This window comes from Hemiscyllium ocellatum, chromosome 18 (genome assembly GCF_020745735.1).
Source record: "Hemiscyllium ocellatum isolate sHemOce1 chromosome 18, sHemOce1.pat.X.cur, whole genome shotgun sequence".
Taxonomy (NCBI): Eukaryota; Metazoa; Chordata; class Chondrichthyes; order Orectolobiformes; family Hemiscylliidae; genus Hemiscyllium; species Hemiscyllium ocellatum.
Window position 1 is genome coordinate 73,471,972 of NC_083418.1, and position 576,716 is coordinate 74,048,687.

Genomic DNA, 576,716 nt, shown 5'->3' on the forward strand with positions numbered 1-576,716 from the left:
AAAAGCCCTTCATCAAGAACCCAATCAGGCTTTTGCCTGAAACATCGATTTTCCTGCTCCTCGGATGCTGCCTGACCTGCTGCGTTTTTCCAGAACCACTCTAGTCTTGACTCTAATCTCCAGCATCTGCAGTACCCACTTCTGACTAGAGGAGGATTTATGCCATTCCTTTTATATTATTCTGAGCTTTTGAATTGCATTACCATTATGTTATCATCGCCCTTGTAGTGGGAGCTACAATAGGGCAAAAAATACCAAGGCAATGTGGAAATCTATTACAGATTTCAAAATCAAATACATTCTCAACATTAATATTTTAATTTAATACTTGGTAGGTAATGCAATTTGAAGTCCAAATAACATACCTGTTGGTGGGATCTTGTGGTGCAGTGGTAGTGTCGCTACCTCAGAGCCAGGAGTTTTCAGTTCAAATGTCACCTGTTCCAGAGTTGTGTCATAACATTTCAGAACAGGTTTTTAGAAAAATATCTGAGTGATAGTCCCCACAAAAATTATAATTAATTGTTATTAAAAACCCTTCTGGTTCATGAATGACCTTTTGGGAGGGAAATATGGTATCCTTACCTGGTCAAGGTCAAAGATCACACAACACCAGGTTATAATCCAATGGGTTTATTTGAAGTCACAGGTTTTCGGAGCGCTGTTCCTTCGTCAGATCACTTGATGAAGGGGAAGTGCTCCAAAAGCTTGTGATTTCAAATAAACCTGCTGAAATATAAACCTGGTGTCATGTGACTTCTGACTGTGTCCATCCCAGTCCAACACTGCGATATCCTCACCATGGTTTACCTGGTCAGGTTCCCGTGTGACTCCAGACCCACAGCAATGGGGCTGACTCTGAATTGGCTGTCAAGATTAAAGTGGGAAGCAAGTCATTGATGGGCACCAAATGTTGGCCTTGTCAGGGCACCCACATCCAATGATGGAATGAAGGAATAAAAATTAACTCGGAACATGACAGCAGCTCTTCCTTTGTAATCATGGTTACTGATAGTATCTGTTTTCTCAATTGCTTACTAAATCTATAAGTTGATTTTCTATGATCTGTAAATTATGACACACTTGATACCACTTACCATTTAAAAAGCTTTTGCCTTTCTACATTTCCCTGCATAATAAATAACTTAATGTTTCCCCACATTTTATTTTCTGTGCAGTGTACCTGATCACCATTTATTTCATGTTGAAGCTTCTTTGTGTCCTTTCCAAAACCTGAGTACAAATTTATCCAATCTTGGCTCGAAAATCCCATTGGGATTATGATGTCATTCTTCCTTTTATAATTAATCCGTGGGATGTATGTGTTGCTGGCTGGCAAGCACTTTTTGCCTGTCCCTTTTTGCCATTGAACTGAATGACTTGAGATGGCCACTTCCGAGTTAAGAGTCAACAATATTATTGGTGGTCTGGAGTCACATGTTGGCCAGACTGGGTGAAGATGGCAAATTTACTTTCTTAAAGGACAGTAGAGAACCATTTGGGTTTTCAGGACAATCAGTAGTGGTTTTATGATGTTTTCTTCTGGACTTTGCTTTTGTTGAAGTCAAATTGCACTATCTATTGTGGTGGAATTCAAATCCAGGTCTCCAGGATATTAGCAGTCTCTGGATTGCTAATTTAGTGAGGATGTCATTGCACCACTGCCCTGTCCTGCTGGGACTCCAATGGGAGAATGGGGAACATTGCGGGAAAATTGAATAAACAGCTGCTAAAACCACGTGGACCATCTTCATTCACTATGGACTCATTGTGAAAAACAGAATGTCTTTAGCCAAAGGATGGTCAATCTGAGGAACTCATTGTCGTAGAGGGTTCTAGATGACAAGTCATTGAGTGCATTTAAGACAGAGATAGACAGGTTCTTGATCAATAAAGGGATGAAGGGTTATGAGGTGAAAGCAGGAGAATGGTGTTGAGGAACATATCAGCCACAATTGAATTGTGGAGCAGATTTGATGGGCTGAATGGCCTAAGTTTGCTCCTATAACTTATGGCCTTACGTTAAAAGCAACATCTTCCACCACAATTGCTCACCCATGTGCACACAGTTCCAACACAGAGGGGAATTCCAAAGCCTGCATTTTTAATTTTGGAGTTAAATTTGCTACTTAATATTTAAACCCTTTTTGAGTGATCCTGGATATAATGTTATAAGTTATCCCTTTTTATTATTTCAATGTGGAAATTAAAAGGGGCAATTAATTAAAAAATGTTCAAATAGATAAGCCAGAAGGCTTACAGGCTTATTAATAAAATTATACATTTGATTGACACCTGATGTTTGGCAGAATGTGTTTTAAACGACACAGACAGAACAGTTAACCATTCTCTTGTTCAGTCCTTGATTTGATCTTCCTTGTGGTAATAATCTCACATAACATATCGCCTACACTACAGAATAACAGAGCACAGGAACAGGCCCTGCGGCTCACCTGTGGCTGTGCAGGCCACAATTTTAAAGTAAACCCGAAGGCCTGCAACAAACACAGAAATTGCTGGAAAATCTCCATCGATCTGGCAGCATCTGTGGAGAGGCGTGGACCCATCTTCAAACGATTCAGCTTCTTCATCTGCCTGCATATAGCTCTCAACCCTCTATTCGCTGCTTGTTCATGGATCTGTCGAAATGACCCTTAAATGTTGCTGTCATATCTGCTTCCACCACCTCCTCTGGGAACAGGCAATTCTGCCCCTTGAGTCTGCTCTAGCTGTCGACAAGATTATGGGTGATCTAATGTGGCTTTAATTCCAGTGCTGTGCCTGCCCCCATAAACAAAATAGATTTTAAAAAGTCAGCCTTGAATGCATTCAATGACCCAGCCTCATCCACTGTCAGAGGAAGAGAGAAGAAATCTCTTTTTTCCTTGTTTCTTAAATGAGAGATTCCTTATTTTGAAACTGTATATTCAATAATACAAGACTTTCCTTCAAGGAAAAAAATCATCATCTTGTATTGTATCAAGCTGCCTCAGAATTTTACATGTTTTCACAAGGTTAGTTCTTCTAAATTTCAATGTTCAATCTTTCCTCATAAAACAACTCCTCCACCAGATATTTCTGTGCTAATCTGTAGCCTTTTGGCTAGCAACTTTACATATTTTGGGTAGCATCCCATATCAAAATGTTTGAATTTAGATTAGATTCCCTACAGTATGGAAACAGGCCCTTCGGCCCAATAAGTCCACGCCGATCCTCCGAAGAGTAACCCACCCAGACCCATTCCCCTACCTTATATTTGTCTGTTACTACTGCACCTAACACGGGCAGTTTAGCATGGCCAATTCACCTGATCTGCACATCTTTGGACTGTGAGAGGAAACCAGAGCACCCGGAGGAAACTCATGCAGACACGGGGAGAATGTGCAAACTCCACACAGTCACCCGAGGCTGGAAACAAACCCGGGTCCCTGGTGCTGTGAGGCAGCAGTGCTAACCACTGAGCCACTGTGCTACCCCTGTACAATTCTGTACATCCCCAGAGTTATGTATAATGCGCTAATGACTAGGTTAACCAGACCTGGGAATGGAAGTGAGACTTCAGTGTATCCAATAATTAAATGAGTGTTACCTTAGAAAGGAGACTTTTATACTAACCCTCAGTCTTTCAAATTTATTTATTTACTATGGAAATACTCTTATAAATGTTGAATATATGTAATAGAAGTGCATAAATTGGTACCGCTGGTGTTTCTATATCTGAAACACTAGGAATATTGCTGTAGTGGGATTAATGTGCATTCTTTTTTCTCCTTTAAAACTGAAAACAAACCATAATGACATTTCAGAAATCAGGCACTATCTTCATATCGGTTAGCAATGTTTTTTTTAATGCAGCACTTTATGCAATGGATTCGACAATAGATCTTAACATGTCGACTCAAAATAGAGTCAATATTCCATTGCTGGAAACAGATTCTTAACATCAATGAGTGACTTACAATGATTGAGCTGTGAAGTCCCTTTGTTTGCTTAGATAAGCATTGCCAAATCAAACAGAACTGCAATCAAATAGACTGCAGAAACTAATGCCACTGTTACATTGCAGCCTTGGCTCAAGAGAATCAGAACAAACTGAGACACTCCCTGGCATTCCGTTCTGCTCTGTGGAGCCATATTTTCCATCAATTAGCTAATTATTATAGAACTAGGTGCTTTAATCTGTCATTATATCATTTATAACATTCTCTACTCCTCTGACAATAAACATAAGGACCTCATTTGTAATTTAACCGCCTGTCCTCCCATTGACCCATTGTTTTCTCTACAGTTTACGAGAGAGCATTCAATCAACTCAAATGGCTCCTGGATTTCCCCCGACCCCCAGACCCAACTAAACTCCCGGTAATATCTCAATTTCTCTCTCCCATTTGTTTATGGGAAATTCAGCTTTCTTTCAGCTAACCAAGGAAATAGCCACCCTTCCTTACCAATCTGGACATGGCTTGTTATCCTTTCCTAACCCATCATAGGAACATAGGACATCTCAACTACCCTTTTTATGTAGAAGCACTTTCTAACATCTCTCCTGAATGGCCTAGCCCTAAATCTCAAACAATGCTCATAGTTCTAGAATCTTCAACCAGTGGAAACAGTTTATCTTTATCTAACACGTCTTTTCCTGTTAATATCTTGAAAACTTTGATCAAATCACCCTCCAACTTTCTAAATTGCAGAGAAAACATGTTTAACTCCCAAAGTCCAGTAAAGCTTCATTGTACTCTGTCTAATGCCAATATATCCTTCTTGAAGTTCAGTGACCAGATCTGTTTACAAGTGGATTCCAGCCAGGGTCCTTAATCTGCATCCCAGTTATTGTGTGGTATTTCAATATTGAGGGCATTGCATTGATGCAAGTCATCACACATTTGTTCTGACTTAATGTCATGGTGCAATATCATTGTCGTTTTTATGTTTGTCTCATTGAAACCTGCCAACAGCCAGAAAGGCCACAGATAGACTGGGTGAAAAATGGGTTTTCCTTGTCCTTGGTCAAGATGTTTGGTCTCCTGGTAGTGATGAGACTCCTGGCTATGGGAGATTCCCACTACAGGAGCTCCTGACCAAATAGCTATATTAATGTAGTTCTCAAATGCACATTGAATCAAACAATTCATCTTGATTAAATTAAGTTGAGAGGTGGATTAAAGTAGGATTTGAAAGTACTATTACCTGGTAAATTGGTTGCTTAGAGATTGATAATGTATGGCATCAACCCCATTATATTTTACTTAGCATCATTGAAAAGCTTTTAACAGCTCATTGAGATTTTCCAATGACATTCAATGACAACAGCAACAAAGAAAAATGTATTGATCAAACATCTTTCATGTAGTCAAAATTCACGGGGCATTATCAAGCAAAAATTAATATATTCAATTTTGTGAGTATGCCATGACGACCTTTGAACCAGAAGCAGCACAGTAAGAATGTTTTCCAATTTATAAGAAACTTCTGTGGAATCTTTAATACATTTTAAAAATGTTCAACAAGGACTTCTAAAAACATTGCACCAATGCTAAAAGGATTAATTACAGGTATTAGATGCTCTAGCAACATTTAATGGGTATAAAGGTGCATAAATGTCAAGGGTCTGATGATGTATCCCAGGCTGCCATGGGAGACTGGGAAGAAGTTACCAGATGATTGGAGAAGAGCTGAAATGTTTCCTTTGATTAATAAAGGTAGCAGGGATTAGAGCAGATTTATACAGAGCTGTTAATCTGACGTCAATGGTAGGGAAATTATTGGAAAAATTCTGAAGGACAGAATTAATTAATATTTTAAAAAGACAGTGATTGATCATGAATCATCAGCATGGATTTGCTCAAGGGAATTCCTGTCTGACTAATTTAATTGAGTTTTTTGAAAAGGTGACCAAATGTATTGATGAAGGTAGCATAGTTGACATAGTTTACATGGAGCTTTGACAAGGTCCCACATGGAAAATCGGTCCAAATGTTAAGAGCCCATGGGATCCAAGGCAAGTTGGCAACTTGGATCCAAAATTGGCTTCCAAACAGGAGGTAGAGAGTAATAGTGGAGAGTTGGCTATTGCAGTTGGATGCCTGTGAGCAGCAGTGTACCACAGGGATCGGTGTTTGTTGCTGATGGTTATATACATTAACGATTTGGATATGAATGTAGAAGGTATAATTAGTAACCTTGCAGATGACATGAAAATTGGGATTTTTGGTATTGAGGAGATGATCTTAGGCTACAGTCTGATGTTGATCAGCTAGTAAATTAGGCAGAGCAATAGCTGATGGAACTTAATCATGAAAAGGGCAAGGTGGTGCATTTTACAAGGTCAAATAAGGGATGGATATGCGCAATGAATGATAGGTCCCTACGGAGTACTGAGGAACAGAGAGACGTTGGTGCACATAAATCCCTGAAGGTATCAGCATGATAGACAGGGCAATGGAGAAGGCATATGGGATATTTGCCTTCATTAGCCAGGGCATAGGACAAAGGAGCAATGAAGTCTTGTTACAACTTCATAAAAGATTGGTTAGGCCAAGATTGATGGAATATTGTGTGTAGTTCCAGTCACCACATTAGGATGCGAGTGTACTGGAGAGGTGCAGAGAAACAATTCACCAGGATGTTGCCTGCGACAAAAACTCCCAGTTATGAGAAGAGATTGAACAGACTGGGCTTGTTTTTCTTGGATCAGAGGAGGCTGAGGGGTATCTGAATGAATTCTATAAAATTGTGAGAGGTATAGATTGAGCAGATCATGAGAATCTTTTCCCCATGGCAGATGTGACTAAGACCAGAGGGTATAAGTTTAAGGTGAGAAGCAAGTGGCTTAGAGGAGATATGAGAAGGATTTTTTTCATCCAGAGGGTGGTAGAACTATGAAACATGCTGGGTGAAAGGGTGGTGGGGACAGGTCCTCTCACAATATTTAAGCAGCACCTGGATGAACACTTAAAATGCCAGGACACAGTAGGCAATTGCCCAAGTTCAGGTAAATGGGATTAGCTTATTTGGTGTTTGTTGGTCAGTATAGACATGGTGGGCTGAAGGGTCTGTTTGTATGTTGCATGACTCTGTGACATTATGATTACCATTTTCTTGATTAATGAGACATACTGACCCATGTGGCCCTTGGTTGAAAGCAGTTCTGACACAAAGTCATGTGGATGGCTACAAAGGAGAGCAGGAGTAAAATGAGATTGTGGTTGTGTTGCCATAGTCTTACCAGATCATAAAGGCTACTTTCTCATTAGAGAGAAGTGGTAATTTAACCTGAGGGCCACCAGACCTCAGGCAAGGCAGGAGGTTGAGAAGGGGAGTTCCTCATGACACTTCAAACCAGTGATGGGAATTGAACTTACACTGCCTCTGTAAACCAACAATCCAGCCAACTGAGCGAAACTGATTCCCAAACAGGGACTGAGGCACAAACAAAAAAAGTACTGTAACAGCACATTGAACAAAGCAAGCAATGGAAAATCCATTTAGAAAATATCCAAGAATGAATAATGAGATTCTCATGTCAAGGAAAGAAAATTAGAGGTCAATACTTTTAGGGTCTTCCTTCCATGTCCTTTACACACCAGACCATGGCGTGACATGGATTGCTTTCGTCACAGCCAGACCATTTTTGCACCCACTTATTGTCCCTATTATCTGCTTTTCTCCTTTCCTGGCTTACTATCAGCAAGCCCCAACTGCCTTTCTCTCTATCCACCTATCTACTCACTCCTTCCCCCTATCTCTCCCCTGCATCCACTGCCATCAGTATTGACATGCTCTTTTTTCTGCTCCGGTCAGTTCTGAAGAAGGCTTACTGGTCTCGAAATGTTAACACTGCTTTCTTTCTACAAGTGCTGTCAGACCTGACGAATTTCTCTAGCAATTTCTGTTGTTGTTTCAGATGGATTGACTGTGACTTTTTCCCCTGGAGCTGAAGGTGAAATTATAGAGATTTATAAAGTCATAAAGGGTATAGATAAAGTGAGTAACAAAAAGTCCTATTCCAAAGATAGGGAAACCCAAAACTCGAGGGCATATGTTTGAGGGGAGATGCAAAAGATTTCAAAAGGACCTGAGACGCAACATTTCCATACACAGGGTGGTGCATGTATGGAATGAACTGCCACATGAATTGGTAGAGGTGTGTACAATAACAACATTTAAAAAACATTTGGACAGGTACATGAAGAGGAAAAGTTTAGAGGAATAAGGGCCAAGTGCAGGAAAATGGGGACTAGTTCAGTTTAGAATAGTTGTTTGGCATGGACTGGTTGGACCAAAGGGTCTGTTTTCATGCTGTACATCTTTTTGACTCTATGTAGGGGAGAGGTTGTTTTATGTTTCATTTAAAGGAGTTCCTTGTTTTATTTCAGTCAAGAGAAAGAAAGTCTATTTTCATTTTCTCATCTTAATGGTGAGATGAGGATCTCCATAGTGGGTATAAAGAGGGTCATTTATATTCACAGATACTTCCTTTTCTAATCGTGTTCCATTTACAAGCAGTTTGCTATTTTTCAAGACAGTAGAGGGAAACTAGATGGTGAGAATTCCTGACCGCTGCAATTCACCAGCATTTTCTCTGGGCCTCCACTTGTATTGGTGGGAGTCAGAAACAGAAAAGAAGCAGTCACTTTATTGGGAGTTTTCTACAGGCCTCCCCAATAGCACCAGAGATGTGGAGAAGCAGATTAGGAGGCAGATTTTGGAAAGGTACAGAAATAATAGGGCTGTTGATATGGATGACTTTAACTTCCTTAACATTAATTGGAATCTAATGAGTTCAAATAGTTTGGATGGAGCAGTTTTTGTCAGGTGCGTCCAGGAAGGGTTCCTGATGTAATATGGCTGACTAGAGGGGAGGCCATATTGGACTTGGTGCTTGGCAATAAACCATGTTTATTGTCTGATCCCTCAGTGGGAGAGCATTTTGGTGATAGCGATCACAACTCCCTGACCTTTACTATACTCAAGACGAGGGATAGGAGCAGATGATATGGGACAGTATTTAATTGGGGGAGGGGGAATTACAACACTATTAGGCAGGAACTGGGGTGCCTAAATTGTGAACAGCCATTCTCGGGGAAATGTATAACAGAAATGTTGGAGGTTCTTTAGGAAGAAATTGCTAATGGTACTGGACAGATTTGTCTCACTGACGCAAAGAAAGGATGGTAGGTTGAAAAAACCGTAGGTGACAAGAGATGAGAAAAATCTAGTCAAGAGGAAGAAGGAAGCTTGCTTAAGGCTGAAGAGGCAAGAATCAGACAGGGCTTTAGAGGGTTACAAGATGGCTAGGAAGGAACTGAAGAATGGACTTTGGAGAGCCCAAAGGGGGTAAGCTTTAGAGGGAAAGATTAAGGAAACCCCTAAGACATTCTATGCTTGTGAGAAACAAGAGGATGATCAGAGTGAGAGTAGGACTGATCATGGTTAGTGGAAGGAGGAGATAGGGGAGGTCCTTAATGAATACTTTGCTTCAGTAATCACTACTGAGAGAGACCTTGACGTTTCTGAGGGCAGTGTGAAACAGACTGATATTCTGGAGCAGGCTGATTTAGGAAGAATGTTGTGCTGAAAATTTTGAAAAACATAGATAAGTCTCCTGGGCCAGACAGAATATGCCCTAGGTTAATACATGAACCGAGGGAAGAGATGGCTGCGCATTAGGCAATGATCTTTGTGTCCTCACTGTCCACTGGAGTAATACCAGACAATTAGAGGGTGGCAAGTGTTATTCCTTTGTTCAAGAAAGGAAATAGGAATAATCTTGGGAATTACAGACCAGTCAGTCTTACATCAGTAGTGGGCAAGTTATTGGAGAGGATTCTGAAAGACAGGATTTATGATTATTTGGAAAACTATAGTTTGATTAGAGATAGTCAGCATGGCATTGTGAGGGGAGGGGGGTGGTGGTCATGCCTTATTGAATACTTTGAGGATGTGACAGAACATGTTGATGAAAGTAGAGCAAAGGATGTGGTGGAAATGGATTTTAGCAAGGCGTTTGATAAGGTTTCCTGCATTAGGCTCATTTAGAAAGTAAGGAGGCATTGGATACAGGGAAATCTGGCTATCTGGATGCAGAATTAGCAAGCCCATAGAAGACAGAGGGTAGTGATAAATGGGAAGTATTCAGCCTGGAGCTCGGTAACTGGTTGTGTTCTGCAGGGATCTGTTCTGAGACCTCTACTCTTTGTGACTTTTATAAATGACTTGGATAAGGAAGTGGAAGGGTGGGTTAATAAGTTTGCTGATGACATGAACATTGGTGGATTTGTGGATAGTGTAGAGGGCTATTGTAGGCTGCATTGGACATTGACAGGATGCTGAACTAGGCAGATAAGTGGCAGATGGAATTCAGCCTAGAAAAGTGCAAAGTGATTTATTTTAGAAGTTTGAATTTGAATATAGAATACTGGGTTAAGGCAAGATTCTTGGCAGTTTGGAGGAACAGAGGGATCTTGGGGTCCATGCCCATAGATCCCTCAATGTTGCCACCCAAGTTGATAGGGTTAAGAAACTGTATGGTGTGCTGGCTTTCATTAGCTGGAGAATTGAGTTTAAGATCCATGAGGTTATGCTGCAGTTCTACAAAGCCTTGGTTAGACCACTTGGAATATTGTGTTCAGTTCTGGTTGCCTCATTATAGGAAAGATGTAGAAGCATTAGAGACGGTGCAATGGAGATTTACCAGGATGCTGCCTGGAGTGGAGAGCACACCTTGTGAAAAAATGTTGAGGGGGCTAAGGCTTTTCTCATTGGAGTGAAGAAGGATGAGTGGTGACTTTATAGAGGTGTACAAGATGTTAAGAGGCATAGACAGTGTGGATAGCCAGAGACATTTTCCCATTGCAGAAATGGTTGTCACAAGCTGGCATAATTTTAAAATGATTGGAGGAAGGTTGATGGGAGATGTCAGAGGTGGGTTCTTTACACAGAGAGTGATGGGTGCATGGAATGCACTGCCAGCAGTGGCTGTCGAGTCAGATACATTAGGGACATTTAAGTGACTCTTGGATAGTACAATGAAGGGTATGTAGGTTAGTCAGACCTTAGGGTAGGATAAAAAGCCAGCACAACATCGAGGGCTGAACAGATCGAAGGGTCTGTACTGTGCTGCACTGTTCAATGTTCTATCTTGATCACCTTTACCTAGTGTCTCACAGATGCTCCATAGATTGTGATCATCCGCACCTGTCTTTCATGAGTTTTGCATTGGCAAAGCATTAGGATCCCTAGTGACATCAAGGCACATTTGGGACTCACTTTCAAAGCATATCCACATTTCAGTGCTGTACCCTGTTTACCAACACCAGGCTGATTTCCATGCAAGGACAGACATCCATCTCATGGATGGGAACCGGCATCTCAGGCTCTTAACTTCACTTCCATGGCACTCACTCACTTTGTGCTGACTTTGTTGCTCACAGCATCTCTGCCTTCCCTTGTTTTTTTATATATATATAGACGGAGAGTCAGGCAGCTTTTCATGTTTGGCGACAATGAACAGATCAGGGGGAGTATGGTCAGTCAGTCAGTCAGGAAAAGGTGTCCCAGGTGAGTGAGTTTGGGCAGCAGAGGTCAGGAAAAGATCAGGAGGCATGAGATAGGCCTGATCTGTTGTGGTTTTCCAGCACCACTCTAATCCAGAATCTGGTTTCCAGCACCTGCAATCATTGTTTTTACCTATGAGATAGGCAAAAGCCACTCAGTGAAGAGTTTGCTTGCAGTATTGAAGGTTAAAAATCACACAACAGACTATAACCTGGTGTTGTATGATTTTTAAATTTGTTCACCCCAGTCCAGCAGCAACACCTCCAAAGTGACAGCTCATGAACATTGGTGGGAGGTAGTTCCAATGGAGGTTTACATTGAGTAAGAGATAGCGGACTGAAACTATCGACTATTACCCTTGCAGAAAGCATACGGTCACTAACCTACTTTTAGCATTACAGTGTGTTTCTCCAGATTGTGGACACTGCACTGATTTAGGCGGCTGTTTCAAATGCGATTCCTAACAGTTGATATCATCCGCAATCGAGGTTCAAACATCAGGCTTGCTGCTTGAATGTCCTAAGTCACTAGATCAACAAGGCATGGATTAAACTAAAATGAAATAAAAGCTAGTTTAATGGTCACCAAGAAAGAATTGTCAATTGTTTGTCCACTCATGTTTCACAGAATTCATAATCTGCCATATACATGTGACTCTAGACCCACAGTAATGTGTTTGAATCAAATCTGCCCTTTGAAATAGACCAGCACGATACTGCATTGAAGGGTTATTGGGGTTGAGTAGTGAATGCTCACATCCTGTGAAATAACAAAGAAAATAGTAAAGGGATGAGACTGGTTGGGCAGCAGATTGCTTTCTAACCCCATCCCCCATTTGATAGAAGTCATCCCCCATTTGATAGAAGTCATTCCCCTTGACAATTCACTTTAGATTGCTACATTTATTTCTTACATGGTGTCCATATTCTGGGAGCTACAAACCTGGTAATGGTTTTCACCACGAGTTCTTCCCACTGCCTCCTGAGCTCATGCCTGGTTGCTTCTCCTCTACCCATCCTGCAGGTAGAGGATGTCCAACCTCTCTCATTATGTACTGAGCTGTCCATTGAATAGGTGCACGGTCCACAAAACTGTTCAGTCATTCCTCAAAGTTCGACAGCACAGATTCAGCTTTCAAATGATCTCTGTCACTGCCTGCTGCGACACTGCACCTGCCCTTCAAGACACACAGTCTGCCCCTTTAGCATTGAGCCACCCTCAATGCAGGTGCCCTCGCTTCGGTATGGAGCTAATGCATATTGTAGATAGTTTGGGCTGCACGTTCAAAATCATGGACAGCACAAATTTAATGCAATAAATGGCAATGGGCTTCCCTTTATGTTCATGTGTTGGTCCTTGTTTCTGGGCTGACACCTAATCAGCGAAAGATGTGCATTTACATTGCTTTTAAGAATTGACTGCTGCAGCCAATCAGCTGATGAGCTAAACCATGAAACAAAACATTGCAGGAGGTAGCTGAGGGGAAATAATGATAAACTGTCAGAGCGTGCAGCACTTGAAGCTTTGTTATATACTTCACAGAAATTACATTGCAAAGTTCTTTCGATGTAACTTTATCTAATGATGCTGTGATAGAATTCATGCATGCTAACTATCCACCACCAGCAGTTCTTTGTTTTATTTGAGTCAAGAACAGAAGGTCTTTTTTTCCTTTTTTCTTTTTTTCCCCCACACTACCACCTAACTGCGGTAGTGCTTATTTTTTTCCCCAGCACCCATGGTGTGTGTGCAAGTGCGAGACGCAGTGAGAGACACAAAGTGCACAAATCTTTATTTAATTTCCACCACCAGGAAGAAAGGAAACACCCGAGTGGCCAGTGACAAGCAATGCCCTTCACATCAAAGGGCAATGCGGTGTGATCAAACAGTGAAGGGGAGGGCAGGGACTAAATCAAAATAGAGTTGGAGGGGGAAATGATGAACTCCACTCCCTGCGACGCCCACCTCTCCCTGAACAACTCCAGGGTGTTGGTGGACATCACGTGCTCCTTCTCCAAGGACACCCGGGCTCTAACATAACCGCGGAAGAGAGGCAGGCAGTCGGCCCTAACGACCCCCTCCACGGCCCGCTGCCTGGACCTGTTTATGGTCAGTTTGGCCAGGCCCAAAACAGAAGGTCTTAATGGCAAGGGGCGAGAATCTCATTGGTAGTGTTTCAAATGTTCAAATTTCCAGTTAAAATACTGTGTGGGATTTGTACCTTTTCTACTGCTCAGCCATACCTCTATGTTTTCCCCAAAACGTGACAGTGATTTCTGTATGTGTTGAGGTTCTGTGATCAGGCAACTCCCTCACTGGCTCTTAAAGAGGAACCCATTGGCTTTAAATACTTCAAATCTTCAAAGAGAAAGTCCAAGCCTTTCATAACTTCAAAAATGCACCAAATTACTTTAAAGCCAATGAAATACTTTTGAAGCATTCCAAATGTACTGCTGCATACTACTTGCAGGTAACAAAAGCACAGAAAATGCTGGAGAAACTCAGCAGGTCTGACAGCATCTGTGGAGAGTCGAAAACTATGGTGCTGGAAAAGCACAGCAGGTCACGCAGCAACCAACTAGTGGGAGACTTAATGTTTCGGATTTAAGCCTTTCATCAGGAAGCTCTTTATCACCAAATTCCTGATGAAGAGCTTATGGATCTGGGATGAGGTGGAGGGGAGGGGAGATACGGAAACTGGTGAAGTCAACGCTGATGATGTTGAAGGGTCCCAAGGTGGAAGATGAAGCATTTTTTCTCTCGTTAGTGGGTGGCTTGGATTTGGCAGTGGAGGAGGCTCAGGACTTGCATGTCCTTGGTGGAGTGGGAGGGGGAATTGAAGTGGTCAGCCACAGGGTAGTGGGGTTGTTGGGTGTGTGTGTCCCAGAGATGTTCCCTGAAATGTTCCACAAGTTAGCATTCTGTCTCTCCAATGTAGAGGAGACCACACTGAGAGCAACGGATGCAATAGGTGGGGTGGGTGGATGTGCAGGAAAATCCCTGCAGAATGTGAAAAGCGCATTATCCTCTGCCATTTCCGTCACCTACAATCAGACCCCACCACAAAAGATATATCTCCTTCCCCAATCCTATCAGCATTTCACAGCGACCATTCCCTCTGTGACTCATACGATCATAAGACCATAAGACACAGGAACAGAAACAGGACATTCAGCCCATTGAATCTGCTCTGTCATTCCATCATGGCTAATCTGTTTCTCAATCCCATTCTCCTGCTTTCTCCCCGTAACCCTTGATCCTCTTGATACTCAAGAACTTATCTATCCCAGTCTTCAAAACATCATGACCCTGCCTCCACAGTCTTCTGTGGAAATGAATTCCATAGACTCACCATTCTTTGGCTGAAGAAGTTTCTCCTTATTTCCCTTCTAAGAGGTCTTCCTTTTCTTTCAGGCTATGTCCTTGTGTCCCAGTCTTTCCTACCAATGGAAACATCTTCCCAGCATCTGCTCTGTCCAGGTCATTCAATATTCTGTAAGTTTTAATTAGATCCCCCCCTCATCCTTCTAACCTCCATCAGGTACAAGCCCAGAGTCTTCAAATGTTCCTCATATGTTAAGTTGTCATTTCTGGGACCATTCTTGTGAACTTCTTCTGAAAATCTCCAGGGCCAGTACATCCTTCCTGAGATACTCCCTCGTTAGGTCTAAGCCCCTCACCAACCCATTCTCCACTCCCGGCACTTACCCTTGCTGCCGCAAGAGTTGTAAAACTTTTGTCCACACCTCCCTACTCACCTCTGTCCAAGGCCCCAAAGGATCCTTCCACATTCAGTTTAGATTTTCCTGCATCTCCACTCACCTCACCTACTGTGTCTGTTGCTCTCAATGTGGTCTCCTTTACATCAGGGAGGCAGGACACCAAATTGTGGAGCATTTCAGGGAATATCTCTGGGACACATACACCAAACAATCCCACTACCCTGTGGCTGACTACTTCAACTCCCCCTCCCACTCCCCCAAGGACATGCAAGTTCTGGGCCTCTTCCACCATCAAATCCTAGAGACCTGCCAAGTGGAAGAAGAGCACCTTACCTTCCTCTATGGGACCCTTCAACCACACAGCATCAACATTGACTTCACCAGTTTCCTCATCCCCCACCTCCCCAACTCATCCCCCACCTCCCCACCTCATCCCAGATTCAACCCTTCAACTCAACAATGCACTCTTGACCTGTTCTCCCTGTCCATTTTCCTTCCCACCCATCTGCTCCACCCTCCCCAATGACCTATCACTATTACCCTCAGCCTGCATTCACCTATCGCCTTCCCAGCCCCTTCCCCCCAGCCCCTTCCCCCCAGCCCCATTCAACCATTTATCTCTCAGCCCCCTTCCCCCTCTCCATTCCTGATGAAGGGCTTATTCCCGAAATGTTGACTCTCCTGCTCCTGCTGTGCTTTTCCAATGCCACACTTTTTGACCCTGACGCTCCAGCATCTGCAGTTCTCACTTTCTCCTAGCATCTGTGGAGAAAAAGCCAAGTTAATGTTTCGACGCCAGTGACCCTTCTTCAGAACTGTTTTTCAACTTTCTCTCAAGCGGGCATATACAACAGTCTACTGGATAAATTGATACAAAATACAGCCTGCAACCTTAAAATAACAAACCTCACTAGTTCACTGTCAGTCAATGCAAGAGTGATAGACTGCCAAATGTCATGGAGAGTGAGACCAAAATGGTTAAGGATGGGCTTGGGTTGCCTTGGAACTAAGCCTCACTTGTTTATTCTAAGTGTGCAATTTCAAAACAGATTATTGAAAGCTTTGATTGTTCCTGTAATATAAGTACTGAAATAATAGATATGCCGGTGGCGCACTGTATTTACATAGGCAAAAGTGAGGACTACAGATGCTGGAGATCAGAGTCTAGATTAGAGTAGTGCTGGAAAAGCACAGCAGGTCAGGCAGCATCCGAGGAGCAGGAAAATCAATGTTTCAGGCAAAAGCCCTTCATCAGGAATGAGGGAGGGAGCCTCCAGGGTGGATGAATGTACATGCCTGTTTTGGAAACTCAGAAATGCTTCTTCTTCATCACCTTCCAAACCTGAGAACTTTCTTACCTTGAAAGTTAAGGGCAACATGGGAACATAGCTATTTTGAAAGTCTCTTCACTAGCCCAACTTATTAAGGGGCAACTTTTTGACACAGAAGGTGTTGTGCATGTGGAATGAACTGCCAGAAGAAGTGGTAGATGTTTGTACAAAGACATTTGGATTGGTACATGAACGGGAAAGATTGGAGGGATATGGGCCAAATGCAGGTAAATGGGAATGTTTTAGTTTGGGAAATGTGGTTGAAATGGACAAGTGGGATCAAAGAGCCTGTTTTCATATTCCATGACTTGATGATGACTTCACTGTGCCTGGGTGTGATTTGTGGCACTGCCTATTGAACTGCATACAGGCAGCAGGGTCTGAAGAAAAAGGATCACCACAAGTCACTTATGGGAAACCATCTCATTGAGTAAAAGGTTTAGTCTTAGAGATCCACAGCACAGAAAAAGGCTCTTCACATCTGCTCAAAGCAGAAGCAAGCACCTAACTATTCTAATCCCATTTCCCAGCACTCTGCCGACAGCCTTGTATGCCTTATATCTCCTTCACCAATGAGATTTAACGGTTGAAGAAGGGACTGGACAGACAACATTTTCACTCAAAGGTTTGTTTGTATGTGGAATGAATTGCCAGAGGAAATGGTTGATGCAGGTATAGTTACAACATTTAAGAGACATGATTAGGAAAGGTTTAGAAGGATATGGGCCAAGTGCAGGCAAATGGGACTAGTTTGGGAAACTTTTTTTGGTATGGACAAGTTGGAGCAAAGGGTCTGTTTTGATGATGAATACTGTATGGCCCTATAATTGTTAGAGAAACCAGAACAGTTACGACACTATTCACCGGGGCTTAGAAGAATGAGGAAAGATCTCATAGAAATTGTGAAAACTTCCAACAGGACTAGAAAGGGTAAATGCAGGAATGATATTCCTAACAGGGGAGCTAGTCCAGAACCAGGAGTCACAATCTAGCAGTGAAGGGTAGGCTGATTGGTTAGCTCAGTTGGCTGGATGGCTGGATTGTAATGCAAAGCAATATCAACAAGGTGGGTTCCATTCCTGCTAGGAACTAAAGCTGCCCTAAAGGGCTCTCCTTGTCAGACTCTTCCTTTACCTGAGGTGGGATGACCCTTAGTGCAAGCCGCCAACAATTGTATTCCTCTCTAATGTGAGAACAGTCTTCAGGGACCATGGTGACTTTACCTTACCTTTACAGGGTGGACCATTTAGGATTGAGATGATGAGGAAATGCCTTCACATCGAAAGTGGTCAGCCTGTGGAATTCTCTGCTACAGAAAGCTGTGGAGGCCAAAACATCAAATATTTTCAAATGAGATACAGTTCACAAGGAGAAAGGTATCAAAGGGTATGAGCAGAAAACAGTAACAGGGTACAGAGTTGGATGATCAAGTCATGGTCATACTGAATGACAGAGAAAGGGCCAAATGGCGTATTCCTGCTCCTATTTTTAATGTTTCTATGTCATAAACAAGAATCTCAAGGAAATAGGGAATTAAGAATTCTGTGGAGTATGTAATGGAGTACTGGAGTAATGGAGTACGCCACAGCAATGGAGTACTGTGTCCAGTTTTGGTCCCCTCACCTCAGGAAGGACATACTGCCACTGGAACGTGTCCAGCAGAGATTCGCATGGATGATCCCTGGAATGGTTGGTCTAACATATGAGGAATGGCTGAGGATCCTGGGATTGTATTCGTTGGAGTTTAGAAGATTAAGGGGAGACTTAATAGAGACGTACAAGATAATACATGGCTTGGAAAGGGTGGATGCTAGGAAATTGTTTCCGTTAGGCGAGGAGACTAGGACCCGTGGACACAGCCCAGGGCTTATGCTCGAAACGTCGAATTCTCTATTCCTGAGATGCTGCCTGGCCTGCTGTGCTTTGACCAGCAACACATTTGCAGCTGTGATCTCCAGCATCTGCAGACCTCATTTTTTACTTAAAATTAGAGGGGTCAATTCAGAACAGAAATACGGAGACATTTCTTATTTCAGCCAGAGAGCGGTGGGCCTGTGGAATTAATTGCCGCAGAGTGCAGTGGAGGCCGGGGCGCTAAATGTCTTCAAGGCAGAGATTGATAGATTCTTGTTGTCTCGAGGAATTAAGGGATACAGGGAGAATGCGGGTAAGTGGAGTTGAAATGCCCATCAGCCATGATTGAATGGCGGAGTGGACTCGATGGGCCGAATGGTCTTACTTCCACTCCTATGTCTTATGGTCTTATGGTCTAAGAATGGGATGACGGTGGAATAAGGAGGTATAATCTAGAGGAGATTCAGTGGCAAGGAATCCAGGGCTTTGTAGGGACAGAGAGGACTTGAGGGTAATGCACGAAGAAAGTCCCTTCAAAGTCTGAATTCAGAGACACAAATATGTTGACAGATGTGACCTCTTCAGACATGGTTAGATTGCTTGAAAAGTCATAAAGGAAATTCAGAGATGTTGCTATTCAGGAATATCATGAGTATAAAAAATTGATATCATTTTAATTGTGAATTGCCCCCACTTTTCAAGCATTATTTGAGCACTCTACCTATTAAAACCGTCACTCTCATAGTCATTAAATTTATAGGACAAAAATTCATGGCATGAAAATGTGATTGTGAACTTGTGGGTATGTGATGAGCTGAATATATAACTTAGCCTAAGCTCGACGGATTTGTTGCTTATTTTCCTGATTTATAAATCTCTGAAAGTGGGATTCAGCATGTTGCATATATGTTACAAGTTTCTTTAATATTTCTAATTAAACCGCACAAACATGAAATGAGAAATGTAATGACCCATGAACTAAGCAGAGGCTGCTATAGTGCTCTATGCAGTAAAAAAAACCCAGAATTTCATTTAATATTTGTTCATTGAAGGGTTGCAACACTTTATGGCATAATTGTACAGAGATCAAAGTGCTGTGTGATTTAGAAAGAACACTGGATGTTATTGCCAATAGCCCCTCGGAGTTATCTGCTTTAAACAATCTGAAATCTTCCATTACTTCGGATAAATTTCACTGGATCCAGAGGAGGTGGTAATACTGCAGCAATTCCAGGGAAGATATGATTTAATCAACAGCACAATGATTGTACAATCTGTGAGTTACAAAATACTTCCAGATACAGGTTGTTCTGTTATAATGCAACAGCTGTGTTCCTCTGCACTCTCGCACTGTGGGAAACAGCTCTCAAACATCCTGCTGTAGAAGATCGCTTTAAGGGTTCTATTGAAAGTTTGTGTTATCCAAACAATGTCCACAATTCATCAATTGGCCAACAGCCAAATTCATTCTGATGAAACAGCAGGACAACCTGTCATGCATCTTTAAATATAAAAATTCAAATGACACATTCCTATTCAAACAACAATAAAAAAGTCAAATATTATATGATTTGTTGCAAGCCTGAAGCTACAACACTAAGATATAGGAGCAGAAGGCCAATTAGCCCTTTGAGACTGTTCTGCTATTCACAGGCAGAGGAAAAAAATGGGGACTGCAGACACTAGAGATCAGAGTCAAAAGGTGTGGTGCTGGAAAAGCACAGCCGGTCAGGCAGCATCCGAGGGGCAGGAGAGTTGACGTTTTGAGCATAAACTCTTCATCAGAAATTGGAGATGAAGAGCTTCCTGATGAAGAGCTTATGCTCGAAACGTCGACTCTCCTGCTCCTCGGATGCTGCCTAATCAGCTGTGCTTTTCCAGTGCCATACTATTCATTATCTGATCCTATAACCCTCAACTCCACTTTCCTGTCCTGCCCACATAACTGATTCCCTTACTAGCTGATTAAAAATCTGTTATTCCCAGCCTCAATTATATCTAACAATGTAAGCTTAGCTGTCCTCTGTGATACAGGATTCTGCAGATTCACCAGCCACTGAGAAAAGAATTCCTCCTCATCTCTATCTTAAAAGGGTGATCCATGAGTCTGAGAGTAGGCCGTCTGGTCCTAGACTCTCCCATTTTTGCATCTGCCTTGTCAAGTCCACCAAGATTGGGAAGGGGATCAAGTTTTACATGGAGAAGGCAGAAGAATGAGTTTGAGAAACACATCAGCCATTGTTGGGTGGTTGAGCAGATTTGATGGGCCAAGTAGCCTAATTCTGCTCCTAAGTCTTATGATCTAAAACTCTGGCCATTTTCAATGGGGTTACTGAGGGTTGTTGAGCTGCAATGAGTCCAGGCCCAATCTACTCTCCTTATAAAACGACTTCAATAATGCTGATTACAGAATCAAGGACAACCTTGCAAAGGATATCCTACACCTTCTCATCCAAGGGAGTGAACATTAGCAGACGTGCCCATCTCGTGTCAGTTGGTTGGTCTTGCCTCCTGTTGTGATTCACTTTCTCCTGCAAGGGGGAGTGAAGAGTGTCAGTGAGTGTGTTGCAGTGATCATCTCACCATAGCTGAATAAATGGAGTTATGGAAAATGCAACATGTGGGTGTGAGACTAGCAACTGTGTGTAAAGGTGAAGTGGATCATCTGAACGTTAGGCTTAATTCCTGACAGTTAGAAATTGCTGATGAATGACTATTGATAGATAAGGTGGTTCATCCAGAGTCAATACTTCACGAACTGTCCACTAATCCCTGACCTTCCTGAATGAGAGCATATTCTTATTCCCTGTCAAGCATTAACTATAAGGGGAGGTGATGGTGCAGAGGTAATATTAATAGTAATCTAGGAGTGCTATCTAATGCTCAGGGAGCATAAATTCATATCCTGTTATGAGAGCCAATCAAGTTTTAATTCAATGGCTAAACCTGGAATTACAACTAGGCTCAGTAGTGGGAAGTGACCATGAAATGTTGGATATAGGGGAATTGTCTGATGACAAAAGGTTGAGTAGGTTGGGCCTGGGAATCACCATTTCTTTGTAAAGTCTCATCTGTTTCACCAGTGTCTTTTAGAGAAGGAAATTTATTCTTGACCTGATCTGGCCTAGTTTCCAGACCATCGACGATGTAGTTGACTCTTTAACTACTCTCCAATGAGGCTGGCCAAGCCACTCCGTGCAAGGGCAGTTAGGGATAAGCAACAAACTCAGGCCTAGTCGGTGATGCTTACATCCTATGAAAGAACAAATAATCAAATTTGCATGCAAGTTGTGGTTCGTGTAATATTATAGGAGAAAGTGAGGTCTGCAGATGCTGGAGATCAGAGCTGAAAATGTGTTGCTGGAAAAGCACAGCAGGTCAGGCAGCATCCAAGGAACAGGAAATTCGACATTTCGAGCATAAGCCCTTCATCAGGGCTTATGCCCGAAACGTCGAATTTCCTGTTCCTTGGATGCTGCCTGACCAGCGTGTAATATTATATCTAGCTTTGTATAACACCAAAAATACATAGACTATTTTTTGTGAAGCATGGAATTGAAACTTTCTTTTTGGGGAAGCTTTTAATCAGTGTGTTAACAGGTAGGGGAGGTGATGCAGGTAAAAAATGAGGTCTGCAGATGCTGGAGATCAAGGCTTATGCCCGAAACGTCGAATTTCCTATTCCTTGGATGCTGCCTAACCTGCTGTGCTTTAACCAGAGGTGATGCAGGTACCACACTAATCCCAAAATGCCTGCTCATCTTCAAAACATGCCACACGCAGTAAGTATGTTGCTAATTGGCTACATGCTCAGTGACAGCTCAATTACAGACAAGACCATCACTACTTACATTAAAGGAGATGGCTGTAGCAGGTGCTGGGGAAGGCACTGAGCAGGAATTAACTGGATGATTGGAGCAGCAGGCCAGTGAAAGACACCTCCTAGATTCTCAGCTGCAGTGCTGGAGGCCTAATGATCAGAGCTGGAAAGGTGCACAGAGATCATCCTACTGAAGCAGCCGATAAAATCCTCTAGGCACAAACGACAAAGGCAGAGAGAGCAGCTAATCAAGGAGCTCAATGCCAGGAATTTGGCTGCATGAAAACTGATACTTTGTGAGACAGTGATTTTGCATGAGTGGTCAAAGTCAATGAATACATCTTCAAAGGCAGTGTCCAACCAACCACAGCACCAAACTCAAGCACTGCTCAAGGCATCACAACCTCGATACTCATCCATCAGCAACCTTTAGCAATCACAAATTATGCCTAATGTTCAGATGCTTCACTTGACCTTCACACACCATTGCAAGTCCCACACTCACATCTTACACCTTTTACGTAAGTCCAGCAGTTCCACTGTGGCCAGCCAATTACTGCAGCACACTCACTGACACTCTTCATTCCTGGTGAATCAAAGAAAGAACAAAGAACAAAGAAAATTTACAGCCCAGGAACAGGCCCTTTGGCCCTCCAAGCCTAATCCTATCTAAATGTACTGTCTAAACCTGTCGGTCAATTCCTAAGCATCTGTATCCCACTTACTCATGCATCTGTCCAGGTGCATCTTAAATGAATCTACCGTGCCTGCCTCTACAACCTCTGCTGGCAACACGTTCCAGACACCCACCCCCCCCCCTCTGTGTGAAGTACTTGTCACATGTATCCCCCTTAAACTTTCCACCTCTCACCTTGAAAGTGTGACCTCTCATTATTGAATCCTTCACCCTGGGAAAAAGCTTGGCTCTATCTACCCTGTCTATACCCTCCATGATTTTGTAAACCTCAATCAGGTCCCCCCTCGATATCCTTTTTCTAATGAAAATAAACCTAACCCACTCAACCTGTCTTCATAGCTAACACCTTCCGTACCAGGCAACATCCTCGTAAACCTTCTCTGCACCCTCTCCAAAGCATCCACATCCTTTTGGTAATTAGACTAGACTAGACTTACAGTGTGGAAACAGGCCCTTCGGCCCAACAAGTCCACACCGACCCGCCGAAGCGCAACTCACCCATACCCCTACATTTATCCCTTACCTAACACTACGGGCAATTTAGCTTGGCCAATTCACCTGACCCGCACATCTTTGGACTGTGGGAGGAAACCGGAGCACCCGGAGGAAACCCACGCAGACACGGGGAGAACGTGCAAACTCCACACAGTCAGTCGCCTGAGTCGGGAATTGAACCCGGGTCTACAGGCGCTGTGAGGCAGCAGTGCTAACCACTGTGCCACCGTGCCGCCCACATTGCCACCGTGCCGCCCACTAATGTGGTGACCAGAACTGTACACAGTATTCTAAATACGGCCGAACCAATGTCTTGTACAATTTTAACATGACTTGCCAGCTCTTATACTCAATACCCCGTCCAATGAAGGCAAGCATACTATATGCCTTCTTGACCACTCTATCTACCTTCAGGGTACAATAGACCTGCACTCCCAGATCTCTCTGCCCATCAACTTTTCCTAAGGCTCTTCCATTCATTGTATAATTCACTTTAGAATTAGTCTTGCCTAAATGCATCACCTCACATTTGTCTGAATTGAAAACCAACTTCCACTTTTCCGCCCAACTCTCCAGTCTATCTATATCCTCCTGTATTCTCTGACAGTCCCCTATGCTTTCTGCTACTCCACCAATCTTTGTGTCATCTGAAAACCTGTTGATCATACCAACAGTGTCCTCTTCCAGATCATTTATGTATATTACAAACAATAGTGGCCCCCAACACTGACCCTTGTGAAACACCACTGGTCACCTTTCTCCATTTTGAGAAACTCCCTTCAACTACTACTCTCTGTCTCCTGTTGCTCAACCAGTTCTTTCCCCACCTAGCTAGAACACCCTGCACACCATGTGACTTCACTTTCTCCATTAGTCTACCATGGGGAACCTTATCAAGCGCCTTACTAAAGTCCATGTATATGACATCAACAGACCTTCCTTCATCTATCAACTTGGTCACTTCCTCAAAGAACTCTATTAAGTTGGTAAGGCACGGTCTTCCCCGCACAAAACTATGTTGCCTATCACTGAAAAGGCCATTTTTTTCTAAATATAAATACATCCTATCCCTCAGTACCTTCTCCAGCAATTTTCCCACCACTGACGTCAGGCTCACAGTTACCCAGAATATCCTTACTACCCTTCTTGTACAGGGGGACAACATGAGCAACACTCCAGTCCTCCGGCACCTCACCTGTATTTAAGGATGCCACAAAGATATCTGTCAGGGCCTATTTCCTCTTTCACCTCCCTCAGCAACCTGGGATAGACTTTATCCGGTCCTGGGGATTTGTCCACCTTAATAACCTCTAACCTACCCAATAAATCTTCCCTACTTATGTCAATGTGATGCAGACTAATCAAACTTCTATCTCTAATCTCAAGATTCATCATGTTCCTCTCCTTTGCATTCTCATGAATACAAAGTAATCATTCAGAATCTCACCCATTCGCTCAGGTTTGACACACAGCCTTCCTTCATTATCCTTTAGTGGACCAATCCTTTCTCTTGTTACTCACTTGCTTCTTATATAAGAATAAAATACTTTTGGATTCTCCTTAATTCTGGTCACTAAAGCTATTCCATGACCCCTTGTAGCCCGCTTGATTCCTTGTTTAAGACTTGCCCTACTCTTCCGATATTCCTCCAGGGCCCGTTCTGTTCTTAGTTGCCGAGACCTTATATACACTTCCATTTTCCTCTTGGCTAGTCGTACAATTTCTCTTGTCATGCACGGTTCACGAATCTTGTCCTTCCTATCCATTGCCTTCAACGGGACATGCCTATCCTGCACTATCTTTAACCTATCTTTGAAAGCCTCCCACATCTCAAATGTGGACTTCCCTTCTAATAGCTGTGTCCAATCCACATTTCCCAGCTCCTGCCTCATTTTGATATAATTGGCCTTGGCCCAGTTTAGCACTCTTCCCTTAGGACCACTCTCTTCTTTATCTATGAGTATTCTAAAACTTACAGAATTGTGGTCACTGTGGCCAAAGAAATCCCCCACCGCAACTTCTACCACCTGTCCTGGCTCTTTCCCCAGTACCAGGTCCGATATGGCCCCTTCCCTCATCGGACTACTGACATACTGCTCTGGAAAGCTCTCCTGGACACTTCTTACAAACTCTGCCCCATCCAGATCTCTGATGCTAAGTGTACCCCAGTCAATGGGAAAATTAAAATCTCCCATCACCATTACCCTACTGCCTCTACACCTTTCCATAATCTGGATTAGAGTGATGCTGAAAAAGCAGTTCAGGCAGCATCCGAGGAGCAGGAAAATCTATGTTTCGGGCAAAAGCCGTTCATCAGGTTTCCAGCATCTACAGTCATTGTTTTTACCCATCTTTCCATAATCTGTTTACCTATTTGTTCCTCTACCTCACGCTCACTGTTGGGAGGCTTGTTATACAGCCCCAACAATGTAATTGCACCCTTCTTACTTCTCAGCTCCATCCATAATGACTCACTACCCAAGATCTCTATAGTGGGCTCCTTTAGCACAACAGGAGCCAAGATCAACCAACTGGCAGGAAATGGGCACATCTGCTAATGTTCACTTCCTTGGATGGGAAGGTGCAGGGTATTCTTGATAAGGTTGTCATTGTTGCTGTGGTAACCAGCATTATTGAAGTCATCCAGAATGTTCCTGCCTTTTGCACCTTCTGAACTCCCATTTCACCATTATTTCACAGTCTGGTCAAAGTCAGATGGTGAACTTGCTGATGCCGAGCCTTCTCACCTCCTGCTTTGCACCATCGCTCCTCAGGAGAAAGTGAGGTCTGCAGATGCTGGAGATCGGAGCTGAAAATGTGTTGCTGGAAAAGCGCAGCAGGTCAGGCAGCATCCAAGGAACAGGAAATTCGATGTTTCGAGCATACCTGATGAAGGGCTTATGCCCAAAACATCGAATTTCCTGTTCCTTGGATGCTGCCTGACCTGCTGCGCTTTTCCAGCAACACATTTTCAGCCACCATCTCTCCTCACCCCAAACAGTCTTTGTGTGTACTTGCTGCTTTCAGGTACCCAAGAGCTGCTGCTACTGCTTTCCTGGACAATGACTGAAGGCCCAGAGGAAAAGCAGGTCTTGAAGGAGAAGCATTGACATTTGTTCTGACCTTCAAAGCTAACAGCTCGAATATTAGCACTGCATGCACCCTAGAGGGCAGTGGAGAGCCTGAATCTGACTGTGCAATCCCACAAGGCTGAGTTTGGAATAGTGTCCTGTTGAAGAGTGCTCAAACAAGGTCATTAAAAGGTTGTTGGATCGGCAGAACAGAATGATAGGTGCTTTGGCAGATCAGTCAAAGACCCTGTCGGCACCATCAAGGGAGGAGTTTGGCTCCAACTTGACACAGGACTCCAGGCAGAGCTTAGAGTACTGCTGCACCACTTCCAGTAAGGACCTGGCAGCCAACTCTAAGAGAAAACCTGCAGGCCCAGCAGTGAGGCGGCAATGTTTCATGGTTGATATCACATTATCGATCATTGTAGGGGCAGGACAATTTAATGCTGCCAATTAAAGGTTAGAGAACCTGAGATTCTAGCTCAATGCCATGCTAATCTAGTACAGTGCCATGTTAAACCAGTTTAGTACCAAGCTAACCTGATACGGTGCTATCCTAGCCCAATAGAGTGCAATGCTAACCCAGCTTAGAACCATGCAACCCAGTTCGGTATCATGCCAACCCAATACAGTGCTATGCTAGCCCAGCTTAGAACCATGCTAACCCAATAGAGTATCATTCTAACCCAATACAATGTTATACTAACCCAGCTCAGTGCCACGCTAACCCGGTTCAATGCCACGCTAACCAGGTTCAGTGCCATGCTAACCCAATACAGTATCATCCTAACCCAATAAAGTGCCATGCTCATGTAGCTCAGTACCATGCTAACCCAAAATGATGCCATGATAACCCGGTTAAGTGCCATGCTAATGTAATTCAGTGCCGTGTTAATGTAATTCAGTGCTATGCTAACCCAATGCAGTGCCATGCTAATGTAGTTTAGTGCCATGCTAACTCAATACAGTGCCATTCTAACCCGGTACAGTGTTATGCTATCGCACCTCAGTGCCAACAGGCTCAGACTGCTGTGATCACAGCTATAGATTTCAAAGCTGACTGGAGGATCTCTCAGTGGTCCAGCAATCAGTACTCCAATGGTCACTAGAATTGCTGAGGTGCTAACCTGGGAGAAGGGATATAGGGAGAACAGCAGTGGTTCCATGGAGCACAAACTTGTATTCCTGTGTCACACGATAACAACAACAGTGCTCCCATTGCTGCCAATCTATCAAAGTCTCTGTTATTTCATGGCTACTGAGACCATGAAACTTCCTAAGGTTGATGTTCAGAGGGGGGGTCATACAAGGACTGCAGAAAATAAAGCAGGTACAATCAATGAACTAGGAAGGGCAATGGCTTTTCAGTCTTTACTGAGAGGGAATTGAAATACAAGAACATGGAGGCCTTCCTATAATTGTGCATGGCTTTGTTCACACCAAACCTGGAGCGACGTGTGCAGTTTTGGACTCCATATGCAAGGAAGGAGACAGTTCCTTTAAAATATGATAAAGCAAAGGTTGAATAGATTGGTTGTCCCATGATAAAAGGGTAAATAAAATGAACCTGTAATCTCTGGAGTGAGGTGCAATCTCAGTGAGACACATGAGATTCTGAAAGGGCATGGGGACAATCGATGCTGAGAGAGTTGGTGTTTGTGCAATTTACCAAGAAACAGTAAATCCACAATGGGTGGCAGCGATGAAATACATCCTCATCTTTGATGCGTGTGGTTTGTCATTTCTATTCTCTGCCTCCTTGGGAGCTAATCAGGCAATTGCCAGTTCTCATTTGGTATCCACTGGTGGAAAATGTGAACTGAGATTTACAATTTGAATTGAAATATTCACTTTGATTTCTTTCCAAAATGAGTAGAAGGAACTCAGAAACAGTGCCTCTATAAATGATGACAGTGCTATTGTTAATGTTCAAATACCATTTACTTTATTCCAAATGAACCAAGCATATTCATTAGCAGGAGTCAAGCTACACGATAAAATGTTTACACTGGGTCCTTTCAGATAGAAAAGGGCAGTATGTGCTCTGATAAGTGCAGAGGATTAAGGATTCAAAGGCTATTGGACTGCAGGAAATAACTGGCATGATAAATATATTGGCTGCACTGCTTATCTCTACTGCAACACCAGGCTCACGTCTTCTCTGCATTCACTATTTAAGTGATTGGTCGAAGGATTAGTGGGGACATGATGACACAGAGGGCAGTGGGTGTTTGGAATTCATTGTCCAGTTTGGTGGCTGAGGTGGAAGCCACCTCAAACTCATTTAAAAGGAACTTGGATCCTCTCCTGAGGCACAGTAACTTGCGAGGATACAGACCATGTGCTGCTCAGTGGGATTAGAATGGATGGCTAGTGTATTCTCCCAGTGAAGACACAATGGGCCAAATGGCCTCTCTCTATGCTGTTATGTCTGTACGGTTTCTATGTCTCAGGGCCAAGTTCTGGATGCTGAGGTGAATAACTCAAGATGGGAAATTTCACGTCTTGTCCCTGTAAACATATTTGAGTCCTGAGACTTTCACTGTCCCAGGTCAGGTGAAAGTTGGCACTATCAATGCCCACTTTAGAAACAGAAGGTAAATAATGCTGGGAGCCAGGCAAATGCCAAAGCCAGTTGGTTAGAAAGTCTGCTTTGCTTCTATGAGTTGTCACCACAGCATTTTGGAGGAGTACAGCACTCTCGCCCTCATCATTCACACGCACTCAAATTCATCCCATCCCCTCCATCACTTCTCATATCCTCCATGCCAACTATGCCTCCTATACTCTGCCTTATCACCCTTCATACATTCCACACTAACCTGGTGACCACTCACACAGTAGCTGTGTTGAAATGAATCATAAACTTCTAACACTCCAATACAACTCTGACTATGCAGAAACAGTTGTACCCCTTAGTTGAAAGGTCCATGTAAAGGAGGCATAATTTTAAAGTGAAGCACAGGAGTTTTAGAGAGATTTAGAGGAACATGTTTTCTACCAGAGGGTGGTGAACATCTGAAATGCATAGCCTGGGAAGGTAATGGAGATGGAATGGGAATCATTATAACCTTTAAAATGTAGATGGATAGATGTATATAGATAGTGCTATCATGTTTGAATATTGGAAACTAAGATTAGTGTAGATAGATTAGTACTTGATGAGTTGAAGGGCCTCTACTGGGCTGTATCACCCCATGAAAACTGATAATGAACCAATACCTGGTCATAAAAACATAAAGGCTTTTAAATCATCTTGGGTTGTTACTCACTTATAGAGATTAAAAAGGCTTCTATTCATACCCTTAATTCTTTACAAAATCTCTTCAATATGTCAATACAACCTGTGGACTCAGCAACTCCCCTGCTGAGATGATTGTAGCTTTTGAAACTCAATGTAGCATTCAAAATGAAGAGCTCAAAAGGAATTATCAAAACTTAATGCTATTGAAATATCTCAAACAGATGGTACTCCGTCTGGTCTGCTAATCAAAGGAGGTCATCAGATGATTTTTCTTAAAAAGTGGTCAACAGCTTCACTTGGATTTTGAAACTTAAAGGATAAAATCATGACTGTTAAACAAATTTCACCCAGTGAGTTAAGGTACATTGCAAAGCCAAAATTGGACCTGTTAAAGTTCAGGATTAAATTAAAATGGCCCCACTGTCTTCACATTTTCTTTCAGTGCTACTCATGTCCCTGTCACTTCCCTTTACTGGCAAAAATAGGATCTGGCAAATTTGAAGATGTGACTTCAACATCTCAGACATAAAGACTGAATGTGAATCTGACCTTAAGTAACATTTTTGGAGTCAGCTCACAGCATGAAAACAAAAGAATATTGGCTTGTCATAGACTAACAATAAATTTCAAGTTACCAATACTTAGGAACCAACAGAAGAGAAAAAAAATTGCATGCGCTGGAAATCTAAAACAAAATTCAAAATTGATCGAAATACTCAGCAGGTCAGGCAACATCTCTGGAGAAAAGAAAAGCTATTGCTTCAGGTTAAAATGACCTTTAATTAGAATTCTAATGATAGGTCACATTAACCAGAAACATTAGCTCAGCTCCTGTCCCAGGTGCAGCCTGCCCCATTATAAAATTTATTCAATCGGTAACTGTGGGCATCACTGGGAAGCCAGCATTTAGTGCCCATCCCTAATTGCCTATGAGAAGGAGATGGTGAGAAGCCTTCTTGAATCTCTGTAGTCCTTGGTGTGGTGGTACACCCACTATGATGTTCGGGTAGAAGTTCCAGTCTTTTCACCTGGTGATCAGGAAGGAAAGGCAGTACAGTTCTATTTTGCACCAAGTCCATTTACTAGTTAACAAAAGCTCCTCCTGTAAAAGATTCATATGGCAATTAAATAAATCATGAATATATATGAGCAGGATCTCTAAGTAGATGAGATGTGATTAGGCCAACTGATATTTAGTTAAGGAGTTTTTTTTTGTAAAAGAAAATGACTTAAGTAATATTTTGCCTAAGATATTAGAGAAAAAAACTGAATGCTTAATTCAAGACTGAAGATGAAAACTTGAGGAGGTAAAATCCCATTATTTAAAGGTAGTGCCATGAGTATGGTTTGCACCAGCTGCAATGAAGTTTCCTGGAGAACACAGCACACAGATAAAGAAACATTGAGGTTGTTATTCTATTACATTTTGGGAAAAGGTATTGATTTTGCCAGTGAATTATGTTTCTTAATGTGTAGGGTCGGAGGTGGTGGCAGTGTGATAATGTCATTGAGTGAGTATTCCAATAACCCAGGCTGATATTCCAAAGACATGGATCCAAGTACCAGTAAATAAAGGGTTTGGAAATCTGTTGTCCTCACCCATTGTCAGCTGCCCATTGAATTGGCTTGGAAGCCAATCGTTCAACAAATGAGTGATGATTTATTGTCACTTGTGCTCTAAAGTGAACAACATGGTAAAATACAGTGAACGGCTTCAACTGGCATACCATTCAAATGCTTCAAGAATGAAAAGATAAAACTGAAAGAAAGTCCTGAGCCAGCTGACCAGCAATGCCTGCGATACCACCTGGGCCGAACCCAAAACCTTGGAGTCGTCATTCTTCGGATGGCATCTCTTTGTCTCTGGGACCGCCCTGTCGATGACCAGCGATGTCAGATCCTGCGCTGGACCCACACTCAGGGCCTACCAAAATCAGGAGCTACCACAACAAGGGAAATCAGGGATGGGCAACAAATGCTAACATTGTCAGCAAAGTCCACTAACTGTGAAGGAATTTTAAAAAAATTAAAACAAGCTGCACTGAAACAGTGCAGTGGAATTTCTCTTATAATGAAATTTGGTGGATCTTCTGGCCCCATGTGCACACATAAGGAATGAATTTGAACATGCAGGTCTGCTGGGCCATGAAGGCAAAAGGTACATTGATCTTCATAGTGACAGGATTCAAGTACAGGAGTAGGGATGTTTTGCTACAAATGTAGAAGTCTGTAGTGAAACCACACCTTATTTATTATATGCAGTATTGGTCTCCTTATCTGAGCATAGACATTCTGGTTATGAAGGGTATAATAGTCTGTTTCCTAGTGTGGTAGGACTGACATATGGAGACAAACTGGATTGGTTCTACCTAAAGTCACTGGAGTTCAGAAGAATGAGGGGGATTACAAAGAAAATTATAAAATTCTAACAGGACTAGGTAGGATAAAGCATGAAGGACATTCCCAATGACTGGGAGTCGAGGATAAGGAGTCACAGCCGAAGAATTTGGGATAGGCCATTTCAAACTGAGATGAAGAGAAACTCAAACAATGAAAAGCAATAGCAGGGATAGTAAATTGACCCATCTCACAGTGAACATAACATCTTTGAGCTGGTACACCTTGGCACCAACGGCATAGGTAGGAAGAGGGTGGGGAGGTCATTCAAGAGCTCAGGGAGTTAGGCTGGAAGCTAAAAGCTAGGACAGACAGAGTCGTCATCTCTGGGTTGTTGCCGGTGCCACGTGACAGTGAGGCAAGGAATAGGGAGAGAGTGCAGTTGAACACGTGGCTGCAAGGATGGTGTAGGAGGGAGGGCTTCAGGTATTTGGACAATTGGACTGCATTCTGGGGAAGGTGGGACCTGTACAAACAGGACGGGTTGCACCTGAACCAGAAGGGCACCAATATCCTAGGGGGTAGGTTTGCTAGCACTCTTTGGCAACTAATTTGGCAGGGGGATGGGATCCGGACTTGTAGTCCAGCAAGTAAGCTAGCTGTTTGTCAGGATGTCCAAGAATGTAGGGAGGCTGTGGAGAAGGTAGCACTGACAGGGAATACTTGCGGACACAGAGATGGGCTCAAGTGCGTATACTTCAACGCAAGGAGTATCAGAAATAAGATGGGTGAACTTAAGGCGTGGATCGGTACCTGGGACTACGATGTTGTGGCCATCACGGAAACGTGGATAGATGAGGAACAGGAATGGTTGGTGGAGGTTCCTGGTTACAGATGTTTCAGTAAGATTAGGGAGGGTGGTAAAAAAGGAGGGGGGGGTGGCATTGCTAATTAGAAATGGTATAACGGCTGCAGTAAGGAAGTTTGAGGGGGATCTGCCTTTGGAGGTAGTATGGGCTGAAGTCAGAAATAGGAAAGGTGCAGTCACCTTATTGGATGTTTACTATAGGCCCCCCAATAGCAGCAGAGATGTGGAGAAACAGATTGGGAAACAGATTTTGGAAAGGTGCAGAAGCCACAGGGTCGTAGTCATGGGCGACTTCAACTTCCCAAATATTGATTGGAAGCTCTTTAGATCAAATAGATTGGATGGGGTGGTGTTTGTGCAGTGTGTCCAGGAAGCTTTTATAACTCAGTATGTAGAATTAGACTTTAGATTAGACTTACAGTGTGGAAACAGGCCCTTCGGCCCAACAAGTCCACACCGACCCGCCGAAGCGAAACCCACCCATACCCCTACATTACCCCTTACCTAACACTACGGGCAATTTAGCATGGCCAATTCACCTGACCCGCACATCTTTGGACTGTGGGAGGAAACCGGAGCACCCGGAGGAAACCCACGCAGACACGGGGAGAACGTGCAAACTCCACACAGTCAGTCGCCTGAGTCGGGAATTGAACCCGGGTCTTCAGGCGCTGTGAGGCAGCAGTGCTAACCACTGTGCCACCGTGCCGCCCACCTTGTGACTTTCACCTTGGTTATGGAGAGAGATAGATGCGCACAACAGGGTAGATTTTACAATTGGGGGAAGGGAAATTACGATGCTGTAAGACAGGATTTGAGGAGCATAAGTTGAGAGCACAGGCTGTCAGGGAAGGATGTGGTGGAAATGTGGAACTTTTTCAAGGAACAGATACGACGTGTCCTTGATATGTATGTACCTATCAGGCAGGAAAGAAATGGTCACGTGAGGGAGCCTTGGTTGACGAGGGAGGTTGAATGTCTAGTAAAGAGGAAGAAGGAGGCTTACATAAGGTTGAGGAAACAGGGAGTGGAGGGATACAGGATAGCCAGAAGGGACCTGAAGAAAGGGATTAGGAGAGTTAAGAGAGGGCATGAAAAATCCTTGGCGGATAGGATCAAGGATAACCCCAAGGCATTTTATGCGTATGTGAGAAACATGAGAATGACGAGAACGAGGGTAGGTCCGATCAAGGACAGTAGTGGGAGATTGTGTATTGAGTCGGAAGAGATAGGAGAGGTCTTGAATGAGTACTTTTCTTCAGTATTTACGAATGAGAGGGACCGTATTGTTGAAGAGGAGAGTGTGAAACGGACTGGTAAGCTAGAAGAGATACTTATTAGGAAGGAAGATGTGTTGGACATTTTGAACAACTTGAGCATAGACAAGTCCCCCGGGCCTGATGGGATATATCCTAGGATTATGTGGGAAGCAAGTGAGGAAATTGCAGTACCGTTGGCAATGATCTTTTCGTCTTCACTGTCAACGGGGGTGGTACCAGGGGACTGGAGAGTAGCGAATGTTGTGCCCCTGTTCAAAAAAGGGAATAGGGATAACCCCGGGAATTACAGGCCAGTTAGTCTTACTTCTGTGGTAGGCAAAGTAATGGAAAGGGTACTGAGGGATAGGATTTATGAGTATCTGGAAAGACACTGCTTGATTAGGGACAGCCAGCACGGATTTGTGAAGGGTAAGTCTTGCCTTACAAGTCTTATTGAATTCTTTGAGGAGGTGACCAAGCATGTGGATGAGGGGAGAGTAGTGGATGTAGTGTACATGGATTTTAGTAAGGCATTTGATAAGGTTCCCCATGGTAGGCTTATGCGGAAAGTCAGGAGGCATGGGATAGAAGGAAATTTGGCCAATTGGATAGAAAACTGGCTAACCGGTTGAAGTCAGAGAGTGGTGGTAGATGGTAAATATTCAGCCTGGAGCCCAGTTACAAGTGGAGTTCCACAGGGATCGGTTCCGGGTCCTCTGCTGTTTGTAATTTTTATTAATGACTTGGATGAGGGAGTCGAAGGGTGGGTCAGTACATTTGCAGATGATACGAAGATTGGTGGAGTTGTGGACAGTGAGGAGGACTGTTGTCAGCTGCGAAGGGACTTAGATATGATGCAGAGCTGGGCTGAGAAGTGGCAGATGGAGTTCAACCCTGCCAAGTTTGAGGTTGTCCATTTTGGAAGAACAAATAAGAATGCGGAATACAGGGTTAACGGTAGGGTTCTTAGTCAGGTGGAGGAACAGAGGGATCTTGGGGTCTATGTACATAGATCTTTGAAAGTTGCCACTCAGGTGGATAGACCTTGTAAGAAGGCCTATGGTGTATTAGCGTTCATTAGCAGAGGGATTGAATTCAAGAGTCGTGAAGTGATGTTGCAGCTGTACAGGACTTTGGTTAGGCCACATTTGGAGTACTGTGTGCAGTTCTGGTCGCCTCACTTTAGGAAAGATGTGGAAGCTTTGGAGAGGGTGCAGAGAAGATTTACCAGGATGTTGCCAGGAGAATAGCTCGTACGAGGATAGGTTGAGAGTTCTCGGCCTTTTCTCGTTGGAACGGCGAAGGATGAGGGGTGACTTGATAGAGGTTTATAAGATGATCAGAGGAATAGATAGAGTAGACAGAAACTTTTTCCCCGGGTACAACAGAGTGTTACAAGGGGACATAAATTTAAGGTGAAGGGTGGAAGGTATAGGGGAGATGTCAGGGGTGGGTTCTTTACCCAGAGAGTGGTGGGGGCATGGAATGCGCTGCCCGTGGGAGTCGTAGAGTCAGAATCATTGGCGACCTTTAAGCGGCAATTGGATAGGTACATGGATGGGTGCTTAATCTAGGATAGATGTTCGGCACAACATCGTGGGCCGAAGGGCCTGTTCTGTGCTATATTGTTCTATGTTCTATGTTCTATTCCTTGTAGTCCTTCTCATATGAGTGAGTTTGTTTGCCATTGTCCAAACACACTGATAAATTAAACAATCCAAATAAAAATCTCCTACCGTTTAGTTAGAAGCAAAATGGTGTGGATTTTGGGAATCTGAAATGAAAATTGAAAGTGCCATAAATCTTTCACAGGCTTTGCAGCATCTGTGTTTGATGAAGAGTCATTTGGACTGGAAACATAAGTTTGCTCTCTCTCTATGGATGCTACCTGACCTGCTGTGACCTCCAGTATTTGTTGTTTCCAGGAAAGAGAGTGAATGCATGGATCACAATGGTCTCAAAATGATTACTCTGCTTCTCTCTTAGTAGATATGTGAGGAATGAATTTCCTGATGAAGTGGAGCATGCAGGAACAGTTACAACATTTAAAAGACACTTGGATAAATACACAAATAGGAAAGGTTTGGAGGGACATGGTTCTGGATCAGTGGTGCTGGAAGAGCACAGCAGTTCAGGCAGCATCCAACGAGCAGTGAAATCAACGTTTCAGGCAAAAGCCCATCATCAGGAATAAAGCCTGATGAAGGGCTTTTGTCTGAAACGTCAATTTCACTGCTCGTTGGATGCTGCCTGAACTGCTGTGCTCTTCCAGCACCACTGATCCAGAATCTGGTTTCCAGCATCTGCAGTCATTGTTTTTACCTTGGAGGGACATGGACCAGGAGTAGGCAGGTGGGAGTAGTTTCCTTTGGGGTTATGTTCAGCATGGACTGTTTGGGCTAAAGAGTCTGTTTACATGCTATATTACTCTATGACTCTATGCTGCTTAACCTGCTTAATATTTACAGCACTTTTTGTGCTTATGTCGATAAATTTAGGAATTTGGTGGCATAGCTGTGAGATGGGTCAATTTACTGTCCCTGTCATTGTTTTTCATTCTTTGAATTTCTCTTCATCTCAGTTCTAAATGGCTTATCCCAAATTCTTCGACTGTGACTCCTTATTCACGACTCCCAGTCATTGGGAATGTCCTTCTTGCTTTATCCTACCTAGTCCTGTTAGAATTTTATAGTTTTCTTTGTAATCCCCCTCATTCTTCTGAACTCCAGTGACTTTAATTAGAACTAACCCAGTTTGTCTTCATATGTCAGTCCTACCACCCGTAGGAAATTGACCCCTTCCTAATCAGAATCCGCTGCCTCACAGTGCCAGGGACCTGGGTTCAATTCCAACCTCGGACAATTGTCTGTGTGGAGTTTGCACATTCTCCCCGTGTCTGCGTGGGTTTCCTCCGGATGCTCTGGTTTCCTTGCAGAGATGTGCAGGTTAGGGTGGATTGGTCAATGCTAAATTGCCCATACTGACCAGGATTGTGCAGGCTATATAGATTAGTCATGGAAAATGTGGGGATAGGGCGAGGAGGATTTTCAGAGGGTCAATGCAGACTGGATGGACCGAATTGGCCTCTATCTGCACTGTAGGGATTCTATGGGGTTTTCTGGAAAAGACAATCCCAAAGTTTGAATGGGCACATGAGCAAGATTGCTGCTCATCTATTCTCATGCAATTTTGTGTCGAATTTAAATTTGTTTTTCACTGAAACATCGCCCCAAGCTTAAGTTTGAAAGCAGGCATCCTTTGCCCATTAATGGCAGGAAAAGAGCAGAAATAATGACTCACATAACCATAAGCAATTTTTAGCACCAATTCAAAGGTAATGTGTTGACACAGATAAGACTTGACTGGAAGCTCATGAAAACTGAACACAACCAGCATTTCAAAAAAAAACAGAGAGAATATTCGATGAATCTGGAATAGTTGAAGTGTGGTTTTCTCATTACCCTAATCAAAAGAAGAAAATCGAGATTAAAAAAGAATTTAAAATGCCCAGGAAAGGATAATACAGTGTTGGCTTGGGTTTATTTCCATTGCTTTTTAATGAGCAAACAACACTATGGAGAGGTGATGTGTGTATGAATTCATTCCAATCTTTCACACTGGGTGAACAGTAAGCATTCATGAGTCAGCTGCCTGCATTATGTCTTTGTGGATATTGTTTTTCATTGAAATGGCCAGCCAATCCACTTTCCATCATTTATCACCGAGTGCTAAAGTTGTCTTCAGTATTCCCAGCTGTTCTGTTGCTAAGTATAGGTCACATTGGCAAACATTATTTGGCTTCTGTAATCACCTTCGGTAGCTTCACAGACTAGATCCTGTGTGATTGCAGAAGTATCAAAAGTCGTGAGGATGATGCCAATATTTTTCTCTCTTGCTGCTGATGCCGTTATAGAATTGCCAATTCGTACTCATGGATCTGTTCACTATCCAGAAGCCAGTGCTGTTTCGTTACCAGGCTAGGAAGTGCAAGCAATTGTTTTCCTTAGAACCAGTACAGCAAGCTCTTCCTCAGCTGAGTACACGACAGATACGGCTGATTGCAGAGACTTCTCAGGATCACAGAATTCATGGATATGAGATTTGGTGGGCTCCTTGTACCTCCCAGTAGAGGTCTTTTAAATCTTGAGAGGCATAGATGTGGTAGATAGCTGACGGCTTTTCCCCATGGTAGAGAAGTCTAAAACTGGAGAGGACAGCTTTAAGGTAAGAGGGAAGGGATACAAAAGGATCCGGAGCAGCAAGTTTTTCCACACAGAGGGTGGCAAGTGTCTAGATTGGGCTGCTAGAAATTGTGTTGGAATTTGATGCAATTTTAAGAAACATTGGGCGGCACGGTGGCACAATGGTTAGCACTACTGCCTCACAGCGCCAGGGACCTGGGTTCAATTCCCGCCTCAGGCGACTGACTGTGTGGAGTTTGCACGTTCTCCCCGTGTCTGCGTGGGTTTCCTCCGGGTGCTCCGGTTTCCTCCCACAGTCCAAAGATGTGCGGATCAGGTGAATTGGCCATGCTAAATTGCCCGTAGTGTTAGGTAAGGGGTAAATGTAGGGGTATGGGTGGGTTGCGCTTCGGCGGGTCGGTGTGGACTTGTTGGGCCGAAGGGCCTGTTTCCACACTGTAAGTAATCTAATTTAGAGAGGTACATGAATGAGATAGTTATTCCTCATAATATGGATCAAATGCAAGCAAATAGGACTGGTTTGATTGTGAAAACTGGGTAGCATGGGCAGGTTGGGCAGAAGGGCTTTCTTTCATGCTGTAGACCTCTATGATTCTGTGACATTCAAGGAAGCGAAAAGCAATTTAGTTTTCAACTGATAGCCTCACATGGTCACAATTCCTACTCATGGACGATCTGTTAATGATGAATCAAAATTCAAAGTAGTCCAAATTCCAAGGAGTTAAAAAAAGAAATCCCAATAAAATGCAATGAGGTTGGTCGCTCCACGGGTCAGTGATTCAGAATGGATGGCAGGTAGACCATGGTTGACTATAGAATTGAAGATTAGAGTCTAGTGAAGGCACTGGGCAAGTTGTTAATTTTCCCAAAGTTGGCAATGTGTAATTTTTTTAAAAAGTAGATTCTGGAAAATAAATTTCGGTCCAGATTTTCCTAAGACCTACACTCCTCAGGTGTAGCTTCAATAAAATATAAACTTGGGTCTGGGTATAGATTTGGGCAGTGAAGTAGGTTGGAGCTGGTGCGGTAGAGACTCACAGAATCCCTACAGTGTGGGAGCAGTCCATTCAGCCCATCATGCCACACCCACTCGCTGGAAAGCATCTCATGCAAGCCCACTCCCACTTATCCCCATGGCCAATCCACTAACCTGCATATCTTTGGATGGTGGGAGGAAACCAGAGCACCTGGAGGAAACCCATACAGACACAGGTAGAATGTGCAAACTCCACATGGATTGTTAACTCAACAAGCTTTCTTGGACTCTTCATGTGGGCGGAGAAAGTGAGGTCTGCAGATACTGGAGTATCAGAGCTGAAAATGTGTTGCTGGAAAAGCGCAACAATTCCGAGAGGCATGGCACTCATCCACAGATTCAATCAATAAGCACATCGACCTGGACCCAATATACCGACCACTGCAGCAGACAGCTGGAACTGACAACCAGAAGTGGCAGAAACAAACCACTATAAATGCCGGAGGAAACATCACAGAAGCGCTTCACAGGACGCTCCCAAACACTGAGGATATAACCTAGACAGGGGACGAAACGTCTGCAACACAAACTCCCAGCTCGGCGAACGGAACCACAACAGAACCCGAGTTACAAATCTTCTCACAAACTTTGAATTTTCCACATGTCTCATGGGAAATTTGATAGTAGATCTTCACAGGTAACAGATCAATATTTGTGAGTCAAGGTAATATCCTGTACATAAATGTTACAATGGGGAAATGAATTTTCTTTTTCGTACTGTTATGTGATTTGATGTGCAATTCATGCCAATTTTGCATGAAAGTTTAAGATGCATCAGGTCAGAGTCAGGTGACAACCTCCCTTTGTGTGCAGCTCAGTTCCCCTGTAACATTCGTGGAATACAATCACTTTAACATAATTAATTGAATTTTTATTTATTCGTTTAGAAATCAATTGGGCTTCTGCCAATGATACAATATTTTGGATATAGCATTAATTTCAGCCCCTCAAAAGTAGCATCCATGTAATAGTTGACCCTATAAATTTAACCGTAAAAAGTGGTCTAAAAAATTTGACGTTTACATGAGTATATACGGTAACTGTTAACATGCGATAAATAAGCTCTTGTGAACTAAATGTTCTTGCAAGCTTAGAACATTTTCTCTGTCATATGAAAAGAAGAAATCCCTTTGGGCAGGATATTCTGTGGGCACCCTGAACTTTTTGAAAGGCAGCCATGGGGGAAATAGTTGGTCAGGAGACAGAAGTTTAGTTAAATGATGCAATTACAGAGAATATGGCAGAAACACAGTGGTTCTGGCAGCAGCAATGGAGAGAGTAACAGAGTTAACATTTCAAGCTCAGTATAACTCATCTTCAGAACTGTATGTTTCTATGTGACAATAAGAGGCCATCCCAACTGAGGGAGGCAGTCTGAATATGAGGAAAATAATATTTGTTGCCTAGAAATGACCATAAACAGCTGCAAAAACAGAAGTTGCTGAAAAAGCTTAGCAGGTCTGACAAGATCTGTGGAGAGAACTCAAAATTAATATTTTGAATCAGTGGTGCTGGAAGAGCACAGCAGTTCAGGCAGCATCCAAGGAGCAGCGAAATCGACGTTTCAGGCAAAAGACATTCATCAGGAATAAAGGCAGTCAGGGTCCAGTCTGATTTCTGTGCACAGATGCTGCCAGGCCTACTGAGCTTTTCCAGCAATATCTGCTTTTGTGTTTGATATACAGCATCCCCAGTTTTTCAGATTTTACTTACCATAACAGATGCCCTCAGCGTCACCACCCATCATCACCAGCAGGAGGTGCTGGAAAACTGCTCAACTCCTTTGCTCAGTGCCTTCTATCACCATCACCGCCAGCTTCTGGAGGTCCTGGTGCAATGCAGAAAGTCATTAAGGTAGAAATTGGAGAGGACTGGCCTCCCATGCACACTGAGTAAGGTCAGCGCTCCTTTTGCTAAAAAACAGGTAGGCTGGAGTCCCAGCTGGCTTTTCGCCTCAGGGCCAGTTCAAAGTAGATTAGCGCATTGCTGTTGCCTATTCAAATGAGTTAAATAACTCAGTGGCAACTTGAAACAGGTTAGAGGTTGATTAGTGAAGATGCACATGAACTTGAGACATGAAAGATGCCTTGAATGGGGTATTTTTCAGGATTTGTAAGTTATAAGTTGTCTTGTTCTCATGAGTTAGTCGCAATCATTTCACATGGGACCATGTTTTGCAAATGTGAGGATTTTAGCCTTGGGTGCAGTAAGGGATGTTGACTACACAAATGGTTAATGATACTCAGTAAAGACACTGTTATCAACTTGGGCTCTGACTTTATTCATCAGCAATAGAAAAGAACAATTGCTTTTGAACAGAGCAGCGAGGAGAGAGGGCAGTGAAAAGCGAGGGGTGCTGGGAAGTTTTTAAGTGGGTGAGATTTAAACCCGATACCCTACACCATAGGGCCTCCCTCCCACCCACCTCCTCTAACCTTACTAAGAGTCTGTAAACTCAGTAAGTTTTCAGGTTTTCTCTTTTTTGTTTCTTTACTTCTCTTCCTTGTCGAGTCCTGTCTGGGCTTTCAAATTAGCGGGGTATGGATATTAGGGCAGTTGCATGTTCCTCCTGCAGAATGTGGCAGGTGAGGGACACAACACATGTCTCCATTGGCCACATCTGTGGGAAGTGCACCCAACTCCAACTCCTCGAAAACAGAGTTAGGGAACTGGAGCGGGAGCTGGATGAACTGCAGATCATCCATAGGCTGAAGGGGAAATTGAGAGGGACAAGGAGGTTGTCACTCCTCAGACACAGGATAAGGACAGCCGGGTTACAGTCAGGGGGAGATAAGGGAACCAATAAAAAGAGCAGGGATCCCCTGCGGCCATTCCCTCAGCAATACTTATACCATTTTAGATATTGCTGGTGGGGACAGCCTACCAGGGGAATGTTGTCAGGTTTCTGACACTAAACCTGGCACTGTGGCTCAGCAGGGAAGGGGGGAGAATAGAAAAATGCTAGTGGTAGGGAACTCAATAGTTAGATGGATTGACAGGAGATTTTGTGGTCAGGAACAGGACTCTCGAAATGTATGTTGCCTGCCAGGTGCCAGGGTCCGGGATGTCGCCAATTGGGTTCACAGGATTCTGAAGGGGGATGGTGAGCAGCCAAAAATTGTGGTACATATCGGCACCAATGACACAGCCAGGAAAGGGATTGAGGATCTGAAAAGTGACAACAGAGAGCTAGGTTGGAAGCTGAAGAGCAGGACGAGTAGAGTAGTGATCTCGGGTTTGCTATCGGTGCCATGAGATAGTGAGGTGAGGAACAGGCAGCGAATGCAGCTTAACACATGGCTGAAAGGCTGGTGCAGGAGGGAGGGCTTCAGATACCTAGACCATTGGGATACCTTCTGGGGAAGGTGGGACCTGTACATGAAGGACGGGTTGCACCTGAACTGGAGGGGCACAGATGTCCTGGTGGGAGACTTGCTTGTGTGGTTCAGGAGGGTTTAAACTCGTTTGGCATTGAGGTGTGAACCAGAGCTACATATCTGAGGTGGGGTAGCTGTGGATGGGGTAGTGACAGGATGTAGTGAATTTATCAGGAAGGTTTTTCATGTGATGGAACAAAGAGATCAATTAAAGTGTTTCTGTTTTAATGGAAGGAGTGTCAGAAATAAGAGTGACGAACTTAGAGCATGGATCAGTACTTGGGGGTATGATGTTGTGGCAATAATGCAGACATGGGTTTTGTAGAGGCAGGGTTTAGAACATTTAAAAAGAACAGGGAGGGTGTAAAAAGAGGAGGGGGTGTAGCATTGCTAATCAGAGCCCTAAATGAGTTTTTTGCTTTGATTTTCACTAAGGAAAGGGAACTTGTTGTGAATGATAACTTTGAGGAGCAGGGGAATAGACTTGAACAAATCAAGATTGAGGAAGTTGATGTGCTGGAAGGTTTGACAAGAATTAAGATTGATAAGTCCCCAGGGTGAGACCATGTTTATCCTAGGTTGCTCCGGGAAGTGAGAAAGGAGGTTGCTAGGCCCCTGGTGAGGATATTTACTTCCTCACTCTCCACGGGAGTCATATCGGAGGATTAGAGGGAGGCGAATGTTGTTCCTCTTTACAGGAAGGGTATTAGGGAAATCCTTGGCAATTACAGACCAGTCAGTCTTATGTCTGTGTTCAGCAAGGTTTTGGAAAGAATTCTGAGGGACTGGATTTATGACTATTTGGAAAAGCATAGAGTGATTAAAAGCACTCAGCATGGCTTTGTGAGGGGCAGGTCATGTCTCACAAATCTTATTGCATTTTTTTTGAGGAGGTGACAAGACAGGTCGACAAAGGTTGAGCAGTGGATATGGTGTATATGGACTTCAGTAAGGCATTTGGTAAGGTTCACCATGGTAGGCTCATTCATAAAGTCAGGAAGTATGGGATACAGGGAGATTTGGCTATCTGGATTCAGAATTGGTTGGCTGACGGAAGGCAGAGAGTGGTTGTAGATGGAAAGCATTTTGCGTAGAGGTCAGTGTTAAGTGGGGTCCCACAAAGCTCTGTTTTGGGCCTCTGCTCTTTGTAGCTTTATGAATGAGTGCGATGAGGAGGTTGAGGGATGGGTTAGTAAATTTGCTGATGACACAAAAGTTGAGGTGCCATTGATAGTATTGAGGGCTACTGCAGGCTGCAGCGCAACATTGACAGTATGCAGAGCTGGCCTGAGAAATGGCAGATAGAGTTCAACCTGGACAAATGTGATGTGATGCAATTTGGAAGGTCAAATTTGAATGTTGAATATAGGATTAAAAACAGGATTCTTGGCAGCGTGGAGGAACAGAGGGATCTTGGTGTTCAAATGTATAGATCCCTTGTTCAAGTTGTCACCCAAGTGGGTGGGTTTGTTAAGAAAGCATATGGTGTTTTGGCTTCCATTAACAGAGTTTATGAACTGCAAGAGTTTGCTGCAGCTCTACAAGATCCTGGTGAGACCACACTTGGAATATTGTGTCCAATTCTGGTCGCCCTACTATAGAAAAGATATGGAGGCTTTGGAGAGGGTGCAAAGAAGGTTTACCAGGATGCTGCCTGGACTGGAGAGCTTGTCTTACGAAGTGAAGTTGACTAAGCTCAGACTTTTGTCTCTAAAGAGAAAGAGGAAGAGAGGAGACCTGATCGAGGTATACAAACTAATGAGAGGCATGGATAGAGTTGATAGCCAGAGACATTTCCCCAGGGTAGGATTGACTGGAGTGAAGGGTCATAGTTTTAAGGAGTTAGGAGGAAGGTATAGAGAAGACGTCAGAGGTAGGTTCTTTACGCAGAGAGTTGTGAATGCATGGACTCTGTGGTGGTGGAAGCAGAGTCATTGGGGACATTTAAGCCACTGCTGGACATGCACATGGACAGCAGTGAGTTGAGGGGTGCGTAGGTTAGGATATTTTATTTTAGGATTAATCCTCGGCACAAGATCATGGACTGAATAGCCTGTTCTGTGCTGTACTTTTTTATGTTCTATATTGTATGCTTAGAGGTACTACTTTTCACTTTCCTTTAGCATAACCCCAATCCATTCGCTAACAGTTAGCATTCATGACAGCTCAAGGAAGAATCTTTCTGTGAAGAATATACATCAGAAAGCTATTATCTATTATTTAAGTTTTGAAAAGAAAGGGATTATGTATAGGAGAAAAAAAAATCCAGTTCTACCTTTTATGTAGACGTCTTTTATTCTGCATTGAATGCCTTCAGGAAACTACAAAGCCATTTCTGTTTGAAAAATATATAACTATCATCAGATTGTACTTCATTTAAATTAAAACAAAGAAGGTAATGAAACACATTTCCTCAGAGTTAGCAAAAAGAAGCCTTGTAAATGTACTTTTTTTTTCTGGAAATATCTCATTTAACAAAATAACAATAAGTTCAGACTGCCACAGACAAGAAACACTAAAGGTGGAGATAGCCGAATTTTCATCACGTAGTTCCTCCAAAATAACTCACACGAGTTAAATTGCTAAATTGTCTTGGGAAATGAAGGTCACCAGCTGCCCCAGATGTTGCCAATTGGAGACTAGTGGGACTTGGCTCCAGGGAGCCACTGCACGTATTACTAGGCACATTTTCAATTAAGAAATAAAAAGTGTTGACAGCAATTTAAGATAGAGTGGTCAGGCAGTGCCAACAGCAAGGTGCATTATTTCACTGCTATTATAAACAATACATTTTTGATCGTTGCTTCTGATGCTTGAAGAAAAAATATTGTTTGAAAGTCTAATTTACTGCCATTCCCGGCAACTCATAAGCAATATTTCTCCGGGAGAGCGACTATTTTGTTAATGGACAATCAGGCAGTTTGCTGTTTTGGAACATTTATCGAGTCATAGAGGTTATAGCACAGAAACAGACCCTTTGGTCCAACTCGTCCATGCTGACCAGATATCCTAAACTGACCTGGTCCCATTTGCCAGCACTTAGTGTGAATAATGTAGGCAGGCTGTATAATTTGAAACAAAAGCAGATGTTGCTGGAAAAGCTCATTAGGTCTGACAGCATCTGTGGAGGGAAGGCAGAGTTCACGTTTCTGGTCCAGTGACCCTCGTGAAATGCTAACTCTACTTTCTCTCCACAACTGCTACCAGATCTACAAGGAATGAAGGAGAATAGCTGTGATTTGGTGAGGAAGTAACAGAAGATAAGGCTTAGACATTTAAAGTTATAGCCTCCACTGACTGAGCGATGTAAACTTCATAAGAGAATTGGAGAAACACACGTGTAATGGATTGTGGGGCTGGAGGGTTATGGAGATATGAAGAAATATGAGGCTATGTTTGTATAAGAGGATGAAAATACTAAAACTGAGGTATTGACATTGCATGAGCTGATGTTGAACAGTGAGCAGAGTGTTCCTGTCCTTATTCAAAATTGTACATTTCATGGGAGATTGGTGATCACCTGACGATCCACAAGTTTCCAATCAAAATTGCAGCAGTCAGATTCTCACTGTTTACTGTGCAGGTATGGGTTAATGTTCATGATTATGAGATTGTGAGTAAGTGAGGATTTGGACTGTATAACAGAGCAGTCAAATGGACATATTTCTGTTATGAGCTCTTGATGCTGGCTGTATATAAAGTATTAAAAGAAGGTTTTACTTCAGACCATGGTCCAGATTACTCAGATGCATCTAGTTCAGCACAACTCACAGAGAACAGCATGATAATGATCCCAAAAGATGGTGGCAGCTGTTTAGGGGAACTGATACGGCACATTTAAAACATACAGGAGAAAACAGAAATTCAATTTGAATATGAAGCATATCCTTACAAAGAAGTGGAAAGTAAAAGGAAGCTTTGCATCCATAGTAATCACAATGCTCTCATTGAATGGCAGAGTAGACTCAATGGGCCGAATGGCCTTCTTCAGCTCCTACATTTAATAGTCGAACCACAATGGGAACCAGCAGAGGTGACAGCATTGACTCAAATGTCACTTGCACCTCCCCAGTCTTTGAAAAATATTAATGCTCCAAATCAAGGGCAACAATTGAACACAAGAAGCCTCAGTTTGAGGGTAACTTTGGATTTACAGGTCCACATGGTATACCATTGGGCCAATAGCAGACAATGTAATGGTAAGACAAAGCAGCAAGGAAACCTCCTGAGGTGGTTACAGAAAACTTTATCACTTGGCTGCATCTCCATTACAGAGAGACAAGTTATTTTTCTGTAGTCTGTCAAGGCAGTTTAAGCAGGTTTGCAAATCTATATGTCTATGTAAAGATTTATGATTAGAATAGCTGTGTAATTGTTTTTGGCTGGCACAGACTCAGTGGGCCAAATGTTCTGTAACCTCATTGACATTTAAATCATTGAAAGATGGAACACATTTCCAACAATTACAAAATACAGGAAATTGAAAGTTGATCCTGAAGGTGTCTTAGGTTAAATAAAAATCACAGTAGGAATTTCTGGTTGATATATCTTGAAGCCAAAATATCCTGGATGGAATGTAAGCTCAACACAGGATTTGCCAGAGTAAAAAGTTTTAAGAAACACTTCATATAGTTTAAAGAAGTTGAAAGTCAGGCAACCAAGGTAAAACTGGAAGAACCATAAGACAATGGCTTGAAGTTATGGGCCAGATTACAAAACATATGAATCCAAAGACAGAAAATATTAATGAAACCAGCATGGTCAGCAGGGAAATGTGTTGGAATCCAGATCTTTCGGAAGTTGATGTAATCACACAAGTTGGCTGTTGTGCTAAAACGCTGTGTCAGAACCAACAATTGACTGGTTTGCAAAGCAAGATTTGACACTTATCTTTTGAGGTAGAGACATGTCCTTTGACATGAGCCAAATCTCTACCAGGCTCAGGAACAAATTCAAAGCAATTAGAGCAATGGAATTGAAATGCGGGGTATGTTTTCAGGAAAGGACACACTGCCAAGATTGTTGGCCTGTTTCTCGCCCACACAGTCAGTTGCTGAACCACATTAGGTGCACCTAACAATGATGGATGGATTCTGATCTTCAGTGATGAATAAGCTTCCAGTCTTCATGCTCAACAAGCTTCCAGTGTTCAAAGGTGGATGATATTCAATGACGGATACACTTCTGGTCTTCAAGGATGAATGAGTTCCTGGTCTCCACTGGTCGTTGAGTTTCTAGTCTTCAATGATGGATGACCTTCTCATCTTCAATAACAGACCAGTGATCCTGAAAGCTGCGTAGGAAGTTAGAAGGGAAAATCTCCAAAGGATCCATGACAGTCATCTGCTCACAACAAAAGTCAGAGCATGACTACAGCAGTCAGCACGCTAGGTTGTGTCTGAGAAGCTACCATCAACCTTCCTATGTAGATACATGCAAATATGATATTTGCATCTAAATTAAAATTGAGAACTGTAGATGTTGGAAATCTCAAACCAAAACAGAAATTGCTGGAGAAATTCAATAGGTTCGGTAGCAGCAGAGGAGGGCTGGAGGGGAAAGAGTTAACGCGTTCAAGTCCAGTGACTATTCTTCAGAACTGGATTTGAAACATGAACTCTGCTTACTCTCTGCAGATGCTGTCAGACCTGCTGAGCTTTTCCAGCAATTTCTGTTTTTGTTCGAGGTTTACTTCTCTTTATTTTCTGAAAGAGTATTTTTTTTCTCGAATTAAAGACTACTACTCCTAAGCTGGTTGCTTAGAGATCAGAAGCCCCACTACCAATGCGGCAAACGCTGAGAGAAAGGTTTTAGAATATATTTTTCTTCACACATTGTTTTCCAGACAAAATAGTATTGCATAATGGTCCTCAGTCACTGAACGAAGATTTCAGACAATTTGCTCAAGAATGTGGATTTCATCTTGTAATCAGTTTGCCAATCCATCTACAAGCTAATGAAGAAATGAAGAGATGCTGAAAAACTACTAACAGGAATCAGGAAACTGAAGAAGGGCTCATGCCCGAAACGTCGATTCTCCTGCTCCTTGGATGCTGCCTGACCTGCTGCGCTTTTCCAGCAACACATTTTCAGCTCTGATCTCCAGCATCTGCAGTCCTCACTTTCTCCTTAATCTTACGTCACTATTACACAACGGACTTTCACCATCAGAGTTGCTAATGGGTAAAATTCTCAGCTTCATTAATTACAGCATCGGGATTAGACCCAACATAATTTTTAAAAAATCATGACTTGGTGAAGTAAAAATGAAAACTTGAAGAGACCAACAGTCCAGAAAGTACAATTGAACAAAGATGCCACCACATTAATACTTAGACAAAAGCTGTGGGTAAGAGACCACCAAACTGTGGGTAAGATCATTAAGCAAACACAACAACTATGGCCGTATGTCCACACTGGGTCTTCAGGAGAAACAGAAACAGGCTCTGATGCTGTTAGAGCCACAAGGAAAGACTCATGACAGCATTATAGAGTGTGAAATGATGGGATGGCATGGCGGCTCAGTGTTTAGTACTGCTGCCTCACACCACTAGGAGGCCAGGTTTGATTCCAGCCTTGGGTGGCACATTCTCCCAGTGTCTGTGTGGGTTTCCTCCGAGTGCTCCGGTTTCCTCCCACAATCCGAAGATGTGCAGGTCAGGTGAATTGGCCATGCTAAATCGTCCCAGTGTTCAGGGATGTGGAGGTTTGGTGCCCGATTCAGGAGTAAATATAGGGGAATGGGTCCGGGTGGGATATTCTTCGGAGGGTCAGTGTGGACTTGTTGGGCTGACAGGCCAGTTTCCACACTGTAGGTATTCTTAAAAAAAGATACCATTTCTACACCATTCATTATATCCTGGTGTCAAGCATTATCCATCACCCTCAACCAGTCAATTAAATCACGAAGTATCACAAAGGCATCAAACAAATTCAACCTATGAGGTTAAGACTTTGGAGGGAAAGTGGTGCGAATGTGAATCATTTGCTGAGATTGCACTGGATAGGAGGAGGGGGCATTGGCGAGAGATGAAGAGGAATGGGTTACTTTTTACATTAGTGAGACTGTCATTAAATTATGATGCAATCTTGGGGGTTAGACAGAAAAGCAGACAAGGAGAATAAAGTTAATGTATTCTTTATCCTGTAGTTTTGTTTGTACTAGCTATAAATAAAGAAAGCTAGTATAAATAAAGCTATAAATAAAGAAAGCCTTACGACAGACAATGTCCAGGTCAGAGTAAAAAGAGTGTAGCTTATGTGCTGACACATGCTGTACAGAATATGCATCTATATTCTCCTTAAGCATTCACTGCTGCCACCCATCAGCATAAATTTGAGACATGTCAGAGCATGAAGCAAGTCACTTCAACATGGTGGGAGGGAGCTGAAGGAAGATGACGAGAGATTGCTTGGACATAACGCTTGTTACAGAGTCTAACACAGAATCATATACCTCGTAGTGATTACAACGCACTTTTTAGAAAACTTCATCTAAAGATGCTACATTAGCATCCAATATGCTAACATCAGCTTTTTAAGGCTTTTATCCCAGTGTCAGCATTGGCAAAATACAGAGGAGTGTGAAATGTACAACTCCTTCACTGGTCATGGTTGTGAGATTTCCTCACAATGCCATAGCAACATCCACTGTGTATCTGTACAACTTCGGCAATCAAGTGTCTCCCTTTTATCCTCTTGAAATGACACCTAGCAGCATTTAATTACTGCAAACCTTTCAAGACCTCAGAGACTCCACTTGAATGTGAATTCCACTCGAGAATATAGGCTGTAAATTGTATCAAGAGATAATAAGTAACAAGGAAGGACATCAAATATATTGTAGGAGTGACATGAAATGTACTGCCTGAGGGTTAGTGCATACATCTGAAGCTTCAACACTCGATTGTTGTGTTAAGTAGGAGGAATAGCCTGTCAATGTTATGGACAAAATCATCAAAAGAAGGTGGAAGCATTGCATAGATCTTGCTGTTGTCTTCCCTGGCCACTGGGAAATAATCTTCTTTCTTATATTATTGATTCATTGAACATGGATGTTTCTGGTCAAGAGAGCATTTATTATGCATCCCTAAGTCCGTATGGAGAAAATGATGCTGAGTTTTTTCAGTTCATGAGCCATAAGCCATACTCACAGAGCTGTTAGGAAAGCAGTTCAAGGATTTTAATTCAGTGACAGTGACATAAAGGCAATTTTGTTCAAAATAATGATGGTGAGTCACTTGGAGGTGACATAGCAGATGACACTGTTTCCAAACATCTACAAGACCACTGAGGTCAGTTGACTGGCTGATGCAGCATGACACCAACGTTGTGGGTTCATTTCCTACATCGATTAAAGTTATCATAAAGGTCCCACATTCTCACTTGAGGTATGGTGACCTTCAAGTTACTAACCTTCACTATCTCTCACTAATGCAAAAGCAACCCATATGATTCCTCTGAGACTATGTGAATTTACAAGACCACAAGACAAGGGAGCAGAGGTGATTCATTTCATAGTCATAGAGTCATCGTGATGTACAGCATGAAAACAGACCCTTTGGTCAAACCCATCCATGCCAACCCGATATCCCAACCCAATCTAGTCCCACCTGCCAGCACCCGGCCCACATCCCTCCAAACACTTCCTATTGATATATCCATCCAAATACCTTTTAAATGTTGCATTTGTACCAGCCTCCACCACTTCCTCTGGCCGCTCATTCCATACACATACCACCCTCTTCATGAAAAAGTTGACCCTTAGGTATCTTTTATATCTTTCCCCTGTCACCCTAAACCTATTCCCTCCCCCACCCCAGGGAAAAGACCTTATCTATTTACCCTATCCATGTCCATCATGATTTTATTAAACTCTATAAGTTCAGCCCTCAGCCTTCGACACTCCAGGGAAACAGCCCCAGCCTATTCCACCTTTCCCTATAGCTCAAATCCTCCAACCCTGGCAACATCCATTCTGAACACTTTCGAATTTCACAAAATCCTTCCGATAGGAAGGAGACCAGAATTGTCCACTATATTCTACAAGTGGTCTAACCAATGTTCTGGACAACCGCAACATGACCTCCCAACACCTGTACTCAACACTGACCAATAAAGGAAAGCATATCATTTGATCCATTGAGATTGTTATATCATTCAATGAGATCACGACTGATTCCTCAATTCCCTTGCTGCATAAAATCTATCTACTTCAGCCTTGAACATACTTAATGATCCAGCCTCAACATCATCATCTGTGATGAAGCTTTCCACAGATTCTGAAAGATGAAATTCCTCCTCATCTCTGTCCTAACTGGGTGACTCTTTACTTGGAAAATATGGCCGGAGATGTTTCTATAATTGGAAACAATCTCTCAGCATCTACCCTGTCAAGACACACAATCAACAAATGTTACAATAAGATTGCCTCTCATTCTTCCACATTCCAATAAGTGCAAACCCAACTTCCTCGATGTTTCCTCATAAGAAAGTCCTTCCACACCCAGAGGACAAACTAGAACAAAGAACAAAGAACACTGCAGCACAGGAACAGGCCTTTCTGCGCCAATCCATACCCTCTATTTAAATCTGCTGTGTATTTTCTAAGGGTCTGTGTCCCTCTGCTCCCAGCCCATTCACGTATCTGTCTAGATGCATCCTAAATGATGCTATTGTTCCAACCCTTACCACCTCCACTGGCAATACATTCCCGGCACCCACCACCTTCTGCGTAAATAACTTTTCACACATATCTCCCCTAAACCTTTCCCCTCTCACTTTGAACTCGTGACCCCTAGTAATTGCATCCCCCACTCTGGGAAAAAGCTTCTTGCTATCCATCCTGTCTATACTTTTCATGATTTTGTCAGCCTCACTCAGGTTCCCCCCTCAACTGCCTTCTTTCCAATGAAAATAATCCTAATCTACTCAACCTCTCTTCATAGCTAGCACCCTCATACCAGGCTACATCCTGGTGAACCTCCTCTGCACTCTCTCCAAACCATCCACATCCTTTTGGTGATGTGGTGACCAGAACTGTATGCAGTATTCCAAATATGGCCAAACCAAAGTCTTAAACAATTGCAAAATGACCTGCCAACTCTTGCACTCAATACCCTGTCTGATGAAGGAAAGCATGCTGTATGCTTTCTTGACCACTTTACTGAACTGCATTGCCACCTTCAGGGAACAATGGACCTGAACACCCAAGTCTCTCTGTACATCAATATTCCCCAAAACTTTTCCATTTACTATATAGTTCACTCTGAAATTGCAACTTCTAATTACATCACCTTGTCATTGTCCAGATTGAACTCCATCTGCCATTTCTTTGCCCAACTTGACAATCTATGTATATTCTGCTATATTCTCTGACAGTCCCTTCACTATCTCCTACTCCATCAATCTTAGTGTCATCTGCAAACTTGCTAATGAGGCAACCTACACCTTCCTCCAAATCATTTATGTTTATCACAAACAACAGTGATCACAACATGGATCCCTGTCAACCTTCTGTGGGCTTGCCTCGATGTAAAGAGATTGTTTCTAAGATGAGAGGACCAGAGCTGTTCCTGGTATTATAGATATGGTCTAACTAGTGTCTTGTATATTTTTAACAAGACTTCCCTATTGTTATACAACATCCCCAGTGACATATCTTTAGCTCCTCCTACTTTTGTTTTCATTAGGCTTCATTAGTGTATTTTGTTTTCTCCTCCTTTTGCTCCTTGCTTATTTCATATTTTTGGAATGCTATTAGTGTCTTCTACTATGAAAACTGATGTAAAGTCCTCTGCCATTTCCTGGCTCCCCATTATGATGACTGCAGTGTCATTTTCACATTACCTTAGGCAGTCCGGGGCCTGCATTCACTCTGGCCTCCCTCTTCCATTTTAAATCTGAAAAGAAGATCTTGCTGTCTGTTTTGATATTTGTTGCAAGATTACCCTGAAAGTTTATTTTCTCCATTTTTTTTTATCATCTTGTGTTGATTTTTAAAACCTTTAAAACGTTTTTGATGCTCACCTTAACTTCTCTGGTTAACCATCCCATGTCCAGTATCCTTTCTTTTCACCAAGATATAGCTTTGTTGTGAATCATGAACAATTTTCTTAAATATCAGCCATTGTTTCTCAACCGTCTTCACTGCTAAATTCTCTTCCTTGTCCAGTCCAGCAGGATGTGTTAATTCCGTGAAGTCCCTCTTTACAGATAAAAATGAAGATTTTCAGAGCTCTTTCACAAGGTCATCTATACTTTGGTCTGTAAAATAGAGTTGTATCCCCAGTTTAAATGCGTATAATTCAGCAATAGACTCATTGTATGTCCAGTCCATAATGAGATTTCTGTTATCCATCATTTAGCCTTGCGAATGTTGGACCATAACCTTAAGCATAAATGTTTAAAAATGCTCCTCAACTCAGTGCTAGTGGAAATTAAAAGCATTCACTCTTTACAAACCAGACCCCAAAGCTGTGACAGATATCATTTTTGTCCCAATTATCAGGAACTATGCAAACTGTCTGTAGTGTCTCAGTTTAATGATAGACCTTTCTTTTTAAATTGAGGCGATAGTAGAATATTTCCTTGCTTATTTCTTCTGTCTTGAAAATGTGTACATTCAATTAGATCTCCAAATAGTTACCTCAAATTATTGGAGTTCTTCATGTAGATGGCCATTGCTCTTACCCATGATGAGATTTACCCTCCAACAGGGGTATCTTACCAAAGGCAGCAACATATGAAACTTGGTGTGGATATTGTGGTGTTGGATCCAACAGTTGTTTATCCCTACTAATTTTAATTTACAAATGTTACATTCACAAGTATATAAATGTCTGGGTTAACATCAAGTTGTTAAGTCACACAGAGCAGCATGCCTCCTGTTATATATCTTGCTTTAATTAATCCTGGTTAAGATAAAATCTCAGATGTTTGTATCTTCAGGTCACACTCTACGATACAGTGATGGTGTCGTGAACATGTCTCTCAGAGGTACATTGACATGTTGATCGTAAGGCATAACACAACAAGCCAATTTTGTAGGTCACACAGTTTGCTACTCGGGCCCATTATTTTTCTTTATGAAAGACGGGAGCTCTGTATTTCTGTGCAGTGATTCTGCTCAGGTCTCCTTTGGAAAAATGGATCTGTACTACCACTGTGCAGCATGTAGGTAGGATGCCAACTCAGATTGATGCAAGACGGAGAGGGTGGAGACTGTTGGGTAGGATGTCAGATAAGTAAGGAGTAGGTTGCCAGGAGAGAAGGATACCAGTCAGGATGGGTGTAGTGTTACCAGGAATAGGATGCTAGATGGGAAGAAGGTTGAGTGCCAGGTGAGAAGATGTAGGATGAGGGTGGGGTAGAGTGTTAGGTAAGTAGAATGCCAGCTGGGTACTGTGTTAGGTGGATAGAATTCCATGTGGGAAAGGGGTAGAGTGCCAATTGGGTAAAGTTCCAGGGTGTAATATGGCAAGGTAAATGGTGTTGTGTTCAAGGCATGGGGTGTTGGGTCAGGTCCCAAAGCTTCTGGATTTGTCAGGGTTACAGGGGATGCTGTCAGATTGGGGGCTGGCAGGGTTGGGGCATTGAGATGGGTGATCAGTTTGGAGTATCATAGGCATTGTTGTACCAGGTCTGATGGTGATGCGAGAGGTGGGGGAATGGGTGGCTTGTCATTTCCTAGGGTTCAGGAGTGTCAGGGTACTCGAGAGAGAGCTGGTGAGAGTAGCAGTGGGGGTGGGGCAAGAGTGGGCAGGATAGTGTCAACGCTGGGTTTGAGATGATGTCGGATCCATCTGGTGGGTGTCAAGTCCCTGAATGAGGGCAGTGTAAGATCTCTGGGATTGGGGGGGAGGCATTGGGTTGATGATGTCAGGTTCTTGGAGGTCATTGAGTCACATGGAGGTGGATGTCCAGGCCCACAAGGAAGGGTGGGAAGGTGTCAAATCCTGGGGGTGGGTCTTTTTGTTGAGTGATAGGTCTGGGGTTGGTGTAAAGAGTCTGGGAGAAATGTCGTTTTGGGTGTGTGCGGAAAGTATGGGGTCAGTTTATCAGTTTACACAGGAGTTAAACTATGCATTTATCGCCTAAGTAACATCTCCGTAGTAACTACTAACTTAATTTCATTAGGACCACCCATAGTCTCCAATTTAATTGGGAAGGAATGGCCTTGTAGTATTATCGTTGGACTATTAATCCATAGGCCAGTTAATGTTCTGGGGACCAACGTTAAAAATCCTGCCACAGCAGATGGCACAACTTCAATTCAACAAAAATTATGGAATTAAGAGTCTAATGATGACCATGAATCTATTGTGGATGGTTGGAAAATCCCATCTGGTCCTTCAGGGAAGGAAACTGCCATCCTTATTTGGTCAGGCCTATATCTGACTCCAGACCCACAGCAATGTGGTTGACTCTTAATTAGGGGCGGGGCAATAAATCCTTGCCAGCAACATCACATCCAATGAATAAATAAAGAAAGCCTTTTGGAGGATTACAGGAGTTGCCTAATAAGAATCTTCAATTTTCATGGCCGATTCTCTTGGACTCAGTGACAATCAGAGTTCACATGTATAGCTCCTATCCACATTGGAATAACAACTGCCTGGCTAGTGGAAATTATAGGCCAACATCTCTGACTTAGAGTCCCCTTTATGCTATTGCTGCTGGCAAGATAGTCCTTTTTTTTTCACTGAAATATTACTTTGTACAGAATTGAGCTTGACAGCACTCTTTAATCTTTTCACTGTCTCATGCCAATTTGAGTTCCTTGTGGCTTTACTCAAAAAGATTGAAATATGGTGAAATATCTTTGGTTTAGGTTAGAGACAAATGTATATGTCACAACTACCTTCCTGTTGCATTTAAAGAAAGGCTCCATGATGGCACAGTGATCTGATTTAGAAAACTAGAAGGATGCTGATTTCTTTCTCCAGTCTATACAGTGTTTATTAACTTTAGTTTAGAATGAGGCTCCAATGGGAAGAGCAAATCATCATTCAGGATGAAGGAAAGAGAGTTCATCCAAGGGATTTCATTCATTCCTGCCTGTTTTGCACTATTCTATGGGTGAAGACATCAGGTGCAAAATTAACATGAAGCTCAGTTGTATGATAGCCCTCATTGTCAAATAGCCAACTGAACATCCACTGAAAGGATTTGACATGTCAATAATGGCCAGTTGGTCAAGGGGCTAGAAGGCAATTTTAATGAGGTCCATCTCAATTGGCAGAAAGAAAGAGATCTTGATTAAAATAAAATACTGTGGGCACTGGAAATCTGAACCAGTTCTGAAGAAAGATCATTTCAGACTCGAAACTTTAACTTTCTTTTCTGTCTCTCTCCCTCTACAGATGCTGCCAGAACAGCCGAATTTCTCCAGTATTTGTTTTGGAAAGAAAAAGAATTGGTTTCAGGTTTGGGGAATGAAATGGCTGTACAGAGGCTGGTATCCCTTCACCCAATATTTACATGTGCACAGTAGACGGGCTCTGACCAGCCAGTTCAATGAGGCGACTCTCTGAATCTCCTATTTATATTATCAAGCTGAACTCCCTGATTAGCCCAGATTAACAGCCCCAGTCATGGATCTAATAGTCAATAAGATCTACCTGGTCTTCACTCCAATTACTACAGGGCAAAAAACAGAAATTAATAATTTTATCCAGAGCTGCATTGAGATCACACATAGGGTTAAACCTTTTGGCTCCCTGTGCCAAAAGGTTGTGATAATTATACTGCAATAATGGTTAGGAGCTGGCACGGTCAACCCCATGCATTTAGAAAAGGTAGGTTTTGAAATAATATATAAAATTTATTACTGAGCCCAGTGGTAGCAGGTGCACAGTTGAAGGTGTAATCCTTTGTAATGTCTCGCTCCACAGGTTTTCACAAATGGCTATGAGGATACTAACACAGTAATTGTGAAAGGACACATGCATCACAGGAGAATGTTCCCTCGAGCACACTGTCCATTTCATTTGGGGAGCAAACATAAATAGGATTTGCCATTCCTTTGCTCAGTCATCCTAAAATGAATACATTAACAGCTCATTATTTCTTGCTAATGTGTGAATATCAGTTTGCTTGAACATGCTGAAACTGTGGTGTCCCATGATACAGTGAAATTCTTCCGTCTTCCTGGTTCAATGATTTGGCCAAACAGTATAGGTGACAATTAGCTGCACTATATAGTTTCAAGAAAGCTGACAGTGAACTTCAGTCCCCGAAAATATTTGGCATAGAAAACAATTTTGGGACTGTTTTAAATAGGTATATTGTAGGGTTAACATTATTGCAAGTGATCACATTGTTTGGTTGAATAGATTTTGCAACTCCTGTTCCCATCCACTAACTGCCGTGTTACATTTGGACAGTGCTGTCAAATAAACTTTGTCAGAGAGAGCGATGGAATATGTGCTTAGATGCAGGCACATCTAGTGGTCCAGACTTTGCATCTCTGAACTCAACTGTTGTAAACTGTAAAGTTAAAAATCACACAACACCAGGTTATAGTCCAATTGGTTTAATTGGAAGCACACTAGCTTTTGGAGCGACGCTCCTTCATCAGGTGATAGTGGAGGGTTCGATTATAACATAGAATTTATAGCAAACATTTGCAGTGTGATGTAACTGAAATTATACATTGAAAAATTGATTGTCTGTTAAGCCATTTTGTTGATAGACATTAACACCATGGAGTTTTCTTCTAAATGGAAACCACAAAATATTTTCTATTATTAGAAAAGTTGTTTTCTTATTTACAAGTGTGAACTTTATGACTTACTGGCTATTTGCTACCATAAAAATGTCACAGAGCTTAATTTTAATGGCTTCTAACCACCAGAACAATAAGTCTATTGAACTTAATTAATGAGGCTAACAGCACTTCTACACACCCAGATTATCTGGAGTTCAGAATACACAGATACTATCTGACTCATTATGGTTTTCTAACCCTAATGGGGAGAAAAAGGACAGAAATTGTTTAAAAGTTCTGCCCAGACAATCTGGAGTGCATTTCTGCCAACATAATGCTGAATTTTGAGGGTATAAATGGTGAAATGTTGGAGTGAGTGTTTTGGCAGCAGCATAATGGCTTTGTGAATCTCTTTCATTCCTGAAGAAGGGCTCATGCCTGAAACATCAATTCTCCTGCTCCTTGGATCCTCCTGACCTGCTGCACTTTTCCAGCAACATATTTTCAGCTCTGATCTCCAGCATCTGCAGTCCTCACTTTCTCCTCGAAGATTGTAACCTACTGCAAATCCTCTTACGAGGATGCTTTCCTTGAAGAAGCTCTCTTCCTCCCTCTATTCCTTTCATTCCTGAAGAAGGGCTCATGCCCGAAATGTCGATTCTCCTGCACCTTGGATGCTGCCTGACCTGCTGCGCTTTTCCAGCAACACATTTTCAGCTTGAGAATCTCTTCTCGAGGGCAATGTTGTTATAACCAGGAATTATCTTGCTACTTTTTTTGATTAATGAGCACTCATGAAAACAAGATTTGGAGATGCCGGTGTTGGACTGGGGTGTACAAAGTTAAAAATCACACAACACCAGGTTATAGTCCAACAGGTTTAATTGGAAGCACCAGTCTGGTTGAAGATTTGTAGCTCGGGTGTCCGTTGTTGTGGTTCTGTTCGCCGAGCTGGAAGTTTTTGCTGCAAACGTTTCGTTCCCTGGCTAGGGAACATCATCAGTGCTATTGGGGCCTCCTGTGAAGCGCTGCTTTGATGTTTCTTCCGGTATTTATAGTGGTTTGTTCTTGCCGCTTCCGGGTGTCAGTTTCAGCTGTAGTAGTTTGTATGTGGGGTCCAGGCCACACTACCATAAGTCAGGAGCGTCTCAGAACTGACAGCCAGACTACTGCGACCCTTAGGACTCATAACAGCACACAAGCCAACTTCCACACTCAGACAACAACTCACTAGAACAAAGGACCCAATAGCCAGCACGAGCCAAACTAACGTAGTTTACAAAATACCATGCAAGGACTGCACAAAACACTATATAGGACAAACAGGAAGACAGCTAACAATCCGCATCCATGAACATCAGCTAGCCACAAAACGACACGACCAGCTATCCCTAGTAGCCATACACTCAGACAACCAGGAACATGAATTTGACTGGGAAAACAGTACCATCATAGGACAAGCCAGACAGAGAACAGCCAGGGAATTCCTAGAGGCATGGCATTCATCCACAAACTCCATTAACAGACACATGGAACCGGACCCCATATACAAACCACTACAGCTGAAACTGACACCCGGAAGCGGCAAGAACATCCATCAACAGACACATCAACCTGGACCCCACATACAAATCACTGCAGCTGAAACTGACACCCGGAAGCGGCAAGAACAAACCACTATAAATACCGGAAGAAACATCAAAGCAGCGCTTCACAGGAGGCCCCAATAGCACTGATGATGTTCCCTAGCCAGGGAACGAAACGTTTGCAGCAAAAACTTCCAGCTCGGCGAACAGAACCACAACAATGGAAGCACCAGGTTTCAGAGCGCTGCTCCTTCATCAGGTGATTGTGGAGGGCTAGATTGTAACACAGAATTTATAGCAAAAATTTGCAGTGTGATGTAACTAAAATTATACATTGAAAAATTGATTGTCTGTTAAGCCTTTCATCTGTTAGAATACAGTGATAGTTTCACTTCTTTCATGTGTAAATCACAAAACCCTTTTTTTTAAAGTTGCATTTTCGGGTTAGCTGTTAACAATAGTGATAGCTAGACAATATGTTGAAGGTGTTGGCCCCCTGTGTTCTCTGTCTATGACCTGATGTTTAGATTGATTCTAATCTAAAAAGTGAGATAACAGAGTTTTACATAAATTCATGCAGTATTTGAGCTCAGAGTTCTACATGAATGTATGCAGCTTTTCAGCAAAGTGCAATGTAACTCTGCAAGTACAAATTCACCCCACAAAATATATTTGTGCATGTGGGTCTTTGTTTGTGTGTGTGTGTGTCTGTCTGGGGTGGGGGTTGTGAGTGTGAGAATGTGTGTGTGTGTGTGTGTGTGTGTGTGGTGAGTGGAGTGTCTTAAGTCTGTGAGGGGGTGCATGTATGAGTGTGGGAATGTGTGTGTCTATATGGGTGTGTGTGTATCTGTGTGCACGTCGGTGTGAACCTGTGTCCGTGTGTATGTGAGAGTGTGTGTGTGTGTGTACTACAATGGTGATCACCTGTAACGTGACATGAACCCAAGGTCCCAGTTGAGGCCCTCCCTATGGGTACCGAACTTAGCTATCAGCTTCTGCTTGGCCACTTTCCTCTGCTGCCTGTCCCGAAGTCCACCTTGGAGGATGGTCACCCGAAGGTCCAAGGCTGAATGTCCTGGATCACTGAAGTGTTCCTCAACTTGGAGGGAACCCTCCTGTCTGTTAATTGTTTTGCGGTGCGCATTCATCTGTTGTCATAGCCTTTGCTCGGTTTCCCCAATGTACCATACCTCTGGGCGTCCTTGCCTGCACTCTATAAGATCGACAACGTTGGCTGAGTCACATGAGTATCTGCCATGTCCAAGGTGGGAGGTGTTCTCATGCGTAATAGTGGTGTCTATGTTGTAAACTGTGTTTTTGAAGATGCAGCTTCAGAACTCTGAGAAAGTTTTGTTAAACTTGAAAGGGTGCAGAAATGTTGCTGGGCTTTCTGAGGTATAAGGAGAGGCTGCTTAGGCTGGGGCTGTTTTCCCTAGACTGTAGCAAGCTGAGGGGTGACCATATAGAGGTTTATAAAATCATGAACAGGGTGAATAGCCAAGGTTTTTTTTCCACAGGGTAGGAAAGTCCAAAACTAGAAGGCATAGATTAACAGTGATTGGAGAAATATTTGAAAGGGGCAACATTTTCACTACCCTTATGGAATGAGCTACCAAAGTAGGTGGTGGAGGCTGGTACAATTACAGCATTTAAAAGGCATCAGGATAGGTCCACAAATAGAAAGGGTTTAGCGAGATATGCGCCAAATGCTGGCAAATGAGACTAGATTAATTTAGGATTTTTGGTTGGCTTGATGATTTGGACGAAAGCGTCTATTTCTGAGCTGTACATCTCTATGACTCATTGATCTTGTAACTCTCTGAAGGTTATAGTGGTACTAAGTCCCTATCACTAACCATAACTCAACATACTGTGCCTTTTACGTAGTAACATTCCACAATGGTTCTTTACAACAATGCTACAAAGACACAAATGGCACTAACTGGTTACGATTACATAATCAGTTAAAGGCCATCTTAAAATGATCACTTTGTATACTGAGCTCAAATACCTCTGAAAAGAGTGACTTGTTGCCAAGGCTTTTTATTGTGCAAATGCAAGAATGTCCCATTTAAAACCATCCATTATAATGTACCCTGCAGGGAATCAAAATTAAAATCAAAATATTAATTAAAGCATGTTAAATTAAAGGACATGGGAACATGCGAGGACAGATTGGGAATTGGATATTAGACAGAAAGCATAGTGTAGGAATCACCAGAACCATTCCCAGGGTGCCAAGTGGTTACAAATACGTTACCACAAGTCAGTGATAGGTTCTCAACCTGTAGAAATAATTTGGATGAACCAAAGAATTTCCTAATTTGCTGATAACACCAAACTTGATGGTGAAGTGTTTATTTGGCGTCCTGGATGAACCTGTGTCTGCAATATCCTGACAAAGCTATTTCGGGATATGTTTATTAATTGGTGATGGACTTCCATCACCTGATCACCTCACTATTCACACATGAATGGTTTACCAGAGGTCACATCACATCAAGACAAAGGTTCAAATGTCACAGTAGGTCTACTTTAGCCATTGTGTATCTTCTGTCTCGCCAGCACTAGTACAATCACAAAACATATCACTTTAAGTTAACCTAGAGTGGTTATTTGGTGGTATGGGACTTGAGTGTCACTTGATACAGTTTGTAAAAAATCTTTCACCTTGCACACATCAGGACAAGTTGCAACAATATCAATCTTAAGGGGAATATCAACATTTAAACTGTATGAGAGGAGAGTGCTGATTGATCAGCAAGTGTACTCTGAGTGATAGAGGTTTTGATGAGGAGAATTCACCAATTAATGATGATGGACAGTTGATCATGTTTCCCCAAGACTGATGGATCGTAACTAGCTTCACAATCTCTTCACAGTGAGCAAGGTACTGGACATTTCCAATCAGCACATGCCTAAAGAACTTATAACACAGTGTTTACCTTTACAGGTGTTTCTGCAATTGGGTAACACTTACTCATACACGAGGAATAACAGAATGATGGGGGAAGGTAGAGCTGGTCAGGGATAGTGTAGGGAATTTGTGCATGGAGTCTGAGCAGATAGGGGAAGCCCTAAAAAAGTTATTTGCTTCGGTTTTCACTAAGGAAAGGGACCTTGTTGTGAATGAGAACTTTGAGGAGCTGGGATACAGGCTTGATCAGATCAAGATTGATAAAGTTGTGCTGGAAATTTTGGAAAACATTAAGATTGATAAGTCCCCAGGGACAGACGAGATTTATCGTAGGCTGCTCCAGGAAGTGAGAAAGGAGGTTGCTAAGCTGCTGACAAGGATCTTTGCCTCCTCACTCTCCATGGAGGTTGTACCGGAGGTTTGAAAGGAGGCGAATATTGTTCCTCTTTTCAAGAAGGGTAATAGGGAAATTCCTGGCAATTACACACCAGTCAGTCATACATGTGTTGTCAGCAAAGTTTTGGAAAGAATTCTGAAGGAAAGGATTTATGACTATTTGGAAAAGCATAGCGTGATTAACAGCAGTCAGCATGGCTTTGTGAGGGGCATGTCATGCCTCACAAATCTTATTGAGTTCTTTGAGGAGGTGACGAGACAGGTCGATGAAGGTTGAGCAGTGGATGTGGTGTATATGGACTTCAGCAAGGCATTTGATAAGGTTCCCCATGGCAGGCTCATTCATAAAGTCAGGACGTATGGGATACAGGGAGATTCAGCTATCTGGATTCAGAATTGGTTGCTGTCAGAAGGCAGAGAGTGGTTGTAGGCGAAAAGTATTCTGCCTGGAGGTCAGAGGTGAGGGTGATCCGGCAGGGCTCTGTTCTTGGGCCTCAGTTCTTTGTAGTTTTTATAAATGACTTGGATGAGGAGGTTCGGGCATGGGTTTGTAAATTTGTAGATATCACAAAGGTTGGAGGTGCTGTTGATAGTATCGAGGGCTGGTACTATCAGAATTCTTTCCAAAACTTTGCTGACCACACACGTATGACTGAATGGGGAGAATGCTGATAAGTGGAGTTGAAAGCCCATCAGCCATGATTGAATGGCGGAGTGGACTCGATGGGCCGAATGGCCTTATTTCCACTCCTATGTCTTATGGTCTTATGGGTTTATGGCTATTGCAGGCTGCAGTGTGATATTGACAGGATGCAGAGCTGGGCTGAGAAATGGCAAATGGAGTTCAACCTGGATAAATGCGAAGTGATGCATTTTGGAAGGTCGAACTCGAATGCTGAATGTAGGATTAAAGACAGGATTCTTGGCAGTGTGGAGGAACAGAGGGATCTGGGTGTGCAAGTATATAGATCCCTCAAAGTTGCCACGCAAGTGGATAAGGTTGTTCAAAAAGTGTATGGTGTTTTGGCTTTCATTAACAGGGGGATCGAGTTTAAGAGCCGCGAGGTTTTGCTGCAGCTCTACAAGTCCCTGGTGAGACCATACTTGGAATATTGTGTCCAGTTCTGGTCACCCTACTATAGGAAAGATACAGAGGCTTTAGAGAGGGTGTAAAGAAGCTTTACCAGGATGCTGCCTGGACTGGAGGACTTGCCTTTTGAAGAAAAGTTGAATAAGCTCAGATTTTTCTCTCTAGAGAGAAGAAGGAAGAGAGCTGACCTGACCAAGGTATACAAGATAATGAAAGGAATGGATAGAATCAATAGCCAGAGACAATTCCCCAGGGCAGGATTCACTGGCATTAGGGGTCATAGTTTTAAGATATTAGGAGAAAGGTATAGAGGAGATGTCAGAGGAAGGTTCTTTACACAGAGAGTTGTGAATGCATAGATTGCGTTGCCAGTGGCGGTGGTGGAAGCAGAGTCATTAGGAACATTTAAGTGACTGCTGGACATGCACATAGATAACAGTGAATTGAGGGGCGCATAAGTTAAGTTACCTTATTTTACATTAGGATTAATGCTCGGCACAACATCGTGGGCCAAAGGGCCTGTTCCGTGCTGTGCTGTTCTTTGTTTTATGTTCTATTTGCTTAAAAACTCTGAGTGTGTAAAGAATTATGCTGATGACCAATTTAGGATTCTGCTTATGATGCATTCACATGCATTGAAAGATACTTTTATCAATATGCAGGGCCATGCTTTTTGCATACAGAAAGAAAACGTACACATATTATGCCCATTTCAACTCAACAAAACAGGTACAAATTATTCACAATCAGTGGGGCTGGAAGAGAACAGCAGTTCAGGCAGCATCCAACAAGCAGCGTCCATTCCTTCAAGCAATGTCTGGACCAATCAGAGTCAAACTGTCTAGTATAAAGTTTAAACAAAACTGTCAACCATAACGAAATGGTACATTCTCCATGGAAACATTTATTTCAATTATCACAGTGGTCTCAAAAGTATAAATGCTGCTTGCCCCCCATTATTGCAGACTGCCAACCAACTGTTAATCTTCCAGATTTAAGAAAACATGATTCACATTTGTTGGGACTCTCTATCTAATTTAATCCTTGTCATCCTGGCAAATCCATGCTGCACTCCCTCTTCTTGCAGTCTGGAATCAATGTTGAGAATTCTTACAACTCCCACACGCTCCTGACTGCATACAAATAGACTGCCATCTTTGGTGGGTCTGTCTTGCTGGTGGAGCAGGACTTAGCACTTGAGGCTAAAGGGATCTTGGATACTAGGAAGAAGTGGGCTATTGAATTGGATGATCAGCCATGATCACAATGAATGGCAGATCAGACTCAAAGGACCAAATGGTCAAATTCTGCTCCTATTTTCTATATTTCAATGTTTCTATATCCAAGGATGCTAATTGTTTTATCATGTGGTTTCTTGCCCACATCTAAGATTTGGGAACAAGACATACGGAAAAGACAAGGTCAAGGACTGCCTTGAGGTAGGCTTCTTTAGAATTCTGTTTAATGCATGTTAAAATTAACTATCATTATACAAGAGAATCCAAGATATACCAGCCTGTAATACTGCTGATAAAATGTCAAAACAAATGTGTCTCTCTGTCAATCCCTCACACACCTCTTCCAACCTAATTAACTCTACCCGTACTGTGCTATTGATGCCCAGTGGAGTAGCTTTGTGATGTCATCACAAGTCTGCTCCAGGGTCCGAAGACCCTTATACAACAGTAATGAATCTGGACGTACATTTGCTCGCTGATCTGGAAGGTTTGTTTTCAGATGTTTCATCACCATACTAGGTAACATCATGGCCTGTTTTCTATTTATGTGTTTAGGTTTCCTTGGGTTGGTGATGTCATTTCCAGCAGTGATGTAATTTCCTGTTCCATTAACCACTCCCTGAGAAAAAGAACAGGAAATGACGCTACCACAGGGAATGACATCACCAACCCAAGAAAACCTAAGCACATGAATAGAAAATGGGCCATGTCACCACTGCTTATCTGGTGGCTCACTAATGATGTTACCTAGTATAGTGATGAAATGTCTGAAACCGAATCTTCTAGTTCCTACATCCAGAAGTGAGCAAACCCACATCCAGAACCTCAACCTGAGCTACAAATCTTCTCCAAACTCAGTAATGAATCTGTCTTAGACATTGGATTTAAATTATAATTCAATTAATATGAATATGCCAGGCTGTTGTTTGACCAGTCTGTGGGATAATTGTTGAAAATGTGTTGCTGGAAAAGTACAGCAGGTCAGGCAGCATCCAAGGAACAGGAGACTCGACGTTTCGGGCATAAGCCCTTCTTCAGGAATCCCGAAGAAGGGTTTATGCCCGAAACGTCGAGTCTCCTGTTCCTTGGATGCTGCCTGACCTGCTGCGCTTTTCCAGCAATACATTTTCAGCTCTGATCTCCAGCATCTGCAGACCTCACTTTCTCCTGTGGGATAATTGTCTCAGTTTTGACACAAGTCCATGAATTTTGATTTGATTTGATTCATTATTGTCACATCTACCTAAGTATAGTGAAAAGTTTTGTTTTGCATACAGTATAGGCAGATCATGCCATAAAGAGAACATAGGGTGATTAAGCAGAGCGAGGAATATAGAGTTAAGGCTATGAAGAAGATGTACAAAAAGCAAGATTCAATATTAATTTTGAAATTTGAGAGTTCCATTCAACAGTCTAATAACAGTGGGGAAGAAGCTGTTCTTGAATCTGTTCGTACACATGTCTAAGCGTTCATATCTTATGCTTGATGGAAGAGGTTGGAAGAGCTTATAACCAGGATAGGAAGTGTCATTGTTGATGCTGGCAGCTTTTCTGAGGCGAAAAGTGTGGTGGTGGAAAAGCACTGCCGGCCAGGCAGCATCCGAGGAGCAGGAGAATCGAGGTTTCGAGCATAAGCGCGTCATTAGTTATGAGGCTGTGGCCCAAGGGGGCTGTGAGATAAATGGAAGGGATGTGTCCTGGGGGGAGAAGGTGGCTGGGAATGCAATAGGCAGATGGAGGTGGAGGGTGATGGTGATAGGTCGGAGTGGAGGGTGAAGCTGACAGGTGGGAAGGAGGATGGACAGGAAGGACAGTTCAAGAGGGCAGTGCTGAGTTGCAAGGTTGGGTTTGGGATAAGGTGAGGGGAGGGGAAATAAAGAAACTGGTGAAATCCACATAATCCTGTGTGGTTGGAGGGTTCCAAGGTGGACGATGAGGCGTTCTTCCTCTTAGGATTGGGCTGCTGAGTTTGACGGTGGAAGAGGCCCAGGATGTGCATGTCCTTGGTAGTGTGGGAGGAGGAGTTTGCACTTCAGAAGTGTAGATGGAGTCACTGGATGGAAGGTTGGCTGGGCTGTGTTCAGAACTTTCTGTAGTTTCTTACGGTGCAGGGTAGAACAATTGCCATACCATGCCATAAAGCTTCAGGCAGGATGTTAGTGATGAAGACTGCAGACCCAATTGGTCAAGATGAGCCTGTATCATTTCCAGCACCTACATTGAGACTGAGCTGTTGGTTCAGTTTGTTTTAAATCCACATTTTCTGCAACAAAGCTTGGCATGACAGGCAGATTTTCAGATGGGAGTTAATAGTCAACCACATTGCTCTTGGACTGAATTCACATGGAGGCCAGACTGGGTAAGGATGGCAGATTTCCTTCTCTGAAATGGATCTGTGATCTTTTATTTTTCTTTAAATAACATAATTAGTAAATGTTATATCAATAGTTTTATGATTGTTAATTAGACTAAAATTGTATTTCAAATTTGTTAACAACTGAATTTAAATTATCCCATTTATTGTGGTGGGATTTGACTGTATGTTCACAGAACATCTAAGGTTCTAATTATTTACTACATCTATGCTGCCATTCCCCAATACTCCAAAAGACAGGATAATGGGGGCATAAAGTACCTTTCATCTTCACTTTGATGTTATCAGGCTCACTTGTTCAAGGGTTTAGAGAAAAATACTTCACAGACATTTATAGGTTAAAGATTATTTCTTGTAATTCCTCAGGCTATATATCACAATGCTTCATTGATTGCAGTCACAAGACTGTGATGTGCTGTTTTAGAATCATTTTGACACTGGTGCCTGAAAAGGTTGAGTTACTGGGAAGCAGACTACCATCTAATCACTCAATCCAGATCTGACCTTCAAACATTGCAAAACAATATTTATGTGAGTTTCACCATATGGAGGGCAGTGTTTCAACAAAATGATAGATACATTTACAAATTAAGGACAACAGAATAAACTAAACAATGTGTGAGCAAGGCTTTTTTTCTTAGAAAGGAGAAATAAGTGTGTTAAGTAGAGTCAGAGAGATGCACAGCACAGAAATAAACCCTTCAGTCCAACCCGTCCTGCCAATCAGAAATCCTAAATTAATCTAGTCCCATTTGCCAGCACTTGGTCCATACACCTCTAAATCCTTCCGATTCATATACCCATCCAAATGTCTGTTAAATGTTCAAAGTTAAAAATCACAAAACACCAGGTTATAGTCCAACAGGTTTATATGGAAGCATTAGCTTTCAAAGCGCTGCTCCTTCATCATGTGATTGTGGAGAATAAGATCATAGAACACAGAATTTAAAGCAAACTTTTACAGTGTGATGTAACTGAAATTATAGATTGAAAAAGACTGGGATTATTTGTTAAACCTCTCATCTTTGAGAATGGGCATGTTGGTTTCAGTTCTTTCACAGTAAATCACAGAACTTTCTTAAAGTTACATTTCCAAGTGAGCTTTAACAATAAGAGTCACGATTTGGAGATGCCAGTATTGGACTGGGGTGTACAAAGTTAAAAATCACACAATGCCAGATTATAGTCCAACAGGTTTATTTGGAAGCACACTAGCTTTCGGAGCGCTGCTCCTTCATTGTGTGGTTGTGGAGAATAAGATCGTAGAACACAGAATTTATAGCAAAATTTTACAGTGTGATGTAACTGAAATTACATATCTCATATGCTGCAGGCAGGGATGCCCTGAAATATGGCACATTGGTGAAACTGAGCAGAGGCTATGGCTGAATAACCACCGCACAACATTCAATAGGCAGGAGTGATCCCTCCCAGTCGGAGAACACTTCAGTGTTTCAGGACATTCAACCTCGGACCTTCGGGTGACTGTCCTCCAAGGCAGACTTCGGGACAGGCATCAATGAAAAGTGGCCGAGCAGAGGCTGATAGCCAAGTTCAGTTCCCATGAGGATGGCCTCAACCGGGACTTGGGTTCATGTCACACTACGAGTGACCCCACTGTACTCTACACACATACAGACACTCCAACACACACACACACTCACACAGGCCCTCTCTCATACACTCACACATACACTCCCATACATAACCCTCTCGCGGACCTTTATCGCATTCCACTTACATATACACACTCTCTCACAGATACTGTCCCCACCCACACATACGCATACACACACACATGCACGCATACAAACACAAACACACACGCGCATACACACATAAGTTTGTGGGGTGAATGCTGCAAATACTCAGCATCTGCAGAAAGTGAAAGAGATAGCATGTCAAGTCAGTCAATCTTTTTGATCAGGCATCGATTCTAACAGTGTTTTATGTGATTCACTCTAATTTTCCTTTATGATGTTTCTGTGAAGAGTCTTTGGATGTTTTACGTGTATTACACATATATGTTGATGTTAGCTACAGTGCCTGTTAAGCATATAGAATGGATTAATATTCTGGGTAGTGGAGATAGCTTAATAGATTATCACCTCATAAGAAGCAGGACTTAGCCACACGTCCATATACCACCTCTCCATTAGTCGTTAAGATGATGGTGATCTGACATGCCCTCAACTCCACTTTCCAAGCTTTCTCCTATGATTTGTCACTCCTCAATAGTACAAACATCTGACTACCTCAGCCTTGAATATATTTATTGACCGAAGCTCCACTTTTCTTAGGTAGAGAATTCCAAAAGAAATTACAACACTCAGAGATAAAGAATTCCTCCTTATCTCCTTCTTAAATAAATGACCCCTTACTCTGAAACTCTGAACTTGATTCACGATTTCCGCATGCGGAGTTACATCTAATCCTTTCAAGAACCTGCAGAATCTTAAATATACCAACATGATTATCGCTCACGTTCTAAATCCCAGTGAGTATAGAACAAACATGTTCAATACTCTTCATAAGACTGCTTCCTTTTGCTGAGAATTAACCTAATGAACCTACTCTCAACTGCCTTTAATAGAAGCATATATCTTCCTAAATAAAATGAACAAGTATAACTCACCAATGCTCAGCGCAGTTGTAGCAATATTTCCCTGTATGTATACTCCGCCTAGCTCATCCCCGCAATAAAGTCCAGGGTTTTATTTGTCTTCCTAATTACTTGCTCTACCTGCATATTTCTTTTCTTTTGCAATATGCCAGAGATTCTATTTTCCATAGCATTCCATAGTTGTTCTCCATGTCAGTGAAACTCTGCTGTGCTATACTTCCTGTTGAAGCAGTTAGACTCTCACTTTTTCATATTACATTCAATTTGTTCCAACTCACTTTACCTACATATTCTCTGCAGATGCTTTGTATCCTCTCACAACTTGCAATCTTTGTATTGTGGGTTACTTAGTTGCAATATCATATATACTGTACAATTTGGTTGATATGAAGCACCAGTCCCTGTGCCACTCCACTGTTCCCCCAATTTGCTTGGATGCGTGCAGTTCCAGCAACATTCAATGACCCTGACACCATCCAGGGCAAAGCAACTGTTTGATTATCATAAAAGCAAATTATTGCGGATGCTGACCTGCTGAGATTTTCCAGCATTTTCTCTTTTGGTGTTTATCATCCCATCCACAAGTAATCCCTCCCTCCATCACCATGCTCAGGAGCAGCAATGTAAAAAACCGACAAGGTGCACAACAGAAATGCACCAAGGCTCCTTAGACAGCACCTTCCAAACTCATAATCATTACTATCCAGATGGAGAAGGGCAGTAGATAGATGGGAACACCACCCACCGCCTGCATTTTCCTTCCTAAGGCATTCACTATCCTGACTTGGAAATATATCAGACGAAAATGAGGACAGCAGATTAGAGTCAAGATTATAGCTGGAAAAGCACAGCAGATCAGGCAGTATCTGAGGAGTAGGAAAATTGATGTTTTGGGCAGGACCCCTTCATCAGATTCCTGATGAAGGGCTTTTGCCTGAAACGTCAATTTTCCTGCTGCTCGGATGCTGACTGATCCGCTGTGCTTTTCTTGACTTGGAAATATATCACCATTCGTTCAATGTCACTGAATCAAAATTCTGGAATTCCCTCACTGAGGGAATTGTGGGTCTATCCACATCACGGGGACTGCAGTGTTTCAAGAAGGCAGTTCCCCACCATCTTCTCAAGGGCAACCCAGGATTGGCAATGAGTGCTGGCCCAGCTAGCAACACCCACATCCCATGAATAATATTTTCACAATAAATCACAGATGTGGAGTGTTGGACAACTGCACACTTGACATTTTACATTATTGCAGGAGACAAGCAGAATGGATAGAAAAAGATTAATCTGTTTATTCTTGTGTCATTGTACGTTCACTGTGAGCTTCTACAACACAAATGCAAAAGGCACGTATATCGGGTTCAGATTATAAATTGATGCAAGTATTGCTGGGATATGTAACTGTGTATGATTGCTTTGTTAAGCCATGTTTGTACATGTTCTTCCTGTCTGTAAGGAGCAGTGCCCTGTGTATTAATATATGTGGCTTTCAGCATTTATAAAACTGTACCACACTGTGAGACCAACGGATAATCTTAAATTGGTAGATGCTCAGAAATATTTAGAAATGCTGTCTGATCATGGAATCACTTCTAAGGTTGCACACTCTGTTTTGACTTTCGCAAGATGAACTTGTTGGGAGCACTCAATGTCTTGAAGGAGCAGTGCTCCGAAAGCTTGTACTTCCAAATAAACCTGTTGGACCATAACCCGGTGTTGCATGATCTTCAAATTGTCTTGTTGTGAACAACTAAAGGGGCATGCTGTTTGCTTCAATCCACATGTTTGGTGCTTTCTTCATTGTGATGCCTCATACACTCTAAGTCCAATTACCAATGAATCAGCATTTTTTTTCCAATGCAGTAAAAAATATTGGTTCCTTTTGCATTGGGAATTGCCCTGATAAGTTCAAGCTGAAAAGCTTCGATAAAATGTGCCAATTCTTTCAGCAATACTCAAGGTCTGTATGACCAAATGATGAGCATTGAGATAGTCAGACCACTTATCGGAGCAACACACGCCACTGAATCAATGAGTGTATCTGTGGTAGAATCTAATTGACAATAACCACTTCTATTTTGTGATTCCTTTATTATTGCAACATTTCATAAATAGCAGGGAGATAGTGGCACATCAATAATGTCACTGGACTATCATCCAGTCCAGCTAAAGCTAATTTTCAATCTATCGACCACGTTCAAATACTTCCCTTTGCATCCAATGAAATTAAACTTACTTCTGGGATGCATAGCTGGCCTCAGTTATCAGGACAACTATTATCAATTATTGTTAAAATCCATTTGCTATTGAGGAAACAAATTCTGTTATCCTCACCTGGTCTGGTCTACACGTGACTCCAGACTAACTGCAATGAGGTTGACAATTAATCTCTGCCCTCTGAAATGACTAAATAAGAAATCAAGCAATTAGAGGTGGACAATAAATACCAACAATAACCACATCCCATGGAAAAACTCAGAAAAATGATATGAAAAGACATAAAACCAGAAAGTGCTGAAGAAACTCAACACATTGGTGTGTGTGTGTGTGTGTGTGTGTGTGTGTGTGTGTTAACGCCTGTGTCTAGAACGATGCAGTTCCAAATAAAAGGTTTCATACCGGACTGAAAGCGCAACTCAGTTTCTTTTTCTCCATAGATGATGCTAGACCTGCTGTGTTGCACCAACATTCCATGTCGGATTTCCAACATCCATAGTATTTTTCTTTAAATTAAAAGAATACTAATATATAATATTTTATATTATTTTATGTTACATTTTGATAGCATAAGATGAAGTTGAATTGGAAGAGGTTGACTTGAAATATAAAATCCAGCATGAAGCAGTGGGTCTAAGTGGCTTGGTTTTGTTCTGTAAATTTTATTTAATTACTTTTTGCCTTATAACATTAATCATGGTAACCTGCTACATAATCAAATGGCATCTGAACTAAGCAATGTGGTATCCTTCAGTGAATAGGTTAACAGCTTCAAAACCAATTTATAAAAATCTATTAAAAACTTCGGCTGAATGTAACCTACTGATTAATAGTCTACTGATTAATGTACTGTACTCAATGCTGACCCAGTCACTTTTACGACCTAATCAACTTTTATTAACTTCGTATTGCCTGCACAAGAAATTCATTCCCTTTCTCAACATGGTCAAATTACCATTCTGAATAAAAAACAAGACTGACAGGTTTGTATTATCTGAATCACATCAAACAATATGTTTCTCCATAGGTTACGTGGTCTAGCATGTAAATTTACATCCTACAAGCAGTCAATGCTGCCTGAAAAATGAATCCAATCCACTTCTCACTTTCTGTCTCCTGGTCCACAACCATGGAGGTTTCAAATCTCTAACTGCAAACGTGTAAGTGTTTTTTAAATGCAATTTGTTTCTGCCTCCACCTGCTTTTGCCAGTTATTAAAAGAAACTCCATCAGCTCAACTCCATTCCCTCTGTTAAATCTATGTCTCATGGTATTGACCACTCTATTAAAAGAATAAGTTCTTCGTGTCTACTTGATCCAGGCCAGTTTAACAAGAACCATCTTCATTTCAATCAAAAGCTACAATAATAGTTGCAGAAAGTACTTGCCAACTAGCCCAGAAGTGTAATGTTTGTTGATGTGTGCTGCAGATGGACAGTGATGAACATTTTTACTGACTTGCATGTGATAGGAATAGATTGGGCAGGGTGGTGATTTTTGTAAGAATAACGGAATCTGTGATTATTCCACTTCCTGATCATATCCCACAAATAGTGGGAAGGGATTTAGAAAGGCTACTTATCCTGGAGAGGAATTTGAATGTTCAGGTGAGGCATTAGTGTCATGGTATTGTCCCTTGACTAGTAATCCAGGAGCACAGACTCGCTGTGGGAACATCTGATCAAAACCCACATAACAAAATCCGAATTCAAATTTTAAAAATCTGGAATTGAAGAAATCTAAAGATGACTGTGTAGCCATTGTCATACAAAAGTAAAAAAAATGTTCCTCAATCAAATAAAACAAAGAACTGCGGGTGTTGAAAATTTGAAACAAAACAGAAATTGCTGGAGAAACTCTGGCAGCACCTTTCAAGAGAGAAAAACAGAACCAGCGGTTGTGAAGAAGGGTCACTGAATTGGAAACATGAACTCTGTTTTCTCTCCACAAGATGCTGTCAGAGCTGTTGAGTCTCACCAGCAATTTCTGTATCTGCTTCATTCATGTCTTTTAGGTAAGAAAATCTGCCAAGCTCACCTGGTCTGGTCTGGATGTGACTCCAGGCTGTTAAATGTCCTTTCAAGTCACTCAGTTGTATCTCACCAATGAAAAGCCTCAGAAAATAAATGAAACAGAACTGATCAACTCGCATTGACCCAGATGCAAGAAACAACAACAGAAAACCTAGTCCTGTTGACTCTGCAAAGTCCCCTTTCCCAACATCTGGGGTTACTGCCAAAATTGGGAGAGTTGTCTCATGGTCTAGTCAAGTAACTAACCTGACATGAACATACTCATGGAATCGTCCAATACAGACAATGTTACAGACACCATTTTCACCATCCCTGGCTTTATTCTGTCCAGTTGGCGGAGTAAAGCTATAGAGTTGGGAGGGAAGTGCACCGGGATTTCTCAACATTGGTAATCTCTTAGTGTGCTACCTCTTGGAATAATTGTGCCCTTCATGTTGAGGTGCCTGATCCACACTTGATACCCTTGTCCAAGCAGGTATGCATATTGTGCACGGTGTTGTCTATTATAGTGGGCAAATTGCTGCTCCAGGAAAGACTGGTGGTCCTTGTTCAGTATGGTCCTACAGTTCTATGTGTTATGACATGAGGTAAACCCTCCTGCTTAATTTAACCCAGCAACACAGGAAAGATTTATCCCATGCAGTAATCTGTGAAAATTTGAGAGGCCAAGAAGTATTCAAAGTTAAAATTAACAACTTTATTTCTTAAAGTATAATAGAGAATAATTAACTAAGAACTATTTACAACTCCTTCCTCCAACCTATCTTTTACCTTCCCATCTATAACACTAGACTGGTAAACCCCCCCCAATTAAGATTTACCAAAAATTCAAGTTTTCAAAGCCAGCCAGCTGTTGAATCTTCTCTTTGGATCTTCCTGTATCTTTTTTTTCTGCTTCTCAGGGATTTCTGCTTCCTAGGTCACAGACCGATAAAGGTCTTTCTAAGAGAGCTATTCTCTAGGCAGCCTGCAGATGTCATTGACGTGGCAGTTCTCATCCCAACTGTTCAACTTTCCACTGTCTTATATTCCCAAAGTATTGGATTGTGTCATTGGCTTTTAAGATTGTCAATATATTAAATTCAAACTGGATTGGAGTTTTGTATTTTTGGGGGTATAATATATACTGATTGGCCAAATTCGAATCTGTTTTGTCATTTCCAGGCAACCCAGCTAATGTAGCTTCTGACCAAATGTTACATTGTTACCTTAATCAGAATACTTGATGCTGTCAGGTAGTTCTACTAGCTTTTAACTCTCTTAAAGATACAGTACACCCACATCTTCATAACACATGGACCTAACTTCAGCCAACTTCTTTGGCTGAACAGAGAGTTGAGTTTGAGAAAGTGAGGACTGCAGATCAGGGTCAAAAATGTAGTGCTGGAAAAGCACAGCAGGTCAGGCAGCATCTGTGGAGCAGGCGAATCAATGTTTTGAGCATAAGCCCTTCATCAGAAATCAGAATTGAGTTTTCAACTTGCTTCCCATCAACAATTTTAATGGTAGTAAGCCACATTTGAATGAAGTGGACCAGTGATAAAATCAGCATTTTTCTTCATCTGGTTCCCACTTTCAGCTTCCCCAATTAACTATCAATAACTCAGTCAGCTTGTTACTAATTCTGTCGAATTTCAATGCTGCTTTAAACTCTTTCCCATGTCAATTCTTAATTGTTCAATACAGGAAAGGTGTTTTATTTTCCTCATTTTGAAAGCTTTTAAATTGTAGAAAGCAATTCAAAATCTCTGTCCTGCTTCCTGGGGTTTTCCTGCAAGTTTTCAACCAAAGTTGAGGTCTTTCCATTTCTGTTGGGAGAAAGTGAGGACTGTAGATGCTGGAGATCAGCGTCGAGAGTGCAGTGCCTGAAAAGCACAGCAGGCCAGGCAGCATCCGAGGAGTAGGAGAATCGATGTTTTGGGCATAAGTCCTTCATCAGGTTTGTGCCCAAAACAGTGACTGTCCTGCTCCTTGGATGCCTCCTGACCTGCTGTGCTTTTCCAGCACCACACTCTCGACTCTCCATTCCTGCAGTCAAACTAGATGTTTCCCAGGTTTCTTTTTGTGAACAAGTGGGCAACTTTCTACTTTTCCCAGCTTAATAAACAATGACTGCCCTTGTCTATGACTTTCCTGAATAAAGACTGTTGCTTGTGACCTATGTAGATTCTTTGTCCTTTGACTGCAGTTTAAGTTCTGGATTACCTGCTCTTATGACTGTTACTTAGGTGATCTATGGGAGGGTGAGTGGTGAGGAAGATGTGATCGCGCTCCAGTGCGATTTGGAAAAGTTGAGTGAATGGGCAAATTCATGGCAGATTAAGTATAATGTGGATAAGTGTGAGGTTGGCCACTTTGCTTGCTTAAATGAGGAAGGCAAACATTATCTGGATGGGGATAGATTGGGAAGGGGTGTTGTAATGAGACCTGAGAGTCCTTGTACACCAGTCGATGGAAGTAAGCAGTGTAGGTGCAGCAAGTGTGAAGGCGACAATGGTAGGTTGACCTTCAGATCGAGAGGATTCGGGTACGGGACCAGGCCTTGGTAAGACTCAGCTTAAAAGATACAACTTATCAGAGGAACAGTGTTCTGATTATATTAGATCATGGAAACAGGCCCTTTGGCCCAACAAGTCCACACCGACCCTCCAAAGAGCAACCCACCCAGACCCATTCCCCTATGTTTACCCCTTCACCTAACACTACGGGCAATTTAACATGGCCAATTCACCTAACCTGCACATTTTTGGATTGTGGACCCAGTGGAGACCTCGAGGTGGTTGTGAGTAGGCCCAGTGAAGACTTGAGTAGGCACTACTTTTCTTTGTGGGGTGAGCACAGGGAATCGGCAGAGGCAATGTGGGGGAGGCAGGCCCAGCGGAGAAAGATGGTCACCACTGGTTAGGCCCAGTAGTGGCGGAGGCAAAGGGGTGGTGGAAGGGCAGCATGGTGACATTGATGAGGTAGGCCCAACTGCAAGAGTTGGAACTCAGACATTGTTTGGGTCTGATAGAAATGGTGGTGAAGCAGTGGCGGAGGACAATCAACCCAATGGTGAAAGATGGCACCTGCAGAGTGGCATCTTCAAAGTTGGTTGGGTCTGGTGTTAATGATGGCAAGGCGCTGGAGAAGGGATGGGAGCATAGGCATCATTGATGATGAGTTAGTAAGCTGCATTTTTGTATTTATTTTCTTATTCTTAAACTATTCAAAACATATTGTTTCTCTCACTGTAAAATATACATGACAACAAATCATTCATTCAAATGTCAGTATTGTAACTGATCTGGAACAGCTTGGCTAGGGTGTAGCAATTCTAGGAATACACATCCTCAGTGCTATTACCAGAATGTGGTCAGGTCCCATTGCCTTCACAGTATCAACAGCCTGCAATATTTTCTTGATATCACATACTTTGAATTGATTTGGCTGAAGACCGGCATATGGGATGCCCGGGATCTCTGGACGATGCCAAGATGAATCATCCACTCTGCACTTCTGGCTGAAGATTGTTGCAGATGCTTCAGCTGTATCTTTTGCCCTGATATGTGGATATGAGAAAATCTGTGGAGCCTCCTCCTCTGGTGAGTTGTTTAATTGTCTACCACCATTCATGACTAGATCTGGCAGCACTGTAGAGCTTAGCTTTGAGCCGTTGTTTGTGAGATTGTTTAGCTCTGTCTATCACTTGCTGCTTATGTTGATTGACATGTTTGTAGTCCATTTCTGATGAAGGGCTTGGGCCCAAACATCGATTCTCCCTGACCTCCTTTGCTTTTCCGGTGCCACACTTTTCTACTCTGATCTCCATTATCTGCAGTCCTCATTTTCTTATGCTTGTAGTCTAGTTTGGTAACTTCTTCAGGCCGACACCTCATCTTCAGGTATGCCCGTTGCTGCATGTCCTCCTGCATCTCAATTGATCTAGGGTTGATCCCTTGGCTTGTTAGTCATGGTAAAGTGAAGTATATGCTGGGCCATGAAGTTACAGCTTGTGTTTGAGTACAATTAAGCTACTGCTGATGGCTCACAGCACCTCATGGATGCCCATTCTTCGGTTGCTTGATCTACTTGAAATCTATCGTATTTAGCACAACAATAGTGCCACACAACACAACAGAGGGTAATCTCAATGAGAAGACATGACTTCATCTTCCCAAGGATTGTGTGGTGGTCATTGGGACAGCACTGTGGCTCAGTGGTTCGCACTGCTACCTCACAGCTCCAGGGACCCAGGTTTGATTCCACCCTCAGGCGACTGTGTTGAGTTTGCACATTCTCCCCATGTCTGCGTCGGTTTCCTCCAGGTGCTCCGGTTTCCTCACATAATCCAAAAATATGCAGATTAGGTGGATTGGCCATGCTAAATTACCCATAGTGTTCAGGGATGTGCATTCATCAGAGGTAAATATAGGATAATAGGGGAGGGGAATAGGTCTGGGTGTGTTACTCTTTGGAGGGTCGGTATGGACTTGTTAGGTCGAAGGGCCTGTTTCCACACTGTAGGGATTCTATGATCAGTCTTACACACATTGTCATGAACAGATGCATCAGCAACAGCTAAGTTCATAAGGATAAGGTCAAGGATGTTTTCCCTCACTACCTACTGCAGACCTAGTCTAGGATTGATGTCCTTTAGGACATGGTGAGTTTAGTCAGTCATGATGCTGCCAGGCTACCCTTGATGTGGACTTTGAAGTCTCCTACCTTCTGCACTATTCCCGCCCTCAAAGCTTCCTTCCACATGTTTTCTACCTGGATGAAAACTGATTCATGCTGGCTAAATATTTCTTCTGTCAGAGACATTTCCTCTCACTTTACACCTATGCCCTCTAGTTCTGGACTCGCCCGCCCTTGTCTATTTACCCTATTCATGCCCCTCAAGATTTTATAAATGACCTCTATGAGGTCATCCCTCAGCCTCTGACACTTCAGGAAATATAACCCCAGCCTATTCAGTGTGGACTCAATTAAATAAATCAATTGAATTATTTTGTTTTCTTTATTAGATTCTTCTTTCATAGTTTTGCACTAACAAGGCAATTTCCTTACAGTCTGCATTGGCACACATTGCGAGCATCATGATGTGGTTAACAACTGGGTTTGTTTATGTCTGTTTATTATATTCCATCCTGCAGTTATCGCAATGACAGCCTTCGTTTGAATGGGAAGCTTCCTTTCAGGAGGAACCACGTCATGTGTTATCTTTCCAAAGACTAAAGAGATTTGATTTGTTTTTCAGAAAAATTCAGAATGCCATACCAAGCTTTGCATAACTTATTACTTTGGTTAGACCCTCGGTATGCAATCCCTATATCATGTCATTCCAGCTATTTGGCACCACCTTATTTTTAGTTTTGTCCAATTATCACTCTACCTTGATTAATTGGTTCATAGATCATCCCTTCACTTGCTTTTCTGCTGTTGACACTTTACTCACACCGTCTGACACTTTTAATTACCTGCAAAGACTTGTTACTGTCAACACTCCACTTACATTCATTTGTGCTATCTTTTGATCTCTTCGCCTAAGAGTTCTGTGCCTGTGTGCTTCCCTCCATTTCAACTGATAAAGGGGTGGCATGGGGTTTGTTCTGCCTGGCACCTGCATCTTTGCTCTATCCACAATGGAGAAGCTTGTGATTTCAAATAAACCTGTTGGATTGTAACCTGGTGTCATGTGACTTCTGATAGTGTGAGCTGGTAAACTGAGGTTCTTCCATTGTAGGAATTGTCAGTCATGTATTGCCACCTTTTGTCTCTTTGAGATGGCTGTGTAATCTCTTAAAGTAGTTGAAAACTGACTATCCAGATTATGAAATGTGTTCAATGCTCCACATCTTTATTGGTCAGTGTCACTCTAGTTCTTCATTGGTTTCTCTGTTGTTTCCAGCGAACGCAGCGGCCAGGGTTAGTAAAATTAAAAGATAAAACATGAATTTCCCTTCCACTCTGAATTGCCCAGCAGTTACTTTCATTGCAACTGTCGGATAACCAAGCTGTGATATTTCAAGGGAAGCACATAACTCTGCTGTGCATACACAGATACGAGAATAATTTTGTTTTTTTGGTTGTTTTTAATCAAATCAAGATGAATTCCACAACCAGAATTCTGTGTGGAGATCATTGTCATAGAGTCGTAGAGATGTACAAAGCACGGAAACAGACCCTTCATTCCAACACATCCATGCCGACCAGATATCCTAAATTAATCTAGTCCCATTTGCCAGCACTTGGCCCACATCCTTCTAAACCCTTCCTATTCACATAACCATCCAGATGCCTTTTAAATGCTGTAATGTACCAGCCTCCACCACTTCCTCTGCAGCTCATTTTAAACACGCACCACTTTCTGTGCGAAAAGATTGCCCCTTAGGTCCCTTTGAAATCCTTCCCCTCTCACCTTCAACCTATGCCCTCTAGTTTGGACTCTCCTACCCTGGGGGAAAAATAACCTTGGCTATTTACTCTGTTTATGATTTTATTAACCTCAATAAGGTCACCTCTCAGCCTCTGATGTTCCAGGGAAAACAATGCCAGCCTATTCAGCCTCTCCCTGTAGCTCAAACCTTCTAACCCTGGCAGCATCCTTGTAAATCTTTTTTGAATGTTTGGGTGAGTCTGACATAAAACGTTTTTACTCAATACCATTAAATGGAAAATGTGCTGTGTGAAAACATTCTGCATGACTGGGCTTCTCCCTTTTTAATGCTTGACAGAGGATACATTTTTATCTTCTATTTCCTGAGAAAAAATGAACTTTTAAAAATAGGTTTCATGATAAATGGAGAAAGTGAGGACTGCAGATGCTGGAAATCAGAGCTGAAAATGTGTTGCTGGAAAAGCGCAGCAGGTCAGGCAGCATCCAAGGAGCATGAGCTTCTTCAAGGAAGGCATCCTTGCAAGAGGATTCGCAGTAGGTTAAAATCTTCTAGGAGAAAGTGAGGACTGCAGATGCTGGAGATCAGAGCTAAAAATGCGTTGCTGGAAAAGTGCAGCAGGTCTGAAGAAGGGCTCATGCCTGAAACTTTGACTCTCCTGCTCCTTGGATGCTGCCTGACCTGCTGTGCTTTTCCAGCAACACATTTTCAGTTCATGATAAACGGCCAACTTTGCTGTGCTTCCTCCAAAAATCTTTTTTTTGCATTCCATAAGTACACGTGTGGTGATTAAATATGTACACAGGTATTATTTAAAGTCAGCTCCATCAGTCCAGAGAGACAATCAGCACAAATGCAGTTTGGTTCTGACATTCATTTGTCTGCAAGGACAATCACTGGGAAAGTCATCCGAAGGTATAGATTAATAGGAACAGTATTTTATCTGATTGTGATTGAAACTTTGGATTGTACAATCAGGTTGATCAGCTCTGCGCTGCAGAGATATCTGGGTGTCCGGGTGCATGAATTGCAGAAGATTAGACCATTAGACTATCAGAGTAGAAATTAGGCCCATTGAGTCTGCTCCACCACTCAATCATGTCTGATAGGTTTTTAAACCCCATTTTCATGCTTTCTCCCTATAAGTTTTGATCCTCTTGGCAATCAAGAACTTAGTTTGCAGGTACAACAAGTATTCTGTAAAGCTCACACAATGTGATAGTTTATTGCGAGAGTTAGGAGTAAATGCTTCAGGTCTACAGGGCATTGGCAAGACTGCATTCTTTAGTACTGTGTACAATACTGGTTACCGTACATCCAGAAGGATGTTAGTGCATTGGAAATAGTTCAGAGAAGGTTTATTAGAGTAATATCTCAACTGAGCAGATAAGGAACGGCTAGACAGATTGGATTTGTATCCTTTGGATTTTAGAAGTGTAAATTAAGGAATTTGAGAGACCTGAGTGGGTGGGTGTTGAATACTTCCATTTTGTGGGGAAATCCAGAATTAGGGGTGATAGTTTAAAAATTTGGTTACCCTTTTAAGACAGAGATGAGAAAACATTTATTTTGTCTCAGAGAATTGAGAATCTTTGGAATTCCTTTCACAAATGAGACTGGATGCAGACCTTTAATTAGTTTTAAGGTAACCATAAATAGATCCTTCGTTGACAAAGGGATGAAAGATTATTGGGGAGACACAGAAGTGTACAGTTAAAATCTGATCGACCAGGATCTTATTGAATGGTGGAGCAGGCTCAATTGGCTGAGTAACCTACTCTTTCTCCTCATTTGTATGTTCATATGTTCGATTCTGATCTGAAGTAATTGTACCCACACTTTGACGCCAATGGTTGTCTTGCCAATTTTCCTCCCCAGTCCTCACCCCAACTCATTCTCAAAAACGCCATCGACCAGGTTGGATGGGCTGCTTGCTGGAAAATGGCAGTGAGCCAATTATTGGCAATTTGATTCAATCATTTTGTGGGCGGCACGGTGGCACAGTGGTTAGCACTGCTGCCTCACAGCGCCAGAGACCCGGGTTCAATTCCTGCCTCAGGCAACTGACTATGTGGAGTTTGCACATTCTCTCCGTGTCTTCGTGGGTTTCCTCCGAGTGCTCCAGTTTCCTCCCACAGTCCAAAGACATGCTAAATTGCCCGTAGTGTTAGGTAAGGGGTAAATGTAGGGGGTTGCGCTTCAGCGGGTCGGTGTGGACTTGTTGGGCCGAAGGGCCTGTTTCCACACTGTAAGTAATCTAATCTAATATCAAGTCTTGATCTGCAGTCCTGGGATTTCCAGTCAGCTATGCAGGATACCCAACCAAATATGGTGGGTTTAGAGAAAAATTAATTATACTCAGTTACAAAGAGGACAGTTCAGTTCTGAACTGAAACCAACATGGTCAGTGTAAAAGATGAGAAACTTATCAGACAATCCAAGTCTTTTTCAATGTATAATTTCAGTTACATCACATTGTAAACTTTTGCCATAAATTTTGTGTCTTATAATCTTATACTCCATAACCATCTGATGAAGGAGCAGTGCTCTGAAAGCTAGTGCTTCCAAATAAACCTGTTGGACCATAACCTGGTGTTGTGTAATTTTTAACTTTAACCTCATGCCCCACTTGCTCTTGATCCTTTTGTGAGTGATCACACCTTTTTCCCTACCTACTCTACCCAGCTCTGTCAAGATTGTCAAAACTTCTAACAGAATTCACTCTTTCTTCAAGCAGAAAAATTCCAACCTCTCCATTTATCCTCCCATCCTGGAATTGTTCTATCAATTGTCGTGCTATCAATCTCTCATTGTATTTGTGTGCTTCAGTATTCTTCGTTAATATAATCTCCTTATTCCCAGTCCACCACCAAGTTAATAGCATCAGAAATAGCAAGGATTCCGTCCCAGATCTGTTCAGGTCCAGATCATATAGTCTGTACAAAAGTCCCATCTCCCCTGGAGCTAATCTCAATGTCACAAGACTTGAAAACCATCCCTCCTCCAGCAACTTTCCAACCACGTATTCATCTGTCTTATCCCCCTATTCCTATGTTCACTTGTACGTGGATAATTATTCGTACTGTGACACATTTAATTATTTCTGGATGACAGTTTTGATTTTTATAAAGTTGCTCCACTTGTGGTAACTGTCTTTTTGGATCAGACACATTAAAGAAAAATTGAAAAATAACGGTCCAAATTGTTACAGCATTCACGTGAAACTGGTAAATGCTTCAAGACACAATGATCGTTTCCGTTTCTCACATTTCAAATTAATTGCCTAAAGCGAGATTTGAACATGACACTATTCATTAACTAATAGACCAGAGTCATTCTATCAATTGAAATGAATTCAGTTCCATCCATCTCCTTGGCAACAGTGTGAGAATAAGCTCGCCTGTTTATAACCTTAATGACACATTTGGTCCTGAGGGGAGTTTCTGCCCTTATGTTTGTTCCAAGACATCTATTTAGATCCTGTTATATTTCTAGGCAACACCTCTATCTTGGGTCTTCTGCTACTAGAATGTTCATGCCTTTGTAACCTCTAGCCTTTTAACTATTCCAAAGCATGCACAGTTGGCCTCCTATGCTCTATCCACAGTAAACCTGAGGTTATCAAAAACAGTGCTACACATGTCTTAAAAAGCAATTTGTTTCCCCTTTCACCTTTGCATTTGCTGAACTCTTGACATTGGCTTCTGGGCGAGAAATGTCTTAACTTTAAAATCTACAGCATTATTTTCAGATCTATCCATAACCCTATCTATGAGATCTTGTCCATCCCCATAATGTATCAAGATATCTGCACTCCTCCAATTCCATAGATGTTTACAAAATTATGAGGGGCATGGATAGGGTAAATAGGCAAAATCTTTTCCCTGGTGTTGAGGAGTCCAGAACTAGAGGGCATAGGTTTAGGGTGAGAGGGGAAAGATATAAAAGAGACCTAAGGGGCAATGTTTTCACACAGAGGGTGATACGTGTATGCAATGAGCTGTCAGTGGAAGTGGTGGAGGCTGGTACAATTGCAACATTTAAGAGGCATTTGGATGGGTATATGAATAGGAAGGGTTTGGAGGGATATGGGCCGGGTGCTGGCAAGTGGGACTAGATTGAGTTGGGATATCTGGTCAGCATGGACAGGTTGGATCGAAGTGTCTGTTTCCATCGAAGTGTCTGTACAGATATGCTGTACATCTCTATGACTCTGACTACAACTCTTATTCATTCCTAATTTTAATTGCTCCATGATTGATTTCAAGATGCAAAATACTAGTATTCCCATCTCATACCTCACCACTACTTTATTTTATTCTTTCACAGGATGGGGGTATTGCAGGATGGGCTGGCATTAAATGCCCATCCTTGACTGCCCTTGAGAAGGTGGAGCTGATCTGCCTTCTCAAAATGACTGCAGTCCATGTGGAACAAATCTAGAGTTTTCTGGAGAAAATCAGTTCAGCTGGCAGCATCTGTGGAAAGAAAGCAGAGTTAACGTTTCGAGTTCAGTACGACCTTGCTTCAGAATTGCACCAGTGTTTGTTTGGTAAACCCACACAAATGGAGCTCCAGCAATTTGAATTTGAAATTCCAGCGATCACTGACAGGGAAGGAACAGTGATGTAGCTACAAGTCAGCTTAGAGGGGAACTTGTGTCTTCTAGATTGTATAGGACATGCATTGGAAAGATTCTGTTGAAGGATTTAGATAGGTCACTACAGTGCATCTTATACATAGCATGCATGGCTGCTATTATCACCACTCAGTGGCAAAGAAAATGAATGTTGGATATCGAATGCGAATGGGATCCCAATTAAGTATGTTGCTTTGTAAATGATGGCAAACCTCTTAAAAGCAAACATTTCAAATCTTATTAAAGGGGTTTTCTTCTTTCAAAGTTAAAAATCACAACACCAGGTTATAGTCCAACAGATTTATTTGGAAGCACTAGCTTTCGGAGCGCTGCTCCTTCGTCAGGTGGTTCTGAAAGCTAGTGCTTCCAAATAAATCTGTTGGATTATAACCTGGTGTTGAATAATTTTTTAACTTTGTACACCTCACTCCAACACCAGCATCTCCAAATCATTCTTCTTCCAAAACATTTCTTAAAGCTTATCGCTAATGAAGCATTTGGCCATCGAACCTAATACCACCTTATCAATAACAATAAAAACAGAAGTTGCTGGAAAAGCTCAGCAGGTGAGGCACCATCTGTGAAGAGAAATCACATTTCTGGTTTGGTAACCTTTCTCAGAACCTGAAACATGAACTCTGATTTCTCTTCACAGTTGCTGCCAGACCTACTGAGCTTTTCCAGCAACTTCTGTTTTTGTTCCCAATTTACAGCATCTGCAGTTCTTTTGGCTTTTATATAATATCACTTTGTGTAGATTGGTATTGTACTTGGGTTTACACCATTATTGTGAAATGCCTTGTGACATTTCCTTAAAGGTGCTACACAAATATAAGTTATTGTTGTTACTAAAATATTGTGAAAAAGTAACTACTTTTTTCAAAACATTGTTTATGCTGTAGCTGTTAGATATTTGCCAGATAACGAAAGTGCCTGAGGCACGAAAGATATAACATCTGTTTTTATTGAAGGCACAGTTAGGATCTGACGGTTAAATAAAAGGAACAATGAATAACATTGCAAAGTGCTTTCTTAAATAATTAATTTAATAGCATAATAAATGCTTATTTGCTGGACACTTCTAAACTATGCTTTGATACGCAGAAGAAACAATTTATAATACAACAAACATACATTCCAGCTGAAGATCTTCTCATACAACTGAAGTTAATATTATACAGTGACAAATTAATACAAAAGGAAGTTTTGTCAGAAAAGTAACCAAAAATAAACATAACTAGACATATCTTCATACAAATTAATTATGTGATGTTAACTTTTATTTGTGCTATTTATTTCCTATTTACCACAAGAAATGGAAAGTTCAGATTTAAACACTGACTGAATGAAACCATACAGTATGTATGTGTAGCAATGCATTTGCCATGAAACCTCACTCAGTGTGGCAATGTTTGCAGTTTCAGGCATTTGCAATTTTTTGCAAGTTTTCTTTTTGTCATAAAACCCTAACAGCTCACTAAACTATTTGCAGTTTTAGAAAGAAGAGGCCACTGATGTCACAAATGTTAAGCAAGAGAGGTCTAGTCCTTAATAATTGAGTCTGAAGTCACATGACACCAGGTTATAGTCCAACAGATTTGTTCAAAATCACAGGCTCTCAGAGCGCTGCTCCTTCATCAGGTTCACAGTAGCGCTCCAAAAGCTTGTGATTTTGAATAAACTTGTTAGACTATAACCTGGTGTCGTGTGACTTTTGACTTTTTTCACCCCAGTCCAATACCGGCACCTCCACATCTGAATAAATGACCCTGAGTTCCTGGGGTTGTAACTGAATTAAACGTGACAAACACCATACCAGTCTGATGTACTCCTTGAAGGGGATAAAAACCTTCTATGTAAATTACTGGAATGTTTATCAGGAGAATTCATTTTATTTGTTTATTATGTTCAGTTAATTATACATCATATTCATTACAATGGAATATACCTAAACTTAACTATGAAATTAGCAAATACTTTGGAAATTTGTGTCATAATTGGTCTTGCTCCAGAATCTAGGCAGTATTAAGAAACAATCAAGGGAATACAAGGATGAAAAGAAAGAATGAGGAATTTATATTTATTTAAGTAGCTGCTGTGTAAGTGTTCAATATAATCAATGCCCATTCTAACCATTTCCTTGTACTTCTTTCTAATTTCCACTTGAAATTCATCAGCTTATTATTGACAACATACATAAATACAAGAACCCTGATTGCCATTCTTTAAACTTTGTGTACTTTGTTGGGATAATGGAAAAAAACAACTCTGTTCTTGCATGTCATTAAAAAGTTGCTTTGTTTAAAATCACATTCATTCACAGCATCGCAAGGTCTCCTCCACGAACACAAGCCAACCACTCAATCTGGAATCATGCCTTCTGTTTGAAACTTTGCTAAATTAAAGGCAGTGTCTGTGATTTTGGAGGTGCTATTACATGTTTAGTATTTGCAATAATTCCAATTCTGAGGCTTCCCTTCAATCTCCAAAGAGTTTGACCCCATTTTAAATGTCTGCATTACTTGAAGCTTGCCAGAAATAAGTAAATGGATGTACTATAGAGATTTCCAAAATCACTCTGATACCGTGTTTTTGAGCAAAAAGACAATCCAGGTATTACACTGGCTTTGATTAAGAGAGCATTAAATAAATCAATGATTGGTCAGTAACTCTCCCCTGATATCAACCATACAGTTGAGTCTGCAAGCAGTTGATGATCCAAGATTGCAAATCTGGCAACCATTCTTCTTATTTTCTTGACAAAACATGTCCTGTATACAATAAGATTTCCTGTCTATCTGTCGTGCCACTTGCTCCTTACCTCAGATGTAAATGCTTTTGTGTTTGCGTGTACGTGTGTTCTTGTGTGTTGTACAACAGCATTACTGTTTCCTCTCCAAAAAGATTTTACTTGCTGTTGTCTGCAACAAGGCACCTTATCCTTGTTCTTTTTTTATGAATCCAGCTCTGCCTTTAGCTCTTGCCTCATTACCAACAGCCACCCAAGCAGGACTCGTGTGTTCTCTGTGTCTCCATCTCGCTGTCTCTATATCTGCCCCTCATACTCAGCCAGGACTCTCATTTATTCTTGTTCCCCCACCAAAACATTCCAATTCTCCTGTGTATGTTCCATTACCGTTCAAACAATCAGGACCTTGTTTGCATTTTCTGGGAATTATAGTCTGGATTTTTACAGCAGACAAACATCATAACAGTTCTTCATCTTTCTCATTATAAATCCCAACATTTAAATTTATTACAGGGGGACACCATATTATATTTCAGAGATAAATGAAAATCTTGCCTGACATCACGTCTGTTGCATTATGCAGTTGCACAAACAATTTCACAACCCCATGGTGAAATAAATAGGACTGATCTCAGTGAACAATCTTGACATTGCCATAGCCTCCTTGATGACAAATAAGTATGACTTAGCCGACGCTCCAGTACGTGTATACACACACACACACACACACACACACACACACACACACACAGTTGCAATTAGATGAAATAAGCTTGAAGGAGATTGGGTGCATTGGCGGAGGTGGTGGGAATCATAAACTACTGTCAATTATTTTAACCAGGTTCTGCATGGTAGATTGGTTAGCAAGATTAGATCACACAGAATACAGAGGGAGCTAGCCCATTGGATACAAAATTGGCTTGAAGGTGGGAGAGAGGGTGGTGCTGGAGGATTGTTTTTCAAACTGGAGGCTTGTAACCAGTGGTGTGCTGCAAGGATCAGTACTGGGTCCATTGCTTTTTGCTTTTATATAAATGATTTGGATGTGGATATGGGATGTATGGTTAGTAAGTTTTGACACCAAAATTAGTGGAGAGGCCACTTTTGGAATACTGCATTCAATTCTGGTCTCCCTGCTATAGGAAGGATTTTGTTAAAATTGAAAGAGTGCAGAAATGATTTACATGATGTTGCCAGGGTTGGAGGGTTGGAGTTATAGGGACAAGCTGAATAGGATGGGACCTTTTTCCCTGAAGCATTGTTGGCTGAGGGGTGACCTTCTTGAGGTTTATAAAATCATGAAGGGCACAGCTAGGGTGACTTGCCAAGGTATTTCTCCAAGGGTAGTGGAGTCCAAAACTAGAGGGCATAGGTTTACGGTGAGAGGAGAAAGATTTCAAAAGATCTGAAGGCCAATGTTTTCACACACACGGTGGCGCATGTATGGAACAAGTTGTCAATGAAAGTGGTACAGGCTGGTACAATCACAACATTTAAAAGGTATCTGAATGGGTTTATGAATAAGAAGGGTTTAGAGGGATTTGAGCCAAGTGCTGGCAAATGGGACTAGATTAATTTAAGATATCTGGTCAGCATGGATGGGTCAGACTGAAGGGTCTGTTTCCTTACTGTATAACTCTTTGACTACCACCTTGAGAAAAGGTGCAAATTATTAAACCCATGAAATATTAATTGGAAGTAGAAGTGGAGGATTCAGGCATGTGCCTTATTGTCTCCTTATTAACGTTATCAGGAAATAGCCATATCTTTGAATGAAAGAACTTGCATTGTTGTATCACTAACCTGTGTGTGATTAGTTACTCTTGCACCTGAGAGAAGAATGTATAGTGATGGCATCGTGACGTGTGTGAGGATATTTGATTTTTAAGCACACTATCCATTCTTGCAATATGATTCTGAAGATCTAACTGAACAGAATGCAAGCTGCATCTCTTCACACCCTATGAAAGAGCTGACGTGAAAGTAAAGCATACATCGAGACTCACTGTGTGTAATGAAAGAGACACCACACACCGCATTTTCATTCTGGGATTATACCTCTTTGCAGCTGACAGCGGAGCCCAGTAATAACGTACATGTACAAATTTCAGAGATCTTATGAAGTAAAACTCTGCTTATGGATTTTTTTTTCAAACAGGGACAGAAATTAAATAGCAGATTCTGGAATAACTTAAGCAAAACTGTACAGACAAGATAATTTCTGATTGCTAAAGCTGAATAATGCAAACAGACCTGAGGAGAAAAATCAATTCAGTAATTAGATTAGATTCCCTATAGTGTGGAAACAGGCCCTTTGGACTGTGGGAGGAAATAGGAGCACCCAGAGGAAACCCACACAGACATAGGGAGAATGTGCAGACTTCACACTGACAGTCATCCAAGGCTGGAATTGAACCTGGTACTGTGAGGCAGCAGTGCTAACCACTGAGCCACCATGCCACTTGCAATAGCTTGTATCAACTGTAAGAAGTCAGTAAATTTTCTTGCTTTCCTTTTTGTAGTCTGCAGTCCTTTTTTTCTTCAAAAGTTCAATTTCATAGGATGAGTTTAAAGCCTAAAAAAAAGCAAGAAAGAGCTCAACAGCACTACCATTGCGGTTAAGCAGGAACCTATGTCCACCTAAAGCAGTGGCCACTAACGATATTGCAAAACAAAACTCAGTGAATAGCAAGTAGCTTGAATAAGTGTTAAAAGGTCCAAATCGCATTAAAAATTGTGCAAAAATTAGCCCAGAATTTCCACTATCCAATTGGCAGGCTATAGTTCACCCAAAACATCAAGCTGTGTTTTAAGATGCACAATTATTCTAAACCAGGTACAGAAGCCACTAAAATTTAAAATGATTGGGGTAACTAAGGCCTCCATAGGCTAACGTCATCAGGTCTGGTCAACAATTGAAGATCAGTTATAAGTGGTACTCAACTTCAGAAGACGCCATCCAGAATTCATGTCCTTTAAACAGCAAATGGAAGACAACATTGACCAATTTGTAGGTAGATTCAGAGGGAAAGGGTGTGATTGCAAATTTGTGGCAGCAAAACTAATTGACAAAATACTATTTATCCCAGTGGAGGTGTTCAAAAAAACATCTTGGACCAACTCAAACGTCACACTGTGAGAATGCTACCACAAAGCCGATACAAGTACAAAGCCATATTAATGAGTAGACAGAATCCACATGTAATGACTAATTTGTTCACTGTGATTTTTGAGAAGATTCATAGCTCAGGTTGAGGTTCAGGTCATAAGTTTGCTCACTGAGATGGCAGGTCTGTTTTCAGACGTTTTGTCACCATGCTAGGTAACATCATCAGGGAGCCTCTGGCAAAGTTTCACCAGAGGGTCATTGATGTGACCAAGTATGGTGACGAAACATCTGAAAATAAACCTGCCAGCTCACTGAGCAAACTTAAAACCTGAATTTGTTCAGTATTGGCATGATAGCCAGTGCAGGCAAGCCGAGTAAGCAATGCAGGTGGTACGGTTTCATCACAGAAAAGACCCAGATTCTACAATGTGGGCAGGGCACCTGGCAACAGAAAACATTGAAAGCTGCTGTGCAGTAAACAAACACAAAAGGTTCGACACCATGGGGAGGCACATTCAAGACTCAGGGAGAAACAGCCATTCCAGACGCATCAAACAGTGGGAAGACAAGATTCACAAAAGCTACAGAATTAGATCAAAAGAATGAACATGATCACTGAGGCACCAAGTGAACTGCCATTCAGCCTGAGGAGGTGGGACTATAGTGTTAATGTCACTGGTCTTGTGATGCAGAGTTCCATACTTATGTTTGAGGGAAAGTGTTTGAATCCCACTATGGCAATTAGAATTCAATTTTAAAAAAAACTAATTAAAAGCTAACCTCATGACAACTGTGCAACCACTATTGACTGTTGGAAAATTCCAACTGGTTCATTCATGCCCTTTAGGGAAGGAAAGTGCCATCCTTACCCAGTCTTGCCTACATGAAACTCCAGACCCACAGCAAGGTGGTTGACTCTTACCTGCCCTCTGGGCAATTAACAATGAGCAATAAATGTTGGCACACTTGTCAAGAATGAAAATAAAACAACATTTTAGCATAGTGGCCCCAGCAGAAGCTTTTGCTATTGTCCTCGAGTCAAAGAATTACACAGTACCTGGTTACATGCCCATTGTTGTGCAAGTTGGCACAATCTGTCGATATATTGAAAACTTGTACACGCAATACTGTCCACTTTGCACACCGACATGTATGCATCCACACAAATGGCAAGAAATCATTTGATAAGCTGACAGCAAACCCACTGACTGCTATGACTTAGGGCTTCTATCCCTGGAATTCATTAAATTTGAGTGCCTCTGAATAAACTCACCACAATCACCCCAAATTGTGGACACCAAGGGTCCAATGATCATTTGTGTGCCAGCATGCAGGGCTCTGTCCTTTGACACCAATCATGGGCATATTGCCAAGACAGTGATGAGGACCACAGACCCACAAGGACCACCATTGGAAATGCAATGCTTACAGTGGTGAGAAGATCACCTAGCTCTACTGGTCAATGGGCTACAGGACACAATGTGACATGAATAGGTATAACTGCACACCTAATCTCACTGTGGACAAAATATTCCTACCTGGCATTTCAAAAATGTACCACAGCCTCTAGCAACCACCATAACGGAGATTAAATAGTTCAGATAAATGCTGGTAACATTCAGAGGCATGTACATTTATTGCTTGTTGTTAAATTACATTCAGTTACAAAGAAATGTAAATAGTCTGATTCAGTATGGGTAAATCTGTAGTTAGAAAAATGGAGAATGTTGTAATATGATGATATGTACTTTTAAGGGAGTACACCTTAACCTATTGTCCATTACTAACGCCTGAAGACAGGATGTGGCATGTTAGTCCCTTGGCTTTGAGTCAGTGGAAGTAGCAGTGGTCAACCTCAGACATGTGTTTCACAGCCTCCCAAGAGAGGATTATTTGTTTATAGTCTAATCTTCAAATAAGAAAGCCACAGTTATTTATGTACTATTTCTTGTGTGTTATTGTTACATCTACGTCTAAGAGAATAACATAACATTATCTATCCTGGAAGATTGGATTTGTAACGCAATCTTTTCAGAAGCTATCCCTGTGTTCTATATAAAGTGCTGATCACTACATAAATTAAGTGCTGCATCACATGGTGTTCATTGTTGACTGCTTTTCAGTGGACCCTGATCCCCGAAACAGCAAATACTCTACAACTGGCCTGTTGTAACCCTAGCTTCCCTTCACCTGTCAGGGTAAGAGAGTGCATGCATCTGGGTGTCAAAATCAATTGGTTGTATGCCTTACTTAAAAGCAAAATACTGCAAATTATGGAAATCTGAAATAAACAGAAACTCAGCAGGTCTGGCAGGATCTGTCGAGAGAGAAACAGAGATAACTTGTAAAGTCTGATAAGCCTCAGCAGCAGAATTTCTGCTTTAATCTTCCAGCAAATTCTGAAGACCTGGGTATTGGAGTCAAAATGTTAACTTTATTTCTCTTACTGCAGGTGCTGCTTGACTCCAGCACTTGCTGTGAAAGTGTATGATGATGAGCAGCCCATTTACCAGAATTGTTGAATGTCCCACACTTCCTTTGCTAAGTGCAGAAACATCAGAACATAAATGAAAGTGTAACAACTTTGCCAGGCAACAGCAGATCCACTGAGGTGGTACAAACGAAGGAGTGTGTGAAGTATGAAAGAAAGTAAACTGGAGCAAGGGAGGAAAAAGGCAAAAGGGAAACAAGGAGAGGAGAGTGAACAGGGACTCTGGAAAGTAGCAAAGGAACAAACTTCGAAGGAATGATTTAAAAATTATAATCTGAGCTAAATGCAAGGGAACTGCTCATTCTTTTTACCTGACTTCCATTTATTGGGATGAAAGCAAAACACTACAAATGTAGCAAATCTGAAATAAAACCAGAAATTGCTGAGTAAAGCTTAGCTTCTGGAGGTCAACTTTCTGGAGTAAAGGTCAACTTAGCTTCTGGAGAGAGAAAGAGAGTTCATCTTTTGCATCTGATATTACTCTTGTTAAGAGCATATTGGACCTTGTGTCAGTGTGAGGGGTTATCTTGTGTTTTACTTACCTTTTAGGTCAGTGAGCACTCTATGAGGAGATCTATTGTGTGCAGATACTTAAGTAGTTTTCTTTGTATGTGTAGCGATAGAAGATACTCTGTTGTAGAAACGGGAAAATTTATAGCGATAGCACAGCAATTGGTGTGATAGCTTCAGATAGGAAGAAAATAAACTTTTACTAATATATAGTGTCTTTCATGACTACAGCATAACTTAATTGAAGTAACTGAAATGTATTCACTATTGTACTGTTGGAAACATGACAACCAATTTGCACACAACAACCTCCCATAGGCAGCAATGTGATCATGTCCTGATGCCTGATGTTCATTGAGGGAGGCCATTTTGCTAGAACAGCAGCGGTGATTTCCGTGGACTTCTTGGAGAAAGTGCTTTGATTTCTTAAGTCTACCAGCAAGGACAGGCAGGACCTGGTTTAATATCAAGACTGAAAGCCAGCACCCCCAGCGGAGCGACCACTTCCCCCATTGAAGTGTTAACCTCGATGTCCATGTGCAAGTCCAGGAGTGGAACTTGAACTAATTCCTGCTCTGACCCACAACACGACTATTACACACTGAGACATGGCTACAAGGCAAACGGCTGTCATATGAAGAATCACGTACACTCATAACATCGAGGAAATAACTTTTCTTTAAACTAAAACACCATTATTTCTTTATTCAGTTTTCTAAAAAAAACCTTTCATTATTGCTTTTTTTTAAATAAAAAATCTGCTCGGGAAAGATCACTTTGGCAACAGAAGTATCTTTTTGGCGAACAGTTAATTAGGAGGAGGCTATTATTTCTTGTAATGATTTCAATCAGCTCCTTGAATGATCATGTACTCTCTTACTAATGACATAATGTTTCATGGTTGAATTTCTGCTCCTAATTTTAAACTTGTTATCAAACTATAGCAAGATTCCTGCTTGTTGGCTTCAGTGACTAATCAGCTTTTCCACTATTTCCTGTGAACTAGAGATCACAAAAATCACAACAGCATCAGTATAGAGCACACACTAAGTACTTCATTGTCAAATCGATTATGTTAGTACAAATCAGTCTCTTAAGAAAAATGGTTTATTGCAGTCTTCTTCCACTATTGCCATTAATTCTAATGAAAAACAAGCTCTAATTAGCCTCCTATGCACTTCTAATCACTTTAGTTTTAGTCTAGTTATCTAAAAAAAGATTAATGTGTTTGTAGTAAAACGCATCATGCTTCAGCTTAGAATACACCACCTGTACTATCTTTGAACAAAAATTGCTGAAGTGATTGCAAAGGGAATCATTTTTAAACGCAATACTGTTCTACTGTTGTATATGTTGCACTTCTGCAACAGACAACTTTGCATTTTTATGACTAGTAACCACAGTCTCTAATTTTTTTTTCGTTTTGTTCTGGTTTTTGTGATCTGCTTCTCAACCTTGAAGATTCGTAGTCTTTCTCCTGCAAAATAAAGATAGTGAAGAATTTAGACATTGTCCTTTTTGAAAGGGTATCATCTTCACAAAAGACGTGTCAGAACATTTTCTATCCCTTTGTACACTGAAATGAAGCCAAGATTACAGTAAAAAGAGAACTTGTGTTCAGATGATGCCTTTAACCTCACAAAACATCTCCGGTTGTTTCAAACAAAGCATAATCAGACAAAATGTGAAGCTGAGCTATATAAAGAGATTCCAAGGTTGTTTAATAAAAGCTTGGATAAAGATGCAAGTTTGAAAGAATGACTTAAAGGAGAATAGAAATCAGAGCAGCAGGCACTTGGAGAGAGTTTCAGGGCCGACTTCAAATTGCAATTCAAGGCAATTCAAATCAGTGCTGCACTAAGAGGTCAGAATTAGAGAGATCTGAATATTTTAAAGCCTTGGGCTGGAGGATGATACAAAGACAGGAAAGGAGGAGTGACATGAATGTATTTTAATAACAGAATGAAAATTTTGAATTTGCTGTATTGCCAGATCAGAAGTCAATGTAAGTCAGTGAGGCCATCACAACATTGCAACATGCACTGAACAGAAACAATCCATTGCTTATGTACGAGCAAGGCAAATGTCTCCGAGCTATTCCACCGCTTTTGTTTCTTCACGACTGAAACATATTCCTCACAAGGGTTATTTTCATGTCCCTTTGGTCTTTCTGTTTTCTTTTCAAGATTGTACAGAATACATAAACCAAGTGGGTTTTTGGTTACCCTAAACAATAGAGAATGCTTTTTTATTCAAATGGAATGCAGCACGATCTATCCCCTTAATGATCAGCCCTGCCTCTCTGTTTTGAAGGTGCTAGCCAACGCTGGAGCACAGGCATCAGCAGCCGGCTTCACCATAACACCCGGGACGTGATACTGAGAGGGAGGCTGGTCATTTCCAGATATAGACTCAGTCCTCAATCTGCATGCACAGACTCTACAGTGCGAGTTGTTGCATGCTGATGCTTAATATAATTATAGTGTATTTTACTCTTGGTCCTCGGCTGAATAATACAAAAAACAAGTTTGGTATGTCTCGCTCCTGTGGCTGAGTTCAGCTAATCTGGAAGCCTAAATTGAGTTCAGTTCCGCAATGTACAGCATCATTATCTAGTAAGTCAATGGGGGAGCATTTTGAAACAATTTGATAACTAGTACAAGATGGCAGGACGATAGCTGGAAGTAGGGGTCACCTCAGTAACCTAGATGACCAGAGTAGTGCAGGATAAAGCCAGGAGTGCTCATTCCCCAGACCAGTCTGTTATAGATCATGGAAGCTCCATCACTTCACCTACCTCTTGCTTGTGCAGTGGTACCTCTCATGCTGCACAGAACTAATTGCCTTTTACCTATGAATAAAAATGCCTTTGGTTCTTTGGCACTTTAGGTTTCACAATTACATCCATCTTTCAAAGAAATCTCTCATCTAATCTCCTTTGGTATTGATCCCTTACCATTGAGAATAATCTTGGCAAACGCAAGTTGTACTCCTTAACAATGTTTATTTATGGAACATCCTTTCCATAAATAGACATCACTACAAACAATACCACACTGAGTAACATTGGTTAAAATGCCAAGAGTGTTCGGAGTTGTAATATGAAATAAGCTGCAGGGACAGAAACCCTGTTAGGAGCGTACCTGTTACATATCTGAAACCAGATGGTTTGAGCTCCCTAACAAATTATGTACTAATGTTGATAGAAAAATGATGTACTTGCTATTTTAGTATACTGTTAAAAACAGATTTAAAGTGTTGCTTGTTCTGTGCATGTGTATCTTATGATTTAATCTCACTTTTTAGAATTATTTTCATTTGATATTTACAGTTGTTACTATTTAGTGCTTGAGCATGATTTAATTTTATAATTAGAGTCAGTGTTGCTCATAATCCACGAACGAGGGCAGGAGGATAAATCGTCTGCCCTTGCGCTTGTATTATTTCTGGGCCTCTTATAGCCCAGGGGAGTGGGCGAGGATTATGGCACTTATCACATGGGGCCCATGTTCTCAAGGCAGACCAGACTCAGCCAGCAACAACCCTCTCTCAAGTGGCAACTGATCAATGCAATTTCACCCCCGCAAGTGAGGAAGTCCGAATCAGTGTGGAGAAGCTCCTTGTACCCCAGGCTGCCTCTCCCCATTGTTACCACATTGGAAAGAGCCAAAAAACACTGGAATCCAAGGTAGACAAACAGACGGCTGGAAGAACACAGCAAGGCAGGCAGCATTAGGAAGTGGAGAAATCATCCAAGAGGTTACAACCGAAACGTTGACTTCTCCACTTCCTGAAGCTGCCTGGCTTGCTGCGCTCTTCCAGCCTGCTGTCTGTCTACCTTGGAAAGAGACAGCAACTGATTTGGAAGAGCAGGCAGGAAGGTAAAGGTCTAAACCCCAGTTGGTCTGCAGAGAGAGAGAGACAGAGTTAATGTTTCAACTCCAGTACAAGCCTTCGGCAGAGCTTATTTATGGCAAATAATTAGAAAATCATAGAATCGTAGAATCCTTACTATGTGGAAACAGGCCATTCAGCCCAACAACTCCAAAGAGGAACCCACTTAGACTCACCCCCCACTCCCCACCTTATCCCTGTAACCCTACTTTTCCCATGGCTAACCCACCTATCCTACACATCTCAGAACACTACGGCAATTTAGCATGGCCAATCCACCCTAACCTGCACGTCTTTGGACTGTGGGAAGAAACCAGAGCATCCAGAGAAAACCCATACAGACACAGGGAGAATGTGCAAACTCCACACAGACAGTCACCCACGGCTGGAATTAAACCCGGGTCTCTGGCGCTGTGAGGCAGCACCACTGTTTTGTATTGTTGGGGGAATTGAATACAAAAGTAGTGAGGTTATATTTCTGTTAAACAGGCACTAGTTTAATGATATCTGGAGTTCTGTGTACTGTATAGGTCACCTTATTTATGGAACTATGTTAATGCATTGGAAACAATTTAGAGGATATTTGCTAGAGTTGCATCTGTTGGAAGTTTGAAGAGCAACAGGCAACTTGGACTAAAACATTTAACATCCTGAGGGTCTTGAGTGTGGAGAGGACGGCCCCTTTTATGGGAGGATCTTGAATGGGGACTCAGTGTGTCTAAGTCAGCAGTCACCCATCGAAAGTCGGGATGTGAACATGTTTTTTTCCCAAAGACCCATGAATATTTGGAACTCTTCCTGAAAATATGAAAGCAGAGCCCTTGAATATTTTTCAAGATGGAGGTTGCTAGCTTCTTGTAAAGGAAGTGGCTAAAATATTCACGGGGGTAGGTGGGATGGCAGATACACCAGTGATGGCACTGAATAGCAGAGCAGACCTGATGGGCTGAATGGCAAACGTTTGCCCCACCAACACCCCCCCCCCCATTGTTATGTCTGTAAATAGTAAATGCTTTCATTGGCTGAAGGATCGCTAATCACACAGTCCGACTTAACTTCAGTTACAAAGTAAAACCTGAGGCGACACGGGAAAGAAAAATATGGACACAAAGAGTGGTTAGGATCCCACACTGTGGTGGATACTGAAAAACAAACAGTGTTCAAAATAAAGTTGGAAAAATACTTGGAGAAAAGAAAGGGGAAAAAATGATGGGGAGTGGGGATGGTAAGACAAAGTGAATTCCTCATTAAAGGAGCTGGTTTAGACTAGATGGGCTGAACAGCCTCATCTGTGTTGCACATCCTATTCTATAGGGTGGGAAGAGCATTACAAAGGCACTCAACAGAATGCTCAATGTGGGATTCTCTGTCAATGCACACAGCTCTCAGAGAAAATGTTCACAAGTTCAGATGAGATGCACCAGGGTCCACATTCTAATGCTGTGTCACATTGCATCATGAGAAACTTCAGTGCTCATCATCTTCGATTGATTTTTAGGATTCTGTCCCCTCAAGGACCTGAGCCACTTTTCTTGGCTTATTGCTGATGGAATAAAAAGGCAAATTATGTTGTTTGGCACGCTGACTACACCACCAGAACTATGTCTACATCAAAACTGTGTGGTGGCCAGGCATGTAAGCCTGATAATGGCCATAATTGGTGAAGCAAATGCTGTCTGTGTACAAAGGCTGTCTACATCCTGTGCATTTAAATGCTGCCTTCTGATCTACGGGACAAGTATGAGCAACATAAAAGGAAAATTATTTGGCACTGACAATTTCCTACAAATGATACTACAGGGAAGCAAGCAAACTAAGTGGAGCAGTGGACTCACTCCACAAGAAAAGATTACAGATTGGGCTCAGCAACAATTGTCAGAGTTTTACAAAGGGATAACAGGGATAGACCAATGGGAATGTCAGACAGCAGAGAAATACCTTTGTTTCTATGTTAATATGCAGCAGAGCCCGTTTGTCCAGGATTAACAGTTTAACACATCACAGAATTTTCAATGTCAAAATATTCAATAATAGCTAGTGTTACTTCAAACTATTTAAAATGAGATGGTCTCTACATACTCAGGGTTGAAGGTGCATCGCCAGCCCAAATTTCTTGAATAGATGTTGCAATTGTTTCAGAATTTTGACAAGATAAGCTGCCAACATTTTTAAGAAGTGGTTAAATCAGACTAATTACATTAGCATATGTAAGATATTGACTCCATTTCTTACAGTAATCATGTCAGGGAAAGCAGGGCTATTAGCATCCTTTGAATATACTTTTAAGTAATTCTGAAGACCCTTTAATGTCCTTTCCATGGATGCTTCCTGTTTAATTTGGACACAATTGAGCTGAACTAAATCTAATTTGGATGATTTGTTAGTAAATGGACAGAGGTGGATTTTCAGATTTCCCATCGGGCAGAGGTAAGGTAGTAGCCAAGGGGAAATGATGGACAAAAACCTACTCCCCCTACTTCCCTGCCAATGTGGCCTTGGTTGTGTTTCCCTCGAGATCCCAATAGACAGCGTTCAGTGCAGCCCTGTGAGTGGTATGATCAGATTAAACCAGCGTCCTATCACATGGATGTTGGAACACTTTAAGTCTCTGGGCACCAGCCACATCCTGTTTAGCGTCAGAGGCCAGGTCCAGCCAGAATGGAAGCCAAAAGCTGACCATTCCACCACTTTTGTGGGGCAGGGAGGATTGAGAGTACTTCCAAAAACCCAGACTGCGCCAATGTGGCTTCAGTTCCCTTCCTTCTCCCACAGATCAGAGCTTTCATCATTGCTTCCATCTGGAATGGGAGTCAGACTCAGTCTCCTGTTCTGACGGAACATCAGATTTCATTCTGGAGGGAGAGATAGCGTTCTGCATTCAATCCTCATTCTTTTTTAATCACATGCTGGGTTTGCTCCTCTGAATCTCCTCTATCCTCCTCCAAGATCTCTGCATTCAATTAATTCTGACCTTCAGTACAGTTCCTATTTTAATCATTTCACTGTTGTTAGCAGTGCCTTCAATTGTGCCTAGACCTATGATTAAGTTCTACTGATTAGAATTCCTTCCTTCAACCTGCCGACCTCCTCATCCTCACCCTTCCACCATTAGGAATCTAATTAGAACTTCCCTATTTGATAATACTTTTGATCATGGTGGTGTTGTGGCAATGTCACTGGACTGGTAACCAGAGAGTTCAGCTAGTACTCTAGGAATATCGGTTCAAATCCTACCATAGTAATTGGTGGAATTTAAATCCAGTCAATAAATATAAAGACAGTCTCAACAATGGTGTCCAAGAAATTACCATTGAGTATTGTAAAGATCCATTTGGTTCATTGCTGTCTTTCAGGGAGGGAAGTCTGCCCAGTCCAGCCTATACATGACTCCAGACACCCCAGTAATGTGGTTGGCTCTCTCTGAAATCAGTTATTGGGGTTGGCCTTGCTAGTGCTGCCCAGATCCCTTGAAGGAATTTTAAAAAGTGGGTTGGTTTTTAACATTGCTGAATAACAAACCCCACTTTGATGTATTTTATAGCATTCAAGTGCTATATAACAACGTTCTTACTCCCAATCAACCACAAGCCATTCTGTGTGCACGTTTAGCTTACACCACATTCACCAGCACGTGCATGAGCTCCCCCACCGCTGATTTCAAGGAAGTTGTTGTTGTAGTGGTGTTTTGAAATTCACCCTTCAGTAACTGGTTTATAAGTGATTGCAACCGAATGTCTTCCTGTTTCTAAAGAAAGCTCATTTTAAGTGGAACCTCATTGGAAATTAAAACCAGGCAGGCAGCAAAATGAACAGTTCGATAATTTCTTGCTAGATATGTTGGGTAAACTTGCCCCAGTGGTCTGGCATTGCTTATGAGTCATGTTCCTCCCCTACATATCGCTGACTGATCTGTATATTATTCTATTTTGTCTGTCATATTAACTCATCATTTCTCAACACCACACAGTCCTCCTATTGTGAATATGGGAAAATAAATAGTAATGACTTGAAAGAGTCCACATTACAGAAGAGAAAGTAATGAGGGTCTTAAAACGTACAAAGGAAAACTGAAAACTAAGAGATCTTCTGAAAGGAGTGAGCACATTCTTCTGTTACCTTTCTCTTTCAGTGTTTGGCTTTTCCACAGTTGGAACATTCCAGTGAGCCTGGAAACAACAATCAGCTGCTGCCCACCTGTGCCACTATTAATTCAGACCTAACATCAGTATCGGTTGATATTTTGTGTGGAATTTTAGGACGTTATGATGTGTGACCCCTTTAGCCATTTAAGCAGAGACAAGAATCTGTGCTGAGCTTACATGAGCTAAACATATCACATTTAACACTTCCTCTCAGTTTCTTGCATCTCATGACCTTATTAAAGATCTAGCTTTTTTGTTTCCCTTTAGCAAAACTGAATAATTATAAAAATAAGCTCTCGGATTGTTCAACAAATTCTTTATCAAAATCTGGACAAAACATCGGAGAGAAGAGAAGAGATGTCTTTTACGGTGATTCATGGATTCATAAAGCACAGAAAAGGCCCTTCAGCCCATCAAGGCCTGCACTGCCATAACTACCACTAAAGGTGCACTAATCCCAATTCCCTGCACTTATTCCATATTCTTGAATGATGCCTGACAGGTTGCAGGTTATTCCTGATTTAAAGTGATGGCGTGAAATGATGTTTTTACTCTTTACGTGACCAGTCAAAAACTTTGGTAACAAGGTCACATATCTCACAAAATCAATTGTTGTGAATGCACATATTCCCTGACTCTTGAGGGTCATTAAACCAAACTTCTGTCCACATGCCTATTGATCCTGTGTTTACTGTGCCTGTGCAACTGTGCCTGCCTTTCAAATCACGTTATCGTTGCCCCCCCCCCCCACTCAATAATTTGTGAAGTCACAGTACGTTTCAATAACTTAATCGACATCCTCAGAGAAGAGACAGCAATCTCCACATCCCATGAGTTTTGTAGATTTCAGAATGTCAGTATCATTACTTAACTGGCCACAAAACAGCAGATGATCATGGCAGATTGTGACCTTTCATTTGACAGTCATAGCTAGCTTAGTGGCTTTGTGAGACATGCATTGAAGAAAAGCAAAATTCTCCAAATGATAGAGTACTGAAATTTTAGTTAAACATCAACATGCAAAACAAGATCTGCAGAGTGCTGCTACTTAAAAAAGAACAGATAGATATTTTTCATTCCCAATGTCAATTACCACCTCTTGAACAACTCTCAGCAGTCAGCGAAGTGGGTAAGCCATCATTCAATGTCAGCCTTGTTTTTCTAGATGTTTGTTTTCTGCATGAGGTGTGACAAATTATACCTGCAGAGATGAACTTGCATCAGTTGAATTCCTACTTAGGGGGAGGATTATCGTCTTGACTTGTAGAACAATTCTTGTTGGCCTGCAGATGCATATGTAGATATGGAAATAATGATTAACACACCTAGCAACATCCTACAAAGACATTTTTTCGCATATGTTGTATATGGAGTACAGGAAAATACAAATAAATCTGTCATGTATATCAAAGGGGCGATGTAACAATCTTTATAAGAAATAATATCAGCTGCAGGACATTTTGTCTCTTAAATATCTACCACTATCCAATTAGACTGTGCTTGATTGTTTCCCTCAAGTCCACATTGATTGACAATTAAACACTTCTTCTTTCCTCTTAACCATCAGCTTCTCTTTTGTAGTCAACATTCAATTTATTCAGTTCACATCATCAGGCATTTGCTGTTAAACCGTACACACTCAAAATCATCAGATGACTGCCACTCATTGATGCATTAAGCCAGAACATCTGAGTTTTAAAATGGCAATAACTCCATCGTATTTGGACGATGATTCTGTCTCCTTCTCTTCGTTCTCTTCAAACAGATACCAAGTCTTCACAGATTCCATTTGGCTTTGTTCTCGAAATGAAGTCACTTATTCTGCACTTTCATGACCCTGATGGGAATACTGCACTGAAAATCCTGCCCCACTATCTCATTAGCTGTCACAAGTATGAAGTATGACCAATTTAAACTGTAGGATGGTTAATGGCTGACTGTGACCATTATATAAGACATATACAACAGGTCTCATCAATAAAAAAGAAAGTGAAAATTAATTTTTATCACAAATCTATCTTCTAAAATGTGACAAAAGCAGATTATTACTTACAACTGCAAACGTAAACTATACCCCCTTTTGAATCTAAGCACACCCATTCCTTCATGCAGAGGATGGACAGGTGGATGAGGCAAACAATCTTTACAGGAATATCATGTGTGGAAAATATAAGTTAAGCAAATCATAAAGACTGATGATCACAGTCCAATTCAAAATAGGAAACAATGTGACTTTCTCACCATATTTTGGCTATTGGCAATGATATCACACTATCAACTGCAGCAATACTCACGTTGATAGCCAAGCAGTTGGACCTAGGTCTTGGCTCAACTTAGACATTCTCTTTCTTTTTACAAAGCCTTTGAATGTTATTTATTTTCCAATTAAAGAGTGAGAGAGAGAAGGATATCAGTTGGTTATAGGCTTTTGAAAGTTTGCCTCCACCTGTTCTTCAGGTCTGGGATCAACGATACTTAAACCAATCTAAACCTTGTTGCTGAGCAATTTCTTTTAAAAACAAATGAAATCTGAAATCACACAACAGCAGGTTATAGTCCAACAGGTTTATCTGACATCACCTGACAGGGGCTACACTCCAAAAGCTTGTGATTTCAAATAAATCTGTTGGACTGTAACCTGGTATCGTTGTGACTTCTGACTTTATCCAACACAGGCACGTCCACATCAAAAAATAAAATGAGGAGGAGACCTGAAAACAGAAGGTTTCAAAAGTATCCAATCTATTTTACTGTACAGTTTCACTTTCCTTCAATTTACATATAAAAATCAATAATCCAACTTTCCCTTTACTGGTTTGTATTCCTAATAAAAAAAATCGATCCTTACAATAATTATTATTCCAGCAATTTAAGGTAGTGTCCAAACAAGTCAAACTGTGTCAGATCTCACCTGACTGTATCAGCTACAGTCTTCAATTGCTCCTTTCAGATTTGCACAGATGTTTAATCTTTCCCAAATCCCTGTTCAATCCTTTCTGCACTTTCTCCAACCACTCTGGGCAAACCAGAATTGTGCACCATTCTCTAAAATGCATCCTGAATAGGATAATGTGCACATTTTGAACTAACTTTGGCATGCAAGTTTGATCAAAGTATTTGTGACTTTTGAATTATGAAATACAATCCCAATGTACTGTAAGCATCTCAACTGTGATGCTGCTTATAATAATTTGTTATATGTCTGTGTCTGTCCCTCAAACATGAGGGCTACTCAGAATCCGACGTTTGTACCACTGGTCTTCATGTGACTGGATAGACTCTCTCTCAACACACAGGTCTTTGATTACACAGTGCATGACCCACATGAAGTGGTGGATCTTGATTACAGGATATTAATATAAGAGCAAGGAGCAGGGGTAGACCATCTAGCACTATGAGCCTGCTCCACCATTCAATAAGACCATGGCTGATCATTTCGTGGACTCATATCCACATACCCGTGCTCTCACCGTATCACTTAATTTCTTTACTGTTCAAAAAAACTTCCTTAGCTTTAAAAATATTTACTAAAGTAGCGTCAAGTATTTCATTGGGCAGGAAATTCCATAGATTCACAACCCTCTGGGTGAAGAGGCTCATTCTCAATTCAGTCCTAAATCTGGTCCCTCTAATCTTGAGGCTATGCCCTCTTGTCCTACTTTCACCCACCAAAGGAAATATCCTCTCTGTGTCTATCTTATCTATTCCCTTCATAATTTTATATGCTTCTGTAAGATCACCCCTCCTTCTAAATTCCTATGAATATAACCTCAGTTTACTCAGTATCTCCTCATAAGTCAATTCCAGAATCAACATAGTGAACCTCCTCTGCACCGCATCTAGTGGCAGTTCATTCTTTCTCAAGTAAGGAGAACATATCTGCATGCAATCCTCCAGATGTGGCCTCACTAGCATCTTGTACAGCTGCAACATTATCTCTCTGCTTTAAAACTCAATCCATTTAGCAATGAAGGACAAAATTCCATTAGCCTTCTCAATTACCTGTTTTACCTGCATACCAACCTGTGGGTCATGCACACGGACACCCAGGTCCCTTTGCACAGCACCATGCTGCAGCTTTTTACCATTCAAGGAATTGTCCATTTTACTATTACCCTTCTTCCTTTTCCGCCACTGCTTGGCCTCATCAGGAAGGCATGTTTAAACTGGTTCTGGTTCTTTTTGTTTTATTCCATTTTTAGAATTTCTGTGCTTTTCATAGTTTTCTACAAAACTGTTTCATCTTACATTAATCATTGTTAATGTTCATTTGTCAGTTGTCAGCAAGTTTTCACAGAATCTCAACAGTGTGGAAAAGGCCATTTGGCCCATCGAGCCTTCACTCAACATCTCACCTCGACCCATCCCCCACCCTATCCCCACAACCCAGCATGTCCCATAGATAATCCACTCAACCTACATATTCCTGGACACTACAAAGCAATTGAGCATGGCCAATCCAACTAACCTGCACATCTTTAGAGGAATCCAGGGCATCCAGCAGAAACCCACACAGACAGGGAGAATATGCAAACTCCACTCAGTCAGCCACCCAGGACTGGAATTAAACCAGGGTCCCTGGTGATGTAGAGTTTCCAAGCGGAAAAATGAGATGCGGTTCTTCCAGCTTGTGCTAAGCTTCCCTGGAGCATTGCAGCAAGCCTGAGACAGAGATGTTGGCCAGGGAACAGGGTGGGGTATTAAAGTGGCAGGCCAATGGAAACTCAGGGTCTTTTTTTATGGTCAGAACATAGATATTCTGTGAAGTGGTCACCCTGTCTATGCTACATTTCCCTGTGAGCAGTGAATGCAGTAGACTAGACTAATTGAAGTGTAGATAAACCCTTGGATACTGAGGAAGGAGGAGGCAATGGAGGGGTGTTAAACTTTCTGTAATTGCAGGGGAAGGTGACATGGGGTGTTCAGAGTGAAGGAGGAGTGGATCAAGGTGTCCTGGAGGGAACAGTCCTTGTGGACAAGAGAAGAGAGCGGAATATGTGTCTGGTGTTGACATCCTTCTGGAGGTGGTGGAAATGGGGGTTAACGCTTCCCTGAATGTGGATGCTAGAGGGACTGCAGATGAGGACAAAAAGGATCCTATTGCTGCTGTGAGAGTGAAGAGAAGGCGTAAGGGCTGAAGTGCGGGAGATGAGTCGGACCCGGCTGAGGACCCTTCAACTGTGGTGCTTGGGAGTCCTTGGTGAGGAAGAAGATGGACATTTTGGATACTCCCTTGTCGAAGCTGGCATTATCATGGAGGAACTGGGAGGATAGAATAGAGTCTTCGCAGGATGCATAGTCATGGTAACTGTGAGAGATGGTCACTATGACTTGGATGAGCCAGTGTTAGATTAGGATGGACAAAGTTAAAAATCACACAAAACCAGATTATACTCCAACAAGTTTATGTGGAAGCACTAGCTTTCGGACCGCCGCTCCAATGGTGATTGTGTAGTGGATATCAGTGGCCAGCCTACCCTCAGAAATAGAAACAGAGACATTGAGGATGGGAAGGAAGGAGTCAGAGATGGACCAGGTTGAAATGAGAGCAGATGTAAATTAAAAGCAAAATTGTAAACATGTCTAATTGTGGATGAGAGAGGGAAGGATGAAATACTGGAGAAAAAGACTTATGGGTGGGGGCCGGAATAGGATTGTAACAAGGAATGTTCCATGCACCCTACATGGAGACTGGTATAATTGGAGTCTATGTGGATAGCCATGGCAACTCTTCTGACCTGAAAGTACGTACAACATCGCTCTGGAGATACAGTGTACTGGTGCGTTGCTTTTCCCTGCGTGTTTTCTCCCAGACACAGGCATCTTTGTCTCTGGAGCTGGAGTAATTGGAAATTGAACAGAATAATCAGCCAGGAGCTGTAGGCTTAAGCTGGAAGACTGCAAAGGCTCATGCTTGAGTCTCTGTGCGTAAGTTCTGAGGTGGGTAGAGTGAGTTTGAGGATTACTTGGAATGCTGGTGTAAGGATCCGAGGTAATTTCATATCTTGGAGAACACAGCATCACTAAGGAGAATTAAAGCAAATCCTGAGAACCATTGCCTTTCTTTTGCTGCTGGGGGAGTGCACTGACCAGCCAGAGCACTGAAAATACAGGGAAATTCTTGAGTGTAATTAATACACAGAATGGGAAGCAGTACATTCAGATTTTTGGGCTTAAAAACACAAGGATTAATGGAAAATTGTGTAAAATTAACAAAGGTTGCTTTGTTTAATTCTGGCACAGTCAAAGATTTTGCTTGAAACATAAAAAACATCTGGCATAATTTATTTCAGTTAATAATGGGGACTTCAAATTTCTTTTTAAATGCTAATGGTCTCTCTGGAGATCATCACCGAGGAGAAAGCATTTAAAATGAGACGTGATAATTGATAATTGTGGAAATATTTCAGGAACACTGTCAACACTGCCAAGACACACAGTGCTTTGTTTTAAAAATTCATTCACGGGATGAGGGAATTGCTGGCTGACATTTAATGCCCATCTCAGAGGGCAGTTCAGAGCCCATAATGCTGTGGGTCAGGAGTCACATGTAGGCCAGACCCAGGCAAGGGTGGTAGTTTTCTTCCTGAAAGGACTGATTCTGGACAGTCAACATGGCTTTGTGCGTGGGAAATCATGTCTTACAAATTTGATTGAGTTTTTTAAAGAAGTAACAAAGAGATTGATGAGGGCAGAGCAGTAGATGTGATCTATATGGACTTCAGTTAGGCATTCAACAAGGTTCCCCATGGGAGACTGATTAGCAGGGTTAGATCTAATGTCATACAGGGAGAACTAGCCACTTGGATACAGAACTAGCTCAAAGGAAGAAGGCAGAGGGTGGTGGTGGAGGGTTGTTTTTCAGACTGGAGGCCTGTGACCAGTGGAGTGCCACAAGGTTCGGTGCTGGGCCCTCTACTTTTTGTCATTTACATAAATGATTTGGATGTGAGCATAAGTGGTAGAGTTAGTAAGTTTGCAGATGACACCAAAATTGGAAGTGTAGTGGACAGCGAAGAGGGTTACCTCAGATTACAACAGGATCTGGACCAGATGGGCCAATGGGGTGAGAAGTGGCAGATGGAGTTTAATTCAGATAAATGCATGGTGCTGTATTTTGGGAAAGCAAGTCTTAGCAGGACTTATACTCTTAATGGTAATGTCCTAGGGAGTGTTGCTGTACAAACAGACCTTGGAGTGCAGGTTCATAGCTCCTTGAAAGTGGAGTCGCAGGTAAATCGGATAGTGAAGAAGGCGTATGCTTTCCTTTATTGGTCAGAGTATTGAGTACAGGAATTGGGAGGTCATGTTGCGGCTGTACTGGACATTGGTTAGGCCACTGTTGGAATATTGCGTGCAATTCTGGTCTCCTTCCTATTGGAAAGATGTTGTGAAACTTGAAAGGGTTGAGAAAAGATTTACAAGGATGTTGCCAGGGATGGAGGATCTGAGCTACAGGGAGACGCTGAACAGGCTGGGGCTGATGGGTGACCTTATAGAGGTTTACAAAATTATGAGGGGCATGGATAGGGTAAATAGACAAAGTCTTTTCTCTGGTGTTGTGGAGTCCAGAACTAGAGGACATAGGTTTAGGGTGAGAGGGGAAAGATATAAAAGAGACGTAAGGGGCAACTTTTTCACGCAGAGGGTGGTACGTGTATGGAATGAGCTGCCAGAGGATGTGGTGGAGGCTGGTACAATTGCAACATTTAAGAGGCATTTGGATGGGTATATGAATAGGAAGGGTTTGGAGGGATATGGGTTGGGTGTTGGCAGGTGGGACTAGATTGGGTTGGGATATCTGATTGGCATGGACGGGTTAGACCGAAGGGTCTGTTTCCATGCTGTACATCTCTAAGACTCTCTGACTCTAACTTAGTGAACCTTTCTTTCTTGGCTATGTGCCAAGTACTGGAAAACGGGATTAGAATAGTTAGGTGTTTGTTTATTACCAGCAGAGGCTCAATGGGCCGAAGGGCTTTTTTTCCTTTGCTATAGATCTCTAGGGCTTGATGCCTCGATAATGACTCCTCAAAGGTGATCGTAATGTCAGAAAATAATTAAATCTTTCGGTCCAGATTCATGTCTCACATTGCGAGAAGCGAATGCCTCTATGACACTAACATCTTGAAAACAGGTTTTTAATTTTTTTGTTTATCCTTTTATGAGGGCCTCTGGCAAGACAAGTGATTCTTGTCCATCCCTAATTGCCCTTCAGAAGATGGTACCAAGGTGCCCTCTGGAACTACTGCAGTATGTGTGATGCTCGTACAGGAGCAATATTGTTACCAAGAGGGGCCAAGTATCTTGGCCAAGTGACATTTAAGTGACAGCAATACAGTTCTCAGTAAGAATGGTGAATGGGTCAGAGAGGAACATGCATGTGGTGGCATTCTTATGCACCTGCTGCTTTTGCCTTTCTAGGTGGCAGAGGCTGTGGGCTGAAGATAGTGAAGTGGCTATCGACATCAATTGAATTTAATCCATCTTTCTTTGTAATGCTAACTGGAATTGTTGGATGCTTTTTAAGATATAGTAGAGTAGACATCCATTGAATGTAAATTGCTGGAGAAACTCAGCAGATCTGGCAGCATCTGTGGAGAGAAAACAGAGTCAAATTTTAATAGCAGCCAAAGGATTTTTGATGGGCATTAGATTCAACAACATAACTCTTTTCTTATTTTATCTGAACTGGTGACCTTGAAAAGATCTTGTCAAAATGTTGACAAGTGACCTGATAAGATTGCTGCCTCTCAGGAATGATAGCCAGACCTCTCGGTGCTCACTGAATGAGTTTAGTCAATCCAGACTCAGACACTGACTGTAGAGCTACATGTCATGCCCAAAACATAAAAGCCAGATCTGACTGAAATGTTTTGGTTACTTAGTTCATCACCTCTCCTCTTTTGTATTTTGTAGGTAAGTGGTGATATAAACACAAAGTAATAGCATCATAGAGCCATACAGCACAGAAACAGACCCTTTGGTCTATCCAGTCTGTACCCAACATAATCCCAAACTAAATTAGCCCCACCTCCAGATGCTCGGACCATATCCCTCCAAACATTTCCGTTTCATGTACTTATCCAAAATGTTGTAATTGTGCCCAACTTTCTCAGGAAGTTCATTCCATGCGTGAACCACCCTCTGTGTCAGAAAGTTACCCTTTGTGACTTTTTAAAATCTTTCTCATCTCACCTTAAAAATGTGCCATGAGCCTTGAAATCCCCCATCCTGAGGAAAGATACCTCTGAATACCCCTTATGATTTTATAAACTTCTTTAAGGTGCACAATATTATTTTCCTGGATTAATTAGTTAAAATGGCCTTCATTTTTAATAAAAAAGTACTATTCCTTGTTGTACTTTGATACAAGATGCACTGTAGAGATTCACCGAAGGTTCTGAGATGCATTTTTTTCAAATCCACAGCCCACTATCATCGAGAAGGGCAAGGGCAGCACAGACATGGGAACATCACCAGCTGCAAGCTCCTGTCCAAGCCACTTCCTGTCCTGACTTGGAAATATATTGCCAGCCATTCACTATCACTGGGTCAAAGTTCTGGAGTTCCCTCCCTAACAGCATTGTGGGTGTACGTACATCCAATGGACTGCAGCGATCCAAGAAGTCAGTTCACCATCACCTTCTCAAGGGCAACTAGGGATGGGCAATAAATGCTGGCACACGATGATGCCCACATCCCCGACTGAATTTAAAAATAGTATATTGATCTGTAATCAGATTGATTAGTTGGCAGGATTTAAGTAATTCTGACAGTGATGCTTCTATATATATGATAGAATATTCAGGAAATGATATGTGTTAAAGATGCTCCCTTCAAGTCAGATGGCTATGAGTTCAAGCCTTACTCCTGCACATACACTACAATGCAATATTGAGAGAGTGTTGCACTGTCGGGGATACTGACTAACAAGTGCAATGTTAAAACTATGATGAAGGGGATCATAAAATATTTCACAGCATAATTTGGAGAGGAGCAGCAGAGTTTACCTGGTCAACATTTATTTCTCAATTAGCACCTACCCTATCTACCCCATTCCTGATGAAGGGCATTTGCCCGAAACGTCGAATTTCCTGCTCCTTGGATGCTGCCTGACCTGCTGCACTTTAACCAGCAACACATTTTCAGCACCTACCCTATCTGGTCACTCATTCACAGTACTGGTCTTGGGATCTTGCTGTACACAAGATTGCCTACCGTGCTTTCCGTGTTACAACAATGACTACAATCCAAAAAAAAATCCCTGGCTGTGAAATACTTTGAAACAAACTAAAGATGCAGAAAGTGAGAAAACTGCATTTTTTTTATCGTCCGAATTATTTTTACACCCTCTTTGCTCTTGAAATCTGGTTTAAATTATTGATACCATTTCCTTTCTCCTGACTCACTCCAGTTCAGAATACAGAGTTGAAAGATCAGTGCAACAATTATAAACACAATGGTTAGTTCATTATAAATCAATCTCTTCTGTTCAGTGAGAGAGTCAGGTCATTGCCTTCACTAAAAATAATATGCAGATTGGGATGAGTTGATTTTGTGTTCTATCCAATTTCATAAAATATCTGCCCTTTAAATGTCCCTTTTCAAACCATACTCAGCTTGAGATATGTTAATTTACATTAAACCAAACACTGAAAACAGAACAGAAATGAGAACAACGTCATCAGTGGCTCAGACATTTAGAAATCAGTTATTTTTAGTTGGGTTAATCCTACTGACAGTACTGAGACAGTGTAAAGTGCTCAGGAAAGCCAAGTAGGCACTAAGCAACAAGACATCACCAAAACAGCAAGTTTAAAATGTTAGTATTTGTTACTTATTTAAACATGGAACCAGGAGATGCAAGACTGCTCTTTTTGACTTCACTGTGACCCCACACTCAGTCACGGATACCTGGTATCACTTTTCTAATCATCATCTTCCTGAATGCCCTCCCTCTCAATTTCCCACTCTCAATCAGCCTACCTTCATGAATGCCCTCCTAGAATCACAGAATTCCTACAGTGAGGAAAGAGGCCATTCAGCCCATTAAGTCTGCACCCTCCAAAAAGTCTACATTTCCCTACACATCATGGATAATCTAGCATGGCCAATCCACCTAACCTGCATAGCTTTGGACTGTGGGAGGAAACTGGAGCACCCAGCAGAAACCCACACAGACACGGAGAGAACATACAAATTCTACAGACAAGGCTGGAATCGAACCAGAGTCCCTGCTTCTGTGAGGCAGCAGCGCTAAACACTGAGACATTGTGCTGCCCAGTTAGCTCTCCTTGAGTATTACCTTATCTCAATGTTCTTCCATTCTAATTGTCCCACTCTTGATCACCACCCTTTTTGGTTGTATTTTGCTTAATCAAACTCCCCTTCTCTCTTAGCTCCCTCTGAATCCTTTATAGACTCATCTCTGCGGGATCACAGTCAGTCACGCAAGATGCTAACATTTCAAGCTTCCTCAGTGAGATAGAGAGAGGTTCCACAAAATATTCTTCCACTGTTGCAATCTGCAGCTACAAACCTCAATGAAACGCAGTAAAATTTACAGAACACTGAGACCCCGGATAAAGTGGATGGGGAGAAGATGTTCCCGTCAGTAGGAAAGACTAGGACCTGAGGGCACAGCCTCAGAGTGGAGGAAGGATCCTTTAGAACTGAGATGAGGAGGAATTTCTCCAATCAGAGGGTGGCGAGTCTGTGGAACCATTGCCACAGAAAGGCTGTGAAGGTCAAGTCATTGAGCGTCTTTAAGGCAGAGATAGATCGGGTCTGGATTAGCAAGAGGATCAAGGGTTGCAGAGAGAATGCAGAAAGATGGGGATGAGAAACATATCAGAGCTGAAAATGTGTTGCTGGAAAAGCACAGCAGGTCAGGCAGCATCCAAGGAGCAGGAGAGTCGATGTTTTGGGCATGAGCCCTTCTTCAGGAGAAGAAGGGCTCATGCCCGCAACATTGATTCTCCTGCTCCTTGGATGCTGCCTGACCTGCTGTGCTTTTCCAGTAGCACATTTTCAGCTCCGATCTCCAGCATCTGCAGACCTCACTTTCTCCTCTCTGAGAAACATATCAGCCATGATCGAATGGTGCAGCAGAGTCAATGGGCTGAATGGTCTAATTCTTCCCCTATATTGTATGGAAAGGAGCTTATCATATCAGCACACTCAGGACCACACTTTCCATTGTCCATTGTTACTGAATTACCAGTCAAATGGTCCTTGTCTTTATATAAGGACTTTGTTACAAGTGTTCTGAACGCTTTTCGTAGCTTACTCAATGCAGAGGCTTTTTCTCTTTGTCATTTTTTTGAGATCATAAAGACAAAAGCAATAATTTTATTTATTCTTTTAGATTTTGTATTGCAGATACCTGACTGTGCTTTCAATTTATTTTTACTTGTTCCTTGTGCTTTCGGAGTTGGCATTAAATTCTTGAGTCATACATAATGACCTTACTGTTGTGGTTCTGTAAATTAGGTATGAAGTTTATAACCACATTGTACTCATGCTGTTATTTCCTCACAGTGGGTAATGCTGTAAGCTTTAACCTGGGCCTCAGCTGCAATTTCCTGCTTACATCTATTCTGACTTTTCTCCATTTTAAATTATCACCTTTGCCTCTCCTCCGCTGCTGCCAAAAATTCGAATCCGAGGAGCTTTGTTGATTGTTCTTTCATGCTTCCTGAGCTGAAATGCCTCCTCAGAGCCTCAATTGAACTGTGATGCGGTCTCAAAAGCTACATGATATTTCATGAAAGTTCTATAAGCATTTTACATACTTTTGATTCAAGCAGTTTTATTGTGAAATAGTAAGATGAGCTTTTGCATGCCTGCAATTTTCCCTGGAGAGTGACAAAAACTAGGGAGATTTACCTTGTTAACTCAAAGTCTACATCAAAGCTCTTCCATACGAAAGGTTCTACAAAACACACTTCTGTAAGACAGCTATTCTTCCAACCTAGATTACTCATTTTACGATCCAGCTGCTCACTAATCTTATTCACTAATCCTAACATTTTCTCCAAACTGACGTTCAGTACTTGATTAGGCAAATGCACTCAACTGAGTTTTGAAGAAAATAGGAGTTTCCATTAACCTATTTCACTTGACCAGCTGGAATCAAGCTACAATTGCAAAACTACACGGGCGGCACAGTGGCTAGCACTGCTGCCTCACAGCACCAGGGTCCTGGGTTCGATTCCAGCCTCGGGCAACTGTCTGTGTGGAAATTTGCATGTTCTTCCCGTGTCTGCGTGGGTTTGCTCCGGTTTCCTCCCACAGTCACAAAGAAGTGCAGGTCAGGTGAATTGGCCACGCTAAATTGCTCATAGTGTTAAGGTGCATTAGTCAGAGGGAAATGGGTCTGGGTGGGTTACTTGGGGGGCCAAAAGAGGCAATGTGGACTTGTTGGGCCGAAAGGCCTGTTTCCGCACTGTAGGGAATCTAATCTACTCACCCAATGAAGTTTTAGACTACATTGAAATGTGGATAGAGGCTCCAGAAACAGCACCTTCCAAACCCATCCCCAGGTATTCAAAAGACAAAGGCAGCAGACACATGTGAACACTTTCAAGTGCCCCTGCAAACCACTCACCATCCCATCTTGGAGATGTATCACCATTCCTCAGTGTTGCTGGGTCAAAATCCTGAAATTCCTTCCTTAATGGCATTATACTTCCATCAACACCAAGTAGACCGCAGCAGTTCAAGAGGCAAGTTCTTAAGACACCTATGAACATTAAAAGCTACCCCAGCCAATAACGCTCACACCATATGAATGACTTGAAAATAAAAAATTCTAGTGTTTTCTGATAAGATGTACCAGTGCTTAATGTATGAAACAAGTATGGTGAGGTAATTGCCTAGTGGTATTACTGCTAGACTATTTCTCCTGGTAATATTCTCAAGACCCGAGTTCCAATCCAGCCATGGCAGATGGTGGAATTTGAATTCAATTACAATCTGGAAGTAATGGTGTCCAATGGTGACCAAGAAAACCCACGAACTTCATTAATGGGAAACTGATGCACCTACCTGGTCTAGCCTACATGTGACTCCAGACCTAGTTGACTCTTAAACTTTCCTCTGGGAAATTAGGGATTGGCAATCAATGCTGGCCTGGCCAGTGATGCCAACATCCTGTGCGTAAGTTTTAAAAATGTGGTACTTCTATGTTAAACCCACACAATAGATAAGTCTCAATGAGAACCAAGCAACAAGGCCAAACTGTATCTGTAGAGTACTCTTCAGACTGATGAGAGTCACAGGGTGGGGAAAAGGAAGAACAAACAGAATGTTGTTTGGAGATGATGTCAAAAGTACAGAGAAGGATATATGGGGAGGCAAGGCCTAATGGTATTATCGCTGGACTGCTAATCCAGAAACATCGGTAATGTTCTGGAGACCTAGTTTTGAATGCTGCCATGGCTGATGGTGGAATATGAATTCAAAAAAAAACTGGAATTGAAGAGTCTAATTTTGACCATGAATCCATTGCCGATTGTTGGAAAAACCCATCTGGTTCACTAATGTCCTTTAGGGAAGGAAACTGCCATCCGTACCTGGTCTGGCCTACATGTGACTTCAGACCCATAACTGCCCTCTGGGCAATTAGGGATGTGCAATCAATGCTACTTAGCCAGCAACGCCTTCATCAAGAGAATGAATAAATAAATATAAATTCCTGTAAACCTTCTAAAATCAGAAATGAGAAGGGCAGAGGAAACTCAAAGAGGTGTTTCAAAATGTAGGGTCAGGGCCTCTGCAAAAGCAGAGGTGCAAAAAAGAGGATAATGAGTGAAAAGTGGATGTATCACAGAGGACTAAAGGGTACGAGGCTTAAGGGAACTGAAGCAACATAGACCAAATGATTGACTAGAGGAAGACAAGATTGATCACATATTGAATTAGTTGCAACTCGATTGAGACTCGAAGTAGGAATGTTAGCTTGTGGAGTGCAGTGATTGGAACGAGGGCTAGGTGGATCTCAGTGACTATTAGATCCACAGTTGGGGTTGTTAACCTGGACTCATCAGGGAGCTCTGGGTGACGATATGAACAGGAGAATCAGAGAATCTTCTTTGTCTAGGGACTGGCTCTGAGCTGGTTGGACAGAGCCCATGTACTGTGCACATGTAGAAAAAGGTGACTTGTTAATGGGATACTGACACTCTGTGCAGTTATTTCATGGAGTATAAGGAAAAATAAATGTAAAGCTGTTAGGATTAAATTCTTGGTAACAGTACAGGAGAGGCAAATTTAAGATAATGTAAAGCAGAGAACAACCACAATGGATGTTGGAGAGAAATTGCAACTTAGACCCATGTTGAAACTTAGCACACTGTACACAGTTAGGGGACTAACAGAGTGAATGTAATGTGGTTATGAACTTCATGCCTAATTTACAGAGCCATACTGCAAAGTCTTTACACATGACTCACAAATTAAATGCCAGTACTGAGTGCACAGCGAATAAACATGAATATATTGAAAGCACCATCAGGTACCTGTGAAATAAAACCTACTAAAAGAATGAAGAAAATTATTGCTTTCTTCTTTATGATCATGACAAGTGCTGGGGAATGCAATAATTACATTTTTTAAGATGTTGGGAGTTACACAGAAATATGACAGCCAGGATGAACATTTTTTTTGGGAAAGAAAGACAATTTGATGCAAGGATCTATTTGAAATCACTTATAATTATTGCCAACTATAGTAAAACTGAGAAGCTTTTATGTGCATGTCAGTATTTACCACAAAGCATGCAGATAAATTATGCTTGTAGAACAGCCTACATATTATTCCTGTTCTTAATAAATGCTTGCAGATCAAACTGTAATTCTTTTACTACCGTGTACATTTGTAAATATTGTGTTAGGGTTCATTACATAAACAGTATTTATTTGTAATTGTTCAATCTATTTTATTACTTATGCCCACAATTAAATATATTGTCAAGAGCTTTTCTGAAAACGTAGCTTGCATGTACATTGCTAAACAACTGCACAAAGGTTAGTTCTTTTTATTTACAAAGAGATAATTTCATAGCATTCTTCATTTTAAAGGTGATCAGATCCCATCTTTAATGGTGTGATCCCTCTGGATGCTGTTCAATGACACAAAGAAAGATATGTTTCTGGAACACTCACTCAGAAAGTGGTTTCATTTCCCACAATTGTGACTGTTCTGTTCTGGCATGGATTCAACTGTTCTGATACTAGCTCTAGAACTCTGATCTTATTTTGCAGTGTAAAGATGGATAATTTGATTGGCAGGTAGGAAGATAGGCAGCTAAATTATTTGAAGGGGCAGAGGTATTAATAGTTCTGAATAGAAGCACACACTTATTACAATCCAAATCCCACTGGAAAACACTGATCTATTTTTAAAAACTGATTTGGCATTGCATCTATCCTGTGGAGGGGTGCAAAGAAGTTGTTTCCCTTTATTGGATAGTCTGAGGCTAGAGGGTATGATTTTACAATAAGGTGTCTCCCAGTTGAGGAGGAATTTATTCTCTCAGAGATCAGTCAATCTGTAGACTTCTTTACCACAGGGGGCTGTGCAGGATGCATAGTCAGGATTTAGATATGAAGTGAAGTTGCTGGTATTGGACTGGGGTGGACAAGGTCAGAATTCAGAGAACACCAGGTTAGACTTTGACAGGTTTACTTAAAATCACAAGCTTGTGGAGCACTGCTCCTTTATCGAGTAACGTTCACCTGTCAAAAGGTCAGCGCTCTGAAAGCTTGTGATTTCAAATAAACCTGTCGGGCTCTAACCTGGTGTCACCTGAATTCTGTCCAAGGTTTAGATAGACAGATATTTAATCATGAAGGGAATCAAGGGTTGAGGGGAAAGGCAGGATAATGGAATTGAAGTTTAACAGATCAGCTACAATCTCATTAAATTTGTTTTTTAATTGAATTGAGTGTCATTGGCTGGCTAGCATTTTTTGAACATAGAAATATTTAAACAAGGAACGAGAGGAGGTCATTTGGCCCTTCCAGCCTACTCTGTCATTCAGTAAGGTCACGGCTGATCTGATTTTAGCTTCAGCTCAAAACCCTGCATATTGTGATAATCTTTCATCCCTTTGGTAATCAAGAATCTATCTATCTCTGCCTAAAAAATACTTAAAGATTCAGCATCTACTGCCTTTTGAGAAAGGGAATTTCAAAGACTCAGAGAAAAAAACAGGTTTCCTCATTTCTGTTTAAAAGAGCAGTCCCTTATTTTTAAACTGTGACCTCCTCACGTAGTTTCTCCCACAAGAGACCACATCCTTTCAGCCTCCAACTAATTAAGTCCTCTCAAGATCTTGTACCTTTTAATAAGTCTCCACTAACTCTTGTAAACTCCAGGGGGTACAGGCCTAATCTTTCCTCATAAGGCAATCTGCTCATTCCAGTACTTCTGATGCATCAACGTCCTTCTGTAAGTACGGTGACACAGCACCCCAGTTACAATCTCACAAAAGCCCTCTATAACTAAAACATAACCTCCCTGCTCTTGCATTCAACTCCCCTCACAATAAACTATATCTTTCTATTAGCTTTCCTGATTACTTGCTGTGCACGTATACTAACTTGTTCTCACTTGTAAAAGTTACAATAACAGAGGGGTTGGATATAAAGTGAGTTGCAAAAGAACCACGTGCAGTAAGAAAAAAAAAAGATATTCACACAATTAATACAATATAGAACAGTACAGCACAGGAACAGGCCCTTCAGCCTACTGTGTCTGCGCTAACCATGATGCTAAACTAAACTAATCACATCTGCCTACATATGGTATTTATATCTCTATTCTCCACCTTTTCATGTGTCTGTCAAAATGCTTCTTAAATTATGTTTTCATATCTGTTTCTACTACTTCCCCAGCAGCGTGTTCCTGGCTGAGAGTGTGATGCTGGAAAAGCACAGCAGGTCAGGCAGCATCCAAGGAGCAGGAGAATCAACATTTCGGGCATAAGCTCTTAATCAGGCATACCTGAAGGGCCTATGCCCAAAACGTCGATTGTCCTGCTCCTCGGATGCTTCCTGACCGGCTGCGCTTTTCCAGCATACACTCTCAACTCTGACCTCCAGCATCTGCAGTCCTCACTTTCCCCAAGCATGTTCCTGACACCTGGCACCCTCTGAGTAAAAAACATATCTCACATAGCTCCTTTAAACTTTCCCACTTTCATCTTAAAACTATGGCCTTTCATATTTGACATTTCCACATTGGGAAAATAAACTGACTATCCAGCCTATGCATACATTTCAAACTTTTATACATTTCTATCAGGTCCCCCATCAACCTCCGACACTCGAGCGAAAACTCAGCAAATCCAAGTTTGTCCAACCACTCCTTAAGCTAAAACACTTCAATGCAGACAACATTTTGGTAAACCTTTTTTGCTTCCTCTCTAAAACCTCCAGCTCCTTCCTATAGTTTGACAATGAGAACGACACATAATCGTCTAAGTGTGGCCTAACTGTAGTCTTATATAATTACTACATAAGTAGTTGGCAACTACTTATCAACTTGCCCTTGCCAACTTTTATCCTCAGTAACCCAATGAAGGCAAGCATGCCATATGCCTTCTTTACCACCCTGTCCATTTGTGTTGGCACTTTCATCCTGTCCCTGGTTGCCCTTGAAACGTTGGTGGGGAGCTGACCTCTTGAACTGTTGCAATCCATGCACTAAATTCAAATTCCATTAGGCACCATGACAGGTTCGAAACCAGATCTCCACAACATATTATGGGTCTCTGGATTGATAGCATCATGATAATACACTGAGTCATCACCTCCCAAAAGAGGAGGGGGAAGTTTGATGGGCTAAATGAAGGAGAATGTGAGGTCTGCAGATGCTGGAGATCAGAACTGAAAATGTGTTGCTGGAAAAGCGCAGCAGGTCAGGCAGCATCCAAGGAACAGGAAATTCGACATTTCGGGCATAAGCCCTTGGGCTAAATGGCCTACTTTTGCTCCTACATCTTACAGTCCTGCAGCCTTCACTTACGCGCTGATTTGTCACGACATTATTATACACAATTATACCTAAGCACCTTATTTTGTTTCATTTTATGCTAATTATAGGTGAGGAGAGATGAACAAGATGCCTACAAGTGAGATTTCAGTCGATGATTTCATCACTGACAGATGAGTATTTTATGCTAATTGCTTTGAGGCAAATGACATGTCTTTGGTTGACACTTACAAATGTAAAGTAATGGCCTACAGATCACACAGTGGAAACAAGACAGACAATGTGTCATTTTCCTATTTGTGTCTGTAGGTCCTGATTTTGTACAATGTGTGTTAATCAGTCTGTAGGCACTCCACTGTTCATGCCTTGAACAGTCAGCAGGAAATGATCACAGTTCCCACAACATGGACAGAGCAATCAAATCTATTACAAAACTGAGGCAGCTTGTGAGAACCAAAGTGGCTTATGTTGCAGCAGGTTTTTTTTTGCAAAGTATTAATTATTATGTCTCAAAGAGAGCTTATATTGCAAGAAACCTGCCCCACCTCATCCCCACCCCTCACTTTTTGTTTATTGAGAATATAAACAATGGGAGAGCTGATGACAGATTGTTTGACCTATCAGACCTCCTGTCTGGAGAACATTAATTCACCTACCATTGTATCCAGTTGTATATTCTTTATCCAACCTTGCTGGCTCATCAGCTTTTAAGAGAGCCTGGCAATAACTGGACTCAGAATGTGACAGAAAGGTTTGGTTCTGTGTTAGAATTGGGATAATGTTTTAAATTAGGAGAAAGTGGGGACTGCAGATGCTGTTGAAGAGTGTGGTGCTAGACAAGCACAGAAGGTCATGGAGCATCCGTGGAGCAGGAGAATTGACACTTCAGGCATAAGGAATGTGAACTGTCTGAAAGAGCGGAGAATGAGGATGGGATAGTGTAGGGGGATGAGCTTAGAATAGTTCACAGGTCAGTGCAACATTGAGGGCTAAAGGGCCTGTTCTGCGTTGTATTGTTCTATGTTCTAAACAAGTTCAATTGAAGTAGTCAAGGGGGAATTAGATGTTAATTGGGAAAAGAAGAATGTATGGGATACTGGGGAGAAGGTAAATGATTAGCACTGGGTGCAATGCTTACTCGGAGAGCCAGAGTAGATATGATGGTCTGAATGGCTTTATTCTACACTTAGAAACTCTGCCTTTCTTTGAATAGATCTTTACTTGGTCAAACCTGAAATCGAGTCAAGATTAGACTGGTGCTGGAAAAGCACAGCCAGTCAGGCAGCATCCGGGGAGCAGGAAAATCAACGTTTCGGGCATGAGACCTTCATCAGGAATCCTGACCTGCTGTGCATTTCCAGCACCACTCTAATCTTGACCCTGATCTCCAGCATCTGCAGTCCTCACTTTCACCAAACTCGAAATCAGCTCACCTTTTGTGCACAATCTAGAGTTGTCATTTGAAGATTATTTACAGGTCTTTGAAAGCAGATCCATAGACTTGATACAGATTCGCTTTCTCCCCAGTCCACAGTTCTGTCTGCACAGAATAAGCACTTGAATAGGTCATATAGATGGAAAGAAATAATTTCACATTGCTGATGCCTTATTTGCCTACTCAGTGAGCAACTTAAAAAAAAAAGTCATCTGTTAAATTATGTTTCCAATCACAAATTGACATTGGATCCCATGTTGTGTTGATCTTACATTGTGAGAGCTGCAGTCCATTAAGTCTTGATCATCACTCTTCATGGCCACATTGGGAAACACCCCTTTGCTTGGTGAGCTGGTATTTTCAATCGGAGAGATATCTGGAAGCTAGAAGAGATGGTAAGAAGAAAAAGGAAACAAATTCAATGATGGTCTTTTCTTCATCATTTGAATGTTTCTGGGGAGACAGAAAATTAAAATAAGCTGCACAGAGGGCAGGAGGTCATTTTATTTATTATTCTTAGACCTTAGTGCATTTTTCAATATGCCAACACATATAACCATCTATTTTACATCTAAGATATCAGTAAGGAAACACTTCCTTTGGATCAGTAAAATAAACAAAAACAATGAAAATGGTAACTTATCAGGGATGATTTATTCCATTGATAGTCATGGAGATGGAACTCACATTTAATGAGAGATCTAGAGAAAATGTTTACAACCTTGTAGCCAATGCATTTTCAACCCCTGAAATATTAATTTGAAAATCATGAACTCTGACCAGATTATATTATTGGTGGTTGCCACACAATCTTCCTGAATAGGCCACTTTTTAATAAAATACTTGACAGGTTTCAAAATATGATACTGGGAGTGTGGTAATTTTTTTTTCGGTTAAAGGGCGACAGTCTTCCTTTCTACTGACCTGACTAATGTAAAGGGAAACACAATCAAATAATCAAAGACACAAGACAGATTATTCCTATTAAAGCCCAATATTTGAGCTCGACAACACATTATGCCTATCTACCCTCAGACATCCCTAGAGATAAAATAACCAAAAGCAGTCAATGCTTCTTTTGCACATAAATGCTGACAGCAATACAGAAACTAATATCCATTAATATAATAGAGCATTGTGAGGGGTTTGCACATACGATTATGTGGAGTTTGATTAAAAGTAGATTTAATTAATTTCAGCATAATGTGCTCATCTTGATGTACTTGGTTTACATACACTGTCTGCATGATTTGCATGTTTAAATGAAATATTGCTGGCTGTGGTTCAAATGACTTGGGATGGATGTTATCTTTGGGTGAAGTTGGTTGCTATTATTGCTATTTAAAATGTTGGAGATAAGGTGATGTTTCTCTCTAACCAATACTTATATGCTAACCTAACTTTATATGAAATACAGCTGGAAGGGTACATAAGAGAGAAATCCATGCACATACTGCTGCATTAATGGCATTACATGGATACGTTAATTCCCAGGGAAAATAGTACCTGCATATCTGTCTGTTAATCTTGTTGTTCAATGCTATCAATACCAAACTTCAATCTGCCCTGGAAATCATTATAACAGCGTGAAAATCATGAATTTCACAACTGTTGCTGGTTTACTTGCTATTTAATTAACCACAACTGGTGGTATATATAGAATCACAATATCCAGCGTGGAAGGTGGCCATTCGGCCCATCAAACCATCAAAAGATTGAAAGCTTCTATGTCAGAAGGATTGCATTGGATTGGGAAGAAATGAAGGAAGAAATTAATGATCTTCTTCTGGATATTAATAAGTAGTTTCCATAGATATTGGAAGAGTTGTTTGAGAACTGTGAAAAAAAATCTGATTCCAATGTTGCTAACTCTATCTCCTACCTTGTAAAGAACTAAAAGAATAATAGGGTGATTGCGGTCTTATTGAAGTGAGTTGTGAAGATAGAGAATGGCAATTCAACTTACTTTTGCCGGGAAAAGATAGATTGAGACAAAACTCATTTCACTAAACTTAAGTCTATAACTGAAATGTTGCACGACACTGTAATCTTTTATTATAAATTCTGTGTCTTACTATCCTGCTGCCTAATGAAGGAGCAGCGCTCCAAAAGCTAGCGCTTCCAAATAAACCTGTTGGACTATAACCTGGGGTTGTGTGATTTTAAAATTTGTCCACCCCAGTCCAACACCTCCACATCATCAATGGCTGTTGACCAAGCAGTTTGGAAGTCATTGAAATGTTAATAGATCTAGTTTCACATGTGAGTTAGTAAGAGGATGAAGAGATTATTGCTTGGTTGGAACAATCCATAATTGACCTGGTTATGCATGGAGTGTGAAGAGAATAGGTTTGATAAGTGAAATAGCTTAATTTGTTCACTTCCTGATGTGAGTTCACACATAGCATTTTATAAACTCACCCATATTTTCACTTTTAATAAATCTATATAAATCTTGCTTTAGTTCTAAACTTTTCCTTCCTGGTTATTCAGAAATGTTGCCAACTCTATGATATCATGCCATTCTTGACATTTGAATTCCACATACAGTTCTCGTGATCAGATGAAAACATTTAATCAATAATTTTTTTTTAAGAAGAATTCTCTCATATTCTCTTCTCTATAATTGGAATTCTTCTACATGTCCATGCCTTAACTCACACTGAGTCCCATTCACCAATCGTCCCTCTCTTTGCTGTTTTACTGGCTTCTGGTGAAGCTAATTTTAAATTTTCACAATATCTGTGCTCTGTTAATTCAGAACTCCTCAGCACCCTGAATTTAACTGATCCACCAGTATTTTCAGCTGGACATTTTAAAGTGTTTAATAAAAACACTCAATTTTAATATATATTTTTTGTAGGGTGTGGAGTTTCTGTTTTTTGACTAAATGTAGGAAATCTACCATCCTTGTCTGGTCTGGCCTACTTATGACTCCAGACCCACAGCAGTATGGTCGACTCTTAACTGCCCTCTGGGCAATTAGGGATGGGCAATAAATGCTGCCCCCAGCCGGAGATGCCCACGTTGCATGAAAATAATTAAAAATAAAATTGATGGAGTAGAGATCTTAATAAAAGGCAGAGCCATTATATTCATAACAGAGGATTGTAGACTCAAAGAACAAGGTGTAGAATCTAATTATTCAAGGAACTAATGAGAATGAGGAATTGATGGAAATAAGCATAAAAAATGCATGGAAAAGCTCAGCAGGTCTGGCAGCATCTGTAGAGAGAAATCAAAGTTAATGTTTCAGGTCAAGTGACTCTTCATCAGAATGAAATAAAAGTGATATTGGATGAATTGAGACTAAAAGTCAATGAATCCATGGGACCTGATGAGTTTTGTAAGAGGTAGTGACAGAGATAGTGGATCAACTTCCAAAATTTCACAGATTATGGAATGGTGCCTGCAGATTGGAAGATGATCAACCAACAGATATGTTTAAGATAGAAGGGAGAGAGAAAATGGAGCACTGTTAGCCTGATATCAGCATTAGGGAAAATATTAGAATCTATTTTAAACAATCTGATAACTTAACACATAGGAAATAATGATCTGATTGGGTAGATGAATGGAAAATTATGTTTCACAAACTATTAATTTTTTTTCAGGATGTTACTGGCAAAGTAGACGGCACGGTGGCACAGTGGTTAGCACTGCTGCCTCACAGCGCCGGAGACCCGGGTTCAATTCCCGCCTCAGGCGACTGACTGTGTGGAGTTTGCACGTTCTCCCCGTGTCTGTGCGGGTTTCCTCCGGGTGCTCCAGATTCCTCCCACAATCCAAAGATGTGCAGGTTAGGTGAATTGGCCATGCTAAATTGACCGTAGTGTTAGGTAAAGGGGTAAATGTAGGGGAATGGGTCTGGTTGGGTTGCGCTTCGGCGGGTCAGTGTGGACTTGTTGGGCCGAAGGGCCTGTTTCCACACTGTAAGTAATCTAAAAGTAATCTAATCTAAATAAAGGGAATAAGGGAACGTGAAGTACTTGGATTTTTTGAATATTTTGATGAAGTCCCACACAGATGGCTTGTTGGAAAAACACATGGAGCACATTTCTAAGTTTTAGGGTGGTGAGATATGAGGCTATAATGGCTGCAATGGAATTCTCATCGAGTAGACAACTACAAGACAGCTTTAGACCTTCACATTTTGCTCCAAAGTGTGAACTGACCTAATCAGATTAACCTAATGGCCTGACTCCTCTAACAGGAAAAATGGTGGGGTTTACGTACATTTCAAAAGGAATGAAGTCTCCTCATCATCTCTCTCTCTCATCTCTGATCTGGAAGACGGCATTGTGGGTCTGATCAGTAAGTTTGCAGATGACACGAAGATTGGAGTAGCAGCAGAAAGTATAGAGGACTGTCAAAGAATGCAGAAGAATATAGATAGACTGGAGGGTTGGGCAGCGAAGTGGCAGATAGAGTTCAATCCAGGCAAATGTGAGGTGATGCATTTTGGGAAGTCTAATTCTAGAGTGAACTATACTGTAAATGGAAGACGCTTGGGAAAAGTTGATGAGCAGAGAGATCTGAGAGTTCAGGTCTATTGTACCCTGAAGGTAGATGCACAGGTGGATAGAGTGGTCAAGAAGGCATATGGTATGCTTGCCTTCATCGGACATGGTATTCAGTATAAGAGCTGGCAGGTCTTATAAAATTATGTTAAAATATGCACGGAAAGAGACCCTTCAGTCCAACTTGTCTATGCTGACCAGATATGCAAAATAAATCTAGTCACATTTGCCAGCATCTGGCCCATAATCCCTCTAAACTCTTCCAATTCATATCCCCATCCAGATGCCGATTAAACATGTAATTGTCAAGCATAGAAAGGATTAGAGATAATCCCATCAAAAGTAAACACAGTAAACGCAGAAAGGATGTTCCCATTGTTAAGTGTCACAGTCTCAGAAATAAAGTACAATAACAGCTAGGGATGTAAGGACAGTGCAGGAAAATGGTGTTGGGATAAGATTGAACAGATATATGTGTGCAGAAATTAATATGAACTTAGATTAATTACCTATGCATTTCATTGTAATGGGATGAAGAATCAGGGAAAAAAATGAAGCCATCTTTTCATTATGATGGATCACTTTTTTCTTAAGCAGGGAGGTGTTATGAAGTTAAAGGCATGTACAGTACCTTTAAGAGAGAGTGAATGCTGTTCTGCACTGAGAGCTTACAAGACCAGTCTCAGAGTATACTGGAAAATTGAAAGTAGAAAATATGTAACATTTGGTTGTGAAATAGATCCCTGTGTTGGTTGCTGTTTTGACAATGATTTGAATTTAACTAATTATTTCAAATTATGACCCAGAATAGTAAAACCCAATTGAGTTTGAATTTATTGTTTTGCCAACATCAAACCAATGAGACAATCTGATGTTGGGGATATAAACAAGGCAGGCATTTTCAAAATCAGACAAAGTAAGTGCCATCAAGAGAGATTCAAGACATTGAAGCACTCTCTATCAAAGGTACCTTTTCATATGAAACATATTCACAGTTAAAGAAAAAAGATGACCCAGGAAGATCTTCAGCTGGAAGAAGAAAGACACTGATGACAACAGCCACTGTATGGTTTTGAAATGAAGTCAATGTAATTTTAATTAGTCTTTCAGTGTATTGGAACAGTGTATTGTAATAGAGTTGGAGGCAGGTAATAAGCAGTTTAGAGAAAGGAGGGCTTAGAGTTGTGAATAGTTGTTGTTTAATGTTCACTTCTAGAGTTAACGAATAAACTGATATTATTGCCTTTAAATCAATCATTATCTAGAATAATAGAACAGGGAAAAGACTTTGTCTATTTATCTAATCCATGCCCTTCATAATTTTGTAAACCTCTATAAGGTCACCCCTCAGCCTCCGCCGCTCTCGGGAAAACAGCCCCAGCCTGTTCAGCCTCTCCCTATAGCTCAGATCCTCCAACCCTGGCAAAATCCTTGTAAATCTTTTCTGAACCATTTCAAGTTTCACAACATCTTTCTGATAGGAAGGAGACCAGAATTGCACGCAATATTCCAACAGTGGCCTAACCAATGTCCTGTACAGCCGCAACATGACCTCCCACCAATAAAGGAAAGCATACCAAACGCCTTCTTCACTATCCTATCTACCAGCGACTCCACTTTCAAGGAGCTATGAACCTGCACTCTTTGTTCAGCAACAGTCCCTAACTAACCTTGTTTGATTCATACACTTTAACACCCAAGTTTCATCTACCATGGAATTCTACCCCATGTCCTCAGAATATTAGAAACAAAAACAGAGATTGCTGGAAAAGTCAGCAGGTCTGGCACCAGCAGTGGAGAGAAAGCAAAGTTAATGTTTTAAGTTCAGTGATCCTTCTAAGGTTTCTCCTGAAATTTCTGTTTGTTTTCTGATTTCCAGCGTCTGCAATTCCTTATTTCTTTTATCCCTCAGAATGTTAGCCTTGAGTTCCGAATTAATAGCTCAGTGACGTTGTCATTACACTGCTATCTCCTCAGCTGAACTACATGTCCACAACATTGAACTCAATTCATCGAGACTAGATAAGGATGAACTAACCCTATAAACCTTTCCTTTAACTTGTATGGATTACAAAAAAATCAATACATCTATCCTCTTATCCTACAGTCTGCGTGGGAGTGACTGATTGACTGAAAGTGAGTCTGTGCGAGGTTCCTAGACAATCACATGTGACTGTCTAAACGATGTTGCATTGCATGGTCTTTCTTAGGTTAGATTCCCTACACTGTGGAAACAGGCCCTTCAGCCCAACAAGTCCACACCGACCCTCCAAAGAGCAACCCACCCAGACCCATTCCCCTGTACCTAACACTATGGACAATTTAGCATGGCCAATTCACCGAACCTGTACATCTTTGGACTGTGGGAGGAAACCGGAGCACCCGGAGGAAATCCACGCAGATGTGGGGAGAATATGCAAACTCTACACAGTCACCCGAGGCTGGAATGGAACATGGGTCCCTGGCTAGCAGTGCTAACCACTGAGCCACTATGCCAGTAGCTCCAGAAAACACAGTTTCAACAATTTTTTTTTGTTTAACCTAAGGGAACCAGTTGGTGCAAATTCTTCATGGCCCTCAAAGTATTATTAGTGGGACACTAACAATTGCCAATATCCTCTCTGCATTGTAAAGTAAAAACCTGTCATGGTTTAACAAACAGTGGGAGAATTAGGAGGGGGTGTACTTTACCCCTCACCTGTTTGTAACACAAAGAAAAAGAAAAATAATGATAGTGAGACCATTAAACTGGGACAAGTAGCATGGCCAACAAGCTCGACCATGTTAATAGCCCTACTTAGATGGAACAAATGAGTTGGCAAGATACTTTGCAACACCCCATTTACCTTACAATGATCATTAGTATCAACGAGGTAGTACACATGTTTTCAGAGGCATATACACTGTACAACTCTGTGTGATATTGATCCTTACACAGGCAGAGTGCTGATGAAAAGGGTGAATGCTCACTTCTGGTAGCACACGTAGCTATTAGGGATAATCAAAAAACAGAAGTTGCTGGAAAAGCTCAGTAGGTCTGGCAGCATCGGTGAAGAGAAATCAGAATTAACGTTTTGATCCTGATTTACACAGCATTCATAGTTCTTTCGATTTTTTATTTAGCTGTTAGGACTTCTTTTAAGATTGCGAACATGCTGGATTTTCAGCTCAAGTATCAGGTGTACCCTAGACCTCTGTGGGAAGATAGGGAAGTGATTGCTGGGCCTCTTGCTGAGATATTTGGATCATCAACATTCACAGGTGAGGTGCCGGAAGACTGGAGGATGGCTAACGTGGTGCCACTGTTTAAGAAAGGTGGTAAGGACAATCCAGGGAACTATAGACTGGTGAACCTGACATTGGTGCTCGGCAAATTATTGGAGGGAATCCTAAAGGACAGGATGTACATGATTTGGATAGGCAAGGACTGATTAGAGATAGGCAACATGGCTTTGTGCGTGGCAAATCATGTCACACAAACTTGATTGAGTTTTTTGAAGAAGAAACAAAGAGTTGTGAGGGCAGAGCAGTAGACATGATTGATATGGACTTTAGGAAGGTGTCAACAAGGTTCCCTCTGGGAGACTCATCAACAAGGTTAGATTTCATGGAATACAGGGAGAACTAGCCATTTGGATACAGAACTGGTTCAAAGGTAGAAGACAGAGGGTGGTGGTGGAGGGTTGTTTTTCAGACTGGAGGCCTGTGACCAGTGGAGTGCCAAAAGGATCAGTGATGGGTTCACTACTTTTCATCATTTATATAAAAGATTTGGATGTGAGCATAATAGATATAGTTCGTAAGCTTGTAGATGACACCAAAATTGGAGATGTAGTGGATAGCGAAGGAGTTTACCTCGGATGACAGCTGGATCTTAATCAGGTGGGCACATGGGCTGAGAAGTGGCAGATGGAGTTTAGAACAAAGAAAATTTACAGCCCAGGAACAGGCCCTTCGGCCCTCCAAGCCTGAGCTGATTCAATCTACTGTCTAAACCTCTCACCCAATTCCTAAGCATCTGTATCCCTTTGCTCCCCACCGACTCATGCATCTGTCCAGACGCATTTTAAATGAATCAACCGTGCCTGCTTCTACCACCTCCGCTGACAACACTTTCCAGACACCCACCACCCTCTTTGTGAAGTATTTGCCGCGTGTATCCCACTTAAACTTTCCACCTCTCACCTTGAAAGCATGACCTCTCGTTATTGAATCCTTCACCCTGAGATAAAGCTTATCTCTATCCACCCTGTCTATGCTCTTCATGATTTTGTCAACCTCAATCAGGTCTGCCCTCAATCTCCTTTTTTCTAATCAAAGTAAACCTAACCTACTCAACCTCTCTTCATAGCTAGCATCTTCCCTACCAGGCAACATCCTCGTAAACCTTCTCTGCACCCTCTCCAAAGCGTCCACATCCTTTTGGTAATGTGGCGACCAGAACTGTACACAGTATTCTAAATGCTGCCAAACCAATGTCTTGCACAATTTTAACATGACTTGCCAGCTCTTATACTCAATACCCTGTCCAATGAAGGCAAACATACTATATGCCTTCTTGATCACTCTATCCATCTGTGCAGCAACCTTCAGGGTACAATAGACCTGCACTCCCAGATCTCTCTGCCCATCAACTTTTCCCAAGGCTCTTCCATTCATTGGATAATTTGTTCTGGAATTAGTCTTGCCTAAACGCATCACTTCATATTTGCCTGGATTGAACTCCATCTGCCTCTTTTCCGCCCAACTCTCCAGTCTTATCTATATCCTCCTGTATTCTCTGACAATCCCTTATGCTTTCTGTTACTCCATCAATCTTCATGTCATCTGCAAACTTACTGATCACACCAACAATGCCCTCTTCCAGATCATTTTTGTACATCACAAAAAACAGTGGCCCCAACACTGACCCCTGTGGAGCACGACTGGTCACCTTTCTCCATTTTGAGAAACTCCCTTCAACTACTACTCTCTGTCTCCTCTAGCTCAACCAGTTCTTTATCCACCTAGCTAGAACACCCTGCACACCATGTGACTTCACTTTCTCCATTGGTCTACCATGGGGAACCATATCAAACGTCTTATAAAGTCCATGTATATGACATCAACAACCCTTCCTTCATATATCAACTTGGTCACTTCCTTGAAGAACTCTATCAAGTTGGTAAGGCACGATCTCCCCCGCACAAAACCATGTTGCCTATCACTGATAAGCCAAAATATAAATATAAATAGATCCTAATAGATAGATAGATCCTAATAGATCCTAAATAGATTCTAAATATAAATAGATCCTATCCCTCAGTACCCTCTCCAGCAACTTTCTCACAACTGACGTCAGGCTCACTAGTCTGTAGTTACCCAGAATATCCCTACTACCCTTTTTGTACAGGGGGACATGAGCAACCTTCCAGTCCTCCAGCACCTCACCTGTTTTAAGGATGCCACAAAGATATCTGTCAGGGCCCCAGCTATTTCCTCTCTCACCTCCCTCAGCAACCTGGGATAGATCCCGTCCAGTCCTGGGTATTTGTCCACATAATAACCTCCAGCCTTTCCAACACATCTTCCCTACTTAAGTCAACGTGATCCAGACTAATCAAACTTCTATCTCTCATCTCAACATTTATCATGTTCCTCTCCTCAGTGAACACTGATGCAAAGTAATCATTCAGAATCTCACCCATTCTCTCAGGTTCAACATGCAGCCTTCCTTCATTATCCTTTAGTGGACCAATCCTTTCTCTGGTTACCCACTTGCTTCTGTTAAGAATAAAATGCTTTGGGATTCTCCTTAATTCTTCTTGCTAAAGCTACTTCATGACCCCTTTTAGCCTGCTTGATTCCTCTTTTTGGACTTGTCCTACTCTTCTGATACTCCTCCATGGCCTGTTCTGTTCTTAGTTGCCTAGGTCTTCTGTACACTTCCTTTTACCTCTTGGCTAGTCGTATAATTTCTCCAGTCATCCACGGTTCATGAATCTTGCCCTTTCTACTCTTTGCCTTCAAGGGACATGCCTATCCTACACTATCTTTAACCTATCCTTGAAAGCCTCCCACATCCCAAATGTGGACTTCCCTTCAAATAGCTGTGTCCAATCCACATTTCCCAGCTCCTGCCTAATTTTGATATAATTGGCCTTGGCCCAGTTTAGTACTCTTCCCTTAGGATCACTCTCTTCTTTATCTATGAGTATTCTAAAACTTACAGAATTGTGGTCACTGTTCCCAAAGAAATCCCCCACCGCAACTTCTACCACCTGTCCTGGCTCGTTCCCCAGTACCAGGCCCAATATGGCCCCTTCCCTCCTCGGACTATTGAAATACTGCTCTAGAAAACTCTCCTGGACACTTCTTACAAAACTGTACCCCATCCAGCCTTCTGACGCTAAGTGTATCCCAGTCAATGTTGGGAAAATTAAAATCTCCCATCACCACTACATCTTTCCATAATCTGTTTACTATTTGTTCTTCTACCTCACGCTCACTGTTGAGAGGCCTGAAATACAGCCCCAACAATGCACCCTTCTTTTTTCTCAGCTTCACCCAAAACCTCCATAGTGCCCTCCTTTAGCACAGCTGTGATGTCGTCCCTGACCAGCAATGCAACTCCACCCCCTCTTTTACTTCCCTGTCCTATCTAAAGGGTCTATATTCTGGAACATTTAGGTGCCACTCATCATGCTCTTCCTTCAACCAAGTCTCTGTGATCGCAATATTGTCATACTCTCAGGCACCAATCCAAGCCGAGTTCATCTGCCTTACACACTATACTCCTTGCATTAATGTAGATGCTTTTCAGGCCACCAGTGTTTTTGCACTCATCTGCTCTCTGCCTACTCTTCTCTTTATTAATATTAGCTTCTTAATTCTTACAGTTTCCGGTCTCCATCTCGCTGCCTACTTGTTTTCTCTTCTGGTTCCCAGTCCCCTGCCACATTAGTTTAAAACCTCTCCAACAGCAGCAGCAAAACCTCCCCCAAGGACATTGGTTCCAGTCTGGTTCAGATGTAGACTGTCCATTTTGTAATACTCCCACCTTCCCCAGAACTGGTCCCAATGTCCAACAAATCTGAACCCCTCCCTCCTACACCATCTCTCAAGCCATCTTTCTGCCTTTTTTTTTTCACTTCTACGCTGGCTAGCATGTGGCACTGGTAGTAATCCCAAGATCACTACCTTTGAGGTCCTCCTCTTTAACTTCTGCGTACAAATTACCAACTAGATTTGACTACATTACAATCAATGTTGACTAAAATTAAACAACGTTTGACTGAGTTTTGCAACAATCTGTAGCTGTGAAAATCTCAAGATAAGTGCAAGTTTCTTCCATTTATTTTCTCAAGGATAATATGCAGAGTACAAGACACGCGTGACAATTTGTAAACTGCAGTCAAGCAGTTTTCTGAAAGATTGGAAGTTGTTTTTTGGCTGATAAAATAAAAACTGTTCAAACACACAGATTACTGAAATTTGTGAACTGTATTGGAACTGTATTCCATGCCTGAACCATACCCACGATTCACACGAGTGCAAGTTTTGCCTGAATTTTGCGTTTGTTTCATGAAAATATGTTCAAACAACATCTTGGAGTTTTTTTAAGTGCAGTTCTGAAGCAATTCTTTCAACTTGGACCATACATTTTCAGTATCTTTGATGTAATGAAATATTGCTCCATGTTCACAATAGTGTTTTGAATCAAAATTGAGCACTGAAACACATAAGGAGAAATGAGTCTTTTTACTGATTGACAATGTATGATAATGTGGAGTCCTAATGAGATCTCTGGGGGGGGCCTTAGTTTTTGACAATTTATGTCAATGACTTAATTGAAGGTGTGTCAGATGACACAAAAATAGATAGAAATGTGTGATGTGACAATGATAAAAGGAGGATGCAGATGAATTTGGAGAGTTTATGTGTATGGGTATAAATCTGGCAGATGGAATATAATGTGATGAAATGTGAAGTTGTTCAATTTTGCAAAAAATATTCATTAAACAGAGAATGGCTTCAGAATTCTGAGGTGAAAGCAATCTAGGTGCTCTAATGCATGAGGCACAACATGTTTGTACAGCAAACATTGTATTAATCAGCAGTTTTAGCACCAGGAGTGTGCTAATTGATCAACGGTTTCAGATAATGAAAAGGTCCTCATAATCAATGTAAAAATACGCGGTAATGGAAACATAATGTGGGTGGTATACACATCACTGTTATACTTTACTTACAACATAAAACACTTAAAGAATAATGCAACGTTGATGTAAACATAACTTACCAACTCACAGCCTTCTCACTTGCACCCTCAACTGACTACTCAGACATCATGGAGATTGCGGTATTTGAGGAGAAATTGACTCACATTGAATCAACTGTTCATATTTTGTGTGGCCATTTGGTTTGACAAGTATATTTACATGGAAGCAAATAATTGTTAAAAACTATAAAAGTTGGATAGAATAATCCAATAAACTTCACAGTATTTGACAGATATAATTTTTGCCTGTTTATCAAGAGTGCTGGTCATAAGGTACCAGCTGAAAATGTGTTGCTAGTTAAAGCACAGCAGGTTAGGCAGCATCTCCCTATTTTCGAGTAAAACATGAGGTCTGCAGATGCTGGAGATCACAGCTGCAAATGTGTTGCTGGTCAAAGTACAGCAGGCCAGGCAGCATCTCAGGAATAGAGAATTCGACGTTTCGAGCATAAGCCGGCTTATGCTCGAAACGTCGAATTCTCTATTCCTGAGATGCTGCCTGGCCTGCTGTGCTTTGACCAGCAACACATTTGCAGCATCTCCCTATTCCTGAGATGCTGCCTAACCTGCTGTGCTTTAACCAGCAACACATTTTCAGCTGTGATCTCCAGCATCTGCAGACCTCATTTTTTACTCATAAGGTACCAGCCAATTCAACGCTTGCTGCTGTGATCATTCTGTGATTTTAAGAGGTATACTTTATGCTGGTTTTCATTTTGAGATAAAGGTGTTGAGTTTGTGTCTTCCAAGCCAATAAAATAAACAGCATGTGAGGCCGTACATTTTGTCTTAAGTTAGAACAATAAAAGCAGCATGAATGGGTGGAGTCAGGCTCCCACAGAACCAGGGTTTTAGCTTAACTTTCAGTAGTTGGGATTTTGAACTTGACTGTGGAAACTGCGATAATCTCTCTTCCAGAATTTTCTCTTGGCGTTCTTTCTTTCTAGACTGGAGACACATCATATGTGAGACAATCTATTTTACTATGTTTGCCTTTGACAAAGTTGTGTTCATGGGATGTTATTATATCGGAACAGTTGCTGTTTAGTAATTAAGTAATTGATTATTCTGTTAAGTTTTCCAACAGTCAAGTTATACCAATTCTTCTTTCTTTTGTTTGTATTTTAACTGTAATCTCAGATAAAGTGTGGTTTACTTAAAGTAGTGTGACTAACTGAATCACATCTGGAGAACAACACTTTACACTTGTCTTCAAATAAGATAAAAGTTAGGGTCTAGGCTACCTCCTTGATATATTTTGAAGATTTGGTGCCGCCTATAATACTGTATATAGGTACAACATGTAATTATGAATGTTAATGGAATGTATCTGGAAGATAAGAAGAACTTGGGTGGATCACACAGAAATTTCTAAAATTCTAATAGAGCTAGATAGAGTAAACACAGGAAAGATGTTACCAGTGCCTGGGGCGGCAGAATTGAACACAAATGGATGATATGCATTTGTAATACAGGGCATTGGTGAGACCACATGTTGTGTCTTAATTTGATTACCATACTTAAGGAAGGTGCTACAGAAAGTGGTGAAGGTATGTAGAGGAAATGGGTGATCTTATAAAGAAAGTTCGAACAGGCTGGGCTTGTTCCTTAGGATTTAGAAGAGTGACAGGTGACCTGACTGAAGTATATAAGATGTCGAAGGCTCCAGACAAAGTGGACTTTTTTTTTAATGTGGGCCACTTCAAGTCTACTGAACATTGTTCAAAATTAGAGGTCACCTTATGAGGACAGAAATGAGGAGAAATATTTTCTATTAGAGGGTTGTGTGACTTTGGAATGCTCTACCTCAGAAGGTGGCGGAGGAAGGTTATTTTATATCATTAGGGCAGAGGTAGATAGATTCCTATTAGGCAGTGGAATCAAGGGTCACCATTAGTAGGTCAGAATGTGGAACTCAAAACACAAGCAGATCAGTCACAATCCTATTGAATGAAACAGCATACTCAAAGGGACCAAACGGTTTATTTCTGCTCCTAATGTATTTGTATACGAGTTAAAAGTTGGTCAAAGTGATAGATTTTAAACATCTTCTTAAAAAACTTAAAAAGGCAAAACCTTTAAAAGAGAGGATTCCACATCTTCAGTTCCAAGCAGCTGAGTAAATATAGGCCAATAGTGTACTGTTTAAAATAATGTAAGGCCCAGGGAGCAACATTGAAAGACAGTAGAAATCTATAAGAGTTAAAGAGCTGGAGGAGGTCAGAGACAATGAGGCCATGGAGGAATGTGAAAATGAGAATAATCCTTTTTTAAATGACCCAGGAGCCAATGTAGAGAAATGATGGTGGGACCAGAGTTGGTGCAGGTGAGGAAATGAGCAGCATGGTTTTTGATGAATTCAAGATGAGTCTCAGATGAGCAACTGACGAAGACGATTCCTCTACTTCAGAGATGATACAGCATGGATGAGTAAGCTGAGGTAAGGACAGGGTTAGACAATGTTACAGCGGTAGAAATGAGCTGTCCCTGTGAAAGACAGGATTAAGAATTAGAAATCAAGTGCAGGAGAGAAGAGTTTTAAGATGAGAGGAGAAATATGTAAAGGGGAACAGAGGGATGATTTTTCACACACAGGGTGGTCACACATGTATGGAATGTGTTGTCAGAGGAAGTGGTTGAGGCTGGTACAATTACAGCATCTGTAGGGATATATGAATAGGAAGGGTTTAGAGGATTATGGGCCAAATTCTGGCAAATGGGACTACGTTAGGTTAGGATATCTGGTCAGTTTCTGTGCTGCATGACTCAAATGTTTCAACTAGTCTCTTTCAGCTTGAGAGGACAGGTAAGGACAGGGATAAAACTGGCAACAAATCTATAGAGTTAAGGAAGGATTTGAAGAGTATGGACTTGATATTTCCACTTCTTATTTATTTGTAGGGAATTTGGGCTCACCCAGGATAGGATATCAGCCAAATATTGTGGAGCATAAAAGATAGGAAACAATGACATACAACTAGGATTATTAGTGCAAATGTCAAACCTGACATCGTAGATTGGATTTCCCCTTCCCCATTGCTGTGCAAAACCCCCAGTGGGGGGTTCAAATTACAGACACGCAGAGTCACTATTTTATATTTAACATCATTTTTCTAACAGATGCCAATTTCTCTCAGGTGGGAGATGAGACAGATCCAAACCTGACACTCAGTGACATCAGGATTATATTTCCAATAACTGCTGTCAATTCCTTCTCCTTGACATTGACATTTTCATTGAGGTGTTGAGCCCTGACAGCTGTGTGCATAACAGTTTGTGTATTTTTGAGGAAGTTTGCTGTGGATATAACAAATTTCTAACAGAAGTCCCTAAATTAGAATCACAGAATCTTAGAATCATACAATCCCTACAGCGTTGAAACAAGTCCACACCGACCCTCCAAAGAATTACCCACCCAGACCCATTCCCCTATATTTACCTCTGACTAATGCACCTAACTGACACATCCCTGAACACTATAGACAATTTAGCATGGCCAACTCACCTAACTTACAGATTTTTGGACTGTGAGAGGAAACTGGAGCACCTGGAGGAAACCCATGCAGACACAGGGAGAACATGCAAATTCCACTCAGACAGTCACCGGAGGCTGGAATCGAACCTGTTCCCAGCTGCTGTGAGGCAGCAGCGCTAACAACTGAGCCATCATGCCACACCTTGATCCTACTATTTTAAATGTCATAACTATATGATGTTTAAAGAGGTTTTTTTCTGCTTAAATTCAGTGATTGTACACATGCTCTGTTTCTACAAGGTATTATCAGAATTATATGAGCATTCACATTCAGTAGAGTACTTCATCCAGTTGAGAAAGTTCTTGCACTTTCAGCAGTATTGAGGTTCTGATTTAATTGAGTCACCTGGGCAGTATGCCTTGAAATTTTTCTTGAATTAAAAGCCAGACAATCGCAGAGTCCTACAACACAGAAATAGACCCTTCAGTCCAACCAGTCTATGCTGAAATTAACCCCAAGCTAAACTAGCCCCATCTGCCTGACCCTGGCCCATATCCATTCAAACCTTTCCTATTCATGTACTTACCTAAACCTTTTAAACATTGTAACTGTGGCTGCATCCACCACTTCCTCAGGAAATCCATTTCACATGCGAATGACCTTCCGTGTAAAAGATGTAGCACTCACATAATTTTTGAAAAATGAATGAGTAGAAGGGCAATACTTAGGCAGATTTGAGAGAGAATGGATCAGTGCAGCAGAAAACAAGGGAACACTGATGAAGTTTCTGTTGCCAACAGTTTAGTAAGTATAGGATTGATGGTAGACAGAGTGCTACTCACTGACATGTTGAACTTGCTGAGGGATTTAAAAAGCAAGGAAAGAAATGGAGTGCATTGCAAATCAAAATATACTTTAACTCTTGCATTTTTGCATTTTATTATTTTTGCATAAACTATATCCACAAAACGGGATAGCTTACGTTTCAGGGAGATACAGCAACTGCAGCTGCGAATTTTCAAAATTTCAATTCAACACAGCATCATAGAGATGTGCAACACGGAAACACACCCATTGGTCAAACTCATCCATGCCGACCAGATGTCCGAAATTAATCTAGTCCCATTTGCCAGCACTTAGCCCATATCCCTCTAAACCCTTTCTATTCATAAGCCCATTTAGATGCCTTTTAAATGTTGTAATTGTACCAGCCTCTACCACTTCCTCTGGTAGCTCATTCTATACATGCACTACCCTCTGTGTGAAAAAGTTGTCCCTTAAATCTTTCCCCTCTTACCTTGAACCTATGCCCTCTGGTTCTGGACTCCCCCAGCTCAGGGAAAAGACCTTTTCCATTTACCCCATCAACATGTTTTATTTAATATTTATTACAGAACAGGTTCAATTAAAAGTTCTAATAATATTTCAAGTTTTCATTAAGCCAACATTTTGTTTTGTCAATAAAAGTGTACTTCTTCTTAAGAAGCTTAATAATCTTTTTTTTATTTGGCCAGAAGTGTATTTCACCCGTGATAACCTCTTGGTGCACTCTCCCAATGACATGTGACTTGTGTCTGTCAGATATCTGTTTTCATCAATGTGTTAAAATTGTGATAGATATGGAGAGGAATGTGGAAAAAAATGCCACATAAATATATCCTAAATATTTCCCTGTCTCTTTTTGACATAGGGTTGATTCACTTCGCAAGTTCTCTATATCTTTGTCTTCAGCTGTCAGTCCTCTGATTTAGAGGGAAAAAAAATTACTTTGCAATATCAGAGCCAGGCACAGTGCCGTGAGATACAAGATACGAAATAATCACGGTCATAGCATTAATCTACTCTGTGCTTTGTTTCCTGTGTCATGTGGACTTCAGCCAAAATGAACTTGAAGCTCATTATTAAGTCTCATTAATGAGCTTTTTGAAAGTACATGAATCTAAGGCGATTATTCCTTTGTTTGGTTCAACTCCGACTGAATCTGTCCCACGAGGAAAGAGCAGGGCCAAGGGCTCATCAGTTAGGAAATCAAAGGCCTGAATCTTCACCCTATGATCTATTGAGCGACATTCTTCTGAAAATGTGGTTATGTTTTTGTGCATGGGTACAATTTTGACAGGCAATTATAATCTCTGATGAAGAGTCCTACCAGGCTTGAAACATTCAAGAAAAACCAAGGACTGCGGATGCTCAAGATTAGAGACAAAAAGAGAAACTGCAGGAGAAACTCAGCAGGTCTGGTGTCTCCTGTGGGAAGGAAGCAGAGTTGATGTTGAGTCCCGTAACTCTTACACAGACCTGCTAGCAGCTAGGAAATCATGGTATTTGTGCTGAAGCTGGGGTGTTTGAGGGGCGGAGACGCAGGTTAGGAGCGGTGGAGATGGAGCCCAGAGAGAGAGAGAGAGAGAGAGAGAGAGAGATTGAGGGGGGGTGGAGGGAAACAAGGAGATTATGGATAGCAGACCAGGACAGAAGAAAAGCTGAATAAGCGATGATAACAGCTTAGAGTAGGAGAAAATGAGTAAGATGTACTGAATGTGTTAATGGACCTTCGCGTACATGGGATTAAGTGACTGCGCTAAAAGCAACTCATGTCATAACAGAATCAAGTGTGGGGGCTGGGCAAAAAACATGGAAGCATGGAGTCGGGCTGAAAAGTTACTGAACTCAATGTTGGGTCCTAGAGGCTGCAGGGTCCACAAGTGGAAAATGAGGTGTTGTTCTTCCAATTTGTGCTGAGTTTCACTGGAGCACTGCAACAAGCCTGAGACACACATCTTGGCCAGGTAACAGGGTGGTGTGTTGAAGTGTCAGGCAAATGGAAACTCAGGGTCATTTTTGCAGACAAACATTAATCCTCAGTTGAGGGAAAAGGTAAATACTTCTGAGGTACGTCCACTGCGGAAGTCGGCATTGTCAGAAAAGATGTGATGGATGAAACATTAACTGTGCTTCTCTCTCTCGACAGATGCTTCCAGACCTGGGTCTACGTGGGATGCTCTTCAGAGAGTTGGGGTGGGCTCAGTGGACCAAACGCTCAACTCCCACAGCATAGTGATTCTGTGTTGGGAAGAACTTCTACACACAGAAGGGTGGTAGAGGTCTGGAACTCTCCTCTACCAAAGACAGTTGATGCTAGTTAATTTTAAATTGCTCAGTTTAAATCTGAGATGGACAGATTTTTGTTAAGCAAAGGTATTAAGGGATATGATCCAAAGGTAGATATATAAAATTGGCCACAGATCAGCCATGATCTCATTCGATGGTGGAATAGGCTCAATGGGCTGAATGGCCTACTCCTGTGTCTATGTTGCTAAATCCGAGTGGTTTTAAGCTCTGGACTCTTATACAATGGTAATGCTGACTCAACTAAAACTGCTGCAATTTATTTCACTTATGGTTCTTCATAGATGACATTGTGGAGAGTCTCAGCTAATTAACTGTAATTTTGGCACCAGCAATGTTTAATTGTGTGGAGACAGTTCACACAGCTTGAGAGATGGAAAAATAAATGAATGATGGTGCCCCCGTATCTGAGGGAATGACTAATTTGCAGTCTCGTAACATCTTAGGTCCCTTCACAGCTTACAATTCTATTTATTCGAATATTTATAAGAAATTTCTTAATGGATTGGTATGATTTTGACATCTTTTCTGCCATTTAAATTCGCCGGTCTAAAATTGTAGCTAAAAGTGAAGTACCAATGCGAGTGAAAACTCCGTTAGCTGTGCATTTACCCTTTCAGTGGGATTCTTTAGAGATGGGGTGCAAAGGGAATTTAGCAGGATGTTACCCGGGCTGGACAGTGTTAATAATGAAGAGAAATTAGACAGACTGGGGTTAATTTCCTTGGGGAGTGATGAGGGACATGTTTGAGATGTATAAACTTATGAGGGGCACAGACAGAGTAGATAGGGAGGAAACTTTCCCATGGTTGAGGGATTGATTTAAAAGATAAGGGAGCAGGAGATTTGTGGGGAGGAGGGGGGGGGGAATGTGAGGGAAAGTGTTTTCATCCAGAGGATGGTGGGAATCTGGAACTCACTGCTGTAAAAGTGGGAGAGGCAGAAACCCTCATAACATTCAAGAAATATTGCGATACCAAAGCATACGAGGCTAGGGCCCAGTTGCTGGAAAGTGGGGTGAGAATAGTTAGCTAATTTTTTTCCACAGTGTGAACACAATGAGCTGAAGGGACTTTTTCTGAGCAATAGATCTCTTTTCCAAATATTATGATTAGACATTGTTCAACTCTTTTAGCCTTGGGTTTAATTGGATAAGATATCATACAACATGGCAGATAGTACATCCATACATTATGAGCTGGAGCTGCACCAACCATCATATTAATAAAGGCTTCTATGTGGACATCGAGTGACCATGGCAATGCAGGTGTTATAGTCTCTTTGCATGTGACACAAGGAAGTCTAATGTCTGTTTCAGGTGTATATTCATGTTTGTAGCAATGAGCTGGATGTGATGTTTATGTAGGCAAAAGTGAGGACTGCAGATGGAGACTAGAGCCGAGAGTGTAGTGCTGGAAAAACACAGCAGATCAGGCAGCATCCGAGGAGCAAGGAGTGTCAACGTTTCGAGCAAAAGCCCTTCATCAGGAATGAGGCTGTGAGCCGAGAGGGTGGTGAGATAAGTGGGAGCGGGGTGGGACTGGGAGAAGGAAAGGTAGCTGAGAATGGATAGATAGATGGAGATGGGGGCAATGGCAATAGGTCGGAGAGGAGGGTGGAGTGTATAGGTGGGAAGGAAGATGATCAGGTAGGATAGGTCATGAGGGCGGTACTGAATTGGAAGGCTGGAATTGAGATAAGATGTAGCTCTAGCATATAATGTATAGATGTACAATCTGCCATGTTGTTTGGCATTTTATCCAATTAAACACAAGGGTATTACACAAAAAAGTTGAACAATGTGTAATCATAATATCTGGAAAGTAGAGATCTATTGCTCAGAAAAATCCCTTCGGCCCATTGTATCTGCACTTGGTTTAAAAAAAACAACTAGCTAACTATTCTCATCCTACTTCCTAGCAACTGGGTCCTAGCCTTGTATGCTTTGGCGTCACAATATTCCTTGAATGTTATGAGGGTTTCTGCCTGTCCCTCACCTTATTGCAGATCTATTTTTCCAACTCAGCAACATTCCTACCTGACCATCTTCCTTCATACCTATCCACTCCACCCTCCTTTCTGACCTATCACTATTACCCCCACCTCCATCTACCTATCACATTCCCAGCTATCTTGCCCCCAGTCCCAACACCCTCCTGTTTATCTCACCATCCCCTCAGCTCTCAGCCTCATTCCTGATGAAGGGCTTTTGCCCGAAACAACGACTCTCCTGCTCCTTGGATGCTGCCCTGACCTGTACTGTTTATGAACTCTAGTGATCAAGTCAGAGGGACACCTGTTACAAAGCAGTGTAACCTTTCTTTACCTATACACTTTGGATGTTAATGTTATCACTGAGGCTTGATTACTGGTTCCCTGCTTGTCCAATCCAACAGAAGGCTTGTGTGCATCAAAAGCAGCACAGCAAGGCAAGACTGACAAAAAAAAACAGAAATCAGATTTAAATGTTTTCCAATCAACCTGCTGAGATATGTCACGGCACACCTCTGGATCAGGTGCATCTTGAACCCAGACTTCCTGGCCCAGAGGAAAGGGCACTACCACTGCACCACCAGAAGCTTGTCTTTAATTTGATAACTTAGGAAGGAAGCATGAGAAGGATGTTTCTGATTGCATTCTCTCCTGGTTATTTCTTTATTGAGAAACAAAATAAATGGTTGTGTAGATTTTTAAACTTGAATTAAAATTTGGTAATTGTGGTTTCTAAGATTTATTTGTTTAGTCAAACTATATTGTTCTAATTAAATCAAGTTAACAAATTTCTCATTAATAGCATAAGGTATTCAAGGTCAAGCATTATCATGAAAACAAGAAGGTTTTTGAGGTAATTAGAAGGCCCAGGAAAATTTTCAAGCATTGATGGATGTTTACGAATGTAACATTGGAAGGTCAAGTTGTTTTGGAGAAAAGTAGTAACAAATAATACAATGCATCTTCCAAATGTTAATAGTTAAGCTATTTAAGTGGAATAAGAGAGTACATATAATAGGCAATTAGCAAAGTATAACAGCTGTAATGTCAATGAAAGTTCAGTAGAGATCGACGAGAGATGACGACGACTTATGGATTAGGATTAATGTGAAACATATCCCAGAGGTATAACAAGTTTCACTAATGAAGATAAAGCTGCCTAATGCTGCAGCCAGCACATAACTTAGCAGATGCGATTTTATGCTCACATTACCAGAGGGATAGCCTTCGAAAAACTGAAATTCTATCAGTGAGCTGATGAAGGTAGACTATGAACTTAACCTTATAGTTTCAGACATGTAGTCAAATAAGTGAGTGCTTGATACCTATGGGATTAATTCAATCCCTGATTTTTCAAGCAAGCAAGCACAGGCTAGCTCTTCCAACATTATTAGCTTGTCGTCCTGCTTTTATCAAACTTATTGTCCAGAAATTTATGGGCTACTTCTACTGGGACAAATGCAGCTTGCCAAAAGGCTATGTTAACGTCTATGATTCGTGTCTATGGTGAGGGTAATTCAGCAGTACCCAAAATGCTGACTGGAAGGTGGCCAAATTTGTATTTGATATGCTGCTAAGCCTTCCTGGATGCAAAAGCATCTAGAAGATTCTTTATCCCCCACAGCATAAGGTAATGAGTCTCAGATGAGATTGTTTATTTTAGTTGGAGCTTCATGAAAGACTGCGTTCGGGATCAGCTAGTACGAACTGCCCTGAGATGGGCTCAGAGCATTGCGCTATTTTCCCAGATGACTGTTCCTAAATGGAGGCTCCCTGCCTCATTCCTGATGAAGGGCTTTTGCTTGAAACATCGATTTTCCCACTCCTCAGATGCTGCCTGACCTGCTGTGTTTTTCCAACATCACTCTAATCTTAACTCTGATCTCCAGCACCTGCAGTCCTCACTTTTGCCTTGTGGTATTTGCCTCATCTACCTATTGGCGATACAGGGTAGGGGTTATTTGAGATAGCTCCTGTCACCTATGTCATTGCTTTACCTTAAGCCTATCGTGGGAGGCAATGGCCTAGTGGGTTTATCACTGGATAATTAATCTAGAGATCATGGTAATGTTCCAGGAACCTGGGTTTGAATTTCACCATAGTGGAATTTGAATAAAATCAAATCTGGAACTAAGCATCCAATGACGGTGACAATTGCTGATGGTTGGGAAAAAAAACATCTGCTTCACGAATGTCTTTGGGGGAAGGATACTGCTGTCCTGACCAAGACTGGTCTAGACCTGACTCCAGACCCACAGCAGTGTGGCTGACCCTTAACGTCCCTCTGGGTCTTTCAGAATGGGCAATAAACTGACTGAGAAGAGTATTTGAAGACCAGGTTCTCACACCAAGACACAGATAATATTTTAATGGGTGGTACTTTGCTCCTATATGTTTTGAAGACTTGGACAACCCACAGAATAACATTAAAGTACTAGAAGATGATCACCAGCAGTGCCTTTGCATGATCATCAAATTCCCGTCGCAAGGAAGATGGTCCAGCTTCGATATCCATTCCCCAAGTCAAGTTAACCAATTAAACATTGAAAATCAGTTGCGTTGGGCAGGATTGGTCATTTGTATGCCTGACATCAAACTTCCAAAGCTCTAACTGAAACTTGCTCAGGGCAGGAGCCTCCCAGGATAACAGCAGAAATCCTTTAGATATATCCTCACAGGCCCACTAAAGTCAAGCATTCTGCTGGCATCTCATAGTAGTCCCTGATTTGTGACTGACCAAAATGTGGAAGGTCATTTAGGAAAGCATCAAACTCAATGAGAGAGATTAATGACAGCCCATAGAGGAGACATTGAGGTATTAGAGACAGAGCACCAAGCACCATACATTTCACACATCTTACCCAAGTCGGTAGTAACCACAACATTTTCCCTAGGTGCAAGGGTCAATTACTAGGGGACACAAAATTCAAGGTGCGTGGAGTGGGAAGCTTAAAAAAGCTGTGTGAGGCAAACTTTTCACACAAGGAGGGGTGAGTACCTGGGATGCACTACCAAGGGAAGTGGTGCAAGCAGACACTATAACATCATTCAAGAAACATCTGGATGAATACATGAATACGAAGGGAGTAGAGGGATACGGATCTTGCAAGTGAAGAGAGTACAGAAGGGCAAAATGTGTCGATGCAGGTTGGAAGGGCCGAAGAGCCTGTTCCTGTGCTGTACTGTTCTTTGTTTGCTTGTTCTTTATAAATTTACTGGGTTAGCAAAATGAGAAAAATAAAACATATGAAGCCTATTCTATTGAAAGGTTAATTTGTTGCAAGGTGAATGTGGTTTCTGACAGGATGTGTGTGTTTACAACTCAGTATGAGATGGACTGCACTGATGACACTGTGTCGGCTGAAGTTCTAATTTAAAACAGAAGCAGTGCACTCGATGGGATGCACCATTGTCATTAAAACTGGGTGTAGCTGAAAAGAGTTATACTGTGTAAATATCACACGGTGAATTGGACAACAAAAAGCTAGGGGCGTGGCCTAGGGCCAAGGTTTATTAAAACAGAGGAACAAGTCTCTTCTCAGAGAAAACAAGCAGTTTCTTTAAAGAGTGACAGGTCAAACTGACCGTGATCAATGACACATTGGTGATGCTTGCCACTGGGCAAACTGATCAATCGCTGAAGACTAGACAGCGTCAAGGTTTGATCTCTCAGTCTGTGTGTGCATGGATCACACAGGCTGTGTGTACGGACAGAAGTATAAGAAAACATGCCTCAAAGCAATAGTTAGCTGGCTCAAAAACAGGAGTGAGCTGAAAATGTGTTGCTGGTTAAAGCACAGCAGGTTAGGCAGCATCCAAGGAACAGGAAATTCAACGTTTCGGGCCAGAGCCCTTCATTCCTGATGAAGGGCTCTGGCCCGAAACGTCGAATTTCCTGTTCCTTGGATGCTGCCTAACCTGCTGTGCTTTAACCAGCAACACATTTTCAGCTCTGATCTCCAGCATCTGCAGACCTCACGTTTTACTCAAAAACAGGAGTCATCTGATCAGCAAGTGCAGGTTGGGATGGAGCAGGCTGGTCACCTGTTTTGATCTGATCCTCGGACATGTCCATTTAAACCATTTGTGATTATGAATATTGTACAGGTGAGCTTGTGATGTCTCACTATTATTGCATTTCTTTACCTTGTACCTTGCTTCAATAAGGAACAATTGGTTACATCCCATTGCTGGGACTACCTTGGGTTAGCAATGTCCACAGTAAAGTTAATGGACCAGGGAAAGTATGAGTTAAAGTCCAAACCCTTCAAGTAAAGGGTTACCCTGGATGTGGCAGAGTCTGCAGGTTGATGTCTTACACATCAGCCATCTCAGAACCCATTAAACTGTGTGGAAGGAACAGCCTTTGATACTGTATAAGGAGTACAATAAAATCCATCACACATGCCACCATTGTCACGGATTTCAAGGAGGTGGAGAGAATAGCCAATTTCACAGATTGAGACACCAATTAAAATAAGTAAAAGGGATCATGGCATTTATTAAGAGTCCATTTCACAGTGGTTACATTGCAAATGAAGATATGAGACTTGATCAAAGAACTCAACAGTGAGTTCTGGTGAGTTCCGTTACTAGATTCATTCTTGAAGTGCACAAACAGGTTTATGAGACATGTAAAACCATTTTGTACTGTGGGAAAGATCACTGCTGAAAATTTGAGTCAATTTGACCTGTATTAACCTTATCTCATAAAACCAGGGTCTAGATTGAGACAGTAAAATTGTCAACAGGACAGATGAAATATTGGTTAGCCTTCTGCCTTTTCATGACTCGTGGATTTTGCTTTCATGAAGCACTGGAGAAAACTGGTTCCTTGCAAGAATTCCCAGCCAAGGTGATTAAAGTTTAGGTGCACCACACACTGGCTGAACTTCTTCATCCAAGACTTCCCTCACTGCACAGGGAGCTCTCTACACTGAGTTTCTATCATCAGGATATGGTTATGGATTAAATAATGATTTTTTTCCTTTTTATAATTTAAAAAATACACATAGATGACTGATAAAGGAGATTAAAATACAAGCTCAGAATGTGTAAATTCCAATGATATATCAAAATTGAACACTCGATGCTGCCTTAAGACTTTTTTTTAGAAACTAATTGCCCTGTTGCAAAAAGGTTATGATTAATATTAGAGTGAAATTAATGCAAAGCGTACACGTTATAATTTATAAGGGTGGGATGGAGTTGGGAGAATGGTGGGTAAATGGTGATATAGCAGTAATGTTAACCAGACTAGGAATCCTGAGGCCTAAACTAATGCTCCAGGGATATAGGTTCATGGCTCACTCTGGTGACTGATAAACTTAAATTCACGACGTAACACCTGGAACTGAAAGTCAGTCTCAGTTACGGTTACCATGACCATTATCTTTGATTATTGTAAACAAAATTCAACTGGTTCACTCGTGCCCTTTTCAAACATAGAAATATAGAAGATAGGAGTAGGAGGAGGCCATTCGCCCCTCTGAGCCTGCCCCACCATTCATCATGATCATGGCTGATCATCCAAATCGATAGCCTAATTCTGCTTTCCCCCCATAAGCTTGGATCCCATTCACCCCAAGTGTTATATCTAGCTGCCTCTTGAATATATTTATTGTTTTGGCATCAACTCCTTCCTGTGGTGATGAATTCCACAGGCTCACTATGCTTTGGGTGAAGAAATGTCTCCTCATCTTTGTTCTAAGTGGTCTTCAGACTGTGACCTCTGGTTCTGGATGCACCCACCATCGGGAACATCCGTCTCGCATCTACCCTGTCGAGAATTTTATAAATCTCTCTGAGATCCCCCCTCCCTGATTCATCTGAACGCCAGCAAAAACAACCTAACCTAGTCACGCTCACCTCGTATGTCAATCCTGCCATCCCCAGAACCAACCTGGTAAACCTTCGCTGCACTCCCTCAAAAACATCTTTCCTTGGAAAAGGAGACCAAAACTACTTACAGTATTAGGGAAGGAAATCTGCCATCTTTAGCTGGTCTGGCCTACATGTAACTCGAGACTCACAACAATATGGTTGACTCTTAACTGCCCTCCAAAGTGAATTAAAGGCCCAATCTGTTCAAGGGCAATTATGGATGGACAACACATGCTGACTGTCCGTGAAGCCCACACTAAGAGAAGGTAAGTATGCAAGTTAAGTGAGGGGTAGTTTAGGAGGGGGTTAGGGTGCCAGGTGGTGAGATAGTAGGTAGCGGGTGGTTGAGAAGCACTGGTGCTGGGTGAGTGGTTGAGGGCTAGAATGACAGCTAATTGATTGTTTCAGGTGCTTGGTGAACCATGGGGTGGTAGGTAAGTGGGTGGTCACATCATGAGGGCATATGGTTGTCGTATATAGGAGCTGCTCCTTATCAGATTGGGTTGGGTGAAGGGGTGAGTCCGTTGGAGGCTGGGTTTGCTGGAGGCTGGTGTCTGTGGATGTAGGGGAGAAATTGTGGACCTGGGTGACACTGAGGAATCAATGAATGGGACAGAGATTGGGCCTGAAAGTTAAGGGATTACAGGGGTTGTGGTTTGCTCTGAGGGATTGTTTGGGGAGGCATGAGTTTGGGAGAGGGGAACAGCAAGTCTGGAGGGTATGGAGAAAGTTGGGGTCAGGATGGTTGGGGAAGGGGCCATTGGGTCCGTTTGATGTTAAAGCTGGTCGGGTCTGGAGCAGGAATGGTGGATGGAGGGGTAAGGAATTGGGGGAGGTGGGGTCAGCGGTGAGTCACAGAGATCTGTCAGTTTTATAGTCCGGTTAAAATAATCAGTTTTATAGTCAGCCAGGAGTTATGAATTACTCTGACTCGTCCAAGTTGATTATAAAGGTAAGAAAGTTGGAACCATCCAAAGTCTCTGACACCACATCAAGTTTGGGAACATATTTGGAGCATTCCTGAGATGGGTGATCATCAAACTTCCTGCATGTTAACTGCATCAGGACATTCACAAAGTTCCAGAGTGTAACTCCAGTCTGGTCTGTGACAAAGGTCGGTTTCCTATTAGAGGATCTGAGCCACCTACCTCTCAATACATTATGATAACAAAGTTTACCCCATGCTGTTCCACCGGGAAAAAAAAACTTAGAGCTCTTTAATGGACAAAAGATACTAGAAAATTCCTGATTGTTGGTGTCTTTTGGTTGTCAAGCCCATTTTTACATTTGGAATATCAAAAAGCAGCTACATAAATACACTCCAATTTGAGTTATTCTGTCAATTCCCTCAAGACCCGGCCAAAATAATGTACACGCAAACGGTCAGTAGTCTACCACAGAGGAAACGTAAATCCTATTGGTTAGTTAATCCCATTATGTATTACCATGTGGGACATCACTGAGAATATCAATGTTTCAGAGACAGTGCTTTATAGGTGACAAGGTAAAATACAAAGCCAGGAAGGTACCAATCCATTGAGACTAAAATACCTGGAGGAGGATATTAACTCTCCTCAATACATAACTGTGAAGATGGGATTCAACCTGTGAACCTCCTGTACACGCCCTGTGTGCTGGCACAGTTTCCTCACCTTCAGGTAATGACCTCCAGAATCCTGCCAGCGTCTGTAAAAATCCAGTGCAAACAGATCCCATTAAAACCGCATCTCCATTTTGCCAATCAACCCTCAACTCAATTATCACCGCTCTCGCGCCATGGGGTCAGGATCCCTCTGGATCCTGAGTACACAGCCAGCAAGTGCTCTGAGCCAGAGAATTAATCTACAAACTCATAAGGGCAAAAAAAAAACCAAAAGGACAAAGAAAATGAACATTGGCCGATCGATACTGATCCCATTTCCCAGTACAATATTGTGCAGCACCTTTCCCAATTGTCAGCATTTCTAATTCACAGAGAAGGCCAAAGAGCAAAGCAAAACCATCTCCGTCAAATTCCAGAACGTCTCCTTCGGGAGACTCTATACAAAATAAAGCTTTTGTCGGGAAACCAGGGTTACTGGGTGCAATAAACCGAGCTCTGCACAACAGCCTTTTGAGATATTGATCTGTATGGATACTAAAGCAGAAAAGGCTGGAAAAAGTGAGGAAATACAAGGAGTGTTTTGGTTGGGGGGCGGGGGGGGGGGGGGGGGGGGGGGGGGAGTTGGGGGGAATGTCAAGAGAATCATGATTCTCGATTTATCTGCATCTATTTGTATGAAAGCAGTCAGCATGCAAACATTATGCTGCCTGTTCATTTAAAACGATGGTACCATTAATTGTGCTGTTGAGTGACTGCATGCTCAGCAGGAAGCCAAAATTTATGCAAGGCTTGCACCACTTATAACTAGCCTGCACAACTGAAAGACAGCCTGCACCTCTTAAAGGGAGGTGGATTTTAGCTGTAGCTGACATTTGGAAAGAACAATGTCACAATTTGTAAATTCTGTCCTGAAACATAAGAACTAAGAGCAGGACTGTGCAAGTCAGGCCCTCAAGCCTGGTCTGCCATTTAATATGATTAGGACTGATTTCACCTCAACCTCTCCCGCTCACTCCCTGTAACCCTTGAGCCCATTAGACAGATTTTTAATTAGTATCTCCTCCTTAAATCTTTCCAGTGTCTCAGTTAGGGTTATATCAAAATGTGAAGCAGGGCAGGGAAATTTGGTACATCGTGTTTCTCAGATTATCATTAATGTGGTTTAATTGAAGGTGTTTCCTGGAGCATTTACAATTAAGGGACTTGGCACTCAGACTTCACCGCACTCTGGGATATTGAATTCCAGGAAAAATTACACTTTGAGAGAAATAGTTTCTCCTCATCTCAGTTTTAAACCTGCTGCCTTTTGTCCTAAAACTATGACCTCTCATTGCTCCACAAGGGGAAACATCTTCTCAACGTCTACTTTGTCATTTCCTTTTACCATCTTATGTATCGCAATTAGATCTTAGATTTTTCTAAACTTGAGTGAGCATGAGCCTAAACTGCTGAATCTCTTTTCATAAGGTAAGGTTTTCATCTCTGGAAATGATCACATGAAAATCACATAAAAAGTTAATCACGTGACAAGTACAATCTCAGAGTTTTGTTGTCATACCCATAAATTTATCTTGCTTTCCCTCAAGTGCATTCTTTTAATTGTCATGTGGTGAGCAGAAGTGTCTACAGCTTTCCAGATGTTTTCTCAGCATCATTTGGTACTTATTTAGGTTTGCTTCTCTATTTTTCAAACCTCTTCCTCTAAAATTAAACTCGTACTTGGTTTGTCAGAGCAAATTACGTCCGATGCTGGAATCTGTACTGAAAACAACAAACGCTGAATATTACAAAGCCATTTCTGAAAGTTTATAAATGCCTCCATGAAATTCAATCCTTCCTCAATTTGAGCATACTCTAGTGCACTCCCTCACCCCACATCTCCCAATCTGATCTAAACATACATCATGTTGTTTATTTACTTATTTCAAAGTCTAAATCATTAGAACATTGATCTAACCTTTTTCTAGGAAACATTAGCTTGTTCTCTCTCTGTGGAAGCTGTCTGATCTGTTGTGGTCTTTAGTACTTAGTTTGCTTGTGTTCTGCATCATGTTGCAACATTTAGCGTTTCGTCTATTTATACTCTCAGGTCCCAGTGCTTCCCTGTCTGATTCTCATTCTTATTTTCTAAATAATTCGCAATGTTTTCTCATTTTCTACTGAATATCTCCAACATCATGTCACAACCTTTGAACTCCAATGCAACTACACTTGTTAAAATTGGCTCTTAACAGAGTAGTGCCAGTTCCTCAACACTCTGACCAACTCTGCATAACAATAACGTTCAGTTCTGAAAAAAAGGTCACCCTGGACCCGAAATGTTAACTCTGCTTTCTCTCCACAGACACTGCCAGACCTGCTGAGTTTCCCCAGCAATTTCCGTCTTTATTTTTGATGTCCCACATTTGCAGTTCTTTTGTTTATTTTTTTCAGTTCATTATTGAGCCTGCTGAACTGGGATCTCTGAGGAAATCTCAAATGTCCAACTGATAAATGACCCCTCATGACTTTTCACTGCTCAAATATTTATGAACATTTAAGAAAGAGAATGGAACGCTTCAGACTTTTCTATGCTGAATTTGCAAAATGGCCAATACAAAGCCATTTTTTAACGTTTAAATAATTCCTCCTTGTATTTCAGTTCTTTCTCAATTTGAGTATACTATCTGCACTACCACAGTGCAATCCCTCATCCCACATTCCCCAATCTGATCTATATGTGGAAACGTTGTTTATTTATTTCAAAGTCTAAATCATTAGAACATTGATCTAACTATTTTCTAAATCAGGATTCATTCTAAATGTCAGCTTTACTCTCAGTGACGTTCCAAGAAGGTGTTTTCCAAAGAGAAGGGCAAAAATAGAACTCAAAAGGGTCAAAGTCACTAGTAGCTGGAGTCCCACCGAGTTACGGCAAGGCCTTTGATCTAATCTGACCATCTACATAGCAATACTGAGGAGCAATGGATAATTGGGTGGACAGGAGGGAAATTTGTTAAGAGTGCAGGTCTTTTCTGTTGCTTTGCCAGTTATCACATGTAACTGAGGAAGCAGCAGCAAGCAATGGATCCACTGGGGTGAATGCATGATACCCTAACTAGGCAGGTGATGCCATGATAAGCTTCACTCGCTCGAATTTTCTGTGAATTCAGGCAGGATATCCAATACACACTTTGCTTCCATCTTTTTCAGAGGTTTTTTGAATGTCAAAAGGGCCTTTCAATGGTTCAGATTAGAAAACCTATCCACCTTGTGTTTGAATGTGTCTTTAACTCCTGTTAGAAACAACCTGAGAATTGTTTCAAATGGAACAATATTCTGCCACGGAAGAAATTCAGTAATAACATTCCGTAGCATTTAGCCCTGGAGAATGGCTTGCAATGTTCCAGCCAAAACATATTGATGTGAAAGAAGCTACCAGGATGTTACTGGGATGCAACTCAAGAGCTCCATGCTTTGATAAAATAAAACTATGGTATCAGAATGGATTTTTACATTGAAATATATAAAACATACTGCACAGAAATATCATTCAGCCTAACCAGTCCATCCTGGGATTTATGATTCATTTATTGCCTCCTTCCATTCCCTTGACTGTCTCTTCACTGACTCTCATTTCTGATGGTTGAACCATAGACTCTCACTGGATTTGTACACACATGTAGGCAAAGCAATACAGTAGGGTAAAAAATGAGGTCTGCAGATGCTGGAGATCACAGCTGAAAATGTGTTGCTGGTTAAAGCACAGCAGGTTAGGCAGCATCCAAGGAACAGGAAACTCGACGTTTCGGGCATAAGCCCTTCATCAGGAATGGCTTATGCCCGAAACGTTGAATTTCCTGTTCCCTGGATGCTGCCTAACCTGCTGTGCTTTAACCAGCAACACACTTTCACCAAAGCAGTACAGTAGTTTACCATTGCTTCTGCAGAATGGAGACTCTCCAGTACTTACTCTCTCTGTCTTCAGGGATATTGGAAGAGTTAGTAGATGTCTGAATGGACCTCTCAAATTTCAAATTTAATCTTGGCTCACTCTTTATGTACCTTCTGTTCAGCCGTAACATTGTATTCCGTGCTCTGTTCTATTACCCTAATGCACTTTCTCTGATAAGATCTGCCCGTACTGCAAGCAAAGCAAAACTTTTCATTGCACCTAGGTACGTGACAATAACAAATCAAATCAAAGTTAACAAGCTGACAATGGACTTGTTTGACTTTGGTGCAAATGCACCTTCCATGGTCAACAAGTCCTGGCATTGGAATTAGACTCTGGCCTCCTGGCTCAGAGGCATGGGCTGACCATTATGCCATGAGACCTCATCATTTCTCCATTAATTGAATCAAACTGAATCTTGCTCATACACTTACTTAGCTTCTCCTTAAATATATAAAGGAAATAAACTACTTCACTCAACTACTACTCACAGTAGTGAGTTCAAAATTTTCAAAGCAAGGATGCTTCTGCTAAACGTTCTATCTGATTTCTTGGATAATATTCTTTATTGGTGGTGTCTAGTTTTGCTTCTCTCCACAAGTTATAGGATAGTATCAAAATATTTCATTCTTTTGAGCACTTTTCCGAAGTTACCTATTAATCATTCATTTCTTTTCCCTGACAGCTATTCGATAATAGTTAGGTCATTACCACTCTGCCTATCTCTGGACCATGATACTTCGCTTGAAGTTCTATCTGCTGCAGAGGTGTGTCATAACATATCTGAACAGGTCGATATAAAAAATATCTTTAATCTCACAGTTGTAATATCATTCTTATACATTTTTTAAATTATATAACATAGAAAAGTTACAGCACAGCACAGGCCCTTTGACCCATGATGTGCCGAGGACTCATCCTAATCGAAAATAAAATAACCTAACCTACGCTCCCCTCAACTCACTGCTGTCCATGTGCATGCCCAGATACGCTTAAATGTCCCTAATGACTCTGCTTACACCACCACCACTGGCAACACATTCCAAGCATTCTCAACTCTCTCGGTGCAAAGAACCTACCTCTGACATCACCTCCATAACTTCCCCCTAACATCTTAAAACCATGATGCCTCATGCCAGTCAATCCTGCCCTGGGGAAAAGTTTCTGGCTATCAACTCTATCCATGCCTCTCATTACCTTGTACACCTCGATCAGGTCACCTCTCTTCCTCCTTCTCTCCAGAGAGAAAAAGTTCGATATCAGTCAACTTCTACTCTTAAGACAAGCCCTCCAGTTCAGGCCGCATCCTGGTAAACCTTATTTGTTCTGTCTATAAAGCCTCCATATCTTTCCTATAATAGGGCAACCAGAACTGGACACAATATTCCAGGTGTGGTCTCACCAGAGACTTGTAAATCTGCAGCAAAACCTCGCTGCTCTCAAACTCGATGACCCTGTTAATGAAAGCCAAAACACCATATACTTTCTTAACAAGCCTATCAACTTGGGTGGCAACCCTGAGGAATCTTTGCACTTGATCAAGATCCTGTTGTTCCTCCACACTGCCAAGAATCCGGTCTTTAATCCTAAACAGCATTCAAGTTTGACCTTCCAGGATGCATCACTTCGCTTTTATCCAGGTTGAACTCCATCTGCCATTTCTCAGCCCAGCCCTGCATGCTGTCAATGTCGCCTTGCAACCTGCAATAGCCCTCAATACTATCAACGGCACCTCCAACCTTTGCGTCATTGGAAATACTTACTAACCTACTCCTCAACCTCCTCATCCAAGTCATTTATAAAAACTACAAAGAGCAGAGGCCCAAGAGCAGAGCCCTGTCGGATGCAACACCCCACTGACCTCCAGGCAGAATACTTTCCATCTATAATCACTCTCTGCCTTCTGTCAGTCAGCCAATTCTGAATCCAGACAGATCCCTGAATCCCATACCTTTTGACTTTATGAATGAACTTATCGTGGGGAACCTGATCAAATGCCTTGTTGAAGTCCATGTACACCACATCCACTGCTCAACCTTCATCAACCTGTCTTGTCACCTCCTCAAAGAACTCAGTAAGATTTGTGAGGCATGATCTGCCCGTCACAAAGCCATGCTGTCTACCTTTAATCATGCTATGCGTTTCCAAATAGTCATAAATCCTATCCCTCAGAATTCTTCCCAAAACATTGCTGATCATAGACGTAAGGATATGAAAGATATAGACTGAAAGGAAATAGATGGTGACATCTTGCAAAATGTCCAGATTACAGAGGAGGAAGTGCTCGATGTCCTGAAACAGTTAAAAGTGGATAAATCCCCAGGACCTGATCAGGTGTACCAGAGAGCTCTGTGGGAAGCTAGACAAGAAACAATAGGTGCAGGAGTAGGCCATTCTGCCCTTCGAGCCTGTGCCACCATTCAATATGATCATGGCTGATCATCCTTAATCAGTATCCTGTTCCTGCCTTATCTCCATAACCCTTGATTCCACTATCCTTGAGAGCTCTATCCAACGCCTTCTTAAACGAATCCAGAGACTGGGCCTCCCCTGCCCTCTGGGGCAGAGCATTCCACACAGCCACCACTCTCTGGGTGAAGAAGTTTCTCCTCATCTCTGTCCTAAATGGTCTACCCCGTATTTTTAAGCTGTGTCCTCTAGTTCGGCACTCACCCATCAGCGGAAACATGTTTCCTGCCTCCAGAGTGTCCAATCCTTTAATAATCTTATATGTCTCAATCAGATCCCCTCTCAGTCTTCTAAACTCAAGGGTATACAAGCCCAGTCGCTCCAGTCTTTCAGTGTAGAGAAGTGATCGCTGGGCCTCTTGCTGAGATATTTGTATCATCCGATAGTCACAGGTGAGGTGCTGGAAGACTGGAGGTTGACAAATGTGGTGCCACTGTTTAAGAAGGGCGGTAAAGACAAGCCAGGGAACTATAGACTGGTGAGCCTGACCTCCGTGGTAGGCAAGTTGTTGGAGGGAATCCTGAAGGACAGGATGTACATTTATTTGGAAAGGCAAGGACTGATTCGGGATTGTCAACATGGCTTTGTCCATAGGAAATCATGCCTCACAAACTTGATTGAGTTTTTTGAGGAAGTAACAAAGAAGATTGATGAGAGTAGTAGATGTGATCTGTATGGACTTCAGTAAGGCATTCAAGAAGATTCCCCATGGGAGACTGATGAGCAAGGTTAGATCTCATGGAATACAGGGAGAGCTAGCCATTCGGATACAGACCTGGCTCAAAGGTAGAAGACAGAGTGTGGTGGTGGATTGTATTTCAGACTGGAGGCCTGTGACCAGTGGAGTGCCACAAGGATCGATGCTGGGCTCTCTACTTTTTGTCATCATTTACGTAAATGATTTGGATGCAAGTATAAGAGGTACATTTAGTAAGTTTGCAGATGACACCAACATTGAAGGTGCCGTGGACAGTGAAGAGGGTTAACTCAGAGTACAACAGAATCTGGACCAGATGGGCCAATGGCCTGAGAAGTGGCAGATGGAGTTTAATTCAGATAATTGCAAGGTGCTGCATTTTGGGAAAGCAAATCTTAGCAGGACTTATACACTTAACGGTAAGGTCCTAGGGAGAGTTGCTGAACAAAGAGACCTTGGAGTGCAGGCTCATAGCTCCTTGAAAGTGGAGTCGCAGGTAGATAGGATAGTGAGGAAGGCGTTTGGTATGCTTTCATTTATTGGTCAGAGTATTGAGTATAGGAGGTCATGTTGCAGCTGTACAGGACATTGGTTAGGCCACTGTTGGAATATTGCATGCAATTCTGGTCTCCTTCCTATTGGAAAGATGTTGTGAAACTTGAAAGGGTTCAGAAAAGATTTACAAGGATGTTGCTAGGGTTGGAGGATCCGAGCTACTGGGAGAGGCTGAACAGGCTGGGGCTGTTTTCCCTGGAGCATCGAAAGCTGACGGGTGACCTTATAGAGGTTTACAAAATTATGAGGGGCATGGATAGGATAAATCGGCAAAGTCTTTTCCCTGGGGTCGGGGAGTCCAGAACTAGAAGGCATAGGTTTAGGGCGAGAGGGAAAGATATAAAAGAGACCTAAGGGGCAACATTTTCACGCAGAGGGTGGTACGTGTATGGAATGAGCCCGCCAGAGGATGTGATGAAGGCTGGTACAATTGCAACATTTAAGAGTCATTTGGATGGGTATATGAATAGGAAGGGTTTGGAGGGATATGGGCTGGGTGCTGGCAGGTGGGACTAGATTGGGTTAGGATATCTGGTCAGCATGGATGGGTTGGACCGAAGGATCTGTTTCCACGCTGTACATCTCTATGACTCTATGACGGACTGGCCTGTAATTGCCATGGATATTTCTATTTCTCTTCTTGAAAAGAGGAACAACATTCACCTCCCTCCAATCCTCGTACGACTCCCATGGCGAGTGAGGAAACAAAGATCTTAGCCAATAGCTTATCAACCTCCTTTCTCACTTCCCAGAGCAACCTAAGATAAACCTGGTCTGGCTCTGGGGACTTATCAATCTTATGTTTGCCAAAGTTTCCTGCACATCAACGCCCTCAATCTTGATCTGTTCCAGCCTGTTTCCCAGCTCCTCAAAGTTCTCATTCACATCAAGGTCCCTTTGCTTAGTGAAAACAAAAGCAAAAAAAAACCATTTAGGGCTTCCCCTATCTGCTCAGACTCTAAGCATAAGTTCCCTACTCTATCCCTGGCCAGCCCTACCTTCTCTCGATCATTCTCTTATTCCTCACATATGAGTAAAATGCTTTTGGGTTCTCCCTAATCCTTCTTGCCAAACCTTTCTCGTGCCCTCTCCTGGCTCTTCTCAGTCCATTTCTGAGCTCCTTTCTAGCAAGCCTGTAATCCTCTAAAGTTGTGTTAGATCCTTGCTCCCTCCACCTTACATAAGCTGCCTTCTTCCATTTGATGAGAAGCTCCTCTGTTCTTGTCATCCAAGGCTCCTTAATCTTACCCCTTCTTGCCTGTCTCAGAGGAACAAATTTGTGTATCACTCGCAACAACTCCTTAAACAGTCTCCACATGGCTGCTGTGCCCTTTCTGTGGAACAATTGCTCCCAGTTTGTACTTCCCAATTCCTGTTTGACAGCGTCATAATTTCCTTTTCCCCCAATTAAATATTTTCCCACAGCAACTGCTCCTTTCCTTCTCCATGGCTATGGTAGATGTGAGGCAGTTGTGGTCACTGTCACCAAAGTGTTCTCTCACCGCGAGACCTGGATTTTTAGATTACTTAGTGTGGAAACAGGCCCTTTGGCCCAACAAGTCCACACTGACACGCCGAAGCGCAACCCACCCATTCCCCTATATTTACCTAACACTACGGGCAATTTAGCATGGGCAACTCACCTGACCCACACATTTTTGGACTGTGGGAGGAAACCAGAGCACCCGAAGGAAACCCACACAGACACGGGGAGAATGTGCAAACTTCACACAGTCAGTCGCCTGAGTCGGGAATTGAACCCGGGTCTTTGGTTAGCACTGCTGCCTCACAGCACCAATGTGCCACCGTGCCTCCCTCTATTTTTCTGAGCACTAAATCCAAAATGGCCTCTCCCCTTGTCGGCCTGTCGACATACTGAGTAAGGAAACTCTCCTGAACACACCTGACAAAAACGGCTCCATCCAAACCATCTGCACTGAAGATGTTCCAATCAATATTTGGAAAGAAGCAGCTCCCCATAACAACAGCCCTGCTACGTTTGCACTTTTCCAAAATCTGCTGGGTTATGAGTTCTTTGATCTTCCTACTGGTATTAAGGGGTCTGTAGAAAACCTCCAGTGAGGTGGCTGCTCCCTTGCTGTTCCTAACTTCCACCCATACTGACTCAGTAGATAATCCTTCCTCGACAACCTTCATTTGTATAGCTGTGATGCACTCCCTGATTAGCAATGCTCACCCCCTCCTCTTCTTTCCCCCCCACCCTGATCATTTTAAATGCTCTAAACCCTGAAACATCTAGCAACTATTCCTGTCCCCGGGAAACCCACATCTCCAACATCATAGTCCTAAGTACTGATCCATGCTCTAAGTTCGTCACTCTTATTTCTGATACTCCCTGCATTAAAGCAGGTACACTTTAACTGATCCCTTTGTTCTATCACAAAAAATACCTTCTCAATAGATTTATTACATCCTGTCACTGCCTCATCTACAACTAGCTTACCCCCCCCCCCCCCCACCAAAAGATATGTAGCTCTGCTTTGCACCCCTCTGCCAAACGAGTTTCAACCCTCCCGAACCAGGGCAGCACAGTGGCTTAGTGGTTAGCACTGCTGCTCGGGTTCGATCCCTGTCACGAGCGACTGTCTGTGTGGAGTTGGCACATCCTCCCTGTGTCTGCGTGGGTTTCCTTTGGATGCTCCGGTCTCCTCCCACAATCCAAAGATGTGCAGGTCAGGTGAATTGGCCATGCTAAATTGCTCATACTGTTAGGTGCATTAGTCAGGGGTAAATATGGGGAATGGACCTGGGTGGACTTGTTGGGTCGAAGGGTCTGTTTCCATACTGTAGGGAATCTAATCTAAAAAAAACACTTGAGCAAATCTCCCACCCAGAACATTCAGGTGCAACCCGTCCTTCATCCCCATCTTCATATGACAAGCAGAACTGCACATAATAGTACAGGTGTATTCTAGTCAAACCAAAATGTAATACATGTTTAGTGAATTAATTCCTCTTTGTTTCAATTCTATCATTCTAGAAAAGTTACAAAGAGCTCTGATACATGGATGGGTTTGTTTTGGTCTTATTGAGATTCATCACAACTTGCAGCAACTTGTGGAGTTTTCTGTTCAGTTCCCTTTGTGCCTCTGGTCCATTTAGATTCTTGTTTTCCAGATAGTATGTGACCTCATTTTATTTAACACAATGTAATAGCTAACATTTATCTTTATTGATATTTTGATTCCCTACACTGGATCTAGTCAGACATTATATTATAAAGTGTAAAGAGTCATTTCGTAAATTGATCCAAAATTGATATAAAGATTTACGTTATGTTGAGATGTCAAATTATTAACATGAAACCAAATAGGAGCCATAGTAGAGGAAGGCTTGTGAAAAAGCTACTTGGCTCATGTTACTCAGTGGAATATATACAATTTGCTCAGAAATATAATCTATTCAAGTAATAACCACAGATTGATCTGCTTAGAAAATAAAAACACTTTGAAGGTTCCTTGATTTTAGAAGTTAATGAAATACACCAGGAGACCAATCTAACATAATAATTTACAGGATGTAGCCTGAGAAATGTGAGAAGGGAAATATTTCCTCAGGATTTCACCTGATGCTCTGGTGTTATCTTGGTAAAACTCTAATTGGCTGAGGAAACTCTAGGTGGGAGCTTTTATTGTCTCAGTACAACAGGATTCAGAGTATTCAGCACATCTGTAAATATAATTTACATTTTAACCAATCACGTTGCTGTGGGTTGAGAGTCATACATAACTCAGAGCAGGTGAGGATGGCAGTCTTTAATTCCTTAACAAGGTTGTTACTTTTTGGTCAATTGACAACGGTTATGTGGGCATTTATTAATTCCAGATTTTTATGGAATTCAAATGTTGGTACATGTCCTGGTGTAGTTTGAACGTATATCACCAGAACATTAGTCTGGAGCTCTGGATTAGAACAGTGACATTTCCACAATTACCACATTACTTATCTCTAACGAGAGTCTGTGGTAATGATATGTTGCAATGACATCACAAAATCAAAGGGACAAATGGCCTATTCCTCATCCTTTGGTAATATGTTATTGAAACATTGGATGGTTTAAAGCTGAGCCGAACTTTGATCCTACCACCATCGAAGCAAATGATCTTTCACTCTGGGGATACTGAATTGTGATCTTTCACCATTTATTAGTCAAACTTCTTCTCCCTAGACCAGAAGAACAAAGGCCAATTGTGGCACTAGAGTCATAGATTCATAGAGATGTACAGCATGGAAACAGACCCTTCGGTCCAACTCGTCCATACCAATCAGATATCCCAACCCAATCTAATCCCACCTGCCAGCACCCAGCCCATATCCCTACAAACCCTTCCCTATTCATATACCCATCCAGATGCTTTTTAAATGTTGCAATTGTACCAGCCTCCATCACTTCCTTTCACAGCTCATTCCATACACGTGCCACCCTCTGCATGAAAAGGTTACCCTTCAGGTCTCTTATATCTTTCCCCCCTCACTCTAAGCCCATGCCCTCTAGTTCTGGACTCCTGGACTCCCCCACTCCAGGAAAAATGCCTTATCTATACACCCTCTCCCTGCCTCTCATGATTTTATAAATCTCAGCCTCCGACGCTCCAGGGAAAACAACCTCAGCCTATTCAGCCTCTCCTACATCTCAAATCCTCCAATCTTGGCAACATCCTTGTAAATCTTTTCTGAACCCTTTTAAGTTTCACAACATCTTTCCAATAGGAAGGACACCAGAATTGCACACAATATTCCAAAAGTGGCTTAACCAATGTCTTGTACAGCCACAACATGACCTCCCAATCATGTACTCAATACTCTGACCAATAAAGGAAAGCATACCAAACACCACCTTCACTATCCTATCTACCTGCGACTCCACTTTCAAGGAGCTATGAACCTGCACTCCAAGGTCTCTTTATTCAGCAACACTCCCTAGGACCTTACCATTAAGTGTATAAGTCCTGTTAAGATTTGCTTTCCCAAAATACAGCACCTCGCATTTACCTGAATTAAACTCCATCTGCTACTCCTCAGCCCATTGGTCATTTCTAATCAAGATCCTGTTGTAATCAGAGGTAACCTTCTTTGCTGTCCATTTCAGCTGAAAGCAACTGAACTGTGATATTCTACTGATCTGTATATCTTTAGTAAACCCCCAAAGCATCACAGAGCTCACTGCAGATGAAAACAACTTCTGGTTTGCATTGTCATGATTAATCTTCTGATGCATTTGAAATCAACACATTCTTTCAATATCCATTCTTCTCCTTCCTGAGTTGTCTGCTGAAAAGCCGATCCAACTCGCAGCAGGATGGTCTCTACCATGGGTAGGTCTAGTTCCTGAATCCACCCTAGCCAGAACATTGATCAATCCCATGAGATTAGCGCTAATCTGTCTCACATTGGCCATGTGGCCAACTTGATGAACCAATCTTTGCCCCAAAGGGGTTGTACATGCATGTTGTAGCTGAGGCCTATGGAGTATGCTGGAAGAGGCACCACACGGCTAACCAGGAATATCTCCCTATCTTAACCACCTGCTATTGCCACATGTTGGAAGAGTTTGCAAATTGACAGCCAACTGGTGTGGCTGCGCTATGAGCACGTCTTCCTTGGCCATCAAATCCTGGAGTGGGATGGTCAGAGCTTTTAGCTCAGATGCAGAGATATAAAACCGTAGAAAAGAGGAACAGGAGCCATTCAGCACCTTGAACAATGCTAAACAAAAAATCCTCTTTCAGCAAGTGCTATGGTAATCAAAATATACACAGTGGTATGGAATACTCAATACCTTAGAGGTTTGAGGCCTAGATTGTTGTTATCTCGAGTATAAACATTGTACTCAATGTGATTGATAGTCAAGACACTCATTTCTGAAAATAATGTTTCCTAAATTTTATTCACCGTGGTAATAGTCTTGGTATTCTTCCTATTTTTGCTGACATCAATCTGAATTTTATTCCTTAACAAGTTAATCATAAATAATAAAAGGAGTAACCCCTCCAGTTTTTTTCTAGAATTCAATAGATGCTTTGCTTCTAGTTAGAATCCCCACAGTGCTGAAAGTGGCCATTCAGCCCATCAAGTTTGCAACGACCCTTGGAAGGGCCCTCATCCACCACATCCTCATAGTCCCCCAGATGTTTTTTTTAACCATAGCTAACCCACCTACCCACTGTGGGGCAATTTTGTTTAGTATAGCCAATCCGCCTAACCTGTATACCTTTGGGCCATGGAAGAAAACCAAAGCACCTGGAAGAAACTCACACAGTCACGGGGAGAATGTGCAAACTCCACACAGACAGTCACCCGAGGCTGGAATTGAACCCAGGTCCCTGGCGCCATGAGGCAGTAGTACTAACCACTCAGCCACCATGGCATCCAAACCTTTCACCATTTCTTTAGATTCCTAAATGTACAAAACCTTATCTGGTTCAGTTTTGAATATGCTCACTGACCGGCTGTCTACAGCTCTTGAGCTTTGGCATTTCAAAAGATATACAAATCCCTGAATAGAGACATGTTTCTTCACCTCATTTAAAACTAATCAATTCTTACCCTGAGTCTACGGCACCTAATTGTGGATAATAAGGAAAATAATCCCTCTGAAAATCTTATGTTTTCGATGAGATGAACTCCAGTTCTAGCCTCCCTATTTTCTTAATTTCTCCTCATTGATTTCTAGAAAGAGATGTTTGCCCAATCGAAAATCACACCTTGAAGCAAGGCTATCCTACAGGTGAGAAGTCCAAAAACATGCATAGCACTGAGAAAATTAAACGCAGGGAGGGGAACAAGGCCTGCCTGCTGTGCAATGTAAGTGTAACCCACTGAGCACAAGAAACTACACATGGTGTAAAAAATTGTCATCAGTCATAAAGATTAGTCACTTTGCTGTGAAGCAAGTTTAAGTGACTGCCAGGCCATCTGTTTACATTCCGGAATTAACTGCCAGATTTCTGAAAGTAATACATGTCCATCTTGCAAGACTTCTTATATAATGCTAACTCTTTGTATTTGGGGAGTTTAACCATATGGTCTTCAGCTATCCAATGACCGATCTATTTAAACTCTCAAAAACAATTCTGTATAATTAGTGCCAATCATATTGAATATTCCTAATGACTGATCCAGATTGATGCTAAAACCTGTTCCTTCCCAGCAATAGTCTCATTTTAAGCAACATTATATGTACGAATAAGGGAAGTGTCCTGATGAAGATTACTGAATTTTTTGTCTCAAATTGTCTTCCCTAAAGATGTTTTTACTCAATGGCCACTGCTCTGTTTATCTGGATCCAAACACAGCTCACCACAAATGTTCTCATTCCGATCGTCAAGAGGCAGTAAGAGATTATGCAATTTTAATCGATCCAAACGATCAGAAACAAAAGCAAAGTTTGCTGGAAAGGCTCAGTCTGATAGCATCTGTGCAAAGAAATCAGAGTTAACGTTTTGTGTTCAGTGACCCTTCCTTGGAATTAGGTAGCTAGGAAATGATTTGTCTTTTATGCAGAGGATGGATTGGGGAATGGGGGAAGGAGTAAACAATAGTGGGGATAGGGCCCAAAGAGAGCAATTTCCTTTTTTTTTGTTTTCAATTTCCAACATCCACAGTTCTTTCTGTAAACCATTAGAATTGGGTCATACCCAATTTTCTCCTTCAGTGAATTCAAAGAAAGATAATATTATACAGTGGTAAAGTTAATATTTCACTGAAATGCAGCAAGTTAGATCATCTAGTGAGATCGTACAAAGCTACATTGTAAGAAACTTTACTGTGTCTCAAAGCAATATCTTTTTGTATTCAGATGAATGAGGAAGTTTAACAATAATTTCCATCGCACTGACAGTCTACAGAAAAATAATATGGAGAAAGTCAGGACTGCCAATACTGGAGATTAGAGTCGAAGAGCGTGGTGCTGGAAAAGCACAGCAGGTCAGTCTGCAACTGAGGAGCAGGAGAGTCGACGTTTCTGACATAAGCCCTTCATCAGGAATTATGTGCCTTATTACAGAAAACACAACGATGCAGTGCAAACAGAAAAAAACAATTAGAGCATAGTTTAATTCAGAAGATCGAGAAAAGGTCTTTTTGCACTGATTGGCAAAAGGTTATACAAGTGCCGATTAGCAAAGGTTATACAGCAGCCGATTAGGCACTCCACATTAAATTTTTGTTCTGAAGATGAAGGAGTTTTGTTTTCAGTCTCTTGTATCTGAGTATAAATGCTTTGATCTTTTAGATGAGAGACTGAGTGTAATGGCGATTTCCCACTCAATGCTTTGTTCTAGGCCTGCCATGTTTAATCCTGTGATCAAGTTTCAGAGATAAAGAGTACAGGGATCCAGATCAATTCAACATTCATACTACTTCGTACGGGGAAACACAAAATATTCAAACACTCTGAGTGGACATTGGTAAACAAAATGGCAAAATATTATGTAGTTGTTTATTGGTTGCCCTTTGGAGGGAAACCAGAAGAGGTTTACAAGAATGATTCCAAGGATGGAGGGCTTGTCATCAGAGGAGCAATTGAGGACTCTGGGTCTGTATTCAATAGAGTTCAGAACGATGAGGGGGAGGGGTTGGGGCGGGGATCTGATTAAAACTTACAGCATACGAAGAGACCTCAATAGAGAGAACGTGGAGAAAATGTGTCAACTAGTAGGAGAGACTACAACCCAAGGGCACAACCTCAATATGAAGAGGTGATCCATTAGAACTCAGATGAGGAAGAATTTTTTCAGACAGAGGGTGGTTAACCTGTGGAACACATTTCTGCAGAGGGCTGTGGAGGCCAAGACATTGAATGTATTGATGACAAAGATAGATAGGCTCTTGCCTCCTAAGGGAATCAAAACATGTCATCCAAAATCAAATGACAGAGCAGACCTGATGGGCCAAATGGCCTAATTATGCTTATATGTCTTATGATGTATCACCTTATAATCATAAGTCTCTTTTCTCTCTGAAGTTGTGCACAACTGAGTGTCAAATCTGAAAAATCCAGCCCAACATAGTCTTTCAAAATGGCTGGCTGGAGGTGAGACTAGAAAGGGTAGTGGGTTTGCCCGGGGACAGAGGCTAGATTACAAACTGGGATGCTGTCAGGTACAGAGCTGGACTTGCCTGTAGGACCACCTCGGGACCCTGGCATTATGTCCAACATTTAAGAAAAGAAAATAAATGATGAAAGACCCTTTCATACCTTATTGTTCATCGACCGCTCATTTCAAACACTCCCCATGTCCATTTCATGTCACTTCATGCCCTCTATTCATACCCCTCCTTGCCCCTCAAACCCTCATGCCAAGCTATGCCCCGTTCCATAACTCCCATATCCCTTAATGTCAACTTCATGCCAAATCATCTCAAACAAGCCTCCATCCATTACTCTCTATACTTACCAGGCAAATTCATTTCGTATCTACCACAGACAGACCTGAGGACTCGTGCAGAGAGAAGATAAAGATCATACTATACTGAGAAAAACATTCCTTGTCTGAAGATTTCATTTGTTGCACTTGTATTCGCTGAACAACAAAACTTCTTAGACAACAAACATTGAATGCAGAAACAGAAATTGCAGGTGAAACTAAGCAGGCCAGGCAGCATCTATGGGAAGCAACAGCGTTAACATTTCACATTCAGTGACCCCTCCATTCGAACATTTAATGCAATTGCAACAAGCTTTGAAATTCATTGCTCCACATCAAAGTGTCAAAAACCCATTTGTTTGCCATTCAAACTCAAAAGTGGAAACAACATTACTGTGGTGTTGGGCTGTTGTACAGAGGGAAGCTGTTAATAAACACCCCTTAGCTTATGTCAACAAACAGAGTAAAATAGCTAGCAATTTTTTTTAAAAACACTCCATTTATTCTTTTCAAAGATCTAAAGGGTAACATCTGCAAATGCCTTGTCAGTTTTGGCAGTTCTCTTTTCCAGGTCTCTAGGTGCCTGTGAACATTATCTTTAATAATTTTAATCGCTCTCTTTGACAGGTTTGGCAGTTGGTTTTGACAAGCCTGTTGACTGTTCCAATCAGCTTGACATTATGGAGTTCATGAATTTTTTGCACATAATTATACCCACTTTTAGCAATCTAAAAGATGACCCAATCTCTCCCAAGGAGCATGTTACTTCCACAAATGGCATCTCATCTGGCCGAAGGTGTCTTGGGGGATCATACCTACAAGGACACCTTCCCCCTCCAAAGGGATACCTTGATCTTTCAAGTGAATTCATAGAGTTCGCACCTGCTCTGAGCAGACCAAATCTGCACACACTGAGTTTCACACTAAAGAGATGCCAAAATGCAATGGGAGGCAGCTACTGATGTAAATGGACAGTTGCCTTTGCAAACTGCCATGCTTGTGTCTTGGCCTGTCTCCAAAGACACCCTCGAGAAACATGTTCGGGAGCAACGCAGGAGAGGTACCACCATTCATATCAGCCGTTTTTACTGCTCCAAACGTGGACCCCAATTAAAAATTACATCACACATACAGTTGGCAAACACAACATGGAGTCATAGAATTGCTAACAGTACAGAAGGCAGCCATTTGGTCCCATTGACTTTTTCCTGTTTTTAAATCAAGAGCTACTCACCTGCTGACCACTCTCCATAACCCTGTAAAACCTTCCTGTGAGGTGACTCAGAAATCACCATTTCTCCATTCTTAAAACTCTGGGCTGATTTTGCTGTTTATTCATTCCATCAGTCCTGCCTGCCAACACATATAATTATCGACCTGGAATTTGCTTACGTAGCAGGCTGGCGTGGGATGTAGGACATACTTAACCTCAATTAACTTGCTAAAGAAAATGGTTTTTTCTTCAATAAGTTTCCACTCAAAGATGCTTTTGGGTGAGGTGAACAGAATTGATCACAAAAGGTTGAGACAATTCAATGCCACTATGACAAAGTTCCAATTTCTACAGACTGACTCTAGTTATTATTACTTTTTTAAAAGAATTCTGAATTATCCCAGCAATCCATTAAGTTTTGATCAGTCACTCATATTCTGCGGATGCTTCACATTATTATTACTGAACTCGATCTCGAGTCCTGAAGGCTGCAGGAACCTTCAGTGGAAAAGGAGTTGCTGTCTTCCAGCTTGCACTGTACCTCACTGGAGCACTGCAGCAAGCCCAAGGCAGAGATGCTGACCAGGGAACATTGGCGTATGCTGAAGTAGCAGGCAATAGGACCTTTCATACTCAATATCGATTTCAATAATTTTAAGGCCCGAGCACCTTCTCCTGTATCTTTACTCCAACCCCCACACACCAGGCCCCGTCATTACATATCATCATTCCTGATGAAGAGCTCCTGCCTGAAATATCGATTTTCCTGCTCATCAGACGCTGCCTGACCTGCTCTGCGTTTCCTGCACCACTGCAGTCCTCACTTTCGCCTGTCATCACATGGGCTGCTACCACAAGCAACCCATTGCCAGCCACTAATGGTCACCATTGGCAGCTATTCATAGCCCCAGGTTGACCTCCCCGCCCCCACCCCCCCCGCCCCCGCCCCCCAACCAGATGTCCATCCAACTGTTGTACCCTCTCTGGTTTCCATCTCTACCTATCATTTACTTTACCCCTTGTCCACCTGATACTCAGCATATGAGTTGCTATTCTTCTGACTTGCATTAAGCCTCACTGAAGCACTGCAGCAAGCCCAAGACACAGATGCTCACATGGCAAGCCCAACACACTCTGCGCCTTACAGTCTTATAGAGTTAGATAAGTTCTCTATGGTCAAAGAGATCAAAGGTTATGGGAAGAAAATGGGAGAATAGGGTTGAAAATCTTATTAGCCATGATTGAATCGTGATGCAGACTTGAGGGGCCAAATAGCCTCATGTCTGTTCCTATGTCTTATATATTTGCAACCTTCTACTAGTTGTAATCAGGTCTGAAGAAGGGTCACTTCACCCAAAACAGTAACTTTGTTTTCTCTCCACAAACACAACCAGACCTGTTAAGGTTTTCCAGCAACTTCTGTTATTGTTCCTGATTTCCAGCATCTACCATTCTGTTTTTCTTTTGTTTTGCAGGTTTGGAGCTCATGTTTGGATGTGTAGTTGTGATGAATTTAGCAAGAAACCTGTTGGTCTTTTTGAAGATTTACAAGACGACTTCTCTGGAGCAACCTGTGTCTTCCAAGATTCCAGAGACATCTGCCTATCTTGGTGACACTTGTTAGGGCATGCCAGAGTGCTGGACTGGTAGCCATTTGTACATAAGCATGTTATTTTTTTCTGTCTAAAGCCAATGTTTATTGGCCAAAGCTGTTCTTTTCTTTTCCCAAAGTGAATCAGTACAGGGGAGAATTAATTTTTATTTTCCTCCACTTGGTATGTGTGGTTTCAGATTATGGGGAGGGATAAATAGTGATGTTTTTGCATTACAAACCAACCCATCTTTATTCAATGAGTTTTGTTTCTCAATCAATCAATAGTTTAGTGTTTATTAAAGAATCCTGATTGATGGATCTATATTTTTTAACTCTCATATGAGAAAAGTGAACAGGTACCCATATCAGATCTGGGTATAACAAATGAATTCATGTTGTGACTCATGGGGTCTGGAGAGAAACAGTTCACTCTTCTGATCTTAACCATAACACGAAAGATCGACATACAAAGAAAATCAAATAGAACTATTCCAAGAAAGACCAAGTCAAATACAGCACAATTTACCGTACAAATTTTCATCTGCAATTTTGGAATACTAAATTCAATTCTAATCTCCCTGTTATAGGAAAGACGTTGTGAAACTTTAAAGGGTTCAGAAAAGATTCAAAGATAATGCCAGAGTTGGAGGGTCTGAGCTACAGGGAGAGACTGAATAGGTTGGGGCTATTTTCCCTGGAGCTTTGGAGGCTGAGGTGTGCCTTATAGAGATCTATAAAATCAAGAGGGTCATGGATAGGGTGAATAGGCAAAGTCTTTTCCCTGGAGTGGGGAAGCCAAATCGAGATGAGCGCTGTTTCATTGCAAACATACAAGTGAATTCTGACAAGGTCAAACTACAAAGTAAGGCTTATGCCTGAAACATCGATTCTCCTGCTCCTTTGATGCTGTGTTGTGCTGCTGCTGTGCTTTTCCAGCAACACATTTTTCAGCTCTGATCACCAGCATCTACAGTCCTCACTTTCTCCTACAAAGAGTATTCCCTGAGTATTCATCCCTATCTCTGTAATTTCTACCAGACTCACAACATAGTGAGCTCCTCTAATTCTGTCACCCACTCCCCCTCCCAATCCTTGATCTTAACTGATCCATTCCTGATGGCTGTGCTTTTGCTTGCCTAGATCCTAGAATTTGCTCAAATAATTTTTATGGCTCACTACATTCACATTTCTCTTTTGGAACATTCCTTAGCACTTACCGCTTAGGAACATAGCAGCAAGAATAGGCCATTCAACTCATCAAGACTAACCCGATATTTAATATGTTTCATGGCTAGTCCAACAGTGCAATGCCTTTTACCCATTCCATCCCCATAACCCTGTATACTACTGGTAAACGTGAATCCACCAATCTCGACCTGAAAGAATGAGCTTCTAACAGCCTTCTGTGCAGAGAATTCCAAAGGTTCACCACCCTCTGAGTAAAAAAACATTCTTGGATCTAAATGTCATTCCGATATTTTTAAACAGTTTCTTCTTGTTCTAGATTCTCCAATTGGAGAAATATCTTACCTGCCTCTGCCCTATCTAACTCCTCCAATATTTTGTAAGTTTCAATCAGATCCGAACCCATCCTTTGAATCTCAGGAGGATACAAGTCCAGTTTACCAATCACTTTGACCATGCTTTTGCTCATCTGTTCTAATAACCCCTTGTATGACTATTATGAAGGTGTAAGTGTGTACTGTACCTTTAAGAGAGTTGAAAAGCTAGCAAGGACGGACAAAGCAAAGAGAGTCCTGAACAAACTAAAAACATGACACTTGGTCAAAACAAATAGCTGCAGATGAGTTGCCATGGAACAAAAACAAATTCAAAATCTGCCAGTTTAAATTGTGCACCAAGTGGGCGGCACGGTGGCACAGTGGTTAGCACTGCTGCCTCACAGCGCCTGTAGACCCGGGTTCAATTCCCGACTCAGGCGACTGACTGTGTGGAGTTTGCACGTTCTCCCCGTGTCTGCGTGGGTTTCCTCCGGGTGTGCGGGTCAGGTGAATTGGCCAAGCTAAATTGCCCGTAGTGTTAGGTAAGGGGTAAATGTAGGGGTATGGGTGGGTTGCACTTCGGCGGGTCGGTGTGGACTTGTTGGGCCGAAGGGCCTGTTTCCACACTGTAAGTCTAATCTAAATCTAATCAAATTTGATTTTAGTATTTTGACAACATCAAAAACAATGAAATGATCCAATGTTTTGGTGTGTAAACCAGACATTTTGAATAGTTAGAAGAACTGCCAATGACATCCACAAATATAGGCTGCTAACTGAAGAGCTCTCTGAAAGGTACCTGTCTGTAAGAAGTGTGCACAGCAGAACATCGAAACCAACCTGGAGAAAATCTACAGAATAAAATCTATAAAGGAGAATTGAAAAGCTGATAGGGTTTTGAAACATGATTTTTTTTGTAACTCTTAATCGGGATTTTTCATTGAACCAGCAATATAGAGTGGGAGATAAAAGATAGGTTCAAGAGAAAGGAGTTGTAAATAGTTGTTGGTTTTAATATTCACTGTTGGACTGAAAGAATGAAAGTTGTTAATGTTTACTTTAAATTATGACCTCTGGCATAATTCTTTGCCATTCAACTTTTAACAGATTACAGCGTGAGGTGAATTTGAGTTTGTTTTTGTTTCATGGCAACTTACTTGCAGCTATTTATTTTGACCAAGTGTCATGTTTTTACTTTGTTCAGAACTTTCTGTGCTTTGTCAGTCCTCTGCTAGCTTTTCAACTCTCTTAAAAGGTACAGTGTCAGATTTAAATTAGCTGAGGGGTTTAACATGTCATAACAATGACGCACTGTGAAATATTGAATTTTTTTTTAATGCACTCATCCTGGGGTAACTTATTACATGACAGGCACAATATCAATTCAAGTTGAGACTGACATAACACTGTACCAATTTCTTGCAAGGAGAGAGAACACACTGTTCATAATCCAAATTAGCAAGAGCGATCATTTTGAATCCTCTCAAAAGAATGGAACATGTTACAGCTATTCAAAACTTTAGTCAGACCACATTTGGAATATTGCGTGCCACAATAGTTCTGGTCACCACACTATTGGAAGGTTGCTTCAGAAGAAGTGCAGAGATGGTTTACCAGGATGTTGCCTGGTCTGGAGGGTTTTATTTATGAGGAAAGTTTGGGTAAACTAGGATTGTTCTCACCAGAGAGAGAGAGAGAGAGAGAGAGAGAGAGGTGGAGAGGCAACTGGATAGAGGTCTACAAAATGATGAGAGGACTAGATGGATTGGACAGTTAGAAGCTTTTTCCCAGGGTGGAAAGGTCAACTACAAGAGCACAGATTCAAGATGAGATGGGGGAAGTTCAGGGGAGAAGTAAGGGAAAAATGTTTCACAAAGATGGTGGTGCATGCCGAGAATGCACTGTTAGTGGAGCAGGTGGAAACACGTAGGTTAGCAAGGTTTAAGGCATATTAGACAGACACATGGACAGGAGGCAAACAGAGGGATAGAAACAGTGCATGGGCAGTACATTGTGGGTCTAAATAAGGATTAGAATTGGTGCAGGCTCATCAGGCTGGAGGGTCTGTTCCTGTGCTGTATCGAACTGAACTGTGTTGTATTGAACTGTATTGAACTGTGTTGTATTGCATTGTGTGATCAGCCATTTTTGTTTAAGACCTAAAAAGCTGTTTTATTGCAAACCTTTCTCACACATCCATTTTAGGGTGGAACAGTGGCTCAGTGGTTAACACTGCTGCCTCACAGCGCCAGGGACCGGGTTTGATTCCAGCTTTGAATGACTGTGTGGAGTTTGCACATTCTCCCAGTGTCTGCCTGGGATTCTCCCCGGTGCTCCAGTTTCCTCCCACAGTCCAAAGATGTTAAGGTTAGGTGGGTTGGCCATGTTAAATTGTCCCATAGTTGTCAGGGGTGTATAGGTTAGGTGCATTAGTCAGGGGTAAATGTAGAGTATTAGGGTAGGGGAATGGGTCTGGGTGGCTTACTCTTCAGAGGGTCAGTGTGGATTTGTTGAGCTGAAGGGCCTAATTCCACACTGTAGTATTCTATAAAGAACCTGATTCATTATACAGAGCTAAAGTGGCACAGCCCTCAATTAACACTACAGTGGGATAAAATGATTGCTTCACACAGATCAGTCGAGTCAAACTCTGCCAATTGCTTCAGTCATAAGCACACTTTGAAGTTACCTTCCTGTTGGCCTGGTGAAACGGATGTCGGGAGCTGTTTTTACTTGATAGCATTCCATTCTCTGTAGTTCTGGGAGGATTCATGCCAATAAACGGAGGCTGGTTCTTTAAAACTCCAGATACACAGAGCTGTGCCACCTCCTTCAAAGCCTTCAGCTGAGATTCCTGAGATAACAAAGATCACAATCTAGTTAAATCCCATTACACCATTAACTCGTGACTGTTTTTAGCTTTTTGCTATTGATTACAGGAAAAACCAAATGCTGCAGACCCACGGCCAGGACCGACTTCACACTTGTGGATTGTTTGTCAATTGGTTTGCTTCTCCTTGTTCAGAAGATAACGTGCACATTTGCTCTTGATTCAGGCTGCTTGATAATTTAACCTCAACTTCCAATAAAAATAACTGAATAACAGATGCACATGATAGAAGCTTTGGGAAGCACACTTTGGCGTTGTGAGGTCTGAGAGGATTTGGGGGTTTTGGATCAGCCTTTGACCCTTTTCCCAATATCAATAACAATATCCTACACGGGCCTTCAGAAACTTCCTTTACTCATCACCAGCTCAGCAAGTGGAGTTAAGAGGTCACGTTGCAGCTGTAAAGGACATTAATGAGACACTTTATGAATGCTGCATTCAATTCTGCACTCCCTACCATAGGAAAGATATTGTTAAACCCGAAAGAGTGCAGAAAAGATTGACAAGGATGTTGTCAACTTTGCAGGGTTTGAGCTATGGGAGAGCTTGAATAGGCTGGGGCTGTTTACCCTGGAGCTTCAGAGGCTGAGGTATGGCATTATAGAAGTTTATAAAATCATGAGGGGCATGGATAGGATAAAAAGCCAAGGTTTGTTTGCCAGGGCAGGGGAATCCAAAAATAGAGGGAAGATGTTTAAAGTGAAAGGGGCAACATTTTCACGCCTCTTATGGAACGAATTGCCATAGGTGGTGGTGGAGGCTGCTACAATTACAACATTTAAAAGGCATCTGGATCGGTATATGAATAGGAAGGGGGTGGAGGGATATGGGCCAAGTGCTGGCAAACAGGACGAGGTTAATTTCGGATATCTGGTCAGCATCGACGAGTTGAACTGAAGGGTCTGTTTCCATGCTGTACATCTCAATGACTTTAACTGGATCTGCTGTGAGACATTGCCAGAAACCTTGCAGTTCCACCTTTAACCTGAGCAGTAATGAGATTCATAGGGAGCAAACAGTGGCCTGAGAGACTCGATATAGAATTAGAAGCATGAAATTGCGAGACAATATGCAGTAAGATGAGACCAACATGAAGGTAACAGTTCGGATAAATTTGCACTCAAAATACCTGAAAAGAAAATTAAATTATCTCATCAGCAAACAGCAGCAGAAACATTTAAACTATGATAAAAGTAACATGCACAATGCATGGTTCCTTAGTTTTGTTGCAAGAGGGCAGTTAACCATGGAAATAATGGAAAAGAAAAATCTAGAATGTGGTAGCTAATAGTGTGGGTTTTTCTCCTTCTAGGGTATACTCATTTTGACCACTGCATATCACATTCTATCGCACTAAGGCTCTTGGAACCAGAAATGTGATGAGTTGCACATGCTTTTCGGTTCCCCATTTCTTCAGCATGTGGGTCAGTTAACTCAGTTGGCTGAATGGTTGGTTTGCAGAGTGATGCCAACAGCGTGGGTTCAATTCCTGTACCAGCTGGGGTTATCCTGAAAGTCGTGTTTTCTCAACCTTACCCCTCGTGAGGTGCAGTGACCCTTTGGCTAAACTCACCACTTTTCATCTTCCCTCTGAGAAGAGAGCAGTCCTATCCCTCCTCTGGTGACTTTACCTTCATTAATCTAATGAAGCAATACGAAGGGGAATTGACTTCTACCCTCTGCCTTGTGCTAGCCCCTTTGGAAAAGCTGGATGCTGGGGCTGATTTAGGTTTTCAGCTCTCAACAATTGTGGGGTGAGGGAGTGGGACTGTGACTTCAATTGGAGAGAGGCCTGAGCTAGTTCTTTTAGGAGTGTGACTTTATATGGGCCTTAGAGCACGCTGCAGAAATCAGGACGCAGCTTCCTGTGCCCTTCTCCTGCTGCAGGCACTGAACCAGACCATAATCAATCAACAACATCTCATTGGCACTTAGGTCACACACCAGAGGTTTCTGAATCAAAAGCCAGGAAGGTGTGGTAGCTGGTTGCTGCCACTGGTCACCTTTGATTACATGACCCCTGGTGTAGAAGCAGCAAGTGAAAGGAACTCTCCATTTTAGTTTTTGTTTCCTCATTTTGCAGGGAAATGCACAGCCTTTCAGCTTTGAACTCTTTCCAAGAATGTGGGAGATCAGCAGGTGGATGCTTGAAGGCAGCAGGGAGTCAGATTATCCTGAGGGGACGGATTATGGTAATGTCACTGGTCGAGTGATGCAGAGCCCCGGGCTAAAGTTCTGGGGACACAAATTTGTATCCCATGACAGCAGATGGTGAAGTTTGAATCCAGTAAGATCTCGAATTTAAAGTGATTTTGATGCCAGCCACGTAACTACTACAGATTGTTGTAAGAAGCCACCTGGTTTCTCTGGAGGGAAATCCTCCCTTTTTGCGGGAAGGAAACCTGGCCTACATGCCGACGCCAGACTCACTGTACTGTAGTTGACTCTTAAACGCCCTCTGAAATGGACCGGAATACCACTCAGTTCCAAGGTAATTAGGGATGGCCAATAAATGCCAGCAATTCCAAGAACACCATAAGACATAGGAGCAGAGATTAGGCCATTCAGCCCATCAAGTCTGCTCTGCTCTTCGATCATGGCTGGTAGGTTATTCAACACCATTTTCTCACTTTCTCCCCATAATCTTTGATCCCCTTGGCAATCAAGAACTTATCTACCTCCCATGAATGAATGAATCTCCCAATGCAGCAACAATTAATATGCTGAATTTGCAGAATAGGTTAACACTGCACAAACCATAAGACCATCATGGAGCTCAAATTCTTTTTTGGTTGTCGATCAGAAGCATTTTACATTTTTCAGGAATTGTCTCTTACCCCAAAAGTATTTATTATAATAATTCATATATCATATCACAAGCAAACTGTGAAGAGTTAATCTACAATAGAGTCCATCAATGTTGTACATTTGTTGTTCGTATATTGTAAGGATGTTGTTGCAACAGGCAACACAGTCATGGGAAACTGATTGAAGAACACTCCTTTCACATATTTTCACGTCAGGAAACTAGCAAAAAAATCCAGGGGAGGAATGTATTGGATTCAATATGAAAAATGTAAGCACATAACATAAGAACATAAGTACTAGGAGCAGGAGTAGCCCATCTGACCCTTGGAGCTGATCTGCCATTGAATAAGATTATAGCTGACCTTTATGTGGGTTCAACTCCACTTACCCGCTCTGTCAACGTAACCGTTAATTCTTCTATTGTTAAAAAAAATCAGTCTTAGCTTTAAAAACATTCATTGAAGTAGCGTCAACTATTTTACTGGGCAGGGAGTCCACAGATTCACAACCCTCTGGGTGAAGAGGTTCCTCCTCAATTCAGTCGTAAATCTGCTCCCCCTAATTTTGAGGCTATACCCTCTTGTCTAGTTTCACCTGTTGTCTAGCATCCTCTCTATAGCTACCTTATCTACTCCCTTCATTATTTATATGTTTTTATAAGATCTCGCCTCATTCTTCTAAATCCCAATGACTACAATCCTAGTTTACTTAGTATCTCCTCATAAGCCAACCCCCTCAACTCCATAATCAATCAAGTGAACCTCCTCTGCATCCCCTCTAATGCCTGTACATCCTTTCTCAAGTGAGGAGAGTCAAAGCTGCACACAGTGCTCCAGGTGTGGCCTCACCAGCGTCCTGTACAGATGCAGCATAACCTCTCTGCTTTTAAACTCAATCCCTTCAGTAATGAAGGACAAACTTCCATTTGCCAAAACAGTAATGGTGAAATTAATATGAGTTAAAACAATGACACTAAAATGAGTTGCAGGACTTTAATGAGGATATTGTAGAAGAATTTCTCATAAATAAGATTGCTTTATTTCATTCTAAGATCTCCTTATTTGGGAAATATATTGCTAGACTTGAGATTTATTCATGCCACTATCAGTTCAGATGGAGAGAATCCAGAGCAGAATCTTGTTGAGGGGTGAACTGCTGACCAGAGAGCAGGCTAGAGACACTCACTAAATGAAAGTAAGGACTGCAGATTATAGTTGAGAGAGTGATGCTGGGAAAGCACAGTCAATAAGGCAGCATCTGAGGAGCAGGAAAATCAACATTTCGGACAAAAGCCCGTCATCAGAGACACTCTCTGCCTATTTTCCAGAAGGCCACTTGGAAAACACACCAGTCAGCACCACTACAGAGGTGAGTGCTTTGAAGGAAGAACACTGCATTGTTTTTTATTCAATGGATATGGATATGGCTGGCTTTTGCTCTTCTCGAACTTCACTGAATAAGGTTGTGGTGAGCTGCCTTCTTGAAGTGCTACTATGTGTGTGTTGTGGTCAACCACAGTGCTGTTTCAGAAGGGAGTTCCACGATGCTGACCCATCCACAGAGTAGGAATGGTGATCTATCTACAACTCAGTTTGGTGGGCCATTTAGATGGGAACTTTCAGGAATTGGTGCTCTTGTCTTTTTAGATGGAAGAGGTTGTGGCTTAGGAAGGAGCTGTTGAAGGAGCTCTGACGAACTGTTGCAGTTGGTCTTATAGATGAATCACACTGGTTCTATTTTGCATTGGTTGTGGAGGGAGTGTATATGGAAAATGATGGTTGGAGTAGAAAGTGAGGTCTCCATATGCTGGAGATTAGAGCTGAAAATGTGTTGCTGGAAAAGCGCAGCAGGTCAGGCAGCATCCAAGGAACAGGATATTCGACGTTTCGGGCATAAGCCCTTCTTCTCCCTCATTCCTGAAGAAGGGCTTATGCCCGAAACGTCGAATCTCCTGTTTTTCTTGGATGCTGCCTGACCTGCTGCACTTTTCCAGCAACACATTTTCAGCAATGATGGTTAGAGTGCCAATCAAGCCTATTTCTTTGTTCTGATGACAAACAGTGTCTTCAGTGTTATTGAAGTTACACTCATCCATGTAAGTGGAAAGTATTCCATTGTATTCCTGACTTGTGTCTTTCGATGATGGATTTGTGGAATCAGCACTTGTGTTACCTGCCATAGAATCCCCAATCTCTGACTTTTTCTTCGGAATAACAGAGCAAGACCAAGTAATTCAGCCAATCAACCCTGCCCTGTCATTCATTATGATCATAGCTGATCAAATACTTCAATAATCTATACCCAAACCATTCATATAACCCTATATGCCATGTAATCAGAAATCTAAATATCTTTACTTTAAACATACTCAAAGACTGGAGTGTCACAGTCCTCTGTGTAGAGAATACCAAAAGATTCACAACCCTCTGAGTAAAAATAATCCTAATCTTGGATCTAAGTGGCAATACCCTTATTTTCAAATTTTGGCCCATTGTTCTAGGCTACTTAACCAGGAGAAACATCTTACCTACATCTACCCTACCTATCCCTTTAAAAAATTTGAAATCTTCAATGAGGTCACTTCTCATTCTTTGAAACTCTGGAGAACACTGGGTCAGGTTTGCACAATTTCTCTTTATAAAACCAATCCAGCATACTCAAAATAAGACTAGCATTCTTCATTTCCCTCCCTTCAATGACAATTGACATTTGTGCATCTCCACGTCCAACCTCACCCCTTAAGAACCATTCTGCAGATCTCCTACCAAGTGGGTAACCTCACATCTTTCCACATTATATCCCATCTGCAATGTGCTTGCCCATTCATTAAAGCTGCCCAAAACCTCCTGAATCCACTCTACATCTTCCTCACAACAAAACTTCCCATGTAGCTTTGTATCACCTACAAATCTGAAAATATTACAATACCTCCAAATCAATGATATATGTTGTGAACAGTTGGGGACCAAATACTGATCCTTATGGTTACCCTCTAGTCATAACCTGCCAACATAAGAATTACTCATTTAGTCCCATTGTCTGTTTTGTATCTTGTAGCAACAATGTTTATGTGACTGGTCTACTTCAGCTTCTGGTCAATGGATATTGGTATTTGGGGATTCAGTGACGGCAATGTCAAGGGATAATGGTTGGATGGTCTTTTGTTAGAGATGATCAGTTTCTAGGACATTTGTTGTGAGAATTTTATTTTCTAATTTTTAGCCCAAGCATGGATATTGGGATAGGGACTGCTTCAGTACCTGAGAAGTTATAAATGCACAGTTTTCGAAACCAACTGGTGAACATCCCCATTTCTGACCTTATGATGGAGGGAAGATCATCAATAAAGCAGCTGAAAATGGTTGGGCCTAGGACTCTATCCTGAGGAACTCCTCCAGTGATCTCTAGTGGCTGACAGATGATTGATCAACAATTCCAACTATCTTTCTGTTTTGCAAGCAGGGCTCCAACAAGCAGAGAGCTCTCCCACTGACTCCTGTTTTGATGGACCATCTTGATAGCACATCTAATCAAATATTATCTTGATAACGAAAGAATTACTTTCACTTCCACTTGACAGCCAGGCTTTCAGGTAAGTAACAATGGGAGAGGGTACTTCACTGGGTGGGAGAACAAGGGAAAAAGCAGGTTAAGCAGGTCAGAAATAAGGCCTGTGGGCTTTGTCTGACTCGATATCTAGTCCCTTGCTACCCCATTCCTCCCCACAACTTAAGATGAAGGAAAGAAGATAGTAGAATAATTACGTGCCCTTTTTGCATCAAAGTTTGCCATCAGCAAGAGCAGAAGATTAACTACAGGCCACTCAGTTTAACATTGGGTGTAAGTAAGCTCCTGGAATTCGTATGGAGTGAGAAACCATAAATTCTGGTGGGAGTATCAAGAATCAAGGGATATAACTTAACATCAACATTGAGTTAATATAATATAGCATCAACGTACAGAGGGTTCTGGGCATACGGGTCCACAGATCCCTGGAGGAAGCAATGCTGGAGAAATAGGTGGTCAAAAAGGCATACAGCACACTTGCCTTCATCACCCAGGGTATCGAAAATAAAAATTGGCAATTTGTGTTACAGTTTTACAAAATATTGCTCGGCCACTGATGAAATATTACGTGCAGTTCACATTGCCACATTACCAGAAAGGCCGGATGTTTTGGAAAGGGTGCAGAGAAGGATGTTGCCTGGTCTGGAGGGTTTTAGTTACGAGGAGAGGTTGCATAAGCTTAGATTGATTTCGTTGGAAAAGTGGAGGCTGAGCGGGCAACTTGATAGAGATCTATAAACTTAGGAAAGGTACAGATAGGGTAAATAGTCAGACACTTTTTCCCAGGGTGGAAAGGACAACTACAAGGCACAGGTTCAAGGTGAGAAAGGAAATGCTCAGGGAGCAACATTTAAGGTTTATTTTGATAGACATGTGAACAGGATGAGGGAGCGGGGGTGGGGCAGGGACGAACAGAGGGATAGAAACCATGCATGGGCAATAAGTAGCAGCTCTAAATAAGGACTAGAATCGGTGCGCTGTTTGTGGGCCGTAGGGACCGTTCTTGTGTTGTATTGAATTGCATTGCATAATATGACGATCATCACCTTGCCAGTCCGGAGAGATATTGGGATGCTCTTTCCTATACAAGAGTGAATAAAGTTTTCACTGTTGTTCTGCAAAAAAAACTTTTAAGTGCCAGCATTATTGAAGCTGCCAAATGTAAGGTTGATCAATTGATCAATGCAATACCAAAGCATGTGGTGTAAAGACAGGCAAATGGACCTGAGGTGTAGATTTGCCAAGACATGATTACATTGAAGAGCACGCAGATTACATTGGGTCTACCTGTCTTATTCCTGCTTCTTAAATTCCAATGTTCCAAACTGTGCTTTCATTGACATTCTGAAACTGCAGTGGGCAATTTCATTTTAAACATGGTTATATTCAGTGCCATGTTGGTGTGTTTCCATTTCACAGCCCAGTGGCAGGCAGCATTAATTACAAGAGAGTTGGGTTGGTCATTAGATTATCAAAAAGACAGGAATGAATTATCTGCCAAAACCTCGCTGGCTCAGAGGGGCTGTGGAAATGTTTTACGCCTGCAGGCCATATCTTGGTTGATGTGTCATTGTGTTTTATCTTGCTTTGTCTGGCTTAATGTTGTTTTCCTACTCTTAAACAAAACCTGAAACGAGGGGATGTCAGACTTATGCTTGAAGTAAGCAATAGAACAGAAGTATTCGCCTCCAGATAACATTAGCATTGTAGTTCATTGCCAGGCTGAACAAGTGCTTTCCAATGTTGCAGATAGTTTAGAGAATTGTTATAAGCTCACAACAATAGGAAAACTAATTGCCAAAGTACTTAGCTATTGTCTGATACTTGAGAGCGATGTCATGCAGTTTATCACTTCAGGACCATAAGACACAGAGTCAGGTCGATTCTCGATTTATACAATAAAGAACACAGAGAGAAAAAAAGTACTGAATTCAGAAATTTTTCAAATATGGTTTACGAATGTGCAAAACATTTAGAAAATGTAGAAAATGATTATTTGGGTAAAAGGCAAATTTAACTGGGAGGTGAAAGTCTAGAGATGTTATCACTAGATTATAAATCCAGAGACGCAGGTAGTGTTCTTGGGACCTGGGTTCAAATGCTAGGTTCCAGCACAGGCTGGAGTTTGAATGCAATGAAACCTGGAATTAAGATTCGAATAGTGATCATGAATCCACTGCCAATTGTTGGGGAAAAAAAACCTATCAGGTTCACTAATGTCCTTGAGGTAAGGAAACTGCTGTCTTACATGGTCTGGCCTACATGTGACTCCAAGGGTAACGTGACTGACTCCTAATGACCCTCTGGAATGGGCAATAAATGTTGACCTGACCAGGGATGCCCTCATCCAGTGAATGAATGAAAAAAAAAACCTCTGTCATGTTTTATGATTGGCAAGAATGACAGGAAGATTAGGATTTTGTTTACTTTTGGATTGGATTGAGGGAGGTATATCTTTTGCTTGGTCCTAGGTCAAAGGGATCTGCTTTAGGAGCTTTTCTACTTGCTGAACAAGTGGCTATTGAATGGCCTCAGCAAAACCAAAATCAGTCAAGACATACCACTTTATCCTCAAGACTTCTAACCTTCAGAGAAATTAAGGTACCAGCCATTGATTCTGAGTGGTAACCATGCAGTGTAGCACACATCATGTAAAAGGTTAACATGAAATATCGTCTGCATCATCTGTAATGTAAATGATCACATAACAACAGCGAGATGGTTCTGTGTTAAGCCTCATGTTACCCTGATGTACAAGAGTGTTTTACTAGTGGCAAATTTGCAAACAGTATAGTGTCAACAATTTCTATTGATACTGATCAAGAAGTTAACCTCCCCAAAGTTGCAGTGCGATGATAACAGCATAGGCAAGATTTACAAAGAATTTTTCAACATAATTGTTCACCCCATTTAGACCACTGAAGAATTCCAATTTACCTTACAATTTCAGATTGACTTGGGCTGGGTATGAACTGCTGATGTAATCTTTCACACACAAGAACATAAAGAATTTTGGAGCAGGAGGAAGTCATTCAGCCCTTCAAGAGCACTACTGTTCAAATGAAATCGTAAAGATCTGCAACTGAACTCCAAATATTCACCTTTGTCTCATATTATTTTCATACTTTTGGCATCAAACTTAGAATTATAGAATCAAGCATCATTTGTGAAAGTGTGTTTCGAATTTCCAGTACCCATTGAGTGTTGGAACACTTCAGACCTGAATTCCTGAAAATCCTGAATTGAACTCTTTGACCAGTTAGTCAAAGATTTGAGCTGAATATAAACTCCACAATCAAAACAAAGAACTGCTTCTCATCTACTCTATCAGCTTCCCTTATAATCTCATAAACATTGATCTCTGCATTCCAGAGAGTACAACATTAGTGTGTGTTATTCTCCTTGACAATTGACTCTTGGATTATTCTGGCAAGTCTTTGCTACATTCCCTTCCAGGCCAGAAAATCCTCCCTAAAAGTTCCCAGAGCTCCTCAGAACACCAAAGGTATAATCAAAACAAAGAGTTGAGTGGCTGTTGCAAGCTTCCACCTCTTGTATTCTAGCAGTCCAGATATAAAACCACCATTCCAATTGCATTTTTGAATATGTTTTTACACCAGTCCATTTTAATGATATATGTTCACAAATCCCTAAAAGTGTCTTCGACTGTCAGTCGTCTGTTTTTTTCCTATTTAAAAGGTACTGTCTTAGATTGAAAGCACATCAATTCAAATTTGCTAATAGTGAAATCTATTTACCATATTTTCTCATTCAATTGACAGAATCAGAATTGTACAGCACAGAAACAGACCCTTTAGTCTAACTCATCAATGCTGACCAGATATTCAAAACTAAGCTAGTCCCATTTGCTATAATTTGGCCCATTACCCTCTAAACTCTTCCTGTTCTATACTCTGCCAAATGCCTTTTAAATGTTGTAATTATAGCAGCCTCCACCACTTCCTCTGGCAACTCATTCCATGCACACACCACCCTCTGAAAAGATTGTCCGTTAGGTCCCTTTCATAGCTTTCCCCTCTCAACTTAAACCTATAGCCTCTAGCTTTGGATTCCCCTAACCTGGGTAAAAGACTCTGGCTATTCACCCTATCCATGGCCCTCATGATTTCACCAACCTCGACAAGGTCAGCATTCAGTCTCTGATGATCCAGGGAAAATAGCTCCAGCATAGTTAGCCTCTCCCTATTGCACAAGCCCTCCAATCCTTGTAAATCTTTTCTGAACCCTTTCGAGTTTAACAACATCTTTCCTATAGTAGTGAGACCAGAACTGGATGCATTACTCTAACGTCCTGTGCAGCCACAGTGTGATCTCCCAACTCCTATACTCAATGCACTGACAAATAAAGGTAAGCGTACCCAATGCCTTCTTCACTATCCTGTCTACTTGGCACTTCACCTTCAAGGAACTGTGAACCTACACTCTACCATCTCTTTGTTCAGGAATATTCTGCAGGAACCTTCCATCTAGCGTACAAGAAACAAAAACAGAAATCGCTGGAAAAGCTCAGCAGGTCAGACACCATCTGTGGAGAGAAATCAGAGTTAATGTTTCGGGTCCAGTGGCCCTTCCTCAGAACTCAATAAACTGTTCAGAGGATGGGTCACTCAACCCAAAACGTTAACTCTGATTTCTCTTTATAGATGCTGCCAGACCTGCTGAGCTTTTCCAGCAATTTCTGCTTTTGTTTCTCATTTACAGCATCAACAGTTCCTTTGGTTTTTACTAAGCTTACAATTCCTGTCCTGATTTGCCTTATCAAATGTTAACATGGAAGCATTCTGCAACCATCCACAGTGACCTTTTGAAAGGTCATTCATAAATATGATGAATATTTCCAGCCTTTCTGGACTTGACTGGTGACATTCTACCAATTAGAGTGCCCTCTTTATTACTTCAACTGCCACACAGCTAGACTTCTAACCAGACCAACAAGTTGCCTTCAATTTCGTTTGTGTCAGATTTGGCTAATAACATCATCTGTTACCTGTAACTTTGTCAAATTCTTGCATCAGTCCAGAAAAACAACACCGATGAGCTTTTCCATCTCCACTAGTTTTAGTCCCTTCTCAATCAGATTTGCCAGGCATGTCTACCCTGTACAAATCCCAACCAGAACACTCACTGACAAGTTGAAAATGTTTAAGCTCATAAAATAAGTCACAGTCAATGATTTGGCTTATTTTATGCACACCAAGTAGTACTTGAGTGGGTATGCCTCTTATTTTAAATAGTTGATGTGATAGTCTTTGTAACAACTGAAATGTCATTCGGGAGCAGCAATCTGTTGTCCTCCAACAAATTATAGGCAATTACCCTCAGTGGATGATCTTGTTTTATTCCATACAAGTATGGTTTTCAGCACCTCATCTTCTGCCTTGGGAGCTGACCACCTTATGACCTTAACATACAATTCACCAGCTTCCAAATCTCCACCCCCCCCCCCCCCCCACCACCAACCACCCCACAGCCTCATCCCAGGTCCAGCCCTCCCTCTCCATCCCATCTCCTTGACTTCATCGTATCCGTCCATCTTCCTTTCCACCCATCCACTCCAAACTTCTCACTGACCACCTGCATCCACCTATTGCCACCCAATCTGCCTTTCCCCCAGTCCCAACCTCCTCCTTCTATTTATTTCTCAGCCTACTTCCCCTGCCCAAGTCCTGACGAAAGGTCCCAACTTAAAAGGTTGACTCTCCTGTTCCTCTGATGCTGCTTAACTTGTTGTGCTTTTTCCATCTCCACACTTTATCGAATCTTATTCCATTTTATTTACTTGTAATGCATTTCTATCACATTTGAAAAGGCTCTGGCTGATTGATGGGCTTGACATCTGAACAATATTGAGAATGTTGGTGCTTGGGAGGAATTGATGAGTGTAGGTCCAACAATGTTCAAGAAGCATGACGTCATCCAACTCAAAACTTGATTGGCACCCACTCTGCCATCTTCAACATTCACTCCCTCACCACGGATGACACAGTGTGTAACATCGACAAGATGCACAGCAGAAATTCAGGAAGAATCCACAGCACCTTCCAATTCCACACACCTATCAGTAGATAGACGGTCAGGGAAAGCTCATATATGGGAGCACCAGCATTTGCAAGTTCCCCTCTAAGGGACACACCACTCTGATTTCCAAACATCCCTTTACTGTCACTGGGTGAGAATCCTGGGACTCCCTTTCGAACAGCACCTGCAGGTGCTTCTGCTACCTAAGTAATGCTGCAATTCAAGGAGGAAGTTCACCGCCACCTAGTACAGAGCAATAAGGGATGGGAAATAAATGTTGCTCCCCCCACCCCCAGTGGTGCACATATTTCATGGATAATAACAAAACCAGCAAAGAAAAACTGAAAGAACTGCGGTTGCTGTAAATCAGAAACAAAAACAGAAGTTGCTAGAAAAGCTCAGCAGGTCTGGCAGCATCTGTGGAGAGAAATCAAAGTTAACATTTCAAGTCCAGTTACCCTTTGTCAAAACCGAGGAAGGGTCACCAGACCTGAAACATTAACTTTGATTTCTCTCCACAGATGCTGCCAGACTTGCTGAGCTTTTCCAGCAACTTCTGTTTTTGGAACAAAAAAGCAGAACAGTTGCTTTCTGTCTCTATTTGGGCAGGAGTCCAATATTTAATTTATACCTGTGCATGGGTTGCAGACAAAAATTTCATGAGTATCAACTTACTATTGTGACTGATCAAAACCCATTCACAATATATTATTTTGTCAAAATAAGAACTGGTGATGTTTTCTTTCAATGCAATTACTGTCAGAGAAGATTGAAAGCAATAAAGTTTGTGCTGGAATGTGAAATATTTTGGCTTGGCAGTGGTACTCTTTGGGCCATATCGAGTTTCCGTCAGGAACATCAACAAGCAATTGTGCCTTGGCACATTTCCGAACAATTAGAGTTGAAGTCTAAAAGTGTTGTGACAGACCGTTCTGACAGTAACCAATAATTGCAAGGAAGAGGGCATCAAGTCAGATAAAGCAGTAAGGGTGATCCAATTGTTATTGAACCTATGATGGATGATTTTCTGCTCTGTACTAGACTATTTGTGTCTGATACAGAAGAATGCGTAAAATGAAATTTAAAAAATAGCGGGGAGGAGACTAAAGCAGTTTTAGAGCAGCCTCCATAATTCTATGGTGTGAAAAAGAAGAGTTGATGAACCACTGATAGTTATGCTTATAAGACGGGTTCAGTTAGTTCAGTTGGGTGGATGGCTGGTTTGAGATGTGGAGTGATGCCAACAGTTCAATTCTCACACTGGCTGAGGTTACCATGATGACCCTGCCTTCACAAACTTACCCCTCACCCGAGATCCAGCGAAAGCCAGATTTAACTCAGTTGCCTCTCTCTAACGAGTTAGTAGCCCTCAATCCTCTGGAACTAGGGTGACTTTATCTATACCATGAAGGTTCTGTACCTGGACAGTATAGGGAAAACGATGTGGTAGGAAGGTGATCAGGAAGAAAAAGATAACATCCATTTTCAAACAACTACAGAGTTATTGCTCATAACTAGCTAACAACATCTCTGAAATGTTTTTTTACACCATCAAGTACTTTGTTTTTAACTGCCATTGCATTATAGACAATGTAGAGTCATAGAGATATACAGCATGGAAACAGATCCTTCGGTCCAACCTGTCCATGCTGACCAGATATCCCAAGCCAAACTAGTCACACCTGTAGCACTCAGCCCACATCCCTCCAAATCCTTCCTGTTCACATACCCATCCAAATGCCTCTTAAATGTTGCAATTGTACCAGCCTCCACCACTTCCTCTGGCAGCTCATTCCATACACGTACCATCCTCTGCGTGAAAAGGTTGCCCCGTAGGTCTCTTTTATATCTTTCCCCTCTCACCCTAACCTATGCCCTCTAGTTCTGGACTCCCCCACCCCATGCTCCTATCCATACCCCACATAATTTTGTAAACCTCATAAGGTCACCCCTCAGCCTCCAATGCTCCAGGGAAAACAGCCCCAGCCCTTTCAGCTTCTCCCTATAGCTCCAACCCTGGCAACATCCTTGTAAATCTTTTCTGAACCTTTTCAAGTTTCACAACATCTTTCCAAAAGGAAGGAGACCAGAATTGCGTGCAATATTCCAACAGTGGCCTAACCAATGTCCTGTACAGCCTCAACATGACCTCCCAACTCCTGTACTCAGTACTCTGACCAATAAAGGAAAGCATACCAAACACCTTCTTCACTATCCTATCTACTTGTGATTCCATTTTCAAGAAGCTATGAACCTGCACTCCAAGGTCTCTTTGTTCAGCAACACTCCCTAGGAAATTACCATTAAGTGTATAAGTCCTGCTAAGATTGCTTTCCCAGAATGCAACACCTTGATAGAAAATAGGTGCAGTAGTAGGCCATTTGGCCCTTCAAACGTGCTCTGCCATTGAGGATCATGCAACTCAAAACACTGTTCCCATTTTCTCCCCATATCCTTTAACCCCTTTTGCTCTTAAGAATCATATCTGATATGGGAACTGACTTCACAACCTACTCTCGACAGAGACAAGAGCTCTGCAAGGCAAGAACAGACTTCAGTCCTTTTCCCGGTGCACTGCATTGAAAATCTGAGACTTTACCACAACAGCTTGGTAGCAACCTTCCTCTCTTCTCCAGCCTGTCCTGAATGTTGGCATTTTCATAATTGCAAGGAAACCAGACTCAAACAATTTCATATTTGCAATTACATCTCAAAGGGAGCAGAAATGTTGCAGAGCTGTGTCAGAGAAATAATGACGTACACAGTAGCCTGATATTGAAACGAGAATCCAATGCCCTGATTTATAAAATTTTGTCACCTTATCACCTGCTGTCTTTTCCAATTCCTGTTTAGCTGCTAATAGCTTGCGTTCCAGATCAGTCAGCTGTTGTGCCTAAGGAGAGAAAGATACAAGAAATTGTAATGTACAATAGCAGATAAACATAATTGTGCTTTTAAAATCTGTCTCAGTACAACGTAGGATAAGACCAAGACCATAAGGCCACAAGAATAGGAACAGGAGTAAGCCATTCAGCCCGTTGAAACTGCTCCACCATTCAATTGGATCATGGCTGATCTGACACTCCACATGTCCAGTTTTCTGCCTTTTCCCAGTAACCCTTGATTCCTGGAGTTTAGAACATAGAACAGAAGAACTCTGAGCAGGAGAAGGCCGTCTGGCCCTTTGAGTCTCTTCTACCATTCAATATGATCATGGCTGATCTTTAACTTACACATCCGAGAGGTGTTGCATTTTGGCAAGACAAACAAGGGGCAGGACTTACATAGCTAATTATGGGGCTTTGGGTAGTGTTGCCGAACAGAGAGACCTCGGAATTCCAGTACATAAGTCTTTGAAAGTTGCATCAAAGGCATAATATGGAGGTGCCAGTGTTGGACTGGAGTGTACAAAGTTAAAACTCACAACACCAGGTTATAGTCCAACAGGTTTAATTGGAAGCTCTAGCTTCATCAGGAGTAGCGCTCCGAAAGCTAGTGCTTCCAATTAAACCTGTCGGACTATAACTTGGTGTTGCATCACAGGCAGACAGTGTGGTTAAGACGATATTTGGCATGCTTGCCTTCATAGCTCAGGCCATTGAGTAAAGGAGTCGGGAGGCCATGTTGTGGCTGGACAGGCTGTTGGTGAGGCCAGGTTTGGAATAATGCACACAGTTCTGGTCACTCTGCCAAAGGAAGGATATTATTAAATTGGAGAGGGCGCAAAAAAAATTTACAAGGATGTTACTGAGACTGGAGGCTTTGAGTTATAAAATTATACAGATGTACAGCATGTCCAACCCATCCATGCCGACCAGATATCCCAACCCAATCTAGTCCCACCTGCCAGCACCTGGCCCATATCCCTTCAAACCCTTCCTATTCATATACCCATCGAAATGCCTCTTAAATGTTGCAATTGTACCAGCCTCCACCACATCCTCTGGCAGTTCATTCCAAACCTGTACTAACCTCTATGTGAAAAAGTTGCCCCTTAGGTCTCTTTTATATCTTTGCCCTCTCACCCTACACCTATGCCCTCGAGGCTAGGAAACGTTTCACTGGAGTATAGGTGGTTGAGGAGTGACTTTATAGAGGTTTATAAAATCATGAGGGACATAGATAAGGTAAATAGCAAAAGTCCTTTCTCTAGGGTAGGCAAGATCAAAGTTAGAGGGCATAATTTTAAAGGGAGAGGGGAAAGATTTAAAAGGGGCAACTTTTTCACACAGAGGGTGGTGCAAGTTTGGAATGAACTTCCACTGGAAGTGGCAGACACAGGTATAACTACAAAATTTATAAGACATTTTGGACAGGTACATGAATAGAAAAGGTTTAAAAGGGATATGGACCAAATGCAGGCAAATGGAACTAGTTTAGTTTCGCTAGCGTGGATGAGTTGGACTGAAAGGTCTGTTTCCAAGCCGGATGACTCAATGACCTTTTTGACTCTATGACTCTACTGATCAAGAACCTACCTTTCCCAGCCAGACAAATTCATAAGGACTCTGCCCTCATAGCTCTCTGTGACAAGGAGTCCCAAAAATTCACAACCCTTAAAGGAGAAAGTCCTCCTCATCTCAGTCTTCACTCTGAGAGCATTGCCTCTGGTCCTTCACCATTCCACAAGGGGAGACGTTCTCTCAGCACCTACCCTATCAAACCCCTTAAGAATTCTCCACATTTCAATGAGATCACTGCTCATTTTTTTTATATCCAATGAGTTTAATCTCTGCTCCTAACATAATCCCTGCACACTGGGAGTCATTCTAGTGAATCTTCATCAACTGCCTCCAATGAAATAATGTCTTTTCTTGAAATAAGGGATACAAAATTGTTCACAGTGCTCCAAATGTGGTGTCATCTGCACCTTCCCTTGTAGTAAGCTTCCCTACTCTTATACAATAGCATTATTTCACCACATTATCAAAAAACCATAGTTAGATTAGTAAACATTGCTAACTAGACAGATACAAATCTGCTCTTGTGGTACCGGCCTTACTTTTGGTCCAGGTTCAAGTTCCATCTGTTTCCTGGAGGTGTGAGACTCATAACGTGTGTGAATCAGATTGATTAAAAATAATATTTGTAAAAAATGGGCTCTTCTGACACAGTGGTAGTGTCCTAACCTCTGGGTCAGATAGCTCAGGTTTAAATTTCACTAACCTTAGGAGGTCTTTTATGGGGTTAGGGCCCAAACAGCATTATTTAAATAAAACAAATATTCAACTGACCATATGTATTTGACCGAATACAGGTCTAACTTTAGAAAATGTCATGATTGGCTCTGAGCAAGGCCAATTGGACATATTAAGTTCACTAATCTTGAAATCTACTTACAACTTACCATTGATCCCTTAGCTTAAGAGAACAATATATGACCTTCACAATGGACACTAGCAACTAGAATGAGAAAACTCTGGGATTTACACCATGGGTGACTTCCCTTGTGCTGAGGGAAGTGTAGAGTAACATTACGCAGCCACATGAAGAGCATGTTGCATAGCCCTGATCAGAACTAGATACTCCAAGATCAAATCCCAACTCAGAAATTAATGACCAAAGTAAGTGTGATCACAACACATCCTGTGTATCATCCTGGAAATTCCTTCTAAATGACATAGATGGCACAAAGCAAAAACAAGAGAGATTCATGGTCAGTCATGTGATAGAAAGGAAGTTAGAGGCTTCAACATTATGATCCATAGGTCCAGATTACAACATAATGGTTAAAAAAAAAACATGTTGCCACTGTACACAGAATTTTAACTCATTAGGGAATTTTAACTCACGAACATCGCCAATTTGACCAAATAGGAAATTTTTCATCTTAATTACTTTGCAATTTAGCCTTCAGTCTGAAAACCATTTTCTTGAATAAACACCATTGTACTTAAAATTCCATTATAGTTCGTAATTAGAATTGTCACATCTATTTGCAAAATTACCAAACGAAAAATGACGATATGGTGTTTCCGTTCTGCCTATTTTGGTTAATTACATCTCACTCCACCTCCCCCACTTCCAACCTCTCGCTACTTCAGAGAGTACAATAATTTTTATACAATAATTTCTTTTTGACCAAAATTTATAAGAAAAAATTGTAAAAATTGAGTTAAGGTTTCATGATTTGTAATTTGGTTGTAATCACATTAATTAAAATTAATCAATCGAGAAAGCTTGCTAATTATCCTAATATAGGACTATTAAACCATAAATGTAATTACATTTTGTTAATGATGCATCTTCTAAACTGGTGAATAAATACAGCAATAATACTAGTTTGGTTGGACCTTTTCGAATAAGCTGTTGAAGATTCTTTATTTTTAAGATTAGATTCCCTACAGTGCAGAAACAGGCCCTACGGCCCAACAAGTCCACACCGACCCTCCGAAGAGTAACCCACCCAGACTCATTTCCCTCTGACTAATGCACCTAGTACTATGGGCAATTTACCACGGCCAATTCACCTGACCTGCACATCTTTGGACTGTGGGAGGAAACTGGAGCACCCAGAGGAAACCCACGCAGAATGTGCAAACTCCACATAGATAGTCACCTAAGGCTGAGAATCAAACCTGGAACCCTGGTGCTGTGAGGCAGCAGTGCTAACCACCAAGCCACCAGGCTGTCCCAAACTTGCTTAACATTCTATTTGTTTTCTGGTTTGACAATTAAATCAGGAGTAAGTGCATTTAAAAGTCAATAATTTAAATGCAAGAAACTAAAAAGAAGCTGTGCTACACAACTGTCCTTCTTCAGAATATTTCCGTCTGAGTTCACCTGAGATTACTGGCATTGAATCTTGGCTTTTTTTGCTGATTGCAACTGTTTTACATGAATTCATTTGGCACCATCCTTGAATGATTTTTAGGCATTAATCCATGAAACAAAACTAAATTTAATGTTGTGTTAATTGGACCTCAGTTGCCAATGATCAGGTTTTGGAATTCAAAACAGAATTGAGAAAGTACCTTCCCTCACCCAATTTAATTAAAATGCAGTTAATCGATTAGGTAGTGCAATCACTAATCTTTTGCAAAGGATGTAAAGTTGATCCTTGCGCGTTCTATATTTGTAAAATAAAGTGATGTGGTCTGTCTTCCATCAAAACTATATGACATATGCTCATCTTGGGACTGATACCTGCTGCAAAGGTATCGCATTCTGCCAACACAGCTGCTTCAACTTAATGAAGACAGACATTTGTCTCAGATATATTTGCACTTATTGCAGTCCTTTGCTATATTAGACAAACTAAAGGCCTGAGGGTATTGCTCAGAAATAGAATCCTTGGTAGCAGCATATAAAGTTGTCGAGTTATACAGCATGGAAACAGACCTTTCAGTCCAACCAGTCCATGCTGAATGTAATCCCAAACTAAACAAGTTTCCACCTGCCTGCGCTTGGCCCATATCCCTCCAAAGCTTTCCTATTCATGTACTTATCCAAATGTCTTTTAAACATTGAAACTGTCCCCGAATCCACCACTTCCTCTGGAAGTTCATTCCATACACAAACCACTGTGTAAAAAAAATTGTCCCTCATGTCTTTTGAAGTCCTTCTCCTCTCACCTTAAAAATATGTCCCCGAGTCTTGAAATCTTGGGTGAAAAGACACCTGCCATTCACCTTATCTGTGCCCTTCATGATTTTATAAACCTTTATAAGGTCACCCTCAACCTCCTTCACTTCAGTGAAAAACAGACCCAGCCTTACATCCTCTTTATACCTCAAACTCTCCAATCCTATTAAGGAAAGTTGATGGCTCAATGGTATTATCGCGAGATTATTAATCCAAAGACCCAGGTAATGTTCTGGGAACCAGGTTTGAGTCCCACCATGGCAGATGGTGAAATTTGATTCAGTGAAAAGAAAATCTGGAATTAAGTATCTACTGATGACCACAAAATCATTGTCAATTGTTGGAAAAACCCACCTGATTCACTAATGTCTTCCATCCTCACCTGGCCTGACCTCATGTGGCTCTAGCCCCATTGCAATATGGTTAACTCTCAGTTGCCCTCAAATGGTCTCACAAGCCATTCAGTTGTACTAAATGCTACAAAGTCTCAAAGAAATGAACCAGGGTTATCTTCTGGCATCGACCTAGGCACCGGAAAACACAATGCAGAAACAACTCTGTCAGCCCTGTAAAGTCCTCCTCACTAACATCTGGGGGCTCATGCCAGAGTTGGGAGAGCTCTCTCATGGACTAGTCAGGCAACAGCCTGACACTGTCATACACATGGAATCATACCTTTCAGACAATGTCCCAAACACCACCATTACCATCCCTGGATACACCCTGTCTCACCAGCAGAGGTGACAGCACAGTGAGATACAGTCAGGAGGGAGTTGTCCTGGGGTCCTCAACATTGATCCCGAACCACAAAGTCTCATGGCTTCCGGTTGAACATGGGCAAGGAAACCTCCTGCTGATTACCATGCACCGTCCTCCCTCAGCTGATGAGGTACTCCTTCATGTTGAACATTACTTAAAGGAAGCACTAAGGGTGATAAGGGCACAAAACATACTCTGGGTGGGGGATTTCAAGAGTGGCTCGGCAGCAGTACTACTGATTGAGCTGATCGGGTTCTTAAGTACATTGCAGACCCAGCCTTGCAGCATCAGGTGGTGAGAGAATCAACAAGAGGGAAAAACATACCTGACCTTATCCTTACCATTTGCCGGCTGCAGATGCATCTGTCCATGACAATATTGGTAAGAGTGACCACCGCAAAGTCCATGTGGAGACAAAGTTCCACCTTCACATTGAGTATACCCTCCATTGTGTTGTGTGGCACTATCACTTTGCTAAATGGAACAGACTTCAAACAGATCTAGCAAACCAAGACTGGGCATCCATGAGGTGCTGTGGGTCATCGACAGCAGAACTGTACTCCAGCACTCCCTGGTTCAGTAGTGAGTGGAGGAGGGCATGCCAGGAGCACCACCAGTTATACCTGAAGACGAGGTGTCAACCTGGTGATGCCCCCAAACAGGATTACTTGCATGCCAAACAGCATAAACAGCAAGTGATAAGCAGAGTTAAGCAATCTCACATCCATCAGATCAGATTTAAGCTCTGCAGTCCTGCCACATCCAGTCAGGAATAGTGGAGGACAATTAACCAATTTACTGGAGGAGGAGGCTCCACAAATAACCCCATCCTCAATGATGGAAGAGCCCAGCACATCAGTACAAAAGATAAGGCTGAAGCTTTCACAGCAATCTTCACCCAAGAGTGACAAGTGAATGATCAATCTCTACCTTCTCCAGTGGTCCCCAGCATTACAGACACCAGTCTTCAGGCAATTTGATTCACTCCACATGATATCAAGATATTGTTGGAGGCACTAGATACTGCAAAGGCAATGTGGCTAAATAACATTCTGGCAATAGTACAGTAGAAGTGTGCTCCAGAACTTATTGCTCCCCTAGCCAAGCTATTCCAGTACAGTTACAACACTGGCATCTACCCAACAATGTGGAAAATTGCCCAGACATGTCTTATACATAAAGAATAGGACAAATCCAACCCGACCAATTACTGCTCCAATGTTTCAGTCTTGATCTATCAGTAAGTGACGGAAGATGTCATCAATGGTGCTATCAAGAAGCACCTGATCAGCAAAAACCTGCTCAGTGATACCCAGCTTAGGTTCCATCAGCTCCTGACCTCATTATAGTCTTGGTTCAAACAAAAGAGCTAAATTCCAGAGGGGAGGTGAGAGTGACAGCATTTGACATCATGGCTACATTCAACTGATTGCGGCATCAAGGAGCCCTAGCAAAACTGGAATCAATGGGTATCAGAGGTCAAACTCTCCAGTTTGTCGAGCCATACCTGGCACAAATGTGAGGTCTTGCACTTTGGCAAAAAGAATAAAAGCATAGACTACTTTCTAAATGGTGAGAAAATTCATAAAGCCAAAGTACAAAGGGATGTGGGTGTGCTAGTTGAGGATTCTCTAAAGGTAAACATGCAGGTTGAGTCCGTGATTAAGAAAGCGAATGCAATGTTGTCACTTATCTCAAGAGGGTTGGAATATAAAAGCAGCGATGTGCTACTGAGACTTTATAAAGCTCTGGTTAGGCCCCATTTGGAGTACTGTGTCCAGTTTTGGTCCCCACACCTCAGGAAGGACATACTGGCACTGGAGCGTGTCCAGCGGAGATTCACACGGATGATCCCTGGAATGGTAGGTCTAACATATGAGGAACTGCTGAGGATCCTGGGACTGTATTCATTGGAGTTTAGAAGATTAAGGGGAGACTTAATAGAGACGTATAAGATAATACATGGCTTGGAAAGGCTGGACGCTAGGAAATTGTTTCCATTAGGTGAAGAGACTTGGACCCGTGGACACAGCCTTAGAATTAGAGGGGGTCAATTCAGAACAGAAATGCGGAGACATTTCTTCAGCTAGAGAGTGGTGGGCCTGTGGAATTCATTGTCGCAGAGTGCAGTGGAGGCTGGGACACTAAATGTCTGCAAGGCAGAGATTGATAGATTCTTGTCGTCTCGAGGAATTAAGGGATACGGGGAGAACGCTGGTAAGTGGAGTTGAAATGCCCATCAGCCATGATTGAATGGCGGAGTGGACTCGATGGGCTGAATGGCCTTACTTCCACTCCTATGTCTTATGGTCTTATGGTCTTACAAAGGAAGATGGTTGTGGCTGTTGGAAGTCAGCCATCTCAGCTTTAGGACATCTCTGCAGGAACTGTCCAGGGCAATGTCTTCAGCCTAACCATCTTCAGCTGCTTCATTAATGACCTTCATAGAACATAGAATAGAACATAGAAAAATACAGCGCAGTACAGGCCCTTCGGCCCTCGATGTTTCGCCGATCCAAGCCCACCGAACCTACACTAGCCCACTTTCCTCGATATGCCTATCCAATGCCCGTTTAAATGCCCACAAAGAGGGAGAGTCCACCACTGTTACTGGCAGGGCATTCCATGAACTCACGACTCACTGAGTAAAGAATCGATCCCTAACATCAGTCCTATACCTACCACCCCTTAATTTAAAGCTATGCCCCCTTATAATATCTGACTCCATACGTGGAAAAAGGTTCTCATGGTCAACCCTATCTAAACCCCTAATCATCTTGTACACCTCTATCAAGTCACCCCTAAACCTTCTTTTCTCCAATGAAAACAGCCCCAATTGCCTCAGCCTTTCCTCATACGATCTTCCTACCATACCAGGCAGCATCCTGGTAAATCTCCTTTGCACTCGTTCTAGTGCCTCCACATCCTTCTTATAGTATGGCGACCAAAACTGCACACAATTCCCTCCGTCATAAGGTCAGAAGTGGGGATGTTCGCCAATGATGGCACCATTCAGGACTCCTCAGATACAGAAGCAGTCCATGTTCAAATGCAACAAGATCTGGGCAATATCCAGGCTTGGAGAAAGTGAGGTCTGCAGATGCTGGAGATCAGAGTCAAAAAGTGTGCAGCTGGAAAAGCACAGCAGGTCTGGCAGCATCCGAGGAGCAGGAGATTCGAAGTTTCAGGCACAAGCCCTTCATTCCTGATTCACAATTCTCCTGCTCCTTGGATGCTGCCTGACCAGCTATGATTTTCCAATATCCAGGCTTGGACTGACAAATGGCAAGTAACATTCAATCCACACAAATATCAGGCTATGGCCAGCACCAGTAAGAGACGATCTGACCACCACCTCTTGACATTGAACGGTGTTAGCGTCACTGAATACCCCACTATAAACATCCTTGGAGATACTATTGATCAGAAACTTAACTGAACTCATCACATAATAGCAGTGGCTGCAAGAGCAGGTCAGAGGCTAGGAATACTGAAGCGAGTAACTTACCTCCTGACTCCAACTATCTACAAGGCATGAGTCAGGAATGTGATGGAATACTACTCACTTGCCTGATGGGTGCAGCCCGAATAACATTCAAGAAACTTGACACCATCCAAGACAAAGCAGCCCACTTGATTGGCACCACATCCACAAACATCCATTCCCTCCACCTCCAACACTCAGGAGCAGCAGTGTGTACTATCCACAAGTTGCCCTGCAGAATTCACCAAAGATCCTTGGACAGCATCATCGAACCCTCGAACACTTCCATCTAGTAGGACAAGGGCAGCAGGCACATGGGAACACCACCACCTACAAGTTCCCCTCCAAGCCATTCACCATCCTGACTTAGAAAAAGATCATCGTTTCTTCACTGTCGCTGGGTCAAAATCCTGCAAGTCTCTCCCTAAGGACATTGTGGGTCCACTCACGGCAGGTGGGCTGCAGCGGTTAAAGAAGGTAGCTCACCACCACCTTCTCAGGAAAACTACGGATAGGCAAGAAATGCTGGGCCCAGCCAGGGACCACCACACCCCAAATGACTTTCTAAAAACTGGTAAATTGTTTCTGAACCCTCTCCAGCTTAATAATATTCTTCCTATAACTGGGCATACAGTACTGGACACAGTAGTCCAGAAACGGCCTCACTAATAACCTGAACAACTTTAACATGCCACTACTCCCTATACTCAAAGGTCTGAGCAATGAAAGCAAGCCTGCTAAAGGCTCTTTTAATGAGCCTGCCTCCACGTGAAGCAAATTTCAAAGAATTATGTACCTGTAACCCGTAGGTCACTCTATTCTACAGCATTACCTCAGACTCTACTTTTAATTGTTATAGCCCTGCCCTTGTTTGTTTTACCAAAATGCAATATCTTGCCTTTCTCCTAATTAAACACCATCTGCTACGCTTCAGCCCATTGACCCCACTTTCAAGATCTCTTTGTAATCTTAGATAACCTTCTTCACTGTTCACAACACCACCAAGCTTGATGTTATCTGCAAATTTACTAATTGCAATACGTGAAGTTCCTTCAGTTTCAGTAGAATTCAGATGTAATAGATTAAACCTAGGAGTAGACAGTTGTGCTCTAAGACTATGTGAGAAGAGTGATGAGCCTGAGAAATTAATTGACTAAGATCCTGAAAATCAGATTCTCGGCCTCAGAATAAAGCGGAGACAAATGCAGACACAAGGGGCTCCTTCTGGACTGTAATAGTTCTGCAATTCTCCGCTTTTGTGATCTAAGCCCTCCCTCCGCAGAACGTGAGATGATCTTCTGGCATCAGTGGTCGAGAATCTCATAACACAGGAACTGGCATCTCATTAACTATGTAATTCACTGGAATTAACTTTTAACATTTTAGATTCCCAATCAATGCAGCAATCATGCATCTAGTGCCCCATGATCCACCTCTAACCCTTTCCATCACCTTCGTGATGATTCAGAGTTGGTTGATGGGCCGGGTTGGAATTGTCCATCTTTTGGTGTACCTCAGGAGATTCCTCAGCAATTTTCCAAATTATGGCATTAATGCCTTTGTTGCCTGCATACTTAGGAGAATGTATGCAAGTTCTGGAACACAGGTTCTCAGTACTAATTCAGAGCATTTTCGGGGTACTGAGCTGTTATAGTATCCAGTATGTCCAGACATTTTTTTTTTAGAAATCACATGGTGAGAATTGAATTGGTTAAAGGGCAGCTCCAAGAGGTGGCTGAGTTGGATCTCCCAAACAAACTTCTGGCTGAAGATTATGACCAATGCTTCAGCCTTACCTTTTGCCCTCAGCACGCCCACTGGGGATATACATGGATCTGCTTCTCAGAGCAGGTTATCCATCGGGACAGATCTAGGGTCACAATCATTGGTTGTGGGATCAATGGGCTCTGTGTGTCACTTTCTGCTTATTCTATTTGGCACACAAGTATTCTTGAGATGTGGCTTCACCAAGTTGACGTCTCATGTTCAGGTATGACTGGTGCTGCTCCTGGTATGTCCTCCTGCACTCTCCATTGAACCAGGGTTGATCCCCTGGCTTAGTGGCAATGGTAGAGTGGGGATACGCCTGGCCATGAGTTTGCAAATTATGTTGGGAGTACAATTCAGCTGCAGCTAATAGCCTATAGGCCCTCACGGATTCCTAATTTTGGAGTTACTTGATCTGTTTGAGGACTATTCCCACGAAGCACAATGGCAGTGCCACAGAACACCATGTCAGGTATTCTCAATGTGAAGATAGAATATCATCTCTTTGACAGAGCGAGTGAGGGGCAGAGCGAGTGAGGGGCAGAGCGAGCGAGGGGCAGGGAGAGCGAGATGGGTTTTTATGACAGTGCAGAGTTGAAAAATGTGATGCTGGAAAATCACAGCAGGCCAGGCAGCATCCGAGGAGCAGGAGAATCGATGTTTCAGGCATAAGCCCTTCTTCAGGAAGACGGGCTTCCTGAAGAAGGGCTTATGCCCGAAACGTCGATTCTCCTATTCCTCGGATGCTGCCTGGCCTGCTGCATTTTTCTAGCATCACATTTTTCAACTCTGGACTCCAGCATCTGCAGTCCTCACTTTCTCCTTTTATGACAGTGCATTCAAGGTCTTTGTTAGACTTGATTTTGTTTCTCAGATCTTTTCATTGACATCAAATTCCATCATCTGCCATGGTAAGATTTGAAGCTGGTCCCCCAGAGCGTTATCTAGATCCTGGGATTACTAGAACATTGCCTCCCACCAATCTTTATGTAGCGACAGGACACACTTTAACATTGCTCCCCTTCAGGGGAAATTGCAGGGCACAGCAATTCCAGATCCCTGGTGTTCGGGAGCCAATGAAAGAGCAGATTATATGAGACCCGGTATTATGCAATGAGGTAGGATTAATGACCTCAGAGTGGAAGCGTCTGTGTGGAGCACTCAATGTAGTATGGTTTAATTTTACATTGACTTTGAGAGAGAGAGAGAAAGACGAGTTCAAGACTAGCAGTTTAAACTGAAATAAGGGTAATTATGAAGGCATGAACATGGAGTTTGTTGATATGAACTTGAAAATGAGGTTAAGGTTTGGGTTAACAAAGATGCAGTGATAGGCGTTTCAGGGGATATTTCAGAATACCCAAAGCAAACAGTTCAAGGGAAACAAAAATTCCAAGGGGAGGATTTGCCATGCGACCTGAGTTCACAAGTGAAGAATGTTAATTTGGGGGAGATAATGGAAGGCTGTTAAACTCAGAATAAGGTTAAAATCTTCAAGGTGGTAATGATTAGTGATGAATAGATACTTCATATAAAGTTGCGCCGCAATGATTTTTAAAAAAACATTATGTGTGGGATCTGAGCATTGCTGTCTACGCTTGCACCTACCTGTCCTTGAGATGGGGCAGTGAGGTATTTTCTTAAATTACTGCAGTTCACAGGCTGCAGGTTGACCCACAATGCCTTAGTAAGGGAACTACAGGATTTTGAAGGAATGGTGATATATTTCCTGTTCCCACTAGGGAAGGAATCCCAGGAATGTGATCCAATAGTACAGAATGAAGCCCGTGCTTATGATTGGTATGAGATCTTTGATACTTTATTTTGGTGAGGTTGAGTTGAAGACCATGCAGTTTTTTTTTAAATGAAAAGACTTATTAGGCCACGCAGTGCCCAATATATTATTGTGAAGGCTAGCATGAACCAGAATACATGAAATTGAATTTTGATTAAATGCTGTAGCCGCATATTTTTTTTAAATTTGCAGACGGAATTGTCTAATGCTGTACATATTTTAATTAAAAATGAAATTAGTAATGCTGATTAATATATCATTTTGCATTTTCATATCGTATATACATGTGGTTCAACAGGTTGATTAATTAGAGGCAGTCAGAATTTGTCAATTATGCGGATGTTGGCATTATTTATGTACTGAAAGGACTTGTTGGAATAGCAGCATTCAATTAAACATTTATCTATCCACGAACATTATAATTCGGAGACCAAAGCAAACTAATAAATTAATTTGAAAGTCAGATTCAGGAGAATTTGAACATTTGTTATGGATTAAGCTGCTGTTAAAAATGGCAGCACTCATTATATTTACGAATGGATAGCGGTAAAAAACTAAAATACCTTCATTGTGGCTTGCAGGATATCTTTAGTTAAAAATCACACAACACCAGGTTATAGTCCAGCAGGTTTAATTGGAAGCACACTAGTTTTCGGAGGGACACTCCTTCATCAGGTGATAGGATCACTTCGAAAGCTAGTGTTTTTCCAATTAAACCTGTTGGACTATAACCTGTTGTGTGATTTTTAATTTTGTACACCCCAGTCCAACACCGGCATCTCCAAATCAGGATATCTTTAAGTATGGTGGATAGGGAAGGAACCAAAAGCTCTGGGCTCAAATCACACCCAGGGATTGATGATCAAAGAAAGCAATGATAGGTATTAGTGACTATTGTGTGATTGAATTTTGCATTCAGCTTGAGGGAGAGAAGACTAAGTCCAGGATGAGCACTTTAAATTGAAATAAGGACCATTATGAGTCATAAGATAACTAAACAAGTTGTGGACCAAAGGATTAACAAAACCATTATTCTGAAAAGAGTTACTGAGCATGTGAGGGGTAAGTATATTTAAGAAATGCTGGGGGTCAAGCAGGGAGACCTCTTGCACCTGTGGGAGGAGGTGAAAGGGTGCAGTGGCCCCATGAAAGCAACAGAGAATTGGACGCCATGTTCATAAGAAGCTTTGTCCATGAGCCACAGAGTGTCCATGAAGCGACACCTCTCTCCATTTACTCAAAAATGATCCTTCCCTATGGCGGGTCACTCTCCAATAGTGGACAAAATATCCACAGAGTCAGGAAGTCACCCGTAATTGTCTAATCTGCCAGCTGGCAAAATTATATTGTGCAAGGAATACGTTTTGCAACACCCAAGACCTTTCTTCTGCCTTATTGCCAAAGAGACTGGTTAATTTCACCATGTTACTATATATTAATATGCCTTCTGAAGGTGTTAAAGGTGGTTGGACTGAGGTAAGCAACATTCCAAACATCAAACATCTTTGAAAATATGATTTTCCCTGTGGACACTAGCCTCCACAACAATCTTTGCTAACCTTCAATTACTATCACTAAAATACATTATCTGATCATTGCTATAGTGGCGCATAATGGAATTTGCTTCACGAAGTTTCAAAGCTGCACTTCCTACACTACAATTAGGAGCATACTTCAAAAGAACTCTCATTGATGGCAATATGGTTTGGAAAGACCAGAGTTCACATATAAAGCCCACAATTGGAGTACCGCACATAGATCTGGTCACCGCATGATAGGAAGGATGTGATTTCACTAGAATAGGTATAAAGGAAATTCACCAGGTTGCTGCCTGGGCTGGAGGCTCAGAGCTCCAAGGAAAGATCAGATAAAATCATGGAAACATAGAAAGTAGATGCAGGAGTAGGCCATTCGGCCTTCGAGCCTGCGCCACCATTCAATATGATCATGGCTCATCATGCAGGCTCTTATTCCTGCTTTCTCTCCATACACCCTGATCCCTTTAGCCGCAAGGGCTACATCCAGCTCCTTCCTGAATATATCTAACAAGTGGGAGAGAATTCCACAGGTTCACAACTCTGAGTGAAGAAACTCTTCCTCCTCTTGTCCTGGATGGCTTACCCCTTATTCTTAGAGTATAGTCCCCTAGTTCTGGGCTTCTTCCACTATGGAGAACATTCTTCCCACATCTAGTCTGTCCAGTCCCATACAGGCAGCCTCACACAGGCACCTCACACCTTCAATGCATTATCTGAGCTGACATGGCACCTATTGTTAAAGTGCACTTCAGAATGTAACTTTAAACAAAGGTTCTGGGATTTTCATATGAAAGAACTGAAACCAACATGGCCATTCTAAAAGATAAGAGACTAAACAAACAATCCAGGTCTTTTTCAATATAGAATTTCAGTTGCATCACACTGTAAACTTTTGCTATAAATTCGGTGTCTTACGATCTTATACTCCACAACCACCTGAAGGTGCAGCGCTCCAAAAGCTAGTGTTGGACTATAATCTGGTATTGTTTGATTTTTAACCTTGTCTACCCCAGTCCAACAACAGCATCTCCAAATCAGTCCCATCAGGGCTTTATTTATTTCCATGAGATCCCTTTATTCTTCTAAATTCTAGTGAGTCCAAGCCCAGACGATCCAGGCTTTCCTAGTGTGTCCGATCGGCTAGGTTATTTTCCTTGGGGCAGTCAAGGTTGTGAGAAGATCTGACAGATGTGCACTGGACTATGAAAGACATAGACACAGTGGATAATAAGGCACATTTCCCAGCAGTAAAGGGTCAAGAAACAAGGCGCATAGATTTCAAGGAAGCTGTAGAAGGCTAAGGGGAAAATTGAAGAGAAATTGTTTCACCCAAAGGGTAATAAAGATCTGGAATACATTCGCTGAAAGGATGGTTGAGCCAAAAACTCTTACAACATTTAAGCATTCACCTGCATTGCCATAGCCTCCAAAGCTATGGGCCAGCAGGTAGAAAATGGGATTCATGCAGTTAGAACTTTGTTGGTGGTGTGGATATGATGAGCTGAATGACTTCCTTCCATGCTGATGTTAATGAGGCCAGAGGAGTGGTAGATAATTGATTTCAATGATGCTTTTCAAAAGCATATCAGGGAGCATAGACCAGTCAGTTTCTATAATAGGAAAAATAATGGATTCTTTACTAAAAGAGAGAACAGAAAAAAACTTTTAGAAATGAGAATAGTATCAGAGAGCATGGCTTTCTTGAACTGGCTTGGGTAATTTTTGAGGAGCCAGCAGTGAAAGTGGACAATGGTAAAGCAGTAGATATAACTTATTTAAATTTTCCAGATTTTTGGATCAGGTTCCTATTATTAGTTTAATGCATAAGGTCAGAAAATGTGCAGTCAGGGGACCGCATACACCAGCGTCCACTCACTCCACCTCCAACACTGAGTACATACTGTTGCAACTATCTTCAAGATGCACTGCAGATATTCACCAAAGGTCCTCAGACAGCACCTTCCAAATGCACGGCTACTTCCATCTAGTAGGCCAAGGACAGCAGATACATGGGAACACCACTCCCTGCAAATTCCCCTCCAAGCCACTCACCATCCTAACTTGGAAATATATCACCATTCCTTCACTGTCAGTGGGTCAAAATCCTGGAATTCCTCCCCTAAGGGCATTGTGGGTCAACCCATGGCAGGTGGTTCAAGAAGGCAGCTCACGACCACCTTCTCAAGGGCAACTAGGGATGGCTAATAAATACTGGCCTAGCCAGCGACACCCAGATCCCAGAAATGATTTTAATTTTTATTAAAAGAAGTGACAGAATGGATTGTTAGTTGACTTCAAAGGTACAAAGCAGAGAGAGGGATTAGTGACAGGCGGTGGGAAGTGGATTAGCACTAGAACCACCACTGGTCACAATTTACATGAATCATTTGAACTAAAAACACAACTTCTAAATTCGTAGGATGATATAAATGGGGAGGACTGACAAGAGAAAGAGGAGGAAGGGAGAACTGCAGATACTGCCGAGTCAGAATCGAAAACAAAGAGGACTCCAACAATATAAGACCATAAGGCTACTAGACCAGAAGGAAATCGGAACAGGGGACCATTTGGCCCCTTGAGCCTGCTTCACCATTGAATAGGATCGTGGCTAATCCCAAATTCCTTATATCCACTTTCCTGCATTTTCCCCATAACCCTCGACTTTTGGACTGATCAAAAAACTCTCTCTACTCCTACACTACAAACCATTTGAAATAAAGGAGCCAATATTCCATTTTCAAGAACACATTAATGAACTTGCAGAATGAGCAAATAATTGACAAATTAAGTTTAATGCAGATAAATGTGAAGGTGTGGATTTAATTTAGAAAGAATAGGCAGGTAATTTATTATTTGGAAAGTGCAAGTCTTAGTGGATAGAGGAGCGAGGGAATCTCAGCACAAATACATCAATCATTAAAAATGAAATTGCAGATGTGCAACATAGTTTAAATAAAACAAGCAGACTTTATTTCAAGGGTATTTGTAGAAAGTTGGAAGGTTATGCTGAACATGCTTGATTGACATTGCTGGTGTCTTTGTTGTCACCCTCACTGCACTCATTCTCGTGCCTCGTTATCCTTTTAAATTAGGACAACCAGAATCACATTCAGTAGTCAAAATGAAATCAGAAGTCATATGATGCCAGGTTCTAGTCCAACAAGTTTATTTGAAATCACAACCTTTCTGAGAGCTGTTCTCTCATCAGGACTTCATCTGACGAAGAGGCAGTGCTTTGAGAGCTTGTGATTTCAAATAAACCTGCTGGACTATAGCCTGGTGCCACGTGACTTCTGATTCTGCTCACCCCAGTCCAACACTGGCACCTCCACATCATGGCTACTCTAAACGATGACACATCATGGCATTCCATGTCGCTTAAACCCAGTGACTGAGGAAGGCAGTTCACCACCACCTTGTCCTGGGCAAGTAACTGGAGGCAATAAATGTGGCCCAGCCAGCAACATCACAACCCATGAATGATTTATTTTTAAAAACATCATTGACTTATTAGAGTTTATCCTCTCCGTCTAGGCTCATTTCAAAAAAGTAGTATTGGACTAACCTATTTTACTATCTAGAGTGTCCAGTGTTTGAAAAATCAAAAAATAGAAAGATAATTATTTTTCAGTTGAAGGGTGTTACTTACCCAGAGATTAATGATGTGAAGTAACATCATTCACACAAAACTGTTCCATAGCAGCTGGGATAACATTAGCTTTCAAGGTATCTCTGAATTCCTGCTCAGAGAGTTGCTTTCCTTATGCAAAGTTTTGTCATTTACACTAATTTTAAAACCAGCTGCTTTGCCATTAGATCAATGAACCAATTGAATTTTAAGACACAATTACAGATTTTGAAGCTTTTGTTATTTCAGGCTCAAACAACAGCCTCGATGCTGGGGGCTTTGCGGTTGCTGGCTTCACCAAATATTCACTGATGGCTGGGGAGGTAGCTCATTTCTTGAAAATAAAATGTTACTTTGTCATCTGTGTGTTCAAACGTGAAACCACAGAGCTTCAAAAGCCTTCAGGGTGAGTGATCACAGCAGCTGCTGATGTGAGAGATTTATGCAGCAAATGAGAGAGGAGGAAAATATTGAGCATTTTGTGGCAACATTGTGAAAGTGCTCATGTCAGTTGTAAGGAAATAAAATGTTCAGTTGTACAAGTTTCAAGTACAGTTGAAATAACTGCACCGAGGCCGGTATCCCATCACCAAATCACCCCTTACTTCCACCTGCACAGTACACTGGCTGTGGCCAGCCAGCTCAGTCAGTCCCCAAAATGATTAGATTAGATTAGATTAGATTACAGTGTGGAAACAGGCCCTTCGGCCCAACAAGTCCACACCGACCCACCAAAGCATATACCACCCAGACCCATACTCCTTCATTTACCCCTTCACCTAACACCACGGCCAATTTAGCATGGCCAATTCACCTAACCTGCACATTTTTGGATTGTGGGAGGAAACCGGGGCACCAAGAGGAAACCCACGCAGACATGGGGAGAATGTGCAAACTCCACACAGAGAGTCGCCTGAGGCGGGAAATGAACCCGGGTCTCTAGCGCTGTGAGGCAGCAGTGCTAACCACTGTGCCGCCCACAAATGAGGAGAGTCTAAATCTCCTGTTTTTTTTATTCATAGTTATACAAAATACAATACAACAGTAACAATACACAAAAGAAGTAGGGACACAATCAGAAGGTCCTGAAATCTTACAAAACAACAACACTAACAAAACATATTGAGTTTTCAGCAAGTTTTGAGAAGATTTGTAGCTCAGGTTGAGGTTCTGCTTGTAAGTTTGCTTGTTGAGCTGGAAGCTCTACACAGCGCTACGTTGGATAAACAGACAGAAAACTAGCCAGCAGGATACATGAACACCAACTAGCCACAAAACGACATGACCCTCTCTCACTAGTATCCTTACATACAGATAAGGAAAGACACCACTTTGACTGGGACAGCACATCCATCCTCAGACAAGCCAAACAAAGACATGCACGAGAATTCCTAGAAGCATGGCATTCCAACCAGAACTCTATCAACAAACACAGCGAGTTAGACCCCATCTACCACCCCCTGAGAAAAACAGGAAGTGACTTCACCACAGGAAATGACATCACCAACCCAAAGAAACCCAAACATATAACTAGAAAGCAGGAAACATCAGCAGTAGCCTGAGGCTCACTAAAGGTGTTACCTAGTAGGGTGACGAAACGTCGGGAAATGAACCTTCTAACTCAGCGAGCAAACCTACATCAATATTCACATTTCACACAGCTTACTGTTCTTTTAAAAAGGTACCATAATGACAGAATTCCATAAGAGAGCCCGTTTCAGCCCCAAAGGGCAATGTATACAGCAGGAAAAAGCCAATCTCCTGCTTATATATTTAAAAAATTTTACTAAACAGTGTAGCTTACAAACAATTAACATTAACAGCTGTGTACAGAGAAACAGCAAGGGGAGGGGAGGGGAGGGGAGGGGAGAAGCTAATCCCTAAATCCCACTATTCAACCAGTTTTCAAGGAAAGAAGGACAAACCTCAAAACCCTCTCCTGGTTATACCTGTCAGCCAGGGCTCCCTGATTGGTCCAGGTTAACAATCCCTATCAAGTATTTCATAGTCAATAAGATCTACTTGGGTCCAATCACAACATCCATGTTGATCTTTATCTAATAGTTGATGCAAATAACTATCTTACATTCAGTTAGTTAAAGGTGACAGCTGGTGATTTGGGCTACATGAGAGATAGCCCACTTTACGTCTTCCCTATAATCAAAATCGCCTCACGTTAAATTATTTGGTATTTGTTAATTCTAGGAATTGGGAGAATAAATCGTTATTCGCCTTTAAAAACCATTTGAAGCAAAACCTTCTGATTTTTCACCCCATTTGATTAGAATTTTTCAGGGCAGACCACACCTGGAACATTGTGAACGGTTTTGTGACTCAATGAAAGGGGCATTGGAGGCAGTCCAGAGAAGGCTGACTAGGCTGATACCAAATATAGGGGGACTGCCTTAGAGATTTCCTAATCAACGTGTTTCAAAAGATGCTATTACACACCCATGGAGCAGATGAGACTTGAACCAGGTCTACAGGCTCAGAGACACGGACACCAACACTGTGGGAGGGACTGTCTTATGAGGAGAGATTGAATATGGTATGCATTAACTTATTTGAATATAGAAGAACGAGAGGCAACCTTATTGAAACACATAAGATTCAAAGGGGACTTGACAGGGTAGAGTCCAGGACCAGGGGCATAATCTCAGAATAAGGGGTTGCATATTTGATATGTAGATGAGGAGGAATATTTTCTCTCAGGAGGTTGTGAATCCATGGAACTCTTTACTGCAGAGGTCTATTGAGGTTGGGTTATTAAGGATATCAAAGGCTGAGACTGACAGATTTTTAATCAGTAAAGGATTCAGGGCTCTGCATAAAGTGAATGCTAGAAAAAAAAAATCAACAGGTTTGGCAATGTCCATGGAGAGGAACAAAAGCGTCAAGTCTGGTCTTACTCTTCTGCAAAATGTATCCTATCTTTACTTGAGGAATCAAAGAATATGGAGAACAGGCAGGAAAGTCAGGTTGAGGATTATCAGAACAGCCCTTGCTTTCATTGAATGGGGGAGAAGTGGGCTCGATGGACTGAATGAGTCAAAAAGTGTGACACTGGAAAAGCACAGCAGGTCAGGCAGCAGCCAAGGAATGTAAGCCCTTCATCAGGAATTCTCCTGCTCCTCAGACACTACCTGACCTGTTGTGCTTTTCCAGCACCACATTTTTCAACTCTGATCTCCAGCATCTGCAGTTCTCACTTTCTCTTCAATGAACTGAATGGCCAGCCTCTGCTCTGTTGTCTTATGGTCCTATGTGTTCATGTAATCAGCAATAATCTTTTACAACCAAACAACCCAAACAGTAACATTCATGTAAAAACACATCCATTAGGATAGATTTTTTGTAACCATTTGACCAAACTTATCAGTCTTCAATTCTGACTCAGAAGGGACCACATTTACTTGGAGTGAGTATCATTTCAACTCACCAGATGAGCTGCATTGCATCAGACTGTCTGATACATCTCACTAGGCTGCAGTCCGAAATTTGGGCCTGAGCATTTTTTTCAATATTCATTCATGGGATGTGGGCATTGCTGGCTAGGGCAGCATTTATTGCCCAGTGGGCAGTTAAGAGTCGATCATTGCTGTGGGTCTGGAGTCACATGTAGGCCAGACCAGGTACAGATGGCAGATTCATTCCCTTAAGCACATTAGCGAAGCTGATGGTTACTTTTTCCAACAGTTGACAATGGTGTCATGGTCATTATTAAATTCCTAATTCCAGCTTTTAAAAAAAAATATATACCGCACCATTTGCAGTTTATTTGCAATGATGCAATTTGTACCTGCATCCTCAAAGCATCACCTGGGTGTCTCGACTCATAGGCTAGCAATAATACCACTGGACCAACACCTCCTGATTCCCCTTCGGCCTCCAAAAAGACATGATACAAGAGGTTGAGAGAGACACAAACCCCTCATCAGAGGTGAGGTGGCCCAAGAGCCTTTGATATGGTCCAGTCAGATCTGTTAATGTCTAAACCACTTATAGACACAAATTAATCCATTTTAAAGCACTTTCCAGAACCATTCAATATCCTTAAGCATTTTACAGTCATTTTAAACACTTTTTGAAGTCAATTGTAGGCACTAGACAATTTCATACAGTGAGCTCCCACACACAGTGATGTGATAATGCCAGAGTTGTCTATTTTCATAATACTCAAAGAATAAAGATTGGTCAGGATTCATTCTTTGCTCTTCTCTTACAAACAAAGGAATCCTTTACACCCACCTGAGAAACATAATTGTCATAGCTCAGATGAAAGATGTCAACTTAGAACCACAAAATAAATTACAGTACAGAAAGAGGCCATTCGGCCTGTCTTGTATGTGCCAGCTGAGCTGTCTGTACTAATCTTATTTTCGAGCTCCTCCAGCAACAACTTCAGTACTGCACTGGACTATGAGCCTTGGCTATTGTACCTATGGAGGCTGGTTAACCCACGTGGCTGGATGGCTTGTTTGCAATGCCAACAACATGGATTCAATTCCCATCTCAGGTGAGGTTACCTTATCCTTCCCTTGTGTGCTGACCACAGGTTAAACTCACCAGTTAACTGTCTCTAATGAGAGTGTAGCCCAATAGAGTTATTAGGGCTCTGGTGGCTTTACTTTTACACAAGGCATGGAGTAGGATTGAGGTTGGGTCATTAAGTATATATTCAATACTAAGATGGACAGATTTTTAATCAGTAAGAGAATCAAAGGTATAGGAAGAAAGACAGGAAAGTTAGAACTGTGTGTGGTAGAAGTGAAACCGAGCCATGGTTAATACCAGAAGTCTTCACATTTCCAACCTGAAGGAGCCAAGTTTGGGACAATACCAGGAGCATTGACCAGGAGGCGAGACTGCAAACATTTTAGTACAAACAAAGACATGAAATGTGACAGTAAGGGAATGAATGAGCAAATGGGTAGTTTGCTTAAGTCGTGTGATATCCAAATGTCCAAAGGCTAGACAATGTCATTTGAAGTGAGTTTAGAAAGAGATCTATTCGGACGTGAACACAAAAAGAAATGGGATTGTTAAGGGAGCACAATAGTGTACGGGTAATGGCAAAGGACTAGGAATTCACAAATCTGGATGAATAATCCAGACCCTATGGACTGAGTTTTTAATTTCAGGAATGTGGAGGACAGAACTGTAGGCACATATTGGAAGTTACATTTCCAGAGGGTATATCCCAACACAGGTTTCAAAGGGACAGTCTGAGGGGGAAATATCTCAGAATTAGCTGAATGGCAATTAAAAGTCAACCAGTAAGCTTTGGGAAGAGCTTATTAACTAATTGGGGAGGCACAGGGGATGATTTTCAAATTAGAAAACCACCAAAACTTAAAAACATTTCGATTAGTTAGGTTATTCAGGTTCATTAAAAGAAAGAGCAAACCAGTTTTGAAAAAGTGACCAACACTATGTCACCAGTGTTTTCGCTGTCTATTGTTTCATGAGCCATTGACCAATTCTAAATGCTGAGATGTCTTGTCCCCTGAATTTCTGCCTCCTCTCTCATACAAGGCACTAGCAGACCCCGTTATGGCTGCTGCCTGCCTATGATACTCCTGCTCTAACAGGTATCTCCTGCATCTTTGCAAAGGTCAGTGCCACAAATGGGAGGCCAAGCCTCTGATCTTATTAGGGCCTTAATGTTTGAAGATTGAGTTACCTGAGTGGGGTAGCATAGTAGCTGGCACTGCTGTCTCTCAGCACCAGGGACCCAGATTTGATACCCACCTCAGGTGGCTGTCTGTGTAGAGTTTGCACATTCTCCCAGTATCTGTATGGGTTTCCCCTAGATAGATTAGATTAGATTAGACTTACAGTGTGGAAACAGGCCCTTCGGCCCAACAAGTCCACACCGACCCGCCGAAGCGCAACCCACCCATACCCCTACATTTACCCCTTACCTAACACTACGGGCAATTTTAGCTTGGCCAATTCACCTGACCCGCACATCTTTGGACTGTGGGAGGAAACCGGAGCACCCGGAGGAAACCCACGCAGACACGGGGAGAACGTGCAAACTCCACACAGTCAGTCGCCTGAGTCGGGAATTGAACCCGGGTCTACAGGCACTGTGAGGCAGCAGTGCTAACCACCGTGCCACCGTGCCGCCCATCTACTCTGGTTTCCTTCCACAGTCCAAATATTAGGTTGCCCATTGAGTCCAGTGATGAGCAGTCTAGGTGGATTAGCCATGGAAATGCAGAGTTGTAGGGTAGGGGATGTTTGGTCTGGGTGGGATACTGTTTTAAGGGACAGTATGGAGCCAATGGGCCAAATGTTCTGTTTTCACACCATAGGGATTCTGTGATTCTATTCTATGAGTGACACAGACACAGTGTGGATCAGAACCTGGATATCATCCAGGATAATGGGCCCCTGATCTTGAACCAAAAAAAAATCAAGCTCCATATTTCAGATTTTTGATGCTGGAATTTTATTTGTAAATAATCTGGGAACAAGGAATTTGCAAACAGGAAACAGAATCATGAAGCTGTCAGGAGAAAGTGAGGACTGCAGATGCTGGAGATCAGAGCTGAAAATGTGTTGCTGGAAAAGCGCAATAGGTTAGGCAGCATCCAAGGAGCAGGAGATTCGATATTTCGGGCATGAGCCCCTCTTCAGGAAAGTTCCTGAAGAAGGGCTCATGCTCGAAACGTCGACTCTCCTGCTCCTTGGATGCTGCCTGACCTGCTGCGCTTTTCCAGCAACACATTTTCAGCTCATGAAGCTGTCAGGGTGACATAAACTTGTGGCCTTTTGTTTTTGCTAATATTCATTAGTGTAGGAACTAATCTGACTTGGTCACTCTTAATAGCGGTTGTAATGGCTACTCCATCAGAACAATATGGAATGAGCAATAAATACAGAATTTGCTAATGGGTTCAAAAGTTATTGTGGGAAAAAAGGATTGGTGGGGGGTTGGTGATGATGTAATAGAGGTTTAAGGAACTGGTATGAAAAAGTTGTGTGAGGCATTATGAAGATGTATATGGAGTGTATGATTAGTACCTCTATCGATTGTCCTTACTTCCCTGACCAGCTTTGGATGCTTTACATTTGATCCTGGTGACTTAGCAATTTGTAAGAGCAACTATTTGTTCTAGTACCTAACACCCCTTAAAGAAAGAAATTCTGTTGCTGAAGAAGGAATGCAGTGTACTCTTGAAAAGATGTTGTCATGACCTCTCTGCCATGTGCAGATCCTTTTCTGATTAGGACCTGGAATATTTGTCTGAGAGGATAATGGAGTGAGATTCACCCATGATAAACACTTGGAGAAAGAAAGGAAATTACAGGAAGCAAGGCAAGATAAATCAAAAGAAGATAGTTGGATCAATTGGCCAAATGGCCTATATCTGTGCTGAAATAATTCCAAATTAGTGGAAAAAGCTTGTCTTTAACCAATCCAACAATTAGTTTTTGTTTATTCATTCACAGGATGAGGGCATCACTGACCAGGCCTAATTACCCCATTGGACAGTTAAAGTGAACCATATTGCTGTGGGTCTGGAGTCACACGTAGGCCAGACCAGGCAAGAATGGCAGCTTCCTTCCAGAAAGAACATTAGTGACCGAGGTGGATTTTTTTGACAGGCGACAATGGATTCATGGTTATCATTAGGCTCTTTTTATTAAATTCAAATTTTCAGCAGCTGCTTTGGCGATGGGATTCAAACTCAGGTCCCAGAATGTCATCTGGGTCTCTCATTAACAATTTAGTGATAGCACTATCAGGTCATCGCCTTCCCTTTTATATAATTTCTGGAACCGTTCTAAAATGTCAATGCAGTTTGCAAACTGAGGACAATGTGATGAATGTTGAAGCGTCCACTGAATTTGTTATTTGCTCACTGAGCATGATGATTGGAAATGAAGGTTCCACATAAGCTCTCAGCCACCTGGAATTTGTGCAGGAAATTCTGTGGAAAATGGACAATTTTTATTCTGCTTGGCATTACTGCTCATCATTTTGTATGCATGAATATTTGCAACTCCGTCTATAAATATGATTTTTTTAAAATTTAAACTTAAAAAGGAGATAGCATTTTAAGATTTCTAACCAGTGCTGAGTTGACTATTTGCAACTGATGATGAACATGAATGTGAACTACTGGGCTAAATGCCAAAATTCCAGTTACTATACTACTAAATGAGGCCAAACATATTGAGCAAGCCTTGCGCTTAGAATTTCATTTTCAAAGGATCAAACAGAAGTCCAAAAAAAATGTATATTTTCTTCCATGGGTAGGGTATCATTTTCCTTTCCGCATAGTCCTTGTGAATTGTGAGACATCCATATCTGTGCATCTATGCTTTGGGATCAAATATATATGCACACTTATTTAAATGCAATTTTATCCCTACTGAAAATTATCATCAAGCTGGACATATATGAAACGCATCGGAGTATCCACTCACTTACTTAAAAATGTAATTATGTAATTGCTTGGCCCGTCAAAGCCATATTTAGCATCATCTTCCGGACATCTGTACAGCCTCCTGGATGCTGATAGATAATAATAATTTGAAAGATTCTGTTACATTTTCTTTCACTGATTGTCAACAGTCTCTTGTTCATACAGGCATTGCTTAGATAATCAGACATGAGTGGGCAGCCTGGTACAGAGCATTATTTAGGCAGGATTCAGTTTCAGGCAAGTTAGTCATGCAACATTGATGAAATGTCTTTCAGTGGAAGAGCCTGTGATCAATGGAATCCATTATTGCTGTTTCTCAATATATCCTCCTTGATGATTATATACACTACACAACACACACACACACACACACACACAGACAGAATCATAGAATCTCTTCAGTATGGAAACAGGCCCTTCGGCCCAACGAGTCCACTCCAACCCTCTGAAGAGTAACCCACTCTGATCCACTCCCCTTCCCTATTATCCTGTTGTGGGAGGAAACCAGAACACCAGGAGAAAACTCACACAGACACGGGGAGAATGTGTAAACTCCACACTGACAGTCGCCCGAGGCTGGAATTGAACTTGGGACCCTGATGCTGAGAGGCAGCAGTGCTAACCACTGAGTCACCGTGCTGCCCAGTGCTGTACTGGGCAATTTGCACTTCCATGTTTCAGTCAACAAATAGATCCCATGTGAAATATATTTTGAAGTTATTTTTCTTCTGAAACTTCAGCTGAGCTGAAAGACGTCAACACTGAGGAATCTTGGTTGTTCTTATTTTCAGTACCTCGTGTTAGCACAAAGCTTTCTTTGCTCAAGGTTTGGATGGTTCCCATATCTTCCAAATGTATCAAACCATGAGGAATTTACTCAATATGGGGCGAAATTAAGCGTTACTCAGCAATATAAATCATCACTCATTTGGCAGGTACTCTTTCTGGCTCCAGGTGGATGTTTTTAATCAGACAGCTTCCAAGTTGAAGCAGGGTCTGTTCCCAGTAAGAGCCGTGACTGTAAATCTAGAGGGAAGGAGAGTAGCAATGAGCCGGGCTGGACTTCTATAGCATGGATGGACAGTGAAGAGGAAGTTGTCATGGTAACCCACTCAGATTGGACTGCACACAGCCCACACCTTCTACCCAACCTAGAAATGCTATGGAACCCCAGTCACCATTCTAAATGAGATGACCTCGTGACTCAGGGCAACTCCAGCAATAGAGTCAAGAGTGTGTTGCTGGGAAAACACAGCAGGTCAGGCAGCATCCAAGGAGCAGGAGAATTGACGCTTTGGGCATAAGCCCTTCATCAGGGCCAGTCCAGCAAATGGCCTAGGGAAACCTTGGTACAGGAGCATATTATTATTACTATTTTACTATATTTTGTATATCATTGAAATGGAGAGATATCACAGAGACTAGAGGTACAGAGGGATCTGCATGTCCTAGTACTTCAATCACAAAACGTATGCATGTACGGCACGTTCGATCAGGAAGGCAAATAGATTGTGATTGCTTATTAAAAGGCTAATGGAATAGAAATGGGGGTGTTTGGTCAAATTAAAACAGGCTTAAGTGGCCTGTGTTTACATAACCCTGACACTGGCAATGGACCAGTTGGTAATTGTCCAAAATTTCAAGGGGGAGGCTAGTATGCTATTTCAATTGGCTGTTAGGAATGGGATATGGTTGGATGGATTGAGAAAAGACCATAAACCTACCCTATACTTTATGACTGTTGTTTGAATTGATTGGTAATGAACAAAGTCAATGACCTTCATCAATATTAGAAAGGGAGATAGGCAGTTATACAGTTTGAGAACTAGCTCTCCACATTAAACATATGATCTAAGGCAAAATCCCTGTGAATGATCACAGATAGTGAGAGGATCGGTCTCATTGGTTCACTGTGCATCACACTCTGTCAAATGAGCTGACTGAATCTCCAAAACAATTTAATTAAAATGCTTTACCTTTGACAACATTGCTTACATTTTCAAAACGATTGTGTCAATATGACTAGATTCGGTCTGATCCATGCATCCTTCTGTGGGTGAAATGCATTGGAGGTTCAAGATGGATGAGGGAGAGTTCGCTTTGGGAAATGATGCTCTGTAGATAAAAGACTGCCGCATCCCCTCTCTGCCGGAGAGGTTAATTAGTGGAAGGAGGGCACAGGGAAGGTTTCTGTTTTGGGACTCTGACACTGTTCTGTTCTATTGACAAGCAAGAAGTTCTCATTCAAGTTGGTATTGTTGTCCGTTAGTTTTGTCAACTTCTTTTGAATATCAACGAGGCTAACAATTCACTGCCACAGAAGGCTGAGACAGCCAGGTCACTGAATGTATTTAAGACCGAGATCGACATGTTCTTGATTATAAAGGGGATCAAGGGAGAAAGCGGGAGAATGGGGTTGAGAAACTTATCAGTCATGATTGAGTGGTGGTAGACAGGCAGAAGGCTGGAAGACTGCAGCAAGCCAGGCGGCAATAGATGGTGGGGAAGTCAACGTTTCGGGTATAACCCTTCTTCAGCACTTGTAACCCGTCCTGAAGAAGTGTTACACCTGAAACGTTGACTTCTCCACCTTCAGATGCTGCCTGGCTTGCTGTGTTCTTCCAGCCTCCTATTTGTCTACCTTGGAATCCAGCATCTACAGTTTGTGTTTCTCTCTAACCATGTTTGAATGGCGGAGCAGATTTTTTTTTAAAAGATTAGATTCCCTACAGGGGGGAAACAGGCCCTTCGGCTCAACAAGTCCACACCAACCCTCCAAACAGTAACCCACCCAGACCCATTCCCTTACCCTATACTTACCCCGACTAATGCACCTAACACTATGGGCAATTTAGCGTGGCCAATTCACCAGAGCAGCACATCTTTGGACTGTGGGATGAAACTGGAGCATCCGGAGGAAGCCCACGCTGACATGGGAAGAATATCTGTGTGCAGTTTGCACAGTCACCTGAGGCGGGAATCAAACCCGGGTCCCTGGCACTGTGAGGCAGCAGTTCTAACCACGGAGATGGGCTGAATAGACTAATTTCTGCTCCTATGGTCTTATGGTCAATTGAACAGAGCTTAGTGGCATCATCAGGAATATTTATTGACTATGATTTACCACAGAGTTGGTCGCTTGTTATTTTTGTAACTTCACAGGAAGAAAAGTGCAAGCGATTATGCCTGGGACAAATAGTTGAATTGTCCCAGCTCTCTCTAATGTTTCTTTCTGGTGAACAACTTCTGTCTACTGTGAACAGCAATAGTAAAAGGTCATGGATATGTGTACAAATCTTCCCCTGGCTGCTCCCACTGCAGGGAATGCTTCATTTGTAGAATCATACGTCACAATTTTGCACTCCTTTGAATGTTGACACGGCATGGGCCAGGGTAGGATCAGTAAGGGCTGGCAGTGTGCAAATTTAGTGCAGGGACATTGATGCTCTGTATCTACTTACTCCCCCTGTCCCCATAGTGGGAAGGGCATTAGGTGGTCAGCTTGTCCATGGGTTAATTGAGGCCATTAATTAGCTACTTCATCACCTCCTCCCATGCCATGCCTAGCAGCAGTGGAGGCCAATGTCCAAACCCCCCAGTGAAAGCCAGCGATCCCTGAGTAGTAGGCATGGTAGTATGGGTGGTGAAGTGGTGAAGTCCCACTTCAAAGTGATTTTCCCCACCCATGCATCTTGTCAAAACCAAGGAACATAGAAGTTAGAAGCAGGAGTAGGCCATATGGCCATTCAAACCTGCTTTGCCATTCATTATGATCATGGCTGATCATCCAGCTCAGTAGTCTGTTCCCACTCTGCCCCATATCTTTTGATTCCAACTCCTTCTTGAAATCACAATGTTTCGGCCTGAACTGCTTTCCATGGTGGTGAATTCCACAGGCTCGTTACTCTCTGGCTGAAGAAATTTCTCCCCATCGCACCATGTTGTTGACCTGAAACCCGTTCGTCAGGGCCTAACTGCTTTCCTCTTCTTCAGGGTTCTTCTTGTAGTCCCAGCAGTGGCCACTACTCCCAGTGGCGCTGCTGGGACGAAGGACCTGTTGGCCATTTGATGGGGTTGCCAAACTTCAAATGGTGGAACTGTCTCTCTAATGGGAGTGGAAAGGTTTGCTTCAAAAACCAAATCAATGACATGATGACAGTTGGTAGATAATCAGGCGATGGCTGTAGTGTGAGCTAGCCGAATGTAATGGGCTGTCCCTTGGCTTTTATCACCAAAGTGGGGAGGGGAGAGGGGATAGGGGTGGGGATAAGCACATCCCTTGCTAAATTCAGCCCATGGAACTATAGCTCACAGAAGGTGACCATTGTCTCACTGATGGAACTTTCAAGCAGCTATTGAATATTTTTGATTATTTTCCAAAATATTTTCAATATTTTGAGCATCTACTTTAAACCCTTCCTTCTGCTTTCTGGAGACCAACCCCAGTTTGTCTGATCTCTCTGCAGAATCAAAATCTCTGATACTGTTCCACAGAAGCGCCTCAGGCCCTTATCCAACAAAAACTTCCCATTTCTATTCTCGTCCCCCTGCCTCAGTCTCCATGTAAAAGAGTGCTTCACATTTCAAACAGATGTGCACACAGACACAGAGTTAAAACAATCAGCGTCTGTTGTCTTTTACAATTCGCTGAAATATAAAAAGTAAGAGAAACTATCATTCCCGAGCCATCAACTCGAATGAATCCAACCAGCTAAACTGTTCATTTGAAACCAACATCTATCAACAAAGCAAATCTAGTGCATTATTTAAACTTTTGCTTGAACTGTTTTTGCCTGCTATTTTTCTTACTTATTCAGGCTAATGTATAAAGTGGAAGCAATATTGATATCGTTACCAGCAGAAAGAAAATCATACAATTCTACACATGCCAATAAAATCATTTATTCAGAAATCATTTCATGACACAAATACTTGTATTGATGATTACCCGATAGCAAAAAGGAAATATCAACAAAAATTAATAAATCCAGAGTGGAGAGATGGTGGTGCAATGATAAAGTCACTAGACTAGCAACCCAGAGTTTAGGCTAGTTTGGATTCTGCTGGTCGAATCTGAACTCAATTCATAAATCTACTCATTAAACTTGTCTCAGTAATGGGGGCCATGAGACTGTAATCAAATTGCCATTTGAGAAAAAAGACTAACGCACTGTAGGGAAGAGAATCTGCTGGTCTGACCTGCATCAGCCTGCATGTGACTCCACATCCACAGCAATATGATCAACACTTAACTGCCCTCTGGAACAGCTTAGCAAGGGCAATTAGGGTTGATGGCCTTGTCAGAGAGAACTACAACCCATGAAAGAAGGAAACAAAAACAATTCCTGGAACTTTGCACTTCACTGATGTTAAATCGCTTTTATTTCAGTAAATGTGGACTGTTACAAAATCAAATATTTTTGCAATTATATAGTGCCATTAACTTTGTAAAAAAATCAAAAGATGCTCAATTGCCGTATAGCCTAATTTGAAGTGGTTCAAGGTGGGACTTGATAGGAAAAGGGAGCAGCTACAAATTAGATCTGACACACTTACAACATGGGAACTGAAAGGGACTAATCACAGAAAAATCTCAGATGCTGAATTTTCTAACATGCTTTTTACAACTTGCTTTATGTCATACGATCACATGATAAATATGAATCATTTGTCCCATCTTAGCTTATTTGTGTCCAAAATTCATTAGCCCTTGCTGCTACTTAATGCTTACAGGCATGAATCACTCTCAACGTCAGTAAGAAATTCTTGACATTGGTTGTCGATTTGCTTTTTCTCAGTTTTAACTTATGTCCTTTAGTCCGGTGTTCGTACTAACCTTGAACATGTGATTAGGATTCCTATGCTATAAACCATCTTATGAATGTCAGCAGGACTCTCCCCTCAGTCACTTCATTTCAAGGTTAAAGCTTCGCAAAGATGCCTCCTAAATAATCATCTGACAGTATTTTGAACTTTCTCAGAATCACTTCCAATGCTTCATAAGTTCATAAGATATAGGAGCAGAATTAGGCCATTCGCCCCATCGAGTCTGCTCTGCCATTTGACCATGGCTGATATGCCCCTCACCCCCCCCCCCCCCCCCCCCCCCCCCCATTTTCCTGCCTTCTCTCCATATTTCTTCAACTATTACCAATTAAAAATCTGCCTTTCCCCTCCTTAAATTTACTCACTGTCCCAGCATCCACCGCACTTTGGAGTAGCAAATTTCACAGATTCACAACCCTTTGGGAGAAGTCATTTCTCCTCAACTCTGTTTTAAATTTGCCACCCCTTATCCTTAGACTGTGACCTCTTGACCTCGAATGCCCCACAAAAGGAAGCATCCGCTGCACATCTATTTTATCCACACCTTTTATCACCTTGAATACGCCAATTTGATTTCCCCTCCTTTTTTCCTTTATGCCTGTCAGATGGATAAGTGAATGCAGTGCTGCACTCTTTAAGCTGAGGAATGACAGAAATCCTGTGTAGTTTTGTTATGATATCAGACAGTTTCTACTATACTGACCCTATTGATTCCCACTGAGCAGCATTCATCCTTTGATTCCATTACTTTCCCAATGAACGTGAATATTTTCTGAGACGTTAGGGTAGGTCAAATGCTTCAGCAGGACGTGTGTCTTTGAAGGAGACGTGAACAGGAAGATTGGCACTGCATTAATGTGGCCCAACTTCTGCCGTTCATTCCCTTCAACAACAGCTGGCAAGTTTGGAGGGACAAATTTACAGTATAATCGCTGGATTATAAAATTGTCATTACGTTTCTGCTTTTATTTCAAATCTCCATCATGCCTGGACCATCCAACCCAATCACCCCGTGGCTCAACACTAACTCTCCCTCCCACTCCACCGAGGACATGCAGGTCCTTGGACTCCTCCACCGGCAGAACATAACAACACGACGGCTGGAGGAGGAGCGCCTCATCTTCCGCCTGGGAACCCTCCAACCACAAGGTGTGAATTCAGATTTCTCCAGTTTCCTCATTTCCCCTCCCCCCACTTTGTCTCAGTCGGTTCCCTCAACTCAGCACCGCCCTCCTAACCTGCAATCCTCTTCCTGACCTCTCCGCCCCCACCCCACTCCGGCCTATCACCCTCACCATGACCTCCTTCCACCTATCCCACCTCCATCGCCCCTCCCCCAAGTCCCTCCTCCCTGCCTTTTATCTTAGCCTGCTTGGCTACTCTCTCTCATTCCTGATGAAGGGCTGATGCTCGAAACGTCGAATTCTCTATTCCTGAGATGCTGCCTGGCCTGCTGTGCTTTGACCAGCAACACATTTGCAGCTGCAATTAAATTGACAATAACTACAACTACAACATGGAGCACAGGACAGTGCAGAACAGGTATGGGCCCTTCAGCCCACAATGTTGTGCCAAACATGACGCCAAATTAAACCAATCCCTCTGCTGCCCTTGGTCCATATCCCTCCATTCCTTGCACATTCACGTGTTTACCTAAAGATCCCTTAAATGTTCCTATCATACCTGCCTCCCCTGGCATTCCAGACTCCTACCACACACTGTGTGGAAAAACGTATCCCTCACATCTCCTTTGAACTTTCCCCCTCTCACCTTAAATGCATACCCCCCTAGTATTAGATATTTCAACTCTGGGGAAAAAGAAGGTTCTGACTGTCAACTCTATCTATGCAATCAATTTTATAGACTTCTATCGAGTCTCCCTTTAGCCTCTGCCAATCTAGATAAAATAACTCGAGATTTTCTTAGCATCTCTTTGTAGCTCATACCCTCTAATCAGGCAGCATCCTGGCAATCCTCTTCAGCACCGTCTTCAAAGATTCCTGTAACATGATAACCAGAACTGAACACAAATCTTTAAGTGTGACCCAACCAAAGTTTTATAAAGCTGCAACATGACATCCTGACTCTTGTACTCAATAAAGGCAAGCACGCCATATATCTTCTTTACCACCGTGTGGCCACTTTCAAGGAGCCACATCAACCCCAAGATCCCCTATTAATAGTAACACAGCCTTGTGATTATTGAACATGTGATTTTTTTTTGAGTTCTCATCGATGTAATGATAACGTATTTTTATTTTTATGCCTTGTTAAAAGACAGGGACTGAAATAAGAAATAATTGTCTTATACCAGAGATTTACAAGCTCAGCTACATATTTTAACAAGTAGACAATTTGATATATATTGTGAACACTGTGGTTTCCAGTAACTCAGAGTCATAAAGTCACAGATTCATAGACTCAAACAGCACAGAAACAGACCCTTCGGCCCAACCCATCCATGCTGGCCAGGTTTCCTAAACTAAACTTTCCCATTTACCTGCATTTGGCTCATTTATTAAGAAATCATTTCATGCTGCAAATAGTTGTACTATCCTAATAATTCCCCTACAGGAAAAGGGCAATATCAACAAAAAATAACAAACTAAATCTTTTCTACTCACTGGAGAGGAGAGGTTATTTACAAGTGAAACTGATTAATTTATGGACTGGTGATCAATTAGGAATCATAAGGATCTACTGGCCACCAAAAGTACAGTGGTTGACCATCTTGGGTGGAGATTAGCTAGTCAGACCAGAAGATAAACCAGCAGATCTGCAGCAGCTCTTTCAGTTGTCTGCAATACAGGTCATTCTGCTATAATGCTGGTGAGTGGAAAATGTTATGTTTATTAGTTTATATTGGTATTGCCCTTCGTGCATTTTGAGAAGATTTGTAGCTCAGATTGAGGTTCTGGGTGTAGGTTTGCTCGCTGAGCTGGAAGGTTCATTTTCAGACGTTTCGTCACCATACTAGGTAACATAATCAGTGACCCTCCGGACGAAGCGCTGCTAAAGATTCCTGCTTTCTATTTATATGTTAGAGTTTCTTTGGGTTGGTGAGACATGACATCAAGATGAGGTGATGTCATTTCCTATGGTTATGTCATTTCCTGTTCTTTTACTCAGGGGATGGTAAATGAGTTCCAACTCAATGTGTTTGTTGAGTGTGTTCCGGTTGGAATGTCATGCTTCTAGGAATTCTCATGTGTCTCTCTGTATGGCTTGGCCTAAGATGGATGTGTTGTCCCAGTCAAAGTGGTGCCCTTCCTTATCTGTATGTAAGGATATTAGTGAGAGAGTGTCATGCTATTTTGTGGCTAGTTGATGTTCATGCTGGCTAGTTTTCTGCTTGTTTGTCCAATGTAGTGTTTGTTACCGTTCTTGCATGGTATTTTGTAAATGACGTTAGTTTTGCTTGTTGTCTGTATAGGATCTTTCTAGTTCATTACCTGCTGTTTTAGTGTGTTGGTGGGTTTGTGGGCTACCATGATGCCAAAGAGTCTGAGTAGTCTGGCAGTCATTTCTGAGATGTCTTTGATGTAGGGGAGATTGGCTAGGGTTTCTGGGTGTGTTTTTTTCTGCTTGTTTGTACAGCGAACAGCCAATGGGGAACTTCAAACCAGTGTCTACAAGAAAACAACACATACAGACCAAGTATTGAACTTCAGAAGCAATCATCCCAACATCCACAAAAAAAGCTACAACAAGACATCATTTCAATGAGCCAACACACTCTGCAGCATGGAGGAATTATGCAGAATAGAGGAAAATCATCCATACCTTGTATTCAAAAATAATGGGTACCCAATGAACACAGTCTGCTGATTTCTCAGCAACACACCCAAACAAGTAGACAAAACATGTCCAGAAACCCTAGCCATTCCCTCCACATCAAAGACATCTCCAAAACGACTGCCAGGCTACTCAGACTCCTTTGCACCATGGTAGCCTACAAACCCACCAACACACTAAAACAGCAGCTAATTAACTTGAAAGACCCTATATAGACAACAAGCAAAACTAATGTCATTTACAAAACACTGTACAAGAACTGTAACAAACACTACATTGGATAAACAGGCAGAAAACTAGCCACCAGGATCCATGAACATCCACTAGCCACAAAACAGCATGACCCTCTCTCACTAGTATCCTTACATACAGATAAGGAAGGACACTACTTCAACTGGGACAACACATTCATCCTAGGATAAGCCAAACAGAGACACTCATGAGAATGCCTAGAAGCATGGCATTCCAGCTGGAACTCTATCAACAAACACATTGAGTTGGACCCATTTACCGCCCCGAGAAAAAGAATGGAAAATTATATAACCATAGGAAATGACATCACCTTACCTTAATGTCATGTCTCACCAACCTAAAGAAACCCCAGCATATAAGTAGAAAGCAGGAATCATTAGCAGTGCTTTAAATGGAGGCTCACTGAAGGTGGTACCTAGTAAGGTGACAAAATGTCTGAAAATGTACCTTCCAGCTCAGCGAGCAAACCTACATCCTGATATTGCCCTTATCTGTAGGGAATCATGAGGACAGTACAACTAATTGTGGCATGAAATTGCACGATGGAATACCACAATGGAAAAGAGTGATGTAGAAGATTGCTACAGAAATCACTGTATCCATTCAGCAGAAAGTTTGCATTATCTGAACAGCATCCACAATTCATCAGTTCATTACAACCAATTTGCGTTGATGAAACACACATTACACCAGAACCACCTTAAGTCACTTTAAACAAGAAGAAAATCAACTGCTCTATGCTTTGGCAGATGCTGCAAACATTTTCTTTTAAGCTGCAAGAATTGAATAAATCAAACACTGTTCATAAATGGAATAGGCATCCTGTCCTTTTTGCAAACCAATGGGAACGTTTGGAAAAACAACTACAAAGGAGAAGCCTTCAGATCAGCAAGGTCCAATTAAATACATTTTCTGAACACAGACAATAGAACTATTCTCCCTGTTTCCCTCCGCCCATATATGTCATTCATGATTATCTATCTGTGAGTAAGGGAAGTTTATAACAGGTTTAGGAATTTATTTGCAGAGTTTATTTAATTGAGTTGTTTGCTTATAGCTAGAATATAATGATCTGTAATAAATAGTGATTCTTGTTAAATACAGTTATCTGATCTGTGCTTTCCATTGACTGGGGTCTGTTTAGGAATTCTGTGCATTTATTTTAAAGCTTTGAAAATTTGTGATGAATCCAGGAATAATAGGGCTTATCCAGTCAGACATGAAATCAAGGTGAGGGATGTCAGTGCCACTTCATTACTTTAAACATTCAATGTCAGTATCAAATCCCCTCAGACCAGGGTGTAATACAAGCTATAAGCAATATAAAGCACCCAAATATTTCACCCCAAGAGGTATCACATGCACGAGAACAATATCCATTATAACCAGATGTTTCATTTCCCAGATCGACTACAGTCGAGCCACCTCAGTGATATTTCACTCGAGTGAATTTTAAGGCACTTCTGTAGCCATTGTCCAGAAGTCACTAAGTTAGAGGTTGCCAAATGCCAGGTTATAGTCCAACAGGCTTATTTGAAATCACAAGTGCCTTCGTCAGGTGAATGAACTTAGACTTCATCTGATGAAGGAGCCGTGCTCTGTAAGTTTGTGATTTCAAATAAGCCTGTTGGACTATAACCTGGTGTAATGGGACTTCGGACTTTGTCCACCCCAGTCCGACACCTGCACCTCCACATTAGAAATAACTAGACAAAAATAGATTAGAGCTACTTATCGCAGAGAAAATAATAATCTATCATGCTGGTTGAGTTTGTAGTGTTAAAAAAGACCCAGAATCTACCCTGTTCAATTCTCCTCTAAAATGATCACTGCTGTCATCCTTTAAACTAACATACAAAAGTTTTCACATATTAAATTCATAGTTAAAATAAAAAAAACTTGTGAATGCTGAAAATCTGAAACAAACACAGAATTCTGGAGAAACGCAGCAAGTCTCTTAGCACTTTTGGAGACAAATGCAGTTTTGTTTTTGAGTCTGGTATGAATTCTTCACAACACCGGACTTTCAGTTAACCACTCATTGCATTTTTGATCATTGAGGTACAATGAACCAAACCTGCAGCCCTTAAATAAAAGTCATTTAACTGCACTTTTCTTAGAAATACTAATTAGTTCTGTGCCACATTTTCTCATGTACCTGAAGGATTCAGATGTGAGTCCCATCTGGTTTAAATATCCTATTAATGGTTATTTCCTTAAGGTTTTAATAACACCTGCTTTATTAACCTCCATCTTTGTTAGATATTCTTGCGCAAACTTGATTGTGCTTAAAACTGTTACTTTGCAAAAACTGTGAAATCAAGGGTCAAAAAGCTCTTCACACAATCTTCATTTCCTGATTTTCGGTGTATCTCTAAGATAGAACAATTAATACGTCTCATTCCGTATTTCAGGTTTTGAACTTTTTTTATTAAAACAGAAGCAAAATAGCAAAGTACTACAAATGATGTAATTCTAAAATAAAATCAGCAAGTGCTGACAATACTTAACAGGTCAGGCAGTAATATTTTGTCAACATGTCCCTAGCTTATTATTGCTACTACTAATCTTACCACGATGAACATTTAGACTCCAAAAGAATTACACTCATGCAGAATATGTTTGGTTAGTCTAGACATGGTGGGCTTTGTGATGTTTGAGCAGTAACTAGATTATTAAAATAACACAAACAGGTGCAGAAGCTAATGGAACACTGGCCTTCAAATTTCAGGACTGGAACAGAAAGATGGTGAAACTGTGCTGCAGTTGTACAAAACCCTGGTTCGACCCCACTAGGAGTACTGACAGCAGATCTGGGCACCACACCTTAAGGAGGATATATTGGCCTTGGAGGGAGTACAATGCAGATTTACAATAATGAAACCTGGACTTCAACGGCTAAGGTATGAGCTACAATAATATATAATGGCCTGTTTTCTCTAGAAATTAAGGTGATCTGGTCAAAGTCTTCAAGATATTATCAGGAAAGGACAGGGTAGATAAAGATAAATGGTTTCTGGAGCTAGGGGCATACCATTCAGGAGAGATGTTAGGAAGCACTTCCACACACAGAGGGTGGGAGATGTTTGGATGGCAGTGGATGATGGATCAGTTGTTAATTTTAAATCTGGGACAGTTGTTTTTTTGTTATTCAAAGATATTAAGGGATTTGGGCCAAACACAGTTATATGGCATTCGGCTATAGATCAACCATGATCTCATTGAATGATTGAGCTTCCCCAAGGGCCTACTCCTGTTCCTATGTTCCAATGATTACTAATAAATAACCACATGCAGCTAAACAAAGGGATGACTAACTAATTTTTAAGCCGTATGCATCTGTCTCTTTCTCTTTAAGTCACACTATTTTACATTAATTCCAAATTTTAATACTTTGAAACCCTTAAAACACAAGATGTACATTTGGATACAGCACCTTAATAGATTATTAGAGTCATACAGCATGAAAACAGGCCTTTTGGCCTAACTTGTCCATGCCGACCAGGCCTTCTGGACAGAGAAAATCCCATTTCCTTGCCTTTGGCACATATCCCTCTAAAGGTTTCCTACCCATGTACCTGTCCAAATGTCCAACATTTTAAAATGTTGTGATTGTACCCACTATAACTTCCTCTGGCAGCCTGTTCCATTCATGCACCACCCTCTGTGGGGAAAAAGCTGCCCCTCAGGTCCCTTTTAAATCTTTCCCCTCTCACCCTAAACCTATTCCCTCTTGTTTTGGACTCCACTAACCTGGTGAAAAGCCCTTGACTAATCACCATTTCTATGGTCCTTGTGACTTTATGAACCTGCGGAAAGGTCACCCCTCAGCCTATCCAGCCTCTGCTTACCACTCAAACCTTCCAGATGCAGTAACATCCTTGTAAATCTTTTCTGCACTCTGTCCGATTTAATAATGTCCTTCCTGTAGCAAGGCAACCAGAATTGTACACAATGCTCCAGGAGTCACCTCTTCAATGTTTTGTACAGCTGTAAAAGATATCTGCACTCCCACACAAGTAATCTGACTGATGAAGGCAACCAAGTGCTTACACATAAAAAATTACATTCTGAAATATGCCATCATGCACAGTCATACACAGTGTAATGTTCAAACTTTTAGCTTTATTTCTTATTTTATGCTTAAAACTAAGAAAGTCTGCATTGTAAAACTTTTAGTCTTATTTGCTATGTTTACTACAATGTTTAACTTCTGACTTTGTTCTTTTGTTCTACCTTGTTCCTCAGAATCTGTACCTATTTACTTAGGAGCTAAGAGAAGCGAGAAGGGGACATGAAAAGTCTTTAGCTGGTAGGATTAGGGAAAACCCAAAGGCTTTCTATAGGTATGTCAAGAATAAAAGGATGACTAGGGTAGGTATCGGTCCAGTCAAGGATAGTAGTGGGAAGTTGTGTGTGGAGGCGGAGGAGATTGGAGAGACATTAAATCAGTACTTTTCATCAGTATTCACTCAGGAACAGGACACTGTTGCTGATGTGAATATGGAATCACAAATAATTAGAATGGATGCCCTGGAAATATGCAGGGAAGAGGTTTTGGGAATATTGGAAAGGATGAATATAGATAAGTCTCCTGGGCCTGATGGCATTTACCCCAGGATTCTATGGGAAGCTAGGGAGGAGATAGCAGAGCCATTGGCCTGGATTTTTATGTCGTCATTGTCTACGGGAATAGTACCAGAGGACTGGAGGATAGCGAATGTGGTCCCATTGTTCAAGAAAGGGAGTAGGGATAGCCCTAGTAACTATAGGCCAGTGAGTCTGACTTCAGTGGTGGGCAAAGTCTTAGAGAGAATGGTAAGGGATAAGATTTATGAACATCTGGGTAGGAATAACGTGATCAGGGATAGCCAGCATGGTTTTGTGAAGGGCAGCTCGTGCCTCACAAACCTTATTGAGTTCTTTGAGAAGGTGACTAAGGAAGTGGATGAGGGTAAAGCAGTAGATGTTGTGTATATGGATTTTAGTAAGGCGTTCGATAAGGTTCCCCATGGTAGGCTAATGCTAAAACTTCGGAGGTATGGCATTGAGGATACATCAGAGGTTTGGATTAGGAATTGGCTGGCTGGAAGGAGACAGAGGGTAGTAGTTGATGGATTATGTTCATCTTGGAGCGCAGTTACTAGCGGTGTACCACAAGGATCTGTTTTGGGACCATTGCTTTTTGTTATCTTTATAAATGATCTAGAGGAAGGACTTGAAAGCTGGGTAAGCAAGTTTGCGGATGACACAAAAGTCGGTGGAGTTGTGGATAGTGAGGAAGGAAGTGGTAGGTTACAGCGGGATATAGATAAGTTGCAGAGCTGGGCGGAAATGTGGCAAATGGAATTCAATGTAGCTAAGTGGTTCACTTTGGTAGGAATAACAAGATGATGGATTACTGGGCTAATGGTAGGCTACTTGGTAGTGTGGATGAGCAGAGGGATCTTGGTGTCTATGTACACAGATCTCTGAAAGTTGCCACCCAGGTAAATAGTGCTGTGAGGAAGGCATATGGTGTACTGGGCTTTATTGGCAGAGGAATTGAGTTCCGGAGTCCTGAGGTCATGTTGCAGTTGTATAAGACTCTGGTGAGGCCTCATCTGGAGTATTGTGTGCAGTTTTGGTCGCCATACTATAGGAAGGATGTGGAAGCTTTAGAACGAGTGCAGAGGAGGTTTACCAGGATGTTGCCTGGAATGGTAGGAAAATCTTATGAGGAAAGGCTGAGGCACTTGGGGCTGTTCTCATTGGAGAAGAGAAGGTTTAGGGGAGATCTGATAGAAGTGTATAAGATGATTAGGGGTTTAGATAGGGTAGATACTAAGAATCTTTTACCGCTAATGGAGTCAGGTGTTACTAGGGGACATAGCTTTAAATTAAGGGGTGGTAGGTATAGGACAGATGTTAGGGGTAGATTCTTCACACAGCGGGTTGTGAGTTCATGGAATGCCCTGTCCGTATCAGTGGTGAACTCTCCTTCTTTATGGTCATTTAAGCGGGCATTGGATAGGCATTTGGAAGTTATTGGGCTAGTATAGGTTAGGTAGGATTCGGTCGGCGCAACATCGAGGGCCGAAGGGCCTGTACTGCGCTGTATCCTTCTATGTTCTATGTTCTATGTACTTGCATCTAAGGTGGTTGCCTTGTGTGGCAACATTATACACGTTTTGCTGTATGCCAATATTTTTGTACTTGCACAATAAAATTAAAGATTTTTTAAAAGTCAAAGCAGTCTTTTCATTGGCATCACCAAATATTTGTTTTCCATCACATTATAATTACACCTCTCCTGGTGTGTTGTCTATTTCACCAATTCTTCAACCAATACTGAAAATAAATCAGACTTGACAAAGCTTTAACTTTGAGTGCATGCATATGCACAGAGAGATTTTTCTAAAGAAATTTCAATTTCAAATAGTCGGTTGCTCAAATGTTAACAACCCAACAGACCTTCTCTGGAGAAAATGACTGTTTCCTTATGATCAGCTCTGATTTTGCTCATCTCACATAGAAGTTTTCACTTACTTTATACCTTGCTCAGAACCTTAGAATCCTGCAAGTTCAGTACCTTCTCTGAAGTGAGCACAGGAGCATAAGTCCTTATCAAAATGTTGCACATTACGTATGCAAATCACACAGTCTCAAGTAATCATTGCCTCACCTTAAAAATCAAATCCTTCTTCCCATAGCGTAGCTCCTTAAGCTGTGACTGGATTCTTTTGGACTGCAGAAGCAAGATAAGAAGGGATGGAAAATATCAGCCATAATTTAAGTGCTGAAAAATGCTTTCAGCTTATTCAAATGTGCTCGCCATATCGTTGTGAATTGAACATACCTGTTCTGCATGAATGCCACACTGCTTGCTTCCAGACAGAAGTTTGTTTTTCAGACTTTTATTCTGCGTAAGAGAATTACTTCATTATTTAAAATTTCTTAAATTATTAAACCATGCAAGTAGGATAAATATTTCATCACCCCCTTGTCGGTCTTATTCTATGTGTCCTGTGCTTTACAAATAAGGCAGGAAATTATAGTTGTTTCTTTGATATGTCCTTAAAAGTTTCAAAAAATAAGGTTAACTGCATGTTCCCCCCCACCCCCCCCCCCCCCATCCCCCCAATTTCAGTTCAAGGAATAATGTTTTATTTTTCTGTTTGATTGACCTGAAGATATCTTTTCTGTCTGATTAGAGTTAATACTCATCATTTATAAAAATATGCCTGAATCTATATGTTCTCACCATACTAAATAGATGAACATTCACCTTTGAATGATTTTTTAAATAGAACTATCATTGAGAAATTCTTAGCTTCCCAATTGTATGGATTTTAACACTATGATCAATTCAAACTGACGATGAGTAAGAATCATTCGTTTTGATTTGCTGGAGCAGAAGATGGATCATTAAGGAATCCCTATGGTAGAAAGAGAGGTCTACAATGAATTAATTGAATTCAAAGCTAAAACTTCAACCTGTTGTTCTCTCTGCTGCTAGTGTACATTTAGTCATATTTTTCATTTGCTGACTTTAGCCTGACACGGTCCAATCTGAATTCTGTGAAGACACCTTGATTGTGCTGTGATGACGCTCGACATCTCCTGCTCTGATATACTTCAAAATTTCTCTTCTCGTACATAATGATATTGCTGTTTCGCACATGTGCTTACGACAATATTACTATGGTAACAAAAATGCATTATTCCAGGAGAAGTATCTAGTTGATTCTTAATTTGCTCCAGCAGTGAATGTACCCTTGGGGTGATGTTCCTTCATGACTAGATGACTTTGAAGAGCAAACTCATGTAATTAAAACGATGCAAAAGAAAACCCTTTTTTAATTCAATTTTGCCATCAAACACGTGTATTGTGAATGAACAAACCACAAATTAGCAATACAGATGAGAGTGGTCATATCAAATAATGAACTTTGAACTTCTATTCAATTAACTGCTGTTAATTAGTTGATTGGTCCAAATTGTAAACGCAAGGGAAAACCATTTAGTAATGAGATTGTCTGCATTTCACTGAATTATCATCGGCTGCTGTGTATAGATTAAACAGGAGTAAACGATAAACCCACTTTCAAGGTAACAAAGATCATGTTCCTATTTATACTCGCATACAAGTCAATCCCTCTACCTTTCAGATATAAAATGTTTTATTGATGTGTAGTCAATGGCAATTTTTCACCCTCGAGAAGCATCTTTTACTTACCTTAATCCGTCAGTTGATGCATTTGATTTGATTCACATGTACCTAAGTACAATGAAAAGTTTTGTTTTGCAAGTGCAGGCAAAACATAACATACAAGGACATTCAAATCACAGGGAGTTTAGACAGAGCGAGGTATACAGGGTTACAGCTGGTCAGGGGGTGAACAAAGCAAAGCCAACATTAGCAAGATCAACATCTTTGAAATTTGAGAAGTCCATTCAGCAGTCTAACAGCAGCAGGGAAGAAGCAGTTCTTTAATCTGTTGGTGTGTGTGTGTGTGTGTGTGTGTGTGTGTGTGTGTGTGTGTGTGTTCAAGTTACAGTATCCTCTGCCTGGTGGAAGAGGTTGTAGAGGAGTAATGCCAGAATGGAGGGGTCTTATATGAGGTCATGCAGGAATAAGGACTGTGTTGCAAACAAGATGAGCAATTGTTTAAGACACACCCACACCTGCGCACATGCAGACTATACATAACGCGTTGGGTAAAAACAAGCTGGAAGATTTCCAGAATATAAACGCAATTTGAAGCTGCTTTCAAGCAAAAAGTCATAATATTAGTTAACTCAAACAGCTGTGCTGCAGTGAGGTTAAAAAAAACAATGCATAGAATGGAAGGAGGGAGAGCTTTCTCTAAAGAGACTGCCTCAGGGTAAATGGACCTTCGGAACAGAGCCACTGGGCTCTTCAAAGCTGGATCAGCTGCATCCATTTCCAAATGTGAATCTGTCTCAAATGTTAATCAAATACTTTAGATATGCCTAATACTAAAAGAATGTACTGCATAGTGAAGTAGAAATAGCAACAAACAAATGCATTTTGAAGCAAAGTGTGAATCCTTTGGGATAATATCCTGAATGTGTGCTTCCAACTTGGAGTTTTGCTCATTGAGAATATACATCAAGAATTTGAGAACATTCCTGGTACTAGTTATTTTCATTTAAAGGCGAGATTACAGTGATTTGTGATAAATTCACCAAGATTCTCCTGGTGAAAGTTTGTCTTTTTCTCAATGGATGTGAGACTTCCCTTTTCTGATTCCAATTGTGCTGCACAATCTCTTGTGAGCACTTACACCGGTGGGCGAGATCTCTATGTAATGTATAAACATCAGGCTGTCATTTCCAATCAAACAGCACTCCCTCACCGATGCACATGATAGTCAACCTAGATCATTCAGCTGGCTTGTTTCAACCTTATTACATGCCATTAAACAGAATCCCCTGGAAAAGCGATGATCAGACTTCTGAGTGCTGTATTAAACTGTTCCTGATCATTTTTGAATCCTGAACTGAAAAAGGCCCTTGCATTTACGGGAATGTGAGCTAAAAATGCTCCTTTTGGCAGGTGGACTAAGGCTATCAGAAGGACTATCATCTTTTTTTTTTACAAAATGACTGCATCCGATTGTAATGTGAGGTGAGCTTTGCTTTTGGTTTTCCAGTCTGTGATAGGATGCACAGAGCCTTCCAGTCTCTTATGTATGGTTCTGGAATTTTCATTGTTTTCCCAAGCACAAATAGATCAAAATCCTTCTACAGTGAACCAGAACACTGAAGAATCCAGCCAGAATCTAGGTAGCAAGAGGCATGGTGCTGCTCAGGGTCACACCTCGGACCAGCTCAAATGTATCCCCAAGTATTGGAGCAGGCAAGACAGATGGGGTCAATCTCAGTTACTCGTTTAGGATCCAAGTTTGACTCGGATGTGAATTGTTGAAGAACTCTGGTATATGTTAGGGTTGCAGACAAAAACCATCTGGCTATATAAAAACTGAAAGAACTGCTGTAAATCAAAGACAAGAACAGGAATTGCTGGAAAAGCTCAGCAGATCTGGCAGCATTTGCAAAGAGAAATCAACGTTAACATTTCAGGTCCAGTGACCCTTCCTCAGAACATTTTAAGGAAGGGTCATCAGACCCAAAACGTCAACTCTGATTTCTCTTTGCAAATGCTGCCAGATCTGCTGAGCTTTTCCAGCAATTCCTGTTCTTGTTTCTAAAAAGTCTATCTGGCTGTAAATGTACCAGCAACACCACAAATGACACTCTGGTATTGGCTGATAAAAGTCACAAGAAACATTTACATCAACGTGTGCGCCCAGCAATGACGACCTTCAGTCCAAAGAATTTAACCATCTCCCTGTGACATTCAACATCACCACCAGCACAGTCTCCCTCATTATCCACATTCTGGGGACTTTAGTATGCCCAGTAACCAGCTGTACCACCTGTACAAATATTGTGACCACAAGACCAATCAGAGATTGAAATTCTAAACTAAATAATTCACCTCCTGCCTCCCCCAAGACTATCATCTAAAAAGCACACTCCACTTGCCCACATACATACAGCTCCAATAACACTCAAGATGATTCAAGCTCCATGCTTCACTGGAACCGATGCACCTGCTTAAACAATGATTGCCTCCACTTAGAAGTACAGTGACAGCATACAAGATGCATCGTAGCACCTCTAAGGTTCCTTTGACAACATCTTCCAAGCCCACAACATTAGCCACCTGGCAGGATAATGGAAGAAGATACATTAGAACACTACCATGGGAATAATCCCTTCTAAATCTCACACAAGCCGGACTTGGAACTACAATGATTGGTCTTTCACCATTACGGTGTCAAAATCCTGGAACACCCTCAACAGCACTGTCCCTACACCACACAGAGTACAACAGTTCAAGAGGGCAACTCACCACCATCATTTGGAAATGGGCAATAATCTACATGGAACAGGAAGAGACAGAAAATATGTCAAGGTAGTCAACAACAGGGGCTTTCAATCAGCATATCCCACTATTTATTTTGGGTCCTGTTTTGTTAAGTGACAGGATTTTTTAAAGCAGCTTGACTGTGATGACTGTGAGATGTAATTCTGATTAATTAGTTCCATTCGGGTGGCTGAAAGCCATCTGGCTCAGGACAGCCTTCGTAATAAAGAGGTGCTCAAAGTGTTGATTTGAAGAATAGTCAGAGCGTATTTGATTAGATTACCCATCTGGATCTGATCATTTATTTAATGCATCAGTAAAGAATGGGCACAGGGAGAAACACCTTAACATTTTGCCAAAAAAAATGCCCTGCAGCTCCAATAAATATCCTGCAATTTTCATGCAACGTAACAATTATTTAGTGCTTAGATACAATTGCCAACAAGAATATTACTTCACATCCTTGTCACTTTCCAGAATTTTATTTTGAAGTTTTAACATTTAACCTTTCTTAAATGGGTCATTAACATCAAGTGTAAGCAATTAATGTAAAAATATTGAAATCTGAATTCTGAAATTACAGATTATTACGAGCAAAGATTTATACAGTACTGTGATAAATAAGTGCAAGTCTAAAATGATAGAAAGCATTCACCTTTAGGGAAGGCCTAATTAATTTTAAGCGCATAAGTATATTGAAAGTTGGTGAGAGAAAAGGTAGTGAGGTTTAGCGACGTGTGTTTAATAGATAACTGATAAATGCATCAAACGACTGAGCTGATGAAATGCATGGCAATGATCACTGGGTAAATGGAAAATTAATCAGGAATGAAAAGGGCTTCAAGGAACAGTAGTACCAGATTAGCAATTCAAACAATTTGACAAATGACTGGAAGACAGGACAAAATTCACTCATGACCACCTGGGGAATTTAAATTCATATAAACCCTTACAGTGTGGAAACAGGCCATTCAGTCCATCGAATCCACACTGACTCTCTGAAAAGCATCCCACTTGGACTCATCCAATAATACAGGCTTCCCAAAGCGGAGCTTCCCTAGTGGTGACATGAGCTGAAATCTCAGGATCCTGAGCTCAAAGGCACAATGGCTACCTTGGACTTCCAACCAAATTATAACTGAGCAAGCTTCCCACACACTAACTGGTCCACTATCAGACTACCATCTTTTTATAATTCTCACGTGGAATGTGATCTGGGCTAATGTTTATTAAACATCAAATACAAATGAGTGGTTTGCTAAGCCATGTCAGGGGAGCAGTGAGGTGTCCAACCATATTGCTGAGAGTCTGGAGTCAGGTGAAGATGGCAGATTTCCTTCACAGAAGAATATTAGTGAACCAGATGAGTTTCTGCTCAACTCTGAAAGTTCTCACTGAGGGATTACAACAGTTTTTATGTTTTGAGATAGGGTTACAATGGGAAAAGTCTTGGTGGGTGCAGATTAACATAAAACGGAAAACAGTAGAGCACAGTAGAGGCCTTTAGGCCCTCAATGTTGTGCTGGCCTTTTATCCTACTAAGTTCAGACTAGCCTACATACCTTTCATTGGACTATCTTCATGTGCCCATCCAAGAGTCGCTTAAATGTCCCTAATGTATCTGAGGAGAAAGTGAGGACTGCAGATGCTGGAGTTCAGAGCAGCCTGGTAAATCTCCTCTGCACCCTCTCTAAAGCTTCCACATCATTCCTATAATGAGGCAAGTTCCAAATGTAGCAAAAGTGAAGACTGCAGATGCTGGAATTCAGAGTTTAAATTAGAGTCGTGCTGGAAAAGCACAGCAGGTCAGGCAGCATCTGAGAAGCAGGAAAATCTATGTTTCGGGCAAAAGTTCTTCATCAGGAATAGAGGCAGGGAGCCTCCAGGGTGGAGAGATAAATTTGGGGTGGTGGGGTTGGGGTTGGGGGTGGGGGTGGGGGTGGGGCGGTGCTAGGGAGAAAGTAGCAAACAGTACAATAGGTGAATGGGGGTGGGGATGGAGGTGATAGGTCAAAGGGAAGGGTGGAGCAGATAAGCAGGAAGGGAAATTGGCAGGTAGGACAGGTCATGGGGACAGTGCTGAGTGGAAGGTTGGAACTGGGGTAAGGTAGGGGGAGGGGAAAATGAGGAAACTGGTGAAGTCCATATTGATGCCCTGGGGTTGAAGAGTTCCAATTCTGGTCTAACCAGGACTCTTATAGAGCTGCAGCATAACCTCATGTCTCTTAATTTCAATCCTCCAACACCATACGCCTTCTTAACAACCCTGTCAACCTAGTTTGCAACTCTAAGGGATCTACGGACATGCATTCCAAGATCCCTCTGTTCCTCCACACTGCCAAGAATGTCGCCTTTAAACCTGTATTCTGCATCCAAATTAGACCTTCCAAAGTGAATCACTTCACACTTTTCAAGGTTGAATTCCATCTGCAAGTTATCAGCCCAGTTCTGCATCCTGTCAAGTCCCATACAACCTACAGCAGTCTTCCATACTATCCACAACTCTACCTATCTTCATGCCTTCAGCAAACTTACTAATGTACCTTTCCAGTTCCTCATCCAAGTCATTTATAAAAATCACAGTAGAGGTCCCAGAACCAATCCCTGCAGAACGCCACTGGTCTCCAAGCTCCAGGCTGAATACTTTCCATCTACCTCCACCCTGTCTTCTATGGGCCTGTCAATTCTGCATCCAGACAGCCAGATTTCCCTGTATCCCATGTCTTCTTACTTTCTCAAAGAGCCTACCATGGGAAACCTTGTCAAATGCTTTACTAAAATCCATGTATACCACATCTACTGCTCTATCTTCATCAATGTGCTGTGTCACATTTTTTAAAAGATTAGATTCCCTACAGCATGTAAACAGGCCCTTCAACCCAACAAGTCCACACCGACCCTATGAAGAGTAACCCACCCAGACCCAGTCCCCTACATTTCCCTCTGACTAATGCACCTAACACTACGGGCAATTTAGCATGGCCAATTCACCTAACCTGCACATTTTTGGATTGCAGGAGGAAACCGGAGCACCCGGAGGAAATCCACGCAGACACGGAGAGAATGTGCAAACTCCACACAGACAGTTGCCCGGAGGTGGGAACTGAACCAGGTCTCTGGTGATGTGAGGCAGCAGTGCTAACCACTGAGCCACCGTGCTGCCCCTCCTCAAAGAATTCAATAAGGTTTGAGAGGCATTACCTGCCCCTCACAAAGCCATGCCAACTATCTCTAATCAAACTATGCTTTTCCAAATAATCATATATCCTATCTCTCAGAATGCACTCCAATAGTTCAATCAAATTCCGATTGTTTGCTCAACAGGACTCTTTTAATTCAACCAGAAATGTGGCTTTCCTCATCTATTTTGGATTTAAAGGGAGCCCCAGACACAACATTGGGCACATAAAGTAAAGTAAAATCCTGCGATCACTGCACATCCAAAGCAAAAACAGGAAACCTTGGAAAAAAATAATTAAAGCAATTAAAGAAATTTTTAAAAAGATGAGTCTTCAAATGATGACCATGTAATTAATGTTTATTGGTGTAAAAACAAATTAAATTGGTTTACTAATGTCCTTTAGGGAAGGAAATTTGTTGTCCTTCCCTGGTTTGATGTACATGGGACTCCTCTTCTATGGCATTTTAAATACCCCCTTGGCAATAAGGGATGAGCAATAAATTCTGGTCCAGCCATTCCTTCCCATGAATGAATATTAAAAACGGCAAACAATTATAAAGTTATGGCAGTGGAGGAGACAAAAGCCCTTATTGCAACTACATGCTGTAAAGTTTAAGCATGAGTTGCTGTGGTTACAGTGTCCCTCATTTGTAATTATGTGTGAGATCATTGCCATTCACTCAACATCAGTTCTGTAAAATCTAATTCAAACTTATCATGATTCAAGTGGTACCCATCCCATTAAATATCTGCCTCTTTCCCCAGCCTAGTGACAGTCCCCCACTCATTTGAAACAATTCCTGCCACACCAATCTTTGAGCCATGTGTTTGTCTCTTTATGCTTGTTGTTCCTGTGTGAATTAGCTTGTTGCTTAGATAGTAATCTGCAGGTTATTACTTTTTAGTTTCTGCTTTTAATTTAGCCCCGAGCTCCTCATACTCCCTCAGCAGAACTCTTTCTCTTTAAATTATGGGTACCCATGTGGACCACAACAACTGCAGTCGAGATTAGAGTGGTGCTGGAAAAGCAAAGCAGGTCAGGCAGCATCCGAGGAGCAGGAAAATCACCGTTTCCAGCAAAAGCCCTTCATTCAGTCCTTTGGCCCGAAATGTCGATTTTCCTGCTTCTCGGATGCTGCCGGACCAGCTGTGCTTTTCCAGCACCACTCTCATCTCAACTCTGATTTCCAGCATCTGCAGTCCTCACTTTTGTCACAACTGCAGTTCCTCTGCAGCCCAGATGAGATATCTTGAACCCACCACCAGGCAGGTAACACAGTCTTTGGGACTTTTGATCCTGGCTACAAAGAACAGTGTCCATTCCCTGGCTATACCATCCCGATTACAACTACAGTTCTCTTTTTGCCTCCCTGTACCACGCTGCTATGGTTAGTTTATTAGGTTAGAGGAGGAGGGCGGGTGGGAGGCACTACACCCGTAGTGCCTCGGGTTCCTCTCCCGCGTGCCTTTATAGGAAAAAACTTACCCAGGTAAGCTTGCTCTACACCAGCTTCCGGGTCCACTTCGCGCTTTTTTTAAAAAAAAAACTTTTTCCTCTAACCTAATAATAAGACTCGTTGTGGTAAGCAGGTAAGGGCTGCATTTTGCTTGTTCAATTGTTTAGACCTAGATTTTTTTTTTAAAAAAAAGGTTACTTTCAGAGGGATGGCAGTGAAGGCAATGCAATGTTCCTCTTGCAACATGTTTGAGGTGAGGGATGCCATGGTCGTCCCTGCTGATTACACTTGCAGGAAGTGCACCCATCTCCAGCTCCTCCAAGACCGTGTTAGGGAACTGGAGCTGGAGTTGGATGAACTTAGGATCATTCGGGAGGCAGAGGGGGTCATAGATCAGAGCTTTAGGGAAGTAGTAACTCCAAAGATTGCAGACAGATGGGTGACAGTGAGGGGGACTGGGAGGAAGCAGCCAGTGCAGGGATCCCCTCCGGCCGTTCCCCTCAAGAACAAGTATACCATTTTGGATACTTGTGGGGGAGACGACTTACCAGGGGTAAGCAATGGGGTTCAGGCCTCTGGCACGGAGCCTGTCCCCATTGCTCAGAAGGGAAGGGTGGAGAAGAGCAGAGCAATAGTTATTGTCGACTCGATAGTTCGGGGCACAGACAGGCGGTTTTGTGGGGGCGAGAGAGACTCACATTTGGCATGTTGCCTCCCAGGTGCAAGGGTACGTGATGTCTCTGATCGTGTTTTCCGAGTCCTTAAGGGGGAGGGGGAGCACCCGAAGTCGTGTTCCACATTGGCACCAATGACATAGGTAGGAAGAGGGATGAGGATGTTAGACAGGCTTTCAGGGAGCTAGGTTGGAAGCTCAGAGTTAGAACAAACAGAGTTGTTGTCTCTAGTTTGTTACCCGTGCCACGTGATAGAGAGTCAAGGAATAGGGAGAGAGAACAGTTAAATGCGTGGCTACAGGGATGGTGCAGGAGGGAGGGATTCCGGTTTCTGGATAACTGGGGTTCTTTCTGGGGAAGGTGGGACCTCTATAAACAGGATGGTCTACACCTGAACCTGAGGGGCACCAGTATCCTTGGGGGGAGGTTTGCTAGTGCTCTTTTGGGGGGTTTAAACTAACTCTGCAGGGGCATGGGAACCTAGACTGTAGCTTTAGGGTGCAGGACCTTGAGTGTAGGGAGGTTAGGAACATGGCATCAATCTCGAAGGAAGGTGCCTGTAAACAGCAAGGTGGCTTAAAATGTATATACTTCAATGCGAGAAGTATACGAAATAAGGTAGGTGAACTTGCAGCGTGGGTTGGTATCTGGGATTTCGATGTTGTGGCTATTACGGAGACATGGGTAGAACAGGGACAGCATTGGCTGTTGCAGGTTCCAGGGTTTAAATGTTTTAGTAGGGTCAGAGGTGGGGGTAAAAGAGGGGGAGGTGTGGCATTGCTTGTCAAAAATAGTATTACAGCGGTGGAAAGGACGATGGATGAAGGCTCGCCATCTGAGGTAGTTTGGGCTGAGCTTAGAAATAGGAAAGGTGAGATCACCCTGTTAGGAGTTTTCTACAGGCCTCCTAATAGTCCTAGAGACATAGAAGAAAGGATTGTGAGGATGATTCAGGAGAAGAGTGAAAGTAATAGGGTGGTTGTTATGGGGGACTTTAACTTTCCAGATATTGACTGGGAGAGCTATAGCTCGAGTACGTTAGATGGGTCGGTGTTTGTTCAATGTGTGCAGGAGGGTTTCCTGACACAATATGTAGACAGGCCAACAAGAGGTGTGGCCATACTGGATTTGGTTCTGGGTAACGAACCAGGCCAGGTGTTAGAATTGGAGGTAGGTGAGCACTTTGGGGACAGTGACCACAATTCGGTGACTTTTACTCTAGTGATGGAGAGGGATAAGTGTGCACTGCAGGGCAAGAGTTATAGCTGGGGGCAGGGAAATTATGATGTGGTGAGGCATGACTTAGGATGCGTGGCTTGGAAAAGTAGGCTTCAAGGGAAGGGTGCAATCGATATGTGGAACTTGTTCAAGGAGCAACTATTGAGTGTCCTTGATAAGTATGTACCTGTCAGGCAGGGAGGAAAGGGTCACGTGAGGGAGCCTTGGTTTAATAAGGAATTGGAATCCCTTGTTAATGGGAAGAGGGCGGCCTATGTAAAGATGAGGCATGAAGGTTCAATTGGGGCGATTGAGTGTTATAAGGTAGCCAGGAAGGATCTAAAGAGAGAGCTAAGAGCAGCAAGGAGGGGATATGAAAAGTCCTTGGTTGGTAGGATTAAGGAAAACCCAAAGACTTTCTATAGGTATGTCAGGAATAAAAGAATGACTAGGGCAGGAAGAGGTCCAGTCAAGGATAGAAGTGGAAAGTTGCGTGTGGAGGCTGAAGAGATTGGGGAGACACTGAATAAATACTTTTTGTCAGCATTCACTCAGGAACAGGACATTGTTGCCGATGTGAATATTGAGTCACAATTAATTAGAATGGATGGCTTTCAGGTATGTAGGGAAGAGGTGTTGGAAATTCTGGAGAGAGTGAAAATAGATAAGTCCCCTAGGCCTGATGGCATTTATCCTAGGATTCTCTGGGAAGCAAGGGAGGAGATTGCAGAGCCATTGGCCTTGATTTTTATGTCCTTGTTGTCTACAGGAATAGTGTCAGAAGACTGGAGGATAGCAAATGTGGTTCCCTTGTTCAAGAAGGGGAGTAGGGATAACCCTAGTAACTCTAGGCCGGTGAGTCTCACTTCTGTTGTGGGCAAAGTCTGAGAGAGAATTGTAAGGGATAGGATTTATGAACATCTGGATTGAAATAATGTGATCAAGGATAGTCAGCATGGTTTTGTGAAGGGCAGGTCATGCCTCACAAACCTTATTGAATTCTTTGAGAAGGTGACTAAGGGGATGATTGAGGGTAAAGCGGTAGATGTGGTGTATATGGATTTTAGTAAGGCATTTGATAAAGTTCCCCATGGTAGGCTACTGCAAAAAATACAGAGATATGGCATTCAGGGCGAGTTGGAGGTTTGGATTAGGAATTGGCTGGCTGGAAGAAGACAGAGGGTAGTAGTTGATGGTAAAGGTTCATCTAAGAGTGCAGCTACGAGTGGTGTTCCGCAAGGATCTGTTTTGGGACCATTGCTGTTTGTCATTTTTATAAATGACCTGGATGACCTAAAAGGTTGGGTGAGCAAGTTTGCGGATGATACGAAAGTCGGTGGAGTTGTTGACAGTGAGGAAGGATGTGGCAGGTTGCAGTGGGATATAGATAAGCTGCAGAGCTGGGCAGAAAGGTGGCAAATGGAGTTCAATGTAGGCAAGTGTGAAGTGATTCACTTTGGTAAGAGTAACAAGATGATGGGGTACTGGGCTAATGGTCGGATACTTGGTAGTGTGGATGAGCAGAGGGATTTTGGTATCCATGTACACAGATCTCTGAAAGTTGCCACCCACATCATGCAGGTACCATGCCCTGATATTATCTCCTGCACCTCTATTGGATTTACTTACTACTTAATTTGCTTAAAAAAATTTCTATTTGTCTTTTCATTTGTATCTCTAAATATTCGTCTGAAAGGAGCCTATGATGGTCAAATTAGCAGCTATTAAAAATCGGTGAATTTATGGTTTTCTGTGATGTCATTCTTTTGTGCTGGGCCTCCAACTCCGGTCATTAATTTATCCTTTTACAAAGTCTTTCCAAAACTACCTCTCCCTCTTTGTACCAAATTCCCTAAAATATATACTGATTTGGGCTGTCTCTCTTCCAGATGAGCCCTCTCCATCTTGGCCAGGCAAAACTTCACGAGTATATTTGGAGCTGACAGAGACAGGGAGACAAAGGGACAGCGCGTGAGAGGTGACAGACAGCGAGTGAGAAGTGACAGAGAGCGAGACCAACAGAGAGAGAAAGAGAGTGAGAGAGAGCACGAGAGAGAGAGAGAGAGAGAGAGAGAGAGAGAGAGAGAGAGAGAGATGGGTTTGTACAGAGAGTGAGAGAGGAAGAGAGAGAGGGAAACGAGACGGAGGGTACTGGGAGAGAGAAATGGGGAGGGAGGGGGGAGGGAGGGGGAGAGAGAGTGAGTGAGTGAGAGGTGAGGAGAGGGAGAGAGGAGGAGGGTGTAAGAGAGAGAGGATCAAGAGAATGAGCAAGACAGAGAATGAGAGCGAGAGATGGCCACTATAAAGGCTCTTTCCCTCCAAAAGAGCCTTCAATGAACTTAACATTGACTTACAATACATTTTACTTTCCTGCCAAGTAGCCATCGGTGCCAATGCTTAAGCTGTGAGGTGTCTGGTTACTTGCACTCCTGTGCTTTAAAGGAAATGGTGTAGTCAAGATTCAGGATTCTAGATTTCCTAATGGAGAGAAATGGCAGGAGAAACAATTCTAAATGCTCCGAGCAGCAGGGATCCATTGCCTCCCTATTTACGGGTCTCTTTTTCTGCCACTGTTGTCTTTTATTTAAACTGTGGTCCTTTGAATGATGCGAAAAGTCACCAATAGCTGTGGTCATGTTTGCAAGGTTAAGCTTCATCAAAATTTAGTAAAATTAGTTTGACTGGTGATAAATATGTGAAATGATGAAACCTTCCTAAACTGTGCTCACAATATGCAGTCTCATTAACACTTCCAGCTGGTGTCAATATTATGTGTCAACAATTAACTGGGGAATAAAGTACTCTATTAAGAGATTAGCTGTTCTGGGACACTCTGACAGAAGTTGCACCTTACATTAAGCCTATTGTTGGAAATAGATAGTTCTTTGAAATAACAATGTGAAGAGTATTGGAAGAGATGAAAGTATCTGGACAATTTCTGGATTGGAGAGGGTTTTCTATGTGACCTCAAAGAAATTAAAACTCAAAGTCAGTATGCTGCGATTTATTTACTGGTGTATAAAGTCACATGACTTCATTGGACAGCAGGCAAGCAAAGCTTTTAAGAGAAAAAAAGATGAGATTTTATGACTTTTATTTTTGGACAAACTGTTTTGAGACAGATACGTTGCTGAGGGTCATCTAGCAACAGCCTCTGGGTTGAAGTCTTTTTCTCTAGACCTGTGTATGTCAGTTGAAGTTGACTTAAGCGGGGAAGCAAGACTCCGCCTCTCCTAAAAATAAGGGGAAAAGCCAAAAGCAGAATCAGTTGCAAGGATCCCTCTCCCTTTCTTGGTGGAGTTATTGGTTGAACCTGATAAAGTCAAATATCAGGATTGCTCAGTGAACCTTGTCTGAATTCACATCTCATTTGGAGATTTTGTCAGATTCTGCAATTCAATCTCGTCAATTGGAAATTAACTGGACTGTGAGAGGTATTCCCATTCTAGCTGAAAAGATAGCCCTCTTGGCCCTCTGAAATCTAGGTGTTTAAATTTCACTTAAAGGGTATATTCAATAATCCTGTGTTCCCAGCCTTGAACTGGCCTCAGAACAAGGACAAGTTGAAATACTAATACCCCAGAATAGAAGCATGCTGGAGATGCATAGTCCACTGCACAGCATTATAGCACTTGTGATAATTTATAAGGAGAACAAACTCAAGCAGCTGAATGGCTGACTCACGGTCCTTGAGTGTGCAAGGCACGGAACTTGCCCTTTACTTAAAGCAAATAATTATTGTATTGCTTCTGCATCCAGGACAATTCTTAATTGTGTGATGTAAACTCAGAAGGCATGAATACATTTAATGTTGTTAATCACTTAGGCAAATGGCTTTCCTCTGCACTGCAATACTGCTGTGATCTTATTTAGTTCTGATTTTTTCATCGACAATAAAAGATAATTCAGCCTCAACATTATACTGAAGCATTTCCATTTTTATAACTCGATGGTATCAGAAAATTACCGTGCAGTCTTTTAACATTAATTCAAAAGTATTATTCATAATGTATTTAGCAGATGGCAAAATGCTGCTTCTTAGCATTCAAAAGGTATATTTTTCAAAATGTCCTTTGAATTTTTTTAATGCTGCGCAGAGTATAAGAAACAGTTGAGTCACCCCCTTAATATCAAAGTCAGCTATTAGCAAACATCCTAAATATTACATTTCCAAACATCTTCTTTGCTATTATTGCAGGCAAGTTGAAAGCTTGAATCTGGATGGTAATTATATTCAAATCCAGTCAAGATAGAGATTGCCCCACTCCCTCCAATGACTTTTAAGGATCTGGAGTGAAAATACTTTAGATAATCAAAATTCTCCCAGTTCTCAACAGAGACACCAGTAAGTCCCAAACTGTCTGTAATTCAATACTGATTGAATAATTCCATTTGGAATGATCTTGAAGACAGGCTCCAGAGAAAATTTATAAGTGACATTAAGCTGCCTGGATTTTTCCAGTTGGTAAGTTTTGTTCAGTAGCTTCAGTGTCTTCTGCTGTCTGCCTAAACACATGTCCATGGTGATTATTCACTAAGCCATGGTTAACTGGGATTTAAAGAAAAAATTATAAGTAAGACCATAAGAAATAGGGACAGGAGTAGGGTGGCATGGTGGCTCAGTGGTTAGCACTGCTGCTTCACAACACCAGGGTTTGATTCCATACTCGGATGACTGTTTGTATGGAGTTTGCACATTCTCCCTGTGACTGTGTGGGCTTCCTCCAGGTGCTCCAGTTTCCTCCCACCGTCCAAAAGTGCGCAGGTTAGGTGAAATGGTAATGCTAAATTGCCCATAGTGGCCAGGGGTGTGTAGGCTAGGTGCATTAGTCAGAGGTAAATGTAGAGTAATAGGATAGGGGAGTGGGTCGGGTAGGATACCTTCAGGAAGTCATTGTGGACTTATAGGGCTGAAGGGCCTGTTTCCACACTGTATGGATTCTACGAGTAGGCCATTCGGTTTCTGGAGCCTCCATCATTCATTGGTTTAAGGTTGATCTGACATGTGACATCCACTTACTTTTCCCCATAATCCTGGATTCCCTGACTGATCAAGAACCCATCTGTCCCAGCCTTAAATATGCACAAATCTGTCCCCACTGCACTCTGTAGCAAAGTGCTCCAAAAGCTCACAACCCTCAGAGAAGAAATTTCTTCTCATTTGAGAGTCTTAGATTGGTGCCCTTTAACTCTGCTTCTCAGCTCTACCATGAGGGGAAACATCCTCTCAGCATTTACCCTGTTAAGCCCCTTAACAATCCTATGCATTTCAATGAGGATTTTCAATCTTGTAAATTCTAATGAGTAGCATCCCATCTTGGCTTATAAAGACAATCACTCCATACTGGGGATCACCTTAGCATACCTTCTTTGAGTTATCAGCACGTTGCCAGGTATGGAGGAGTTGAGTTATAAAGAAAGGCTGGATAGGTTGGGACTTTTTTCACTGGAGCGTTAAGGTTAAAAGGCAACCTAATAGAAGCATATAAAATTATGAGGGGTATAGTCAGAGCTAATGATAGTTGCCTTTTCCCTAGGATGGCGGCTTTCAAGACTATTTCAAGGCATATTTTCAAGGTGAAAGGAGGGAGAGCCTTAAAAAAAAGACATGAGGGCAATTTTCTTTACATAGAGAATGGTTCACGGAAGGAATGAACCTCCAGAGGAAGTGATGGATATGGGTACAGTTACAACGTTTAAATTACATTTGGATAAGTACATGGATGGGGAAGGTTTGAAAGGATATGGGCCAGGTGCAGGTAGGGGGGGGGGGGGGGGGCGGCGAGGGAGCTCGTTCAGTTTGGGATTATAGTCAGCATGGATTGGCTGGACTGAAAGGTCTGTTTCCATGCTCTATAACTCTACGACTTTCTATGCTGCTACCAAGAATTCTATTTCTGAGCAATACCCTCAGGCCTTTAGTTTGTCTAATATAGCAAAGGACTGCAGTAAGTGCAAATATATCTGAGACAAATGTCTGTCCTCACTAAGTTGAAGCAGCTGTGCTGGCAGAATGCAATACTTTCACAGCAGGTATCAGTCCCAAGTTGGGCAAATGTCATATAGATTTGATGAAAGACAGACTACACCACTATTTCACAAATAATGGAACACACAAGGATCAACTTTACATACCTTGCAAAAGCTGAAAATGTGTTGCTGGAAAAGTGCAGCAGGCCAGGCAGCATCTAAGGAACAGGAGATTCGACATTTCGGGCATAAGCCCTTCTTTGGGCTTATGCCCGAAACGTCGAATCTTCTGTTCCTTGGATGCTGCCTGGCCTGTTGCGCTTTTCCAGCAACACATTTTCAGCTCTGATCTCCAGCATCTGCAGACCTCACTTTCTCCCCATACTTTGCAAAAGATTGACGATTGCACCTCCTAACCAATTAATTGCTTTTAATTAAATTGATGCTACAGTTGGGTGAGGGAAGGACTGGCTGGACTGAATGGTCTGTTTCCATGCTGTATAACCCTAAGAGGACCAACATTGCTCACTACACTCCTGATGTGATCTCACCATCACTTTCTACTGTTGCAACAGACCTCTGTACTCTTGGGCTTGAGATAAGGGCCAATATGCCATTAGAGGCTGGGTTCATGTCTAACTTCCAAAATAGGTCGGTGGAGATTATCTCCATGAATACAATTGAAATAATAGATCAGTAAATGATGGCCATTTTCCAGACATTACAAATAGTGTCACTACAGAACATCCCGGTGACACTAATAGACTGCAAGATGATTGACACATCAAGAAATCTGAAAGAGCTTCTACGCACATCAATGGCAGTCACTGCAACTTTCTCCAGGGATAAAAGACTTACAAAGATGATACCTGCTGGACCAAAAGGTTATAATTGTTGATAATGATGGAAAAGGCTGTGGCTTTTCTTGGAGAAAAGAGAGGCTGAGGGCTGACCTGCTTGAAGTCTTTACAATCATGAAGGGTTTCATTCAGGTGGTCAAAAAGTATTTTACCGAAAGGTAAGGTTCAACACCAGAAAACTTGGATTCAAAATTATGGTTGCTGGCTTTTGACTTTTGGATGCCACAAGCGTTTTTAGACTTTCAAAGTAGCATTCATAACACATGGATATCCTAGGTCAAGCCAAACAAAGACACACATGAGAATTCCTAGAAGCATGGCATTCCAACCAGAACTCTACCAACAAATACATCGAGTTAGACCCCATCTACCACCCCCTGAGAAAAAGAACAGGAAGTGACATCACCACAGGAAGTGACATCACCAACCCAAAGAACCCCAAATATATAAATAGAAAACAGGAATTATCAGCAGCGCTTCACCTGAGGCCCACTGAAGATGTTGCCTAGTAGGGTGATGAAACGTCTGGAAATGAATCTTCCAGCTCAGTGAGCAAACCTATATCCAGAACCTCAATCTGAGCTACAAATCCTCTCAAAACTCGCACGGATGTACTTTTACAACAATTTGTGTAAAGTCCCATATTGCTGAGTATGTTGAGATGTGTACAGTGTACTGCCACTGTTGGTCCAATGAACTAGTAGGTTGTAATGTTAGAGTGCAATGCTGACTTGATGCCAGCGTTTTCATCGTGGAGCTCAGCATTTTAAGTAATGCCCTCTGTTCACCTCACATGGCTAGACATGCATTTCAGCAGCTGAAGAGATTCCTGTCCCCAACTTTAAAAAGGATCATCAATTACAGACAGGTTCGTATTTGGATGATTACTTCTGGAATCAATTCTGCAGTGAATGGTTCAAAGTGATGGATGAGGTGCCAATCAAGTTGGCTGTTTTGTTCTGGATTATGTTAAGCTTCAGGAGTGTGACTGAAGCAGAGACCATTCCATCGCATTCTGGTCTTCGTTATTTACAATTACACAAGGCTACAGGGAACAGGATGGTGGGAGCTGTTGTATGCTTCATTTTTGCTGGGCTCAAAGCTTTTAAATAAACCAGTTGACTCAGATATAGATGTATTAGTGAAGCACAGCACAACTTGGAAAATGAATAGAGGCTGTTAAAAGCAGATAGGGCTGGTCAAAAAGGGAAGAGGAGGGAGGGGATAAAAGCTAATCAGTAAGGAGGTCAGACTCAAAAAAACAATTCTACCACCTGAATCTCAGAGGGGAATTGCATCTGGGTTTCACTAAGGACCACCTGCCACTCCTACCTAATTGAGCAATAAGTGAAACTTCAATGCATGGAGGTGGTGACCTTCATGATGAAAGAAATAATAAGTTTGTGCGCATTGGATTCCTTCTGTTGTACACTTTATGGATCACAAAGCAATGCAGAAGCAAGACTCACTACTAAGATACAACAGATGTATTTACAAGGGCTTTAAAATATCTCTGCCCTCAGAATATATCAACACTCCTGTTTCTATCTCAGCTTCTAGCACTTCTGAAGGATCGCTTTGTTTTGAGGGCATACCTAGCCTTGACCAATCAAGAAGACTGAACATAGATGAGTTACTAGATTTACATAATCAAATGCAGGACAATTGAATGCCACAGTTTGGCAAAAGTGAGGACTGCAGATGCTGGAAATCAGAGTCTAGATTCGAATGGTACTGGAAAAGCACAACAAGCCAGGCAACATCCGAGGAGCAGGAAAATTGATGTTTCAAGCAATAGCCCTTCATTAGGAATGAAGGCAGGGCGTCTCCAGGGTGGACAGATAAATGGGAAGGGCTGGGCTGGGCTGGAAAAAAGGTAACAATGAGTACAGTAGGTGAATGGGGGTGGGGATGAAGGTGATAGGTTAGAGAGGAGGGTGGAGCGGATAGTTGAGAAGGGAGATTGGCCGGTGGGACAGGTCATGAGGATGGTGCTGAGCTGGAAGGTCGGAACTGGGGTATGGTGGGGGAGGCGGGGGGTAGAAAAGGGAAAAGAGGAAATTGGTGAAGTCCACATTGATGCTCTGGGATTGAAGTGTTCTGAGGGGGAAGATGAGGCATTCTTCCTCCAGTTGTTGGGTGGTGAGGGAGCAGCGGTGGAGGAGGCCCAGGACCTGCATGCCCTCGGTAGAGTGGGAGGGGGAGTTGAAATGTCAGGCCACGGGGTGGTGGGGTTGATTGGTGCAGGCGTCCTGGAGATGTTCCCTAAAGCGCTAGGATGCGTCCAGTCTCCCCAATGTAGAGGAGACTGCATCAGGAGCAACAGATACAGTAAATGACATTGGTCAAGGTGCAGGTGAAACTTTGATGGATGTGGAAGGCTCCTTTGGGGCCTTGGATGGAGGTAAGGAAGGGGGTGTGGGCACAGGTTTTACAATTCCTGCGGTCACACGGGACGGTGCCAGGAGGGAAGGATGGGTTGTTGGGAGCTGTGAACCTGACCAGGTAGTCATGGAGGGAGCTGTCTTTGCGGAAAGAAAAACCTCGCAGTTTACTGGTCATTGCTGTATCAGCGAGAATACTGAAACTTGCTTTTTAAAGCTTCCTCATGGACTGGGGTGCCTGGATGCACACCACATTGCATATGTCACATGTAAAGCTCAAATGTAGTAATAGTTCAGGTGAAAGAAACATGCAAGCGCAAATGAAATACACGAATAAGAGCAAGATACAGAAGGGTCACTTGACCCAAATATGTAATTCTGCTTTCTCTCCACAGATTATGCCAGACCTGTTGAGTTGCTTTAGTCATTTTTGATTTTGTTTGAAGATTGAACATCTGTTGTTCTTCATTTTATATAAGAAATGGAATTGTTTATTGTTCAGTTGAGAGGAAGTAAGTTGGGAAAGACCTCAACATCCAAGTGCTGCATGAGGATGGAGCAACTTGCAACTCATAATTACATGCACATTTTCTCAAAATAAAACTCTAGTACATTAGTCAAACATGACTTTCCTTTGTCAAAAACTGTGTTGACGCTGCCTGATTACAACAAGACTTTATAAATGCCCCAATTTCTCTTCATTAAAAAAATATTGCAGCATTTTCCAGATCTCAAGAACAGGAGCAATTGTGGTGACTACACTCTGCAGCCAGCTACAATGTCAAAACTGCAGCAAACTAAACAAAGGGTGACAATTTGACTGATGATTATGATGCACAAGCTACACACACAGCGAAAGCCAGGCTGTTACGTGACGTGGGGTATAGCAGGCAGTCCTACTGCATTATTTACTCTCAGGCACCCTGCTTGGTAGAGCATGGGGACAAGGTTTGTTCTGATTGCTGTCTTGGTGCACACGCTCTGTCATAAGGGAACAGAACTTTTCGCCTGCAACAGAAAGAAGAAAACAATAGGCAGAGGAATGGAGTGCTGGCTATCGAATCAACAAAATCCTTCACAACGATGGCCTGTACCATTCTCACTATTGGGCGTTCATGTATGTTCTTGTCACCCCATAATGCGCTCCTACAATCTCTTACAATAAAAGAGGGAAGTGTATCAGTGGGTGCTTTGCAATTTGTTAGGATCATATGGCTGGCACAGTTGAATAGCTGACTGCGGGCTGTGTTAAGTGTGTGCGGGTGGTTGTGAATGTGGGACTGGAGTTTGCATTGATTTAAATATTTGGAGGGCGATGAGTCAAAGGTGCAGAGAGCGTTGAGCCAGAGCTGAAACAAGCCATATATTTTAATCTCTTTTCTCATTTGTGGGGATGCTGAGAGTTTCATGAACAAGGCCATTCCCAATTACCGTTGAATAAAGCAAAACATTGCAGAGGCTGGAGATCTAAAACAAACACAGAGTGAGCTCTGCAGATCTGTCTCAAAGTCAGACCAAACTCAAAAACATCAACGCTCTTTTGCTCTCTTTACAGACGCTGCCAGACCTGCTTAGTTTCTCCAGCATTCTCTGTGCTTGTTCCTAATTACCGTAGAACTGAGTGGCTTGTTCAGTCATTTCCAAGGACAGTTAAGAGTCACCCATGTTGCTGTAGGCCAGACCTTGGAAAAGTGACAGATTTCCATCCCTTTTTGCAAATATCGGATCCATGGTCACCATTATGGAGACTTAAAAAAGACAGATTTATTATTCAAATTTATGTTTATTTCATTCATCTATGGGATGTGAGCATCATTTATAGCCCATCCCAGACAGCAGTTAAGACATAACCACATTGTTGGAGTCACATGTAGTCCAGACCAGGTATGGATGGTAGATTTCCTTCCCTGAAGCACATTAGTGAACCAGATAGGTTTTTCCTCACAATCAACAAAGGTTTCATGATCATCATTAAACTCATATTTCCAGATTATTACTGAATTAAAATTCCACTGTCTACCATGACAGGACTCAAACCCAGGTCCCCAGGCCATTACCTCGGTCTCTGGATTAACAATCTAGTGATGATACCACTAGGCCATTGATTACTCTCATTTAAAATTACTGAAATGCCACAGTGCAAGCTGAACACATGCACCAGAGCATTAGTCTGGGTTTCTGGATTACTAATCCAGTGACATAACCATATGGTCACAAACCCCCCCCCCCCTCCTATTCATTGACATGAATAATCTCATGAAATCACTGACAGCACTGCACCCAGTTTCTCAAGGGATGTCCTTCTGGCACACAATTGATGTTGTGCAAATTGCTCCCACTGCCTTGCGAACACCTATTTGGAGATCCTCCTGGTATGTACCTCTCTCCACATTTTCAACCGCTCAATCAAAACCTCCAGTGCGGTGCCCGAATATCCTCGAACCTGTCCATTCCCATGTTGGGCCATTCTTGTCTGATTCCGAGGTCCAATACACTTCTCACAGTCAGTACCGGTATCTGCTCTGGCCACTGTTCCCCTGTCTGGAAGTGCAGGCTGAACTCTCACTTGGTGTCAGCTCAAAGAAACCCATGAGTGAAGCCTGATGTTATGGGGGAGAGGGGGGATGTGGTGACCTTGATGGAGAGATTAGTTGGAAAGGAACCCCTAGGGGGAGCAGACCTTGGCAGAGCAGAAGTGGAGGGTGAGTTCTACTCCATGTGACCTCTGTATTCTTTGGAGAGATACTGAGGCACAACATAAGGTGTAAGGCCCAAATCTACACCAGCCATGTCCATAATCAAACATCACATTCTTCTCATAAATGAGGTCGATAATGGGGGAGCCCCCTGCCCCACCACCTCTACCCCCAAGCACAGCAGCCTGCCAGGCTTCTCCTACCTGGAAACTGATTCTGGGCATTAAACGACCCTTAAACAGACAACAATTGGGTCACTCTGGGTCCTTCTATAACTGTGGACAGGCTAGGCATGAAGCCATGGGAAGAAACTCACACTGGGAAGTCAGTGGGTCACCTCTCCCTGACCTTCCAACTTGCAAAGGAACATAAAATTCTTTCCTTGAGGTTTTCGGTTATGTTCACCCAAAAACCATCTCCGTTTAATGTCTGACACACAGCAGAGCACTGAAGTTAACCCAAATATTTGTGATCACTGTTTTGCAGTGCAATTTGCACCCATAAACCAGCAATTCAGAGATGAGTTACCAACTGGACCACCATCTCCAACATAGACACTCAGTAGCAGCAGTGTGTACTATCTACAAGATGCATTGCAGGAATTCACCAAAAGATCCTCAGACAGCACCTTCCAAACCCATGACCACTTCCATCTTGAAGGACAAGGGCAGCAGGTACTTGGGAACACCACCACCTTCAAGTTCCCCTCCAAGCCACTCACCATCCTTACTTAGAAACATATCACCATTCCTTCACTGTCTCTAGGCCAAAGGGAATTGTGGACCAACCCACAGCAGGTGGACTGCAGCAGTTCAAGGCGGCAGCTCATGACCACCTTCTCAAGGGGCATCTATGGATGGGTAATAAATGCTGGCCCAGCCAACGACGCCCACATCCCATGCATTAAGAATAAACTTTGAAAAATCAGGCCAACTGAGAGACCAGATCAGAGAAATATTACAAACTAGGGATATTGTGGCAAGTAACTCACCTTCTGACACCCCAAGTCTATCCACCATCCACAAGACACAAGTCAGGAGTGCGATGGAATACTCCCCACTTGCCTGAACGGGTGCAACTCCAACAACACAAGATGCTTGACACCAGCCAGGACAAAGCAACCCCTTTGGTTTGTTTGTAGATGTGGTGCCAATCAATCCCTCCATCACCAGAGCTCAGTAGCAGCAGTGTGTATGATCTACAAGATGTACTGCACAAATTCACCAAAGATCCTCAGACACCACCTTCCAAACCCATGACCACTTCCATCTGGAAGGACATGGGAAGAAGGTCCTAGGGAACACCACCCCCTACAAGTTCCCCTCCAAGCCACTCATCACCCTGACTTGGAAACATACCGTCGTTCCTTCACAGCCATTGGGTCAAAATCCTGGAAATCCCTCCCTACCAGCATTGTGGGTCAACCCACAGCAAGTGGATTGCAGTGATTAAGAAGGCAGCTCACCATCACCTTCTCAAGGGCAAATAGCCCATCCCTGGCCAGCCAGTGATGTCCAAGTCCCACGGATTAATAAAAATAAGTGGTCATTTGCCCCATTGTGCCTGCACCAGCTCTACCATTATTTGGCATCAATCTCCTGCCTTTTCCCCATATCCCTGCACACCATTTCTACATCCAAAGGAATTATCCAATGATAACTTGAATGTTCAATTGAGCCTGCCTCCACATTTCCAGATGGTGCATTACAAACTCAACCACTCTTTTTCTGAAAACGTGTTTTGTTCTCACATCACCCCTGCTTCGTTGGCACATCGCAGAAGAGACAGAAATGATATTGGTTTTCTCAAGCAGAATATGTTTATTCCGCCCCCCCCCCCCCCGCCGTCAGCAATACTTCATCATCAACACCTGAAGATTCTTACAACACCCCCACTATTTTAAAAGGTAGAATAATGGAGATAAATGGGGAAACTTCAAAGAGAGAGTGGAAAGAGTTTGAATTAATCATCTCTGGACCCCCCTTGAAGCACTTTTGAGTCAATGAGACAATCTTGGGACGTAGCTGCTTTTGCAAAGTAGGAAAAGGGTGAGACTCCAGGGTTCAGATATCGAGATCCATAGAAGTGGAAAGGTAATTGGACAAGCTGTGAAATAGAGCAGAATTGATGCTAGGTTTTACAAACTCAGGCATTAGACTTCTTTTAAATGCAGCTGCTCAGCCTTGCCATTACTTTCTCAGCTCCATCAGTTGGTCACTGCAGGATTTATAGTGAACAACATGCATTGGAAAAGTAGCATGGAGTACCAATCCAATTTAAATTTCACACAGACTTTGCACAACCTGTAAGTAATAAGGAAAATTAATTCCCTCCTGTCTCAGAAGTAAAGTTTTTTTTAAGAACTAGGTTTACTTTTTCTTTGGGGGAGGGGGGTTGTTGGCTGGAATTAGCTCCTCCCTTTTTAACCTTCTATCGCCCACATTAAGAGTTTCCTTTTAGCATACAGCTATTAGGCTTCAATTAAAACTTCTTGTTTGGAAAACGAAGGCACTAATGATGATAGTTTTCAAGTCAGAGTCATGGAGATACACGTCCTGCAGCCCATCACATCTAACCCCATTGTCAGCACTCAGCTCATAACCTTTGCAAGTACACATCTAAATCTTTCTTCAATGTTTGAAGGTTCCTGACCCTGCCACCCTTGGAGGCAGTGAGTTCTAGATTCCCACCACCCTCTGGGTGACTAAAAGGAAGACAATTAATACTTACTGAAATGAAAAGAACAAGCACGGACACACATGATACCTTTCACAGGGAGAGTGTGCAGTACAAACTGGCAAATAAACGGTACACTGTTTTTTAACATCCTTAGTTTGGAGATGCTGGATTCTTGAAAAAACTGGACCGAAGGGCCTGTTTCCACACTGTTAGTAATCTAATCTAATCTAATCTAATCAACTCCCTATCTCCTGAGATGTAGCAAATCAAATCAAGGCAGGAAAGAAAATCATGATGTGAAAATGGAGGGGAGGAAACAGCAGGAAAGGACACAGGGAATAAACCAGAGAGCAAACTAACATTACATAACAAAAAACAAAACTAAACACTCTCTGTCTGAACACTCACAACTTAAGTAAATAAAACTGATTCAATGGAGATTCAGGATGAAGATTTGGCTGAGATGGAGATAGTAGGAGAAAGAAGTTACTATTGGGAGTGGTCTTAAGGTTTCCAAACTTTAACCAAGTATAGAACGAAGTATCCAGAAATATAAGGTGCTTATGATAAAGGGACAGAGATAACCAAGGATGGTTTAATCTACACAGGCACTGGAAAATCAGAGGCCCGATGGCAGACAAGATGAGTATTTCATACAGATAGTTTCATAAAGCAGCACATTCTGGAGCCAACCAGACAGCAGGTTATATTAGACTTGGTATTGTGTAATGTTACAGGGGTAAATATTTATCTCAAAGTAAAAGGTATCCCTAGGTAGCAGCAATCACAATACAATTGAATACCATGTTTAACAGACCAATATCCATTTGTTGAATTAGGCTGCAAAAGACTTTGATTTGATTTGATTTATTATTGTCATACCTCTCAAGATGCAATGAAAAATACTGTTTTGCGTGCTATCCATACAAATCATACCTTACAGACCTATGTAGGGTAAGAGAACAAAATGCAGAATGTGGTATTACAGCTAGAGAAGCTGAGAAAGGTCAGCTCTAATAGATGTGAGGTCCATTCCTAAGTCTAACAACAGTGGGGAAGAAGCTGTTCTTGAATCTGTTGGTTCGTGTCTTCAAGCATTCGTATTCATCTGATGGTCAGGTGAAAGAGTATAACCAAATTGGGAGGTGTCTTTGTTTATGTAGGCTGCTTTCCTGAGGCAATGGGAAGTACAGACAGAGTCAATGGCTGGAAGGCTGATTTTCATGATGGAATGGGCTGTGTTCACATCTTTCTGTAATTGCTTGTGGCAGATCAGTTGCCCTCCCAAGCTTTGATGTATCTAGATAGGATGCTTCCTATGGTGCACCTATTTCTTGTAAATCTACAGAAGGAAAGACCTCTCTGGGGAAGCACCCAGCTCTGAAATACAAAGTTGAATGAACAAGATGTGCTCTCAGTCAACTCTGGAGACATTTTAGTTGATTTCTGGGGGGACCAAAGTTTCATTACGCAATCTTACATTTAATTGAAAAAGGAGGAATAGGGCCAAGCATTTTAAACTTAAATAAGGGCAAATATTTTGGCCAGAAAGCTAGAATACTAGCTTGGAGGAGAGACCAATAGACAGGCAAAGGCAGATATTTAAGAGAATATATCAAAACACTGAGGATACTCCAAAAAAGAACTGAAGAGAAGACCAATTAGTTAACGAAAGAAGTTAGGGAAAGCATCAATGTTAAGGAAAAAGCATATCATTCCATGAAGATGAACAGCAGTTCAGATGATTGAACAGAAGATAAAGAATGGCAGAGATTAATTTTAATATTAATCAGGAGAAAGAATATTATAAGAAGCTAGGTAGAAATGTTTAAAGAATATTTCAAGAGATTCTAGAGGTAGTTAAAATGGAAATGAGTAAGTAAAGTGCGCGTTGTTCCTCTAGACAGAGTGAATGAGGAGTTAATGGCAAATAAGGAGGAGATCATGGAAGGAATTAACAAATAATTTTCTTCTGTCTTCACTTCAGAAGATACAAAAATTCATCCAGTATCAGCTGTAAATTAGGTGGTGCCAGAGAACTTGGTGAAATTACATCACTCGTGAAGCAGTGCACAGCAACTGGATTGAGCCCCCAGACTCACAAGTTCCTGGATCATGATATCTTTAATAAAGATAGTAAAAGCATTGTTGTTAGATTTTCAAAATCTGCTAGATTCTGAAAAGATTCCACCAGAATGGAAAGTGACATATACCACCCCTTTATTCAAGAATAAGGGAGGCGGGAAACAAGAAACTCTAGGCCTGGAAGTTTAGCATCTGTCATGGGAAAGATGTTTGAATTAATCATGAAGGAGGTTACAGTAGGGCAAATTGGTAAATCACAAGCTAATTTGGAAGAGTCAGCATGGTCTTGTCAGAGGGAAATCATGTTTAACCAATTTATGGCAGTTATTTGAAGGAATAACACTCACTGTGCTTAATGGGGAGTTGTATGCTTAGACTTGGATTTCCAGAACCAACCATAAGGTACAACACAAAAAGGTCATTGCAGAAAATAAAAGCACATGACATAGGCAGTGACATATTAGTATGGATATAAATTGACTGACTGGCAGAAAACAGATGGTGTACACAATAGGTCGGTGTCTGATTGTCAGAATATGACAAGTGAACTCTGCAGGGGTGTGTACTCGAGCCTACTCTTTTCATAATTTACATCAATGACTTAGACAAGAGAAGGGAAGGCACAGTAACTAAACCACTGACAAGACAGATAGTAAAGTACACTGAGGAAGACATAGGGAGTTTTCAGATGGATACAGCTGGGTAACAGGTTTGGCAGATGGAAAACAATGTGGGAAAATGTGACATTGTTCATTCTAGCAGGAAGAATAACAAACCAGGTTATTTAAATGGAGAATGACATCAGAGTTCCAAGGGTTTAGGGATTGTAGGCATTTTGGTGTATGAGTTAACAAAGAGTTACAGCATGTAATTAAGGTGGTTAATGGGATTCTTCCCTTAATTATCAAAATTACTGAATATAAAAGGAAGGGTGTCATGCTTCAGTTAGACAGAGCTGAAAATGTGTTGCTGGAAAAGCACAACAAGCCAGGCAGCCAGAGAGCAGGAGAATCGACGTTTCGGGCATGAGCCCCGTGGCGAGACATCGAACGCCCCACGCCTAACCCCGCCCCCACTCCCAGCTCCAGCCCTGCTGTGTTTTCACCACCCCTCCAGAAGTACCCCTCTCTGAGGATGCAAGATCAGTCCTTGGCAGAGGCCTCACCTTCATTCCCCTACGCTCTCGGATTAACGGATTCAACACGCAGCGAGACATTGAACTTGTCGATTCTCCTGCTCCCTGGATGCTGTCTGACCTGCTGTGCTTTTCCAGTAACACATTTTCAGCTCTGATCTCCAGCATCTGCAGTCCTCACTTGGTGACAGCACATCTTGAATAGCGTGTAGAGTTTTGGTTTCCTCATTTGAGGAAGGATATCCAAGATCTTGAGGTTTGGAAAATAAGGTTGTTGAAGGATGAATGCTTTCGCTTGTGGATCGGTCCAGAACTAGGAAACATTTTTAAAACTTGATGTTGCCCAATCAAAATTTGATGTTTCCAAATCTGAATGTAGAGAACTTCTTCTCTCTCAGTGGGCTGTGAAACTTTGCAAGCTTCCACCTGAGAAGATGGAGGAAGTAGCAGATTTGAGGAGGGAGGGGTCAGTGAATATTGATAAGACAAAGGTGGATAGATTCTTGATTGGCAGGGAAATCAGCGGTCGATGACAATGTGAATTTGAAACACAAAAGGGATCAGGCATTATCTTAGTGAATGGTGGAGCAGGCTCAGGAGGCTGAATGGCTTACTGCTCCTATCTTGTATGTTTGTGTGTTCAACCTTGGAGCTTGGAGAGCATAACATTACTTTCTCAATGGCAGAACCTCAGTCGATCTTATCATTCAATAGCACCGTCCTCTCCTGTGGTATACATTGTTGTGGGTATTTGAAATTTGGCACTCTTACATTTTCCTGATGAATACATGATGAAAATCTTTAACATCTCATATAACTTTTCAACAATATTAACATTCTATCTGGCCAAGCAACTGTATACTTTCTATTGTTAAAGATCTAAGACAAATGTGCCTCTGTTTTGGCACGAAGGAATCTCCTTTCAACTTTCAAACTTCTTCCGAAGGCTTTTAACTACCTTAGAAAAGGATTTGGCTGAACGTGTCTGACTTTAAATGATCATGATCATAGAGAACTTCACTTTAACTTGGCAATCCAGGTTATTAATTAATTCAAGAGAATCATCTTTGCCAAAGCCATTCAGCTAAACTCCAAGCATTGAAAACTATCATCATCAGATTTCAAAGGAAAACTCACATCAAATAATTTTGTACTTATTTGGTGTAGGTTCCAGTATTGGGATTTGTAAAGGTGTAGTCTGAAACTGTGTGGAGCTTGCATCCCACTACAATGCTGCATGTGAACATGTGAACAGATGGCAGAGAGATGGAGGGGGAGGAAGATCATGATTTTAGCACTGTAAGACTTAGTCATGCCGAGCTGCATGTAGTTTCTTACTAGATCAGAAACCAATTGCTGATGAATATGCTAGTGACTCAGTGATTGGTCTGAAGTGAGACTAATCAATATAGAATATTACTACAGAGCCTTTACATAATCAGTTGGGTGCATCAACTTTGCTTTGGTGTTTCTACTTTCAATATTACCTTAACAATATTACCTTAACAATATTACCTTAACACATTCTTATGGAAGTGAGGGGACACTCAAAAGGGACAAATCAGAATTTTTATCTACAGGCCATTCTGCTTTAATGCGCGTGTCGTCAATGCAAATTCACCATTGTGCGATTTATAAATTGGGAACACTGCTTCTAAAGTGCAAACTTATAAAACAGGTGTTGGCTGTAATGCAATTATATTGATACCACTGTTTCTAAAGTGGGATCTTTCTACAACAAGAACGCGACTACTGTGTTATAGAAGAACTGACTGTTTATCAAAACGAAAATCACTTGGTTACATGAACATCAAAGAGTGCTCTCTCGCAGACCAGGAAGGCTCAGAGGTGTGGTTATGGCAGTCCATGGTCAATTCAGTGGACATCAGTGAAGCCATCCTTACCAATGTATTCTCACCGTAGTAAGAGGGAGTAATTTTCACTTCTTGCAGCGAGTTTAGCTGACAGTCACAGGTCAACACTCTGCTGTACACCTTACCCAATTCTTAATTGAGGAATGTACAAACAGCATGTACAATGAACAGCCAATTTGTATCTGATAGATTCTTGTCTAAGGGAAAACTCCTCCTCCTCCTGAGTATTCTAACTGGGGAGGTTATGTCCTCTACTTCACAACAGGCTCAACCTGCAGCCAGAAATCCTGTGCTCAGAAACAAATTGGCTTTTGGCAGCATTGGGTTGGATCCACTGCAGATGCATGGTCAGCTTCTGCCTTCAGTGCTGACTTGTTGGTTTACAGACAACAGCTTTACTTGTGAACATAACCTGCTTGAATTTCACTCAGCAACTATGGTAGTAGCAGGGGCTGGCCCACTCCTTTCTTCCCCTCTAATATTCTACTTTTGAACTATCCTCATCCTTTTAGTTTTGCCTACTCTTCCTAAGATTCTGCCATTTCAGTATCTACTGAGTTTTTTTTTATATGCGTACATGGGATACGGGCATCACTGGCTAGGCCAGCACTTATTATCCATTTCTAATTGCTCAGGGAGCAGTTAACAGTTAACCATATTGGTTGACTTTGAGGATACAACCATTGGATCTGGAGATACATGTAGGCCAGTAAGGATGTCAAATCCCCTTCCCTAAAGAAGGCAAGTAACTCAGATGGGATTTTCCTGAAAATTGACAATGATTTCATTGTCATAATGAGACTCTCAATTCCAGACTTTTAATGAATTGAAATTCCACTATCTGCCATGGTAGGATTTAAACTTGGGTCCTCAAAACATTACATCAGCCTCAAGGTTAATAGTCTAGCAATAATGGCACAAAGCCATCACCTCCACCATTTACCTCACGTCTTGTCTACAGAAACTGAATATAAGATCTAGGCACAGGGAATGCTACAAGAGCTCAGGAAGGTCTGGCAACATCTGTGGAGAGAAATCTAGAGTCAACATTTTGAGTTCTTTCTGACTCTTCTTCAGATTCAGAGTCTTCAAGGGTGGCAAGGTGGTTCACAGCACCAGGGACCCAGGTTCAATTCCAACCTCGGGCGACTGTCTGTGTGGAGTTTGCACATTCTCCCCATGTTTGCGTGGGTTTCCTCCGGGTGCTCCGGTTTCCTCCCACAGTCCAAAGATGTGCAGGTTAAGGTGAATTGGCCATGCTAAATTTCCCGTAGTGTTAGGTGCACTGGTCAGAGGGAAATGGGTCTGGGTGGGTTACTCTTCAGAGGGTTGATGTGGCCTGGTTGGGCCGGAGGGCCTATTTCCGCACTGTAGGGGAATCTTGTCTAATCTTCTGAAGAAATGTCAGATTGGAGTCAAAACATTAACTCCATTTCTGGTTGCACAGATACTTCAGAGCTGCTGAGTTTCTCCAGCATTCTCTGTCATTGTTCCAGATTTCCAGCACCGGCAGCACTTTGCTTTTACTTGAATGTAAGATCAGCTGAAATTAAATTAAATTAAATATTGGGAAGGTCAAAACCATTGTTTTCAATCCCCTACAAGATCTTGGTTTCCTTGTAATTGACTTTTGCCCTTTCCCTCCCGGCTGCTGAAGTTTAATCCAGATTGGTCCAGGCAGTGTCCTATTTCATCAGAGATGTGCTTCTGACCCTTACCTTCTCAAGTACTAAAAGCACATGTTACTGCTTCAGAATCACTCAAACTTGTCGCCTCTGTACTTCTGATTACAGCCTCCTACATCTTTGGCGGCTATATTATTAAGCAACTCTGAAATCTCCTTGTTGTATGTTTTTGCCTCTCTATTAACTGCATGCTAACTCCAAGCAGCAGCAAGAGGAAACCGAACTGAACAGCTATAAAGCCAATCCTCCCAGGATAGTGGCAGAGTAGAATTCCTGAGCCGGAGCTCGTCTGCTCAATCCAATTGTTTTGCTTTTTCCCCTTTTTTATCTCCCACCCTCAGGCAGCAATGGCAACATCCAGGGTGAAAGACTCCCAACCTCAGTGTGGACATAGCCTCAAGGTGAAACCCAGTGCAGTCTGGGTTGGAACGACTGTCATTCTGAACTCTTTCTTTTCTTATTTTTGTTTTTGCTGGACTTGTTATTTCTGTTCCTCTTAAGAATTGGTACTTAAGAATATGTACCTAGGTACCTAACAAAGCGGCGACTTGTAAACCTTTCACTCTATTCATGCGAGTACATGTGACAACAAAGCTAATTCTAATTCTCTCTCCCTGTTGTGGTTCTGTTTGCCGAGCTGGGAGTTTTTGTTGCAAACGTTTCGTCTCCTTTCTAGGTGACATCCTCAGTGCTTGGGAGCCTCCTGTGAAGCGCTTCTGTGCTGATTCCTCCGGCATTTATACTGGTTTGAATCTGCCACTTCCGGTTGTCAGTTGCTGTCCGCTGCAGTGGCCGGTATATAGGATCTAGGTCGATGGTTCTGTTGATAGAATTTGTGGATGAGTGCCATACCTCTAGGAATTCCCTGGCTGTTCTCTGTTTGGCTTGCCCTATAATAGTGGTGTTGTCCCAATCGAATTCATGTTATTTGTCATCGGAGTGTGTGGCTACTAAGGATAGCTGGTCGTGTTGTTTCGTGGCTAGCTGGTGTTCATGGATGCGGGTTGTTAGCTGTTTTCCTGTTTGTCCTATGTAGTGTTTTGTGCAGTCCTTGCATGGGATTTTGTACACTACGTTGGCACGTTAGCAAAACCAACGTGGTGTACAAAATCCCATACAAGGACTGCACAAAACACTATATAGGACAAACAGGAAGACAGCTAACAACCCGCATCCATGAACACCAACTAGCCACGAAACAACACGACCAGCTATCCTTAGTAGCCATACACTCCGATGACAAATAACATGAATTCGATTGGGACAACACCACTATTATAGGGCAAGCCAAACAGAGAACAGCCAGGGAATTCCTAGAGGCATGGCACTCATCCACAAATTCTATCAACAGAACCATCGACCTAGATCCTATATACCGGCCACTGCAGCGGACAGCAACTGACAACCGGAAGTGGCAGATTCAAACCAGTATAAATGCCGGAGGAATCAGCATAGAAGCGCTTCACAGGAGGCTCCCAAGCACTGAGGATGTCACCTAGAAAGGGGACGAAACGTTTGCAACAAAATTTCCCAGCTCGGCGAACAGAACCACAACAACGAGCACCCGAGCTACAAATCTCACAAACTTTGAATTCTCTCTCCCTCCCTGAAGACATTTGTCAAAATATCGCCTTTTGCTCCAACATCAAGTTTTGTGGCTCAATATCAAAGTCCATTTTGAAAGAACTCCTGAAGCACTTTGAGATGTTTTATTATCCTAAAGGTGCTGTGTGAATAGGAGTTGTTACTTTTGGCAAAGGCTTCTCCAAAAGTTTTGTTTCTGCTAGTACTCACACATTCAGATGGCAGTTGTAATTTATATAAATGATTTGGATGAAAATATGGATTGTCCAATTAGTACATTTACAGCTCATTTGAAAAATAGTGGAGTTGTGGATAGTAAGGAAGGTTATCAAAGGATACAGCAGAATATAGATCTGTTGAAAAACTGGGTGGAGAAATGGCAGGTGAAGTTTAATCTGGACAAGTGTGAAATTATGCATTTTGGGAAGCCAAATGCAGAGGATGTATACAGTCAAGGACAGGACCCTTAGGAGCATTCACATACAGGGGGATGTTGGGATGCAAGAGCATAGCTCCCTGAAAGTGGAGACAAAAGTGGGTATAGTTTTAAAGGTAGCATATAGTATGCTTGTCCTTTAAGGGCACTGAGTATAAAAGTTGGCAAGTCATGTCAAGTGTATAAAACTTTAGTGAGGCCACATTTAGAGTACTGTGTACAGTACTGATCACCACACTCTAAGAAGCTCATGGAGACTTTGAAGATAGTGCAAAGAGGTTTACCAGGATGGTGCCGGGAGTGGAGTCTTTTTTAGCGCTAAGGAGAAGTTGAACAATCATAGGTTGTTTTCATTAGACCATCAGAGGCTGATGGAGTGGGGTGGGGTGGGGTGGGTATCTACTAGAAATACATACAATTATGAGAGGCATGGATAGAATGGGATCTTTTTTTCAGGATGGAAAGGTCAAATACTTGGAGGCATAGGTTCAATGCGAGAGGGGAGAAAGGTTAAAGGAGATGGCAAGGCAAGTTTTCTTTTATTTTTACACAGAGGGTGGTAGATGCCTGGAACACATCGCTAGGAGGTGGTCGAAGCAACTGCGATAGCAAAGTTTAAGAGGCAGTTAGACAGACACACAGACAGGCAAGGAATACGGGGATACAGACCATGTGTGCGCAGATGGGATTGGTTTAGAATGGCAACATGATCAGCACAGACATGGTGGGCTGAAGGGCCTGTTCCTGTTCTGTACTAGTCTATGCTTATTCAAATGTTTTTATTCTTCCACAGGTTTCTCTCGAGATCAATTGCAACAGCACCTGTTGCTGTGAATAATTATGTAAATAAATTTACTCCAGAGAACTGTGCGCTGTTACTACTTGACTTTTCAAGCACGTTTTATATCAATTACAGGAAAATAACGGAATAGAAATGAAGTAGTTCAGTCATTTATGAGCTGCTGAAACCTAGGAGTGCCTGGCGAGTTCATTTCTAGGAGTGTTTTAAAAACATCCCTAAGTGTTTCCACTATTTCAGCAATACCAAAACCAGCAAAAGGACCAAATTAAGCTTTTAAATAGCTTGTTCCTTTTCACCACACTGTTTTGAGGGATACCAGTATAACACAGCAAGGGAGCACCAGAAGCAGTGTCCCACACTTTAATAATATTAAACATTAGCCTGATCCCACTTCAACTTTCAGAACATTTTAGTTCAGTTATACACTCATGCCTGAGTTTCAAGGGTCTGGGTTCAAGTCCTACTTAGCTCTGCGCAAAACTGAGGCCATGTGTTCAATCCAGTGCAGATGAATTGCTGTGTTTCAGAAAACACAATCTTAGAAGCATAGCATGGCCAATCCACTGAACCTCCGCATCTCTGTGGGAGGAAATCAGAGCAAACCCACGCAGATACGGGGAGAATGGGTAAACTCCACACAGACAGGCACCCAATGCTGGAATCAGACCTGGGTCCTTGGCGTTGTGGGGCAGCAGTGCTAACCAGTGAGCTACCATGTCAGATTGAACAGGGACCTGGTTTACCTGTTGGTTGGATGTAAAAGATCCCATGACACTACTTTGAAGGACAACATGGGACTTTATTCTCCAGTATCTTGGATCATATCGGTTGGACGTCAAAAACCAAAGAAAGCTTGCCATGTCATTATTGCGTGACTGTTTGTGGGAGCTTGCTGTACATAAATTTGCCATGTTTCCTAAATGACATGGCGACAAAATATCAAAAACATTTCAAGGTGGGAAAAGTTCTAGATTAATGCAAGTCTCTTTCTTTGCACTCCACCTAAGATCTGCATTCTGACTGGAGGGATTTTTCTGCAATTCTCTAGCAGCCTGACTCTGCTCCTGCTTACCCAGCTCCATTCAGGCATGATTACTGGCTAAGAATGTTGCCGGCTGAAACTTGCCAAACAAACAGTTCCCATCGTGGACTCTAGCCAAATAAGAGAATGGCTCAACCACAATACTTGAATTACATTGACAATAATGGCACTTTGCAATGTGCATTGAATGAAGGTTATAATTTGACATGCTTAAACTTTGATTGCTTCCGACATTTTATTACTGAAACAAGCAATAATACTGCCAACAGCTAGTACAGAAACATGAACCTGTTAAGCCTAAAGCATATCAGAACCTTAGTGCTCAGTTTGGAACAAAGCAGAATCCAAGAGTAAACAATCATTTGCCATATTGCTGGCTGCTATCACATTTAGAATAATATTCTTAACTTCTTATCTGAACAAATAGAGCAAGATTTCTTCTTGTTATTTTACTGTATAAACTGTAGGGCCTGAAATTGAGCATTGGCGTCTCCAAGCATGAAAATTACTCAAGCCCAAACTTCATACTAATGTGAAACAAATGAGAGAAACATGAAGCGTGAAATTAAATTCTTCCAGAACTAAATATTTCCCTGTATGTTTTGTCTGTAAACAAATCAAAATCCATTAAAAATGGTCATATTGACACCCATCAACCTGTGAGTTATATTGACAAATTAATTGGAATATAGCTCTTCATCAAACCAAAAATTAAAATGACCCTTTTACGATAATAGTGACTCATATTTTTTTTTAATTGAGCAGAGTATCAAAAATGTATTTATGGGTTAATGGTGTTCATTAGCTTGCACATTTTTAACAGTTAAGCCAAGGCCAGACAGAGCAATGGAATTACTGTACTGCTAACCAGTGGGATGGAAATTCAGTATTCATTCATGGCATTGCAAAGATCATTCTGTCAAGTTGTTTTCCTTCTCCTTAAGCTTGTACCCCAGAAAGCCACACATGGATAAACAGATTCTTACCTCTTGCTGTAAATCTCTTATCAGTTTGCTCTTCCTTTCCACTTCAGCCTTTAAGAAGTTAATCTGTAACGGCAGCAGGTCTGTAATATTAAGTAACAGAGCACCAGAAACTACAACACTGCACAGAACAAATTTCTTTCATACAGTATGCAGCATTGTCACATATTTCTTAGTGTAAGAACCAGAAAACAAACAGGAAGTATTCGGTCTAAGACAGCTTACCCCAGCCTGCTGCTTTTCTGCTTTCACTGCAGCCTCAGTGATCTGCTTTTGAAGTGTTTCCTGAAGGGATTTCATTTCATCGCTGATTAAAAAGAAAGAAGTGATGTTTTTAAATACTGTCGGCACTGAAAAATCTTAGGAGTCACTTTTTGCATACGGAGCAGTTTTTTAACTTCAACTATTTAAGTTAAGCAAATTGGCAACAGATGTTTTAAAAATTCATTCATTCATGAGATGAGGACAGCATTCATGAGATGATCTAGGCAGCATTTATTATCCATCCAGAATTACCCAAAGGGCAGTTAAGAGTCAACCACATGTGACTCTAGACCCAGAGCAATGTAGGCCAGACCAGGTAAGGTTGACGATTTCCTTCCCTAGTGGGCCCAATGGGTTTTTTTCCCCCCAACAATCAACAATGGATTCATGGACATCATTAAACTCTTAATTCCAGATTTTTATTGAATTCAAATTCCACCAACTGCCTTGGTTGGGTTTGAACAAGTATAGGGGTAAAAAAATGAGGTCTGCAGATGCTGGAGATCACAGTTGAAAATGTGTTGCTGGTTAAAGCACAGCAGGTCAGGCAGCATACAAGGAATAGGAAATTCGACGTTTCGGGCATAAGCCCTTCATCAGGAATGAGGAGAGGGTGCCAGGCAAGTCTGCCTGGCACCCTCTCCTCATTCCTGATGAAGGGCTTATGCCCGAAACGTCGAATTTCCTATTCCTTGGATGCTGCCTGACCTGCTGTGCTTTAACCAGCAACACATTTTCAACTTTGAACATGTATACCTTAGTGATACTAGCACTAGGCCATTGTCTTCCCTATGTCACTCTCACATTATTCAGTATGTTTTGCACTCTTGCTGAATGTTCTCAACTTTTCTTGAAGGTTTTGGGACACTGCATTTGCAATAGGAGGAAATGATTGCTCAGCACAGGTTATGCAAACTGTGGTATGCAGTGGTATGATGCCACTGATAAGTAAAGAGAGGATTTTACACAAGCAACTCAACATTGTGAGACTGAAGGACATGGACTGAATGCAGAAAGCTGTAAAGATAAGTTGGAGATGTTGTGAAAATAAGAACAAGTCATCGTTTCTGCACTTGAAATGGGTTTTAACCAGATCGCTTTAAAATTTCAGTTCCATGCTTACTTCTACAGTTCATTCACTTCTCTGCCATCACTCCCTCATCCAGTCCCAACTAATCAATTACACTGAGTATCAATAATAAACAGATTCACAGAGACACTGTGAATGAGACACTGAAAGCTTTCATTCTTTGCTGTAAATGTATACAAATGGTAAACAAAAACAGACAGCATTTTAGAAGACAATGTAATTGTTTTAATGTAGGAGATAATTCAAGATTTTGCTTGATATCTGCTGAACTAAAATGGACTGTTTGAGTATATTAAATATTGAAACATAGAGTGACACAGTGGGTCAATGGTTAGCACTGCTGTTTCACAGCAGCAGGGACCCAGATTTGATTCCAGCCTTGGGCGACTGTGCAAACTCCACACAGACATTCTCCCAGTGTCTGTGTGGGTTTCCTCCAGGTGCTCCCACAGTCCAAAGATGGGCAGGTTAGGTGGATTGGCCATGCTAAATGCAGGGTTATAGGGATTGGTTGGGTCTGGGTCGAATGCTCTTCAGAGGGTCGGAGTGGACTCAATGGGCTGAATAACCCACTTCCACACTGTACGGACTCTATCTGAAAAGGTTCTTACCATGGCAGCAAAAGATCCAATTTTCCCATTTTCATTTTATCCAAGTGATCTAGTGCACCTTGGCACAGATCAAGAAAAGAAATCTTTCTTTGGGATATTCTATGTGCAAATTTGACATTCAGTAGTTTTGGACTGAATGGATATAGCAACTTCATGTTCTGTCAATTTATTGTACAAATATTGCAGTAGTAAAATAGTATAACTTTTCATTTGGTCCATTCGAATATTGTGAAGCTGGTTTGGTCAGTTGCAACAGTAACAGCAGATATAGGTGGAGATAAATACAAGGTTCAGGCAGTTCAATATTTGACAAGTTTTGGCCAAATACTATTTGTTATCAAGAACATGTTAACAGCTGATGTTGAACTTAGTGCACTGATGCTAAACTAAGCAATTGTTATGCTTCAATGCAAAACATTTGAAGGAAATATGAACTTATTTTCCAAGAGTTTCGGCAGTGGCAAGGCAGTGATCAGTAGTCAGCGACAATGCCGAGATCAGGCCAAAGTCTTGTAAGCGGCAGTGAAGCGTGATGTGTCCAGGTGGGTCGGAGCCCAGTGTTTTGGGGGAGAGCAAGCCCTCTTGGGGAAGCCCAGCTTGGGACATCTTTAGGTTCATGGCTCAAGAAAGGACTGTAGTGTTTGACATTTGAACTTTAGTTTTCTATTTTAATTTTTTTAATTTGAACTTTTTAATTTACAGTGGGTTCTACCACAAAACACACGTTTCTTCAACGTGAATTGACTAGAAGGCGATTGAAAAATTTAGATCATTATTTGTAGAATGTGAACTTTCCTTACCCATATTGTCTCTAACGTGATGTTGGTCCCATTAGTTTAAATGGTGCTGCAATTACATGATTTTCTCACAATCAAGGATTGGAATGGAACTACCGAGTTAAGTCAGAACAAGCTGTATTTCTTTATTTTTCTATTTCTGTAACAAAAATTTTGTACCTAGCTATTTTGCACCGAAGATGGCACCATGTTTGGCAACATTGTCCACTTCTCACTGTGCTCCTGTACACCGCACTTGAACACGCAAGACAATAAAACCGAAATCTAAATCGTAAATCTCGAAAAAGTTTACTTCATTAATGACTTTGATGCCAAACACAATAAGTGACAAAACTTGAACTTCCTGCAAGTAGGATTTAAGAACAAAGAAACGAGAGCAGGAAAAGCCAATAAAATCATTAATCTTTCCAACTCGATTCAACTTCCCTCCCAGCTTTTATAATGGAGCAGAGAATAGATCAGGGAATAACCTCAGAACCTGAACATTCACAGAAACAGTGAAGATTACGCTGGGGTTTGGGCCACTTGCTACCAAACAGGCAAGGGTTCAAAATCATTTTTAAGTGGAGTGATATCATGAAGAAATCAATATGCCTTTGTACTACTTGAGTCAGGCCTCTCAAAAATCCTGAACATGATATGTTATCAGAAGACAGGCACCAATCCAACTACAGCTCTTCAAAAGCTTTAACCATGTAATTGTGCAAGAAGTCTTCCTTTGCTGCTGGAAATGGCTTGTTCAGGCTCTTCAATATTTCACGTCTGGGAGAGATCACTCTGGCATGGAGTTTGGGCCACACACTTCTGCAACTTTCCTTCCGTTTCTACACCAACTGGAAGTCTGATTTGCTGTGTCCTCCTTGCCAAAAGGTGGAAGAAAATGAATACAATGATTTTGGATAAATCCCAAACCAGAGAAGAAAACCAGTAAAATTAAAATAATGGTACCACATGGAGTTAAACGTACCGTAACACTGCTCTGAGATACACAGAACAAGTTAGAGTGCCACGTGCAAGGCTAGAATCAGAGCTTGTTTTTACCTAGTTGATTTTAACCCTACTGCAAATCCTCTTGCAAGGGTGCCTGCCTTGAAGTAGTTTTCTTACTCTCTCTACAAGAATCTCAGAGTCCCTCTCTCTCACTGCAACCCTTAGGTCATCTCCTCTGCCCTGAAGCTCTTCAACCATGTCCTGGAACAAACTCTACTCTTTGCTCCCTTCCCCCACCCTCCTCTCTGACCTATCACCTCCATCCCCACCCCCATTCACCTATTGTACTTTATGCTACTTTCTCCCCCTCCCCACCCCCCCTCTCATTTATCTCTTCATTCTGCAGGCACCCTGCCTCTAAACCTGATGAAGGGCTTTTGCCTGAAACGTCTGTTTTCCTGTTCGTCAGATGCTGCCAGACCTGCTGTGCTTTTCTAGCTCCACTCTGATCTGGAATCAGAGGGGGTCAGGGTGTCAACTCTCTCAACCTCCTAATTTCATATTCGGGAAAAAACAAAATATTCCTGAAGAGCTGCTTATTAGAGGGATGGTGTCAGGCAATTCACCAATAACCAACCTCCAGAACAAATAGTGCACGGGCAGTTGTTTGAAAAGACACTGCAGTTCTGAACATTTGAGTGTCTGGCACCTTACAAGCTTCTACAAGGGACATCAATCACAGCTGACAAACAGCAGCAATCCATGCAGAGTTTAAAGCAGGTAACTGACTTGTTCACTGCAGCAAACACTCATTCTCCCTGTGGACATCCAGATACAAGAGAAGACATTGTGATAGTTGCAGGATTTCCTGCTGTTCAAAACATTACAGAGTGCACATATCACGCCTTATGTGGCCCTGGGCAAAATGGTAACCCTAGGACATCTACTCCCCATGTTGGTCACAATCCACAGAATAAACAGTTAAGTTGCCATATTCCCAGAGGCCCTTAGAGCTGCCCTTTCATGAGGGATGTCAGACTTCAGCTGTGGTGATGCGCTCAACCTGAAATCTGTCCTCCTTGCAGCAATGGGAGTGGCGATGGGGTTGTAGGGCTAGTGTGGCACATGGGAGGGTGATGGAAGTGGTGATGGGGTGGTAGGACCGCCTCACTGTACTGCCTCACAGCACCAGGGACCCGGGTCCGATTCCAGCCTCGGGCGACTGTCTGTGTGGAGTTTGCACATTCTCCCAGTGTCTGTGTGGATTTCCTCTGGGTTTTCTAGTTTCCTCCCACAGTCCAAAGATGTGCAGGTTAGGTGAATTGGCCATGCTAAATTTACCATAATGTTCAATGGTGTGCTGGCTAGGCAGGATGACCATGGAAAATGAAGGTTTACAGGGGTAGGTTGCTATGGACTAGATAGGCTGAATGGTCTGCTTCCAAACTGTAGGGATTCTATGTGAGCGATGTGGGGCCTTTGTTGGTCCAGAGCCCATTACAGTGACAACCTGAAGCCCATTGTGGAGACCCCACTGTAGCCAATATCCAGTGGAGCACAAGGAGGGAGGAAAGGGAAGTCCGTCTTTAGTAACATCTTCATGCCTTCTGTAATTCAAAATGTTGCTGTAGGGAATATATTACACTTTTCACTGTACTTATTTATTAAATACAAGTGACCATGAATTATTCAATTCATGAGGGTTACTGCACCTCAGACAAGGGGCAAGGTTGAGAAAGTGTGACCTTCAGGTTGACCTCAGCTGATGTGGGAATGGAACCCAAATGGTTGGTGTTGAACATCACAGCTGTCCAGACAGCTGAGCTCATCTACACCCTCCATAACGGAGTTTAACGTTGGTAAATGCTCATTTTCCTCCTCTCTGCATTCTTCTGCCAATTCCCCATGATCCGTTTGCCCCAGGCAAGCCCAAACAGTTAGTGCTGCACATCTCAGGTTCTCTTCAGATTTGCCAACTGGGCACTACCACCCTGACTGAGACAACCCTGTCAGAAGATGCAGTACTGTCAACTCCAACCCCAACTCTTTCAAATTCTTCTCTAATGAGGCTCCTGTCAGGATTAACCATGCAAGCAAGGGTCAGAAGTAGGCCATTTAGCCCCTTAATCCTGCTGCACCATTCAATAAGTTCATGAGTTCTTTATTCCACATTTGGGATGTGCATGTCGTTGACTAATCCAATATTAATAGACTGCCTCTAGTTTACCCTTGAGAAGGGGGTGGTGAGCTGCCTTCTTGACCCCTTGCAATCCATTTTGTGCAGGTAGAAGCACAATGCCATGAGGGAAGGAATTCCTTCACTATCGCTGTGACAGTGAAGGAACAGTGATATAGTTCCAAGTCAGGACGGTGAATGCCTTAGAGGGGAACTTGCAGGTTGTGTTGTTCCCTTGTATCTGCTGCCCTTGTCCTTCGAGATAGCATTGATCATGGTTTTGAAGATGTTGTCTAAGAAACCTTGGTGAATTTTTGCAATGTTTCTCATAGTTATCATGTTACACACTGCAGCCACGGAGTGTCGATGCTGAAAGGAGTGGATGTTTATGGGTGTGGTGTCAACAAGCACGCTGCTTTGTCCTGGATGGTATTAAGCTTCTTGAGAGTTGTTGGGGCTGCACCCATCCAGGCAAGTGGAGAGGATTCCATCACACTTTGGGGAATCACTCAGCGCAAGGTTCTGACCCTCTGACCTGATATTGTTACCACAGCATTTATAATACTCGTCCAGTTCAGTTTCTGGTCAACAGTAACTCCAGTTGATAGAGCAATTCAGTTATTGTGATCTTATTGAATATCAAGGTGTCAATGGATAGAGTCTGTCTTGTTGAAAGTGGTCATCACCTGGCATTTGTGTGGCACACATTATTTGCCGGGACATTGTTCAAGTTGTGTTTCTTTTGGGCATGATCAGTTTCATTATCTGACGAGTTGCAATAGTGCTTAACACAGAGATCATTGTGTTGATCTGATTGCAACCTCAAATCCCTCCTCACCCTGCTGATCTTTCACCCCAGTTTTGCAAAATTCTCTCGATCTCTGCCTTACAAATATCCAAGGTGGCTGCTTCGACCATTTTTTTCAGGAATAGAGTCCCACAGACTCTCAGCTCAACGAAGTAACACCAACTCCACATCAATAACTGCTCAGCTCCTTCCATTTCTATTGTTTCTATATGCAGCACCAGGATCAACGGCCATTGCCATAATTTAAAGTCTTTAAATCATTGATTAAGAGGCAGTCGTAGATGCAGATACAGTTACAACATTTAAAAGACATTTGGACAGATATACGAATAGGAAAGATTCAGAGGGATATGGGTCAAAAGCAGGCTGGCAGGACTAGTTTAGTTTGGGTAACTTGGTCAACATAGAGGAGTTGGACAGAAGGATCAACTTCAAAGTGATGACTCTAATTGCTTAACAGACACATCGGGTAAAAAAAAAAGTATCAATTCTTAACCCTCCAAATAACCCCAGTAGACACACACCAGGAAAAGAACAAAATGGATTTCTTTGCAGACATTAATTTTCTGAAAACAAATCATTTGTCGATAAATTATTGTGAAGTTGAACCAATATTTGATGGTAACCTTTGCTCGGGACAATCACCCTTCTCCCCATAATATGCCGTCCTCTATTGTGAGCTGGTCTCTCCAAGTCCAAAATGGTTTCAATTGTAGTTGTGACATCCCTTTGGTTTCCCCCATCAATACCAGGGGTTGCAGTTTGGAAAGGATTGAACCTGTGTATCCAAAGTCTGATATCATTACCTGTGACTGGGACAGTATCCACAAATTTAATATCATTACAAACTCTTCCAGTGGGTATACCACCAGTGGTGGATCTGCCAATGGGAGACAGTTCAATGCACCTGCATTCGTTACTTGGCCTCTTGGTCGTTGGTCTAGCTTACAATTATAACTAGAAATATCAGAACACACTGCTGATTGTGTGCTATGGGTGGTACTGACTTGTCCTCTTTCAGCATGCCAAATAGAGGTTTGTGATCTTTGATTTTCACGAATGTTCACCCATAAAGATATAAGTGGAATTTCCCAACTTCAAACATGATCACCAATTCTTCTTTCTCCATCTGGGCGTACTTACGCTTTGTGTTAGCCAAAGTCCTGGACACAAGTTATTGTGTGTTCCTCTTCATTTGGTCACCAATGAGCTAATACCACCCTGTGCTGAGTGGGGTGGCAATACACGTCCTGACCAGACCTTTCTTGGGATCATGGTGTGCCAACACCTCAAAGGGTGGTAGTTGTTCCTTTACTTCGTTGAAAGCTGGGTTTATCTATGAGACCATTTCCAACACCATCAACAACTTCAACGGCTTGCTGGCTAGGATCCTGAAGAAAATTCTAACTGTTTAGTTCAGACTTGGCTTGGTTTTGGGGTTTTGCTGTGGACTGGCTAAAGTTTATCTGACCAGGATATGTCCTGAGTGAAGCTATGTAATTGTCTTAGGTGGTGTTCTCCAAGCTTAGGCAAACTAGAGAGCGTGACCACTTCCATTGGAACACCCTGCAACTCATATGCTCCACTTGCTGCATTCTGTAATGATTAAACAAGTGGTACAACTGACTAAGTCCAGCAGGGCTTCAGCTAGCAGGCATTTTTGAATAGTCAAATCATTGCACTCACATACCAGACATTCTCTAAGCATCTTATTAAAGACTAAACCAAATTCATAGACTACTGCCAGTTGTCCTTGACCTGGTCAAAAACTTCAATGCAGAAACAAACAGAGAGGTGGCTCGGTGGTTAGCACTGCTGCCTCACAGCACTAGGGACCCAGGTTCAATCCCAGCCTTGGCTGACTGAATGTGTGGAGTTTGCACATTCTCCCGATGTCTGTGTGCGTTTCCTCCCACAGTCCAAAGATGTGCAGGTCAGGTGATTTGGCCATTCTAAGTTGCCCATAGTGTTAGGTGCTTTCGTCAAAGGAAAATGGGTCTGGGTGTGTATCTCTTCGGAGGGTTGGTGTGGACTTGTTGGGCTGAAGGGCCTGTTTCCACATTGTAGAGAATCTAATCTAATATTCCCCTGACTCCTGAATTGCCAAGTAAAAGTTAGAGAAGGTTTGGAGTTGCAATGTTCCTTACTCTGTCAGTCAATTCTTGAAAAGGTCTTATTATGTGGTGCCTCAGGGAAAGTCATGCTCCTAATGACAGTAAAAACAACAACTCCACAAGAGAATTATTCATTTTTCCTCTGCCATCACGTTGTTTGCCTGGAAAAGGTAATGCATATTTTCCATGTACTTGGCATTATCCTCAACAGTAAGTTCAACCAAGTCAAACTTCACAAACAAAGGCATAGTGCGGGAAAATGTTTATTCTAACTCAAAAATTAATGTTGTGAACAAGTTTATTCAGCATGATGCTTTACTCGTGTTCTCACTGAAATATCTCTACAAAGGCTAGTACCCAGGCACCAAGTCATCCTTTATTTATACACGAACAGTCCTTGACTACAATACTGCCTCAAACAGAGTCAGGCACCAGAGTCAGTATCCCTGATATTCATCCTTGTTGTTTTAATCAGCCAGGGCTCCCTGATTGGGATCGTTGATCTGGTCCCAGCAGGGAACTCGTATTCAATGACACCCCAGTGGCCAACCTTGTTACAATCACTACAAACTCCTGATTCGTTTTAAGAGTGAAATATTTGGAGTTTACATTTGATTAGATTAGATTAGATTACTTACTTACAGTGTGGAAACAGGCCCTTCGGCCCAACAAGTCCACACCGACCCGCCGAAGCGCAACCCACCCATACCCCTACATATACCCCTTACCTAACGCTACGGACAATTTAGCATGGCCAATTCACCTGACCCGCACATCTTTGGACTGTGGGAGGAAACCGGAGCACCCGGAGGAAACCCACGCAGACACTGGGAGAACGTGCAAACTCCACACAGTCAGTCGCCTGAGGCGGGAATTGAACCCAGGTCCCTGGCGCTGTGAGGCAGCAGTGCTAACCACTGTGCCACCGTGCCGCCATATCTAGAATCTTAATCTCAAACAGGGGGAAATTTATTTACAGTTGATCAGGCAAATAGATTGAAAGGTTTAGCAGTGAATAAATAATGGGAAGAAGTTAAAGAAATTATTTCAAATTTTCCCTGAAAATATGTTTTTATTAAAAAGTCAAACCTCCGTAGGAAACTTTGTCTGTAGCTTATTAGGGAAGTTATGAATAGTATTAGATTAAAAGACATTTATAATAAAATGAAAAATGAACAATTGGCCCATAGAGACGATAGAGAGAATTCTAGGTCTTAGCAAAAGCGATCAGAAAGTTGATAAAATGGAAAAAAAAAATAGAATATTAAAATAAACTAACCAGGAATATAAAAACAGACTATCAGAGCTTTTACGAACATATTAAAAAAAGAGAGAGAATCAAGAGAATTTACCACCTTCTCATTTCCCATGAAAAAATACCAAAACAAATATGTTGTATCCCTCTTCATGATAAAAAAAAATTATATCTCAGAAATAAAGGGTAACTAAACTGCTAATATATTTGTGGAAATTATGACAATTCACTGACATAGAAAATTGGTACAGGCATAAATCTTTCAGTCCATTAAGTTTGCTCTGCCATTCATGATAATCATCCAAATCAATGTCATGCTCTCATTCTCTCTCCATACTTGATACTTTTAGCCTTGGAAATCTATTTGTTTCTGAAAGTATATCGAGAGACTTGGCTTCCACAGCCTTTGATTGGGTTCACCAGACTGAGTGAAGAAATGTCTCCTTATCTCAGGGCAAAATGGCCTACACACGTATTCTAAGACCATGAGCCCTTGTTTTGAAACCCCAGGGGAATCATCATCATCCCTGCACCACTCTGTCCAGCCCTGTCAGAGCTTTGTGCATGTCAATAAGATCCCATTACATTCTTCCAGTGAGCACAACGAATAGAAACCACCACCTTCTCAAGGGCAAATGGGGAAAGCAATAAATACTGGCCAGCCAGAGATGGATATCTCCCATGGATGAGTAAAGGACAATATCCATGACGTGTGTGCAGTGGCAATGTTACAATAAGCGTGAAGTAGAAGAGCAAAAGGACATGATTGCACTTACTTAGGTGGAGTGTAAAAGATCTTTGAATTTTCCTGCATTTGGTGCCCATTCCATCTGACCCTGGTGACAACATTGACTTGAGTCACTAACAATGTCTCAGGCAAGCTACTCCTTGGCCTCCTCTGCTGGTTCACCAGGTAGAGAATGGCCCTCCCCACTACTATCTCATTCACCAGGACCTCCATTTCAGTTTCCAAAAAGGATAGCGTGCGATTGTGTTCCTGTGTTGTCGCAGTAATGTCCATCTCAACAATGGGAGCAATGGCTATGATTTTCCAAAATTCCCTATATTCTAGGATGATCCCAAAGGACTGAAAATTAGTGTAAAATGTTTATTCAAGGAAGGAGGGAGAGAGATAAAACAGGGAACTGCAGGATGTTTAGCTTTGAAGACAGTCATCAAAACAAAGATGGAATCTATGACTCAGAAAACTTACAAACAATTGATTTTGAAAATCAATCACTGTCTGATCAGAAGAGTCAATTTGGTTTTGTAGAATGATAGAAAGGCTTACTACACACACAGTTCATTTGGAGCACGATGTTTTTCTGGTATGAAAGAGAAATCCAGTTTCACTAACTTCTTGCAGTTTTCTTTGAGGATGTAACGATTAGAGTAGATGAAGGGAAACCAGTACATGTAATGCACTGAGATTTCCAAAAGGTATTTGATAAAATCTCACTTGTAAGTGTTATGAAATTGAAGGCATATACTGTACCTTTAAGAGAGAGAATCATGCTCTGAACAGAGACTATAAGCACATCCACATATGATTACAAAATAGTCCCAGAGTGTACTAGAAAATTGAAAGCATGCAATTTTGACTGTGAAATGGATATCAGTTTTGGTTGCTGTTTTGACCACAAATTGAATTTACCTATTTTAAATTATGCCCCATGATACTAAAATACAAATTAAATTTGAATTTATTGCTTTGCCAACATTTAAACAATGATTTGATCTGATGTTGGGGGCGTATAAGAATGTGGACATTTTGAAAATTGGTCAGAGAGCAATGGCCGTGGAAAGAGAAACTGCTGGTGTGCTAATTGCCCATCTAACAGTTCACTCTCAAAGAAATTAGAAAACACGATCAAAAGTACCTTTTCATGTGAGACATACTTGTAGTAAAAAGAATGATGATGACCCAGGGAGATCATCAGCTGGATTAAGCGACTGTAATTTTAATAAGTGTCTTATGGAACAACATATTGTGATACAGCTTGAGTCAGAGAGGAAGCAGTTAAGAGAAAGGGGGCTTAGGTTTGTGAATAGTAATTTTTTGTTTAATGTCCACTTATAGACTAAGAAAATAAATTGATGTTATTTTCTTTAAATAGTGGAACTTAGGAGTTCTTTGTCACATGTATTTTAACAGATTATGAGGCGAGCTTTTCTGGGTGATTGGTTACATTAACAGAAAAGGTTCGCCTCTATGTAATAAGACAAGAGGTACTTGGGGTTTGGGATAATTTATTTGCACAAATGGAGGATTGGTTAAGGGACAGAAAGCAGAGTTGGGATAACATCTCAGGATGTTTTTAAATTAGCGTGCTACAATTGGTAATATTATGCATCCTCAGTGCTGGAACCTCAGCTATTTATGATCTATATTAATAGTATAGATGAGACAGGGCAATGCATCCAAGCTTGCTGATGATACAAAGCTAGGTGAAAACACAGGTCGGAAGGTGATACAAAAAGTCTATGAAGAAATATCGACAAGTTAAGTGAGTGGGCAACAAGGTGACAGATGAACATGAGTAAGTGTGAGTAAGTGTGACAGTAAGAATGAAAGATCAAATGCCTTTTTAAAAGACAGAAACTTGTAGAATTTAATGCTCAAAAGGGCCTGGATGTTGTAAAATAGAAGTTCAAAAAGTTAACATGCAGAAACAGCAAGCAATTCTGAAGGAAAATGGTACACCAATCGTTATTGCAAAAAGACAACAGCAAGGACATCTTGCCATAATTGAAATGGAATTTGGTTAGAGCATCAAAATACTTTAGACAGTTTTGGTCAGCATCTCTAATGAAGGAAACATCTGCCATGGGAGATGTTAGTGAAATTCAACTAGTTTGGTTCTTGAGAGGAGAGGTTTATACTTTAATGAGAGCCTGAGTAAATGGATCTTGTAATTCCAGGTATTTAGCAGAGATTAATGGTGGGGGGTTGTAAAACACTGTCGAAGCATACGAGATTCAGAAGGAACCCTGTGAGGTAGATAGAGGTTTTACTCCCCTCACTCTCACTGCCTGCAGTAAGGCTGAGAAAGACAGAAATTGCTTCATTAAAAGCCTTGTGAATCTTTGAAAATCTATACTCCACCTTCTCCATTAGTTATAGGAGGGCAGATGTAGGCAGATTTGTGATCTTATGGGGAAATTAATATACATGGGGAGCAGGTGGAATGTGCCATTGAGACAGAATATCAACCGTTAGTATCTTGACTGGCTTGTACAGTCACATATTTTATTCCATTTCCTCCTCTCTATGTTTGGAAGGATGGAGCCAAAACAGTGTGCGGCATCTCTTAATGTTATATTCACTTGGTCCAGAAGAATAAAATGTTATTGACACATCTGTTTCGGCTTCTCCAGCCTTATGTGTTAAATGCTGTCTAAACATCAAGATATAACATTTAGAAGGGTGCAATGGTAATGTCCCTACTTCTGGGTGAGAACACCCCAGGTTCAAGTCCTGTATGCTCCAGATATGAGTCATAGCATGTCTAAACAACTCGCTTTAAAATGTCTAAGTACCAGCTGCATTGAAATAATTCAGGGGCACTTGAGGCATGGTGGTATTGTCCCTACTCTGGGTCAGAAGTTTCAGGTTCAAGTCTCATTTGCTTCAGAGGTATGTCATAACATCTCTGAGCAGGGTGAAGAGGAGACATCTACCACATTTAAATCATTAAAGCAGAAAGATTGCAAGGGAGAAATTCTTGTGGGCCCTTGACAGAGACCCGACATATACACAAACAAATATTGCAACTGAAATTATTGTGATATGATGTTAGAAATCCAAAGGAAAGGTCCAGAGTGGAGTGTTCAGTATCCTAACGTTGCATCAATTCCTGTTAGATTATGCATAATCTGTAAATGAATCAATGAGATAAATGTATGTACAATATCAAACGTCACATTTTCATGCTGCTCACAGTTATATACAAAGAGGTTTATTTATTCATCAGTTTATGTAACTGGGGGCCGGAGGCCAAAAAGGAAATGGCTTAACAATAAAGTGGCATAAAGACACATTTGTTAAGTTCAGTTGAGACATGGAAGCTGAATTCAATTTAGTTATAATGCTTGCAGTGTTACGACAAAATATTCTTAAGTATTTCGGGAATAAGAGATGAATCCAAGAGGATAAAATGTCCTTTTTGTTCTGGCGATAGTATTAATGGGCTGTGCCATAAAGTAAAAGGAAACAGAATTAATCAGAATTCAATCTGAGAATGTCTACACATAAAACAGAATATATTTTCAAAACTTTTCTAAGAAAGGATTAGCAAGTCTACCAGGGTAAATGATCACGTCAACAGACTCAAAAGATTACTTTGTGGCTAGTCAAGACTCATACTGAAATCTTCCATGGCTAATGCACTGCCAACCTAGGTGTGCTCAGAGGTCTTTGAGCATCCATCCAATCACACCAAAGATACCACGATTAGTTAAAAAAAAGCGTACCAATACATTTAACTGTATTAGTTACAAAAGTGTATGATTAAATAACAGTCATGAAAGACAAAAAAAAAATGCTCACGTTTGCTTCTGGCTGATCTCCAAAAGTTTCTGCACGTCATTTTTAGCAACTGCCTCATCAGCTTTCAAGTTCTGGAAGGGATTTGTGGAAGTAAAAATAGCACAATGAGAAAGGATTTTAGCAATAAAAAAAAATAACAACTGTGTTATTTCAGCATTAAGAATGTTAACATCTGTACAATGAGAATTAACAAATAGATTATTGTGTCATGGTGACAGCTGGTTTGCAACACAGAGTGATGCCAACTAGTGCCAGTTTAATCCATGTACCAGTTGAGTTTGCTATGAAATTCCCGCCTGCTCAACTTTACCCCTTTGTCAGAGGCACCATGACCCTTAGGTTAGACTTATCTCCATCTTCAGGGATTTTCACTTCATTTCATTGTTTTAAAACAAAACATTTGTCATCAAACAATGGCTCCATGTTAAAACTAAAGAGCTTTAGTTTTAAAAACACAATTCACTTGTGAATATAACATGAATCGAAAGATCATTTGAAAGTAGAATAAAGGCTCAGAATATACTCTGTGAATAGCACAATCAAATAAAAAGTACTGTCATTAGAGAGTTATGGTTTGATTAAAAGGCTTTTGCAGTATTCTATATGAATATAAGATGATGTAAACTATGTTACCGCACAGGAGAAGGCCCATTGGGTTTATGCTGCATCATCAAAGAAGCAATTCAAACCGGGATAATTTCTAGTTTTATCCAATAATTTGATCCATTGTTTCCTTTCAGATAATAAACAAATTTTTCGATCAAATCTGCCCCCATCACAGCCTCAAGCAGTGGATTCCAGTTTCTTCTCATGCTGCTATTGCCTCTTTGCCAATCACATTAAATCCATGCCCAATGATTTTCAATCCTTACACCAATGGGAACAGTTTGGCTCGTTGATTCTGTCCTGACCTCTCCTGATTGTGACCTTTCCATCGCCAAGGGGAACTGTCGGTATTTCTCGCATCTGCTAATATAACTGAAGTGCCTCATCCCTAAAAGCATTCTGTGGATCTTTTCAACATCCTGTCTGATGCCTTCACATCCATCCTGAAGTGAGCTGCACAGTACTGGATGTAATACTCCAGTGGAAAACAAATCACTGTTCTTATAAAAGGTTAAACACTTGTACAAGAGGCCCCTATTGACAAAGCTGAGGACATTGTATGCTTTATTACCCATGCTGTCAACCTCTCCTACAGTGATTAGGTCCTCTAGCGCACACATTTTCTGCTCCTGCACCCTCTTTAGAAATTGCCCTTTACAGCATATTATCTTTTCATGTAGATCTCATTTATTTTAATGAATTTATTTTCTGTATCATTTGCTGTTCTTTTGACAAAACATTGACTAAGTTGGGATACTTGATTTTCCACAATGCACTCTTTCCACCCCCCCCCCCCCCCCCACAGATTGGACAAATGCTATTGTAGGTATCAAATCCCCGCAGTCCAGAGGCTCCCAACTTGTCACCCTAGAACCTATTGCTAAGAAAAAGACACATTCTGTACAAGCTTTTTGTCTTGATGTTCACTTAGGTCAGGATATTTCACAAAAATACAATTTTGAGGTGGACATCAACATAAATACTGCACAAAAGCAGTGTGTTGCGTGGATGGCAAGTGGACCAATCAGCCAATTCTGAAGAAGATGCTGCTAAACTTGCCGAGTTTCTCCAGCAGTTTCTGTTTCTTACAAATTTTCAGTACTGACAGTTTTTTTTTGCTTGATTAACTTATATTCAGTATTCAGATTAGAAAGACATGTATCCCTTTAACTAACCTTTTGTTTCCAATCCAGCCACTGTTAGGAATCTACATACAGACTCCAAAGTTTCAATGTCTCCCTGGTTTTTCTATATTTCACACCATCTTGCCATTCTTTTTTTATTATGTAACTCAGTGTTGTGTTTGCCATTCTCAAAATTAATTCGGATACACTCCACAGGACTGAGCTCCATTTTCAATGAATCTGCCCAGTCCATTACTATCTTCCAGCAGTATTTGAGAATGGGGCATTTTTGTCCTCCTACACTTCCAGCTGCTTTGTTTGGACTGCCTGGTGATCACCCATTCCCTCTGTCTGCTCACCCATAACTTGCAGTGAGAATAGCGTCTGAATGTGCAATGCATATTGTTCTCTGCCTCACAGATACAACTCCGTGATCTTTACCACAACTCAATAGTGCAGATAGCCAGAGACTTTTTTCCCAGGGCTGAAATGTCTATTACAAGGGGGCATAATTTTAAGGTGATTGGAGGGAGGTTTAGGGGAGATGTCAGAGGTGGGTTCTTTATTCAATGGTGAGTGTATGGAATGCACTGCCAGCAGTGGTAGTGGGGTCGGAGACATTAGGAACATTTAAGCAAGTCTTGGATAGGCAAATGGAAGATAGTACAATGAAGGGTATACGGGTTAGTCTGATCTTAGAGTAGGTTAAAAGGCTGGCACAACAGAGAGGCCTGAAGAGCCAGTTCCATTCTATGCTCTACATTCTATGTTTAAGATCTGATATCCAGAGCACAAGGTTTTGGAACTAGTGACACTTCATACATATGGGGAAGATCGGGGCAGTGTCCATGTCTCCCCATATGCCACAAGACAGGAATTCAACTTGGCTGACCTTCCTGCTAAACCTTAACCTTGTGCACTTAAGTCACTTTAATGAGCTTAACTATAGTTTTTTTTCTTACTTTAATCTTACTCTTGTACTATTAATTATAAACTGAAAAAATTGAACAAAATAGAAACTCCTCACCATTTACAAACCAGCTCCCTCTCCTGTGCTGATAAATTGTTAAGTTTTCCAGTGCTGGTTTAGAAATTGATGCTTTTTCAAAATTACTGGAGTTGAAATACCAACTGCTCAAAAAAATCTCAAATTTTCTTCTAACATCACACTCGGGTGCTTTCCTTTTTTTTTCCACACTTTTATCTGACGTCACTATTCGGTAATGATGAAAATCACACTGACACCAGCGTCAGGTAGGAGCAGCTCTCCAAAAGCTTGTACTATCTAATAAAGCTGTTGGACTATAACCTAGCGTCATGTGATTTTCAACTTTGCCCACCCTAGTCCAACACTGGCACCTCCACATCATTTCAGCAATGATGTGTATGTGCCTCAAATCAGTGACTGAGTATTGAGCCCTCGGAGTCTCACTGGATATAACTTTCCAGTCATCGAAATAAAGGTAATACATTATAGTATGTTTCTTGCCTTGGAGTCAATTATGGATCCAACTTTGGATTCAATGGATTTTTAATTTGATGAGCAATTTGCTTTTTGGGATCTTATCAAAAGCAAAACTAAAATCCAAATAGATGGCGTCAAATACATAGGACATTAGAAAGTGAAACAAAAACAAATTGCTAGAAAAGCTCAGCAGGCCTGGCAGCATCTGTGAAGAGAAATCAGAGTTAATATTTCAGGTCCAGTGTTCCCTCCTCAGAACATAGGATATTCACCTGGTTTTCCCCCTCCAATTGCCAAATCTGCATGCCTCCCACTGGAGTGTGTAAAACGCAGCTAATTGAGTACTGAGTTCTATTTGCAATTTATTTTTGATAAATGCATTATTTAAAACCCATGGCTGACTGATATGTGCAAATAAACACTTAAATGCCAAAAATGATAAACATGTCAACTCCTTTAGTAACTGTTGAAAATAGAGTTTGGCGAGTAGTGCAATAGAAAGTAATCATTATCACTTTGTTGATGAAATAGAAGCATTACATAAAAAGAAATCTCTTTGCAAAAGTAATACTCAAGTCCCTCCAGACTGCTTACACACCCAAGCAACAATAACTACGTCAGAAAGAACCAAGACATTTAATAATAAATTATTCATATCTATCATTTCTCAATGATTGAAATCCCTTTACAGGGAGTATTCCAAAGTGTACTGACTGACAGGAGACCACTTTGATATTACCAGCTAAATGGCTTACCGCTATGCTTCCAATGCTGAAACAAATCAAAAGGCAAAATTGCATTCAGTTTTCAGTATTTTACTTGTGTTGAAAATTAAAATCAAGTTACAACAATTCTGCATCATGTTTTCCTTGAGAATTTGCTCCTGCTTAAAGGCTTTTGACTGTCACTAGATTTAGCTGTTGGTTTTTTTTCTAAAACAAGTCTGTGCATCTAATGATATAATTCTAGTTACTGGTCAGAGATACAACTTCCAAGGTAACACCCATTCCATTTGCAAGACAAAGTCATAGATTTTACTACTATTTCCTTTTGCCTACATAGTTTCTGTAAGTGTGAACTGGTAATGATTCAGTGAAGGCAACGGGATATTTGGGTCTCCAGTGAACAGTGGAACAAGCCACAAATCTGTCCTTCAAAGTGCTGAATAGACCAGAAATTGAGCTGAGGATGGACTGATGATAAAGGTGCACAAGGAAGCAGTGGACTCAATCAGGTTTACAAAAGGATAAACAATAGGTTACAATAAGAGAAAGGGTAATGTAACATTTTTGTCAAAGTAACACTTTTAACATATCCAAAAGCAATTCATAACCCAACAAAATAAGACTCCAACTAAACTTTGTTTCTTTTCTGGGCAAGAGGTGTTATTTGGCCTACATTCTTAATTATCACATCGCTTCGCAGGAGGCTCCAAAGCACTGATGATGTTGCCTAGCCAGGGGATGAAACGTTTGCAACAAAAACTTCCAGCTCGGCGAACAGAACCACAACAAAGATCCTTACATTATTACTTGCTGGACTTATCTTTCTGCTTTGTGTTTATTGAGCAAATATTGTGACATGCTGCAATTTCATAAAAATCTATAAATTGACTGAGGAATGAAGCACATCAACCGGGAACTTGCGGCGATTCACAACTCACAGGATAGCACTTTCTCATCATGAGTTGCTCACCGATTGGTGCATAATTTAAATTATTTTGGATTTTCAGTGAAATCTGGACTATAGTAGTCTGAAAAGGGCCATTGACATATCTCCCTATTGTTATAATAATGCAGAGTGCAATAGTAATGATTATGTAGAATAGCATTCCGTTACAATAAAACTTAAATTCAGAACTTGATCCCCATAGCCCTCTGTGGGAAGGAGTCTTTGTATATATTTAAGGCTGAAATAAATAGGTTCTTGATCAGTCAAGGAATCCAGGGTTATGGGGAAAAGGGCAGGAAAGTGGATGTAAGGTATTTAAGATCAGCCTTGATTCCATTCAATGGTCGAACATACTTGAGGGGATTAACAGCCTCCTCCTATCCCTATTTCTTATGGTCAGAATTAAGTTCAATCCATTATACACAACTGTCAGAAAACGATGTTGGAAAATTTGGAAAGGACAATGGAGCTAAGGTTATAAGAGTAGGTGTAGCAAACAGCTTTAATGGCACTCTTCTTCAGAAAATGTCGAAAGGATTACATAGAAACCATCACATCACTGGAAGAAGAAATAAATGAGACAACTGGTCGTTTCAGTTTTCATTTCACAGCCCAGATTTTATCACAAATTCAGTTTTTTGTAATATTGGTTCAAACAAAACTGAAAAAGATTAGTTTGATGGCTAATATACAATTGGCTTACCTCAATCCACTGGCAACCAACACTACAAAATAGTTTCATTTCAGGCTTTTGGATTTTACTACGTTATTCATTTTGGAAGAATGCTCAGATTGAATTTGGCCATGTTTTCTGAAGCTTCAATTTAAGTTACATTCCTTGTACCAGCTTGTTCACCATTTCTGCTTCTCTCTGCTAAGCTTTTCGACTTGCCTGTAGCTAAGTCCCTGAAGAATTCTCACCGTGAGGAACATAAGCAGCAATATCTTTGACTGAACTGGGGAGATGTTGGCCGACTAGCATTACACAAAGAACAACAAAGAACAAAACAGCACTGGAAGAGGCCCTTCAGACCTCCAAGACTGCGCTGACACATTCCGCCCTCCCACACTAAAGCTGTCTCCATTTACAAGATCTGTATCCTTCTATTCCCTTCCTATTTGTGGATTATCCAGATGTTTCTTGAAATCTGCTATTGTGTCTGCTTCTGCCATCTCCTCTGGCAGCCTTCTCATCGTGAGTTGCTCTCTGATAGGTGCATAATTTAAATTCTATTGGATTTTCAGTAAAATCAGGACTATAATAGTCTTTATGTGAAAAACGTGCCTCACATATATCTCTTCTAAACTCCACTGCCACCATTACCACCACCACCACCTCCACCCCTACCCCCAACCCCCACGCCTTGAACCTTTGTAATTGAACAAGGGAAGTCAAGAAAGACAACTGTATCAATGAAGCAGAAAACTCAAAAAAGGGATCATGCTATAAGGTTGAGTGAAATAGGAGTTGATGGGAAGGGGGAGGGCAGTAACAAATTAAAAGTACTATATATGAATGCACGAAGCATTAGAAATAAGATGGGTGAGCTAGAGGTTCTTTTGGAAATTGGCAGATATGATATTGTGGGGATAACTGAGACGTGGCTTCAAGTGGACAGGGCCTGGGAAATAAATATTCAAGGCTAAACGTGCTATCGTAAGGACAGACTGACGGGCAGAGGGGGTGGGGTGGCCTTATTGGTAAGGGATGATATTCAGTCCCTTGCGTGGGGGGACCGAGAATCAGGGGATGTGGAGTCAGTATGGATGGAGCTGAGAAATTCTAAGGGTAAAAAGACCCTCTTGGGAGTTATCTACAGGCCCACAAACAGTAGTCTGGATGTCAGATGGAAGTTGAATCAGGAGCTGAAATTGGCCTGTCGCAAAGATGTTACTACAGTTGTTATGGGGGATTTCAACATGCAGGTAGACTGGGAGAATCAGGATGGTATTGGACCTCAAGAAAGAGACTTTATGGAGTGCCTCTGAGATGGATTCTTAGAACAGCTGATGCTGGAGCCTACCAGGGAGAAGGCAATTCTGGATCTGGTATTGTGCAATGATATTGATCAGGGACCTCGAAGTGAAGGAGCCATTGGGAAGTAGTGACCATGATACAATAAGCTTCAACCTGCAATTTGAGAAGGAGAGGGTACAATCGGAAGTGACAATATTCAGTTGAATAAAGGAAACTATGGAGCTATGAGGGAGGAGCTGGCCAAAGTTCAACGGTGCAATACCTTAGCAGGGATGACAGCGGAGGAACAATGGCAGATATTTCTGGGTATAATGCAGAAGATGCAGGATCAGTTCATTCCAAAAAGGGAGATAGATCCTAGGAGGAGGCATGGATGGCCATAGCTGACAAGGGAAGTTAAGAAACATATAAAGTTAAAAGAGAAAAAGTATAACATAGCAAAGATAAGTGGGGAAACAGAGGACTGGGAAGCTTTTAAAGAACAACAGTGGATTACTAAGAAGAAAATACGCAGAGAAAAAAAATGAGGTGCAAAGGTAAACTGGCCAAAAATATAAAGCAGGATAGTAAAAGCTTTTTTAGGTATGTGAAAGGCAAAAAAATGGTTAAGACTAAAATTGGACCCTTGAAGACAGAAACAGGGGAATATATTATGGGGAACAAAGAAATGGCAGAAAAAATTGAATTGGTACTTCAGATCTGTGTTCACTGGGGAAGACACAAGCAATCTCCCTGAGGAAACAGTGGCTAAAGGACCTGAACTGAAGGGAATTTATATTTGCCATGAATTGGTATTGGAGAGATTGTGAGGTCTGAAGGTTGATAAGTCCCCGGAGCCTGATGGTCTACATCCCAGGGTACTGAAGGAGGTGGCTCGAGAAATCGTGAATGCGTTGGTGATTATTTTCCAGAGTTCGATAGATTTGGGATCAGTTCCTGCAGATTGGACGGTGGCTAATGTTGTACGATTTGTTAAGAAAGGTAGGAGAGAGAAAGCAGGAAATTATAGACCAGTTAGTCTGACCTCAGTGGTGGGAAAGATGCTGGAGTCTATTATAAAGGATGAAATTATGACACATCTAGATAGTAGTAACAGGATAGTTCAGAGTCAGCATGGATTTATGAAGGGGAAATCATGCTTGACTAATCTTCTGGAATGTTTTGAGGATGTAACTCTGAAGATGGACGAGGGAGATCCAGTAGATGTAGTGTACCTGGACTCTCAAAGCTTTTGATAAAGTCCCACACAGGAGGTTAGTGAGCAAAATTAGGGTGCATGATATTGGGGGCAATGTACTAACTTGGATTGAAACAAAGAATCGTGATAAACAGCTCCATTTCAGAATGGCAGGCAGTGACCAGTGGGATACCACAGGGATCAGTGCTGGGACCGCAGCTTTTTACAATATATATTAATGATATGGAAGATAGTATTAGTAATAACGTTAGCAAATTTGCTGATGATACAAAGCTGGGTGGCAGGGTGAAATATGAGGAGGATGTTAGGAGATTACAGGGTGACCTGGACAGGTAAGGTGAGTGGTCAGATGCATGGCAGATGCAGTTTAATGTGGATAAATGTATGGTTCTCCACTTTGGTGGCAAGAACAGAAAGGCAGATTACTACCTAAATGGAATCAATTTAGGTAAAGGGACAGTACAAAGAGATCTGGGTGTTCTTGTACACCAGTCAATGAAGGTAAGCATGCAGGCACAGCAGGTAGTGAAGAAGGCTAATAGCATGTTGTCCTTCATAACAAGAGGGATTGAGTATAGAAGCAAAGAGGTTATTCTGCAGCTGTACAGGGCCCTGGTGAGACTGTACCTGGAGTATTGTGTGCAGTTCTGGTCTCCAAATTTTAGGAAAGACATTCTGGCTATTGAGGGAGTGCAGCGTAGGTTCACAAGGTCAATTTCTGGAATGGCGGGACTATCTTACGCTGAAAGACTGAAGTGACTAGGCTTGTATAACCTTGAGTTTAGAAGACTGAGGGGGGATATGATTGAGACATATAAGATTATTAAAGTATTGGACACTCTGGAGGCAAGAAACATGTTTCCGCTGATGGGCGAGTGCCGAACCAGAGGACACAGCTTAAAAATACGTGTTAGACCATTTAGGACAGAGATGAGGAGAAACTTCTTCACCGAGAAAGTGGTGGGTGTGTGGACTACTCTGCCCCAGAGGGCGGTGGAGGCCTAGTCTCTGGATTCATTTAAGAAAGAGTTGGATAGAGCTCTCAAGGATCGTGGAATCAAGGGTTATGGAGATAAGGCAGGAACAGGGTATTGATTGAGGATGATCAGCCATGATCATATTGAATGATGGTGCAGGCTCGAAGGGCAGAATGGCCTACTCCTGCACCTATTGTCTATTGATCCCTCTACCCTAGGCAAAAAACCTCATGCTTTCCAACCTGTCCGTGCCATTCACAATCTCATAAATTTCTATCAGGTCACCCCTCAAACTCCCTCTTTCCAGTAAAAACAAAACCAGTCTATCCAACCTTTCTTCATAGTTAAAATCCCCCATAGCAGAGGACATCCCTGGCAAACCTTTTCTGTACCCTCTCCAAAGCATCCACATCCTCCTAGTAGTGTGGTGACCAGAACTGTACACAATATTCCATGTGTGGCCTAACTAAAGTTCTATAAAGCTGCAGCATAACTTGTCTATCCTGATACTCAATGCCCCTTCCAATGAAGGCAAACATGGCATAGGCCTTTTTTAACTATCTTCTCTATCTGCACTGCCACCTTCAATGATCTATGGACCAGTGCACCCAGATCCCTCTACATATCAATATTCCCAACGGCTCTGCCATTCACTGTATAATTTCCACCTGTTCTTGACCTTCCAAAATGCATCGCCTCACACTTGTCTGAATTAAACTCAATCTGCCATTTTTCTGCCCATGCCTCCAACTGATCTATATTCTGCTGTATCCTCTGACACTCCCCCTCACTATCCGTAACTCCACCAACCTCTGCATCATTTGCAAATTTACTAATTCAACCAGCCACATTTTCCTCCAAATAATTTATGTAGATCTGTATTGGGCGACTAGTCTGGAGGAGATGGCCGAGCAGTATCATGATTGGACAATTAACATAGAGATTTAGGTAGCATCTGGGACCTGGGTTCGAATGCCACTTGGCACATTAAACCTCTTCTACCAGAAGCTATTCCGGTTCATTCTTCACTATTTTATCCAAGTATGTTTCAAAGTCAAGAACTACAAGAAGTGATGTTGGCAGTAAATCACCAAAGAAGAATCCTCCAAACAGAAACAGGTACGGGCAGCAAGTATCGCTTACAATGCGCTAGCAAACATTGAAGGCATAGCTATCACTTACAACACAGAATTTCTTGTGAAGCACATAATTATATTATATACGTTCCAGAGACACAGAATGTGCCACATTTTCCACTGAGTGGCAATCATGTGGAGACTGATACTTCACCCCTTTTTTTAAAAACGCAGTGAAAGAACTCTGCATTGTTGACAGGACATTCTGATCGGAGGGCCTTCAGAAATGCCGAGATTCCATTCCCACAGGTTCTTCATCATGTAGAACGCTCAGGGGAAGACTATTCATGGAGATGGTGGGGAGGCTGGTATAATTACGACATTTAAGAGGTATACGAATAGGAAGGGTTTAGAGGGTTATGGGTCAAATATTGGCAAATGGGACGAGATTAATTCAGGATATTTGGTTGGCATGGACAAGTTGGACCAAAGGATCTGTATCTATGTTGTACAGCTCTGACTCTATGCCCTCTTTCTTACGGTAATCAGCTGCCAAATCCTGTTAATTAAAGATTCAGCATCAAAGAGAACTCCAGTGGAAGAGTAAGTATGTAAAGTAAATGTGGGGCAAGGGGGCCAAGAGGACCCTTCCTAACCTGCAATCTTCTCCCTAACCTCTCCACCCCCACCCCACTCCGGCCTATCACCCTCACCTTGACCTCCTTCCACCTATCATATCTCCATCACTCCTCCCCCAAGTCCCTCCTCCCTACCTTTTATCTTAGCCTGCTGGACACACTTTCCTCATTCCTGAAGAAGGGCTTATGCTCGAAACGTCGAATTTCCTGTTCTTCGGATGCTGCCTGACCTGCTGCACTTTTCCAGCAACACATTTTCAGCTCTGATACTCCAGCATCTGCAGACCTCACTTTCTCCTGCCAAGAGGGTAGGATACCAGGGGACTGGACTGTCAGGTGGGTCAGGGGCAGAGTACCAAATTGATTGGAGAAAGATGCCAGGTAAGTGGGCTGCTCAGGTGGGCAGGTGTCAGATGAGTATGAGGTAGCATGTCAGCACATACGGCACCAAATGGAGAGGCTGTCAAGTGGATAGTGGTTAGAGTGACAGGTGGGTAAGATGTTTGGTAATGGCACGAGGTAGCAAGGTGATCTGGTAAGCATAGGAGTGTTTGGGACAGGTAAGTCCATGCAGGAGATATCTAGTTGAGCAGAGGGAAGGGGGGGGGGTTTGGAAGTCTCGGGTTTGTCGAGCAAGGGTCAGACTAAGTATTTTTCTATCTTCAATTTCCACTACAATGTGCATGCTGCAGGGTCCGAATGCCCAACTCCGATCTATATAATTGTCCAGACATAGGAAAGCTGAGAAATATAATTTAAATTTTACCCTTTGGCCACTGATGGGATCCTAATTGAAGTGAACTTGGACATTTTTGTGAATCCTAGATCAATTGAACTCAGAGTACCTAATTACACAGACAGTGTAGAGCTCATCAGTCAATATAATTCAGCGGTGTACAGGCATGGGGAAGGAATAATGCTCGGAGTTTGAGATTAATGGATTTAAATGGACACAATAACGATGTTGTAAAGTACATCTAGACTACATTTTGAATGTACTGTTGCTCAAAAAGAACAAATTTAAAAGAAGTAGCTAAGAAACTCAGCAAGTCTGGCAGCACCTATAGACAAAGAAATGGAATTAATGATTTGAGTCTGGTGTGTCTTCTTCAGACCTTTCTGCCTTTGCCTGCACAGCAGTAGGACTCACAATGTGGCCTCATCAAATGTGGTGAAACCACTCAAGCGATCTTGTGAACTCTACTAGCCTTTATATTAACATGTTGAAACTTGAAAAGGGTCAACTTATTCCAATTCACAAGGTAAAGGTATAATACCAGAGGACCACAGGACTGCTCTCTCATTAGAAAGAGATAATTGGTGGTGACTTAACCTGACGGTCACCACCCCTTTGGCAAGGGGCAAGTTTGAGAAGGTGGGTTTTCCATGGCAACTTCAAGTGGTACAGGTACTGTCAATGCCAGCTACTCAGAATTAAAATCGGAGTAAACAGACTCAGTTGACTCAGAATTTGCAACAAGACCGGTGTTGAGTTGAGGATTTACAATAATGTAATCCTCCTCATCTTCATCATTGTGTTAGGCATCAATCTGTCCACAGATGGTAGGCTGTGCTGGAAGGTTAGATCAGGGGAGGTGGCAAATTGGATACAAAATTGGCTTGATGGTAGGAAGCAGAGGGTAATAGTGGAAGGATGCTTGTTGGACAGGAGGTCTGTGACGAGTGGAGTGCCTCAGGGATCAGTGCTGGGCCCACTGCTGTTTGTTATCTATAGCAATGATTTGGGTGAGAATGTACATGGCATGGTCAGTAAGTTTGCAGATGATACTAAAATAGGTGGCATTGTGGACAGTGAAAAAAGTTATAAGAAATTGATCAGCTGGGGAAAGTGGGCTGAGAAATGGCAAATGGAGTTTAATGTAGACAAGTGGGAGGTCTTGCATTTTGGAAAATCAAATCAAGGTAGGAGTTTCATGATGAATGGTAGGGCTTTAAGGAGTGTAGTGGAACAGAGTGACCTTGGAGTTCAGGTTCACAGTTCTCTGAACATGGAGTCACAGGTAGATAGGACAGTGAAGAAGGCTTTTGCATGCTGATCTTTATCAGTCAGGGCACTGAGTATAAAAGTTGGGAAATTATGTTGCAGTTGTACAGGATGTTGGTGACCCTACACTTGGAGTATTGTGTTCAATTTTGGTCACCTTACTATAGGAAGGATGTTACTAAACTGGAACAAGTGTGAAATTTACAAGGAAGTTGCCTGGGTTCAAGGTCTGAGTTATAGGGGGAGGTTGGACAAGTTGGGACTTTTTTCTTTAGAGCATAGGAGACTGAGGGGGGAGTCTGATAGAAGTGTATAAGACCAGGAGAGGTATGAACAGGGTGAATGCACTCAGTCTTTTTCCCCAGGTTTGGGGGAATCGAGGACTGGAGAGCATCAGTTTAAGGTTAGAGGGGAAAGAATAAAAGGGAACCTGAGGGACAACTTTATTTACACAGAGGATGGTATGCATATGGAATATGCAGCAGAAGTGGTTGAGACGGGTACATTAAAAACATTTAAAAGGCATTTGGACAAATACATGGATAGGAAAGTCTTCGAATGAAATGGGCCAAGTACAGGGAAGTGGGGTTAATGTGGACAGACATTTTGGTTGGCATGGACCAGTTTGGGCCAAAGGGCCTATCTCCATGCTGTAGGACTCGATGACTATAAAATATTATTACATAACGCTGGAGCAGGTGGGACCTGAACCAGGCCTCCTGGCTCAGAGGTAGGGACAGAGAGAAAAAAAAGAACAGTACAGCACAGGAACAGGCCCTTCAGCCCACCAACATGATGCCTTTCTGAATTAAAAGCCTTTTGCCTCCACATAGTCCATATCCCTCTATTCCCTGCTGATTTATATACCTTAGGATAACTCTTAAACATTGCTATTATTTCCACCTCCACACCCCTTCTGGCAGCACATTCCAAGCACTTACCACCCTCTGTGTAAAAAAGAACTTGCCTCTCATGTCCTTTAAATCTCCCCCTTTTACCTTAAACCTTTGATCACTAGTGACTGATATTTTTACCCTGGGATAAAACTTGGACTATCCATTCTATCCATACCTCCCAATTTTGTAAATTTATAACAGGTCACTCTTCACCTTTCAATGTTAAAATTAAATCATACCAAGTTAGTCCAATCTTTTCCCTCAGATAAATCACTCCAAATCAGGCAACATCCTGATAAAACGTTTTGTACCCTCTCTATAGCCTCCATATCCTTCCGGTAGTGTGGCATCCAGAACTGTACACAATATTCCAAATGTGGCCAAACTAACATTCAATGCAACTGCAACATGACTGACCAATTTCAATAGTCTATGCTCCAACCAATGAAGAACACTGTGCCATACGCCTTCATAACCGCATTATTCACTTGTGCTGCCATTTTCAAGGAACTGTGGACCCGTATGCCTAAATCCCTCCGCATGTTGATGCTATTAAGGGTTCTGACATTTATTATATACTTCCTCCTGCAACAGATCTCCCAAAATGCATCACCTCACATTTGTCTGGATCAAACTCCATCTGCCATTTATTGGTCCAAGGTTCCAACCGATCTATAACTTGTTATATTCTCTGACAATCCTCCTCACTGTCCGCAGCTCCCCCATATCTTTGTGCCACCTGTTAACTGACTAATCAGACCACCTATACTTTCATCCAAATCACTTACCTTTGTAGTATAGGCGAGGGGCCCCAGCACCGATCATGGTGAAACACCACTGGTCACAGGTCTCCAGTTAGAAAAGCACCCTTCTACCGCTACTCTCTGTCTTCTATGATTAAGATGGTAGCCATGATGTGGAGGTGCCGGTTTTGGACTGGGGTGGACAAAGTTGAAAATCACACAACACCAGGTTATAGTTCAACAGGTTTGTTTGGAACCACTAGCTTTTGGAGTGCTGCTCCTTCATCAAGTAACAGTTACCTGATAAAGGAGCAGTGCTCTGAAAGCTTGTACTTCCAAACAAACCTGTTGGACTATAACCCGGTGTTGTGTGATTTTCAACCTAATACTATGATTAAGCCAGCTTTTTTTATTCATTTGTGGGACTTGGACTTTGATAGCCCTCCCCTATTTGCCCTTGAGAAGTTGATGGTGAGCTGCTTTCTTGAAATCGCTGCAGTCCACCTGTTGTAAGTTGACCCACAATGCCGGTAGGGAAGGAATTCCAGAATTTTGACCCAACGACTGCGAAGGAACGGCAGTACATTTCCAAGTCAGGGTGATGAGTGGCCTGGAAGGGAACCTGCAGGTGGTGGTGTTCCCAAGTATCTGTTGCCCTTGTTCTACCTCCATCTTACCAGCTAACTGTGGATCTCTTGTATCAGTCTGCCATGAGGGATCTTGTTGAACACCTTGCTGTAGTCCTGTTCGACTACATTTATCACCCTGCCCTCAAACATCTTTGTCACTTCCTCAAAAAGACTCAATTATGTTGGTGAGACATAATCATTCCCACACAAAGGCACATTGCCTATTGCCAGTAAGTCCTTTTTTTTTCCAAATCTGAGTAAATCCTAATAATCTTCTACAATAATATCCCTACGACTGGTGTAAGGCTGATGTAATTGCCTAGATTGTTCCTTTGTGGGCAACAGGGATAATATTGGTTATGCTCCAGTCCTCTGGGACCTCTCCTGTGACTAAAGAGAATGCAAAGACTTTGAACAAAGGCCTAAGAAATTTCCTCACCTGCCTCCCTTACCACCCTGATGATAGATCACATCAGGTCCTGGGGACTTGTCTACCTTAAAGCTTTTTAAAACATACAACACCATCACCTAGAATTTCAACATACCCCTCCAGAGAGTCATCATCCACCACAATCTTCTACTTTATGAATAGTGATGCATTTCCTCTGGTACAATTGGCATAAATTCTCTTTGGCCTTGAGCGCACCTACCTACTCCTTAGCTATCCTCTCGCTCCTTACATATGTATGAAATGCTTTCGGATTTTCCTTCATCCTGTTTGCCAAAGATTTTGCAAGGTGCCTCCTAATTCCTTGTGTGGGTTCTTCCCTGCTATCTTTGTATGCTTCAGGTGCCCTGTCTGCCTTTCATTTCCTAAACCTTACCCTGCCCTTACACCACCTTTCTCTTTATGATTAAGCTCTGAATTTCTCTCATCATGCGCAATTCCCAAAACTTGTCATCCATACCCTTCATTTTCACAGGAGCCATGCTGGTCCTGAACTCTGACCATCTCGGATTCTTTAAATGACTCCCAGTTGCCAGATGTGCATTTACCCACAAAGTACGACCCTCAATCTACATTCCCAAGTTCCTGCCTTATATTAATTACTACGTCACAAGAGCCCTCTCATATTTGCCTGATCCAAATGTGTTTATCGGTAGGCAGAAAGTCGTCTAGTGGTAAAGTCCCTGCCTCGGAGCCAGGAGGCCTAGGTTCAGGTCCCATTTGCCCCAGAGATGTGTAACAGTATTTCTGATTGGGTTGATGAGAAAATATTTATCACTGGGTGGAAGTCCATTACTTCCACACAGTTGTGCTTATTGCTTCAAATTTCACAGAAGCTCAAAGTGTTTAGGTTCAACAATTTCCTAAAATTCTCATCTATAATTGGACTGAGTGTAACTAAGCTTTGATAATTCTGTTTTATCATTGCCGGCTCTGCTGTATTAATTATGAGGACCAAACTGATGAAAATTATTTCTGCAGTGTGAAAGCCTACTTCTGGCACAGAGATGTTCCTGAATGAATTGAAAATCTTGGAGGTGGTGGTCGAGGGAAATAGTCTCACCTGAAGGTTTCCTTTCATTCCGTGCGATTCTGTGCCTGATTTTGAGAGCTGCTGAAGAAGGCTACTTTTCTCTGAGGAAATCTGTTTCAGCTTTCTTTCCAGTTCTTCATAACTCTGTCTGAAACAGAAAACATCAAAGAGATTAATCATGAACAAATTCCCAACTGGACTTAATCAATTAAAAATCAAGACCATTGATTGAAAAAAAAGCAAACACTTATCGAGCTAACAACACAAGGTCATTGTTTATTTCCTTTTTAAGATTTGTTAGAACCCTGACTGATCTTTTTTAAATTATTTTTGGTTTGGTGCTGGGAGCTGAGAGCTGAGAGCTAAGAGCTGTAGGTGACCTTTGGACTGTAAGTAGCAACTTGTTTATGAAAGCAGCAGCTAAGGAAGTGTTATTTGTTTATGAGAACAGACATAGAAGTTATGTGTAGGTCGCTTATTGTTTAAAACGCTTGCTGTAGCTGTTTCACACCAAAGAGATCCTATACTCAAACAGTTGATGAATTTTGAATGTTACCTCATGGAGAGAGTAGCAGGTTAAGAAAAGAAACCAAAACTTGAAATGGTTTTTGAACTGTGTTTAAGTCAGGAGAATCATGCCTGTGAAAACTACAGAGAGAAGGTTTGATTACTCTCAAGTTATCTTCCCATTATTAATTTATTGAGAGTTCACAGAATAGAATCAGAGTTACCAATATTTAGTAAATATTCTTCAAAGTCTACTGTAAGCTGCTTCCATGCATTAATATCTTCAGGAAACCAAGCAAGATACAATCCCATGTGACGTTATGGATCGTGGAGTCTGCTTAAGTCAACTGGCCAATTATATCTCATTGTCTTTTCCCTTTTGACTTATCCCTTAACCATGTCTGTTTGTCTGTCTGTCTTTGTGACAGGGGGTGGGTAGAATTAAATAAGTTACAAATCTGATGTCTGGTTTGATTATTCAAAAAGGTCTCATTAGGAACCATTCTGGTCAATTTTGAGAGTTTGAGTATTTGTATTTTATTGCGCTGTGAATACAGGGAAATGGAAGGCTGATTTGGTCTAGCTGTCTGTTCCCGTGTGGTAAATCGGTAGATGAACATTTAAAGATTATCAATGCTCATTCATTCTGAACTGTAGCTCAGTTAGCATCAGGATTGCTGAGATTACAGATTCAAAGCACAGTCCAATAAATCTGATCACAAAAGTCTAGGTTGAAATGATGGCGCAGCCTGCGTTTCAAGGCTCGAGGAACATCCTGGGAGGAGGAGTGGGTGTGAAAAATCTTTTCAAGGGCAACTACAGACTGGCAATAAATGCTGGCCCAGCCAACAATGCTCAGGTCCCATGAATACATTTTTAAATAAATCTTGCTAGAACCTCCTTGTAAGATGATGGATATGGAGCCCACCGAACAGGGATTCCAGTGGCCATCCCAATGGAAATACCTTTATCCGTGGAAACCAAATCCCACTGGTGACAATGAGGAGCTGCTGGTCTCTGATGGGCCAGCAGCTGACCATGGGCATGACAATCACTCTGGGGACCCAGCACATTGGAGGCCTCAACAGTGGCTACTTAAGTGCCTGCTTGTTCAATGACTCTTCACCATCCTCCACCAAAATTACAGAACTCTCCTGTAAGTAGGCGAGATTCCCCACCGGCCTGACAGAATCCCAGTTAATGTCAGTGTTCAGATTTTACCTCAGGTCATGGGGACCAGGCACCTCAGAGTGATTACTGGCTGATGTGAGAGTTTGCACAGTCGGACTGTACGCAGATTGCTAGGCGTATTGGAAGGATCTCATTGGAGTGAGCGGGGAGAGTGATGGTCTCTGTAGAGTACAAAATCAGTCTGTTTCTCTCAGAGTGACAGTCACGCCAGTACTGCTGCCACATATTCATGGCCTTGGCTGATGCCTCTCAGCCAACCAGCACAGACTACTGCCGCTGTGCCAAGGTGGCACTACAGAGCCCACTTTCTCAGCCAAAGTACACTGCTGTTCTGGTTGGAGTGTGTCCTAATGATATACTCAGTAAACATTTAATCAACTCAGATAGACAATAACATTGTCACTCTGCTTAAAAGCACCAGCTAGCCAGAAACTGTGTTTCAAACTGGGTACATTTGAAAATAAAAATCACACGTTTCGAATCTGGCTGATGAACCACAGCACTTACAGATTATGGACATTTAAATCAATGCACTACAGACAAAAAGTCATCATTATAGTTGCTGGCAGTGTGTTGCCATGATCACTTTGATCTGTAGCAGTGATTTCAATGTTCACAACTAATCACATTAAATATATTGTATCAGGATTTCCTAAAGGCTATTGATAAAATGTCACATAATAGACAGATGTATAAAGTCCGAGCATGTAGCGTCAGGGATAAGTAACAGAATAGACAGCTAGCCACCTGTAAGACAGAATGTAAGTGTGAGAGATAACTATTCAGAATGGCAAAGGTGGGAGCCCATAGGATAGTGTGGCACCCATTATTCTTCGGATGTACGTAGTTATAAAACCATATCTTACATCTCTCTGGCAGAGAAAACACTGATCCATGTTTTAAATTAGTGAAACTGCACCTTGGTGAATTGAAGCTGCAATTTCTAAAATGGTTAAACATTTGCCTGACTGTATCTGACACATTTCATTAAATGGAGTCAACTGCTTCCAAAATCCCAAGACAATTATCTTCGGGAAAGTCCGAATGGGAGCGCCTCCTCACTCATTCACAAAGCATCCACACCATTATCCAATGTAAGCAAGGACCATACATTCAATGCAATCAAAACAGACAATAAACTCTGGCTGAGGAAATAACTTACCCAGCCAATGCTACAGGGGAAGAGGCAAGTAATTCAGATGCTTTTAGAGGCACATGGAATATAAAGTTACACTGATTAAGTTAGATGAGAAAGATGAGGCAGTTCAACTGGAGCATTAACATCAGAATCAATTATTTGGACAGAATGGTCCGTTTCTGTATAAGATGGTCCACACAATTCTATTTGATGTAAAAACTGAATAGTCATATTTATTTCATTCCATTCTGTGCTGTGTGCAATTATTCTAATGTTAATTGGAGGAAGATAATATGAGGTATAAGATACATACAACATAAAAGAATACAGACTCCAAGGCAGTGTGCATTAAAAAAAGTACACCAAGACACCTCATTCTTGAAAGGGGACTTTAGAAGCAAGCTGTAGGAAGGTATTGCGGATCACAGCAACACTACTAGTCCTGCAGGAAATAACTTATAATTGCAGGTCTGATTCTTTGTGTAAGAGTGCTAGATTTCCCTGGTTACAGTTATTCCTTGATCAGTTTCAAAAGGCTTTTTTTTCCTCATTGAGAGTCACATCACTGTGCCAAACTCTCTAGATTTTATGTGGAACTTCAGGAATAACCTATTCAGTGTGGTGGTGCTCTTTTTGAGAGGGATTAATGTGCTCCCTGTCTTGTTTTTTGATTATGTCTATGCAAAAAACCAACACTGAAAAGATGACAGGCTTTTTGTAGTACCGTCAGAACTGGAGAACACGCTTGGAGCACTGAAGGAAATTTGAGGACGGTTCTTCCAGTCTCTCTCTCTCTCTTTCTCCTTCTTGAATAACCCACACCCCATCCCTAAATATGGGTGAGTCTTCAGCAGGTTACAACCGGTCTCATCCATCAGCAGCCAGAACCATTTTCTATGCTTCATTACAAGTTCTGGTATAATGACACTAACAGGTGTCCTGATAGAGGACAACCTCACAGTTTGTTCAAGCCAGTCCTGGTGAACAGCGTAGCAATGTCAACACTTCCTGCTGAATAGGAATTCAAAGTAATATAAACCAAAAGAACTGCAGATGTTACAAATCAATAACAAAAAAGGTTAACTCTGCTTTATCTCCACAGATGCTACCAGACCTGCTTAGCTTTTCCAGCAACTTCTCGTTTTGATTGAACACAACAATCTGGTCTTCACTTTGAAAAAGGTGGGAATGTTACTGGATTAACAAAACAAAAAAGGGAGAAGAGTTCAAAACCCTTCATACCAGATGGTGCAATTACAATTCAGTAAAAATGTGGAATAGGAAAAGCTAGTCTTAATGGTGACAGTGTAACTGCTGTTAGTTGTCATAAAAAAAACCTGGCTCACTAATGCTTTTCAGGGAAGGAGACTTTATATCAGAACAGGGAAAAGTTTAAAGCAAGGGCTGATAGGAACAAGGTCAAAACAGTGGTCTGTGCTAGGATGAGGGACAGAAATATTATTGCTTTCCAGAAACAAAGAACTGATGATGTGACGACAGCAGGCGTGCTGCTGAGTGAAAGGAGGGAAATATAAAACAAGAAAAGGAAACAAAAATGGACACAGACTATAGCCTAAACTTATTGAGTCCAGCAGGTTATAAAAGTACCTCATCGAGATGGAATATTTACTGGAACAATGTCACCCAGGACAGCAACGTTAGAATGAGAGCTCGGCTCCAAATTAAAACTATTAAGACTGAGGGTCCTGGGTTTGGACTGAGGACACACATTCCATAAAGCAGTTCCCAACTGGCATTCGATCTCTCCAAGGTGATGATAGCACATGCAGAAAATATGATCAACTAAATTATAGAGTCATACAACATGAAAACAGACCCTTCGTTCCCATGCCTGCTCCTGGCCCATGTCCCTCCAAACCTCTCCTATCCATGTACTTATCTAAGTGCCTCTTAAATATTGTCACTGTGCCCACATCCACCACTTCCGCAGGAAGTTCATTCCACACATGAATCACCGTGTAAAAACTTGCCCCTCACGTCTTTTTTAAATCTCTGGCCTCTCACCTGAAAAATGTGCCCCTTAATCTTGAAATTTCACATCCTAGAGAAAAGATACCTACCACTCACCCAATCTATACCTCTCTAATCATCTCTATCCTGCTCCTTCTCCAAATGTTTCACCTGGCACCGGTAGACCAGTATCGAGGGAGAACAGAGGTTTGGATGGGAGCCGATGGAATGGACTCTTCCACTGTTTGTCCAGGCTGAGAGCAAGCGAGAGCAAAGCAATCACCCTCTGGGCAATTAGGGATGGGCAATAAATGTTGGCCAAGCCCAAGAATGAATTTTAAGAAAAGGTCATGGTGGTTGGGATGGATGCCCTCAAACTCCAATCGCTGCCCCAGCCCAAGAGATCGAACCACCTGAGTTCTAGTGAAATGTCCACCTGAGAGTATTCCCCCCCCCCCCCCCCCCCACTCCCTCCCCACCCCGCCCCCCCCAAAAAAGAGCAGTTGGAACCTTGAAAGGTGGAGAGACAGGACATGACTGATTTCCTGATTCTACAGAAACTTTCTGCAGGAAGTAGAAGGAGCGTTGAGGGTAACTTAGGAATGGACCAGGGTGTCATAGAGGAAGTGATTCTTCTGGAATGCTGAAAGAGGAAGTGTGATGGAAATGGAGGAAAATGACCCATTGAAGAGGAGGTGGGTGGCATGGAAGTGGAGGGCTAACTGAATACTCTTGTGGTTCTGGGAGACAGCAGATTGGAATTAGAGTGGAAATATGAGAAATTCAGTGAACACATTTGGGAACCCTGGTAATGAATGTGAGGGATTACAGAAATGTGACAATACTCATTATGTTGTTGTGATGGATTGCGTCCTCAGAATAAATATAATAGAGACAGGGGAATTGGGAGAATGGAATGCAGTCTCACAGTAATAGGTAGGGTGTGGGGAAGTGTAGCAAGATTGTTTGGGAGGTCAGTGAGATTAGAATAAATGTGCATTAAAGGACTTTTACCACGAATGGAGACATGGAAGGCAAGGAAAGGATTCAATAGAGATGCACCATATGCAAGTCAGAAAAAGATTAAAACTGGAAGCAATGCTGAAGCTTTAAAGTGATTATGCTACCTACTGAGCCATAACTTATGGACTAAGCCAGACTTTATGGACTCCAAAGCATTCTTAAGAAGGCAGCCCAGACCATAACTCTGCAATTTGTTTTGTTAAGTGTACAGTGAAAATTACCCAGAGTAAGTTAGCTAGGTTGACTGCCAGGTTTTAAAAACAGAAACATTTATTCACAAAATTACAGAAACACCAAAAACAGAATAAAGAATACCTACTGAACTCAATCTAACCAAACTAGACTTAATTATGCTGTTTCAAATATGCACAACAGTCCGAATAAACAACCCCGTTAAACGCAGTAGAAGTGAAACAAAGGCCTATACGTTGAAGTGAGAAGGGCAGAAGGAGAGAGAGTTTAGCAGCCTATTTCCGCACATCCCACTGCGGAACTGACTAACTGATTCCCGAGGAAGAGCTTTTGCCCAAAACATCGATTTTCCTGCTCCTCGGATGCTGCCTGACCCGCTGTGCTTTTCCAGCACCATTCTGATATTAACTCTAACTTAACTCCAGTTATCAGGACTGACCACTCCTTTTTCATCTCTGTACAAAACCAGTTATTTCAGAGCCTGGAATGTTTCATAATCCCTCTGGAAAAAAAACCCAAGGACACAGCATCCTTGAGAAGAGGAACAACTTTTAGAAAAAGGACCACCTTTGTGACAACTGATCCAAAGCACATTTTATCTTAAAGCAAGCATCATATTGCCCAGTTTACTGCTGTAACTTGTGCATGTACTAACAGTGCATTTACAAGTTGCCTCATACCTGGTAGAATTTTCAATATACAAATGTGTCTATCAGCTGTGTACAGTAACCTTCACATCAAATCAATGGTCACCAAAGCATGGCAATGTTTATCAATGACTGGAGATAACTCAAATAACGTGTCCACCAGTGAATTGGCAATATTTAACAGAAATTCTGGAAAGGCATTAATTGCATATCTTTATAATGTTGTTATTAATTAAATATTCCATCAAAGATTTCATCAGTTAATGAGCAATTATTTTCAATACCATCCGGAAAATTAAGATAGAGCAATGTATAACTTTTTACAATAATGGAGGTTTCTACACAAGAAAGATTCTTGTGCCCAGTGTTCCAGGTAAAGCAAAAGCTCTGTATTTAATAAATTGCGAAGTGTGTCCTGTATACACAAGCATTTCGGGGTCTTAATTGGAAAGTAAAAACAAATCTATTTATACTGCGGGAAGCAAATAGGATGCTGGTGTGGCAAATGGGCAGAACAGTAAAAGTAGTCAGAACACTGGTCTCTGTGTTAAAGTGAAGGTATCGTTTATCTGCATTCCATTCAGGTGCTGATAATGCATAGCCTCACAATGTTGAAAGAGAGCCTCCCTGTAACACCAATATCCCAACAATATATTGGGTGTAATTTTGTTCTCTCAAGCACTGGCTCCACCAAATGGATTTCAAGGTAGTGTCTCATGTGCATTTGGGTGGTGGAAGTCTGTCATTTTGGAAAACTTTCTGGCATCCAGGTTGCTCGGAAATAACTTCTGTAGCCGTTTTTAGCAGATGACAACCACCGACACCAACTCCCCCCCCCCCCCCCCCCCCCCCCCCCCACCCCCCAAAACTCCCAGGACCATCCAACTAATGGTCCTATTGCTCCCATGTTCAGGAAATAAACAGATTTTTTTTTAATAGATCCTTTTACTTGGGTCCTCAGGCCATTTCCTGACCAGAGGTAAATGCCATCTCCACCTGGAGTCCACAGTTCAGTCAGTGTGTGCTGACTCTTTATATTATTCCCAAGATCATTCTGAAATGGGAATTAGCCATTCCTAATGTAGAAAAGGTCCCAGCCTCTATCTCTATCCACTTGGCATCACTGGCCTTGTAAAGACTGAACAGAGTCTCTTTCCATATAAGGAAGCAGGGGCATGGTGGAGGTGTTAAAGGAGTTTGCTTTGTTTGAAGAGGTAACAGAAAGGCTCTATGAGGGTTACATTATTGATGTGGTGGACAGGCAATTCTTCTACAACCTGATGGTTGTGTTCTTGTGCAAGCCCACATTATAGAAAAATCCTGCTTTAGAAGCAGCACTTAGTGTTGGCGCTATAATTGTGCTACCGCCAACATGTTTTAAAAGTTCATGCTTTCGAAAGGTGTCCTCAATTCATCAGTCCCATCACAGCAAATTTACATTAACAAAATGTGCATTATAGCAGAACGACATGTACATAGATTTCCATAAGTCATTTAGTCCAAAACTTGGTCTGCTTCATCTACTTAAGAAACTGTGTACATGAGAAATCTCTCATTGCAATTCCAGTTCTCAGAATGTTGACTTACTCACACCTTGATCCTCCCCTACTAATAATTCCTGGCAGTAAAGCCATTCTGTTTAATGAAGCTGATGCTGATTTGATTAGCACATGCACTTACAGAACAATTACCCACAGTGTTCTGCCCATATCATTGAAATGAAGATCACAGCACTGTAAATCAAGTACCCAGCATGCCAAAACACATCCCAATCATTCAGATGATCTATCTTCCCCTTAACATCATTCAAATGACTAAATGCACTATTACCCAAATAAGCAGCTGAGGCAACTTAAGAAAGCCAAGCAAAAAAAAAGTGTATAAATTCACAGATTGTATTCGGCTTCAGTTTTTGAAGACAATAAAACTATGGTCTGCATTCACCTTTCCTTACGCCAATGACAGCAATGGTGGGAGTCCACATGTGTGTGTGGAGATACAGGCAAACCCAGAAGCTGCTGTTGGTGGTACTATCCTCCTCCAGAAAGCATCCCAAGACATCCCAAGATTACAATACATGGAAAATCACTTACATTTTCCTTCCACCATCTGTCCCACTGGACAAAGTTTAAATGCACAGTTATACACCATTCAATGTTGTTATAGAGTCATAGAGATGTACAGCATGGAAACAAACCCTTTGGTCCAACCTGTCCATGCCGACCAGATCTCCCAACCCAATCTAGTCCCACCTGCCAGCACCCAGCCCATATCCCTCAAACCCTTCCTAATCATATACCCATCCAGATGCCTTTTAAATGTTGCAATTGTACCTGCCTCCACCACTTCCTCTGGCAGCTCATTCCATACACATACTGTGTGTGAAAAAGTTGCCCCTTAGGTCCCTTTTCTATCTTGCTCCTCTCACTGTAAACCTACGCCTTCTAGTTCTGGACTCCCCAACCCCAATAGACTTTGTCTATTTACCCTATCCATGCCCCTCATAATTTTGTAAACCTCTGTCAGGTCAACCCTCAGCCTCCGATGCTCCAGGGAAAACAGCCCCAGCCTGTTCAGCCTTTCCCTATAGCTCAAATCCTCCAACCCTGGCAATATCCTTGTAAATGTTTTCTGAACCCTTTCAAGTTTCACAACATTTTATCCAATAGGAAGGAGACCAGAATTGCACACAATATTCCAATAGTGGCCTGACCAATGTCCTGTACAGCTGCATCATGACCTCCCAACTCCTGTACTCATTACTCTGACCAAAGAAAAGCAGACCAATGCCTCCTTCATGATCCTATCTACCTGCGACTCCACTTTTAAGGAGCTATGAACCTGCACTACAAGGTCTCTTTGTTCAGCAACACTCCCTCAGACCTTACCATTCAGTGTATAAGTCCTGCTAAGATTTGCTTTCCCAAAATGTTCTATGAGTGTTTATTACTAAACATCCTGATTTTATACTGGGTAAACATCACAGAATCCCTGCAGTGTGGAAGCTGGCCATTCAGCCCAACAAGTCCACACCAACTTTCCAAACAGCATCCCACTCAGACACCCCACCCCACCCTTGCATTTCCCATAGCTAACCCACCTCACCTGCGCATCCCTGGACACTATGAGCAGTTTTGCATGGCCAATTCACCTAAGTTGCGCATAATTGGACTATGGGAAGCAGGAGTATCTGGAGAAAACCTACGTGGACACAGGGAGAATGTGCAAACTCCATACAGACAGTCATCCAAGGCTGGTCATGCTAAGAAATTCCCCATACTGTTTCATTTTTATTTTAGCTGTCATCTTAATTCATTCCTTATCTGCAATTATAAAATCTAAAAGTGTATATTCAAATTGAAATATATTACAAGCAGTTTGCTTCCTGTGTTGTTGTTACGTGAAGACTTCAGTGTAAATGGCCAATTACTGTATACTGACATCAGTTATGCACAATACCAGGATACACTCTGAGCTCAGCACCGGATTTTAACTGCATCAGGAAAGGGATAACAAAGCTTCAGAGATTACGAGACCTTTTGCAAAAAAAACTCTGTCTCAAGGTTGACAGTGACTCCTGTTGTTATGGCGCTATTTGCAAAGCCCTGATTATTGCCTGTGCTTGCAAAGATTGTAATATTACTCTCTTTAGAGTAGAGAAAGCCAAGGAGGGATTTAATGGAATCATTTAAAATCATGAGGGGTTTGAACGAATAGACAGAGAGAAACTAATCCTGACAGTTTGACTGTTGATATCTAGTGAACAGAAATCCTCTGTTCTGAACTCTCAAAAAGCCAACATTCCAGAGAGTGCCAAAGAGAACAAGTCAAACACGCTCAGAATCTTTCGTTGGAGTACACCAGACTGACATTAATTAGATGCCCTACAGTGTGGAAACAGACCCCCTCGGCCCAACCAGTCCACACTGACCCTCTGAAGAGTAACCCACCCAGACCCATTTCCTCCTAACTAACGCACCTAACACTATGGGCAATTTACCTGACTTGTACATCTTTGGATTGTGGGAGGAAACCGGAGCACCCGGAGGAAACCCACGCAGACACAGGGAGAATGTGCAAACTCCACACAGAGTCAACTGAGACTGAAATCGAACCTGGGGCCCTGTTGCTGAGGGGCAGCAATGCTAACCACTGAGCCATCGTGTCACCCCATTAACTTGCAACCAACTGTTCAACACACCATCCAGCTGCATTACACTTTGAGCCTTAATGATGGGTCAGAGTAGCAACATAAGAAACAAAGAAAAAGAAACAAATCCTGCTCTTTAATCCTAGAACTCCTTGAGGTATCCTGTCCCATTTGCCCAAAAGGTGTACAGGGTGAGAACCAACCCATCCAGTCACATGATCGCCCACTGTAGGCACTCACGATCCTGAGTAGATATCATTCTCAAACTGAGGAACATCAAGCGCCTACAAAAAGGGGTCATAATTTAAAAGCATTGCTAAAAGTGCAAGAGGGAAAGGAGGAGGATTGCTTTTTATAAACATCATGTTCTGCAGGAAACAGATTCAATAAATGACTTTTGAAAGAACTATGAATAATAAAACAGGAAACATCTGCTGGGCTATGAGGAAGGTCCAGGTGAATAGGAGTATTTGAGAACTTGTTCATAAACTTGCATTAACATGATGGGCTGAATGGCCTTCTTTGGTGCTGCATAATTCTATGCCTTATTATTCACTGCACGATAAAGACAATCTCTATTTTGTATGGAATGCATATCCTTGACCTTAAGTTAATGTCAAGATACTAAGCACCCAATGTAAAGAATTCACCTGCACAGCCTATTATTTTGAGGAAATTTGATTGACGACCATCAAATGCTTTCTTCTTCATTTGGTATTAAAATGACTTGTGAAAGATGGAACTAAATTAAACTTTAATGAATGAACATGAATTGCCATGGAAGAAATTAATTTGTTTCCATGTGCTGATTTGACAAGCTCCACAATGACTGCGAAAGGAAAACAATAAATTGACACTCCAGTTTGACTTTAAGAGATAACAAGAAATGTGACAGTAATTGTAACATGGCCATTTCTCCATGAAAAATACAGCAATTCCAATTCTTTTCATTGCAAGGAAATTAATATGACAGTTTTCTGTATTAAAACCAGTCATTCTGACTGTAACATTCAAATCATTTCCTCAGTGAATTAATATAAATGTAGGTGAAATGCAGTAACATTCGGCATCTCTTCAATTTATGGAGGTCATTTTCTATATGAATCATGTAATTGCTTAGTTCCTATGCATGCTTTACAAAATAAAAGTCAATTTAGTGTCATACTTTACAACATTCAGGGTATTTTGCAATTAGGCTCCGCATTTTCATTAATCAACAGTCAATAGAAATATGCCACATCCCATCAACTTGGAAACACTCAGATTTGACAGTGAACTATCACAGAGGACAGTGGAATTAATAGCACTTTGACCTTTGTTGTTTATCTCACTCCGAGTTTGGATAATATTCAAACTTCACCCCAATGGCAAAAAAGACGACAAATTCCTATTTTTAGCTGATTTAATAAGTTCAACCTGGTGTTTTAATCAATCCTTAAAATGTAAGTGCCAGAAGTAAGTAAAGGTCAAGTGAAATTGAATCAATACAATCCAAAGAAACTTGCAGTGTCTCCATTGCATCACTTATGTTGCTATGCAATACCTTCTATTAACTGGAACATGGACATCAATGTAGCAATCCCTCTTTAAAAACTGAAATTTAAAACATTGATGTCCAATGTTAATAACAATTCAAGAATAAGAATCACTTATACGACATTCAGACAGCACACATCTGACAACCAACAAGGCTACTCAATCACTTTTCTTGAATTTTATTACTTTTTTTCCAAAGCTAATCTCTGAAATGTCCAATTCATCTTGACTACAAAGGAGTAGAGCTTCTAAAAGCATTGGAAAATGTAGATATTCACATTAAATCCTTTTATCTTCATAGTTGTGCATTTTGATTATTCTCAGTACTTATGACATGCCACATACTTAGCTGCTTAAAGGCTCCGCCAGATAGGATATTATCCAGGCATGGATCCAACAAAATTGAGGGATGAGGATTCTGTTCAAGCTGAGGTAGCAAGGTTCTGCTGGATAATATGTAAAACGTAAGGGAGGTGTATTTGCTTATTGTGTTTCACAACCTCAGAATGTCCCCAACTTCCAAACAGCCAGTGAGATACTAACCTGCTCATCACTTGCTATGATATCAATACGCAACCTTTAGTCTCTATGCTTCTGGTCAACATAGAAAGGAAAGGTTGAAAATGTGTTGCTGGTTAAAGCACAGCAGGTCAGGCAGCATCCAAGGAATAGGAAATTCGACGTTTCGGGCATAAGCCCTTCATTCCTGATGAAGGGCTTATGCCCGAAACGTCGAATTTCCTATTCCTTGGATGCTGCCTGACCTGCTGTGCTTTAACCAGCAACACATTTTCAACTGTGATCTCCAGCATCTGCAGACCTCATTTTTTATAGAAAGGAAAGGAGTGAGCCTAAACTCCTCATCACTACACAGTGATAATTTGAATGAAAAACGTTCATATGTGAAGCTTGGGTCAGCATATTCAAAAGTGATCTCAAAAGGTGCACAACTGGCTTTGAGATCATCCAAGTCTGTTATCATTCAAATAAGGCACATGATTCCAGACACCACCACTGCTCACCCTTGGAGATCACCAACATCTGGCTAGATGCTATGCCAAGAAACTTGCAGAAAGGGAGGACTGCAGATGCTGGAGATCAAGGTCGAGAGTATGATGCTGGAAAAGCACAGCAGCTCAGGTAGCAGCCGAGGAGCGAATCCACCTTTTGGGTATAAGACCCTCATGAGGAATGAGTAACATAACTTACACACATGATCCATCTTCTGCCAAATTCAAATAATCTGCCATAATGGAAATTGCTGACACCTTTGATCGTAAGTATTAACTCAGTCGTAATTACCCTGCTTTTCTACTGTCTTTATGATGCTCACTATTGAAATAACTGCACAGAGGCTGGTATCATGTCACCCTTTATTCACATGTGCACTGTACACTGGCTGTGGCCAGCCAACACAGAGTCAATCACCTGAACTGAGGAGATTCTAAATCCCCTCGTTATATTTGTCAGCCAGGGCTTCCTGATTAGGGTTGTCAACTTGGGCCAATCAAGGACCTCAGTCAATGAGATCTACCTGGCTCCAATCACTATAACTATATTTGACTAATTTGTATTTCTGCTCTCAGAGTTATGTATGAGGCAAAGACACTAAAAGGCATTTGGATGGGTGTATGAATAGGAGGAATTTAGAGGGATCTGAGCCAAGTGCTGGCAAATGGAACTAGATTAGGTTAGGATATCTGGTCAGCATGGATGAGTTGGACCGAAGGGTCTGTTTCCATGTTGTACATCTCTATGACTCTATGACCTAGTTCAGCACAAAAGGGTAATCAATACTCCTAGTTTCCAATCTCAAGAAGTTAGAAAGATTAAAAAATTTGGAAAGAAAAGGTTAAAAGTAAAAGTCCTACTGCCTCTTACAGCTTTTGTCTACCACATTCACACAAGGAAAAAAGGGTCGCCAGATAACATTTGTAACTTATTTTATGCTGCTAGAGGACTATTCAATGCAATTTTCTAATGAGCCTGCAAATGGGTGGCCACCATATTCTGTCTGAAATGAGCAGAGACCAACTTGATTATGGAAGCCAATCCTAGCTTGAAGCTTAGAACTCGTGTTTTGATGGACATGTGGTTTAATGGAAGAAATAAAATGATATTCACCTTGAAGACAGTGGCAGGAGCACAACTGCTTACAGTGGTTGCATTGCTAGTCTCTAATGTCCCAGGAATATGTTGAGAAAGGCAGCTTATAAATAGTGCTACCTTAAAATTTCCAATCACTTCCAAGATAGAATATTTATTCTTTATGCAACCACAGTAATAAACATTTCTATTGGATACAAGGCTGACATTATTAATGTTACTATGGAGATGGACACGATTGAAGTAACTGCACAGTTATTTCAACAGTTTGGACGGGTTTCTAAGTTCTATCCATAAACGGAGAGTGAGAGAGTGTGAGAGAGTGAGATAGCGAAAGAGAAAAAGAGAGAGGGAGAGAGGGAGAGAGGGGGAGAGAGGGAGAGAGGGAGAGAGGGAGAGAGGGAGGGAGAGAGGGAGAGAGGGAGAGAGGGAGAGAGGGAGGGAGGGAGAGAGGGAGGGAGGGAGGGAGGGAGGGAGAGAGAAAGAAAGAGAGAAAGAAAGAGAGAAAGAAAGAGAGAAAGAAAAGAAAAAAGAAAAGAAAAAAAGAAAGAAAGAAAAAAGGGGAGGGGAAAAGGGAGGGGGGGAGGAAAGAATGAGGATGAATATGGGTGAGACCTCATGCTTAGATTAATTGGATTATGGGTTATGTTGTGTTAAAGTCTGTACATCAAGTTTAATAAACATGCTGAAGTTGCTTTCATGTGATGGCAAACATCAGAACTCTGAAGGCTTACAATTACAATGCTGAGAGTGAAGAAAAAAAAGGGCAATAGGTAGACAGGATTTTGAATGTGCTGTTCATAAAGGGTAGTCAGGAGAGAGAAAAACAGCATTGATGACCAATATGCATGTCTCTTGCAACTGACAGGGACTGACCTCCACATTCTTTCTAGCCAGCCAATGAACTCTTCACTTGTATTTCCTTGAGAAGACCAAAGATGACAAGCAACAAAGCTAAACTGTATGCACAACCCAACCATGACCATCAAGACCTTAGCCAGTCAATCTTTCAAGAGATCACCAGATTATACATACTGAATGATTAGCTCATGTCCCGGAATGGAAACCTTGACAGAGGGAGTGGAGTATGGTGGAGGCTTGGCCTCCTTCCCAAAGAAATGAGATACTGCTACAGAGGGAGTGCAGCCAATGTTCACCAGACTGAGTCCTAGGTTAGCGGGTTTGCTGTATGTGGTTGATTGAGCCTATACTCATTAGAATTCACAGTCACAGAGACAGAGATGAACAAAAGGGAAAAAGACCCTTCAGTCCAACTTATCCATGACAACTAGATATCAGAGGTAAATCTAGTCCCATTTGCCAGCACTTGGCCCATATCCCTCTCCACCCTTCCTGTTCATATACCCATCCAGATGCTTTTTAAATGCTGTAATTGTGCCTTCCTCACCCAGCTCATTCCATACACACACCATCCTCTGCATGAAAATGTTGCCCCTTTAGGTCTCTTTTAAATGTTTCCCATCTCACCTTAAACCTATGCCCTCTAGTTTTAGACTCTCACACCCAAGGGAAAGGCCAATCCAAGCCCCTCAATTTTATAAACTTCTACAAGGTCATCCCTCAGCCTCTGACACTCCAGGGAAAATAGTCCCAGTCTATAAAGCCTTTCCCTATAGCTTAAATCCTCAAACCCTGGCAACATGCTTGTAAATCTTTACTGAACCCTTTCAAGTTTCAAAACATCCTTCCTATAGGATGGAGACCCAAATTGTATGCAATGCTCGAAAATTAGTGGAACCACGTGACCTCTCAACTACAGTACTCAATACTCTGACCAATAAAGGAAAGCATACTAAACACCTTCTTCAATATCCTATCCACCTGTAACTCCACTTTCAAAAAGCTATGAACCTGCACTCCAAGGTCTCTTCGTCATGCTCTGATTTGATTTTTCCAAAATGCAGCACCTCACATTTATTTAAATTAAACTCCATCTGCCAGTACTCTACCCATTAGCCCATCTGATCAAGATCCCATTGTAACTTGAGGTAACCTTCTTCACTGTCCACTACACCTCCAATTTTGGAGTCATCAGCAAACTTACTAACTACACCTCCAAAGTACGCATCCATGTTGTTTATGTAAAAGACAAAAAGCAGAGGACCCTGCACCGATCCTTGTGGCACACCACTGGTCACAGGCCTCTAGTCTGAAAAACAACCCTCCACCAGCACCCAATCTTCTACCTTTGAGCCAGTTCTGTATCCAAATGGCTAGTTCTCCCTGTATTCCACATGATCTAACCTTGCTAACCAGTCTACCATGAGCAACCTTGTCAAACGCCTTGCTGAAGCCTATATAGATCACATCCACTGCTCTTCCCTCATCAATCCTCTTCGTTATTTCTTCAAAAAACCGTAATCAAATTTATGAGACATGATTTCCCATGCACAAAGCCATGTTGACTATCCCTAATCAGTTCTTGCCTTTCTAAATAAATATAAATCCTGTGCTTCAGGATTCCCTCCAACAGCTTGTCCACCACCGAATTCAGACTCACCAGTCCATAGTTTCTGGCTTATTCTTACCACCTTTCTTAAATAGTGGAACCACATTAGCCAACCTCCAAGTCTTCTGGCACCTCATCTGTGGCCATCGATGATACAAATATCTCAGCAAGAGGCTCAGCAATCACTTCCCTAGCTTCCCACAGAGTTCTAGGGTACACCTGATCAGGTCCTGGAGATTTATCCACTTTTAGGTGTTTTAAGACATCAAGCATCTCCACCTCTATAATATGAATATTTTTCAAGATGTTGCGATTTGTTTTCCCACATTATCTATCTTCCATATCCTTCTCTACAGTAAACACTGATACAAAGTACTAGTTTAATATCTCTCCCATCTCTTGCGGTTCCACAGAGAGCAGGCCTTGCTGATCTTTAAGGAGCCATATTCTCTCCATAGTTGCCCTTTTGTCCTTAAAGTGAAATTTATAAATTTTTGGTCAGCATGGCCCTGCCTTCCTGGACCTTGCCAGTCCCCATACCAGGCTGACTACACTCTCTCGCTATGCTCTGCAGGCTAACTCCAGATGCGCAACACATTTTTGAAGATGGTGTTGACACCAAGGATGCTACTCCTTTGGCACATTCAGACAATTACAAAATTGTTCCAGGTTGGGTGTGCAGTAGAAATGGAGCTAATGTGGGACAAAAGGGGAAGCCATTAAATGAGGCAGGCTTGATAAACTGAGATGAAAAGGTCCAGTTGACCTCATGTTCAGAATGCCTCCATCAAACTTGATAATTTTTTTTTGACCAAGTATCAGTTTTAAGATTCTACATCATAGTTTTACAGTGTAGCTATGAAAGTTGAAAAGCTACCCAGAGGCTGCCTTTTTAGAATGGAAACCTAGCTGGCCAACTCTTAATGAGCACTTTGTAGAAACTGCCATGAAAACTGCTAGGAGCCACACATTGAGAGAATTGAATTCATTCCCAATGACACAGCTGATGGCATTGATCAAGGGCGCTGAACCATGGGCAACAGCAGCACTCTGTAAAATTACAAAGCTCTGTCATGCTGCCAACAGTGATCCACGAACAAATGGGTGAGATGACTGGCCCCAACAATAATACATCTGTGAAATGCTTTAAGTATCGGTACACAGCTGATTAGCTATGCAAGTGAATCCCCGTGCTAGCCTGGGAAGAGCTCATTACATAAAAGTTCAGGGTGGTTCTGCTCATTAGACTATGCACTGGCCGCGCTTGTAATGTGGATATGGGTTTTAGGTTGCGTTGTACCAGATGTCATGATTGATTTGGAGCTCTCAAACATTCCAGCATACAAACCCGAATCAGGACCAGTCCATTCGGTCCTTGATCGGACCTGGAATGTTAACTCTGATTTCTCTTCACAGATGCTGACTGACCGACTGAACTTTTCTGTTTTTGTTTCCAATCAGCCCTTGACCGTTTGCTCTACTTCCAGGGATACTGGAGGTAACACTCTCTCTGGCCATATAGAAACAGAAAATTGATGACAGTTCATCTGCCAGGTGGGGAACAGTGATTCTATTCTTCCAGATCCTGGTCTGTTGCCCTATTGGTTATAGTGCTTCAATACTATTCTTTAATATGAGATGAGGTTGCTGCTTCCAGCACCTATTCAGACGAGGTCCAGATCAGCCACTACCCTCTGGGTGAAATCATTTCTACTGAACTCCTCTGTCGGCCACTTTAAATTGGCTGCCTATTCGAAGGATGGATGTTCTGACTATGGAGGGAATGCAACAAAGGTTTTGACAGACTTATTCCTGTGTTGGCACAACTGATGTATGAAAAGATATTGGATTGGTTAGGACCATAACTTACCGGAGTTTAGAAGAATGAAAGGGGATCTCACAGAAACGTTTTTACACAGAGGGTGGTACACATATGGAATGTGCTGCCAGCAGAAGTGGTTGAGGCAGGTACATTAACACCATTTAAAAGGCATTTCGACAAATACATGGATAGGGAAGTTTTAGAAGGATATAGGCCAAGTACAGGGAAGTGGGGTTTGTGTGGATGGGCATTTTGGTTGACATGAACCAGTTTGGGCCACAGGGGTTGTTTCCGTGCTGTAGGACTCGATGATTCTCCATAACTGTATATCTTTGGAGCAGATGGGACTTGACCCTGGGCCTCCTGACTCAGAGATAGTGGCACTACCATGATGCCATAAGAATCCTGAATTCCTGCTCCTATATTCTATATGTCATCTAATAAAGAACATTAAAGATGAATAAGGCTTTCTCAACCACAGTTAGACATGCACTCCAAAGACCCCTTGTTTGTTTTCACTTCCTAGCAGGCCATCATTTATTGACTATTGCATTGTATGCTCGCCTCCCTCAAACACATTTCCTTAAAATTCTTTGAGTTAAATCCCATTTGCCAGGCAACCATCCACATTACTAGTCCATCACCTCTTCTTGCAGTCAACAGCTTTTTTCTACCAAAGGGTCACATTTTGTATCATCCGGAAACTTTTAACCATGTCCTTGACATTAAAGTCTGATTCATTGATAGGAGCCATGAAAAGGGAAGCTCATGGAAACAGATGATCAATCATAAAAATAGCTGTTAAGCATAATCATTTGCCAGATCCTGCCAATCAGTTAATTTTTGGGTCTAACTTACCACTTTCTCTTAGATTCCACTGCATTTATCTGCCAAGATTACCATGTAGACCCTTGCCAAGACATTTAGTCAAATCCATGTCAACTGCATTAAATGTACAACCTTTCCTGGCCTTCCCTGTCACCTCCTCAAGAAATCCATTCAAATTCATCAAACACAACCTTCCCTTAACAATTCTATGTTCTTGATTAGGGTTGAAGTGAAGATTTTATCCAGTCCCTCAGAATGCCAACTAATGACTTTCCCACCACACAGAGACTAGGTTGACTCCTAGTCAATCCAACCTGCCTCACCTTTTGATCTCCGGTCAAACATGAGCAGTCCTCCAGAACTACACCTGGAGCCAGAGAAGACTATGAGTCAAAGCCTTCGCTATTCTTCCCTTTCTTCACTGAACAGACTGGGATGTATTGATCTGGTTTAACAACTCATTCACTGACAAAGAATGCTGAAGCCCTGCCATCATTATTTTTATACCACCCAAAATTTCAGATTCCTCTTCCATAACTTCAACATGTGTTCACCCTTCAAAGATGCAAAGACCATATCTTCCACCACAAACAGGGGTTTACTTAGGTCTCTAACCTTTGTGGTTACCCATTTTCATATGTTGATAAGGTGCATTTGGATGTTCTTCACATGTTTGGAAGAGGGGCAAGGATGGAAATTGCTGTATCCTCAGAAAACACCAATAGCAATGTAAAATGACTCCTAACTGGGTTTTTATTTACAGAAACTAATTGCCTGCCTCAAAGAGAGGGGACAGGGCCAGAGAAAATCCAACTCAGCTCCCTACCTTTTACCGTGTCCCACCTCTTGGGGGCAGTAAATTTTAGATCATAATTCAATGCAGTAATATTGGCTTTTTCCCATACAAACCCCTGGTTTATCTTTGTTGATTTCCATTACAATGCTGAATCTAATTGTGGTTATAATTACAATCACCAACATTCTTCCCCATTGATGGCCTTTCCACTGCTCACCAACATTTCTTACAGGGGGATCAGGAATTTCCCCATCTCTTGTTGAGTTTGCGACATACTAATGAAAGGAATAGGCTGAATGGATTTTAAAATTACTGCATATAACCTTTGCATTGATTCATCCAAAATAATGAGGAAAGTTGAAATTTCCAAATATCACTGAGACATTGTTTCTGAACTTTCTAGCAATTTGCTTCCATATTTACTCTTCCTGCTCACTAACCATTCAAGGGCCCAGAGTATACTCCAAGTGGATGTGGTTACCTATTTTTGCCCATGGGTTTCTCACATCAACCTATACGTCTTAATTAAATGAACTCTTTTACCATAGTATTGATCCTTACAGATATAACTATTCTTCCTTCTCCCTGGCCCTGAATCTCCTCTCCTGCCTGACAATGCAGTAAGCAATACCATGGAGTTTAATTCCCATCCTTCCTGAAACCAGATTACTTTATTTTTCTTTCCTTCACAGGATGGAGGCATCACTGGTCAGAACTCATTGTCCATTTCCCTTCAATCTTGAGATGGTGGTGGTGAGTTTTCTTGCTGTTAAGCAGGGAGTTCCAGAATTTTCATGTAAAGGATATTGAAGGGGCAATGATATAGTTCCGCATCAGGCTGGTGAGTGGCTTGGAGAGGAACTTGCAGGTGGTGGTGCTTCCCTCCATCTACGGACCTTATGCTTTTCTGTAGTGGAGGAGTTGAATTTCAGAAACTCTGTTTAAAGGGGTCATGGTGAGTTGTTGCAGACACATGCCACTGATGGTGTATATGGTCACTGACCACCAGTGGCAGTGAGAGAATGCTAAAGATGGTGATGGGTTGCCAATCAAGCGGCCTGCTTTGCCTTGGATAGTATCAATCCTCGAGTGCTGTTGTAGGTGCACCGATCCAGGCAAGTGGGGAGCATTCCATCACACTCCTGACTTGTGCCTTGTAGATAATATACAATCCTAAGGCGGTCAAGAGGTGATTTACTCACTGTAGAATTTCCCGGTCTCTGACCTGCTTATTCATACAGCTATTTGACTTAGTTTCTAATCAATAGTAAACTTCAGAATTTTAACCGTTTGGGTGTGTTGGAGGCGGGGGAGAGGGGATAGAAATTCAGCGTTACATCACACTTCAATTTGTCCATCTGTACTGAACAGCCACCAAAACGAAAGAGTTTCATCTAATCATAGGGAGATGCCTTTGAATTTAAAGATATGAAGATTGAATGAAATCAAACCACAGCCCAATTCTGAAATGTAATTACTGTGTAATACAAACACCTGTGGTACTTCAATTAATTATAAATCCTTTCGGTGTTCAAGCCCTGATGTTATTAACTCACCTCTAAAAGCATGCCTGCATTAGGTATAAGGGGTTGTAGATTTACTGAATCACTTATAGTTCACTAATTAACGCCCTTTACATCTGACAATCAAGCCAATAATGGATCGACCACAGTGATAGCTTAGTTATGCGCGCATCCCAGATTCACCATCCCAATTATGCTACCCCTTTTTACACATCAATTGAGGCAGGAATCAAACCATATCACATTGATACAAAGGGAAAGTGCATTAGCTTCCCAGAGCGTTCAGGGGACAAATAAGCACTCTTATTTATTGTAATTCCCAGCCCTGCTTCATACACCATGTCTAGATGTTCACTGCTTTGATTCGAGAAATATTGAAAAGGACAGCATGAAATGCTCCGGTCCACAATAGGATTATTTATCTTCATAAACTCTCAGTTTTGTTTATTAGAGTGAAGTCCCACATTCAGAGTAGTAGGAATGGTAATGATATTAAAGTATAGATGGAAATGGAACAGTGTTGTTATTTCCACTTGCTCATCGCTTGTATCTTTTCTGTAATAACCTAAACAGGCTTCATTCCTTAATGTGCATCTTGACAAACCTCAGGAACCATAAAGCCATCGACGCAATAAAAGGTCCTTCGGCTCAACGAGTCTGTGACAGTCAAAAATAACCACCTAACTATTCTAATCCCAATTTTCCAGCACCTGATCCATAGACTTGTCTGCTTTGGCATCGCAAGTGCGCATCTAAGAACTTCTTAAATCTTGAGGGTTTCTGCTTCCTCCACCCCATCAGGCGGTGAGCTCCAGATTTTCACCATCCTCGAGGTAAAAAGACATATTGATTGTTTCAGTAGCTAGCTCTGCCTGGAACAGGATGCCAGGGACTATAATTGAAGAGGACTGCAGATGCTGGAGATCGGAGCTGAAAATGTGTTGCTGGAAAAGCGCAGGTCAGGCAGCATCCAAGGAGCAGGAGAATCAACGTTTCGGGCATGAGTCCTTCTTCAGGAATGAGGAAAGTGTGTCCAGCAGGCTAAGATAAAAGGTAGGGAGGAGGGACTTGGGGGAGGGGCATTGGAAATGCAATAGGTGGAAGGAGATCAAGGTGAGGGTGATAGGCCGGAGTGGGGGTGAGGGAAGAGTGGTCAGGAAGAAGATTGCAGGTTAGGAAGGCGGTGCTGAGTTCGAGGGATTTGGCTGAGACAAGGTGGGGGGAGGGGAAATGAGGAAACTGGAGAAATCGGAGTTCATCCCTTGTGGTTGGAGGGTTCCCAGGCGGAAGATGAGGTGCTCTTCCTCCAGCCGTCGTGTTGCCATGGTCTGGCAATACAACCTCCATATACATCATATCATCCGTTGTCATTTCCGCCACCTCCAAACGGACCCCACCACCAGAGATATATTTCCCTCCCCTCCCCTATCAGCATTCCAAAAAGACCACTCCCTCCGCAACTCCCTCGTCAGGTCCAACACCCCCCACCAACCAATTTCCACTTCTGGCACCTTTCCCTGCAACTGCAAGAAATGCAAAACTTGCACCCACACCTCCCCCCTTACTTCCCACCAAGGCCCCAAGGGATCCTTCCATATCTGCCACAAATTCACCTGCACCTCCACACACATCTTTTACTGCATCCGCTGCACCCAATGTGGCCTCCTTTGGGACACCCGGACCAACCAACCCAACCACCCCGTGGCTCAAACACTTCAACTCCCCCTCCCACTCCACCAAGGATATGCAGGTCCTTGGACTCCTCCATCGTCAGACCATAGCAACACGACGGCTGGAGGAAGAGCGCCTTATCTTCCGCCTGGGAACCCTCCAACCACAAGGGATGAACTCAGATTTCTCCAGTTTCCTCATTTCCCTTCCCCCCCACCTTGTCTCAGTCAAATCCCTCAAACTCAGCACCACCTTCCTAACCTGCAATCTTCTTCCTGGCCTCTCCGCCCCCACCCCACTCCGGCCTATCACCCTCACCTTGACCCCCTTCCACCGATCGCATTTCCAATGGCCTTTCCCCAAGTCCCTCCTCCGTACCTTTTATCTTAGCCTGATGGACACACTTTCCTCATTCCTGAAGAAGGGCTCATGCCCGAAACGTCGATTCTCCTGCTCCTTGGATGCTGCCTGACCTGCTGCGCTTTTCCAGCAACACATTTTCAACTATAATTGAAGGGTCATCAGGTAAGGCTGATCAAGACCTTCACCTGCTCCCCCTAACTTCCTCAGGAAGGATTAGCTAGTTGATGAGTCCGACTCAAACTCAATCTCCTGGAAATCAGAATCGTGTTCACAAAGGTCCCAAAGGTAAGATACAAAAGGGTGAGGTTATTCTGTACATTTTAACATCTTAAAGATACTCAATCCCTTCCGTTAGCAAATAAAAAAAATTTATTCTGTCATCCAACTAAAAGACTAGTAATCACTGCGAGGTAGTTCTGTGGGCAGTGCTGGGTGAATGAGAGTCACCACCTTCCACTTGTTCATGCTCCATCTCCCCTGTCCATATCATCAGTGGAATGCCCAACCCGCGACTATTATTTCATTTTCACATTGGAGTGTGTTCATAGAATCATCGAATCCTTACAGTGTGGGAACAGGCCCTTCGGACCAGCAAGTCCACCCTGACCGTCCAAAGAGTAAACCACCCAGACCCATTTTCCCTGTTCTCTTACTGTACATTTACGCCTGACTCATGCACGTAACCTACACATCTCTGAACACTATGGGCAATTTAGCATGGGCAATTCACCCTAACCTGCATATCTTTGGACTGTGGGAGGAAACCAGAGCACCCAGAGGAAGCCCATGCAGACACGGGGAGAACGTGCAAACTCAATACGGACAGTCACCCGAGGAATCAAACACAGGGCCCTGGCACTGTGAGGCAGCAGCGTTAACCACTGAGCCACCATGCTGCCTTGTTGTGTGGATCAGAAAAGGTTAATACTTTATTGAATACCATAAGCTTCACCTGATGTCAAAAAGGACCTGGGGAGAGTAAAGAGGGAACTATTAGGGAAATGACCTGAGGCTAACATGCTCCTAACAGTCTCTGGGGTAACCTAGATCATATTCATTTAATTTGTAAATAGACATAATATTGCAATAAACTTGCTGTTACTTACTGAACAAGACTCTTCTAGTTAGACCAAAACGATAAATATTCTCACCCATGTGAGGTCTCCTCAGCTTGAAGAAGCCCACACACAAACTGAGAAAATGTAGTTACAACATTGATTGTCTAGTTGTTACTTTGTAAGGTTGGTCGAGATTCAGTCTATCTAAAGTATGTTTCTATCTCTGGCAGATAAATAAGCATGAAAGCTTACTTATCACTGAGGTACACTAGCAGGTTAATGCATTATACCTTCATCTATATGCAATAGGTTTGATTCCAGTCTAGACTGATGTGAGATAAGGAATAGTGTGATGGAAATGGCGAAATCAGATTATATGCATAACTTTAAACTATCACAGCAGTCGATCTATTACTGGCTTAATTATCAAACGCAAAAGAGTATTTACTAATGAACTATAAGTGAAATGAGTAATTCAGTAAATCTGGAACCTCTCAAGCCTAATGGAAGCACACTGCTAGAGGTGAGTTAATAACATTCGAACACTTATAGGATGCCTGTAGAATCAGAATGACACATATTAGCATCTCTGAAACGGTGGAAGGATGCACTGCATCCAGAAGGAGGTAGCAACTGATGTGACTGGTTGAAACACAGTACCCAGGACATTAATACACAGTGAGGTAAGTCAGGAGCTGCACCAAGATAGCAAAAGTTGAGAACCATGTCTCGCTGTCTTATTTAAGCATGGGATCTTGATTTAGCTCCTCTTTGAGCATGCTACACACTTCCATTCTCTACTCAGGTTTTTCCCAAAGGGATACTGCACCAAGTCCTCCTCCTCAATCAATTCCACTGCAGTGCAAATAGCGTTCTACTCTGACCCAAAAGCAATTCACTCCTCTACGGTTTTCTTATTCCACAGCAGAATCACTTACTTGTTCCTAACCATCTTCCAACGTACTCAGAACTTGCTGCTCTTGCCATTCACATTGACTAGAGAATAATATTTGATAATATAATAATACAGTCAGAGATGTACAGCATGGAAACAGACTCTTCGGTCCAACCCATCCATGCCGACCAGATATCCCAACCCGATCTAGTCCCATCTGCCAACACATGGCCCATATCCCTCCAAACCCTTCCTATCCATATCCCCATCCAAATGCCTCTTAAATGTACCAGCCACCACCACTTCCTCTGGCAGCTCATTTCATACATGTGTGACCCTCTGTGTGAAAAGGTTGCCCCGTAGGTCTCTTATATTTTTCCCCTCTCACCCTAAACCTATGCTTTCTAGTCTTGGACTCCCCGACTCCAGGAAAAAGACTTTGAAACTTTGAACTCGGAAGCAGGAAGATGTTCAGCCCTTCTAGTCTACTCTATGATCAACAAGATCATAGCTGATCCAGGTCTCAACTGCACTTTCCTGTCTGCCTCTCATAACTGTGGATTCCCTTGTCTCTCAAATTTTTTTGAACTCAGCCTTGAATAAGTTTCAAACACCCAATCTTCACCACCGTCTGGGAAGAGCGTTCCACTTCCTAACAACCCTTAGAGAGAGAAAAAAATCCTCACTCTGGTTTTAAAAGGGAAACTTCTTACCCTTCAACATATCGCCTTAATCTGGACTCCACTGGCTCGGTGATCTTTCTGAACAGTACCTGCTTACCTGTGGACTTATGTTTGGAAGAGATAACGTGAGCATTGTCACATGTGTGTACAAAGCAAAACAACTGAATAGTGTTTGTTCTTCCTTCCCACGTGACAAGGATTTAGTTGAAGTAGTAACCAATGTGCCTTTTCTTTGCATTTGTAAATGGAAAGTGGACATCATTGGCAAGGCCGGCATTTATAGCCAGTCCTCAATTAGATTCCCTACAGTGTGGAAACAGGTCCTTCGGCCCAACCAGTCCACATTGACCCTCTGAAGAGTAACCTACCCAGACACATTTTCCTCTGACTAATATACCTAACACTATGGCAATTAAGCATGACCAATTCACCTAACCTGCACATCTTTGGATTGTGGGAGGAAACGCACGCAGACACATGGAGAATGTGCAAACTTCACACAGACAATCGCCAGAGACTGGAATCAAACCTGGGATCCTGGTGCTGTGAGTCAGCAGTGCTAACCATTGAGTTACCGTGCTGCCCTGCTATCGAGAAAGGTAGCAGTCAGCTGCCTTAATTAACCATCATAGCCCTGGGGATATAAATGTGTCCACAGAGCTGTAAGGGAGGGTCCTCCAGGATTTTGACCCAGTGACAAAGGAGGAATGGTGGTACAGTTCCAAGTCAGGATGCTGTGTGGCTTGGAAGGGAGATTGCAGATAGAGGCATTCCCCTGCATCTGTAGGCTAGCTTATCCTTCTTGGTCATAGATGCCACATGATCGGAAAAGTGCTGCCTAAGAAACCTTGGTGAATTATTGAAGAGCATCTGGCTGTACACACTACAGCCACAATGTGCATTGTTGGTGAATGAAGAGCATATTCAAGTTGTGGATATGGTGCCAATCAAGAAAGTTGCTGTATCCTGGATCACGTCAAGCTTCTTGACTGCTGTCAGAGCTGCACTCATCCATACAAGTAGGGAATATTCTGTCACTTGACCAGTGTGTCTTATAGATAGCACACAGCTCGCCTTCTGTTGTCCCATTGCCGATCACATTAGTCCTGGTCTCTGGTTTGCTCCTGTAGCCACAGTATTTTATTACAGTTCTCATTTAGCTTCTGATCAATGCTAACTCCTGGGATGTGATTAATTGAGGATTTAGTGATAATCATTTCCCTTTCATATTCAATATAAATTATCAAGTTCTCTCCAATGAGGGATATCATTGCCTGGTATTTATGTAACACAGCACATTATTTGTCACTGGTTGGCCCAAGCCTGGATATTGTTCAAAACTTGTTGAATTTGGTTGTGGACTGCTCAATATCGGAGGAGTCATGAATGGTGCTGAACATTTTGCAAAATGCTCAGCAAATATCCCTACTTTTGACATTATAAGGGTAGGCCATTGACTAAGCAGTTGAAGATGATTGGGTCTAGGACAGTATCCTGAGAAACTCCTGCAGAGATGTCTCGAGCTCAGATGACCGACGTCCAAAATCTCAAAAATCCTTCTTTGTGCTCAGTATGACACCAGTGAAAATGTTTCTCCCCGATGCCAATTTTGCCAGGAATCTGCGATGCCATAATTAGTCAAATGCTACCTCAATGGAAAAGGCAATTTCTCGGACACAATGACCTTTTATTTTCTGCAATAACCTTTGTGGCACCTTATCAAATGATTTCTGGAAACCCACATACAGTACATCCATTTGTTCCCCTTTATCAACCGCACACACTATATCCTCACAGAACTCCAATAAATTGAATAAATATGTTCTCCTTTTCTCATGACAATGTTGACTGTGCCTGGTGACATTAAAATTTGATAAGTGCAATGATATAAAAACTTCAAATGATCACTTCTGACATCACTCTTATGGCAATTTTAAGCTAACTGGTCTATAATTCTGTGTTGCCTCTCTCACCCTTTTTTTATTATTACAGGAGGTACATTCACTATTTTCCAATCTAAGTGGAACCTTCCCAAATCAAGGGAATTTCAGAAGGTTGAAACCAATATATCAATTATTTCACTAGCTAGCTCTTAAAACCATATGAAGTCGTCCATCCATCAGAACCTGGGGGCTTGTCAGTCTATGGCTTTATCAATTTGCTCAGTATGGTCTACTTTTTTCCCTATTTTCTATAGGTTCATCACTTCAGAGTAATTATAGTTTTACTGAATTCCTCCCACTCTTCGATTTTCTGATTTTGTATTATATTACTTGTATCCTCTATCATGAAGATTGACACAAAATACCCATTGAATTAATCAGCCATCTCCTTACTTTTATTACCTTACAGACACCCCTATCACCATCCCTGGTTAGGTCTTGTTCTGCTGTCAGGACAGACCACATCTCACGTAATGGAATAGTAGTGAACAATTGAGAGATATTTGTCCAAAAGTCGTCAACATTGACTCCGGACACCACAAAGTCTCAAAGCATGAAATCAAACATAAAACCTCCTCCTCATTTCTAACTACTGTCCCTCAAATCTATCTTGGTTAATGTGTCGATATTCATCTATGTTGAACAGCACCAAGGGTGGCAAGAGCCCAGATTGTACCTTAGGTTGGAAATCAATGGCCACCAAGAGTGGTTTGGTAACAGCACTACTAACGAAGTTTGAAAGGATATACCTGACAGACTGCAGCAGATAGCGAAAGAATTAACAAGAGGAACAAACATACTTGACACACTCCTCAACAATCTACCTGTCACACATGTATCAAAGAGTGCTGTTAAGGAGTAAACTCCACACTATTGCTGTATAGATGAACTCCATAGGGGTGGCACGGTGGCTCAGTGGTTAGCACTACCTCCTCACAGCACCAAGGACCTGGGTTTGATTCTCCCCTCTAACAACTGTGGGGAGTTGACACATTCTGTGTCTGTGGGGGTTTCCTCCCACAGTCCAAAGATGTGCAGGTCAGGTGGATTGGCCATGCTAAATTGGCTGTAGCGTCCAGGGATATGCTCCATTGTGCTGCATTGCCACACCACTGTGCTAAGTGAGATAGATTTCAAGCAAATGAGTAACTCAAAACAAACATTCCTCATATACTTAAGGTCATCAGCAACAGCAGAATTATATTCAATCAAAAACTATAACCTCATGGTCCACCTATCCCCTACCCTGTCCTTATGTTGAGGCAAAGTTCCTTGTTTAAATGAAGAGTGCAGAAGGACTTAGTCTTAGGAATCATGGCAGCAGCAGCAGTAATCAAGTTCAGGCAGTGGAAGCAGAGAGCGGAAGAAGCAGAGCCTGTTGGGAAGGTAAGTGGTTTTTTTTATATAAGTGGGTGCAAATTAAACCCGGAAACCAGAGGCCGTAGGGCCTCCCTCCCACCCACCTCCTCTCACCTGGAGAGTTTGTAGACTCGGTAAATTTTTCATGTGTTCTCCTTTTTTTTCCTCTTCCTTGTTTAGTCCTGTCTGGGCTTTCAGATTAGCGGGGTATGACAGATAGGGCAGCAGCATGTTCCTCCTGCAGAATGTGGCAGGTGAGAGAGACAACACATGCTTCCGCCGACCACATCTGTGGGAAGTGCACCCAACTCCAGCTCCTCATAAACCGAGTTAAGGAACTGGAGCTGGATGAACTGCGGAAAAGCGGGAAGCTGAGGGGAAAAGGGAGAGGAGGTCCAGGGAGGTGGTCACTCCTCAGGTGCAGCATAAGGACAGCAGGGTTACTGTCAGGGGAGGAAAGGGAACCAACACGTTGAGCAGGGATCCCCTGTGGCCATTCCCTCAGCAATACTTATACCGTTTGGATACTGCTGGTGGGGTCAGCCTACCAAGGAAAGCCATAGTTGTCAGGTCTCTGACATTGAGGCTCAGAAAGGGAGGGGAGACTGGAAAAGTGCTAGTGGTACGGGACTCAATAGTTAGGCGGATTGACAGGAGATTTTGTGGTCAGGAACAGGACTCCCGGAAGGTATGTTGCCTCCCCGGTGCCAGGGCCGGGTGTTGCCAATCGAGTTTACAAGATTCTGTAGGGTTAGGGCAAGCAGCCAGAAATTGTGATACATATTAGCGTCAATGACATAGTCAGGAAAGGGATTAAGGATCTGAAAAGTGACGACAGAGAGCTAGGTTGGAAGCTGAAGAGCAGGACAAGTAGAATAGTGATCTCAGGTTTGCTAGCGGTGCCATGGGACAGTGAGATGAGGAACAATCAGCGAATGCAGCTTATCACGTGGCTGCGAGGCTGGTGCAGGAGGGAGGGCTTCAGATACTCAGACCATTGGGATGCCTTCTGGGAAGGTGGGACCTGTATATGAAGGACGGGTTGCACCTGAACTGGAGGGGCACAGATGTCCTGGGTGGGAGATTTGCTTCTGCGGTTCAGGAGGGTTTAAACTTATTTGGCAGGGGGGTGGGAACCAGAGCTACTTATCTGAGGGGGGGGTAGTTGTAGATAAGGCAGTGACAGGATGTATTGAATATATATCGGGGAGGTTTTTAATATGATAGAACAAAGGGATCAGTTAAGGTGTGTCTGCTCGAACGCAAGAGTGTCAGAAATAAGAGTAATGAGCTGAGAGCATGGATCAGTATTTGGAAGAATGATGATGTGGCCATAACAGAGATGTGGGTTTCACCGGGCCAGGAATGGTTGCTAGATGTTCTAGGGTTTAGAATACTTAAAAAGAAGAGAGAGTGGGGAAATAAAGAGGAGGGGTGTAGCATTGTTAATTAGAGAGTGCATCACAGCCACAGAAATGAAGGTTGGCGAGGAAGGTTTGCCTACTGAGTCAGTATGGGTGGGAGTTAAGAACAGCAAGGGAACAGTCACCTTATTATAAGAAAACCCCCTAATAGCAAGGGGGAGATTGAAGAACTCATAGGCTGGCAGATTTTGGAAAATGCAGATGTAGCTGGGTTGTTGTTATGGGTGACTTCATCTTTCCCAATATTGACTGGAACCTCCTAAGTGCAGATAGTTTGGATGGAGCCATTTTTGTCAGGTGTGATCGGGAGGGTTTCCTTACTCAGTATGTAGACAGGCTAATGAGGGGAGGCGCCATTTTGAATTTGGTGCTCGGTAATGAGCCAGGACAGGTGTCAGATCTCACGGTGGAGGAACACTGGTGACAGTGACCACAATTGCCTCACATTTACCATAGCCATGGAGAGGGAAAGGAGCAGTTCCCAAGGGAAGATATTTAATTAGGGGAAAAGGAAATTATGACGCTATCAGACAGGAGTTGGGAACTGCAAATTGGGACCAATTGTTCCACAGAAAGGGCACAACAGACATGTGGAGACTGTATCAGGAGCAATCATTGTGAGTGATGTAGAAATTTGTTCCTCTGAGAGAGGCAAGAAGGGGTAAGATTAAGGAACCCTGGATGACGAGAACAGAGGAGCTTCTCGTCAAAAGGAAGATGACAGCTTATGTATGGTAGAGGAAGCAAGGATGTAGCACAGTTTTAGAGGATTACAGGCTTGCTAGGAAGCAGCTCAGAAATGGACTGAGAAGAGCCAGGAATGGGCATGAGAAAGCTTTGGCAGCAAGGATTAGGGAGAACCCAAAGGCATTTTATTCATACTTGAGGAATAAGAGAATGATCAGGGAGAAGGTAGGGCTAGTCAAGGATAGCGTAGGAAACTTGTGCGTGGAGTCTGAGCAGGTAGGGGAAGCCCTAAATGAGTTTTTTGTATTGGTTTTCACTGAGGAAAGAGACCTTGTTGTGAATGAAAACTTTGAAGAGCAGGGAAACCAGCTTGAACAGATCGAGATTGAGGAAGTTGATGTGCTGGACATTTGGGCAAACATTAAGACTGATAAGTCCCCAAGACCAGATTTATCCTAGGTTGCTCTGGGAAGTGAGAAAGGAGATTGCTAAGCCGCTGGCGAAGATCTTTGCTTCCTCATTCTCCACGGGAGTCATACTGGAAGATTGGAGGGAGGTGAAAGTTATTCCACTTTTCAAGAACGATAATAGGGAAATCCCTGGCAGTTATAGACCAGTCAGTCTTATGTCTGCGGTCAGCAAGATTTTGGAAAGAATTCCGAGGGATATGATTTATGACTATTTGGAAAGGCATAGCATGATTAAAGGCAGTCAGCATGGCTTTGAGAGATTCAGGTCATGCCTCACAAATCTTATTGAGTTCTTTGAGGAGGTGACGAGACAGGTCGATGAAGGTTGAGCAGTGGACATGGTGTATGTGGACTTCAGCAAGGCGTTTGATAAGATTCCCGACGACTGTTTCATTTACAAAGTCAGGAGGTAGGGGATACAGGGAGGTTTGGCTGTCTGGATTCAGAATTGGTTGGCTGGCAGAAGGCAGAGAGTGTTGTAGATGGAAAGTATTCTGCCTGGAGGTCAGTGGTGAGTTGCGTCCCGCAGGGTTCCGTTTTTGGCCTCTACTCTTTGTAGTATTTATAAATGACTCGGATGAGGAGGTTGAGGAGTGGGGTAGTAAGTTTTCCAATGACGCAAAGGTTGGAGGTGCCGTTGATAGTATCAAAGGCTATTGCAGATTGCAACGCGACATTGACAGCGTGCAGAGTTGGGCTGAGAAATGGCAGATGGTGTTCAACCTGGATAAATGCAAAGTGATGCATTTTGGAAGGTCGAACTTGAATGCTGAACAGAGGATTAAAGACAGAATTCTTGGCAGTGTGGAGGAACAGTAAAATCTTGGTGTTCAAGTTCATAGATCCCTCAAAGTTGCCATCCAAGTGGATAGGGTTGTTAAGAAAGTAGATGGTGTTTTGGCTTTCATTAACAGGGGGATTGAGTTTAAGGAGCTGCAAGATTTTGCAGCAGTTTCTTTACTCAGCGTAAGAGGGGTGTGGAACGCAATGCCTGCAACAGGAACAGACTCGCCACCTTAATAGCATTTAAATGGTCACTGTTGCCCAGACCTATGGAACCATCGAGGGCCTAAGGGCCTGTATTGCGCTGTAATGTTCTATGTTCTGTGACTGCAACTCCAATGTCACTCAAAGCTTGACACTATGCAAGGAAGAGAAGCCCACTTGATTAGCAAGCCATCCGTCTCCTTCAATATGCATTTCCTGCACACTAATGCACAGTGGCTGTCATGGTGTACCATCTATAATGGTACACTATTCTGATTTTGCATTATAATTATTGTTCATTCACTACCACAAACTCAAAATCCTGGAAATCCCTTCCTAACACCTCTGTAGATGCTCCTCCCACAAGAAATGCAACTCATTATTTTCTAAAGGGCACTGGTCTCCCCGCTATTGGAAAGATATCGTTAAACTTGAAAGGATCCAGAAAGGATTCACAAGGATGTTTCCAGGGTTGGAGAGTTTGAGCTACAGGGAGAGGCTGAATAAGCTGGGGCTGTTTACCCTGGAGTGTCAGAGGTTGAGGGGTGACTTTACAGAGGTTTATAAAGTCATGAGGGCCATGGTTAGGGTGAATAGTCAAGGTCTTTTCCACAGGGTAGGTGAGTCCAATACTAGAAGGCATGGATTTAAAGGTGAGGGGAAAGCTTTAAAAGGTATCTTAGGGCAAACGCTTCACAGCGGGTGGTGAATGTATAGAAGGAGCCAGAGGAAAATGGGGAGGCTAGTACAATTCCTGGGTGGGGCTATTACAAAGTGGACCATTTCCCCCTTGGCCAATGTCCTTGTTGAGGAGGGTTTAAATTAATGTAGCAGGGGGATAAGAACCAAATGAGGAGGTTAGTAGGCAGTAAGGAGCTAGTAACTAAAGCCTGTAATGAACTAGACAATGAAGTCAGTGTGACTAAGGGGAAGAATAGGCAGGGAGCAGATGATGAATGCAAAGGGACAGTTGGTCCAAGGGGAGTTTGTTTTAATGCAAGAAATGTAGTAGGTAAGGTTGATGGACTTAGGGCTTGGATTAGTACCTGGAAGTATGTTGTTATTGTTAATACGGAGACTGATTGAGGGAAGGGCACGATTGACAACTAAATATCCCAGGATACAGATGCTTCAGGTGGGATAGAGAAGGAGATAAAAGGAGTGGAGGAACTGCATTATGGGTCAGAGAGGATATCACTGTTGTGCTGAAGGAGGGCACTATGGAGGACTTGAACAGTGAGGCAATATGGGCAGAACTCAGAAATAGGAAGGGTACAGTAACAATGTTTGGGTTTTACTACAGACCTTCCTACAGAGAAGGTGTGAGATAGGAGGTACAAATAGATTATGGAAAGATGTAGGAGCAACAGGGTTATAGAAGATTTTAATTTTTCCCAACATTTACTGGGGTTCACTTAGTGTTTGAGGTTTAGATGGAGCAGAATTTGTAAGGAGCATCCAGGAAGATCTTATAGAGCAGTATGTAAATAGTCCAACTCGGGAAGGGGCCATGGACCTGGTGTTAGGGAATGAGCCCCACCACATGGTTGAAGTTTCAGTCAGGGATCACTTTGGGAATAGTGATCACAATTCCATAAGTCTTAGAATACTCATGGACAAAGACGAAAGAGGTCCTAAAAGAAGAGTGCTAAACTGGGGGAAGGCCAACTATATCCCTGAAAGTTGCCACCTAGATTGACAGGGTTGTTAAGGCGGCAGACAGTGTTTTGGCCTTTATTAATAGAGGGATTGAGTTCCAGAACCAGGAGGTTATGCTGCAGCTGTACAAAGCTCTGGTATGGCCACACTTGGAGTATTGTATACAGTTCTGGTCACTGCATTATAAGGGGGACATGAAAGCTTTGGAAAGGGTGCAGAGGAGATTTACTAGGATGTTGCCTGGTATGGAAGGAATGTCTTATGAGGAAAGGCTGAGGGCCCTGAGGCTATTCTCGTTAGAGAGAAGGTTGAGAGGTGGCTTAATAGAGGCATGCAAGATAATCAGAGGGTTAGATAGGGTGGACAGGAAGAGGCTCTTTCCAAGTATGGGGACTGGAAACACAAGGGGACACAACTTTAAAGTGAGGGGAGAGAAGTATAAGCCAGATGTCAGAGATAATTTCTTTACTCAAACAGTAGTAAGGGTATGGAATGCTTTGCCTGCATCAGTAGTAGATTCACCAACTTTAAGTACATTTAAGTCGTCATTGGATAGACAAATGGACGTACATGGAATAGTGTAGGTGGGATAGGCTTCAGATTGGTATGACAAGGCGGCGCAACATCGAAGGCCGAAGGGCCTGTACTACGCTGTAATGTTCCATGTTCTATAGCAAAATTTGGCCGGAGCTGGGGAATGTGGATTGGATGCAGCTGTTTGAAGGTAAATCCACATTTGATATTGTGGGAGGCTTTTATAGAGAGGTTGATTAGAGTGCAGGACAGACATGTCCCTGTGAAAATGAGGGATAGAAATGGCAAGATTAGAGAACCATGGATGACAGGTGAAATTGAGACACTAAGAGGAAAAACTAAGTATACATAAAGTTTAGGCAACTATAAACAGACGAAGCCTTGGAAGAATATTGGGAACGTTGGATCAATCTGAAATGAGGAATTAAGAAGGCTGAGAGGAGCCAAGAAATATCTTTAGCAAACAGTGTTAAAGAAAATCCCAAAGCCCTTTATTCACATATATGCAGCAAGAGTGTAATTAGAGAAAGGGTTGGCCCACTCAAGGATATAGGAGGAAAATTATGTGTGGAATCAGAGAAAATGAGAGATTCTGAACAAGTACTTTGCATCGGTATTCACCGAGGAAAGGGACATGACAGATGTTGAGATAGATGTTGGATTACACTAGGTCAAGTCTGCATAAGGAGGGAGTAAGTGTTGGGTATTCTAAAAGGCATTAAGATGGACAAGCCCCCAGGTCCAGATGGGATCTATCCCAGGTTACTGAGGGAAGCGAGAATGGAAATAGCTGGAATCTTTGCAGCATCCTTGAACGCGGGTGAGGTTCCAGAGGACTGGAGAAGTGCTAGTGTTTTCCCCTTATTGAAGGGGGGGGGGGGGGGGTAGCTGGGATAATCCAGGTAATTATAGACCAGTGAGCCTGATGTCGGTGATAGGGAAGCTACAAGAGAAGATACCGAGGAAAATTGCCTTATCAGTGATAGGCAAATGTGGCTTTGTGCAGGGAAGGTCATGTCTTACTAACTTAATAGAATTCTTTGAGGAAGTGACAAAATTGATTGAGAGAAGGGCTGTAGATGTCTTTTACATGGACTTCAGTAAGGTGTTTGATACAGTTCCCTATGGCAAACTAAAGAAGAAGGTGAAGTTGCAAGGGGTCCAGGGTGTTCTAGCTAGATGAATAGAGAACTGGCTGGGCAGCAGGAGACACAGTAGTAGTGGAAGGGAGTTTCTCAAAATGGAGAACTGTGACTAGTGGTGGTCCACAGGGATCCGTATTGGGACCACTGTTGTTTGTGATATACATGAATGATCTGGAGGAAAATATATGTGGTCTGATTAGCAAGTTTGCAGATGACACAGACAGATGGAGTAACAGATAGTGAAGGGGACTGCCAGAGAATGCAGCAGAATATAGATAGATTGGAGAGTTGGGCATAGAAATGGCAGATGGAGTTCAGTCCAAGCAATTGCGAAGTGATGCATTTTGGAAGATCCAATTCAAGAGTGAACTGAGCGGTAAATGGAAAAGCTCTAGGGAAAAATTGATGTACAGAGATCAAAAAAAATGAGGTCTGCAGATGCTGGAGTCTTATTCCTGATGAAGGGCTTATGCTCGAAACGTCGAATTCTCTATTCCTGAGATGCTGCCTGGCCTGCTGTGCTTTGACCAGCAACACATTTGCAGTACAGAGATCAAGTCCAGTCTACCCTTAAGGTGTCAACGCAGGTCAGTAGAATGGTCAAGGCTGCATATGGCATGCTTTCCTTCATCCGACAGGATATTGAGTACAAGAGTTGGCAAGTCATGTTGCAGTTGTAGAAGACTTTGGTTTGGCCACATTCAGAATACTGCATACAATTCTGGTCGCCACATTACCAAAAGGATGTGGATGCTTTGGAGAGGGTGCAGAGGAGGTTCACCAGGATGTTGCCTAGAATGGAGGGCGCCAGCTATGAGGAGAGGTCGAGTAGATTAGAATTATTTTCATTAGAAAGATGCAGGTTGGGGGCAGGGGGGGGGGGTGCGCCTGATTGAGGTCTACAAAATCATGAGGGGTATAGACACGATAGATAGCAAGAAGCTTTCTCGCCCAGAGTGGGGGACTCAATTACTAGGGGTCACGAGTTCAAGGTGAGGGGGAAAGGTTTAAGGGAGATATGTGTGGAAAGTTCTTTACGCAGAAGATGGTGGAAGCCTGGAACACATGGCCAGCGAAGGTGGTACAGGTGGGCACGATGGCGTTATTTAAGATAAATCTAGACAGACACATGAATGGGCAAGGATCAGAGGGATACAGATCCTTAGAAAATAGGTGACAGATTTAGGTAGAGGATCTGGATCAACGCAGGCTTGAAGGGCCAGAGGGCCTATTCCTGTGCTGGAATTTTATTTGTACAACATTTAAAAAGATATTAGAATGGGTGTATGAATAGGAAGAATTTAGGGGGATATGGGCCAAATTCTAGCAAATAGAATGCAATTAATTCAGGCTATCTAGTCGACATAGATGAGTTGGACCGAAGGGTTTGTTTCTGCGCTGTGTATCTCTTGGACTCTAATCACTGATGGGCAAATCAATGCTAGCCTAGCAGTGATACCCACATTGTGACTATTTTATTGAGGAAATAAAATCACAGCTTCCTCTTACTCTCTAGTTCATTGTCCCCTTCCTTTGTGCACTGGTAGTCTTTCACTGCAGTTTGGGAAAGGAGCATAGAAGTTATCCAGCTGTAAGTGAAGCAATGCTCTGTACAAACTTAATTTTACCCTTGGAGAGGCACAGAGAGACACAGAGTCAATCTACACATGTGGTTATTCACTTTAAGATTCTGTTGAATTCTGTTCTAAAACTATTGTCAAGGGAGTTTGTACTCAGTTGATGCATTCAGTCCCAGGAAAAGGAAATCTTGTGTGTCCAGGAAATCACACTCTTTTATGTCATTTCAAAATGATACAACGTAAGGTAATATAAGTTACACAGTTCATTAGCTTTAACAAACAGAGCAGTTAGTAGCGCCCCAGACAACAGGAATCGCCCTGAAGAAATTAGGGAAAAAAAATGATTCTCTCCTATAATCTCTAGCTCAGTGCAGTAATCACAGGGGCTTCATGTAGCGTTCTAAAGACGAGTTACATAAGGAAATAACATCTTTATAGATAAACAAACTAGAATATTACAAGCTTCCATGAAATTATATTTTACTCATTAACTGTTTAATTTGAAAAAATATCAATCAAATCAGTTTTATATTTGCACATTATCATCCTTCTTGTTGAAAATGCATATGTTGAAGTGAAGTGATTTTTTTTGTCTTGCATTCATCAAGACAATGCACAAAAATACCAATTCCAGGGTAAAACGAACATTTATATGAAAGGGGAAAAAATCCCTGATTGATTGTCACTTGAACTTTGGTTGATTGAGGGATGGCTATGGAGAACACACCAATAAAATAATGATTGACAGCTAACTACCATGAGGAGAAAGTGAGGACTGCAGACGCTAGAGATCAGAGTCAAAAAGTGTAGCGCTTTTTGTAAAGCATAGCGGGTCAGACAGCTTCTGAAGAGCAGGAGAATCAATGTTTCCACCATACTTTGTTTCAATTATAACCAGACACATTTACTGTAACTGGTCATGGCACTGCCCTGAAACGTGAGCCAGTGATAGGCTTTCATCTATTTTACTAAGTTGCACCAAGTGCATGTACCTGTTATTTTTGTCTGCAAAAGACAGGGCTCTGTATTAAGATACGTAGCCTCCCTTACACACAAGTGCACCAATTGTCAATCCTAATTTGCTTGTCAATATAATCTCTTGCAAACTGCAGATTATCCAGCAAATGCTGTCCAATTGCAGAATCACGTGTAATATTGGACACTGACATCTGCCTGCTTTCCTTTCCCAACACAACTATAAAGGAGAGTATCTCTGGAACCCAAGGGCCAATCTATTCCTCTTGTAAATGGATGCTGAGAAATAGAACAGAAATTTATCCCTTTCTTGACACAAGTAAAAAATAGGGATACAGATTTCTGTTTCAGCTTCGCACTCAATTACCTCCAGAAGCTATGCTGTGGGAGCCAATTTGGAAGTGGGTCCCATTTCAGCTTCCAGAGCACATGTCTGAACAAGGATGTTGCCCAGGAGTCAACTGAAGCAAAGTTTGGTTCAAATGGGCCAGGTTCCAGTTAAAAAATTGTTCCAGGCAACTTACCAGTTCTTTAAATGGTCTGCTGGTGCTTGCTCAGAAATGGCATTGAGAGAGGAAGGAGTGTGATTAAAATGCAAGATGCTGCCTTTGCTTCAGGCTCTCTCCTGTGCTTTTATTCCCTTCCTAGATTGCGCTCAATGTCAGAGTCATGGTGGAATTGTACACTCCTGAACTTTTTCACAATGTCTGAAATTCCAGAGATTTATAGCCGAGTGAAACTCTGAGCTAAATTTAGCTTGAGCTGAGCAGATAAGATTGTGTACACACTTAATTACCCCATCCATTTTGCCCCATTGAATTTCTCCCCTTAAGAACGCTCACATAAAACAATTCTAGCCTTGCATTCAATGCTTTTCACTTCTCAAGAAAAAGCAATACCTGTCATGTTGATCCTTAGCTTACCAGCAGAGTAGAATGCAATCATTCTCCCCAGAGAAACCCGCAATAACTGAGCTTCACTCTGCTTATTATCCATTTGAGCCAATGCCATAACAAATACATGATTCAAACCCTGCAACCTCCTTCAATCCACAGGGAGAGAACTGTAGGACACAGATCAAAAGCCAGCCCCGAAACATGATAGCTTGATTGCACGAGCAGAGACCGTATAATCGGCATGCCAGAAATCACGCACAGAAACTGAAGTTTTAGATAGTTGATAGCTTTGGTGAGGAATTGTGGCAGAATCAATGGCTGCAAATCCAAGATCATGACGCATACCAGCTAGCCTTTTTGTTTTCTGGAAATGAGCCTGGTCAGCTAAACTGCAATGCTTCGGTCTCAAAGTAACATGACCAATTGTACTGTCAAGGGAATGAAGAGGTCTGGCATCCATCAATTACAGACCTGGAAATTCTCTGCTATTCTGGTTTTACAGTGATCTGCATGGTTTAAAGCTCAACAGGAATTTGTGAGTTAATTGGTTTTATCCCGAGTTACTAGTCCTATAATTTCATTTTAAAAAGGAAGGATAGCCTCAGAGCTAAACGTTATGCAGCTCAGAGGTTCACTTAATGCTCGGTGTATACAAATTCAATTGCTTTGCTATAAAAATGGTTTGAATCTAGGTTTTAATTCAGCACATTCCCACCCCACCAGAAATGGTATTGGAGGATAATAGCTGGACAGACATAACATTCTCACCAACTCACACTACTTTAACTGCTGGGAACATGGCAGTGCTGGGGCAATAGGCAGGAAGGGATTTCATGGGAACGTGACATCTGACCAACAACAGGACTGTACATGATTTTAAACTGAATTTATGAGCAACCGTGACCATGCGAAAGTCAGTGTGTCAGACCACACCACAGTAATTTATACAATCATAGATTCCTGGTAGTGCAGATAGAGACCACTCAGTCCATTTTGATGATAATTGCTCATACTCCAAAAGGATCATTTCTGTCCCTCAAGAACACACAAGGAACTCTGAGGCCTCCTCAATGCTGCCAATACAGAACTGCATTTGGCATCTTAGAGTCATAGAGATGTACAGCACAGAAACAGACCCTTCAGTCCAACCCGTCCATGCCAATCAGATACCTCGAACCAATCGAGTCCCACCTGCCAGCACCCGGCCCATATTGCTCCAAACCCTTCCTATTCAGAGGCCTTTTAAATTGTACCAGCCTCTATCACTTCCTCTGGCAGCTCATTCCATACACATGCCACCCTCTGCATGAAAAATGGTGCCCCTTAAGTCTCTTTTATATCTTTCCCCTCTCATCCTAAACCTATGCCCTCTGGTTCTGGAATCCCCCACCCTAGGGAAGACACTTTGCCTATTTATCCTATTGATGCCCCTCACAATTTTATAAATCTTTATAAGATCACCCCTCGGCCTCCGATGCACCAGAGAAAACAGCCCCAGCCTATTCAGCCTCTCCCTATAGCTCAAATCCTCCAACTCTGGCAACATCCTTGTAAATCTTTTCTGAACCCCTTTAAGTTTCACAACATCCTTCCGATAGGAAGGAGACCAGAATTGCACGCAATATTCCAAAAGTGGCCTAACCATTTCACTGGAGTTTTAGAGGCTGAGGAGTGAGCTTTAGAGGCTTATAAAAGAGAAGGTGAATAGCAAAGATTTTTTTTAGGGTGGGGTGTTCCAAACTAAGGAGCATATTTTAAAAGTGAGAGGAGGAAGATTTAAAATTATATGAGGGGCAATTTTTGTTTTTTAAGCACACAGTGGTTCATGTGTACCAGAGGAAGTGGCGAATATGGAGACAGACGTTTGGATAAAGTTATGAATCAGAAAAGTTTGGAGGGGTACATGGCAAACGCAGGCAGGTAGGACTGGTTTAGCTTTGAATCATGGTTAGCATGAACGAGTTGGACCGAAGGGTCTGTTTCCATGCTGTATGCGGTAAATTGAAGGGATTTGAATTTTGTGAAATATTGCAATTATCAGAATAAAAACATTTTTATAGTTGCAAAATGCTTTCATGAATTTACAGCTTAGTTTAATAATTGCCAATAACAAAAAAAGGGGACTTACAGATACTTTAATCAACCAGACATGTCACACCACAGTCAAGAGTGTGGTGCTGGAAAAGCACAGCAGGTCAGGCAGCATCCGAGGAGCAGGAGAGTTGATGTTTTGGCAAGAGCCCTTCATCAGGAATGTGGCTTGTGAACTGAAGAGGCTGAGAGATAAATGGAAGTGCGAGAAATGGTGATAGTTCAGAGAGGATGGTGGAGCAGATACATGGGAAGGAAAATGGGCAGGTAGGACAGGTCTGCTTCAGGACGTGAATGAAGAGCTTCAGGGAAAAGGAGATGACCTGGAGGGTGCAGTGCCAGAGAGACTCACTGAGATCTTTGCATAGAGAGGAGGAAAACTTCTTCAAGGTAGGCATCTTTGGAAAAGGCTTTGCAGTAAGGTCACAATCAACTAGCAGAAAGTGAGGACTGCAGATGCTGGAGATCAGAGTCAAGAGCATGGTGCTGGAAAAGCACAGCAGGTCAGGCAGGTCTGGGCCAGGTGGGACTAGAAACTTTAACAAAACACACTTTCTGCCTTTATTTCATCATCAGCCCAATTTCTTACCTGGGAGGACAATTTTTCATTAACCTATCTGAAACATTTAATTGAAATTTGAAAGCAAGTAAAATGAACTGCAGAATGAAACAATACTGTCAGGTATTATATTTTCCTTTATCACAACGTGAAGTAATTTAACTGCAGAGAGTGTCAATATTGCTATTTCTATTTTCTTTAACCGATAACAACGTACATAAAGGATAAATCCCAAGGTGTTTCACAGAGATGAGATGGGAGCTGAGGAACAAAGAAGGAACAATAGAGAGGCGTGACTGATCACGTCAAGTAAATATATAGCGAACTTCAAAGCAATATCATGACAATTCGCCTGGGCTGTTTCAGTTAAAAGCCTTGATAGACCATAAGAAATAGGAGCAAGGGAAGCCATTTGGCTGCTCAAGTCTACTCTGTCATTCAGTAGGATTACAGCTGATCAGACACTCCTCATACCCACTTTCCTGCCCTTTCCCAAAACCACTGACTCCCTGACTGATGAACAATCTGTCTCAGCCTTAAATTTACACAATGAGTTGACCCCTGCAACTCTCTGTGGCAAGGAGTTCCAAAGATGCAAAACTCTCAGAAGAAATTCCTCCTCATCTCGGTCTTAAATTGGTGCCCCTTCATTCTGAGACTATGCCCTCTGGTTCTAGACACTCCAATGAGGGGAAACATCATCTCGGCATTTATCCTGTGAAGCCCCTTAGCACTGCTGTTTTACAGCGCCTGAGACCCGGGTTCAATTCCCGACTCAGGCGACTGACTGTGTGGAGTTTGCACATTCTCCCCGTGTCTGCGTGGGTTTCCTCCGGGTGCTCCGGTTTCCTCCCACAGTCCAAAGATGTGCAGGCTAGGTGAATTGGCCATGCTAAATTATCCGTAGTGTTAGGTTAAGGGGTAAATGTAGGGGAATGGGTCTGGGTGGGTTGCGCTTCGGTGGGTCGGTGTGGACTTGTTGGGCCGAAGGGCCTGTTTCCACACTAAGTAATCTAATCTAATCTAATCTAATCCCCTATGTTTCAATGAGATCAGCCCTTATTCTTCTAAGAAAAGTGAGTAGACTCCTAAACTGATTAACCTGATTCATAAGACAACCCCTCCATACCAGAGATCTTCCCAGTGAACATTCTCTGAACTGCCTCCAACAAAAAGATATTTTTCCTGCAATATGGGGACCAAAACTGCTGACAGTGCTCCAGATGTGATCTCCCCAGTACAGTGTACAGCTGAACTAAGATTTCCCTACTCTTATACTCCAATGCCCTTGAAATAAGGGCCAACATTCCATTTGCCTTCCTGCTGCACTTATACACTTGCTTTCTGGGTTTTGTTCTCAAGTTGAGGATTAGACAAGGTAGACAGTGAAATTCTTTTTCCTAGAGTGATGACGTCAGCTTGTACAAGGGGATAGAACTACAAAGAGGAAGTGAGGATTGCAAATGCTGGAGAGCAGAGCTGAAAATGTGTTGCTGGGAAAGCGCAGCAGGTCAGGCAGCATCCAAGGAGCAGGAGAGTCGACGTTCGGGCATGAGCCCTTTTTCAGGTGTCACCACCAGGAATATATTTCCCTCCCCTCCCCTATCAGAGTTCCAAAAAGACCACTCCCTCCGTGACTCCCTCGTCAGGTCCACACCCCCCACCAACCCAACCCCCACTCCCAGCACCTTCCCCTGCAACTGCAAGAAATGCAAAACTTGCGCCCACACCTCTCCCCTCACTTCCGTCCATAGCCCCAAGAGATCCTTCCATATCCATCAGATATTCACCTGCACCTCCACACACATCATTTACTGCATCCGCTGCACCCGATGTGGCCTCCTCTATATTGGGGAGACAGGCCGCCTACTTGCGGAACGTTTCAGAGAACACCTCTGGGATACCTGGACCAACCAACCCAACCACCCCGTGGCTCAACACTTCAACTCCCCCTCCCACTCCACCAAGGACATGCAGGTCCTTGGACTCCTCCATCGCAGACCATAGCAACATGACGGCTGGAGGAAGAGCGCCTCATCTTCCACCTAGGAACCCACCAACCACAAGGGATGAACTCAGATTTCTGCAGTTTCCTCATTTCCCCTCCCCCCACCTTGTCTCACTCCCAACCCTCGAACTCAGCACCGCCTTCCTAACCTGCAATCATCTTCCTGACCTCTCCGCCCCCACCCCCACTCCGGCCTATCACCCTCACCTTGACCTCCTTCCACCTATCGCATTTTCAACGCCACTCCCCCAAGTCCCTCCTCCCTAGCTTTTATCTTAGCCTGCTGGACACGCTTTCCTCATTCCTGATGAAGGGCTCATGCCCGTAACATCGACTCTCCTGCTCTTTGGATGCTGCCTGACCTGCTGCGCTTTCCCAGCAACACGTTTTCAGCTCTGCTCTCCAGCATCTGCTGTCCTCACTTCCCCTTTGTAGTTATATCCCCTTGTACAAGTTGACGTCATCATCCTAGGAAAAAGACTTTCACTGTCTACCTTATCTAATCCTCAACTTGAGAACAAAACCCAGAAAGCAAGTGTATACGAGCAGCAGGAAGGCAAATGGAATGTTGGCCCTTATTTCAAGGGCATTGGAGTATAGGAGTAGGGAAATCTTACTTCAGCTGTACACTGTACTGGGGAGATCACAGCAACACATTTTCAGATATAACTACAAATTAAGGGGTGATAGATTTAAGACAGATGTCAGAGGCAGGTTCTTTACTCAGAGTGGTAAGGGCATGGAACGCCCTACCTGCCAGTGTAGCTAACTCAGCCGTAATAGGGAGATTTAAACAATCCTTGGATAAGCACATGGATGATGATGGAATAGTGTTGAGAGATGAGCTGAGAATAGTTCACAAGTTGGCCTAACATTGAGGGCTGAAGGGCCTGTTCTGCACTGTATTGTTCTATGTTCTACCCTCCCAAGTCCCTTTGTGTTGTAGCTTCTGCAGTTTCTCTCCATATATTATTCCATTCTTTTGTTCTCCCTTCCAAAATGAACTTCACACTTTTCCACATTTTACAGTATTTGCCATCTTTTTTATCCACTGACTTAACTGATCAATATCTCTGCAACTTCTTGCATCGCTCTCACAACTTGCTTTTTCCACCTATTTTTGCGTCTTATGCAAGTTTGGCTCACTCATTCACTTCCTTCCTCCAACTCATTGCTGTATATTATAAACAGCTGCGGTCTCATTCCTGATCCCTGCGGAAACCCACTGGTCATGGGGCACTAACCTGATAAAGAACTCCTTATCCCCACTCACTCTTTCCTACCCATTAGTCGATTCTCTATCCACGCCAACATACTACCTCCAACACCATGGGCTGTTATGACTTCACATTTTATAAAAAGGTATGGTGGTGAATGCCTTGTGAAACGCCAAATACAACACATCTTCTAGTTCTTCTCTGGACCTGGAAATTCCCGAGGCCCTGATCTAGCCACATGCTCTAACCAGTAGAGAAGGAATCCGATGTTCCCAATCCCCTCCAACCCTCTCCTTATTTGACAAGAGGGGATTTTTTTTGTTTGAAAACTATCTTTTCCAATTTGATGAGCATTTAACTATTTGTGATGTGATGATAAAACAGATCAATAGGGCAAATGTTCTTGAATTTACCAAAGAAGGGGGTGAATTTTATTATATTTACAAATTAGATCAGCTTATTTGAAATAATAGAACACAATAGCTTTCTCACATTTACTCAGATTCCACAAACACAAATCAAAAAATGATGAAGATTGGGCAAATTAGAGATAGTAAAAGAAATGTAAACAAAAAGGATGAAGTCTGTAAGGTGATGACTCAATTGGTTTCAGCAGGAGTTTGCTTGTTCTGTTCTGCACAGAAAGAAAGTGCTTAAAACAAAGGTGTGGGTTTGTAATACAACTGTTCTCTCCAGTTGCCAATAATTCAAATTTGATCCTATATTTCAATTGTGACTAACCAGTGTCTCTAAAACTAAGTTAAATCGGTGTTATCCAAGCAATTAGCCTTTAATGTACTATTTCCAACAGTTGACTACCTCAGCTGGTTGACATAAGAAATCATCTTCAGATTTGACAACTGCACTTACAGCTAAGTGCCCTGCTCCCAGATTATTTCTGTAGCCAGCCTGTTGGTTACCATTAACAACACAAACTGAAAATGGAGAAACGCAGCCAGTAAGACAGCGTCTATGGAGAGAGAAGCCAAGGGCAGAATTTTATCGGGTATGAGCAACAAAGGGCTAAGGTGAGATTCATAAAAAAAAATCAGATGAGCATTCTTCAATGTCAATTGCAACATTGGAAGCACCTTACTCCATCTTCTATGCTTTCCATTCGTTAGAACATAAAACAGAACAATACAGCGCAGAACAGGCCCTTCGGCCCTCGATGTTGCGCCGACCTGTGAACTATTCTCAGCTTGTACCCCTACACTATCTTAAAATCATCTGTGTGCTTATCCAATAATTGTTTAAATCTCCCCAACGTGGCTGAGTTGACTACATTAGCAGGTAGGGCATTCCACGCCCTTACCACTCTCTGCGTAAAGAAGCTGCCTCTGACATCTGTCTTTAATCTATCACCCCTCAATTTGTAATTATGCCCTCTCCTACACACGGACGTCATCATCCAAGGAAAAAGGCTTTCACTGTCTATCCTATCTAATCCTCTGATCGTCTTGTACATCTCTATCAAATCCCCTCTTAGCCTTCTTCTTTCCAATGAGAACAGGTTCAAGTCTCTCAGCCTTTCCTCATAAGACCTTCCCTCCAGACCAGGCAACATCCTGGTAAATATCTTCTACACCTTTTCCAATGCTTCCACATCCTTCCCGAAATATGGGGATGAAAACTGTACACAATATTCCAAGTGTGGCCGCACCAGCATTTTGTATAGTTGCAGCATGATATTGCGGCTCCGGGACTCAATCCCTCTACAAATGATACCTAATACACCGTATGCCTTCTGGACAGCATTATCCACCTGGGTGGCAACTTTCAGGGATCTATGCACATGGACTCCAAGATCCCTCTGCACATCCACACTACCAAGAATCTTTCCATTGACCCAGTACACTGCCTTCCTGTTATTCTTCCCAAAGTGCATCACCTCACATTTAGCTGCATTGAACTTCATTTGCCACCTCTCAGCCCAATTCTGCGGTTTATCCAAGTCCATTGGATGAAGACCAGCATTTATTACTCAGAGGCCAGTTAGGAGTCAACCTGCGGGTCTGGAATCACATGCAGACCAGACTAGGTAAAGACAGCAATTTCCTAAAAGGACATTAGTGAACCAGATGGGTTTCTCCCCAACAAATTAATTCATGGTCAGAGTGGAGGTCACTGACCTTCTTCCTCCAATGCTGGATGTTTGCGTGGATGGCAGAGACTGCTTTAACATGGCTGGCAGCCTGGGATCAGGTCGGACATGGGTTGGTGCTGTGGCCTCCAGCACTCATCCTAACCTGGGTGAGGTGTGGCGGAGGAAATCCTCTGTTGCTCCATTCCATCCAGTAGGACCTCCAGGCTCTGCCTGCACAGTGACTTGCTGGTATCACCACCTCTGCCACCACTAGGACAAATTTCAGGAATGGTGCAGAGTAGGTCTGCAGTCACTGTGCTTGCTCGGATACAGAAGAATGGTGAAAATCAAGGATGCCCACTGAGAAGGGGTTTGTTCTGGGAACAGTGCATGTTAAGATGGAGCTAGAATTGGATGCGATGGATGCCATAGTTAATGTGGCATGTTTGGCAACATATGGTGACAAAAACTTACCAGGTCTTGTGGTGGAAGTCGCACCAGGAAACTCAATGCAACTCCGCCTTCGCCAAATGAATGCAAGAATGATCCCAGAGTTACCATCACAAGTCCATTATGACTCTCCTTCAGGCCTGAAGATGCCTTTTACAGCACTCTCAATTCTGAAGTCATATCCCACACAAAACATTAACTCTGTTCCTCTCTCTACAGTTGGTTGCCAGACCTGCTGAGTTCCTTCAGCAATTGCAGTCTTCATCTTTTACTATAGATTGTCATTACTCTCACCTCTAAAGGCAGATGATTATGGTTTCAATTCCAGGGAGTTGAGCATAACAGGTGAATGGTACTCTTGTGCATTGCTGAGTGCATGCTAACTAAAGCACCATCTTTCAGGGATATTAACGGAGGACATGTAGGAAGATTCCATGTTAATTTTTGGTGAAGAGTTCTGTGGTTTGTCCCAAATCCTGGCTAATTTTTATGCCATTCCTGATAAAGAGCTTATGCTCAAAATATTGACTCTCCTGCTCCTCAGATGCTGCCTGACCTGTGCTTTTCCAGCACCACACTTTTTGACTGATCTCCAGCATCTGCAGTCCTCACTTTCTCCCTGTTATCCCACTGTCAATAATTGATTATCATCAACTTGCTGCTTCTTACATTTGAACAATGTCTACGCTTCCAAAAAGACTTTAACTGGATGTAAAGGATGCTAAAGCAATGCAATGTGCATGCCCTTGGTTTCCACACAGAGCTGACTCCTAGTGAAATGTAAATTAGTTTCTCTAAGCCACTTCAGTTATTCTGGAAACACTAAAGGTCAGGATTGAAAAAAAAATTCAAAGGGGAGTCTGTTCTTCTCAGTCTAACTTAGTTATGTGATGATTTTCTTCTACGTGTTGATCAAAAAGACAAATGGGTTAAGGGTTCATTGAAAATTTTTGACCACATCATGAATTTCACTCAAGTTATGGTCTTTGCCAAAAGTACAGCATAGAAGAGACTAAATTCACAGGGAAAAAGAAATAACTGTACAATTGCAATCAGACGACTGAGATTCAGATGGATTTTTGTCAGTCCATATCACGTTTTGTTAGAAACAGAAAACTGTTCTGCTGTCGTTGATCAATTATGCACCACATTTCCATTTCTGGGACCGTCAATCATTTAAAAAACACGTTGGCATCTGCTTTGCAATCTGTTAACATTTTATTTTAGTCAATGCTCCCGGCAAACTGCACTCTCTGAATAACTCGTGTGTACTAATTGAACTGCTCAAATGAACTGTGACACCACTTTGTGAAATACGATGGGTCAGTTGAAGGATATCAAGCACAAAGTAACAATTACAGATATACCTAGAGAAAGAGGAATAATTCCGTTTACATTACATCTGTTTAATTTGCATGAAGGAATGCAATTGTGTGTAAAAAGACAATTGTACATTAAATGCCTTGAGAAATGCTAGAATGGGAAGTATTAGTATCAATGTTGACACATGGGTTAGCCATGGGTTATTTTGATATTATTGGGAATATTGACAGGGAGGAAGTACTCTCTCCAGTGATGTCAAGGAGCTGAATTAACAGCAGCAGAGGTATATGTCATTAACCACTAGCACATCCTGACCTTTCATTTGTTCTTACCTTTTCCAGTTCAATAACTTCAAGCTCGTTCAAGCAGCAATGTTCACCAGGACTCACGTTATTCATCAAGTGAAAAATCACAATACCAGATCGTAGTGCAACTGGTTTATTTGGAAGTACAAGCTTTCGGAGTGCTGCTCCTTCCTCGGGTAGCTAGGAGTTAGCAGCCCCCACCTGACAAAGGAGCTGCGCTCCAAAAGATTATAATCAAACAAGTGTATTTGAAAGTACAATCTGGTGTTGAGAGTTTTAACTTTATCCATTAAAGTCCAACACCAGAATCTCCAAATCATGGTTATCCATTAAAATATAGGAAGGATATTATTAAACTGGAGAGGGTTCAGAAGAGATTTACCAAGACGTTGCCAGGAACGGCGGGTTTGAGATAGAGAGAATGGATAGGCTGGATCTTTTCTCACTGGAACATCGGCAGTTGAGGAGTGTCATTGGATGTTTATATATTCATGAGGAGCAGAGAGAAAGTGAATGGCAAGTGTCTTTGTCCTCGTATGGGGGGGATTTCAAGACAAAGGGGCAAGCTTTTAAAAGTGAGAAGAGAAAGATTTTAAAAAGACGAGAGGCAGTTTTATTTTACACAGAGTGTTTCTTGTGTAGAATGAACTTCCAGCCAAAGTGGTGGTTGCAGGTACAGTTACAAATGTTTAAAAGATGTTAGAACACGTCCATGAATAAGGAATGTTTGGAGGGATAGGAGCCAAGTGCAGGCTTGTGGGACTTAGCATAGTTTGGCATCATGGTCAGCATGGACTGGTTGGACCAAAGAGTCTATTTCTGTGCTGTATGAATCTGTGAGCAAATGAGTTGAAAGGGGAGGGTGGGGGGAATAAATTGGAGGTTAAAGTTGGTCGAAATCTTCATCTGAGTATTTTCTTTCCAAATGACTGCTATAAATGATGGTTAGCTATCAATTATAGGTAAAAGCTCAGACCGCACTTTGCAAGAAATGGGACACATAAATGGCCGAGTTTTATTTTGTTGCAAAATTACTAGTGACTGAGCTTTCAGAAATATAGCACCTTTAACAAAAGGGATGAAAAAAAATCTATATTTTTATACCCCCTCATCTGCCCAAAGATATTTTTTAGAAACCAAGAGAATGTACCTTTTGGGTATAACTGGTGATAATATGAGCAGATAAATGCTTAACACTTGTGCTGAAGAAAGGTCATGGATTTGAAATATTAACTCGGCTTTCTCACTGCAGATGCTGTCAGACATGCTGTGTTTCTCCAGCAGGTTCTTCAGATCTTCAGCAACCACAACTGTTTCATTTTAATGTTAAACACTGTTGCGTAACTCAGCTTTTCTCCAGGGTTTTTTTTCCCTCTGTCTGATGGAGACTAGAGAGCATTCTGTTTTTATTCTGTCAAGTTGCCTTTTTACATCACTAGAGATGGAACAGAAATTGTCGTCCATCACCAGGATGCAAAATGGGGGAAATCACAGATGGTGTTTGTATGGAGAAGCATCAAATAAACTTAGAAACCAATTAAGTTAGAATTGCTTTAATGCAAGAGTTTATCTAAATTGTTAATATGTGCAGATTGACAGTAATGTTGATGAGTTTATCCATTTTGATTACTGAGTCATTCATTAACACTTCAGCAGGCATGAAGCCTGTTAAACTGGTGGTTGGTTTGTTTACACAGAAAAAAAATGATAATGTGTACGTGATGTAGATTAATATTTTAAATTATATCATTGCAATGAGCCCAAAACAGAATACTGTCAGTGTCGAACACCCAAAGTAAAAGCAGACCACAAAAAATCACAGTAAACTCAAGGACCATTGCTTCATCTTTCATTTGAGCATTCAAGAGCCGTCTGCACTCAACACATAGTTCAGTAACTTCACCTTATAACCTCCGCCCTCATTTTGTGGTGATTTTAGAAGGCACCTGTTGGTCATTCTTCTGTAGAATAACTTCCTCTAGACACAAGGGTGGAATTTAATGTCCTGCCCCGTGCTAAATTTGGTGATGGAGGCCACTTTTTCATCCGGGAGGGTAATGGGTGAGGACCTGACCACCTACATCCCCACATTGATTAAGTCTAGAGCAGGGGGAGCCCATAGATGCTCCTGCCCCTCTGCCAACTGAGGACTTTAAGTGGTCAATTAATGCCCACTTAAGGGCATTGTCCCACTTCCTCTGCTCACCCAGTGTGGCCTACCTTGCAGTGACCAGGAAGAGCACTGGTCACTGTGTGGAGAGACTGCTTGTTGGCTTTGCCATCCAGTGCCATATCGGGTGTGCCAACAATGGGTGGTTCAGAACTAATGCCTATACATGCTGCAACCCTACTCTCACTATCTCCTCACCCCCATGTCCATAACCACATTCCTGCCATCCCTCACCTCTGCCCTGGCACGCAGCAATATCACCTTCAGTCTGGGCACATGGGGGTACTGCCATTTACAGATCTGGTGTCTTGATTAATCAGGTGTTCATGAATGGAGCATCCAACCCACTATTGATCCTGAATCAGAGGAAGTACCATCAATTTCTGGTCAAAAGTCCATTTCACACTTCAGACAGCAGCTGGGATTGCCATCACCTCCTACTGAATGCCACCACTGTTTCTGTCCTTGCCAGATTACCAAGCCTTTTTACACTTCGTACAACCCCAACTATAGATGCTTCTGTTTTATCCTGCATTCCCCATGTCACTAACTTTTCACCGGCCTGAAGTAAGATCATTGACTTGAAACATTATGTTGGCTTCTCCCCATCATTTGATGTTTGCACTCCATTAACTTTTGGGGCAGCTTAATTGTTTAGATGAAATCAACCTTGAAATTACTCTGCTGCTGGAAGGAGACATTGGACTGCCTCACTGGCATACTGCGTTGGAAATCAAACCCCATCCACCAAAGCTAAAGAATTTTAAGAGTGCAAGTTTCCCTAATGCATCGGTCTTCTAGACCCAGCCAGACAAAAAGTATGGACAAGGTTTCAGGACTGAAATATCGAAAATGCTAATCCCCTTACACACAGAAAAAATCATGGCTTACGAATAGACAAACAGAAATACTAGGAAAACAGTTCAATGGTTCTTGTTCACAGGATTTGCAGTGATGATTCTTATGCTGGTCAAAATGTTGCTTCTCAGTCTTCCTTCTCTGAATGCTTCCTTGGATTTGTAACAGTATTGCTGGTTCACTTATAAATTGTCTATGGCTTATTAGTTAAAGTCACAGTTTACAGCAACTGTTGGAAGATAAGTATGCTGGCTTGCTTTTGGCTTAAAATGGCTTACAGCAGAGAGCAGTGAGAAAGCTCAAACTTGTGTTGTTCCAAAAGGATTCCTCTATGTCTTGTGCACAACCTCAAACTATTCAATCACAAAACGGTTGGCAGGCGGAAGAGGTTGGCCAGTGATGACCAGTTACTAGTCCAGAAACTAACCCACTACTTGTTGCCAAGCAAGGCTCCATCAATACACAATCCATTGGGCACTGCTTCACCATACAGCAGTGTTTGCAGATAGGCTGGAGTCAATGTTCATAAAAATATCAAATTCCATGTTTTCAAAGCATGCAGCAAACCCTAGTTTTAAAACTTCTCATTTCAGCCCAAAAGTCTAACAAATCATAAAAATAAATAGAATGATCTTTATAACAGCTATAAAACCTTCAAGATCAACCAGCTTGCATTATTATCCAGGACACATTCAACTTCCACTTTTTCTCCACTTGCATCAATTGATGACTCACCATTAGTCAGCATTGCTGCATCTAACCCATATATTGGCGTCGTTGTTAAGATAGAAGCCAGGTGGAGACACCAAGGAATAGGATTGGAGGCAGCATGAAAAAAAAATCAGCAGAAGCTTGTAGAATGCTCAGAGCCCAAGGTAGAAGATACTTCGATGACCTTAGCAGAATTATTTTCTTTATAACCCAAAATAATTACCCCCATTCCCTCACTGTTATCGGAAGCCTACATGTGACAGTACTCATTCCTAGCTTGGTTTTTCTAACCTCCTGCAGGGTAATCCTGTGCCCAGTAAAAGAGGTTTAAAACATCACAGTTACTGCGTCAGCTCCTCAAATCAAATTAAGGCTGCAGCATCAGAGGGAAGCAGAGCAGATGTCGGACTTATGCAGGCTAGGCATCAGCTTAGATTCTTGTGTTTTGATCGTGGCACTTTGAGAAGGTTAGTTGGATTTCAGGTGGTTAACCTTTCCTTCACAAGTCAGCATGCACAGATTGGTGGGAGGGGGACGGAAGTCAGGAGAAACAGCGCAGAGTCTGTGTGAGGTGGGTGGTCAACTGCACTCAGCAGGGTACGTGTGTGGGGTACCTTGAATCGGTCAATATACAGGATGTTTACTGAGCTGCAAGCAGCATCCAACTTGCAAGGCACTGATAGGAATTCCAAGCACATAATTCATGCTTGCAGAGATTGGACTTTGCTACAAGCCCTGGTGGAAAACCACTGCAGGCTATCGAGATGATGCTTCCTTCTGTAGATTGCATGCCAAACACTACAGAGAATCAAATGCTAAATAATCAAACAGCTGCTGCAGGCCCTCAACAGAGACTACTGCCTACCTCCAGTGAAATGAATCTCACCACAAGCACTGGCTTTTTCGCACCTCAGCTAATCTGCAACATTTAGCAACACCGTGGGCTGCTGGAAAGCCACAGTGGCCTTGCTTTGCATGGACCATTTCTCCGGTTTCTGACAGGGTGTTACACGTCATATTTCAAAGGGGAATCACTCAGGTACGAGCAGCTAATCAGCATCTCTGCTTCCGGGTGTTGGTACACAGATGGTTAAGACACAACAGCGTAGAAACATGGAAAATAGGTGCTGGAGTAGGCCATTCGGCCCTTCGAGCCAGTCCCACCATTCAACGTGATCATGGCTGATCATGCAATCTCATTATCCCACTCCCGCTTTCTCCCCAAACCCCTCGATCCCTTTAGTCACAATGGCCATATCCAGCTTTCTCTTTCATATATCTCATGAACTGGCCCCAACAGCTTCCTGTGGGAGAGCATTCCACAGATTCATCATTTTCCAAGTAACTAAATTCTATCTCACCTCAGTCCTGAATGGCTTACCCCTTACTCTTAGACTGTGACCCCTTGTTCTGGACTTCCCCAACACTGGGAACATTCTTCCGGCATCTAGATGTCCAGTCCCATCAGGATTTTATATGTTTCTGAGACTTCCCCTGTCACAAAGCTGTTCCTTTTCTCAAGGATCATGTGTCCTTGTTCTTTTCCAGAGGGGTGATAAACCAGCTCCCGGCTCAGGGGTAACTAGTTTGGTACAAAGATGAGAAAAGGATTTTGAGAATTCTTTATTTTATATGTAAACAGATGAGACTCCAGGCCAAGTGGTCATGTTTTAGAAATGACCTGTATAATAAAAGTGGAGTGGTGAGTTCCAAAAGCGAAATGTAAATTTGGGACAGTTCGGCAGAAGACTGTGTGAAGAAAGACTGCTAAACTCTCACTCCTTCTGCCCTTCTAACTTTGACCTGTATGCCTCTGTTTCACTTTTACTCTATGTTTAAGGGGTTTGAGCTCGATTGGTTTGGGCTATCTGGTTGGCATGGATGGGTTGGACCGATGAGTCTGTTTCCATGCTGTACATCTCTGACTCGATGACTGTTGTGTACATTTGGAACAGCATAATTAAGTCTAGTTTGGATAGACTGGATTCTTTAGATATTATTTGTTCTGTTCTTCATATTTCATTCCATAATTTTGTGAATAAATTTTTGTCTCTTAAAACCTGGTAGTCAACCTAGCTAACTTACTCCAGGTAATTTTCACTGTATAATTAGTGAAACAAATTGCAGAGTTATGGTCTGGGCTGCCTTCTTAAGAATGCTTCGAGTGGTCTAGCCTAGTCTATAAGACCTCCTCATTCTTTGAAATTCCAGCAAATCCAAGCCCAGTTTCTGGTAAATGTCCCAGGATCTTTTCGTGGTTGAACACCGACCAGAGCCCATGTAGTTCACAAACATTCTCAGTTGATGTACAGATGTTTTAAGTGACACATCTATGTACTGACATTTACTTATGGGAAAATAACTCAAACTTTAAACCCCATATTGAATGGAGTCATTACAGGCAAAATTTACATGAGTGGTGCTCCAGGAAAAAATGCAATTCATTTCTTCCTTCGTTGCTATTGGAGCAGTTTGCTGTGCACACACATCCTACACTAGGACAGTGACCATACTTCAAAGAGTATGGTCTTGGTGTAAGGTGCCTTCTGGTCATGAAAGGGGTGATGATGGTTGTGGTACTTAGCCTTGACATGGCTTCAATTCTCTCAATTACAGCTTTGTGATCGTCTTGCACTTACTAGCAGGTTTTTTTTTAGATTAGATTACTTACAGTGTGGAAACAGGCCCTTCGGCCCAACAAGTCCACACCGACCCACCGAAGCGCAACCCACCCATACCCCTACCCCTACATATACCCCTTACCTAACACTACGGGCAATTTAGCATGGCCAATTCACCTGACCCGCACATCTTTGGACTGTGGGAGGAAACCGGAGCACCCGGAGGAAACCCACGCAGACACGGGGAGAACGTGCAAACTCCACACAGTCAGTCGCCTGAGGTGGGAATTGAACCCGGGTCTCTGGCGCTGTGAGGTTTTGGGATGCATGAACCCAGAATTTGATGTTAAACCCTCTATCGATACTGTCCAAGTTAAGCAAACAACAAAACACCAAGTGGCAACCAGCTTGGCCCACAGCAAACAATGGGGTAGCACAGTGGCTGGCACTGCTACCTCACAGCGCCAGGGACCCAGGTTCAATTGCAGCCTCGGGTGACTATGCAAACCCCACACAGACATTCTCCACGTGGCTGCATGGGTTGCCTCCCACAGTCAAAAGGTGCACAGGTTAGGTATTTTGTCTGAGGGAAATGCAGGGTTACAGGGATAGGGTAGGGAGTGAGTCTGAGTGGTAATGTTTTTTGGAGGTTTGGTGTGGACTGAATGGCCTGTTTCCACACTGTAGGGATTCGATGATGCTGAGTAATGGCCAAGTAAAAAGTGATGCATATGAAATTGGGTGTCTTGTGGTAGCGTGATAGCGTCCCTACCTTTGAGCTGGGAAACCTGGATTCAAGTCCCACCTAGTCCAGAAGTACACAGTAACATATCTGAACAGGTGGATTAGAAAATATCTGCAACCGAACACAATAAAATGGTGCTGAATGAAGCTCAAATGTTGGGACGTGGATTCCTGGCGTAATGCCAGATTTTCCTGTTTTATCCTCTATTCATTCCTAAGTCTATGCATTCCTGCTCATGAAAATCCAACCTGAAGTTTACTATTAAAACATTCTTTGGAGATTCACCACCCTTTACACTAGTCTAAAATTCCCTTTAAAAGGTGAACCAGTATTGTGTATGACTTGGCTCCAAGTTTCATCTAAAGGGTGGTAGGTGTCTAAGATTCAGCCTCCAATTTGGGCAGTGAGTGCAGAACCCTGTACCCTTTTCAGATGAACCCGGATCTGCACCAGGTATTGCTGTAACATGCGAAGCTACATACCAACTGCTGGGATCAAGTGGATGGCTACTTTATATAATCAGTGCAGCCAAATTCAGCTGAATAGTCTCTTTCTGTGCCCTGTCCATGGTTCTCAAGATGCTAATGCCCAATTTAGAAGATATTGAACACTTTGACCAGGGAATAAATCTTGATAATAAAATTTAAATTGCTAACACAGTGGCTCAGTGTGAGCAGTGCCAGGGACCTCATTTCAATTCCAGCCTCAGGCCACGGTCTGTGTGGAGTCTGCACATTCTCCCCATGTCTGCATGGGTTTGTGCTCACAGTCCACAGATGTAAAAGGAGCCATTCCAACTTGCCTGTAGTGTCCAAGGGTGTGTAGGTTAGGTGCATTAGCCACGGGAAAGGCAGTGTCATAGGGATAGACGAATGGGTCTGGATGGGATGATCTTCAGAGAGAGTGCCGGTGTGAATTTGTTGGGCCAATTGGCCTGTTACTTTACTGTAGGGATTCTATGATAAGAATTAACAGCATTTTTTTTTTTGTTTTTCTCTAAAAACGATTGGCTCCCAACTCCTTTTAGTATTCTGATTAACTTCCATTGTGGCACTGGAAGAATCTGGAGATAAACAGTGACAGGGTATTCTAGAACTCCAACTTCAGCAGAATCCCAGCATCATTCAGACACTGATAGTGGCCATTCAGCCCATCATGCCTGCACCAACTCCTGAAATAAGCATCACTACATACTGCCAAATTTCCCCATGCACTTGCACACAATTTCTGTCCAAATAGCCAACAAAACGACCTCGAATGTCTCAATTGAACCTGTTTATATTTTCAGGCAATGCACTCCATATCCTAACTGCACCATGTGAAAAAGAGCTTTTTTGAATAATCTCATCACACCTGCTTGTTTTTCATACCCCTCTAAATCTTTTATTTTTGCTCCTTTCAAGAGCAGGGCCAATTTCTCCTTACCTACACCACTATCCAGCCCTCTCACCATTATGAAAACCTCTAAGAAATCTTTTCTCACCTTCTCTCCAAAAACTGTCTCAACTTCAATCTATCCTCTGAACTGCAGTTTTTCATTCTTGTAAATCGGTTCAGCATTCTCTCCACAGCATTCACATCCTTCCTATAATCGGACGTCCACAGTTATGCACAGTTCTCCATTTGGGGTCTACCAACTGTCTTGTACAAGTTCAACATCACCTTCTTGCTCTTGTACTCTATGCTCCATTTAATAAAACAGAGAACACTGCATACTTTGTTAACTGCACTCTCCATCTATCCAGTTACCATTGACGACCTACGCACATGTATCAGAGAAAGTGAAGAAAGATCCAGATGAAAGGCTTATGCCCGAAACATTGATTTTCCTGCTCCTCAGATGCTGCCTAACCTGCTGTGCTTTTCCAGTCATGGATAAACATTGCCATGCTTTGATGACCATTGATTTGATGTGAAGGTTACTGTACACAGCTGATAGAATTTTCAATATACAAATGTATCTATGTATGAGGCGACTTGTAAATGCACTGTTAGTAAATGCACAAGTTACAGCAGTAAACCGGGCTTATCTTGCTTTAAGATAAAATGTGCTTTGGATCAGTTATCACAAAGGTGGTCCTTTTTCTAAAAGTAGTATCCTTGAGAAAAGGAGCAGTGTCCTTGGGTTTTTTCCCGAGGGGTTATAAAACATTCCGGGCTCTGAAACAACTGGTTTTGTACAGAAATGAAAAAGGGAGTGGTCAGTCCTGAAAACTGGAGTTAAGTTAGAGTTAATATCAGAATGGTGCTGGAAAAGCACAGCAGGTGCAGCATCTGAGGAAAAAAAAAATTTCGACGTTTTGGGAAAAGGCCCTTCTTCAGGATCCAATTAGAGTCAGTTCAGCAGTGGGATGTGCGGAAACAGGTTGCTAAACTCTCTCTCCTTCTGCCCTTCTCACTTCAACCTGTGAGCCTTTGTTTCATTTCTACTGCGTTTAACGGGGTTGTTTATTGGGACTGTTGTGCATATTTGGAACAGCATAATTAAGTCTAGTTTGGATAGACGGAGTTCTGTAGGAGTTCTTTATTCTGTTCTTTGTACTTTATTCTGTAATTTTGTGAATAATTTTTTGTCTGGTTTAAAACGTGGTAGTCAACAAGATAACTTACTCCAGGTAATTTTCACCGTACACTTAGCGAAACAAATCGCAGAGTTATGGTCTGGGCTGCCTACTTAAGAATGTTTGGAGTGGTCTGGCTTAGTCCATACAGAGTTATGGCTCAGTTGGTAGTATAATCATCTGGATGTTAGAAAGGTTGTCGGGATCAGTTTCTAGATCAACATTCCAGTGCAGTACTAAAAGATTTTCTGCTATATTATGGATGAGATCTTAGATCAAAGTCCTGACAACTCTCTCAGAGTCAGAGTCAGAGACATACAGCACGGAAATAGATCCTTCGGTCCAACTTGTCCATGTCAACCAGATACCTCAACCCAATCTAGTCCCAACTGAGAGCACCCGGCCCATATCCCTCCAAACCCTTCCTACTCATAAACCCATCCAGATGCCTTTTAAATGTTGCAATAGTACTAGCCTGCACCACTTCCTCTAACAGCTCATTCCATACACTTTACACCTTCTGTATGAAAACGTTGCCCGTTAGGTCTCTTTTATATCTTGCCCCTCTCACCCTAAACCTATGCCCTTTGGTTCTGGACTGCCCCAACCCAGGGAAAAGACTTTGTCTATTTATCCTATCCATGCCTTTCATGATTTTATAGACCGCTATAAGGTCACCTCTCAGCCTCCAGAGAGAACAACCCTAGCCCATTCAACCTCTCCCTGTAGCTCAAATCCTCCAATCCTGGCAACATCCTTGTAAAGTTTTTCTGAACCCTTTCAAGTTTCGCAACATGCTTCTGATAGGAAGGAGGCCAGATTTGCATGCAATATTCCAAAAATGGCTTAACCAATGTCTTGTACAATTGCAACATGACCTCCTAATTCCTTTACTCAATACTCTGAGCAATAAAGGAAAGCATACCAAGCACCTTCTTCACTATCCTATCTACCTGCGACTCCACTTTCAAGGAGCTATGAACCTGTATTCCAAGGTCTCTTTGTTCAGCAACACTCCCTAGGACCTTACCATTAAGTGTATAGTCCTGCTAAGATTTGCTTTCCCAAAATGCAGCACCTCTCATTTATCTGAATTAAACTCCATCTGCCACTTCTCAGTCCATTGGCCCATCTGGTCAAGGTCCTGTTGTAATCTGAGGTAACCATCTTCGCTGTCCACTACACCTCCAATTCTGGTGTCATCTGCAAACTTACTAACTGTACCTCTTATTCTCGCATCGAAATCATTTATGTAAATGACAAAAAGTAGAGGGCCCAGCACCGATCCTTGTGGCACTCCACTCCACATCCATATATTGAATCAGAAAATTTTCTTATATACACTTAACACTATGGCAGTCCCAGTCTATGGTTGGAAAATTAAAATCCCCTACCATAACTCCTTATTTATTCTTACAGGTAAAGAAGAAAAAGATCCTGTTACACAGTTTTGAAGAACAGCAGGGTAGTTATCCATGGCGCGTATTTCTTTTCAATCAATATTATTAATACACAAGTCTGGACATTGTTGCTTGCTCTGAACAAATTAGCTGCCACATTTGCAACATTACTTCATAAGTACTTCAGAAGTAAGCATTTTGGGATTTTGTGGTTTGCAAAAAAGTACTATTTAAGTCATTTGTTCATATTGCAACAATTGATAAGATTTTTTCGCCTGCCAAACATTTTCGATTGTGAGAAATACCCCTGACAGTCGGAAGCTGGTGTTTTGTACTTGACAGGCAATTTTCTGCTGCTATCATTCCCTTCCTCCAAGTGATGGGAGTAGATAAAGTTTCTCACAAGCATTACTGGCCAGAATGGAGTCCTGTCAATCCATGGAGCACCATAACTGGGGCCTAAATTTACTCACTGTAACTAAAATCGGCTCTCACAGCTATGAGTGATTCGGCCTTGACATGGGAGGTTTCTGGAGGGATTTGACATAGTTCCGAAAGATCAGCAAAGTGTGAGCACAGGCACAGAGGAACTGTAATAACTGGATCGTTAAGTACGTATGATAAAAACTCACAGGATCAGATTTATGGTGTTTGAAATTGAACAGGACCTAATGAGATCAATATATAAATTAACTGTTAAGTATGCCCAGTTGACTAATCTGACAAGTCTCAATTTTGCAGTCTTACAAATGAAACGCTAAAGTACAAATTTAAAAAAAGGCGGACTTATTAATAGGGGAGTGTTTCATATTTGCATGTCTAAACAGGCCGGCAAAAGCCAAGGGGAAAAGGAACCAGCACAAATGAGCTGGAACTTGTATGATAGCACATAAATTATCTGATGGATTGATTCTGATGAGTTGAGGAAATTACAAGGGCCAGCTCTTCTAAGCTAAATCATCACTCATTAATTCTACAAGGAATGTAAACTGTTTACAGTATTAATTGGGTAATTAGCAGACATTTGGGAAAAAGTACCAACAGAGATCAATATGGGGTTGTTTCTGTCTACGGTGCTTAAAGTTGGATCAAATAAACCATTCCATTAATGTAAATTGGATTTTTGGTTGCAATGCTACCTTCCTTATGCAGGACTCTGAAAAACTACGATTCGATTTAAGGCATGGACGGTTGGAGAGAGGTCCAATGTGTGTTGTGAAGAACACCTCAGCTAATTCCATGTGGAATATTGACTCATCACTTTAACAGGAGTTAGATTTTTGAAAACACTTCAAGTATACTTACTGAAGAACAACAAATACATAAAAATGGGAAGTGGTGTTCAAGCATGATGTTGGCTTTGAAGCTTCCCAAACCCCAAAGTAGGAAGAACATAGATTTAATTGCCAAGATTCTGAGCCACAGTAAGAGATAGGAAAGAAAGAACTTATTTTTTCATCAGCATTCATGATTTTTGGATGACCCAAAAGGCCTTCACAGCAATTTTGAAATTTTGCCACTTATAATTAAGTTGTATATGGAAGTGAATTTGCAACAGAGCAAGCTTTTGCAAACCAGGACATGCTAAAATCTCAACGAATGGAGTGATAATAGAGATAAACACTTACAAGGGCCCAGGGGAAATACTCAAGGCAGTTTATTGAAAACAAGATATGAAATCCTTCACATCCAATGGAGATGTGGAGACAAAATCAGAATTCACACAACACCAAGTTTAGTCCAACAGGTTTATTTGAAATCACAAGCTTTTGGGAGCGCTGCTCCTTCATCAGGTTACGTGCTCTTTGGTTACTGGGTTTCAGGTCTTGCCCAACAGCGGGTATTTCAGTACTGGGTGAGAACGCCAACATTAAACTGACTTAAGATGGCACTGTATTTGAATCAAAGCCATCTCATAATACGCAGGCACAAGTATATTCCACAGGGCTGTGATTGATATCTCAAGCACACCTTCCATTTTGTTTAGGTGTTAGTGCTGAAGTAACCATGAAACAGCAGGAGAGAATAGTGGTGGAAATGAACGTGTGAGTGACCAACTACAGGAAGCCACCTGGGCTCCTCCAGCAACACTGGATGGCCATTTCAGATCAAAATATTGAGAAATCTTTTTAAAAATTCTTCTTCTAAGTTCATTTTGTCATTGTTTTAAAAAAGGGCAGAAAATATTCCATAACTATCTGCAAAGCTACTAGTTACAACCACTTTTGAAATTTGTATCAACAATAGTCAGGATTTGGAGATGCTGGTGTTGGACTGAGGTGTACAAAGTTGCAAATCACAACACCAGGTTATAGTCCAAGAGGATGAATTGGAAACACTAGCTTTCAGAGTGCAGCTCCTTCATCACAACCACCTGATGAAGGAGCGGCGCTCCGAAAGTTAGCGCTTCCAATTAAACCTGTTGGACTATAACCTGGTGTTGTGATTTGCAACTTTGTATCAACAATAGTACTGAAAAGGTTTGGGAAGGTTTAAGATATTTGTTGTTGCACTTGACAATCCAATACTTCAGAAACAAGGCACACTGTGTTGGGACTTAGGGTTTAAAGAGAATTCTCCAATGTTATGTTTGGGGTGGGGATAGGGTCCAAAGCTGGGTACCTAATACAGAATTGGAGACTTCAAAACTTCCTGCTTGAACGTCTTTCCAATTAATTTAGGGACAGGGAAGCACCTGCTGAGCAGTGTCAGCATAACTAGGCACATTTCAGGATCAAAAATTCTCCTAAATTACAACTGTTATTAATTAGCTCAGTAAAATTCCTTTCATAAACTCATAGCTGAAGTAGTAATTTATTTCCTAAATCATTCAATAACCATTCCCATAACCTCTTATTTTCCTCAAAAATCAAAGGACATGGCCAATTTGACCCTTGAACTGCTTTCAATGCACTGCAGAAATGTGGGCAACATTTTGTTGGGAACAGAGGCAACGGCCTTGCAATGTTATCACTAGACTTCTAATTCAGAAACCCAGCTGGGGACCTGGGTTCGAATCCTGCTCCACTGAATTTGAATTCAACAAACAGAATCTGGAATTAAGGATCTAATGATGACCAATGAATCCATTGCTGATGGTAGGAAAAACCCAACTGGTTCACTAATGTACTTTTGGGAAAGAAATCTGTGGTCTGGACCTGGTCTGGCCTACATGTGACTTGAGACACACAGCAATGTGGTTAACTGTTCTCTGGAAAATTAAGGATGGGCAATAAATGCTGGTCTAGCCAGAGATACCTACATTTCATGAGTGAATAAAAAATCTTTTGGAGTTTCGAAAATGTTTGCACCAGAATTTCTAATGTGCCCACTCAGTGAGCTGGAATCCACCTCCATCATTATCACTTATTGCTTCTGGTTCACATTCTAAGTAGTAACAAGGCAGCAAATTGATAAATGCTTAACAATTTCATACAATATTTCAATGTCTACTTATGTAATGCAGCAATTGGTCAGTTTATCCAGAATGGTTTGATGATTTTTCTAAATTAGCAGACTAGATGATGTTGCAGGAACAGGTTAATGCAATATTGCTTGTTAATTTTGCAAAGTGTGGTGAACTACACATTTCAATTTTGATTTTGAAAGTGCCGTCTGGTGTTCATAAAGTAGATAGATAGACAGGTAGAAACAATTTGGTGGACTGCTTTGCACATTCAGATACAGTCACTCATGGCATTTATGAATTATGCATAATGCATTCAGTTGCGTGCTCAATATAATGACCTTCTTTTATCATTGAAGCAACTAAACTTCCACTTTACCAACTTGGCATTCCAATATACAACATGACAGTGCAGTAAATCACGAGGACCTTCTTCTCTACTCATTGCTCTGTTAGCTGAACGATTTTAAACTCCAACTGAGCTTATATAATGAGCTTTGTGAAACCACTGTTGGTGTAAACATGTCTGAGTAGATTTGGATTCCTGTTTAACACATGTATTTACTTTTTAATTATTACATATCACTCCACAGGTAAGATTGATAATTTGTTACATTTGACAAGTGCAGTCTCTTCAATGTTACACACAGTTTTTGTACCAAGCAACCAATTTCAGGTACAGGACAAATTTCACAGTGGTACATGCGATAAATCACTTTCTTATTTAGTAGACCTGCATTCCAATTGAAGTAAAGCATTCCCACTTTCCACACTTAAAAGATTCCTAAGAGTGAAACTATCACAAACTTAGCACAAAGTATTTTCTTACTCTTCATGCAACATTGAAGCAGCTGCCTATTTTAAATCCAACAGGTTTTATCCATGATCATTTCAATTTCTTATACCTCTGTTATATCGCCTTCCCTTCACTGTCGCTGGGCTAAAATTTTGAGAATGCTGTTCAAAAAGGAGTTTATGTCTACTTGCACCACACCATCACCACCACCACCACCACCACCATCTCCTCAAAGAAGTAATTGAGACGGACCATAAATGCTGGCCTACACATTGATTTATTATCTCAGGATCAAGCTATAGGGAAGAGGTTGAAAGGCTGGGGATGTTTTCCCTGGAGTCTCGGAGGCTGAGGTGTGACCTTATAGAGATTTGGAAAATCATGAGGGGCATGGATAGGATAAATAGGCAAGGTCTTTTCCCTGAGATTAGGGAGTCCAAAACGAGAGAGCATAGGCTTAGGGTGAGAGGGGAAAGATATAAGAGAGACCTAAGGGGCATCTTTCTCACGCAGAGGGTGGTGCGTGTATTGAACGGGCTGTCAAAGGAAGTGGAGGAGGCTGGTACAATTGCAACATTTAAAAGGCATCTTGATGGGTAGATGAATAGGAAGGGTTTGGAGAGACATGGGCCGGGTGCTGGCAGGTGGGACTAGACTGGGTTGGGATATCTGGTTGGCATGGAAGAGATGGACAAAAGGATCGGTTTCCGTGCTACACATCTCTGTGACTGAGTCTACGTGGGCATTGAAATATCAGCGCATCAGTTGCCTGCCAAATTAACTGAAAAAAAAAGGTACACTCCCCATTAACTTTTTAATGCAACTGAAACCCTAGACTGCTCTCTCAGCAGTAATATTGTCGTGTGTCTAAAAATATCCTCTTGGCTTTAACAGAATCACATCTCCCTATTTCACCAGGATATTTTTTTTTAAAATGAGCCTTTTGAAGAAAATTCCTTTACTCAATTTTTTGATTATAATTGCCAAGATTTCCAGGAGCAAAACACCCTTCCAGATGACACCTTAGTCTTGAATTCTCCACAAGTGTAGTTTCTTCAAATCTGTCCTCACCATCATTTTGCTTGGTAGTTAACAAGATGGCGGCAGCAGCATAACAACGGGTTCCGCAGCTCAGGGCCTGGAACACTTCTAATCTGTCCACTTTTTACTGGTTTTCCCTTTCTCTTCATTTTCTTAAATGTCACCCAGGATCTTGTACAAACCCAGCTGAAACTCATGATGATGAGTTTCCCCAGTTAGTTCAGAGAGGAGGAAGATTTTTCTCAGTGATTAGTCAAATCTGTGGAATTCTTTACTGCAGTGGGCTGTTGAGGCTGGGTCATTAAGTATATTCAAGGTTAAGATGGACAAAGTTTTAATCAGTAAGGGAAGCAAGGCTTATTAGGAAAGAAATGGCAGAAAAATGGAGTTAGAGTTCTCAGTTTTGTCATGAATGGCAGTGCAGACTTGATGAACTGAATGGCGTACTTCTATGATTAAGGGATAGTGTATCCCTGCTCCTAATGTAGAAATTTGTTTATTTGTTCACCATTAAGCTCAAAGTAGATGGCTCACAAAGATTTATGGTGTGGAGGTGCCGGTGTTGGACTGGGTGGACAAAGTCAGAAGTCACACGGTTATGGTCAGAGGTTTATTTGAAATCACAAGCTTTTGGAGCACTATCTCTTCATCAGGTGAAATCACAGTCAAATACACCTGTTGAAACATAACCTGGTGTGGTGTGACTTCTGACTTCATGAAAGATTTGATGAGTTTTTGAGCATTCATTTCCCCCATCCCTCAGTAGCTTTGAAGTTCACAGCATTAACAAGAGAGCTGTTGAATTTGGGAGTGTGAGCTCATCAAGCATCTGGAGTAATCAGACTGAACAATCCTCACAAACATGGGGCATGGATAGGGAAGCTTTAGAGTGATGTAGACTAAATGCAGGAAAATGGGACTAGTTCAGTTGAGGAAATCTGGTTGGCATGGACAAGCTGGGCTGAAGGGTCTGTTTCTGTGCTGTGTGACTATAACATACAACATAAAACAATACAGCGCAGAACAGGCTCTTCAGCCCTCAATGTTGTGCAGACCCGTGAACTAATCTAAGCCCATCTCCCTACACTATCCCATTATCATCATCCATGAGCTTATCGAAGGATTGTTTGAATCTCCCTAATGTGGCTCAGTTAACTACATTGGCAGGCAGGACATTCTATGCCCTTACCTCTCTCTGAGTAAAGCATCTGCCTCTGATATCTGTCTTAAATCTATCACCCCTCAATGTGTAGTTATGCCCCCTCATACAAGCTGACATCATCATCCGAAGAAAAAGCCTTTCACTGTCTACCTTATCTAATCTGATTATCTTGCATGTTTCTATCAAATCCCCTCTTCGCCTTCTTCCTTCCAATGAGAACAGACCCAATTGTCTCAGCCTTTCCTCTTAAGACCTTCCCTCTACACCAGGCAACATCCTGGTAAATCTCCTCTGCACCTTTTCCAATGCTTCCACATCCTTCCTGGAATGGGGCTACCAGAACTGTACATAATATTTCAAGTGTGGCTGCACTCGCATTTTGTATAGTTGCAGCATGATAGTACGGCTTCAGAACTCAATCCCTCTACCAATGAAACCTAACACACCGCGTGCCTTCTTAACAGCACGGTCAACCTGGGTGGCAACTTTCAGGGATCTATGTACATGGATTCCAAGATCCCTCTGCACATCCATACTAGCAAGAATCTTTCCATTGACCCAACACTCTGCCTTCCTGTTAGTCTTCCCAAAGTGAATCACCTCACATTTAGCTGCATTGAACTCCATTTGCTACCTCTCAGCCCAATTCTGCAGTTTATCCAAGCCCCCCTGCAACATTCTTCCAAACTGTCTACTAATCCACCAACTTTAGTATCATCTGCAAATTTACTAACCCATCCACCTGTGCTTGAGTCCAAATCATTTATAAAAATGACAAACAGCAGTGGTTCCAAAACAGATCCTTGTGGCTCACCACTAGTAACTGGACTCCAGGCTGAATATTTTCCATCAACCACCACTCGCTGCCTTCTTACAGAAAGCCAGTTCTTAATCCAAATGGCTAATAACAAAGCAGGAAGAGAAAAGCATAGTTTACAATTCATTTTTAAATACATTTTACAGAAAGTAAAAGAAAGGACTTGATGTACAGATTTGGAATATGATAAACACACTTTGAAAAACATAGGTCCAATTATGTTTGATTTTTTTCAGAGTCAGAAAAGTTGTTTAATGTTATTAATGGCTTAGAATGCCACTTAAAAACTGTTAAAGCTGGTCCAAAAAATGTGAATATTTTGAATGGTTTTAAAACTAAGACAGTAATGTGAAAAGTTAGAGACCATGACCAATTGATTGCATCTACACAAAATGCAATTTTAACCTGATGGAGAAAAACATGACAGCGATCAAATTTCAGAACTTCACTTGTAACTGCACAAGTATTTTCAGTTTTTACATAGTGAAACTGTTAGTTAATTGTTTTTACTATAAATTCTACTTCAAATCCCAATTTCCCTTTGCACCACTGATTTTCGGCTAGGTTTGTGCAATTTGAAATGTTTCTAAATTATTCAATAATCAGAAAAACACATTTCAAAATGAAAGGTTGATTGTGAATTTTTAACATTGCAACACGAACATCTGCAAGTTGACTCAAACAAGAGGATTGAGATTTAGTGCAAAACATTGATCCATCAATGCTATTTTTTTTCTTTCATCGGCTATGGACACTATTGGCTAGACCAGCATTTGTAGTCCATCACAAGCAGCCATTCAGAAAATGCTTTCAAAAACTGCTGCATTCCAGTTAGTTATACCCACTGTAATATTAGGAAGGAGTTCCAGGTTTTTGAACCAATGGCCGAAAGAAAAGCATTACAGTTCCATAATAGGATGGTGTGTAGCTTTTTGGGGAACTTGGAACTGACATTCTCCTAGACCTGCTCTCCCACCCTGGTTACATGCACTTTTCCATCCTGTTCCGTCTGGCAAATATAAAAGTTTGAACACGTATGAATTGATTTAATAACAACTTCTTCCCCGCTGTTATCAGACTTTTGAACGGACCTCACAAATGTTTATTCTGATATCTCTCTCTGCACCTTCTCTACGACTGTGACTCTGTATTCGGCACTCTGTTCTACTACTCTACTATCGTTTGTGGGGCAGGGTCTGCCTGTATTACATGCAAAAACATACTGTACACTATCTCAGTACATGCAACAATAATGAATCAAGTCAAACAATCCTAGTTCTAGTGGGTGAAAGAGGTTTTAAAATATAATCTTATAGTCAGTCATAGTGAATGAAATCTAGACAAATTCTAAACCAATTAAATTCATAAGATAAAATGGAAATGACTTGAATACACCAGACATAAACATATGGTTAAACAAGACTAGACAATACATTCATTTTGAAATCTGGATTTACATATTCCAACAATTAAGCAGATGGATTAGACTGCATTTCATTTTCTTCTTCAAACTTAACACTGCTGTTCTTTGCTTACTGGTACTTTGATCCTTGCTACAGCTTTTAGTCAGGCAGTTATTGAAACATCAAATAATTTTGATTTAATTGAGCCTTACTTTATATTCTCACTATTTCCCACTGAGAGTTTGTAAATTTAAATTCAGTTTTCATAGACTTGTAATTTAAAAAAACACTGTACATTAAGTTATCAGACAGTTTAAAAATCCATTCAATTCTCAAATGTTCTGCAGGGAAGGACCTGGTCTGGTGTGGCCTAGTCTATATATGACTCCATTCGCACACTTATCTGGCTTAAAACGGATTCATTTTTTTTAGAAATTCATTCACTGGGATGTGGACTAAGCCAGCACTGATTGCTCAACCCTAATAACCCAGAGGGTAGTTAAGAATCAATCACATTGCTGTGGATCTGGAGTCACGAGGAGGTCAACAACAATTGACAATGGTTACATGGTCACCATCAGCAAAGCACTTATTCCAGACATTTTTTTAAAAATTGAATTAAAGTTCATCATCTGCCATGGTGAGATTTGAACCCATGTCCTCACAACATTAGTCTGGGTCTCCGAATTACCAGTTTTGCGACATTACCACAACACTACTGCCTTCTCCAATGTCTCTCAACATTGACCCCAGACAGCATGAAGTCGCATAACATTATTTCAAACATGGGCAAGGAAACCTGCTGATTATAACATACCATCCTCCTTCAGCTGATGACTGTACTCCTCCATGTTGAGCAACACTTGGAAAAAGGATGGAGGGTGGCAAGGGTGCAGAAAGTACTCTGGTTGGGGGAATTTCAATCTTCACCACCAAAATAGTTGGCAATAAAAGACTACTGATCGAGCTGTTCAGGTTCTGCATGACATTGATTAGATTAGATTACTTAGTGTGGAAACAGGCCCTTCGGCCCAACAAGTCCACACCGACCTGCCGAAGCGCAACCCACCCATACCCCTACACTTACCCCTTCACCTAACACTACGGGCAATTTAGCATGGCCAATTCACCTGACCTGCACATCTTTGAACTGTGGGAGGAAACCGGAGCACCCGGAGGAAACACACACAGACACGGGGAGAACGTGCAAACTCCACACAGTCAGTCGCCTGAGTCGGGAATTGAACCCGGGTCCCAGGCGCTGTGAGGCAGCAGTGCTAACCACTGTGCCACCGAGCTTGGTCAGAACACTCCTGATTTTCTTTTTTTAAACTCATTCACAGGATGAGGGCATCACTGGCTGGGCCAACATTTATTACCCATCCCCAACTGTCCAGAGGGTTTTAAGATTTAACCACATTGTTGTGGGTCTGGAGTCTCACATTGGCCAGACCCAGTAAGGATGGCAGTTTCCTTTCCTGAAGGACAACGGTTTTTCTGACAATGGATTCGTAGTCATGATTAGACTTTTTATTCTGGATTTTTATTGAATTCAAATTCCACCACCTGCCTTGATGGGATTCAATCCCAAGTCCCTGGAAAAACAGACCAGCAAAAATACCACCAGGCCATCGCCTACCCTTATTGAGCAGGTCAGGTCCTATGGGACATAACTGCTAGGTCTGTAGCAGATGGTAGGGTAATTAGCAAGTATACCTGACCTCATCCTTACTCATCTGCCTCCTTCAGATGCATCTGCCCATGACAGCATCGGTAAGAGGGACCACTGCAAAATTGTAGCGGAGACAAAATCCTGCCTTCACACTAATACCACCTTACATCTTGTTGTGTGGCACTTATGCTTGGATCAGTTTAGGCAGACAGTAGTCTTGCACACAGTCTCCTGATGGAGATGCATGTACCTTTCACTACCTTTTGCTAGTTATAATGCAAAAATGCAATTTGGAACATAAAAGCGAGAGCCTCTTTTGCTGAGACAGATTCATGTTCCATCCTTCACCACAGATGACTGCCCAGCCCACTTTTCACTCAAAAGGGTGGTGAGTGCCTGGAACACGCTGCCCGAGCTGGTGATGGATGCAGACAATAACTGTGTTCAAGAAGCACCTGGACAAATACATGAATAGGAAGGGAATTGAAGGGTACAGATCTTGCAAGTGAGTATGGATTTAGTACGGAGTGGCAAAATGTGTCAGTGCAGGTTTGGAGATCCGAAGCGCCTGTTCCTGTGGTGTGTTATTCTAGATGCACATATGAAGGAGGAAAACTGGAAACAGCACATTGGACGATGATGGCCTTCTCATCGCAATTACAACAGCAGGTGAGTACTTTAATCACAAGAACAGACTTTAGACAATGTGGCAGATGTGATTCAGACTGAAAAAGACGACGACATGTTCTGCATCACTGATTCTGGAAAATGGAAAGTTAATTGAACCGAAAATTAGCAAAAAAAATCTATAAAAGTACATCAAGGAAATAGTATGTGCAGAATCAATGCAAATTCTGCCTGAATTCATCCTCAGAAGTTAGTGTCAGCCTAGTATCTATCTGTTCACATTAACCAAAATAGATAATGCATCAGCAAGCATAACCAAAACCTTCTCCAGACTCTACCTTCCAGGAATAAAAGGTCACCACATGCAGGATCAGAATATCAGCAGCACAACCTACTAGCACCACCACATAGGATTTGCTAACAAACAGCAGCAGAATTGATATTTTCTCCCCCATGTCTACCAGCTGTTATACAAATGAATTGATGAGCCATCGCATTCAGGTAATGCTCTCCCTCTTTGTCCTATGCACGCAGAAGCCACTCAAATGTTCCTAATGCCAACAGACATGAGATAACGCAGCAGACAGCATGCATCAAACCTGGACATCCATCAGCCTCCTGAGCTTCCGGGATAGGCAAGAACATCACCTTAGGAAACTGCAAAATTCAACTCTTCTTTCCTGCAAAGCAACTTGAATGGAAAAATGGCAAACCTAGATAGTTATCTAATGAAGAAAAGCTTGTACTTCCAAATAAACATGTTAGACTATAACCTGGTGTTGTGTGATTTTTGAATTTCTCAAAAGCAGTATTGCCCTTTAGTTTCAGCTGCCCTACCTCCCAGCACTCAGTATCATGGTGCACCCACCTATTATTTCAAAGATCTGCTTGACATTGGGAGAAAACGCACAAGAATCCTGGCATTTACTTCTTCAAATGTTTACCATTTCTCACTAGCTTACAGCATTTTCTTTGGAACGCCATCCATCATTTCACTGAATGCCTGAGCTTGTGGAAACTACACATTCCCATCCTGTCACTCCCATCCTAATCTCATACTCTTCTCAGCATTAGGAGTGTTACAACTGCAATATTGTTGACGATGAAGACTTTCTCCTTACAAGGGAGTGGTCCCAAATGAAGAATATACAGGAGAGGCAATGGCCTAGTAGTATTAGACTGGACTATTAATCCAGAAACTAGGAGAAAGTGAGGATTGCAGATGTTGGAGAGTCAGCATTGAAAAGTGTGGTGCTGGAAAAGCACAGAACATCAGGCAGCATACGAATTGCACGAGAATCGACGTTTTGGACACAAGCCAGTCATCAGGAATGGGGTGGGGGAAGGGAGCTGAGAGATAAATAGAAAAGTGGGGTGGGGGGAGGGGGCAAGGTAGCTGGAAAGGGGCAATAGTTGGATGCCGGTGGGTGTAATTGTGGGAGGTCAATGTGCAGGGTGGAGAAGCCTCTTGACCTGATAATCTTCCTTCCCACCGACCGATCACAAATTAACCCCACCTGCATCCATTTATCACCTTCCCAACTCCCTTTCTTCCCCCCCCCCCCCCCCTCCCAGTTCCACATTTCTCTCTCAGCCCCTCTTCCCCCTCCACATTTCTAATGAAGGGTTTTTGCCCAAAACGTTGACTCTCCTGCTCCTCGGATGTAGTCTGACCTGCTGTGCTTTTCTAGCGCCATACGTTTTAACTATTAATCCAGAAATTCAGATAATGTTCTGGGGATTCAGGTTTGAATCCTGTCACAGCAGATATTGAATTCAAATTGCACTAATAACCTCCAACTAAGAATCTACCGATGACCATGAGACCATTGTCGATTATCAGAAAGAGAACCCATCTGGTTGACTAATTTCCTTCAGGGAAGGAAATCTTACTTGGTCTGGCCTACATGTGACTCCAAACCCAGAGCAATGTGGCTGACTCTCAATTGCTCTCTGAACTGGCCTAGCAAGCTACTCCATTTGAAAGCAACTAGGAACCGGCAATAAATGCTGACCAGCCAGCAACACGCATGTCCCATGCCTGAATAAAAAAGTTATGATAATTAGCACGAGCTTATAAAAGTTACAAAACTTGCAATGGAACGCAAGACAATTTAAAAGAACTTAGGCTTATAATGGGAGATACTTTGTAAACTGAGCAAGAGGGGATATAGCACTATGGAGCAATCAATTCATAGAATTCATAGAATGTGGAAACAGGCCCTTTGGCCCAACAAGTCCATACCGACTCTCTGAAGAGTAACCTACCCAGACCCATTTCCCTAACCTATTATCCAACAGTTACCCTCCCTCATGCACCCAATCCACACATCTCTGAACACTATGGGCAATCTAGCATGGCCAATTCACCTAACCTGCACATCCTTTTGCTGTGAACTTCTTTGGATGGTGGGTGGAAACCCACACAGAAACAGGGAGGATGTACAAACTGCACAGTCGCCTAAGGTTGAAATTGAACCCGGGTGCCTTGTGCTGTGAGGCAGCAGTGCTAACCACTGAGACACCGCGCCACCCAAATTTCAAAGTAGGAAAATCATATACACTTGTCACAAGCTAATTATTCATTTTCTCAAATCAATAAAGGTGATCAAGAACATGTCTTGACTCAGTAAGTGGATGTTCCTAGTAGTGAAGGTGCAAAACTTGACGTACTCTTGGGAAATAAGACACAGCAGGTGACCAAGTTATCAGTGAAAGACATTTTGGGGCCACTGACCATAACTCTATTAGTTTTAAAGTAGTGATGAAAAGGATAGACCGGATCTAAAAGTTGAATTTCTAAATTGGAGCAAGGCCAATTTTGACAGTTTTAGTCAAGCCCTAGAACTCTGTGGGAAGCTAGGGAAATGATTGCTGGGCCACTTGCTGAATATTTGTATCATCAATAGTCACAGGTACAGTGCTGGAAAACTGGAGTTTGGCTAACGTGGTGGCACTATTTAAGAAAGTGGTAAGGACAAGCCAGGGAACTATAGACCAGCGAGCCTGACTTTGTTGGTGGCCATGTTGTTGGAGAGAAGCCCAAGGGACAGGATGTACATATATTGGGAAAGGCAAGGACTGATTAGGGATAGTCAATATAGCTTTGTGCATGGGAAATCAAAAAAACTCAATCAAGTTTGTAAGACATGAAGAAGTAACAAAGAGGATTGATGAGGGCAGAGCAGTAAACGAGATCTGTATGGACTTCAGTAAGGCATTTGACAAGGTTCCTCATGGGGACTGGTTAGCAAGGTTAGATCTCATGGAATACAGGGAGAACTAGCCATTTGGATACAGAACTGGCTCAGAGGTAGAAGACAGAGAGTAGTGGTGGAGGGTTGTTTTTCAGACTGGAGGCCTGTGACCAGTGGAGTGCTACAAGGATCAATGCTGGGTCACTACTTTTTGTCATTTACATAAATGATTGGGAGGTGAGCATAAGACATATAGTTAGTAAGTTTGCAGATGATACCAAAATTGGAGGTGTAGTGGACAGCAAAGAAGGTTACCTTGGATTACAATGGGATCTCGATCAGATGGGCTAATGGGCTGAGAAGTGGCAAATGAAGTTTAATTTAGATAAATGTGAGGTATTGCATTTCAGGTAAACAAATGTTAGCACGACTTACGCACTTAATGGAAAGATCCTCGTGAGTGTTGATGAACAACGAGACCTTGGAATGCTCCTTGTAAGTAGAGTTGCACATAGATAGGATAGTGAAGGTGGCATTTGGTATGCTTTCCTTTATTGGTCAGACTCTTGAGTACAGAAGGTGGGAGGTCATGTTGCAGCTACTGTTAGAGTATTGTATGCAATTCTGGTCTCCGTCCTATCAGAAAGATGTTGTGAAACTTGAAAGTGTTCAAAAAAGATTCACAAGGATGTTGCCAGGGTTGGAGGATTTGAGCTATAGGGAGTGGCTTAATAGGCTGGGGCTGCTTTCCCTAAAGCATTCTAGGCTGAGGGATGACCTTGTAGAGGGTATAAAATCATGAGGGACGTGGATAGGATAAATAGGCAAGGTGTTTTCCCTAGAGTGGTAGAGTCCAGAACTAGATGGCATAGGTTTAGAGTGAGAGGGGAAAATTATAAAAGAGACCCAAGGGGCAACTTTTTCACACAGAGGATGGTGCACATATAGAATGAGCTGCCAAAGGAAGTGGAGGAGGCTGGTACAGTTGCAGCATTTAAGAGGCAACTAGATGGGTATATGAATAGGCAGGATTTGGAGGGATTTGAGTCAAATGCTGACAAGTGGGACTAGATTAATTCAGGATATCTGGTTGGCATGGACAAGTTGAACTGAAGAGTCTGTTTCCATGCTGCACATCTCTATAACTCTATGACTCTCATTAAAAAAAAATTGCAGATAGTATCTTAAGAGTTGAGAGTCTGTCTTTCTTGTGAAGAGCCAATAAGAAATCATTTCCCATTTAACTTATTTAACCTGCAACAGCTTCAAATTGCTAATGTGTTGTTTATATGGCTGTGTCATTTGCTGTGGCGATAGTGGGCATCAGATGAAGGGAACCTGGTTTGTGTGGAGAATGACAAATTCAATTTTAATTCCCACAATTTGAGATAGTGGTCTCACAAATCAAAAGTATTGTCAACACTGTCAGTTTTTTTTCTTATCAAACTACTGTTTTATGTACCGCACTTGAGATATAAAGTCCATTTCAATCACACAAGGAAACATTAATGTCAACAGCTGAAATGCCATTCCAGGCTTCCAACAAATTGAGGGGAAAGATTTTACAAGGGAAAAGACCAGTAGTGAAATAGCAAAATACTTCTTTACACCTCTTTACCAACTCCTTTTGAGCAGAGTACTCTTATTTCAACTTACTCAGTTTAAGTGCGGTAGGATTTTTAAAGTCCTGTTAAAAATAGAAAAGAATACACTGGGGAAACTTGGCAGGTCTGACAGAACGTCCAATGATTCTTCAGAATTCTGTTTCTCTCTCTACAGAGACCTACTGAGTTTTTTGCTTTATTTTATTTCAGATCTCCAGCATGCACAGTACTTTGAAGAGAGCACAGTGGCTCAGTGGTTATCACTGCAGTCTCACAGCACCAGGGTCCTGGGTTCAATTCCAGCCTTGGGTGACTGCCAGTGTGGAGTTTGCACATTCTCACTGTGTCTGCGTGGGTTTCCTCCAGGTGCTCTGGTTTCCTCTCAGTCCAAAGTTGTGCAGGTTAGGCCATGCTAAATTGCCCATAGTGTTAGGTTCATTAGTCAGAGGGAAATGGGTCTGGGTGGGTTATTCTACGGAGGGTCAGTGTGGACTGATTGGGCTGAAGGGCATGTTTCCACACTGTAGGGAATCTAAAAAAACTCTGATGTACTTGGTGGATAAGCATTAACGTCAAGAAGAAACTCGAACCTCCGTAAGAGGATTTTGGTAGGATGGCGATAATGTCACCAGTCTAATAGCCCACAACCTCAGGCTAATGTTCTCAGAACACCAGCTTAAACCCCCACAGAGCAGATTGGGAGATTTAAATTCATCTGCAATAAGAAGAAAGTCAAATGGTGGCCACTGTCAATTGTCATAAAAACCTATCTGGTTCACAAATTTCTTTCAGGAAGGAATCCTGTTATCCTTATCTAGGGGAGTCTCCAGACATACATTAGTGTGGTTAATTCTTAACTGTCCCTTTGGACAATCAATCAGAGATGGACAATAAATGAAGATGGCCGACACAATTATGTCTTTTTATTAGCAAATGAATTAAATTAATAAAGCAGAAATTTAAAGACTATTTTGAGCCTGCTCCATCACCCATTTTCACTGGAGCCCTCTACTCTCGTCCAGCCTCACCTGTGGCGGCTTACTGCTCTTGGACTCAAAAAGTTGAACTTCACTTCAAAAGGTTTAAATGCATTTGAGTGCAACTCATGTATTTCACCCATAGTAAAACTCAGTTGGCAGGTTGTGACACACAGTCCCAGTTTTTATTTCTCATGACGTGGGAGAAAAGTTACCGACATTTTTCAATTTCAAGCCAAGTAAAACGATTGTGACGACAGAAAGTATGTCTCCCAACAAAAATATGAATGGTCATTGTGTGATATGGAGGAGCAGCTACTTGTTCGCATTGGGTAATGGGGACGCAATTGTCCCAGACCTAGTCCAAAATGACATTTGGAGTGCATTCTATAATTAAGGATGTGATACTCCAAATCATTCTCTTCATAGGTGTAGGCACTGCATACAGAAAATGCTATGGGTCCTGACAATGTTCCAGCAACAGTACTCAAGATTTATTCTCCAGAACTTGCCATTCCCCCACCCAAGTTCTTCCAGTACAGCTACAACACTGGCATCTACTTGGCAATGTGGAAAATTGCCCAGGTAGGTCTTGTATACAAAAAGCACAAAAAATCCAGTTTGGTCAATTCCCATCCAGTCAGTCTAGTCTTGGTCAGTACAGTGACGGAAGGACTCCAGTACCTGCTCAGCAATAACCTGCTCAGATTGGGTTCTGTTAGGATGATTCCATTCCTGACCTCCTAAGAGCTATAGTTCAAACCTGGACACAACAGATGAATCCCAGAGGGGAGGGGAGAGTGACAGCCCATGAGATCAAGGTGGTATGCGACTGAATGTGGTATTAAGGAGCCCTGAGAAATACTGGAATCAATGGGTCTTGGGGGCAAACTCACTACTCATTGGAGCCATATCTGACACAAATGAAGATGGCCAGAGTTATTGGAGGTTAGTCATCTCAGTTCCAGGACATCTCTACAGGAGTTCCTCAGGGTAGTAGCCTAGTCCTAACCATCTTCAGCTGCTTCATCAATGATCTTCCCTCCATCATAAAGTCAGAAGTGGGGATATTTGCCAATGATCAAACAATGTCCAGCACCATTCATGACCCCTCAGACACTAAAGCAGTCCAGGATCAAATACAACGAGATCTGGATAATATCCACGCTTGGGCTGACAAGTGGCAAGTGGAGAAGTCGACTCTTCAGGTGTAACCCTTCTTCAGGGATGGGAGTGGATGTAAAAGGGAGCTGCAGATAAAAGGAATTTGCGGGGACAGGATGGGGAAGTGGGGATAGGTGAAGGCAGTGAGTACGATCTGGTTGGTCAATGGGAGGAATAATCTGGTTGGAGGCAGGGAGGAGTGGAATGGATGGGGTGGGGCTGGGAAGGGAGGTTATTTGAAACTGGAGAAGTCAAATGTTGAGTCCTTTGATGTGTAAGCTACACCCAGGCAGAATATGAGATGCTGTTCCTCCAATTTGTGGTTTGGTTAGTTGTGGTAATGGAGGAGGTCAAGGATGGTCATGTCAGAAAGGGAGTGGCAAGGAGAATTGAAAGGGTGGTGACTGGGAGGTCCGGTTGGCCCCTGTGGGCCCAGCTGAGATGCTTGATGAACAATTCCCTAAGTTTACGTTTGGTCTCCCCTACGTAAGGAAGACCACATTGGGAGCATCTGATACAGTAAACTAGGTTGGAGGAGAGGCAGGTGAACCTCTATCTCAAGTGGAAGGACTGTTTGGGGCCCCAGATAGAGGTGAGGGGCGTGTGCATTTTTTTCAGTTGCAGGGGAAGGTACCTGGGGGTTGGTGGGGAGAGTTGCGCAAACCAAGGATTGTCAAAGGGAATGTTTCTTGCGGAAGGCAGAGAGGGGTGGGGAGGGGAAGATGTTCTTGGTGGTGGGGTCTAGTTGGAGTTGGCAGAAGTGTTTAAAAGGATGATGTGTTGGATGTGGAGACTGGTGGGATGGTCAGTGAGGACATGGGGGACTCTGTTCACCTGCCTCTCCTCCAACCTAGTTTACTGCATCTGGTGCTCCCGATGTGGTCTTCTCTACATCGAGGAGACCAAACGTAAACTTAGGGAACAGTTCACCAAGCATCTTAGTCGGGTCTGCAAGGGTTGACCAGACTTTCCAGTCACTGCCCATTTTAATTCCCCTTCCCTTTCAGACATGACCATTCTTGGCCTCCTCCATTGCCACAATGAACCAAACCACAAATTGGAGGAACAACACCTCATCTTCTGCCTGGGCAGTCCCCAGCCCAAAGAACTCCCCATTGAGTTCTTCAATTTCAAATAACCTCCCTTCTCATCCCTCGACTCCTTTCTCAGCTCCTCCCCATCCCTTCCACTACTCCCAGCCACCAACTGGATTCATTTCTCTTATTCAACAACCACACCATGCCCTCTGTCTGTCTTCACCAATCCCCACTTCACCACCTTGCCCCCACCATCCCCTCTATCTGCTGATTCCCCCCCACACCTACCTCCAGTCCTGAAGGGTTACACCCGAAATGTTGACTTCTCTACCTCCTGATGCTGCCTGGCTTGCTGTAGTCTTTCAGCCTCCTGCCTGTCTACCTTGGATTCCAGCATCTGCAGTTTTTTAGATCCCGAAACTATTGCAGGCAGCATTCATGCCACGTAAATGCCTGGCAATGACCACCACCCATAAGAAACAATCCAACCACCACTCATTAACATAAATCATGGTAACATCACTAACTCCACCCACTATCAACATCCTGAGGGTTACCATTGACTAAAAACTCAACTGGACTTGCCATATAGATACAACGGCTACAAGAGCAGGTCAGAGTCCAGGAATACTGCAGTGCGTAACTCACCTCCTGACTTCCCAATGCCTGTCCACCATCTCTAAGGAACAAGTCGGGGGTGTGATGGAATGCTGCTCACTTGGTGGGAGGAGTGCAGCGGCAACAACACAAGGAACTGGACACCATCCGGGTCAAAGCTGCCCACTTGATTGGCACCACATCCATAAGATTCACTCCCTCACTCACTGATGGTCAGTACATACCACCACCACTACTATTAATCTACAAGGTACACTGCAGAAATTCATCAAAAGATCCTCAAATAGCATCTTACAAACCTATGACCACTTCCAGCTGGAAGGTCAAGGGCAGCAGTTACATGGGAACACCACCACTTGCAAGTTCCCCTCCAATCAGCTTACCTTTCTGATTTGGAAATACAATGCTGTTCCTTCACTGTCACTGGCTCAAAATCCTTGAGTTCTGTCCCTAAGGGCATTGCATGTCCACCTACAGCACATGGATTGCAATGGTTCAAGCAGCAGCTCACCACCACCTTCTCAAGGACAATGAGGGATGGGCAATGAATGCTGGGAGAAAGTGAGGACTGCAGATGCTGGAGATCAGAGCTGAAAATGTGTTGCTGGAAAAGCGCAGCAGGTCAGGCAGCATCCAAGGAGCAGGAGAATCAACGTTTCGGGCATAAGTGTTAATGAATGCTGGGTCCAGCCAGTGAAGTATAAAATGTTGAACTAGAGTTCTGTTTTCCCTTTTGAATGGGTATTATTTGAAGAACAGCGAAGTTAGATTTGGTATTCCAGAAAACATCAACAGCTCCTCCTTGGTCAATTATCTCACTTCTGTTTCATCTCTCTCTGCACAATTTGGCTAAGGAAACAATTATTTTGTGAAGGTTGCAAGCATTTGGAATTTCCTCCCAAGTCTGGCAGAATCTTCAAATATTTTTTAAGGCAGAGGTAGACCGATTCTTTATTAACCGAGGAAATGAGAGATTACCAGTGACATAAAAATGTAGAGTTGAGGCTAAAATCAGAACCATCATAACATTATTGAGCCTGTTCTGCCAGTCAATGAGCCAAACGGCCTACGTCCCTTGTTCTTCACTGTCTTCTTTTTTCAGGGGAGCGAACTTTTTTGTGCAAGGTTCCTTAAAAAGGTCAAAGTGGGAAGAAGAGTACTTTGAAAGATGGTGGTGTTTCTAATTAACACATTATAATATTCCAAAATGTCAAGTTACCATGAGAATGGACAGCTGAGAAGTAAAAGGGAAACAGCAAGCTAATTGCAGTAGACCTGGGTCAGCCTGTAATTTAAAATGTTGAATTCGTGCTAAGAGGAAACAAGAATCCTCGCTGACTGAAACTTTTTCTAGAGTTTGTTAATCTTCTTTCAGATCCTAGTGTTCAAGCAAATCTTTGAGAATGGAGCAGAGACTGTGTAAGTGGATGTGGCATCCAGTGGTTAGAATGTAGGAAGGATGAGGGGTTGAGGATTGGATGTGATATGTTGCTGCTGCTTCAGTCTTAACATCCTATTTTGTGGTTGGAGAAAGAAGTCTCTGGTAATTCAGTAGCTGCAGTGTATACTATCTACAAGATGCACTGCAGAAAGATCCATAGACAGTATCTTCCAGACTCGTGACGACTTCGATCTAGAAAGGCAAGGGCAGCAACTACATGGGAACATTATCACACACAAGTTCCCATCAACCTTCACCATCCTGACTTGGAAATATATCACCGTTCCTTCACTGTCACTGGGTTAAAATCCTGGATTTCCCTCCCTAAGGGTATTGTTGGTCTACCTACAGCACAGAGACTGGAACACTTCAAAAAGAGGCAGCTCCTCACCACCTTGAGGGGCAACTAGAGACTGGCAATAAATGCAGGTATAGCCAGTGACAACTATATTCCACGAGTGATAAGAAATAACATTTTGAGCAATCAGGACTGTTTGACCCATATGAGAGATGGTTTGTAAAAGAAAACAAATTCCTCCTCACCTTTCATCTGTATCTCTTGCCTAACACCTTAAACCAGTCTTATCCAGCCCTTGTCTAAATAAACTCATGGGAACTGCTTCTGTTCAGCTTATCCAAGTCTGTCTTAATCTTGGCATCACTCTCAGTCACCTCTCAATTTCCTTTACTCCAAGGAGAACCATCCAGTTTCCCTATTCTAAAATCCCACAACTTTGGAATCATTCAGGGAAATTATCTCTGCACCTTCGCCAGTGATGATCAAAACTGGACTCAATACTCAAGTCGTGGACAAATCAGACCCTGTATATATATTTTTTAAAAAAGGCTGGTTATTTATGATGTTGAAAATTGTGGTGCTGGAAAAGCGCAGCAGGCCAGGCAGCATCCAAGGAGCAGGAGAATCGATGTTTCAGCCATAAGCCCTTCTTCAGGAATAAGGCTGGTGTGCCAAGCGGGCTGAGATAAAAGGGTGGAGTGGGGAGAAAACGCTGGGAATATGACAGGGTGAGGGTGATAAGCCAGAGAGGGGGTGGGGGGGGGGGAAGAGGGAGAAGGTCGGAAAGAAGATTGCAGGTCAAGAAGGTGGTGCTGAATCTGGGAGGGGGATGGGGGGGGGGGGGGGGGGGGGAAGGGGAAATGAAGAAGCTGGAGAAATCTACATTCATCCTGTGTGGTTGGAGGGTTCCTAGACGGAAGATGAGGTGCTCTCCTCCAGGCACCGTGTGGTCAGGGTCTGGCAATGGAGGAAGCCAAGGACCTACATGTCCTTGGCGGAGTGGGAGGGGGAGTTAAAGTATTCAGCCACGGGACGATTGGGTTGGTTGGTGCGGGTGTCCCAGAGGTGTTCCCTGAAACGTTTCGCAAGTAGGCGGCCTATCTCCCCAATGTAGAGGAGACTACATCGGGTGCAACGGATACAGTAAATGATGTGGAGGTGCAGGTGAATTTGCGATGGATATGGTAGGATCCATTGGAGCCTTGGAGGGAGGTGAGGCCCAAGTTTTGCACTTCTTGCGGTTGCAGGGGAAGGTGCCGGGAGTGGAGGTTGGGTTGGTGGGGAGTGTGGACCTGACGAGGGAGTCACGGAGGGAGTGGTAAATCCAGAACGCTGATAGGGGTGGGGAGGGAAATATATCCCTGGTGGTGGGGTCTGTTTAGAGGTAGTGGAAATGACAGAGGATGTATCCGGAGTTTGGTGGGGTGGAAGGTGAGGACCAGTGGGGTTCTGTCCTGGTGGCAATTGGAGGGGCTGGTTTCAAGGACAGAGGTGCAGGAAGTGGAGGAGATACGGTGGAGAGCATCATCGACCACGTCGAAGGGGAAATTGTAGTCTTTGAAGGTGAGGGCCATTTGGGCTGTTCGGTAGTGGAATTGGTCCTCCTGGGAGCAGATGCGGCAGAGGCGAAGGAATTGGGAATATGGGATGGCATTTTTACAGGGGGCAGGGTGGGAGGAGGTGTAATCTAGGTAGCTGTGGGAGTCGGTCGGTTTGTAGTAAACGTCTAGTTATTAATGATGCTCTTGTTCAGAATCTCTGCTGTTTAGTGTTTTGTATTACTGTGGTGGTGTGACACATTATAACTGATTTCACTAATTAATAGAACAGACATGAGATTAATGGGCATGTAGTCACTTTTTTGTGTTCTATCTTTTTTTTAAATCTGGACACAATGTTAAATTATTTCCAATTTACAGCACCTCCCTTACTATACTTGACTAATAATGATTGCCAATCCCTCACCAATCTCCCGCTGGAGATTATTCAACACACTGGAATAATTATCATCTGGTCTTGGTGAATTGCTTTCTCTTGAAACTGTTTTATCATTTCTCGAAAATGTACTTCATTTGCACCAGTGTCATTGATCTTCCATTGCTTTGTTGGTCGTTGGAAGGTGGGTAAGTTGCTCATTGTTGAAAGATGGAGTAAAAAAATTATTCAAAGCATCAAGTATCTGTGCCTCAAGCTCACCTTTCATTCTGTTTGTATCGTTTAGATTTCTTTTTTCTCCAAATGCCACCTTCTCCTTGAACATTAAACAGAGCTTTTGCTGTTAACATTTAGCTGTTGATGTTCTTAGTTTTGCTAGCACCCTTTTCATCCACTTGATCACCTTTCAACACATCTCTGCTCTGTATTATGTGTGGGAGAGTGTGAGTGGCAAAGAGAGGGCAAGAGGAGTGAGGGAGGGATGGATGAGAAAGAGTGGAAGAAAGAACTGGAAAAAAGATTGAAGGTGGAAGAGGAGAAATGGGGCGGGGAGTCAAGGAGAGGAGGAAAAGTGGGGTGGGGGGACACTGAAGACACGCGAAGGTGAAAGGAGGCACAGGGGAACAAAAAACAGTCAAAAAAGTGCTGGTGATAACATTATTTCCTATCTTGGATATGATCTTGTGAGTGCCACTTATTCAATCCTCCAGTCAAACAATGAGAGAGCAGCCCCTATGGTCTGATAAGATTATAGTGACAACAACAAAACTTATTGCAGCTTGTTTCACTTGTCCTCAAACTGTGCCTCAGCGACATGTGTGGCTGTTGCCTGTCACTATGCAAGCAGCTTTTAGCTTACTCCTTCACTCTGCTCATGGTGTCATCCCTGATTAATCTCATCTCTGATTAATCTAATCTCCTTCCATCTGGTGATGTTGGCTGTGGCTGCAGCTTCCCATCATCCTCCTGTTTCCCTGCTGCTTCCTCCTTCACTCTGAAATACAAGATATATGATGGAGGTATACAATATGAGATACAGGATATGATAAGATGATATCATATATGTTATAGGAGATAGGATATGATGAGGGAGGAAGATGTGACCCAGGCAGTGGGGAACAGTTGCACTGCTCAGAGGAATATGGAGTAGGGGTAATATTGTTACAATTGGAATTTACTGAAATACCAACAGAAGAGGCAAGCCGAGTGAAGAGGTTCAAAAGGTAAAACGGACATCCTTTCGCTTTTTTTTAAAACCAAATTCATTTACGCAAGTTGAGTGTGTGGTGCTGGAAAAACACAGGAGGTCAGGCAGCATCTGAGGAGCAGGAGAATTGATATTTCGGGCATAAGCCCTTCATCAAGAAAACCACCAGCAAGTGCAGTCCTCCCTTTCTCCTGCGATTACACAGGGCAGAATTTCATGGCCACAAGATGGTTCCTGTCAAGGATCATATACCAATGCCCCAACAGAAGACAATGCCAATCAGGCTTCTGTTGCCTTTAGAGAGGGGGAAATCCTGTCTGAAAGTGCTGTCCAGAGTGCTGGCAACGCTGATGGCTAGTGCCACTACAGCATCTAGTCAGAGATAACATCCACTGAGTAAACCTTGAAGCTCACTGATAATAATGGAAGGTGATGTCAGGGTCCCAGCCTTGTGAAGCAAGTGATTGGGATAGAGTGCTGACACCAATCTTCCTTCCTATGCCAGTCTAAAGGGTGGTTCAATGATATAAATCACAAGGGGTGTCTCAAATTCTGGAGGAGTAAGTTAGCTCAGTTGGCTAGATAGCTGGTGCAGAGTGATCCCTCCAACCCCTGAACATAGTGCAGCTTCAATTCTTGTACCAGCTGAGCTCACTACAAAGGGTCCTGCCTTATCAACCGCACCCGTAGCATGGTGACCCTCAGATTAAATCATCACCAAACACCTCTCTCTGAACAAGAGAGCCACCCTATGCACCTGTGGGATTACTACTCCCAACTTTGAAGGTCCTTTACCGTGTATCAATGACAAAGCTAAACACCGAATGCAACTCTGACTCCATGTCATTACCTTTTATTAATACCTAAATAGTAGACCCACATCACCAGTTCTTCAGTGAGTTGCAATATACAGACAGTTCATTACCAAGTGATCACTCTGCCAATGAATCTGATTAACCAGATCTTGCTTCTGGCTACAGTCCCACTGTCCTCGAAGACTGCATTGAGATACCTCCTTAACACTTGCTCATTAGTGTAAAAAGCTGAAAATGTGTTGCTGGAAAAGCGCAACAGGTCAGGCAGCATCCAAGGAGCAGGAGAGTCGACGTTTCGGGCATGAGCCTTTCTGCTGCTCCTTGGATGCTGCCTGATATGCTGTGCTTTTCCAGCAACACATTTTCAGCTCTGATCTCCAGCATCTGCGGTCCTCACTTTCTCCCATTAGTGTAAAAAGGCAATGCCACAAATTGGGCCATTTGAAAGGGTTATTGCACCTACATGCTGGAGACAGTCCCTGCCCTCAACAAGGGGCTATTGCCCCATAGATGTCAAAATAAGTTGGACCCATTTGGCCCTTGGGTAGAATAAATACCATTCACATCCCTCAAGTGTGGGCAAGTGAGTGAGCGAGCACGCGTGACCATTTTCATGTCATGCATGGAATGTATGCACGTATCATTTAAAGCGCTTTCAGTAAAATACGGTTTATTCCAAATGTAAAGTTTTCAACTGAAATACTCTTCTTTTGTGAAGCTCCATTTTTGTATCACCTAGTTACAAGCTCTGGACCCTCTCCAGTCTCTCAACTGCCAATATTTCAAAGAAATAAAACAAAGAAATTATTGACATTGTGACTATTGGAAATGTACTGAAAATAAAATGCCTTATGGAACCTAATAGGAGAAAATATCAGAAGGTGGTTCTAGTCAGAATCATATAGCATGGAAACAGGCCCTTCAGCCCATCATATCTATGCTGACCAATAAACACTAAACTACACTAATCCCATTGCTTATTCCTGGCCTTGTAAGTGCTTATCCAGATGCTTCTGAAATGTTGCAAGGTTACATGCTTCTATCATGCTCTCAGGTAGACAAGCAGAGACTGGAAGAACACAGTAAGCCAGGCACCGTCAGGAGGTGGAAGAGTCAATATTGACTTCTCCACCTTCTGAAGCTGCCTGGCTTGCTGAGTTTTCCTTGCCTCTTGCCTTGGACTCCAGCATCTGTAGGTGTTTTTTGTTACCACCATGCTGAGGCAGCAGATTCCATTTTTATAAACCACCCTCTGGGTGAAAAATAATTCTCACATCTCCTCTAAATCACTTGCTCCTTCGCTTAAAGTTATGTTTTCTGGTCTTAAACACATCTGCCATGGGGAAAGGATTCTCAATCCACTGTCTTTGTCTGTCTCAATTTCGTATAGCTCAATCAGATTCCTCCTCAGCTCCAAAAAAACCAATCACAGTCTATACAATCTCTCATGAGAGTGGGCGGCACGGTAGCACACAGCGGTTAGCACTGCTGCCTCACAGCGCCAGAGACCCAGGTTCAATTCCTGCCTCAGGCAACTGTCTGTGTGGAGTTTGCACATTCTCCCCGTGTCTGAGTGGGTTTCCTCCGGGTGCTCCGGAACGTGCAGCTTAGGTGAATTGGCCATGCTAAATTGCCTGTAATGTTACGTGAAGGAGTAAACGTAGGGGAATGGGTCTGGATGGGTTGCTCTTCGGAGGGTCGGTGTGGACTTGTTGGGCCAAAGGGCCTGTTTCCACACTGTAAGTAATCTAAAAAACTTGTCATTCCAGGCAACATCCTGGTGAATCTCCTCTGCACCTTTCCAGTACAATCACATCCTTCTGATTGGTTAGGCCACAGATGGAACAGGCCATATCTATGTTTGATAAAGTTTAACACTACTTCCTTGCACCTACATTCTACATAGCATCGTGTTTGCCCTTCGCCACCCTGTCCGTCTGTGCTGATTCCTTCAGAGATCTTGTACACCAAGGTCCCTTTATTCCTCAGTGCTTCCTGGAGACCTATCATTCATTGTGTATATGCTGCCCTTATTGATCTTGCAAAGTGCAAAAACCTCTGCTGTTGGCCTGCCCAACTTACCAGCTGATCAATATCAGACGGTAGCCCGAGAGCATCCCCCTCACTATCAATCAATCAACAACACCAATTTTCATATCATCTACAAACTTAAATTATACCTTCTTTATTTGCATCCAAGTCATTAAGGTATGTGACAAACAGGTCTTTACAATGCTCTCGAATAAGGATTTAAGAAAGAAAGCAGCAGCTAATGAAGGGTCATTGCCTTGATACACGATCTTTCTCACCAGATGCTCCCTAATCTGTTTGGAGATTTGCAGCATTTCTGTCTGTTTGTTAGGTTCCTAACATTCACAATGTTTTGTTTCTGGGAAAATAAATTTCAAGGGATCTCAGGTCTTTCACGACAATGGGATAGCCTACAGTGTTTTAGCAGGAAAGTATTTAGGGCCTGTAGATTTGGGTTAGGAGGTAAAGGGAGTTATTTCCTCTCATGTTCTGCACAACAACTTGCTACAAAATCGCTTTTCTTCCAAGGCTTGGTTGCAAAGTGCGTTGAGTTTGTAGGAAATTCCCCAACAATTTAACTGGTATATGAATAACAGATACTTCATTGAGTCCCAGTGTCCATGTCAGTGTAACATGAACAGAAGTTGGGAAGAATTCAGACCACACTACTGGCAGGTAATGACCCACTCCGACAAGAGAGAGAATCCAAGCATTTCTACCCTTGACAGTCAAAATGTTATCACTGATTCCCCTATTGTTCACATTCTGGGGTTACCATTGACCATAAACTCAACTGGACCAGTTGGGACTACATAAGTTAGAGATTAGGAATCCAATAGTGAGTAACTCATGTCATGTCTTCCCAAAGCTTAGCAAGAATTTGAACATACATAGGTCAGGAGGATTTTTAAAAATTGATTTGAGGGATTTGGGTTGTGCTCACTGGGCCAATATCTATTGACCATCTGAAATGGTCTTTGAAAAGATCCTGGTGACCTGCTGCTTTCTTGAATTGCTGCAATAATTGTGGTATACGTACACCATCTGTAATAGAATGATGGAACATTTCTAACTGTCTGAATGAGTGTAGCTCTAACAACAGAAAAAGCTCAACTCCACCCAGGCTAAATGATTGCTCTGCCACAAGTGTTTAAAGTCAACACAACATTTTCAAAGAAGAGTTAGGCACAGACTAAAGGGATCAAAGGGTGCAAAGTTTGATGATGAATCATGTGAATAGGAAGGATTTAGAGGGTTATGAACCAAATTATGGAAAATGGAACTAGACTAATTTAAAATATCTGGTCGGCATGGATGTGTTGGACCAAAATTGTCTATTTCTGCGCCGTACAACACGATGACTCTACATTGAATGACAAAGCAGTCTTGAAGGGTGGAATAGCTGACTCCCATTTATACTTTTAAAGTTCTATGTTCAAAACTTTCACTCCCTTCACCACTGACCCACAGCAGCAGCAGAAGCAGCAATGTGTACCATTCACAAGATGTTCGATCAAGACTGGGCGCCCTCCAGCAGAGCGCTTTAGGGAACATCTCCGAGACACCCACACCAATCAACCACACCGCCCTGTGGCCCAACATTTCAACTCCCCCTCCCACTCCGCCAAGGACATGGAGGTCCTGGGCCTCCTTCACCGCCGCTCCCACACCACCAGACGCCCGGAGGAAGAACGTCTCGGAACACTTCAACCCCAGGACATCAATGTGGACTTCAACAGCTTCCTCATTTCCCCTTCCCCCACCTCATCCTAGTTTCAAACTTCCAGCTCAGCACTGTCCCCATGACTTGTCCGGACTTGTCCGACCTGCCTAGCTCCTTATCCACCTATCCACTCCACCCTCTCCTCCCTGACCTATCACCTTCATCCCCTCCTCCACTCACCCATCGTACTCTATGCTACTCTCTCCCCACCCCACCCTCCTCTAGCTTATCTCTCCACGCTTCAGGCTCACTGCCTTTATTCCTGATGAAGAGCTTTTGCCCGAAACATCGATTTCGCTGCTTGTTGGATGCTGCCTGAACTGCTGTGCTCTTCCAGCACCACTGATCCAGAATCTGGTTTCCAGCATCTGCAGTCATTATTTTTACCTTTTTAACTCAACTGTTCAACCTTTCAAAATTTGCAACCTATATCCCTGATACGGATAAGGGTAGCAGATGCGTGGGAACACCAGCACTTGCCAGTTCCCCTTCAAGCCACATGCCATCTGCACATGAAAACACATTGCCATTTCTTCAGTCACTGGGTTCAAGACCTGGAACTCCCTTCTAAACAGTAATGTCGGTATCCTTACACTCCAGATTCTGCAGTCAGTCATTCAAAAAGATGCCTCCAGTATATCTTCTCCGGGATGATTAGGGATAGGAAATAAGTGCTAGCCTAGCCAATGATGCTGATCTTGGTTAGAAACAAAAATAAACTGCAGATGCTGGAATCCAAAATAGACAGACAGGAGGCTGGAAGAACAAAGCAAGCCAGGAAGCATCAGGGAGATGGAGCAGTCGATGTTCTGGGTGTAACCCTTCTTCAGGACTGGTGGGGGGGGGAGCTGCAGATAAAAAGGGGGGTGGGGAGGGGAAGAAATGAGTGCAGGGTAGAGAAATGGGGCTAAAAATGTGAAGAACTAAGTTTCTGGGAGGAGTGGAGGGGATTGGGTGGGAGGTTATTTGAAATTGGAGAACTCAAATGTTGAGTCCTCTGGACTGTAGGTAAAAACAATGACTGCAGATGCTGGAAACCAGATTCTAGATTAGAGTGATGCTGGAAAAGCACAGCAGTTTAGGCAGTATCCGAGGAGCAGGAAAATTGACATTTCGGGCAAAAGCCCTCCATCAGGAATAGAGGCAGAGTGCCTGAGAGTGAAGAGATAAATGAGGGGAGGGTGGAGGTGGGGAGAAAGTAGCATAGAGTACAATAGGTGAGTGGGGGAGGAGGTAAAGGTGATAGGTCAGGGAGGAGGGTGGAGTGGACAGGTGGATAGGCAGGTAAGACAAGTCATGGGGACAGTGCTGAGCTGGAAGTTTGGAACTGGGGTGAGGTGGGGGGAAGGGGAAATGAGGAAACTGGGGAAATCCACATTGATGCCTTGGGTTGAAGTGTTCCGAGGCGGAAGATGAGGCGCCTGGAGGAAGAATGCCTCACCTTCTGCCTCGGAACACTTCAACCCCAGGGCATCAATGTGGATTTCACCAGTTTCCTCATTTCCCCTTCCCCCCACCTCACCCCAGTTCCAAACTTCCAGCTCAGCACTGTCCCCATGACCTGTCCTACCTGCCTATCTTCTTTTCCACCTATCCACTCCACCCTCCTCCCTGACTTATCACCTCCATCCCCACCCCCATTCACCTATTGTACTCTCTGCTACTTTCTCCCCACCCCCACCTCATTTATCTCTCCACCCTGCAGGCACTCTGCCTCTATTCCCGATGGAGAGCTTTTGCCCAAAACATCAATTTCGTGCTCTTCGGATGCTGCCTGAGCTGCTGTGCTTTTCCAGCATCTCTCCCCTCTGGGCTGTAGGCTGCCCAGGCGGAAGAGGAGGCGCTGATCCTCCAATTTGCACCATGGCTTGTTTTGGTGATGAGGGAGGACAAGGATAGTCATGTTGTAAAGGGAGTGGTTGGGGGAATTGAAATGGGTGGTGACTGGGGGTTCCGGTCAGCTCCTGCTGGCTGCAATGCTCAGTTAACTGTCCCTAAGTTTATGTTCGGTCTCCCTGATGTAGAGAAGGCAAGTTAGTTCTCAAAATGTACAAAAAAAAAGCCAAAAAATTTAAAAGTTCTGTTGATTTAAAATAATGTCTATAAAATCTGATTGAAGATTTGTAGCTCGGGTGTCCGTTGTTGTGGTTCTGCTCGCCGAGCTGGAAGTTTTTGCTGCAAACGTTTCGTTCCCTGGCTAGGGAACATCATCAGTGCTGTTGGAGCCTCGTGTGAAGCGCTGCTTTGATGTTTCTTCTGGTATTTGTATTGGTTTGTTCTTGCCGCTTCCGGGTGTCAGTTTCAGCTGCAGTGATTTGTATGTGGGGTCCAGGTCGATGTGTCTGTTGATGGCAAGAACATCCATCAACAGACACATCGACCTGGACCCCACATACAAATCACTGCAGCTGAAACTGACACCCGGAAGCGGCAAGAACAAACCAATACAAATACCGGAAGAAACATCAAAGCAGCGCTTCACACGAGGCTCCAACAGCACTGATGATGTTCCCTAGCCAGGGAACGAAACGTTTGCAGCAAAAACTTCCAGCTCGGCGAGCAGAACCACAATAATGTCTATAAGCCCCTAAAATCATACTAGAAGCTATACTTCATAGTACACATGACTGACATTTCAGTTTCTCTCACTAGCTATCTCAGTTGTCTTCCTGGTTACAGGACTCAAGAGAAATATAACAGAGGCAGCCTACGCTCAGTTAACTGGAGATGTTTGTGTCTGTCAGAGAGAAGGTGCTCCAAATGGATCAGATTCAAACTTGATTCAGGAGGTGAAGAGAACTAGTCTGATCCAATGTGTTGTGAGATGTCTCGAAGTGAGCAGAAGTTCCAACGAAAATTGGTGCAGAGTCAAACCAGCCACTTCAAGGGCACTGGAGCTGTATTTTAAGAAAGCAATGTTTGAATTTTAACCACCCCTGCAAACAATCACTCACACCTCCTCATCTCCTTACTTTAGGGTTACATGTGCTTTCTGCAAGCCAAAATATTGAAGTAACACAGGTGTGCAACTGTCAAATCTGCTCACTTGACAAACCGTTTGCAAAAATAAAACTTCCATGCACTCAGAACTTTAATAGCTTCCTCAATGAATGAGTGGTTAATTTTTCCTGAATTATTCTTTTAATTTTTAGTTTTCAAAACCATCCATCACACCTACCTTGTACATATAGTACTTTCAGATGAAAATGTAAGGTTACAAATTAACCCTCCCTAAAAATGCGAAAATAAGTCTTATTTAATTAACATTTGATTGAACATTTGCCTCAGGAAACAGGTATCTGAGATCAGAGCATATGTTTACCAGCGTGAATAATTCATTTAAAAAGCATTTTAAATTTAGCAACATAAAGTGATGCATTTTAAAGTGCTGATTCTTCACAGATTTTATTTGAAATCCAGTAGATTAAGGAGTCTGGCAGTTTTGTTATAAGAATTGGCATTGACTTTCAGGGGGACTGATTTGAAGATAAAGGAACCAAGGTGATGAGTAGTTTTGTTCATCCTAAATCACAGGCATAGTTAGGATGCAGAGGAGAAAATTAAACAACTTCTGCGAACGAAGCAATCAGCAGAATATTTTTGTATCATGGAAGGAAATGTCACGTATTGGTGAAAATTTAATAAAAAACAATTCTTGAAGATTTTTATCCTACACTCGGCGGGGCTATAGCAAGAACACCAGCACAAAAAGGTACAATGTTTTATACTTCACAAGAAGAGATTGCTACTTGGTTAGCACTGGGCATGGACAGGTAGAGACACCACCATGGAAAGTGTGCCAGTAGGTTGATTACCAACTTAATTGCCAAGTTTTGTTTAAATTTAAACCAGGCAAGTTGAGCTCTATGGTTCAATTACTATGACTCTATGATTGATTTCTCAAGGCAATTTTTTGCTCAGTGAATGAGGAAATGGCTGCTCTCTGTTTTGTTATGTTGAAATAGGTGGACAAGGTGTATGTACATGTGCTTTCCATCTGCACAGAACAGGGACAGTACATTAATGCACATAGCTTTGAGTAAATGCATGTACAAGCTAGGCTGACATTCTTCAATGGATTGCAAGTATAATTATGAAGCATTTAGGATTATCGAGCTCTCCAAATGTGGAATCAGATTTCACGTTCAACAGGGAATTGATTGTGTTGTACTGGGATGTGCTTTTTGTTAAAATCAGACTTTGAGACGTATAGCTGATATTCAGGCATCACACTGGAACTAAATTCATATACCACTGTACCAGTCACTGACACAACAGCAATAAAAGGTCCCCTGCACTTATCGTTGTACTAATATTCACTTTCAAAAGACAGAAGTAATAGTCTAAAGTTATTATCACCAGACTGTTAATCTAAAGACCCACAATGTCCTAAGGACCCAGGTTGAATTCCATCACAGCAGATGTTAGAATTTAAATTCAGTTTTTTAAAAAAAAATCTGGAATTAAGATGATGACCATGAAACCATCATCATAGAGATGTACAGCACGGAAACAGATCCTTCGGTCCAACTCGTCCATGCCGACCCAATGTAGTCCCACCTGCCAGCATTCAGCCCGTATCCCTCCAAACACTTCCTATTCATATACAGGTCCAGATGACTTTTAAATGTTGCAATTGTACCACCTTCCACCACTTCTGCTGGCAGCTTATTCCATACATGTACCACCCTGTGTGTGAAAAAGTTGCCCCATAAGTTTCTTTTATATCTTTCCCCTCTCACCTAAACCTATGCCCTCTAGTTCTGGACTCCGGCACCCCAGGGAAAAGACTTTGTCTATTTACATTATCCATGCCCCGCATGATTTTATAAACCTCTATAAGGTCACCCCGCAGCCTCCGATGCTCCAGGGAAAACAGCCCCAGCTGATTCAATCTCTCCCTATCACTCAAATCCTCTAAGATCCCAGTAAATCTTTTCTGAACCCTTTCAAGTTTCACAACATCCTTCCGATAAAAAGGGGACCAGAATTGCACGCAATATTCCAAAAGTGGCCTAACCAATCTCCTGTACAGCCGCAACATAACTTCCCAACTCCTGTACTCAATGCTCTGACCAATAAAGGAAAGCATACCAAACACCTTTTTCACTAACCTATCAATCTGCGACTCCACTTTCAAGGAACAAATGAACCTGCACTCCAGTCTCTTTGTTCAGCAACATTCCCTAGGTCCTTACCATTAGGCGTAGAAGTCCTGCTAAAATTTGCTTTCCCAAAATTCAACACCTTGCATTTATCTAAACTAAACTCCACTTCTCAGCCCATTGGCTTATCTGATCAAGATCTTGATGTAATCCAAGGTAACCTTTTTCGCTATCCATGACACCTCCAATTTTGGTGTCATATGCAAACTTACTAACTATACCTCTTATGCTCACATCCATATCATTTCCATAAACGATGAAAAGTAGGATCCAGCACTGATCCTTGTGACACTCCAGTGGTCACAGGCCTCCAGCCTGAAAAACAACCCTGTTGTTTTCTACCTTTGAGCCAGTTTTGTATCCAAATGGCTAGTTCTCTCTGTACTCCATGAGATCGAACATTGCTAACCAGTCTCCCATGGGGAACCTAGTCGAACGCCTTACTGAAGTCCATATAGATCACATCTACGGCTCTGCCCTCATCAATCCTCTTTGTTACTTCTTCAAAAACTCGATCAAGTTTGTGAGACATGATTTCCCACACACAAAGTCATGTTGACTATCCCGGATCAGTCCTTACCTTTCCAAATACATGTACATCCTGTCCCTTAGGATTCCCTTCAACAACTTGCCCACCATCGACATCAGGCTCATTGGTCTATAGTTCCCTGGCTTGTCCTTACCACCTTTCTTAAACAGTGACACCATGTTTGCCAACCTCCAGTCTTCCAGCAGCTCATCTGTGACTATCGTTGATAAATATCTCAGCAAAGGGTCCAGCAATCACTTCCCTCGCTTCCTACAGAGTTCTGGGGTACACCTGATAAGGTCCTGGGGATTTATATGCTTTTATACATTTCAAGGCATCCAGCACTTCCTCCTCTGTAATATGGACATTTTTCAAGATGCCACCATCCATTCTATATCTTCCATGGCCTTCTCCACAGTAAATACTGATGCAAAAATACTCATTTAGTATCTCCCGCATCTCCTGCAGCTCCACACAAAGGCCGCCCTGCTGATCTTTGAGGAGCCCTATTCTCTCCCTCATTACCTCTTTTTCCTTAATGTATTTGTGAACACCCTTTGGATTCTCCTTGACCCTATTTGCCAAAGAGTTTAAACGAGCTCAGCAGGGGATTGGAACCAGAGGTATTGTTCCAGTGCACAGGAGGACGAGAGTAGGGAGGGCAAGGACAGGATTTCATGGTCACTGAAGTATGCTGGCAGACAGCAAGCTGGTTTGAAGTATCCAAAATAAAGTAGGTGAGCTTGCAGCATGGATAGGAACCTGTGACTTTGATGTTGTGACCATTTTAAGAGACATAGGTACAGCAGGGCCAGGAATGGATGTTGCAGGTTCCAGGATTTCGGTCTTTCAGTAAGAACAGGGAAGGCAGTAAAACAGGAGGTGGTGTGGCCTTGCTAGAGAGGACAGTATAACGGTGGCTGAAAGAACTTTTGATGAGGACTTCTTTACGAAGGTAGTATGGGCTAAGGTTAGAAACAAGAGAGGAGAGGTCACATTTGGGAATTTATTTTTTAAATAGGCCTCCGTAGAGTTCCAGGAATATGGAGGAGAGGACCGGCAAAACAATTCTGGGTAGGAGTGAAAGAAATAGGGTGGTGATTCGGGGGGGCTTTAACTTCCCCATCATTGACTGGAAATGCTATAACTCTCGTATGTCGAATGGATCAGTTTTTGTCCAACATGTACAGGAGGGTTTCCTGACACAGTATGTCGAAGGGCCGACAAGAGGGGAGGCCACACTGGATCTGGTGCTTGGTAATGAACCAGGCCAGGGGTTTGAGTTAGTGGTAGATGAGCACTTTGGAGTAAGTGACCATAATCTGGTCATGTTTAGTTTAGTGATGGCAAGGGATAGGTATATGCCACAGAGCAAGAGTTAGTGATCGATGGGGGAAGGGCAATTATAATGCGATTAGGCAAGACTTAGGATGTATAGAATAGTCTCACCAAATGTAGGGGATGGGGATAACCGAAATATAAAGCTGGCTGAAGGAACAGATATTGCTTGTCCTTGATTGGTATGTCCCTATCAGGCTGGGAGGAAGTGATAAGGTCAAGGAACCGTGGTTTACTACAGAAACTGCGTCTCTTGTTAAGCGGAATGAGGTGGCTTATGTGATGATGAGCCGAGATGGATCAGATGAGGTGATGAAGAGTCACATATTAGCTAGGAAGGATTTAAAGAGCGTTAAGAGCAAAGAGAGAACATGAGCAGTCTTTAGCAGGTAGAATAAAGGAGAACCCAAAAGCTTTCTATAAGTATGTGACGAATAAAAGGATGATGAGGGTAGGAAACGGGCCAGTCAAAGCCAGAAGCGGGAAATCACATGTGGACCCTGTGGAGATCGGAGAGGTGCTAAACAAATATTTCTCATTTGTTTTCACTCAGGAAAAGGAGAATATTGCAGAGAAGAAAAATGAGATATTAGACTAGAAAGGATTGATGTTAGTAAGAAGAGAAAATAGACAAGTCCCTTAAGATGGGATTTATCCTAGGATTCTCTGGGAAGCTAGGGAGGAGATAGCAGAGCCTTTGGCTTTGATATTTGAGTCGTTATTATCTACAGGTTAGTACCAGAGGACTGGAGGATTGTAAATGTTCAAGAAGGGCAGTAGAGGTGACCCAGGTAATTGTAGACCAGTGAGCCCTACGTCTGTTGTAGAAAAAGTTTTGGAAAGAATTATAAGAGATAAGATTTATAATCAACTAGCAAGCAATGATTTGATTGCAGATAGTCAACACGGTTTCATCAAGGGCAGGTCATGTCACGCAATCCTCAGTTTTTTTTGAGAAGGTGACCAAGCATGGAGATGAGGGTAGGGCAGTTGACATGGTATACATGGACTTCAGTAAGGCCTTTGATAAGGTTCCACATGGTAGGCTGTTGGAGAAAATGCAGAGGCATGGGTTTGAGGGCAATTTAGCAGTTTGTATTAGAAACTGGCTTTCTGTAAAAAGGCAGCAAGTTGTGGTTACTGGAAAATATTCAGCCTGGAATCTGGTTACCACAAGGTGTGCCACACGGATCTGTTTTGGAACCACTGCTGTTTGTCAGTTTTATAGATGACTTAGACACAGGCATAGGTGGATGGATTAGTAAATTTGCAGATGACACTAAAGTCAGTGGAGTAGTGGCCAGTGTGGAAGAATGTTACAGGTTGCAGGGGGACTTGGATAAACTGCAGAATTGGGCTGAGATGTGGCAAATGGAGGTCAATACAGATAAATGTGAAGTGATGCACTTTGGGAAGAATAACAGGAAGGCAGAGTAGTGGGTCAATGGAAGGATTCTTGCTAGTATGGATGTGCAGAGGAATCTTGGAGTTCATGTACATAGATCCCTGAAAGTTGCCACCCAGGTTGACCATGTTGTTAAGAAGGCATGCGGTGTGTTAGGTTTCATTGGTAGAGGGATTGAATTCCGAAGCCGTACGGTCATGCTGCAACTATACAAAACGCTAGTGCGACCACACTTGAAATATTGTACATAGGTCTGGGTCCCCCATTACAGGAAGGATGTGGAAGCATTGGAAAAGGTGCAGAGGAGATTTACCAGGATGTTGCCTGGTCTGGAGGGAAGGTCTTATGAGGAAAGGCTGAGAGACTTGGGTCTGTTCTCATTGGACAGAAGGAGGCTAAGACGGTATTTGATAGAGACATACAAGATAATCAGAGGATTAGATAGGGTAGACAGTGAAAGTCTTCTTCCTAGGATGATGACATCAGCTTGTACGAGGGGGCATAGCTACAAATTGAGGGGTGATAGATTTAAGACAGGTGTCAGAGACAGGTTCTTTACTCAGAGTGGCAAAAGCATGGAATGCCCTGCCTGCCAATGTAATTAGCTCAGCCACATTCGGGAGATTTAAACAATCCTTGGATAAACATATAGATGATGAGATAGTGGAGGGCTCAGATTGTTCACAGGTGGGCACAACATCAAGGGCCTAAGGGCCTGTTCTGCGCTGTATTGTTCTATGTTCTAAAGCTCTCTCACGTCCCCTTTTTGCCCTCCTGATTTCCCTGTTTCGTAGACTCTTTCTGCCTTTATACTCTGAGGATTCACACAATCTATCCTGTCTGTACCTAACATATGCTTCCTTCTTTTTCTTAGCCAGGCCCTCAATTTCTCTAGTCATCCAGGATTCCTTTCACCTACCAGGAAGGTATTGTCTCTAAACTCTCGTTACCTCATTTCTGAAGGCTTCCCATTTCCAGCCATCCTTTTACCTGGGAATATCTGCCCCAAATCAACATTTACACCCAACTAATGTACCTACCTGCACATCCCTGAACACTATGGGCAGTTCAGCATGGCCAATTCACCTAAACTGCACATCTTTGGATTGTGGGAGGAAACCAGAGCACCCAGAGGAAACCCATGCAGATACAGGGGAATGTACAAACTCCACACAGTCACCTAAGGCTGGTATTGAACCTGAGTTCCTGGTGCTGTACTAACTACTGAGCCACTCCACGTACTTCCTCTCTCCTCACTATCCAAGGCACCGAATACAGCTTCCAGCAGTTTACCTGCACTGCACTCAGTCTAGCCTCCTGTATTGGCTGCTCACAATGCGGTCCCTTTTCCACTGAGGGGATGAAATGGAGATTGGGCAACTGCTTTGCAGGAGACCTACATTCTGTCCACAAAAAATGACCCTGAGCTTCTTATTGCTGACCCCAACTGCCCAGAAGGCAGTTAAGAGTCAACTACATTGGCTGTGGTCTGGAGTCACATGTAGGTCAGACCAGGTGAGGATGGCAGTTTCCTTCTCTAAAGGACACTTGTGAACTGGATAGAGTTTTCCATTCAATCAATAATGGATTCACGGTCACAATTCGACTCTTAATTCCGGATTTTAAAAAAACTGAATTTAAATCCCTCCACTTCCTGTTGCAGGATTTGAACGTGGGTCTCCAGAACATTATGTGGGTCTCTGGATTAACAGTCCAGCAATAAGACGACTAGACTGTTGCCTCCCTCTTTTGCTCCAGCAAAACTAGATGCAAGCTAAAGAATACTTTCTGCCTGGGGACCCTGCAGCCTTCAGGGCTCGATATCAAGTTCAATAAACATAAGAGCTAGCACCTTCTCCCATGCCCTCACCCCAATCCCCACATGGGCTGCTACCACAAATAATCCATTGTCAGCCACTAATGGGCCCCCATTAGCAGCTATTGATTCTCCCAGGTTGAATTTTGTCTGTCAAACTATTGTTCTCTCTCTGGGCTCCTCCTCTTCTTTAATTTACTCCTCCCTCTCATCCCACCCCAGCGTTAGCCTATATACCAACCTTTTCCTAACTACACCAGATTCTGAAGAGGATCACTGGATTGGAAGCATTAACACCGCCTTGTGTGCGCAGATGATGGCAGACCAGCTGAGTTTTTTCCAAGCAATTTCTCCTTTTGTTAGTCACAGTCATAGAGATGTATAGCTTTGAAACAGACCCTTCGGTCTAACCAGTCCATGCCGATGAGATCTCTCAACTCAATCTAGTCTTACCTGCCAGCACCCGGTCCAAATCCCTCCAAACCCTTCCTGTTCATACACCCAATCAGATGTCTTTTAATTGTTGCAATCGTACCAGCCTCCACCACTTCCTCTGGCAGTTCTGTCCATACACGTACTACCCTCTGTGAAAAAGTGGCCCCTTAGGTCTCTTTTATACCTTTACCCTTCTCACCCTAAACCTATGCCCTCTAGTTGTGGACTACCCCACCCAGGGAAAAAGACTGTCTATTTATCCTATACATGCTTCTCATGATTTTATAAACCTCTATAAGGTCACCCCTCAGCCTCCGAAACTCCAGGGAAAACAGCCCCAGCCTGTTCAGCCTCTCCCTATAGCTCAAATCCTCCAACCCTGGCAACATCCCAGTAAATCTTTCCTGAACCCTTCCAAGTTTCGCAACATCTTTCCAATAGCAAGGAGACCAGAATTGCAAGCAATACTCCAAGAGTGGCCTAATCAATGTCCTGTAGAGCCCCAACATGACCTCCTAACTCCTGTACTCAATGCTCTGACCAATAAAGGAAAGCATACAAAACACCTTCTTCATTATCCTATTGACTTTCAAGGAGCTATGATCCAGCACTCCAAGGTCTCTTTGTTCAGCAACACTCCCTAGCACCTTACCATTAAGTGTATAAGTCCTGCTAAGATTTGTTTTCCCAAAATATAGCACCATGCATTTATCTGAATTAAACTCCATCTGCCACTCCTCAACCCATTGGCCCATCTGATCAAGTTCCCGTTGTAATCAGAGGCAACCTTCTTCACTGTCCACTACACCTCCAATTTTGGTGTCATCTGCAAACTTACTAACTATACCTCTTATATAAATGATTTGGATGGGAGCATAAATAATGAAAAGTAATCGACCCAGCACCGATCCTTGTGGCACTCCACTGGTCACAGGCCTCCAGTCTGAAAAACAACCCTCCATCACCACCACTCTCTGTCTTCTACCTTTGAGCCAGTTCTGTATCCAAATGGTTAGTTCTCCCTATATTCTGTGACATCTAACCTTGCTAATCAGTCTCCCATGGGGAAACTTGTTGAACACCTTATTGAAGTCCATATAGATCACATCCACTGCTCTGCCCTCATCAATCCTCTTTGTTACTTCTTCAAAAAACTCAATCAAGATTGTGAGGCATGATTTCCCATGCACAAAGCCATGTTGACTATCCCTAATCAGTCCTTGCCTTTCCAAACACATCCTGTCCCTAGTGATTCCCTCCAACTTGCCCACCAGCAATGTCAGTTCCCTGGCTTGTCCTTACAACCTTTCTCAAACAGTGACATCATGTTAGCCAACATACAGTCTTCCGGCACCTCACCTGTGTGACTATTAATTATACAAAAATCTCAGTAAGAGGCCCAGCAATCACTTCCCTAGCTTCCCACAGAGCTCTAGGGTACATCTGATCAGGACCCGGAGATTTATCCTCTGATGTGTTTCAAGACATCCAGCACTTCCTCCCTAGTGATTTGTAATAGGAGAATACCTTCATAGTTTGACAGCAGATAGTTTGATACACCCTTCCAACTGCAAGAGTAGAGAGAGAGAGAAAAAGAAAGAGCGCGCGAGACAGAGAAAGAAAGAGCGCGCGAGACAGAGACAGAGACACAGAGAGAGACAGAGAGAGAGAGAGAGAGAGAGAGACAGAGACAGAGACAGAGAGAATCACGCAAAACAAAGACAGAGCGAGAGGACAACTGGTGGTGGTTTGACTGGTGGTTCACCACATCTCAAGCGAGGGGAAAGGTTGAAAAGAGGGTTCCTTCATGGAAGCCTCAGTGAGAATGACAATTAAACCCATGCTGTTGATGTCACTTATCGGTTGTCCAGTCACCTGAGTCACTTGCTCTGTATTTTCCTCCGAATAGAAAAAATGCTGCATTGGTCTATCCATTTCTACTGTTATCGATTGAAATCAAACCATGTGTGGCACTGTCGAAGGCGAGAAGCCCACAAACTCATGGAGGTAAAAGCGAAAGCTTAGCCGGAAAGCAAAGTAACAACAAAAAAAAACACTGTAAAGTCCCATTTGCATCGCTGTAGATCTGAAGAAAAGCTTCTTTCAAAAAAATAGAAACTGATGCTACCATTTTGCACCAAAATCAATAAACAAACACCACTGTTTGACATCTACATAGGCCTATTATAATCTAGCATTAAAAATAAAGGATCTTCCTGGTGTGTTCAAATGAAACCTCGAGGATGAATAATTAAGCACAAGTTGTAATGAAGGTCTTGCCAAGTCTCATTTGCAGCAGAATTCTTAATTGTTTCCCTCTTGGCATCAGGCGAGAATAAATTAAAGCTTCATATGGCCAGAAGTTTTAGGTGAAGGACAAGATCACCAGGAGGGTAATGAGATACTGTTGGATGCACATCCAGTTAATCACCAGTCAGCACCCAAAGCAAGAAAATAAATAACAATCAGTCATTACTCCAATTATCTGATCACACTTTAACGATAGTATTGAACTCCCTTTGACTTTAAGTATAATCTAAATTCCACAACCCAATACTATAAGCAATTACAATGTTCAGAGATAGTGAGGAATAAACATTCACACGGAAGATGTGCAAGGCTTTATAAATTAAGGTTCTCAAATTTCAATTACCTTATTTACCAGAACATTCATAACCTCTGCAAACAATGTCCAGATTAATGTGCAATGAAAATGCGTTTTTTTCCCCACAAAAAGAAAAGCAGGAAACATTGTTTGGATTCCTTCTAATTTTAGAGGCATTTTTAAAAGACTACAAACACACCTCTTGTACAAATAATAATTCTATCTCAAGTTATATGAGCTCTCCCTGAATGAAAGTATTTCAATATTGTGGAATAGAATGATTGCGTTTCTCATGAACTCTCTACTGCAAATTCATTAAATTTCACAGTATCAATCACGCTGTATTTGGAGATGAATTTTTTCTATAAAAATAAAATTGAAAAATCCTGTTCATGGTATTCAATCAGCAGGATCCATTTGCATTTACCTGTAGTTTTTTTTTTAAAAATGCTTTCATTGGGATGTGGACATCACTGATCAAGTGAGCATTTATTCCCCAGATTCAACATTGCTGGGGTATTGGAATTACATTTAGGCCAGACAGGACAAAGATGGCAGATTTCCACCTGAAGAGGCGTTGTGTGTTTCAGGCTTGCTTTTTATTGCAGCTTGTTTTCTTAATTCAAATTTCATTAAACTCAAGTCTCCAGGACATTAGCCTGGCCTTCAGGATTACTAAATCCTAAAACCATAGGATATGGGAGCAGAAGGCAACTATGCAGCCCATAAAATCCAAATATATGAACACTGCATCAGCATCTTTATAGAAAGATGGAAAATAGGTGCACGTGTAGGCCATTCATCCCTTTGAGCCTGCACCACATTCAATAAGAGTATGGCTGATCACGCAATCTCAATATCCAATTCCCGCTTTCTCCCCATACTCCTTGATCACTTCAGCTGCAAGGGCCACATTCAGCTACCTCTTGAATATATCTAACAAACTAGCCCCAACAGCTTCCTGTGGGAGAGAATTCCATATTGAGTTGTGAAACTGTGAAGAAATTCTTCCATGTCTCAGTCCAGAATGGCATCCCCCTTATTCTTAGACTGTGAGCCCTCACTCTGGACTTACCCAACCTTGGGAACATCCTTCCCACATCTTACCTATGCAGTTGTATCAGGGTCTTATGTTTCTATGAGATCCCCCTCTCATTCTTAAATATTCCAATGAGTACAAACCAGTCAATCCAGTCTTACCTCATATGACAGTCCTGCCATCCCAGGAATCAGTCTGGTGAACCTTCACTGGACTCCCTCAATAGCAACAATATCCTTTCTCTAACTAAGAGCCCAAAACTGCTCTCAATACTCCAGGTGTGGCCTCACCAAGGCCCTGTGTAACTGCAGCAAGACACCCTTACTCCAATACTAAAATCCTCTCGCTATGAAGGCCAGCATGCCATTAGCTTTCCTCACTGCCTTGTGCAGCTGCATGCCAACCTTCAGCGACTGTTCTACCATGACACCAAGACCTCATTGTACCTCACCTTTTCCTAAAACTGCCACCATTCAGATAATCTGCCTTCCTGTTTTTGTCACCAAAGTGGATAACCTCACATTTATCCACATTATGTTGCATTTCCAAAGTATGCGCCCATTCAGCCAGTCTATCCAAGTCACCCTGCAGCCTCCTCACAGCTAACACTGCCATCCAGCTCATTGTCATCTGCAAATGTAGAGATATTCCATTCAGTTCCTTCATCCAGATTGTTAAGTGGATATTGTGAACAACTTGGGATCCCAGGACTGAGCCCTGCAGTACCCCACCCACTGCTTGACATTCTGAAAGGAACCACTCTATTCCAACCCTACTTCTGGTCTGTCAACTAGTTCTCTATCCAGGTCAATATATTACCTCCAATACCACAAGCTTTAATTTTCATTATTCAATCTTATGCAGAGCCTTGTCAAAAGCCTTTTGAAAGTCCTGATATACAACAACTACTGATTCATCCTTGTCCACTCCACTGATTACATCCTCAAAAAATTTGAAAAAGATTTGGCAAGCATGATTTCCTTTTAGTGAATCTATGCTGACTTGGACTGATTCTGGTCACTGCTTTCCAAATGCTGAATTATTCCATCCTTAATGAGTGACTCCAATTGATGTCAGGCTAACTGGACTATAACTACCCATTTTCTCTCTCCTTCCTTTTTTCAAGAATGGGGTTACATTAGCTAATGAAGAAGGGCTTTTGCCCGAAACATCTAATTTTCCTGCTCCTAGGATGCTGCCTGACCTGCTGTGCTTTTCCGGCACCACTCTAATCTTGCCTTACATTAGCCAACCACCACTCCATTGGAGCTCTTCTAGAGTCTACAGAATGAGAGAAAATGATTACCAATGTATCCGTTATTTCTAGGGTCTTGATTGGAATCATGAGAAAATTCAGCTGATCTCAATGCCATGGAAGCGGGACCATTTCCAACAATCTTCAGGATGGTCAACAAGACTGGCTCCAACTTTAATAATGCTACTGGAGATGCTGATGTGTAGGAAATAAAACTGCAATAGAAGTATGGTTTTGAAATTGGCTGAGTCACTGGAGAAAGGTACACAGTGTGGCTCCCCTGGGTTTGGTACCTAGACATCTGCTGTTCTTAAAATATATTAGTGACCTTGTCTTGGATTTGGGGATGCAATTGCAAGATTTGTAGATGATAAAACCTGAAAAGTATTGTGAATGAGAAGGATAGCGATGAACTTCAGGGGAACATAGTGACAGATGTCAAACGTCACATTAGCAGTATTATAGAATTGCTACAGTGTAGAAGGTGACCTTTTGGCCTATTGTATTTTCGTTAGCTTGTCCCCAGACCAAAGGATGTAGGAGCAGAATTAGACTATTCCACCCTTCCAGGTTGCTTTTTCATTCAATCGTTGTGGATATATTTCTCAATCTCCTCTTCCTACGTTCGCCCAGAAACCCTTGATCCCCAAACAAATTCAAACCCGACCTCTCTCGATCTTAAATGGCTTGGCCTCCATAATGAGATCAGGGCCTCCAAGCCTTCAGTTTCTTCCTCTCCCGGTGTCCTCAACAGTACCCTTCCACCGACACTCATTCGTTTGGCCGAACTGGTCCTCATCCTCAACAATTTCTCCTTCGAATCCTCCTACTTCCTCCAGACCAAAGGGGTAGCCATGGGCACCGTATGGGCCCCAGCTATGCCTGTCTCTTTGTTGGCTACGTAGAACAGTCCATCTTCCTTAGTTACACCGGCATCACTCCCCACCTCTTCCTCCGCTACATTGATGACTGCATTGGCGCCACGTCGTGCTCCCGCGAAGAGGTTGAGCAATTCATCAACTTCACCAACACATTCCACCCTGACCTTAAATTTACCTGGACCACCTCTGACACCTCCCTCCCTTTCCTGAACTTCTCCATCGCCATTAATGACGACTGGCATTTTTTACAAACCCACCAACTCCCACAGCTACCTGGATTACACCTATTCCCATCCTAACTCCTGCAAAAATGCCATCCCATATTCCCAATTCCTCGCCTCCACCATATCTGCTCCCAGGAGGACCATTTCCACCACAGAACACACCAGATGGCCTCCTTCTTTAGAGACCGCAATTTCCCTTCCCACGTGGTTAAAGATGCCCTCCAATGCATCTCGTCCACATCCCACACCTCTGCCCTCAAACCCCACCCCTCTAACCGTAACAAGGACAGAACCCCCCTGATGCTCACCTTCCACCCTACCAACCTTCACATAAACCAAATCATCACTGACATCTCCGCCAACTACAAACGGACCCCACCACCAGGGGTATATTTCCCTCCCCACCCCTTTTTCGCTTTTTGCAAAGACCGCTCCCTCTGTGACTACCTAGTCAGGTCCACGCCCTTCAACATCCCACCCTCCCATCCTGGCACCTTCCCCTGCCACCGCAGGAATTTCAAAACCTGCACCCACACCTCCTCCCTCACCTCAATTCAAGGCCCTAAAGGAACTTTCCACATCCAAAGTTTCACCTGCACATCCACCAATATCATTTATTGTATCCGATGCTCCCGATGCGGTCTCCTCTACATTGGGGAGACTGGACGCCTTAATGCTTTAGGGAACATCTCTGGGACACCCGCACCAATCAACCACACCGCCCCGTGGCCCAACATATCAACTCCCCCTCCCACTCAGCCGAGGACACGGACATCCTGGGCCTCCTTCACTGCCGTTCCCTCACCACCAGACGCCTGGAGGAAGAATGCCTCACCTTCTGCCTCGGAACACTTCAACCCCAGGGCATCAATGTGGACTTCACCAGTTTCCTCATTTGCCCTTCCCCCACCTCACCCCAGTTCCAAACTTCCAGCTCAACATTGTCCCCATGACCTGTCCTACCTGCCTATCTTCTTTTCCACTTATCCACTCCACCCTCCTCTCTGACCTATCACCTTCATCCCACCCCCGTTGTACTCTTTGCTACCGTCCCCCACCCTCCTCCCTGACCTATCACTTTCATCCCCTCCACCACTCACCTATTGTATTCTATGCTACTTTCTCCCCACCCCCACCCTCCTCTCATTCATCTCTCCACCCTTCAGGAACTCTCCCTGTATTCCTGATGAAGGGTTTTGCCTGAAATGTTGATTTTCCTGCTCCTTGGATGCTGCCTGAACTGCTGTGCATTTCCAGCACCACTAATTCAGAATCTGGTTTCCAGCATCTGCAGTCATTGTTTTTACCTAATGAGATTCATCAGTTTCTCACTGAAGAAATTCCTCCCCATCTCACTTTTAACATGATGTCCTTTCACTGAGGCTTGTGTTGGAGAGACCAGGACCTGAGAACTAGTGGAAACACCTTCTCCATGTCCACTCTATCCAGACACCTCAGTATTCTGTAAGTTTCACTAAACCGCTCTCCTCCTTCTAAACTCCATTGATAACAGATCCAGAGCTCTCAATTGCTTGTTCTGAGGCACTTTTCATTCCTGAGATTATTTCAATGAACTTTCTCTGGACAATCTCCACAGCCAGCACATAGATATGGTGCACAAAACTGCTCACAATATTCCAAATGCAGTCTGACCAAAGCTTTAGCAATAAATCCTTCCTCTTGAAATAAGTGCTAATATTACTTTTGGCTTCCAAACTGCCCACTGAAGTGCATGCTAACCTTCAGAGAATCCTGAACTAGTGACTACCATGTCCCCTTGTGCTTCAGATTTCTGAAGCACTTCCACATTTAGAAAATAGTTTACACCTTTATTCTTCCTAATAAATTGCATAATTTCCCACATTCCCATGTTGTAGCTCATCTGTCACCTCTTTGCCCACTCCCCTAGCCTGTCCAAGTCTTTCTGCAGCCTACACACTTCCTCAACACTACCTGCCCATCTTTGTCTCATCTGTCAACTGAGCAATGGTGTCCTCAGTTTTGTCAGCCAGATCACGAATGTACAATGTGATTAGTTGCAATTCCTGCAGAACTCCACGTCACCAGCTGCCACCCTGAAAAAAGACCCTCTTATCTCCACTCTCTGCGTTATGCCAGTTAGCCAATCCTCTCCCCATCCCAGAACCTGGTCCCTATCACCATGGGCTCTTACCTTACTTAGCAACATCCAGTGAGGCACTTTGTCCAAAACCTTCTGGAAATCCAACTAGATCACATCCACTGGCTCCCCTTAGTCTAACTTGCTTGTTATTTAGCGTCAGAGAGGCATCGAGATGTGCAGCATGGATTCAGACCCTTCAGCCCGACTCGTCCATGTCGACCAGATATCCTAACCTGATCTATTCCCATTTGCCAGCATTTGGCCCATTTCCCTTTACACTCTTCCTAATCATATACCCATCCAGGTGCCTTTTAAATGTTGTAATTGTCCCAGCCTCCACACTTCTTCTGGTAGTTCATACCATACACGCACCACCCTCTGTGTGAAAAAGTTGCTTTTTAGGTGCCTTTTATATCTTCCCCTCAGAACATAAACCTATGTCCTTTAGTTCTGCACTCCCACATCCCAGGGAAAAAACCTGGTCTATTCACCCTACCCATGCCCCTCATGATTTCATAAACTCTATAATGGTCATCCCTCAGCCTCTGACACTCCAGGAAAAACAGCCCCAGCCTATTCAACTGCTCCCTATAGCTCAAACCTTTCAACTTCCTCAAAGTATTCTAACAGATGTGTCAGGCAGGAGTTCTCCTTGATAAAACCATGCTGACTCAGCCCTATTTTACTGTGCACTTCCAAATACTTCACAACATTTGAATAGTGAACCATAAAATCTGATCAATGATCGAGGTCATGTGAGACGGCCTTCAGTTTCCCATCTTCTACCTCCCTCTCTTCTTTGATAGGGGTCTTACATTAGACATTTTCCAATCCTTTGGGACCCTCCCTGACTCCAGCGATTCCTAAAAGTTCACCATTAACGCTTTCACAACCTCCTCAGCTGTCTCCTTCAGAATCCGGAGGTGTAGCCCATCTGGTCCAGGTGATTTATCCACCTTCAAGCCTTTCAACTTCTCTAGCCCTTTCTCATTAGTGATGGCCATGACATTTATCTCTACCCTCTGACTCGAAGTTCTGGTATGCTATTGGCATCTTCCACCAGGAAGTGTGATGCAAAGTATTTATTCAGTTCCTCTATCATTTCTTTGTTTCCCATTACTACTTCTCCGGTCTCATTTTCCAAAGGTCCAATTTTGACCTTTGCCGGTCTCTTACCTCTTTTATATCTGAAAAAGCTAATGAGTACCATGATTTAGTGCTTTGCCCCATAACCCGATTGGATGATTATTTAAATAGAATCAGTGTGCTCTTGAATGTCTGGATTTAACCTGGTTTAAACCACCCTTCAAAAAGGCAATGCATTTGAGAACCTACCTACACTGTGTGGAAAAATGTTTTTTCTTACCTCAGGTTTGCTTCTTGAAATTCTTGCCTTCTCATTCACACAGTCCTTTCAAAAAAAAAGGGGGAGCAGGTAGAATTTACTGCAGCAAAATGATAAAATGATGGTAGCAAAGACAAGGGCAGTGAATCTAAACTAGAAGGCCTACAATTCTCCAGGAATACTGCAGTGGAAAACCTTTTTTTTTAGAATACTTTATTCCCAGTGAGGACAGGAATTGTAATGCACTTGAATAATGAATTAGACAGAAAGATACCTTTCTCACTCTACTCCTGAAAAATTAGGATAATAAGGGAACATTATGTGGTGTTATCAACAAACTATTAATCCAGAGATCTAGGTAATTTTCTGGCAGATAGTGGAAGTCAATAAAATGTCTGTAACTGAAAGTTTCACGATGGTCATGTAGCAGCCAATTGACAGAAAAAAACCCTGTCTGGTTCACAAGTTTTGGGAAGGAAATTGCAATGTGGTTGACTCTGAACTGCCCTCTGGGCAATTAGGGATGGGCAATAAATGCTGCCTAGCCAGCAATCTCTACATACTGTAAATATTTTTTTTTAAAAAAATCAGACAGGAGCTTTCTAACTTACATGTCATCTGAATATGGGCCGTCATTGCTGCCTGGATAAGCAAGAATCTGCTACTTTGAGGACACAATCCAGTCCAATATCTAATTCAAAACCTCGTACATGGAACAGTACAGTACAGGAAAGGGCTCTTTGGCCCACGATGCTGTGCTGAACTTATGTCAAATTAAACTAATCCCTTCTGCCTGCCCTTGGCTCATACCCCTCCATTCCTTGAATATTCAAGTGCTTATCTAGAATTCCTTTAAATGCCACTATTGTATCTGCCACCACAACCAGCCCTGACAACACGTTCCCGACTCCTACCACTGTGTAAAAAACAAACTTGCCCCCATGTCTCCTTTGACTTTTCCCTCCTCACCTTAAATGCATTCCCCCTTAGCATTAGGTATTTCAACTCGGATTCTGACTGTCAACCCTGTCTATGCATCTCAATGTTACAGACTGCGATCAAGTATCCCTTCATCAACCACCACTCCAGAGAAAACAAGCCAATTTTTTCTAGCCTCTCCTCATAGCTATTATCCTCTGATCCAGGTAGCATCCTCGTAAATCTTTTCTGCACCCTCTCCAAAGCCTCCACATTCTTCCTTCCTCCTCTTCATTATAAGCAACGTATAGAGGAATGGGAGACAAATTCCCCTTCTGCAAGACCACCAGAGACATGAGATGGCGTCCTTCAGGACACTAATGTCAACTTTAGAACATAGAACAATACAGCATAGAACAGGCCCTTCGGCCCTCAATATTGCGCCGACCTGTAAACTATTCTCAGCTTGTCCACCTACACTATCCCATCATCATCCAGGTGCTTATCCAAGGATTGACTTTGACTTTGAAAACGTCTTCCCAAAAAAAGGCGCTGGAAGTGAAATCTTTGTACGTTTTTAAGGCAGAGCTGGATCAACCTTTAGCAATCAAGGGGGTGACGGTTTCTCAGAGTAAAGCAGATTTGAGGGAACAATCAGAGAAGCCATTGTTCTTTTAAATGGAGGAGCAGACTCAAAGGGCTGAATGGCCTACTCCTGCTATTTGCTTGTATGTTTGTAATAATTTGACAACCCTGTAAAACCAACAACGCTCAACATTTACAGTTGAATTAATCACAAGCAGCAAAAGTCTATCCACCTCTTTAAATGGACACGTATTCATTTACGATTATCTGGTTGAGATTCCTTCCAAGTTGCTTACTCTCAATGTATGCTTTAATTGCCCGAACATACCAAACTTCAGTTTGGCATTGTTACACATTTTATATGCAAGCTCAGTCAGGAAGCTGAAGAGAATGTGTTCCATTCCTGCAAGATAACACTCTGAATACAAATGGGCAACAGTTGTCTTTAAACAGGCTTCAGATGTCAGAGAGCATCTTGACAGTTAGATAAGGAAATTCTTCTTTCTATCCGTCATCTGCATTCTGTGGCTTGGAAAAAGATTTGAGCAACTGCAACAAGGACAAGATGCAAGTAATCTTCATCATCCAGAAATCGATTTTTGGACAACATAGGGGAAAAATGTTAATTGCAAATAGCTTAAATTTAGTCTGTAAATAAAAATTTGAACCCAGCTGCCCATCTGATAAGAATGTCAGTGCGCAAGCAGAGGAAGTCACTTTGTAATTGTGTGGTATACTCTTTGCATATGAGATCACCTTGCTTGTGGAAAGTGGATTTGTATTCAACAAACAACTTTCACAAGCTCAGGTCATTTCAGCCAATGAAGGTATTTCCTTGATGTGTAGTTAAAACACAGGAAACAGGAGAGCCAATGAGTTCACAGCAATGTCCATAAAGAGCCAGGAGATAAGTGAGCAAATACTTTTTTTTGGGTTGAGGGATCAATGCCCTGATGAAGGCAAATCATAGAGACTCACAGTAAAGAGGCCCTTTGGCCTATTAAGTCTGTACCATAGTACATTGACCACTTCCTACATTTGTCCCACTTTCCTGAAGCAGGCCCATAGTCTTGAATGTTACATTATTCCAAATACTCATCCATGTACTTTTTAAAAAGGTTGTGAGGTTTCCCACCTCAACTACCCTCCCAGGGAGTGCATTCCACACCCCACCATCCTCTGGGTCAAAACAGTGTTCCTCAAATCCCCTCTAAATCATTTGACTTTCATTTGAAAATTATGCTACTTTGTTATTGACCCTTAAATTAAGGGGAACAGCTGTGTTTTGTTCATTCTGCCCACTCCCATCATAATATTATACAATTTAATCAGCTACCCAGATTTGATTTGAATTATTCTTGTCACATGTACCAAGGTATAATGAACCGTATACAAAAAACTATAGACAGGGAGGTATACACAGGGATCTGTATCCCTGTTATAAAGGAAACAATCCAAGCTTATCCAGCCTCCACTCATATCTTAAGTGCTCCAGTCCAAACCCACCATCCCTCAGTAAATCTCCTTTGCATTCCCTCCAAAACAATCTCATCTTTCCTAAAATGTGTAGTTAGGAGATCAGACTGCACATATTAGTCCAGATGTATCCGAACCAACGTTCTGCACAGCTCCATCATGACCTTCCTGCTCTTATAACTACGTCACAAAGTTTAGCATCCTGTATGCCTTCTTAATGACTCTATTGACATATCCAACCATCGAGGATCTGGTCCCCAAGATCCCCTGGTCCTCAGCTTCCTCATCTCCTGCCATTGAGTACTCATGGAAGACATATGGAATTCTATGGAGTATAACTTGAATCCTGACTCCCTAAAATCCAAATCAGGAGAGCAATAGGGTATTCCCCATTTGCCTGAATGGGTGCAGTTCCAACCATACTCAACAGGCTCAATACATTCCAGGACAAAGCAGCCCACTTGATTGGCAACCCATTCCCCATTTTCAACATTCATGTTTTCCATCGCTGATGTATAATAGTAATGCTGTGTGCCATCCAAAAAAAAAAACGCACTACAGCAACTCACCCTTTCAAATCCACATCCACCCTTTCAAATCCACATAAAAAGAAGGGCAGAAGATACATGTGCACATCACCCACCTAAAAGGTTCCTCTCCAAGCCACTCACCATCCTGACTTTGATTAGATTACTTACAGTGTGGAAACAGGAAACAAGTCCACACTGACCCGCTGAAGCGCAACCCACCCATACCCCTACATTTACCCCTTACCTAGCACTACGGGCAATTTAGCATGGCTAATTCACCTGACCCGCACATCTTTGTGACTGTGGGAGGAAACCGGAGTACCCGGAGGAAACCCACGCAGACACGGGGAGAACGTACAAACTCCACACAGTCAGTTGCCTGAGTCGAGAATTGAACCCGGGTCTCAGGCGCTGTGAGACAGCAGTGCTAACCACTGTGCCACCGTGTCGCCCACTAAAGGAATGACAATATATTTCATTGTTCCAGAGCTAGCTACAATCTCCCTAACATCAGTGTAAGTGGCCCTATACCCCAATAATTGCAGCAATTAAATAAAGCAGTTCATCAGCACCTTCTCTCAGGAACTAGGGATGAGCAATATGTGCTGATCTAGCCAATGATGCTCACTTCCCATGGACAACTAAGAGTAAAAGTGAAAGTTTCCCAGTTTCTGTGAGAATTACCCGTTTGTGGTATCAAGAAAGAAAATTATCTGGAAAAAAAGTGAAACTCAACAGAAAATTCTTCGACTTTCTCTGTCGCAGCTGTATCTAATGTCATTTGTTGAATCAGCTCACTTTGAAAATCAGCGGGCAACAGGCTGCGTGCTAATCTGAGATCTTATATCCTGTGGTATCTTGTATGAAGGCATCTGTTTCTACTGTGATCCAGATGGGATGTATTGAGGTGGACTCTAGATTCAGGAGATGACAAAACGTAGGAGATGGTCAATTACTTACTAACTCAGGCAACCTGGTGAATCTACACCTGTGTTTTCCATTTGTCAGGCAGTCTGGGAATGGCACGGCCAAGAGTTCTACAGCTGACCCTTTGAACCTCTCCTGAGGAGCTGAAGCAGTGTTTTGTTTTAGTTTTGGGACAGGAAGCAGGAACAGCAGAAGCTGACCATCTGGTGTCCAAACTGATCCAACTTCTCAGACCTACTGATAATGCTCTTGTTAGAATACTTGCCAAAGGGCCCCCCTGTAGTGGCTCATGTTTATAAACTGCTTTATTGATTGACTGATTTATTGCTGTCACCAGAATAAATCATCAACTCAAGACCCATAATATAAGCAATACATTTGTTACTAATCTGCACTATCTTGTATGGTTGGAGAGAAATCAGTTACAGTTGGAGTAACTGATATGCAATATTAAATTTATTTTTGCCTTAGATGAGGAAACAGTTCCAAGTTACACCTTCAGGACTGGATAATGCAAATTTTCACAAAAGAAAAATAAGCAATAAATCAAAGCTGCTTCAAAGTCATGTCTATTACAAACATTTTACGGGAATGCTTCATTTTCTTTCTACTCTCTGTGCTATTATTCTTTTATGAGAAGATATTCAAAGTTTGGAGCATGATGCATTGTGCAAATCTAATGAAAAGCTACTCTCACAATCTTTCCAACATTGTTGCCATTTTAGCCTCGGGAAATTTGTCTTTTCTGTAGCTTCATTAAAATGCTTGGAGACAATTTTATTTTGCGTTCATTTTCCATCTAAATACTTTTAGCTTCCTTTCTTAGATTTCACCAAACATTACGTCTCGGTAAGAAATGTTGTCAAAAATCTCCATCAAGTGGTTGAATAATTCTAGTGTTTCCAGGATGCATACATTGTTAGATGTATTGTTACCACTTAGCTCAATACTCACTTCTGATGGATTCCAAAAAAGAATAAGTTGCTTGAAATGCAATTGCTCTACCATCATTTAATTATATGACAGGAGATGCTTAGGTGCTGTTACATTTAAGTAGTGCCTTTTGGAGCAGTCCATATTGCAGAAATACATGATGTCCATGTTACAACATGGACAAGGCAAAGCGACAAGCCCATGCAACTCAAAGCATGGCACTGGGCTAGCAACTGAAACATTGCCTGTGGTTTAGTTTCCTTGGGTGAACTTGCTCGTTTTTATTCCCCTGAAGCTATACACACCTACCCAGGCAATTGGGAAAAGTCTGCCTCCTAGTAATTGTGATCTGAAATTATAGCACTGAACAATATAAAAAAGGGACAGATGTATATACATGTCATGCAACATTTCATGACTTTGGGTCTGCCAAACATACTTAACAATTAGATATTTTTATAAAGGTTAGTTACTGTCGTAAAATAGCCATTGTGATAGCTAACGTGTGCAAAGAGTGTGCGCCCGCAAGCAATAATGATGTAAGTGACCGAACTGTCAGTTCAATTGCTGGCTAACGGATAGATTTTAGCTGAGTCACCAAACAAACTCCTCCATTCTTCGAACACATCTATTCAATTGTTACTGTCCACCAAAAATAGAAGAGAGACCTGCTTTATCAACCCATTCAAAAAGATAACACTAGCAACAGTGTAGCTCTCTCCTTATAAAACACACAAGTGATAGCCTTTACAGTGATGTCACTGGAATGAGGCATGCATCATGACCAACTAACACCAAGTGGGAGCCTAACACTGAGCCAAGACCAATGACAACAGAGCTCCTTTCACTGTAACTGCATCAAGTGCCACTCAAATACTAACATTTCTTACACCCAGCCCCTAGTCAGAGTATGGTTTTCTAGCCCTAGTCCAGACAGTCCCCATGTGTCAAGATGGAAGTTTTAATCTGTGAATGTTAATTGACACTTCGAGTGATACTGAGAATGAGTAGGTAAGATATAGACTCCTACTTACAATGATACAATCTCTTTTCACCATTCCTGAAGGGCTTATGCTCGAAACTTAGACTCTCTTGCTCCTCAGATGCTGCCTGACCAGCTGTGCTTTTCCAGCACCACACGTTTTGACGCTGATCTCCAGCATCTGCAGTTCTCACTTTCTCCTTCTTGGCCAAACTAATGACTGGTTTGTGAAACTGTTCAAATTTGGGGCCCTATCTGGATGTCTGTATGGGCGTTTTGTGGCTTGATGCACATTAGGATAGTTTCCTCTACCTGCTTTAGCCTGAATCTGGTAGATTTCTATGAAACTCCTTCTATTCATTCTAGGATGCATATCATATTGTGACATAGAGCATCTCAATAAAAGAGGACTCATTCACACCTTTTCACACCTTAACATGCACCAGTTTTGACATTCGGTTTCATCACCATTATCAATCTCTTTTCGTTTGGACTGGGCCTCAAAACCATCTGTTCCTTCCACCTCTCCTATCTCCTCTCCTATGCTTCTACATTTAAAAAAACATTTTCCAACCCTTCTCAATCCTGAAAAGGAGTCAGGCTCAACTCACAATGTTAACTCTGGCACCATCTGTGGAAGCGAAACAGAATCTTCAGTGTTTGTCTTAGATTTCTAGCATTTGCAGTATTTTACTGTTATTTCTGATTCTCTCTCTCTTTACAGACTCAAGTACATGTCACATCATCACATACATTTCTCTCTCATTACACTGCAACTTTCACATGTAAAAAAAATATTGATTTTATTACTGAAATAACCAGAGCATTATCTACTGGATTCCAAAGTTGGGGAAGAAGTGGATTCTTAATTCAGGAGCCACCAGGCATTAGATTAGATTAGATTACTTACAGTGTGGAAACAGGCCCTTCGGCCCAACAAGTCCACACCGACCCGCCGAAGCGCAACCCACCCATACCCCTACATTTACCCCCTACCTAACACTACGGGCAATTTAGCATGGCCAATTCACCTGACCCGCACATCTTTGGACTGTGGGAGGAAACCGTAGCACCCAAGGAAACCCATGCAGACACGGGGAGAATGTGCAAACTCCACACAGTCAGTCACCTGAGTCGGGAATTGAACCCGGGTCTCAGGCGCTGTGAGGCAGCAGTGCTAACCACTGTGCCACCGTGCCGCCCACTAAAAGGGAAAAGGTACAAGGAGATGAAAATGCTAAGAGCCCTTAAGGCAGCAATTCCTCACAGCTGTTCCTGTTCCATCCTGCTATTTCAAAAAGACAACCTACATTTCCCTCCAATCACTAGCTGGTCATGAAAGTGTTACAGTAAAATTTTCAGCTGGTTAAAACATAGATCCAAGTTGGCAGGAACTGCAGTACAGCTCTTGCCTAATTGGGCTTTTTGAAACTTGTAGCATTTGGAGAAGCACATTTCAAATATAAGTAACATGAAGAATTGTGCTAATTATCAAAGTCTTAAAACTGTTAGGGATAAAATTAGATTAGTTTTACCTAGGCTGTTCCTTCTATCAGTTTCAGCTGCAGTTAACCAAGGTATTTGCATTTTAGTTTACATCATTTCTGTGCTCTGCCATTTTGACTGACGTTTTAGTTTACACCAACGGATTCACTTGCACACCCTGTGTTTTAATTGGATGACCAAACCGTCAGTTCAATTGCTGGCTAAGGGATAGATTTTAGCCGAGACACCAAACTCCTCCATTCTTCAAACAGATCTATTCAATTTTTACTTTCCACCAAAAATAGGAGAGAGACCTGCTTTATCAACCCATTCAAAAAGATAACACTAGCAACAGTGCTGCTCTCCAAGTAAAACACACAAGTGCCACCCTTTACAGTGATGTCACTGGAATGGGGCATGATTCATGACCATCTAACTCAGAAGTGGGAGCCTAACACTGAGCCAAGACCAGGCTAAAATGACAATAGAGCTCCTTTCACTGTAACTGCATCAAGCGCCACATTCAAATACGAACATTTCTTACACCCATTCCTTAGTCAAAGAGTATGGTTTTGTAGCCCTAGCCTACGCAATCCCCATGTGTGAAGATAGAAGTTTTAATCTGTGAACACTAATTGACACCCTGAGTGATACTTAGAATGAGTAGGTGAGGTATAGATCCCTACTTGCAATTATACAATCTCTCTTCGCCATTCCCAAAGAGCTTATGCTCGCAATGTTGACTCTTCTGCTCCGCAGATGCTGCCTGACCGGCTGTGCTTTTCCAGCATCACACTCTTGACTCTAATCTCCAGATCTGCAACCCTCATTTTCACCTTTTAATTAGATGAGCGTACAATTTTTTTTTTAAATGTGGGATGCTAGATGTTAATAAGATTCAGCAATGCAACGTGATTACATGCACCAGTTCGACACGTAGTTGTCAGTGCAGTACTTTGCCTGGGAAATTCACAGAGGTGGTTTCTGCTCTCCGTTAGTGTTGTTTCATAGTGATTTCACTGAAATTCAACAAATTTGAATTCAACAAATTCTCTAATTTCTGGGGACAGGGAGAAGCAGAGAGATGGGATCTTCCAGACAGTGTATAAACTACCTAGAAGGAACACTGATACACAGACATTTACAAGCCCCGTTCTGTTAATGAACTTTTACTTTCCATTTCTAAGACTTAAAGCCAAACATGCAAATATTTAGCATGTAGGGTAATATTGCTTTCTACTTAAACTGCTCTTTTCATGGGGTGGTGTGCGGCCATTTGGAATAAGGTAGCAGCATCCAAGTTCTTTCCTAAATCTCTGCTTATTATTAAATGGAAGAATGTATTTTCAATAAAGAAATTATTTGGAATAACAATCAAGAAATCTTACGATCACACAGTTTTGGAACTTGTACAGAGGGTTGTCACAAAAATATATCTGATGTATTGTAACAGTTGAGAGTGTGGTGCTGGAAAAGCACAGCAGGTCAGGCAGCATCAGCGAAACAGGAGAATCAATGTTTCGGCAAAAGTTGATTCCTAGCTGAAGGTGTTTTTTGTTTGTTTTGCTTGCAATCTATGGCCAGGAGGGTTACAGTTTTAGACAGTGGGTTTAATGCTGGTATGCACACAGCCATTCAAACTACAACCATTCATTTATACATTGACCTCCAGGAGTAAACAAGGCATTGGGCAAATAATTTTCTATTGAATAATAGTTATGAAGCACTGCTGAAGGTTTAAATGTGTTACAAGAATTGGGATTTGAATGCATCGATCAACATTAATTTCAATTTATTGGCATCCTAGAAATAGCTTATTCACATTAAAATTAGATTTATACATTGTGCGTGTACTCAAGTACAGAAGATCAGGAGTACAATGAAAAGAAATTATAGATCTAGTTCAACCAATTTCAATCAGTAACATTTTTCCAATATATTATGAAATTATCAATATTTATGATGTGAGATTTAAAACAATCCAAATAAAAAATTACCATTACACTCAAGGAATTGGAGAGAAGAGAGAGTCAGCCCTGGGCATTTGGCCCCAAATCCTCAATCAGCTGATATCATTTGCTAGATGTAGGAACATAGTTGGCAGGAATAGTGTTGCAAATCTTTTCACTGTGGTGCTTTTCATTTTAGCATCAGTAATATCAATACACAGCTTAGGATTGCTGCTCCTGATAACTTCAGCACCACGGCCAGCAGTCTCGTTGGTGTGCATTGCCCAAGACCTACTGTAGATTACAGATTCTTGAAAGTCTCACTTGTATAAAAGTCAGCCCGATGCCTTTTGACTAAAATTCCGGCCTCAGGAACTCTAGTTTTACTACAACCTCTTCTGTCAGGCAGAGGGTACAAAAGCTTGAACACATGCACTAAAAGATTCAGGAACAGCTTTTCCCAGCCGTTATTATTGATGAATGGACTATTTTCAAAAATTGCACATCTTGTTAATGTTGACCCTGCCTAGCACATGCCCTGCGCAATATAACCTGAATGTTTTTTGCCAAAGTCCTTTGTTCCCCTTATGATCTATATGTCTTTGCTTACTATGATCTGCCTGCCATGCTCATAAACAAAGCTTTTCACTGTAGTTAGGTACACATGACAATAAATAAAAATCAAATCAAATTGTCTGCAGTGCACATTCTAAAAACTCATTCCCTTTTAAATATTGTCCAAATAGATAGTCAATTCATTTTGGATAATATCTTGCTTATGATATGCAATGGAGAACTGCACGCATTAATGCGTGTCAATAACACCACGTGCACAATATTTACACATTTTATTCGTACAGAAATAATTGTGTGTCAAGTTCTAAATAGTTTTAGCAGCTAGTTATGTTGCAAATCATGGTGAATGAGAAACCAGGACAGTTGGTGATTGAGGCGGCTTTGAAACGAGACACATAAATGGGAGCCAAGGGACATGAATTTCACATAACAAATGCATTGGATCATCTACATCATAACTTTGCAGAGACTAACTGGAATAACAGTTGCTGAAGAATTACATAACTAATGTACTGGCACCTCCAGAACTCTTCTTGATCAGCATATTCTGACATTAATTCAAATATAATGTAAGTGGACATTGACAAAGCAAATTTTCACAATGCAATTGGACTCGTATAATGTACTAAATGAGGACACGTTGAAAGGTCACATTATTAGTTTAGCTTGCAAAGTTCATCAAGCAGAAATTAATGGGCATCTCAATTTCCAATAGATAGACAACACTTCAATGAAAACAGTGGGCAACTTATTATAACTGATGAGGTGTTTTGAAAAGAAAGGCAGGGCTAGGTTTTGTAGCCCTGAACAACTCCTGTCATAGTTGTGTACAGCAAGACTTTGTGGAGCTTTATATAGTCTGGCTAATCAAGTCTTACAGCTTGCAAATACAGGTATTAAAATACCAGTGAATGTCATATGATTAAATGTCATTTATGTAAATTTAATTGCTTCATTTTTAAAATGCCTTATTCACCATTCCTAATTACCCTCAAGGTGGAGATGATGAGCTCCTCTTGAACTCCAGGAGATTTCAGGATCTCAATGTGACCATGCTGAATGAATTAATCAATCTATTCCTATTGATCATGGTTGATGTCTTGGAGAAGAGGTTGCCCATGGTGATGTTCTCATGCATGTGCTATCCTTGTTCTTGTGGATAGTAGAGTTCACAGGATTGGAAGGGCCTGATGGACCCTGGGGTGTAGACAGTAGTCAGTTCTATTACTGCGCACTGGTGGTGAAGAATGAGTTCCTATTAAACAGACAGTTTTGCTCTGGATTGTGCTGAGCTCAGTGTTACACAAAAAAGGTTGGACCACCTTTGGTAGAATAAGTTTTCTTCCACTTTTTTTTCAAACTACACGCAAGAAATAATACAGATGTCCATTTTCATAACTCAAAGTAATGAACACATTTGGGTGGCACAGTGGCTCAGCGGTTAGCACTGCTGTCTCACAGCGACAGGGACCTGGGCTCAATTCCAGCCTCGGGTGACTGCACTGTGTGAAGTTTGCACATTCTCCCAGTGCCTGCATGTGTTTCCTCCGGGTGCTCCGGTTTCCTCCCACATTCCAAAAGATATGCAGGCCAGGTGAAATGGCCATGCTAAATTGCCCATAGTGTTAAGTGCATTAGTCAGAGGGAAATGGGTCTGGGTGGGTTGGTTACTCTTCGGGAGGTTGGGGTGGGGACAAGAAAGAGTCAGTGTGGACTTGTTGGGCCAAAGGGCTTGTTTCCGCACTGTAGGGAATCCATTCTAAAAATTGTTACTCAACTGCACTGCCTGCTGTATCTTATTTCCACAGACAGGAAACTAAGAAAGGGTGCAAAAATGGCTCTGTTCATGAAAAAAAAAGTGATTGTCACAATAGAGAGGGATGACCTAAATTCAAGAAACCAGAAACAGTCTGGGTGGAGAATGAAAAAGGCAAATGTCCACTTGTAGGAGCCTTGGACAGGCACCCTAACAGATAGCAAGATAGAGTAACAAGGACGAAATAGTGGAGATTTTCAGAAGCATATAGCAAGTAAGAAACGAAGTAGGGTCAGAAAATGAAGAGTCTGTAGAACTGAGGAACTGCAAAAAGGTGAAAAAATAACTGCAGATGGAATTTTGAACAGGCTTCCAAACAGTCGTCAGGAGCTCGGGCGCAAAATACACCAGGAGATAGAAAAAAATGTGTAGGAAAGGCAAAGTTAGCGATCACAGGGATCGCAATATGCGGGTGGACTTGGAAAATCAAGTTGGAGAGAGACTGCAAGGAAAGGATTTTGCATAATGTCCACAAGAAGGCTATTTAGAACAGCTTGTGGTATAGTCTACTTGGGAACAGACAATATTGGATTTAGTGCTGTGCAATGAGGCAGAGTTGATAAGGGAGCATAAGGTGAAGGAACCCTTAGGAAGCAGTGATCATAATATGATTTGAATTTACTCTGCAGTTTGAGAGGGAGAAGATAGAATCAGAGGTAATGATATTATAGCTGAATAAAAACAAGTACAGAAGCATTAGGCAGGGGCTGAATAGAATTGACTGGAGAGTAGCCGAGCAGGAAAGACAGTGGAACAGAAATGGCAAGAGTTTCCAGGCATAATTAAGGAGACACAGCAGAGATTCATCCCGAGAAAAAAGCAGCATGGTACAGGAAAGATGAGGCAACCATGGCTGACTAGGGAAGTCAGGGATAGCACAAAAGCAAAAGAAAAAACATATAATGTGGTGAAGGGCAGCAGGAAACCAGAGGATTGGAAAGCTTATAAAAGACCAGAGGGCATCAAAAAAAGGAGGGAGAAGATTAAGTACGAGGGTAAACTGGCCAGTAATATAAAGGATGACTGTAAGAGCTTCTTTAAGTATATAAAGGTCAGAAGAGAGGCAAAATGGACATTTGGCCACTGAAAAATTATCCTGGAGAGATAGTAGTGGGGAATAAGGAAATGGTGGAGGAACTGGATAATTATTTCCCAGTTTTCACAGTGGAACATATAGGAGTAATATCCAAAAAATTCAAGAGAATGAGGGGCAGAGCTGAGTATGGCGGCCATCACCGAGGAGAAGGTGCTAGAAAAACTGAATGGCCTAAAGGCGGATAAATCACCCAGACCAGATGGACTGCACCCCAAACTTCGAAGGGAGATACTCGAAGAGATATTGGAGATGTTAGTGGTGATCGTTCAGGAATCACTAGAATCAGGGAGGTTTCCAGAGGACTGGAAAATCATTAACATGACACCCCTGTTTAAAAAGGGAGTAAGGTAAAAGACAGAAAATTGCCAACTGATTAGCCTAACCTTGGTCATGGACCTTGGTCATGGAATCCAGTGTGAAGGATGAGATTTCTGAATACTTGGAGGTGTATGGTAAAATAGGGCAAAGTCAGCATGGTTTCATCAAGGGGAGGTCATGCCTGACAAATCAGATAGAATTCTTGGAGGAATTAATGAGCAGAATAGACCAAGGAGAGCTAGTGGATGTTATCTACCTGGACTTCAAGGTGGTTTTGGACAAGGTGCCGCACTGGAGGCTGCTGAGTAAGATAAGAGCCCATGGTGTTGGAGGCAAAGTGCTAGCATGGGCAGAAACTTGGCTGTCTGGCCAAAAGCACAGAGTGGGGATTAAAGGGTCCTTCTCAGGATGGCAGCCGGTGACAAGAGATGTTCCATAAGGCTGAGTGTTGGGGCCACAACCTCTTTCTCTATACATTAATGATCTAAAAGAAGGAACGGAGGATGTTACGGCTATGATTGCAGACGATGCAAATATAGCTAAAAGGACAGGTAGCATTGAGGCAGGAGGCTGCAGAACGATTTGGACAGGTTCAGAGAGTGGGCAAAGAAATGGTAGATAGAATCTAATGTGAAAAAGTGTGAAGTCATGCACTTTGGTAGGAAGAATAGAGGTGTGGATCATTATCTAACTGGGGAGAAAATTCAGAATCTGAAGTTCAAAAAGAGACTTAGGAGTTCGCGTTCAGGATTGTCTCAAGGTGAACTTTCAGTCTGTAGTTAGGGAGGCAAATGCCATGATAGCATTTATTTTGAGAGGAGTTGAACATAAAAACAGATATGTACTCCTGAGGATAAGACTCAGGTCATACCACATTTGGAGTATTATGTGCTGTTTTGAGTCCCATATCCCAGGAAGGATACCGGCCCTGGAGTGCGTTCAGAGGAGGTTCACAAGAATCGCCCCAGGAATGAAAAGCTTAACATACGAGGAGCATTTGAGGACTCTGGGTCTAATATTCAATGGAGTTTAGAAGGATGAGGGGAGGTCTAATTGAAACTTACAGAATATTGAATAGCCTGTACAGAGTGGACGTTGGGAAGATGTTTCATTGATAGCAAAGACTAGGACTCAAGGGAACAGCCTTAGAGTACAGGGAAGACTTTTCATAATGGAGATAAAGGAGAAACCTTTTCATCCAGAGGAATGAATCTTTGGAATTCATTGCCACAGAAGGTTGTGGAGGCCAGGACATTGAGCATAATTAAGACTATAAATAGATAGGTTCTGAGTATCAAGGGGATCAAGAGTTATGGGGGGAAAGCGGGCAAATGGGGTTGAGAAACTGGTAGAGCAAACTCAATGGGCTGAATGACCAAACTTCTGCTCCTATGGTCTTATGATCGGAGATTCATTTATTTTTACATGTTTATATCTATTTATATGGAGCGGGAAAAAAAAACAGATGTGGTGAAAGTAGTCCACATGAGCAGTTAATTGAATGTTTTTGGGACAATTTCTTTGGACCAGTATGTTACAGCACCAAAGAATAGACTATACTAGACCAGCTTTGACTAATGAGACTGGATTAATTATTGACCTTCACAGTGAAAACACCTCTGAATAGCAGCAACCATAATATGACAGATTTTTACAAACAGTTTAGGGAAGAGAAGCATGAGTCAAAGACTATTATTTTATATTTAAACAAGGACAGTTATGAAGGCATGAAACAGTGATACCTACAGAGTGAACTATTAATTTAGATTAAGAGATAGGTGGCAGTGGCAAACATTTCAGAGGATATTTCAGAAAGCAAAGATTGGATACATCCTGAAAAAAAAGTTTTAAAGCGGCTGACCCACCAACTGTGGTTCACTAGAAAAGTCAAAAGATAGAATCAAACTCAAAAGTAAAGACATACAATTGTGCAAAGATAGATAGCAAGTCAGAGATTTGGATACTTTTTTAAAAAAAAATCAACAAAGAATTATTAAAATGGTTGATAAGGAGGGAACAATTAGAATACAATAGAAATTTATTCACTGAGTTCATAGAATCCAGAGTGTGGAAATAGGCCATTCAGCCCAATATGTTCCCACTAACTCTGCAAAAAGCATCCCACCTCGACAAAAATGTATCCACAAACATAAAAATGAATAGAACAAATAAAGTCCCTTCAGCTACATAATGACATTGGAGAATTTATAAATGGAGGATTAAAAAAAAATGGCACATGATTTGAACATATTACTTTTTTTAATACATTTAACAGAGCTGTGAATCAGGAACTGAAGATGAAGGAGGAACTCAAGAAAATTTGTAATTATCAGGAAAGTAGCATGGAGTGAAAAGTGTTATGGAACAGTGAGTTGTCAAGTCTGGCAGGGTATGGTGGATTTCATTCTAGGGTTTGAAAGAAAATTAATCTTCTGACTCCACAAAGCCTGACTTCCATCTATAAGGCACAAGTCAGGAGTGAGATGGAATACTCCCCACTTGACTGGATGGGTGCAGCTTCAAAAAAAAACTTACCATCCAGGACAAAGCAGCCCACTGGATTGGCACCATAAGCAGCCACTCTCTCCACCACCACCAATGCTTAGTAGCAGCAGTGTGCTCTGCAGAAATTTACCGAAGATCCTCAGATAGCACCTTCCAAACCTATGGCCACCAGCAAGCTCTGCTCAAAGCCACTCACCATCCTGACTTGGAAAGATATAACCGTTCCTTCACTGTTGCTGAGTCAAAATCCTGGAATTCCCTCCTAAAATGGCATCGTAGGTCAACCCACAGTAGGGGGACTGCAGCAGTTCAAGAATCAGCTTACCACCACCTTCTCAAGGGGCAATAAATGCTGTCCCAGCCAGCGACACCCAACACTCCACAAATGAATTATCAATAAGATATTTTGAAAGGTTATCTCTAGCTAGCTGATTCCCAATGTAATTCCATTATTTGAGGAAGGGACAAAGGCAGAAGTCACATGACACTTGGTTATAGTCCAGCAGGTTTATTTGAAATCACAAGCTTTCAGAACGCTGCTCCTTCGTCACCTGAAGTGACTCACTCCAACTGATGAAAGGGCAGCACTGCAAAAACTTTGAGTTCAAATAAACCTGCTGGATTATAACCTGGCATCATGTGATTTCTGCCTATGTCCACCCTGGTCTAACACTGACACCTCCACATTTAAAAAAAAAGTCAGGGAAACAAAGCAGGAACCTACTGGCGAGTTAACATAACATCTGTCAATCAGGAAAACGCCAAAAGCCATTCAAGGTGTTATAACAGGACATTTGGATAAGTTCATGATATTCAGGCTGAGCTAACATGGTTTTGTCAAAAGGGAAATCGCATTTACCTAATTTAACTGGAATTCTTTAAAATAGTAACTAGTGATATGGAGACAGGGAATGCATTGTGCTTCAATTTCTAGAAGATATTTCATCAAACTCTTGCTGCAGGAAATGAAAGCCCATGTTATTGAGGGTAACACATTGGTATGAGAGAAGATTGGCTGACTAATGGGAAGCAGAGAGTTGAAATAAATAGATCTTTCCAGGCTGACACGTTGAGATGAGTCGTGTGCCTCAGGAACTAGCTGTGGGACTTCAACTCTTTACAGTTTATATAAAATGATTTGGATAAAACAGCCAAAATGTATGATAGTTAAATTTGCTGAAGACACAAAGATAGGTAGGAAAGTGAATTGAATTGTAAAGAGGACTTAAGGACGTGCAGCCCTCCACTCCCTCCGCTCCAATCCCAACCTCACCATCAAACCCGCAGACAAGGGAGGCGCGGTGGTAGTTTGGCGCACTGACCTGTACACCGCTGAAGCCAAACGCCAGCTCGCGGACGCCTCCTCTTATCGCCCCCTTGACCACGACCCCACCTCCCACCACCAAACCATCATCTCACAGACCATCCAGGACCTCATCACCTCAGGGGATCTCCCATCCACCGCCTCCAACCTCATAGTCCCACAACCCCGCACCGCCCGTTTCTACCTCCTGCCCAAAATCCACAAACCTGCCTGCCCCGGCCGACCCATTGTCTCAGCCTGCTCCTGCCCCACCGAACTCATCTCCCAATACCTCGACACGGTCCTGTCCCCTTTAGTCCAAGAACTCCCCACCTACGTTCGGGACACCACCCACGCCCTCCACCTCCTCCAGGATTTTCGCTTCCCGGTCCCCAACGCCTTATTTTCACTATGGACATCCAGTCCCTGTACACCTCCATCCCCCATCACGAAGGACTCAAAGCCCTCCGCTTCTTCCTTTCCCGCCGCACTAACCAGTACCCTTCCACTGACACCCTCCTTCGACTGACTGAACTGGTCCTCACCCTGAATAACTTCTCTTTTCAATCCTCCCACTTCCTCCAAACTAAAGGAGTTGCCATGGGCACCCGCATGGGCCCCAGCTATGCCTGCCTCTTTGTAGGATATGTGGAACAGTCCATCTTCCGCAACTACACTGGCACCACCCCCCACCTTTTCCTCCGCTACATCGATGACTGTATCGGCGCTGCCTCGTGCTCCCACGAGGAGGTTGAACAGTTCATCAACTTTACTAACACCTTCCATCCCGACCTGAAATTCACCTGGACTGTCTCAGACTCCTCCCTCCCCTTCCTAGACCTTTCCATTTCTATCTCGGGCGACCGACTCAACACAGACATCTATTATAAACCGACTGACTCCCACAGCTACCTGGACTACACCTCCTCCCACCCTGCCCCCTGTAAAAACGCCATCCCATATTCCCAATTCCTTCGTCTCCGCCGCATCTGCTCCCAGGAGGACCAATTCCAACACCGCACAACCCAGATGGCCTCCTTCTTCAAGGACCGCAGATTCCCCCCAGACGTGATCGACGATGCCCTCCACCGCATCTCCTCCACTTCCCGCTCCTCCGCCCTTGAGCCCCGCTCCTCCAACCGCCACCAAGACAGAACCCCACTGGTTCTCACCTACCACCCCACCAACCTGCGCATACAACGTATTATCCGCCGCCATTTCCGCCACCTCCAAACGGACCCCACCACCAAGGATATATTTCCCTCCCCTCCCCTATCAGCGTTCCGCAAGGACCACTCCCTTCGTGACTCCCTTGTCAGATCCACACCCCCCACCAACCCAACCTCCACCCCCGGCACCTTCCCCTGCAACCGCAGGAAATGTAAAACTTGCGCCCACACCTCCACACTCACTTCCCTCCAAGGCCCCAAGGGATCCTTCCATATCCGCCACAAGTTCACCTGTACCTCCACACACATCATCTATTGCATCCGCTGCACCCGATGTGGCCTCCTCTATATTGGTGAGACAGGCCGCTTACTTGCGGAACGCTTCAGAGAACACCTCTGGGCTGCCCGAACCAACCAACCCAATCACCCCGTGGCTCAACACTTTAACTCCCCCTCCCACTCCACCGAGGACATGCAGGTCCTTGGACTCCTCCACCGGCAGAACACAACTACACGACGGCTGGAGGAGGAGCGCCTCATCTTCCGCCTGGGAACCCTCCAACCACAAGGTATGAATTCAGATTTCTCCAGCTTCCTCATTTCCCCTCCCCCCACCTTGTCTCAGTCGGTTCCCTCAACTCAGCACCGCCCTCCTAACCTGCAATCCTCTTCCTGACCTCTCCGCCCCCACCCCACTCCGGCCTATCACCCTCACCTTGACCTCCTTCCACCTATCCCACCTCCATCGCCCCTCCCCCTAGTCCCTCCTCCCTACCTTTTATCTCAGCCGGCTTGGCTCTCTCTCTCTTATTCCTGATGAAGGGCTTATGCTCGAAACGTCGAATTCTCTATTCCTGAGATGCTGCCTAACCTGCTGTGCTTTGACCAGCAACACATTTGCAGCTGTGATCTCCAGCATCTGCAGACCTCATTTTTTACTTAAGGAGCCTATAAAAAGGGATAAAATGAATAGGCAAAGATCTAGCAAATGGAGTAAAATAGGTAGGAAAAAAAAGTGCAAAATTGTTCATTTTGGCAGAGAGTAAAGATGCATATCATCTAAAATAGTGAAAGGTTGCAAAACTGAGATTGAGAGAGATCTGGATGTCTTAGCACACGGATCACATGAAAGATTACTGTGCAAGTATAGAGTGAGATTAGGAAACTAATACAGTGTTTGTTTTACCATGAGGAGAAATGAATGCAAGAAAAGGGAGGTCATGCTTCAGTTCTCCATGGTGTTGGGTATAGTGTATTAAGTGCTGCTCACATGACTTACAGAAGGATCTTAATGAGTTAGAAGCAATTCAGAGAAGGTTTACGAGACTAATACTTGGGAGGAGCAGGTTGCCTCATGAGAGAAGTCTAGAGAGGTTAGGTCTGTATTCTCTGGAGTTTGGAAAAGTCAGATGGAGGGTTAAACATGTAATAATCAAAGATGCCTCCCACCCAATTATGCTCTCTGTCACCCTCTTCCATCGGGCTGAAGGTATGAAAAAGGTTGAGTACACGTACGAATAGATTCAAGAACATTTTCTTCACTGCTCTTATTAGACTCCTGAACGGACCTCTTGAGTCTTAATTCTGATCTCTCTCTGTACCTTCTCTGCAGCTGAAACACTGTATTCTACTACCTTGATACACTTTGGATGGTACCATCTGCCTGCAAAACAGCAAATCAACACTTTCCACTGTACCTCTGAGGATGTGACAACAATAAATCAAACCAATCCGGAGGGAACTTAGAGTCATGGGATCACAGAATCATACAGCATGAAAACAGATCCTTGGGCCTAACTCTTCCTTGACTGATGCAGTAGGATCTAGAACTAGGGGTTATAGTTTAACAACAATTAAGGGGTGACGCATTTAAGACAGATGAGAAAAATACATTTCTGAGAGTGTTTTTGGAATTCCTTTCCTCAAAAAGGCAATGATGCAGAATCTGTAAATATTTTTAAGTGGATAGATTCTTGATTTCCTGAGGAAAGAAAGATGAACAGGAATAAGAAAGAATGTAGAGTTGAGGTTAAAAATCAAATTAGCCATGATCTTATTGTATAACACAGCAGGCTTATAAATGGCCGAGCGGTTGATTCTTATTTTTATTTTGTACATTTGACCAGTTACAAAGCCCTGAAAATTAAACCCCATTCACAGAATCTTCATAGTCAATTTGGTCACTATTCTGACATGTTCATGCTTTCTGACAGATCTTCGAGGGGATTCCTGAGCCTAGAGGCAAAGAGCAGCAGCTAATCTGCAATTGCAATAACCATCTTTTCAGTTAATTTTCTTCTGACGGCAGAAGACATGCTTCCATTTTCGCCATGGAGGAACAACCAACTCTGCAGGTATCCAGAGGCAACTTGCTGGCATCCAATTTGGTGCATGGGTGGAGCGGGAGCAGGGGATAAGAGAGGGGTCTATGAAGCCTCTTTTTTCTTTCTTCCCCCCCACCCCCACATACAGTCACGAGATGTGAGTGCCACTGGCTGGCCAGCATTTATTGCCCATCCCTAGTTGCATTGGAGGTGGTGGTGGTGGTGAGCTGCCTTCTTGAACTGTTCTAGTTCACATGCTGTTGGTTGACACACAATGCCCTGAGGGAGGGAAGTTGTTAGCTGCACTTTCACTGCCAGAGCTGCCACCATTACTGGGAGTCAGTTGGCACCCTTTGTCTACACAGGTAACCTAGAAGCCATCCAGGTGAGAGTGAATCCAATACCTGTTTAGAGGGTGCTTTAAGATGGTCGTACAATAGCATTTCCCCTCTGATGCGGCAGCAGCGATGTGGGGGGGTGGAGACCTGACCTGGGGATGTTCTCCTATGGTGTTGTACCTGCTACCTTTCTAGGTCAGTGGGCCCTTTATCTAGATACTTGACCTAACAACAGCCTCTTATTTGGTTGCTGTAGGATGCTCTCACAGGCAGCAGCCCTAACCATCAGAGTAGGGGATTGAAAATGGTCACACATGTTCACATGTCCAGAACAGAAAGCTCCACCTATCTGAAAGGGAAACCTAAAATACAATAATGTAATTTATGATAAAACTACTCACGTGCACACTTGTGAGTGTGTATGTGTTTGGATTTTTTTTATATTGAATTTTACAATAAAGTATAACCTAGTGGAAGGGTTTCAATGGGGCACAGAGATCTGTACTCACCTGGGTTATAAAAAGAGTCATGTGTTCAGCAGGATACACAGACACAGTTATACAGTCTGAAGGGGTTCAATGGGACATACTAACACTCACTCTGTGGTTTACACAGTGTGAAGATAGTCAATGGGACTGACAGACACTTACTCTCTGGGTTATTAGAGTATGAAGTGGTTCAATGATAGAGAAACAGCCACAAAAAGTACTGGTGGAAATTTCAACTCTCCAAATGCATAATAGATACTGGTAATGTTCTGACATTTTAAAATACAGAAGTAACCACTGAGCATCACTTCCAAACTCCAGAAATGCCCACAGTTAAGCAGTACATGGCAATTACAGAGGAGTGGGAAACAAGACCAGAGTCAATGCAATTTAACAATGGAGGAAGCAGATGACAAATAGATACTTGCAACACAATCATGCCTCAATTCAAAGCACACTAGGGTGGTTGTGTTTGAAACAATCACCAACTGATTTGGAATTAATCTTTCTGTAACCAGGGACCACATTAATTATTGTTAATCTGTGACCAACCTTAAAAATGCTACAGCGTTGAGCAGCATCTGTCTCAGCATTTAATAAATTACTGGCTTTGTCCCATTGAGTAGGTTTAATCAGTGTGTAAACATCATGATCTGAATCAAGTTTGTCTCTGCATGTGTGTGCAAAACTTTTCAAAAACTTCATTTCCTTGTTCACGTATTGTATCATTATTGATTAAAAATTATTTCTTTAGGGGTTGGGAATGTTGCTGACAAGGTCAGCATTATTTCCCATCTGTAATTACCCTCGAGAAGTTGACAGTCAATACTGCTGCATTGTTAGATCTTCTCCTATAGCCAGTGTTGACATGGCTGTTGCAGCTCAGTTTCTGATCAATGGTAACTCCCAGGACATTGATAGTGAGGAAGTCAGTGAAGGTAATGCTAATGAATGTCAAGGGGCGATTGTTAGATCCTCTCTTGCTGGAGCTGATCAATCTCTGGCAAGATCATTACTTGCTACCAACTTGAATATGGTGCATTTACTGCTTCCTCTGGGCAGAAAATGCATCATTATCGGAAGAGTTGTGCGTGGTCCTGAGCACTGTACAGTCAGTCATTGGCAAACATTCCAACTCTTGATCTTACGATGGACAAAAGGTTACTGATTAAGTAACTGAAGATTGTTGAGATGAGGACACTATCCTGAGGAACTCCTGCAGCGACTTCCAAAGATTTCAGAAATCACTATTATCATCCTTTGTGCTCGGTATTACTACTACTCATGGACTTTTCCCTCACCCCTAATTTACAGCTTGCATTCCATTAAGAGCTGGCATAGGCAAAGCCATCCTATAAATGTTGTTGTGTAAGACTATTTGAAAATGTCAATTCTGCTCAGGTGGTGATCTTTCAATTCCTTGTCCGCAACTCTTTCCCAGTTTTGTCATTAGTTCATGGGTATTAAGAAGTACTAGTTGAAACATTATTACTATAAGTATCAGAAATAAAAATTCAATCTTTTTAACCCAAAAGCCTTACAGATATTTAAACTTCAAGCTTAACCCTGTTTTCACAAAGTCCCCTGTTCAAAAGGAAACAATGCACTTTGTTTTTCTTTTCCAGCAACATTCTTGCATTAACTCAACAAAACAGCCCTGAATACATAGCTCTTCAAGAAGCCTTTTAAAAACTGCTAACAAAGCTCACTGATGCCTTAACTTGTATTCCTCAAAACACTTGCATTTAACAGCCTTGTACGGTGTCTTCCTCTCTCATACCTTAAACCTTCTGTTTCCTGGAGCTTTTCTCCAACTTCTGAACCACCCAGAAAGTTATTTTCTGTTTTTGTTTTCGACACAAGAATCTGGCACATGCTGTAGACAAGACGTTGATTTAGCATACCGATGTATCACATTTGTCCACCTCCTTGGCTACTCTGGGCTATGACAAATTACCTGCCTCTGCCTATGCATTAAAAAACAATTCAAACCATGGATTCTGACAATGTACAAGCAAGCAGAAAATGCCAAGAAATGAAGAGCAAACAGTTGAATTCTGTGCAGATATAAGAGATGAATGTGCACCTCCATGCAGAATATGACCTGGCAGAAACATGCAAGCCATTTCCTGAGCTCCAAAATGAAATCCTGAATGGTTTAAGTAGGATGATGTGAGAGGCTGGAAGACAGAGCCCATGGAGCATGTAGGGATGTCTAGATGAAGGTAGAACTGAATGAACACACAGAAATGAACAGTGAACTGCTGCTCCCCGGTACCCGTTTTGACTTCCTTCAGAGGGAATTGGTTCTACCTAGTTTCTAACAAAAAGACAAATGATAGCTACATAAAAATGAGAGGTTAAGTTAATAGTGGGAATCAAATGCGCAGAAATAAAATACCTGCTCAGAAATTCTGAACTCACTATTTCAATCTCAAGTTGAAATTCAGAAGCCAATTTTGTACCAATGTTTCTTCATTCTTGTCATAATCTCCCTCAACTTCCTTACCATTACCCATGCCACTCAAGGGAGTGAAATAAATTCCATCCAGTGTCCTTAACATGCAATATTGAAGTCCAAATCAAATGTAAACCTTCACATCATTTTTGTCCATTTGGAATCTATGTTTTCATCTAATAATGATGACGATGACGACGACAACCACCACCATAATTCTAACACAACCTGGACTATGACTACAATGTACCCATTACTTAGGATCATCATAGAATCCCTAAAGCATACAAGCAGGCCATTCAGTCCATTGAATCCACAACGGTCCTCCACAGTGAGCTTCCCACCCAGACCGCACACCCCCTCCCCCCCCCCCCAATCCTATCCCAATAACCTTGTATTTCTCATGACTAACCCACCGGGCCTACACATCCTTGGACACTTACTATGAGCAATTTGGCATGGCCAATCCATGAAAACTGCATATCTTTGGACTGTGGGAGGAAACCCTTACGGACATAGGGAGAATGAACAAACTCCACACAGACAACAGTTGACGGACAGTGGAATCGAACCTGACTTCCTGGTGCTGTGAGGCAGCCATGCTAGCCACTGAATGATAGATGGGTAGCACAATTTGATTTCTCGCTTCGACATCCTTGTTCATCCTGGTCAAAACTCATCAGGTTTGCCAGAAGACCCGAAATTACACACTTGTTGCATATCCTTGGAACTCACAGGAACTCAATAACTTTCCCTTCATGTGGAACATTCTCTTCAGTTAGTTTTGAATTCGTTCATGGAATGTCATCGTCAGTGCCATGACTAACATGCATTTCCCATTTCTAATTGTGGGAGAAGCTGGTAGTGAATCTCTGTAGCCCACACCTTCCAAAACATGGCTCCAACATTGCAAAACCAGACACAATTTCTTTAAAGCAATACTATAAAAGACAAAGTTAACAGAATAGATTTTAAATGCAGGGGCAATTGAGTATCTCATTGAGAAGCATTGATTAAAGAAAAAGGACTTTTTTTCTAAATCTTTTCAGGATAGTTAGCCACCTGGAATGATTATTTCAATTTTTTTAACAGCTTGTTAATATACAGAAGTTGATGGACTACTGCAATTTTCTTCTCCCTGCCTTAATACACTATGCAGGATCATGTCCTAATATTTTTTTTTACACAACAAAAGCTATCACACTGATTGATGAGATAGCCAATTATAATTGAACAAACTCCAAGATTACTCCCTTTATAACTATATTTATAAGCTACAATGTAAAGTCTAATGCTCCACCCAGGACCAATAAACCTTAAACAATCTGCACAGTCATCAAACATTTTAACCTGATTCAGTCAACCGAGTGAGGTCTCCTGCTTTGAGAAACTGAAGATTAACTGAATTATACATTTTCTCTGGAAATTTTAATTGTGTTATTTTATTCTTCTGAAACTTTACAGCACATTATTTGTTAATATGCTCCATGGAAGATTGTCTGACTGAGGATTACTTCACCTCAAAACAGATAATCTTTATGAAATGATTGACTTTGGATGGAACTCTGTGGTCAATGTCGTAAATTGTTGCAGAACAGCTACAACAATCAAACCCTGAACAGCAGTGGCCCCACAGTCTAGGAAAATTGCTTAACTCGATTCTTACCCTTTATTCACTGCCTGGGATCTCATTTAATGCATAATGAATGCTGCACAATGGCATTGAACTACACCAGAACTTCAGCAAGCAAAATATGCTGAAATTTAAAATCATTTACGTAAAGACTCCTCTGAAATGTAAGACAATCACACAAGATGAAGAAAACTCACTGATTTGTTTGTATGAAACCAGCTTAATTAAATGTAATATTTTAAATTTCTTCATGAAATGGAACAATTTTCAAATGTTCCATTATCTCGACTTATGTCTTCTGTTCACTAAATCCTTTAAAAAAGTCAATCCTGGTGGCAAAATGAATCACCTTCTTGGATATAGCAGGGGGAAAAAAAACGGCAAGTTTTTAAGCTGTGATTTTTTAAAATCATACGGTTCTGACTTGCACATCTAGAGTTTTACAAGCCTTCTGTCAGGTTAGATTGGTACAATAGAAGTGCCTCTCTATTTCCATTTGACAGAACTGCTTCCCTTTCAGTTTGCTTGTCATGTTCACTAGGGTGAAAAGTGTAGTTACACTTGCAATTGCTTCTCTTTTTAATCTTTATTATTCTCCCTTTGTCTCGAGACCAGTCCCAATGTGTAGACAAATCATTTTTCTTTGCCGTACTACTCCTCAAGTGTAACAAACCTGCACTATTAGCCAAACATTCCAGAATTGGAAAGGTTGAAGAACTACCAGTAAAGACAGTGAATGTTTTCCTGTACAGCACGCAGAAAAATGAAAAAAAAAATTTCAGCTTGAATAGTCAGTCACCATTATGCAATGGAAAAGGGTGAGAGGGGCCTGAATTTGGAGGAAGAAAAAGGTACTGTTGGCTGCATATGTATCACATGAAAGCAGAGATTAGAGAAACCTTCCTCACTGTAAAAATGTCATGAAATGCTTAACTTAAACAGCAACACAAAGTTTCGCTTAAACATTCTAGCAGCAATGTAATGGTGTGATCTGTGATGTTCATTATATTATGGCTATATAGGATTGTTATTGATTAAGTTATTCCACATTTACCAAGAATTCTTATTTATTGATCATGTGCAGTTCATTTTGTCTCTGCCAGCATATTTTTATTGATCTGAAATATTTTGTTGCTTTACTTCCATAACTTCTATTTCGTTTCAATTTAATTTTACTGCATTCTTGTGGATAGTCAGCATAATATTTTAATATATTCTCCTTCTTACTTACAGTCTAGTTCACTACTGCACCACTAACAAATTGATTTATTTGAGATTGCTTCTTCTTTCCTCTACTCACAATCCTGCTGCCTAGGAGTTGTTGCTAATGATTCAATTTAAAGGTGCAATGGCGTCAGAAATTCTTATTGTAGATAGCAGAAATTTTCTGCCTGTAAGCACAGAACTAATTTAACAGCTATCCAAACTAGCAAGGGCAATAATGTCTGGCTTACATTTCACATTTAAAATTTTCGACAATTCTGAGGAATTGACCAACTTTAAAATGTTTGAACTAAAACCAAAGGGTACTGAAAGCATTACAAATGAAATTCATCATTGCCAATTATTTTTAAAACATCCTTAAACTGGCTCCAGGATTCAGTGCTGCAGTTTATTATCATTCAAAAAATGATTTTTAGCAGTAAGTGTTTCTGATTTTGTCAAAAACCATATTGCCATCGATTCGATTTACATTAGTATCTTTTCACAGTCTCTCCTCGAGCCTGCTCAGAATGAATACATCAAATGTTTGTGGTCACACTAATCATTACCCTATTCCCAGTTATGACTGCAATTAAATGAGAACTTGGAATGTTTTTGTAAGATACACACCAAGTTTAATTCATTTGCTATTTATAGTTAGTTTTTAATTATTCTGCTTATTTAAATAGCTAATTTGTCCAGTGACATTGCAATTTTTTATTTAATAGAGCAGCTAGTCATTTAACTTAAATGTCTGTTGTTCCCTTTGGAAATTCACCAATAATTCTGCAATTCAATATGGAGTCATATTTTAATGCAACACTAATTCAATTTTTGACCATTTTCACTCCAGTTTCAAATTTATAACATCATGTAGTTTATCTAGGTGTTCAACTTTTTGATTATTTTAGCAGTAATATTTTGGCTTTAGAATGGTGTGATCAGAGATAAATTGTGAAAGATTTGTTATGAATATGCCTGCAACAGAACATGTTCTCATCAACAAAAGCAGATATAATGCTTATAATTAGAGGTTTTAAATTGTTATAATTTAGTCTTAATTCTCACACAATAGCTGCAGCACAGGTTAATCACATGGTGACTGGATGTTGTGGTTTCTTATTGTACACCATGAGAGATTCATATTCATGTCAGAAAATAAAAGGTTCTTCTGGAGAAGGTATTAGGATTCAAAGAAGGTATTAAAAACTAGCATAGGGACACTTTGCCCGAATGCTCTTAGCATTCAAAACAAGGTAAATGATTTGATGGCACAAATTATTGTGAATGAGGGCAGCTCAGTGGTCAGCACTGCTGCCTCACAGCACCAGGGACCCGGGTTCGATTTCAACTTCGGACGACTGTCTGTGTGGAGTATGTACATTCTCCGAGTGTGTGGGGGTTTCATCCGGGGTCCTCCAGTTACCTCCCACGGGTTAGGTGAATTGACCATGCTAAACTGCCCATAGTGTTCAGGGATGCGTAGGCTAGGTGCATTAGTCAGCGGTAAATGTAAAGTAATAGGGAAGGAGAATGGGTCTGGGTGGGTTACTCAGCAGGGGATCAGGCTGGACTTGTTGGGTCTAAAGACCTGTTTCCACACTGTAGGGATTCTATGATTAAGATTTAGTGGCTATTAGAGACACAGGTGGAGGGTGGTTATGACAGAGTTAAATAGCATGGTCTCAGACTATTTGGAAGGACCCTACAACCACACAGAATCAATGTGGATTTCACCAGTTTCCTCAATTCCCCGCCCACAACATTATCCCAGTCCCAAGCCTCCAACTCGGCACCATCCTCTTGACCTGTCCATCATCTTTCCCATCTATCCGCTCCACCCTATCACCTTCATTTATCTTCCCCCAAGCCCCGCCCTCCCATTTATCTCTCAGGCCCACCGGTCCACAACCCTCATTCCTGATGAAGAGCTTATGCCTGAAATGTCAATTCCCCTGCTCCTCGGATGCTGCCTGACCTTGCTGTGCTTTTCCAGCACCACACTCATGACTCTGATCTCCAGCAGCTGCAGTCCTCATTTTCATCTGTTTGGAAGGACAGACAGGAAGGAAAGGGAGGTGGTGTAGCTCCGATATTTAAGAATGAATCAGGGTGGTTGAGAAAGATCGTCTGGGTTCAATGGAGAAAAAGATTGAATCAAAGTTAGAAATAGTAAGAGAAACATAAAATCACTGATAGTGTAGTCCATAGGTCAAATAAAAACATTGCACTAAGCAATGAAATAACTGATGCACGTAGAAATGGTGTGGTAATTATCAATCATGGGGAATCTTAATCTACATATTGATTGCTCAAACCAAGTCAGTCAAGGGAGTTGTTCATAGAACGTACTTGTGATAGTTTCCTCTTACAGTATGTAAATGAAACCCATGATGGAGCAAGCTGTCATAACTCTGGTCCTTCAGAACAAGACAGGAATGATGATGATCTCGGAATGAGGGATCCTCTTGGAAGGAGCGATGACAGTATGGTTGAAATTAGAAGAATACAGAAAGAGGGTGAAAAGGTAACATCCAATGCCTGTGCGTTTTGTGCTTAACCAAAGGAGACTACAATGAGGTGGAGAGAAATTGGCTAAGGTAGACTGGGAGCAAAAACTATATGGTGGGATAATTGAAGAACAGTGGAGGACTTTCAAAGTGATTTTTCACAGTGCTCAGTAAAAAGTATATAACCAGTGCACTTGTTATTTCATTGTTTAGTGCAATGTTTTTATTTGACCTATGGACGACACTATCAGTGATTTTATGTTTCTCTTACTTCCACCCACATTGTTTCAATCTTTTTCTCCATTGAACCCATATGATCTTTCTCAAGGAAAGTAAGTGCACTTGTGGTAGTTTACCAAAATTCACTGAACTCTGGGGCAGTTCCAGCAAATTGGAAAACTGCAATTGTGATGCCACTGTTTAAGAAAGGAAGTGGACAAAAGATGGAGAATTATAGGCTCATTAGCTTAACTTCTGTAGTGGGGAAAATGCTTGAATCGATAATCAAGGAAGAAATAGCGAGACACTTTGGCAGAACGTGTCCCTCTCAGCAGACGCAGCTTGGATTCATGAAAGGCAGGTCATGTTTAAACTAATCTGTTGGAATTCTTTGAGAACATTATAAGCACAACCGACAATGGGGAATGGATGTGGTCTATCTAGAGTTTCAGATGGCATTCGACAAGGTGTCACCTAAAAGGCTATTACGTAAAATAAAGGTGCACGGCATTAGCGGTCATGTATGAGCCTGGATAGAAGATTGGTCAACTAACAAAACGCAAAAAGAGAGTGAGGATAAATGGGTGTTTTCTGGTTGGCAATCTAGCTATTGGTGAGTCTCAGAGATCAGTGTTGGGACTGCAATTGCTTATTATTTACATAGATGATTTGGAGTTGGGGACCATGTTTAGGTGTGTCAAAGTTTGCAGATGGCACTAAGATGAGCAGTACAGCAAAGTGTTTAGAGTTCACAAAGTCTATAGAGGGATATAGATAAGTAAATGAGTGGGCAAATAATCTGGCAGATAGAGTACAATGTTGGCAAATGTGAGGTCATTCATTTTGGTCGGAATAACAGTAAAATGAACTTTGTTTAAATGGTAAAAAAAACATAGCATGCCGCTGTGCAGAGAGACCTTGGTGTTCTTGTGCATGAATCAAAATGTTAGTTTGCAGGTGCAGCAGATAATTAAGGAAAATGGAATATTGTCCTTCATTGCAAGTGGGATGGAGTTTAAAAACTGGAGGTTATGCTGCAGCTAGGCCACACCTGAAGTACTATGTATAGTTTTGGTCTCCTAGTTGTGAAAAGATACTGGCACTGAAGGGGATGCAGAAGTAGTTTACTCAGTTGATTCTGACGTTGACAAGGTTGGTGGATGAGAAGAGATTGAGTAGAGTGGGACTATGCTGAAAATGTGTTGCTGGAAGAGCACAGCAGGTCAGGCAGCATCCAAGGAGCAGGAGAATCGACATTACGGGCATGAGCCCTTCTTGTTTCCTGAAAGGGTGATGCCCGAAATGTCGATTCTCCTGCTCCTTGGGTGCTGCCTGACCTGCTGCACTTTTCCAGCAACACATTTTCAGCTCTGATCTCCAGCATCTGCAGTCCTCACTTTCTTCTAGAGTGGGACTATACTCATTGATATTTAAAAACATAAGGGAAGGTTCTGTAGAAACATAAAATTAAGAAGGGAATAGATAAGATAGATTTTTGAACAGAAAAAGGAATAGAGGGTCATGGTGGTGGTGTTGGGGGGGGGGGGGGGGGGGGGGGGGGGTAAACGGGGGAATGAAGCTGAGTCCACGGGAAGATCAGCCGTGATCTTAATGAATGGCAGAGCATGCTTGACGGGCCAAATGGCCTACTCCAGTTTTGTATGTATGTTTTTATGTATATCTCTGAATTCTAAAAGGGAACAAATGGAACATTGATGAGAGTTAATATAATTTAAGTAACACTGTCAGTGCATGGATTGGAATATCCTCAAGGGACTATTATTTTCATCTTCACATATAACTCTTAAAGGCAACCTCAAAGTAGTTTTCACCCCACAACACTCTTCAGATACCATCCCAGAGAGGAGAAACTGTTTATTTTCTTTAAACCAGTCATAATTTGAAATGGATGTAGTGGCATAGTGGAGCTTTATTTTGATGTATAAAATAACCATTTGGGTCAGTGTATCTCATTTTAAAGATTTGTTGCTTTTCTTCATCTGCGTTGTCTTACAATATCAGCAATTACATCTCTCCAATTTTCAGTCTGTGACAGGAAACAAAATCTTAGTGGTGTTGCTCAACTTAAAAGCCTCTGCTTCTTAAAAGTGGCAGGGTACCTGCTCTTTCATCTTCCTCCAATTCCTAAACTTTTAAAATCAGTCGCTCCAAGATGTTTCAGTTACTGTCTCCAAAGTGCATACCCTGATATTGCGGTCATCTCTTGCTAATCATCTACAGAATTTCTTCTGGATTAAACCTTCCTTAAAACCTCATTAATAAGACCATGAGACATTGGCCAATTTCTGCTCCTTTCAGCCCAAAAAATCTCTATCATTTATTGAGACCATGGCTAATAATCCTCAAATTTAATTTTCCTGTCTTTTGCCCTTAACCCATGATTCCCTGCCTGATTAAAAATCTCAAAGTGTGATGTTGGAAAAGCATAACCAGTCAAGTAGCATCTAAGGAGCACGAAAATTGACGTTTCGAGCTTATTTCAAAACATCAACTCTCCTGCTCCTCAGATGCTGCCTGATAGGCTATGCTTTTCTAGCACCGTATTCTCTACTCTGATTTCCAGCATCTGCAGTCCTCTCTCTCTCCTGGTTAAAAATGTCCATCTCAGCCCACAATGTATTTAATCAATCATTCAGCCTGAAAAGGACCTCTATGGTAAAACATTTCACAGATTCACTCCCTCAAAGAAATTCCTCTTCGTCTTTGTCTTAAATGTGGGACCCCTTGTTCTGAGGCCTCTGGACATATCTTCTCACAATGAAGTAAACTCTCTATCCACTCGGTCATGTCCCTTAAGAACCTTGTAAGTTTCAATAAGCTCACTCCTCTGAGTTCCAACGAGTGCAGGGCAGGGTTCTGGGTATTACCCAAATAGAGTCATAGAAATGTACAGCATGGAAACAGACCCTTTGGTCCAATCTGTCCATGCCGACCAGATATCCCAACCCAATCTAGTCCCACCTGCCAGCACCCGGCCCATATCCCTCCAAACCCTTCCTATTCATATACCCATCCAAATGCCTCTTAAATGTTGCAATTGTACCAGCCTCCACCACATCCTCTGGCAGCTCATTCCATACACGTACCATCCTCTGCGTGAAAAAGTTGCCCCTTAGATCTCTTTTATACCTTTCCCCTCTCACCCTAAACCTACGCCCTCTAGTTCTGTATTCCGACTCCAGGGAAAAGACTTGGTCTATTTATTCTATCCATGCCCCTCAATTTTCTAAACCACTAATAAGGTCACCCCTCAGCCTCTGATGTGCCAGGGAAAACAGCCCCAGCCTGCTCAGCCTCTCCCTGTAGCTCAGATCCTTCAACCCTGGCAACATCTTTGTAAATCTTTTCTGAACCCTTTCAAGTTTCACAACATCTTTCCAAAAGGAAGACCAGAATTGTATGCAATATTCCAACAGTGGCCTAACCAATGTCCTGTACAGCTGCAACATGGCCTCCCAACTCCTGTACTCCATATTCTGACCAATAAAGGAAAGCATATCAAATGCCTTCTTCACTATCCTATCTACCTGTGACTCCACTTTCAAGGAGCTATGAACCTGCACTCCACAGTCTTTGTTCAGCAGCACTCCCTAGGACCTTACCATTCAGTGTATAAGTCCTGCTAAGATTTGCTTTCCCAAAATGCAGCACCTCACATTCATCTAAATTAAACTCCATCTGCCACTTCTCAGCCCATTGACCCATCTGATCCAGATCCTGTTGTAATCAGAGGCAACCTTCTTTGCTGTCCACTATACCTCCAATTTTGGTGTCATCTGCAAAATACCCAGAGGCACTGAAGCCCCTTGATTGGCTGCGATGAGCTAAGCACATCATCCACATGACCAACCAGAGACTCCCCAAGCAGGTACTATACTCCCAGCTCCAAAACGGCAGGTGAGCCCCAGGTGGACAGTGGAAGTGCCTCAGGGATACCCTCAAGGTCTCACTGTGGAGGTGCAGCATTCCCACAGACACTTGGGAATCACTGGCCCAAGACCATCCAAAATGGAGGAGCAGCATCCAGGAGGGTGTCAAGCTTGCCACAGGGATAAAGTAGAAGTCAGGGTAAAAACAGTGAAAGGAACGTGCTGCCACATTAAATGCCCTCCACCCCCGCCCAACCCCGTCCTATGACCACCTTCTGCCCCAAGAGTAACAAAGCCTGCAGTAGCCACATTGGTCTGGACAGCCACCTGCAGATTCACCTTGAGTGTGGAAGAGAATCATCCTCATCTGTGAGGGACCACCAATGATAATATCTTGCTCTATCATTTTAAAGCTGATAAATGATTAATTATTCATGAAAATTCTCTCATCCCATATTTGACCTGGAACTGAGAAAAAAGGCTAATTCTGTTCCCCTTTGCCTTAAAGCAAGGTGGTCACAAAAATCTCACGGATCAAAGTTTGAGCGCAACAGTGTTTTGGTCGCTACAGCTCTCAGGCATGGCTTCCACACCAGGGGTGGATGGGTTTAGATTTGTTTGTTACTTCATTGTGCCACCTACTTGTATCTTCACAGCCTGGTCAATAAATTCTACTTTCCAAAATTAAAAGAATTATCATTGATCTTTTGCCATGGCATGGTGAATTTACCCAGTTAAAGTGATAACTTGTTAAGTCATATATGATCAGTTGCATTCCTATTCTTGAATTGCACAAAACTTTACCCACAGCAGGATAGAACACTTGTGAAACATAACACACAAAGAAAGATTGTTTCAAAAAGGACTCACAAAATAATGGATGTTACATGACCCCACCAGATGTGTTTCTGACAAGAGAGGATGGACATGAAATAGGGAGCATGTCCAACCACCAACTGAGCTGAACTCCATAATATGGAGGGTAAGTGGGTGCTAAAAATCAAATGCCCTCCAACCAAGTGTAAACAAATGATCGCAGATTGATGGAGATTGTTAAAAGCACAGTTTGGAGGTGATGGTGAGTGGCTTGCAGGTGGTGGTGTTCCCATATATCTGCTGCCCTTATCCTTCTGGATGGAAGTGGTCATGAGTTTAGTAGGTGTTGTCTAGGGATCTTTGGTGAATGACTGCAGTGCATTTTGTAGATGGTACACACTGCTGCTACTGAACGCTGATGGTGGAAGGAGTGGATGTTCATGGACGTGGTGCCAATCAAGTGGTCTTTTTTGTCTTGGATGGTGTCAAGCTTCTTGAGCGTTGTTGGAGTTGCACTCATCCAGGCAAATGGAGATTATTCAATCACACTCCTGACCTGTGCCTTGTAGATGGTGGGTAGACTTTGAGGAGTCAGTCAGTGAGTTACTTGCCACAATATTCCAAGCTTATGACCTTCTCTTGTAGCCACTGTATTTATGTGGGGAGTTCAGTTGACTTTCTGGTTAATGTTAACCCAGGGATATTGCTTGTGGGGGACTCTGATGGTAATACCATTAAATATATATCACAGGGTGGTGATTAGATTGTCTCTTATTGGAGATGGTCATAGCCTGGTACAGAGGAACCTCACTTATCCGAAAGTCAAATATTGAAAGGTCCCGATATTTGGCTAAATGGTGTGATCTGGCATTTGATTATCCAAACAAAATATTCCCCACCTATGTTGTTTGGATAATTGAGGTTCCTCTGTATTTATGTGGCGCTGATGTTACTACCCATGTATCACCCAACCCTGGATATTGTCCTGATCTTGTCTTATTTGAAGATGGACTGATTCAGTATGTGTGGAGTCCTGAATGGTTCTGAACACTGCGCACTCAGCAGCGAATATATTACTACTTACATTTCGATGGAGGAATGTCATTGATTAAGCAGCTGAACATGGTTAGGTCAAGGACATGACCCCAAGGAAATGGGCTCTTTTGGTGCAACCGTAGTGTTCCTACCTCTGAAACAGGAACCTTGGGTTCAAGTCCCACCTACTCCAGGTGTGTCATACCATCTCTGGACAGGTTGATTATGAAATAACTGCCCTGAGGAACTCCGACAGATGATGTCCTGGAGCTGAGTTGACTGCCCTCTAACAGCTAAAATCCTCTTTCTATGGGTCAAGTATGACTCCAACCAGAGAGTTGGCCCTCTGATACTCACTGATTCCAGTTTTACTCAGAGCATTTTCCTTATAGCCTGTCAGCATACATTCACATACTGAATTCACGAACTACACTTGTTTCCTCATCATTTAGGGCACCATATTTCTTAGTTCTATCCTCCTACCTCTGTCTAGAGATGTAGATAGAGATTAGGTTAATAGAACTGTTGCTTAAAACACAAAAAGGTGTTCTACGTATTTTCTACAAGCACATTTACCTTTGGAAAAAGCGTTCTCACAGGCAATGAAGAACCCAGAATGACACAGAATATAATGAAGCATGTCACGCTTGTTTCTTGGTGGGATTTTGAACAAATATTCGAGTGTGTGTGTGTGAGAGATAGACACAGGTAGACAGATACCGACAGACAGATGTAGAGGCTTTGAAAAAGAGACAGAGAGCGCCTAAAGTTCAAAATTTTCACCTTGGCATTTATGTTAATAGTAAAAAAAGCTTTCATTTTGAAATAAAAACCTTTGTCTAGTTCTGACTACCAACCTCACGTTTTTTAAAAATAGATTTCAACTAGCAAATCACATTTGTCCCAAAGAACCTCCCGTGAGGAAGTTTAAAGAGATGACAATAATAATTCAGAGAAGTACATTACTATTTGATTTTCTTTAATGACTAATATTTATCTATGCTGCTTCTCCACTAGATAAGTTCCAAGAAGAAAATTATTAGAAGCACATCACAATAGTCTGCAGAAGAAACCAAGTGACATACATAAAAAAGGTTCAGTAATTGTATTACCCTAGCAACCTGCACTCACCTACATAACCCAAGTGATATAGTGTCCTGTCAACAAGTCTATTATTGTTAATCTAAGCTCTTGGGGAAAAAAAAAATCTATGGAAGCAAATTGCGTGATTGCATTTATTTCAAACTTCACTTCAATGCTGAAGATTTAGGCATTAAAAAACTAATATTTGTTAAATTAAAGTTGGATCTATTATTAAAATCAAGTGAAAAATATTAAAAGAATGGTACAGTTTTTCATTGATGTCTGCTCCATTGTTCTACTCAATTTCTGGTTGATTTATTCTAACTTCTGTTCTTGAATGTGCACTTTGAAACTGTTAATGATGGAGTTGATCTTTTTAAAACAAAATTAGGGAATCAATGTTTCTGAAAAAGAGTTTACACCTGAAACACAAAACAACATGCAAGATAACCCACTTCATAGACTCTTAACTCCTAAAGATAGACTTAAATCATGCAAACAACTTCCTAAACGTATTTGACTTGCAAGCACTTTTGTTAAGCCCCTTTAAGAAACCCTGGCATTAATTTGTTATAAATACACAAATGTCAAGCAAATTACTGAGCAGTAGCTAAATTCTTTGATCTAAGTGATTTTGAGAAGTGGGGGTTGGCTTTTGATAACACTCAAGGGCATGACACTTTAATTACCCAAATGATGCACAAGAGAGGAGTAGCTTAATTAAAACATATTATTAATATTTGTAAGATTCAGTCGTAATATTTGAGTGGGTAAGCATATTATAGAACTGAAAATATTATACTTGAGTGCATAAGGATATTCTAGAACAGAAATGGCTTGGCCAAAGTGTATTCTGCTGAGACACAAACGCTAAGTAGTTACATTTGCTCAATCATCGAGTAAATATTGCACAGGTATTGTTCTTCAACAATCACAGACTCTTTAAGAAAAGGATCAAGAAAGGATCAAGACAAAAGATGGAAAGTTATAGGTCAATTAGCGTAACCTCGGTTGTTGGCAAAATTCTGGAATCCATCATTAAGGATGAGGTTTCTAAATTCTTGGAAGAGCAGAGTCTGATTAGAACAAGTCAACATGGATTTAGTAAGGGGAGGTCATGCCTGACAAACCTGTTGGAATTCTTTGAAGAGGTGGCAAGTAGGTTAGACCAGGGAAACCCAGTGGATGTGGCCTATCTAGACTTCCAAAAGGCTTTTGATAAGGTGCCACACAGGAGGCTGCTGAGCAAGGTGAGGGCCCATGGTGTTCGAGGTGAGCCACTGGGATGGACTGAGGATTGGCTGTCTGACAGAAGACTGAGAGTTGGGATAAAAGGTTCTTTTTCGGAATGGCAGCCGGTGACAAGCGATATCCCGTAGGGTTCAGTGTTGGGGCCACAGCTGTTCGCATTATATATTAATGATTTGGATGAAGGGACTGGGGGCATTCTAGCGAACTTTGCAGATGATACAAAGTTAGGTGGACAGGCAGGTAGTACTGAGGAAGTGGGGAGGCTACAGAAGGATCTAGACAGTTTGGGAGAGTGGTCCAGGAAATGGCTAATGGAATTCAACATGAGCAAATGCGAGGTCTCGCACTTTGACAAAAAAGAATAAAAGCGTGGACTACTTTCTAAACTGTGAGAAAATTCGTAAACCCAAACTACAAAGGGATCTGGGAGTGCTAGTCGAGGATTCTCTATAGGTAAACATGCAGCATGAGTCCGTGATTAAGAAAGCAAATGCAATGTTGTCACTTATCTCAAGAGAGTTGGAATATAAAAGCACCATTGTGCTACTGAGACTTTATAAAGCTCTGGTTAGGCCCCATTTGGAGTACTGTGTCCAGTTTTGGTCCCCACACCTCAGGAAGGACATACTGGCACTGGAACGTGTCCAGCGGAGATTCACACGAGTGGTCCCTGGAATGGTTGGTCTAACATATGAGGAACGGTTGAGGATCCTGGGATTGTATTCATTGGAGTTTAGAAGATTAAGTGGAGACTTAATAGAAACTTACAAGATAATACATGGCTTGGAAAGGGTGGCACTAGGAAATTTTTTCCATTAGGCGAGGAGACTAGGACCCGTGGACACAGCCTTAAAATTAGAGGGGGTCAATTCAGAACAGAAATGCGGAGACATTTCTTCAGCCAGAGAGTGGTGGGCCTGTTGAATTCATTGCCGCAGAGTGCAGTGGAGGCCGGGACGCTAGATGTCTTCAAAGCAGAGATTGATAGATTCTTGATGTCACAAGGAATTAAGGGCTACGGGGAGAATGCTGGTAAGTGGAGTTGAAATGCCCATCAGCCATGATTGAATGGCGGAGTGGACTCGATGGGCTGAATGGCCTTACTTCCACTCCTATGTCTTATGGTCTTATAAGATGAGGGTAATCCAGAAGTCCACACCAACCCTCCAAAAAGTATCCCACCCAAACCCACCTCATCAATTCCACAGAAACCCTCTGAAGACCATCCCACCCCTGCATTTCCCATAGCTTACCCACATAACCTGCCCATCCCTGAACACTATGGGGTACTTAGCATGGTCAATCCACCTAAAATGCACATCTTTGGACTGTGGGAGGAAACCTACACAGACAAGTGAAGAATGTGCAAACTCTACAGTCACCAGAGAGTGGAATGGAATCCAGGTCCCTGGTGCTGTGCTGCAGTGGTGGTAGCCACTGTGCAGCCCATCCGTCTCATATTAAAATCAAAAACATGCCACTAGTAATGATGTTTTTAGTGGAAAAGCAGGTAAAACAAACATAATTGTAATAGGTCTTTTCACAGTTTCTTCTGCCCAATAGTTTGTCCATATTATTTTGTAATATGTACTGGTCAGCATAGATTAGATTACTTAGTGTGGAAACAGGCCCTTCGGCCCAACAAGTCCATACCGACCCGCCACCCACCCATCCCCTACACCTAACATTACGGGCAATTTAGCATGGCCAATTCACCTAACCTGCACATTTTTGGACTGTGGGAGGAAACCGGAGCACCCGGAGAAAACGCACACAGACACGGGGAGAATGTGCAAACTCCACACACAGTCAGTCACCTGAAGTGGAAAGCATAGAATTAATAAAACCTCACTATCTAATGAACATTATTTCTACTTTTGTATATGTAGGTCTTGGAATATCCAGACTTAATGGGCTGAAACTGAACAGAGATCAGTTGGGTGTCATTTTTAAGCAAATTTCGTGATGGGCTTCACCCTGTGCAAGAAAACTGGCTGGAGTTCAGTCTTCTCAAACTCACCTCATTACACACCATATCCCCATGGCTCCCTTTTTAGCCTATTCTTATACTCACCACAAATAGAACTGCTGGGATCTCCTGCGATTCCTGGCACCATCTTTAAAGCTCAGCTGTGCACCCATAGAGTCATAGAGATATACAGCATGAAAACAGACCTTTCGGTCCAACCCGTCCATGCTGACCAGATATCCCATCCCAAATCTAGTCCCACCTGCTAGCACCTGGCCCATATCCCTCCAAACCCTTCCTATTCATATGCCCACCCAGATGCCTTTTAAAAGCTGAAATTGTACTAGTCTCCACCACTTCCTCTGGCAGCTCATTCCAAACAGTCCATCTTATATGCCCTGGACATGTTGGGTCGATGGATAACTGGTGAGTTGATTTGCTGATGGATACCTGGTGGCTGTGGGGAGTTGGGGTTGGGGGGGGGGGGAGGGTGGTTAAGGTGTGGTGTTGTTGCTGCCCATTGGAATATGCCTGGAGATGGGCCTTTGTCTTATTAGTGAGTGGACAGTCTCCTCTTGCCATTCAAGACTTGGTTGGAAAAAAATGGGGCCTTTTGTTTTCAACAATGGGAAGCTCCTCACTGCCAATTTCACATTATTCTCCCAGCTTTCCTCACCAATGCCCATGGCATTCAAGGGATTGCACCCAATGTGAGGTAAAGTCAAACTCTTATTTTCAAGCCTTCCCCCCACTTAAGATAACCAGATTCCAGGAGAAATATCATACTCCCAGTTCAGTATATTTCTAATGTTTAGAAAAAAAAAATTTTAAAAAAACAGGATGTTGTAACATGTTGACTTCTACTGCCCATCACTAATTGGTCAAGAGGGCAGTTAAATGCCAGTCTAACGAAGCCCCCACTTCAGGAATGAATAAGAATTTTCCCCCATGACAACTTCTGATGCAAAGCGCTATCCCTCCAGTCAGTCATCACTCCCTATGGTAACATGGTTGAGTCACTGAAAAACATGTATTTCTTGTGGTCTTTCCCGTCAGTTCAACCAAATCACCATAATGCCGATCCTCCTGGCCTGGTCTGTACATCCCATCTTTGTTCATTTCACTCCTGGCCTGGATAGATCCTGTCTCTAGCTTTATAGAATAGCACTGCACCAATCAAAAAGGAGGCCATTTGGCCCACACAATGAGTCACCACCAGCTGTTTTGAACAGCAGTCTGGCGAGATCCACTCCTATTTTATTTCCCCCAGAATCGCTACAATTCTCTTTCTCCTTTCTACGTGCATCCAATTCTCTTGGATAGAATCAGTCACCAATCACCCCAGCTGGCATTCGAGAAACACTGGTAGCATTCAAAACATTTTCAATGTTCTAAATCGTCAAAAGCTCTGTGTCGTCATATCATGAACCCTTCAACAAAGGAGGAATGGTTTCCTCATTTACTCGACCAAATCATGACTTTAAACAGTCCTGTTAAATCATCATCTCTGCTCGGATGGAGAGCAGCTCCAGTTCCTCCAGTCTGCATATGGCAATCCTTCATGCAGATAGCACAGCTGCCATACAGCACCCTGGACCCAGGTTTGATTCCAGCTTCGGGTGACTGTGGAGTTTGCACATTCTCCCTGCGTCTGCGTGGGTTTCCTCCAGATGTTCCAGTTTCCTCTCAAGGTCCAAAAAATGTGTAGGTTAGGTAGATTGGCCATACTAAATTACCCCATTGTGCCCAGGGGTGTGCAGGCTAGGTGGATTAGACATGAGAGATACAGGGTTGAGTGGAGGGGAGAGTTGGAATGCTCTTTGAGGATCAGTGCGGACTGAATGGCCTGCTTCCACACTGTAGGGATTCTATGATTCATTCAGAGAATCCAGTTTTAGATTTCTGCTTCCTTGCCACAGCCGGAATACATTAGGTGTCAACCAGATACAGATTGAACTGGTGTCTTATATAGGATGCCACTAACATGGTGGCTTGCCGAATATATGTCTCCATTTAAGCTTGTTAGTTGCCTCAATATTCCTCCTGCTATCAAAGCATAAAACAGCTTTAGGTATCTCTCTTCTAGCATCTCCTTTAGTGAATCGCATCATTCAATAAGTGGTTTTCATTTTTCATTCAATTTGCACAAGTGTATGCGTGAACAAGTGAATGATATTGTGATGCTGCTGCTAGCCATACCTTTCCAGTGCTTCACAGCAACCCTTAGAAGATTGTCTAAATGTTTGAAGTAAGGGATCATTGCTGTCCAGTTAGTAAGTGGGAAGGGTGTAGTGGTGGGAAAGGGTGCTGATGGAAGGTCATGAATTTCAGAGGTGTTGGTGGGTAATGGTTAAACATCAGACAGTTGGTTGGAAGGTTAAGGAACATGGTGACGGTCAGGAACTCTGGTTGAAATAGTCGGATATTGTGGAGGCACAGGAGGCAAGAACAAGGAGGAGGAGTGAAAAATCTTCACAAGCAATTTAAAAAGTGGGATTAATTATGGTTGTATGTAAAACAAGTCACTGAAGATGGCAGAGAAGATTGAGAAGTGATTTATAATGCTTCCAGGACACTTGGCTTGATTAAAAAAGGGGGGGATAGATGCAGAGAAGGAAGAAGCTATACTAAACCATCAAAGACACTGATTGGGCTTCAGCTGAGGTACACTGACCTGTTTTTATTCTGGTTCTAATCAGCCCAAGGCATGAACTGCTACATGCAGAGCTTGGAGGGATGAGTGATTGAGTCATTGGAAGGTTTGACTTTGATGGCTTAACCCCACCTCTAAACATTCAGGACAAGATCTCTCAACGTATCTGCTGCCAACCTGCGTGAGCCGTATTCATTTTGATCCATCACATGCCAGGGATTCTAAAGTCAGTGAGAGGACATGTTTACCTTGAGAGTTGATTTAAGAACAAACTCAGTGCCCTCTGAAGAGGTTCCTGCCATGACTGGTTTCCAGGTGGAATCGTTGTTATGGGTGTCTCAGGGTCAGGCATATGAAGGACACCTCCTGGTTTTCAGTGATTTGTGCCTCAAGATTTGTTAAGTCATCTTGAGAGAGGATGCTCCCGTTGGGCTACTTTTCTTTTATCGCAGGTCTGGGGGTCTTGTGAAGCTGCTGCTGGCTGCATCTTTTCAGTGCTTTGTAGCAACGGTTATAAAATTGCCTAAGTCTCTGAAGCAAGGGATCACTGCTGTCCAGCAAAATTGACATTAGCTTAGTTGCTGAAGGTTGAGTGGACACATGAAATGATAAGTGAAATTTATTGCTTATTTCTGCTCTACTTGAGAGGAGGTACTGAGCAACAGAAAATGATCCACATCTTCCATTTTCTCACCGCTGATCCTAATTGACTCGTGAAGAGACGTTATGCTCGGGGATGCTTACTTCCAAAAGACTTCAGTCTTCCAGGCGTTTGGAATGGGTAGAGCAGGAATCTACTGGAATGTTATCCATGACAAATAAAACCTCAGTGGAGAGACAAGGGAACTTTGTGTTGTATAAGGCAAAGAGGTCACTAGTGTGCTTCAATCAAATTACATTGATAGTATTGTTTGAACATTCCACTGTTTAACGTTCTCCTGGTGAGGCTTCATTCTGCAACAGTCAAATTTGAGCTCAGCTAAAATTCTATTGTCTCAACCATAGCTCAGTGCAAGTCCTATTGATTGTATTCTTCACCGCCTCATACTGGCCTCAGGCACAGCTATATCTTAATATTTTCAAGCTTGTGTTGAAACATGCTCCCTCCTTTCCCATTTGAACTGTAGTGTGTACACTGAGAGTACTGACCTGTGAATGTACTGCAGACAAATTTGTTCCCTGAAAGTATTCAGCATTTATGCCGAGAGGTTTGGAGCTGCCTAATAATTGACTGCATTAAAATTACACACAGCAAAGAGCTGTGCAAACTGAGCCCAACTACGTATTCCAGACAAACTAGTGTCCTCTTAGGAGGGCAAGCAGACCCAATCAGCAATCTAATCCAATTCCAAACAATTTAGGACTTGAAATCCATCCGCTAATTTTCCTTCTATCCCAGGGTTTTCAATTTTACTCACAAGCCTAATATGTAGCACATTATCAAACATCATTTGAAAGAACATTTCCTCAAAATGGGTGAAAGGCAGGTTCAACGTTATAACAAAAATAACATAACTCAAATATTATGGATGGCAAGTAAATCGTAATGCATTTAAACAGAAATCTTTTGATAAGTGACGGGAAAAGCAAATGTCAGTCACATAAATTTATTCAGCAGTGTAATGAATAAAATTACATTGACCACAAAGGCTGTGGTATTATTTCTAATTACATTTATTTTCCATCATTTTAATGATTTGCAACAAAAGTATGATTTAGAAGCAAAGTTGTTTGTGGAATAAACCAAATAAATCACAGTTGACATTGTTATTATTGTTATTGATAGCTTTTGCATGTGAAGTTGGTCTGTAACAAGGGAAAAGCAGTAGATGAGCAGGATCACTCCTCTCAGGGTTATTCCCAATCTCAAACCTCAACTTCTGTGCTTGTTCACCATCTCACCTCACAGTACTAGGAGGGGTTTATTAATTGTGAGCAAGATCACCAAGATTATAGACATTGGCTGTGCTGACAATTAGCAATCCCAAATTGTCCTTGAACAGACTGCCCCCAAAAATTCCATAAAATGTGAGACACATCGTATATGGAGTTACATGCGCGTCAAAGCAGTCGAGGACCGAAGGATTTCCTTCCCTCAACATCATTGTGAAGCAGGTTGGGAACTATATATGATGGTTTCATGGTCACCACTACTGAGAATAGTTTTAATTTCCAGATTAATTGAATTTAGATTCTACTCATCGCTACGTTGAGATTCAGCTATGCCTCCAGAGCATTGGGCTGTGTACCTGTATTACAATCCACTGACATAACCACCATACCATTGTCTCAACATGGGTGTTATGCTGCAAATCCAACCATTCTACAGCTGCATGGGGAACAAATCACAAAGACTATGCAGAATAAGTCAATGCAAAAGTACCAACTGTCATGAAATGAGAGAAACCATATTTTTGAAGCTCATGATTTTATGAGGTCCTACAGCATAGAGACAGGCCTTATGGGCCCAAACTGGACCACACCAAACAAAACGTCCATTAATGGTAACCCCATTTCCTTGCACTTGGCCCATATTCTTCTAAACCTTTCCTATCCATGTATTTGTCCAAATGCCTTTTCCTTCAAGAGATCTGAAAATGTTGGCCTTGCCAACAATAATAACTACTGACCCCAATTATCCTTGAGAAGAACAGGGCAAAACAACTTGAATAGCTGCCATCTTGGTCTTGCAGGTAGAACTGGTGCTGTCAAAGAGGGAGTGCCAGGATTTTGACCCTGTGACTGCAGAAACTCCCCAGACTCACATTGTTTCAAGTTTCTTTTGTTGGGGGGTGGCGGGAGAGGGGTTTAGAATGATCTTTTGGGATGATACACCCACGTACCCATTGTCCTTTATATTTCTGGCAAATCTCTGATCAAATATGTTAATCCCTCAATTTGTTGATGTCAGAGGAGTCATTAACAGTGAAAATTAAATGAGAAACCAGAGGATTGGGAAGCCTTTAAAAATCAGCAGAGGATAACAAACAAAGGGAGAAGATGATGAAATACATGACAACAATCTAGCTATTTAAAAAAAATGTTTTCTGGATGGATAAATAAAGGTGAGAAAATCATAGAATCCATACAGTGTATAAAGAGGCCATTCAGCCCATCAAATCCACACTGTCCTTCCAAAGATCATCCCACCACTTATCTCCGTAACCTTGCATTTTCCCATGGCCAACCCATCTTTTTTGCGTGGAGTTTGCATATTCTCCCAGGATTCCTCCCACAGTCCACAGCGTCACCCAAGGCTGGAATTGAATCCGGTCCCTGGCACTGTAGGCAGCGATGTTAACCAAAAGCAGTGTCACCCGAGAGATAACAGGGGACATCAGAGTGCTGGAAAATGAGGCTGAAGTAATAGCAGCAGGGAATGAAGAACTAAATAGGTACTTTCTATCAGCCTTCATTGTGAAAGACATACTAGAACTTCAGGACAGAAGTGAATACAGTGGCCATCACTAAAGAGAAGGTACTAGGGAAGCTTAACATCTGAAAGTTGATAAGTCATCTGATCCAGATGGACTACACCCCAGGGCTCTAAAGGAGATAGCTGAGGAGATTGTGGAGGCATTGATGGTGACCTTTCAAGAATCACTGGAGTCAGGGAATGTGCCAGAGGACTGAAAAATGGCAGATGTAACGCCCCTGTTTAAGAAAGGAGGGACGCAGAAGACAGGAAACTATAGGCCAGCTAGCCTGACCTTGATCATTGATGCGATTGTAGAGTCCATTACTAAGGATTAGATTCCAGGTTATTTGGAAGTGTATGCTAAAATAGGGGTGAGTCAGCACAGCTTCATCAATGGGAGGTCATGCCTGAGAAATCTATTATAATGATTTGAGGCAGTAATAAGCAAGTTAGACAAGGGAGAGTCAGTCGATGTGTTTTTTTTAAACAAAAAATCCAGAAGGTTTTTGACAAGGCACTACACTGGAGAAATAAAACAAACAGCCACGGTGTTAGAGACAAAAGGTACTGGCATGGGTAGAGGATTGGCTGACTGGCAGAAAGCAGAGATGGATATGAAGGAATCGTTTTCAGGATGGGAGTGGGTGACTAGTGGGGTTCCACAGGGGTCAGTGTTGCAACAGTGCTGGATATTAAGTCTGGAAATGGAACTTCAACCCAAAATCATGTAACTCAAAGACAGCAGCGCTGTCAGATGAACTCTGCTTGAAATACAGTCCTCACCTTCTATTGAAGTACAAACCTCTGGAACTGGTCCCATCTCTTCCTATTTTGTGTGTAAAATCACTATATATTGTGCATATCAATGCTCTCCTGTACAATTACATGTTACACTGGGGACAGCAGAACTGAACAACAGTACTTTCAAACTATTACTTCAATTTATCACTGATGATACCACTGATTAAATTTGAATGTTTTTTCCCATGTTTTAATTAAAAATATGACCTCGTCACTCAGGAATTTTTCCTATATTGGTTGCATGATAAAAAGTTTCTCATCTGTCTAAATCTTTTCCATCACTGTAAATAACTTAAGTGAATATACAACCTATGAGACAGCTACCTTTTTTCTTGAAAATGACCTCAATATTCCAGAAAGATAGGTCCAAACAAACAGGAATCAGTAGTCCAAACCCGTAACGTCCTGGATTCTCTTTACGGCGTGACCTACCAGCTGTCACATTTGTCAGGGATAGTTTACAGATGATGGATGCTAACCCAAAGGCCTTACAAGCGCATTCACCAGTAGCCAGATGCACAGGACGTGAACAAACTGCTTACAGTCTCCTGCCATGGTTCTGCCTTGCTGCTTGGGTAACTCTGACTCCTGGTCTGTGCAGTGAGGAGAAGTAATTATCAAATTTTGAGGCTGTAATCATAACTCTTTGGTCAGAGTTACATTGCCCTCTCAACATTTACCATTGTGGCAACAAGCGATTCTCTCATTTCCCTAAATTCATCATGATTCTACAAGCCTTATGAGCGTGTGTGCACAAATATATACACACATACAACAGATGCAAAATATTATACTTTGTTACCTTTCGTCACAATTCACTTCTAACAAACAACCTTAAGTAACATTTCTTACCATTGACTAAAGATGAACAAAAAAGTATGATTTGAAGATGCCGGTGTTGGACTGGGGTGTACTAAGTTAAAAATCACACAACACCAGGTTATAGTCCAACAGGTTTAAACTGAAAGCCACCTGATGAAGGAGTGATAGTCCGAAAGCTAGTGCTTCCATTTAAACCTGTTGGACTATAACCTGGTGTTGTGTGATTTTTAACAAAAAGGTAAACACACACTGAATCAGTTGTAGCGTTCGGCACATATTACCTAATGTAAACCCAATCAAACAGAATGCAGATCACAATAGTTTGCAATGGCTACAACTCATTTTAATTAACCTAACCAGTAAATCAGATTGGAATCAGCCAGTTTACAAAAATGCTCAAAGTTTTAAATGCAACAGTGAGCAAGGATGGACTTTTTTCTGTTAATTAAAAAAGGCTAAATCTTTTAACTGTGCAGTTGTTTCGATCCTTACGTTGTTATCAGGAACTGGTACAAGTTAATTGTACTGTTAAAAGATTTTCCAAAATAATTGTGGGAATATTTAGCCTACTATATTGGATTGGATTAACATGAAGTAATAATGAAATTAAGTGAGGATGATGCATGCTGACATAAATTCAAGTGTGCAATGAAGTGAATGTATTGTACACATTTCATATCCAGCAGTCATAAATATAATTGACTATGGATTTGGCAATGCACTAGTGAAGGAGGACAAGCACTGCCATTAAATGCCATCACCAGATACGACAGTTCATCTTTAAAGAACCCACCCCTTAACTGAATTAAGCATTTAAAAAGTAAATACTTTTTGTTTACCTTTTCATCTCCTTTGATATTATAGCCCAGCTCTCAAGAGGACACCATTGGAATGTAATCCAAAGGCAATCCTTCAGTAAACCTTCAGCACTATAGGTCCTATCATTTGTGTCTGCGTTGAAGCAGTATTTGCAATTTGGCTAACACTCATCCAAAAGATGAGGTACCTTGCTTTCACGAATGAAACAATCTGAAAACACATTAAGTTTAATCCTGCAGTCCCCAATTCCAATGTGAAATTCCTGAAATTCCCACTATTTACTACAAAATGCTAAACTCAGTGGCATCTAAGGGATAATTCAGAAATTAAAAATGTTGCACGATTGTTACTCTAGAGGTTACAGCATTGACAGTTCTACAATGGAGAATGGGTTTCCACAGCCAAAGGGGAACAGGATTCTGTCACACTTTCACAAACTACATTTCCAGTGAGAGCTGTTTTCTTGCTGGGATCAAAAGACAACTGATAATACTTTAGTAAATGTAATTGCTTGGTTGCAAGAACTTAATGTATCTCCTATGACACTATTCTATGTCAGTTTGTCCGTCTTACATTTAAATTAATTCTCTCTCCATCACTTATTTTCCTGTCTTTTTCATTCATCTCTTCATGCACACACAGTCTTCAGTGGACAGTAGCAAGTTTTATTGAACATCACTGTGTATTAAAAAATGGTATAACAGGGTGCTATTTCTGGACCGCTCCAGACCAACGTTTTAGTTCCACATGATCTTAGGTCATAACATCATTCACATATGCTCAGGGCACAAAGTAAAAAGATATCACACTCTTTAATCTACACCTCCCAAGTTTTTCTCCTATATGCCCGTTAACATGTAAAAACCTGAATACTTCAATTTGAAGCAAAACCCTAAGCCCCCCACCCCCCCTCCACACCAGTTGTATTGCTGCACAAACAAACAGTCAAATGAACAAAGGCAACTCCATTATTATAAGTGAAGGACATGGCATCACTTCAGCTGGCCTGCAGTGGGAGGTTGCTGGTGTGTGGACGATGAGCTCTCAGGGACTGTGAGGAAGAAAAGCAGTGCCATTATTGACAATGGAATAAGTTTGCTGGACCAAAGTCTATAGGAAATTCGTATGGAATACTCTGACCTGCAGACATGTTTGCAAGGTAAACTTTATTCTGCAGATGATTGACATTACTTGCAGGAGCTTGTATTTCTGTAATAATCCTCGGTGAACATGAACAGGCCAGAGAATGAAGTCCATCAGGAACTGGAAGCACGCCAACAATTTACAATGAGCTTCAACAATTTACTTTGGACCACTTCTCCGGTAATTGTGGTTTTCCTGAGCTCTTCCCTCCACTTTCATTATCTGATTCATCCCTGCTTTGGGGATGGTGCTTGCTTCCTCTGTCATTTACAATAATGTAAAATACTTGTTCAAGTGTTGGCCACACCTCCTTTTCCATCCTCCAGTCTGATTTTCTAAAGAAACAACCTAATACTCTCAACTAACTACTCATTTTACTACTTTGTGATTTATGGAAACTTTTTGCTTTTTTTTTGGTTGCATTTCATTCTCTAATTCTTTTTCCTTATTAATCTTTTGGTGATTCATTGGGCAGAATATGGGGGAAACAATCAATATTTCCATCCACCATCTGACTTAGCATCAAACTTAGAAATATTAATTGTGCAATCTTTAATATTTATGGTTAGCCACAGACAGTAGGCACATCCTTTGGAATTTTTCTTGCCCACTGGAACATATGTATTCTGTACAATTCTGAAAATATCCCCTGAAAACATCTGCTATTCGATTGACCCAGCCTTTGATCTAACTTGCCAATTCTCTTTTGTCAGCTTGGTTTCTACGTTCTCATAATTTTTTAAAAAACGGTTAAATGCTCAGATCCACTCCTCTCTCTTTCAAGCTGAAAAGTAAAACTCATTAATTAATGGCTGCTGCAACATACAGGCACCTTTATGAGATCAGTAATTATTTCTACACCATTACACAATACCAGGTCTTGTACAGCCAGCTGTCTGATCAGCTCCAGAACATGCTGTTCAAAAGAATCTATCCCAAAAACATTATGTACACACTTGTTATCTGGACAATGTCTGCTGCAGACCTTTCCAGTCAATAAGTTGAGGTTTTTTTAAAAAATATATCTATTTCTTCATTTATGCTCCACTCTACAGTGTGGGAACTCTTCAAGTGTACCACTGTACAATCAACTCCTTACCTTTAATCACTTCTTCAACTTTGCACTTAGATCATGACACACTGATGACGACTGATTACAACTCCAAAGTTTTTACGGACTTGCAAGAAAAAAAGCTTTGAATTCCAAAATGTGTTGCATTTTAAAGGAAGATTGATAAACAAAAAAAAAGCATATTTAAATTCAGTGATTGTCAGGTAAGGTCCTGGGTAAAGCTAATGGAATGTCAAATGTATATTGTTTGGAAAACCTCAAGCAGGAACAGACTATACAAGGAGAGATAAAAAGGGGAGCTATTTCTCCCATTTTGGCAGAAAGCCACTTATTGTAGACATGGCTGTTTTTCCAATCAAAAGTTGTTACAAAGCCAGTTTCAGCTGTACTGTGGTGGACTAGTGGGATTCAATTCTTATCATCTATATCAGCCTGAGTTCATATGCTAATCGATTGTGAAGGACACAGTCAAAAGAAAAAAATCCCTTGTCAGCCTTGTGTTGCAGGTAACAAGCCTTTCTCACTCCAAGTGTTGCAAACCAATAACTCAGGACAGAAGAACGTCAAATTGGTTTACAAAGAAAAAACTTCAAATCCCAACATAAATTCCATCAGTAAGCTGCATCACCACAAGCGTGTTCCATGACCTGCACTTCATAAACAATTCAGAGACCAAGTCATTTTCTCATTGTTTCGGACTCAACTCATTTATAATCTGTGTGCATGTATTGTTCACATATTTACTAATTAGCAAACTTGCTCATTTGTTACTTCAAGAAAGCCTGGTTAAATTGGCTGTCTAAACACAAATTGACTTGGGTGTGGGAGAAAGGTAAATGGAAGGGACTCTTAACCTGGTTGCAAACAACCGGGGAATAAACGAACAAATGGGAAACCAGCTCCTCCCTCCTCACCCAGGATATTAACAATTTGGGGGTGTCCTATCTGAATTGCAAAATCTCATTCAGGGTATGTTGCAACAATTTCTTGGGTTTTCACATCTTGCATTGGTTTTCATAGTCTCACACCCTGCTCTCATCCATCGTTCTCCTGTACATCTCCACATCTTGTTCTTCACTTGCTTATCTCAATCTCTTTGACCTATTGTTTGCAATATTCGTAGCTGTGTGAATACAAAAAAAAAGGGGGAGATGGGCTACTGTCAGAATGGAGAGCAGAAGGAGACGGAACTAGAACAGTGTGTCAAGTCAACACTGCAAATCAGGGGCAAAAATTGGAATGTTAGCCAGAATTCTTTTTTAAATTTGGAAAGCTATAAATCAGGCCGATGACTTCAAGCATTTGCAATTGGTCACATATGCAGAAATTATTTAGTTACTTGTTGCCAAGCCAATCACACCCTGCACATATTCTGGTGCTGTGCCAACTTATTCCATCTCCCCTTCAGCTTGCAAAGCAGTGCAAACGCAACTCAATGAGCTCCAGTGACTTGTATCCGAGACTGCAGCAATTCTTTCCCTAATCCTGGATTGTCTTTAAAATAAAAGTCCTGTTTCATCTTCGCACACAATTAAAACAAAAAGTTGTTTGGTTACTGTGTACAAATATCATTCACGTTCCCATCGCTAACCCAATTGGGATCGGTTCCCAGTTTCAGACCTTGTGGTGGGTCTTCCTTGCCATGCATAACACCTCCTTGGAGTTTGGTAACTCCATCATGGCTCATTCTATTTGTTGTTTTTTAAAAGTGTTGTTCAGATTCATAAAACATGGAAACAGACCCTTTGGTCCAATTTGTCTGTGCAGACCACATTTCCCAAACCTAACTAGTCCCATTTGCCAGCATTTGACCCATCACCCTCTAAACCTTTCCTATGCATATACCCATCTAGATGCCTCGTAAATGTTGTGACTGTACAGGTCTCCAACACTCCCTCTTAAAAACAAAAACAAATCACAACATAGAATGTAAAGACAGAGGATTGAAAAGAAAGTGTCCAATTTTACATTCTCTCATTAAGTGCGACATTATGTGCCAGGCCACCAGGCCTGTAAACCAAGTCTCCTTCAACATGTCACCACCATTGGAACTAAAGTAGTCACTCTTTGGCACAATCTTGCCTCCACTAACACCTTTGTCACTACGAGTCTTCACTGGATGCTGCCAGTGCAGCATCCCGGGCCCAAACACACCTCTGCCACTCCCTCCTTGAACCTGCACTGGACGCATTGTCAGAGCTGAGTTTGGGTTCCTGGCAAAGCTGCCACAAGTCTGTGCTATTAGGCCTACTCACACTACTGACAAAAGGCAGGTACAATGAAATAAAATAAAATAATTAAAACACCATCTTATCCATACTCCTCATGACTTTGCAAATATCTATAAGTCCCCTTTCAGTCTCTGATGTTCCAGTGGAAAATGTCCCAGCCTCTCCTTATAACTCATCTCCAGTCACAGCAACATCCATTCCTACACTCTTCCCACTTTAAAAATATCCTTCCTATAAGCAGGTCAACCCAGAATTGTAGGCAGCATTGCAAACTCAGCCTTGCCAATGTCTTGTACAGTTACATGGTGTCCCAACACCTATACTCCCAATGCTCTGTCCAATTAAGGTAAAAATTACTCAAGTCAGCCTTAAACATCAAATCACCAAGAAAGCAGTGGTGAAGATCATGGTGACCCTTGCCAGTGGTGAAGATCATGGTGACCCTTGCCTGTGGATTATTGACAGTGTTTCTTTGGCTTTTTGATTATTCTTGTCTGGCAATAATTTTATTTGCAGTTATAAAACTTTCTAACCAATTGCAGGTTTAAAAACAATCAGCACTGTTCACTGCACAGTCATTTGCTAATTCATGTATAATATTTGATCTGATGAGCTGCAAATGCGATGTGACAGAATGTAAATCTGCCCCTTGAAGACCAACATATTTTCCAACAAACTATGGGCACCTTATTCGGTAGGAGGTTGGTTTGAACTCCCAATACAGATGAACAGTGGCATTTAATGATAATGGTTTAAAAATATCTCACTCATCAGATTTATTTGAAACAATAAAACAAGTTATTAAATGACATGGGCAGCATATTGCCTCACAGAGCCAGGGATCCAGGTTCACTTCCAGCCTTGGGTGACTGACTGTGTGGAGTTTGCGCATTCTCCCTGTGTTTCCTCCCACAATTCAAAGATGTGCAGGTTAGGTGAACTGGCCACGCAGAACTTTCCACTGTGTTCAGTGATGTATAAGTTAGGTGCATTAGTCAGGGAAATGTCCAGTAATAGGGTAGGGGAATGGGTCTTGGGGGGATACACGTCAGAGGGTCGGTATGGAATTGTTGGGCCTAATGGCCTGCTTCCACACTGTAGGGATTCTATGATTAAAGAAAACCAACTGGCTTACGTGCAGCTTGCATACCTGGAGCATGGTCACAACATTTTATACAGCACACGGAGCCCTTTGAAGAGATGAACTCTTTTAAAGACAAATGTTGATATACACCACAGTACAGGTTGTTCTGCTATCATGCACATTTCATCAATGCAAATTGGCTATACATTGACTGTCCGAACAATGTAAACAATTAGCCAATGTGAACATTCTACTGAACAGAAACACAGTGTCTTCCTATTAGTGATTATCAATAGTGCAAGGTTGCATACGAAGACAACTGTTGCGTTAAAGCAGAACGACCTGCAATGCAAAATACAGGCTTGGTAGATAGCAGCATTAAACAAATACAAACTGTTAGCAGGTGGTGGAGTGGAATGAAAATTTGGTGAATGCATGGTCAGAAGGCATCACTCAGTCCAGGAAGGATGGTATCCCAAGGGACCTGCTGCTGAAGAATTGGGATGAAGTTTGGAGACACAGCATCTGGCGCAGAAAAGGGAGACATTTTCTCAGTGATACCTGGAAAAGCAGCTCAGAATATCATAGATTAGAATTACAGAATCCCAACAGTGTGGAAGCCGGCCATTTGGCCTATCAAGTCTACAGCAACCCGCTGAAGAGCGGCTCACCCAGAGCCATCCTTCTACCTTAACCCTGCATTTCCCATAGCTAACCCACCTAGCCTGCACATCCCTGGACACTGTGTGCAATTTAGCACAGTCAGTCTACTCTAACCTGCACATCTTTGGACTATGGCAGGAAACCTAGGCACCCTGAGGAAACCCACGCAGACACGAGGAGAATGTGTAAACTCACAGACAGTTGCCCAAGGCTGGAATCAAACCTGGGTCCCTGGCACTGTGAGGCACTAGTGTTCACCACTGAGTCATCATGCAGCCCCAAAGCTGAAGTTGAGAGCAAAGATTGGCTTCCCCAGAGGTTCTTTGTTCAGATTCCATGTGTGTCTCATGCATTGACTAAAAAGAGGCTCCAGTAGGAGTCCAACCAAAGTTTCATCCACCAGCTTTTGGACAGTCCTGGAAATGCAGCCACTCTGTTTCAATTAATTCATCCCTCCCCCAATGACTCCACTAATAAGGCATGTTTAAAATCACTGACATTTTATTGATTTAACCAATGAATATTTTTTGCCGTATGATGTACCTCTATTAGTAATCCTCTGGAAGTCCACCAAAATCATCATTAGCCGTCAGGTTTGCCTAGGTCATTACAAGATTCTTTCAAGGCATCTGACTGAAAGAGCTTCAGCTCGACATTCTGAGAAAGATAATGGTCCTTTGGCACGCCAAGTGATGGCACGTCATATTCGTAAATTTAAGTAGGAAGGGTGTTCTATGTAGAACTTTCTGTAACAGCCTTTTCTTATTAAATAAGATATTCAGGGGTAGCCATGGATCAGGTGACTTTTGAGATTCTGCTTGGACTCAGAGGTATCAGAAGTTTCTGGACATTTCTTAATTAAACTGTCACTTGTAGAAAGTGTTTCCCCTTGAGTGGGGAAATACCAAGACAAAAGACTATTTGCTTGTTGATACATTAAAAAATATTTGATAAACCCTTAAAATTAATGTCTCCAAGTTTAAAGCTCAAAAGTACGAACTACAGAGAAAAGAGTCAGATTGAGTGGGTGTGAATGCCCATTATCCAGCATGCGTTGTGTATCAATGGCTCCAAAATTAGATCATACAGAACAAGTACAGTGCCTTCCTATAGTGATCGTCAATAGCACAGGGTGGCATACCAAGACAACTGTCAAGTTAAAGCAATGCAAAATACAGATAGTTTGCATTTGTTTAATGCTGCTGTCAACACGAGGTGGAGTGGAATGAAAATTTGGTGAACGGATGGTCAGGAGGCATCGGGAGAATGCCGACTCAGTCCAGGAGGGATGGTATTCCAAGGGACCTGCCAGTGAAGAATTGGGATAAAGATTGGGGTCACAGCGTCTGGCGTAAAACAGGGAGAGATTTTCTCAGCGACACCGGGAACAGCAGGTATTGAATCAGTCACTTGATTAAAACAGCCTTCAGACAACCAGTTTTAATTACTCAAAAGATCAGGAAACAACTGGTCAACATACGTGAAACAACTGCAGAACCTGAGCAGAGAAGGGCAGCAATACCTACACTTTAAAAACAGCAACATATTAAAGTCCCAAGCCTGTACCTTTTCAAATCCATCAGTTCAAAAAGCTGACTACCTGGTTAAAGAAAGGCTACAATGGACTATATTCATGACCTCCTGAAAATCTCTCAATTCAGGGAACTGTTACAGTCATCATATTATATGGCACCAGCTTTTAAATCTATCTGGATTACCCTCTAGGGAGTCAAAACGCAAGGATTGCAACAAATGTTTTTCCCGAGACAAGCCGAAAATGTGGTCTATGAAACATCTGTTTGCTCGTGGCTTGGAAATGTACACTCTCTTCCAACTGTGTGTTTCCCAAGTGTGTAGGCATGCTTTGAATAAGAGACAAAGATCAAAAGAACAAAGAAAATTCCAGCACAGGGATAGGTGCTTCAGCCCTGCAAGCCTGCGCTGATCCAGATCCTCTATCTAAACCGGTCACCTATTTTCTAAGGATCTGCATCCCTTTGCTCCCTTCCAGTCATGTATCTGTCTAAATACAGTTTAAATGACACTATTCTGCCTGCTGAAAATGTGTTGCTGGTTAAAGCACAGCAGGTTAGGCAGCATCCAAGGAATAGGAAATTCGACGTTTCGGGCATAAGCCCTTCATCAGGAATGAGGAGAGTGCCAGGTAGGTTAAGATAAAAGGTAGGGAGGAGGGACTTGGGGGAGGGGCGATGGAGATGTGATAGGTGGAAGGAAGTCAAGGTGAGGGTGATAGGCCAGAGTGGGGTGGGGGCGGAGAGGTCAGGAAGAAGATTGCAGGTTAGGAGGGCGGTGCTGAGTCGAGGGAACCGACTGAGACAAGGTGGGGGGGGAGGGGAAATGAGGAAACTGGAGAAATCTGAGTTCATCCCTTGTGGTTGGAGGGTTCCCAGGCGGAAGATGAGGCGCTCCTCCTCCAGCCGTCATGTTGTTATGTTCTGCCGGTGGAGGAGTCCAAGGACCTGCATGTCCTCGGTGGAGTGGGAGGGAGAGTTAAAGTGTTGAGCCACGGGGTGGTTGGGTTGGTTGGTCCGGGCGTCCCTGAGGTGTTCTCTGAAGCGTTCCGCAAGTAAGCGGCCCGTCTCCCCAATATAGAGGAGGCCACATCGGGTGCAGCGGATGCAATAGATGATGTGTGTGGAGGTACAGGTGAACTTGTGGCGGATATGGAAGGATCTGCCTTACTATTCTGCCTGCCTCTACCACCTCTGCTGGCAACTCATGTCAGGCACCCACCACCCTCTGCATAAAGAACCTTCCATGCATACCTCCCTTAAACTTTCCTCCTCTGCCCTTGAACTCATGACCCCCAGTAATGGAGTCCCCACCTTTGGGAGGAGTGAGTGAATAAACAATCCTATTTAAAGCTTATTTCAGGTTCATTAATTCAAGACACACTCTGGCATTAAAAAAACATCTGCATCTCACTTTTGAAAAAAAAAACCGATTTGAAAATTTATGATTAAGAACTAGGGTTTCAGTTCACTTTCATTCCTATTTGTAGCATCATGCGCCACCAGAGTTAAAATTACCCTGGTTAAGTGTGTCGGTGTCAGAGAGCTCAGTTGGCTTGATGACTTGTTTTCAATACAGAGTAACGCCAACAGCACAGACTGTATTCCTGAACTGGCTGAGCTTACCGTGAAGGACTCTCCTTCTCGATCTCTCTCACCTGAGGCATGGTGACAGGTTAAACCTCAACCAGTCGCCTGTCTATAACAGGTGAGCAGTCCTATGGTCCATTACGGCTATGGTGACTTTTATAGTTATCGTACACCTCATGTTACATCTGTGGAATGAAGAATGGCCTGGAAATCAAACTATTCTATGAGCCTACACAAGTGCAAAAGATTTAATTCAAGTGACCAAAACTATTTAATGAAGCATAGTCGCAGAATTTTTCACAAGCTCAAACACAACTATTTTATTACAGGCAAATATCTTCTTCAAACAAATGACAAATAGATCATCAACTAAGCTGCCTTGCAAGTTAGCCTGTATTCCCACTTAATCCCAAGCATACACACATTCCTACAGAATTGTGCCAAACTAACTTCTGTCAGTTTAAAGCATTTTGTCAAATTTAAAAGATAGTTTAATTTAAGGACAGTTTACTTTGAAAGGGTTGTTCAAAGACATTCAGTAATTAACAATGTTGCATTCTATGACTGGGTGGAGGTGAAGTCGGATCACAGAATTATCCTCAAAACGTGTTGCATAAGGCTGACTATATTTTGATTTAAAATTAGTCACTGTGCTTGTAACAATCATTGCCAAATAAAGTTTGATTATCTTCCTTGCTGCTTAGGTGAAGAATGGATTACATTAGCAATGAGAAACGTGACTGGAGTTGAAAGCCGGCATTCGGTCTTCCAGAGCTCATGATAGAAAACTATCGAGTTCCATTTCCCCACTTTGTACCTGGCAGCTGCAAACACTTAAAATCCTGTCCAATGCCTGCTCAACTTGATACACAATAACTAAGTGACTAGGGGCTCTTGTGGTGGCAAGGTAGTGCCCTTACCTCTAAGCTTAGAGGTCTGTTTTCAGGTCTCACCAACTCCAGAGGTAATAGCCCTGCTGGACTGGTTGATTTAAAGATAGCAATAATAAAAGATTTTAATGACTGGATGAAAAGTGTATTAAAAACTGACAAAAATAATGTTTAGCACTCATTTTTGCATCCACCAGCTCAGTTCTGTTCTTTTGTAATATCTGGACTAAGACAGGTTGCAGTTTAAACCCAAGGTTTCTGCAGCTCAAGAAACAAACAAACAGAGAAATTAACACTGTGCAAAGCTCAATTACTTCGTCCTTCATGCTACAAATAGTGAATCTTGCATACTCCTTGCCTTCACTGGTGTGAGAGATGTTTGCGAAGGTCCCGTTGTTTCTGCAAAAACCACAAGGCTGAGTCATGGGGTGAGGGGACTGGAAAGAGGTGTATGTTAGGCTAGATATGCTTGCACAAACAGTTACAAGCAACTGTATCTTACTTCTGCAGAAATCACAAGGCAGAATCAGGAGACTATATACACCAAGAAATAAATTAACCAAAAAAGGGAGGTGGTCAACTGGTAGAACACAGATGTATTAACATGACAGTTGCAACAGATGCGTTAAGCCAATTAGATTAGCAACTGCACAAAGCAATACAACTATCAGATATGACATAAAACGGGGAGTACCGAGAGACTTAACCGAACTGTATAAATTGTAAATAATTTCCTGATCGGTGTGCTTACTTTATGGTCACCCAGCTTGCAAGACCATATGAATAAAGACTGCATCAGAATTTGACTCTGACTGAAATTATTGAACAGAGCTTAATTTCTCACAACTGGTACACTAGAAGGTGGGGCACATAAACTAAAGGATGTCACCAGCTAGGGTATTCATGCCTACCTGCCCATTCCCCTATATTTTGAGGTGGGATGGAGGAGCACAAAGAAGGTGGCCTGCCTGCCCTCAATTCTATTGATTGCTCTAAGTAGATTGTTCAAGTAAAAAGTGAGGTCTGCAGATGCTGGAGATCAGAGCTGAAAATGTGTTGCTGGTTAAAGCACAGCAGGTTAGGCAGCATCCAAGGAACAGGAAATTCGACGTTTCGGGCCAAAGTCCTTCATCAGGAATGAGGAGAGTGTGCCAGGCAGGCTAAGCTAAAAGGTAGGGAGGAGGGGCGATGGAGATGTGATAGGTGGAAGGAGGTCAAGGTGAGGGTGATAGGCCGGAGTGGGGTGGGGGCGGAGAGGTCAAGAAGAGGATTGCAGGTTAGGAGGGCGGTGCTGAGTTGAGGGAACCGACTGAGACAAGGAGGGGGGAGGGTAAATGAGGAAACTGGAGAAATCGGAGTTCATTCCTTGTGGTTGGAGGGTTCCCAGGCGGAAGATGAGGCACTCTTCCTCCAACCGTCGTGTTGTTACGTTCTGCCGATGGAGGAGTCCAAGGACCTGCATGTCCTCGGTGGAGTGGGAGGGAGAGTTAAAGTGTTGAGCCACGGGGTGGTTGGGTTGGTTGGTCCGGGCGTCCCAGAGGTGTTCCCTGAAGCGTTCCGCAAGTAGGCGGCCCGTCTCCCCAATATAGAGGAGGCCACATCGGGTGCAGCGGATGCAATAGATGATGTGTGTGGAGGTGCAGGTGAATTTGTGGTGGATATGGAAGGATCCCTTGGCCTTGGAGAGAAGTAAGGGAGGAGGTGTGGGCGCAAGTTTTACATTTCCTGCGGTTGCAGGGGAAGGTGCCGGGAGTGGAGGTTGGGTTGGTGGGGGGGTGTGGACCTGACGAGGGAGTCACGAAGGGAGTGGTCTTTGCGGAACGCTGATAGGGGAGGGGAGGGGATGGAAATATATCCCTGGTGGTGGGGTCCGTTTGGAGGTGGCGGAAATGACGGCGGATGATACGCTGTATACGGAGGTTGGTGGGGTGGTAGGTGAGAACCAGTAAGGTTCTGTCTTGGTGGCAGTTGGAGGAGCGGGACTCAAGGGCGGAGGAGCGGGAAGTGGAGGAGATGCGGTGGAGGGCATCGTCGATTACGTCTGGGGGAATCTGCGGTCCTTGAAGAAGGAGGCCATCTGGGCTGTACGGTATTGGGACTGATCCTCCTGGGAGCAGATGCGGTGGAGACGAAGGAATTGGGAATATGGGATGGCGTTTTTGCAGGGGGCAGGGTGGGAGGAGGTGTAGTCCAGGTAGCTGTGGGAGTCAGTCGGTTTATAGTAGATGTCTGTGTTGAGTCGGTCGCCCGAGATAGAAATGGAAAGGTCTAGGAAGGGGAGGGAGGAGTCTGAGACAGTCGAGGTGAATTTGAGGTCGGGATGGAAGGTGTTGGTAAAGTTGATGAACTGTTCAACCTCCTCGTGGGAGCACGAGGCAGCGCCGATACAGTCATCGATGTAGCGGAGGAAAAGGTGGAGATTGTTAACAGTCATTAAACAGCCCCTGCTAACATCTTCTGCTGGGCGGAGGCAAGGTCGTGATGAACAGCTTGGTATTTTCCACTGCATGGGATGTTGTAGGGCATAACTGGAGAGTGAAAGATGACAGGGTTGTACCTGCTCTGGGTATATTTCCTTTCCACTTGTACAGGTCTCTCTAACTCAAACCCCCACTGTCACGGTGGTCTCCCAGCCATGTCAACTCAATTTCCTACAAGTTCGGAAATTGATCTTCAAAGACACAGAATCATTCAGCACAGAAACAGACCCTTCGGTCCCACCAGTCCCTGTAAAACATAATCCCAAACTAATCTAATCTCATCTGCCAGCTCCAGACCCATATGCCTCCAAATCCACAGACATTTGGGTCAGTATGTTAAAAATTGTACCTACACCCATCACTTCCTCAGGAAGTTCATTCTACATGCAAATCATCCTCTGTGTAAAGCATTTGCACCTTTTTAAAAAACAACTCTCCTCTGACCTTAAAAATGTGCCCCCAAGTCTTGAAATCCCCCATTCTAGGGAAAAGACAACTACCATTAACTCTGTCTATACCCCTCATTATTTCATTGACTTCTCTCAGGTAAATTGGCCAGCAGCTCTCTCCAATGGCATATCCTGTGACAGGACAAAAAGTCTCCACTCTGATCCAATTAAAGCTGCTCCCAGTGTATCACCACTTTGGAATAGCAAGAAACACAAACAGTTTTCTTCCAGCATTGGAACAAGTTGTTCAATCTGTTCCCCTGTAAAATCACCCAGAATGTCAATCACTACATTAGCTTTAAGCCATCAATTCATCCCAAGATATCAATATGACTGAAGCCTCATGTATTTGTAGATAAGAGCCACATATTTACATTGAAGGAGTGTTGATACTGTAACAAAATGTAATTAGTTACAATTGGAGGTCCCACATTGATATGAACAGCCAGGCTTTCTGATAAATCAAGGACACTGCGACATTTGTGCCTCCCAGCAACCATCTCCCTTACAAAACTGAATGTGGAATTGCATTTGTAACAGAGGTTGTCAACAAGATTACACCTGAACCATCCCAACCAAAGGTCAATGTGTGTGCATCAAATGAGGAAATAAGTTGGTACAATATTTTTTTAAAAAAGCATATCCTCATGTAAATATTTAAGAATTCTGCGATGAAAATTTCTTCCAGGGGGAGGGGGGGGGGGCAAGAGGTGCTTGTGAGATTCGGTGTTAGCAATGAATGATTCTTATTACGCAGCAACAACAGAGGGGGAAGAAAAAAAATCAATACTGTTAGGTTACTTTACATAGAAGAGAATTAATCAAACTGTAATTGTTAGGTTGCAAGTTTGCTGATCGTAACAGTGACAAAGCACCTCAGTTGATTGCTAGAGTTCATCTAACTTTTGTTGGAGTTGTGTATTTTAAGAGTCATGAGAAAATTTTTAATCACAATTATTGTAGCCACTTAAATTGTTTTGGACTGTAAGAAACCAGTGTCCTATGTATACACTCACACACAATTGTTTATTGGCCTAACTGTCATTAAGATCTTCTAAAGTCAAGATCTGGATGTTAACTGCTAAAGACAGGAAAGTAGTAAGTGGGTGAATTTAAAATATACTTAATAGCAAGTTTATTTTTGTGAAAATGGATTTTGCAACAACAATATATAATTATCAGCAAAATACTGGTACCAACGATTCAGTTTATTTGCTGCAATAGGCAAAAATTTCAGCTCCTTTGTCTTCTTAGGAAAAATAAAACAAAAACCCTTTTTTAAATGAGTGAAATACAATGCTGTGGGTGGCACAGCAGATTTGACTTTGATCCTCACCACTACTTAATTTGGTGCAAAATTTCACCACGGGGTCCACTTCCTTGAAATACTAGTGGGTTTATGGGGAAGGGCCACATAGCTCTAGTAATTAGACACGATGAGACATTTGTTGATTATATTTCACTTGTTCCACAAATATAATGGCAAGGAATGAGATTTGAAGGACATGAAATCTACTTCTGCCAGTGGTAGTCAATAGATGCCACTTTTTATTATGTTATTGTGATCACATTATCATCATTGTTGGTAACTAGACATTAACACTTTTAAGGTTATTAATTTGTCAATCAATCAATTAAACTTAAAATATGTACAACATTGAACAGGCTTCTGATAATTTTTATAAAGTATTGGGTTCAATTCTTAGATTTTTTTGCCCATTTCTTGAACTGCTTTCCTTATGGGTGCAATGCATATTACTGAACATTAAGCACAATAATTATCCAAGAAATTTTGCTGCTGGTTCGAAGAATCCATGATGGGAGCCATCAGTGTAATTGTTGATTGGTCTTTATGATAGTAAAAAATGAGGTCTGCAGATGCTGGAGATCACAGCTGCAAATGTGTTGCTGGTCAAAGCACAGCAGGTCAGGCAGCATCTCAGGAATAGAGAATTCAACGTTTCGAGCATAAGCCCTTCAGAAGGGCTTATGCTCGAAACGTCGAATTCTCTATTCCTGAGATGCGGCCTGACCTGCTGTGCTTTGACCAGCAACACATTTGCAGCTGGTCTTTATGATAGCCTGCTGATTCAGATAGCTGAAATTCTAACCCCCTCTGGTTTAATGAAAGCCAATGAAATGAAGTTGGAGATTTTGGTCTAACAATTACAATGGAAAGTAATAATGACTGACAAAACTATGGATTGCTTCCCTTTGTTTGAATGGTCTATGGAGTTGATATTACACAATGTTTAAAGTCCTTTAGTCCAATTCATGAACTCTATCCATACTCTGGAAAGAAGTGAAAAGATTTATTTTCACTTAATTCTAAGGTGTGAAATATTAAAGTCAAATTGGAGTCTAGTTATATAATAAAGCATGATCTGACTAAAAGGCAAATTAGACTCAAGGGTCAAAATTGCCTACTCCAATCCTATGTTCTTAACACATCTGAAATTTACAAAAGGTTACGCATATGAAGCCTCAAAATGTGTTGCTCATGAACAAATTCTACTCAATAAATCAAACAGGCATTTATGGAAATCTAAGGCACTGTCACCAAGTTACATTCAATATTTCAGTACAGCAACATTCAAAAGAGGTTTCCATTCGCATAATGAATTAACCTTTAATCTTAAATGAAGAAATAGAAATAAGGAACATTTTTCCACTGGATTAAATATTCACATCTTGAACCATTGTGACACTGAAGGGAAAAAAACCAACATGATAGATAATGTGAACCTGTCTCATCGGCATAAATGTATGTTGATGATCAGATAATATGCTTCTTGGTTAACATCAAATTTTACGTCTGCCTCTATATTTCATCCAATTAACCTTTCTAATTATTGTGCCTGATTAAGGCCACATCTAATTAGACTCAGTATATGCAAAACGAAGTGCCTCCAGTGTACAGTGACAGTATCCAATCTCTAAGCCAGGAGGCTTGGGTTCAAGTCATAACTGCTCCAGAGGTGTGTGTATTTTATGAAGTCTCTGTGCGGGTTGCTTAGAAAACATCCATGGAAAGCAATCACCACTTGGTTAGAGACAGCAATGTGGAAAACATCAGAGATCCCAAGAAATGTGTAAAATCATGAAAACCACACAGTGAAGAAGAACATACATACTAGAGCACATTGGTATTTCAACTCCTGGAATTAAAACCACATTTGTGATGGGGCGGGGGAAGGGACAATTTTTAACTGTAACTTGGTTTCTTCCTGAAAGAAATGGTCTGTTACCACAGGGTCGATCAGTGATTACTGTTTTCAATCAACGATCCAAACCCCGGAAGTTCAGTTTGGTCAAGAGGACAATAGCGATAGGTTAAACCTTTCGATTCTGGGCTATGGTTGACACCTGTAATATCAAACAGCGGAATCACATTTTAAGAAGTAGCTACCTCCCTACTTCTCGAATGTATCATTTTTAAAAATTCGGTGGAAAACTAAACAAATGCAAGAGCAGGCATATAGGAAGAGAAAGAACCGTGCAGCTCCTCAATGAAGGCTTGTCAGGCATATCGTGCAACTCGATTTTCCTATTATTCTGACAAAATACTCATCGTCCTGGGATCATTCTTGCTTCTCAGAGCTTACAGCTCACCTTCCAATACTACATCCAGAAACTCTTTGTTTCTGGAACCACAATTCGAAGTTAAGATGAGACCTCCCGAGTACAAAATAACAAAAGCGACACCTTCAGTCTCATTCATAATGCATTCAGTACCTCATGGGCGCCTAGTCTGAACGAAAGCAATTATTTGGGACAGGGAAGCGGCCGTAGCCTCGCGGCGATGGGATTGATGATCGATAATGCATTTGTATTGATTTGTTTAGATCTTCTGCGTGGAGACAATGTAACTTTAATAAATCTCCGTGTTACGGCGAGGGAGGGAGGGGGTACCACTAGAAGACTGCCCGTCCTCATGTCTACAACATACAGACTGCAGCTCCACACACTCTCCAACCGAGCTAACTGAACCAATTCATCAAAAAAAACGCTACGTCCAATGATGATAAAAATCAGCTAATTGACTGAGCGGAGCCACACGTCAGTACCCACTTATTTACCGATAATTGCTAATTAATTTCAACAGTGAGAATGCATTAAACGGAACTATGGTAGAATCGTGACAGTTTGACAACAGCATTAAAAACGGAAACGTTTCAAGTTGAGGAACTTAAAGCCACTTGCATCTGCCAATTTATTTGACCGAAGCGCTTGTGAACAATATTATAATTCGTATTGCTGCCAATATCGTCAGAGTACACACATTTATCCCAAGTACATAGTCAAGAATAAAAAAAGGAAGCACTGCAGGGATCTGAAAGAACAGTTAAGGCAAGTTTGTGATTAATATGAAAGCACTTAAGCATTAATATGTTGAAGTCCCACCAGCTAAAGCCAACTACTACAAATCACTGATGCAACTTTAATATTGTTGCATGAATTAGACCAACATCTCGCTCGGAGCTCTGCCCTGAGAGTCGGCATGACTGAGTGCAATGAGGAATTCAAAGTAGTCAGTCATTAATGACTTGCAGTAATAAAGGCAAAAAAAATGATATTTCACCCACCTCGTACCGAGAGCAATAGCAAGGAAGAGGAGCAAAAAGTAACAGGCAGAGGGAAGCTTCATTGCTGCCCTTGCATCTGCACACACAGGCTTCTGAATAACTCCCGGCTTGCTGCTTTAACCAGCCGGAATCTGCAGAGACAGACAGACAGACTGACAGAGTGGAGTGCGATTTGTTCAGTGTTTTGATATATGATGTCATAAGCAATCGGGCCGTACTGCGAGCACAATGCAGCGTCTCTCTTGATGTCCGGAGGGTTTTGTTATTACAGCAGTTTAAATCGCGGGTGTACGTGGGGAATGGGTGCTGTTCAGCGTCATGCACACCATCAGCACGGCTTTCCAACAAACTGTGAGGAACATTCTGTCTAATGAGCATCTAGAAATTATTGTTATTTAATCAAAGCATGTCTGAACTAATGAAGCCCACGTTGCCTTGGCATTTACCAGGCAAACTCGAAATAAACTGTGTCCTCCAATTAACAGTTAATTTCCCCCTTTAGTCACAAATAAACGCAGCAAGTCATGATCACGACCAGACCGGCATGTTTCTCCCATTGAACTTTGAGTGCAAAGCCACTATTTTATGGTAAATAAAATCACCAACACATTCCTGCTGTGTGTCGTTTAAATATAAATCTTCACATAAGGATATACTTTTGAAATCACTTGTGGGTATGTGAGCAATGCACCAAGAATATTAATATGTAGACTTAATTGTATGTAATAATTTTAAAGATCTGTCACTGGACAAATTATGGTTTATAATCTTAATTTTATACTTAATGAATTTGGAAATATGTGCTGCAGAAAGTTAACAGTGATAGCCAAGGGACAGAAAATAATAATTAATAACTATAAGAAATGAATACACCATTTCACTATCATTTTAAACTTTGCTAATGGTACTTGTATCCAGAATGGTGGATACTCAGTTTCTGAAATTATAGAGTCATGCAGCATAGAAACAGATCCTTCTGTCCAACTCGTCCATGCCGACCAGATATCCTTAAATAATCTAGTCCCATTTGCCAGCACTTGGCCCATATCGCTGTAAACTCTTCCTATTTGTATACCCAGCTAGATGGCTTTTAAATGTTGTAACTGTACCAGCCTCCACCACTTCCTCTGGCAGATCATTCTATACATGCGTCACCTCTGTGCGAATAAGTCACCTCTTTTTGAAATCTTTCCCCTCTTGTCTTAAACCTCTACTTTTGGACTCCACTACCCTGGAAAAAATGACCTTAGCCGTTCACCCTATCCATGCCCCTCATGATTTTATAAACCTCTATAAAGTCACTCCCTCAGTCTCAAACATTTCAAGGAAAATCGCCCCAGCCTATTCAGCCTCTCCCCATAGCTCAAACCCTCCAACCCCAGCAACATCTTTGTAAATCTTTTCTACACCCTTTTGAGTTTAACATGTCTTTCTGTAGCAGCTGGAGCAAAAATGAACACAGTATTCCAAAAGTGACCTTACCAATGTCCTGTACCGCTGCAACATGATATTCCAACTCCTATACTCAACCTGCTAACTAATAAAGTTTAGATCAGAGTAGTGCTGGAAAAGCACAGCAGGTCAGGCAGCATCCGAGGAGCAAGAAAATTGACGTTTCGGGCAAAAACCATTCATCTGGAATAGCACTAACTAAAAAAGGGAAGTGTACTAAATGCCTTCTTCACTATCCTGTCTACCTGCAACTCCACCTTCAAGAAACAAGAGATATACAACATTCATAGGCAATCTTTATGGAGCAGTTTGACCAAAGTTGGAACATAATTTGTCCATGCTTAATAATGCGTCAGATAGCCTGCTGAATTATTCAACCGAATTGCATTAAGATACTGTGACATTGGATGTATGCATGTTTAAGTGTGACATTGACAAATAATTTCTATAAAAAAGTACAACACCCCTATCTTTTGTTAGCTGTGAATCATATTGCCTGATTTATTGGCTTGTGCTTTATTGAGAGCTGTACCCAGATAAAGTACCATCTATCTGTAAATGTCTGTTTTATTAATGCCATCTTAGCTGTGATCTGTAGGATGTTAATTTGGCAGGGTGCACCTGACTCCTTAAAATAAAAATATTTTATAGTAACTGAAATGTTTTACAATGGACAGGATGACATTTGCACTGTAAAATATTTAATACGCATGATCTGACAAAACACAACAGACTGGAAATGTGGCCAAATTGAACTGGCATTTTCTGTTTGGATGGGGGGTGGGAACCAATGTAACTCTGGATCCTGGTAAATCTCCAATTTCAAATGCTCTAGCACTAGTGATTGAGGCATCTGTTACCTAGGTATTAAACTTTGGTTTTCTCTTCATTTAAGAGATTCCTTGAACACACATCTTGGACCCGACTTTTGTTCATCTTTCATAATGTCTCCTGATGTGGCTCAGGATCTACCTAGTGCATTTCTCATGGCAACACCTTGACCAATAACAGTGGAATCACCTGGTTTGAATTTAAATGTAAGTTTGGAGGTTAACTATTCCCAGGTAGCTTCTCCACAACAATGCTTCAAAGAAACATAGAAAATAGATGCAGGAGTAGACCATTCAGCCCTTTGAGCCTGCACCACCATTCAATATGATCATGGCTGATCTTGCAGTCTCAGTATCCCATTCCCACCCTCTCTCCATACCCGTTGATCTCTGAAGTTGCAAGGGCCACATCCAGCTCCCTCTTGAATGTATCTAATGAACTGGCCCCAGCAGCTTCCTGTGGGAGAGAATTCCACAGATTCACAACTCTCTGAGTGAGAAATTCTTCCTCATCTCAGTCCTGAAAGGCTTACCCCTAATTTCTAATGATGAGGTGCTGGTGTGGACTGGGGTGGACAAAGTTAAAAATCACACAACACCAGGTTGTAGTCCAACAGGTTTAAATAGAAGCACACTAGTTTTCAGAGCGTCGATCTTTCATCGGGTGGTAGTCACCACTTCCTGATGAAGGAGCGATGCTCTGAAAGCTAGAGTGCTTCTAATTAAACCTGTTGGACTATAACCTGGTGTTGTGTGATTTTTAACTTAGTCCTATTAGAATTTTGTAGTTTTTTTATGACTTCCTCCTCAATCTTTTAAATCCAAGTGAACATACTATACTATCCCGTCTGAACTGATCCACTCTATCTTTGTATGTCAGCTATCCAAGGAAGGGTCTGGTAAACCTTTGTTCCACTCCATCCATGGACTGAACATCCTTCTTCAGGTAAGGAGACTAAAACTGCACACAGTGCTCTAAATGATGTCTCACCCAGGCCCTAGAAATTGCTGCAAGACATCTCTGCTCATGCATTTGAATCCTCTCACTTTGCAGGCCAACATACCATTTGCTTTCTTCACCGCCCACTGAACCTGCATGTTCAATTTCCGTGACCAGTGTACAAGTACATTCGTATCTTGATGTACCTTCCCAGTTCCCAATATGTCACCATTTATATAAAAATCTGCCTCCCTGTTTTAGCCACTAAACTTCGCATTTATCCACATTACACATAATCTGCCATGCATTTGTCATCTCACTCAACTTGTCCAAATCACAGACACATTTCTGCATCTTCCTCACAGTTCCATCCAGCTTTGTGTCACCTGCAGACTTGGAGATATTACATTTAGTTCCCTCATCTAAGTTATTAATGTATGTTCTGAATAGCAGGGATCCAAACACTGAGCCCTGCGGTACCCCACTAATCACTGGCTGCCAATCAGAAAAAGACCAATTTGTTCTTACTCATTGTTTCCTGTCTGCCAACCAGTTCTCTATCCAAGTCAATACACTCCCTTGCCCCACTGCTTTGCACTTTAATTGTCCATGCTGATTGCTTACACAAGTGCTTATCAAAAGACTTCTGAGAGTCCAAGTAAACCACATCCACTTTCCCCCTTATCAACTCTAGCATTATATCCTCAAAATAATCCATAGGTTTGTCAAACATTATTTCCCTTTCATAAGTCCAGACTGTCAGATGTTGTCTATAATTTAGAGTTCCCTTTGAAATTTGGCATTCTTGCAATTCTGTCCTGATGGGAGCAGAGTGAAAAACAGGAATAAGCCTCTTTTTTCAGAAATCTTAAATTTTATTTCATAAAACCTTTGCAAAGCACCTTGGGATGTTTTATCATGTTAAAGGATGTTATACGAATTCATGTAGTTTTTATTAATTGATTACATTAATGCAGTTTTTTCTGGTCTAGCAAACAAGTAATCGACTGACCCACAATCCATTATATTTCCTTGAGAGAAGATTTACAACATAAAATCCCTCTCTGATTGCCAATAGCAACTACTATACACTGGGTATGAATGGATGTTCCTAACATCCTCTGTTGCTATGGGGTTAATGATGCGAAGTAGATCATAGCTATCTTCCCATTATTAACATGTCATTTGAAAGTGTTTATGCATATCAGCAGAATATATTCAATATATGATATTCTAATAATTTCTAGTGGACCATCCTGAGCAGGATGATGGACTGTGGGGAGCAGCAGAATAGTTCCCAGCCTTTTCTTCCTTGCCTGCCATTTCGCTTTATCCGAGTTCCCTAGCAAATGTAAAGATCCAGAGGAACATGTGAGTTTGACTCTCTGGCCACAATATTAACCTATAGAGTTTACTTACAGACTACAATATTAATTTTACAGTTCTTAAATGTATCAATGTTTTCATTACTTGTGATATTTATTTCTTTCCATGTACAGACTAACAGTCTCAAAAAGTGTGGCTGGAAAAGCACAGCTGGTCAGGCAACATCCAAGGAGCAGGAGAATCGATGTTTCGAGCATAAGCTCTTCATCAGGAATATTTCAACAAAATTTAAGTTTTCTGATAAAAAGAGAGTTGCTCACATTTTTCACTTTGCTGTCATCAGGACAGAATTACAAGAATGTCAAACCTCAAACAGAACTATAAATTATTGACAGGATCAGACAGCTTGGTTTTATGAAAGGGAAATAATGCTTGACAAACCTATTGTTCATCAGGAATTTTCATCAGATTTACAGTCTGTTGGTTTTTTTTTTAAACTTTCTATCTCATTAAACAGAGAACAATCTATAGGCATTGCCATTCTCCGAGGTTCTGAACAGGAACTCAGTTTTGCACCTGGTTTCTGAGTTCTCTCATTGGGTAAAAGTGTCCCAGATCAATTTGTTGCTCCCATTTTTTTTGCCTTCTAATAAAGAGCTTCTAATATGCAAGAAACACTTCACTTTGAAAGGTAAGTAACTCACAGCATTGGTACACAATGTGTTACTGCAAACTATTTTGGTACATTGTTGACAGTGTGTTGCTGGAAAAGCACAGCAGGTCATGCAGCATCCGAGGAGCAGGAAAATCGACGTTTTGGGCCAGAGCCCTTCATTACTGATGAATGGGCGCTGGCCCGAAATATTGATTCTCCTGCTCCTTGAATACCCATCTCTTATTATCAGTAATTTTGAGCTTCATATATTTAGCTTTTTAAAAAACACAGATAATATTTAGAATGCCAACAAGCACTCAGGACAGAAGCAATAGTGAACTAGATTATCTTGTAAATATGGAACATCTAACTAGTTTGGCTTATTATAAATAACTGTTGCAAGAGAGTTCAGGACATAAATTAACCTGGTTGTTGAAGAGAGATTCCTATTGAAAGGAATCACTGCAAACTTATAATTAAGTTTGTAAAGCTATAGATTCATATCTAAAATAGCTATAATCCATGTAGATTAAATTGTTGACATGATTACAACCTAATTAGATAAATTATTACATGTAAATGGGCATAAAATCAACTAGATATTATCATAAAATGTTATGACACTGAAACAAGCAGATCAGTCTATCAGGTCTGCACTAGTAATTTTCTCTCTATGATCCATTTAACCTAGTCTCACTATTCTGCTCACTCCACATCCTCTTTTAATATTGAATTTTCTCAAGTAACTAATTCCTTTTTGAAATAAATTATGGCCTCTTCTTCCACAATGGTTTATGGCTGGGAATTCCACATTCTAGTCACCCTCTGCATGAGACATGCTTTCTAACCTCTTGAATTATTTTTATGATTGTCTTAAATTCATGCCATTTCATTATCTCAACTGATCAGTGACGCTTTAATGTATCACTATTAACCACATTAAAACTCCTTTTTACTCCAAAGAGCTTTGTCAGGTCACCCCTTCACCTTTTCATCACTTGTGGAAAAATTCATATTTCTGAAATAATACTGTACTCTCTCAGTACTGGCAACATCCTCTTCTTGCTAGAGTAACCTTCCTAAATGAGATACCCAAGTCTGCATGGATACTGCAACTTCATGTATGTCTTATTTAAGTTTAACAGTGGATCCATGCTTTCATATTGATGTGCATATTGATATAAATTAGACATTCAATGTATTGTGACCCATCTTCCTATGTGCCACTGATTATTATGTGGATCTGTGTATCAAGATCTTTCTGTTCCCCCTGCTCCATTTAAAATCTCACCTTTTAAGATATCATTTCATTGGGGAATTGATGCAAAATAATACATTTCAGCAAAGATTTTCATCTTGCATTCTGGTTCCTTTCTCAGGGCAATGCCATGGCCAATCAGAGCTCAAACAACGTGATTTAAAATTTAAACAAAGATTGGCAGTTAATTGTCGGTCATAATTAACTAGGGCATTTTTCATGGCAAGGCCTCGACCAATTGGAGCTGAAAATGTGTTGCTGGAAAAGCGCAGCAGGTCAGGCAGCATCCAAGGAACAGGCGATTCGACGTTTCGGGCATAAGCCCTTCTTCAGGCTTATGCCTGAAACGTTGAATCTCCTGTTCCTTGGATGCTGCCTGACCTGCTGCGCTTTTCCAGCAACACATTTTCAGCTCTGATCTCCAGCATCTGCAGACCTCACTTTCCCCTCGACCAATTGGAGCCTGCTTGCTATTAACTTCCATTTTATGCATGCAAGTCCAGTACTAAATTTCTTCACATCTAAGCTTCAAGATTATCGAACTGATGTGCAAGGGGCATACACACAAAGGAGGATAGTTCCTAGCAAACATCCTCCTTGCTCTATTTCTTGATTTACCTAAAGATGAGCTACAAAGTGAGATTGCAAAGCCAGATTTATTTCTTTTTCTAGCAAGGAAGAATGGTCTGATCAACCACTGATCAATGTGACAATAAGCCTAATTCTAATTCTAACTTTAACCATGATCTAGGACACAGAGCAGGCTTAAGTCTTTGTGTAGATTATGTTTGCTCCTATGTTTACCAGTCAAATATTACACCTTTGTATTGTGGCAAGCAGTAGGAATTGAGTTAAGAATTAAGATGTCTAGAAAAATTGATTTTTTTTGAGTGGATTACAACTCATTGCCTAATGTAAAATAGGAACCCATAAGCCATTTAAATGATATGAAAGAGCTATATCAAATGTTAATGAAGACAAAGTAATCAAACTTGGTACATGGTAGTGGCCCTACTTCTTGACCAGAAGCTCTGGGTTCAAGTCTCACCTGCCACAGAGGTATGTAATAACATGTGAAAATAACAAAAATGATTAACCTTATCCAACATGCATCAAGTGCATTTTGATTGCTCACCTTTGATTACTTAGTAAACTTCTGTTTTTGCAGTTGTTAAGTCGAATGAGAGGGTCAGTAATCACAGTTAAAAAATGCAGATGGAATTTAATGTGATCATGTTAACCATTAAACAAATTAAACCCCTATTGTTAATTACGGAATTCATTTTCTCAATTTGTTCACCAAACATATTGAATTGTTTTAGTTAAAATAATTAAAAGTAAAATTACAGCAAGTGTATGCTGTTTATTCATGGTAATGAGACCACTAGCTGTGTTTATTTTAACTGATATATATTCGATGAGGTTATTAGCAAATACCAAATTTATTACCTTAAAAAATCCATGGTAAGAATAGCAAGTTGAAACAATTAGATTGAAAATGCCGGAGAATGGTTAGCGTTGTTGATGATGAAGGACAGTGCTTTGGAAATAAATATGCTAGTCAGGAACTTTGACCATGTAAATCCCATTTTTTTATTTAGAAACTGCATCAATTAAAGCAGTTTGTCACAGGAAACTTGCATAAATCCCCCCAAAAAGCTGAATTTGTGCAAGAATCAATCATTTTACTATTTCTCAAAATATCTTTTATTGTTGGCTGAAAATTTTCAGTGCTGCATTCCAAACATTAGGAATCTATCAATCTTTACCTTTTAAACAAAAATCTCCACATCCTTTTATAGTAAGGAATACCAAAGGTTCACAACCCTCTGAATAAAGTAAAATCACCTATTGGCAACCATCCTCCCCATTATTTTTAAATGGTGGTCCCTGCTTTTATTCTTCTCAACCCACACCCACTGAATTATTTTTTAATAAACTCTTGTTGTAAATTCTTGGCAATGGCAATATTGCCTCTCTTCAACTATTTTTGTTCAAAATATATGTCAGTTAAATGTTTAAGAGATAGTTGCTTGTTTTCATTAATAGAGAAATGCTCCACATTACCTAATTATCAGTGTTTTCTAACCTCTGAGTGGTTTCAAGAATGATCAATTATTCAATTTGACCAGTAGATGCTATTTTCTGAGTCTGTTTGTTCATCCTGCTAATTTCACCTTCCAGCATGTGCTATTATTGAGTCAAGTTCAAACCATGAGTACAGCAGCCTTGCATTCTTCAGACCAGTTTCTGCTCTGTAGTATCATAGCCCCAGGTTTCTAACTAGGATGATCAATATATTATTCTAATGATTTGACTGCATCTTCCTCGATGTTAAACATTGTTCTTAATAAATAAAAAACAACTTTCTCTCATCCAGTATCTTTTGGCCAATACAACAATATGTAAATCGTGTAAGATGTCAAATTGAGACATGATGGGGAAAGAATATCTCTTACACAGCATGATGTCATTGCATTGCGTTATAAAAATCCTCAAAAATACTAAATTATAGAACCATTTGCAACTGAATGGAGAGAGCTTGCTCTCCAGTCAGTGTCTGGGTCCAGGGATTTGTTGTTTTGATCCAACTGTCTGACTTAGAATACTAAGTGCTAAGACTGAGTCATGCTGTCAATTTTCATGCAATGCATATAATCACACTTAATAAGTTGTTCCTACTCACAGACACTGTAAAGCTGAGAAAAGCAGCAAGAGGACAACAGATATAGCTGAAAATGTGTTGCTGGTTAAAGCACAGCAGGTTAGGCAGCATCCAAGGAACAGGAAATTCGACGTTTCGGGCCAGAGCCCTTCATCAGGAAACGTCGAATTTCCTGTTCCTTGGATGCTGCCTAACCTGCTGTTCTTTAACCAGCAACACATTTTCAGCTCTGATCTCCAGCATCTGCAGACCTCACTTTTTACTACGACAACAGATATAGACCTACTGTCGAAAAAAATTAACTGTGTTGTTACACTTGTTTATCCCTCATTAGCAGAGACAAAGACAAACATTAATGCTGTCTGGAGGACCATCAACTTGATGAGAGTTGTTCTTTGTTCTGCCCAAAACCTGGTTTTCTTGTAGAACAAAGAGTTGTCCTTGACTGAGTGTTGCAGACTGGCACATTTAACAGTCTAGGATTACGTATTAAGGGACACACTAAAGCTAAGAACAACTGGTGCAAATGCATCATAGGGAAAGGTCACCGTCTAAAGGTATTCAACTGTAGTAAACTGATGGACTGGGGATAGACATCATCAGCCTGGCCTCCCAGTCACTTTCCATTTTAATTCCCCGTCCACTCCCTTTCCGAAATGACCATCCTTGGCCTCCTCCATTGCTACAACAAAATCAGACTGCAAATTGGAGGAACAACACCTGATCTTCCACCCGGGTAGACTGCAGCCCACGGGACTCAACATTGAGTTCTCCAGTTTCAAATAGCCTCCCTTTCCATCCCCCAACTCCCTTCCCTGTCCCTCCCGCTCCCATCCATTCCTCTGATCAACCTTTCCTTTCAGCTACTAACCGGATTCATTCCTCCCATCGACCAACCAGGTCGTACCCTCTACTATGTTCACTTATCACTACCTCACCCCTCTGCCCCTCTCCCCACCGAAAACTCTACCCAACCCCCTTTATCTGCAGCTCCCCTTAAACCCACCCCAGTCCTGAGGAAGAGTTATACCCAAAACGTTGACTTCTCAAAATCCTGATGCTGCCTGGCTTGCTGTGTACTTCTAGCCTCCTGTTTGTCTACCTTGGATTCCACCATCTGCAATTTTTTTTGTCTCTGACCTGCTCTTATTGTCATAGTAGTTATATGGGTAATCCAGTTTGGTTTCTGGTTAATGACAACCTCAATATTGATTGTGGGGTATTCAGTGACAGTAAAGTTCTTGAATGTCAAAGGGCAATGCTTAGATTGTCTCTTATTGGAGATGGTCATATCCTGGCATTTGTGTAGTGCGAATGTTAATTGCCACTTGTCAGCCCTAGCCTTGATATTGTCCAGGCTTTGCGACATTTGGAGGTGTATTTGATGAGTCACAATTGGTGCCGAACAGTGTGCACTAACTGGCAAATATTGCATATGAAATGTATTGTCCTCAGGCTGTGTACTTGACATTAAATGAATATTCAATGGGTGGCACAATGGCTCAGTGGTTACCACTGCTGCTTCATGGTGTCAGTCACGTGGATTTGATTCCACTCTCGGGCGACTGTCTGTATGGAGTTTGCACATTCTCTCTGTGTCTGTGTATGTTTCCTCTGGGTGCTCCAGTTTCCTCCCAGAGTTCAAAAATGTGCAGATTAGGTGGATTGGCCATGCTAAGTTGCCCATAGTGTCCAGGGATGTGCAGGCTAGGTGAATTAGCCAGGGGAAATGCAGGGTTACAGAGATATGGTTAGTCTGGGTGGGATGCTCTTTGGAGGATCAGTGTGGACTCGATGGGCCAAATGGCCTGCTTTCACTCTGTAAGGATTGTATGATTCTACTCTGTATTAATACTATTATAATTGTATTTACACACCTAAGACTTGAGCATGCTATAAGGAGAGAAGTTGAATTGTATTGCAAGTTCTGTAACTTTCAAGTGTAAATAGTGAATAATTCACAGATATAAATTTTATGAATAAATTATATTTTTGGAGAAGAAGCTAGGAGGGTTGGACTGATCACTGCAGAGTATTATCTTAAAAATGAAATGCTCAAAAAGAAAATACTTACTCATGGGTTGTTCAAATACTGGCCTGCAGCTGGTCATCTTCCACACAATTATTGTAACTGGGCTTTCCTCCTGGATCAGCTATGGCTTGTTGAATTCTCTCTCCCTGGAGACAATCATTTGGATTCAGATTCCTACTGTAAGCACCTTCCACTTCCAGTGATGAGGTCTTCCAGTGGATTATCAACTGAAGTTTGAAAGGAGCTTTGGAGAAATAGAGAGGACCAAGACTGTTTCCTCTTTGGCAAGTTCGAACTGATATTTCTGAAAATGCAGTGCAGTTGCAAGTTTGTTTCAAAGACATTGTGGCGTACATAAATCAGTGCAGTTACAATTGCAAATGTAATTTACAACATATATTCCAAGTGAGTATGACACTGTTTCTTATCTTTCAGAATACTATAGCAGGCAAGCCATTCCTTTTAAATAAAGGATTTTATTTAAATAAAGACATTTTCATTTACACCCATAAAATTCCTCCCTGAAAGTATTGCAAATTTGCTGTCTCCATTCTTTGTGAATGCAACAGTATTGCTTTGGGTAGATAGTGACCTTTGCAATGATAAGTTTCTTTCGAAAACATGCAAGAGACTTGATACGGATTAAATATGTCCAGTCAATGCTATTAAAAACTTAACATTTTTCGTAACACAAGCAATGTGTATTATGAACTTTTAATTGGCCCGAAATTTGTAATCTTTCAAAGTAAAGCAGCAGCTGTGACCCAGAGTTGCATTCCAAAGTCCAAGATTACATTCTGATGGAAACACTAGATCTTGGCATAAACTGTGTAACAACAAATGGTCTGCCTGCTATAATATACTGAAAGACAAGAAACAGTGTCATACTCACTTGGAATATATGTTGTAAATTACATATACAATTGTAACTATACTGATTTATGTATACCACAGTGTCCTTGAAACAAACTTTGAACTGTACTGAATTTTCTGAAATATCAGGTTGATCTGGTATGGAATGCAATTTTATAATGTTTTATAAATATTTTTACACGTGCAGTGGTTTTATAAGGTGGTCAGTGTTTCAACCAGTGGAGGTTTATGTTGATAGTTCATACTTTTGTTAATCTGTGCCTCAAACGTATTTAATTGTAACTAACAGCTCTTGTTAAGTGCAGGAACCTGGTCAGTGTTTTCTGTTAACCTGACACTATCAGATGGGTAAATTTTTGCATATGTTGATTCAATCATCAACTTTTGCATAGTGAGGAAAAGTGAGGTATGAGCATCAATGCACAAAGCCATATGGATTGTAACAATCACATGGGCTGCTTAGCTGGATTCATTGTCTACCAGGGCAGAGATGGGCAGGAGGGAGTGATGTCAATTTCAGCTCATCTTTCAGTTTAATGGAACTTGGATAACTTCTGTAGGTCAGGTGATGCTCTTTGGCTATTTTAAATCAGTGTTTGTGGTCCTGTTCAAAAACGATTATATTCTATGAAAGTACCAGCTACTAAATGGGATAATGGAATTCAAAGTCATTGTGCTTATGTTATGTCATCATGACATCAGGAAAACTCTAAGCAGTCCTTAGTGAATGAAGTCTGGAGCACAGGGTTTGAATATTCTGATGTACAGGGAGTGCTTGTTTCCAATGGGGTAGATGGCAGTATTGAAAGGATAGATGGTTCTCTTCAACCTTGGTTGCAGCCCACCTCATTGAAGGTAAGCAAAAATAATAAAAATTGTGAGTACTAAACCAAGAAGCCGGCACCACTCTGGTCTAGTGAGTGGCTCAAGCATCTCATTTTCGAGTTACAAAGGCATACAGCACAGAAACAGACTTTCAGTCCAATTCATCCATGTTGATTAAGTTTCCCAAATTAAATTAATCCCTCTAAACCTTTCCTATTCATGTACCTGTCCAAATGTGTTTTAAATGTTATAATGGGACCTAAAACTACCATTTCCTTTCGCAGTTCATTTTACATATTAGCTTTCCGCTGTCTGAAAACGTTGCCCCTCAGCTGTCTTTTAAATCTTACTCCTCTCACCTTCAAATTATACCCTCTAATTTTCAACTCTCCTATCCTAGGGAAACGATCTTCATTATTCACCATATCTATGCCCCTCATGATTTTATAAACCATTGTACGGTCAACCCTCAACCCCCTACACTCCAGTGAAAAATGTTCCAGCCTAACCAGCATTTCTTTATAACCCAAACCCTCCAGTCCTGCTAACATCCTTGTAAATAATTTCTTCACCTTCTATAATTTAATAATATCCTTTCTAAAGCAGGGTGGCCAGATCTGTAAACAGTACTTCAAAAGTGGCCTCGTCAGTGTACAACAGCAACATAGCATCTCAACTCTTATACTAAAAACAATGAAGGCAAGCATACCAAATGCTGCTTTTATGACCCTGTCTATCTGTGACTCAATTTTCAAACTTGCAACCCTAGGTCTCTCTGCTTGACAACACTCCCCAGGGGCACCATTAATTGTGCCCATGTTTGACTTACCGAAGTACATTACCTCGCATTTAACCAAATTAAACTCAATCCATCACTGCTTGACCCACTGGCCCAATTGGTTAAAATCCCTTTCTAATCTTAGATCATCTTCTTTACCCTCCCCTACACCACCAATTTTCATGTCATCTGCAAACTTACTAACCATGCCTCCTAAATTCTCAACCGAGCTGTTTGTATAAATGACGAGCAGCAGTGGACCCAGCACCGATCCCTGCAGCACACCACAGGTCACAGGCCTCGAGTCTGAAAAATAATCCTCTGCCACCACCCTAAAGTTACGAAGTATTTGTTTAGTAACTTAAGTTATGATATATGTGAAGGCAGGAGACAATTGACAGACTAATCAATTCTTTATTTCAAAGTGTTGAAAGACAGTATAAACAGATTTTTTTTAGTTTAGCCTCTCCACTGCAAAAAACCTGAACACTGGTGTCAGCATCTCTATTGCTTGCTGGTATCGGATGTTTACTTACAAGATGCAGTACAATCAATGGACGAGTGCCTAAGTCTGGAAAAGTGAAGTGTTGCAAAAACAGCCACAAGACAAGCTTTTGCAAAGGATCACACTGGTTTTAGTCATGTTAATGAATTGAATTAGAATTTCTTGACTCTCCAAGCAGATGTTGACTTTGGGGGTTGTAATTTTATGAAGGCTAATTCAACTTCACTATTTTGAAAGATTTCCAGCAGAGTTTAGTCAATGCGAGAAGGAGGTGGTGGGAGAGGTAAGGGGAGGAGGGGAGGAGGGGTGATGGTGATACCAGAGAAACACACAAAATCCCTGCTGCTGCAAATTTTCAAGGCCACAGCATCTCAACTACTCTGCCCAGAGCAAAGTCTACAGCCTCTGCAGCACCTTTCAAATTACTGACAGGAGGACATGAACCTAAAACCTTGCAGTTAATGTCCAATTGCTAGGGTTTGGTGACAGAGAGCCCATAACATAACTATAACATGACCCAGTTTTACTCAGCTCTTTTGTATTGAGTGACTGGCTTCAATATCCAGGCAATGGGACCAGAAGATTATCATAGGAACATCAGAACTAGAAGGGGGAGTAGACAATTCAGCCCCCAACCCTGCTCTGCCATTTGTTATGATAACGGCTGATCTTATCTAGGCCTCAATTCCATTTTCCTGCCTGCTCTCCATAAGCCTCCAACCCATTATGAATTAAAACTCTATATACTCCTTAAATTTACTCAATATCCTAGCATCCAGCACATGTAGTAGAGAATTCCACAGATTCATGACCTTTCGAGAGAATTATTTCTTAATCTCTGTTTTAAATCTGCCACCCCTTAGCCTAAAACTATGACCTCTTGTTCTAGGTTGTCCCATGGGGAAACACCCACTCCACATACCCTTTGTCAGTTCTCTTTAGTGTCTTTTATACCTCAACTAGATCTCTCATTCTTCTAAACTCTCGTAAGCATAGGTGAAAACTGTTCAATCTCTCTTCGTAAGACAAGCCTCTCATCTCCAGAATCAATCTAGGTAGCCTCCCTTGAGCTGCCTCCAATACCTCTACATCACTCCTCAAGTAAGGGTACAAGAATTGTACACAATACTCCAGGTGCAGTCTCACTAATGCCATGTACAGTTGCAGCAAACACTTTCCCACAGCCCTCTGAGATGCTGTGGCCTTGAGAATTTGCAGCAGTGGGGATTTTGTGTACTTCACTGGTATTATTTAGCAAAAGATCATTGATCTAGAGATAGACAACAGTCTGATGAGAATATCCTCCCTATAAGTTCAAATTCAAATTCAATATTGCGTGCAATTCTGGTTTCCTTCCTATCGGAAAGATGTTGTGAAACTTGAAAGGGTTCAGAAAAGATTTACAAGGATGTTGCCAGAGATGGAGGATTTGAGCTATAGGGAGAAGCTGAACAGGCTGAGGCAGTTTTCCCTGGAGCGTCAGAGGCTGAGGGGTGACCTTATAGAAGTTTACAAAATTATGAGGGGCATGGATAGGATAAATAGGCAAAGTCTTTTCCCTGGGCTCAGGGAACCCAGAACTAGAGAGCATAGATTTACGGTGAGAGGGGAAAGATATAAAAGAGACCTAAGGGGCAACTTTTTCACACAGAGAGTGGTACGTGTATAGAATGAGCTGCCAGAGGAGGTGGTGGAGGCTGGTACAATTGCAACATTCAAGAGGCATTTGGATGGGTATATGAATAGGAAGGGTTTGGAGGGATATGGGCCAGGTGCTGGCAGGTGGGACTAGATTGGGTTGGGATATCTGATCAGCATGGACGGGTTGGGCTGAAGGGTCTGTTTCCATGCTGTACATCTCTATAAATCTATGACTCTAAATCTCTTGAATTGGTACGGAGTTCATGTCAATTAAAATCTGTACATTGTAGTTCAATGAGAGAGCAGATCATTTGTTTGCTGTAATAGATGAAATTGCATCCCAGTGCAATACAGTATAATAGAGGGTAAGCATTAGGGACAGCTAATTGAAATTCTTCTGAGTGGTAGCAATAATCCTAAGAACAAGGAAGCATTTTCTTTCTTTTGCCTACACTCCAATAATACTTTCATGAACAAGTCATCCATCTGGTTTAACCACACTGTGTGTTAATGCACCAAGCTATTATTAATAATCCATGCCTTTTTTACAAATTGTTAAGGACTACTGTAAACACATATATTTATTTCCCTTCAAACCGGTATTGCATTAATGGTTCCCATTTATAAAGTCAGCACGATGATTTTAAAGAGAGTTGGCAGAGATCCGAAATGGAGCAATGTAAGACGGTTTTGTTTTTAAGGAGAATCTCAGTTTGTTTTTTTCACATCCTTCTGTGTTTGCAGGCTAGGTTGCGGCAGGGAAAGAGATGGTGAAAAATAATCACCAAGACCTATTACAGGACAAGAGGTGAATCAAATTTGCTTCGTCATAGAGTCTTATATGAATAGGCTGAGGATCTTCATGGAAGTTGCATGTGTATCATAACCTGCAGCATAGAGTTGTAGAGTCATAACAACTGAACAGCATGGAAACAGACCCTTCAGTCCAACTCGTCCATGCTGACCAGATATCCTAAATTAATCTAGTCCCATTTGCCAGTATTTTGCCCATATCCCTCTCAGCCCTTCATATTCATGTTGTAGACATTTTGAAGCCAAATAAAATAAATTAAAACTAAACTAACTAAATTAAAAAGTGGCATCTCCTTAAAAGAGCATTATAACAAAAATCTAATCCTCAAATGAAGCAACATTATAAATTAGCATGTCATAGTTGAGCCATTCCAGCCATGGTGTTGTCTTCGGGTATTTGAGTCACAGAGCCATAGAGCACAGAAACAGACCCTTCAGCCCAACTTGGCTGTGCTGAGTAGATATCCTAATTAATCTAGTCCCACTTGCCAGCATTTAGCCAATATCCCTCTCAATCCTTTCTATTCATATACCCATCCAGATGCTGTAATTGTACCATCCTCTACTGCTTCCGCTGGCAGCTCATTCCATACACACACCACTCGCTGGTTGAGCCCCTCTTCAGAGACACCTGTGTGTGGCTATAACTGTAGAGAAGAGACAGATAGTCAGGTCCAAGAACCACTTCTTCAACCCATTTCCTAGACCCGATCATGCTGGCCAGTCCCAAGAGAGGATCAATGAGAGGGACCTTCAAAGTCAAGGAGCTATATTAATACAGCACTGTTAATGAATGTAACAGTGATGATGGAAATCTGGTACGTCTGCTTCAGAACGTAGTGCAGGCAGTGGCAAAAGTCTTGACGAGGAGATACCAGTCCCTGCTAAAAGATGTCCAATCTTACCGTATTGCTGAAAATGTTAATTTAATAGCAAGCTAGGATGAAAATGTTCGCCAAATAATGTAACAGTGTGTCAGAACAGGAAACCATAAATATACTTGCACGACCATTCAAGGATCTGTGCAATATCTTATTGTTGACAAGTGAAATGGCACCACAAGTGATGTCCATTTCCATAGACAGATTTTTTTCTGGATGAAAAACTTTCATTTCTGCAGTGTCTTTCATGACCTCAGGATTTCAAAATGCACTTTGCTGCCAACAAAATACTTTCAAACATTAATTCAGTGGATGAACATAAAGCAAGGGGCTTGCAATCATTGAAGTTTAGAAGAATGAGAGGTGACCGAATTGAAACATGTAAGATTCTTGGGGGCTGTTCACAGAGTAGATATGAAGAGTTTATCTTCCCTTGTAGCAGAGTCTAAAACCAGAGGGAATAATCCCAGAATGAGGAATTGCAGAGTTAAGACTGACATTTGGAGAATTTCTTCTTTCAGATTGTTGAGAAAATCAGTTGCATTCTTTACTCCAGAGAGCTGTTGAGGCTGGCTTGTTACATATATTCAAGGCTGAGATGGACAGATTTTAAATCAGTGAAGGAAACAGCGATTATGGTGAGTAGGCAAAAAAGCGGAGCTGAGGATTATCAGATGAGCCACAATGGAAGATCCGACCTGAGGAGCAGAGTGGCTTGCTTCACTCCAAAGTTTAAACTTCTTATTAGTGTCACAAAAGAGAGCAACTTGGAGAGTGGAGAGAGCATGAGAACAAATCTGTATTGTTGTGCTATCAACGGTGCCATCTTTTTAATGAGGGACTTAACCAAAACTTCATTTGCATCAAAAGTGAGCTTAAACGACACCATGGCACAGATCAGAAGAAACGTGCTTCTTGTTCTGTTCAATAATTATCAATCACTCAACACCTAAAGGGAACACCTGAGCATCTATCGAAGAACTAGGAGCAGGAGTAGGCCATTCAGCCCCTCCAGTCTGCTCTGCCATTCAATACCATTATGGCTGATCTTATCCCTCACTTTCCTGCCTTATCCTCATAAACCCTTAAACCTATTACTAATTAATAATCTATCTATCCCATCTTTAAACTTACTCTGTATCCCAGCATCCACTGTGCGCTGGGATAGTGAATTGACAGATCCATGACTGTTTCGGTGAAGTCATATCTTCTCACGTTTGTTTTAAATTTGCCACCTTTTATCCTAAAACTATGACCTCTAATTTAGATTGCCCCACAAGGGGAAACAAATGCTCCAAGTCTATTTTGTCAATCCCCTTAAGCATCTTATATTGATCTCCTTTTGTCCTTCTGAAATAATGTATTTCAGTGTTATCATGAGTTGGTGCTGCATGTGGATTGGCTACCGTGTTCCTTTATCACATTAAGTGAATAGAACTCGAGAATGTTTCATTGGGTGCAAACTAAGTTTGTTAATCCTTACTTCTGATCACACCCGGTCATGATGCCTCCAGCAATTGTTTCTTCTCTCCACTTCTCCTTGGTCCAGTTTTCTGAGGATCCATCTTTTCCCACTTCCTCTCGACCTCTCCTGCATGTTGCTGTGTAACAGAGGGTGAACTTTGATATGATGCCAGTGACACACAGCTCTCCCTCCCTCTATGCTGTCAAACAGCCTGGCTGGCAGTAAATTATGGACTGGGAACATCAGAGGTAACAATGTCCTTGCTTTCTGCTGTTTGCACTCTTGCCACCAACCTGGCATAGCTTGAACCAAACTGGATACAACTGTGCCACTCAGTGTGTCTTAGCCAGAGACCTCATAATCTGCATCCTGTGGGGCACTGTGACCTCCACTTGTGTTCACCCATTCCCACTTAAAGAGTCAGTCTGTAGCCCATGCAGTTGAGAAATAGATCCCCCTCACTGTGATTTTTCAACTGCAAGTGGCATTTACATTCCTGAGGGACAGGAATTCCCAATAAAATAGCCAGCACTTTGTGCTCCCAGTAGTGCCCATCACTTTTCTCCATCATTGTGGGGAATGGCATGAAATCCACAATGGAGATTATCGTGGATGCCAAACGTTAAAGATAAGAAGGGTTGGGAATTTTGCTGGGGACAGGGAAGCTTTGACAAGAGAGTGGAGGGAGAGGGACTAAGGGAGTTTGATTAGATTACTTACAGCGTGGAAACAGGCCCTTCGGCCCAACAAGTCCACAACGACACGCCGAAGCGCAACCCCCCCATACCCCTACATTTACCCCTTACCTAATACTACGGGCAATTTTAGCATGGCCAATTCACCTGACCTGCACATCTTTGGACTGTGGGAGGAAACCGGAGCACCCGGAGGAAACCCACGCAGACACGGGGAGAATGTGAAAACTCCACACAGTCAGTTGCCTGAGGCGGGAATTGAACCCGGGTCTCTAACCACTGTGCCACCGTGACACCCACCAGTTTGAGTTTGGGTTTGGGTTTGGGTTTGGGTTTGAAATGATGAGGCAGGAGATGATGCAGCTAATTAAATGGGAGAAATAAAATATCTCAGGATTGTGGCAAAGCACCTTTAATGGACAGAAGAGGCATGAAGGAAGTTGGTGTGGAGACAGGATTTTGCAATTTCCCTCCCACCATCAAACATGTAGAGGTACCAGTGTTTGGACTGGGTTGGACAAAGTCAGAAGTTATTCAACACCAGGTTATAGTCCAACAGGCTCATTTGACACCATAAGCTTTTGGAACACAACTCCTCCATCATGTGAAGGAGCAGTGCTCCAAAAGCTTGTGATTTCAATTAAACCTGTTGGACTATAACTGGTGTCTTGTGACTTCTGACTTTGCCCATCAAACATGACAGTGATAGAGTTTTTAAAAATTCAGTCATATGCCTCACCCATGTCAGAATTATTTTCTTCCATCTCTGTAATATTTACTGCCTCTGCCCCATCTCTCCTGACTATCAGTGAAACAGCAAAATCTTTCTTGGTCTGCACTGAATTTTTCTGGGGAGATGACGCTGCAGTGATAATGTCACTAGACCAGCCCATGCTCTAGGATGTGGTTTCAAATCCCACCACAGCAGTTGGTGGAATTCACAAGATCTGGAATTGAAAACTAATCTTAGCAACAGGAACCACCAATTGTTGTAAAAACCTGTCTAGTTTATTAGTGCTCTTTAGGGAAGGAATTTGTCATCCTAGCCTAGCCTGACCTTCTTGTGACTCTGTTTACATGATAGTGAAGTTGACTCTTAATTACTCTCTAGTAAGCCTAGCCAGCCACTCAGTTCAAGGGTATATTATGGATGGGTAACAAATGCTGGTCTTGCCAGCGATTCCTGGATTCCATGAAAAATACAAACAACAAAAGATTGTTTTCCAATGTCCTCCACATGAACCAAATAACTCCCATCAGTGACAAATTCAAAGCATTCCAAAACTCTGGTGTTTTGTAGAACCATTAACACCTATGAAGGTGTCTCAACATTGAGATACCCCTCGCTCCTGCTGCAATTTCACCAGTGCTGAGCTGAGGTGGTTCAGGAGTTGTGTCTCTGGAATGAGAATGGGCTGTGAACCTCTAACTCAGAACCCCATCACATAACCAGGGGGAGCATCCCTGTTTCATAGCATCAAAAGAATTCGACAAACTATTTGGATTTTACTATTTCTATGTGATGCACCAATATCTACCTGTCTCTTTGTCTTCCTCTCACTCTTCTCTCTCTCTGTCTTTCTGTCTCTCTCATCAACTAACACATCCTTTGAGGGCATTGGCAACCACAAATGTCCTTTGGATTGATTTGTGATTAGGTTTGGCAAAGACACACACACCAGTTTCATGTTACTTTCTGCATTGTAGCTGACCAGGAGAACTTCCCTCTCCTAACACCCATCAGGAAGCATTGGAAGGATTAACAGGTTGATAATCCATTGATCTGGTACCTTCCACAGCCATTGGGTCTTGAACTGCTGGCCTACTACACCACAAGACCTTCATCTTCAATTGCACATTTTTAAGAAATAGCTTTCACAAGATGTAGTAGGGCCAGCATTTCTTGCCTGTCCCTATTTGCCCTTGAGAAGGTGGAGGTGAGTTGGCTTCTCACTGTTTGCCTACCTGAGATATCTTAAGAAATACTGTGTGGTATTTCTATACATCTAACAAAGTCTGTAGAGCAGTCAATACTCCCCATATTCTATCAACTTCATTTTATATGTTCACTAATGACACACTAATGTCTAGGTCATTCTGTAGTTGACCCACTGAGGTCTGAGTCACAGAGTTAATCATTTTGACACTCTGTCTCTAGAGTCACAGTGGTACTCCTTCCACACCAATGTGAAATGACTCACTCTATGCTGTTTTCTCGCAATCAATAAAGCCCTCAGGGAAGGCTGAGCTGGTTCATATACTGTTGTTGCTGACTGTTGTGAGGAGGCTCATTACTGACAGACTACATCTTGACTTCACACTTCGAACATTGCGGTGTCAGCTCTCTCAAATAAACTCTTACTTTCACCTCTCAGCCAGGATGATCTGGATTCAAATCCCATGTCAGCTCAGGCTGGGTGTTCCTGGCATCAATCCATTAGGATGGACAAAGACTCATTTTAAAAAGATATGACTACAAAGTCACACTGCTTTTTCTGCACTCCCTGTTCTTCTTGTGGGCAGTGAACATGTATTCACCCCCAATTCTCATGACAATTCAAATAATTCAAACTTATTGAAAGTCTATCTCTTGAAACTTTTCAATTTTTCCCAGAAAGAGCCAGTCTTTAGCCCTCATCCTTCTACACCACAGTGACTATAGACCAAAGCTGAACAATCTCTCCTCATAAGACGTGCCTTTCATCACTGGAATTCCTACCACCCTGGACAACATTGATCCTTCAATTTGGGTAGTATGTTGGTTAAGTGGTTAGCACCTGCTGTCACACAGCACCAGGGACCCAGGTTATTGGACTTAATGACCAGTTTTTCCAAAAGGAAGTTGTATGCAATGCTATGTATGTAATCCTATGTAAAACACTCTGTGTAACTTGTGTTTTACATATTTAGGTGGCTATTTCACTAATCAAATTGCGTTGCTGTCAGATTTTAGCCCTTATGCCCTTCATTAGGTTAGCATTCTCCATATTCCTGAGCTTCTGGAACATACATAACAATGCTTTACATTATTCTGAATATGCCATAATAATAATGTGCAATTTACCTACCATTAACATATGGCTGCCTACCACACTGAACCGAAACTTCTCGATTTCTTTCAGTGAAATTGATGCTCACCAGCCAACTTTCATTTCCCATTGGTTGGGAAGTAGCTGGTGTCCACTCTGTGCTTCCTCTGGTCATGCTAAGTCAGGGACTTTGAAATTGCAGGCAGAGCATGACAAATATCATCCAATGACAAAACAAACTACCACCCCGTTTGTCTCATTTAGTATCTTCTGTCCCTCTGAGGCAGATAAATTCCAGCCAACTGCAAATTTCAGTTCCGGGAAGGCATTTCAGCATTTGGCTTCTTACTGATCTTCTGTTTGTGAAACCTTACTGTGCGCAAATTAAGTCAGTGTTCATCGCCATAACAACAGCACTACTCTTCAAAAATTAATCTATTGGTAAAGAAAGTGATTTGGGATTTCTAGCAGAAATATAGGAAACAAAAACATTCCATACTTTCACTCTGTATTGCCATAATTCCTCAGTTTTAGTCAAATGGTGAAGCTTGCATTTATGTAGCGCCTTACAAGTTCTTATAACATCGAAAAGTGTTTCACAACCTCTTGAAGTACTACCATTCTGGTAATGCTGAAAATGCCATAGCCATTCTGCAGGCAGCAAGTTCCTCCAAAGATATAATGTGTTTATTCGTGATTTTTCTGAGGAATAAGTATTGGTCAGGATACAAGGGACAATTCTTCTGTTTTTCATGCTGCAGGATCTGAACACCTGCACACAGCAGAGATGATAGGGCCATGATTTACCATCCCACATGAAAGACAGCACCTCTGGCAGTGCAGCACTTCCTTGGCATTGCACTGGAGTGCAGGTCTTTGTGCTCAAGACCTTGGAATGGAGTCTAACCCATAATCATCTGACTCCAAAGCAAGAGTAATACCAATGGACAGGTTTGGGGTGAACTATATATGAGTTTGGAAAACTCTTAAAGTTTCTTAGGGATTCTCTCACCAGATTGTGAGATTCATTTTGTTTTTCCACAATAGCTCAATGTGATCTAGCATACAACATGAGATGTTATTTTGAGCATGGAAATGTGTGCAAATAAGAATAAAGCATTTAGTGTGGGACTGAGCTGAAAGCTCTGCTAAAGTGAATGTAAAAGTAAGGTCTGTATGTGCTTTTAGAACATAGGGAGAAAGGAGGGTCACTGCTTGCATCTGGCTATTGATTGTGTAAAGTGAAAGTGCTTTGCTTAAAGTTATTCAGGGAGGCTCTTTGTAAGTCGCGAGAACTGCATGATGATTGTGCACTTAGTTCAGCTCTGAATTATTAATGATATACCTTTTTGTCCTTCAAATTTTCAGTGTTATGATTCGTTCTGCACTTTCTGGTGTTAGAAATCAGTTTCAATTCCAAATTGGGACAAACTCAACAGCAGTGAGAACTGCTGATGCCCAGTGGCGACACTGAACCGGTCCTCCTGTATGAGCAGGATAGCACCAGCACATTGGGGTCTGTCGTCAGGCATTGAGTTGGAGTGGGCTATGGTACGATCCCCAGACCAGATCACCAAATTAATGTTACAATGCCAGATGAGATCACCAAATTATCATACATCTGGTGAGGGACCAATAAACCTTATTTATAAAGGAGACAAATGGTGAGATCCAGGGTACTTTCACCAGGAGATGAAAGCCACATGATTCGATGATTTTGAGAAAACAACACTAATTTATCATACAAGTTGGAACAGTAATATATGATAAAGGTATATAATATATCTTTACTTTTTTGTATTTCACAATGTAGGCAGATAGATTTGGGTCAGCTCGATGAAGACTTCTTTAAAAGATCAGAAAGTCAACTTGGAACAATGACCTAAATGCATCAGTTCTAAAAATGTATGCTTGCAGTAGAGTGCCTGGAAGAACATTTGTGTTGGTAATGGATAATTTGTAAATAGTCCTAGTATTATGAGATACGAGATAAGCGTATTAAGCTTATTAGATTAGTTTTGACATCTAAAGAGAAGTTTCAAAGTGTGAGAGAATCTGAAGTTCAGTTCAAAGTAAAAATGTTTCGCCATCAGGGGAACCAATCACCTCACCAGAAGTGATTTCTAGTCTGTGAAACTTGCAGACTTTGGATTGACATTTTTAAGTTGTTAGAATAAACAAAAATATGGCTGTAGAATTTGCAAGAATCATTCCAGCAGATTCAGAACGGAATTTTTAAGCAAGTCACAACTATTGTATGGCACTAATTGACTTGGGTCAGATGATGTGGGGTCTGTGTGGGTGGAGTTGAGGAACCATAAAGGCAAAATAAACCATAATGGGAGTTATGTACAGACCTCCTAACAGTGGTCAGGACCAGGGTGCAAGATGCACCGGGAAATAGATAGGGCATGTCAGAAAGGCAATGTCACGGTGATCATGGGGGCTTCAATATGCAGGTGGACTGGATGAATAAGGGAAAAACAATGACTACAGATGTTGGAAACCAGATTCTGGATTGGAAGAGCACAGCAGTTCAGGCAGCATAATGTTGCCGGTGGATCCAAAGAAAGGGAATTCATGGAATGCTTTCAGGATGGTTTTTTGGAACAGCTTGTGGTGGAGCCCACAAGGGAGCAGGCTATTCTGGACCTAGGCTATGCAATGAGCCAGACTTGATAAAAGATCTTAAAGTAAGGGAACACTTCGGAGGCAGCGATCATAATATGGTAGAGTTCAGTTTGCAATTTGAAAGAGAGAAGGCAAAATTGGATGTAATGGTGTTACAGTTAAATAAAGGTAATTACAGGGGCATGAGTGAGAAACTGATGAAAATAGACTGGAAGCAGAGCCAAGCGGAGAAGACAGTCAAGCAACAATGACAGGAGTTTCTAGGTGTAATTGAGAACCCAGTACAGAGGTTCATCCAAAAGAAAAGAAAGATTATCTGGGGAGGGGTTAGACAGCAATGACTGACAAATGAAGTCAAGAAATGTATCAAAGAAAAAGAGAAAGCGCATAAAATGGCCAAGAGCACTGGGAAATCAGAAGATTGGGAAGGCTGCAAAAACAAACAGAGAATAACAAAGAGAGAAATAAGGAAGTAGAGGATCAAATATGAAGGTAGGCTAACCAGTAATATTAGAAATGATAGTAAATTTTTATTTCAATACACTATAAACGAACAAGAGGCCAAAGTAGAAATTGGGCCGCTCCAAATTGATATTGGAAGCCTAGTGATGGGAGATAAGGAAACAAGGAAGAACTTAATAAGTACTTTGTGTCAGTCTTCACAGTGGAAGACATGAGTAATATCCCAACAGTTAAGGAGAGTCAGGAGGCAGAGATGAGTATGGTAGCCATAACAAAAGAGAAAGTGCTAGGAAATCTAAAAGGTCTAAAACTTGTTCAATCTTCTGGCTTCAATGGGCTACATCCTACAGTTCTGAGGGAGGTGGCTGAGGAAAAGGCAGAGGCGTTGGTTGTAATCTTTCAAAAGTCACTGAAGTCAGGAAAAGTCCAAGATAATTGGAAAATCACTGTTGTAACCCCCTTGTTCAAGAAAGGATCAAGACAAAAGATGGAAAATTATAGGCCGATTAGCCTAACCCCGGTTGTTGGTAAAATTCTAGAATCCATCACTAAGGATGAGATTTCTAAATTCTTGGAAGAGCAGGGTCAGATTAGAACAGGTCAGCATGGATTTAGTAAGGGGAGGTCATGCCTGACAAACCTGTTAGAATTTTTTGAAGAGGTAACAAGTAGGTTAGACCAGGGAAACCCAGTGGATGTTATCTATCTAGACTTCCAAAGCGCCTTTGATAAGGTGCCTCATGGGAGGGTTCTGAGTAAGACAAGGGCCCATGGTGTTCAAGGTGAGGTACTGGCATGGATTGAGGATTGGCTGTCTGATAAAAGGTATCAGTTAAGTCACTTTTGCTGATCTGGTCTTGATGCTGTCTCTCAAGAGCCAGTGACAAGTGGTGTCCCACAGGGTTTGGTGTTTGGGCCGCAGCTGTTCACATTATATATTAATGATCTGTATGAAGGGACTGGGGACATTCTGGCGAAGTTTTCTGATGATACGAAATTAGGTGACAGGCAGGTAGTACTGAGGAGGTTGGGGGGGGTGGGTACTGTTTGCGGGGAGGGTTGCTGCAGAAAGATTTAGACAGTTTAGGAGAGTGGTCCAGGAAATGGCTGATGAAATTCAACGTGAGCAAGTGCAAGGTCTTGCGTTTTGGACTATTTTCTAAAAGAAATTCATAAAGCCAAAGTACAAAGAGATCTGGGAGGCTAGTCCAGGATTCTCTAGAGGTTAACTTGCAGGTTGAGTCTGTGATTAAGAAAGTAAATGTAACATTGTCATTTATCTCAAGACGGTTAGAATATAAAAACAGCAATATGCTTCAGAGACTTTACAAAGCTCCAGTTAGGCCCCATTTTAAGTATTGTGTACAATTTTGGTCCCCACACTCAGGAAAGCCATACTGGCACTGGACCGTGTCCAGCAGAGAATCACATGGATGATCCCTGGAATGGTGGGCCTGACATATGATGAATGGCTGAGGATCCTGGGATTGTATTCATTAGAGTTTAGAAGGTTGAGGGGAGATCTAATAGAAACTTACAAGATAATGCATGGCTTAGAAAGGGTGGATGCTGGGAAGTTGTTTCCGTTAGCTGGGGAGACTAGGACCCGTGGGCACAGCCTATATTTGGAGGGGGTCAATTTAGAATCGAAATGAGGAGACATTTCTTCAGCCAGAGAGTGGTGGACCTGTGGAATTAATTGCCATGGATCACAGTGGAGGCTGGAACGTTAAATGTCTTCAAGACAGAGATTGATAAATTCTTAATCTCGCAAGGAATTAAGGGCTACGGGGAGAGTGCGGTTAAATGGAGTTGAAATGCCCATCAGCCATGATTAAATGGCAGAGTGGACTTGATGGGACAAATGGCCTTACTTCCATTCCTATGTCTTATGGGCTTATGGCCTTATCCAAAGCAAAGGAACTGGAAAGCATCAGTTAAAGTCACTTTTGCTGATCTGGTCTTGATACTATCTCTCAAGAAGCCATTTTGTCATGGACTGCCTCAGCAAGTGCTCCTATCATCATTGATTACACATTTTCCTGGATGCACACTCTGTTGGACTTTGAAAACACCAGTTCAAAGCTTATTAGTTGACTTTTCACCGACAGTTATTACATCGAGCAAGTCTGTCCCCTGAAGTCTTCTCTGCGATTCAGTCTTACACAATTACATCAAGCAGATGGTCCATGTGAGCTTTTCTACATGACCCCGTCTGCGGTACTGGAATATTAATTCTCATGGGCTTGATCCAAGCCCCTCACAACTTCCTCCACCATGGAGCCAGTGACCTTCCCACGTCACAGCTTCCTAAGTCTTCTTCTGTTTCGTGACTCTAGCTCTTAGGTGCTGGCTAATTGCTCGGACCTCTCCTGGGTTCATGCTAGTGGCACTGAGCCATCCAATTGCTCTCTTTATTTCATTCATACATAGGATGTGGGTGTCACTGGTTGAGCCAGCATTTATTGCCCAATCCAAGACAACTTGACTAATTTCTGGCAGTACAGCTAACAGCAACTTAACTAAAAGTAGATGCATCAACTATCTCTATCTCTCCTTCTCTGACAATCTTTGTTGGTTTTTCAGTGATCCTCACACTCTCCTGAATGAGCAGTTAAAAATCTTACAATAAGTCCTACCCCTATCGCTGGGCCAAATTGATAACGATGGAACTAAGTGTGTCGAGATAATGCTTTTTGTTTTAGAGAATGTGTTCTTCCCCGGTACAATTAGATACACACAAAAAACTGAATTTAATCACACCCTCACCTCAGAGTAAAGAAAGCTTCACCATGGTGAGTGTTTCTTTTGGATAAAGTGTTATGATCCCAAAATTTTCAACATTGTGAGCATTTCTTCACAATAGTTTTGAACTGTTAATGCTCAAGATGATCTTAACACTGAACAAGTAAGAACTCAGAGCCAATACTGACTGAGCTGTACAGCAAAGAAACACATTTTTTGGTCCAAGTTGTCCATGCTGACCACAGTGGTTAGCACTGCTGCCTCACAGCGCCTGAGACCCGGGTTCAATTCCCGACTCAGGCGACTGACTGTGTGGAGTTTGCACATTCTCCCCGTGTCTGCGTCGGTTTCCTCCAGGTGCTCTGGTTTCCTCCCACAGTCCCAAAGATGTGCAGGTCAGGTGAATTGGCCATGCTAAATTGCCCGTAGTGTTAGTTAAGGGGTAAATGTAGGGGTATGGGTGGGTTGCGCTTCGGCGGGTCGGTGTGGACTTGTTGGGCCGAAGGGCCTGTTTCCACACTGTAAGTAATCTAATCTAATATCCCAACTTAATCTAATCCCATTTTCCATCATTTGGCCCATATCCTTCTAAACCTTCCTATTCATATACCCATCCAGATGCCTTTTAAATATTGTCATTGTACCAACCTCTACCATTTCCTCTGGCAGCTCATTCCATGCATGTACCACCCTCTGTGTGAAAATGTTCCCTTTTATGTTTCCCCTCTGACCCTAAACCTCTGTCCTCTATTTTTGGACTCTTCTACCTTGGAAAAAAGACCTTGTGTAATTACAATATCCATGCACCTCATTATTTTATATAAATATGTAAGGTCACCCCTCAGCCTCCGATGCTCCAGGGAAAACAGCCCCAGCCTGATCAACTCCTCCAACCCTGGCAATGTCTTTGAAACCTTGACAGACCATAAGGTTTGTTTATGCAATTTGGTTACCTTGGTTAACATCACTGAACATATTCACATGAGGTCGTCAATGTTCTTTTAACAAAGAATATAAGCTTAGTGCACAAAAGACAAAAATAAAAATGCATAATCACATTAAAAAAAATCTAATCTTTCTTCTAAATAAGATCTTTTGCAGTCACTCAATCCCGTTGAAGTATCACTTCTATTTTCACTTTGAAATTTCTGACAACATCACTGGTGTTTCCTTTCAGTGACTTTCTGCTTCACCAGATGTGATTCTCTCCATCTCTTCAAGAGACAGAAAGGTAGCCTGACTGTAACTCTAACACTAACATTTCTGCACTGAACTCTATGAAAAACAGCTGCAAAGGTTTTATTCCTCCCCTATCTACTTGAACCACTGAAACAGCAAAAGATCTGTTTCCAACTTTGTTCGCCTGAAGACTTCCAGGATCTTAAAATTGTCCTTCTGCTGGAGTGGGTCATTTATTTGAACTCAATTTGCTTATGATCCTGGCCAACTGTCCTTCCTGTGTCATAACAGTTCCACTTATTAAAACCTCTACAAAGGTCCTGTCCAGGCAGTTTATTAGTCACTAAACTTCAGTCACATGCTTTCTTCACAGGTCAGTTTTTACTTCACTGATCCTAAAGATTTTCTGACTTTTTCTTTAAAAAATAGTCAGACTTTTACAACATGAAAAATCAAAAGTATTTAACTTTACTTTTGAATTCAGGTTCTCAAATAAAAATAAATTATAATATTTTGCCATTGAAATTTTTAAAAATAATATTGTAAGTAGTTCATAAATAGCATGTTACAGACTCAGTGTATAACCTATTTATTAACATGCTTGCAAATAACTGATTTACGAGACTGTATAAACTTAAATTAAACAAAAGCAAAGCAGAGAAGCTCAAAAATTATTTTGTATCTGTTTTCCCTCAGGAAGAAACAAGAACTCACATAGAACAGGTTGCGAGGGAGAATGAGGAGTTGAAAGGAGTTAGTATTTGTAAGAAGATTGTACTGAAGAAATCAATCTGGCTGAGGGTTGATAAGTCCCTGGGATCTGATATTCTACATTCTAGAAGTTAGAAGGAGGTGACCAAAGGGATAGTCTATCATTGGTGATAATCTTCTGAAATTCGATAGATTCTTGTAACTTAGAAGCTTTGTTCGGTTGTTGTTTAAGGGAAATAAAACTAGGAACGACTGACCTCTTAGCTTTATATTTGTAGTAGGAACTAGGGAAATGTTAAGTCTGTTGTAAAGGATATGATAAATGTACGTTTGGATAATAATGATCTAAACCTTGGTGTAAAGACATAAATTCAATATTTGTGATAACTAGAAACTTGAAAATATTGTAAAATGTAAGGAAAATTGTGAAGTACATAGACAAGTTGGTGAAGTACAGAAATAAATGGTAGATGCAGTTAATTCTGGAAAAGTATCAGTTGATACATTTCGGCAGGAAGGACCAAGATATGCAATGTAAAATAAAGGGTTGATGTGTGTACATATGGCTAAGTCATTAAATGTGGCAGGGCAGGTCAAGAGAGTAGTCAATAAAGAATGAAGTGTCCTAGGCTTTACTCATAGGGATGTAGAGCACAAGAGCAAGAAAGTATGTTGAAAGAAGCAGGGTTCTGTTCGAAAGAAGGGTCATTGGATCTGAATGTTAAATCTAGTTTCCCTTTATAGATGCAGCCAGACCTGTGGAATTTTCTTTTTTGTGTTTGTGAAGGTCACGTTGAACTTGGGTAAGACACTGTTTCAGCCTCAGTGGAATATTGTATCCAATTCTGGGAACCACATTCCATGAAGAACGTGAAGACATTGGATACATCAAAGAGAGGTCTCCCAGAGTAAATCCCAGGGATGAAGCATTTCAGTGAGGATGATTGAAAAAGTTGGGACTGCCTTCCTCAGAAAAACTTGAGTGAAGATTTGAAGGAACTTTTTAAAAATTATGAAGTCTCTGAATAGATTAAGTTGAGAGAAAACATCCTCATTAAAGGATGGAGATTTGAAGTAATTATAAATGAAGCAAAATGAAATGAAGAAATATTTTATCGCACAGCAAATTTGGAATGCACTGACTCAGAATGTGATAGAGATAGGTTCAATTTAGGCATGCAATTGGGAATCAGTTAATTATTTGAAAGTGGCGAAGAGCAGGGTTTCAGGGAAAAGGCAAAAGAATGACATTGTCTGTGATTCTCAGTTGGAGAGTTAACAGAGACATGATAGGTCAAATCATAGAATGCCTACAGTGTGGAAACAGACCCTTCAGCCTAACAATTCCACACTGACCTCTGAAGGGCATCCCACCAGACCCATTGCCCTATTACTGTACATTTACCCCTGACTAATGCACCTAACCTACACCATCCCTGAACACTATGGGCAATTTAGCATGGCCAGTTCACATGACCTGCGCAGCTTTGGATTGTAGGAGGAAACCGGAGCACCCGCAGGAAACCCATGCAGACACAGCGAGAACGTGCAAGCTCCATACAGACAGTGGACTGAGGTTGGAATTGAACCAGGGTCCCTGGTGCTGTGAGGCAGCAGTGCTAACCACTGTGCAGTTCTTCTGGCCTCTTTCTGCACTATAACATTTCTGTGATTCAGAGGTAAAATTCTGCTTACTGTGTCCTGGCTCCTTTCCACATTGTCTGCGGTTATGTTTCCATCCTGCATCATTATACCAACTGAGGTTTTGTTTTCTGGCTCTGTCAGGAACCTGCACAAGGGGGTATCCTAGTTGAAAGGACAAAATGGCATTTGAATGATGTCAATCTGCATTGTATCACCAGTGCCATGATGGTTTGAATGGCCTCTGTGCGTGCTGTACAATTCTATAATACTAATTTAAAACATCACTCTGTGAAAAAGGGGAAATTGTTGACTGAGGGTTCAGAATCAGTATGACGAAGAGATTGTTAACTCCCCCTCACTGTGGTCTTCTACTGTCAGGACTTCCACAAGGGTTTCACATATCAGGGCTTCAACAAATTTGCTGTCATGAACTCTTTAGTCAGCTTTCCATTATCTATGATGAGAACTAATCTTGCTTCCTTCTTTTCAATCGAACAAGAGCTGGAAGTAAAGGGTTAACAGTCACCCCATCAAACTCCACCACCAGCAGCAAAACATTGGTCTTTGGTGTTGTGTTCTTCTTTTCAGCATTAATGTGTCAATCATACACTGAGGATTAGAGTCATAGAGTCATAGAGATGTACAGCATGGAAACAGATCCTTAGGTCCAACCTGTCCATGCCGACCAGATATCCCAACCCAAACTAGTCCCACCTGCCAGCACCCGGCCCATATCCCTCCAAATCCTTCCTATTCATACACCCATCCAAATGCCTCTTAAATGTTGCAATTGTACAAACCTCCACCACTTCCTCTGGCAGCTCATTTCATACACGTACCACTCTCTGCATGCCCCTTGGGTCTCTTTTATATCTTTCCCCTCTCACCCTAAACCTATGCTCTCTAGTTCTGGACTCCCCGACCCCAGGGAAAAGACTTCGCCTATTTACTCTATCCACACCCCTCATAATTTTGTAAACTTTATAAAATCACCCCTCAGCCTCCAACACTCCAGAGAAAACAGACCCTGCCTGTTCAGCCTCTCCGTATAGCTCAAATCCTTCAACCCTGGCAACATCCTTGGAAATCTTTTCTGAACCCTTTCAAGTTTCGCAACATCTTTCCAATAAGGGGGAGACCAGAATTGTACGCAATATTCCAACAGTGGCCTAACCAATGTCCTGTACAGCCGCAACATGACCTCCCAACTCCTGTACTCAATACTCTGACCAATAAAGGAAAGCATACCAAACGCCTTCTTCACTATCCTATCTACCTGCGACTCCACTTTTAGGGAGCTATGAACCTGCACTTGATAGAACATAACGCAGCACCTTCAAAGGGGAGGAGAAAGGGGTTTTCTGATAATTGCAAGTGCTTCCTTCGAGTTAGAAGATGCAAGTGTTAGGATATGATTGGATAGTACAGTATTTGCATTAGCCTGAATATGATTGGATAATACAGTAATGTGTACTAACCTGGAACGTACACAATGTGAATACAGTTGAATAGCGATATGGATTAGTGAATATTTTGATTGGAAAATTGTTATCTGTGAAATAGTATAAAATGAGTGTTTTTGTAATGAAGTTTGAGTTGTGAGCCATCTTTGATGTGTACGTCTCCCTTGTGATCATGAATAAACGTTTAGACAATAAAACCAAGAGTCTCATCTGATTGAAAGGGGAATAAAGGGTTAAAATCATTCCTTCACTTCTCTATTTAGATAGAAGACCATACTTTTAAAATTCTCTGTGGGATGTGGGTGTTGCTGGCAAAGCCAGAATTTGTTGCCCAAGACCTGATTAGTAATCTCAGCCATTTCAGGGGCCATGTAAGAATCAACCCCATTGCTGTTCTTCTGGAGTCATGTGGAAGTCCAAGCAGATAAGGACAGCAAATTTCCTTTCCAAAAGGACATTAATGTACAATAGCTACCTGGTCACCACTATATTTTTAATTCCAGGTTTATTTTTCATTGAATGCAAATTTCTCAGTATCTCATTTAGGGATTTGGACTCACGTCTCCAAAATAGTAGCCGCAGACTCTGAATTGGAGTCTAGCAACATTACCTTTTTACCATTACACTGCAATCTCCTCTTTTGCATATACTGGTAATTCAGAGGCTGTGTAAAAGTATCTGGTCTGTAGGAATACAATTCTGCAAAGTACACGATATTGTTCATTGTGTGCTCTGTTGAACAGCAATATAAGATACTTCCCCCTGAAATCAGAAGGGAAGCAGTGAGGAGGACTGTGCTCAGAGCCCAATACAGAGACCACAAGTAAGAACTACATTCTCAGACTTACCCGAGAAAACAGTCCGAGAGCTCCTTCCTGCTTCCACAGACTATGTCGGCTTCTGTGATGGAACCAGTTGCCTTATTGGATCAGGAAGCTAACACACACACACACACACACACACACCTCATTCAGTCATTTCGTAGTCTGCGAGCCAGAGCTGCATTTCATATGCTGAAGATGTGTGCCTGCCTTGGTTAATTTACAGGGTGAACTGAATCACTGGTATGGCGAAATCTAGCTGACCCCAAAGTTCTTAATATAGAAGGTACACTGTGACTGCTTTCTTTCCTTGGCTGCTAACACCATTGTGTTTGATAGAAAAATTGCTCCCAATGGGAATATATTATCCAACTTTCAGTCCAAAAATATGGCTTTAATCAAGCAGTCTGAATGATTTGTCCTACCTGGATTCCTTTTTACTAGGCTCTCAGTCTGCAATAGAGATGGCAGACACATCGAAGCAAGGCAACAGCCTTCTTTTAGTTGCAAACTATGTGACTAGATGCTGAGCAGCACAGCAATGCACTGTTCAAAAAGTTAAGCAAAAGGATTTTGATTCTAAATAAAACTTAGGGTCAAATAATTCTTTAGTTCAATTAGAAAATGAGTTGCACTTTATTAGGTGAGAGTACTGACAGTCAGGAACATTACAGTGACGCTGTCAATCAAATTGAAATGTCAATGTATTTATCAAGCTGAAAGTGCAGGTTCAGATTGAAACACCGTACACCAAATCCAACAGCATCCCATGGGATAAATACCTTGTCTGTATATTTTCAAGATTTGTGGAAATTGGACAGAAAATCTTTCATCAAACAATCGCTAATCTATAAGTGAGTTCAGATTCGAGGCAGGAAAATGGCACAAAGGCAATATAATTGACTGCAATAAAATTTTACAGCAGTTGCACCACAGACATTCTGGGGTCACAAAATGCTGCAGTTCTGATGTGAAACTGGGAATGAGGTGGGTTCAGGTATAGCTGAGAAACTCATTCATTGTTACCACAGTTTACACAAATGGCAAGGCAGTAAAGAAAGCAAACATGGATGCTGTCCTTCATAGCAAGAGGATTTAGCAATAGGCCCAAGGATGTTTTGCTGTGATCGTTCAGGGCATTGGGGAGGCTGTATCTGGAATACTGTGTATAGTTCTAGTCTCCGAATCCGAGGCAGGGTGTTCTTGCTGTAGAGGGAGTGTTATGAAGATTCACCAAACTGATTTCTGGGTCGGCAGGACTGACATAAGAGGAGAGATTGAGTTGGTTAGGATTGTATTCAGCACAGTTTAGAGGATTGAGGGGAAAATTTAGAGAAAACTGCAGAATTCTAACAGGACAAGACAGGTTAGGAAGGGTGTTCCCAAAATTGGAAAAGTTCAGAATCAGTTCAAGAATAGGAAGTAAACCTGTTAGGACTGAGATGAAGATAAATTTCTTCACCCAGACAGCAGTGAGCCTGTTGAACTCACTACCCTAGAAAGCGGTTAAGGTGAAAACATTACATGTTTTCGAGAAGGAGATAGATATAACTTTGTGGCTAAATGGATCAAAGGATATGGGGAAACGTTGGATTGAGTTGGATGACCAGACATGATCATATTGAATGGTAGAGCAGGCTCGAAGGGCAGAATGGCCTGCTTCTGCTCCCATCTTCTAAGTTGCTGTGTTTCTATTCCACATAATGGGAGCCCAGGAAAATGTACCCCTTCAGTCTGATCTGCATAAATGCTGCAAATATGAAACATTGTATGTGTGCCCTTCTGTTTTAGTCTCTCCTATCATGGCCCAAAATATTTTTGACCTTGACCTCAGCTTTTACATAGTCCTTAATCACTGATCAATAACTGTGAATGATCATGTCACCACCTGGCGGAATTATATCAAAATTAATCTGAGCAGCTCAGGGGCTAAAAAGAAACAAACTATGTCCATTATTGTGTAAGTTTGCACCAATGCTCCTGTCCTATCCCACCTCAGCATCACCTGAATATTCCAGGTAAGCTGCTGACTATTATTACCCTTCCACAGGTAGATACATCACCGATGTCATGATTAGACAATTCCATGGTTCATACTTTTACCTGAGGATCCAGGTTTACAAGATTCAGAACAATAAGTATTTCAGATCTGTCAATAACATGTAAAATGTCTACTGGACTGTTTGTCATCTTGATGAATGTACCACAAGATTTGATGCACATCATTGTAAATTACCTTTGGAGACTGCATGAGTTAGACAACAATTTTCAAAAAGTTTTGAAATCCTATTGCTGAGATCAAGAAACACTTTCCTCATGTCTAAACCTGTGTGAGGCTTCTGCAGTAGCACACTGTACATCACCGCGTCTTCTCTCTGTGATTGTCTTCATTATAACTTCCCGGACTGAATTCTCCTCCTGTTCACAGATGGAGACAGAATGTCATCTGCCATTGATCAAGTACAAGTTTCACTGCCTTATTCCTCATGCTGGGTACTTTGAACAAATGCCAATGCCTGTATGCTTCATGCAGCTTCCAAGGACAGCACTGTTTCTGTTGAATTAAGCTGGCACTCTGTACCTACATGGATTTTGTCAGCCATGCAGTTTGGCTGTTGCGTGGCACTCATAGGACTGTTCTGTGCCTTGCTAGACCTGCCTGCCCTGAGGCTACTGCATCTCTATCTCACTCTTAACTTAGATTGACTCTCCCTCACTCTCAACAAAACCTATAAACTAATTATTTACATTCTAATATACGGAAGGCCATATACACTGTTGGTATTCTGTTAAGAACAAAGGACAAAGAAAATTTACAGGCCAGGAATAGGCCCTTCCACCCTCCAAGCCTGAGCCAATTCAAATCCACTGTCTAAACTTATTGCCAAGTAGTTTGACCAGTTGCATCACATCACTACACATCTATCTTTAAAATAAGAAAAAGTTAAGGTCTAGGCTACTTTCTACAAATACTTTGAGGGGGTCTGGCCTGGTCCATTACAAGTTGTGTGATATTTATTTATTTGGAACATTTGGAGAAGCTGGATTTGATTACTGTCATGAGACAAGGTGCTACCTCCTGTCTCTGACTGAAGACCCGGCTGGCAAATATCATTGTGTTTTTAAGTAATAGTAAATCACAGGCTTGAGAAGCAATGGCATTCTGACCTCCAAGAAGCTTTCAAACAGAAAATGGCTCTCCCTCTCCCACCTTATACCTGTGGGAAGCAAATACTCAAAGACCCTCAAAAGGTCCCAAAAGAAGAATTTCTAACTCAAGCAAAGACTGACATCAAACCAAACGGCTATCAAATTGGTAATAAAAAAGACATTGAATTAATTATCTTCTATCATGCTGAGGTTGATGATATTATTATAGCCAAAAATCATCTTCAACTGCTTCATCAATCATCTTCCCTTCATCATAAAATCAAAAGTAAAGATGATCACAGATGATTACACAATGTTCAGCATCATTTGTGGCTCCTCAGATACTGAAGCAGCCCTTGCTCAAATGCAACGACATCTGGATAATACCCAGGCTTGGGTTTACAAGTGGCAAGTAACATTTGCGCCACAAAAATGCCAGGCAATGATCACCTTCAATACAAAACAATCTAACCAATGCCCCTTGAAACTCAAAGGTGTTACCATCACTGAACCTCCAACATTCTGGAGATGACCATTCACAAAACTCAATTTCAGGAAAATGTTCTTCTGTAACTGAGATATACAATTAATACCTTCAACTAATGTTCTGAAAGGTAAAGTCACCATAATCTTACCAAACCATTAGAGAGAGGGAGAGAAGACTGGCAAAGGTTTAACCTGAGGGTCATCACACCTCAAGTGAGGGGAGATGGTAGGAAGGAGGGTCCTTCCTGGTTACCTCAGTTAGTGTAGGAATTGAACTCATGCTGTTGGAATCACATTGCAAGTTGGCCATCTAGCTAACTCACCCCCTAATGTATTAAAATGTGCTGCAAAGCATTTAAACATAACAGTTATGTCACATTATGAATGTTATTGTACTAACTTATGATAAAGCCTGAAAAGCATAAAACATCATTAACTGTGACAGGAAAGCTGATTTTTAAAAATTTTAATTACCTCCACTCTGTAACAGTTTAAGTGTATATTTGTGGCTATCCTGACAGTGGAAGTGTGCTTGTTGTTTTTCAGAATGAAAGGCTGATATACATTGAAAAAGAACACTGCAATCAGCACTTAACTGTCAACAGATGGATGTCAAAATGTGAACTCACTTAAAGCGAGGTTCTTAATTAGAAAGAATTATTCTACCTTTGGAAAAACATTTGCTTCTCAGCACCTAGCAAAATATATTGAATTACACTCCATGCTTGATACAGCCCTGGTCAAAAGGCATTCACTGAACTAACATTGCAATGTGATCCTCTTATAGTAATATGATATGAATGGCACTTCTAGTGAAAATAGCTTTTCTGTCCCAAAACCCTGAGTTGATAAATACAAGCCTGGCACAATGACAAAATTCTTACACAGTGGCCCAAAAAGCTAGAGAAACTCAATAAGTCAGGTAGAATCTGTGGAGAGAGAATCAGAGTTATTGATTCAGATGTTCCCATACAAGATGATTAACTTGTAACTTGAACATTTTTTACTCTCTCCATGGATGCTGGAAAAACAGGTCTGTTGATTTACTGGAGTAAATATCCAGTAATGTTTACTGTCAGAAATCAATAGGGTAGCGTGTTAGAACTCCAGCTCAGTGATTCCTGGAGTTCAATTTTTAAGGGCAATATGCAAAATCTTTAAACTATCTGATTTTCACACCAAAGCTGATAAACAGCATGGACCAGATTTCAGTACTAAACAAGAATCACTAACTATTACAGGTAATTCAATTCTAGTTACATGTAAATAATAAAATCACATGAAGTAGACCGTACAGATTAACGTTCTAAACCCTTTCTAAACTCCCTCTCAAACACAGGCAAACATTAACGGGGGAAAAAAGTCACAGGGAAAACTTGAAAAACATTTCTGTATTTTTCCTTCATGAGGTCTGTTGGATTGGTTCTTGTTGATCAGGAAGTTTCTCCACAGCCTTTTTTTGATATTGCTTCCACTGGTTTGCAAGATGTGCAGGGTGACTCATTCACTTCTGAAATATCTCTGACTTATCCAACTCAAAGTCACACCTTGCATTAAGTGATGAAGGAAAATATGCTAATGTTCTTCTGATTTATCGGGCTTACTGCAGAGGATTGTGTGTGAGAGAATTTTTGGCTACTGTAGCCCTGCTGGTTTCTCTTCTGACGTGAATAGCTTCTCTCTGTTACATTGACAGTCGAAGCTGTTCTGAGACCTGACAACCAATCAGATGGTTGTTGGCAGGCAAAAGGACTTTGTCATTGATATATAACCATTGGTTCGCACCAATTTGACCAATTTGCTTCACTTGGTTAAAAAAAGCCCTCGACTCCAGTTCATCTGTACATTATTGGAACACACAAACAGAATTCACAAAAGTATCTTTTTTTTAAGTTTCAAAACATAACAGCCAGCTTTCTAAATCCTTTTGTTTTCAAAACAGTTATTTCTCATTCCAGGTTAGCATAAAAACAAAAGGAAAGATTTTGATACAGCATATTAATGCATCCTCAGGATATCACAAAGTACTGGAAATCCAATTAATCATTTTTTGAAGCATAGTGACTATAATTTTCTGTGGGCAAATGCAGCTGGAAATTTATACAAAGTTAAGATACTGAAACAAAAGTACCATGATTAACTGATAAATTCACTTGTCTCACATTGATTTTGAGGTAATATTGCCATGAACGTTAATTCTGAATAGTCTTCCTGACCTTCATTGAAAACAAGTAAATGGTATGTAAGTTCAATGTCTGATCTGAAAGCTAGCAGATCAAAGATGCAGTACATTCTAGCACAGTACTGAATTCCCACGTTATACTATGCATGTTTCTTTTGATTTATTCAAAAATACATGCATCACTGGCGGTATCAGTATTTTATTGTCTATTCCCAACTGCCCAAAGTGCAGTCAACAGTCCAAATACATTACTATTGATCTTGAATCACATGTTGGCCAGACCAGGTAACAACAACAGATTTCTTCCCTTAAAGAATACTTGAAAAAAGGTGGAAACATAAATGGCTGGAACATCTCAGCAGGTCTGGCAAAATCTGTGGAGATAAATAATTTCTGCCAGACTTGCTGAGATTTTCAGCAATTTCTGATTTTGTTTCAGATTTCAAGCATTCACATTTTTTTTTGGTTTTTTTGGCTAGAAAACTGGGCAGATTCTTATAACAATTGACAATGGTTATGTTGTCACCATGAGGCTAACATGTTGTTTTAAATTCCAGATTTTTATTGAATTCGAATTTCACCATCTACCACAAGCCCATGTCCCCAGAACAATATTCTGAGGTTCTGTATTATTAAGCTAGCAACATTACCAGTATATCACCACGTTCCCCATGTAACTAACCAAGTGCATCTTCAGCCTATTATTTCCAGCTCAACAGCAAAAATATCCATATCTCATTCATAATATTTTTATTCATAGCAATCTGAAGGGAAAGTCTTCCATGTGGACAAGAATCCTTTAAACTACTTTAATTTTATTTGAAGAAAAGATTGAGAAGTTATTCGCTATCAACTGCTTGCAGAGTTGAAAGTCATGAGTATAAAATAAAATGCTCAGTGATGCCAGATATTCAAAGATTTTTTTTTCTACCACAAGATAAAATGCAGTTCCATCTATTATCAGCCCAGACCATCACGGAACCCAACCTCACATCCACAGACTCCATTTACACTTCTCGTTGTCATGGAAAGACTGCCAACATTATCAAAGACCCCACCCACCCTCTCTTCCGATCTCTTCCATCAGGCAGAAGATACAGAACCTTGAACACATACAGCAACACATTTAAGACACCTGCTTCCCTGCTGTTATGAGACTGCTGAATGGATCTCTCTAATTTCAAATCTAACATTGACCTTGCTTTTGTGTATCTCCTGTGTTGCTGTAACTTTGTATGCCTCACTCTGTCTAAGCACCTAATGATTTGTAAATCCTTGTTTGTTACGATCTGACCATACTGCTCACCTAAAAAAGTTTCACTCTGCTTGGATACATGTGACAGCAATAAATCAAATCAAATCAAATCAAAGACGCAAATGTATAGTTTAAAATCAGAGAGATTGTCAATAGAACAGTGACAATTTTCCGTGAGAAAATTATGTCAATAGTTCAGTTTTTTTTCTACAATTTGGAACCTGATCGATGTATTTTTAGAGCCAGCTTTACTTTGAAGGCTTTTGAGATGATTTGTAAGATGCAGAAGATGCTTGTGAAAATTATGTGTAAGCTGCAAGGCTTTAGTGATGAAAGGATGCAAAAGAAACTATGATACCTTTTTTTCTTTCGGAACAAAAATTAAGAAGATGAGTAATGGTTTTGGAATTAGCAATTATGAAATATTATGGTACAATATTAAGGAAAGATTAATATTCAGCAATATACAGCAGAATATAAAATTATCACCAGAGTAATGAGTAAGAGAGGCAGGTAATTTATTATCCAAAGGGTCTGGAATGCATTAACAGAAACAGTGAGCTGCATTTTCTCATTATCTGAACATCATGGGCAATGATGAGTTAATTGAGAAAATATAACAAGATTAGAAAAATGAGATTCTCGACAGAGAGAAAAAAACTTGATTTTAAACTTTAGGCTTGGATAATGAGATGGGAATCTCAGTAATGAGTGGCTAGATGCCCATTTGCTTGCACTTAAACGCACAATGTAAGGTGTGTGATTTATATACATTTTCATATCATTTGTTTTAGACCTTGGATTTTGAATGAATGGCATGTGGGTTTTGGTGTGTACGCATGAGGAGTTTTAAGTAATTAACTTGTCAGTCTTTCTGCAGCCTTTTTCTTCAAACAGTCTGAAGGAGATAAAGCTCCTGGTGTGATAATGGGAATTTATTTGCAAAGTGAAAGTTTTATGATTGCACAGAGTAAACACTGAAAAACATGAGTTGCTTTTGGTTTAGAAGAATGAGGAATTGAATTTTTTACATTATGGAAAATTTATAGTTGGGATTTTTTTTGTTTAAAGTTTGCAGATCCTTTGTTTGGAATTAGATATAAATGCATATAAAAATAGATATAAAAAGTTCTGCTTGAAGGAAGTTGATATCCAAATCACTTAATTCTAAATAGATTGCCTCAGAGTAAGGATTTCAATTTGAAAGTTCCAGAGCAGAGGTGTTTGGTTAGACAACTAACTGAGTTGTTTGAATATGAGGAAGTCAAAAATCAGTTCCGTCAATACTCAAGGGAAGAGGTTAGCCAACTCTCAAGACTGAGAATTGAAAGAATCAGTTAAGTCAAGGACTTGACACCAATAAAGAATTCATCCTGATGGTTTGAGTACTGTAATAACATTGTTTTTGTGATAGATGGGATTATATTTTTCTATGGTGTGTTTCAAAATCTCACAGATTGTGTTGTATATAAATAGTTGAGTTAATCCTTATCATTGATTCACTCATTGAATTTGGGATTGACTGGCTGGCCATCATTTATTGCCCATCATTAAAATTCTATTTTAGAACATAGAACAGTACAGCACAGTACAGACCCTTCTGCCCTCGATGTTGTGTCAACCTTTTATTCTACTCTAAGATCAAACTAACCTACATACCCTTCATCCATGTGCCTATCCAAGAGTCACTTCTGTGTCCCTAATGTACCGACTCAACTATCACCACTGGCAGTGCATTCCATGCACGATTACTCCCTGTGTAATAAACCTATCTCTGACATCTCCCCTAAACCTTCCTCCAATCATCTTAAAATTATGACCCCCATGAAAGCCATTTGCACTCTGGGAAAAAAGTCTCTGGCTATCCACTCTATCTATGCCTCTCAACATCCTGTACACTTCTATCAAGTCATCTCTCATCCTTCTTTGCTCCAAAGAGAAAAGCCCTACCTCCCTCAACCTTTCTTCATAAAATAAGCTCTCCTGTCCAGGCAGCAGGCAGCATCTCTGCTTCCACATCCTTCCTATAAAAATGTGATCAGAACGGAACACAATATTTTAATAGTGTGGTCTAACCTGGTTCAGTTTTATAGACTGCAGCGCTTTATAGACCTGCAGCATAATGTTGTGGTTCTTAATCTCAATTCCCCTGCTAATGAAAGATAACACACCGCATACCTTCTTAACAACATTATCAATGTGGGTGGCAACTTTGAGGGATCTGTGGAAGTGAACCTCAAGGTCCCTCTGTTCCTCCACATTGTGAAGAATCCTGCCTTTAATCCTGTATTCTGCACCCAATTTAGACTTACCAAAATGAATCACTTCACACTTTTCCAGGTTGAATTCCATCTGCCTTAACATCCCATCAATATCTTGTTGCAACCTACAACAGGCCTCCACATTATCCACAACTCCACCAACCTTTGTGTCATCAGCAAACATACTAACCCACCCTTCTACTTCTTAATTAAAGTCATTTTTAAAAATCACAAAGAGTAGAGGTCCCTTGGGATGACACAGTGGTTCAGTAGTTAGCACTGCTGTATCACAGAGACAGGGACCTGAGTTCGATTCCAGCCTTGGGTAATTGTCAGTGTGGAGTTTGCACATTCGCCCCGTGTCTGCATGGGTTTCCTCTTGGAGTTCTGGTTTCCTCCCACAATCCAAATATGTGCAGGTTAGGTGAACTGGCCATGTTAAAATTGCCCATAGTGTTCAGGGATGTGTAGGTTAGTTGTATTAATCAGGGAATGGGTCTGAGTGGATTACTCTTCAGAGGGCCGGTGTGGACTTGTTGGTCTTAAGGGCCTATTTCCACACTGTAGGGATTCTATGATTCTATGAACTGATCCCTATGGAACACCGCTGGTCACTGAGCTCCAGGCTGAATACTTTCCATCTACTACCACTCTCTGTCTTCTTTTGGGCCAGCCAATTCTGTATCTAGATAGCCAGGTCTCCCTGTATCCCATACTTCCTTACTTTCTGAATCAGCCTCCTATGGGAAACCTTACCAAACACGTTGCTAAAATTTATATATACCACATCCACTGCTCTACCTTCATCAATGTATTTTGTCACATCCTCAAAGAATTCAGTAAGGTTTGTGAGGCATGACCTGACCCTTGCAAAGCCATGCTGACTATCTCTAATCAATCTATGCTTTTCCAAATAATCATAAGTCCTATCTGTCTGAATCCTCTTCAATAATTTGCACAACGCCGACATAAGACTGACTGGTCTGTAATTCCATGTTTATCCCTATTCCCTTTCTTGAACAAGAGTATAACATTTTCCACCCTGTAATAATCTAGTATTACTCCAGTGTACAGTGGGGATGCACAGGTAATTGTCAAAGGTGCACCAATCTCTTCCCTCACTTCCCGTAGCACCTTTGGGTATATCCCGTTTGGTTTAGGAGATTTTTCTATCCTCAAGTTTTTCAAAATTTCCAGCACATCCTCCTTCTTAACATCAACCTGTTCGAGCATATCAGCCTGATTCAAGTTTTCCTCACTAACGACGAGGTTCCTCTCACTTGTGAATACTGAAGCAAAGTAATCATTAAGGAACTCCCCTACTTCCTCCAATTCCAGTGAAACGTTATCTCCACGAGGCCTGAATGGCCCTCTCCTTACTCTGGCTATCCTCTTGTTCCCCACATAAGTGTGGAATGCTTTGGGGTTTTCCGTAATCCTACCCACTATGGCTTTTTCATTCCCCTTCTAGCTCCCTGAAGTCCATTCTTCAGTTCCTTCCTGGCTACCTTGTAACCCTCTAGAGCTCTGTCTGATCCTTGTTTGCTCAGCCCTAAATAAGATTAGATTACTTACAGTGTGGAAACAGGCCCTTCGGCCTAACAAGTCCACACCGACCCGCCGAAGCGTAACCCACCCAGACCCACTCTCCTACATTTACCCCTTTACCTAACACTGCGGGCAATTTAGCATGGCCAATTCACTTAACCTGCACATTTGTGGGAGGAAACCGGAGCACCCGGAAGAAACCCATGCAGACACGGGGAGAACGTGCAAACTCCACACAGAGAGTTGCCTGAGGCGGAAATTGAACCCCGGTCTCTGGTGCTGTGAGACAGCAGTGCTAACCACTGTGCCACCATGCCAACCATTAATAACTTCCTTCTTCCTCTTGACTAGATGTTCCACATCCCTGATTATCCAAAGTTCCTTCACCCTACCATCTTTTCCTTCTCTCAGTGGGACAAACCTATTCAACATTCACAGGAGTGCCCCTTCAGCAACATCCACAGTTTTGTCATGCGTTTCCCTGAGAATATCTGTTCAAAATTTAAACTCCCCAGTTTCTGCCTAACAGCATTGAAATATTAGCACTAAGGAAGTTCCAATCAAAATTAGGGAAGTTAAAGTCGCCATGACAACAACCCTGTTGCTTCTGCACCTTTTTAAAGTCTGCCTCCCAATCTGCACCTCATGTCTCTGTTGTTATTGGTGTGGGCTATAGAAAACTCCCAATAAAGTGACTGCTCCTTTCCTGTTTCTGACTTCCACCCATACTGACTCTGTGGGCGAGTTTTGAGAAGATTTGTAGCTCAGGTTGAGGTTCTGGATGTAGGTTTGCTCACTGAGCTGGAAGCTCAGCTGTTTCAGATGTTTTGTCACCATACTAGGTAACATCTTCAGTGACCCTCTGGATGAAGCACTGCTGATGATTCCTGCTTTCTATTTATATGTTTGGATTTCTTTTGGTTGGTGCTGTCATTTCCTATGGTGATGTCATTTCCTGTTTGTTTTCTCTCAGGGGATGGTAAATAAGGTCCGAGTCAATGTGTTTGCTGATAGAGTTGCAGTTGGAATGCCATGCTTCTAGGAATTCTCGTGTGTGTCTCTGTTTGGCTTGTCCTCAGATGGATATGTTATCCCAGTCAAAGTGGTGGCCTTCCTCATCTGTATATAAGGATACTAGTGACAGAGGGTCATGTTGTTTTGTGGTTAGTTGATATTCATGTATCCTGGTGGCTAGGTTTCTGCCTGTTTGTCCAATGACTCTATGGACAAACCCTCCTTGACAACCAGTGATACTATCCCTGATTAGCAATGCCACTCCTCCATTTCTTTTACCTGCCCCTCCCCCATTCCTTTTGAAACATCTAAGCCCCGGAACATCCAACAACCATTCCTGCCCCCATGATATCCAAGTCTCCGTCATGACCACAACATCATAGCTCCAAGTACTGATTCATGCTTTAAGTCCATTAGCCTCATTCCTGACACTTAGGTATTTCTTAGAGTGACACTTAGATTATCTCTGACACTCACTCTTTTTATCTGTCAGTTAGAGCTCCCTAAATAGACCAGATTAACAGCCCCAATCAGCAAACTTGTACTCTATGAGGACCAGCTGGCTAACCTCGTTGCAATCACTGCAACCACCTTATTAAATAAAGACAAAAAAAAAGTCTATCAAGCCAGATATCAGTCTCGGATCTGACTTGTCTAGTGGTAACATCAATTGGGATCATAATAATGTCATAGTCTAATCTTGCCTTATTTATGTGTAGTTTCCTGTTCTCTCAAACGCAGGAGAGGAACTAGACAATGTCACATCCTGACTTGAAAGCCAGAATGGGCATCTGATACCTCCAGCTCACTGCTTGGTCCTTTAGGCTGCCATCTTGTACATCAGTCCCAAACTTCTCAATGCCAGCTCCATGTATCCCTGCAATGTATCCCTGCTATGTATCCCTGCCATGTATTGCTGCTATGTACCCCTGCCTGTACCTCTGCCTGTACCCCTGACTGTACCCCTGCCATGTACACCTGCCTGTACCTCTGCCTGTACCCCTGACTGTACCCCTGTCGTGTACCCTTGCCTGTACCCTTGCCATGTACCCCTGCCATTTACCCCTGCCATTTACCCCTGCCATATACCACTGCCATGTACCCCTGCTTGTAACCCTGCCCGTACCCCTGCCATATACCATTGCCATATACCACTGCCACGTATCCTTGCCTGTACTCTGCCTGGACCCCTGCCATATACCACTACCATATACCCCTGCTATGTATCCCTGCCATGTACCCCTGCCATGTACTGCTTCTATGTATCCCTGCCTGTACCCCTGCCTGTACCTCTAATCCACAGAATTTGGCATCAGACACACACCATCTCATCACATCCTCTCTGATTCATCCAGCTCAGCGAGCAAACCTGAAGCCATTAAGAGGTCTATTTTGTCCTTTTTGTTTGAAGAGAGGCTTTGAGCCAAAGGTACAGATTGGCTCTTCCAACGCAACAAAATAAACAGCTTGTGATGCCTGTTTTTTTTCCAAGTTACAACAATAGAAACAGCGTGAATTGGGTGGATTCAGGTTCCCACAGAACCAGGGTTTTGGCTTAGCTTTCAAAATTTGTTGGGGTTTCGAAGTTGGCCATGAAAGTTGTTTCATTTCTCCCTGTCACAGTAAAAAGCTGCAGTTCTCTCTCTCTCTCTCTGTGCCACGTTGTATTTGAGACAGTCTGTTTTACTGAATTTACTTTTGCCAAGGGTGCGTTTATGAAGCGTTACTAATTTGGAACTGTCGCTGTTTAGTAATTAAATAATCTATTAGTCTATTAAATTTTCCAGTAGAGTTAAAGTTATATAATTTCTTCTTTCTTTTTTTTGTGTTTTAATTGGGTGTAAGAATAAAGTGTGATTTGCTTAAAGCCGAGTAGCATGACCAATCATATTACATTTGGAACACGGTACCTTACACTTGCTTTTAAATATGATAACAGTAAGAGTCTAGGCGATCTCCTTGATATATTTGGCCTGAGTTATAATAGATTGAGCAATACAGACTTCCATCTGGCATCTGAATTGTCCGATAGTAATAGAAGCTGGGATCATAACAGCAGGCTTGACATGCTGAATCGTCCAGTCCAGCTGCTTTGTTCGTCAGTTTAAGTCTTGTAAGGATTGAATGACCTAGAGCTTATAGAACTATGACAAAATGAACGCAGAATTGGTCAAGCTACAGAAAGCAGCAATGAATAATGAACCATTTCTTTTCAGACATGAGGAAAGTATTAAATTGTATCTCTGGGAATTTTAATTTGGAGCACTTTATCTTCCATATATTTAAAGGACCAGTAGTTGCAATTATGTCAAAGTTTCAGTTGATGCAAAACTTGGAAATAAACTTAACAATGAAGAGAGTTGTAACAGATTTTAGGAGGATATAGACAGACTATTGGGATAAGTTGAGAAATGGCAAATTTAACCAAAGCGAAGTGTGAAGTAATTCAATTCAGTATAAAGAATGGAACCTTGGAACATCGGAATATAAGTAGCCGATTTGGCCCCTCAAGCCTATTCTGCCTAAGTCCAAGCACCTGCCTTTGGTCCATATCTCTTAATACCTTGCTGACTAAATATTCATCTATCCCAGAGTTAAAATTAACAACTGATCCATCATCCACTGCCATTTGAGAAACAGAGTTCCAAACCCAGACCATCCTGTGTGTAGCAGTGACTCCTAATATCTCTCTTCAAAAGTCTGGCCCAAATATTTAAACTATGCCCCAGTTCTAGAATCCCAACCATTGGAAACAGCTCACCTTTATTTACTTATCTTTCCCTGTCAATATCTTGAAGACTTCAATCAGACCAAATCTTAACCTTCTAAATTCTGGAGAAAACAGGCCTAATTTGTACAATATCTCCTCAAGACTTAACTCCAGAAGACCAGCTATTATTCTTGTAACCCTACATTGTACTCTCTCCAAGGTCAATGTACCTTTCCCAAGGTATAGTGCCCAGACCTGCTCACAGTGCTCCAAATGAAGTCTAACCAGGATTTTATGTAATTTCTGCATTCTTATAGTCGAGTACTCTACTATATAAAGGCCAATATTCCACTAGCTTTCTTGATTGTTTTCTGTGCTCTATCATGGCAAATTAGTGATCTATACATCTGAACTCCAAAGACTCTTTGGACAGCAATTGCATTTAACTTCATATCATAGAGAAAGTACCTGATCTATCCTTCTCCACTCCAATATGGACAACCTCTATCCAACATAATGAAGGCCTCCAGGCCCTACAGTTATTCCTCACCCAGCAATTCCCCCGGTACCCTTCCACTGACACTCTCTTCCGTTTGGTTGAACTGGTCCTCACCCTCAATTTCTCCTTTGAATCCTCCCACTTCATCCAGACCATGGGCACCCGCAAGGACCCCAGCTATGCCTGTCTCTTCTTCGGGTACGTGGAATAGTCCATCTACTGCAGCTACATTGGCACCATGCTCCACTTTTTCCTCTGATACATTGATGACTGTATCAGCACCTCCACCTCATGCTCGCACGAGGAGGTTGAACAGTACACCAATTTCACCAACGCACTCCAACCCAGCCTTAAGTTCACCTGGACCATCTTGGACACATCTCTCCCCTAATTTAAATAAATGAGAGGTGCTGTATTTTGGAAAAGCAAATCTTATCATGTCTCCGAAAGTGGAGTTGCAGGTAGATAGCATAGTGCAGAAGGCACTTAGCATGCTTTCCTTTATTGGTCAGAATATTCTGTACTTTACGTCTCAATGACACTATGACTGTATGACTTCTCCATATCCATCAATGGTGACCAACTCAACACAGACGTCTTCTACAAACTCATTGACTCCCACTGCTATCTGGATTACATCTTCTCCCACCCTGCCTCCTGTAAGAACGTTATCCCTTATTCCTGATTCCTCCGTCTCCACTGCATCTGCTCCCAGGAGGATCAGTTTCACCACAGAACATATCAGATGGCGTCCTTCTTTAAAGACCACAATTTCCCCTCCCACGTGGTTAATGATGCCATACAGCGCATCTCCTCCATTTCCCACACCTCCGCCCTTGAACCATACCCCTCAAACTGCAACAAAGACAGAAACTCCTGGTCCTCACCTTCCACCCCACCAACCTCTAGATACATTGCTTCACCCTCTGCCATTTCCGCCATCCACAAATGTACCCCACCACCAGAGATATACTTCCCTCCCCACGCTTATGTGCATTCCATAAAGAACATTCCCTCCGTGCCTCTCATGTCAGGTCTACCACCCCTTGCAGTCACCTTCCCCTGCCAGCTCAAGAATTACAAAATCTGCGCCCACACCTCCCCCCTCATCTCCATTTATGGCCCCAAAGGAGCCTTCCACATCTGACAGAGATTTACTTGCACTTCCACATACATCATCGACTGGATCCGTTTCTCCCAATGTGGTCTCCTCTACATTGGGGAGACAGGATGCAGAGCACTTTAGAGAACATCTCCAAGACACATGCACAAAGGAACCCATCACCTCCCCATGGCCAAACACTTTAACCCCTTCTCTCACTCTGCCAAGGACACGCAGGTGCTGAGCCTCCCCCTTCACCACACCCTAACCACCTAACGCCTGGAGGAAGAAAGCCTCATCTTCTGCCTTGGGACCCTCCAAGCACATGGTGTCAATGTCAATGCCACGAGTTTCCTTATCTTCCCTCCCCCCACATCATCCCAGATCCAAACCTCCAACTCGGCATTGCCGTCTGGAACTGTCCCACCTGTCCATCTTCCTTCCCACCTATCTGCTCCATCCTTGGCTCTGACCTATCACCATCAATCTCCACCTGTATCTACCTATCGCCTTCCCAGTTACGCCCACCCCAGCCTCACCGCCACCCTCCTATTTATCTCTCAGGCCCCCTTACCCCTCCTACACATTCCCCCCTCCATTTCTGATGAAGGGCTTATGCCCAAAATGTTGATTCTCCTGCTCCTTGGATGTTGCCTGACCTGCTGTGCCTTTCCAGCACCACACTCTTGATTATAGCTTCACATTTGCTTACATTGAACTCCATCTGCCACAGTTTTTCCCATTCACAATTTGCCCATCGTGGAGAGGCGATATAAACTAAAAGATCTATGTTGAAGGAGGTGTTGAAGCATAGGTACATGCTTCTCTGTGAGACAGATACACATTCTTGATGGTGGCAGAGAAAGCTGCAAAGACAATTAAAAAGCATTCAGGATAAAATGTGGGCCTGAGTTTAACTCTTTCTCAGTGAATAGGTTTTGAAGGAGTTCCAATTTTCCTCCACAAAGTGCTAAAGCAACATAATGATGTTAGAGTTTTATAAAATACGTCAGAAATAACAGACACATTGTTTCAAATCACGGAAGGGAACTTGCAGGTGATTGTATTCCCATGCAACTGTCACCCTTGTCTTTCTAAGTAGTATACGTCTGGATGGTGATGGTGGAGATGACATGGTGAGCTCCTGCAATGTATCTTGTCGACAGCACTCATTGCTGCCACTTGTGCTTCAGTTGCCAAGAGATTGAATATTGAATAAGGTGCCAATCAGTAGGTTTTTTTAATCACAGCTGGTGGAGAGCTTCTTCTGTACTTTTGAAGTTGCACTCATTCAAATTGGTGGAGAATCTTGCATAACATGTGCCTTCTGGATAGTGAAAGGGCTTTGAGGTGTCAAGAGCTGAGGTACTTATTACTCAAGAAATCTTGTGCTTTGATCTGCTCTTATCGCCACAGTATTTATATGGCTGGTCCTGTCCAGATTCTGGTCAATGATAGCCCTTAGGATGTTGATAGCTCTGTGATGTGCGTGCCTATGAATAAGATGGTCAGGTTCTCTCTTGTTGGGGATAGTCATCGCTTGACACTTCAATAGGATAAAGCGCAGCAGGTCAGGCAGCATCCAAGGAACAGGAAATTTGACGTTTCGGGCATAAGCCCTTCATCAGGAATCCTGCAGGCCTCGCTTTTTACTTCAATAGGATACAATGTCACTAAAGACCCCATGCCTAGATTTGTACCAGTCTTTCTGCATTTGGATACAGACTCCTTCAGTATCTGAAGATTTGGGAGTGGTGTTGAACCTTGTACAATCATAACAAACATCCCCACTTCTGATCTTATGGTGGAGAGAAGGTCATTGACGAAACAGCTGAAGAACTTAGAGGGGTTAAGGTCACTGCCCTACGCAACTTCTGCAACAACATCCTGGGGTTGAGATCATTGACATGCAACACCACAATTATCTTTTGCTGTAGAAGGTATCACCACAATTATTAGAAAGTTTTTCCTTGATTCCCTTGATGTCATTCTTAACCAAATGCCAGCTCGATATCAGTGGCTATCCTTATCACGCCTGCTCTTCAGTTCTTTTGTACACATTTGGACCAAGGCTGTATTGATGTCAGGAACTAAATGTCTCTGGCAGACCTCAAACTGAGTGTCAATAAGCTCGTTATTACTGAGTAAGTGCCACTTGATAGCACTGTCAATGACACCGTCTATCACTACACTGATGACTGAGAGAAAAATGAAGAGGTGATTCTTGGCAGGATTGAACTTTCCTCACTTCACAGGACACATCCAGGTAACTTTCCACATTGCTGTATAGATACCAGGATTGCAGCTGAAGTGGAACAAATTTCCGAGAGGTACAACTAATTTTGGAGCACATTTCTTTAGTAAGAATGTTACTGTTCCAGGTAAAAACAATGACTGCAGATGCTGGAAACCAGATTCTGGATTAGTGGTGCTGGAAGAGCACAGCAGTTCAGGAATAATTATTCCTGATGAAGCGCTTTTGCCCGAAATGTCGATTTCGCTGCTACTTGAATGCTGCCTGAACTGTTACTGTTCCAGTACTATTGCAATGCTGTTAGAACTAGTAATAATATTGTGACAGTTCTCGTTAAGCAGTGAAGATGAAGTGAAGGTTTGATAGAGGTGCCCAATATCATTAAGGAAAATGTTTTCAATGATTCTTATTTATAATTAATCATTAAGATAGTAAGAATTTAGAATTAAAATGATCGATACATTGCAGTTAGGATACCTTAAGGCATGTTGCACACAAAGAAAATTGATTCTTTTAAAAAGTTGACTTTTTGGATAGATTTAAGGAATACATTAGATGGAGGGCATATGGATTTTCAAAAGGCTATAATGCCATTTAATTTCTCAATCACTTATTTTGACCCCTCCAATGCCCTTATACTATCAGACTGCTTGGTAATCATTCTGTCTTGAATGAGATCTATTTTTTTTATCAGTAAATAATTTGAGGAATAAGCCATTGTCATCAACCCAACCATGAAGCAGCCTTGCTATCAAGTCCATATCCTTCTCTGGCTATTATGTCAAATGGTTATGACTCTGCACAGTAGCTCAGTGGTTAGCACTGCTGCCTCAAGGCTCCAGGGACCCAAGTTCTATTCCAGCCTTGGGCAAATATCTGTGAGGAGTTTGCTCATTCTCCCTGTGTCTGTGTAGACTTCCTCTGTGTGCTCTTGTTTCCTCCCACAATCCAAAGATGTGCAGGTCAGATGGATTGGCCATGCTAAATTGCCCATAGTGTTAGGTGCATTAATCAGAGGAAAATGGGTTTGGATGGGTTACTCTTCGAAGGGATGGTGTGGACTTGTTGGGCCGAAGGGCCTGTTGCCACACTGTAGGGAATCTAATCTAATCTGTGACTCACTGTAATGATGTGTTTGAAATCAAGTCCCATGAATCCCGGAGTCATCAGCAGTGTTAATGATTTTAAAAAGTGTGCAAAATTCTAAATTCACCTTAGTTTCAGATTTAGGTTGATGCAAAGCCAGGTGTGTGTACTTAACAAGATTTGCTTTTATTACATCGAACATAGGAACTGGAAGAGGTCATTCTGCCCTTTCAACTTGATCTACCATTCAATATGATCATGGCTGATCATCCAACTCTGTACATGTAAGTTTTGGAACTATATCTAACCCTTTCTTGAAAACACCCAATGATTTGGCTCAAATGCTTTCTGTGGCAGAGAATTCATCGAGTCATACAGCATGAAAACTGACCCTTTAGTTCAATCATCCATGCCAACCAAATATTCCAAACTAAGATTGTCCCATTTGCCTGCTTTTGGCCCATCTCTCTCTCAACCTTTCCTATCCATGCACCTGTCCAAATGTCTTTTAAATGTAACTGTACCTGTATCTACCACTTCCTTTGGCAGTTCATTCTACATCCAACCCACCTCTGTGTGCAAATTTTGCCCCTCAGGTCCCTTTTAAACCTTCTTCCTCTCATCTTAAAAATATGCCCCCTTGTTTTGAACTCCCCTACCCTAGGGAAAAGACCTTTGCTATTCACCTTAACCATGGCCCTCGTGATTTTAAAAAACTCTATAAGGTCACCCCTCAACCACTTACGCTTTGGTGAAAAAAAAGCCCAGCCTATCCTTATAACTCAAGCTTCCAGTCCCAGTAACATCCCTGTAAATCTTTTTGCACCCTCTGTTGTGATAGTAACAAAGTCAGCTAGGTGGATCTCATAGTATATGACTTCCTTGACTGGGGTTGTTATTCTGTCCAATCAAAGAGCCTTGGCTGACAGATGAGCACAGGAGTGTCAGACATTCTGTTCATTCTGAGAGCTGGCTCTGAGGAAACTGGACCATTGTCAAGGACTCTCCACCTGTAACCAAAGGCTGACTGGGACATGGAATAACAATCTCTGTGGAGCTATTTCACAGGCAACGAGGATGGATTGCAGACATAGCTGCATTGGTGGGGCAGTGCCCAGAGTGCCAACAAAGAAAAAAATTACGGTGAGCATCTCCACAACATTCTTAGGAATGGCTGGGTAAACCCTGGATTTGGTTACATGTCAACTATGCAGGTTCTTTCATAGGCTCAATGTTCTTAGTCAGTGTGGACCTCCACTCAAAATGGCTAGACGTGCCTAGAGTTCATTCGTCTAACACAGGGATGATGATAGAAAAACTACGCACATCTTTTGCAAAACATGGACTGCCGGAAATGTTGGTCACAGATAATGTTTCCCCGTTTACCAGCAGGGAATTTGAGTATTTCTGGAAGTTGAATGGTACTCGACATATGAGGACCATCCATCATCCAATGACCTGGCAGAAAGAGCAGTCCAAACTTTGAAGGTAGTCTGAACGAAACAGTCTACAGCTTCAATAGATACTAAACTGTACCAGTTCCTATTCGATTATAGGATCATTCCTCATATAACCACAGGGACACCATCAGCAGAAATGTGAGTGGGGAGAAGACTCTGCACCAGGTTGAGTCTGATTTTCCTGGATCTGGGGGTGAGGGTGAAATGCCATCAGGAATTCCAATGCTGGACACAAGTCTCCACTAAACAAAAGTGACAGTTTACTTCAGGGGACAAAGTTTGGTGTCGGAACCACAGGAATGCCCTGCATGGTTAAAAGGCATGGTTGACATTAAGTCAGGTCCAGTGATTAGATTAGACTTACAGTGTGGAAACAGGCCCTTCGGCCCAACAAGTCCACACCGACCTGCCGAAGCACAACCCACCCATACCCCTACATTTACCCCTTAACTAACACTACGGGCAATTTAGCATGGCCAATTCACCTGACCCGCACATCTTTGGACTGTGGGAGGAAACCGGAGCACCCGGAGGAAACCCACGCAGACACGGGGAGAACGTGCAAACTCCACACAGTCTGTCGCCTGAGTCGGGAAATGAACCCGGGTCTCAGGCGCTGTGAGGCAGCAGTGCTAACCACTGTGCCACCGTACCGCTCACAGATGTATAAAGTTTGGTCAGTGTGACAGACCTGATCAAGGGTGCGGATCATATGAAAGCTGCAAACATACAAACATGCTAGAGCAAAACATGCCCAGCTCCTTGACAGTAATGTCGAGCAACGAAGATACCACAGAATCTGAGGTGGACATAGCGGATGTCACCATCTGTATAAAACACTGGTGCGGCTGCACTAGGAGTATTGTGTACAGTTCTGGTCACCGCATTATAAGAAGGATGTGGAAGCTTTGGAAGGGGTGCAGAGGAGATTTGCTTGGATGTTGCCTGGTATGGAGGGAAGGTCTTACAAGGAAAGGCTGAGGGACTTGAGGCTGTTTTTGTTCGAGAGAAGAAGGTTGAGAGGTGACTTAATAGAGACATGTAAGATAATCAGAGGGCTAGATAGGATGGACAGGGAGAGCCTTTTTCCAAGAATGGTGATGGTGAGCATGAGGGGACATAGCTTTAAGTTGAGGGGTGATAGATATAGGACAAATGTCAGAGATAGTTTCTTTATTCAGAGACTAGTAAGGGTATGGAATGCTTTGCCTGCAGCAGTAGTAGATTTGCCAACTTTAAGTACATTTAAGTCACCATTGGACAAGCATATGGATGTACATGGAATAGTGTAGGTTAGATGGGCTTCAGATTGGTATGACGGGTCAGCACAACATTGAGGGCTGAAGGGCCTGTACTGCGCTGTAATGTTCGATGTTCTATGTTCTATGATCTATCTCAATGCCTTGGCTGCCTGAAGAAGAGAATAAATTCCTTCCAAGATACTCAGGGCATAAGAGATGAGCTACTGTGCCTTTCACCTCAACCGTATCAGCTGCAGAGTTGGAGGAACCTGACCCCAGGAGGAGATACATAAAAACTGGACTGGTCTGTGTCCTCAGACTCAGGGGGATAGTGTGTTATGTGTGTGTGTGTGTGTGTGGGGGGGGGGGGGTGGGGGGGGGGTGTTCAGCCATATAGACCTCATGAGTTCCTTGACTGGGGCTATTGATCTGGTTCAATCAGAGAGCCCTGGCTGACAGATAAGAACAGGATTGTCAAAGAACTGGCTCTGCAGGAGCTGGGTCAGTGTCAACGACTTCCCATGTGTAAATAAAGGGTGACATGGTAATGGTATACAGGCGACTGTGCAGTCACTTCAAACTCTCCAATTTAATGATATCCTTCCTATAGCAAAGCCATCACAACTGTACACAGTCATCCAAAAGTGGCAAATCTGGCCTCACTGGGTGAAGAAATTTCTCCTCACTCAGTCCTAAATAACCTACTCCATGTCCTTAGAATGTGACCCTGGTTCTGGACTTCCCTGTCGAGGGGAACATCATTCTTACAGAGTTACAAATCCCACAACACCAGGTTATAGTCCAATGGTTTTATTTGGAAGCACTAGCTTTCGGAGCATTGTTCCTTCACCAGGTGGTTGTGGAACATGACCATACCACACTGAATTTATAGCAGAAGGGTTACAGTGACACTTTAACTCTTTTGCTATAAATTCTGTGCCGCATAGTCATATTCCACAACCACCCGATGAAGACGCAACACTTCGAAAGCTAGTGCTTCTAAATAAATCTATTGGACTATAACCTGGTGTTGTGGGATTTGTAACTTTGTCCACCCCAATCCAATACCAGCACCTCCAAATCATCATTCCTACATTCACCCTATCTAGGTCTGTTAGAAATTTATAGGCTTCCATGCAATCCCCCATTCATTTCAATGAGTATAGTCCTAACTGATCCAATGTCTTTTCACACATTAGTTTTGCAACCCAGGAATCAGGCTGGTAAACCTTTATCATACTCCCCCAAAGAACATCCTTCCACAGATAAGGAGAAAGCTACAGTTACAAGTATTCAACCTTAGTTACAGGTAACCAGTTATAAACAGTCAGCCTATAACAGTACAAATCAAAACTCTAAACCCCTTTAAGTTCCCCCTTACCTATACATACAAACAGGTGCAGACAGAAAAAATAAAATACAGATGGAAAGAAACTGGGAAAGCAGTTCAGTTATCATTTTTCTCAAAATCCATTGTGTTCGTTCCTACTGATCAAAAGGTTTATTCCTCAACTTTCCTTTCTGAATGCTTCCACTGATTTGCGAAAAGCATGGGGTGACAGGTTCGTTGATAAAAGATCCTCCAAGTTATCAATTAAAGTCATGATTATAACAACTGCAGAAGGAAAGATAATCTTGTTTTCTTCAAGTTTCAAATGTGTTTTGGCTCTAGAGGACAGACAGACAACTCCTGAGCTGGTGGAGATTTGATCACTTCTCTGCATCTTGTTCCTAGCTCCAAGCTGTCCAGTTACCTGTGGATGGATTGCACAGTTGTTGGAAGGCAAAAGGAGTTTTTCATCGATAACTGGCCATCGGTTCATAGACCAATCAACCTCTCCTTGCCAACGAGACTGGTGAATAGTCAAGGTAGGAGAGTCCAAAACTAGATGGCATAGGTTTAAGGTGAGATGGGAAAATTTAAGAGGAACCTAAGGGACAACCTTTTCACGCAGAGGGTGTGCATGTGTGTATGGAATGAACTGTCAGAGGAAGTGGTGGAGGCTGGTACATTTACAACATTTAAACGGCATCTGGATGGTTTTGTGAATAGGAAGGGTTTAGAGGGATATGGGCCAAATAATGGCAAATGAGGCTATATTAATTTAGGTTTTCCGGCCGGCATGGACGAGTTAGACGGAAGGGTCTGTTTCCGTACTGTACAGCGCTATGACTCTATGACTCTACAGCTCCTGTTGCCATGTAACTTTCAATTTCTGCTTATTTAAGCTGCTGTTTAAATAATGCTTGCCATCAGTGTCAGATTACTTAGTTTTCAAAACTTGTGTCAATCCTTTAAAATACTGGTTTTAAAATAATTCTTTCTCATTTCAGTTCACAATCTTAAAAAAAACACAAATGTGAAAAGGCAAAGATTGTGCATTGTTTACTGCCCTCACTAGTAGCAATGTGTACCATCTATAAGACGTATGGCAACATGTCACCAAAATAGCTTCCACAGCATCTTCCAATCCCATGACCTCTCCAACTGAGAAGGACAAAGGTGATGCATGGGAGTAGCACCAACTGCAAATTCCTCTCCATGGAGACACCATGAGTTGGAACTGTCACCATTTCTTCACTGTTGTTTGGTCAAAGTCCTGAACTCCCTTCCCAACATCACTGTGGTTGCCCCTACACCTCAAAGACAGTGTCAATACAAGAGTTAGCTTATTATCACCTTTTTCAGGGCAACTAGGGACAGGAATTAAACACTGGTTTTGTCAACAGCATTTACATTCATCGTCAAAGATAAACACACTTGTAATTCTGCTTGAGACCAAGCTAAGTTACCAACTCCCTATCCTGTAGATGAGAAAACTTTCAACCCTTATCCACTGCTCAGTCCAGTTCTCATTGAAGTCCTCAGTCAACTGCAGATTTAATTTCTCGAATGGCTGGTCTCACATTCTGTACCTTCTCGGAATGTCTGCTGGCCAAATATCCTGCAATCAGTAGCCTACCCTGAACAAAAGCCCAACTTAACCTTTTTCTTCTGTAATCTCAATGGTTTTACATTATTGTTCTTGCAATCCTCGGAACCCTCTGACTCTTACCTTTTCAGCTTTCTTTCTGCTCACCATTGCTAATTTCAGCTGCCTGGTACCCATTCTCTGATATTCTTTCTAGAAGTCCTCTTCATCTTCCTAATTTGCATTAAACTTTCCTTAAATCCCAGCTCTTCAATTCAATTTGGTTTAATATTGTCGTGTGTACCGAGATACAGTGAAAAATATTGCTTTGCACGCTATCCAGACAAATCATACTTTACATAAGTACAACAGGCTCATAGAACAGAATGCAGAATATAGTGTTACAGCTGCAGTGAAGGCACACAGAAAAACCTACTCTAATATTTGACAGGTCCATTCATAAGTCCGATAACAGCGGGGAAGAAGCTGTTCTTAAATCTGTTGGTATGTGTTTTCAAATGTTTGTATTTCTGTCCAATGGAAGACGGTGAAAGAGAGTATAGCCAGGGTGGAAGGAGTCTTTGATTATGTTGGGTGCTTTCCCAAGGCAGCGGAAAGTGTAGATGAATGTCAAGTCAAGTGAAGTCAATGAATGGAAGGCTAGTTTGTGTGATGGACTGGATTTGATTCACAACTCTCTGTAATTTCCTGTGGCCTTGGACAGAGCAGTTGCTGTACCATGCTACAATGTATCTGGAGAGGATGTCTTTGTGTAAATATTGAATTTTCTTTGCTTTCTAAGGAAGTGGAGGTGTTGGTGTGCTTTTTTGACATAGCGTCAAAGTGGATGGACCAGAACAGATTGTTGATGATATATATTGATAGGACCATCAAGCTCTCCACCTCAGCACCATTGATACAAACAGGGGCATGTCCTCCACTCTGCTTCCTGAAGTTGAATTTGCTGACATTGAGGAAGACATTCTTGTCACTACACTGTGCCACTAAGGTGTCTATCTCTATCTCTTCCCTGTATTTTACAAATTATGTTAAACATTAGTCAATCATCAATCAACATTCCCACTTCTAACCTTAAGATAGAGGGAACATCATTAATGAAACAGCTGACAGTTGGGCCGAGAACACTACCCTGAATAAATCTTGCAGAGATGACCTGGAGTTGAAATGACTGACCTCCAACAACCACAATCATCTTCCTATGTGCCAGGTATTACTGCAACCAATGGACAGTTTGCTCCCAAAAACCACTGATTTCAATTTTGCCAGGACTCCTTGCTGCACTCAGTCGAATGCAGCCTTGATGTCAAGGACTGTCACTCTCACCTTGTCTCTGGAATTCAGCTCTTTTGTCCATGTTTAAACTGAGGTTGTAATGAAGTCAGGAGCCGAATAGCCTTGAAGAAACTGAAACTAAGCCTCAGTGAGCAGGTTATTGCTGAGCAGGTGCTGCTGTTAGCACTGTTGTTGACACCTTCCATCACTTTACTGATGGTCGAGAGTAGATTGAGGGGGTGGTATTTGGCTGGGTTAGATTTGTTCTACCTTTTATGTACAGGGCATACCTGGTCAATTTTTCATATTGTCAGGATAGATACAGTACAGGTGTAACTATATTGGAAGAGCTTAGCGAGGGAAGTGGCAAGTTTCTGGAGCATTTCTAGAGGAGCTTCTGGAGCAGACGTCTTGAGTACGATAGCTGGAATAGACACAATGGAGGGCAGTCTCAACATGAAGATGGAACTTTGTCATCACAAGGTCTGTGCAGTTGTCGCTTACCAACACCATCATGGTCAGATGTATCTACAACTGACAGGTTGCTAAGGATGAGGTTGAGTATGTTTTTCCCTGTTGTTGGTTCCCTCACATCTGCCACAGACCCAGTCTAGCAGCTATGACCTTTAGACCTAACTAACTCAATCAGTAGTGCTACTGCTGAGCCACTCTTGGTGGTGGACATTGAAATCCCTCACTCAGAGTACATTTTGTGCCCTTATCACTGTCTGTGCTTCCTTCAAGTGTTGTTCAACATGGAGGAGGACTGAATCATCAGCTGAGGGAGGATGGTATGCGGCAATGTGCAGGAGGCTTCCTTGCCCAGGTTCAACCTTAAGTCATGAAATTTCATGGAGTCCAGAGTCAACGTTGAGGACTCCCAGGTCAACTCACTCCACACTCGATGCCACTGCACCACCACCTCTGCTGGGTCTGTTCTGCCAGTGGGACAGGACATATCCAGGAATGGTGATGGTCGCATTTGGGGCATAGTCTGTGAGGTATAATTCCATGAGTACAATTGTGCCAGGCTGTTATTGGAGACAGCTCTCCCAGTTTTGCCACTAACCCCTGGATGTTAATGAGGAGGACTCTGCACCATCAACTGGGCTGTTTGTGCTGTTGTCTTTTCCAGTACCTGGGTCAATGCCAAGTGATCTTTTGGTTTCATTTCATTGCTGAGACTCTGGAGCGATTGCTACAACTGAGTTGGCCATTTCAGAGAACAGTTGAGAATCAAACACATTGCTGTGAGCCTGAATTCACATGTAGGCCTGACCCGGTGAAGTTGGCAGATTTCCTTCTCTGAAGGACATTGGTGAGCTATTATCATGAACATTTGTGTTCAATAACACACGCTGTTGTAGCATTCTGTGTGGAAGGTGAAATTTCTGGACATAAGTTATTAACAACATTTTTGCATGCAAACTGGATGAAAACTGATGAATGGAATTAGGCAAATGGAGGAAACCATCAATAAAAGTGTATTCATTTATTACGATGATGGGTGTGGTATTTTTATATGCATTACAACAGTAACAATAATCACCATGGTGAGGAGAACAAGACATGATTATTCTCAGGACCATGTCATCTCATTAAGTGCAGAAAGGCGTGTTTGGAATTTTATTGCCAGCTGTTCTGGTTATACAGGCTATGTAGCAGGAGTTGAAAATATACTGTCCATGCAATCAATTGGTCATTTTAACAGCTCCGCACTGTTGATTTTTTGGCAGGACACTAAGAAGGTGCTATGGTTTATGGCAGCAGGTGGACTTGTGGAGTCAGCCAGTGTATCTTGTGTAACAAATGCTGGGTGACAATCTTGAAATAATATTCTCGCATTTTGTCCTTTGTATCTTCAAACACACCATAAATATACAGAGCAGTTGCAAAGTTACAGTATGCTTATGGATACAGGGTTTGTCATTCTTTAGGGCAACGAGATCTGCTGCCTTTTTTCCAATCTACGAGCTGGACTTCTGAAGCAGGATCAGGATTGGGAGGTGGGTGGGTGGGCTGGCAATCACATCATAACATGCAATGCCAAACCGTTGGCACGGAGCAGGGACTTTGCCATATCCGGAAGGGCCAGGTCAAGATCGATTTATGGCTCAACCTTCAATGGTGGGTTTTCAGCTGAGAACAAATATCTTGTGTTTTATTCTGACAGTGTCACAGAATTATCATGGTGCAGACAAGGCCACTTGGCCCATCATAGTTGCTTCGGTTCTATTACCTTATGCCAATCTCCCGCCCTTTCCCTCTGTACCTGCAAACCATTTATGTCCAAATAATTCTCCAATGCCCCTCTCCAATCAAATGAACCTAGTTCCACTACATTTCCAGGCAGTCCTTTCCAAACTTTAGTTACTCGCTATGTAAAAACATGTTAACCCTACTTACTGTCATAGAATCATAGAGATGTACAGCATGGAAACAGACCCTTCAGCCCAATGCATCCATGCTGAATAGATATCTTAAATCTATCTTGTGCCATTTTGCCAGCACTTGGCCCACATCCCTCTGAACCCTTCTTATTCATATATCCATTCACAAGCCTTTTAACTGCTTTAATTGTACCAGCCTCCACCACTTCCACTGGCAGCTTATTCCATACACGTACCACCTTCTGAGTGAAAAAGTTGCTTCTTAGGTCCCTTTTATATCTTTCCCCTCTCAGCATAAACCTATGCCCTCTAGTTCTGGACTCCCCCAGACCAGGGAAAAGACTTTGTCTATTTATCCTATCCATGCCCCTCTTGATTTTATAAACCTCTATAAGGTCACTCCTCAGCCTTTGACACTCCAGGGGAAAAAAATTCCTAGCCTATTTAGCCTCTCCCTGGAGTTCAAACCCTCCAACTCCAGCAACATCCTTGAAAATATTTTCTGAACTCTTTCAGTTTTGCGACATTCTTCCCATAGCAGGGAGACCAGAATTGTACACTGTATTTTAAATCTATGCCCTGTCATCGGTTTTACTTTTACAAGTGGGAGCAGCTTCTGCCTTTCTACTCTATCCAGCCTGCTCCTGATTTTGAAAATTTATAATCTCCTTGCAACTTCTTCTCTCCAAGGAGAACAATCCTAACTTCTTCCATTTATCCTTATCACTGATGTTGCTCGTTCTTGGAACCACTCTTGTACACTGCTTCTGCACACCCTCTCCAACATGTTCACTTCTTTTTTGCCCTCAATTGTTTCTCCGTTCTGGATTTCCAGTCAGCAATATGGGAAAGAAAACCTCAGCCTCAACCACAAAGGAAATAGCAGCTGTAATAGGCCATTCAACCCTTCCAGCCTGTTCATCCATTATGGAGGAGATAGTGAGGACTGCAGATGCTGGAGATCAGAGTCAAGATTAGAGTGGTGCTGGAAAAAAGCACAGCAGGCCAGGCAGCATCAATATAGGATTCAATAATGAGAGGTCTCGCTTTCAAGGTGAGAGGCGGAAAGTTCAAGGGGGATACACGCGGCAAGTACTTTACAGAGAGGGTGGTGGGTGTCTGGAACATGTTGCCATGAGAGGTGGTAGATGCAGGCATGGTAAATCCATTTAAGATGTGTCTGGACAGATGCATGAGTAGGTGGGGAGCAGAGGGATATAGATGCTTTGGAACTGGGCGACCGGCTTAGACAGTAGATTTGGATTGGTTCAGGCTTGGAAGTGCAAAGCGCCTGTTCCCTGGCTGTAAATTTACTTTGTTCTTTGTTCTTCTTTGTTCCTGTTCTAGCAGGAAAATCAATGTTTCGGGCAAAAGCCCTTCATCAGGAATGAGCATTCCTGATGAAGGGCTTTTGCCCGAAATGTCGATTTTCCTGCTCCTTGGATGCTGCCTGACCTGCTGTGCTTTTCCAGCACCACTCTAATCTTGACATTCAACCATTCCAGCCTGTTGGTCCATTATGGAGGAGGAAGCGAGGACTGCAGATGCTAGAGATCAGAGTTGGGATGCTGGAAAAGCATAACAGATCAGACAGCATTCGAGGAGCATTCCTGATGAAGGGCTTATGCCCCAAACATTGACTCTCTTGCTTCTCAGATGCTGTCTGACCTGCTGTGCTTTTTCAGCACCACTCTTCCAATTTTGTTTGTCCATTATCCAAATCAGTACTCTCTCCCTGTTTTCTCCCCATACTCTTAGATCCCTTTCGTTCACGTCTGAAATGGTTGGGGAGGTTTGGGCAGAGGGTCAGGAGTGGCTGCAGGCAGTGTTGGGGGACACTCCCTGTCCAACTGCCTCCTGTGCTGGTTGTGGGTGCCACAGCTGAAGCCTCTGACTGTTTTGCGGAGGCTATGGTCCCTCCATGATCAGATCTTGCAGATGTAACTGCTTTAGATTGCAAAGAGTAGTGACCACTTCCTTGGGAGTATCTCCACCTTGGACCTGTTGCAATCCCAAGATCAGCAGGATGGCAAGCTTAAACAAGAATCCATGGCAGATGTGTGACATGCAGATGGACGGGATATATTTACACCCTCAGCACAGGTAGCAAATGGGAAATTGATCATCAAAATCCAATCTTTTCCAATCGTTCCTTGAACTGAACTCTCTTAGTATCTCGGAAACGGATGGCAGCAGACATCAGATATATGAAGCGACACTGAAAAGCAAAGAAAATACTGTCTTTTAAGTTAAATGGATATCAGAAGGTTTCATGATCAGCTATCTTTCCGCATCTGTTCCAGTACCATCTTGCTGTGCTGTGAATCCTTAAATCCTTAGCTGAGTTCTGTTGCTAAGCAACCAGGAGCAAAGTTTCTGCCAATAATGGTTTATAGCACAACACACAGCTCTGTTTTATTTGGAGATAAAAAGTGAAATTTAGTGCCACTGGACGAAAATTTTCAAAGTTCAATTATCTTTGTGCACTGTGGAGGTGTAAAATTGGGCACTTTAGTGGCTGATGTTCCAGTGCTTGCTAATCAGGAGAGAAAAGCAGATGTCAGTTGTCAGTGTTCAAAAAGCAGATACCTTTAAGTATCCAACAAAGCAGCTCCAGCATTGTTTGAGAGAAAGTGCTGTGCATTGGACTTTTCACTTCAGAGCCAATCAACTTTAGAGAGGAACAGGAACAGACATTGCTGAAGGAACTCAGCAGGTCCACAGAGAGACAGCAGATTTGGCATATTGAGTCTGGTCAAGAGGGTCTGGTCAAAACACAGAAGGTCAGGCAGCATCTGACGAGCGGGAGAATCGATGTTTCGGGTATAAGCTCTTCATCAGGAAGGGCTTATGCTCGAAACGTTGATTCTCCTGCTCCTCGGACGCTGCCTGACCTGCTGTGCGTTTCCAGCACCACACATGTACGACTGTGATCTCCAGCATCTGCAGTCCTCACTTTCTCCATGTTGAGTCTGATGATTCAGCTCAACTTTAGAAAGAGGTCATGCATTGATGTTTCATGGTTTGTTAAAGTAGTGGTGAGTTCTTTCTTTTAAGTAAAAGAACCAGCCGGATGCTGAGCCATGAAGTGGAAAGCGTTGTATGCAGCAACTCTGTATAATCGTAGATTACGGTGGTCCATGAATTTCCACGCAAACTGTTTTGCAGTGATATACCATCTCGATTGGCCTTTTTGCAATGTAGACAGTGTGAGTTCAGTTCCTATCCCAACTGAGGTTACCATGAAGGACTCTCCTCTACGTTTCCCGTCACCTGAGGCATGGTTAAACTCATCACCATCACCAGTCATCTCCATTTCCCTGTAATGAGAAGGACCCTTATGATGTCTTCATCTTCTTTACCGAGAGTCTGTTCAGCATACTTATACTGGTTGTGGGAGGTTGCACCCCTTTCTCTTTTTAAAAAAACAACATTTTATTGTCTTTTTGTTGGCATTTCAAACTCAAACTGCTAATCTCTGGGGACCCAGCAAGAAGAGGATTCGACAAGTCACAGAACCTTCCTCACGGAAACCGAAAGAACTGCCGATGCTATAAATCAGAAACAAAAACAGAAATTGCTGGAAAAGCTCAGTAGGTCTGGCTGCATCTGTGGGAAGGAATCAGAGTTAACGTTTCGGGTCTAGTGAAACTGGTCACTGGACCTGAAGCATTAACTCTGATTTCTCTCCACAGATGCTGCCAGACCTGTTGAGCTTTTCCAGCAATTTCTATTTTTGTAACATTCCTCATTGGCCTGTTCCTGGGCCTGGCTGTAGTAACCTTCAAGAGATCTATGGCGGTAGGCCATGGAGGGAGGTATCAATCTCCTGACTGCCCCTCTTCCTCTGCCAAATCTGCAGCAGGGTGTACTTGGGGAGGGGGCAGACTGTACCTCACAATACTCTCAAAACTTGCCAAGATAGCTGGGTGCAGGGAGCACGAGGGTGCATCATCTCCTCCTTCAACACATTTTTGGCTTAGTGCCTTTTGATTTTCTCTCCATCTGATTTTTCGCGAACATTTGGTTATTGTCACACTGCCCTGGGGTGTAGTTGTTTGATTTTTTTTGGCAATTTTGTTTATTTTGCAAATAAAAAAGCTAGTCAGTTTTAGATTTCCCCTTTTGATATTTGCTCTTTGGTTAATGTAACAATGTGCCCAATAAGTAGAAATGTTTTTCTTAATTTGGATAAATGGTTCATATATTAAAAATAGCCAATCATTCTTAACGCTCTGTTAGTCAGCCAGTCAACTATTGTATATGCAAAATGTCATGGTAATGTAAGAACTCCAGGTTGTATAAGTGAGTCTGAGATCTCATCTTAGAATGAATATGTTGTTTCATTGCACTCAAACCTTTCTTTGTCTTCATTGCCACCATTCTTCATTTGTCAGCTTCCCAGTGCTACGGACAATGTCTATAGGATAGACAGAAAACTTTTGAACTTCAACCAATTGAAATCCAAGAAGAAGACAATACCCACCTTGTTTGTGGAATTTCAGTGTATGAAGACAATCACATCTCTGCTCTCTCAGAAGAGGATCTCCAAGCTTTGCTTTATGCCTTCACGAAAATACAGTCTCAACCTCAATCTCAGCCTCAAGAAGACTCAAATCCTTCACCACGGCATCACAGGTCAAGTTCCAATTCAACCCTCCATCAAGCTGAACAATTCTCCCAAATGTGAAACATTTCTCCTATCAGAAAAGCTACCTTTCATCTAAGACTGACATTGATGTAAATGTTCAACATTGTATCCAATCTGTGAGCACTGTCTTGGAATGCCTATGGATGACGCTTCAATGACAGTGATATCCATGCTGATAACAAGATCATTTTGGATGAGGCTGTCATCCTTCTGATTCTTCTATATGACTCCAAAACCTGGACAATGTATAGATGCCATTTCCAGACCCTTAAGAATTACCATCAATCACTAAATAAGATGAATGCTTAAAGTCTGGTTGAAGATTTGTAGCTCGGGTGTCCGTTGTTGTGGTTCTGTTCACCGAGCTGGAAGTTTTTGCTGCAAACGTTTTGTTCCCTGGCTAGTTCTGCATCAAAGCAGCACTTCACAGGAGGCTCCAATAGCACTGATGATGTTCCCTAGCCAGGGAACGAAACGTTTGCAGCAAAAACTTCCAGCTCGGCGAGCAGAACCACAACAAGATGAATGCTTTCCTGGGCCCTTCAGAGAGCAGTTAAGAGTTAACTATACTGCTGTGGGTTTAGAATCGCATGTAGGCCAGACCAGTTGAAGATGGTAGGTTTCCTACCTTAAAGGAGATGAGGGAATCAGATGTTTCTTAACAATAATTAACACTAGCTTCATGGCACTGGTGCTGAAACTAGTTTTTTTATTACACATTAATGAGTTGAATTGCTAAATTCCATCTGGTACCATGGTGGGATTTGAACCAATATTGTCCAAAGCATCACCTTAGGTCTCTAGTCTACTCATCCAGTGACATTACAACTACATCGCCATATGTTGCTTCTCGAAAGCCATGTTATGAGCTCAACTTTCTATCTTAAATATGTTGTTATTGCAAACATCAGTGTGTTGAGGGTTGATCAACTGGTTCATCCCAATCACAGAATCACATCTAACTGTCGAAATTTTGTTTAAGGTTTTCAATTTTCTGCTGAAATTTGTGATTTGAAATTGTGTCTATAGATCATCAGTCTCAGATTTACTACCTTAGTGACATTCCAATCACCAATAGACATAAGATATTGAACAAAAATCGAAAGAACTGCGGATTCTGTCAATCAGAAACAAAAACAAAACCTGCTGGATAAGCTCAGCAGGTCTGGCAGCATCTGTGAACAAAAAATCGAAGTTAAAATTTCAGGTCCGGTGACCCTTCCTCAGAACAAGACATTGAACGTGACTGATTGGTTGTTTCTCTAGTTCAATGCTCAGAAGATACTTTGACAACTCAAGAGCCAAGCTACCTGATTTAAATTTAAACAAAGCTTGGCAATTAACTGTCGAGAGTGTGTTGCTGGAAAAGCACAGCCGGTCAGGTAGCATCCAAGGAGCAGGAGAATCCACATTTCAGGCATAAGCCCTTCATCAGGAAAACAAGCAAAATCAGATCTTTCATCTTGAGTTCATCAGGAGAAATGCAAGAATGACAAACTTTATCGCAACAACAAATTTTGCAGAAGGAAAGAGTGCTGATTGGATGGTCAGTCAACTCTGGTTGGCTGAGAAATTGCCATGGAGAAATTCATGGTGAACAATAGGTTCCCAGAGTTCCCCATTTATAACGAGGTTTAAACATATTCCTTTAGTTTGCAGAAAATTGTTAACTGTCAGTCATCATTTAACATGTGGGTGGCACGGTGGCACAGTGGTTAGCACTGCTGCCTCACAGCGCCTGAGACCCGGGTTCAATTCCCGACTCAGGCGATAGACTGTGTGGAGTTTGCACATTCTCCCCGTGTCTGCGTGGGTTTCCTCCGGGTACTCCGGTTTCCTCCCACAGTCCAAAGATGTGCAGGTCAGGTGAATTGGCCACGCTAAATTGCCCATAGTGTTAGGTAAGGGGTAAATGTAGGGGTATGGGTGGGTTGCGGTTCGGTGCGGACTTGTTGGGCCAAAGGGCTTGTTTCCACACTGTAAGTAATCTAATCTAATGTAAATGTGCATTCTCTATGGTAGCATCTTGACCAATTAGAGTTCACTTGCCAACCAATCAGATTCTCTTGTCATACGATATAAAATGTCGTTCTCCCTCTACTTTTTTTCCTTTCAAATATTGTGAGGAGCATAGAAGAAATGTTTTGAAATAATGTCTTTGTTTTAGCAAAATTCAAAATATAAATAACCTAAAGCTATTTATATTGAACTTCGTTGCCAGAGATAATTGTGGAATCTTTACAAATGATGGAGAGATTGAGCTGGGAAAGTGCAATGGAACAATATTTATGTATAAAAATGCTTTTGGCAACATCCAAATGTAATAAAAATATTCTTTATTTATTATTGTGATAACTCAATCAATATTGGACCAACTCTGTTCCTCTACTCCACAGTTTGAAAAGAGAACTTCCTATCTCACCGGCAGGGCACGTTTGTTTTAGACATAAAGTAAAATTAATTGTGTTTCTTTGTTGGTCATAGATTCTCACAGCTCATTATAGAAACGTCACCAAGTGCCAGATAGAAGAATTTATTTAGCCAAATATTCTAACTAATATTGAAATCAATAGAAATCTGGGACTAGCTGAGTTCAAACTAAAACCATTAAATCCTGCCACTATGTTGACATTTAATTACTGTCCAGATTGAAATTATAAACTAAGTGCAGCAACACAATGACTACAATCGACATCAAATTTACTTGAAGGACATGCTGAGAATGAAAGCTCTCAAGTTGGGAAAAGCTCTAATTAATGCATAATCTCCGTGCGATAAAGTCAATGAAAATCCAAACTAAACTGCTGAAGATAATTGCAATCCATTTCTGAGTCTTTTAAAATAAGGAAATCCTGGATTTGGATGGCAAAGATATATGGACTAATGGATATTTTGCAGAAAACACCACATCTGGTTCAGTTAACAGAAATAAGAAGAAAAGTGTACTCATGTTAATGAACTTGCTGGATAGATAAATGATTTCTATTAACTTTCTCATTACATTGACCAATTTTATACATTTTTAAAAATTTAACGAAGCATTTATCTAGTTTCTAGTTCTCATTTTTCAACTTCTAATGTGTTGGCTCTTTGACAATATTCCCTTTAATTTTAGCTGTTCTTGGGTGAACTTCTGAGTTCAGTGCACAGTATGTATAAGCCAGAGCACAAATCATAACACGCTGGGATGTGCACAGTGTTTTTAGATGACATTGCTTATTGGAGCCTTTTCTTCTCCTTTACTTATTCTCAGAATCCTCTCCGGTTTCTGCCACTGGTGTGTGATAACCAGTCAGATGTACATACGGTTGGAGACACTGGATGGTGCAAAGGCTATGGGCCCTGACAACATTCTGGCAATAGTACTGGAGACCTGTGCTCCAGAACGTACTGCTCTCTTCGCCAAATTCTTCCAGTTTGGTTACAACACAGGCACTAACCCAACAATGTGGGAAATTGCTCAGGTGTGTCGAGTACACAAAAAGCAATCAAATCCAACCACGGCCAACTGCAACCTCATTAGTCTATTCTTGATCATAAATAAAGTGATGGAAGGTGTGATCAACAGTGCTATCAAGCAGCTCGTGCTCAGCAATAACCTGCTCAGTCACAGCCAGTTTGTGTTCTGCCAGGGCCACTCAGCTCCTGACCTCATTAAAGCCTTGATCCAAACATGGACAAAAGAGTTGAATTCCAAAGAGGAGGTGACAGTGGCAGTCCTTGACATCAAGACACCTGAGCAAAACTGGAATCAATGGAAATCAGGGCACAAACGTTCTGTTGGTTGCAGTCATATCTGGAAAAAAGGAAGATGGCTGTGGTTATGGGAGGTCAGTCATCTCAGCTCCATGACATCACTGCAGGAGTTCTTCAGAGACGTGGCCTTGGCCCAACTATTTTCTGCTGCTTCATCAATGGCCTTCCCTCAATCATAAGGTCAGAAATGGGAGTGTTTGTTGATGATTGCACATTATTCAGCACCATTTGTGATTCCTTAGATGCTGAAGCAGTTCATGTTCATATGCAAGAAGATCTGGACAATATCCAAACTTGATCTGACAGGCGGCAGGTAACATTTGTGCCATGCAATGACAATTGCCGAGAAGAGACAATCTAAACACTGCTCCTTGGCATTCAATGGTGTTACCATTACTGAATGACTCACTACCAACATTCCTGGGTTTACCAGTGACCAGAATTTCAGCTGAACTCACCACATACACATATTGGCTACAAGTTCAGGTCAGAGGGTAAGAATATTGCAATGAGTTACCCACCTCCCAACTCACCAAAGAATGTCCACTATCTACAAGGCTCAAGTTTGGAGTGTGGTGGAGTACCCCACACTTGCCTGGGTGGGGGCAGTTCCAATAACATTCAAAGAGCCTTACACTATCCAAGACAAAGCAGCTACTTGATTGGCACAAAATCCACAAGAATCCACTCTCTCTGCCACCCAGGGTTAGTAACAGCAGCATGTACTATCTACAAGATGAACTGTAGAATTTCACCAAAGATCCTTTAACAACACCCTCCAAATCCACGACCACTTCCATCTAGAATGACAAGAGCAGCAGATACATGGGAATACTACCACCTGTAAGTTCCCCTCGAAGCAACTTATTATTCTGACTTGGAAATATATCACCATTCCTTCACCTTTGCTGATTCAAATTCCTAGACTTCCCTTCCAAAGGGTGTTGTAGGTCTACCTATGGGGTATGTACGGTGGTGGTTCAAGAAGGCAATTCAGCATCCCCTTCTCAAGCGCAATTAGGAATGGACAATAAATGCTAGTCCAGCCAACGGTGCCTTTGTTTCACAAGTGAATGAAAAACAAAATCACAAGATCCAAATTAAGTTGCCTGATGAGTACCATGGGATTTCACTGACAAGACTGAAGTTATTATGCACTTAAATATATCCGGCTCCTATGACATCAGAATAGTAACAAGCTTCAATAAATATTTTTTATCCTGTTTTAACCAAACACTGATTGAATGTGCAAATCACATTAGAATGTACCATGTGACAAAAATGTCATTGAATTGTTCACAAAGATCTGTCACTGTAAAAGGATATCAGCCAGCCTATTGTACTGATCGACATCAGTTTTTTTTTTACCAAATCCCTTTTATCTACTTTGCCATTTATATTTATCCCCTTCAATTGACAATGGAATTGCCTCACAAAAGAAAACTTCAGCTACAACCATGATAATTCATCCATATCCTTATAAATCTTTGGAAGACACCCAGTCACCACTGTTATACTTTAACTGAAATACGATATTGATTGGTGCTGAACCAATGACGATTGGAAATTACCTTTCACTATTACTCTTTAAACTTTTTGAACATGACTTATTCAATTCTGCAATAGGGTTCTCTGTGTTATGTGAATACAATCCAATTTTCGAAGCCAATTCTCATGATTATCCTGACATCCAACAAAATCTGTGGAAACAATTGTTCCATGACCAGTTTTCCAGTTTTACAAGGGATCCATCCATCTGCCTTTTCTCCTACTCTCATTTCCGAAGATGGACTTTGGAAGGGCTTCCAATGGAGTGATCCATGCTTTTGATCAAAGTATTGCAGTGGTTTGCCACATTGCAGGATGCAGACCAGGGGAATCACTGCTATTCTCCACCTGCCATTTGGTGTACTGGAAGGGACTGTAGGTCAACAATTGATCTGTTTGGCCACATTACGAATGCACCTTCCATGACCAACAAGGCCTAAGTTGGAATCAAACTAGTCTAGGGGTAGGGATGCTACTATTGTACACAAGACATCCTGAATCTATAAAGGAGCAATAGAAGGGAATTTAGATTCTTTAGTTTAATAATCTTAATTGTCATTCCCATTTACTCTCCAACAGATGATGCTGATATTGAGGGATTAGAATACCAAGAGACAAAATGGTTGGATTCCCAATGATTCTGAGAATGGAATGTTCTGCTGGGCTTTAATTCCCTTCCTCATGCCATGTTCTTGCGCCATAGGAGTTTCCTCCATTTAGCCAGGTTTACTATATTTCCTCCCCTTCTGCTACTCTGCTTTTCCTTTCCCTATTTACACATCCTCTTTGCTTCTTTATTTTCCCCACTAACACCTCATTTCAATCAGTCCTGCACCTCCAGATGAGCACAAACCATTATTCATTCCTTCCCCCACTGCTCGCCCACTTCCTCCGGTGCTACACATCTTCTCACATGCCAATGTTCTCCAGCTTCTTCTTCTTATAATTGCCAAAGTTGATTTGATTCCTCTCTCCGCAGCCAGTGTCCCACCTGACGATGATTTCTGGATTTTTCCTCCTTCATTTCGAATTGTCAACATCTACCAGATTCAGATTTCATGCCAATTCTACCTTCAGCAGTTCAAGAAGTCAACTCACCACCACCCTGTCAAAATCAACATGGAATGGGCAATAGATGCTGGACAGCAAGCAATGCCCATATCCCGTAAGCGAATAAAAAAATCATAAAGATATACAGCATGGAAACAGACTCTTCTATTGTCTGTTTCTGACAGACTGACCCAAAGGTTGAAGACAGTGGGTGGTGGTGGAGGGATGTCTATCAGACTGGAGGCCTGTGACCAATGGTGTGCCACAAGGATCAGTGCTGGGTCCATTGCTTTTTGTCATTTATATAAATGATTTGGATGTGAACATTGGAGGTATAGAACATAGAATTTAGAACAGCACAGTACAGTGCAGGTCCTTCGGCCCTCGATGTTGCACCAACATGTGGGACCAATCTGAAGCCCATCTAACCAACACTATTCCATTCTTGTCCATATGCCTATTCAATGACCATTTAAATGCCCTTAAAATTGGCAAGTCTGGCAGTTAGTAAGTTTGTAGAAGACACCAAAATTGGAAGCATCGTGAATAGTGAAGGAGGTTACCTCAGACTAAAACAGGATCTTGATCAGATTGGCCAATGGGCTGAGGCATAGCAGATAGAACTTAATTAAGATAAATGCTGCATTTTGGAAAGGCAAGTCAGGGCAGGACTTAGACACTTAATGGGAAGGTCTGAGGGAGTGTTGCTGAAGAAAGAGACCTTGGAGTGCAGGTTCATAGTTCCTTGAAAGTAGAGTCGTAGGTTGACAGGATAGTGAAAAAGCCTTTTGGTATGCTTTCCTTTACTGGTCAGTGCATTGAGTATAGGAGTTGGGAGGTCATGTTGTGTCTGTACAGGACATTGGATAGGCCACTTTTGGAATATTGCACACAATTCTGATCTCTTTCCTATCGGAAGGATGTGGTGAAACTTGAAAAAGTTCAGAAAAGATTCACAAGAATGTTGCCAGGGTTGGAGAGTTTGAGCTAAAAGGAGAAGCTGAATATGTTGGGGTTGTTTTCCCTAGAGCTTTGGAAGCCAAGGGGTGACTTTATAGACATTTATAAAATCATGAGGAGCATGGATAGGGTGAATAGACAAGGTCTGTTCCCTGGGGGGGGGGGAGGGCTAGAACTAGAGGGCAAAGGCTTAAAGTGAGAGGGAAAAGATATAAAAGCGACTTAAGGGGCAACCTTTTCATGCAAAGGGTGTTATGTGGAATGATCTGCAGAGAGGTTGGCAGAGGCTGGTATGATTACAACATGTAAAAGTCACCTGGATGGGGGCATGAATAGGAAGGGTTTGGAGAGATATGGGCCAAATGCTGACAAATGGGGCGAGATTAATTTGGGTTATCTGGTTGGCATGGATGGGTTGGACCAAAGGGTCTGTTTCTGTGCTGTACATTTCTATGACCCTATGACAAGTCCATGCCAACCATGTTCCCAAACTAGACTAGTCCCACCTGCCTGCATTTGGCCCATATCCCTCTGAACCTTTCCTACTTACGTACTGTTTAAATACCTTTTAAACACTATAACTGTACCTGCCACCATCTCTTCCACTGGCAGTTCATTCCACACATGAATTACCCTCTGTGTGAAAAAGTTGCCCCTCAGGTCTCTTTGAAATCTTTCTCCTCTCACCTTAAAAACATGCCCTCTAGTTTTTGAACTGCCCCTCCTTAGGAATAGTCCTTTGCTATTCACCTTATCTCTGCCCCTCATGATTTTATAAACTTCGATAAGGTTACCGCTCAACCTCCTATGCTCCAGTAAAAAAAATTCCCAGTCTATCCAGTCTATTTTTATAAATCAAGCCTAAAGAGTTGGGCAACAACAAAAAAAAGAGATTCCATTCAGATGGATTAAACTGACTTCTGGTGGATGATCGGGCAGTTAGAAATATGGATATAGAGAAAATTGGATTGGTAGGCCACTTGGGCCTTTGGCCCTGCTCTGTAGTTGAATAAGAGAATGATTGATTACTCAACTCAATCCCCTGCTCCTGCTTTCTCCCATACCCTTTGATCCCTTTAGCTGTAAGAACTGTAATTAATTCCTCTTGGTCAGCTCTGGCTTGCCAGTCTCAGTTTGTTGTTTTTTTTTTGTTTCATGTTAGGTTGTACCTGTCAAAATGATGCCTTTCATAAACCATAAGACTATAAGATATAGGAGCAGGCTGTTCAGCCCATCAAGCTATGTCCAGCACTCAACTGTGGCTGATCACTTTCTCAATCCTGTTCTTCTGCCTACTCTATATAACCCTTGATCTGCTTCTAATCAAGAATAAATCTATCTCTTTCTTAAATACATGCTGTGGAGGAGCCAGAGTTGGACTGGGATGGACAAAGTTACAATTCACAGAACACCAGCTTATAATCCAACAGGTTTATTTGGAAGCATTAACTTTTAGAGCGCTTCAGGTGATTGTGGAGCATAAAATCTTAAGACACAGAATTAATAAATTCTTATACTCTACAACCATCTGATGAAGGAGCAGTGCTCCGAAAGCTAGTGCTTCCAAATAAACTTGTTGGATAGAACTTGGGGTTGTGTGATTTATAACTTTAAATACATGCAATGACTTGACCTCCACAACCCTCTGCGGCAATGAGTTCCACAGATTCACCATCTTCTGCCAGAAGAAAATCCTGCTCATCTCAGTTCAAAAGGGCTGTCCCTACGGTCAGAGGCTGCATCCTCAGGTCCTAGTCTCTCCTTCTAGTGGAAACACCTCCACATCCATTCTATCCAGGCCTCTCAGTATTCTGTAAGTTTCAACAATATTTCCAATCATCCTTTACAACTCCATCAAGACTAGAACCAGAGCTCTCAACTTCTCCTCATATGACAAGGCCTTTATCCCTGGGATCATTCTTCGAAATCTTCTCTGAATCTTCTAAAGGCCAGGACATCGTTCCCCAAATATGAAGCACAAAACTGTTCATAGTATTGAAATATGGCCTGACTAGAGCCTTATCCAGCCTCAGCAGTACATCTCTGCTCATATTTACTCGCCCTCTTGAAAAGAACGTCAACATTGCATTATCCTTTCTAACTCCCAAATCCCTTTGTACTTCAGATTTCCAAAGCATTTCCCCATTTAGAAAATAGTCTATTTCTTCTTCCTATCAAAGTGTATAACTGCACACTTTCCCACATTGCTTTCTATCTGCTATTTCTTGCCAATTCACCTAACCTGTCCAAATCTTTCACAGCCTCCCCAGTTCCACTACCCTCCCTGTCCCTCTATTTTTCTTGTGTCACCTGCAAATCTAGCATCAATGTGCTCAGTTAGAATTAGAATCAGAGGTCCTGCAATGTGGAAACAGGTCCTGCAACCCAGAAATCCACACAAAACTTCCAAAGAGTAACCAATACAAAAACAATCACCTACCCTATATTTACCTGACCAATGCACCTAACTTACACATCCCTGTGGGCAATTTAGCGTGGCCAATGCACCTAACCTACACATCCCTGTGGGGAATTGAGCATGGCCAATGCACCTAACCTACACTTCCCTGTGGATAATTGAGTATGGCCAATGCACCTTAACCTACACTTCCCTGTGGGTAATTGAGCATGGCCAATGCACCATAACCTACACATCCCTGTAAGTAATTGAGCATGGCTAATGCATCTTAACCTACACATCACTGTGGGTAATTTAGCATGGCCAATGCAACTAACCTATACATCCCTGTAGGGAATTTAGCATGGCCAATGCACTTAACCAACACATTGCTATGGGGAATTGAGCATGGCCAATGCACCATAACCTGCACATCCCTGTGAGGAATTGACCATGGCCAATGCACTTTAACCTGCACATCACTGTGGGGAATTGACCATGGCCAATGCACCATAACCTGCACATCCCTGTGGAGAATTTAGCCTTGCCAATGCACCTAACCTACATATCCTTGTGGGGAATTAAGCATGGCCAATGCACCTAACCAGCCCTTCCCTATGGGTAACTTGAGCATGGCCAATGCACCTAACTTACACATCTCTGTTGGGAATTTAGCATGGCCAATGCATCTTAACCTGCACTTCACTGTGGGGAATTTAGCATGGTCAATGCACCAATCCTACACATCCACATGGGTAATTTAGCATGGCCAATGCACCTAACCTACACATCCCTGCAGGGAATTTAACATAGCCAATGCACCAAACCAACACATCCCTGTGTGTAACTTAGCCTGGCCAATGCACCAAACCAACACATCCCTGTGGGGAATTTAGCACGGTCCATGCACCTATCCTACACATCCCTGTGTGTAACTTAGCTTGGCCAATGCACCAAACCTACACATCCCTGTGTGTAATTTAGTCTGGCCAATGCACCAAACCAACACATCCCTGTGGGTAATTTAGCATGGCCAATGAACCTAAACTACACATCCCTGTGGGGAATTTAGCGCGGTCCATGCACCTTCCCTATACATTCCTGTGTGTAATTTAGTCTGGCCAATGCACCTAACCTACACATCCCTGTTTGTAATTGTGCTTAGCCAAAGCACCTAAAATACACATCCCCTGTGTGTAATTTAGCATGGCCAATGCACCTAACCTACATATCCCCGTGGGGAATTTAGCCTGGTCAATGAACCTAAAGTACACATCCCTGTGGGGAATTTAGCACGGCCAATGCACCTTAACCTACACATCTCTGTGTGTAATTTAGCATGGTCCATGTACCTAACCTACTAATCCCTGTGGGGAACTGCGCATGGCCAATGCACCTAACCTTCACATCCATGTGGATAATTTAGTCTGGCCAATGCACTAACCTACACATCCATTTGTGATTGAGCTTAGCCAATGTACCTAAAATACACATTCCGGTGTGTAATTTAGCATGGCCCATGCACCTTACCTACACATCCCTGTGGGCAATTTAGCACGGCCAATGCAAATAACCTACTCATCCCTGTGGGGGAATTTAGACTGTCAATGCACCTAAACAACACATCCCTGTGGGGAATTTAGCATGGCCAATGCACATAACCTACAAATCCCTGTTTGTAATTGAGCTAGGCCAATGCACCTAAAATACACATCCCTTTGGGGAATTTAGCCTGGCCCATGCATCTTAACCTACACATCCCTAAGGGCAATTTAGCACAGCCAATGCATCTAACTGCATATCCCTGTGAGTAATTTGCATGGCCAATGTACCTCAACCTACACATCTCGAAGGGCTAAATAGCATGGCCCATGCACCTAACCTACTAATCCCTGTGGGGAACTGAGCATGGCCAATGAACCTAAACTACACATCCCTGTGGGGAATTTAGCGCGGTCCATGCACCTACCCTATACATCCCTGTGTGTAATTTAGTCTGGCCAATGCACCTAACCTACACATCCCTGTTTGTAATTTAGCATGGCCAATGCACCTAACCTACACATCCCCGTGGGGAATTTAGCCTGTCCAATGAACCTAAAGTATACATCCCTGTGGGGAATTTAGCACGGCCAATGCACCTTAACCTACACATCTCAGTGTGTAATTTAGCATGGCCCATGCACCTAACCTACTAATCCCTGTCGGTAATTTAGCATGGCCAATGCACCTAACCTGCACATCCTTGTGTGTAATTTAGTCAGGCCAATGCACTTAAACTACACATCCCTGTGGGGAATTTAGTCTGGCCAATGCACCTAACCTACACATCCCTGTGGGGAATTTAGTCTGGCCAATGCACCTAACCTACACATCCCTGCTTGTAATTGAGTATGACCAATGCACCTAAAATACACAACCCTGTGTGTAATTTTGCATGGCCGATGCTCCTAAGCTATATATCCATGAAGGGAATTTAGCATGGCCAATGCATCTTAACCTACACATCCCTGTGGGGAATTTAGCATGGGCAATGCACCTAACCTACACATCCCTATGAGGAATTTAGCAAGGCCAATGCACCTAACCTACACATCCCTGTGTGTAATTTCGCATGGGCAATGCAACTAACCTACACATCCCTGTAGGTAATTGAACATGGCCAATGCATCTTAAATACAAATCTCTCTGTGTAATTTAGCATGGCCGATGCACCTAACCTACATATCCATGAAGGTAATTTAGCATGGCCGATGCACCTAACCTACATATCCATGAAGGTAATTTAGCATGGCCAATGCACCTAACCTACATATCCCTGTGGGGAATTTAGCCTGGCCAATGAACCTAAACTACACATCCCTGTGGGGAATTTAGCATGGTCTATGCACCTAACCTACACATCCCTGTGGGGAATTTAGTCTGGCCAATGCACCTAACCTACACATCCCTGTTTGTAATTGAGCTTAGCCAATGCACCTAACCTACACATCCCTGTGGGGAATTGACCATGGCCAATGCACCTAAAATACACATCCCTGTGTGTAATTTAGCATGGCCAATGTACCTCAACCTACAAATCACTAAGGACTATTTAGCATGGCCCATGCACCTAACCTGCACATCCCTGTGGGGAACTGAGCATGGCCAATGCACCTAACCTGCACATCCCTGTGTGTAATTTAGCATGGCCAATGCACTTAACGTGCACTTCCCTGTGGGGAATTTAGCATGCCCTATGCACCTAACAAGCCCATCCATGTGTGTAATTTAGCATGGCCAATGCACCTAACCTACACATCCCGGTGGGTAATTTAGCATGGCCAATGCACCTAACCTACACATCCCTGTTTGTAATTGAGCATGGCCAATGCACCTAAAATACGCATTCCTGTGTGTAATTGACCATGGCCAATACACCTAACCTACATATCCCTGTGGGGAATTAAGCCTGGCCAATGTACCTAAACTACACATCCCCTGTGTGTAATTTAGCATGGCCAACGCACCTAACCTACACATCCCTGTGGTGAATTTAGTCTGGCCAATGCACCTAACCCACACATCCCTCAGGGCAATTTAGCATGGCCAATGCACCTAAACTACACATCTCTGTGGGGAATTGACCATGGCCAATGCACCTAACCAACACATTCCTGTTGGGAAATGAGCATGGCAAATGCACCTTAAACTACACATCCCTGTGGGTAATTGAGCATGGCCTATGCACCTAACCTGCCCATCCCTGTTGGGAATTTAGCATAGCCAATGCACCAAAACTACAAATCCCTGTGTGTAATTTAGCATGGCCAATACACCTAACCTACACATCCCTGTGGGGAATTGAGCATGGCAAATGCACCTAACCTACACATCCTTGTAGGGGGTTTAGCATGGACAATGCAACTCACATACACATCTCTGTGAGTAATTGATAATGGCCAATGCACCTATACTACACATCTCTGTGGGTGATTGACCATGGCTAATGCACCTAACCTACACAACCCTGTGAAGAATTTAGCCTGGGCAATACACCTAACCTACTCATCCCTATGGGGAATTTAGACTGCCCAATGCACGGTAACCTCCATATCCCTGTGGGGGATTTAGCATGGCCAATGCACCTTAACCTACTCCTCCCTGTGGGGAATTGAGCGTGGCCAATTCACCTAACCTACACATCCCTGTGGGGAATTGACCATGGCTAATGCACCTTAACTTAGATATCCCTGTGGGGGATTTAGCATGGCCAATGCACCTTACCTACACATCCCTGTCTGTAATTTAGCCTGTCCAATGCAACTAACTTACATATCCCTGTGGGTAATTGACCATGGCCAAAGTACCATGGACAATGCACCTCACCTACACATCTCTCTGGGTAATTTAACATGGCCAATACACCTATACTACACATCCCTGTGGTTAATTTAGCATGGCCAATGCACCTAAGCCTACCCTTCCCTGTTGGGAAATGAGCAAGGCCAATGCACCTTAACCTATACATCCCCGTGGGTAATTTAGCCTGTCCAATGTACCTAACCTTGACATCCCTGTGGGGAATTGACCATGGCAAATGCACCAAACCTACACTTCTCTGTGGATAATTTAACCTGCGCAATGCACCTAACCTACACATCACTGTGGGGAATTAAGCATGGCCAATGCACCTAACCTACACATTCCTGTTGGGAAATGAGCATGGCAAATGCACCTTGACCTACAGATCCTTGTGGGGAATTGAGCATGGCCCATGCACCTCACCTACACATCCCTGTGGGTAATTGAGCATGGCCAATACACCTTAACCTACTTGTCCCTGTGGGGAATTGACCATGGCCAATGCACCTTAACCTACTCGTCCCTGTGGGGAACTGACCATGGCCAATGCACTGAACCGACACATCCCTGTGGGTAATTGAGCATGCCTATGCACCTAACCTGCCCATCCCTGTGGTGAATTTAGCATAGCCAATGCACCAAAACTACAAATCCCTGTGTGTAATTTAGCATGGCTAATGCACCTTACCTACACATCCCTGTGGGTAGTTGAGCATGGCTAATGCACCTTAACCTACACATCCCTGTGGGTAATTGACCATGGCCAATGTACCATGGCCAATGCACCTTAACCTACACAATCCTGCGGGGGATCTAGCATGGCCAATCCACCTTACTTACACATCCCTGTGGGTAATTTAGCATGGCCAGTGCACCTTAACCTACACATCCCTGTGGGTAATTTAGCATGGCCAATGCACCTAACCCACATATCCCTAAGGGCAATTTAGCATGGCCAATGCACCTAACCTACACATCCCTGTGGGGAATTGAGCATGGCCAATGCACCTAACCCACATATCCCTAAGGGCAATTGAGCATGGCCAATGCACCTAACCTACATATCCCTGTAGGTAATTTAGCATGGCTAATGCACCTAACCGACATATCCCTCAGGGCAATTTAGCCTGGCCCATGCACCTTAACCTAGACGTACCTGTGGGCAATTTAGCATGGCCAATGCAAATAACCTACAGGCCCTGTGGGTAATTTAGCTTGGCTAATGTACCTCAACCTACACATCTCAAAGGGCTAAATAGCATGGCCCGTGCACCTAACCTACTTATCCCTATGGGAACTCAGCATGGACAATGCACCTAACCTGCACATCCCTAAGGGCAATTTAGCATGGCCAATGCACCTAACCTACACATCCCTGTGGGTGATTGACCATGGCCAATGCAGCTTAAACCCCACATCCTTGTGTGTAATTTAGCCTGCCAATGCACTTATACTACACATCGCTGTGTGGAATTTAGCACGGTCCATGCACCTAACCTACATATCCCTGTGTGTAATTTTGCAAGGCCAATGCACCTAACCTACACATCCCTGTGGGGAATTTAGCAAGGCCAATGCACCTAACCTACGCATCCCTGTGTGTAATTTAGCAAGGCCAATGCACCTAAACTACACATCCCTGTGGGCAATTTAGCTTGGCCAATGCACCTAACCTACACATCCCTGTGGGTAATTTAGACTGTCAATGCACCTAACCTACACATCCCTGTGGGAATTTAGCAAGGCCAATACACCTAAACTACACAACCCTGTGGGCAATTTAGCCTGGCCAATGCACCTAACCTACACATCCCTGTGGGAATTTAGCCTGGCCAATGCACCTAACCTACACATCCGTTTGTAATTGAGCAAGGCCAATGCACCGAAAATACACATCCCTGTGGGTAATTTAGCATGGCCAATGCACCTAACCTACACATCCCTGTCGGTAATTTAGCATGGCCAATGCACTGAACTGACATATCCCTGTGGGGAATAGACCATGGCCAATGCACCTTAACCTACACATCACTGTGTGGATTTTATCCTGGCCAAAGCACCTAGCCTACACATCCTTGTGGGGAATTTAGCCTGCCCAATACACCTTAACCTGCACATCCCTGTGGGTAATTTAGCATGGCCAATGCACCTCACCTACATATCCCTTTGGGTAATTGAGCATGGCCAATGCACCTAACCTACACATCCCTGTGGGGAATTGACCATGGCCAATGCAACTTAACCTACATATCCCTGTGGGGAATTTAGCATGGCCAATGCACCTTAAACTACACCTCCCTGTGGGTAAATTAGCCTGGCCAATGTACCTAACCTACACATCCCTGTGGAGAATTTAGCCTGCCCCATGCACCTAACCTACACATCCTTGTGGGGAATTGGCCATGGCCAATGCACCTTAACCTACACATCCCTGTGGGAAATTTAGCATGGCCAATGCACCTTAAACTACACCTCCCTGTGGGTAAATTAGCCTGGCCAATGTACCTAACCTACACATCCCTGTGGGGAATTTAGCCTGCCCCATGCACCTAACCTACACATCCTTGTGGGGAATTGGCCATGGCCAATGCACCTTAACCTACACATCCCTGTGGGAAATTTAGCATGGCCAATGCAACTAACCGACACATCCCTAAGGGCAATTTAGCATGGCCTATGCACCTAACCTGCCCATTCCTGTGGGGGATTTAGCATAGCCAATGCACATAACCTACACATCTCTATGGGGAGTTTAGCATGGCAAATGAACCATGGACAATGCAACTAACCTACACATCTCTGTGGGTAATTTAGCATGGCCAATGCACCTATACTACACATCCCTGTGGGTGAGTGAACATGGCCAATGCACCTACCCTACACAACCCTGTGGGAAATTTAGCCTTCCCAACGCACCTTAACCGCCATATCCCTGTGGGGGATTTAGCATAGCCAATGCACTTAACCTACACCTCCCTGTGGGCAATTGAGTATGGCCAATGCACCTTAACCTAAATATCCCTGTGGGGAATTGACCATGGCCAATGCACCTTAACATACATATCCCTGTGGGGGATTTAGCATGACCAATGCACCTTACCTACACATCCCTGTGGGTAATTTAGCCTGGCCAATGCATCTAACCTACACATCCCTGTAGGTAATTGACCATGGCCAAATTATCATGAACAATGCAACTAACCTACATACACCTTACCTACACATCCCTGTGGGTAATTTAGCATGGCCAATGCACCAATACTACACATCCCTGTGGGTAATTGACCATGGTCAATGCACCTAAAATACCCATCCCTGTTGGGAAATGAGCAAGGCCAATGCACCTTAAACTATACATCCCCGTGGGTAATTTAGCCTGTCTGTGGAAAATTTCGTCTGGGCAATGCACCTAACCTACACATCACTGTGGGGAATTGAGCATGGCCAATGCACCTAGCCTACACATTCCTGTCGGGAAATGAGCATGGCCAATGCACCTAACCTACACATTCCTGTCGGGAAATGAGCATGGCCAATGCACCTAACCTACACATTCCTGTCGGGAAATGAGCATGGCAAATGCACCTTAACCTACACATTCATGTGTGTAATTTAGCCTGGCCAAAGCACCTAACCTACACAAGCCTGTAGGGAATTGAGCTTGGCCAATGCACCTTAACCTACACATCCTTGTGGGGAATTGAGCATGGCCAATGCTCTTTAACCTAAACATCCCTGTGGGTAATTGACCATGGTCAATGCACCTTAACCTAAACATCACTGTGGGGAATTTATCCTGGCCAAAGCACCTAGCCTACACATCCCTGTGGCTAATTTAGCATGGCCACATGTGGGGAATTGACCATGGCTAATGCACCTTAGCCTACACATCCCTGTGGGGAATTGAGCACGGCCAATGCACCTTACTTACACATCCCTGTGGGGAATTGACCATGGCCAAATCACTGTAACCTACACATCCCTGTGGGGAATTGAGCATGGCTGATGCACCTAACCTACACATCCCTGTGGGGAATTGACCACGGCCAATGCACCTTAACCTACATATCCCTGTGGGGGATTTAGCATGGCCAATGCACCTTACCTACACATCGCTGTGGGTTATTTAGCCTGGCCAATGCATCTAACCTACACATCCCTGTGGGTTATTTAGCCTGGCCAATGCACCTATACTACACATCCCTGTGGGGAATTGACCATGGCCAATGAACCTAACCTACACATCGCTACGGAGAATTTATCCTGCCCAATGCACCTTAACCGCCATATCCCTGTGGGGGATTTAGCATAGCCAATGCACTTAACCTACACCTCCCTGTGGGCAATTGAGTATGGCCACTGCAGCTTAACCTAAATATCCCTGTGGGGAATTGACCATGGCCAATGCACCTTAACATACATATCCCTGTGGGGGATATAGCATGACCAATGCACCTATACTACACATCCCTGTGGGTAATTGACCATGGCCAATGCACCTAAAATACCCATCCCTGTTGGGAAATGAGCAAGGCCAATGCACCTTAACCTATACATCCTCATGGGTAATTTAGCCTGTCGAATGCACCTAACCTTGACATCCCTGTGGGGAATTCACCATGGCAAATGCACCTTAACCTACACATCCCTGTGGGGAATTGATCATGGCCAATGCACCTAACCTACACATCCATGTGGGAATTGACCATGGCCAAATTATCATGAACAATGCAACTATCCTACATACACCTTACCTACACATCCCTGTGGGTAATTGACCATGGTCAATGCACCTAAAATACCCATCCCTGTTGGGAAATGAGCAGGGCCAATGCACCTTAAACTACACATCCCCGTGGGTCATTTAGCCTGTCTGTGGAAAATTTCGTCTGGGCAATGCACCTAACCTACACATCACTGTGGGGAATTGAGCATGGCCAATGCACCTAGCCTACACATTCCTGTCGGGAAATGAGCATGGCAAATGCAACTTAAACTACACATTCATGTGTGTAATTTAGCCTGGCCAAAGCACCTAACCTACACAAGCCTGTAGGGAATTGACCTTGGCCAATGCACCTTAACCTACACATCCTTGTGGGGAATTGAGCATGGCCAATGCTCTTTAACCTAAACATCCCTGTGGGTAATTGACCATGGCCAATGCACCTTAACCTAAACATCACTGTGGGGAATTTATCCTGGCCAAAGCACCTAGCCTACACATCCCTGTGGGTAATTTAGCATGGCCACATGTGGGGAATTGACCATGGCCAATGCACCTTAACCTACACATCCCTGTGGGGAATTGAGCACGGCCAATGCACCTAACTTACACATCCCTGTGGGGAATTGACCATGGCCAAATCACTGTAACCTACACATCCCTGTGGGGAATTGAGCATGGCTGATGCACCTAACCTACACATCCCTGTGGGGAATTGACCATGGCCAATGCACCTTAACCTACATATCCCTGTGGGGGATTTAGCATGGCCAATGCACCTTACCTACACATCGCTGTGGGTTATTTAGCCTGGCCAATGCACCTAACCTACACATCCCTGTGGGTTATTTAGCCTGGCCAATGCACTTAACCTACACCTCACTGTGAGGAATTGAGCATGGCCAATGCACCTAACCTACAAATTCTTGTCAGGAAATGAGCATGGCAAATGCACCTTAACCTACATATCCATGTGGGGGATTTAGCATGGCCAATGCACCATTCCTACACATCCCTATGGGTAATTTAGCCTGGCCAATGCACCTAACCTACACATCCGTTTGTAATTGAGCATGGCCAATGCACCTAAAATACACATCCCTGTGTGTAATTTAACATGGCCAATGCACCTAACCTACACATCCCTGTAAGTAATTTTGCATGGCCAATGCACCTTAACCTATACATTCCTGTGGGTAGTTTAGCATGAACAATGCACCAAACCGACATATCCCGAAGGGCAATTTAGCATGGCCAATGCACCTAACCTACACATCCCTGTGGGGAACTGAGCATGGCTAATGCACTGAACCTACACATCCCTGTGGGTAATTTAGCATGGCCAATGCACCTTAACCTACACATCCATGTGGGCAATTTAGCATTGCTAATTCACCTTACCTACTCATCCCTGTAATTGAGCATGGCCAATGTACCTTAACCTGCACATTCCTGTGGGGAATTGTGCATGGCCAATGCACCTTAATCTACACATCCCTGTGGGCAATTTAGCATGGCCAATGCTCCTAACCTACACATCCCTGTGGGAAATTTAGCATGTCCAATGCACCTAACCTGTCCATTCCTGTGGTGAATTTAGCATAGCCAATGCACCTTAACCTACCCATCCCTGTGGGGAGTTTAGCATGGCCAATGTACCATGGACAATGCAATTAACCTACACATCTCTGTGGGTAATTTAGCATGGCCAATACACGTAACCCTCACATCACTGTGGGTGATTGACCATGGCCAATGCACCTTAACCTACACATCCCTGTGGGGAGTTTAGCCTGCCCAATGCACCTTAACCTACACATCCCTAAGGGCTATTTAGCATGGAACATGCGCCTCACCTACACATCCCTGTGTGTAATTGAGCATGGCCAATGCACCTAACTTACACATCCCTGTGGGGAATTGGCCATGGCTAATGCACCTTAACTTACACATCCCTGTGGGTGATTGACAATGGCCAATGCACCTTAACCTACACATCCCTGTGGGGAGTTTAGTTTGGCCAATGTACCATGGACAATGCAACTAACCTACACATCCCTGTGAGTAATTTAGCATGGCCAATGCACCTAATCTACACATCTCTGTGGGTGATTGACCATGGCCAATGCACCTAACCTACACAACCCTGTGGGGAATTTAGCCTGGCCAATGCACCTAATCTACACATCCCAGTAGTGAATTGAGCATGGCTGATGCACCTAACCTACAGATCCCTATGTGCAATTGACCATGGCCAATGCAACTTAACCTACATATCCCTGTGGGGGATTTAGCATGGCCAATGCACCTTTCCTACACATCCCTGTGGGTAATGTTGCCTGGCCAAAGAACTTAACCTACACATCCCTGTGAGGAATTGACCATGGCCAATGCACCTTACCTACACATCCCTGTGGGTAATTGAGCATTGCCAATGCACCTAACCTACACATCCCTGTGGGGAATTTAGCCTGCCCAATGCACCTAACCTACACAACCCTGTGGGGAATTGACCATGGCCAATGCATCTTAACCTACACATCCCTGTGGGGAATTGACCATGACCAATGCACCTTAACCTACACATCCCTGTGGCGAACTGAGCATGGCCAATGCACTGAACCTAAACATCCCTGTGGGTAATTGAGCATGGCCTATGCGCCTATACTGCCCATCCCTGTGGGGAATTGAGCATAGCCAATGCACCTTATCGTGCACTTCCCTGTGGGGATTTTAGCCTGGCCAATGCACCTAACCTACACATCCCTGTGGGTAATTTAGCATGTAGTAGTAAGTAGTGAGGTCTGCAGATGCTGGAGATCAGAGCTGAAAATGTGTTGCTGGTTAAAGCGCAGCAGGTCAGGCAGCATCCAATTGTAGAGGGAGGAAGAGAGCTTCTTCAAGGAAGGCATCCTTGCAAGAGGATTCGCAGTAAGTTAAAATCTTCAAGTAAAACTGCACTGAAACTAAACATCCCTGTGGGTAATTTAGCATGGCCAATGCACCTTAACCTATACATTCCTGTGGGTAATTTCACATGGCCAATGCACCAAAACGACATATCCATAAGGGCAATTTAGCATGGCCAATGCACCTAACTACACATCTTTGTGGGGAACTGAGCATGGCCAATGCACCTAACCTACACATCCCTGTGGGTAATTTAGCATGGCCAATGTACCTTAACCTACACATCCATGTGGGCAATTTAGCATTGCTATTGCACCTTACCTACACATGCCTGTGTGGAATTGAGCATGGCCAATGTACCTTAACCTGCACATTCCTGTGGGGAATTGAGCATGGCCAATGCACCTTAATCTACACATCCCTGTGGGCAATTTAGCATGGCCAATGCTCCTAACCTACACATCACTGAGGCTAATTGAGCATGGCCAATGAACCTAACCTACACATCCCTGTGGAGAAATGAGCATGGCCAATGCACCCAGCTTACACATCCCTGTGTGGAATTGACCATGGCCAATGCACCTTAACCTACACATCCCTGAGGCTAATTGACCATGGCCAATGCACCTAACCTACACACCCCTGTTTGTGATTGACCATGGCCAATGCACTAACCTACACATCCCTGTGGGAAATTAAGCATGGCTAGTGAACCTTAACCTACACATCCCTATGGGTAATTTAGCATGGCAAATGCATGTAACCTACGCATCCCTGTGTGTGGAATTGACCATGGCCAATGCACTAACCTCCACATCCCTGTGGGGAATTGTGCATGGCAATGCACCTAACCTACACATCCCTGTGTGTAATTTAGCCTGGGCAAAGCACCTTAGCCTTTTTATCTTTGGACTGTGTTGGTAACGGGTGCACCCGGAGGAAACCACCCAGGTACGGGGAGAATGTGCACACTCCACAAAGACAGTCACCCAAGGCCAGAATCAAATCTGGGTCCCTGGCTCTGTGAGGCAACAGTGCTAACCTCTGAGCAGACACGCCGCCCTAATTCCTTTGACCATATCATTAAAGTATAACGTGAATAGACATCATCCCAATACAGACTCCTAAGGAACTCCACTAATCACTAGCTGCCATCCTGAAAAACATCCCTTTATCCCCACTCTCTGCCTTTTGCCAGTCAGCCCATCCTATAGCCAAAAAAACCAAAAGAACGGCCGATAATGTAAATCACAAACAAACCAGAAGTTGCTGGATAAGTTCGGCAGGTCTGGCAGTAGCTGTGAAGAGAAATCAGAGTTAACGTTTCGGGTCCAGCGACCCTTCCTCAGAATCCTCTGTCCATGCCTGTACCTTTGCCCCTGCTCTTATCTTATTGAGCAGCCTCGTGTGTGGCACCTTGTCAAAAGCCTTTCAGAAACAGGGGATTTCAGAAGTGAATGATTGTAAATTCAAAGGCCAGACAGCGATAATAATGTCATCATAATTCATCACAATGCTGCAGTGCTTCCATGCAAAATGATTTTCTGAATCGTTTTGTTTCACTTAGAACCACAGAACCATTGAATGAGAAGATTTGATCCATTGTGACAGCTCTTCACTAAAGAAATCCACAAGTCAACCAACCATCAGCTCTCTCCCTATTGTGCCATATCCTTCTTCACTGGAAGCATTTGTCTATTCTCTATTCAAAGATGCATTATCCCTGGTCTCAGTCACAGACTGTGACATTGCTCTCCATGTATTTCTTTTCACTCCTTCATGGAATTATAGTGAGGTCAGGGCAGTTCTTGCTGCCCATATCTAAATATCCTTTAACTGAGCAGCTTACCAGATAATTTCAGAGGACGGTTACAATAGGCTGTGAACCTGGAGTCAAATTCAGGTTATCTGGCTAAGGATGGATGCTTCCATTCCACAAATGGCTTCTGGGCAACAAATGGCTTTCAACATCAATAGATGATAGCTTACCGTGACATGTTCATTCTTGAGACTAGCTCTCACTGACAGATTTTATGAACTGAATTTAAATTCCTCAACACAGAGAATGCTGGAGAAAGCTCAGCTGTTCTGGCAGCATCTTTGGGGCGAGAAGCAGAGTTAATATTTTGAGTTGGAAAGTGTGGTGCTGGAAAGGCGCAGGCAGGTCAGGCAGCACCTGAGGGACAGGAGAATCGACGTTTTGGGCATATGCCCTTCCTGAAGAAGGGCTTATACCTGAAACGTCGACTCTCCTGCTCCTCAGATGCTGACTGGCCTGCCGCGCCTTTCCAGCACCACACTTTTCAACTCTGGTCTCCAGCATCTGCAGTCCTCACTTTCTCCTGGTTAATATTTTGAGTCCCATGTGACTCTCCTTCAGAACTGAAAGGTTGGAAAATGTGTTAATGTTTTGAGTCTGCCATACCACTTTTTCAGGAGGCAATAGCCTAATGGTTTTATCACTAACAAGGAAGATTGATGAAGGCAGAGCAGTAGATGTGATCTATATGGACTTCAGTTAGGCATTCGACAAGGTTCCCCATGGGAGACTGATTAGCAAGGTTAGATCTCATGGAATACAGGGAGAACTAGCCATTTGAATACAGAACTGGCTCAAAGGTAGAAGACAGAGGGTGGTGGTGGAGGGTTGTTTTTCAGACTGGAGACCTGTGACCAGTGGAATGCCACAAGGATCGGTGATGGACCCTCTACTTTTTGTCATTTACATAAATGATTTGGATGCGAGCATGAGAGTACAGTCAGTCAGTTTGCAGATAACACCAAAATTGGAGGTGTAATGGAGAGTGAAGAGGGTTACCTCAGATTACAATAGGATCTGGATTTGCCAATGGGCTAAGTGGCAGATGGAGTTTAATTCAGATAAATGCGAGGTGCTGCATTTTGGGAAAGCAAATCTCAGCAGGACTAATTCACTTAATGGTAAGGTCCTAGGGAGTGTTGCTGAACAAAGAGACCTTGGAGTGCAGGTTCATAGCTCCTTGAAAGTGGAGTTGCGGGTAGATAGGATAGTGAAGAAGGTTTTGATATGCTTTCCTTTAGTGGTCAGCGTATTGAGTACAGGAGTTGGGATGTCATGTTGCGGCTGTATAGGACATTGGTTAGGCCACTGTTTGAATATTGCCTGAAATTCTGGTCACCTTCCTATCTGAAAGATGTTGTGAAACTTGAAAAGGTTTAGAAAAGATTTACAAGGATGTTGCCAGGGTTGGAGGATCTGAGCTATAGGGAGAGGCTGAACAGGCTGGGGCTGTTTTTCCCTGGAGCGTCGGAGGCTGAGGGGTGACCTTATAGAGGTTTACATAATTATGAGTGGCATGGATAAGATAAATAGACAAAGTCTTTTCCCTGGGGTCGGGGAGTACAGAACTAGAGGGCATAGGTTTAGGGTGAGAGGACAAAGATATAAAAGAGACCTAAGGGGAAACTTTTTCATGCAGAGGATGGTACGTGTATGGAATGAGCTGCCAGAGGATGTGGTGGAGGCTGGTACAATTGTAACATTTAAGAGGCATTTGGATAGGTATATGAATAGGAGGGTTTGGAGGGATATGGGCCGGGTGCTGGCCGATGGGACTAGATTGGGTTGGGATATCTGGTCAGCATGGACAGGTTGGACCAAATGATCTGTTTCCATGCTGTACATTTCTATGCATCTATGACTCTATTGACCCAAAATAATGTCATAGAGTCATAGAGATGTACAGCATGGAAATAGAGCCTTCGGTTCAACTCGTCCATGTTGACCAGATATCCTAAACTGATCCAGAATCATTTGCCAGCATTTGGTGTTTATCCCTCTAAACCCTTTCTATTCATATACCCATCCAGAAGCCCTTTAAATGTTGCAATTGCACCCGTCTCCAGTATCTCCTCTGGAAACTTGTTCCAAAGCCACACCACCCTCTGCCCAAAAATGTTTCCTCTCTAGTCTCTTTTAAATCTTACCCCTCTCATCTTAAACCCAGGCCCTCTAGTTTTGGACTCCTCTACTCTTGGAAAAAGACCTTGGCTATTCACCCTATTCATGTCTCTCATATTTTGTAATTTGGAGACACCAGTGTTGGACTGGGGTGTACAAAGTTAAAAATCACACAACACCAGGTTATAGTCCAACAGGTTTATTTGGAAGCACTAGCTTTCGGAGTGCTGCTCCTTCATCAGATGGTTGCAGCTGATTTCAGGGGCAGTGACCCTTCTCCAGAACTGATCCTTCTTCTAAACTTCAGAACTAAGTTCTGGTTTCAAATCCTGTCATGGCAGATGATGGAATTTGAATTCAATAAAAATCTAGGAATGAGTGCCTAATGATGACTGTGAAACCATAGTCGATTGTCAAAAATAACATCTGCTTCATTAATATTCATTAGGGGAAGGAAATTTGCCATTCTTATCTCATCTGGCCTACATGTGGCTGCAGGCCCACAGAATTATGGTTGATTGTTCATTGCCTTCTGGGAAGTTAGGAATGGGCAATACATGCTGGTTGAACCAACATCCTGTGAATAAATTTTTAAAAATAGATAATTTTGACAGGCAGAGGAGGAAGGAGGGTGCAGATCATGCTGAATCCCAGTGCAAAAAGACAACAGGATTACGAATGGCAATGAAAGATAAAAAGACATGCAAAATAGCTGTAAATTATGTTGGGAAAGGGCTCTGTGCAATGGACTAATTGGTCCACTTCCTCCACTGTCAAAAGTATAATGAATCCATTTTCTAACACCTCTCTGTTCTGAAGAAGTGTCATGATAAACGCAAAATGCTAACTCTGTTTCTCTCTTTGCAGATATTGTCAGATCTGCTGAGTTTCTCCAACATTTTCTGTGTTTGCGTCAGTTTCCAATGTCTACAGCATTATACTTCATTCAAGTGTCACTTCCCATAAGCTGCCATGATGGGACTTGAGCTCATGACCCAATAACATTTGGCTCAACTCATGGATTACTGGACAATAGTGGCACTGCAGTAGCTACTAATTATGTACAATGAGCAGATTTTGCTAGTCTCTTCCAACACTCTTTGAATGACAGTGTTGGATTTTCATTTTTGCGTTAGCACCCCATTGTCCTATCCTCACACCATCAAATATCCTCGCCGTGAGTTTTGAATGAAAGTCTAATGCATTGCCCTAAGTTGCATTCAGTGGGAGAAAAGCAGAGAAGGTATATTTGCAAGAAACATATATTACATGGAATTCAATTAAAAAGGACAGCAAGTTGAAGACCAGGTCAGAGCAGAGAAAATGAATTTTGTGGAAGTTCTTCAGTTTTGTCAGACTTTGTCAGACTATTTAATGCTCAGGAAAGAAATCAGATGACAAACCCTTTGGGGAAAATGGGCCATGAAGACATTTATGAAACTGGCCAAAGATGTTTTGCAGCAATTGGATCATGGCTATTTCCAGGGAACTCACAGTGAGTGGAAATACTGGTGCAGGTAATCCATTGACAAGACAAAACTGGGGGATCTTGTGCTCTAGAGGCCAAGTTGGAAAAACTGTGAGATTGCCAATGATGTACAAATTCGTGTGAAGCATACTTGTGAAGAATCTCATGAAATCAGATTTAGTGAATATTTGACTCCATTTTTAACTTCGAGTTTGTACTGACTTTCATTTGGAGAAAGTGAGGACTATAATTTGCCCATTAGTTTAGATGTAATTTATATAAATTCTCATATGTGTTAAAGTTTAAAAGTGTGGAATCTTATTGGTAGTTTCATTATTTGGGATTCAGACACTACATCTGGTTGTTTTGGTTTATGGACTTCACTCGGGGACTGTAAAATTAGAACAAGCCATCACTCTAATGTTGAGAGAAGAAAATTGCTTTGGCATATCTCTCAGCCTCTGTGAACAGTGCCAAATACTTTTATTAGCGAAATATAATCACAAGATCAAGTCTGCTTTTTACTATGGATCATTGTTAGCCAATTTTGGAAGTAAAATATAATCATGTCAGCAATACTTATACCAGGAAGTAGTTACCTGAGGTAATATATCTCTAACAGCTGAAAACTACCATATTTTGGCAGTGTAATTTTTGCTGATCCTCATGAAGATTTTCTGTCTGCAAAGGCTGGCAAGTTTTCACACTCTACCACCCTATGCACACTTCATTAACTACTTACCATGTCTCTGTGGCACACCCCTTGCTAACCTGATTCTTGTACATAACATAGCTGTAAATCCTTGTCACTGCTGAAATATTTGGGGATATCTAGCACCACTACCATCTACAAAATGCCTCTGTGCATTCAGTCAAACTCTGGCAGTCCAAAGTTTCCCAGCAAGGTTCATGACACTTGCCCCAGGCATGGGAGGTAAAGGGAAGTTAGGGTCAAACCTTGAAGACAGAGACTTGGAGGTCTTGTTTATGCAGATGAAGACTGTCCTTTTCTTACAGGATGGGCAGAGCGGGCCTTAACAACCAGCCCTGCCACCCAGATCAGTGTGATCTCAGCTGTCTGAATACTTCAACTCCCCCACCTCTACCACTCCACCAACGACATGCAAGTCCTGGGCCTTCTCAGCCGCCAAATCCAAGCCATCCAACACCTGGCGGAAGAACACCTCATCTTCCGCCTTGGGACCCTTCAATCACATGGGATCAATATAAATTTCAACAGTTTCCTTATCTCCCCTCCCCCACGTTATCACAGATCCAACCCTCCAACTTGGCACCACCCTCTTGAACTGTCCTACTGATCCATCTTCCTTCCCAGCTATCCACTCCACCCTTCATTCTGACCTATCATCATCATCCCCCACCTTCATCTACCTATCACATTCCCAGCTACCTTCCCCATGGCTCCACCCCCTTCCATTTATTTCTCAGCCCCCTTGCCACCACTCCCCACCCCCCTCCCCCCACCTTACATTACTGATGACGAACTCATGCCCAAAATATTGATTCTCCTGCTTCTCGGATGTTGTCTGAATTGTTGTGCTTCTCCAGCACCACACGTTTTGACTCTGATCTCCAGCATCTGCAGTCCTCACTTCCTCCCTGTCTGAAGGTATTCCCAGAAGTTTAGGAGGAAGGTCACTAGCCATCTCCACTTTGCAACAATAAATGGCCCTTATGTCTGCCAATTCATGCTCACTTTATCTGAAACTCTTTCCTGTCTCAACAAAAGCAAGAAAGCTATTCCCAATGGGCAGGGAATCCAGAATCAGTGATCACAGTCCAAAGATGTGGTTTGGGCCATTTAGCTTAGATTCCCTACAGTGTGGAAACAGGCCCTTTGGCCCAACCAGTCCACACTGACCCTCCAAAGAGTAACCCACCAAGACCCATTTCCCTCTGATTAACACTATGGGCAATTTAGTATGACCAATTCACCTGACATGCATATAGGTGGACTATGGGAGGAAACCAGAACACCCGCACAAAACTCACACAGACAAGGGGAGAATGTGCAAACTCCACACAGAGTCACCCAAGGCTGGAATTGAACCTGGGACCCTGATACTGTGAGGCAGCAGTGCTAACCACTAAGCCACCATACTGAGCTGCAGAGACAGCTGTTCATCCAGGGAGTGGTGAGCCTGTGGAAGTTTCTGCCATAGAAAGTGGCTGAGGCCAAAACATTGAATGTCTTCAAGAAAAGGTTCTGAGGAGAAAGCAGGAGCAGAATTCTGGGCTGGATGATCAGCCATGATCTTACAGAATGATGGACCGGGTTTGATGGGCAGAATGGCTTATGCCCTCACCTATTTCCTATGTTTCCATCTCTGTGAGTGTGCTCATGTCCCACCAAGGCTCTAGAACTCTCACTATTTTGTGCAACATCTTCCCGCGTTATCTCTAACCTTGGTATCTGCCCATCCTTGCTCCCAGCTGGGACCTCCTACAGGAAAAACTGACCCTGACTCCAGCCTGAACGTGACATCCTGAACAGAAAGTGACACGTGCATGTGGTTTCATTGGTAACTCAGGAAAAAAGAGAAATGTGACATTGGACTGAAGCACCAATGAAAATCTGGCCCACTTTACATTGTGAAGTAATGAGAGTTTGAAGTCTTGAAAACAACTAGTTGGATTGACACAGCAGGAAAAGAGACTACTTTGCAAAGGAAGGGTTGCAATATGAATTCAGGGGGAAAAAGATCAAATTAGTTCCACTTAAAAAGCCATGGAAATAATC

At 42.1% G+C, this 576,716-nt stretch overlaps 1 protein-coding gene across 3 annotated transcripts; it reads right to left on the bottom strand.

Annotated features, from left to right (window-relative positions):
* Positions 1–95,201: 95,201 nt before the first annotated feature.
* luzp2 (leucine zipper protein 2) lies at positions 95,202–479,171 on the bottom strand. 3 transcript variants are annotated; one of them, XM_060838605.1, is made up of 12 exons: positions 479,043–479,171; positions 302,591–302,708; positions 286,074–286,144; positions 271,705–271,786; positions 271,483–271,545; positions 234,634–234,696; positions 234,460–234,522; positions 191,745–191,819; positions 176,312–176,476; positions 123,682–123,792; positions 104,174–104,255; positions 96,329–96,413 (listed from the first exon to the last, which is right to left on the bottom strand). In XM_060838605.1, exons 1-11 carry the CDS (start codon positions 479,102–479,104, stop codon positions 104,205–104,207), a joined length of 924 nt encoding a protein of 307 aa, XP_060694588.1. In that variant the 5' UTR covers positions 479,105–479,171; the 3' UTR covers positions 96,329–96,413; positions 104,174–104,204. The 3 variants fall into 3 exon arrangements, with proteins under 3 accessions (XP_060694587.1, XP_060694589.1, XP_060694588.1); XM_060838604.1 differs by lacking the exon at positions 104,174–104,255 and having other exon boundaries at positions 95,202–96,413; XM_060838606.1 differs by lacking the exons at positions 104,174–104,255; positions 234,460–234,522; positions 234,634–234,696 and having other exon boundaries at positions 95,202–96,413.
* Between the last annotated feature and the right edge of the window lie 97,545 nt (positions 479,172–576,716).

What these genes read in the sequence shown, in the direction of transcription:
- luzp2 (XM_060838604.1), bottom strand. Translation starts at nt 479,104, where the DNA reads ATGAAGCTTCCCTCTGCCTGTTACTTTTTGCTCCTCTTCCTTGCTATT. An exon ending in CAGAAAAGCAGCAGGCTGGG is followed by an intron (nt 271,546 to 271,704) that starts GTAAGCTGTCTT and finishes CTGCCGTTACAG; the next exon opens with ATTAACTTCTTAAAGGCTGA. An exon ending in TTCACCAGGCCAACAGGAAG is followed by an intron (nt 123,793 to 176,311) that starts GTAACTTCAAAG and finishes CATCTCTTCTAG; the next exon opens with CTTCCAGATATCTCTCCGAT.